Below are 576,716 nucleotides of genomic sequence, written 5' to 3'. Positions count from 1 at the left end.
AACAACCATACAACCTCTTTTATTACTACAACCTTCTATCACTATCATCCATACTTTCTGAAACAGGTTCTGATTTGTCTCTCCATCTTCCAAAAAATGTACAAACATCAATCTAAAACACATGCATAAAGTTTATTAAACTGCCTGCCAGTGCTGATAAATAGTGTCAGCTATATGTATCCCATAAAATGAATTTTTTCATTTAAGCATGATGGACAGATTTCTTTTTTGTCTTTGAGTTATTGCTTTACTAAAATGTGCATTAAAAATAACAAAAAATTTACACATTTGCATGTATAATTATATTTAAATTGAATTTATATGTATTTTCTAGTCTATAATGAGCTTACATGGTGCCTGACATTACAAAAAAATAAAAATGATTGTATTTTAAATGTAATTTTCTTAGCATCATTTATAAATGATGATGTCCCATAGAGGGTTAGGATAACTGGGCCATTCTCCCCAGTCATCACAATGGTAAAAAAGTGTCCCTTCAAAGAACTGTTCGCCCAAAAATGAAAAATTTCTGCAGATGTAGTTAGTTTTTTCTTCAGAACAGATTTGGAGAAATTTAGCATTATATTACTTTGCAGTAAATGGGTGCCATCGAATAAGAGTTAAAACTAATTTGGTTATTACAAACACACAGCTTCACAAGATGTTAATCGGTGGGTGGATTACTTATGGATTATTGGGATGTTTTTATCAACTGATGGCACCCATTCACTGCAGAGGATCCACTGGTGAACAAGTGATGCAAAGCAAAATTTCTCCAAATCTGTTCCCAATAAAAAAACTAACTTGTCTAAACCTTGGGTGAGTAAAATTTCAGCTAATTTTCATTTCTGGGGAAGATGCTATTTAAAAAATTTTCCACATGTTTGTCAAAATTAATGTGAACAGCCCAAGTGTGAAATCACTCTAAAATATGCATTCTCTCTAGGATGTGGCCTCAATGTTGGATGAGTTGTTTAGCCTCTGTGGTCTCCACCTCAGTTCCCTTTCTAACGTTCACTCTCGTTATGTGTATGGGAAAAACTAATTTTTTCCATTCTGCTGAAGCCTGATTTGTTCACGTTTGTGTAGCTGCACAAGCCAATGGTGTTTCGACCCGGCAGAAGGGGCTATATAAGTCGGCCCATAGGAATTCTCCTTCAGCAATGAGGATCCTGCACCTGAGGGGAAGGGGTTGCTTCTGGCTTAGTGGTCGGCTCCAGACGAGCCCACCCATGGCTTACCGTATGAATTGTTCCTGACAGAGACCTGCCAGCAATCCTCTTGCCAGCACCCATCCCCATTCTTGCCAGCCATCCACGACGAGCTCACCAAGACTTGGCGCGCCCCCTATTCGGCACGGGTAAACCCCTAGACTCCAGCAGTATTCTCACTACTGTATTACAGGCTGTCGAAAAAGGGTATGCCAGACTCCCGCCTCTGGATGAAGCAATCAACGCACATCTGTGCCCACCATCCACACTTGGCTTAAAGGGCCATGCAGCAGATTCATCTAAGCCCTGCAAGACCACCTCGACCATCACCAACATACGATAGTGATCCTTCAAGTGTTTCAAGCCAAACTTCTCTGTGGTATGAACGACTCTGGCCAAGAGCACCAGGAGGCATTTAAGGAGCTGTGCACAGCAACAGATCTGGCTCTGCGCGCTGCAAAGGCCACAGCCTAGGCGATCGTCAAGACCATAGCCAGTCTGGTGATGCTGTTGCGTCACCTGTAAATAATACTGACAGAGATCAGGGACACCGAGAAAATGGCCTTCCTCAACTCACCAGTCCTGCCGAAAGGGCTATGTAACTGCCTTAAGCATCCACAGAGGCAGACTGCACAGAGGCGAGGGATCTTCGACAGCATGTCCCTCCTTCCTTCTGGGTTTCAGCACCAATGTAACGCTATAAAAACCTTCATAGTCATGGGAAGAAGGAGGCAGGAACCGGTAAACATTCAAATAAAGCTTTAATAATAAAATAAACACAAAACAGCGCGACAGCTCCTCATAGACGACTGCCGCGCACAAACAAAACCAAAACACGAAATAAAATCAAGGCCTGGTCGTCTCTCGTCCTTCACTGTCTTAGCTCCTCTTTTGTATCCTTCCAATCTCTTCTGTGGGACTCGAGACCGGTGAGTGGCGCAGGTGTCACTCATTTCCAAATCCCCTTTCCAAGCCGCCAAAGTTGTCCTGAGGCGCTAGAGAGGAAAAGGAGGGGTTCCATTCTCGCCTCTGCTGGAACCCCCCGAAAAACAGCTCGCTTTCACTCCTCACCTCTTTGAACACCTCTGAGAGATGGAGTCTCTTTTTCAGCAGGTCACGTCCTGCAGGTGAAATGTGTACCAGAATATTTTACCAGTGTGATAGCGGACCCACATACTTTAAAGAGCAAAATTCGACGAGGTGAGGCGACTCGCTGCAGTTCACTCAAAGACCACCCCGCTTCAGAGGCATTATTCAAACTTCTGTTCTGGACAACAAAGCTATTGTTCTCCAGCAGGCGTTGCAAACACTGCTTACAAAAGGTGCTGTGGAAATAGTGTCTCCAGCGAACAGTGATTTCCTCGTCCCAAAGAGAGACGGTGGGCTCAGACCCATTCTAGATCTCAGACATCGTGAGCCGGTGATGATGACGGTTAAGAAGATTCTCACACTTATTTGCCCCAAGGATTGGTTTTTGACCGTGAATTTGAAAGATACCTTCACATCCACATAACCCCCCATCACAGACCGTTTTTGAAATTCGCATTCGAGGGAGTGGCCTATCAGTATGCAGTCCTTCAGTTTGGCCTGGCCCTGGCCCCGCGCACTTTTACGAAGTGCATAGACACGGCTCTTTCCCCTCTCAGGCAGATGGGAGGCCGCATATTGAACTACCTAGATGATTGGCTTGTTCTAGCCAGATTAGAATGAGAACTGACCGCTCACAAAGACCTGTTACTAAGTCTTTAAGAGTGCCTCGGGTTGGTCATCAACCCACGCAAGAGCCTGTTATTGCCCAGGCAACAAACTGTCTTTCTGGGAACAGTTCCACACTCAGCCCTAATGTGGACACGCCCCCCTGAGGGTTTTTCAGAAGTTGCTCCGCCTTATGGCTGCTGCCGCCTCTGTGACTCCGCTGGGCTTGCTTCACAATTTTGGCTGAAAACCAAGTCCCGCCCCATGCATGGCGTCTGAAAAGATTCCCGGTCAGGGTGAACCACCGATGTATCGAAGCCATGGCCCTGAAAGACCACTCACCAATTTCAGTGGTGGGTGGATTCTAACTTAAAGGCACAATATGTAAGAATTTTTTATTAAAATATCCAAAAAACACTAGAACAATGTTACATATTTTGATGAGTTTTGTACTTACATTACCCCAAATGTATCAAAGAATGTTCAAATCCAGAGAAATAAGCAATTTTATCTAGTAACGTGGAATATACCAGTGACGACTGCACAGAGTAGCATTAAAACTGAACTTGGCACAGCTATTGAGCTGTGTCACGCTTGTTCAGCGGTCTCGTTTCACTTCGAGACTTTCAGCCTCAACCTGCTTCATTCTACAATGTTAAAAAATCATCAGCTCATCCATGAACATGATTTCTGCCCGAGTCCTGTCGGATTGCATCAGCTGTGGGGATGAAGACCACAACTCCCATGATTCTACACTCAGTCATGGTGTCATCAAACTAGCTACCTGGTCTTTGTTTATTTTGAATATGTGCCCTCTAGCGGAGAACAATTAAAATTTGTGTCTTTAAATGCAATTAAAATCAGAATCAGAATGCAATGTACCTATTTCAGTTTAATACTGCCAGCCCTTTTTTGGTTTTACATTACTTTAAAATCACTCCTTGTTTTTGTGCCAGAAAAAAATTAAATTATAAATTATTGGATGGAAGTATAATTATTGGGATTATTTATGCTATAGAAAATAATGCCATCTTAAGTAACTTCAATATAGTTTAATACTTTTTTTTGTCTGTTTGTGATGTAGCTAACTAGGCCTACTTTTTCAAAACAATACTATAGCTTGACTACTTGACAGTTTGCCTGAATCTTGTCAAGTTTTAAAGTAGCTTCCCCAACACTAAATATTTTGTCATTTTTATTTGGTCATAAATACTGTAGCGGATCTTATGAATTGTGTTGTTTTTTCCAACCTTGGCTGGTTGCTTGACATAGCTATGTGCTTGATAATATACTCCATAGAGAAATGCTGGGAGGTTATAGTCATGGCCATCCACATACTATTTGGGTGTTGTATTTTCTTTATAACCAAGTTATAATTCAAATTCAAAAGAATGCAATGGAAATGTGTGCTTTGTTCTGTGGTAAACTGATAACTGTCTTCAGTGTCAGCCAAGGCCGCAGTATATTTCCACATTTGCTAGGCATATGTGAGTAATTAGAAATAACTAATTTGGCAGACTATCTGGTAATAGCGAGGAAATCGGTGTAAGGTTTGACTCATGGACCTTAGGGCCATACAATTATCATTTACAACGTGTTTGTTTTTTATACACAACTGCCATTTGCTAGATGCGTCTCATGTAATGGAAGGCTATCTCAATTTATTGCAACAACACCTTTTATTCTCTGCTATATGGCCCTGTGGAAAAATTAATTGTGCAATTATTTATTTTTAACATGGTCTTAATCTAAAATTGTATTCATATAATCTCTTTTCAAAATATTATTCATTAATTGACCATAACAGAAACCAGAAGTGTATGTCTTTATAAAACAAACGACATTTTTAATGTTTCAAATACAGCTGAAACTGCTAAATGGGGTGATGCTGACATGTTAAAAATGAAAGATATTATTTTTTTATTCGTTTGATTTGATTCTAAATTATGACTTATCATTGCTTGTTATCTTGAATAATTATTGATTATCTTCATCATGCATGCCATTATCATGTCATTATAATTGATGACAGTTCCTTTCAAAAGTCACATTTAATTTATTTTATTTTCATTTTAAAAGATGCAGTGGGTGAACTTCACTCAGAAATAAGACAGCCCTTCATCCAGCTACTAGAAGATGAGTGTACTGACAAAACAGACCAAGACCAAGCAGCAGAATAAAATAAATGAATAACATCTGCCCATGAAAATGCAACTCATGTCATGAATGAAGCTTGTGCAATAATAGCCTAGTTTCCCTAAGAAAGCCTCATAGAGTCTGTTGTAATTGTGTCCTACTGTTAGTTTTATTTGTGATTTACACATCCCTGCCTGGAAATGTCCAACAAAATAAGTCACCTTAATTCACAAAAACATGAATTGACCTTTCGAGTGATTCACATGGTGCTTTTGAGCTGTCTGTTGCCATATTTTGAGGTCAGAATAAAACTATTATATAGGTTACCCAGTGTTCAAAAGCACTAGCTTAATAAAAGTGCCAACATTACTAACCTCACAGCATTTCTCAGCAGTGTGACAGTTTTCAAAACGAACTAAAGAATAACCTGCTTTTTCCGACGACGAACCGTTTGTGGTGTAACGCGACCAAACGCCACATCACTGCTGTTAATAACAGACTGAGGGAACGTGCCTACTCAACCGTCGTCTTTTTCCTTTCTCCCTCTCAAATATTGCTCTGAGTCCTCATTTAACAAATCGTTGCATCCCAACCGGTTCTCTTTATGTTATGTAACGTTAAGAAGTCTATTTATTATTTTGAATCTGCTCACTCACACAGTTCATAGGCCTATATGAACACTTCAAAAATGATTCAGTGTCCCTCCATGTGCTTGTTTTACTTTTTGGTTGGAGTGTTGTTGGCCTATTATAGCCTATAAATGTAGCTACCCGATGAAGTTTCATACTGACAGCCTTTTTTAGATTCTTCGTTCATTTAAAACCATTCATTGAATTTTGTGGCAAATACAGCTCTGATTAAATGATAAATTCCTGTACAGAATTATAATCATTGGAAATATTTATTAGCCTTATTTTGCATGTTAGAACCCACGACTATTTAAATTTAACGTGTAGAGGTATATTTAGTTATCTGTAGCTGTACAAAACTGTGTGTTATGCTGTTTGAAACTGCGAACTGTTTAAGCATTTACTGCATTTTGATGGTCTTCTCTTCCTAGCAACTAATGAAACAGAAGTCTCGCACATTCACAGGAAACAGCTTACTTCCTCATTGAAAAATAAAGTGGATAGAAAAATATTGCCATTTTCAGTAACTTCAGTGTAGTTAACTTTTTTTAAAGTAGTCTTTTACTGACATTCCTTTGCAAAACAAAGTAATATCCGTCCATTCGCATTTGGAAAGGACATATATCGGTTCAAGTGAGACAACAGGCCCACATATTATTTTGAATCTCATTTGATTTGAGCTCCACAGGGGCAATGGGAAAAAAGCAAAAGTGGAGGAGTTGTATTATTAGAGTCCCTAACTCATCTTTAGAGGAGCTCGAATCTGCCCTTTGTCTGAGAAGAAGAGCGAGCCCCTCACTGTGGCACCATGCATTTGAATTGCTTACATGGCAGAAAGCTGTCTGGGTCACAGAGTCACCTGGCACCAGCAGTAATGGCAAGCGAGGCAGGGCGATATGGGGGGATGGTTTTGAGGGTGTGCTACATACAGCCGCTGCTGGGCATCAGGGTCATTATGGCAATATTGAAATGCTCCCCTTCTCCGTAATGACAGGCCAATCTTCCACCAACAATATGGTGTAATTTGTGAGGGGACCTCACTGCGAGAGTAAGGATGGGTAATTAAGGGAAGAGAGGACAGTCAGGGACACACTCAAGCCAACAGTGATGACAGCCATCAGCTGACTGCTGTATGGAGCCTTGTTATATGCTCCATCATCATGGAACTAAATGCTCCCTTGACCTGGCGATGAGCTTGGAGTGAAGCTCAGTGGCAGCGGAGAGGGGCGGGTGGCTGAGGGGGGCCATTCGGAGCCTGTTCTTCTTGAGGGAGAGAGAGGAACCAGAGAGAACAGTGTGGGGAGCATTGTCCCCCAGCTTTCTCGTACGTGGGAAAAGCCTTGGAGTTGTAAGACGGGAAGTTATTATGAGGCCTCGTTCAGACCCCCCTCCATTACTGTTACTGGCCAACAAAGCCAGCTCAGTCCCAGAGCCCAGCACTGACATGTAGTGGCTGAGCTCTCGCCACAGTCCTAACTGCTGAATTAGGGACTTTCATTTGGCTATTAAGTCATGAATGGGAACTTCCCTCTACTGGCTCTTTAAATGTGAGGGCCTTTATGCTTTTCAGGGGAGTTTAGGCCCTATTCTTAGGGGGAAATGCTCTATTGTGGACTGAGATAATCTCTCTTGTCACTTAACAGCTTAGACTGCAGTCAAAGAAATTGCACAAAAGTCCTATTTAATATAAAGACCATCTCTAACACTAATACCCAACATGTTACCCATTTGTGTACTAAATGAATATTAAGCTGCTTAAGACTAGAATACGATATGACTTTAATCAATAAGGGAAGTTACTGAGACTGGTCATACTCACAGGCGGCGGCGAGTGAGTATGACCGGATATGTATATTTTTATGTATATATGTATATGTATATTTTTTCCTGATTAAAAAATATACATATCCGGGATAAAGGTTAAAAAATTTAGTCTTCAGTTCTTTCTTCACATGATTCAGCTCGATTTGGTGAACTGGTTCAAGAAGATCCGGTTACATCGAATGATTCGTTCGTGAACCGGATATCACAAACTGCTTTGTTTTGAACTCTCTCAATGATAAATAAAGTTGTAGTTTTTGCTATTTTTGGACCAAAATGTATTTTTGTTGCTTCAACAAATTCTAACTGCCCCTCTGATGTCACATGGACTACTTTGATGATGTTTTTCTTAACTTTCTGGACATGGACAGTATACCATACACACAGTTTCAATGGAGGGACTGAGAGCTCTCGGACTAAATCTAAAATATTTTAAACGGTGTTCCGAAGATGAACGGAGGTCTTACGGGTTTGGAACTACATGAGGGTGACATAATTTTCATTTTTGGGTGAACTAAAACTTTAAAGTTTGAGCATATTGTTTGCAAACTGCAATTGATTAATCAATTAAAAACAAAGCAAGTTAGTTGATATGCTGTGTTGTTTTTGTTGTTTAGTAGCAGTAATATGCAGTTATTAGCCGTGTCCACTGTATTTTTTGTTGGTTTTAATGAGACCCCCTTTGAAATGACCAGGACCCCCCATTGCCCCACCAATCAAAATTGTCTGGAGCCGCCACTGTTCATACTGTCAATGTGCTTGCAGTATGTCTAGTGTTCATTTACATTTATTTATTTAGAAGGTGCTTTAATTAAAATCAGATTACAAATATGGAAGCAATTTATCATGAAAACCTCAAATTTTTACAGTAAACAATGACAAGTTTCTACTGTAAGTTAGATCGGTAAAGCTAGAGCAAAAGAGAGCAAAGTATATATATTTATCAAATATTTTATTCTGCAAGAATACATTAAATTGATAAAAAGTGATAATGAACACGTTACAAAATAATTCACTTTCAAATAAATGCTGTTATTTTTAACTTCCTTAAAAATTACATTTAATATTTTAACATTTATTTAGTTATTTAGAATTTTAAAAATAAGTATCCAGATAATAATAACAATAACAATATCAAATACAAATTATTCAGAGCCTGTTATTCTGATTGTTCTGAACAGCATTCATGTTTAATCACAGTGCCCAGAATTCATTACACTTGAGGTTTAACATCATCTCACTGCCCCCACAAAGTTTCAGTGGCTTCTATCTTTCTCCAGTGCTTCACACCAATGCAGATATAAGCCATATGAGTGTGTGTGTGTGTGTGTGTGTGTCTGGAGCTGCTTGGCACAGTCATGGGCAGACTGTGGCTTCCCCCTCACAGACAGCACACTTTCAACCACACTTCAGTCCTCACTTTCACCATGAGACCGCTGATCTGCTGACAGAAACTTGATTTATGATTGCTTTGCAGATTTTTATTTCAAATGTTAACATGAAACAAACCACTTATGGAAGTCATTTTGGCATCGGTGGTGATGGCTGTATTAAAGCACTTATGTTTTGCAAAAGCAATGGATTAATGATATGCTTTCCACATAATCTTCTCTAGATTTTGGGTCCAGTTTTGTATATGATGATATTGCATCAGTCATCAAATCCAGTACCCTGTGACTCTTGAAGGGATGGTTCACCCAAATGAAACAGAATTACCTAAATACTTTTGTGTTCTGCAGAAGAAGGGTTTCAATAGAAGAACCATTTTGGGGTCCAAAAAGTACCTTTCTGTAAACATATCTTAGAAAAATTTTAGGACCCACTTTATATTAAGTGGCCTTAACTACTATGTACTTACATTTTAATTAATAATTTAGTACAATGTACTTATTCTGTACATACATGTTTTTACATTGTACTTATATATATATATAAAAAAACTAAATGTAATTACATCTGTATTTAATTTCTGTAATTAAATTTATAATTACACTTTTGACCCATACTTTATACCTTAACCCACCCTTAAACTTACCCATACCTCCAACCCTCTCCCTAACCTTACCCATATCCCACCTCAATAGCAGCAAAAGTATTTTACAATACAATATTAACACAATAAGTACATTGTACTTATTTTTTTATGTAAGTACATAGTAGTTAAGGCCACCTAATATAAAGTGGGACCAAATTTTATTATGATGAATATTGTAATCTTATGAAGAACTTTTTTCCAATATAAATTACCTTTTGTGCAAACAAGCTGGGATTGACATGAGGGGGAGTAAATAATGACCACATTTTGGGGTGAACTCTTTTAACATACATTGAGCTTCAGTGATAAATGTATTTTAAAAGTGTATATTTTAGTGTATATGAATTTATATTTAAGTAGACAAACTGACAAAATTAAGGCAATAATGTAACTGTTGAAAGCTCAGTGCATGAATAAAATACAGGCTTGCTGGCTGCCCTGCATTTTAACGTCCCCTTAATTAGGCTCTTTTAAAATGCCTAATTATACATTTATTGTAGTTCACAAACACACAGACACACACACACACACACACACATACAAACACACCTTCCCTGCCACAAACACATGCATAAACATATGGTAACGCTTAAATCCATTTAATAGCTATTTACTGTGATCTGTACTTTTTATTTAAACACATTTTCCACTCTGCAAATGCTATTTTTTCATAAAACCACTTTTTTTCTGTTTTGAATTACATTATTATTGTGCCAGCACTTAAAGCATTAGCTGTTACATCTGCGTGTGAAGTGATGCACTTGTGTATTGGAAAAAGTCAAACAACAATTACCTCCATGAGGCTGGAAGAAGCTGATGTCAGGCTAACAGCCCCTGCTCTCCTTAGCAACACTGTGCGGCCCTGATAATAATAAACGAGACTCTCTCAGCAAGGAAGAAAGGCTCTTTGGCATAGCGTGAATCATGCAGTTTTAATAAACAGTCATCTGGTTAGGCTAAACCTTTGAGGTCAGCGGTAGTTCTGCCATCTACAGCGAGTCTCAATCGCTGCATACTGAAGGCCCTTGAAAAATGAAACCCAACTCCGCGGCAGCACAACGGGACATGTGTTCACTCTTACTCTAATGTGAAAATGGACACTCATACATTCAGCTGTGACCTGTTTCATGGTTTTACACAGTCATAGCCCTATAACCTCTAATGGGACACGAACCTGTGCCAAGGAGCCATAACACTCGTCCAGCTGTTTCACAGGGAGAGTGACGGCGAATCTTTAAAAACTTAAAATAAAATTACACCGCACATGGAAGAGGAAAAGCAATGAGTAACAAGACACAGACACTTCACAGTTGCTCTGATCATTAAAATGTTTATTTTATAGAGGTTGGTCTGTTTCTGACATAGCAAATAATGGAAATTGTAGCATATTATGTCAGATTTTTTTATCTCAAATTAATATGTAATATTTTATTCTAAAAAAGTCCTAATTTCATGTACAAAATAGGATGTATAAACAAGCACGCTACAAATCACTATAAAATGAGCTCATAAAGACGCAGTAAATAATGTTTTGTTTAAGAGGATGACAGATACAGCTTAAGGAGGCCTAAAATGGCCCATTAAGCAATTGGTTCTTTGTATTTTGGCAAGAGAATAACAGCTGGCAGGCTTGGCACTCCTCATTTGGCAGCTAAAGAGGGAAGAATTTGTTTTTTTTTTAAGGTAATTACTCAATTCAGAACTGACATGTACCTAATTGATATGAAATATGAAACTGCTTGTTAAATATACATTGCTATTGCAATCAATCTAATGAAATCAGATAATAAAAGTAAGCTTCATACTACATTTACATCTGAAGGACCTGAAAATGTTTTCATTATGTTTTGCCCCACAGTATAATAAAGTATCAATAAGTTAGGGTGTTCCATAATTCATCTGAATTAACATTGCAGTATGGGGAAAAAAAGAGTGATTGTGTCCTACTTTTCTCAAGACAGTAAGTACACTTTACAACACTACCTTTCAAAAAAAAAAGCCATAGTTCCTGACATACTCCACACATAATTCTCAGACGTTGTAGAAGAAGTGATCTGTTGCTACAATTATCACATATCTTGTCCTTGAAATAGGGGAATGGGAATTGTGCTCTTCAGCTGTAGTATCTTATTGATTTATTCAAACTATGTCTTTTTGGTCGGAAGAAATGCACAACTTTTGGGAACATCATTTTTCATCATTTTCTTGATAGGTGATTAACTGGAGTTTTCCAGGAATCTAATGACACAAATTAAAGCAAGTTTTATGTGTATCCTTTTTTGTCCTTTGGCTGCTCTTTTGTTTACATGTAAACTCCTGATCTTTTCAAGTGAACTAGGAAATCTGTGGGATGTTTGTTAAAGAAAGGGGTTCAACAGTATGCTGTCAGGAATTAATGTACTATTAATGATGTGTAATTAATTTCTAAATGTAATTATTTACTCTTTGTCTTATATAAATGGTGATAAATCATTCTGTCAAGTTTATGGCCTCTAACATACATTTCATTAACATAACTGTTCAGAGTGACCTAAAATTAAAAATTGTCTTTGGTTCACATTTGTTTTAGAAATAATTAAAACTATAAAAATGTTTTGTCATGTGGTAACATATAAATTAACTGGCTTCATTCATGACAAAATTATTATCTCATTTGATTTACACCATGCAGTGGAAGTTGTTTTTAAGGGTCAGGTAGAAATAGCTTCTGTGAAAGTTTTTGACTTTTACAGTGAATAACAGCAATAATACAATAAGAATGGCCACTTTGTTCATCTCAGTTCTTTTCACAGAACATAACCGTGAGGACAGAGCCAGCGTGGGGTGGAGCACATGGCCAGCGCTCAGTCAGGTGAAAGTGTCTCCCCCATGCTGGTGTCTGAAATACCCATCTCCAGGTCCCACTGTGGCCCCTGCCTGCCAGCTGGAGCCCCCTGACCTCTCTCTAATGCAGTCAGCTCCAGAGTGCCGTCACTGAGCAATGCACAGAAATGAATGAACGGGTAAACCAAGACCCCCTAAAGCCCACTGGGGTAATACACAATGTAAACATGGATCAAACATTGGATGAAATTCAAATTTAATATGACATTACAAGAAAACAATTATATAGAATTTGATAACATTTTCAGCAAATTTTCTGTTTTGGGAGCACTAGATCCCACAAGCACCTACATTTTTGTAGTTATATATTTTTTTAGTCAAGTTCTAGAAACACAATTATAGCGAAGTCTATGACCTGCCCCTTAAAAACTTACACCACTATTTTAAATCATTATGGGTTATTCAAAGGAACTAGAATGGATTGGACATTACAGACCCAAAAGCTCTGCGGAGAATGTAACTCTGGAAAGCAGACAGTCATAAATTCCTTTACATGAAAACGTTTCTTTCCTATACAGATATCGTTTCTTTCCTATACATATATCTCCCAATTAGGCACTAAATCTTCACTGTTAACTTGAGGCCATTAGAACCAAACATATGGATTGCTGACTAATTGATAACGTTACGATTTGAAACATTCTTAGAGGCCCTAATTGAAAACATTAGGGAGGAGGCCTGGAGATGCCTGGGGAATGAGCGGAGGGAATCGAAGGGGGTCTTTGATCTTGGAGCTTGTCTGTCATCCTGTTTTCCTTCAAGGTTTCCTGGTTTGTTTCAGTAGACTGCGGCAGACTCTTGGGGACAAGACGTTAATGGATCACTTAAAAGAGACCTATTCTTTACGAGAAGGCTAAAGCGTTATCAGCTGGGTTAAAGGCAGTCAGGCCGCAGAACTGCATTTATGGGGGGGGGGGGGGGGGGGTCTGACAGATAACCCTACTGAGTATTACAGTAGCTTTTTGTTGCAGGGGAGGAACGGCACTTTTCAGGGAGGAAAAGATATTGCAGAGTTCAGGACATTGTTTGAATCAATTTGTCACATTGATGCAAAACCAAGTTTTTACAGAATTACCTAGAGCAGAATGTAAATGTAATAATTTGTAGGTTCATCCAAAAATTTTACCGAAAAAAAAAACAGCTCAGAAAAAACAACAATTTTGTTTTCAAAATAGGTGCTAAAGACATTTAGCAACAGCTAAAAGGTTGGAATACATAATTGTACTACAGCTGGCAAAATCAATTAACCATTTTAATGTCCCAAACAATATTTGATGAGGAATCATGTAGTTTTACTTAAATGACTACTACAATGATTAACAACAAATATGTTAACCAAATAATTGTCAAATCTTCCTTAGTTTCATCGATTTTGTGGTTCCTAGCTAATAGGAAATGTCTCAGGGAAACTTCGGCTAAAGATCAAGCAGTAATATTAATTGAACATACTTGTAACCTTTTCGGGATAAATTCTCAAAACCCTTTCATGAAACAATGATTCGTGCATTATTAGTATAATGATCTTTAAATGTTACTAGAGGGAAGTTTGGCCATTCTACATACGTGAATGAATTAACTACAGATAAAATTTGATAAGGTCAGAAATGTCTTTAAAATGTGCTTAGAAGTCAAAAGACACTTTGATTATTCAAGTTATGGTTATGTGGGTCGTTGTTTTGTCAAATTCTTACACATTCTAATCACTGTTGTCTTAGCAACATGAAATCTCCAGGTAGGCAGCATGACTGCTTATCATTAAGATAGATGGACATCAAACTTGCAGTAAATTTACTGATACAGCCTAATATGAAATTAAACTGTCAAGAACGTTTGGATTTGATCTTGGCCAGTCCAGCATTCTAGTTGCATTCAAGTTTTACACTTGACCCAAAGCACCAGCAGAAAATTACTTTTTGTCCCTTGCAACCAGGAATTTGGATTACAAATGAAGCCTGAAGAGGTAAGATATTTCATTGTCAGTTTTTCCCCCACTGTTAATTAGCAGCAGTTGTCTCAGTTGAGTAAAGGCCGCGTAGACGAGGTCTCCTCTGAGTACATAACACAACATGATTCTCCAAGCTGTCCAGGCTCCGGAGCACAGTTGGCTTTGATAATGGGATTCCAAATCACAGTTGGCTTTCAGCAGAAACATTTACTTAAGAGAGATTTTTTGTTTGCGTGTCAAAGCCCCATCCATTCCAATGGCTCTGAATTATAGTGGAGATCATGCTGTTCCAGCATGAAATGGTGCCTGCAACAGATAGATCAGATTTCATGAATTTTGGTCTTTCATCCTTATGAAAGAAATGTGTGCGTCGTCCCAAAATCTTTGAACGTCCCTTTAAAGTTTGCGTAGAAAGCGTATTTAATCTGAACATTTTGAGAAAGTGACATTCAATTGTAAAAGCAAATTTCACTGAAGAGGCAATTTGCTGAATACTAAATGAAGACAATATCATCATTTTAAATGTTCCTTAGATCTGAATCTATAATGACATATAAATTGAGAGATAACAGACACATAAAACAATTAAAAATACAAAAGAAAGTACTTAAACTAACTCCTATTTATCATTACTGATAGCACTCATGACGGCACTCCTGTTTGCCCCCATCAGGCTTTCACACTTTAATTGGACTGGTGCCACGGCTGCAGTGGGGCTGGAGATCAATGGACTGCACGGCCAGTGGAGCGTCCGTGACCCATACAGTCAGACTCTCACTGAGCGTCTGCCTCTCAATGCCTGTCTCAATCTCCTGCCCCAGGCTACATGGTCTCCATGTATCCAGGCACGCCAATCAAACAAGCCTTATCACAGTCTGAATCAGTGTGTGTCCTCACTTAAATGCTCTTAATTGTAGCATAATTACACTTCGGTAAGCTGTGCCTTATGAAGCAATATGTTCTGTTTTGTGTATGACAAAATGTAATCAAGTTTTTAAGACGGTGAGTAATGAAAACAATGAGACCATGGCTGTATTTACAAGCATTTCCATATTGAAAAGCAAAACACTTAGATTTAAATAAATGCATGAGATCAATGCAAGTAACTATGAGAGTTTTCTCCAATACTCCAATTATAATGATGTATATGAAATATGAAAGAAGTAAAAAGGTTTTAAATTGTGCATTCATTTGAACAAAACTGAACCAACCTCTTCAATATTCATTATCCACAATATTTGTAATAACATCACAATCTCCTCATAGGAATCAGCTTCTCATAAAACATTCAGTCAGTCCTACCCCTCTATATTATAACTGACCCCTAAACAAGCTGATATTTAAGATCACAGACGCATTTTGCACTGCTCGTCGCTTTCAAGGAGTTTTCAGGAGTGCTGGTCCAAATTTAATTCCATTTGAGGAAGATAGTAATTCATATCTACAGGGCTTTGCATAGGATGTACCCTGGCCCTCTGCTTTTGAACCTTTGGGCTTGCTTTAATGTGGGTCAGCTTGGAGGTGTAGTCCAGAGGTGTGGGGTGATATTACAGACTGCAAGAGAGAGTGTTTGCTCTCTGCTTATTATGGAGAGGAGCCAGTCTTCTCTGAGACCGTGGGGAGAAGATGGCAGCACTGATAGCAGCCACATGGGTTCCATCAGTCTAATTGAAGCAGGCTGAGCCCTGAAGGACGTGACAAAACCAATTGATTTAAAGGCAATAGAAACAGTATGCAAAAAAAAAAAAAGACATTTTTACCAACAGGCCTTAATGCGAAGCAGGGTTGTTTACGGCCGAGTAGGTGTCTCCCAATATGTATTTTACTTTTACTGATTAGAGAGAAGTTTGGGCTTACACGCTGCAAGGTTTCAGAAAGAGGGCTGCACTTCAAAATCAGAGCAGTGATGAAGACATTCTTTCCAGTGCGGGAACCCAAGTATGGTATTACATTAATCTGAGTGATTCTGCGCTTATGTCAGATCCATTTGGAGAACTAAAAGATGTTGACAGAGACAAGGATGAACAAAGGAAGCCTCACATGCAGCATGGAAAGTTTTTAAAAAACGCGTGTAACATGATCAAAGATATGAAAGCAAAATAAAGGTCATTTTAAAAGGATTTGGCAGAAAAGATCATGGGTGTACATGATCACAATGAACAACATCAAGTTCTGTAAAAAACTTTAAGTGCAAGCTAAGATCATTTTTGACAACCTATTTATTATTACTTATATTAGCAGATCAAATGATTGGTCACCAGTATATAAAGATTTCAACATAGTGCTTATCAAGAAAGTCATGCTGATAAGACCTTTCCAAGGAATCTGGTCATCTTTAGTGTCATCATCTGACTGACTGTGATGAAAAGTGCTCTCATAGTGTCAGAGAAACAGAATTTATATAGTGTGTTTGTTTTCATAAATACTCATTTATATTACATAATATATATATATATGATTTTAAAATCATAATTTAAGATTTCATTCAGAAAAAAGTAAGCTACAATACAAAGTCCTAAAAAAGGTGGCTAACTATGCTGAAGATAGGGCAGGGGGTGCATTAAACAGTTGACCATCAATTTATACTAAAAAGATCACCACCAATAAAAATAAAACCCCAATTTACGAAACTAAAAATAGTTTAATACATAGTTATGAACATCAAGTATTTGATTATAATATTTTATCACTGTATAGAATCATTGTAATAAATATTATTATATTATTTTGCAGATCGCTAGAAAAAAAAGACTTGATGCCTAATGAATCAATAAATCATTTATTTATTGTTTGAACTGGGTCATTAAAATGAACCATTCAAACAAATTGATTGACTAAAATTATTCAGATTTTTCCAGCAAATATGAGAAAGAGTACAACCGCGTTTATGACCTCAGTTTGCTCCACTGTAAGGTTACGCATGCTGTACAAAGCAATGTAGCGATGTTGCATTTTGTCACGCTAGTAATTAGGAAAAGTACCAGTTGTTACCAGTAAAGCTACTCTGTTTTGGAAAGCTATTGTCAACTTACTGCAAAATGTTGGTTATGTTAGTATCGTCACTACTTTGAATTACTAGTTACTCCCTATAACATTAGAAGCAAAGAGACAAAACAGTAAGCTTTCAAAAGGTCCCTAGAGCAGATTAACATAGGTTTTAGATACAAATGTGCTAATTTAAATAGCCAGTAGTCACAACAAGCAGTTGACCTATAATATTTATATCTAACTTTATGTTATTACGCTAAACTGGACATCCTTGTGTGTGATGAGGCAGGGTTCACATGTCCGGCCTGCACATTGTTCAGAGCCATTGTCCCAGGGATTGTCTGGCTCCAGACCTCAGAAACCCTAATTACATGTCTGCAAAAACAATACAATACCAGACAAACAAGGCAGCTTATCACTTAAGACTCTCCATGCACAGTTTTCATCCCCAATGTTTTGCTTTTCTCTATGTCTTGTGTCAGAAGTAAAAGAAAGCATACTGTGTTCTTATATACTGTAACAAATAAAGCAAGCAAACAATAAGTGTCCTATGATTTAACAGGGTGCACAGAGCACTGGCCATGGTTTCGGCAGTCAAATGTAAAACCTGTAAACAGAAAGATCAATTTATAATGGGAACAAGATTCTTCAACAACAACAACAACCGAATGTGTATATCTTGGTATTTATATCAAATATCTGTGATAATTAATGAAAATGTTAGAAAGGATCACTGCCCAATGAAAGAGATAACTGATAAAAGATGAAACAGTAGGCCCACATACAATCCATAACTTGCTTCTGCTTATCTGCTGTTTCTTCAAAGGCTGCACCAAAAGAACATTAAGGCCATTTGAGTCAGTAATAGGACATGACATATAGAGAAAAACATACAACCTGGGTCAAATATGGTGCTTGTTAAGATAATGAATGCCCCATGTGAACACTATGCTGTACAGATCTCACGTACCCACTCTGATGAAACTGAAGCCACATAACAGACGTTTGCACTAAACTGTATTCTATGCTGAATATTGCCCATGTTTTGACTGTCCGCAAACATTCCTTTGATTTCTGCATGGCAAAAACCCACATTCTCTTACTAAACAGACACCAAGGAAATCCAAGCTATAAATATATAACTATAATAATAGATTTACACTTGATTTTCTATTCTATACATTTGATTTTTATTCTATCTACTTGATTTATTTTATTTATTAAAAAAAACCTTGACCCTCTAAAACTAGTAACACTTTAAAATAATGTTCCATATATATGTATACATACATATATATATATATATATATACATACATATATATATATATATATATATATATATATATATATATATATATATATATATATATATATATATATATATATATATATATATATATATATATATATATATATAGTATAACACAATATTAGCACTAAGCAATAACAAGTAACAAGTAAGCAATAGTGAATTAGTAAGGAATAGTGCTTAATCTAATGTGGTAGTTCACTACTAGTTAACTAGGAACTACTTAGGTTTTCCATACCTCCTCAAGAACCACAGTAAACAGGTCCGTAATTAAAATGTATAATGCATAATGTATAATTAATTCTAAAGTGAAGGTCTTGGTAACCTACTGACACAAGTAGTGTGTATATATATATTCTAGATTTGGTTACACTTCAGTCATTATGAGTGGGTTAACGACATCTTCACTTTAGAATACTGATCAAAATAATTAATAATTACTCAAGAAGGATGTAGTAACACTTGAATCATTACTATCAAAGACCTTACATATATCTCAAAAGCTTACAATGACGTCAGTCAGCTTTTCACTTAGAATATCTATCCAAATGATTAGTAGTTCCTTTAAAAGGATTTGGTAATATTTTAGTCATAACTAGTGGGTAACCATTTCACTTTAGAATTAATTATACATTATGCATAATTCACATTAATTATGAACCTGTATAGTACCTCTAAGTAGTTCTCTGGGATATGTGACCATGGTCAACAAGACAAGTCTTAAGTGTCAATTCTCGAAATTGAGATGTATACGTAAACTGAAAGCTGAATAAATAATCTTCCACTGATGTATGGTTTATTAGGATTGGACAATATTTGGCTGAGATACTACTATTTGAATATCTGGAATCTGATATATAAATACTAAGAAATTGCCTTCAAAATTGTTTATTACTAATATTACTAATAAAAAATTATGGTTTGATATATTTATGGTAGGAAATGTACAAAATATCTTAATTGAACATGATCTTTACTTTATATCCTAATGATTTTTGACATAAAAGAAAAATTGATAGTTTTGACCCATACAATGTTTTTTTGGCTATTGCTAAAAATATACCCCAGCGACTAAAGACTGGTTTTGTGATCCAGGGTCACATATATGAAAAAAATAGCAGTTACTGATTAGCTAATATTGAACTTGGTGTTCCTGTGGCTCAGTTGTACATCATTGCGTTAGCAAAGCAAAAGGTTGTGGGTTCAATTCCCAGGGAACACACATACTGGTAAAAAAATGTATAGCCTGAATGCACTGTATGTCGCTTTCTGCTAATGTAAATTAACTCCCACTTTCAGCTGAGCACTATTAATCAGAGTTTCTTGTTAGTTAGCAGTAGTTACTATGTTATTTGTGCATTAATTATTTGTTTCTGTGTAGTTCTTCATTAATGACATTAATACAGTATTCTGAAGTGTTATCATGTTCTCTTATTCTTTTTCTATTCTATCTATTTTTATATAATATAAAATTATATTTTATAAAAATATATTATAAAAATATTAAACTATTATATAAAAGATAATAACAATTTGACCCTGTAACACCAGTTCTATCTATTCAATTTATTTTCCCTCAATATTTTTATTCCTTTTATTTATTTATTTGTTTTATTTGCTATGTGTACTGCGTTAGACTAACTGGGACTTGTAACAGCACATGTGGCTTTGTGGTTTGATTGCTTCTCTTGCCCTCATTTGTAAGTTGCGTCTGCAAAATTATTAAATGTAACTGTAAAAATATTAAACACAATTACTTTAATGATGCTTACTTTATCCATTTAGTCCATAACTTTCTATATTTAAACAACGATATTGTGAAATATCAAGTTTCTTCTAAAAGACAGTCTAGCACTCCATAGATGGTAATATGAAGATGTGCAGATTATTGTATTAAAGTATAACAAGCTACTAAAGGTCAGCAGGGAAGCTCTTTTTAAACTGTGCCTCATATAAATAATGCAGAACTTGGTGATTCTTACTAAACTGGATTATAATTGCATTATTGGTTTACATAGCCTCCCGAAGTATCCCAAAGGGAAGTTCTTTGGCAAAGATTTGCTTTAATATGTCCTGAAATTGTTACCAGCTGACTTGGCTACAGGAAATGCGTCTCTCTTAAAAAAAAAACTCAAAGCAAAAATACTAGTAGCAAGCCTGTTTGGTTTTATCGTTGTTCATTAAATTGCAACATGCAGACATCTTAGAATTTAATTACAATCATTTTTGTTTAATACTTTATACAAAGTCTGTGATATAATTTAATCTTATCAATCTGTCGTCTCCCGAGGTTAGCTTTTTTCGTGCTACTATGAATGCATCTCTTGACCTTCTAACACTCTTGAGACTAACATCAGAGCCTTGTGGAGCAAGATCAAACCCATAATAGCCCTGTGTTCTATTTTTCTCTCTTTCTCTGCATGAGACAGGACACAATGTCTTCATGCAGTGGTGTGCAAACTTAGATCATAAAAATCACACCAAGAAGGTATTTCACCAAAAAAACAAGCAGATTTTTTTAGAACTTGTTTACAACTACACTGAATTAGTCAAACGGCCAGATCTATTCGCCACTGTCACGGCACATGATGCAATGAGGCATGGAGATAGAACCAATTGCAGGTAAGTCGTTTATTTAGGGATAATCCAAAGGGGTAAACAGTCCAGGCAGGGGTCAAAACCAAACATAATCCAAATCCAACATAAACAAGACACGAAGACAGAGCAAGGCAAGGCAAGACAAGGCAAGGCAAGAGTTGACAGACCTGAATAATACACGACATTAAACAAGGACTCCGTAACACAGACTAAGACAGACTGGGTATAAATAGACAGAAGGATAATGAGGGAACAAGAGAAAGGTGGGGGACAATCAATTACACAACAAGGAGGAAGGTGACCAAATAAGGGAGGAGGAAGTGATCTGGTGACAGACACCATGAGCAAGGAGGACATCTAGTGGAACCCCAGGGAACAACAACCCAGACACTGTGACAGTACCCCCACTCTACGGAGCGGCTCCCAGACGCTCCATGACAAGACACAACACAGAGACCAGGAGGGAGGCGGACAGGTGGAGGCTCAGGGGGAGGGATGGAGGGCCGGAAAAGAAAAACATGGGGAACAAACACCAGAAATGTAAACATAAAACAGGGAGACCAGGAGGGAGGAGGACCGGAGGAGGTTCAGGGGGAGGGACGGAGGGCCAGACTAACTGAGGGGAACAGGCAGACACATAACAAAAACACAAAACAGAAGTCCATGAAGGACATAATGTGGCGTCCACCAGGGTGGAGCAGAAGACGACCACAGCCATGTGGTCGAAGCCAGAGCCCCCCAGGGCGGAGCGGAGCACCACCACAACAGTGTGGTCAGGGCGGAAGCCCCCCAGGGCGGAGCAGAAGACCACCACGTCCTTGTGGTCGCCGCCAGAGTCCCCCAGGACGGAGCAGATGACCACCACATCTTTGTGGTCAAGGCCGGAGTCCACCAGGGCGGAGCGGAAGACCACCACAGCCATGTGGTCGAAGCTAGAGCCCTCCAGGGCGGAGCGGAAGACCACCACATCTTTGTGGTCAAGGCCGGAGTCCACTAGGGTGGAACGGAAGACCACCACATCTTTGTGGTCGAGGCCAGAGTCCACCAGGGAGGAGCGGAAGACCACCACAGCCATGTGTTCGGGGCGAGGGCCCCCCAGGTCAAAGCGGAAGACCACCACAGCCATGTGGTCAGGACGAGAGCCCCCCAAGGTGGAGCTGACCTCTGTGCGGCTGGACCAACGGGACTACGAAACTCCGGTAATCCCCTGGTGTCTTTACTGGACTCCAGAAGATCGGTGACTTGACCTGACTCTGGATGGTCAGAGGTGACTAGCCCTGACTCTGTAGGGTCAGCGGTGACTAGCCCTGACTCCGGAGAGTCCACCGGAACCTGACTCGACTCCGGAGAGTCCACCGGAACCTGACTCGACTCCTGAGAGTCCACCGGAACCTGACTCGACTCCTGAGAGTCCACCGGAACCTGACTCGACTCCTGAGAGTCCACCGGAACCTGACTCGACTCCAGAGAGTCCACCGGAACCTGACTCGACTCCAGAGAGTCCACCGGAACCTGACTCGACTCTGGAGAGTCTACCGGAATCTGACTCGACTCTGGAGAGTTTGCAGGAACATGACTAGACTCTGAACTGTCTGTGAAAACCTGAGGCGCCTCGACTTCGGGCACTGCCTCTGGAACGGCCTCGGGCACTGCATCGGGAACGGCGCCGCCTCGGCCTCTGGAACAGCATTGGGCACCACCTCGGCCTCTGGAACAGCATCGGGCATGACCTCGGGCTCCACCTCGGTCATGGCATCGGGCACTGCCTCGGCATCGGCCACCTCCTCGGCCTCTGGATCAGCATCGGGCACCGCCTCGACCTCTGGAACAGCCTCGGGCACCGCCTCGGTCACTGCATCGGGAACGACCTCTGGCACCGCCTCGGGGACAGAAGCCGCCCGCTCGGCCAGGCCAGGCTTTGAGAAACGGTAGAAACCTGTCTCCCGCGAGTCAATGGCACCTTGACTGGAGACTCAGACGTTGAGTCGGCCATCTTGTGCTGTGGCTCTAAGCTGGCGACCATCTTGTGCTGTGGTGCTAGGCTGGCGGCTATCTTGGGCTGTGGCGCTAGGCTGGCGGCCATCTTGGGTTGTGGCGCTGGACTCGCGGCCATTTTGTACTGTGGCGCTGGACTGGCGGCCATCTTGTACTGTGGTGCAGGACCAGTGGCCAATTTGGGCATTGGCGCTGGATTAGCGGCCCTCTTGTGCTGTGGCGCTGGGCTGACAGTTATCTTGTGCTGTGGTGCTGGATTGGCGGCCATCTTGGGTTGTGGCGCTGGCTCAGCACCTTTGACGTGAACAGTCTTGGGAACTTCTAGGATCAGTGACAGCATGGAGAAATAGTCTAAAAATGAGTCAGCGGCCATCTTGAGCGTCGGTGCTGAGCTGGTGGCCATCTGGTACTGTGGTGTGAGGCTGGCTTCCTTCCTGCCTCGTGGTGCGGGGTTGGTGGCCATGCACCGCAGCGGCGCTGGGTTGGCGGCCATTTTGCTTCGTGGTGCTGGGTTGGTGGCCATGCACCGCAGCGACGCTGGGTTGGCGGCAATCTTGGGTTGTGGCGCTGTGCTGGCGTCCATCCTGCCTCTTGCCGCTGATCTAGCGGCCATCATGGGCAGTGGCGCCACCATGGCGGGCGTGCGCTTCTTCTCACCTCTCCGTCCGCCATGGTGAGACGGTGGCTCTAATCCATCCCACACGAGCCCCGGGTCGAAGGGCGGTCCTGCTTGAGAGCGATACTGAGTATCCTCTCGACCAATTCCTCCTCGGCGACCTCCTCTGGTTCCCCGGAAAACCACCAGTCGAGTTCCTTCAAATCCATTCCTATCCCGCACTGTGGCTGGGGAGGAGACATAAGTTGACATAACGCTGGCTCTTGCAGTGAAGGAATCCTTCTGTCACGGCACGTGATGCAATGAGGCACGGAGATAGAACCAATTGCAGGTAAGTCGTTTATTTAGGGATAATCCAAAGGGGTAAACAGTCCAGGCAGGGGTCAAAACCAAACATAATCCAAATCCAACATAAACAAGACACGAAGGCAAGGCAAGACAAGACAAGGCAAGGCAAGGCAAGGCAAGGCAAGGCAAGGCAAGGCAAGGCAAGGCAAGAGTTGACGGACCTGAATAATACACGACATTAAACAAGGACTCCGTAACACAGACTAAGACAGACTGGGTATAAATAGACAGAAGGATAATGAGGGAACAAGAGAACGGTGGGGGACAATCAATTACACAACAAGGAGGAAGGTGACCAAATAAGGGAGGAGGAAGTGATCTGGTGACAGACATCGTGAGCAAGGAGGACATCTAGTGGAACCCCAGGGAACAACAACCCAGACACTGTGACAGCCACATGATAGATAATTTCTTTTGCGTTACATTATGCCCGGCTTTGGGCTGTGGGAGAGATTTCATTTGTTTCCATTTTCAGACAGCCAGAGAAAGACAAAATATGTTTGGTTGGTGACATCATACATGCTGAAGCATTCAAAGAGACCAGTGGAGAAAGTCTGGTCTGCATGTTTGGTATCTACCTGGTCTCCAACTTTACCATTTAGAACTTCTACAGAGTGAAGAATAACAAGCTCTGAAGATTCACAGTACAGAACTTGGAGTAGTATAAAAGTAGCCACAGAAGTACATACCCCCCATCCCCCCAAACACACACCTCCACCCAAAGACAGAATACATTAGACAATAAATATTCTACATGAGAACTTTGGCAGGACTTTGACAGGAATCTTAAACATGGCACCATATCGTATTTAAAACTGTTAATTGTGGATAGAAAATAAATACATACATACATATACTGAACATAATTATAAATGCAACACTTTTGTTTTTGCCCCCATTTGTTCATAAGCTAAACTCAAAGATCTAAGTACATTTCTATGTACACAAAAGGCACAAAAGCACACAATATTGTTCACAAATCTGTCTAAATCTGTGTTAGTGAGCACTTCTCCTTTGCTGAGATAATCCATCCACATCACAGGTGTGGCATATCAAGATACTGATTAGACAGCATGATTGTTGCACAGGTGTGCCTTAGGCTGGCCACAATAAAAGGCAACTCACAACAATGGCGTGATCATAATTTGCCAAAACATATCATTCGCATAGAGTTGATCAGGTTGTTGATTGTGGCATGTTGAATGTTGGTCTACTCCTCTTCAATGGCTGTGCAAAGTTTCTGGATATTGGCAGGAACTGGAACACACTGTCGTATACGCCGATCCAGAGCATCCCAAACATGCTCAATTGTTGACATGTCCGGTGAGTATGCTGGCCATGCAAGAACTGGGATGTTTTCAGCTTCCAGGAATTGAGTACAGATCCTTGCAATATGGGGTCATGCATTATCATGCTGCAACATAAGGCGATGGTCACGGATGTCAAGATCTCGTCACAGGATCTCTGTGCATTCAAAATGCCATCAATAAAATGCATGTGTGTTTGTTGTCAATAACACGCCTCCCCATACCATAACCCCACCGCCACCATGGGCAACTCGATCCACAACATTGACATCAGCAAACCACTTGCTTACACAACGCCATACACACTGTCTGCCATCTGCCCTGTACAGTTAAAACTGGGATTCATTAGTGAAGAGAGCACTTCTCCAAAGTGCCAGAGAATTTGGCAGTACATTCAATGTGAGCATCGAATGTGAGTATTTGCCCACTCAAGTCGGTTACGACGACGAACTGCAGTCAGGTTGAGACCCAGTTGAGGACAACGAGCATGCAGATGAGATTCCCTGAGACGGTTTCTGTCAGTTTGTGCAGAAATTCTTCGGTTATGAAAACCGATTAATGCAGCAGCTATCTGGGTAGCTGGTCGCAGACGATCTTGGAGGTGAAGATCCTGGATGTGGATGTCCCGGGCTGGTGTTTGCACATTGTCTGCAGTTGTGAGACCAGTTGGATGTACTGCCAAATTCTCTGAAACACCTTTGAAGACAGTTTATGGTAGAGAAATGAACATTCAATTCACGGGCAACAGCTCTGGTGGACATTCCTGCAGTCAGCATGCCAATTGTATGTTCCCTCAAAACTTGAAAAATCTGTGGCATTGTGTGGTGTGATAAAACTGCACATTTTAGAGTGGCCCTTTATTGTGGCCAGCCTAAGGCACACCTGTGCAATAATCATGCTGTCTAATCAGCATCTTGATATGCCACATCTGTAAGGTGGATGGATTATCTCAGAAAAGTAGAAGTGCTTACTAACACAGATTTAGACAGATTTGTGAACAGTATTTAAGAGAAAAAGGCCTTTTGTGTACATAGAAAAAGTCAGCTCATGAAAAATGGGGGCAAAAACAAATGTTTTGCGTTTATAATTTTGTTCAGTGCACATACATACATACATTCCACAATTTAGATTGAATAATAATAAAAGGTTATATATATATATATATATATATATATATATATATATATATATATATATATATATATATATATATATATATATATATATATATATATATATATACAAAACACAATTGTGTCATTTTGTCTTTTATTTATTTTATTTTTTTGCCAGTTTTTGTTGGTTCGGGTAATGGTAACCCAAGTGTTATGTTGTAACGCAAGTGAAAGCACAATTTAATTTGTGCTCCATTACCTTAAACTGTGTGTCTAAAATTCCAAGGTAACTAGTAAATAGAGTAGTAATTCACCCTATCGAATTGTGAATGCAATTAAGAGAAAAGTAAACAGCCCTGGGCAGGCAATAACACGAAGTGGAGTTGATTCAAGAAAACCCTCCGAAAGTACTTAGTGAAATTAGACCAGAACTGATAACATCTACTTACCAAACTTAATTAGTTCAGGCACTCAGATGTTTCAAAGCATTCCAGGTTGTCTATAGAAAGGCTGTCCCATCCTAGGTTTTTGTTCTTGGCACATGCAATGTTTTTCATCTGTTTTTTGTTTTGTTTTTATCACTGCTATGTGTAATACAAACCTATGCACTGGTCTAATACAATCAATGATCTTTTAAAAGCCACAGAGAATCTATAAAACAAGTTCAGAGAGAAGACACATGATTGAGATTTGTCAAAAACAACTAAAGGTACTTTTATTTGACATTGCAGATGACATGCAAAACCCGAAATCAGAGGGGAGCAGGCACACTGTTGTGAACTGAGAAGTCTGTGTTTTCTCAATGTGGCCCCCACTTCAAGCTTTGCTGATGTGAAGGAAAGTCATGCAGTGGTGACTTTCGGCCGTCAGCATCAGGGAGTCCAGCTCGCTTGTCTGCTTAAGCCTCTTGATATGAGTGTGAAAGCTGTTCTTAATAAAAGTTTCAAAGGGAGAGATAAAAAGGAGGAGAAATTGAGCAGAATGGGCAGCATTATTCCTGCTCTGTATGGTGACTCCCCTAGTGGAGGTGTTCCCCCGACCGCAGGGGCTCGCAGAGGTCGGCGGAGATGTCGCCACCATCGCCCAAGGGCAGGGGCGAAATCACTCGCCTCTCACAGGCTTCAAAGAGCTGGGCAATTACACTCAAGTAGCCAAATGAATAGATGTCTGAGCTTGCCAGCAGTTTCTTCAGAAAAACAGAGGAGGCCTTTGAGAGGGAGAGGAGGGGAGAGCCACACCTTATGAGTAATGTGTAACAACTCGTTTGATAATTGCAGGGGGAAAAAGCTGCTCGTCTTCTATCCCGAAAAAAGGAACCCACGCCAGCCGTTGGCTCTGATCGCAGACAGAAAAACCGGAGGGAAAAATGCAGAATGGCAGTGCTCCATATGAGCAATGTTGTTTAGAGAAGGCATCCATTGTGAATGCTACTCTGGAGCAGTGGCACATACGAAGTCAGCTTCCCATTGAGTGGGCTGAAAAGGGCCTTTGATTGGAAATTGCTCTGGCAGGAGAGCACACCTGCAGAGAGTACTCTATAGAGTCTTTTGGAGGGCCCAGCAGCTGCCAGAGCTGTAAGTCTGGGCACCTAGTGGGCCGAAGAATAGAAGCTTTGGAGTCTTTCAATGCAAAGCCACTTAGTAACAGAAGGCATGTGCCAAGCTTGCAAAGGGAGAATGAAAAGTGCCCTTCGGAGTTGACTAAATATCAGGGGGCACTTCTTCGGAACTCCCCCAACCCCCTCTTGCACTTCTATTTGTGAGAACAATAACAGACCTGAGAGCCCAAACCGCAGAAATATACCAACAATCGCCAGGGTGAGGGGCGAGGAACTCAGCCGGAGTGTGGAAGCCATCAATTACACAGAGCAAAAGTTAAAAACCCAGCGGGACCAACGCATTAGAATGCAGAGATATGCAGGCCTGCAGGCGATGGACGGCTCTGCTGTGCTGTGGTTGAGGCCCCAGAAATGTACTGTGTGAAAGAATATGGACCATGACTGAGAACATTCGACCACAAGCCTCGGTTTTATGCAAGGTTCCATCTTTCATTGTTTGGAACACTATCTTTCAGAGGCTTGAATAATGAAAAATTGGTCTTAAAGGGACAGTGCACTCCAATATGACAAAAAATCTGTCATCATTTACTCGCGCTCAAATGATTCCAAACTTGTGTGGCTTTCAAAAAAATATATTTTGAGAAATGCTGTTTCAATTATATGGACAAAAACAGTTGGAGAGAGAAAGAGAGAGAGAGAGAACGACATGAGGGTGAGTAAACAATGACAGAATTTCCATTTTTGGCTGAACTTGTTGAATGCAGCATAGTCTCCAAATAAACCCACCAAAGGGTTTAACTAGACTTCCACTGTATACCACTTTGGAAAATCTCATCTGAAAGACTTCAAGGGAACAAAAGCAGTTGACTGTCCAGGCATTTAGGTCCCAGATCCCCTTGCGTTCTTTCGGCTGAATCCCTCTGAAGACACCGCCTGACACATAGAGAGCCATGTGCAAGAATTACACAAAGCATTGTCAACTGAAGTATCTCCCGGCAGCTAATTTATGATGCTCTCAAAGCAATTTTCACAGTCAGAAAAGTGCAATTGTATTTTCCAGCTCATTAAACCCAAGCACAACAAAGCTTTCATCCTTTCAACCCCCTCCCTCTTTTTCCACCCCTCCAACCCACAGTCTGCATTTCAAAAGAGGCAACATAAAAACACAAGCCTCCGCTAAGTGTAAAATAAACATTTTGCTCTCATTTCTATGTTTTTACGGTCACCACCAGGAATCTCTCTGTGCGTACAGCACCGATGAGAGCGCGGGGCTTGAAGTGTTCATAAATGTGGCACAGCTCAGATTCAGTGAGAATTTAAGGCTTGTTTATTCAGAGGGCCTCTTTGCTCTCCTCCCTCCCTTTTGTTCTGGGTTTCATGGGAGGACTTGGAAATTGTAATCTCAGGACAATCAGCCTGACTTATTTGTTCAGGCCCTGTCTCACTCGTAATCGCAGTAAACCCTTTAAATCATGTGAGTACCTGTTAAAGAGCCTCACTGCGGTGCCTGCATTCCCTGGCCTCTGAAATCTCCCTGCTTGAAACATTCTCTCAGTCTCAAGTGCTTAATACATGTAAGCAGTTAAATCAGTCTCATGTCAGAAAAGTGCTCTTGATAGATGGCTCTTGTTTAGTTTTGATCTTTGTTTGTAGGACTTAAAAACAGTTTGGTTTCTGGGTTTCTTTATAAGTAAAGTGGGATGATGCTACAATATGCTGACTATGACTTCATTTCTTGTCTGTTTTTGACTGTAAACATCTGAGCTTCTAATTATAAACAAGAACCAGCATATCTGCCACAAAGAATCAGGAATTAATTTGCAATAATGCTAATGACAAACAGGTCATTAAATACACAGAAGTAACAGTGACATGCAGACCAATGCTTTCAGAGTGGTTGATAAGTAAGGTCTGCACAAGAACAGCCTCCTTTGAAGCAAAAACACATCTCTGCTGAGGTATATGTGCTCTGAGGAACATTAAGTGCTGGTTTTCTGTCAGGCCTCAATCAAAGTTGGGCTGAAGAACCAAAAATGGATTATTCACACTTCTGTGAAAACCTAACTCATTGATTCATACGGAGAGATTTTGCGCACAGAGTGAGAGTGGATGGAGCATTCGAACTCATGGTCACATTATTTGGTTCCTCACTAAACCACAAAATGGCCACAATTAGTTTCTCATCCCAACAGTCAAAACCATGTGACCACGCTTATTGTCCTTTGCTTTCCCCAAAAAATTTTGGCTTTAATCCACAGCTAAAGTCCAGAAAAATTGCCTCAATTGTCTGCCGTCATCTTTGTCGTGCATCTTAAGTGTTATTTGCTTTTTAGTGTAATGGATATTAAATTTCCCCTGAAGTAGAAGAGAAAAGGAGAAAGTAATGCAACTAAATGAAAAAAATATATACTTAGTCTGTCAGGTCATGCAATTAAACTTGATAAACTGGAACGTTTAGGCAATTCCCTTGCAGCATGCTTTATAAATGATCCTGACATGAAAATGACACTGCAAAACCTCATCTCATTTTCTCAAAATCTACTTGCACAAAATTATTCTCTCATTAAAGGGACAGTTCATCCAAAAATTAAAATTCTGTCATCATTTACTCACCCTTATGTTGTTCCAAACCTGTATGACTTTCTTTCCTTTGTGGAACACAAAATAAGATATTTTGAACAACACTGTGTGGAAAAAGACATCGGGACATATCCCAAAAAATCTGAAGGTCCTACAGGGGTATAAACAACATGAGAGTGAGGAAGTGATGAGAGAATCCCTAACTTCATTAAAAAAAGGTTTGATTAAAAAACAAATATCTTAAAATATGGGTCAGTGACAAGAAGGGGTTGGCAAGATGAGAAATGCAAAAATCTTTTAAAAACTTGTTATGGAAGCATGCATCAGGTATTTAAAAATGTACATAGCGTGTTTATGTTGATTTTATGTAATTAAAAAGGACATGTAACATTTTTTTACAAAAGTTAAGACTGAATGTACATGAAAATGTCAAATGGTGTAACTACCAAAGAATGAGATATATTAAATATTTTATCCACCTAGCGTAAACTCCGGTGAGAATATGCTAGTCTTGTGAGAAACAAGTTTTGTTTACAGCAAAGGAAAATCAGTGTCCTCTTGGCTTATATTGAAATCCTCTGACATTTTTCTTTACAAATCCTTGTTTTGTACTACTACGTGACCAGTGTTTTGTTTTGCTCTCTCGTCACCTGCTCTGTTCGTCCCCTCCGCCTTCATCACCACGTTTGCTTACGTCCTATGTCATCTGCTGGACTCTCTCGGGAACGCAAATACAACAGTTAGCAAGTTAGAGATTAAGGTTTATAAAGTTTGATATTGATAAATATTGATATTTTTCTTACACTAATGAATTGCGTCACTTCAGAAGGCATTTATTAACCCCCCAGAGCCGTGTAGACTTCTTTTATAATGGATTGATAAAAATTTTTGGACTTTTTGGGGTACCAACCACTGCCATTATAAATCTTGGAAAAGCCAGGATGTTTTTTAATATAACTCTGATTGTGTTCATCTGAAAGAAGAATGTCATATAAACCTATGGCTCAAGGGTGAGTAAATCATGGGGTAATTTTCATTTTTGGGTGAACCATCCCTTTAATTAAATAGTACTAATGTAAGATTATGCAAAACTAGCTGATCTGGTGTTTTATTGAGAATTTCAATTTTTTTTTAAATAAGATAAATTATTTGGTACAAAGATTTATGGTTATACCACATTGACAGTTTTGCAATCATCCCCCAAATAGTCTCTCAAGATAAATTAAAGGCAGAAATTTTAGACTTGATCCACAAAAAAGAGAATGTTTGCAATTAATTTATTTAATTTATTTTTTTTAATTTTAACCCTTTAAAATATAATAAAACCTTATGGAGAAAAAAGAATGCATCAAAAGATTGACCCATATACAAATTCATATTGTCTCTCATTAAAAAAAAATGTAGCCAGCTAACAAGTAAAATAGTTAAATACTGTCCCCAAAAGAGTTTATTTATGCTGCTTTAATTGATGTTTCAGTTGTGTTTCAGGTTGGTATTTGTGATATTTTCAATAAAATACCATATATTTTTATTGTACATTTCTTGTTCATTTGCACTTAACAGTCCATGACCAGTAATTTGTATCAGTTTATATAAAATGACAGAAAGGGACGGCTGCATTAAAAGGTTCATGGCTCTATGGTGTGTTCAGTCTCTCAGCTGGGATGCTCAGCAGTTCATGGGCGGCTTATCCTTATAATTGTTCAAAAACATGAGTGCGACAGTTGAGTTAAAGCAGGCAAGATTTTTCTGTGGGGAAGTCAAATGGCTTTAGGATTGGGGCCATGATGTTAGCCTAAATTGATTGGGTCAGGTCAAGCTGTTGTTAAGTCAAATAAAAGGTCAAGATACTTTCTACTTATCCGTGTCACCCGAGGCCTCTGTTTTAAGTGCCCCCTCTGGGCAGAGCAAAAAATCTTAAGGAAACCCTATGCGCATGGATATAAACACAAGCCCAACTTGCCAAAGCAGTTTCCCTTTTGGGGCAGTTAAGCATTTATGAGGCCTGACCTCCACCATGTTTCACTTGCAACAACCCATTGGGTTCTAGTTTAAAAAGACGGCAAAGAGAACGCCGGTCAGAAATTTAAGAAAGACTACAGAAACTCGACCCAGGCCTATGACCCGCTTATATTATGCAACAAAAAATTATATACTGTTTAACAAACAATACAGCATTATTCACAGACAACAACCTTTATTTTAAAGGCATATTAATGCTTACGTGTCACAAAAAACATATGCAAAGACATATGCATTTTGTTGTTAAGATGGCATTTCTCAAGATTATTAATGTGACCTACACACTCTCAGGTAAAACAACAAACTTGATAAAAAAAAAAAAAAAAAAAAAAAAAAAATATATATATATATATATATATATATATATATATATACATATTTGTGACTAGAAAAATCATAATAAGAAAGAGGCAACAAAAAATAATACAATGAAACGGTAAAAGACACCTCAGTGTAGAGCGACATAGATTTTTGATAACATTTAAATAACACTTTTTGGAGGCTTGGAATTCAGTTAGTGCTCTTGTTTTCTGTCACTGATACAGCAATAATCATTATCCAAGAGGTAATTCTCCTCAGACTTGGCAAAGTCCTGACTGTGAGATGTTAATGATAGTTTTCATTTTTTCTCAGTGGCATACAGCCATTGCGCTCTGCCTACTTCTGTCACATCAACACTTCCTCTCGGCCACCATTTCACAGAGGGCTATAACTGTGTCCCTTTGTGCTTCTGACAAGAGTTTAAGGTTCTAGCTGTCTCTATAAAACCTGGGAACAATGCTCAGATGTAATCCTGTTGGAGCTTGATGCCACTTGCTGGATTTTTATGCGAGCAGTCAGTTAACGTTCCTTGTGGCAACAACTTCATCTTAAATTGACTTTTCAAAGTGCTCTTTATCCTTTAAATGGATACTCAAAATTTTTAAAGAGCTATAATTAGTGCAATTGCTCTACAACATACTCGTTTGCATTCAAGCCTCTTAGGTTTTGAATCTTTGCTCTGGATCAGCCAACTTTCAGTCACACTGTGAAAATGTCCATCCTACTCCATGGCGACCTTGAAGGACTGATCTGCTTTTAAGGTCTATAATGACTTCTGACATAGTTTACTTGACTCCACGCTGTGACAGAAATGTCTTCTGGAGTCAAAGGCGGAAATCTCTGAAACAGGGCACCACTTTGGAACTTTAAAGCCAAACATGGTGAGATTATACTTTGAGGGGGATAAAAAAAAAGGCATACGTTTAAAAATGTGAATGAGAATAAGACAGATATTTAATATTTTGAATATTTTCCTGCATAATTATGCTGATTTGACAGGCTTAAATCATTTGCAATCAATAACCTCCTACCACTAAATGACAGGGACATACGGAATGAAAAATAAAATAATATTTTAAATACTTACATCTTGAGCAAGAACCTAATATGTGCAAAAGTCTGAAAAGCAGCCAATTTTAAGAACAGCCATAGAGAGACTGAACCCTACTAAGACCCTGCTTGATACAGAGATGAAAACGCTCAAAATTGGACTACTGTAATGTGCGTATGTAAACTGATCTTGACAAGCCAAAGTATTATCCACAGAACAAGATCTGATTAAAAAAACAAAAACCTTGAAGCCAAAAGTTCAAGTTCTGTGCCTTAGAGTATTCGAAAACACTGATCTCATTTAAAATGGTTACTTGTGCCCTTTTAAACCTCTTCAAGGATTTTCTTTGATCGTCCAAAAGCCTATGATTATCATAACATGATGCCAATACAATCTGTATGGATAAGCCACAAGATTTAATGTTTGTAGACGGTCCATTTTTAGTGGAGACTATAGAAAAGCATAGACTTGGTTATGAAGATGGAAATCTGTGAAGATGTCTGAGATTTTAGATGCTTAGAAGTATTGCTTTCTCAAAGGTTTTCATGGTCCAAATAGAAATGAGGCACATATCAGAAAGACACTAACATGCTAGGATGAGATGTGAGGAGGTAGTTGCCTCTCTGTAATATGGCATAACCACACATCTGTGATTGGCTCAACGAACAGCATGTCAGCACGGCTGGAGATAGTATGAAACTTCTTGAACTATTAATGTCAGCTGAGACAACACAATGCCAGTTTATCTAGAACATGCATCACAGATTTGTGTATGAATACTATTGCATCATAGATACTGGCATAATTCTGAACCATTAGTTTAAATTGGCATTAAAAAGACATTCGGTGTCATGTAAATCTGGAATATTTATTTAACTATGCAACTATGCACACTTACATTTGCTTATGTCCAGTGAACTAGGAGCAAACAAAAATGTATCACTCTATAACTGACACAACTTTTCCCAACAATTCTCCCTTCGAAAAGATGCATTTTCCAACCACAAGAGTCTCTAAGCAATCAGCATAGAATTCCGCTTGGCTTTATTTTTTTAAACATGAGAATCAAAGCTAAGGATGCATGAGAAATCTATGTAACCCCCCTTGGACATAGACAAACATTCCATCAAAAATCAGATCTTTGCAAAACTTTGAACTCATGACTTGACTATTGCTCTGCCAATGGAACAATTGCTCTTAAGCAGTACAATACTGTTTATGTTAGTCCTCTGTGCATGAGGGATTCCCAAAGAATAACATTGGGTGTTTACATTTCAAGCAATTATACTAACCTCAAGAAGAGTAACAGGAAAAATTAATTATTCAATAAAAAAAAGGTTGAGAGTCAAGGGAGACTGGAGGAAAGTTACGCATGACATTGAATTCCCCAAAGATGAAATAATGTCCTGAGATGACGGCAAAGGAAATGACTGAATGGTTAAATAGAAGCAAAAGGCAACAGCAATGTCCTCAGATAGAAATCTTGATGTGGTCTTTTAACATATCAACTTTGACATTGGCTCTAAGAATATGAAAAGCATGGGGTTTTAACAAATAATAAGGACATTGTGGCACTTTCAACAGTAACTTAAGTCTGGCTTTAATCCTGGTAATACCATGAAAATTACATATTCATCTTACATGTGTATATATATATATATCTTCAGAAGCATTTAACAGTCCACTTGTACAATTGTAGTGTCAAAATGTAAATATATCATGTCTCACATTAATGCCACGTAAATGCCAAGAACATGTCAACTCTACTGAATTAATTCAGCAGTAAGCCAAATATGTGCTCTTTAATTAATCATTTTGCATACAACAACAACAAAAAATCTCACTTTAAAGGGGCAATAATTGTAAAACGGCTTTTAAAATCACTTGATTTTGAGAATCTCCATATCAGATATGAAAATATTCTAGTTATATGTCGGTACAGAGTCCAAGGGTATAATAGTCTTAAATGTACACGTTTATATAAATAGAAAAGTTGTTTGGTATCTTTCACATCTTAACCATGTTAGCTTCTGCCATTCTGGGGTAATGAGTAGCACATAGACACACTACTTACAGTATTTTGCGTTGTAATAAATCAGAGAACCACTTCCTTAGTAAATGTTTCAATATGTGCATTGGTTTTGAAGAACACTTGGAGTGGTATTCTCATGGGAGGAGGTTACATGGGCCTAGCAATTACATTCACCAAGGATTTCGCTGAAAAACCACCTTACTGAGAGCAGGCACTGTGGATCAGCAGAAAAAGCAGTTCGCTGATGCTGTTGGATTGAAAGACATGTATGACACAGGAAGTCCAAAACAACAAATATTTTACAAGACCTATTAACAAATAAAAAAAGGCATTTGGCTTTATTCTTAACAAACTGTCTAACAAATATTACTTAAAAATCCTATTTAATAGACTGCACCAGTCTAATTTTAAAATATCAAACATGACACTGTATCATTGGTTTGAATCAGAATCAATGCCAAACAGCAGTTTTGACTGATGAATCATATGGTTCTAAAATGGATCTGGCTAATGACAGATGACCTAATGTTGTGGGTCAACTGTCCAGGTAAACAGACAAAAATAGTAATAGCTTCTAATACTGGTTTGGGCTACTAACCTTTTTCTTTTTCTTTCTTTTTTTATAATGTCACAGCTATAGCTGAATATTTCAATTCTACTTGGTTTCGCTATAGTTATTAAAACCAAACATTCCAGTTTTATAAATTAAAAACCTGAACGTATTTTATAGTATGATTTTAAAACTGTGTGCTTAACAATTGCTTAAATATTAAAACAACATTTATAATGCTTAAAATGCTGATTCATTTTAGTTCATTTATCTTGATGGCACAAAGGCCTAAATCCATTTTAAAAGTAGGGTAGAAACTTTAATGGTTTAATGGTCTGCTGCCTTATTTCCACTTTTATATTTTCACAAAAATCCGCAAAACAAACATGCTCTAATAATAAAAATGATCAAGCTTCAAAGCTCCAAAGGAGACATGTAGTGAGGCAACAGTTAACTGAGTGTTGCGCGCTGTCTGTGGGAACTGATTGCCCTCTGGCTATTGCCTTGACATTAAACTCTTCTAGGACAATTGGTTAAGTGGAGTTAACTGTTGCATATTCTCCCTGAGGTAGCTTCCTTTTTGATCTTGCCGAGACTGGCGCCTTCCAAAACAGGGCTTGTCTGCGTTATGAAATGCTTTGACTTTCGGTGAGGGGTTGCCAGTTGCGCCTCAATAGAGGCTTTCTGCAGTCTTAAAGGGCCAAGACAAGCTTTAAATTGCTGTAATGCAGCGTGACAAAATCATCGTCAATTCAGTCACATCATTTTTTCGGGTGACAGTTTTACGGAAAAAAAGCTGTTGTTTTTTCCATCGAACACAGGGATTTGTTTTTATGTCAAAGCAGACATTAAGCAATTTATATATAAATACTTATATAAATAATATAATATATAAATAAATATAATTTATATATTTAAAAATCGACTTAAAATGCAATAAAACATTTTATCTCGAAAAAAAGACTATTATCACTAGTCTTAATTTTACTAGGCTATAGGCACGCATTCAATAAAACCCCTCAAAATTATATCCCACATGCATTATAAAAACGTTTTCCACTATCTCCACTTTACAGCATTTTTATAAAGAAAGCTTGCAGAAATCGTGGACGAAGAGGCCAAGGAAGTGGTTTGTTTCGCTGTATGTTTTCAATAAGAGTTCAGTTAATGAGTAAAAAGGAGGCCCGCTATACAGACATCCCCTCTGGTTAATTGCAACAAAACTTCTCAAATGGCTCCATGCCTCCAAGACTGGAGCCCCCAGAGCAATCAATAAACCACCTCGGCAAGACAAGTATGATTAACCGTGCAACATTTCTTTCAAAATCATTGTGACGTCTCAAAGAAACTGGCTTGACCAATCAGGACTAGCACGCGGAAAGTCATGTGGGTGAAATGTCAAGCCGATTGGAGGGCGGCAGGGAAAAAGAGAACTTTTGGAAGTTTATAGCTGCGAGTGCGCTCCTCGAGGAGAGCGAGGCAAGCGCCGCGATCGCGCGACGGCAGACGGGAAAGGCACTACTGGACGAGTACAATTCAGGACGACTCACATGATCTTATTGTATGGCCCCTCTATCGTCCATGATGAATTCATTTCAAGGGCCACTCTCACTAGAAGGAAAACAACAGGAACGCAAAAGTGTGGACAAAGAGGAGGCTCAAAGCAACGATAAAGCGACTGTCAAAGGATGTAAAGGCAAGGCGCTGTGTCTTCCGTTCAGTGTGGAATCTTTAATATCAGACAGAACAAGCAGGCGGACTTTATACACGTCATCTGAATCTGGTATTAAATCTCCGACATCCGGCGGAGATGAGCGGCTGAGGCTCTCGCCCATGGCTCTTTACGCAGATCGAAAGATCCCAGTGGAGAACGTCTCCAACATATCCGACTGCAAGAGCGGAGACATGGAAGAACTGGATGACAAGGCACAGTCCGGATGGTTTCAGACTCCCTCGTACACTTCTCCACCAAGTGAGTGGCTCAGCAGGGAAACCTGTCAATAATGTGGCATGATGATGCTTGACAATTACTAAACATGCAAAAATCACTAATAAATACCCTGGGAATCGATTAACATGAAGAATATATTTAATCAAGCTCATTTGGATTTGAAATTTAATTTTTGTATAAAAATTTAAAGAATTTAGCCTATGTGTTGAGGAAGAGCTTAATGTTATCTAAGAGTGGAATAATTGACCAGTGGGACACTTCTGCAAAGAAAAATGTATACCAGTTGAATTAAGACAGTTTAGTGGATCAATCTGATTTAAATCAAACAGAAATAAATTCTGAATGAAAAACAGGCTATCTAGCCTATATTTCCGTTTCTGTATGTTAAGATTAAGTGATTTTCCACATCCTAATATATCCTCATAAAGCTGAAAATAAACGTGTAGCTTCGGCAGAAAAAGGGAACTGTCAATGGAATGTAATATAATTATTAATGTAATATAACTATAACATAATTCCTTATGATAACGTTTAATTGAATTATTTGTTCGCAGGGCACTCAAGTCCACCTCCATGTCCCCTCAGAAAGCACAAGAACAACCGAAAACCGCGGACCCCGTTCACCACCTCGCAGCTGCTCGCTTTGGAGAGAAAATTTCGTCAAAAACAGTATCTTTCTATTGCAGAGAGAGCGGAATTTTCCAATTCACTCAACCTCACCGAGACTCAAGTTAAAATCTGGTTTCAAAACAGACGAGCGAAGGCAAAAAGACTACAAGAGGCCGAGCTTGAGAAACTGAAACTTGCAACCAAGCCATTATTACCTGCGTTCGCCTTTCCGTTCCCATTCGGGACACACGTTGGATCTCCACCCCTCTACGGACCGTCCAGTTCCTTTCCTAGACCTGCGTTACCAGTCCCAGGACTTTTCGGAGGGCCAGTAACCTACGGAATGTATTATTTGTCTTAATCAGGAGTCACCGTCTGTAGCGGCTGCTGCGGTTCTGTCAGTCACAGGACGAGTGAAGTCATAGAAAATAAACTTTCTTTAAAGAACTCTACTCCAATTTAAAATAAATTATTCTTGTGATCTACACAGTTTATACATAATGTGAGAGTCCCCAAATTGGCTTTAAAAGTGCAATGAATCTTCCCTGAATATTGAAGGCTTTATAAGTAGTAGGCTATACATAACCCGCTATGTGGCTAATTGTCTTAATGTCCAAGAAAATTAATTTCCAAGAGATTATTTCTACTGAGGGCACAGCCAAACTGGCAGGTGTCTAGATCAGCATCATTTGCTGATGCGCGTGATGTGCGAGAAACACCTCATGTGCCCTGACATGGATACTTCTGCGCCAGTTCCAACAAAGCTGTTGGATTCAAGAAATTACCGTATAATTATTACTAAGGGTTTTCTAACTTGAAGAGCTTGTTGCGAATGCCAGCAGAATTTTTACAGTAAAAAAAAAAAAAATTCAACTATGTCTTATGACATTGCTACTTTCCAATAGCCAAATTCAGGCTTAAATGGATAGTAGGCGAAGTGTGAGCCTTTTTAAAATGAATAGGCTAAGTGTATTTCCACGCAAACCAAATATTTGTAGCATATTACAAAGATAAATATGATTTGCTAAATGTAGCCTACACAGCCAATATGTCCGCTATAGGCTACCTCTACGTCTTTTAATTATTATTCATTTGACAGGTTACCCGGTTTATGTTGAAATACGTGATTTGTTATTCTGTTGGTCTTTACTGAAGAGGATCTAGATGCAGAGACAACCAGCATCGTCCATTATACCATAGGCTACTTTTTCTAAACTTTTCCTTCCGCAAGTTTTACATGCTGTTGGATCCGGAGGATTTTTTTGGCCCGTTTATTGATTTTTCGCCTGTTTAGCCATAATCCCTTCAGTAGACTACCTACATGTATGCTAGTTTGAAAGATTAATGTCTAGATTTGTATTATTGTAAATACAGGGCCTATATTACAGATTTTGCATTCCCTTTTTTGAATAAATTACAAATTGGATTGCTGATATTTATGCACTGTGTTTACATTTATCTTCTGTAAATTATTGTATATTTTATATGTATATACAAATTAGAAAAATAAACTTTTCATAAAAAAATAAATCTCATGGAGACTGACGTGTACAATGTCGTTATTTATAAATTCAAAAATACAAAGTTTTAATTAAATAATCCCCTAGACTTTTTTTCTAGGCTTATTTGATATCTTACTTGAACCAAAATGTGAAGAAAAATAAAAATCAATGCGCTATGCAACTCGCTTATGAGATTTGTAACAACTGTTCCATAGGCTAGCATATAGCTATTAAATTCGCTGAAAGGTAACAATAATTTCCTAGAAACGCGAAGATGCTAGTAATTATAAATAAACTATTAAGAAATAAAAATATTACAATAAGAATCAAAATAAAACATAATTAATATAAAAAGGTTAGACGTTTTTACGTTGAACATTCAATACCAAAATAAAAATACATGATCCTGAAGTACATTCCAGGTATTAGCCCTTCAGGTAACCACGGTAGCCTAATTAGTGTTATAAAATTCAAATTTCCGTGAAACCGACTGAAGAACACAGTTGCAACGCGTCTTCGTTTTTTTTTTTTTTTTTTACTATTAGTTCTTTCGTGAGTTTCACACGCCATCATTACATGGATTTGTGTATGGAACATCCAGCGAGATGTTTGTGGCATTAGTTGAAAGTCACTTTAGATATCGAAAAGCTTACATTTATTGGAACATGTAATACATATTTAAAGAGTTAAATATTGAATATATTTTAATATATTTTCCTTGACATTAGACTTTCAAACTTCTCGCCACAACCAAGTGAACAGTTTTACATCTGATTATTAATCTCAACCATATAGAATACATCTTTTTAAAGATTGCTATCATAAGTTTTATTAATTTATTACAAAAATCCTGCTCTGCTGAGACAAATGTTTAACGTCATAAATTGTTTGCATTCGATAAAAACTTTGGCCTACTTCTTCCTTCCTCTGACTGAGCCTTGACCAAAGCAAATGGATGATGTAACTCTGGAGGAAAGATAATAATCAACACATAGTTCTGATCATTGAGTCATCAGATATGAAACTTAATCAAACATTTATATGAATCTATCTATGACCATGAATCCACCCACATGAATATTGTGTCTTTAGATTAGCTGCCTGCATTGCTTCGGTTTCTACAGTCTTTGTGCTTTCTGACTCTGGGGTCAAGGAGAAGTCCATTGACTCACTTTCTTGTTGAATGGTTGTTGTTTCAGAGACCTCCTGTATGTGCATCCTTCTGTTGGGGTTTTTTTTTTCTTGTTTTCTATTGATTTGCATAAGATTATGATTAAAAAAAAAAAAACTTTAGTGATCAAATAGCAATAAAGGTAATTATATAATGCTGTTTAGCTGAAATATTGAAATTACTAGATAATGAAAGAAAAAGTAGAAATTCTATAATCAAAATGACTATCAAACCTTCTGCTCATTTTGGCTTTGTCAGATCTGAAATCTGCAGGATAGCCATGTGTTCTGATAAGATGATCTTTCCTCTCTTTGCTTGTTTTGAATCTCAGTCCACATCCTTACACAAAAAACTCATACTGAAAATCAATATTAACAAGACACAATCAGCAAAAAACAAATAAATAAATAAATATATAGAAATTAACAAAGCTGAAAAAAATATTTGCTTGTTTAAACAGAGTATTTTTGGAGGAGGAAATGTATATTCATAAATTTTTTGTTTCAGGTATTTATATGCCATTAAATTCAGTGTTTCAATGTTTCAAGCTACTACAAAACACGCACTGCATTTGACGCAACTTTCCGTTGAAACCAGTAGGTGGCAGCATTTCGCTACATAAAAAAAGATCTTTGCTCTCATTTAATTTGATGTATACACTTTTGTGCAAATGTATAATATAGTTTATGCAGTATTTCCACTGAGAAAGTAATATAAAAACATCAGATGTATAAGTGGTTAGCATGCACTATGAAAAACTGTTTTTGTTCTATCGTTCAATAGTTTTTATAGCTGCTATTCCTATATGGCAAGCAAATACCCAAATAATTCATGAAAGACTGCCTGGACTGACACTGCAATTCTTAACAACTTAATTAAACTGTGTAAAATAAAACTAAATCTAGTATGCATATAGTCCTACAAATACCACTGAAAGTGATCACACAACCTCTTACAACCAGTAACAGCAACATGTCCAATTTTACTCACTGCACTCCTATAACATCTATTACAATTACTAATTACCATGCATTGTTTCTCCGCCATGATCTGGAAAAGGGAGTCATGCCACTCCAAGATGTGCATCTTCAGCAGTCGGTTTAATGGAAATGAGCGCTTGCAGTTGGAACACACATTTAGATGTAATGAATTGTAGCTGTATTCATACCCTTCCAACATGTCAAATAACTGCCTGCATCCAACAGTGTGACATGACCTCAGAGATACTGGGAAGAGGGTTGAGAAATTAGAGGCACATTAAGAGGATGTTGCTCAAAATGTTTTCACCACTCATCCAAGTGAGGTCATCAGTAAATTTGGTCTAGGTTCTCCAGCACTTGACCTACAGTGACATTACTCATTAATAATACTAAAATCTAATCTGAATCCAAAACAATTTGTTGTAAATAATGCCACTCGGATTCCCTATTTTCAATTAGACCTTTCGTAGACCTCAATAGTTTTAAACCAGGCTGCAGCATTATCAACATGCTCCATGTATAACCCGTTTGCGATTCCGTGTCAAAACAAAAGCCCTCAAACTAAAGCCAGATGAGGGAACGCAGGGAGCACGATTGCATTAGAAACGTGTTATTTAGTTTTGGTACAAAACAAAGTATAATCTAATGAAAAAGATGTTTGTTTTATGGCCTTTTATATAAGTCTAAAAGACAGTGGCTACACTGTAAATAAGAAGAAAAAAGTCTAAGAAACTAAAAGCAAAACTGTCAAAACTGCACCTGCAGAATATAACCACAGGATGTCAGCAGAGTCATTAATCCAGTTATGCTTTTCATCCATCCAACCATCTTGTCACACATTAATATTAATATATTGATATACTGGTTAAAATATTACTGACAACAAACTAACATTTGAAATGATATTCTCTTACGCGATAATCACAATCAAGTGAACAACTGTTTTTTTTTTATTGTTTCATTATTAGTGCTTCGTGTCTTTGGCGATATTAATGCATCATTAATAACTGATATTCCAAGTGATTCTTTTAGTTTCCTTTTTTTTCTAATCAAAATATTAAAACAAGCCTGCATTTTATCTGGTATATGTTGTTTTCAATGGTAATCTTTTCATGTATTTTTTTTCTGTGTCCTCAAATTATATTATTATTAATATTTATTTTTTATTTTTTTGTAATATCCGTTTTGTAATAACGAACAAAACCTAGTTCCTCAATGACATCATCTTCCAGGAGATGACATAATTTGTGTTTGGAAAGTGGCACAAAAATAGGGTTAAGATATGCACCATATGGCATGCTCAATTAAAATTAGATTTTTTAATATATATCTTAATATATATCTATATATATATATATATATATATATTCAGATGCAAGTCATAGAATAAATTTAGCCTTCAGATGATCTCTTTTACTCTTTTTTTTATTGTTTCTGTTATTGGTTATTTAACTATTTAACTAAATTGTCAAAACACCATTTAAATAGAATAGTTAATTTAGCATTTTCATATTAATGTCACTTAAAAAGTTATCTATCTATAAAATAAAATGGAATTATATCAAAAGTAATTTATACATTCTGCGAAGGTTTAGCACAGGTTTCTTGCCCCACGCAAGGTGACATCTTACCCTGGTTGTGGGCCTCTATGAATAATTTTACATTTTGTTCTAAGACACCCTTACAATTTCCCTTAATATCACAGCCTCATCATCCTGTAGAGGCTAAACTTTCTTAATATGTTAGTTTAAAAGTAAATGCACATTCTACTTAGGGGTGTATCTCTCCCCATCTTATCTTACTAGCAGTGGATTCTGTGAGGTTTTGAGGCATTAATTTGAACAGAATTACACAAGCATATTCACTTCGGTTACAGTTGAAAAGTTGAAAAGATACAAAAACTACAAGCTACCATTCTGTGATGTATATAGCCTAGAAAACTCGCTTATAAAAATACAATACAAAAGGTTTATTTATTTTTTGTGTCTCGAAAAAATCCTGACACATTTACTGCTGTATGTGACTCAGTTAGTGACTGGTTTGTTGCTGTTACCGGAGGAGGAGGTCGTGGTCTCTTCATGCTAATATACCGGATAACCGAGGCGGAGCTTTACTTTCAAGTAGCCGAGTTCCCACAGAAGCCCACGAGTCCCGGAGCGAGTGAACCATGCGTTACACTGGATTATTTATTTCACTGCTTTCGTTTGTTTATACATGGGGTGAGCGCCAAGAATTATGAGAATCATTTTACAACGCGAATCATGTCACAGTGGGTGATGTGATTTTAATTTACTGATTACACATACTGATTTGTTTATTCACTGTTGCTTTAGAGAGTCTTGAGGCAGCGAGTCCAGCTTTGCCTCATGTGATGCGCTATGATGTGATCCGACTCCGACCTCAGGCACTGAACGAGCGAGCGAAGAGGAGCGCCCCTTCTCTGAAGGTCCAGTTTAGTTTTGTTAATCGAAACATTATTGTAATCTTTTGGGATGCTGCATTTGACTTTTTATTCATGCGTGCTTGCTTTCACCCGTTTAGACATATCCTGAACAACTTGAATATGATTTGGCTGTAGATGGGAGGAACTTCACAATTTCTTTGCACAAAAATAGGTGAGAATGTGACTATATAGAAATGCATAACAATTTATGCTCTAAGTCTAAACAATATGTGGAGGCCTTGTATTCATACCAAGCCAAAAAAAAATTTTATTCAACAGGGAGCTTTTAGGAAAAGATTACACCCTCTCACATTATACAGAGGATGGGATTTCAGAGACAAAGTCTTCAGACAGTATTGTATGTTTAAACAGTAAAATAGCTTATTTCTGTGAATGTGAATGAATATAATACTAGTTAACTGTGCACATTCCATTCTTGAATTCAGGATCATTGCTACTATCAGGGACACGTCCATGATTTTGAAGACTCTTCAGTCAGTGTTGGACTTTGCTCTGGAATGGAGTAAGAACATTTTACAGGCATGATTGAATGTTAAATGAATATATATACATACACACTGAGTCTGCTTTGTGTACAGTTAAAATATATTTCAGTTCAATTACTTTTTAGATTGTGCCTTTAATAAGTTTATTTGGATAGTGTCCAATGTTTACTAAATGGCCCGCAAATATTTCCTCCACTTTTCCCTCCTCCACTTCTCCATCTTTTAAATATTGTATCTTCTTCATCCTTCAGAGGGTTTCTGAGGGTCAAAAATCAAGTTTACTTGATTGAGCCCCTAGAAGAGTCTTTGGATGGTGACCATGCTATTTATAAGCAAGAGCATTTAAGGACCAAGCAAGGGGCCTTTGGATACATCAATGACACAGTCTATAACCTTGCTCCAAAGTCTAGTGGGCTGTATAAAGGCACAAATATGGTAATGATATTCTAATGATTCATTTCAGTTCATGTTTATTTGTATAGTCCTTTTTAGAATACATATTGTTTCAAAGCAGCTTTACAGGAGATATATTACAGTGAAAAGTAGTTTGAGGTGACTATGTTAAAGCAATGTCCATACTGCAAAACATTGCAGTTAATTAATGACATATTAAAGCAAGTAACATCTCTTAATCTCTTGTTTAATTGAAGCTTATTATATGAGACATATATTTAGTGTCATATATTTAACCATATATTTAGAGTTTGTTTCCAACATTTCTACTTTCTACCTATTTCATTATTATGCAGCATGTTTAATTTTTACCTCAAAAGCCTCTTTATGATGTGTTTACCATTAACAGCTTTATGACAATATCTTTACTTCAATTTATAATCTTCAGAAAGACAAGGCCCCCAGAGACGGACAGCGGATTGTTGAGATGGTTTTGGTTGTTGATCATACGGAGGTATGTATGAATTTGGTTTAATGGAAAAAATATCTTATCCTGATGTGTTGTGTTTATACTGTTAAAATATATCTACACGTTTTTCTTCAGTACAACAAGTTTGGAAGTTTTAAAAAGATTCAAGAAAGAATGATGTTGGTTGCAAATCACGTGGACAAGGTATCATACAACTTTCAACTGTTCTTAAATAATTAACAGGTTATGCATGGTGATTACAATATGATTTTCAAAATAATGTTTATAGATATTATTTTGCTCATGTTCAGCTTTACCGGCCATTAAACATACGTGTCAGGTTGGTTGGACTCGAGGTTTGGTCTCAAAGAGACTTGATTGATGTCCACAGTATGCCAAATCTCACTCTGGAACGATTTTTACAATGGCGTCAGGATAGCCTGCTCAAGAGGAAGAAACATGACAATGCCCATTTTATCACGTGAGTCACTGACTGCTCATCTTAATCAGTTTCTGTGCTTTGAATGCCACATTTTAACTCAAACTAAACACTGTGTATTACTGAAAGCTTTAAAACTTTTCTTTTTATTTTTTTAAATAGTACTGAACAACAAAAATTCCTTTAATGCCTTAAATTCTCTCTCTCTTTTTAATCAGTGCTGTAGATTTTGAAGGATCTACAGTTGGGTTGGCCACAATGTATGCTATGTGCTCTCCATCCTCTGGTGCTGTGAATGAGGTATAATTATGAGCATATGTTTATATATGTAAATGAACAGATTAAGAAACGGCATAGTACTTTCCTAATTTTTTAAAGAAAGCTTTGGATGTGGTGCATGATGTTAATGACATAAGATGTTTTCTTCTTTACAAAGGACCATAATAAAAATCCCATTGCACTGGCTTCTACCATTGCCCATGAAATGGGACATAATCTGGGTATGTCACATGATAATCCAAACTGTGGATGCTCCTCTGACAAGGGCTGTGTTATGTCCGACACCATTGGGTGAGGCTAATTGAAAATACTTTTGATTTGAATGCATTTATGTAATGGCACAAGAGATAGGCAGCTATGAAATGTTTTTTTTTGTGGTTTACTGTTTTCACAGACCATAATTAAAAAAATATATATTTTCCAACAGGTATGTTTACCCTGATTCCTTCAGTACTTGCAGTCAATCATCCTTAAAAGCGTTTTTGCAGAGATATGACACCAGCTGTTTACTAGACATGCCAAATGATGGTGAAATATATGGAGGCCCAGTTTGTGGAAACGCTTTTGTTGAAAAAGACGAGGAGTGTGACTGTGGAACTGTTGAGGTGTGACATGTTGTTTTATAAAATTAACACAATTTTGGTTTGTCAGTTAATATATGAATAGACCTGAGAATAGACCTGTGTATTTGACTATTTATCCACTATCGTTAAAAGTTTTGGGGTCTGTAAGAATACAATAAAAACAATACTATACTGAAATATTATTATAATTTGTTGCGAAATATTTCAATTTAAAATAACCATAATTACAATTTAAAATAAGTTTGCTATTTTATTATGTTATAAAATGTAATTTATTCCTTTGATGGCAAAGATGAATTTTCATAGTTTCTCAATGATCCTTGAGAAATCATTCTACTATACTGATTTACTGCTAAAAAAAATTCTTATTATTATCAATCAATCAAATTATTTTTTTGGAAAATGTGATAAGTTTTTCAGTATTCTTTGATGAATAGAAAGTTATGTCTTTATTGTTTCTTCACTTTTGATCAATTTAATGTTTCCTTGCTGAAAAAAACAATCAGTTTCTTTAAAAAAAAAATCTTACTGATCCTAATTATAGTTTTTCAAAAACAAAACATTGGTTGCATGCCAGAATACTTCCCCCAAACTTTTTAATGCTAGTGTATTCTGGAAAAATTTTTTTTTTTTTTTTTTTTTACCACAATAATTTTTTATTTTTATTTTAGGAATGTAACAATCCCTGCTGCAATGCCACCACCTGTCGACTTACAGAAGGTGCCCATTGTGCACATGGAGAGTGCTGCCACAATTGCCAGGTATCCACAAAGCTTCCCACCAGGCTCCACAGGAAGATCATATTAAAGTTGTTATTGGACTGTAAATACATGTAAAAGTAGATTATTGTCTTAATTTGTTTTGTTAATCCTCCCTTGTAGCTGAAACAGCCCAATAGCCTGTGCAGAAAGAGTACTCATGACTGTGATTTGGATGAGTACTGTACAGGAGTGTCAGCCTTCTGTCCGGAAGATGAATATAAGATGAATGGACTCCCTTGCAATTATAATCAGGGCTACTGTTATAATGGACAATGTCCAACACATAAGGAACACTGCAAGATGTTGTGGGGATCAGGTACTATTCCCACTGAGCCATTTCTTTGGATGCTCTTTGATGTTTTTACAATTTAGCACAAAGCCTTACAGTTTTTTTTTTTGTTCAATTATTATTATTAATTTTTTTTGTAAAATAAAGTTTCATATAGAAATTGAGGAAAATTATAACAATATATATATATATATATATATATATATATATATATATATATATATGAATATTTTATATTATATAATATATAATTTTATATAAAATCAATCTTTTACATGTTTAGATGCTGAAGTGGATGTTGACAGTTGCTTTCAATATAATGTTATTGACAGAACCTCAAAGAGTGTTGAGTAAGTGTTAACTTAACTTTTCTTTGATGGCTGAAGACTAAAAATAGTATTATTTTGTACATTATTTTCTAATGGCACAACATTATTCTGAATCCTACAGGCACATGATGTGTGGGAAAATATTCTGTTATGGTGGGAATGAATATCCCATAACCAATAGAAAATCTTTTGTAACTATTCAGTCAAGAACCTGCTATAAGGCTGTAGATACCTCACCCACAGATGACTTAGGGATGGTTCCAGCAGGCACCAAATGTGGCATTAATAAGGCAAGTGAATAATGAATGTATATTTCCTTGCACAAAATACAATGTGTATGAAACCGTTAATTAGTTAGTATATATATATTTATATATTTATATATATGTTATTATTATTATTTGATTTTTTTTCAATCAACAGGTGTGTTACAACAACCTTTGTCAAAACATTAGCATATACGGCTCTGAGAACTGCTCTGATAAATGCAACAATCGTGGGGTGTGTGATTTATTTTTTTATTTCTATTTTCCCATTTCTTTTATGTTTCTATTTTTTTATTAAAAAAAGCATTATTGCATGCAGTGTTTGTCATTCTGTGATGCTGTAAAAGTCATTCAATATTTCCATTTAGTCATTCAGATCCATTTTGAATTTGCCTTAGAGACAGATCATATAAAAGCATAAACACATGTAATCATATTTCTGACTTCTATTTTAAAGGTGTGTAACCACGAGAGGAAATGTCACTGTGATCCAGGATGGGCACCACCCTACTGTGATGTTAAATTCTCAGAGCTTCAAAAAAGTAAACCAATTACATCCTTACCATATCTGTACTACTCCATGAAATTCAATCATTGACTGAACAAATCTAATTCTGTACCATGTCACATGTGCCTTTACAGTGAGAAAAGAATCTGTCATAATTGGTGTGACTGTGTCTGTAGTCGTTCTTGGATTGATCATTATTATTGGTGCACTGGTCTGTCACAAGAACAAAATAAAAGAATTTAGAAAGAAAAGGTAGGATCGGTTATGCAAATGACAATCATGAACTATCAATTTCTGTTATAATTTCAATTATTGTTCTATTAATGAAGGACATTCTGTTCTAAAAGGTCTTTGAAGGACATCCACACTTCCTCAGGCCAGTGTAACCCTGCATTCCAACCAGGAAGTGCAAAGAACAGCCCCAGATGCACACAACCACGCATAAGTCAACCAACTTTCCTGGAGTCGTCCACTGCTCTGGCCTGCAAACCTCTCTATTCTAGAGCTATGCCCTCTAGACAAGCACCATTGGTAAAGTCTTTCATTTAGCCTTGAAAGCCCAGTTTAATTTTTGCTAACAAAAAGTCCATTTTAGGATGAAATTCATCATCTTTCTATCACTTATTTCTTATTATGCACAGCCTCCAAAGACTGCACTACAAACTAGGACAGAACAGGTAGTTTATCTTCTCTACAAATGCATGTAATTATTTACAAATATTCTAGGCTAAAATTGTTTTAATAAAAATGAAAATGTACGTCCCTATTTTATTAGTTTGAGAAACCTTCCATCCCACCTCCTGGTATTTCCAAAAACATTCATCCTGTTCAGGTGAGGCCCGGATTGTCTCAATTTTAACTACCATTCAAAAGTTTGGGGTCATTAAGTTGTTTTACATTTTAATAATATTCATAATATTTTTGTTTTTTTTTTTGCTGTATTTTTTATTAAATAAATGAAGCCTATGTTAAGTATAAGAGACTACAAAATGTACCCACCCAAAACTTCTGAACTCTACTGGATAATTAAGTATTATCCAGTAATATTGGTTACTTTTATTGACTTTAAGCTCTTTACAGATGTAACATAAAACAGATGATGTGAAAATGCAGTGAGACTAAAGAGCATTAGGTCATGTCTAAAACTTTGTTTCAGGTAAAACCTCTACCTCCACCAACGAAACCTCTTCCTCCATCAAGACCATTACCACCACTGGCATATAAACCTGTAAGAGGCCATTTTTCAACATTTACGTTTGAATAATTAAATAAAAAAATAGCTCCCCATCCTACTGACACAAAGAGAGTTCAATACTATTAACCGCTCTTTGTTTTGTTCTGATAGGAGTCAAAAGCACCTCCAGTGCCTCCTGTGAAACCCACTGGGATGCAGCCAGCATTCATTCCACCTCAGGTGTTGTAATGTTTTTCTGCTTTTCATTTAGCAGTTCACATTTAAACTATAAAAAGCACTTTCAATAATCCGAAAAATTGGATTGTTAATGCTGATTTATTTATTTATTCAAGCTGTATAAATGAATGTCAGTATTTTAAAAGCTCTTTTACGTTCACTGTAGGTAATCCAGAAAGTTGCACTGAAACCTCCCGTCAGGCCAAGATGATCTGGAAAAATATGAGTTTCTCTGAATCATTGGGAGCTTCAGAAGGACCTTGGTATACAAAACATGGGCCTCAGTTTACGAGCTGAATGAAGATTGATGTTTTTTGTAAAATCTCTCTGAATAATAAAATGAAGTTAGGGAAATGGTAAAATTGAATGAAAAATGTGTACTGTCGAAATCGCTTTACACTGTTGGTACGTCTTATTTGTAATCTCTTTTATTGTATTTTGGCTTTCTTTTTCTTTCTATTTAAAAATAATGATTTGCCACTGTTTACAGTCAGTTCAGATTGTGTCACTATGCAAGTCTAGAGTTTCTCCTTCACATTGCTGCCTAAGGGTCTCTGATATATAATGTTTTTCCCCAGTGCATTATGGTGCATTCAGTCCTGTTTCTGCAGCTGTTCTGTGTTTGCAATTTTATATCTTGTAATTGGGACTTTATTTTTTCATTATTTTATGTAGAATTCCTTGTTATTTCCCCTATGAAATTACAAGAGGGTAAAGTCTTGTGTCATATACCCTTTCTGAAACATAATCTGTCCTTACTTTAGTGATTTGCTTAAGTTCGCATTTTTCCTTATTTATAAGTTTTTTTTTCCCCTCTTGTGATACTTGTGGTTTTTGCACTCAGACAAAGGCGAACATTCGCTGTTTTTTGCCCAGCTAATATTTAAAATCCAAACGTGCAATGATCTCAGCTGGTCTGATTTTACTCTTTAAATATGAGAATGTTTTTGTACTATAATAAAGTTTTTCACATTACTCTTTTAATCAGTTTATTTGGTTTGTTTCCAAACATTTGAAATCGCCTTCGCACGTGTAACGACATGACCTCTACAGCGTCCTGTATTTTCGTTGCCTAGTAACGATTCAAACAACCATACTAATACCTGTATCTCTGAGATAACGTTAGTTGCGGGTTTTAGTCACGCAGAACCTTGATTAAAATCATGGACGGGCTTAAACAGTTAAACGAAGAAGCTTTGCAAGACCTCTACGCGTGGATAGACAAGATACCGCTCTCCAGACCCAAACGGAATATTACTAGAGATTTTAGCGATGGAGGTATTTCATTCCTTCAAAAAACAAATTAAACCCGCTAACCTAGCTAATTAACTATGTATGATGTTTGTTGACATTTTTTAGAAGTGTTGCCCTGCATTTGACTAGATAAATATATTTAGAATAGATTAAAGGAATATAATAAGAATACTTGTTTTACTTATAACAATTTAATTAGCTATATAGTATTTTACTCAGTTCAGTATTGTCAGTGAGTATTTGAACGGTTTCCATAAGCAGTTATGGCCGCAGAAGTAGTGAAGCATTTCTTCCCTAAACTGGTGGATCTGCACAACTACACGGCCGCGCATTCCACGCAACAGAAGCTGAGTAACTGGAGCACCCTGAACAGGCAAGTATATTTATTTGTTCTCCACGCAGAGAGTAATGCAAACACCGCATTGCTTATCAGACCCCTGAGTGTCTTGACACATTCCCTGGAGGATTGCAGGAATGTGACATGACACCTCAGCAACAACACTGGGATCTCCAGTTGAACTTTTAACACTGGCTGGTTCTAAAAGTGAGTTGCCTACCGAGACAGCATATCTGGGCATCATATGTAGAGCTAGAGGGGGAATAGACAGCAGTTTTCCTATTAAGTGTGGAGTGCTTTTTAAGATAGATGGATGCACTTTATTGGGCTTCAAAATCTCGACACCTGTTTACTGCCATTATAAAGATTGAAAGAGCCGCCTTAGTCAAAGAATTAATTCTGTAAAGATGAACATCCTTCCGCGTTATCTTTATTTATTTCAAGAAATTTCTTCAAAACAATGTTCTGAATTGGATAAGATAATTTCCAGATATATTTGGCAAGGGAAAAAACCCAGGATTAAATTTAAAACATTACAGCTCACAACAGAGGAAGGTGGTATGGCATTGTCTCATTTTAGGAACTATTTTCATTCAGCCCAAAGTAAACCTTTAATTAACATATGTAATCCAAAATATCATGCTAGGTGGAAAGATATTGAACTTTCAATAATAAATGACCCCCCAATTCAGGCACTATTAACACATAATTACTTGGGAAGATTTATAGATAAGGTGCAAAATCTATGGATTAAAGCCCAGTTTAAAAAAAATGTATATGATAAGAGAAGAATATAAACTGAACCACAAATAATTCAATGGTGTGCTTATGATCCTGAATTCAAACCTAATAGAATGGATCATAGATTCAAGTGTTGGATCTCAAAGGGAATAACAACATTCTATTCCCTTACAGAAAAGGGACACCTAAAAGATTTAGAAAACTTAAAGAAAGAACATTGCCTTGAGAAATCAGATTTTTATAGATACCTCCAAATACGTCATCATTTTGAACATAATATTAAAAATTAAACGGACTTAGATGACCCAATATTGAGAATATTCATGGGTGCCTACCAGAACGATTTAAATAAGGGTGATATATCTAGATTTTATAAAGGCCTCAGAACAAAAGTATATAATTCCATGGAGTATATTAAAGAAAAATGGGAAAAAGAAGGTAATTTGTCAATATCAAAGGAGGAGTGGCTTGAGATGTGTAAATTCCCCTGGAAATGCACTTATTCTCATACAGTACAGACCAAAAGTTTGGACACACCTTCTCATTCAAAGAGTTTTTTTTTATTTTCATGACTATGAAAATTGTAGATTCACACTGAAGGCATCAAAACTATGAATTAACACATGTGGAATTATATATTGAATTATATACATTACAAAAAAAGTGTGAAACAACTGAAAATATGTCATATTCTAGGTTCTTCATAATAGCCACCTTTTGCTTTGATTACTGCTTTGCTCACTCTTGGCATTCTCTTGATGAGCTTCAAGAGGTAGTCACCTGAAATGGTCTTCCAACAGTCTTGAAGGAGTTCCCAGAGAGATGCTTAGCACTTGTTGGCCCTTTTGCCTTCAGTCTGCGGTCCAGCTCACCCTTAAACCATCTCGATTGGGTTCAGGTCCGGTGACTGTGGAGGCCAGGTCATCTGGCGCAGCACCCCATCACTCTCCTTCTTGGTCAAATAGCCCTTGATGCCTTCAGTGTGACTCTACAATTTTCATAGTCATGAAAATAAAGAAAACTCTTTGAATGGGAAGGTGTGTCCAAACTTTTGGTCTGTACTGTATATGGCAGGAGTTCGAGTGGAAGTGGCTTGTCCGATTTTTTATTACCCCGAAACAGAAAGCACATATTGAAGGGGGACACACCAAATGTTGGAGACAGTGTGGGATTCAGGAAGCCAGTCACTGGCACATATTCTGGGAGTGCCCAGTGATAAAACCTTTCTGGGCAGAGCTTCATAAAGCATTACAAAAACATTCTTAACACTACCATTCCCTTGAACTTTTCCACAATGTTTTTAGGAAATGTGTATTTAAAGGCAAGATGGCAGGATGAATATCTATTTGGCATTTTAACATCTGCTGGTAAAAAAAGTATTAACAAGGTGTTGGTTGCTTCCTGAACCCCCCACAAATACGAACGTGGATGGACATAGTAAATGATATATATGTTATGGAAAGAATCACTTTTTCCCTCCGTCTTCAGAAAAATATGTTCATTAAATTCTGGTCCAAGTTGGTGAAATATGTAAGGCCGTTATAACCAGACTTTGTGGAGGTATGGAGCAAATTACTCTTTAAATTAAGAATGTCATTGTAATCTTCCCTGTAACTCTTCCCTATTACAAATTGGAAACTATAGAGTGATTTCTTCCATATTCTCTACCATGGACTAAGAACTCATAATTAACACCCTCAACATATATTTGGAACATTTACTATACATTTGCCCTCACCCAAGTTGTAAAACATTTGCTATTATTGTTATTATTTTATTGTTATTATTGTTATAATTATTAGGTTTTTGTATGTGTAATTTTGTTTGTTTTTATATGTTTTAGTTTACTGTTGTATTATGTTAAAAGAGACAATTGAACAGTAAGAAAATGCAACTACTTCTTGAATTGAAATAAATGATGTTGTCTATGTTGCTGCACCAAAATAAAAAAAATGATTGGAAGAGCCAGGACATTTTTTTTATGTAACTCAGATCAGATTCCTGTCTTTTATGTTTGTCTAGAATTGGATAACAAACAACTCCTTCATGTTCTAATTTCAGAAAAGTTTTCTCTAAGCTGAATTTCCATGTACCCGAGGAGACGATGAAAAAAATTGTAGTCAGCACAGCGGGCTGCATCGAACTAGTCCTTTGCTCTCTGAGAGAGAAGATAGAGGAAAAACAAGCAGGAAAACAATTAGATGGCACTCAGGTGGGTCTGTGTGCGTATTTGCATTTGCATTGCTACAGGATCTTTCTTGTCATACCACTTCCTCTTTCTTTATAATGGTTGAATGAACAGTAGTCTAACCCTGACTTAATCTTTTTTATAGGACTTGGAATATTACAGTACTATAAATGGACAACCCAGATCAGGTAAATACTGTAAAACAGAAATGTGGATTTAGCTTCCCATTGTTTATAAGCTACAGTAGGGCAATGAAGGTCATCTTTAATGAGGCCATGACCCAGTAGCGGCTGGGGGAGAGCCTGGTGAAGACCCACTGGGCTGTGGTCTGCTGGAGAAGAAGACGCATTGACTCTGGCTTTGAGTCTAGGTTTATTAAAGGGATAGTTCACCCAAAAATGAAAATAACTCCATGATTTACTCACACTCAAGCCATCCTAAGAGTATATGACTTTCCTTTCTTCTGTCACACAAATACAATCGTATTTATATTTAAAAAAGTGTTGAGCGAGTGGTGTTCCAGTGATGACGTAGGCGTAAACTCTGGTGAGAAGTGAACACGGAAGCGCAGTAAAAGAGCAAAACAAAACACTGATCACATATTAGAAGTACAAAATAAGGATTTGTAAAGAAAAAATGTCGGATGATTTCAATATAACCCAAAAGTAGACTAGTTTTCCTTTGCTTTGAACAAAACTTGGTTCTCGTGAGACTATGATATTCTCACTGGAGCGTATGCTACGCCTATGTTATCTGCTGGAATGCCTCTTACTTGTATGCGTTTACAACAGTTAGCGGAGGCTAGAAATTGTGGTTTTTAAAGGGGGGGTGAAATGCTCGTTTTCACTCAATATCCTGTTAATCTTGAGTACATATAGAGTAGTACTGTATCCTTCATAAATCCAAAAAGTCTTTAGTTTTATTATATTCATAAGAGAAAGATAGTCTGTACCGATTTTTCCCAGAAAAACACGACCGGCTGCAGGCGTGACGTGTGGGCGGAGCTAAAGAATCATGAGCGCGAATAGGCTTTTGCGTTGAGAGCATGTGGAAGCTGTGACATTACCGTGAGGGAAAACCCATCATCCAAAACAAACCATGGCTAACAGTCAGATTCAGCCGTTTATTTATGATCCAGAATCAGATCCAGAGGCTGAAACTGAACGAAAGCAGCAGCAGCAACGACTCGCTCCGAGCGGCGCTCGAACCCGGGTCTTCGGCATGGGAGGGGACGCACTAACAAGGAGGCAGAGATATTTGAAGCAGTTTTACTCACCGCCTGCGGTTCCAACACACGATCGTGACCCTTTTTCGTTGGGATTGCATCATCCTTAAGAAATAAACGATACGCAAATCCGTCGTCAAACTGGGCCTTGTTTGTAGAACAAGCATCTTCGAAATGCAGGGAACAAACAAAAACACTTGCACAACTCCGTTGATGCTCTGTAAAAATAAACTCCATCCACTGGTCCCTTAATGCTGTTTTTTTTTTTTGGTAATCTGTGCAGGGTTGTCTTGCCCTGGCAACCAAAAACACACTCCTTTTGTGACATTTCGCGATGCTCTCGCTCTGATCAGTGAAGTCTGTTGTGCTCTCAGTGCTCTGCTATACGGGAGCGTGCGCTCTTCCGGCAGAAGTGCCCTCAGGACCCATATAAGGAAATTCCGCTCCATCTAACGTCACACAGAGCCATACTCGAAAAAAACTTTCCGAAACTTGTGACAAACCGGAAGGAGTATTTTGGGAACAAAAATACTCCTTCAAACGTACAACTTAATTTTTGAAACTTTGTCCATGTTTAGCATGGGAATCCAACTCTAACAGTGTAAAAAACTCAGTATGCATGAAATAGCATTTCACCCCCCCTTTAAAGTTCTAAATATTGGATATTTTTCTCAAACAAATGCATCGATTCACTTCAGAAGGCCTTTATTAATCCCCTGGAGCCATGTGGAGTACTTTTTATAATAGATGAATGCACTTTATTGGACTTCAAAATCTCAAAACCCATTCACTACCATTAGAAAGCTTGGAAGACATTTTTTATATAACTCTGATTGTTAGTAAATTATGACAGTTTTTGGGAGGTAAACCGTCTCTTTCAGCTTGTGTGTTTTCTTTTTAAAATGTCATTTTAAAATGAAAATGATCCTCGTCTACACTTGCGTTTTCACTGCGTTTCAGAAATGATCTCAGTCCACACAACTGAAAAAACTCATGTCACATGACTATTCATGCAGATGCAACAATGAGCATGATGTTATTATTTACATGATCATCAATGATACGCAGAGTGAATGTTGGCAGCCACTACAACATTTCTCAGTTTTAGTCCATTTACACTGAAACGCAACCCCAGAGTTTTCAAAACTAAAAAGGGGTCTGCAGCGTTTTGGAAAGTCTCAGTTTTCGAGGGTCGAAATCACCGGAGTAGTGTAAACAACAGGCATAACTTTAGCAAACGTTATGTGTTTTAAAACAAAAAATGCACTAGTGTAAACATAGCCTTTGACATGTACAGTAGACACAAAGACAAAGATCTACATCATTACTGGTACAAAACATAAACACAATTGACACATCATCTTTACACAGGAAGGAAATGAATGAATCTAATTTTGAACAGCTTTTATTACATACTCAAAATGATTCACAGTGCTAGCATCAATAACTACCCACACAAATGAAATCAGAAGAAGAAGATAGTAGCCATGTAGCAGAATTCCCACAGCATAACAACTGTTGTCTGTCAAGGGTGAAGATATAAACTAGATTTGTGATGGCTGTCTCCTCATATGAATTTGTGGTGATTCTTGTTAATGCTAGTAAGAATGGTAATATAATTAAACTGCCTAGTCAGCTCATCAGCTGTATCTGAATTCTTGGAAATGTGACACCATTAGATTTTAAGGAAGCTTAGTATTCATGAGATCTGTGGTCAAAGATAGACTGATTGTCACAGTACTCAGAAAACACTGCCCTTGCCTCAATTACTGTAACCTAAAATAGCAAATTAAGTGTTGCAAGTATAAAGGATGCCCTTTTATGTACAAAGAGGATGAGTTTCCTTTGTGTGTTCTGATGGTCATTTGATGGTCTTTTGATGGTCATTTGAGGTTTTGTGTCACACCTTCTGGTTAGTTCACGCAAAAGCAACATTCCTGTCATCATTTACTCACTTTATATGCTATATGATTTTATTTCTTCTCGGGGATACAAAAGAAGATATTTTGAAGAATGTTTCAACTGCTTTTGCCCATACAATGAACAAAACCCCAATGGATCGCACAAAATGTCATTGTTTGGACAAAAAAATAAAATGCACATTAAAAATCAATGGCTTCATCCAAAAGCTAAGGCAGCTGACTTTTTACCTTGATGCCTTTATCAGGCTATGACATTGCTTGCAATGTTTGCGCATAAAGGTATCTCCTGAAAAAGACCTCTTTACCACCAACCACCATTTTGTGTGCTTCTGTTAAAATTTTAGCTTGAACTGTTTTTCTCTATGCATATTAATATAGACTTACAAAAGCTGTGTTTGAAAAAAAAAAAATGCACTGCATTTTCAGCACTCTTAACATTACATAGAAGGGGTCCAGATAGGTAATTTCTTTCCATTTCCCATACCTTTACTCTCCATTTCCCATACCTCACCATCATGAAATCTTAATTGTGACATAATTTGGTTTCAGGTCCAACTCCCTCTTTTCGTGATAGAAAAGGTCTCGCGTCCATCAACTCATTCACCAGATAGCCCTTATCACTTCCAACAGGCTCAAATTTGGCTAAAAGCCCTTTTCACCCATAGAAAACACAAGCAAACAGTAGATTATTGAGTCTATTATGAGACCAGAGAGGCTAGATGGTTTCTGATATATCATGTTATTGAAGTGCAGAGCATTTCTATTAAGGAAACAGGAGTCCTGTGCTTTTTACTTTTATTTTCCCTGTATAGGTGATGTTCAATTTTAACTTGTTATTTTATGTGTTAATGGAATGTTTATAAGGTGAAGCACAGCTGGTGTTGATGATTCAGAGCTCAGAGCCAAATAAAACACTCCCGCCTCTGTAGTCACAGTCTGGTACCGTCAATGCTCTTTTTTGACCTTATTGTGTTTAATGGGTTCAAATGGAGTCTAATTAGTTTAGCCTTCCTGGCTAAGCAATTCTCATGAGCTTAAACATCTTAAAGTATGGGGGAGTACCACTTAGCTAGAGGAAATTGATTCAGGTTATCGTGAGGGTAAAGTCTCAGTGCCCAAACTTAGCCTGGAGGGATCCTGAATGCACTGTCGCTGTCGCCTAAGACACATTTGTACATTAGCATGTTTACCTGTCTGTGAAAGCCATTTGTTTGAAAATTATTACAATATATATTTTTTAAATCTTTCTCTGTTTGCCCAACTTTCTGATATTTCTGATTCTAGTTATTGAGGCCACTCACACCAATCCAGCCACTGTGAAGAAGATAGGCAATGTAAGGTAAAGAGTGATTAATTGTGATGTGAAATGAACTTTCTGAGGTTCATGAAGTCTTTTATGTAGGCCTATGGAAAAAAATATACATTTTTAATGGACTTTTTGAAAATCTTGTGTAGTCCTGCTGTAGCCTTGGGACCAAATGTGGATCCAGCTGTCCGTTTGCTCTTGGAGGAAAAGGAGCAAGCCATTTTGGCTTTACAGGAGACTGTTGAGGTAAGGTTTTGATGCTAAAATACTTTTTCCTTTAACAATTTAACATGCAGAGACAAATTTATTGGTTGAGTTCCCATAAAGTGTAAGCACCGTTGCTATCTGATGTTTTCTGCATTGCATTTCAGTCATTCAGTATTCAGTCATTATTTTTACAATTTCAAAACACTGCACCTTTAAAGTTGGCATGAAATTAAATCTTCTGTTTTATAAATGCATTGTTATTTATCTTATTGTGAACAATTCTTCAATGCATGTTATTTTGTATTATTTTGTAATAATACAAAAATACAATTCTTTTGTAGTAAAACAAAATATCAACACTCAAATCTTTTTTGTGAAACGACAGCCTTCTCTCATGGATGAATGCCGGATATTTCCAATCATTTAGTCCATTTAGAGTAAATCTCCTGCAAGCTTGCATTAATCTACATCAACAACAATCAATAGTACCATGTCCCCATCCTACATCTTTTTTTTCTTATAATGTGTTACACTCGGATGTACATCACAATACAGAACAAATGCTCTGTTGATTCTTCTGTTTAATTGTGACTGTAATGTGCCTAAAAATTTGTATAAATTCATTCCAATTTTTTTTTTCTTTAGCATGAGATCTTTAAAAAATGCAGATGTTTTTTAAAAATGTGATTGTGAATGTGTTTAAAACCTTTAGCAAACAATGCCAGCTGGTGAGAGAGAGATGCATTTGTGTCACAAAAGGAAATTGGTCTTCCTGTGCTTTTCTTTCTGCAAATGGTCAAGGGTTGCGGGTCACATTCTCTGACATGTTTCCTGTTACTTTTGCAAATGTGGTTAAAAAAATTGCAAGGTTGTAAAATGAGTCACTGTGAGTTCAGCAGCTGTGATATTTGTCACTTGACGGTCAGTAAAACAATTTTAAGGTTCCAGTAATATATTTAGATGCTTGAAGATTAATCATTTGAACAGTTTGCATTTCAATTCAAAGAAAAAGATAATCAGAAACTGGTCTATTTTAACTGGTCTGCATCAAATAGTACTCAAAGTTTCTATGGAAGGAAATGCTACAGGATGATTGTGACAGAAAACTTTATTTTGTTATTTTGTGCCCCTGTAAAGCCCTTGGTTTGCATGTATTATACCATAAACTTAAAACCGCTGTTGAAAATCACATATCACATACAGTAAATATTTTACTTTTACAGATTTTACAGATTAAGGTAGACCGATTGGAGCATCTTGTGCATCTTAAGGATCTACGCATCGAGGACTTGACAAAGCACTTAGAGCGATATAAGGCACATAACTCATGATCTCATTATTAAAATACAGAGTCATCATCAGGAATTTTATTTCAGGAAGTACATACTATATGCACTTAAGAACCTTAATAAACTCTTACAGAGAGCTGGTCTATTGTCCATATGAAATCATCTAATTTTCCTCACCTGTTTTCTGACCTGTGATAGTTGACACTCTGAATAGAAGCACTGATGCCAATAATATATTATATCAGCTGAGACCATCTACAGCAGTGTATTCCTTACACTGGAGCCCACCTGACTTTGGCAGTAAAGTCTTTATTCCTGGGGACATTTCATCATTTCTGCGGATGGTTTAGTTTACACCGAACAGTAAATGCAATTACTATGATAGTGTTTTCATTTCATGTAGAATTATTGAATATTATATGTTATCAATTATTTTATCTTAGAACTTAATAAAAAAAATTAACAAATTAGTCTTCACTGTATTTTTTTTATATATCTGAGCATTCTACATTGTTCATAAGTCATCTGACTTCATTATTAGGTGTCATACGAATAAGATTTCATAAGAAAAGTATTGTGATCTGCCATGTTTGTGGTTGATGTGAGACTGAAAGTAGAGTTTGCATTTAAATGGAATTTATTCTGATGTCAGCGTCGAAACTGACTCATTCAGACAAAATTGTTGATGTCAAGTCGTAAACTTGCATATGCATGTCAGATTGTGTTGCTGACACAATATATATATTTTTAGACACAATTTATCAAGTGATTTTTTTCATTTTCACTCAGCCAGCTTTTCAAAAGATGTATAAAGGGCACTGAAAGGTCCAGTGAAGAAGGCTTGTCAGCCCGCCGCAGTTGCCCATGCCAGTGCAAGCAGTCATAGATTCACTTCCCCCCAAGTGTCTATCCAGTGTGTGCAAGGGTACTAACACGTAACATTCTCTATATTTTCCTGGGTGGCCGTAAACAGCTCCCTATTTTCACCTCAAGCTATTCTTTATCATAAAGTCATCAGAGGGGAGGCCTGTAATTTGGGGTTTTCCTTCGACATAGCAGATTTGGCTCCAGCAGGGTCACAGCAGCTCATCCTCTCTCATTTTTTTTTTTTTTTTTTTTGCCAGAAGAGTTCACAAAGACTTTTTGAAACAGTATTTGCAATCATTTTGTGTCTCTCATGAGAAATGTGTTTATGCTTACATCAACCCCATGAGGAAACCTCAGACCAAATGTAAACAGTTCTGAAGCAAAGCTGAGAACGGAAAAATCTTTCAGTCTACATGAAAGAGATTATGAATTACGAATGATTTCTTATAATTGACTGAATATATATCCTAAAAAATAGATATGTTTCATATGGAAAATAAATACAAGAAGCTGATAAGCGGAGTATTTCACATGTGTCCATAAAGTTCTCAGAGCCCCCTGATGACTCAAGCTGAACTCTTGCAAAGAGACTTTGGGGTTGGATCTTTGGGTGGTAATGCTGCATTAAAGCTCTCTGAGTCAGACTGAATTACAGTCAAAAGCATGCCTGAGCCCCTCAGCATGAAGACGACATTATGAAGCACATTGAGAATGTCTGAAACAGGAGTTTTTCTCATAAAGACAGAATGAGTGTGGTACTCCCGCTGTCTCTCTGGTCTATAACAATGTCTGACTTTAAAGACCATTTACAAAAGGACCAATCCAACAGAGAAAAAGTAAACTAAAGTCCTGCAGATACTCTTCTTCAGGCGGGCAGGTTGGAAAGGGCAGGGGTTCCATGATTGTTCAAAAGTCTTCAAATGAAAGCATTTACTTCACTACTCTCAGTTTCAAGTGTTTTAGTGCTTACACTTCAAAGAAATCTGGTCCTCAAATGTTTTATTTGTTTTTAGGTTGTATGTTTTTCCAGTTATTTTTAATTTGAAATATTCTGGGTTCAGAATATTCAAACACTGAGCTCATTCAAAAGGAACTGATTGATTATTGAATATTGATAACTTTATCAAACATTTATTAAAAATAAACAAGAATCAAAGTTGTGGTAAGGCACTTGCAATGAAAGTATACATTTTTTTGGAGAGTCAAAGCTTGTAATCTTATTAAAGCTAATTAATTCATAAATACATAAATATTATTCAAGATCCTATGTTGTTTAAATCAACTGGATATGACTTTGGTAGGAAAACATTTTTGTAGCACTAAAATAATGCTAATATGCTTATTGCTTATTGCTATATAGCCATACTATTGAAACAGTGAGTATTGTAATGTACAATATGTGTTAATGCAGAATATTCCTTTAAGAGCCTTGGATAATAGTACTGTAGGCCTTTAATCCTCAGACTTCACCGCTTTTTGGGGTTCAGCTGCAGAGACATTCAACCTAAGTGTTCATTATGGCAATTTATCAGCATTTGGAAGGTTGAGATCCTCACGTCAAGTAAAGACGTCTAAAATGGCATGACAATATTGTTGTTTTGTTTTGCACACAGTAAAAACAAACAAAACTTAATGCATGACACTACAGAGTAAATTCATAAAAATGTGATGGTACAGTTCCAGTGAAGAAAAAATACTTGTTTGCCAGAGTTTAGATGTAAGGGATAGCCTTGATTACTATCCCAGTACATCTGTTTCTGTTCAGACTAAGACATGACTGTCTGAAGCCTTTCTTTCTTTTATGTTGTTTAAATGACTCTTGGAAGATTAATGAGGGTCGAGTTCGTATAATGCAATGAAAACCACATGGTAATCAAACTGACTAAAAAATATCTAAGAAAACATTCTGTAAATAAAATATCAGGCATGTTTGTTGTGTTTTCCACCATACAGTCACTACATTTCTCATAGGATCACTGAGGATGGGAAAGAGATCCATGAAAGAAATTTGGAATTGATTTGCATGGATGCTTCCTTTGCATCGTCAGATGTTCACATAACACAATCTGTGAGCTCTATTGAACTTTTCGCCTGTGTAATCTGTAAACAAGCTGTCCGCTGTCATCAGAAACATGATTCATCAGTGAATATCTGTTAGACTAAATGATATGCATCCTGGATGATACAATAAAAACAAATACTTTACTGATTACTGTTCTAGACATGGCAGTTGCAGGATTGAAGATGGCCTAATTTAAGTTTCGTTAAGTTTAAAAGACGGTGTCAAAATGAACTAGTCCAGGAAAAAAATGATGACAAGCATGGGAACAATCTTGAAAAAGTTAAAAACAGAGTGAGAGATAAACTCAGATTTCAGCCAGGTATTATCAGAGAGAGATGTTAACCCTGTGACACACCCAGGGGTAAAACAAACCTCAAAGCATTGCCTCCAAATCTCCCCTCTTAAAAACAGACCTGCACTGAGTCCGGATGAATAAAGGGTTGTGCAAGCAGTAAGATAACTGTTCCTTCCCTTGGCAAGATAAGAGAACCCCACACATATGCACACCAACACTTGCCAAATGCCAGATACAAGTCAAAATTGTAGTACGGCCAAGCTGGATTTTCAGTAGTCATTATTCCAGTATCATGTGATCCCTCAGAAATCATTTTAATATTAGCAATATTTTCAGAATCACTGACCCATATAATTTATATAACAAAACTGCAATGTGCTTGTATTGCTTTTCTCATGCTTTTATCCAAAAAATAGATTTTGCTCAGATAGATATTTTATAAATAAAAGTTTTTAAGAAATTAAATCATTCTAAAATGTCCGTTGATGCAAAATAAACTATCAATATTACTATCAATATTAGAAACATTTGTGGTGCCTAATATTTTTGGTTGAAATCTTTTTTTTTTTTGTTACTGTTTGATGAATAGAAAGTTGAAAAGAACAACATATATATATATATATATATATATAAAATTGAAATATTATCTATTATGTTACTACATCATTTCATAACCAGTCAGAATTATTTCAAGTCACTATCTACAATTTGCTATATCTATTGTGTTAAAACCTCAACTTCATGTCATGTGTGGCAAAATCAGATTTGGGCATGTGGAAATCCCCTTAGAATGACCTGCATTATTGAGCTAATCAGAGGCTGAGAGAAGCCAGGCTTATCATCTATCATGTCCTAACAGAAGCAGCCTCATGACTCCTTGGTAAATTCCGGCAGCGCTACGTTTCAGTGGACGGAGAAGGGTGATGAGGCAGACTCAACACAAAACACAATTGTTCAGGCTGCTGCTCGTAATTTATAAATCTCATCATAGTTGTCATGGGAACAGGACTGTCTCTTACGCCAGAGTCCCTCCAAACCACTGCAAAACCTGGGCACTGCCCTTCCTGCAATGGTTGTAGACAGGACACAGATTTGCCATCAGCTCTACAAAAACAGAAAAAAAAAATAGCATTAGCATGTGTCCTGCTAGGATGATGGCCTAGTTTTCCTAGTAAAAATAAATAAAAGGGTTTACTGGATATTCCATCTAACAGTGCACATGTGGCTTATTTTCATTCCATTTAAATGAGCTATGGAAAGAAAAGTTGGCCACGGTTCCTGTGTAAGTGATGTATCCTCTGCATAAGTCATTTGGGAGTCATTAAAATCTTGTTCTCTTGTGAACATTGTTCAACATGTATTCAGATTCAGTTCTGTCTAGTTAATAAAAATGTCCATTTCACGAGTGAACATTGTTTAAATCAAATCATACTTAAGGATTATTAATGGAATCTGTTGGCCTGACAAAACAACCACAATCAAAAACTGTGCTCTTTTCACCTCGCACCTTTGGTTTTGGCGGAACCACTTCCTTCATCTCATTCATGAGTAGTGGAGGAAGGAAAGTGTGGTACATCCTGGATGCACAAGCACATTTTAACCTATACAAACTGATTTTCTGAACAAGACACTTCTGTTGAAGGAACACCATTCCCTTTATCAAACTTTATCAAAAGCCTTAATGCTAAATTCATCATTTTTCTGTATTAGGAACAGGAAATGTTCTGTGTCTGGGGATTGTCTGATGGTTGATATTTACTCAGGAGGTCCCCAGGCTTCAGTTCTCTCTTTAAGGTCAGCTGGTGACAAGGACCTTTTTGCCCACTTCCTGGAGTGACCGTTTCCTTCTTTTGTCCTTCTTCCATTCATGCACTGTTAGTAAATCTGAGTCCTGCATCAAAAAGTTGAATCAGGCTCATTTGTTACTTGGAGAGTTTTTAACATTTCCTGAACTTGGATAAATACCACTGACTGAGACACTGTGAATTTATTTCCCAAGCAAACCCAGATAAATGGGTCATAACTGCCCGTTTGTATTCATTAAATTATTTTTGAGAATAACTGTATGGCTATCAGATTATTCCCAATAAAGTCTGAAAAACATGACAAAGTTGTAAGATTAAAGACATACATTGAAGGAGCAATCAAAGCCACACCTGAAGACCTGAATATGTGAATAAGAGAGGCACCCTTAATACACTACTGTATTAGCATCATGGTGGCAAGCTTTGCATGCACTTGTGCATTAGATTGAAAAATGTGGTTCTTACATGCATAAGAAGTTTCTGTTCCTCATTTCTCATAAATGTATCCAATTGATATTAAACTAAACACACTTAATTCATGACACAATCTTTGTGAAACTTCCATATTAGGACATGATGGAGACTTCCTTAAAGTGCAAGACAAGAACAGTTTGATCATACAACTGCAACACCAAGAAAACAAGTCCTTTTATGGTATCAAAATAAGTTTTATTTAACAGAATTGAACAGTCAAAATTTAATAAATTTTGCATATAAAGGTTTTAAAATTAGGATCTTAAATTATGCTGACATTAAAAAAAGTGACATTCACAGAGTGTGTTTATTCGAGAGTCAATTTAATCAGCCATTAGAATCACAGGGATCTTATGAACAGAAAAATATTTGAGACTTGATTTTGAGACACTTAAACATACACCATAAAGGAAAAAAATTATTGTCAATTTAGGATGGAAGAAGCCTCTGGTTGTAGTGGGAACTAACTGTATCGAATGCTTGTCTCTTTAATGGAAAATATGTAGATGTAAATGTATGTGCTGTGACAGATTTACACAGACATGACCTTACATTTGATATCTGCTTAATATAGGGTATGAAAAAAAACTCCAGGTCATTCAAGTTAACACTCGGGTCTCTTTTCCTGAGAGATGGTACTAGTAGACACTATTCAAAGCCTTATTTGGATGATTTGATTAAACGTCAATTAATTGTTATTATTGGCATATGAAAGCAACTTAGGCAGACTTGGACACTTTTTACAAAATCTTTGAGTCACGTAGGTCTTTGTTGCCAATCTTTAGATTCTAAAAGATCACTGGCTTCCCCTACTGGCGATACTCTGCTGAAGTTTTTGAGGCTTCAGGAAATCATCACCTGGCTCTCAGCATGCAATAATAAGTAGTTAGAACGTCTGATCATTAATGCATTCACCCATTCATGCTAAAAAATAATACTGCTTAATAATACAGCAGCCCTAATTAGGGCCCGAGCACCGATGGTGTGAGGACCCTCTTGGAATTGCTCCGTTTATTATTATTATTATTATTAGGGCCCGAGCACCGATGGTGTGAGGACCCTCTTGGAATTGCTCCGTTTATTATTATTATTATTATTATTATTATTAGGGCTCAAGCCTGGAGGGCGAGAGCCCTATTGTTTTCCTTAGGATTATTTTTTATTATTATTATTATTTTTTTCCAACGTTACGGGGGCTTTTGGGGTCCTTAACATGCTCGAAAACTCTTGAAATTTGGCACACACCTTGGAACCTGCGGCCATTAGGGCCGGGCAGAGACAGATATACGGGCGTGGCACAGGGGCTCTACAGCGCCCCCTGGAATACTGAGGGCCATATATCATACACACTTGCACGTAGACACACGAAACTCGGTACACATGTAGATCTCATTAAACCAAACAACTTTCGTACTGCATGTCATAGGCTCCGCCCAACAGGAAGTTGGTTATTTAGGGTTTAGTATTCATATTTTTCGTCAAAGTTGTGGGGGCTTTTGGGGTCCTTAACATACTCAAAAACTCTTGAAAATTTGCGCACACTTTGGAATCTGTGGCCTTTAGGAGCCTGCAGAGGCTGGGACCCGGGCGTGGCACAAGGGCTCTACGGCGCCCCCTGGATCACAGTCAGAAATGTTGATGTATAGCTCACACATACTTGCACATATTCATATGAAACTCAGTACACATATAGATCTCATCGTGCCGAACAACTTTCGTATTGCATGTCATAGGCTCCGCCCAACAGGAAGTCAGCTATTTAGAGTTATGTAAAAAGCGCATGCTCTGGAATTTGAAATACTTGTCATAGGTTTTTTTGCAGATTGCCACCAAATTCGGTCAACATGATCTCAAGACACTGGGGATGAAAAATTGCCAGGGGATTTTTGATATCTCTAACGGTTTGCTCGTGGCGAGGTGTTGAAATTATGGCGAGAAATGAGAAACAGGAAGTGTCTAATACCATCCACATACATTTCCTGATTTTAATCAAACTTCATCAGATTATTCTTTGTATGATGTCGATCGCATATATGTGACTATTAGGAGTCAAAGTTATAGCGCCACCAACTGGCAGCAGGAAGTGTGTCATTTTCAAAATGCTTTGAATTCAGCATCTTATTATTACTCAATTTGCTTCAAACTTCATCAGAATAATGTTAAAACACAGCCTATATAAATCTGCTGGGGGGATATTGATATCTAAAAATATTGTTGCCGTGGCAACATGTTAAACTGGAATACTTCTCAGGTGATTTTGAGGCATATCACATGCTTAGAATTTCATCAAACTCAGAACACATATCAGTATTTATGATAACTAGACACTGGCAAAAGTTCATAAGAGGGCGTGGAAGAGGCACTCTATAGCGCCACCTTTTGTCAAAAGTGGGGGGGTTAGTTTTAGCTACAGACACCAAACTCGGTACAAAAATTGTTCTCATCAAGACGGACAACTTTCTAATTCACAGTCATCAGCTACGATCAACAGGAAGTCAGCTATTTTGATTTGAATGTGGATTTTTTTTTACATTTAGCTGTGAATTAATGCATACTGCTCAGAGGAGAGTAACACTATACACACCAAATTGTGTCTACATGATGCCAAAACATTTTAAACAACTTAAATTGCCAATAGATTTTGGATAGCTTGAACGGTTTTGTCTCTGTGATTTTTTTTAAATGACATTAAAAATGGAATTATTAATTTTCCTGCATTTTTTAATTCCAAACACTTCAAAACCTTTTTTCATACAGACAAAAAGTCATTCTGAGTAAATATGGATAGTTTCACGACTTTACAACACTGTATGGGTAACAGAAAATTAAAAAACTGTCAGACATCTCATCTCACTTCTGTCCCTCTGTTTGAGTATATGTGCTTCAGACTTCCATTGTCTGAGAGAAATTGCGCCCCTACAGGTGCAATTACCGGAGTTTTAGTTTCTCTTTTAAATCGGTTAAAATACAAATAAATACTTAGATTTAATTCACACTGACAAGCTAAACCAACATATATGATTATTACCGGGTCAGGGCTCATTAATAATTGATGTGTGGTCAGTGATACTTGAGAAAGACGAGAGATGAATCACCGCTCTGAGCAGGAGCGTGTGGAATGACGAGCTCAGAAAAAACGAGTTTATTCTTGTTTCATAGCTATTAAGAATAAAGTATTGCAGCGATATCACACAATTCACAAATTAGAACACACCAAGAGCTAAATTAAGATGTTTTTGAACTGTTTGTGTGAAAATTAAATATTTGTGGCTGCCTATCTGAAATCACCGCTCCGATCAGCGCGCACAGTGCCACAAGTTCAAAACTAACAAATTTATTCTTGTTTAAGAGCTTTTTAAAATAAAATATTGCCATAAATGCACACAATACACACATTATAACACAACAAGAGCTAAATACAGGTGTTTGTGACCCGTTTAAGTGTGCAAGACTATTTGAAAGCGCGACTGGCACAATAACATATATCTCTCGAGCTGCAGGATTCTGCCTTTCGTCGTACGAACGAACACATCACGGACAAGATTATTTCAAAATACATAATAGCTTGGCGAATATAAACGAAAACAGCCACGTGAACATAAACTGTTGAGAAATAAATCTGAAGTGGATCTACTGGATTTGAATATTAAGTGACCGCATATACCAGCTGCTTCTGTCTTCAATTTTAATCTATATATATAAAAAAGGAGACTCATTTGTCTTGGCTGCTTTTTTAATGTAGCGTATTTATTTATTTACTTTTTTATACATTTTGTATAATTTCATAGTTTATGTATTACAATTATAAAAACAAAAATAAATTTAGCCACTCACATAGAAATATCTTAGGCCTTATCCTTTTCTGACAGTTTTAGGGATTTTAAAAAATCCTAAAAAACCTTATTTATGCTGCAAATAATAATTTCAAACTCATTTGATACTGACCTATGACATCCTCTGACATGCTATTTATTTGAATTTACATAATGTCATGGATGTAACAGTAAATCTGTTCAGCTCACAGATGAAGACTAAGCTGTAATGCAAGCAGAACACTTATAAATCATTTAAGGATTTGATAACACTGTAAAATAATGTCTTATTTGCTAACATTAGTAAATGCATTGGTAACACTTTATAATAACTGCACTCATTAGTAAATAGTCAGTTCGTGCTTTATAAAGTCTTGTCCCAACATTAATAGTCATTAGTAAGCAGCTTATAAATACAGCTATAAATAACTTTTTCTTGGTTTATAAGGACATATTTTAAAAAGGAGAGTAAAAGGTCAGTTATCTTCCTAAGAAAAATTAAAATAAACAAACACAACACAGATTGATACAGAAATATTTATTTCAATATGCAATAAAAGGAAACTGTACACTTGAATTATATATATATATATATATATGTGTGTGTGTTGGTATGTGGGAAGCACAGTTTTTGAGTGCACTGTAGACTTGCTCTCCAGGTGGATTCTGGTTGTATGCAGTCCATAAGGTATGGCTTTGTGTGTACATGTGAACAAGGAGAGGACACAAGACGTTTGAGATCATTTTTAATGGAGTTCAAGTAATAAAGAAAGACATTTGTTATGCATCTACATCCGTCTGCATGGACTCTGTACGTGTTTTAAACTTGCTAACCCCTATTATCAACGGCATTGGAAAGCCAATACACACACACAGACACATGTATATATATATGTATATACTTGATAAAAAAAAAAAAAAAAAAATATATATATATATATATATATATATATATATATATATATATATACTTGATAAATATATATATATATATATATATATATATATATATATATATATATATATATATTTTTTTTTATCAAGTGTACAGCTGTACAGTTTCTTTTTATCCATCTTGAAAAAATATTTCTGTGTTCTGTATCCCTCTGTGTTGTGTTTGACTTTTTAGTTTGGTAGATGAATGTTCCTTTAAATCTCATTTGTGAATGATTTAAATGTATAAATAGTCTTTGCTTTAGATGAGCTCACAAAGGACTGTCACCATTAGGACTCCCTATGCATTGGGCCCGGGATCTTGTGCAGCGCCCCTGCTGACAACTAGAATAATGTTATAATACTTAAAGTATGAAAATACAATGATTGAACTTTATAGCTTAAGAACAAAACATTTATAGCTGTATTTATGAACTGTTTAATAATGCCTATTAAAGGAGTGCTATTATTATTTTTCAAATTTAGTTATACTGTAATGTTGTTGTTTCAGCATAAAAAAAAGTTCTGCAAAGTTACTAAGCTGAAAGTCCAATTCAAAAGGAGATATTTTATTTAACAAAAAACACTTTTTAAAAACTATAATGAACAAATTGTTTGGACTACAACAAATATTGTCCGGGATTTGTGATTTCACAAATATGGACGAATGGGATGAGAATTGGTTGAGCTGCACTATAGAAAGCAACGAGTGTGATACATATGTAGTTGACCATGAAGCCTGGAAGAGAAAAACAAAACTCCTTATATTCAGGTGTGAAGAATTATTAGGCATTTTTTCCTTTACTGATAAAATAAGCCCAAAAAAAGGTTTAACTCAGATTGAAAAATGTGTTTCTAAAGTTATATATATTGTTCTGTGAATGTGATTTCAAAGTCTAGATGATTCGGATTAACCCTTTAACTGCCGTATCCCTTAAAACCTGACTGCCAGAGTGCTATTGTGAATGCATGTGCCCGCTTGGCACAGTTTACCTGATGCCACAGGGGTGGTGTTGCACTGATGGCTTGAGCCCGCCATCGCTGCTTGCAGCTATATTTATTATTATTATTATTATTATTAGGGCTCAAGCCTGGAGGGCGAGAGCCCTATTGTTTTCCTTAGGATTATTTGTTATTATTATTATTTATTATTATTATTTTTCTTCAAGGTTTCGGGGGCTTTTGGGGCCCTTAACATGCTTAAAAAGTCTTGAAAATTGGCACACACATTGGAACCTGCGGCCATTAGGGCCGGGCAGAGACTGATACACGGGCGTGGCACAGGGGCTCTACAGCGCCCCCTGGAATATGGAGGGCCATATATCATACATACTTGCACGTAGACATACGAAACTCGGTACACATATAGAACTCATCAATACAAACAACTTTCGTATTGCATATCATAGGCTCCGCCCAACAGGAAGTTGGCTATTTGGGGTTTATTATTCATATTTGTCGTCAAAGTTGTGGGGGCTTTTGGGGTCCTTAACATACTCAAAAACTCTTGAAAGTTTGCGCACAATTTGGAATCTGTGGCCTTTAGGAGCCTGCAGAGGCTGGGACACGGGCGTGGCACAGGGGCTCTACAGCGCCCCCTGGAACACAGTCATAAATGTTGATGTATAGCTCACACATACTTGCACGTGTTAATAAGAAACTCAGTACACATATATATCTCATCGTGCCGAACAACTTGCGTATTGCATGTCATAGGCTCCGCCCAACAGGAAGTCAGCTATTTAGAGTTATGTAAAAAGCGCATGCTCTGGAATTTGAAATACTTGTCATAGGTTTTTTACTCGATTGCCGCCAAACTCGGTCAACATGATCTCAAGACACTGGGGATGAAAAATTGCCAGGGGATTTTTGATATCTCGAAAGGTTTGCTCGTGGTGAGGCGTTGAAATTATGGCGAGAAATGAGAAACAGGAAGTGTCTAATACCATCCACATACATTTCCTGATTTTAATCAAACTTCATCAGATTATTCTTTGTATGACGTCGATCGCATATATGTGACTATTAGGAGTCAAAGTTATAGCGCCACCAACTGGCAGCAGGAAGTGTGTCATTTTCAAAATGCTTTGTATTCAGCATCTTATTTTTACTCGATTTGCTTCAAACTTCATCAGAATAATGTTAAAACACAGCCTATATTAATCTGCTAGGGGGATATTGATATCTAAAAATATTGTTGCCGTGGCAACATGTCAAACTTGAATACTTCTCAGGTGATTTTAAGGCATATAACATGCTTAGAATTTCATCAAACTCAGAACACATATCAGTATTTATGATAACTAGACACTGGCAAAAGTTCATAAGAGGGCGTGGAAGAGGCACTCTATAGCGCCACCTTTTGTCAAAAGTGGGGGGGTTAGTTTTAGCTACAGACACCAAACTCGGTACAAAAATTGTTCTTATCAAGACGGACAACTTTCTAATTCACAGTCATCAGCTACGATCAACAGGAAGTCAGCTATTTTGATTTGAATGTGGATTTTTTTTTACATTTAGCTGTGAATTAATGCATACTGCTCAGAGGAGAGTAACACTATACACACCAAACTTTGTCTACATGATGCCAAAACATTTTAAACAACTTAAATTGCCAAAGGATTTTGGATAGCTTGAACGGTTTTGTCATGGTGATTTTTTTAAATGACAGTAAAAATGAAATTATTAATTGTCCTGCATTTTTAAATTCCAAACACTTCAAAACCTTTTTTCATACAGAAAAAAAGTCATTCTGAATAAATATGGATAGTTTCACGACTTTACAACACTGTATGGATAACAGAAAATTAAAAAACTGTCAGACATCTCATCTCACTCTGTCCATCTGTTTGAGTATTATGTGCTGAGACTTACATTGTCTGAGAGAAAATGCGCCCCTACAGGTGCAATTCCTGAAAGGGAAATTCGACTGAAAGGGAGGAGACTCTCTTTTAGTTTCATTTTTAAATCGGTTAAAATACAAATAAATACTTAGATTTAATTCACACTGACAAGCTAAACCAACATATATGATTATTACCAGGTCAGGGCTCATTAATAATTGATGTGTGGTCAGTGATACGTGAGAAACACGAGAGATGAATCACCGCTCTGAGCAAGAGCGTGTGGAATGATGAGCTCAGAAAAAAACGAGTTTATTCTTGTTTTATAGCTTTTAAAATTAAAATATTAAAGCGATATTACACAATTCACCAATTAGAACACACCAGGAGCTAAATTCAGATGTTTTTGAACTGTTTGTGTGAAAATGAAATATTCGCGGCTGCCTATCTGAAATCACTGCCTCCGATCAGCGCGCACAGTGTCACAAGTTCAAAACTAACGAATTTATTCTTGTTTAAGAGCTTTTTCAAATAAAATATTGTCATAAATGCACACAATACACCCATTATAACACAACACGAGCTAAATGCAGGTGTTTGTGACCCGTTTAAGTGTGCAAGACTACTTGAAAACGCGACTGGCAGAATAACATATATCTCTCGAGCTGCAGGATTCTGCCTTTCGTCGTAAGAACGAACACATCACGGACAAGATTATTTCAAAATACATAATAGCTTGGCGAATATAAACGAAAACAGCCACGTAGACATAAACTGTTGAGTATTAAATCTGAAGTGGATCTACTGGATTTGAATATTAAGTGACCGCATATACCAGCTGCTTCTGTCTTCAATTTTAATCTACATATAAAAAAGGAAAATCATTCATCTTGGCTGCTTTTTTAATGTGTGTACGTATTTATTTATTATTTTGCTCTAACAAGAATTAATCTATATTTAATTAAATCAATTACATTTTATTTTACATTTGATTTGTCCATTTCTGCATCTAAACGCCTAAAAACCTAAAACATGCTCTATTATACTATTGTTAGCAATTTCTTTATCGTCCAATTTATCTGGTGTACACACTTTTATTTTCATAATAAACTTGTTTCTTAGACTATACACAGTTACAGTGGTCTATAATAAATATTAACAGGTTTTATTCAAGCTGTTTAGAATGATTGCAGTAGGCTAATTTGTTTTTATGTAAATCCCAAAAAATAAATTAAATAAATAAAAAAACATTGGAAAACAATAACTGTTGTACTTTTTTATACATTTTGTATAATTTCATAGTTTATGCATTATAGTTATAAAAACAAATAAATTTAGCCACTCACATAGAAATCTTAGGCCTTATCCTTTTCTGACAGTTTTAGGTTTTTTTAAAAAATCCTAAAAAACCTTATTTGTGCTGCAAATAATAATTTCAAACTCATTTGATACTGACCTCTGACATCCTGTGACATGATATGTATTTGAATTTACATAATCTCATGGATGTAACAGTAAATCTGTTCAGCTCACAGATCAAGACTAAGCTGTAATGCAAGCAGAACTTTCACAAATGCTTGTAGGTCAATAAAATCATTACAAAACACTTACAAATCATTTAAGGATTTGATAACACTGTAAAATAATGTCTAATTTGTTAAGATTAGCAAATGCATTAATAACACTTTATAATAACTGCACTCATTAGTAAATAGTCAGTTCATGCTTTATAAAGCCTTGTCCCAATATTAATAGTCATTAGTAAGCAGTTTATAAATACAGCTATAAATAGCTTGTTCTTGGTTTTATAAGCACATTTATTAAAAAGGAGAGTAAAGGGTCAGTTATCTTCCTATGAAAAATAAAAAAATAAAAATAAACAAACAACAACACAGATTGATACAGAACTCAGAAATGTTATTGTGGATTTATGATAAACTCAGCCTGTAAATGAATTCATTCTCCTCCAAGAAGACACAAGTAGTTCACACCAAACTTTTTTTAACATGAAGCCAATATACTGAAGATGTTAAATTGCGAATGGGTTTAGGATACCTTAAATGGTGTGGCCATAGCGATTTATTAAAGTAACATAAAAAAATACAATAGTTATTTTACTATATCTTTAAAATTTTTAATTACAAGTCTTCATAATTTTTTATATACGTAGAAGTCATCATTTGAAGGAAGCACAGTAAGTTTCATAGCTTTATCATTTTCAAGAGCCAGCATAAAATTAAAACTATCATAACATATAAATCAAGCTTGCAATTCTTAGTACCAATAATGGCCACCAGATGGTGTTATAGGATTACTTTTAAATAATTATTGTAGAAACAAGTATGATTTAAATCATTTATAGAAATCTTTCAAAGAAAAATAATATGTATTTTATGTATTTTACTGATAAAATAACCCTCACATAATTAGAATAACAAGCTGAAGTATTGTGAACTGTATATTAAGAATAATTCTTTATAGGCTTTATGGACAGATACATTTTGACTGACTCTTGAAGGATCAGCACCACATCCTCTTTTACCACTGTTTAAAGAATTTATCTTACAGAACAGGTGCGAATTAATTTTGAATAGCTTGAATGGTTTTGTCATGGTGATTTTTTGAAATAACAGTGAAAAAGTAACCAGTAATTGTCTTTTATTTTTTTTAAGTGCAGCTTCTAAACACTTCAAAAAATATACACATAGAAGACAAGTCATTCTGAGGAAATATGCATAGTTTCATGACTATACAACACTATATGGATGATAGAAAATTAAAAAACTATCATACATCTGATGTCACTCTGTCCCTCTGTCACTGTGGGTAATGTGTGTGTGTGTGTGTGTGTGTGTGTTAAGTGAATAAGGTGTGAAACTATCAGGGAGCATTTAGTCTCCAGTGCCAACATTTTACAGAACTGCCACTTTCCTGGAGTCTCAGAATTACAATGTGTCAGGTTCTGAGAGATCTAAGATTCCAAAAAATGATTTAATTAGAATACCATGAAGTATTGTGAAATACTATATATTAAGGCTTTATATATAGGCTTTATGAACAGATTAGAGTGACTCGTGAAGGACCAGCACCACCTCCTCTTGTCCGATGGTTTGAGGAATATATTTTCCTGAATCCGGAATTAAGATTTAGGAGCTCATTTTTATTCCACCTCCTTTCCTGAAAGTCTGTCTTGCAAAATTGACTAAAAATTCATCTTCACATTAATTCCTAATTATTTTGCAATTCTTTTTGTCAGTTCTTCTTAACCTGTTTTTTTCTTCTTCTTTTCTGACCTCATGACCCTGTCAGCATTTTTGTACAATGGTCAAGTCTTAATTTATCCATTTCTGTATTGCATTTGTGTTTGATATTTCTCATGGGTATTTCATAATTTTCGACTTTGAGTTAAAACAGTTTGAGTTAAAACTCTTTTTAGCGCATTTCATCTGTAAAAGAAAACATGCCTAATAATTCTGCACACATGAATATAAGGAGTTTTTCTCTTCCAGCTTTCCTGGACTATTGTATAGCACTCATAAATGATTAAATAAAAAATAATGGTAGTTATTAAGATTGATATGGTTTGGAATTGGTAAAATGTGCTTGGAAAAAAATCACAATAAAACAATGTTTTAATGTTTAAGTTTGGAATATTAACTGACATGAATGAATGCTATATAAATATTATTCATGTTAACATAATGTTTATAAATGAAATCTTATTGTAAAGTGTTACTAAAGTTATATATATATATATATATATATATATATATATATATATATATATATATATATATATATATATATATATATATATATATAGTTCTGTGAATGTGATTTTAAAGTCTACATGATTCGGATTAACCCTTTAACTGCCATATCCCTTAAAACTTCACTGCCAGAGGGATATTGTGAATGCATGTGCCCGCTGGGCACAGTTTACCTGATACCACCGGGGTGGTGATGGCATTGGTGGCTTGAGCCCGCCATCGCTGCTTGCAGCTATATTTATTATTATTATTCTTCTTCTCCAAAATGAATCGCATTTTTGAGGGCCTAAACATGCTCGAAAAGTCATGAAACTTTGCACACACCTCAGAACTGGCGAAAATTTACGTCTGATATGGGTTTCAGAAGTGGGTGTGGCAAAATGGCTCAACAGCGCCACCTATACACGTTCAACGGTGTGCGCCTCGAGCTACGTTTCATGTACATGTATGAAAATCGGTATACTCATGTAACTCTCCAATACCTACAAAAAAGTCTCTTGGAGCAAAATCCGAAACCCAACAGGAAGTCGGTTATTACTAATATTATGAGCAAATTTTGTGTCATTTTTGTCATTTCCATGCGTTGTATTTTAACGAACTCCTCCTAGAGATTCATTCAGATCAACACCAAATTTGGTATGCCTAATCTGAAGGCCTTTGCGATGTTAAATTGCGAAGCTTTTGAGTTTTCGTTAATGGGCGTGTCCGTGGCGGCCTGGCGAATTTCGATGATTCGCCATGAAACAGGAAGTTGCTATAACTCAGACATACAATGACCAATCTGCCCCAAACTTCACATGTTTGATGAGACTCCTGACCTGAACAGATTGACATGCCCATATTCAGTTATAGTCATAGCGCCACCTATTGGCAACAGGAAGTGACATATTTTACACTGCGATGAACTACTCCTAGAAATTTTATGACATCAATGTATTTTTTGTGGTCAGTCTAATCTAAAGGCCTGTGCGATGTTAAGTTGTGAAGATCTTGAGTTTTCGTTAAAAGGCGTGTCCATGGCGCCGTCACGAAGTTCGATGTCTCGCCATGGGAATAAAATATGTTATAACTCAGGCATAAAATGTCCAATCTTCCCCAAACTGCACATGTGTGATAAGAGTCCTGGCCTGAACACATCTGAAGGCCAAAATTCCATCAGGTGTGTCAAAATGGCTCGATAGCGCCACCTATACACTTTCAACAGAGTGCGCCTCGAGCTATGTTTCACGTACATGTACAAAAATCGGTATACATATGTAACACACCAATACCTACAAAAAAGTCTCTTGGTACGAAATCCGAATCCCAACAGGAAGTCGGTTATTTAGAATTTTCTCTGCAAAATTGGCGTTGTTTTTGCCATTTTCAGGGGTTGTACTTTAACGAACTCCTCCTAGAGATTTAGTCAGATCAACACCAAACCTGGTCAGTGTAATCTTAAGCCCTTTGCGATGTTAAATTGCGAAGATCTTTAGATTTCGTTAAAGGGCGTGTCCATGGCGGCCTGACAAATTTCGATGTTTCGCCATGAAAAAGGAAGTTGCTGTAACTCAGACATACAATGTCCAATCTGCCCCAAACTTCACATGTTAGATAAAACTTCTGCCCTTAACAGATCTACATGCCCAAATTCAGTTATAGTCATAGCGCCACCTATTGGCAACAGGAAGTGACATGTTTTACGCTCCGACAAACTACTCCTATAATTTTTTTGAGATTAACATATATTTTGTGGCCAGTCTAATCTAAAGGCCTGTGCAGTGTTAACTTTTGGAGATCTTGAGTTTTTGTTAAAGGGCGTTTCCATGGCGCCATGACAAAATTTGATATCTTGCCACAGCAAGAGAAGTTATTGTAACTCAAGCATAAAATGTTCAATCTTCCGCAAACTTCACATGTTTGATAAGAGTCCTGGCCTGAACACATCTGAAGGCCAATATTCCATTATAATGATAGCGCCACCTGCTGGCAACGGTAAGATTGGCACATATATGGGATATACTTTGATATATTCCACTTATATTCAGGACATTAAATGCATATTTCTCAACGTTCACCTTTTAACTAAAGCCACACGATGGCGGTGCGCCCGGGTGCGAGGGCCCGTTCATCGCTGCTTGCAGCTTTAATTATTATTATTATTATTATTATTCTTCTTCTCCAAAATGAATCGGATTTTTGAGGGCCTAAACATGCTCGAAAAGTCATGAAACTTTGCACACACCTCAGAACTGGCGAAAATTTACGTCTGATATGGGTTTCAGAAGTGGGTGTGGCAAAATGGCTCAACAGCGCCACCTATACACGTTCAACGGTGTGCGCCTCGAGCTACGTTTCATGTACATGTATGAAAATCGGTATACTCATGTAACTCTCCAATACCTACAAAAAAGTCTCTTGGAGCAAAATCCGAAACCCAACAGGAAGTCGGTTATTACTAATATTATGAGCAAATTTTGTGTCATTTTTGTCATTTCCATGCGTTGTATTTTAACGAACTCCTCCTAGAGATTCATTCAGATCAACACCAAATTTGGTATGGCTAATCTGAAGGCCTTTGCGATGTTAAATTGCGAAGCTTTTGAGTTTTCGTTAATGGGCGTGTCCGTGGCGGCCTGGCGAATTTCGATGACTCGCCATGAAACAGGAAATTGCTATAACTCAGACATACAATGACCAGTCTGCCCCAAACTTCACATGTTTGATGAGACTCCTGACCTGAACAGATTGACATGCCCATATTCAGTTATAGTCATAGCGCCACCTATTGGCAACAGGAAGTGACATATTTTACACTGCGATTAACTACTCCTAGAAATTTTATGACATCAATGTATTTTTTGTGGTCAGTCTAATCTAAAGGCCTGTGCGATGTTAAGTTGTGAAGATCTTGAGTTTTCGTTAAAAGGCGTGTCCATGGCGCCGTCGCGAAGTTCGATGTCTCGCCATGGGAATAAAATATGTTATAACTCAGGCATAAAATGTCCGATCTTCCCCAAACTGCACATGTGTGATAAGAGTCCTGGCCTGAACACATCTGAAGGCCAAAATTCCATCAGGTGTGGCAAAATGGCTCGATAGCGCCACCTATACACTTTCAACAGAGTGCGCCTCGAGCTATGTTTCACATACATGTACAAAAATCGGTATACATATGTAACACACCAATACCTACAAAAAAGTCTCTTGGTACAAAATCCGAGTCCCAACAGGAAGTCGGTTATTTAGAATTTTCTCTGCAAAATTGGCGTTGTTTTTGCCATTTTCAGGGGTTGTACTTTAACGAACTCCTCCTAGAGATTTATTCAGATCAACACCAAACTTGGTAAGTTAAATCTAAAGGCCTTTGCGATGTTAAATTGCGAAGATCTTGAGGTTTTGTTAAAGGGCGTGACCATGGCGGCCTGGCAAATTTCGATGTTTCGCCATGAAAAAGGAGGTTGCTGTAACTCGGACATACAATGTCCAATCTGCCCCAAACTTCACATGTTAGATAAGACTTCTGCACTTAACAGATCTACATGCCCATATTCAGTTATAGTCATAGCGCCACCTGCTGGCAACAGGAAGTCACATGTTTTACACTGCGACAAACTACTCCTAGAAATCTTTTGACATTAATGTATTTTTTGTGGTCAGTCTAATCTAAAGGTCTGTGCAATGTTAAATTGTGGAGAACTTGAGTTTTTGTTAAAGGACGTGTCCATGGCACCATGACAAAATTTGATGTCTCGTCACAGCAAGAGAAGTTGTTGTAACTCAGGCATAAAATGTTCGATCTCCCCCAAACTTCACATGTTAGATAAGAATTCTGCCCTGAACACATCTGAAGGCCAATATTCCATTATAATGATAGCGCCACCTGCTGGCAACAGGAGGACTGGTACAAATAAATGACTTTGACATATTCCACTTATTTTTAAGACTTTAAATGCATATTTCTCACCGTTCACCTTTTTACTAAAGCCAAACGATGGCAGTGAGCCCGGGTGCGAGGGCCCGTTCATCGCTGCTTGCAGCTTTAATTGTAACTGAATTCCCTTTGAAACTAACTCCTTCCAGTAATGACAAAACAAGCAAGCTTAACTAATGTCATAAAGGCATTTTCAGTTATAGAGGAAAAGACTCAACCTTATAGAATCTATTAGCAGTCCATCTCATAATTTATCAAAGACTAGACCCCCAGAAAAAAACTTTAACGTCTTGCGAAACTTCCCTAAATCCACATACCCAAGTTAAGTGTAACACCTTCTAAGAACCAACAAATCAAAAACAGCGCACAGGGCACCAACAAACTAACACACTACACAAGACTACACCAAACCCACTATTTCTGACATTACATGAAATTAAATTCACACCAATGATTCAGGTGTCAATGTCGTTGAAAAATTCTCAATCATTAGGATCAATGAGAAACAAGCAGAGATTATTTTAAAACAAATTGATTCTTACATACCAATGTAAAAGAGACTGACCCCTGCAGTTGTGGCTGGGCTAAATTAAGATTTTAGTGATAATGGAAATGATGACTACAATGATGGTTTACCTAAAAAATAAAAATTCTGCCATCAGTTACTCCGTTACCCTCATGACGTTCCAAACCAACATGACTTTATTTCTTCGGTAGAACACAAAAGATCTATTTTCCACAGAAGAAAGATAACCATACAGATTTGGAATGACGTGAGGACGAATAAATAATGAAAGAATTTAAACTCTGAAGTATCCCTTCAACAACATATGAAGGAAAACTAGATGACAAATTTTGGCTACAAAATGAGTTTAACAGATTGTAGCTACATAGGCCACTGCCTTTAATCTCAATTTGTGTGATGCCTTATTATTCCAGTTATGTAAAGGACAACACAAAGGTAAACCTTGAAGTGTTCACATACTTCACATAGATGCATCTGCATCTAACAAATGATTAGCATTGATTTGTAAAAGAGAAGCAAAAATTAAAAAGTAAAAAAGGGGAAAAAGCATGCTGATGTTAGCCAGGGAGTGGATTCAGATTTGGATCGCACCAATTTAACCTGGCAATACTCAGTAGCACAGTTCCTGGACATTTTTAATCCACAAACGACTGCTGGAAAACCACAGGCTCAGTATGTCAGTCTCCTCAGCTGACTGACTCACCCCATAGTTAGCCAAGCACCCAAACCCACTGCAGAAGCTGAGAGAAAAGTATCTATGTCAGCATGCCTCACAAGCACCCATGCCCCACAAAGAAAGAGAGAGAGAGAGAGAGAGAGAAAGAGAGAGAGAGAAACAGCAGAGGAAGAGGGGGTGGACAGCTCTCAGGCCCCTCAGTGGCGTTCTGTGGTTTTGGGCTTGGACGCTTTCTTAAGACTCTCTTTCATACTCAAGGCCTCCAGCTGCTCCGCCGAGTCTGCTTCACCCCGGCCCGCGGTCGGATGGGAGGCACTGTTGTCTACAAACATGTTTGGGATGTCTTGACCAAAGTAGATCTTGCTGTTTGCAGCAATGGCCTGGTATTTCATCAGATCCAGATACTCGGGTGTCAGCTTCAGCTGTGGAGGAGAGAGACAGTGATGTGATAATTGACATGACACTAGTACCACTATAACATTTCATCCAAGGTAGTTTTTTTCATTAAAACCGATTTGGAGAAATTTAGTACTCTTTTAGCCAGAAGCAAAAGTTTAAAGTAAATGTCTTGATGAATTTTTTTATCACAAACACCCAGCTTTTCATTTCACAAGATGTTAATTTATGGACTGGAGTCGTGTGGATTACGTGTGGACTATTGTGATGTTTTTAATCAGTTGTTTAAACTCATTCTGACGGCACCCAATCGCTGCAGAGGATGCAATGATGTGCTGGTGATGAGCTGGTAATGTTACATTTCTCAAAATCGGTTCTGATGAAAGAGCAAACCCATCTAAATCTTGGATAAATTAGTAAATTTTCAGCAAATGAACTATTACTTTAAACTTGTAGGTTTAACATGTTGTAAATGCACCATATAAAATTTTTCTTTTACTTTACAAACGGGCTCCTCTAAGGATTTCTCTAAAAAGTTATTGAAAAAAAGTATTTAAGGTTTATGTTCAAAGCGCACTGAGCCATACACCAATATGTCATATTTTCTTAAATTTAAAAGGTTAAAAAAATTACACTGAAAATTAAAACATAATTTTAAAAAGAAAAAATTTTTTTTTTAATTAAAATTACACATAAATCTGAAAATGTAAAGTGTTGTTGTTTGTTTTTTTTACCCTGTTGGCTTCTGCAAATTTCGCAGCTGTGTAGTATTCTGCATCTGCTCTTGCCTTCTCTCTTGCCAGGAAAGCAGCATCTGTTACAATCAATTAAATGTGTCTGATGAATATCATACTCTGCGTGACACGTGCTATGAAAATTCTCAGTAGATAAACCAGACCTTCAATTTCTGAGATCTTTTTCTCAGTTTCCTTCTCCATCACTTTTTGCTGGAAATGAATCTCCGCCACCTGAGCCACTTTCTGAGCCTCTGCCATGAGAGAAACGGGTAAGATGAATGAGGACACAACCATCTCTCTTTTCATAATCAACATTATATTTGGAAGTTTAGACTCACCAATGATAGCCTTCTTTCTCTCAGTTTCAGCCTCTTTCTCCACCACTCTCTGTGTCTGAGCGGTGATGAGCAGCCTGGTCTTCTCTGCTTCCCTTCAGATGAGGAAAGCAAGGGAATATTTGATTAAAACCATTGATAGATGCATCTAAGGGCAATTTAGAATGTTACAAACGACTGTTATCTTTCGTAACAGTCTTTCGCAAATCCTGTTCTTTTGAACTGTCTATTTTTCAGCAAAACAATATTTTAAAAAATTCACAAAAATATTAAGCAGCACAACTATTTTCAACATTGACAATAATAATAAATGTTCCTGGAGCAGCAAATCAGCATATAAGAATGATTTGAAAGTGAAAGTGAAAGTGAAGTGACATTCAGCCAAGTATGGTGACCCATACTCAGAATTTGTGCTCTGCATTTAACCCATCCGAAATGCACGCACACAGAGCAGTGAACCCACACACACACACACTGTGAGCACACACCCGGAGCAGTGGGCAGCCATTTATGCTGCGGCGCCCGGGGAGCAGTTTGGGGTTCAATGCCTTGCTCAAGGGCACTTCAGTCATGGTATTGAAGGTGGAGAGAGAGCTGTTCATGCACTCCCCCCACCCACAATTCCATCTGGCCCGAGACTAGAACTCACAACCCTTCGATTGGGAGTCCAACCCTCTAACCATTAGGCCACGACTTCCCCTCAAACTTCCCCTTCATTTCTGTAGCATCATGTGACACTGGAGACTGGAATACTGGCTACTGAAAACTCAGCTTTGTAATCACAAGGAGAAAATACATTTTAGAAAATAGAATAGAAAATGAAATGAAAATGAAACAACATTTCTGTTTCTACTGCTTTTGAAAAAAATTGGTGAAAAAAGTAATTTGCGAAAAAAGTAATAACAAAAAACAACTGCTCAAGGATTCAAAAAATTAGCATTGTAAATCAACATAAGGACACAATATGGAGATACCCTGAAAGACATCAAATCAAATTGTACAGAATATATTCACTCACATTAACTCATAGTTTCTTCTGATTGCCTCAGGAATTTTAGGTTTGGTGACTCGCACAGCCTACAAAAAAAATCATGGAAGTCAAAACTGAAACCACAGAAACAAAACCATAGAGATAAAAAACACACCTGAATTGTGAGACCAGGAGCCATAACATTCAAGTCCTTCTGCAGCGCAGTCTTTAAGTTCTCATCAATTATATCTGTCAAACAAAAATGACACGAATGCAAGTCCAAGACAAATGTTTTTGAAGTGAGAAGACACCAAAGATGAAATACTTGACTGCATAAACTGTTTGACAAATCAGTGACTTACCGAACAGTTCAATGTAGACTTCCTGTAGTGTGTGCACACTGCAGAACTGGTTCAACTCATGGTGAATTTTGTTAAAGATTAGAGTCTTGTCATAATCTGCAGTGTAGTTCTTCACTATGTCCACCACTGGAAGAAGGTCAGTCACACATGTTTGAAAAAGGATTGAGGGTGACTAAATGAAGACAGAACCTTTATTTTTGGGTGAACGGTGCCTTTATTAAGGCTCTTACCTGCTGATGGAACCAACATGTTGACCACTTCAATTCTGTCAAAATAGATCATGACACCCCCACTGTGGAACACAGAAATGACTACTTTCATTCAGGAACCCCAGAAAATATCTAATACAGTTTAATGAAGACCAAAAATGATCCATTTTAAGTCGTTTTTCAGGACATACTTGATGGAATAACAACACCACGAAAGATTACCTGGTTCCACAAGGCACATTTTTTATTTCATCTGTTTGAAGGGTTGTCTATAAACATGAAGCAAACGTGAAGGGAAAAAAACAAATCAGCGTCTTTAACAAAATTCTTGTTGAAGTTCTTGACTAGGTTTCTAATAAAAACTTCTGTTAAATGCATAAATTGAAATGCTTAATATTCAAGAACCTCAAAAATCCACTCATGTTACAAAAGTCTTAGAAAAAGATCATAATAAATGATATATAATATGTACAGCTGTAATAAAACAATAATTCTTTTTTGTATTGGGCCAACTGTAAACACATGGTATTTGTACCTGCACTGATCTATATGAGGTGATAAAAGGCAGCATTATATGGTAACCCGGGCCATTAGGACCGGTCAACAAAGCTCCTCCTCTGAAAAAAAAAGGGGAAAAAACATGAACCAGGATCATAAAGAAAATGAATTATGAGAATGATAAAAAAAATGCCATTGATTTAATTTGTGTAAAAATAATATTACAACTTCTGTTACTATAAAGAGACAGTAATGAAATGAAAATTCAGCCACCATTTACTCTACCTCATGGCATTTCAAACCTACATTCTTCTACAAAGGAACATTTTTAAAGGATGTTGATAATCAGGGGCCGGATTCACAAAAATCTTCTTCAGAAATTTCTTAAGATAAAATCCACGAAGTTCATAAGAATGTTCTTAAGTGTAATTCTTGAAAAATTCTTAAGTTCTCAAATATATTCTTAAGAACATCTTAATTCTAAAGAAAATCTCAGCCGTTAACTGAATGAATACATGACGCACTGCTAAACTCACACTATTGTCTTTTTGCGCTTCTGGTAGATTACCCTAATGTTTTTGCGCTCTCATCCAAGTGAACTCTCCAGTATTTGAGTCCGCGCTTATACAACAAATGTGTCCTGTGCATTCATATGCACTGAATACTGCCAAAGATTACGTATTTATAAGCTAAAATTAACGGCTTTCCATTAAAGCTCCCTATCTGACTCATTTTAGCTAATGAGTTTTGAAGTCAGCAAAAAGCAGTGTCACACAAAGGCTAATCATGAGCGAACATGTTTACATTAACAGTCATCGTTAGCTTCAGAAAACTCATGCACATCCCTAGTTCTTCTATGTATTATATGCAGCTGTTGTTTTAATGCTTAAATATAACAATTAATTTGAAATAACCAAATAAATTCATTAAATAATTATTATTGTTTGGGATTTAAGACAAGTCTGGTGCTGTCCTAAAATTAAGTAGTTATTTACGATGATTTTTAAGAAGATTATTTTCAAAAATTTGAATTCTTAGGTTTTGTCTTCAGAACAATCTTAAGAAAAAAGATAAGAATATTCTTAAGATGATTTTTTGGGAATACATAATATTCTTAACTTTTTTCTTAAAATTGTCTTTTTTCTTAAGATTGTTAAGACAAAACCTAAGAAGAATTCAAATTCTTGAAAAGAATCTTCTCAAAAATCAAGTAAAAAATTTATTCTTAAGAATGTTTCATGAAGCCAGCCCCAGATCAATAGGCGACCAATGACATCCATTATATGGGGGAAAGAATGTTTTCTTTATTATTTTTCGTGAAATATTTTATTTTATGTTCCACAGAAGACAAAAGTCATACAGGCTTGGCCAAATTACAATTTTCAAACATTGTGTTAAACACAATTTGAACTGATCTAGCCTTTCCCCCAACCTACAACTAAATTACAGGTATTTTAGGCATTATTAACAAACGCAGCATAAAACCTGTACATATGTTTAATGCAACTTTCTTATACTCACCTGTAATACACAGCTAAGTGTCCTTCTTCAATCTTGTGAATGGAAGAATGAAGCAGAATGGCCATTACACCTGCCATCGCTGCAACTACTGCCCCAACGTGTGCCATTTTCCTTCAGCCAGCACTCACCTGCATAGAGACAATTTTGCAAAATGGAAAGCTGAGCTGACCCTTAGGGTAAAAACGGTCAGTTTGGGTGACAACAGATCAGCTTATAAAAAACGCTAGGGCCCTGAGTGCAAACACATAAGCAGATCAGCCTGTGCAGCATAACCTTCCTCAACTGATCCCACGAACAATTTTAATTATCTCTGGAGAGCTGCACAGCAAACTTGAGATAACAGGTTTTCAAAGTCCATTAGAGCCACCCACAGAGCCCACTACACGCGGAAGTAATGTTTCCCTAATGCAAATGAACAATACACATACATTCGTATGGTCACATCGTGCATGTATTAGTAAGAGCTGCATGAACCCCTTTAGCTATTTTAGGGAAACTTGGAATTTTGTGACCAGGAATTGCGGTCTGGCTCGGTATCATGCGCTTTTTTTTTCATGTTCTCTAGATGGGAAACTCGGTGGCTTTTTATAACACAGCCTCTCCATCCCCTGTCCTGGCTATGTCGGCTAGCTACTTCCTCAAATGAAGTGCTGACTCGCACGTTCTACTGTAACGTTACAGTGTGGCACAAACTGATATGAATAACCGTAATCTTTCTGGACACGTGCTAAAACATTCGTTACAGTCATTCACGTGATCTAAACATCTCAGAAGCCATCGTAGCACCTATACAAGACAAAATTCAAGCTAACCAACGCCAGCGGATGGCTAACTAAGCTGATTATTTGAAATGCAAGCAAATCTTCTGACAAAACGACAAGTTAAACGACATATACGAAAGGCATTTACCGATCATTCGATTAGTTAATGGAGAATGGTGTCCTTTGGCTTTTGCTGGACATTACTTTATTACTCAAGACGCCGTGCCCAGCATTGTAAATTTGAAGGTTCCCACTGAAATGCTTTGTTAATCCGATATACTGATATGGATTTCCCTTTCAAAATCTGCCTTAAAACACGCCTTCAAAATAAAAGTCACCAGTACCTTTTTTCTTTTTCTTTATTTTTATAAATCTTTTTTTTTCTTGCTAGGATAAAAAGGGATGAAATTACATGAAAAAGCCGTTAAACTAAACATCCTAACTAGCCAATTAACAACAACAAAAATAATAGTAATAATTGTAATAAAAGAATATTGTCTTCATATAAAGTAAAATGCATTTTCAACATACTGATATCAAAATCTGGAGAAAAAAAAACTTAAAAAACAAACTATATAAAAACAAATAAAATATGAACAAATAATGTATTCCGTGCTACGATAAGAGTGCATACAAAATAAAATGTAAATAATGCTGCTACTATTATTTGTATTACTATTTAGCTATACGGTGGGTTCAAGGATTCAACTATGAACATTTAGATTTGTTGACAAGAAAACAACATGCTACACCTGCGGGAATTTCATTGTTTTCCTCAATGTGTAAACTCAGACGAGAAACACTCTGCAGAGTCCATGTGCCATCTGCTGGTCAAATTCTTCTGACCCGTGTAGGTTTCAAGAAAGGATTCCTGCTGTGTGTGAATCCTGACACTTTGCTTGTCTCTGTCCTTTACAGTATAAACTTCAATCTGAATTAACCCCTACAGGTAAATTCATACTACATATCAAATGAGAACATTTCAGGATTTGATATTTAAATGTTTTTTTAACAATATTGAATTCTAGACTTAATTTAGTTCATTGTCTTCTTGAGAGCTTATTTTAATTGCATTTGCTGTAATTTTACATCAGAGATGACAGTGAAACATCCCTGCAGGAAGGCGGCTTCCTGAGCTAAGTACTGCAAGACTAATTTCTTGTTTTTTTTGTGTGCTTTTTTTGCTTTTTTTTTGCTGCAGAAATTGTAAGAAATTTTATTGTTCATCACCCTAATATGAACCCTGAAACTACAAATGAATCTCTTTTCAAGTGAGAAATAATTTCAGTCTGATTCAAGAGCATTTCCAAATCAAGTACAGGAAGGCATTTTACGAAACATACAAATTGGAGTTGGTGCAGACTTGGGCTTTGGATAACGTAGCCTCGAATATATTCTGTTCCTCTGACATTTCCTCTGACGGTAAGATTTACTCTTTATTAAAGAATCCTGAAAAAATTTATATTGGGTTTCACAAAAAGCACAAATGTTTTCAACATTGATAATAATAAAAGGTTTCTTGATTGTAATAACATTTCACTCAAATAAATGCAACCTTTGTGAGCAGGATTATTTCAAAAACATAAAAAAAATCTAACTGACCCCCAAATTTTGATCTGTGTGTATATATATATATTATATTATATTATATTATATTATATTAAATAACTTTTTTGTTTAAAAAAATAATTTCAAACGAGTCCTTTTACTTTTTTTTTTTTTTCAGAGGCTCCAGGTTCCATTGTAAGCCTTTCCACTCTGTACCACAAGGAAAGTAAACAGGTTGAAGTGCTGGTGCTATGCAACAAGACAGAGAGCGAAATCAATGAGGGAAATGTGCTTCTGCTAATGACGTTGTTTGGGCAGCAGCTTACAGGTGTGTTCTCAAAAAATAGGAGGACAGATGATAAACATTCAGACAAAAAAAATCAGCACTCCTTCTGTGCCACTTTCAGACTCAAAAGACTGTGTGGATGTTCTCTAGTTGTCAGTTATAAACATCAAAATTAAAATAAATAAACATTTGAAATATATCAGTCTGTGTGTAATGTATAAAAACCATATAAACGTTTTCCTTTTTGAATGGAATTAGAGAAATAAATCAACTTTTTGATGATATTCTAATTATATGACCAGCACCTGTAGTCTGATGACAATTTTATTTTGTGTTTTTGGCACTGCTCCTCTTCTCATGTGATATACGGAGTGGAGAAAAGACCTCTAATGCACAGAAAGCAGTTCACTTGATACTAGAGAAGGAGGCAGGGAGCCAGTTTCTGCAGCTCTCCCCACATCAAACCTGGCTGGCTACAGGTGGTGGGGATGGACTGATCTGTGAGATCTCAGCAATGCTATTGTTTGTTAAAACCAATGTCTACAAGATCATCCATGAGTACAGGGCTAGGAAAAACAGGTTTCTCGGAAACTGCCCAAATATGGGATGTTATGTAAATGTGTGTACTTTTAAAATGCAGGACAGGTATGTACAGCTGCAAAGCCACTCATGTTGGCAGGGTGGAGTCGGATCTGTTTGTTTCACACCAGACAGTCAGACCCTCATCACCACGGGCCTGAGCAGGCGCAGGTGAGCTCATAAAACATCAAATTGACAAATATTACAATGGTTTGATCTGGTTACAAAATGCTCTTGAAGCTGGACCTGAAGCATCTTTGTTTTTACATGCATTTAAATTTGACAGGTTTAGTCATTCTGGGGCTGGAAAAGCAAGTGAAGCTGCCCAGTATGCTCAGTCAATTGCTGATTCTTTTGAGTCAGTTGTATACTCAGAAAACACTGTCCCCTCCAGAATGACTGACTGGGATCCACATGCAATCTGTGACCAGATGTTCCTCATTTCACACAGGAGAAGTACAGAAACACATTGTTTTCTAATGTTTAAATAATATTTATGCACAATATTGTACCTGTTTAAGCAGTTTTACTTGGGAGATGTTCTGTTCCTTGGGACACATAATATAAGCTGTCATTAAATTCTTCCTTCAGGGAAACATGTGTCATGAAGCTGAACAAGAGGAAAAGTATTTTGTGTCTCCAACCAGTTCTACATGGCTTGATGGAAAATAAGACGTGGTTGGTGTCTGAATTTATTTATGTGCCACTGTATAATTAATATAAAATTGCCTTGTTATTGTTCTCAATATAATATAGCATTATTTGTTGCCAGCACACATATTGTGTTTTTAGGTTTAAAGGTTAAGATATATTTACATAAATTACCACTGATGTGGCACAGGGAAAGGTGTTACAACCTTATGTAACATTAGCCTGCCATTGAGAATCACTACTATTCAAATGTCTGAGGTCAGTATGATATTTTTTTTAAATAAATTAATACTTTATTCAGCATGCAGTTATTGATCAAAAGTGACATTAAAAATGACAAAATATGTTTTGTAACAAATGTTCCTTGAGCACCAAATCAGCATATTGGAATGATTTCATGTGACACTGAAGACTGAAGTAATTTTGTACATTTTGAAATATATTAAAATAGATACAGCTATTTAATTGTAATGTTATTTCACAATATTTCTGGTTTTCTGTATTTTTTTTTTAAATCAAATGAAAGAGATTTATGTCAAAAAGGTAAAGAAAATTAATAAAATCTTACCCAACCCCAAACTTGAAAGGTTGCTATAATACTGGTTTCCACAAACATCAAGCATTGTATATGAGTGACAAATAGAATAATTCAAAGATAATACATGAATAATAAGATCATGACTCTGGTGGTTTCCAAACAGGTTCTCCAAGAGGAGACCCAGCAGTATGAAGAGACAAAGAGGAACCTAAGAAAAAACATCAAAGTTCATCGTGACACAGTAAGAGAAAGAATCGTCCACCTTTTTTTCTCTTTCATATTATTGTTTCCATACACACACAGTTGAAAGGTTAATCCTAATTGTCTCTGCATCACTCCAGATCAAAGCAATGATGGAGGAGAATAAGAGTCTGCCAGACATGGAAAACCTTGAGCACCAGGAATTTAACCTGGATGTGGAAGAACAACAGAGGCTGCAGCCCAAGGGAAAACAGGAAGTAACCAGGGTAAACATGACTATTTACAGAATCAGATATATTTTAAATAAACAAGCTTTTCAGTTTATTAGATTTTTTTAGATGTGTATTCATACTGTTTAAGGTGAGGGAAGAGAGTGAGATGGAGAATACTAAGTGCTACTGTATATCAGAGGAAGATCCTGAAGAAAGAATGCTGAGATTCCATGCAAGTCAAAGGGAGAGCCATTAAGGTCTCTAGTCTAAAAAGAAAGTAGATTTTATGTAGGGGAAAAAACAGTAGTAATATCCACATCCATCAATTTCACCTGGCTTACCTGGAACTAGAAATATTATACGTTAGCCAAGTGTCAGTGTCTTTTTGTGCATTTTGTTGCCTCCAGGCCTTTCATGCAGAAAATAAGGTGGAGAACTACCCCCATGATGGTACGCACTGAAAAAGAACGTGAAGAGCTTCAGAGGGTTGAGACCATGAGGCAGATGAACAGTGAGTGTACAGTGTTCCTCAAACAATAATGAGTCAGCTGTTGGAATGGATTCCTCCATAGCGACCAAAGCCTCACATGTTACTGTTTCTGTTATTTCACAAAATTTGACAAATAATATAAATATTCTTCATAGCTTCTTCATAGAGGGATCATGTGACACCAAAGACTGAATGGCTGCTGAAATTTAGCTTTCCTATTATTTTCCCAGTTATTAAAATAAAAAAAATATTTTAAATTGTAATGTCTTACCAACCCTACCAATCTAACTAACCCCAAACATTTGAACAGCAATGTAGTATAATACACTGAACTGGAATATGAAAACTGTCTTATATTGGCAAAAACTGTAATGTGGATAGTTCAGTTTGTCTCATGCTGTAGTGTAGATGCATAAATTTTCATTGCAGTGTGACAACATGAGAGATCAAGCACTCAGTGTTATGATGGGTGGAGTACTTGAACTTAAAAAAGAGGACGTGCTGAAGATGGTGAGGTGGCTGAATGATTCTTACTGGAATGCAAACACTTTTTTACCACATAAAAAGATAAAGGTTAAAAAATAAAAGTAACATTTAAGTTATGATTAACCTACAGGAAGTACTGTACCTCAGCCTGAGTACATGTCTAAACCTGAAGTATAATGGACAGAAGAAGAGAGGAAGGTCTTCAAAGAGTTGAAAAAAAAAGCAAAGGAGCTCAGTGAGTAGAAAGAGAAATACAGAAAGCTATGACTTTGATCACAACTAACAGGGATAGTACACTCACAATTATGTAGTTTTTCACTGTCGTGCTTACAAAATGCACATGTAGCACATACACTATATTACTATAACTATACAGTACATATGCTATAAATCACCTGAAACCATCCGTTAACTTATTATTTGCAGTCAGGTATATTCAAAGTTGCCATCTCAAAGTCTGTCACAGTAAATGTGAAAACCGATGGTTGCTTGGCATCAGTGATGTCAAATCTGCATTTTTGGGTGAACTAATCTTATTAGCAATAACTCCCTTCCATATCAAATAACTGTAACTCTGTAGACCCCTAGCTTTCCCTTTTCTATAGACACTATAGACAGAAATAAAGATACTGCTGACATATATAAAAGAGGCTATCCAGATGATGAAACTGTTTGAAAGGATGGTGAAATCTGAGATGGTCATATACCAAGTAAGCTGATACAGTACATCATTGCATTTTTGCATGTCACTTTATCAGGGGCCTATTGTGTGCAATCACATGACCTGCTAACACTGTAACGTAACAGTAACTTCGCATCTTATAGAATCAGATTGTGAGTTTTTATATTAGTTAGTACCTAAATAAAACAAATAGTGACAGCAGGGTGTCAAAGCAGCTCGCAACTCTGGATTGATCGTAGATTTACAGAAAACAGTAAACTTGCTCCTTGTTTTTTTTTTTTAAGTACTGTAGCAGAGATATTAAGCATAGAGTAACTTCTCCAGATGCATATTTCTCAGCACAGGTGTTCCTTAGTTGTAAATTCTTTACAACTAGTTGTAAAGTCTGGATGATTACATGAATCAAATTAATTGACAGATATAAAAGATTGGTTTGTTCCACTCTTTGCCCGGGCTCAGCAGAAGAAAGTTGAGACTTGCTAGAAACAGATAAAGCACCTGGACCGACAGAGAAGAACGCAGCCCTCGACTTGAAAGTGGCTGACATGAAGATATCTGTCGTAGAGGGAAGAAATATTTACGAGGCTGTTGGTAACTGACTTTATATCTGGCCCCATTAAAGATACAACTGTTTTAAGTAACAGCAGTTGTTTAGAGCACAATCTGCCTTAATCATGAAACATGAGGAGAGATTACTGTTAATTATTTATACATTTTTTAAAAGCAATTAATACTTTTATTATTAAGGACACATTAACTAGCTCAAAAGTGACAGTAAAGGCCTTATATATAAAAAATATTTCATATAAATGCTGTTTTATGTAACTTTCTATTTATATCTAAAATAAATTACAGTACAATTTAATAAGCCTACAAAAATTAACACTGCAATGTCTTATTAGTTCCACATATAATGTTAATAGTACTCCTATCTGAATGTACTGTATTGATAAATGACCTGGGGAGCGTTTCCCAAAACCATATTTGCTAAATAAGTTAGCAACTTTGTTGGTTGCAATACAATTTCCCATTGCCAACCAGCTAAGTTTTTTAACAGGTTAGAAACTATGCTTTTGGGAAATGCACCCCTGGTCTGAAAAGGCTCCTTACAACCCATTGTTTTCCCTCTGTGTGCAGTTCACACAGCACTGACTGAGCACAGGATCTCCACTTATCTGTGAGCTTCTTCAGCTGGGTCAGTTCACAGAAAACTTCAAGAACGTTATCCTTCTCATTAATGGCTACTTAATTAAGAAATAAATGTTTACCTTTTTTTCTATACATCCTAAACATCTTTAATCTTCTCAAGGTTTCTGATTTCTCCTTCACTGCTTTTCTTAGCTCTTCATATTGCTGAATCAAGTATTTTTGTGCAGGCTCAGCTGTGTGAAGTGAACAGTCTGTGTTCTTCTTCATATCATTCTGATTGACATCAGTGTCAGGGTCTCTGCCGTCGATCAAACTGTGGTTAGTGTCTCCCAGTTGTGAGGCCTGTGGTTGATCGTCATCTTCATTTCATTTTAACGGGGTTGCCTCCATGATTCACATCATATGAATTCGCTATAAAGAAGAGAAAACGGCTAACAGTTACACAACTCAAAAATGGCAGGGCACTGTTTACGTTTTTTCTGGCGTAAAAATACAATCGGAAGCAACTCAAGATGAATCCGATCTTGACAGCTGTTAGGTTATCAGTAGGCACTCTGACGTTTGGAAATTGTCTGCCTTGGTGTGTTTTCAGATTGGTGCGAGAGACATTCCATCGTCATTTCCAGATGTCTATATGTCATTGTCATTATCATGAATCATGGGAAACGTAGTCTAAAATAAGTTTTATAATTTAGCAGATGAATAGGAATAGGGAATTTAGCATATATATGTTATATCAATCAGCCATATCAATTGAAAAGTATATAGATGTCCATACATAAAGAATAGCAACATATGATCAAACATATTTCTTCAGCCTTCTTGTCTTGTGCAGATGAACGGGACTAAAAGCAATCCAAAGCTGAATCAGAGGTGAAATTGGTGACACAGTTTGAATGAACCCACTTTTAAAATCAAAATAAAAGATGTCGAAATAAATGAATCAAACTCTGAATCATTATAATGATGGATCCATTAATAATGTAGCTTATATAAGCATATTGCACAAAACCACTGCAAAAACAGTAGTTAAGAAAAAAACTACTTTTTTTCTTTTTTTTTTAAAGCCTGTTACTGTTCTACTGCTAATCCTTTCTGTCTTGTTATAACTTGTAAAATTGTTTAATAGCTGTATAGTCATGCAACCATGCTTTCTCACGTTTCTGGGTAAATGTGTATGGGGTCTAATTCACGCTGCAAAGAGACAGAAAGATGCATATGGGGTGGAGTTAAACATTTTGTGACTAATGTGCATTTTGTATCAACAGGGTGTGCCCACTAGGAAAAAAATGTATCCATAGAAAACGGCCTTTAAATCCCAAGAGAAGCAACACCCTGTTCCCTTAGAAAACTTGTATGTGCCTGAATTACATTTTGAACATTTGTATTGTTCTTTGATCCAGCTGTCTTCGGATTATTCACTGAGATTAATGATTAATGAGTAATATAATTACTTAATATGTATCACATAGGATTGGTTAAAATGGTATTCATGAACATTCTGTAAAGATGTAAGTCTGTTAAACTCTTAAAGCCGGACATATCCTCATATGACCCCAAATCATGTTCTGTTTGTAATCATCTGACATATTTAGCTAAAGTTAAATTATTATATTCATGATCCTGCAGTTTATTTAAAGATGCATGCTTTCTTTGTAGTGATTTGAAATGTATTTAAACATGATTTGATTCCCAGGAAACATATGAGCTAATCAAATAGGACGGTACTATTAAAGTACTAATGGGTACCTTTAATATGTTCCGCTTTTGTACAAGTGACAGCTTTGTACCTTTTTTCCTTGAGAATGTATATCTGAAATGCAATATGTACTGTATGTTGCTCATAAAGCACTTCTGTCGTGTATTTTAATAAGAGACAAGCATGAGCCTCCCAAATGTAAGGTTGGCTATGTAATCAAAGTCTTTAATACCTAACTTCTTACATGGAACATTATTATACAATAGCTTACATAATTAATAAAAAAATATTTTAGATTAACTGCTTCAAGCTGAACAACATGCATTTTCAGTCATGCTTATGCTGCTATGCCAACAGTAGTAGATCAAACTTTTTTTGTGTGTGTGTCAGTCCAGGCAAAGTCCTGACGCACAGATAATACATCCAGCCACACCTGTGTTCAACTGCACATGTCTTAAAGCTTTAGTTTGCTCCAACATAAAGAATAAAATTGTGATTCCCGAGGGTATTGTCTTTTAAAAAAAATAAATCTGTCTGTGTACCTGCCAAAAGACAGGGGAGTGGCTTGGTATAAAATCCTACCCAGAACTCCTGTGGAGACTTGCCGGTCAAAGAAGAGAGAATATATCAGAAAGAAAACAGCAGAATCAGGTAACAACATTCATACTGCACAGGTGAAGTTCACAGGCGACTGTTAAGTGGACTTTATCTAAAATCCCTTCCTCTTCAGATTATCAAGGATCAAAGGTAATACATTTTATTAATGATTTTGGGTTCTAACCTTTTTTTTTTTAATCACGAGAAAAGAGAAATTAATAGCAATACATTTGTGCTTCAGTTAGGCTATGCAAATATATTCCTTCTTATTTATTCATAATCGTTGCTTTTTATATGGTGCTATCAGCTCACTGCTCTCTTGAAATATTTATGTGTAAAAGTGAACAATCAGATTTCTTTGTATTTTGTTTCTGCACCAAAGACAAGAACCCAGACTGAAACAGTAGAAACCAAAACACCTTTGTGATTTTAATGATAAATAATTCTGGGTCCATTTCATTAATTATGAGAGGTTTTTAATGTTTCCTTGTTGGGTTCAAAGCCCTGCACAGACAATCACCTTTATAGCAAATAAAGGCATTATTTGTCTGTGGGGGACCTTTCACTGTTTTTAGCTTTTTCATGTATTGTGGTTTGTAGGGAAACAGTAGCTGGTCTTGCGTTTGAAACTGAAGATGTGAGGAGGGTGGGGTGGTGATAAATTGCTTAACTCTCTCCACTGTAAATATGAGACTATGGTTGTACTTGCTAGTCTTTTGTTGGAGTAAAGAATTTTCTTAAGGCAGTATTTTTCATTAAAGTTGAATATGGGTATATGTTTCATGTGTAATTACTTTTTGGATATGGTGTGGAATAGTCTTAGTCCCTTTCTAAAATATTCTTGCCTTGAAACCTGAGTAGAAGCTGTCGGGAAAGAGAAGAAATCCTTTTGTTTATCAGTGTGCATGCATCTAACATTTCTTGTAAAAACGTGTTGCTGTGAGGGACAAAACAGGTCATCTTGTGGAAACAAGTTATTCTGCAATTTCATACAGGAATATATCACAAATGAAGTATAATTGACTAAATAAGTTAATGTCTATTACGCATAATGTTTATTGCAGCTCTTCTCATCAAGTACTATCCCACAGTTCAACTGTTATAGAAACACCTTAAAGCTCTGTTTGAGTAGATCTAGACTGATTCTGCTTTGTGTCACACCAATAATAATTAATGATCTTTTGCTGCATTTATTTAGTATGGAATGGATGATTTAAGACAGCAAAGAAACTATTCAGGAGGAAGTTCAGGAGAGAGAGGTAAGTGTGTTTGATTCGCTCGAGTTTATCAGTTTGCTATGAACCTGAACTCTTTTGTGAAGATCTTTTCATTGAAGACCTGGTTCTGTAACGTTACTAAAAAGCTTGATTATTATATTGACGTAGTGGAAAAGTTTTATTCAGCTATATCTTTGTGAATTTTAAAGCAAGATTTTCACTTTTATAACATATTTTTTATGAAAACAGGCATCACAGAAACAACAATTTCTACTACTAGAATTATATCTTTACCTCCACGTAAGTTACCTCTGTTCACTTTCCCGTGATCATTTGATTTCTTCTCACTGTCTGATTTATTCATATTCAATGTCTTCTTCCTCGACTGTCAAACTGTGGCTGTAACTTGAGCATCTTTTTCAATATGATATTAAAGAGGACAATGCTGTAATTGACTGTGTTTTTAACCCGCAGGAGGCTTCAGTGCATCGACCAACAAGGGCATGTCAAGCACCTCTAGGTCTCCTGGCCTGGAGAAGAACATTTTGACTCCGAGCAACAGCAGTTCTTTTTTCTCATCCTGTAAGCCAATCTAACATTATTTTTTAAGAGTTACACAATAGTTAGTTTCAGATTTTATGGTTTTATACTGTGTATTATATGTTTAATATTTAAAATAAACTCGTAAATGGCTAAAACTGTCCCTGCTCCTGTGTCTCAGCATCTGTGGGTGTGAGTGCAGGTGGGTTAGGATCTGGATCAGGGGAATATCTGGCAGAGGAGACAACTGTGAGCAGGAAGACAGGTGGTTCCTCTGGATCGGGAACAGGGTCGAGGGTGAGATCCAGCTCCACTGATGGCATGAGAAGAACACAAGACTCCCCTTTGTTTGTGGAGAGGAAAAGCAAAACTACTCATTCACGTCGTTATGATGGTTAGTCACAGCTGAGAAAACTTTAATAAACAAATAAATACTTTATTAAGCATTTGTTTTGTCAGTTCCTCATAATTACACTAGCATGTATTATTATTTTTTACTTCAACAGAAAGTTCAAGCGACAATTCATCCCCAGAAATAAAAAGAAAAGACTATGGTAAGACTCTCAGCTGAAAAAAAAAACAAAAAAAACTTTAACATAGTTTTTATGATAGAGACAAATGAAGAAATCAGGATCCACACTTTTTTTAGATATTTATTGTACAAAAAAACACAAATGGAAAATCAGGATCATCAAAAGTTTTGGCACCAGGCCTTCCTCAGTAAAAAATGAATAGAAACAAGAAATACTGCATCACCTTTTGTTTCAATTGCAGGTTCAAGAGGAAGGAGTCAAAGCAGGGGTGAGATTATTATTTACACTAATGCAGCTAGTGTATGAATTACTTTGCATATAATAATCATCCTTATTGTCCAATGATATTATGCTTACAATTATTTTTACTTTGAACACTTTCTCCAAAACCCCGCCCACAAAATCCATTCCCGCAAACCCAAACATGCAGTAATTCACACAGAGTGTTTCTGACTGGCTAAAAACGGTGGGCCGCTCTCCAGACACACCTTTAACTCAGGCCTGTTTCTTTGTCAGAAATATATTACACCACTACTTGATTCTTATTCGTAACCCGAAACTTTCAGCTTTCTAGAATTTCTGAAAAAATACCATTGTCTATTACAACTCACTGTAACAGAGAGCTATCGCGGAGAATTGTTCCCTACACAGCTGTGTTCCTGTTCATTTCCTAAGTTTTTTTCTGGTAATTAATAAAATAATTTCCACTCAATTCAAAATTCAATATCCATGGAATTTGAAAAGTAGTAGTGGAATAAACTGGAAAGTGTATGGTACGTCTACAATATCAGAAAGTAAACATTGCCATGCTGTGTTCCATGTTTGTAGCACTTCGTGGTTCCTGGACATTACTGATCAGTTACATATTTTAATATACTGTATGTGCTAAATGGTGTTGAAATAAGAACGAGATAATTTTTAGTTAAAGTGTTTTTTCTCTAGCTCTGTCTTTCTGTGTTTGTTTTAGAGACGGAAATCAGGACCAGGCTACAGAGCGCATCACCCTCCACTAGATGTACGTTATCCCTCTTTCTGTCTAATTCAGTTGTCTTAGAAAATCACATAAATAAAATAAATATAGGTACAGTACTGTGTAGAACTTAACGAAAAAATTATTATTAAACAACTGATACTAATATGATGAGAAATGTTTAAACAGCCCTGTTATAATTTGAGGAAGCAAGTAAACAAATGTAGGCCTACAGTGGGGGATGAATGATGAATAAACATGGATGTACATCCGAGGGCATGTTGGAAGATACACTACAACTTTACAAGGTTACTGAATGTATAGCATCTCATGTTATCTCTCAAGGAGTGTTTCAATCACGGAAAGAGAGCAGCTTGAAAACAGTCACATAACCTTAGAAAATATCTTCAGTGTCCATAAACTATTTTAAACTATTGTAATTTTGCTAAAAAAAAATTACATTTGTTATATTTTTACTCGTATAATTACTCTTTTTTGATTATAATTAAAATTCATAGATATAACTTTACTATAAAAATGGTCGAATATGAACTTGTATATAAATCAACTTTTAACCTTAACAATAGGGTTCCCCATATAGTTTAGTTTGGAAAAATGGAGAGAAAAATAACATGTACTTAATCACAAGCTTGTTAATTATTGCTGAATAATTCTCACTTCAGGCTGAACGCAAATGTTGGCACTCCTGTTTGAAGTAAGCTGAAGTTTTAGGTTTCCTAAATGTAAAATAATCAGTAATTGTAGGATTTATTCATGCTTTTTTATGTCAGGTTGGAGTTATACACTGACTTTCTCTCATGTTCAATGGACCACCTGAATTGTTCTTGGCCACCCCATTTATAAAACTCTAGCTAAGCCACTGTGTATCTAGTTTTTTTTAGTGTGTGTTTTTTTTTCTCAAATGCTCAAGGAAAAGCTGTATTTAGTTTTGTTTAACACCACAGCAGACAGTAGCATGTGAGAGTGAACATGAAGGCAAGTTTAGACACGATGTTGTGGCTAATAGAGTGCTGTTGCTACAGGGACAGAGCTGGATGATGTGAAGAAGCTGCTGAAGGGATCACGTTCAGCCAGCGTCAGCCCCACACGATCTTCCTCCTCCTCCCCTCTCCCTGTACCTCGCAAGGCCAGAACCTTAGACACCAAGATCTCCACCAAGCAAGGTAAAACTTGGATCTGGCCGTTCACAAATCATGTGTTATTAGTAAGGCTTTTATATTAGTACAGATTTTGTAGTAGTTAACCACACCTATGGTGTGCAAAGCCCATTTATATTCAAGCACAAAAATTTCCAAATTCCCCAGCTCATCTGTGCATAGAGATCTTGCATTCAATTCCAAGGCGTTAAGACTTCCTTTAAATTTTTTCAGTCGAGCAATATGACACCACTCTTCTTGAGGCTGAGCTGGCCTCATACACATGGAACAGCTCCACCCTGCCCTCTACAGTCTCCACTGGTCCTGCGTACACCTTCCACAGCAGCACCAACAATACATCAATGGGAGCTACTCTTGTTAACAGCACATCACCATCCTCCTTATCAGGTCTGCAGAGTTGATCCCTGATTTAGCTGTTAGCTGATAATAATGAGAATTTATTCTGTCTAAGAGAATTCTTCCCTCTGCATTTTATTAACCAAGTCATCATCAACATCACACTCTATTTTCTGGTGTTATTATAAATAAAACTGGTAACACACCAAAACATCCAGCTGAAGGCACAGTCCTCCAAAATACATATATAAGCCATGTTTTTTCTTGACTTACAGTGTATGGCTTCCACAACAATTTAGCTCCTGCTAGTGGAGTTCTAACCACCAGTGGAGTTAACACACAATCAGGTATCCTTTGAGGCTTTATAATATTAAATAATTGTGATGACATTGATTTGAAAAATGACAGGTTAATAATATTTCTTGTAAGCATGTTTATGTGATTGTTTTTAGGATATGGTGTCCAGAAGAATTATGTGACAAGTCCCAGCAGCACACTTGGTGTTGGCACAGGCGTCTCCGCTGCAGGTGTTTGTTATATTTACTGTACACAACAGAGCTCAACAACAAAAATGGCCTGGGGTCAATGTGAGAGAGGTTCAGGACAGTTGATAAGAATCGTCACTTGCTCTGTTGCCCAGTGCTGGATTGTCAAAGTAGTAAACAGTGTTCTGCTGTTTAAATGTCACAATGTTAATATTGTCTAGAAAAGATGGCTAACATAAATTAGGTTTTGTCGAAATTGCAAGAATAGAGGCTTAGAGGAAGCTGTTAGGATGGAATGAATATGATCAACAAATCAGTATTAATTTTTACTGTATTTTATTGTTTTGCAGTAAAAGTGTTAAAAATCCTAACATTTAATGTAAATTATAAATATAATATTATCTAAATACAATATTGTTCAATGGATAGGGGTTGGTAAGGTATTTTGAAAGAAGTCACTTAGGCTGCATTTATTTGATCAAAATACAGTAAAAACAGTAACACTGTGAAATATTATTACAATTTAAATTGAATTATTTTTTATTTTATTATTTTTTTTATGTAATATAATCATAAATATCAAATCTCAGTGTCTTATGACCCTTCAGAAAAAGTTCTAATTTGCTGATTTGCTGCTCAAGAAATATTTCTTCTGATTATTGATCCTCTGATTATCAATATTGAAAACTGTTGTGCTGCTTAAAATTTTTGTGGAAAGTTTGATAGATTGAAACAAGGTAAATGTATTTACTCACACTTTTGGCTAATTTAATGCTTTTGTTTGTTCTGTTTGGATCAGTAAAAATGTTCTTAAAGCAAGTAAAAATCAGAACTATCTTTACTTCTTTAAAGAGGTAGACAATGATGCTTTTAAATGGCAGATATATACTTGATATTCAGATATCATTGTTTATTTGTTATGTGGGTATTTTTAGGATATGGAGTGCAGAAGAACTATTCCTCAAGTCCCAACAGCACACTTGCTGTTAGCACAGGCGTCTCTACTTCAGGTGTTTGTTATACTCACTCAGGAAAAAAGATTTATGGCTACTGTAGTTCTCTAAGGTATATTCAGTTTGGCATTATAAAAATTAAGCCTTTGTGTCATATTTAGGAACTGGTACAAGGACCCTTAATGAGAATGTGTCAAAGAGATACCTGACACTGGAGAAAGAGAACATTCCAGCGAAGAGAGAAACCGAAGAACTTATCCTGACCAAAGACAGTGGAAAGCAGTTTACCAACAGCACCCCCAATGGGACAGGAGGTAAACACAGGACACTAAGTGTTGTATTTTATGGTGCCCGTGAGAAGACATGGTAGGTTCACTTAGTTTTGTCGTGGCCACGAGATATTAGTTCGTGGGATATATTATTTTTTATAGAAAACATTTTATTATTAAATTATTATAGTAACCATATGCCTTGGCTACCGGCCTTTATTACATATAAGAGGGTGCTTGATGGGGCTGTGTCATTTGTAAATGAAAACACAACAGGCTCATTTATCACTTATCTGACAATTATGCCAATAAAGTTTTGACATGATGTGATGATAAATGAGCGTGCTGTGTTTTCATTTACAAGCAAATCTATTTATTCATTCATTATTATAACAATTATTCATTCAATTTATTATTTATCCATGATAAACTTCATTAGAATGCTGACTATCACACGTAATAAAGGCAAATGGTTATTATAATAATTTAATAATGAAATATTTTCTATAATAAATAATATAATCATTTTGTAATTCCAAATAAAATATGAATGAATATATCTCTGATAATCCCGGGTTGCTATGGTAACGCAGGTTTGTTTACGCATTAAACTCGTGGCCACGAGAAAAACATGTCGTTCCCTCAACATAACATCTCGAGGCCACGACATAAAGATGTTGTTACCTCGACAAAATTATCTCGTGGCCATGACATAATATGACATTCCCACAAGTTATTATGTCATGGCCACGACAAAACTAAGTGAAGCGACCATGTCCTCTCACAGGCACCGTAGTATTTGATGCTGCAAAGGGAATTATTTGTGGTGTTTGAATGAAAGCGATTCAAAATATAACATGATTAATGCAATGACCTACACTAACACTAACTTATTAACTGAATATACACAATCTTTGCTTTGAAGGGTCATATTCAGATGTTTCAGTGAAGAAGGAAACTATAACGACCAGCTATTCTGAAAGGGCTCCTGTGAAGTCTAGCTCTGGTGCATATTGTAAGGGAATTCATTTTCATGTCTCTTGATGTTTATGTTTGATATGAGGGATATTAGGTTAAGAGATGTCACTGCTTGTCTCAAAAAAATCACAAAACATTTTTTTTTACCTCTCCATAGATGGGTCTACATCAGTGTCAACAAAAGATAAGGCTACATATGCAGGTAAATCCTTTATTTAAAAAAAAACATAGCACATAATATAGTATACAGTAATGCTGTAAAAGAGTGGCTCACCTGTCTCCTGCCGTTTGTGTCTTGTCAGAGATTCACAAGGCTAAGGTTGTTGATGACGATGACTCTAAGTACGGAGGGGGTCTTTGTGGATGTGGGCCAAACTGCTGTTCCTGGTGGAAGTGGCTGCTGGGGTTTTTGCTCAGTCTTCTGCTGCTCCTCGGCCTTCTGTTTGGACTCATTGCTTTATGTAAGTCTTGTCATTTTAACGAAAGACATGATACATTTATTCACTATTTCTGTTGGGAAACAATTATTGCTAAGACATTTGAAACCGCTTGTAGCTTCGTTTTAAGACTTTACAACGTAAATATATGCACTATTGCATATTGCCTTCTAATCTGTTGCTAATCTCTTTTCCTTGAAGCTGAGGAGGTAAAGAATCTAAAGTCTCGTGTCAGCGCTCTTGAAGAAATATCCTCCTCCATGAAATCCCACACGAGTCGTCTGTCCTCTCCTATTGATGACACTAGCATATATAAAGATGCTGGAAGTAAAGCGGCATATGTTAATTCACTGGATTCTGCAGTTTATTCAGACAGTTCTGTACTGCAGAGAAATGTACAGCAAATACTGAGAGCAGAGCTGCAGTCTGAAGCCATGAAAGGTACATGAGAACACAGTTCTGCTTAGACACACAAACAAGACCTGCAACTAGACGTGGTGTGCATTGTTTATAAAATGTCATATATGCATACATTTAATACAAATAATAATATAAATTTTTGTGTGTGTGTGTCTAGTCTTCCTTGCTTCTTCAGTTAAAACTGAAAGAGGACTTCCAGGGCCTAAAGGTACACCAGATATTCAGTCTTTACTGAACTTCCAGTACAGAAAACTTTATTCCTACATTCTATGGAGATTTAGCGGTCAATAATCTTCTTTTACATCACTACATCAATCACACATTTGCTTTTTTCACCACTCTTAGGTGACACCGGATCTCCAGGAACGAAGGGTTTGTACCATTTTAAAACTAGCTGTGAACATGTGAATTAGATGAACTGTTTATATTATATGCTTTCAGTCTCAAACATGAAAATACCTGTTTTTCAGGTGATAACGGTTTTCCAGGCCTACCAGGTAAGAATAATGCTTGAACTTCTTGTAGAGTTAGTCTTAACAGACGTGCAGAATGAAGTCTTTCAGAATGAAGATTTCATTGTTTTTTGTTTTATTTATTTATTTATTTGTTCGTATCTAGGTCCACCAGGAATGCCAGGACATCCAGGAAGAGAAGGGCAAAAAGGAGACAAAGGAAGTGCAGGTACCTGAAACATGCAATATTTTCATTTTGTGGAAAAACATTCACTATCGTCAGTTGTGTGTGGAAATCACAAAGTAAATCAACAATTAACCCAAAAGCATAAGAGGTTAAACTTTAGATACAGTCCATAAATGCCGCAGCTGACAGGTGCTAATGCTGTTGCACTAACAAATACCTTAAAATAAAATCAATGCATACTAACCAGCTGACTGATTAATCCCTACCTGCATTATATAGATACAGCTCTTCTGTGAACACTGGACTCAGTAATGTTAATGCTCTTACTAAAAACATCAGCATTTTCCAGATGTTGCCTCATTAAAACTTTAAAATGTATATGACAGGTGAACATGGTCCAGAAGGACCACCGGGTTTCAGGGGAAGAGATGGTCAGCCTGGACCCCGTGGTGAGCCAGGGCCCTCAGGAGCCGGAGAGAAGGGTGAAAGGGGTATGATATTGCATACTTGGAGAATATCGCTCTTGATAGTGATAGCATTTAATTTGTATTCCATTCAATACAATATAGGGTTCTCATACACAAGATAAATGTGAAAATAAAACAACTGTTTTGATCTCATTTACAATGTGTCTGTGTATCTGTTTTTTTCTCCAGGTATTCCTGGTTCTCCTGGCTCTCCTGGTCTTGTTGGTCCACCTGGGCCTAAAGGTCAATATATTATAATTCAGTGAAATTAGCTGTACAGAATCATTGTTTTTCATTTAGATTGGCAAATGAAATGCATGGGCATAAATATATATAAATGTCACATAATCATTAAGCAGTCATGCAATATTAGCATGTGTTTGATCTGTGTTCTCTTTTTGTTTGTTCAACAGGTGCTAGTGGTTTACATGGTAATCAACTCTTTCTTTACAAAAAAATATTTTAGTGCAATCATGTTATTTTTGTGTTATAAATTAATGACATTAACAAAAATATATACATATCTTTTTTTTTTTTTTTTTAATCTGTGCAGGTGAACAAGGCCCTCAAGGTTTTAGAGGTGAACCAGGTCCTGCCGGGCCTAAAGGTGCGTATCACAATGAAGACTTGGTATGTTTTCAAAAAGCATTATAAGAACAAAATCCTAATGTTTATCGTTTAAAAATAAAAATCTTTCCAGGTGAAAGAGGTCTCTCCGGTCCACCTGGAAGTAAAGGTTTGTAACCAATTATATGTCAGCCTGAAATACAGTATCCATTTCGTTAGTATAGTCAATGTGAATTCATGTCAAATGATGTGTGTTGTATCAGGTGATCATGGTGATAGAGGAGAAAATGGATTGCCAGGTGTGTATGTTTGTACTGAGCCATATCAAAGAACTTTATTCAATTGTGCCATGTTTACAAATATTTCCTTCATTGTTAAATCACTGTACCCTTTGTCAGGTGTTCCTGGTGCTGCAGGACGACAAGGGCCATCTGGTGAGAAAGGAGCTAAAGGATCAGCAGGTGATTCATCTGTAGGAACAGACACAAACCTGAGATTTTGGGCTTTTTGCCATTTTATTGTTAGAATAGGGAGAGAACAGACATGTGACAGGCAGAAGAGTGTGGAGGGGGATCCGCAAATCCAAAACTCAGAAAATTGAGTCCAATTCGGGTTGACTGTATACTGTATATAAGCATTATATGCATACAGTTCAACAACAGACAGAGCTATATTTCTAACCATGACGTGTTGGCCATCAACACCCCAAAAAATATAAAAACTCTGTTTCAAATAAATGCTGTCATTTTAATTTTCAATTCATGAAAAAAAATATATTTTTTTTTAATTATCACAGAAATATGAAGCAGCATGACTGTTTTCAACACTGATAATAATATAATAAGCAATGTTTATTGACCACCAAATCAGCATATCAGAATGACTTCAGAAGGGACATCGAATACTGGAGTAATGGCTGTTGAACATTTCCTTTTCCATTACAGGAATAAATTACCTGTTAAAATAAAAAATAGATAAAATAGAATATAGCTTTTTTATTGTAATAAGTTTTCACAATATTTTTGTATTTATGTTTTGATGATGCAGTCTTGGCGAGCATAAGATACTTCTTTCAATCATAAAAAAATCTTACCGACCCCAACCATTTGAATGTTAGTGTAAATAAAGTAGATCTAAACAGATGGTAAATGGACAGAAATTTTTGAAATGTTTGTGCCATTCATTTGTTTGATGCTATTTTTTTTTAAACAATATCACTAAATAATATTACTATATTATATATTCCGAGTCTAGATTACGTAGTTGGTGCATGGAATCTATTAAATTTCTATTATTATCATGACTGCTTTAACCCAAATATTGAATTGGTATAAAAAGTCCCCTCTGAGTAATTTTGTCATTTCATTCTAGGGCCTCAAGGACCTGATGGTGAAAAGGGCCAACGAGGTAAGTGGCATTTTAAGATTTGATTATTCCAAACCAATTTTTAGTTTGTTTGTTTTGTTTTTAACCTATTTCTGCATCTTTATTTTAATCTTTGTCTGCATTCTGTGTCATTTTTGATCATATCTAGGTGAGCCAGGCTCAATTGGCTTACCAGGAATCAGAGGACCACCAGGGCCACCTGGCGATCCTGGGCAACCAGGTATAAAAGCATGTAGAAAAACATGATCCTCATTTTGAGAAAATGATCTCAAGCTGCATGTTATTGATTTTTTTTCTACTGTCTACTTTACAACAGGAACTCCAGGGATTCAAGGACCTCCAGGTAACCTATCACTTGAACTGCATTCTTTTCTCTACCTGATTTATATGTTACATTTTTATGGAGTTTATATTTTTACAGTTTATCTGAACTATATATGAAAGTAGTATGTTTGCTTTCTTTTCTTATAGGCCTACCTGGCAATCCTGGTCAGCCTGGAACTAAAGGTGCTGTGTGTTTTAGTAAAATAAACTACAGGATCTATGCTTAGCTGCTTTTTGAAGTTTTTAGCTACCATATTTTCCGGACTATAAGTCACACTTTTTTTCATAGTTTGGCTGGTCCTGCGACTTATTTATCAAAAATGAATTTGACATGAACCGAGAGAAACGAACCAAGAGAAAACATTACCGCCTCCAGCCGCGAGAGGGCGCTCTATGCTGCTCAGTTCTCCTGTAGCTTTCACTGAGCAGCATAGAGCGCCCTCTCGCGGCTGGAGACTGTAATGTTTTCTCTTGGTTCTTGGTTCTAAAATAAATGTGACTTATAGTTCAGTGCGACTTATATATGTTTTTTCTTCGTCATGACGTATTTTTGGACTGATGCAACTTATACTCAGGCGCGGCTTATAGTCCGAAAAATACGTATTATATTTTGTCTTATTTTTGGATGTTAGAATCGTGTGCAACCGTGTCTATAAATGTCTAAATAATTGATCTGAAAATGTTCACAGGTGAGACTGGTGAGGCTGGAAGAGTTATCAATGCAGGTAAGACTGCATGAAGTACTAAAACACATTTAACCATTCACTGCGCAGTGATGTGAATTTACTGAGAGTTTTAATTTTGCAGCAGGTTCTAGCTCAGTGGCAATACCAGGACCACCTGGGAGCCCTGGTCCTCCTGGCCCACCTGGATCTCCAGGACTCTCAGGTACTGTATGTTCATAATCTTCATAGTGTTAGAAACACAGATTACAAATCCAGCCAACTCAAAACACCTATCTCCCATTTACTAGTAAATACACTGTGCCAGGAATGTTGCATTATTTAATAATCATAACTTTTAACTAATTACACTTGGGTTGTTTGGGTACAACAGTATATTTATAATTGTATAAATGTCTTGTGATGCTAGGTCCCGTTGGCCCTGCTGGACTTCCTGGTCAGCCTGGTAAATGTGCATTTTTCATCTGGTGTTGCAGTGTATTATTGTATATTAGTAGAATATAAATTATATCCAATTGACCTTCCATGCATCCATCCATCCACCTTGATTTTGTGCAGGTCCTAAAGGTGATAAGGGAGATCAAGGAGAACCAGGTGTTGTTGTTAACACTGGTGAGACTTTGGTTGCAACGCGAGCAGAAAGTGAGTCAGAAAGTGAGATCTAATTTGAACAATAGTGACTTATAGAAATGCATTAATATACACTTGTATTTCTGACATTTTTAGGACAGTATGGTGCTACACATGTTGGTGTTACTGGACCACCTGGACCTCCTGGTCCCCCAGGGCCTCCTGGACGTCCAGGTACAATAAAATTATCCATGAAAAGTTTCAGGATCAACATCTGTTGAATATTTGATGTTTTGCCACATACATTGTCTTTTAAATGTGAAATTCAAGAGTTTTATTATTATTATTATTATTATTCAGCTTTATATATGACAAAATAAAATTAACTTTAGAGTAGATTATATTTCAATGCATTTAATCCATTTTTTCACCCTATAGGTGATTCTAGGCCAGGTCCACCAGGACCACCTGGTGAACCGGGTGCACAAGGTAAGATGAACTAAATGAGTAGTTAACACAAAAAAGCAAATCTTTGATAAATCTTTATTCATTTTTGCAGCACATCAACTCATTTTCATACCTGCCTATTGTGGCATACTCTTCTCAACTCTTTTGTTACTGTCTCTTAGGATATGGCAGACCTGGTCCTAAAGGAGACAAGGGAGAACCAGGAAACTTTGTGCCTAATTCAGGTTTGATCACAGCATATATCTAGTATTATACATTGTTCTAAGGGTGTTGTGGTTTTTTAAGTCTCACAATTTTACAAATGCTGCCTGCACAGGAACATTTTTTGCCGGACCACCTGGGCCACCAGGACCCCAAGGGCCTAAGGGAGTGACAGGTTAGTCTTACCCAGGACTAATGTTTAGTTGATTCTACTCATTGATACCTTTAGTCCAATCTATCATCAGTGAAGGCACTATGAAAATGTGATGTCAGAAAGTAGAATATTTAAATATGATCAGATATCTAATGATACATTTATTTAAATTTCAGGTGCCCAAGGTCCAAGAGGATACCAAGGTGAGGCTCTCTTCACCAGCCAACACTTCATATTGGTCGACAAGAATTGATAACAGTAAAACACGTTTATTTGCTTTATGCTTTATTTATCATATGTGAATTTATTATTTTTAGGGGAACCAGGTCAACCTGGCCTTCCAGGAAGTCCCGGTAGAGTTAGTAAGTTTTTTTTTTTTGTTTTTTTGACACATTCATTAACATTGTGACACTTAAAGCAACAGATCTGCTTAAAAATACGTTTTGATTATGTTTTGTTTGCCTTTGTTTAGTTTATGTTTATGGTATTAGTTTTTGGTACTTAGACCAAATAATACTTAATGTGGTGTTAATTAAAAACTTGTGAAGAGATTACAGTGTTCATAAAACAATAAATAGTATGGAATTAATTATTAGTTTTTTACTCTATATAGTCTCTGAGTACGGTGTGGGTCAAGGTCAGCCAGGTCCACCAGGACCTCCTGGACCACCTGGACGAGATGGTCTTAAAGGTAAAAACCTTGACTAACGATGGGGAGACATTGTATTCCACTATATTAATATCTACAGTACAGTAATCTTTAAAATAATCTCCCAGGGGATCCTGGAGTACCAGGTACATCAGCATTCCAAGGAGAATCAAGAGGTAAGTATTAATGTTGTACTGTATGTGTTCACCAAAAAATTACAATCCTCATCTCATCCCAAATCTATAAGACTTTAGTTCATCTTTTGTTCAACACAATAAATTTTTTTTCCCATGTTCTCTAATCCTATAATTTTTGGGGTGAACTAAATATTTAATGCAGCCCCATATTTGACGATCAAAAGAGGTTCCCAAAGCAAAACAGTACCATAATTCTTGTGCCACTTCTTGTTGCCGTCAGTATCAGGAGCAGTTGCAGTCGGGCCACAAGGGCGGACTGGTCCTCCAGGACCTCCTGGTCCACCCGGTCAACCAGGTCATTCTGGGGGATCCCATTCTGCTGCAGACTATCGTCGTTACATCATGGAGTATATGCAGAGTGAGTACCTGTTCATTTGAATTATCACACAGCTGCTCCTGACGGTCATATTCACATGAATGTGTGACATCCTCTCCACAGGTGACAGCATGAGGCAGCATTTGTCTGGTATTCAGGGACCACCTGGTCCACCTGGTCCATCAGTGTCTGTAGAGGACGTGGCATCTCGGGTTATCGCTTACATTCGGCGTACGTTATGATCTGCTGAGTAATGTTTCATGAATGTCTCTGCATCATGCTGCATTTGTGGTAAAAAAATATCACTTTGATTCAGGCTCTGGAATTAGTGGTAACAGTATTAGCCAAGGTCCTCAAGGACCTCCAGGACCTCCTGGCCCACCTGGAAGTATAAGTGCTGACTACATCATTTCCCTTTTACAGAGTGAGTAAACCATGTCAGACCCACTTGTGTATAATGTAAATAGCCTTTTGAATCTTGAATCTGAGAGTTGACCCAGTGACTTTCTTATGCTCAGGAGAAGATGTGAGGCGTTATGTGATTGGCCCTCCAGGACCTCCGGGTTCACCTGGGATTAGTGCTAGTACCTTTAATGCACAGGAAGTGGCAAACTATGCCATCAGAATGATGAATGGTGTGTCTTTAATATGAATCTTATTTTGAAGCTGCAATAGATTGAATTCTGTCGTTCTAATGGCATTTTTGAATTTGTGTTTAGAGCAGGGAATGACAGGCAGAAGTGGACCACCAGGCCCCCCCGGCCCACCCGGCCAGCCAGGTGCTTCCTACAGTGACATAACCGCTCTGCTTCAGAGTATGTGTTTCTGTTCAAAATGATTTGTAATGTTTTGTTTGATAACATGCAAAGGGTTTCTTTTCCTCATATTCCACTTTGAATGTGTTTGAAGGGTCAGGGCTTAGTGGAAGCGTTGGACGTCCTGGGCCCCCTGGTCCTCAAGGAATACAGGGACCCCCTGGTCCACCTGGCATCCCAGGAGGCTCCTCTGCAGTCACAGGTTACAGACTTGAGGAAATCCAGCTCTACCTACAGAGTGAGTCCTCTCATGAGCATTATTGTACTGTCTAATACAAAAAAAACTAATACAAAAGTTTTGCAAAAAACTCATTATATGATTCTCTATTATTTAGAATCTGGTTTTAGGGGACCTCCAGGCCTACCTGGTCCACCCGGTCCCCAGGGTCCTCCAGGAGACACTAGTGGCCTTGTATCATATTCAGGATCTTCTGCACGAGAACAGATCCGCGCTGAGCTCCATGACTACCTAAACAGTGAGTGTCACTCACCACACACACTCTACTCTGGAAACTGACTCCTCAGTGTAACTTTATAACGGTGGACATTGACTGATTTTTAACAAGTGATCTCATGCCATTTTACATTTTCAAAGTTGAATGCATGATTTTAATCTGTCGGTGTCCTAGATTTGTCTGACCAATTTCTGGAAGCACTCTGTGGTTGATTGGCGCATCAATAAATAGTCTCTTATTTGTTCAGGTGACACTATGAGGCGCTACGTTCATGGTCCCCCTGGGCCCCCTGGACTGCCTGGTCAGAAGGGTGAACGTGGTGAACCTGGACACAGTTATCACAATGCTAGAAGCCAACACCGCTATGGCTCTGAGATCAGTGAACCGGTAGACTACTCCAATGTCGCACTCAAAGTGACTGATTACATTAAGAGTGAGTAGAGTTTCATTCAAGCCCACGGACCAGTTATATTCATAATAAAACAGTAAAATTAACTTAATGCACTTGCAATGCAGCAAAAGAACAGTTATAGTCTTAGGTATGCTTTTGGTTTGGTTTCCTCAACAAGTTAAAGCGAGCCTCTAAAAAAATTAACCATTTTTTCCTATACACTAAGTAGTTACTTCTTTTAAGAAAGTAATTATGTCAGGTTAAAAGAGTATGTTCTACAGTATATAGTATAAATGTATTCTGGACTAAATACATTAAACTTTTTTTATTTACATATATAATTTATATTAAATAATCAATTTTACTATGCAGAAACAGCTATGATAATGTTTTCTGTCTTTTTTTACATTCCGTTATAAATTATGTGAATCACAATAGGCTGTTTTTTCAATTCAAAACCGAGAAATTTGACAAAGTTGTTGAGTTAGCATAACTGAATATTACTGATGATCGTTAAACAGTTTTAGCATAAAATAGTTACATTAAATATACTTATGTTAAAACAGTTAAAACAAAAGTGCTGCTCTGGAATTCATGCTCGACTTCTGTGACTTTTTATTGTTTTATGAGTACTGTGACTTTGGATATACCAGTTATTCACATACTGTTCTTTAGTCAACTATATACCCAGAGGGCAAATGATGTTAAAAAGAAATCAAATTGACGAAAAAAAACCTTAGTCAAATATTGAATTAAGAAATTGATTTGACGTGAATTAAATATCAAACATATTGCCCAACATGTACATTTAACCAATTTCAATGTGCAATTAACCTCCTGTTTTCACCCAAGTACCACAGGAAGAAATGTAAATTAAAATTGTTATAGCATCTAGACTAATATTTGACGTCAAATTGATATCAAAGTGCCCACTGGGTCAAAGACTGTAAACTACTTTAAAGGGACTTTGACTGGGTTGTAGGGGAATATGCATATTTGGATGCAGCCATGATCTTTTTGTGTGAGTCATTGAGTCATTCACCTAATCAATCAATTTGTTCTAAAACACTGACTCATTTAGGAACAAAACACTACTAATTGTGTGTTTGTGTGTGTGTGTGATTCTGCTTTGGCTTTGTTTGGTACTGAGTATCTGGCAGTGTTGTGTCTAAAAGAAATAAGTTGCACAGTAATAACAAGCAAATCCATCCATTTTCCAAAATCACTTATCCTATGCAGAGGGACTGGAGCCAGTCCAAGTGTCTTGGGCCATAGTCAGTGAAACACTGTGGACAGGTGGTCAGTCCATCATAGTGTTTATGAGAAAATTAATCTAGCTTGTTTCCTTTAGATCAAGGTATACTGCAGGACCTGACAGAGGGATACTGGAGAACACAAGCAGGAAGGATCCAAGGACCCGCTGGTCCTCCCGGTCCTCCCGGGCCACCCGGGTACAGCCGTGTGATTGCCGCCTACGGAAATGTGACGGCTGACTTAATGGACTTCTTTAGAAGTTAGTATCCACTTTTACTCACATACTTTATCACATACTGATTGCATATTTAATCAGCATATTTGTCTTGTATCATTATTCCTAAACATTATTTATCTTTTCAGCATATGGGACCATCCCAGGGCCTCCTGGCAGGCAAGGACCCAAAGGAGACCGAGGATACCCTGGACCTAAAGGAGAAAAAGGTACCATTCATAAGAAGTCATATAGCCCTACTGGACAAGGAATCGAGAACTGAAGTGCTGCCTGCTTGAAGTCAAATCAAAGCGACGAGCTGTGAATATGCTTGTATTTGATCACAGGGGAAACGGGGAGCTCGGGGATACCTGGCCTTCCGGGACAAAGAGGACCAGAGGGAGCAACGGGAGAAAAGGGTGAAAAAGGTTAGAAAACGATATATCAGTTGTATACTTGGCTTCTCATCTTATACTGTATACTAGCATAAAATGTTATAATATTCAAGGTTTTTATGTTTTCATCATCATCAACCAGCATCTAAAAATCATCAAATAATGACGTATTTTAAGGGAGCGCTGGATCCAGCAGTCAGTCTGACATGTGTCTCCATATTCAACTTTAGGTGATTTCCAGACTGGTAGATGGATTCGGACCAATGGGGTGTAAGAACAACCGCATTTGCAGCAGCACACTTTTTTGGATGCAGTGACATTGTAAACAAACAATACACATCTTTAAGAAGATAAATTCATGAACTAGCCTCTTTTTATGAAGTAACAGCTCAGATGCTTGTTTGGGTTCTATTTTATCACAGTGTACAGTTTTATAAACAACAAATGCATGAAATATTATAATCCATACATTCCAAACAATTTTCAGCTTTATAAGCATGGGTTTAAGACAACAGTCTTAGTTTTCATTATCTAACATTGAATATAGCACTTGAAAGGTTCTTTTTTTTTTTTTTTTTTTACCCCTTGTGGGCGTTTTTATTTTTTGTATTTTTATTTTTGTATTGTATGACTCTTGTCTATGGTGAAGTTTTGCATTGTAAATGCAAAAAATAAAATAAAAATAAAAATGTAACATGAAATATTAAACAAAACAAAACAGAGATCTTAATGAAAGTTTTTTAAACCATTTGCTAGGAGTCAATTTTTAAGTAAAAAGAAAAACTGAATATGTAAAAAAGAATAGAATATGATTTCGATAGTAATTTTATAGTTTCAACATAGAACTAAAAAAAAAAAAAAAAAAAAACACCAAAAAAATATCAAAGAAAATACAATGAGTTTTATTTACACCATTATTACAGTATACCAATGGATGCAAGCATTTAGATACAGAAATTGACCTCAAATGCATCAGATATTCCAATGACGATTAAGGTCACTCTTCAACTGAATGAGACTGGGACTTTCTGTCTCTGAACAAGTATCCTGATTTTTTTTTTTTTTTTTTTTGCAAATACCAACTTTTAAAACAAGCTATTTTAAAATGCATTGTCTTTTCAAAAAGTTCCCGTCTCTGGAAAAGTACAGCATTCGGGATTTCTTTCAGCATGCAACAGCATATAAGCACAGCATGTCATATTATGGAGAAGATTGCAGACGTGTAATTTCTTGCAGAAAACATGTTACCAAAAATAGAGCTTAAAACAGATGAAAAGTCCTCATCAACAGTGAGAAATGTTCATGTCTTCACACTGAAACACTTTTGCAGACTGCAATGGACTAAACACTGCTCTACATCAATCAAACGATATGTCCTCCAATTAAAAGAAAACCTGAATTTAAGATAATCTCACATGTGAAAGTTCATATTCCCCTTGTATGTCGCTGAAACAGGGAAAAAGAACTAACAATAAAAACATTCGACTTCAGTTAAATCCATAAATAACTTTTTAACACCATATATAAAACATTCAAGACTGCCCTATTTTTCTTCAAATATGTGAAATTAATTTGCTCAATTAAAAAAATAAACTTGGGTACTCTGGCCAAATGAGAAATGACATCATTGTATTATTTGGGCAATATTTCCTTCCTGATGCACTAAAAAGATCACTACTGCATATGTTTTTTGCTTTAACGTGTGCAATGTCATCTTATGGGTTACATTCCTTGACTACAAATATATTAAAACTTAAGTTAGATAATAAAAGAAAGAGTTAAAATTAGTAGTTTGTTTAAAAAGTAAAGAACGACATTTAATAGCTGCATCAAGACTATTTAACAGCACTGAAGCTTCATTTACTAGCTTTGCAACGTTTAGTAGAGAACTGAGAGTTACAGTGACTAGTGTGTCCACGTGCTCTTTTAAATGTAACCTTTCACCCTATTAGTGGTATTTTCTGCATGTGATGTTATGTTTGTTATGGTCATCATGTGACTCTCATTAAGGCGGTCTTATTTATGTATTCCACAAAGACAAGATGTTATTGCCTGAGTGTATTCATTACTAATTTGTGCTAACATCTCAAGCACAAATTAACATGACCAGAAGACAACGTACAGAAAACTACAATGTTAATCCATTGGATTAAACGTGGCAAAAAAGCATGTCTAGGTAATGCATGAGGTTTGTCCTTCATCACTGTTAGATTCCAACTTTCAGGTATTTTGGAATTTCATTTCAACCCCATGCATCTATTCTGATCTCATACCTTTAAAAGGCTAAATGACTGGAATAGCTCTTCCTCACTTTAGATAAAGCGCAGTGATGATTAAGAGCCAGAGGAGTGCACACTGGGAATGGGGTAGAATTTAGAGACTCTGCTCTGGGTGGTGGGATTGAGGCATTCGGACTCTCCACTCATCTTAAAGAAGACTTCCTGTTCCTGCAGTTTACGTGTGAACTCTTCCTCCAGAGCCTAAGGGAGAGCAGGAGAGGATCATACAGTATGCGTACTTACAATGAACAGTCCTACTCAAAATATATGAGCATTCCAGAACAATGTGACCTAATTCATATTTGCTCATTAATGCTGTTCTTTTGAACATCTCTTCTGAAAAAAAGTTTCCCCAAAATATTAAGCAGCACTGAAAACTTGAGTAACATCTACTAAAATTCAGCTTTATATATATTGGGTTTATATGTAGCGTATATGCACTTGAAATGATCAGGTTTACCTGGATGAATGAAATGTGAATGAAATGAAATGTGAATACCTTCTTCCTGGGCCGAAGCTTCTCCCTCCAGTCTTTCAGCTCCTGACTGTCCTCCTCATCCAGCTCCTTCAGTTTCTGAGTCTCATGCTCAATCAGAAGGTGGCATTTCTCATTCTGATGGCAAAAAAGAAAACAAATCAGATGTTACAATCAAAGATAGAGGGCAGAATAATTTCATTTAAAAGTAAATGTGCAAAAATGCAAGCACCAAGGAAAGAGGACAACAGTGAGATTGTGTGTGTGTGTGTGTGTTACAGACCTGCATCTGTTGAAGCTCTCTGATGTTGGAGTCACATTGCAGCTGCAGGTCTCTCATCTGGTTCTCATGTTTCTGATGCTGATGAAGTCTCTCATTCCTCTGTCTCTTGTCCTCTTGAGAAGCAAACTGCTCGAAATAAAGCAGAAAACCCCCTTAGGTCTTAACACAAGCCTGATTTCTCTGATCTTGACAAAGTTTTTCGAAAGAGGGTCTGACCTGTTTGATCTTCTCTCGGTCTTGCTCTGGTGTTCCTGTGCCAGTGATCCGCAGGCTCTTTTTAAACATCGCCATGCGGGTCTTGGCTTCACTGCGCTGGATCTTGGGCAGCCGGGTTTTTTCCTGTGCCTGCCTGTTCTTCATCTCCTCTATGAGCCGCTGGTTGTAACCCTGCATCTGCTCCTTCTCCTGGTAACCCGTCACGTGGGAATAAACAGTTAGAGAGTGGCTCCAAAAAATACCAGGCTTTGATTCGCTTTTGATTCACAGGTCTCACCTTTTCATGTCTTTTGAGAAGCTGATGTCTCTGCATGAAGTATTGATCCTTCAGCTGCTGCTTCAGCAACTGGTGTTTCTCCTGCAGGTGGCGCTCCTCCATCTCCCACATGGCTGCCTCTCGAGCTGTGGGTTTGTGAGCCAAAGAAAAGAGCAAATGGAGTGATTCTCAGCCATTAGAACCAGACCGTTTGACTCCATGCAGGTTTAGACATGTTTTGCAGACATGAAGTCATACAGTTCATTACAAATCATAGAAGGCCAATCTCAACTGGAATCATTTTCACTCGCACGTCACATCAAATGAGATCTGGGACGCACCCCAAGAGACATATGGCTGGCCTTTATAATTGGACCCCTGTCTGAAAATAACATGCAGTTTAGAGAGCGCTTTACTGTCTGTAGAAGCAGGTAGCATGTTTGGCTTGTTTCCTTCCCCTGGTTGGAGTTGAAAGTGTGACCTAGATAACTCGATCACCATATATGCGCAGCTAATTTATTTATAATGAACATAACCACAATTTGACACAAAAGGTCTACAGGACTTCCTCATAACATCAAACTGATGTTTGAAACTATTTGAGGTCATACTGCAGGCAAACAAAAAACACTTAACATGCTTTCCATTATTATTGATGCAAGAAAATTTTACAGAGGCCTCTGTTTATAGAGTGACTGACTATAGGCCTGTCACGATAGTCGATAAATCAATTAATCGCACGATAAAAAAATTAGCTCGAATATTTACATTTAAACTTTTTCCAATTTTTATTTCAAAAATGTAACACGTCATGATTTGGGGTAAGTCTGGAGCGCAGTCTGTGGACAGCCCACGGTAGAAAACAAACTCTCCGAGGGCACAGATGTCCCGGGAATAAAGAGATAACATCTCGAGTGACCAGCTTTGGGAAACGCCTTTACTTGTGTGTACTACGGTGTGGTTGCGTGTGTCAACGAGCCCAGTGAGTTAAACACACACACACACACAGACAGCGTGCGCGTCGTTTTGTCCTCCTTTCCAAGCGCTCGGGCAACAAGGACATTTCAGTAATGGATTTCCACCACCGAAAAACCCTTGCTGTAACTCTGCTACAAGATTTATTTACGAAGAAAAGTAAAAAACTCTGCAGTGTTTGGGTGCACCCCATTTTTCAAAAACAACGGGGAATTTCACCCCGAAGTGAGCTGATTGAGTTGGATCTGGAGCGCTTGCGTCATTCTGAAAAGCTGAGATGTTTTTAACTAGATGTGGAGCGGACAGGCCTGGAAAAAACGAGCACCACTTCGCTTCCATTATGAGAGCGCATACCGCACGTCTGCATTTGAAATAACGAACATGAGCACCCAAAAGACGTGATTTGTGAACGGCCCATTCATCGGTCAAAATATTTACTTTCAGTTAATGGTTAAACGGTCAATATGAGCTTCCCTAACTTGCATATAAACATAATATAACATACAAACATACAAAATTAATACATTTTAAGCCACACAGAGTCGACATGTTGGCATTTCTTGCTCAAAATCTGGCATAAAATAAAATAAAAGTGTATTGATCTTTGAAAAGCTATGCCTGGGTTATTATGCCATTATCATTATATTAGTTGAAACTGGTCTTAGAACGACAATATTATCATCTATCGCAATAATTTCTTTATACAGGCCTATGGCTGACCTCTCATGAATTGCTGCTTGTGGTTGAGACAGTCTCTCTCTATAGTGGCGATCTCTAGTTTGTGCTGCTGGATGATCTTCTTCAGAGCTCCATCCAGCTCCAGCTGCTGCCTCTGGAGAAACTCTTGCTCCTAAGAGACGGGTGAAGAAAGAACAAGAGAGAGGACGAAAGGAAGGAGGAAGAATCGGGTACAGAAAGAACAGGGGTGTTGTAAATTAGTGACTGTACATGATCATGCTCCGAGGGGAAGCAAAGTTCACATGAACTTGACCACAGCATTGATAACACTGCATTACACTTAAACCATTTAACATAGAGAAAACACTGATAATTTATGATAAATGGATAAAGATTTGTGAAAGGAAGGAACTAGAGAATAGATTAACAATACATAAAAAGTCACAGTACAGCGTAACAACCTAAAAGTAGGCCCAGACTGACGTTTTATTATATTTTCTTTGCTGATTTAGGGGCGGTAGCGAGGAGAGTCATCAGGATGGATTAAAACATGGTAAAATGTGTATTAAAACTTAAACTTAACTGGTTGCTCAAAGCTAAATGAAATATACAAACAATTTAATAAATGCAAAAAGGTTGTACACTACCGTTCAAAAGACTTGGGCTGCCTTTTTAAAACAAGTCTATTACGCTCACCAAAGCTACATTTGTTTGATCAAAAATATAGTGAAAAGAACTATTGTAAAATATTACAATTTAAAATAGCTCCTATTAAATGCATTTCGGTTCAACGCATCCTTGCCTGAATAAAAAGTATTAATTTCTTCAAACAAACATATTTACCTTCAAACTTTTGAATGGTAGTGAAAGTATTTGTATAATTTTATAAATTACATGCATTCTAATTCGGTCATATCCATGTGGGCCTGCCTAAAAGACATATAATAACATTGAAATATGACTTCACCGGAGCAATACTGTTAAAACAAACATAATGTATAAGCTAATACAATAATAATAATGATCATCATCATCATAAAACATTTCAAATGTCACCCTGATCTTCAGCTCCTGCTTTGAACTTGGCCTTTGGTGGCACATAGAAAAAAAAGCAGCACGTGACGCACATAAACTTGACTAGAGTTTCAGTAACAGTATGAGAGAGTGAGCGGATAGAAGAGATACTGAGACACTGCAGCAACACAGCGACAGCACTGAGCACTCCAGAACAACAGAGAACCTTCCTGCCCGCATGTGCCGTCCACATCACATTAAACACTACTGCACTGTAACAAAGAGACATGCTTCAGTGGAATCGTGTACAACATAATCAAATCAGTTCTGCTAGTGTCACTCAGCAAATATACACTAATTCAGATGTGACAACAGTGTACTGATTCCAGGGAGGCTCACATGAACTTCCAAAGAGATGTGCTTGACGACTTTCATTTTCATACTAGACTGTACATCATTTTCTGGTCTATTTTCTCCCGTTTTAAAGTTTGTAAGCTAATACAATTTTAATCACTAAACTACAGCTGTTACACTGTGAATGTGCATTTGTGTGTGCATCTGCTCTGTTTCGTGTGTGAGGGACAGGCACATGTGAGAGGGTTGAGTCACAAGGAGAGTGGAGACTTACATCCTGCATCTGAGCGTTGAACAGAGCACATGAGGACAACTGAAAAGACTGTATCATAACCTGGGCCACACCCTGTGGAGTAAAACACAGCCAACTCCACCATGTGAGGAACAGGGGACACACACCAGCACTCAAGCGTATCGCACGCAAACCAGACACACATCACAGTATCATCCAGGCTTCTCATTGCACTAATCTGTTAGTTTCCTGGGTCACGTGCAGTGAAATCAGTTCTTCCAGACGATGGACGGAGAGCGGGTTTAGCAGCTGGTGAATCTGAAGGACCATGATCAGTTAGCGCAGCTGTCGTCCTTCACATGCGTGATGAGATGAAGCAGTCAATATTAGTCTTTTAGGTTTAATCCTTGAATTTGATGCAACATCCAATGTGGCCATATGTGGATATCCCTCCCTTTTTTATCACTTTAGCTACTTTTAAGCAACACACATTTCTAACAGGTGCATAAAATCAAAGAGCTGTATGTTTCAGAGTAAAGCACAGCACTGTGTTCTTTTACACATGAGCAGCTCACGATCTGATGTTTTCAGTGTCTTGGTTTGAACTCATGAACTCATCTCTGGATCTGCTCTGAGTCTGGGCCGCTTATAACATAGGAACATTGATGGGCAGAAAACAGAAGTGGAAGTGTGTGTGTGTGTGTAATAACTGATAACTAAATTACCTCTTCATGTTCAATGACTGCTAGGTCTTCCTTCAAGCGTTTCATGAGCTCTTTTCTTATGTGTTTAGGGGACATTCCGACCTCTTGTTTGACCTACAGTGTGAGCATGCAGACTGTTGGGAATGAAGGCTTTACTTGCGTAGGGACTGATTATGGAATTCATTAGTCGAAGAATGTCATGCAAAGTCTGCCAGGAAGGGTTAATTTACAGTTTAGTATTTGAGAGGTAATCATCCCCAAACCATTGATGATGTCCGACTGGGTTAGCAGTTAATATAGAGATGATTCCAACAGCCCATGATCAGCTACTACCGATAAGAGTTGTTCAGAAGCCGAAGAACAGTGAAAGCCCACTAACAGCTGCTAATATAGATCCCTCTTTTACCTCCACAACCATTACAGCCATCAGAATATAGATCCCTTCAAAGTAATCTCTAAAAGATGCACACTTCTATATTGCTGACAATTATTGTTTTGTGAAGGAAGCTGAAATGTGTCAGCAGGTCAATGTTTTCAGCAGATCAGCATGAGAAGTCAAGTGTCAAAATGTCAGGAAACAGAGACATTTCCCTGCGGGGTCAAAACCGTTGAACTGAACCTAGAATATCTTTGTTCGCAAAAATGCCAGTCAATGTCTTACCGAAAATATTAACACTTGCTTTTTGTCACAATTTGTGTGTGAATTTTTTATAAATATTACACAAATAGAGTAAGATTTACTATTCTAAAAGTAAATATGTTATAATTTAATATACACTACCGTTAAAAGTTTGGGGTCAGTAAGTTTTTTTTGTGTGTTTTAGAAATAAGTCTCTTATGCTCACAGAGAGTGCATACTGTATACTTGATCAAAAATACAGTTTTACATTAAAATATGATTACAGTTTTAATTGTAATTTTAATATGGCAAAGCTGAATTTTCAGCAGTCATTACACCAGTCTTCAGTGTCACATGATTCTTCAGAAATCATTATAACATGCTGAATTGCTGCTCAATAAATATCTTGTATTATTTATCAAATTTTTAAAAACAGCTGTGCTGCTCATAATTTTGTGGACATCATGTTACATTTCAGGATTCAGTTCAAAAGCAGCATTTATTTGAAATAAAAATATTTATAACAAATGTCTTCACTGTCAGTTTTGATACATTTTATGAATCCTTGCTTAAGCATAAGTTTGTTTTAATAAAGTATAAAGAAAAAAAAATCATACTAACCCCAACCTTTTGAACAGTACTGCATATATTACTTTATCTGATGCTCAGCAATAGAGGTGTACATCTTGCAATGAAGGTCAATTTTAGCAGTATTTTTTTTTAAATGAATGGAAACTATCCTAGTACATAGTCATAGTCTATAAATACAGTGCGTTCCTGTTAAGAGAAGAGGCCCTTCACCACAGCACTGATCTCCACTCATTACAACACACTCACACAGGCAACATAATTAGTGACAGTTACAAAAACATAATATCAAAAACATGTCATTTTACATTCACTTATGTTATTACTTCATAGGTACAAATAATAAATATCAAGAAATCTTTGAACAGTGTGTCATGAAAGGGAGAAAGAGAGGGAGAGAAATGAAACATTGCCTTATCTGAATCCATTAAGGCACTTTGTTCATGCATATGACAGCATTAGAGAGGAACAAGCTGTCTGGTACAAGTGTCAAAGAAAAAGTTAAACTTTAAAAAGAAAGAACTTAAGAGAGACTCTAATAGTGCTAATACAGTTTGCCACTCGCTCTAAGCATGTATCATGCTGGCTGATAATCATGCTGCAACAAGAGACAGCAAAAATGTGATTTATTATTATGATGTTACTGACTATGAAAGCACATGCATCATGCATCACTACCTTAAAGCAAATAAGACTAACTAAACTAAACTCTGTTTCCCTGAAGCCATGCATGCACTGAAATCCCTTCATGCATGAGCAACACTTGAAAACACCAGCAGGAGGAAGATGAGATGAACTTAAAAGAGCCTTTATTTTGCTTTTAAGCCATTGCTTAGCACCCAATTAACCTTTAAAGCTGTCTCTGCAGCCTCTCTGAGGATGGAGGTAACTGAATGTGAAAGCCAGGGTTTTGTTCGGCAAACATAACGTGATAAGAAAAGAACAGCTTTGCATTTACAAGTCTGAATACAAAGCAAGAGACACTGCTGAGATGTGTCTAAGAGGACAGATGAGAAAAAATCAATTCCATTTGCAGCTGCATTGTGAATCAGAAGCAAAGCTGCCAATGTACATTAGCCAAACGCAAGAGTGTCTGTTTGGCTTTTGCATTCCCAGAAAACAAGAATGAAAAAAAGCTGCTAAAAGCATACTAATTAGGGATGAGCATGAGTAATCCAACAGTCAAGTACTCATTCTCCTAACTCGTTGACTAGCAAATACTACTCACAAATAGACTGTCACCTTTGCAAATGTAAAAAAAAAAAAACTGTTAGGGTACTTTGCTATTAGATTACTCTAAATGCTCATCCTTAGAACCAACAATTAACAGGTCACGGTCTGATGAACAAATACATGCAAAGCAAGTACAGTGCATCAGAGTCTGCATCTCTCTTTCTCGGTTACCTCTTTTTTGCGGTTCTTCAGCATGTTCTGGAACTTCGAGAGCTCCTTGTCCTGCTCTGCTTTGATCCTCTTGGCCTCATCTCTCAGCCGGTTGGTGTGGTCCTGCTCCAGACGCTCTATGGTCTGTTTCTGCTGTTTCTCAAGGTTCTCCACCTCTTGGTCATACTGACGTTTCTTTCCCTGGAGACAGAGTTAGAAAGAGGAATACAGTATTACTGTAAATGACCATGAATGCATGTCAAGCAACCTGAGCTTTGTCCTTGTGTCTCTCTGAAACATCAACAAGCTGTTAAACCTGAGCTAACAGTGAGCAGCCCAACCAAAATAAACAAAGGCTTCAATTAAGTTATTACCAAATTCAATGAGTTTGGAGCTAATCTTTCTGCTGTTGATGGCTGTCATTTTGCTTTCAATCAGAACATACATGATGTCAGGTGTGGGAGATATGGAAAAAAATATTCAGGAAAATCATGATTGACGATTTTATCATGATACTTTGTCATGTTGGTTTTACTATTTTGCAAGTTGCTTGAGCAGTACAGCCAAACTAATTTTTGTTAATGTTGTTAACCAAACAGTTACTGGTCCCCAGTGACTTCCAAAGTATTTTTTTCTACTATCAAAGTCAATGTGGACCAGCAACTGTTTGGTTACCCACATTCTTCAAAATATGTGCTTATGTGTTCAGCACAATAAATAAATTAATACAGGTTTGTGAAAACATGAGAGTAAGTAAATAATGACTGAATTAAAATTTTTGGGTGAACTCTACTTTTAAGTTGCAGGATGTTTAGTACTTTAAGTTGTTTTAAGACCTGCATGCATCCAATATAAAGACACGTGTGTGTTTCTCTCAACTGTTTACTTTCACTTTGGACATAACCAGTTGTATTTATGTAAACCTGTTGTGTTTTTGACAGTATTAGTGCAAACAGACACGAAAGATAACCAGTAAACAGGCGTTGTTTGACGGGCTTTTAAGTGTACACGATCAGAAAAAGCGAATATCAGAACAGCATACAAATGAAATATTTAACTGGCAAGGCTTTAAAGCACATACAAATAATGTACTTATGTGATTGTGAACAAGTGCAGTGTCCCGTGAGTGTAAATCTTGTGCCGAGTTAACATTTGATGTGAATGTATGTCGGGTTGTACAGTATATTGAGACGGAGGCGACAAAACTGCGCTGCAGCGCGATACTATAATATTTCTTCAAAAGAAGATCATTGAGACATTTTAATCGCCTGCAATCAAAAATCATGATATCGCACACAGCCCACTACATGGCGTTCAATAAAAAGCTATTTGAAAACAGATATTGGACCATATTTGAATGGGTGGAGCTATAGATCACAATATTACAAAAACAGAAACCAGGCATTGTTCGTTTCAGTGGTGGTCGGTTAGGACAAAATCTCAGATTAACATGAGAGAGATGGTTTATATGAATCAATCTTGTTGTGTCCCTGAATCATGCTACATCTGAGTCTAGTAAAGAAAACTAAAACAGTTCTTTCAGTGTTTAAGGACAAAACATAAGAGTATACAATAAACAGTGGATGACATTGGATTACAATTTTGAATGTAAAGAAAACTAGTGAGGGAATGAGGGTGCTGACCGCCATTTCCTGCTCGAAGCGTCTGAAGAGCTGCTCTTTCTGCTGCTGCAGTTTATTGCTGAGCTGCTGTTGAGCTCTTTGCTCCTCTTTTTGCAGCAGCCTCAGTTCTCTTAGCTCCTGACGCCTACAGAACAACAAACAATATAAAATATGATTTATGCATTAACAAGATAAATTATCATTTCGCTAATTTAACGAGAAACAGTAACTGATGTCAGCTTATATACCTCAAAAATCTCAGTTCCTCACTCTTGGTGTCATTGTCATTGACAATCTTGGATGTGGTGACACTGACTTCCACCCCGTCGACCATAAACTTGCGGGTCTTTTTCAGAGTTTTCTTTTGGCGCCTGTTGTCCTGTGGGATTGAATAAAGTTTAGTGACAATATTTTATATATATTATATATATATATATATATATATATATATATGGGCACAGTAATATATATACCTGTATTGAAAGAGAACCTTCTTTGTTTTTGGACAGGAAGCTGGAGATTGACAGATTAATGTCAATGCTGTTAGTATCTGCAGCAGAACTGCTGCCTGAGTCAGAGTCTTTCTCCTTTTCAGCATCAGGTTTCGTCACTTCTGAATTCTGGTCACTCTCAGGCACAGTAGGTGCTTCCTGGATCTCTGGTCTGTCTTCGTGGGCTTCTTGAGGTTCCTCTGTTGAGCTGACCTCCTCTACTTTTGCACCATTGATGACAACAACAGGGAATTCATTCACAGAGTTGTTCTCTTCTACATCTACCCCCTTGGTTGCAATATCGTCTTTGGGTTCTGAACCCTCCCCCTTATCTCCAGCTTTTTCTTGGTCTTCTATTGCCACTGGAGGAAGACCCTCCTTTATCTCTTGTGTAGAAACATCTGGTGAAGTTTCAGTTTGCTCCTCCTTTAACTCTTCTGTTGGGACATGTGGTGAGGGTACCGTTCTCTCATCTTCCACTGGTTCCTTTTTATTCATTACTTCTTCTGTCTCAATTTTGTCTTCAGTTATTTCTGCAACCTCATTTGATTCAGTGATGGCTTCTTCAGTAACACCAACAGATTTGTTCTCCGGTGCAGCTATATCTGAAGGTTGGGTAGGTTCCTCTTCTTCATCTTCGGTGGTTTGTGTTTTGGCTTCCTGCTGTGGTTCTTTATACTCTTCTTTTGTCTGCTGTGGTGGCTCTTCCACCTTCACTTCCTTCTTCTCTTCCTCCCCAGTTTCCTCACTGACGGTTACAATCTCTTGGAGGACAGTGTCATCTGATACTGGAGGGTTTGGCTGACCAGTAATCTCTTCTTCAATGGTCACAGGTGTGTGAGATTCGTCATGTTTAGGTATGGCTTCCTCACCTGAAGGTGATTCCTCATTGCTAGTATCTGATGGACTGGCTTCATTCATCTTCTCATCCTCAACATGGATGGATTCGCTGGTGTCTACCACCATGTCGGAGATCTTATCACTGACTTGATTGTCTGAACTGGGTTTTCTTTCAGGTTCAGCCTTCTCTGTGACAGACTCAAGAGCTGGCATATTCTGACACTGCCTCTCATCCTCCAAGCTGCCAAAGCTGGTGTCCGATAATGCACGTTTGTGTCCAGGCACCACCTACATATACCAAATGAAGATTAAAAAATGTCTGAAGCATCAAAATACTGTGTGCTGTGCAAGCGGATAATCAAAGAATTAAGCATGGAAACAAAGGCACCATATTATCAAGACAATTTCACATTCTCTGAATGGGTTTCTATGTTTTTAAAGTGGCTTATGTTCATACCGGCTGGGACTCTGGCTCTTCTTCCTCCTCTTCCTCTTTTCCTTCTTCAATCTCCTCAAACACTTCGGCTTTAGCCTCCGCAATCAGCTCTCGCAGTGGTTTGTTATCCATCACATTCGAAACAAATGGATGCTGAAAGTAGACCATGGCTGATTACTATCTTGCTCATTTTAATTTCATCCTTTCAACTGAAATGCAAGAAATACAAGATGGCCTAACCTGTAAGAGCTGCAATGCATTCCACCTGTTGTCTACATTCTTATCCAGTGCTTTCCGCAGGAAATCACTGAACTCAGGAGACCTGTTTAACACAGCGGAAGAACAAATATATAGCCTGTGTTGCATGTGAAGGGGCTTTAAATTTAGAGTATTACAGTCATAACTATTAAGCAACAGGCTATGCATTTCCAGGCTGATCATGTGTTGTGACTCAGAGTGGGCGACTGCTTTATATGATTCTTCAGCTCAGTAGCCTCCAGCCTGAATTTATAGTTTTTCAATTGGGTGGAGATGTATCATATCAGTCAAAACATTTCCAAGTACAACCCTTTAACTTAACTCACTGAAATATTCTGTCCTCAGAAACAATCAACATTGCTTATATTATTCGCATTTTACTTCAGTATTGTGGAAGATCATGGCACTGTGAGTCATAACTCTCACCATCGTGATGGAGTTAAGAGTGTGGGGGGCTCAGACTTTGCTATTTTTAGCAGGACTCTCATTGGGTTCATCTCGTGGTTGGGTGGCTCGATCTGTGCCAGCTCGATCAGAGTCACCCCCAGGGACCAGATGTCTGCTTTGTAGTCATACGGTCTGTCCTTCGACGTCTCACACATCACCACCTCGGGTGCCATCCTTACATTAAAGAGATTGAGGGAGGGAGGGAATTGTCAGCAACTGAGAATAAAGGAGCTTATTATGTGCCATATTAACAGCTCTGTTCTTATGTAGTGACAGATCTCATGATTCAATGCAAGATTTAATAACTGAGTGACTAACCAGTATGGTGTTCCAATGAAAGAGTCTCTTCTCTGAATGGTCTTTGTATTCTTTGCAGACACTCCAAAGTCAGCTGAGAAGAAACAGTGATAGTGACATACAATATGGCTGACATTCATAAACAATTTAACATTGATTAATAAACAAATTTAAAAGCTAAAATTAACATCTCAGTTTTCTTTAATACCATATTAACTGGTAAAGATACATTTCTGATTCTTTTTGACCAAAGGACATTTCCGTGACCTTTACAGATTTTTCGGGTTTCTGGACAAAAATGTAAAAAAATTTAATTACAGAGAAAATTTTAAAAAGAAAATTTAACAAATAAAAATAGTTAAATAAACTGAAATAATATACATATATACTAAAATATATATACACATTATATTATTAAAGAAATGAATAATTAAGTTTAAAATAAAAAAGTTTTTAATTAAACTTCTTGAAGCTATTACCTAATTTCACATCTCCATCTGAGGTAAGGAGAATATTTCCAGCCTTCAGGTCCCGGTGTATAATCTTATTCTCATGGAGGTAAGTCAGCGCCTCCAGCGTCTGTTTACACACAACCCGGATCTGAGGCTCTGTCAATGGCCGCTCCAGCTCTGCAGACACACACACACACATACATGCAAAAGAGTCACCACTAAGCAAGCACACTTTATCAGCTCTTTTTATTTGCAGTGATGTGTATTTAAGTTAATCTAGGCAAATAAACTACAATGTAACAGTTACAAAGGGCTATGGCTCATATGAACAGACTGTTGAATTATTCTCTGTTGTTGTCCCAGCACTGCTGGGATAGGCCCTCACAGAACAGACAGAAGGCAACAGAGGGAGTCATAACAGCACAAACAGTGAGTCAACAAAAGCTTTTGCATCATAAGAACACCTTCTCACCCAAACACCTCCCACAGAAACACCTCTCTTACAGGCTAAATGTAGAAGAGGCCAGATTTTCATCACAGCAGACTAAACAGTCATAAGAAAGAGGTTTTATTCTTACAGGACATTGTTTACAGTTGTGAAATGGTTTTTCCATCAACTATGGTGATTTGTGATTGGAAACCACTTTTGTAAATGGTACAGATGACACTGTACAAAAACTGGGGAAAAGGGACCATTTGTTAGGCATTAATGCATTGTTTTTGGCTGAATTAATACCACTGAGAGCCATGAAAAACTTGTAAAATCTACTTTTGGCATGGCATGTCACTGAAAAGATCTGATCCGTGTGGGGACATTTCAACAACGCTTCCAACCAACACAGAAAAGGGCTGAGTAGCTTAAAAAAGAGCCTAACCACTCCTTCATGTCTGACTTTGATAATTATATGGCCCATTCCAGTGGCAAAAATGAGCACAGTGTGCTGGTGTGCCAGTGAGGTCTGGAGGAATGGAACATCATCGGATGGTAAAACAGACTCAGACGACCACAGTGCCTTCTATTTCCTTCAATAAAACAAAGACCATAAAACTTACCCAACATCACAGCGTCTACCGCTCCTCCAGCACAAAACTCAATGAGAATCTAAAAAAGGGGTTGAAAGACAGAGATCAATACACTGATGCCACAGATTACACTGTTTACTTTATAAGTAAATATGTACAGTATAATGGTAACAGTTTAACATATCACATTAAGTGTTTGTACATTTTCCTCTGTTTTTTAATGATTACTGTTGTGATGTTGACCTTATTCTCATAGATTTACAATGATTAGTTATAGTAACTATTGTAATTATTGTCATTAGTGTGAACGGGCCTTAATCATAACCAAAACTCTGCTTTGTATGTGGAACATAATGACATTTTTGGGGGCATGGACCACTCTGTATTTTTAAATTCCTCCATGTTTTGTTGTTGCTCCCCATGTACATAACATAAGAAATCCTGCACACCAACAGCAGCGCAAATATATCTACCACAATATTTGGGTACAGTATGGGCATATTCATGGTTTCTTTCTAGCTTCTATTCAAAGCAGTAATGACTTCCTAAAAACCTTGCAAAACCAAGGCACTCAAAGATGAGTAAATTATAAAAAAATATATATTTTCTCATGGCTATAATGTTTAAAATGACTTCCCTTACAAACCTGTTCAGAGGTCTTTGTCAATGCCCCTCTCAGGCATCATTAGAACAACCGATGATGAGATGAGAGCATTATGTGAAATTGCTAACATAATTACTGGTTTTATTAGATTACCCAAGCATTCACTTATTTTTTGGTATATTGGATGGTATCCAACAGGAGTCATGTAAGAAACATAAAACTCTGAGTGAAATGATAAAGGCATTATGTAAGTGAACACCATCATAATACACTGACCACAGCAGCTGGTCATTAATACACCACCTAAGGTAACAGGTGCTGAAGGAAAATCAATACAAACCTTATATCATGCTATCACCCATGAGACAAGAGTACACAAACCCATCACCCATCATCACAAACCCAGAGAACTTACAGTTTATTAAACACACCTCTTCACTAGGCTAGAGAGCTTCAGCTCTTCCAAACAATGTTGACTCATACTGTGTCTCAACTCACTATGAACACTTACAGGAGGCTAGAATTACGTGGCAAACAATTGACTGCTGTGGAGATTTTAGGCAGCTTTCTATGAATGTTTTACTCAGCTGACACTGATTGTAGGAACGATCTCTCTGCGCATTAAGAAGCATGCTTGTGCTGCTATGAGCTATGCATTCATATCTCTTTATTAGCAGCCAGGCTAAGCAGACTGGACTTGCATCTAATTAATTCATGAGTACTTTCTCTGGTCATTTAAAATAGGCCATTATCCTTCTATACATGCCAACCGCAGAGAGGAGGATCATATGAAACCATCCTGCCGTAATTATCCTGGGAGCTCTATGGAAGAAAAACAGGATCCACTGACACCCTTTAGACAGGGATGAATAGAGAGGTATTATTGCAGACTAATATGGAGCTGTTACGCCTTGCCATTGTCATTATTCAGTATTAAATTATGAAACATTAAATCAGCAGGTTTATGAATTGTTAAAATAAATCCTGTGATGCATTTTTTAATGTTGCTGTGGAGAAAGAATTAATAAAAAAAAGGCATATACATTGAGTTACAAAATTGTTACAAAGCCCAGAATGAACATTATTCTTCTTTAATAGCCTGTAAGTAAAAGAGGAAAACTGATTTGTGTACAAACACTTCTTAACCAACAGATAGTGCTACTCTTCGATGAGTAAGGCGAGAGTGAAGTGTGCACTCACTCCTACTCCTCCTACAGAGGTCACTGTGTGTGTGCGTGTGTGTGTGTGTGTGTGTGTGTGTCTGATGTCAGCTGATGTAACCAAACCCCTCCTGAGAAGAGTCACTCACCCAGAGTTTGCTCTCATAATAGAAAGCATCCAGCAGTTTGACTATATACTGATGGTCACAGGAGGCGAGGATGTCGATCTCTACCATGTAGTCCTCCAGCTCCTCTTCTGTTTTGGTATCGATCACTTTAGCAGCAGCCAGGATCCCGGTCTGTTTGTTTTGAGCCTGTGATAAAAGCAACCAGTGGGAAACATTCAACAGGTAGCAAAAGCATACAAAGGCTTGATGCGACGATGTTTTACAAGCCTGGCATTCAAACAGCAGCTCATGCAGTGGTTTATTGAAAATGACAGGGCCTTTTTCTTCATTCTTTAACAAATATTCATCTAAGCTGTAATAACTGTTAATGCCATTGCAAGTCATACTTCTTGTATCCTGCTAGGGATATATATATATTTTGGGTCGTATTTTTAAAACCTATTTCTCTTTCTCTTTGAGAATATGTTTGCCCTATTTTACCAAGGTCCATTCACTTTAACATTTCTGGCCTCGCCACTGCTATGATGTGCCTCTGTAAAATGCCACCCAATCAGACACAATAATAATTTGAAGCTCAATTTCGCTGGGACTGCCCACACAGCATTCCCTAAATGTTTGATGCATATACCCTCTATGCACACCTTGGCTATAGAATTTTTTTTGTTTACTTGCTAGACTGATATATACAGTCATGGCCAAAAGTTTTGGCAGTGACATAAATATTGTGTTTTTAAAGGTTTGCTGCTTCAGTATTTTTAGATAATTTTTTCACATTTCTATGGTATACTGAAAAACAATATTAAGCATATATTAAGTTTTAAAGGCTTTTATTGGCAAAAAATATAATGAGTCAATATTTACAGTGTTGCCCCTTGTTCTTCATAACCTCTGCAATTCACTCATACTGTAAATTAGCTTATGTGCCTAATCCTGACTGATGGCGATCCATTCTTGCGTTATTCTTGGAGTTTTTTTGCTTGTCCACTCAACTTTTGAGGACTGACCTCAGGTTCTCTATGGGACTGAGATCCAGGGATTTGCTTGGCAACGGATCCAAAATTTTGATGTTATGATGTTTGAGTCACTTCTTCATCATTCTTGCTTTGTAACATAGTGCTCGATCATGCTGGAAAATGCATGCTTGGATCGTTGGACAAAGTCACTCTTGCAGGATGTTTTGATACCATTCTTTATTCATGGCAGTGTTTTTGGGCAGAATTATGAGCAAGCTCACTCCCTTGGTTGAAAAACAACTCCACACATGGATGGTCTTAGGATGCTTCACAGTTGGCACGTCACAGGACTCATGGTAGCGTTCACCTTTTCTTCTCTAAAAAATAAATTTTTCTAGATGTTCCAAACAGTCGGAAGCTTCATCAGAGAAAATAACTTGACACCAGGCCGTTGTCCAAAAGTCTTGCTCTCACACAAACCTGTTGCCATTCCTGAGCAAGCTCTGCACTGCTGGAGACACGATACTGTAGCTGACTCCTCTGGAGAAGACGGTCCTGCTGCTTGCTGGACACTCTGGGACGTCCTGAAGACTTCTTCACTGCAGTCAAACCTCTCTTCTTGAAGTTCTTGATAATCTGGTAAATAGTTCTTTCAGGTGCAATATTTTTTGTAACAATTTCCTTTCATGTGAAGCCATTTTGATGCAAAGCGATGATGGCTGCATGTGTTTCTTTGAGGTAACCACTGCTAACAAGAACAAAATGTTTGGAAGCTCTTCTTACCTCCTTTTATAGCAATCAGTCTGCTCTTACAATCAAATAAGTATGAAAGTGATTAACTTGAGTAGTACTCATTCACACTTTCACTTGTGCTGATGATATGATTAGTCAAATTAATGTTAGCTGGTCATTTTGTGTCAGGATTTAAAAAAACAGTAGTTTAAAATTAATTTTTGGGCTAATTAATATTTTAGCAATTATTTAAAATGCATCTCATCACTAACAATAATCTAGAAACAATAATTTAAAAAGATGTGCCATTTCACAAACATAAGCTTTATATATATATAATATATATAAATATATAATGTGATATTATTATAATCAATCATTATTTAATGATAGATCTTTATTCATTAGAATCAAAACTTGGTAACAATGTGCATATTTGTCATTTTAACTGAACTTGTGGTGGTTCTTAAGATATTTTTGGTCATTCAGTTTTTCTGTTTAAAAAAATAAATAAATGAAATAATGATTTGCTGTATTCAAAACAGGGACACTAATAAGTGAGCGCCAGCCAATGATATTGCTTTTTGCGCATTAGCTTCGCCCACGACCAGAGAAACCGTCAGTATCTTATGGTTGTTCTTAAAAGCTTAAGAAATCCAAATGAACACAGATACAACAAAGAATATCATTTTCACGTAGCGCATCAGTTCAGTATGATATGTAGACTCTCTCAGTCTCTTTGCATGTGTGAGAAATGGTGCCTTCAGCAAAGCAACAGCGAGTTGTGTGCCTTCACATTACAGTACGTCATAGGTACAATGCGCATCCATTGATATTAACTGAAAAATAGCACAGATCGTTTTAAACTCTGAAGCGCTCAGTCAGTGTTCAGTAATGAGTGAAAATATATCCATGCTAAACTTGATATTAGCCTCCAACTCACACACTGGCAAGTAAAATCTAAGTATTTAATTGGCCAGTGGCTAACAATAGATATTACGCCTCACATGAAACACTGGATTTATTTTAAAAAATAAAATACACTGTGAACTGTCTGACATATGTTGCTTTGTACTAATTTTAGGGATGCACGATATTGGATTTTGGCCGATATTCGATATGCCGATATTTTCAAAATAATTTTGGCCGATGCCGATACCGATATCGATATATATACAAATATATACTGATATATTTAAACTTTAATTTTACTGAAGAGAAATCCATGTATCTCTTCTGTACGGATTCTACCATAAATTTATTATTTTACAAATGTAGACAGACATTCACATCTGAAAAACAGGTCAATTATTTCACTTGGAGAATATCGGTTTGGCTCATCGGCAGAAATATTCATATCGGCCGATACCGATAATGGTCATTTTAAGCTTTTATCGGCCGATACCGATATTGTGCCGATATTATCATGCATCCCTAACTAATTTATCACTTTATTTTAAACAGGTATTACCTTAATGGCATGATAGGTAAGATCAGTATCGCTTTGTAGTAAAAATAAAATAAAATAAAACCATCAATAAATAGAAGGAACTTCAGTGTACAACATGTAATTTACAGCTAAAATTACTGAGAAAGAAACAAATTCCTGAATGTACCCTGAGATTAGTCTATTGCCTTTGACCCACTTTGTTACAAAAGCACTTATTCACAGCTTTACTCCAACAGGAGAGACATTCAGATTGAGACCCATAACCATCAAAGCACACCGGCCTTTCTTCAAAATTCATTTATTACAATACTACATGATTGAGCAAAAAGCCAATAACACATTTGTAACAGTTTTATGAAATTCATGGAATAATGAACATGAGATATAGATCTATGATAACAAGAAATGGAAACATTTTGTAAAAGATTAGCCCCACCCTGTAAATCTGCAACTGACACATCAGCAAAACACCATCTTTCCTTTAAAAAAGCAGAAGAAGAATGGTTACCTCATCTAGAGGCGTGCCAGAGGCTGTTTGAGGAAATACACATCTCAATGAGGCTTTGAGGTCATCCCTAGGAGCTACAATACGAAAACAATTAAACCCCTGCAGTTGTGTTAAGTGTCTGGATTAGCTAACCGTTCCAGAATATTCTATTCAAAATGGAAATGAATAATGGCGGGTGTAACGTGTTATTCCATTCAAACTCCTTCCATCTATGCCAAGGAACACTGTCTCTATTCTGGAATCAATCTCAGTGTTTACAGCTAGACAAAAACACAGAGGAGCAGACAGAGAAAGGAAAGGGTCAAGTTTACGGTGAAGTGTGCGGGTGGATCAGAGTATATTGTAACAAAAGAAGTCTTCTCTTGCCATTTCACTTTGCACTACTTCACACCTGTTCTATCCTCAGACCAACAGGACATTAACACAGCATCTGTATATCTGAAACAACTACAAAAGTAGGATTCATTTGGTTTCCATTGTTGCTCCACATAACCAGTGAGTCTGGGCAGGTCACTCTTGTCATACTTCATCAGAAGAGTAAATAACTATTGTAATAATAGACACAAGAACAAACACTGACAGGTCGCTTGCAAGCCTATCTCATTGTTTAAAGAAAGACAAAAGACTGGTCAATAAAACTAAATAACAAATTCAGGTCATACACCAGTCAAGCAAATCTTAAATTCACAATATAACAAGGTAACAACACAACTTTTCTTGTGTACTGTGATTGACATATTTGTAATACATTATACAAAAAGAAAAATATGGGGTAGCAGCTCTGTTTATTGGTTGTTGATTATATTTTGAGATTGCAGCTCGCATTGGACTATGGCGGGGCAGGGATTAAGCTGACTAAATGAGTGGAGAATTCCTGCCTGCATCACCAGAAACAAGTCAGCTGTTTTCACTGAAAGATCCAGTGATGACAATTTAGGGGTCAAATAAATAATTAAAAAAACAAACATGCCTTGATGAATTGTTCACATGCTATGGCAAAATAGATAAGGCGAATTGTCATTTCGTGCTTACTTGAATCAAATCAACCAATCAGTTCTCTTCTCAGAAATCCACATACTAAACTTGTCAAAGAAAACATGTAGGATGGGGCTTGATTTTATCCATCTGGAAATGAGTGAATGGTAGGGGTGTGCCGGTTTCAGAATTGGTGATGACGGTTATGACGTGAGTCAAATGTGATGGTTCATAACATAACCGTCGGGGGGGGGGGGGGTCCAAGTCAATTGGTTGTTCTTGGAGATAGCGGGTTAACTCCGTGTCAGCGCGCGCTCTGATCGGTAAAGGGGCAGAGATTTCAGACCTCCGTTTATTAAGGAGATCTGTCACAAAACTCATCATCCGCGCCAACGTTTTTTGAGCAAATTTCAAAGCCGCACCCGCCCGACATCCGCTGATTGTTTTGGGGTCTATGGCGATGCAATGCTTTGCTGATGCGAGCCGCAAAAAAAAAGCCATTGCCATTTGCCCATTAGCTCCGCCCACTACCGGAGAAACTGGTATGTCTTCTGCTTGTTCGAAAATGAATATGAATATTTCTAAATTTAATCCATTATTTTGACAGGAGAGGACAACAAAGAATAGTTTACATATAGCGTGTTGTTTAAGCGTGGTAAGACTCTCGCTCTCTCTCTCTTTGCATGTGTGAGAAACAGCGCTATCAGTAAAGTGACGGTGAGTCGTGTGCCTTCACAAAGAGTTTACAGAGTGTCAAATACAGGTGCGCTGTGTGTCCATTGAGATGAGCTGAAAAGTTCAGATCGCTTGAAGGAGAGAGAACTCTGAAGCTCAGATGCTGAAATTAGTGCAAGCGTCATGCGCTTCAGTCTATGTAGTAAACAAACCTGCACGTCTCTGCCATTCATTAATTCACACAGAGACGCGCAGAACACGGATTTATATTTTAAACAAATTTTGCGGCTTAACATTTACAAATACTGGTCCATATGGAGATTTGATTTGATTATTTTATGCTAACTTTGGCAAATTCCATGACTGTCCATATTAAAATGCAAGTTTCATTTTCATGACTGGATTTCGAGATTCCGTCCTCTTTTTTTGCTTCATGGAAATCATAGAGCAAATTTCAAAGCCGCACCCGCCCGCCATCCGCTGCTTGTTTTGCGGTCTATGGCGATGCAATGCTTTGCTGATGCGAGCCGCAAAAAAAAAGCCATTGTCTGTTCTAGAAAGGATGCAGCAAAGATATTTAATGCTAGAGTATGAAGCATAGGCCTACGCTGAGTTTCATTTACGATGAGATGTGCTCTAGTTCACAGTGCAGTGCAAGTGAACGCGGCGCGCTGGTGCTTCCATGTCACGGTTATCATTGTCTGCTTTACTTGCTTTTTATTTATTAAAATACATGCAATTGGTTGATGAAACATTTATTAAAATTAAGATAAAATTTGTACAAAACGAAATTCGTTTTTAAGAAAGGTTTTCTACAAAGCAAAATTTTATGAAGTGGTAAATATCATGTCTGACGATTTACAAAACTTCATTAAGTGGTAAAAACCATGTCTCCCGATATATTGCGCATCTTATGATCCTAACTAAAAAATGAAAATAAGTTTTGATAAAAAATGTTTGTAAAAAATATTTTAATGACACGGTTTTGGCGGTTATAGAGTTCTAATGACGGTGTTCAACTATAACCGTCGGTCTCACGGTTATATACTAACCGTCACACCCCTAGTGAATGGTGGGTGTGAGATATCAGAATGGAGCCGTGTTGAATGCGAGTTTACTATAAACACAGCCAGAATACCCATTTGTCTATTGATTAATCTATCCAATAGCCAGCATGGTTCTAAACGATGTCACTGGACAAGGAAAGTTGTTATTGTATTCGGATTAATGATTGCTAAGACAAACAACTGCTTTTCCATTATGGAATAATATTCACTGATGAATCTTTCGCTGACCTTGAATGTACATTAATGCTTTGAATATGTTTTGAAGAGGCACAAGATACAGCACACTGTACATCACACTACAGGCAAGAGAGAGGTGAGGAAAAACAGAGAAAAGATCAAGAAACAGAAGTGAACCTCTGGCAAACCACACAAGTAACAGATGTTTATCGCGGTGTCCCACACCACTAGCATCACTGCATGGCTGCTAAACAGAGGCAGGAAGACACTGCTGATTCACTCTCTAGATCAACATTCATTCATTCAGATTAGGGCTGGGCGATAATTCGATAACGATAATTATTGCTTTATAATTTTCCTCGATTAAACGATATGAAGAGCACTAAACAGCGCTGTGAGATCCAGTACTTGAATTCAGCAATGAACACACATGCCAAACATGCCAAATTTGTGATTAAGACAAATAGGCTACCTAAAAAAAAGTTATGCAGTTTATATAGTTATATTTTTACCATGGTATTGAGGTGCTATATGTTTTAACTGTGTTTATCATAATTAAAATGTATGCTACTATGGGAGACCAATGCTCAATAATAATTAAAAAAAAAACCTTGTTCAGAATACATTTAACCATAGGTTGCTACAATTTGTACAGATGTTACTGATTTCGATAATGAACAAAATTTTACCACTGCATCCTAACTCGAGGTGCATTTTTTAAGAGACAAAAAAGTGGCTACTATTAATATTATTAGGCAACTCAAACCTGTTTCTTGATTTTAAACAATATCACTCATTAGATTATTAGATTACATTAGATTATTAGAAAATGAATGGGTCTGGTTTCTACAACTTTCACTTCGGAGCAAAAATCTGGCTTTAACCCCTTACTAGTAATCCCCCTTTTTTGGCATGGAGACCGAAATTACATACCCAAAATAAAAAGGTTTCTGCTCATGATTCTTTCTGACTAGATTCATAATCAACCTTTGTTCACAAAGCTGACACTTTAAAGTTTACGGTTCAGGAATCAGAATCACTCAGACTGTTATGATAATAGAGATATATAAGCTCAAACATAAAAACAAAAATAAAAATATTAAAAACATATGTTTTAAATGTATTTAAAAAAATGTTGATGTAGGAAATGAGTTTGAAAACACAGTGTAGCTAAGGCCACAAGTCTTCCAAGACTTCATAAAAAATTTCATAATCGAATCTGTAAAACTGTGAATTTTATGAAATATTTTCTAAGGCCATGTCATGTGTGTTTTTAGAGAAGGCTATTCAGATTGATTTATGGCCCTTGTCATCTCTGTAAGATCTCACATGTAAACTTTCCTGTGCTCTTTGTGTATGTTTCACTGTTGAAAACTGCCCGAATCATGATTGTATTGTTCTCACCAAACGGTTCTTTCACACCTCCGCCAAGTATGACACATTATCCGCATTATTCTTTTATCATTATTCTTTTGTTTTTATTCCACCTTTATTAGCCTTGATTGTGGTTTTTCAGGCTTTACAAAGCAACAAAGCAGCGATCTCACTTCAGTCTCTCTTTGCATTTAGCCTTTAGCGATCAGGGGTGGAATTTGGTCGTTTACTGTTGTAAAAATATGTTATTTGTAGCCTTTTTCATCGCTGCACAAGTTAGCATTTCCGATGTACATTTTCGATTTTTTTTATAAAAACGCCCCAGATCTCAAGAAATTCTCATACCAAGCTTTACTATCGTAATCGCGGGTTTATTATTCGGATATTTTGTGTGTACAGAGGTGTTTCAGTGTTGTTTTGGCCAGATAACTACCAGGAAGTGTGCAGGAAGCATGTGACACGATGGGGCGGTGTCCAGATATGAAACTCTAAGATTGACGTTTGAAAGACCCAATCAGAGTCTGAGTCACACACCGCACGAGCTGTGACTACTGCACGCACACAGAGATCGCTGGGAGAGGCTGTTTATCATCTGATCGCATAAATCCGTGGAAAATGAATATAAATGACGATTCTGTCTGAAGAAATATGAAGTAAACATCAGTAAATATATCCATATATCTCCGCAGATATGCATCTTTGGTCTGTAAATCCTTATTGACGCTGTTCAGTGAGTCTATGTGAACACAAATAAACCGCTCTTGACGTGACTGAATATGAGTGAGTTGTGAATTTCTATTCAAAATGTGGCATAATACGGATTTATTATTTTGCACTCCTGACAAAAATCACTAAATATCTGTCACTGCAACAATGTTTTATCAAAATATTGGTCAAATATCGAAGCTTGAGTCTTTAAACTTTCCATTGATGCACAGTTTGTCCAGATGAAGTAAGACAGTGATGTTTAATGTGCTGTGAAAGTGAAACAATAATAAACTGGGGCCGTCAGCGATGTTTGCACGCAAAGGGGTTAAACTGGAAAGAAATAAAGATTTGACATTTATTCTGATAATTATCAATATTGACAGATATTATCATGATCATTTTTTGGCCATATTGTCCACCCCTAATTCACATACAGTGCTACTTTCTCTTTGGACAATGCATTTACATGACTCATGTTTCCTCACTAATTTAGAATAAGATGTCCATAAACTGAGAACACTGACTATATTTTGCAAAAGGTTTTGTATAACAAGCAGCAGATTATCTGTCACTAACGATACCTCGATGTGTGTTTTAGTATGTTATACAATATATTTAGTATGTCACGCCCAACTTATGGTGTCAGAAACACAATGCATTCCATAAACGGGAGCAGTATGGAAATATTTCAAAGAGATTAAAGCCTGAAGCTAATGGTTTGAATTGTGTGTGATTTAATTAACTACAACTGGTCCTACAACATCAGCAAAAAACACATGAACTAAGAACCTAATAAGTTTGACTCTTGTTCATGTTCAGTTAAGAAGGTCATGTCATTAGGTTTAATATATATGCATTGTATGATGAAGTTGCACAACATATCATCCTTCACTTCTTTACCGCCCTTTTTAAAATGTTTACCATATCAAAAATGGTTTCTGAGAAAATACCATATTTTCTACAGTTGTTTAAACTACCATGAAGTAAGGATGTGACAGTGAAGAGACTTTTGCACTGGTTAATTGACGTGTGATAACACGAGTAATGCCGGTATCGCAGTTGAGGCAGGGAAGTTCCCTCTTCTCCTCACTTTCCTTGGCTTTTAAATGGCTTGTAAAAGTGGCGTGCACCTTTTACTTTCACTTTCAAATAGCGGCAATTTGGCCGTTCATTTTAAGTTCACTTTCCTTCACTTTTAAATAGCTTAAAAGCACATCTAACTTCTGAATTAGCATCAATTTGGCGTTTGTTGCTTGAGTACAATAACAAAATACAATGTCAGACTCACTTTAGCCCATATTAAAACAAATAAAACTACACCATGCTATGGGGCAAACAATGCCTAATATAAAAGTTTTAATAGGTATACAAAACAAACTGGAAATTAGTCAACATGCATAATATATATAACCAAATAAATAAGAAATGTAGAACGTTTATTAGCAAAATGAGTAAGAAAGCTTGGAGGCACGGCATATACCTTGATGTCAAATAAAATGAATGACACTAAGTTTAAATAAAGTAAAATTAGCAAACAATGTGCAAATAATTAAATAAGAAACAAATATTTAAAGAAACTTCCAAAATCACCTTAGATAGACGGCAAAAGTCAACAGGCTGACACTTTCTTTAAAACAGGGTAACACATATATATGTGTTACCCTGTTTTAAAGAAAGTGTCAGTGCTGGTCATGATAACATCATATGACAATGAACCATAAGAACAGAGCTGAAATCGAATAGTTTAATATTAAAGTAAAATCTATGGAACACAAAATTAGATGGTAGTCAAAATGACTCCCAGTCACCATTCACTTTCATTGTATGGAACACAGATGCAACTGAATGGAGACGGGGGGGGGGGGGGGGGGGGGGGGCTCGCAGTCATACTGTTTTACACTCAAACAGGTTTGAAAAGACATAAAGGTAAAATTATAATAAGAATAATAAGAATAATGACATAAATTACATTTCGGAGTGAACCTTTAGGATTAATCAGTATTGTAAAAATACAAATACACTCAGGTGACACAATCAACTAACGTTACTGGATGATATTTACCTTGTAGACTTTCCCGAAGGCTCCATCCCCGAGTTCCCCCACGATCTCCCACACCTCCTCTGGGTTGACATCTCTGTGAACGTGCTCATACTGTTTCTTCTTTTTCTCCGTGCCCAGCTTAAATATCTTCCGAAAATTGAAAAAGGACATTTTCTAAACGCAATCTGAATGACTATCGGTAAAAACAAAGTGAATGACACGACATAAACTGTTAATACTGTACTAAACGAATCGCTTGGGGAGTTGGCTAATGGGCTAGCTGTGGATGATCGATCCCCCCAGCTAACTCACTTAACTATACATTTGCAGACAGCTCCAAGCAATCCTGTGAATGATGGCAATGATATTAGTCTCCCTGAAAGTGGCAGAGATCAGTCTTCATGTGGCATGTCGCGTCTCCATAAGAGTGAATCATCAAGGCGACTCCTTCATACAGGGATGGAAAAGTAACAGTCCACTTCCTCAGCTAGCTTCACAACGGCTAACGTACATGTGTGTCATCTTCTGTATTTACCGCCCCGTAAAATAAATAGAAAATACAGCCTCCTAGTCAAAAAAGCATCGAGTAATCAAAAATGTCGTTTTTAAAAATAAAAAAAACGACATAAAAATCCATAGGGGTGGAGGCGGATAGGCAGCTAGTAACACCGTAAAAATGCAGAGCGGATGCTGATGACCAAACTCCTGACCGTGCTCAGTCTATTCGGGAGGGGTGTGTTTTACAGCTTAGCCAGCCAAACCATAGAACACCAGCAGGCCAGTGGACACTGCTCACGGTGTTCAGGGGGGTGTTTGTCGCGCCTTGACCAACGGTTGCTCGGGTCTGTTGTGACTAACTTCTCGAAGATGTCGCTCGCTGGAAGACTCGAAGCGCGTGCCCGATTGGGGAAATAATATGGGGCATCGGACTGGACAAAAGTGAAGCGAACGCCGAGAGAGAGAGAGAGAGAGAGAGAGAGAGAGATACACATTGCGCGAGAGAGACCGAGTGCGTCCGAGAGAGACCGATTGCGTCCGAGTGAGATGAAGAGTGCGCGAGAGAGACCGACAGTGCGCGAGAGAGTCCGAGTGAGATCGAGAGTGAGCGAGAGAGGCCGACAGTGCGCGAGAGAGGCCGACAGTGCGCGAGAGTATCCGAGTGAGATCGAGAGTGCGCGAGAGAGTCCGAGTGAGATCGAGAGTGAGCGAGAGAGGCCGACAGTGCGCGAGAGTATCCGAGTGAGATCGAGAGTGCGCGAGAGAGTCCGAGAGAGATCGAGAGTGCGCGAGAGAGTCCGAGAGAGATCGAGAGTGCGCGAGAGAGTCCGAGTGCGTCCGAGAGAGATCGAGAGTGCGCGAGAGAGACCGACCGAAAAATGTTATTATATTTAGCAAAATAAGATGTAAAAAATACATTACTATTTCTATGAAAGGCACATAATACATTAGGGGTGCCCAATGCTGTTTCAGGATATCCATTTTCCTTCATATTCCAGTGCAAGTTCAGTGCCAGCACAGTGTAAAGACAACCAATATGCACATAATAAACAAACAAAATCTTTAAACTTTTACGTTTGCTCTTTTTTTGCCAGAGTTTCCTCAGTGTGGCAGGGGAACATTTCAGTCTGCCTAATGGTGATCTTAATTCGATATCCAGTGTCTTTCTAGTCCCTGCCAGTACTAAGATAAAGGTCAGCCTTTTACTGAGCTTGTAATTTAGCAAAATCAACAGAAAATGTTGGACTCGCATCAGGAAGATCTCCACAAACCAGTGGCACTTCAGGAAAAAAAATTACTCTTTCCTGTGCAGAATGGTAAAGTCATACATATCCATTTCAAATATTGAATGTACTCTTCTACCAGTCGGATCATTATCAGCTGCTGCCTTTTATATTTAACAATGATAATCTTGAATGAGGCCCCTGACAAGAAATGTCTGAAATGTCAACCAGAACACACCACAGCCCAAAGTTCATGGTCATAAGTTGACCATTTATTTTCTGACCGAGTGACAACATGACTGGCATAAGCAATTACACATTCCTACTCATCCTGCATCTGAGTAAGCACCGAACTTACAGTCATGATGAGAAGCATCAGTGTATTGCGGGTGTTGCCATTGCCCTCTCATTTGTCCCCGGGGGACCAGGACCAAATCACTTGGTTCACTCCGAGCAGAATCTGTATTTCAGCGTTTCTGATTTTGCACTCCTCTATGTTGGGCTATTACTATTCCAAACCGTTTTGAGTAGTAAAAATAATGACGGCTTATAAACTTTTTTCTTTTTTTAGTTACTTCGTTTAATACGCAAATGAATGCATTCCTTAAATACATTACTCTCAGTTATTATTCCATCAAGATGACACTGGAGACAATCATGCTGTTAAGCACATAATTTATCTACAAACATGTAAATAATCATGCAAGCAACAATAATCAACAATAATCAAGCAAGTCCTAACATTATAACTCCTTGTAAACATATAGCAAACAATTCCAAGTAAAATATGCTTATAATTTCAAACTTTAATTTCTACAAGCTTAAATTGATTATTAATATAGAATTTACTTGCCTGAATTTAATTATTTAATATAGGAATTACATTTGTTTTTATGTAGTATTTACTTCACCACAAAATCATTTTTGTAAGCGTTCATGGGCTTCTTCTTCTGCTATGCTTCCAAAAATTTCTGAACTTGTCTGACTCATGTTCCCAACATTTCATTCATTTTCATTTTCGTTCCTTGAACCTGTTCAGAGCCCTTTTTACTAATAAAGTAATTTGTGACCATGCAGGAGCACAAAAACAGTCACAAGTAGCACAGTTATTTGTAGCAATAGCCAACAATATATTGTATTGATCAAAATGATCCATTTTTATTTTGTGCCAAAAATCATTAAAGATCATGTTCCATTAGATATTTTGTAAATTTCCTACCGTAAATATATAAAAACTTCTTTTTTTTTTTGATTAGTTGATGAATTTTTGAGTTAGATTAGATATGCAGAACTTCATTTGGACAACTTTAAAGGCGATATTCTCAATATTTTGATTTTTTTTTTACATCCCCAGATTCCAGATGTTCAAATAGTTGTATCTCAGACAAATATTGTCCTAACAAACCATACATCAATGGAGAGATTATTTATTCAGCTTTCAGATGATATGAATCTCAATTTTTAAACAAATTGACCTTATGACTGGTTTTGTGGCCCAGGGCCATTTGTGATGCATAAAGTGATTAAATAACTGATAAAAAAGTAAGGAGAAGGATATGTTCAAACTGGCATGTTAAAAACAAAATGTGACTGATACTTACTAATGTCATTGTAATAATTACCGAAAATGATTTGGTCCTTTAACATTATATACTCTCCTCCTAATTGCATGTCTTGTACAGATCATGGTGCCAACAGGGTTAACTGCTGCCAGTTTCTCCAGACACGTCCTCTTTGGACAGAGAGTTCTCTGCTTCTGAGACTTCCTATGCAATATTCCAATTGTATTCCAATTATTTCAAATATTAGCATATGTAATGATATCCGGTGTTCATTAACAAATGTTAGAAACATTGATAAAGCAGATTGAATTGATATATTAAAATGCATGAATTATATTAGACAATATAAAGTGTGACTTGAAGGAGTGGTTAGTGTGCATGATTGTCATGATGTCAGATCCTGTGACTTCAGGTTCGAATCTGTGGTGAAGCATAAATCTATTTATAAAAATAATTGAAAGTTGTGTTTTTATTGTTCTGTTCTTGTAATGTGTTGTAACATCTCTTTGAATATGTTGTTTTGGTCATGAAAAAATATAAAAGTAATAAAGTAATAAAAGACATCAAACCACAATGCCTAGCATTTTTTAACTTATGAAGATTTTAATGTATTAATTGTTCTGCTGCATTAATTCCACTTTATTTAATTCACCTCTGTAAGTTAACTCAGTTGGTTGAACCTCCTTATTAAAACGGGCCTCAGCTGTGTTTGATTTGGTATTATTGCTAAACTTTGTAGTACAGTGGCTCCCCATTTTATTTTGGCCCAGACAGTACTGATATGGTTTATTTTTCCACTGTAATGCTGATAACAGTGCTACTTAGTAAGGAATGATTTGGCAGAGTAATAATAGAAGAACGACAGACTTTTTTAATGTGTTATTTTAGAAGAAAAAGTAAAGGCTAAATTTTCATCTTTAGACTGATGACATTTAAGTACCTAAATGAAGATCCTTATTACAGAGTATATGGTGAGTATTTTTTTGTTTGTGTGTTTTGATAAATGCTATGAAGTAAATACACAGGAATTTCTGAGTAATCAAGTAGAAAGTGACAATAATTAGACACATCATATTTTTGTATAACTCATTACAAGACAATCACATGCAAAAGAAAAAAAAACACTTTCATGTGGGGAGTAACTTTAAAAAGAAAACACTGAGTTAAAGTAGAACTAATTGGATAGAACCACTGTCCATATTTAAATGAGTTGCTTGAAACAAATATGCAAGGAACAAATATCCTTATGTTGGTTGAGTGAAACATATTTGGACAGTTTTTAATAAACCCCCCAAAAATGTTTGCTAAAGTGAATGAACTGATTTGGTTGGACATTATGGTCTCAGATTCTTCCTCCTTCAATTGTATTGTCACAACACAAGTTTGCATAGATTCATAAATTTCCACTAATGTTAATTAAAAAAAATTCTATGCCAAAAATATTAAGATATTTTGTAAAACCTATCATGAATATATCAAAACTTTTATATCATGAATATATAACTTTTGATATATTCAAAATGGATAAAATTATTTCAGTAATATGCTTTGGTACAGTAAGAACTTCATTTGGACAACTTTAAAGGCGATTCTCTCAATATTTTGATTTTTTTTGCACCTAATTGATTGATTTACACAAATACACTGTAAAAAGTAATCATGGAATCTACTTAAGAAAAACAATTAAACATAACTTATTTTTACAAATTTGTTGAATTTACTTAATTACACTGTGTTATGTGAACTTTCAGGTAGATGCAATAGTTACTACAAAACAACTTTATTGAATAGTACTTAAGAGCAAGAGGACTTAAGGTCTTTTCCACTTAGATTTAGTTATCTTTATTTAGTTGTTATACTTACTAGGTTTTATTAAGTTGCAGCTTCTTTCAAGGCAAATAAAACAATTTACTTACTTTTTTTTGACACTTGAAATATTTAAGTAGCCACAAAAGAACCAATGACATTAATAAGCCAGTGAGTGGCAGCAGTGCACTATGTTGCTAATGTACAACAAACCAACAGAAGAAGAAAACAAAAAGAGTTTTAATAGACTTTTCACCCATTTCCTCCATGTCTGCAGTTATCTTTCAATAGTTGCATTCACTCGTTTTCTTCAATACAACTGAAATATTTGAGAGAACAAATCAAATCACAGTGATTAGCGTTCTCTTTGGTTGGGCACTTGGAATTTCACTTAATTTTCTTTCTATTACTGCTGTATTGCAATATGAATTTGGAGTACTTTGATTTCAAGGGAAGAAAGTAATAAACAGATTCCAGATGTTACAGATGTTAAATTACTAGTGCATTATTTTGTGATTAATCATGATCATTTACAATTTCATCGGTTTTCATGAATACCTTGAGAAGCCTTTTATTAGGTTGACACAATACTTTCATATTTTTTCAATTATTGTTATTTTTTTCAACCACTGATATTGTCCCTTCACAGCCCATGCTCATGAACTCGTTGTATAATCAATATTTGAAAGCAAAAAATAAATAAATAAAAAATAGTCACAGAGCAATGGTGACATGTCAGTGATTTTGGTCAGTGGTGGATGTACCCAAATAGGGTACTTGAGTAAAAGTACAGATACGTATTATCAAATATTACTCCAGTAAAAGTACTCCTTTTTCAATTTTATTCGAGTTAAAGTACAAAAGTACTCTATTTATTATGTAGCCTACTGCAGTAAAAAAGTACCGAAAGACAGAATTTGCAATTTTATATAGGCTACTTGATTTAATTTTATATAAGAACAGATTTTTTTACAATCCTACTGCTCAAAATACATGAGATCTTCCCAAAATAACCACTATATGGTTATAAGGGCAATTTACTGCGTAAAGGCTTACTTTGAAAGTTGGGAAAGCACAGACTTCTACTGGGGTAAACAGTGTAATGCAGACGTGTCACACCTGGAAATGTCAATCATGTAGTTTAGTCATAGTTGTGGGTTCTTCTTCTGTTTCCCTCAAATTGGAGAATGTAGATCGAATTTTATCTGAAAGTCCCTATATTGAAGTGCTGGAGGATTTATTACATCGGGGTGAGCTATCCTTCAAACATGTCGATGAAGTGTGGCCAGATTTGTTTCTGGGGGACGTTTAAGTGCATTTATGTGGGACTTTGTTCCTTCTTATGCATTGATTAAAAGAAAACATTCACCCTTTATTATGTAATTCTTTAATGGTACATGCCTCGTGACAGATACAGTGTGGCCGATGGAGACTGGGTATGACTCATGTTTTAAATGCTGCACATGGTAAAATGTGTTGCAAAGGAGGTAATGATTTTTATGGGACAACCGTAAAGTACAATGGTGTGCCGGCCAATGACCTGCCTAAATTTGATATTTCATCATTTTTCTACCGTTCAGCACATGATGCTCTCAGCACAACAGGCAGTATGTGGATGCCATCTTGAAAGTGAAAGAAAAAAGATGGATTTTTCCAAACCGAGGGTTTCAGATGGAGTTTATAACACTCAACAATTAATTAAACTACAAGGTGCATTCAAAGTAACTGATTTTTTTTTAAACATGCAATTTAGAAATCTGTAAAATAAAAATAATATCTGCATTTAAACCGCAGGATCAACAACCACAATTAACAGTATTATAAACATTTGATCTTATTTATAAAAACACGTTTGTGTCATACTTCTCTTAAACTTAATTCAATAAAATATGTAAGTAGTCCAAAGTAGTCAGTGTAGGCCTACGTATTAACTAATAAATTTATGACTTAGTTCTTTATTTTATTTTTATTTGATCCTAAACAATATTTAACTACTGAATACCTCACAACATCGGGCAATTAAACCTTAAAGTCATTTGTATGTTTCATGTCAGTTATCAAAACTGAAACTCTCAGAAAAAGGTTAAGGACTGTAATCTTTCAAGGATTTGAATCTTAAACTGAACTAAAGTAGCTAGGCCTTATGCTAATTTATTCAAACCAAGCTGATCAGCAAACAATGTTACTCTGTTTCCCTCTATGTTCCACTTTGTAGTACAATACTCCAAATGTTCACTGATGTTCAGCAACACAATTGTTTCTTATTGTTCTGTTCTCTCGTCATCGGATGAATCATCTCCAAACTTGATTTGTGGAACAAACCAAAGTGTCCTACCACAGAAATGGACTACGCTAGAATGGAAATTAACATCAAATGCATCTAAAAATAGGCTGTGTAAGTGTGTAAATAATAAGGAACAAATGTGAGCGCTTTACAGTAGGCTATCAGTTATTAAAGGTTTCGATGTTATTGTTTATGGTAAACCCGATGACGATGAAACACATCACTCGCTAGTCATATCTAATTAATTAGAGTAATTTGTGATTACTGGCTCAGACATTTTATTTAATAATAGCAATGTTGTAATGTATTTGAATTTGCTGTCTGATACCATGAATTGGGTTTGGTATATTTTACATTTTTCGCGTAAAAATATATCCATTAAGAAAAAAGTGTTCTTGATGTTATTGACTTTCTGAGTCAACAGGCGCCCCCTGGAGGAGGTAAACATAGTACGACCCAGCTGTGTCTAGTGACCTAACATACTCTGACAAAGAGCACCTGTTTGTGTGGATCATTCACGACGTGCCAAACCCGTTATGTGTACTGAAACCTCGCGAAACCAGCAGAAACACGTCTTCAACGGCATATTAGTCTGATCTGCGTCAGAAGAATGGCAGCTCAGAAAAATAAACACGGACTCATGGCTATCAAAGAGTTAGAGAATATTCTGGACACATGTAAACTTGATCTGAATCCAGTCGACGAGGTCTGGCCGAATTTGTACATCGGAAACGTGTACGTATTACTACATAAAATCTCATCATGTGGTGTTGTAGCGTATGCAAATGACGCTTCTTTAAAGTTTAATAGCACGCGAGCAATGTCTGTGTTGTTTATATGTACTTTTATTACATTATTTTTATTTTAAAATAAGCTGTTCTACCAAAGTAACTTAATCTTTTGAGAATCATTCATACACTCCCTCCAGTGAACTTGATCCTGCAGTTAAATCACTTTTAATGACTGCCATAGTGGTTGCCCTGTTACATTACATAACACATCTTTCACTTTTCTATAGGGCTATTGCTCAAAACAGAAATGCTTTGATGAAAATGGGTATCACTCATGTCTTAAATGCTGCCCATTCCAAGCAAGGGAGCATTGGGGACCAGAGTTATTACGGCAATACAATTGTGTATTATGGCATCCCAGCAGAAGACTCTTCATCATTTGATCTGAGTGTGTACTTTAAACCGGCTGCTGATTTCATCCACAAAGCCTTGAGGAAGAAGAACGGTAAGTGACCACAGTCAGTGATATTAATGTAATGCTAAAATACAAATGGGAATCTATGCATGTGGAGTATTCTGAAGTCCACTCTGAAACTACTACACTGATTCGTATTAATAGTCAATAAGTATTTTTACAACTAACCCATATGACAACAAAACCATCAGTTTACAGGTTTTGTACTAAAATTGTTGTTATGCAACAATTTTTTTTTTTTTTTTTTTTTACATTATTTTGAAAAAAAAGACATTCTGTTGTTAATACTCTAAGAAAATGAATTATAATGGAGAAATCCATATTTCAGAAAAATGAAATAGTTTAATATTAACAGCTTCTGACAGTTACCGTGTCTTTTTATCCATAGGAAAAGTGCTTGTTCATTGCATCATGGGAATGAGTCGTTCTGCCACTCTGGTTCTAGCATACCTTATGCTGCATCGGCGTCTTACTCTCCGCACTGCCATCCAAACAGTTGTACTGCGACGAGCAGTCTATCCTAACAGGAACTTTTTGACCCTTCTCTTGGATTTGGACATACAGCTACAGAGAAAGCGAATGCTGTGTCCTATTCTCTGACAGAAAAACATATGTCATGAACACACAAACGCACATGCATTTATTTTATATAACTAAAGGGTGAGGAGGTATGTTTACATTACTTATTTGTATATATATATATATATATATATATATATATATATATATACACACACACACACACAGGCCACTTTATTAGGTACACCTTGCTAGTACCAGGTTGGACCCCCCTTTGCTTTAATTCTTCGTGAAATAGATCAACAAGGTGTTGGAAATATTCCTCAGAGAGTTTGGTCTATATTAACATGATAGCATCACGTAGTTGCTGCAGATTTGTGGAGGAATGGGAGATCCATGATGCAAATCTCCCATTCCTCATCATCCCAAAGTTGCTCTATTGGATTGAGATCTGGTGACTGTGGAAGCTATTTTAGTAAAGTATACTCATTGTCATGTTCAAGAAACCAGTCTGAGATGATTTGAACTTTGGGATATGGTGCATTATTCTGCTGGAAGTAGCCATCAGAGGATGGGTACACTGTAGTCCACACAACTGCCGCTCACTGGATATTTTCTCTTTCGGACCATTCTCTGTAAACCCCAGAGTTGGTTGTGTGTGAAAATCCCATTAGATCAGCAGTTTTTGAAATACTCAGACAAACCATCTGGCACCAACAACCATTCCACGTTCAAAGTTAATTAAATCCCCTTTCTACCCCATTCTGATGCTCGGTTTGAACTTGAACGGTTTTAAACATCTTCACCACATCTAGATGCTTAAATGCGATAAGTTGCTGCCATGTGATTGGCTGATTAGCAATTTGTTTTACCAATTTATCAATTTATCTTTTTTTTTTTCGGACTATAAGTCGCGCCTGAGTATAAGTCGCATCAGTCCAAAAATATGTCATGATGAGGAAAAAAACATATTTAAGTCGCACTGGACTATAAGTCACATTTATTTAGAACCAAGAGAAAACATTATCGTCTAAAGCCGCGAGAGGGCGCTCTATGTCTTCAGTGTAGACTACAGGAGCACTGAGCAGCATCTCTGGCAGTATAGAGCGCCCTCTCGCGGCTGTAGACGGTAATGTTTTCTCTTGGTTCATGCCTCTTAGTTAATTTTTCTTGGTTCATGTCAAATTAATTTTGATAAATAAGTCGCACCTGACTATAAGTTGCAGGACCAGCCAAACTATGAAAAAAAGTGCAACTTATAGTCCGTAAAATACGATATATATATATATATATATATATATATATATAGCTATATATTGAATTTTATTAAATAGTTTAAGAATTTACCTATAAAACACTTTAATATTGAATGAAAGCTTTAAATATTGACTTAAGAAATGTTTAACTTAACTGACATATATTAACATGGGCGACTTTGATGTTCAATGTAGTGTAAATAAAGTAAATGAGAATGTTTGTTTATATTAAAGTTGCAGCTACTGTATATGACCGACAGCAAACAAGTGCCACATGCTCCAATAATATTTAACAGTGGAGTCAGCATTCAGCGTAGCATGCCAAATTAAGCAGTATTAAATTATTGAATTATGGTTTATTATTCAGCTGCAGAGAAAACCCACACTGTGAGCAGTATTAGCTTTTACATTGCTTTTGGCAGTGGCATTTGGAGAAATATGCAGGCCAAGCACAACACTCTTCTGTTGACTCGATCCTAAAAGCCTTGTTTAAATGACTGAGCACCATTCGCTGTTTTAATTTTAGTGCACCTTTTTGTTTCAATAGCAGAATAATGTTTCATTCAGCTTGTTGATTCACAGAATTATATTGGAGGATATTTTATGGTGAATAAATGCACAGTTTTGTTCAATGTACTACTGTATACTTACATTTAATTGCACATTATACTCAATTAACCATGAGCAGGATTAATATTGAATTTGTTTTACTGTTAGATATATGTTGGCCTATGTTAAGTATTTCTGAAAGTGTAACAACTGCAATAGTGGATTTACATTCAGATGTTTCATAGAAACAAGGTGCCAAATATACTGATTATTCATATGTATGTGTTCAAATAAAATAAAAGTGGAAGTTCTTTTTTATATATACTTGTATTCTCATAATAGTTGTGAACAAACTAAATCCAATTTCTACAATTAAAAAAAGTTTTATGGTATGTAATATATTTCTATTGATTTATTTCGCTTTCAGATAGATATTCTATGGAAAGCGACATGCTCCTCCCACTGCAAATAATATAACTTAATGTATGTGTATGTGTATATAAACTGTAAATGACCCTGTCTATAATACGATATTATTTCTGTAGTCTTGCTTTATTTTCCCTTGTGCTTCTGACTGTGTCCAGCAGGGAGCAGTGCTGTGCCATGAAATGTTTGCACACAAGGTATTCTTCCAACAGTGTAATTAGATGAATTAAAATCGTGCTGTTTTTTATGCTGAGTATCCTTCCATAATATATTTTATTATAATATAATATATCTGATATCCTTCATATGCTACATTAACACACTCTTCTTTTAAGTTCAACCACATTCAAAGAAAATGACATTGTCAATGACATTTCTTCATGCAGATGTACTTGAAGGTCCCCATAACACGACCTACCAAAACTCTAACAGCATTAACTGCATTAACCCACAAAAAACCACGAGGAAACAAGTAATTCTCCAGGACTGGCTCTTCCTGTCGTCACCCTGACAGCGTGACCTGCAGCTGTGCAGTCAGAGGAAGCAGGACAAACACCAGTCCCCAGACACACATCGCTTTCAGAGAACATTCAATTAAGACACTACTTTGCTTCCTGATTAGCTGCTTGGCATACACTGAACGATGATAAATCATGAAAGCAGTTGAGAAGAGAAAACTGAACAGATGTGAGCAGCTATGCCAAAGTGTGCGTATATATTTCCATCTAAGCCAAGTCATCTCCAGATTTGACTGTGGAAAAACCAGAGGCACAGAGGGGGTGACGTTGATGACCACATTAGTGTCACACAAGTGCTCTGGAAAGCAGATGCATCTGTACATGATGACATTGTGTCAGTGTTTTCTCAGGGAAGACTGTCAAGCCTAAGATATCATGGATAAAAAGAACAAACAAACAAATCAGCCTAGCAGCAGCATATGTTTTGGCTAAAACAAACTGTTTTAAAGAAATAGCAATAGTAAAGCATAGCTAAATACATAAATTGAACTATTTAAATGTCTGTTATGCTTGACAAGACTGCATTTTTTAAATTAAAAATACTATTACAAATAAAATTGTTTTCTATTTTAATACATTTTACAATGCAATTTAGTCTTATGATGTAATTTGTTAGTGTCACATGATCTTTCAGAAATCATTCTCATATACTGATTTGGTGCTCAAGAAACAGTTTTTATTATTATCAGTGTTGAAAACAGTTGTGTTGTCTAATATTATTTGATATTAGACTGATAAAATGTTATTTTAAATGACATTATAAGTCTTTGTGGTCACTTATCAATTGAATGCATCCTTCCTTTAAAACTTTTAAACAGTAGAGTTCATGTCATTGTATGATGATTTACTTTGAAATCCGGAAGTCTCCATAACTTTAAAAACCGGATCTACCACAGTATTTCGAAATTGGCAAATTTGGACCACTCGATACAAATGATATACACTGCTTTTCCAGATAAATATTAAAGAAAGCCAAGATTACTCACTGTAATGCACTTCAGGGTATTATTTGATTCACCAGGACAAGGACTTGAGAAAAGATAAAGAAAGATACAGAAAGGTGTATTAAAATCCATGAAACATACTATGTGTTTTTGTGATACAGTATGAGGTTTCGATAATAGTAAGTAATAATCACCTCTTGAGGAGGAACAGGTGTATGTGGCTTTCACACCCAGGCCATTAATTCCTTTTTATTAGCTTCATAAAACCATAATTACTACGGGGCTCAAAGCTTATTTTACTGGCATGGAAAGAACAACTCTTAGTTAAGTCTTTTCCTGTTTTACACAATTTACCGAAGCATTTGAGCACTAACTAAACACTTTCAGCTGGAGTGCAAAGAAGACAGCGGAGCTTTGAGAGGGGTATCTGACACGCTCCAATTACGAACATGTCACTGCACTTGCATGTCCAAAGATCTCACCGTTTATCAAAGACTCGCCCTCAAGGCAAATGAAAGGAACATCTGGATTTCAAGATTGTTTAACCTAGCAGCTGGCGAGGCCTCGTGAGATTATGTGTATTTCCCTGCACAATGACTCATGATAAAGATGCATGCAATGAAAGCCACTGATGACCCACCTTTACCATCATCTGCACTGCAAGAGTGATTTACAATATTGGGAGTCCATCCAAGATATACACATTTTGTGCAGAACATGCTCAAAAGATCATTGTCTAGGGAAAGACATGTCTTCTAAAAGCAAACCTGACCGCCCACTAAGACCTGGAAGAGATCTTTGTATCCAGGGAGGTTTATAATTATACACCATTTAAAAAAAGAAACAGCCTCCAGAGACATATCTGTGGACTGGCTGTCTACAGCGTCCCTGACCAAGGAGAGAAGAGCAGGCAATCTGAGAACGAGGGGAAAAAAAAGGGCCACCGGCTGCTAAATGTAAGTTCACAAAAGGAAAGGAGATTTTAGAGGCTTTTAGAACGTAGCATTTTGGTGTTTTGGACAGCTATTATGGAAGCTAACCTCACTGAATCGCTCACGGCTCTGGCTTCGCACGTTTTCTTTCCCACACCTGAGCTGTAAACACATTTGCCCCAACAGTCAAGAAATCCTAAGTGGAATGATATTCCATAAAAAGCCCTCAGTATTCATTTGAATGATGTTAAGAGCTGAAGTGGAGTGTCAATGTGCTCTCAGCCTCTTAGCAACAAGAAGATTTCATGAGCGATGGCCTCAGGTGGGCTCAGCTAGTTTGATGGGCTACTGGAGAAAGCCAACGTGATAATATCCAAATCCTTACTGCAATTTTTAAATAATAAAATGTACTTTTAAAATATTTTTGGGCCAGGATGTCTCTCAAGGAGCTGTGTGCCTATGAAACACCATCCGTTGCCGAAATGCAGAACTTCCTGTTGGCTGACAGACGGCCCACTGGACATGTCAACCAAGTGTGGCCTAATGTGTACATTGGCAATGAGTATGTATTATGTTTTCTGTTCAAATGGAAATTGAATGAAAACGTACAGGACTACGGATGTTCGCTGCGTTTGTGTTTTCTCAGGGTTGCAGCACGAGACAAGTCCATGTTGTATAATATGAGGATCACACACATCGTGAATGCTGCTAGTGGACCCCCTCATGTCAACACTGGAGCCCGCTTTTACAGAGACATGGATATTGATTACTATGGAGTGGAGGCTGATGATTCCCCGGATTTCATCATAAGTGTGTTTTTCTATCCCACAGCAAGGTTTATACGAGCAGCGTTGTCGAAAAACGGTGAGATAAATTGGAGGAAACATTCTCATGGACATTCTTAATGCAATATTCAATACCATATCACTGGCAAGTCTGTAACTATGGACAATATTAAAAATTCCCCTGCTTGGGGAATGCTTTATTTTCCCACCCAAGTCGTGCACTACGACTTCCACAACACAACGAACATTGCCCTTTTTAATTAAAAAAAAAATGGCATGTTTCCATGTTCCTCTATTTTTATTTCCACTTCACAACTCCTTTTCAAATAGTTGTAGTTGTCTTCAGAAATGACAAATGTAATTAACTGTACAGGCATGTAAAAAAACATCATGTCTACTGGCACTGAAGCATTCTTTTGGCTATAGCCTATACTAAAAGGACGCATTTGTACAGTAAAGATATCATGCAATGATTCTGTTCTGCTCTTCAGGAAGAGTATTTGTCCATTGTCTGATGGGAGTGAGCCGCTCTGCCACCCTGGTGCTGGCCTTCCTCATGATCTGTGAGGATCTTACACTAATGGAGGCCATTAAAGCTGTACGGCAACACAGGGACATCTGTCCCAATCCTGGCTTTCTCAACCAGCTTCGACATCTTGACATGAGCCTCGTCCGAGAAAGGAAGAAAAAACTGGAAGCTTACAAATTGTGACTGAAAGCTTGGTAACAATGTGATGAATCCCATTTCAAGCGCACATCCCTTAAGGGCCTCCTTCCCCATGGCCTTGACCCAGTTCTATTGGGCCAGATCTTGTTTGCTTATATCCATTGTAGTGCAATGGCAAAGTGGGTATCAAAAAGCAAAACTGAAGGGTAGCAGGGTCGCAAAATAAATGACAGGTTTTTACATTTCTTTCAGATGAGTTATATTTCAGCAAGCGTGTTTGTTAAGTTTATTTTTTTTCTGGAGGGAAATGAAACGTTGTGGCTTGCTTTTTATTATGGGAAGATGAGAAGAGCCATTCATGGCTACATGACTAAAGTGTCTGTCCCCTGTTGTGAGTTTCTAATGGGTATCATATGCTTCAACATATTTATGGTTTCTGGTCAAATCCACTGTATTGTAACCCACATTTTTTTTTTTTTTTTATGAAATTGGTGACCAAACAACGTGATAAAAGAATTAAAATTTCTCTGACCAGTGGAACAGACCAAAAATGTCACACTGTTCCATCTGAAATATATCTTTTCTTGTTGACAATGGAAATAAATGACACTATCCCATGAAAATGTGCACTGGTCATTCTACTCAGAACACATGCACTGAATTAACAGAATATAAGGCTATCACTGATTCCAGAGATTTCTAACTCTTTTTTTTTTTTTTTTTTTTTTGACAGGAAAGCTCCTAAAGACAAACCGTTGGCCTCTCAAATGCAGGCAGTGTATGAGGCGCCATCTATATCAGATCTGCGGAGTCTGCTGCTGACAGACAGACAGACTTTCGGACCTGTCAGTCTTATCTGGCCCGGCCTGTACATCGGAGATGAGTAAGTACTGAGCAGTCACAGCCTTAAACTATAGCTGCCTGTGTCTGCAGTTTATTCTGTGTATGTAAATGATGTAGGCCTAATTAAAAACACAAAGACGTGTTAAACAGCCACTCATTTCAGGTCAACGGCTCGTGATAAAGGACTCCTCGCTGATCTGGGAATCACTCATGTTGTAAACTGTGCCGACGGGCCACATCGCATCAACACGGGTGCCCAGTTCTACTCAGACATGAGAATAAGTTACTGTGGAGTGGAGGCTTCAGATCACCCACAGTTTGATTTGAGCCAGTATTTCCGCTCCACTGCATCCTTCATTAAAGCCGCACTCACTCAAAATGGCAAGTCTTACTTCCTTGACCTTTTTCAGGCTAATTTTCTCAGTGATTGCATAGAAATTAAAATTAGCCGAGCAAAAGAATAAATGTAACAGTGCAAGGTCAGCGGCAATACAGTCATTTTAATAAGTGAAATATGTAAATGGTAACCAGTGTCAGAGATGCTGAATGAGTTAGGAAGTTATTTGTGTGCTGCAGGCAAAGTGCTGGTTCACTGTGCAATGGGAGTCAGTCGCTCCGGAGCCTTGGTCCTGGCCTTCCTCATGATGTGCGAGAACCTCACTCTTACGGATGCCATCATTGCTGTCAGGCTGAACAGAGACATCTGTCCCAACTCAGGCTTTCTAGAGCAGCTGAGAACTTTGGAGAACAATTTAAAGAGATAATTCTCTCAAAAATGAAGCTTCTGTCATTTACTTGTGTTCCTGTAGATCAAGTGGTAGAGCATTGCGTTAACAAGGTTGGGGGTTCGATTCCCCGGGAATACATAATAGGTCAAAATTGATAGCCTGAATGCTCTGTAAGTCGCTTTGGATAAAAGCGTCTGCTAAATGCATTCATTTAATTTAATTATTAAAGAAAGTTTAGAAAAAGTGTACAGGATATATATATATATATATATATATATATATATATATATATATATATATATATATATATATAATTTTAATTTTTAAGAAAGTCATATAAGTCTGGAGTGATATGAGAAAGTAAATATGATGACATTTTGGTGACACCCTTTTAATGTGAACAAAAGCACTGAACAATCAAAACAAAAAAATGCTCAAAAATTTGGGGTTGGTAAGATCTTTTAATGATTTTATGTATGCAGTAATTTAGCTCCATATCAAATTATGAATCAACTTTCATGGAAGATGAACTGCTGTAATGTAGTGTGGCTGTAATGCTGTTTCAACAGAGAGAAGCTATAAATATTTAGAAGATCATTGTGCTGCTATCTCAGGCATGAAGAATGAACGTCACTCCCCACATACTGAGCACATATTTCTTTACATTTTCTGCATTTCACACATATGCTATAACATACTTTAAAGGAGTATATAAAACAATGTCTAACGGAAATGTAGCTAGAGACTAAGTTTTTTTTTTTTTTTTGGAACGTGCTGGAATGATTTGAAATTCATGAAAATTAAGACCTCGTCTCACAGTAATACAGCTGCTTTTGTGGAAAAAAAATAAGATTTCAAGGTTGAAGAAATAAGTGAACCTGACAAAACAGTAAAAGGAATTCAACATCACCAATTTAATGACTTCCCTGTCAAGGTGAGTGATGGTGGTGACTGAGTATGAGAGGAGTGGAGAAAAAAAACATCCAGTGCTGATGGTTTTGAAAACCATCCCTCTCTGGAGATGATTCATGTGTCCTTTTCACATATCTGGGAAGCGAAAAGCAATTACCATTCCATTTGCAGCAGCCAAGCTCGCATTACAGAGACTGTGTTAAACTCGGTTCAAAAAAGAAACACCTTTTGGATTAAATTACAAGCACAGCTCTACAGAGATTTCCTATTTTTGTCAAATGTAGTCACTGGGCGCTAGGAAGGACAGCTGCCTGTAGGAGGGCTCGCAGCAGGCAGTGTAAGGAGGGAATAATTGGCTGTACCATCTCCTCTGGGACAAAAGTCAGATTCACTGGCCTTTGACTGAAGCTGCCATCTTCCTCCCTTGTATCTGTCACGAACCATAAACATGACAACACAAGCACGATCTGTGATGAGAACATGATTTTTTTTTCATATTTGCATAATGATGTGATATTCCACTCCTCAAGGCTATGGGGAATGTTTGAGGGGTTTCTTATTGATAAAAAGTTTGAGCAGGAGCTAGCATGCTGCACAGAGATATACAAACAAGCTTTCCCTTCATAACAAAGGTTTATACTCACAGTGAGGGACCATTTTCACATTTCTGGTTTTGGCATGTTCTAAATACATTTGAACAGGGTTAATGTCTACAGACATTTGAGGGAGGGCAAATATCTTTTTTTTTTCCCATTGCTTCAATATTCCCAAAACATGGGAATATAAAGCAATATAGTGTCACAAATATAAATACTTTCTAAAAAAAAAACACTAAAAAAAACAACCTTCTCCTAGAAATACCATTTATGCCAATTAATGTCTGTTTTAGTTAGCTTACTACAGTTACTCGATAAGCCTGATTAGCTTAATTGATATACATTTGTACTTACCCTGCATGTATTCACAACTTTCTTTAATGTAATTATGTAATTTCACTTATTACAATGAATGATGTTTAATTATTCATTTATTAAGTTTATCTAGTGCAAGAAATTACAGTCAAATTTTAGTATGCACTATATAGTATCTATATGTATATTTTAATGTAACTTGTGTGTACTTGGTATAAATAATACCTAATGGATGATGGACACCCAATTTCTCATGAAATCATGACAGCGAGCGTTGGCAACACAGGCTCAACTTCATGCAAACAAGCAGCTGTGAGGGGACTTTCAGTGTGAACGCAGAAAGTGATCCACAGCAGGGAGATGCAGATAGTTCCTCAGGGGCAGGGGCTCAAATATGTGTGTGTGTGAAACTTTTGGATACATATATTTTATTTCTGTGATGCAAAACTGAATTTTCAGCATCATTACTCCAGTCTTCAGTGCCACATGATACTTCAGAAATCATTCTAGTAAGCCGATTTATTATCATTGCTGGAAACAGTATTTTGGACCGAATACATGGTGCTGTATTTGTGTCTATAGTCGGGGGTCGCAAATGCGCCACTCCCCTCATCAGCTCCTGCGCTGCATTTTGCTAAGGTCACAACTCATAGATCAATAGGCTAAAAATATCATTTCAAATGTGCAAGCTATTCTGGGCCAAGCAGACATGCAGCGTCTGCTCGGTACAAACAGACCACCCCAGGCTGTTAATATTGGAGGCAAGAACTAGACCATTATGGGGACAAATGTAATCTTTTTTCAATTTTACACATACGATCACTGATATACTAAGTGGTATACTTTGGAAATCCAATCTTTTGAATGTTTTGAAGAGAGAAGAGCAATTGTTCAGATCACAGGCAATACAGGCCCTGTAAACCAGCCCCTAAATATAGAAAGCCAGGTTTCAACTAGCTTTTAAAATGCACAATCTACTGAAAATTGACATCTGTTTTGACAGAGCATTTCAACTGTTATATCGGTGTAATCAATCATGCATACCCGCAATGACAATGTTTTAAGACACTGAAAACAGAAGCCTTGTGAAAATAATAAGTAAAGTGCTTGCTTTCAGGCTGAACTAATCAAAAAACAGCTTTGATAGCTTTTACAGGTCCCCTATTAGCTGCATTAAAACTGTAACATACAATTAGAAGACAAATGTTGCATGTTCTTTTTTTTTTCTTACTCTCCAAGGCATAATAATACATGTTAAGCAACAGGAAATAAAGTAGATGGCCTATAAAGAACACTAACACTAGTACAAATTCATTTTAAAAAAGTGACTGTACACGAGCATTTCAGCTGCATGGCCAGGAGAATATAGATAGATCTGGTCAATGTCTAAATTAGAAAAAAGATATTAAAGCTACTAGCATCACTTATGTCAAATAGATTATGTAAAACGTTTAAGTTGGGGAGGTTGAAGTATCTGGTTCGATGTTAGACAGCTCTAGATTGCCATCAGTTTCATCGCAGCAGAGGGGAAACGGAATAACGTTGCTAATGCTACCTAGGCTTGAACATTGATTACTATGGACTGGAGAGGAGACAAAAGACTTAGCTACATTAAACCTCTCAGAGTTTCTCTACCCTGGAGCTCCATTTATTGACCATGCACTCAGCAAAGCAGAAAGTAAGTAAAGAGAGAGACAGGGCATGTTAAATCTCTTTAGATAAGAGGGAAGTAACAGGTATTCAAGGACTCTATCAAGTGAGCTCTATAGACTTAAAATGAGCGGCCCAAACAGCAGAACTGATGCTCTGTTGATGGATTATTAGCACGCTCAGCATTAATATCGGTGACTGAGATACATTCTTTTGTGTGTGGATACTGTAACCCAATGGAAAATGGATGGAGACCTCAAATTCAATTGGATTATTATTGCTGTTCTTTAGTTTTTAGGCCATTTGACTTGAAGTCAAGTTAGTTCAAGATTTAAGGAATGGTTCGTTTATTGATTAAACATAAGGAAATATGCAGCAATTTCTTTCAGACACACAGCCAGATACTTTCTGGGGTGTAATTAATGATTTGTAATGTTTGTATGGCAGGATAAAATGGTCTAAATAATAAAGAGGTACTTCCTTTGGCTCTATTTGTCCTCAAGGACATTACTGGTTCATTTTTAATGCAAAGGCAGTTGTGTTGTTTCATTAGATACATGTTAGTGACTTCTAGCTAAATTGATCAATCCATCTACAGAGAAAAGCATTCGTTTCTCTATTCAGTAGTCCTTGCACTCTACAAGATTGCTTCCAACCATAACAATACATCTGAAAATCTGTTGGCTGTAACGGATCCTTTCAAGAAAGAAAGTACGAGTCACAATGAGCAGGAGATGAAAACGGAGCCCATACACACTTTAAAGTCTGTCAGTGGCTCATCATAATTTATTTTCTGCTAAAATGTACAGCATTTAATTGACCAACTAAAAAGGTAACTCATAAATACAGGACTGTTGCTCTGTTAATTAGTACAATCAGGATATCCCTCTTACGTCAAACTGCCATTCTGTACAGGTACAAAGGCTACAAAATAAGCTATACAAACAGACACAGATACAATTTACCTTTTTACATGCCATCTGTTTTGTCTATCAACAAGGCTACTGCTCTACATTTCAGTAAAATATAAATCAGATGTTTTATAAAGATTAAAAAAAAAAAATCTACAGATGGAATGAAAGTTTAAAGGCATTTCATAAAAGACCAACTTTGGAGTAAATTGACACTCATAATCACTTTGCAACTCTGCCCCATTTGAAATGTTTGCGTTTACCCTCCGCCTTTGATTTAGATTTCTACATGTACAAATACTGACACTGACTGTTCTTTGCTATTGGGACAGAAATTGCTTTAAGTTGTATAAAAACAGAAAGCTGCCTCAGGTAAAGAAACTTGTTATAAAGTAACAAATTATACACAATTAGCAATAGAATCTTCCAAGCCAAACGGGACAATGTTTTCAAATCTTTACAGTATTAGAATCAACAAAAATAGAGTTTAATTTGTCCTTCCATATGAGGCAAACCTAACCAAGGCCATACATTTAATATAAAATTGCTTGCTATTTAAGCACAACACTGTACAGTACTACTTTGATGCACTGTCACTAACAAAGACATTATAGCATGCTAAGTGTAACCTTACATTTAAAAAAATATAAAAGTAGATTTACAATAATTTAAATAATAGGAAGGCATGAGTACAGACTTACATATATAACCTTGCGATTGCTAAAGGTACATTGAAAAGGCTCTTTTGTCCAAAAACATACATTGCAGGCACATTTAAAGGTTCCATAATGCAGGTTCCAACTTAAAGAAAATGTAACCTCCATTCAACTGCAATGCAGTTCGGGGGAGATTTACGCTTACATAAATGTTACATTTTAAATCTGATGCTGTAAGGCTTCCCCTAAACAGGGGAAAAAAGCTAAAATTTAGCCAATAAACAAAACTTTTTTTGCATTCTTACCAAGTGCTGGTTCTTTCAGAAAGATCCATAAAAGCGAACATTGACTATGAAAATAAGAACAAACTAAATAACTCCAGTCAACTAGCTGACTTTGCAACATCATGACCCTTCACTTTCAGGTCGCTGATTATCGTCTCATATAAGGCCCGTTTAAGGGTTGTTTGGACATGCCAGTGTTAACATAACCATGATGACCTGCTGGGCTATACATCATATTGCCATGAGGAGGAGCCTGCATGGGCTGCTGTGGGTAAGGCTGAGTACCCATCATGCCCATCTGCATAGAGTACTGTGGAGATTGATTCATATAGGTAGGATTGCCATGGTAGCCTCCGTTCATCATGGGCTGCGTCACTCTGTAAGTGTTCATCGCCATATTGACGTTCACGTTCATCGAGTTGACATTGTAACCCGGGGCGGGCATGAGGTTTACTCCCATGTTCATCCGTGGCGGCATAGCCAGCGTCCGCCCAGGAGCCTGCATGGCTACAGTCTGAGGACCCCTACCGTACATCTGCTGCTGGTGGTGGGGCTGCAGAGGGGCCGATTTGGAGCGGATGGACACGGGGTGGTGGTGGTGATTCTTGGGGGCCATTTGCGTTTGCAGTCTCTGAGACTGGGCCATGTTCATGTTGGGTGTAGCCATGTTGCGCTGCAGCATCATGGGCGGCGGTGTCATGTTGGGGGGAGGAGTCACAGTAGCCTGTGACTGAGGACCTCCACCAGGTTGCGACAGTGACACCAGCGAGGGATTGTGAGGACCGAGTTGTGTGGACAATGATCCGTTGTTGTTTGCATAGGATGAGATGGTGTGTGAGGCAGAATGGCTGAAGGGCAAAGAGTGGTCCATGAGAGTATTCGTGAGCTGTTGTAGCTTATGCAGGCTGAACGTAGCTGAGTGCTGACCATAGTGTCCACCGCCATACTCTCCCTGGCCCATTCGGTCGTACAGGCCCAGGTTGCTGGAGGGATTGTTGGATTCTGGGATGTCTGGCAGCTGCATGGGTGGAGGGAAACTGGGCGGCATGGAGCAGTGCGACAGAGGCTGCTGGTACTGGTGTTGTGGGTGTTGGTGATGTTGATGGTGTGGATGGTGCTGGTGATGGCTGTGGTGGTGACTGTGGCTATGCCCGTGCCCATGGCCGTGTGGATGGCTGGGCTGCCTCTCCGGCACGCAGCCTTGCGGAGACTTCACACTGCATCCCTGAGGGGAGCTCATGCTGGCTTGCTGGAGCATGCTGCAAGAGCCAGTATTGTTCACTACAGGACCGGCCATCTGCTGGGACACAGCACAGCTGCTCTGACTGTGGCTGCCACCGGAGGAGAGGTTGCCATAGGAACAGCTGCTCTGAGAGGAGGCGCCCGCTCCTGCTCCCGTGCCACAAATGCTGTTACCCAGTGTTGAGTCGTAACTACTGGGATTTTCATAATTCTCGGTGGTGCTCTCAATGCTACCTAGGTCACTGAAGCCACTGTCCACCACCTGCTGAGAATGGTCTGACACAGAGGGCACATCCATAATTGGACTAGTCTCCATGTTGTTATGAAGCGAGTGCACTGAGACAGTGCCCTGATCAGGACTGATCTGTGTGTAACCACTTTCTAAAATGGACACTGCTGGACTGTTGACTGATCGTACAGATTGGCTCGGGTGAGAATGGACAGAAGACAGAGGACTGCTGTGATCAGACTGCTGGCAGTCATCCACGGGAGTCATCTGAGGGCTCTGCTCAACGTGAACATACCGCTGTAGGCTGTGGCAGGCCTCCTGAGTTTCCACACAATCCTGAAAGTGCCTCTCCTGCTCAGACTCTTGAGTCAGAGACTGCACTGCTTGGGCAGTCTCCATGTCAAGCTCAGGGCAAATGTTATGGTCCTCTTTTATTGCTGGGGTCAACGGGCCCATATGCTTTTCTTCAGGCCTCTGACTGTTATCCTCTTCCTCTGTTTCTGAGTCTGGAGGATGATCAGAGTCCACAGTGTCACCCTGATGCACGTCCAAGTTCAAGAGAGTGCTTTCAGTTCCAAGCTCCTCTAAGCAATGAGGCGGTGGGTCCACAAGGCTCGGCTGCAATTCAGGATTTTTATTGTTGTTACTAGGAGTTGGAACTGGCTCTGGGTCTTCCATAAGGTCTCTTTCTGGTAGTGGCACCGGGTTGTCTATTCTCTGCTCATGGCTGTCATCCTCATCATCCGCATCATGATCATCCACATGAGATGGTTCTGGCTCTTCGTCTTCATCCTCCTCTTCATCTCGTTTACCTGAGCCCTTACCAACCCTGCCTTCTGCTTCACCCTCTGGCTTCAGGTCTTTGACTTCCTCTGTATTTTGAGAGGACTCTTCAGAATCGTCTATTGGACCTGATTTTATCTCACTGGTCTCATCACCACAGGGTGAATTTTCCACCGAGTCAGATTTGTCTGATGACCCGTTCTCATTTACTTTGTGAGACTCAGATGGCTCAGGACTGTGGGGCTCTGAATCGCAAGGGTCCAGCTCTGGGTCCTCTGGTCTGGGATTTCTAATCGACTTGCATTGTCCTGAGAAGGAAGCAGGGCTGGCATCCTGCTCCTCTTCTTGCTCCTGCTCCACTGTGACCATTGGCGTCTCAGGAGGTGTGTAGAGGTTGAGCTTAAAGCCCATTTTGCGTTCCTTTAGTCTCCATTTAGGAGGGCCTCTCTTGACCCCTTTGGGCCAGCCTTTCTTCCGTTTTAGAGGTCGAGGATTGTCCTTTTTCACTGCTTCAGAAACACCAAAAAAAAAAATGTCCCATGTTACCTTCTCTTTCAAATATGCAAACAAAGCAGTATGTTGTAAATATTAACATTTATGGTTTTACCTTCCACATTCCCTGCTTTAGATTGATTGGAGTGATTGTCATCTTCATATCTCCTTGGTCTTCCAGGCCGGCGCATGTGTAATCTCTGGCTCTTCTCCTCTTCCTCATCCTCGCTGCCACCCCTCCTGCTGGGCTGCGGCAGAGGGCTTTCCACATCAGAGTTTTCGAATGGCTCGTCTAACACCTCTGTTCTCTCTGAGATGGTCTCGGTTGTGACACTGCTGTTGATTCGTGTTCTCCTTCGCCCTCTCTTCCGTCGAAGAGTTGGTGCATGCTAAGAAAAACAAACAAACAAATTTAAGGGGGCTATTCACTAAACAGAGAGCTGACTAATGTTTGCTTGAGAATGGAATAAATACAGTGAGATGTCCAAGACTGTTAGACTTAACAACAGCCACTTTTTTGTCAAATTGTCCGATATGCCCTTTAATCCAAAAAGCAGAGGTTTGGAGGAGACAGATAGTCAAGGGTGATGCTAAACATAGGGAAATGTGGCTCCATTGTGAATGGCTTGCTTCAAGATCTAAATGCAAAAGCCCATCATTTAGACCTCAGTGCCTACACCACAGGCCATTCATTTGGAAAGCTTAGCCTGCCCAAAACCCCAAATGAGTGTGTGCAGAATCAAGCTGACCGCAAGTTCCTCACAACATATTCTCCCCCAGGCTTTCTGGGATAGCAGTACCCCAGTGCAAATAATCTGCAGTATTACTTGGTGATACAGAACCAAGATCTCCCACACAAATCATGAAAGCTATATTACTTATAATTATGGACTTAAGGACTGATGGAAATTTCTGGCAAATGGATAGCTTTGGATCTTTTTCCATCCAACTAAATACGCCTCCCAAATGATGAAGGAAATTCAATGTGAACAATTGTTGATGCAAAGAAAACTAGAAGATTCTGATCTTTACCTTTCGCTTGAGCCCCTGCCCCGACTGGGATTTGATTGCACTGTCTTCACCATCGTCGTCTTCATCATCGTCATCATCATCACTGCTTTCTTCACTCACTTTGAAATCTTTCCCAGCACTGTTGGCAAACAGTGGGTCTGAGTATCTTCTGCTGACGTTCTTGCATTTGGTTAGTGGAGGTCTTGTGCTACTGTAGCCCATCCCCATTGTCAAATTCCTGGTTGACGCACTACACCCCGCACGACGGTCCGCCTGTTACGCCACAAAAACACAAACATGCGCTTGTTTGAGTCACTGTACAGGCTGAAGCCAAGCAGACAAATAACATCTCAGTTATCCATTTTGCATCCACAGCGCCCCTGCAGTGCAGAGATTGTCTCTTGATTAGCCGTTGATCTCAGCAACATTTATTTTTAAGCGGCTGTGGAAGATTACATTTCATGGGATATTCAGAGGCATTAATAATACAGGGCTTTGATTTAGGTCGCTCAGGAAGCTGGGTTACTGTTGAAAGTGCTTTCAGCTATCTCTGTGAACTCACCCTGAACTCCTGAAAGGCAAACGATGGGATAAATTTAGCTCACTTTTCATGCAGGCATCATCTTTTAGCTAATAATGCAGAGCCAAGTAAGGAATGAGTGATCACCATGATCTGCTTATTGAATAGGTTTGAATTTTAAAACATAAGCTTTGCTTTTAGACAGCCACCAGAGCAGCCTTTGATCATCTAACCAACAAGAGTCGAGTTCAGCATTATGCAAAGAGAGTCAGGTGGTGTCAGAGGCCAAAAGGAAACAATAAAGGGGCATTTAACAAAATCTGCTGTTTCCACTGCGATATCTGCAAACATTAATAATGCAGACAAAACAGTGATTTAATGCGAGACTGTAATTGTAGTGTGGACTACAAGTCATCCTGTGGAATGAACTGATCACGCCTCTGTATGCGTCAAGAAAACCACCTAGATATTTGTTGTAGAGTTATATAAAGCTTGTTGCAGAGGATTCATTCTCTATGGATTAAGCAACAGTATTAATGCACAGTGCCTACTTCTGGGGGCTTTTTTGACATTTGAAACAATATAGGTATACATATAGGTGTCTGTGATTACGTAACGTGATTAGCTACACCAAGAGCACTGATAGGGAGTAGAAAGTCTTACAAGATATGCATTAAAAAATAAGTAATCTGTGCAAATAGTACATCAAGTAGCATACTGCCATAGATTTTTTCTTTGTCTGTGGACAAAGTCAATAGAAAGAAGAATGAGAGAAGCCTGATTTTCTGTCAAATCAAACTTGAAAGCTCTGAATATAAATCAGTATTAAAAGATCATCATAGCGACTGCAGGGTAAAACAAAAATATGGTTTTAACCAGATTTCACTTATCGATTTATTTGTACTGGCTCAATAAAGGGAAATTTAGCAAAGAAAAATCCTTGATAGTTTGGCTTTAAGTATTAGAGCACTCTGTACTTGGACAGACAAACAAATAAAAACTGGGTTCCCTAAAATCAGTTGTGTTCAGTCCCTGATCAAATAGTGAATAGACCTTTACCTGTGCTATAGCCCTCTTCAGCTCCCCTGGTGGGCTTCTGCAGACTGAAACTGGTGTCCAGCTCAGGCAGTCAGGGTCAACCTCATGAAGCCGTGGCTTCATTCTCAGTCTATCCATGTGCTCCTCAATTAGTTGATGTCTCCGGATGATTATAAACCTAGACAAACATATCATTTTAAACATTATATATAATACTAAAAACTGTTTTTGTGAAACAAGTAGGCAAAACTATAATTCAGTATTGATGCACATGCAAAAATTCATATAATTGTGGCTTTAATTAAATATATTGAAATCTAATAATGTCTTCAGAGATAACGCAGTACACTGAAAGCATGTGAGATTGACAGATACCACCACAGTCAAACCCACCTGCCATCCTGGAAATCAATCATGTTGAGCTGCTGAAGTGTGGTAGCGATGTCATGTGGACACATGCCCATGGCTCGGCTCATTCCCCTGATGCTGACACTCTTATCTGGGTGGTTGTGCAGGTACTCCAATATGACACTTTTCCAATAAGCCAAGTAGGACAGACGACCCAGATCTGATAGAGGCTTCTCTGGGGAGCCAGCCTGGCCCTCTAGCCTGGAAAGTAAGTAACCTGGAAAGACAGAAAAAGACACAAAGAGAGGAGATGAGAAACGATTGTTTATGAGTATTGTTGTCAGATCGGATCGAGTGTCACTCAGACAAAACATAAAACAACTCAATCACAATTTATGACGACAAGTAGTGATGGTTCTACGCAGCTTCTTAAGGTTTTGAGGAATATTTCACAAGCTTGGATTAAATGATATTTAAAAAAAAACTAAATTGGTGTTATTTGTAAGAAATTTAACAATTATAGTTTTGATTATAATGGCTAAAGACTTGCCTCAGTTATTGTGATGTCAGTGTTACATTTAAACAGTATTACAGTACAGTATTTTATTAATGGATAAAAATAGAGAAGACAATTACAAACCAGTCCAAGTACCGATAGACACGCACACAAATATAAATTTGTAATTTAAATTGTACACTGACTCGTAAGAGTTATTAATTTACATATCAAATTATGCAATTATTGGTTAAAGTTTGAGCTAATCCTGCACTAAGCAAAGTCAGATTTAGATAATTACTTATACTTCAAGTATTTTTTCCAAGACTTTTGCATTAAAGTATGCTAATTCTACACAGAGAGCAAATCATAACATTCACAAGCAAACAAATGATCTCATGTAGTACATTCAACAGCATATAAAAGATATACAAACCAAGTACACTATTCTTTCTATCATGACTGTCTAGTCTGAACAGATCCTCTTTTTGCTTTCATGCAAAGAAGCAACCTTTCATGTTGCAAACAATTTAATGCTCACATTTCCTAAAACTTCCAAACCAATTAACGAATAACTTACTGAAATCAATGAGGAACCTCCCAAATCCTTGCCTTTGGTACTGAGGCATGATCATTATGCAGGAGACATTGTACTTCTGCTGGCAAAGCTTTTCCTTTGGGAGAGAAAGAGAGAAAGATAGAGTGTGTCAGCACACTGCCAACGCATGCATTCACTGCACCTGCCATTGTCCTGAACTGAACCAAACAACCACACAAAACCCTTCAAACATATTTCAGAAAAGGTTCAGATCCAAAACAGGCACCGTACAAGAAATTCTTCAGAAGCCCACTAGATAACCCACTGTTACTCTTACTGTACTTCACTGTCATAGGATTACATATATAATTCATATTGCACCTATTTAAATGTTGCAATACCTTTGAGAAGTATCCAACAAGATGACAACCCTTCTCATCATTCTGTGTTAGAACATAGAAGAGAAAAGGCTCCACATCGTAATACAATGTCTTGTGGTCCAGAAAAAGTTTTGCAAGCAAACAAAGGTTTTGGCAGAAAATTTTGCTGACATTTCCATCAACCTGGGCAAAGAGGACAAAAAAGAAAACAATTAAATCTACATGTCAAGTTCACAATTCATAAACGGAGTGCAATGAAAGGACTTAAAACACTTTTGGGAGGACTACTAGGTTTTTGATGCATTTACTGTTCACTAGACAAACAAGATACAGAGTCCTTGAGGAATTGGCTTAATCTGACATGATTAATCCACAAAAATCCAGTTCTGAGATGTGTCTTTCAACAAGCGTCGCACTTCATAGCCTTTAATCTCTGGACATAACCCGCTCTTGTTTTAATTGCAAATGCAGATGATGAATTAGGATGCGGATGAAGATGTGCATGTGCCCCTTGTGCAAGAATTTAGAGCATAAACTGACCTCAAACACAGAGAGGTTATCCTTCCTGTAGATCTCATTAGCTGGAGGGTGAAACCACCCACATTTCTTTGAATGCCTCTGCAGAATGTCCTGGCTTTTCACATACTTTAAGCAGAACTCGCAGAGATAAAGCTTCGGTAATCTGAGAAGGTGAGCAGCAGTTAATTATAACGAAAAATGTGGTATAAGTTACAAAAGCAGGGAGAAACTCTAAATCACACACTAGTTTACATTTGCTTAAGCCTGTATCTGGCAAACATTTTTAAAACTGCATGGGAATTTTTTTTTAAATTTTAGACTTACCTTGAGTATTCTGGAGGGTATGGCGAGGAATACCAAGTTTGTATTTCATATTGCCCAAACTCAATCAAAGGAGGGGATTGTCCTTGATCACCACCAGTTTTCTGTTTTTGAAATAAATTATAAGTTAGAAACCGAATTAATGCTCTAATTAAACCCACCTAATCGAGCCAAGGTTGTTTTGCTGGTCTAATGTGACTTAAAATGGAATCCCGGTAGGAAAAATACACAGAACCTCCATAAAACCAGCCAAAGACCAGACTGGGAGACCAGGTAATAGGGTAGCACAACATAGGTTGAATAATAGTAAAACAAATAAAATCGTAGGGGTGTAACGGTACGTGTATTCGTACTGGACCGTTTCGGTACAGGGCTCTCGGTACGGTGCATGTGTGTACCGAATGAATGAATGCAATATTTTGTTCGCGGAACATAAGTACATTTTCGTGTTTCCAAACGAACATATTAAGTTGCGGTAGTCTCTGCGTTCAGCGCAAATCCCGCGCTGCAGTTGATTCTAATGTGACACACTGGCTGCATGGCATGAGCGTGCGTTTCTGCTGCCTTGCGTTTTCTGTGTCTTTACACACCAGAATCGTGCCTGGCGCGTTGCTGCTGCTATAGGTGACAGAGGGAGACCGCCGACAGACCAGGATCTTGTCTTCACGACAACAATATCTATATTTCAAGCTGAGCATAAATATAAAGCCTACTGATAAAGGACACCGTCAACAGTATTGACGGCAAAACAGACTGTTTGACAGGTGCAATATGCTAGTGTGTCACTGGCCTAAGGTTTTCAAAAGGCATCACGCGAGTGTGAACATCACTACAACTAGGAAAAAAACGATTTTAATTCAAATGCAGCTCCTGTCGGCATTTAACAGACCTTTGCTCTTCATTCCAATCGGTTCAATGCAATAAAATCTGAGCAGGTCTAAAAACTGAAACTGATGCTGCACTTTACACTTTGGAAAAGAGATATATAGATATTTAGATATTTATATATATATATATATATATATATATATATATATATATATTTTTTTTTTTTTTTTATATTAGCAGACCTACAAGCTGGGTTTGGTAATGCTGCCCTGTAATCATAGTTATTTATTTATATATTTCATTATATTTTATGATATGATATTGGTTTGAGACATGGACATGGAGTATTTTATCTAGTGGAGAACTTTGCAGCAGAATTTTATTTATTATTCTTTTTTAATTTTATATATATTTTATTAAAAAGTATTTTTTTTTTAAAAAGTGTAAACAAATTGTTATTAAAAGTTTATAGTAATAAACAACCTGCAGTTTAATTTTTGCATTTCTTTCCTTTACTGTACCGAAAATGAACGGAACCTAGACTATAAAACCGAGGTACGTAACGAACCGTGATTTTTGCGTACCGTTACACCCCTAAAAATCAGTAAACAAAATGAAATAATACTATTGCAAATGTAAGAAAAATATCATTATTTTATATTATTTAGCAATATTTAGGTCTTGATTTCTTGAACTATCAAGCTTTTATTTAGGTGAAAAATTGCAGTGAGCTCTTAAACCTCTTCTGTTGACAACGGGTGGCTCACTCCCCTCACCTTTGCTGTGATCTCCTTGATGTGTCTGAACAATTTCAGATCCTCTTCAGCCACATGGTCATTGAGTAAAGTCATCCTTCCTTCCTGCGGTTCTCTTCTTGGGCATCTCTTGGCATTAAAGGCTGTGAGAGGTCATAAAAAAGCCCTTTAAGAGTCTATATTTGCAGAATATAGTACAAAAGAACTGAAAAGATGCTGACACAACAAAACCCAAAGCTAATACAAGCAAGCACTAACCTTAGACTTGATAACATGGCATTCAAAATCACAACTGCTGGCATGCAAATCTCTACGGTCATGGAAAAGGAAGGCTGATAGGAAAGGCTCATATCAACATTGCTGGCCAACACACTAACCTCAAACCTCTAACCACACATCACAGTTTGTTTCTAGGCAACAGTGCCCTCTAAACAAATACTCCATTTGTGCAGAGGTTGAGAGGGAACCAAACCAGGAGCAAGGGTCATTTGAAATGCAAACACTTTACATTAAAGCGCTTGTTACTAAAGGGAAAAAGCATTAATAACTTTGGTTTGAGAGGCAGGTGTGAGCAGCATGAGGACGTGAGCAGAGAGCAGAAATCTAAGGCTTTAGTGGCTTCAGAATTAATCAAAAAATACTGAATAAAAGGGTTACAACCAAAAATGTAGAGATGCAGTATTAGTTGAAAAACAAAAATCCATGTTATTTGGCTTCGAAATAAGGAAGATGATTAAAACGGTTGAAGATGAAAAAGCCAGTCGGTCGTTCGGAGGTTTAGGCCCCTGTGCTTACCATAGTTTGGGTCTGGTTTTACTCTTCCATCTGCCAATCTGCCCTTCCCTGGTGTGGTGTTCTCCCTCTTTGGGGAGGCCTTAAACCTAATCCTGCCTAGCAGCTTGTGCTTTCTCAAGAAGGGAGTTCGTTTGAAATGGAGTGCTGACTTAAACGGCCGGCCCCGCTTGGGCGCCCATCCTGAGGCTGAACCGGATAGGGATGCTAATTTACTACCGAAACCCTTGACAGACTTCTTTCCTTGAAGCTGCAGGGACATTTTGGGTGAGGTGGAAATGTCCTGGCTGCGGCGTGCTCGCTTGGGTGGTGCGTAGCTGGGGAGTCCCTTTTGCCGGGACTGTCCCTGAGTGGTAAAGATGTGAGACAGTCCATCAAAGAGTCCCTTCAGCTGGTTGTTGCCTGGGAGACTACTGAGGGACGGGCCGCTAGACTGGGAGGAGGAGCTGTGGGGGGAGTGGGCGGAGGAGGGTGAGGATGACTGGACGGGGTTCAGCGAGATGGGGCTGTGTCCTTGTGAAGGGGACGGGGTAAGGAGAACACTAGACGGGGCATTTAACCTCACACCTGGCGTCGTCATGCTGGCATGGCATTTCCGATAGCCCCGTTTCCTCTGCCTGTGCTGATTTGAGGAGCCTGATGTCCCACCGTGCAACCGGCGACCCAAGGGCGATGGCGTGAAAAATTTGGAAAGCCCGTCAATGAGACCTTTGGTTTTCTTGTTGATTGGGGGTAACGTAGTGAGGGTGGGTGTGGATGTGAGGGGGTCTGTGAGACTCCTGGCATCTGTGGTGGGTATAAAGGTGCTTGATGAGGGTGGGGTACAGAAAGTGCTTATGGAACCCCTACCATGCCGTGCTTTTTCAGACAGCTCAACGGATCCCGGACCACCACTGTCAGACCTGTGAACCCAGACAATGGTTGCATTAAAAACATGAGCCAAAAATGAATGAGAATCTCTGTGATCATCTAGACTGTGACTAAGCCAGAGCCTGGTTTCACAGTTTCAGCAACACATTTCACTGTGTCTATCAGTGCTCATCAAGCCTTCAGGAAAGATATAATCCCTCAAGTACGGCACATTTAAAAGCTTGCTGACCCAGACTCACCCAGTCCGACTGACAGCATTCCAACTGAGCTTTACTACACAGCCATAGGATAAAAATAGACTAGCAAAGAATGCCCCAGGCGAAAGGTACACCATAGAAGCCATGCTAATTTTAAACCTTTTGGATGAGAGGGTGTGGAAACCTACATATACTCTCAAGGCAAGATTGTGAAGGACAAAAATCAGAGTAGGCCATCAAAAAGAGCGTTTACAGTTTAGGCAACATACTGATGTGAGACCTGTAACCTTAAGCCTGAAGCATAATGAACAAGATAGATGAAATGAGTTCTCGTACACTGTTGGATGTGCTAGATTTTTTCTTGGTCTTCCTGGCTTTGCATATCGCCTTTTGATCTGGGCTGCTGTCTTGTGTAGCAACCGTTTTCCCTCCTGCTCCTTTGGCCTGCATACTTGGCAGATCCACATTCCTGGGGGAGGTCCAGGGAAAAAAAGAGAGAGAGAGAGAGAGAGAGAGAAAGAGAGAGAGAGAGAGACAGAGGCACAAAAAGTGAGAAGCATTTCAAGGATGGTTCATCAAGTCTGTAGCAGTGACACTTTTCAGGTATGTCTTTATAGTGCTGAGCAGAGACGACCCGCTGTGCCTTTCCCTTCATTTCCACTGTCTTTAGAAGAAAAGAAACTGAGCCAAGAAAAACAAACTTTCTACAGGTAACATACCAACAAGGAAACACTGAATAAATGGCTTTGAAGTTGTGTGGGGAGCTCTTTTCCTGACATGGCTTTAGCCTTCTCATCCTCTTTAGAAAGCAAAATAGCAAATGAACAAACTGAATGATTGAACTTTAGTTTATCAAATTTTAAAAGTAATGCTAATTTTGCATCAATGTTTAGTATAGAACCGAAGCTCCAAGATATCTTGTGCAAAAGTATGTGGCACTGGTTCACAAGATAAGCATCAGTGAGAATCACAGTGGCGACCAAATGGAATTGCAAAAATGTATAGATACAGAAGCTGACAGGGGCCAAGCATTATTAAGTTCCTGTATTCTTGTGATCTTGACAGAGCACAAATCAAAATCTTGATAAATGTTATACTGAAAAAACAAGTAAACAAAAAAATCAATAGCTTTTCAGACAGACTAATTTATTTGAGGCCTGATATTAGAAATATCGCCTTAGTCATTATGCTGTTTGGCTTTTTCCATACAATTAAAAACGTCTTTTGCTGGTCTACTGCAAGTTTGTCATTTTGTCTGCAGTAGACGGTCACATACTCCCACAGGGGCATTCACAGGAAGCGTTCTTACTGCAGAAATGCAGACAGACATCTTTGGTCTCGCTGTTCTGTGGGTCGCTATGATTAACGGTGTTATTTTTGCTATAATTAATCACACTAAATTAATTGACATCCTTAACATTCAAGTTTTAGTTAAAGCATTTTCTTTCACCCATAACAAAGCCCAAATGAAATTTGATGGGATTTCCCATGGCAGAATGTCACCTCCCTCCAGCAGTTTCAGAAATTCAGCACTGAAGGCTACTGTAAAATTAAGTGAAATGAACTTGTTCTGCTCTGTTGAAACACTTTATGGTGCTGCTTTCTTTTTATCTTGGCACTTACATGCCCATTTCAGACAAACTGCCATTAACTGAAAAGGACAAGCACAGTCATTTGCAAGCCAGAGGCGAAATCATTAACAATGAGAAAGAGACTGGAAAGAGAGGGAGAGCGAGACAGCCACTAAATAGTTCATGACGTAAAGTACATATCATCTTACTATTATGTAACCAGAAGCCTTTGTGTAATGGCACATTTAACAGCTTCACCTTGAGAATGGAAAAATCCACAGAGGCAAACAAAAGCCTAATGTACCTTTTGGCATTCTGGAGAGCGGTGGGTCACAACACTCCATATGGAAACCCCTGTCACAGGAGTCACAGAAGAGCATCTCGTCCTGGACCCACAAACACACACACACACACACACACACACACACACACACACACACACACACACACAGAGAGAAACATGTCAGACAAGCAAAAAATAAGATGCAATCTACACAACACAAGTAAACAACATCCTGCAGTAAAAGTGTCAGAACAAAAGCAGCGCTCTGACACTATAAAAGATGTCAGCAGGATCTGGGCCAATGCCATCAGTGCATTTGAAAAGAGACTTACAGCATTCTTCCCCTGAATCTGACAGGAACTGCATGTTTTGCATTCGATGCATTGCCATCGCAGGGCCTTGACATTTGCAGTCAAATCAGCGGAGAACTTCAGGCATGATGGATGGCCTTTGAGGAGAAATGTGGAATAAAACAAACAGGCTTTAGAGAGAGTCTCCAAACACGCTCAATTAAAAGAGCGACATTACCTAATCCTTTAAGTTTGGCAGGAAACAAAAAAGCCCTTGCTGAAATATTACAGGATAAATGTTAACAGAGACTTAATCAAGCGGAGAGAGAACATCAAAAAGCAACAAATGAAAGATTCCCCTGACCGTGGATCAGTTAAATATTTACACGTGGCATCAACAATGCGAAAAGCCATGCGTGAAGACTTTCCAAATCGGAGTCTAAAAGCACTGTATTATCAAACACTTCTGAGTGGCTAATTAAGGATAATTTGATCTTAACGAGGCAGAAATGGTATGCGCGTACACCGTAATGGCAGTCGATCCGTTATAGTCATGTAAAAGCATGTACTCCTGTCCCTGAGGGCTGCGAACCAGCTGCGGTTTACAGTGGGAGCACATTTTCTATACTTTCACGAACACTTAATGAAAACCACCTCTGCGTTGTTAAGTCAAACCCAGTCATAAAAATGTCACCGGGAGAACAATTCCTTGTGGCATTTCAAAATCACTGTTCAAAACAAATTACAACATAAGAGCAGGTAATTTAACAGGAACATGGCAATTCTGTCTGGAGGAGGGAAAAAATAAATAAATTAGTTTAAAAGAAACAAGCAAGCAAACTTGAAGCAGGGGAGAAAAACTGCACACCTTTTAGCTTGAATCCATCTGTGATTGTGTAAAACCCTTCTGCCAATACTTTTATAGAATAGACTATTTTTATAGTAAAAAAAAACAACACTATTTTGTTTGCCTTTTTTTTTTACCACATTTCTCAAACATTCATCAATAACTACTCAAGTTGCATCATAACTATAAAATTTTTTTTTCCACAATACATTCATATATAGCCAATATTCTCAACATTTTTAAGTCAATATTTCCCCATCTAATCATGTCTTGACATTTCCTGGGCTGTTTCAAAGATTTATACATCATTCTCATTGCACTCTGACTTACGATGTACCAATTTTCTTCACTGAAAATGGTGTTTTATGGCCAAAGACAAAAAGGAAACTGACTAAATCTGGGCCGATAAAATGAACCCCAAATTAAGTAGACTTGAACAACAGAAATTTAGAAATGGAAAAAACGTAGTCTGCATATAAAATTATCCAGGTTTAAACATTTAATGCAAAGCCTGGCTAATGAAGGTATGTTCTTGGCACACACCCGCTCTGATGCGTGATAAAAGATGCACAGATAAATGCAGATGGACAACAAACACTATTGAACATCAGTCCTAAACAAGATACTGAACGCATATTGTACTCAAATTCTAAATCCATTGTTCAGATTTGTTTTTCCTAATTGTGCATGCACAATGTGTGGCAGTTATTTAACATTTTACACACATAAAATAGACTAAAAAGTAAAAGCTCTGTTTTGAACAGTTATTTAAGCAACATTTTCAAAAGTAGCCTTTGTGTTATTGAAAGATGATACCAATTGGAGGAAGTTAGTGAAAAAAAAAAAAACATAACTATAGTTGTCCCAAACAACCAAGTTTTGGTTTTCATTCAAATTGTCCAGAATGTACAGTTTCTGTTTTGGCCAAGAACATTCATTTTGGCACAACACTACCTCTGACAAACTCCCTTCTGGATCTGACTCAATCACATGACCATGTGATATCAATGGACACTGCTGCTAACTGAAATACCAGTACTGTAAAAAAAAAAAAAAGAAAGAAAAAAAAAGAGGAATACATTTTTAGCTTAAAGTATTTCTATTATTTCAACACAACCGACAATTATGAGCAGGTGTCCAAAATAAAAATTGCTGGTTTAGTAAAAGCTAAATGGTTAGTTACAAAGTTTGATTCACTTCAACCAATAACATTCCTAGTTGTATGATAACTTGATTTCGGCTATTTGGCACAGACGTTCAGATGATGCACTGGCCATATATAGCCAGTGTTTAGACAGAGTTCAGACATGGGTCTTACCGCTACTCCCACAGTCAGCACAAGACAGCAGCTCCTCTGGCCTCTTGTCTCGATTGGACTCCTTTGTGCCCAAACAGAAACTGCATATGGGTATGGGATCAGCACGTGGCTAGAGAGAGAGAGAGAGAGAACATGCTTTTAATTGATGTAAACATTCATTTGAATATAGGATTGGGTATCAAAAACCGGTTCCAAATTTCCAATAACCGGGCATTCGATAAGAAACATGCAAACTTGATTCTGCTTAAAGATTCCTGCGCTCACATTTTAATGTGATTTAAAACTATTTATTTGCAGGAATGGAACGAACTTGTGCTGTCTGCATGCAGTGCACATGAAGTGCGAGCGCGTGAACAGAGAACAGCAGTCAGCGCTCGTGGAGTGGGTTCCCGGTTTGTGTCCGTCCTAAGACCGTTACATGTATTTTCACTGTAGAAAAGGTTGTTCCAGACGAAAAATTTACTTCTTTCATATATGTCGACCAGTATGGAGAAAACTACATTAGTATATTATCATAAACACAAGTGTTTTTATCTTAAGTGAACGTAAATGGATAAGAAAGAAAACGCATGTACATTATTTTTTGCGTCGTGTGCCTATAAACACGCTGCCTGTCATTAAGGTTAATCACAGAACAAAAGAAAATCATTATTGATATAAATCAGATATTGACTGAATATATTTAATAACTTTAATCTATATTTTATGAAAAAAACTACATTTGGTTGAGTTGTATTTATACTATTAATTTATTTGTTTGTTCCTACTTTATTCCTGACTGTTTACTTGTCTTTAACACTTTAATATTTTAAATTTATATTAATCTAGTTGCTTCTGCTGTATTATTTTTTTCAAAAGCACAGACAAAATTCCTTTTGCAGTGTTCTGTAGGCTGCTGATTTTTGCTCGTAGTTATTCAGCTGCAACAGAATGCTTTGTAAAAAAAAAAACCCAGAATAAATGTTTGAGATCCAAACTGGATTTTTTTTTTTCTTATTGGAATCGAAACTAGGAATCGATAAGAATCGAAATCGATAAAAATCAAATGATACCCAAATCGATTAGAATATAATTTGCAACTAAGTGGCAACATTGCTTTCAAAAGGTTCTTTAAAAAAGGTTTACAAGGTCTACATGTTTGACAAAACAAAACACTAAAGATGTACTCCAACTAAACCTCCAACAGCTGAAGGAGTGCAGTGCTTTAAATCATATGTACACACACACACACCAAGGTTTGAAACGCAGTACGACTATTATTAAACAAGGCACATGAGTGGCATCGACCATGAGTACAGATTAGAAGATAAAAGATTTGGCATGTGTTTTGATTAGCTTTGTTTGAATATCGGGTGTCAAACTAGACAGGTGGTTACAAACCCAGGGAGCCGGATAGTTATTAAGCATGTGATTACAGAGGACAGATATGCGGTGCCAGAAATAAAGCAGTTTCTGGCAAAGGAAGTGTACCAAACCAAGTCAAATAAATATCAAATTGCTCTGTAGATGTAGTCTACCGATGCTTTAGTACCATGTACCAATATGAAAATAAAGATATTCGTAAGAAAAGTACCAGCCTTTCTTTAGTATTGCTGTCTGACTGACAATGGCTGCTGAACCAACAGATCAGGTCTGTGAACCTGGCATTGCAGTGTAAATACAACCTAATAGTGGTGATGCTTGTCAATTATATCAAATTAAACCAAACAACGATAAAATATAAGTTAATAAAACAATAAATACAATTAAAGGAAAGAAAAAAACCCAGATTGCTCTCATTTAGAAAGACTATGCAACTTAGAATATTGGCAGGATTTAAGAAATTTACATTTTTAATCAGCAGGGATAAAATTAATCAAAAAGTCAAAAAAAAAAAAAAAAATCAATTTCCACAAAAATATTGTTTTTAACATTGATTAGAAATGTTTCTTGAGCACCAAATCAGCATTTTATGAATTCTGAAGGATCATGTGGCATGACTGGAGTAATGGAGAAATCAGCTTTTCCATGACACGAATAAATTACATTTTTCAATATATTTAAATAGAAAACAGTTTTGATCAAATAAATTCAGCCTTGGTGAGCATAATATAATCAATAGGGATACATGTTGTTATTGTTCTTGCTATAGTAGTTTCTAACACTGAACAGTATCGAGCATTCAGGTATCCAAGATCTCTGGAGATCAGGATCAAATCTAGATGCAGAAACCATGAGACCTGATATCACAAACAACAGGAAATTCAACCCAAATGTCTCCTTTGAACTAAGGAGGTGTGCTGCAACAGACTACTGTAATGTTTACATTCTTTTTATAGAAGTCTTCTAAAAGACAACATCAATCACACATACGTGCAATAAATCTGGCACTACTGATGAAGGATAAAGGATGCCCAGCAGGATGTGTGTGCACGTCATCACACACACCCCGGCTTGCCGTATCACCGAGCACTGTGATACACAATGCTGAGCCTGTGTAAATATTGGCAATGGGATGTTATACAACTGTGAGAGGTGTAGACAGTGTCCTCTAAAAGAGGTTAACGCAAGGTGCTGATGCCAAAATAAGATTAGATGGAACCGAACAGGCTCAGTGAATAGCTCTCCAGAGAAGACTGTATCTTTCCTCCCAGTAAAGCCTGTTGCATGCAGGAGTCGTGCAGTGGAGATCAGAAAAAGGTTACACAGAGAAACGTCTACCACCACACCTTTACATCTCCAAACAGTTGTGTCTAAATCTCTGTGCGGATTACATAAGTCCATTCAAGCCCAAGTCCTTAGATTCAGCATCAGATGCTCAAAAAACACAGCATTCTCCTGTGAACAGGAACTGGTAGATCTTGAGAGTAAACAAGCAAGCAATTCGGCTCGATTCTCTCCCAAAAGGCTTGTCAGCAAGAGACCGTGCATTCTGTTGGGGGATGGTGTATATTCGATGCAGATGGGGCATTAGAAGACGGAGTAAAACTACATCTAGTGGGTATGTTCTCTGTACCATCTCAAGAGAGCCTTTCAGGCTGAGCTCCCGCTGTGCCGTGTTGATAAATATTGAGTGTCTGTTCTGGTGAGAAACCTGTTGAGAGTAATGCCAGACTAATTGTTTTATGCAACAGGCAATCAATCAATCCCTAGCCTATTAATCATTTTGGCAGACCATCAGTTTGCAGATGGGTTATTCATAAACATTGTAAGTTTTCATTTAAGTGCCAACTGAAAGGCTCCAATCGATGGCCAGTGAAAGATATGTACAGCTCTTCATACAAATGATGTGTTGGTTAGCGCTCAAAAATAAATGTGTGCTCAATGTCAATAAAGGGCTTCTCTCCCCGAGGGCAACAATCACGACACACTACAAAAATCCCACCATGCACATAATGCTTGACCTCAATTGCCTCCAAATAATACATCTGTATTCATGCACAGGAGGGGAAAAGCACAAGAACTGCTGCCTCATATAAATACAAATAAACCAGCTCTACACATCACATCATTCAATAACATTAGCGCTAAATTGATTTCAATGGCAGAATTCCACTGCCTCTCGCTGGATTTCAGCAGCACATGAAACACATTTATTTACTTCACACAGATTGTGTGTTGTTCACGTGCACAAAGTAAAAAAAAAAAAAAAACCCTACTTGGAAGCCTGGCATGTTTGACATTGAGTTACATATGATCTGAATGCAAGCTACTTGATATGTAGAATATCAGCACACTTCTTTTAAGACTGCTGCAGTGTTTACACTAAACTGGCCGCAACTGATTCAAAGCAAAGTAACTGAAAAGAATACAGTAACCCACAGTGCACTGTCACTGACTAGACTTTCCAATTCAGTGTGCTGGATTAACCAGACATTATGACAGTTATAATTTTTTAACCACTTTCTTGACTCATCATTTACTGTTAAATTAAATTGTGAGACATGTGGCAACAATGCAGGGCTCCAGACAGACATTTTGCAACAATATTTTCTGCCAGTGCAACTCATTTTTGTGAGCTGTCGCACTGGTGCAACCACCGCATTGCCCATCTATTAGCCCTTCCATTTCTGTTGCATTTGAGAAACAAACGGCAAACAAAACAAAAGCTAAACTAAACCGTGCTACATTTCAGCTGCAAAGCTTGGACTGCGACGCTAAGAAACTTGTCCGAGTTCAGAACAGCTTTACTCGGGAGCCAAAGTTGATTTCGTGATACTGTTACTATACAGATGCAACAATGCTGCGAGATCCAGCGAGAAGCGTTTGAATTCACCACACAATAAGGTTGCTGCGAGATCTAATGAGAATCATTCAAATTCTGCACAGAAATCTGTTATAAATAGCGCTGACATACGTCAGGAAACCAGAAGTGGTAATGCTAACTGTAACCATAGTGACATCATTCATTAATTTCAGGATTTGTAAAACTTTTTGAGAGAGAAAAATTCTTTCAAGCATTTCACAACTATTTCCAGCACTTTAAGGCTCTAAGATGATCCGGTTGGAATGTTATTTTTAATGGGAAGAACAAAATATAGTCTACTTTGTGGTAAACAAACACTTCAGTTAGAAAAAATATTATACAATAACCAGTAGACAGCAGCAGAGGAGCACTTATTGGTCATTCAGTTCTACCTTTTCTCTATATTTTGAAATTATAAAATCACTATTATAAAATATAAAATCATCAAGAAATCTGATTTTACACTGTGTATGAAGAAAAAAAAGTCACAATCTTTTCTTCAATTTGCTACTAACTCACACACAATCACTGAAGTTAGTCAGTTCCATATGCTAGAAAAATAATGGTACATTGAAGAAGAGTTTAATTTTATGTAGCTACTGTAATTTAACAGGCAACTGTTAACAATCATTATTTGTTTTCCGTGCTTTTCTGAATACGGATTCACGCTTTGAACATAACCCTTAAATCCCCCTCGCCCCCCAATGTCATTGTCCATCGTGATGTTTCACTGTAGACATCATCCAATGCCAATTTTGTAGACGTCACGTCACCCTACCCTACAATAAGCCTTAGTATTCCAGTCAAATCCTAGCTATGGTTACATATTTGACTGAATGTCCACAAACCTAGCAACAAAACAAGTGTCTTAATGATAGCGTGTTACCCTGAGACAGGTCTAGTTCACTGAGAGACACAAGCACTTTTACCTGAAGCATTCCGCTCATTAATTAACAATATCCTTCCATTTAAAGTAACAGCACAAAGCTCCACCACAAACATACTTTTCTCAATTGTTTTGTCCACTAAGTGGAGAAATTGTGCACCTACACAAGGCTGATGACAAAGTCCTGTGCCATGTCTGGATCCGAATTAAAGGCCAGAGAATCCCTCCTGACTGCAGTGGTTGCACTGGGAACAGGCAAGTGCTACAGGTGCAAGGTCTACTGTTTGTGCTAGCTACTGAGGCTATATTCAAAGTGAGAGGCATGTGAAAAATAGAAATTAAATTAATAATAATAATAATAATAATAATAATAAATAATAGGCATAATAAATTCTGAACAACAGTTTATATTAAAAGAAATCTAAAAATACATCTGGCCTCACTTTATTAAACTCAGGACTAATGAAAACCAAAAGAAACTACAGTGTGAAGTAGTTCTCATGAAATGAATTAGCTTACAAACCAACAGAAAACAGATCAATTAAATCTGTGGCTTGTCACTGCCTTGTACGCTTTTAATGAATCCTTCAACATTTGTTATTCAATAAGCCTTTTTACATGATGTATTAAAGTTATAACTACATTGTGAGGGTAGTGCATTATTTCAACATCAATACTGGTTTAGAAATAATGTCAAAATACTAGTATGCACAAAACTAAATAGCAGAATTATTGTAAATGATTACACACCTGTGTCCTAGTAGTTTCATAAGCTCTAGATAAAAGTACTTTAAGAGGCATAGGCTCTTGGTGTAGATTAAAGTCAATAGTATCTCCCATTCACTTTGTCCCTACTGGTCCAGAGACACTAAGCATGCATACTTCAGCAAGAAGCCAAAAGCACAGCTTTTCTTATGAATCTCATTACTAAGGACGTGCAAAACTATACCTTTTCAAAATAAACACGATCAACAGGACATATTTTCCACGCAAACTACCTGAAAACTAAAGGACTGCACGCTAATTTCTCAATTAACACACTAAAAAGACTGAAACTCATCAGTTAGTTGTTGGGCAAGTAGTAAACCTCCATAAACATATGAACTCTGCTTTCCTATAGCTCAAACAGCAGAGCATGGATTCGATTCCCATCAAATGCATGAACTGAAAGACAAACTGTAATATAGGCCTAGGATGCTTCACAAAAAGCATGTGTCAAATGCAAAACTTCAATGCATAACTAACATTAAGGATATGTGAGCCATTATCTGTTACATACAGATACAGAGTAATGATAATCGGTGAAAAAATAAAATAAAATCACTTAAAGCAAACATGGGCTTCTTCCCGCATTAAACGTGACTGCTGTGCCTCTTATCTACATACGCTTCCTGAGATCTTACCTTGGATAACCACAAGTAGGGGCATATCACTTTTGAATGGTGGCGTGTATGCGGTTATGCCTTGCCTTCATCCCATAACTAGACACAGACAGTAACTGACATGTAAATCATCTCTCTCTTGGCACAGTTTCTGTGATCCAATCCAGTGATATGCACATCACCATCAACTTTCAAGTGGTTTGAGACCAAATAGAGCCAGAGAGAAAGAAGTAAGATTTTATTTAAGCTTGATGACGTCTCATGCTTCAGTGTGAAAGAGGAATGTAGGACAGATCTGTTCTAACGCTGACCCGTGACTCGTCCCATTACATTTTCCAACAGCTCTATTAGCTCATCCAGGCCTCTAAAGCCAAGGAACTTAACGAGGATGGCAGGGCTATTACATTACCATTACTTCATTCAGGTCATTCTGCTTGAGGAACAGCAACATGGCACACACTCAGGTATCGGAGACTCGGGTTAGCTAAGTGACAATTACTCCAGCACTAATGAAGCCATCTCCATGTCTGACCCTCACTAATTATGCATATATGTGGTGGCAGTGGCTTAATGGACTTAGGGACTTTGTTAACACGCAGCAAACAGGTTCAATGGCAACAAAAATTGATCCAGGTTTCTAAAATTACAGAGGTCTCAATCTTGGCCTATCAATAGTGACTTAGAGGAAACCCCTAAACCCAAAACAGCAAATACAAATCTGAACTCCAGGCTTGATCAGGCCAGCAAAAACAATTCTTGTTTTTCCCTCTTGTCCTAGTCCAACTTGGGCTTTAATATGCATCTCAAAAACATTAGCGAGTATGAGTTTCTTCACATAAGCTGGAGGCTTTTTGACACTGCTGTGCAAACAATAATGCTGACTGAACAGTTAAAAATACACCAGATACACCGAAAGAAAGTGGTACTGCTTTGAAAGGAGCATTTAGCAGAAGTCACAGAGGATGGAGATTACATCAACAAACTTCACACTGAGCTGAACAAACAGTCTTCAACTGAAAAGAACAGAAACAAATTTGACCCATGTGGGTTAGCGGACTTAATCATGCATATCAAGTAATTTTCCAACTGCAGGTTCACAGAGGTATTTTTTTCTGCATTTTTGGTCTTCTGTACTCCTACAGCCACATCAGTAAACACTAGTGTACCCTATCAGACCCAAACAACTTTCTAGAAATGCAGAGGAACTTGTGAAGACAGTGAAATGATGTTTGTAACCATTATTAGCAAAGACACAACTAGGAACATCAACTTGTGACTAACCAGTGGAAAAATGCAAATGCAAAAATGTCTTTGGTGATATACCGCTTAAACACCAATCAGAAATGTAATCCTTTTAGCAGTACGAAATTGATTAAATATTAAATATTTATTGCAAATCTGTGTTGTTACATGTACATAACATTTTTATAGAAAAAAATAAAATAAATAGAAAGCACTATGGTGGGTAAAAGGAACAAAAACAAATTGAATGAATCATTAATTAGATGAATCTATTAACAGACCTTGCTGTTAACGTTCATCAAAGTAAAACTGAAATGATTACAAGACCACCTCCTCCTCCTGGTTAGGAATCCCCCTCTATGGTTTCAACTGGACTATTTGATTAATCTTATGTTATTCATATACATTTGGTCACTTTTTTATGGCAACATTCTGCCTATTCTTAGGCAGACTCACTCAGGTAAAAAATGCACAGCTAAGACCATAATGAAATTTCTAGAAAGTGAGCAAATTGCATCAGCCACAGCTGGTAAACAGCAGTCTAGTACTGTTTCAACACCATTACTGAAGAACAGATGTAATCAGCAAAGCTTTAACAGATCCTCATTGAATTACTGTATTTGAAACTAAGCAAGAGTTACAAGAACGTCAAAAAGAGAGGCCAGCCATGAGATCTAATACACCTTCAACACAAAATCGAATCCTGCCAGCTAATGGGACAAAAGAAAGCTGGATTTGGCCCTCTCCTTTCTCATAATTTAACCCCTCGCAGAATATGATAAAGAGGCCTGGAGCAGCTGCAGACTGACCAGTCCCCAAGCACACAATTAACAACAAAAGAGCCCTTTAATGCATTGAGCTAATCAGCAGCCAGCCCACCACTGCAGTCCCCCTGAACCATCTGCAAGACGGCAGACCGTCTCTGTGATTGTGAAAAAAGACTGGCACCATGCTATCATGTCCTAGGGTCAATGAAGCACATTGCTTAGCAACAGTCAAGCCCCCAATGCATGGAAACCAAAAGCTTTAGCTTTCAAAGAGCAACTCGGTAAAGAGTGGACAAGGGAATGTGCTCCAAGATTTGATTACCAAACGACCTCCGATTGTTTGCAGAACACTGCAGGAAAAGAGATCATTAAGAGCCACAAAGCATGGACCTTAAAGCCAGATTCGGACAGTAACTGATTCTCATATAAATGTCTGTAAAAAACAAATTTACATAATCACCTCAGTGATAAAACTCCTGGATTCAGATGGCGATTTATTCACGGTGCAGGAGCGAGTTCTGTGATCCTATCATCCTACGCACCTGAGAAGGCGCTGCTCACGTGGCCAGTGACATGATTGTCTGCTGAAAATAAAATTTATTTTATCTACAAATGTTTTTGTGATGAGTGGGGCGGGGCCGAGAGCTGTTGGAACGGGGCAAGCCAGGTGGAGTGATTGAGAAATGAGTGGCACCTGCTCGACCCACCGGTCTCGAGTCCCACGGAGGAGATGGAAGGATATAAAACAGGAGCGACGACAGTGAAGGACGAAAGAGGACCAGGCCTGGGTTTTAGTTGTGTTTGGTTTTTATATCCTTCCATCTCCTCCGTGGGACTTGAGAACGGTGGGTGGAGCAGGTGTCGCTCATTTCGCAATAACTCCACCGGCCTCGCCCCGTTCCCACGGCTCTCGGCCTCGCCGCACTAGTCACAATATTCTTATTGTGCAAATTTTTTGTTCAAATACTTGTGTAAAATTTATTCTTATTATTCCAAGCATATTTTGTAATACATAATCCTATTTATTATTTGATTATTTATCTCCCGTTTAAAAATACACGCTATAGTTGTATATTATGCAATATAGTTATGTAGCCTATATATCCGTTTATAATTTACACATTTTAAAACTGTATTGCTAATGCTGCTGCCATAATAAAAACCCATTTCCAATGTTTGTGTGCTTTTCTTCTCTTTCTGCTCCCAGTCGCTGTGAGCAGTTATGAATTGATCTTTTCATCTTTTAATTACTTTCCAGCATTTCAGAAATAAATATGCAAGCAAATTACACCGAAGTACAACAGTACATTCTGGTGTTCGGGAGTGCTCAAAAAAGGTTTAAGCACTGAATTTTGAATCGATTTCTTCTTGTAAACTCAAGAGATGTGGATTCGGATGGCAATTAAATTACCACACTACCTCGGTAGGTAACAGTAGGTAATTTGGCCGGAATTTTTGCGGGGGAGGTGAGAGAAAAACACAGACATCCTGGATTTGGACGGCAATTAAATCACAGGCTACCCTTGTAAATGGTGGAAATCATTTATGTTTATCTTCGTAATATTTCATCTATTGCTCAGCCTCTGAAACTTTTCAGCTGATGTCACAAAACCTTCTTACTTTGAATCAACCCATCTCCTCCGACCAGTTTCATTCGGCACGTAATTCATAGTTTTCAGTCACATAACCGGCTCAAAGACCTTGCGGGCAAAACATCCATAGAACTGCAGCACAAGCGCATACATTTTCTATCTTGTTCCAATCCAAAAATATTTAGATCACCCTTCAAATAGGGCTGAAATTATTAGTCGACATTAAACATCATCAAAATTGTCAACAAACATTGTTGAGTAGTCGTTTTATCTTTGTAAGAGCCTGCAATAATGTGGTTTGACCAGTGTGACAAGACTGTAATTCAGCCCGCATGAATGCAATTCAAAAGAAGACAGCACTACAGAGCAAATTCAACAGAGCCGACCTTGAAGCTTTCATCTCAATAACGAAATAAACAAAAACTTACCGCAGTGTAAAAGCAGCAATCTAAAACGCATCTGATTACAGCGATGTGGATGTTTGCACGAGCTCTTAATTATGAACACACTGGTTTATAGTGCAAACAGTTTTACAGTTTACAGCGTTGTTATTAATTTATACAAATTTACAGTGGGGCTCGAAAGTTTGGGCACCCCTTACAGAATCTATGAAAATATGAGTAATTTTAAAAAAATAAGATAGATCATACTAAATATATGTTATGTTTTATTTAGTACTGTCCTGAGTAAGATATTGTACATAAGATATTAACATTCAGTCCACAAGACAAAAAAAATGCTGAAATTATTAAAATAACCCCACTCAAAAGTTTGGGAACCCTTGGTTCTTAGTACTGTGTTCTGTTACCTGATGATCCTCGACTGTCTTTCTGTTTTGGGATGGTTGTGCATGAGTCCCTTGTTTGTTCTGAACAGTTAAACTGAGCAGTGTTCTTCAGAAAAATCTTTAAGGTCCTGCAGATTCTTCAGTTTTCCAGCATCTTTGCATATTTGAACTAGGGGTGTGACGGTTCGTATATAACCGTGAGACCGGCGGTTATAGTTGAACACCGTCATTAGAACTCTATAACCGCCAAAACCGTGTCATTAAAATATTTTTTACAAACATTTTTAAGATAGGATCATAAGATGCGCAATATATCGGGAGACATGGTTTTTACCACTTAATGAAGTTTTGTAAATCGTCAGACATGATATTTACCACTTCATAAAATTTTGCTTTGTAGAAAACCTTTCTTAAGAACGAATTTCGTTTTGTACAAATTTTGTCTTAATTTTAATAAATGTTTCATCAACCAATTGCGTGTATTTTAATAAATAAAAAGCAAATATAGCAGACAATGATAACCGTGACATGGAAGCACCAGCGCGCCGCGTTCACTTGCACTGCACTGTGAACTAGAGCGCATCTCATCGCAAATGAAACCTAGCGTAGGCCTATGCCTCATACTCTAGCATTAAATATTTTTGCTGCATCCTTTCCAGAACAGACAATGGCATTTTTTTTGCGACTCGCATCAGCAAAGCATTGCATGGCCATAGACCGCAAACTAACAGCGGATGGCGGGCGGGTGCGGCTTTGAAATTTGCTCCAAAAACGTTGGCTCGGATGATGAGTTTTGTGACCGATCTCCTTAATAAACGGAGGTCTGAAATCTCTGCCCCTTTACCGATCAGAGCGCGCGCTGACACGGAGTTAACCCACTATCTCCAAGATTTACCAATTGCATGGCAGATCCACTAGCATGGTGGTGAGACAATATGAAACAAAATTAAACACGCTATCCGCTCCTCCAACCCCCATTGGATCAGTATATGGGTTCCTGTACTACCACTAGTATCGGAATCGGAACAAGTATAGAGAAAACTAGAGGTGCAGGTACAAATCTATTCATATTTGTATTGCGATTGTCTTGAAACAAATATTATGGATTCACAAGTTTCAAAATCAATCTTCTAAAGCAGCGGTTATTAATCCTGTTCCTCACGTCTTCCTGCTCTGAACATGCTTTGCATCTCTCTCTTATTCAGTGTCCATCACCTATTTCTAAGGAAGGGGCTTCATAAAAGAAGGAAATTATCAGCGTGTGAATTGGAGAAGGGAAAGAGCAATGAGGAATGAAGGTAAATGTGAAAAATGAATTTTTTTTTTAAACTAAACATTAACACATGTTAGACTGTAGCCCATAAACACAATCAAGCCTAGAAATAAGCCAGTGAACCACCCCTTTAATGTACACCTTGTATAAATAATGGCAGTCAATGGAGGAAAGCCTTGTTTTGCCCTCCATGTGAACATTCCTGTGGGGTGTGACGTCACGTCACATGAAAACTATGAATAGGCACATTTCACAATCCAAACATTTTCTAAATTATACATTTAGTTCAAAACCTAAATTTTCACAGATTAAATATACTTCAAATGTTTTACACTACAGATGTGGAATGGGTTGTAAATGTTGCAGGGCTCCAAACTGCGACTAAAACATAAATATTAAAATGCGAGTGAAGTTTTTGCTGAGGTCGCCACTGGCGACTAGGCCTATGTATTTACATGTTATCTTTTAAAAAATTGCATGTAATGCCTTTTTTCCTGATTGTTTTGCATTCACACCTTTTGTTATGTTCGCGAATTGAGTGAATGCGCATCGAAGTTTTAGTGGGAAAGCGTTTTAAACAGTCCTCTTCTACCGCGCAGCAGCGCTGACACACACCTGATAAACGCGCGAGAGAGAAATGATGGAGACTTGAAGAGAAAGTGCAGAAAAACAGCGTCTATTTCGTTCATAACTTGAACAAACTACAAGTAAAGCAATATCGTTAACAGTTCTCATTTATAATCATAAGGCTTGTTCTTAAAAAGATCTTAGTCCATGCTGTGTTCTGTTAATGCATGAACTTAATTATTTGAAGTGCACTTGCAGTCCAGTAATCGCTTTGTGCTTTGTTACTTTTTAATTTACAAAGTATCAGCTTTAAAATTATTCCAAATTCATAAAATTCAAACAATAAATACAGTTTTAGTGCTCTTTAAGGGGCCGTTCACATATTGCGACTAAAAACGTGTGGAAAACGCTAGGCAGGCCGCTTTCTCCTTTCCAAAGCGCTCGGGCAGAAGCGCTCCTGAGGCGTCGGCCTTTGCTAAGCTACCATGACGTGCTCTCTCCATGAAGACGCGTAAATTTCAGCAAAGGATAAATGGATTTGCAGCACTAAAAATCGCTTGCAGTAGCTCTGTTACTAAATTTTTTTTAAAAAATGGCTATCCACATACAGCTATGATCAGCTCTTTCTTCATCTTGGCTGAGTTTTCAACTTTGGTACTGGAAAGGATGAAGCTGATTGGTTGGTTCTTGTCACATGACCTGCGGTGCGCGCTTGCGGGATTCTGAAGTTAAGTTGAGATGTTTTTAACTCAATGGGGTGCGGGCGAGCCTGGAAAAAAATGACCGCGTCGCTTCCATTATGAGCACGCATGCATACCACTACATTCGAAATAACGAACTTTAGCGCGCAAAAGACTTGACATGTGAATGGTCCCTAATGCGGCAGGCGCGATCGCGAGTAGTGCCTCAGTTCAAGCACCTCGTGAACCTATCATACCTTGCTCTTTACTAATAGAGTACATAATGAACATGAATTAACATCAAAGGGTAGACTATTTTATAAGAGATTATACAGTACAACACTTTCAAACTGCGGAAAACCTGTAAAGCTTGTTAACATTGCTACGTAATATTAACCTCAGTAACATTTCGGTGTCCATCATAAGTCAGCTAGAAAAATAAATATAAAAGGAGCATTTTGCTATATTTATGAGCTATTGAATTTTTTTATTTTTATTTAACCTGTTGTCTACATGATTCAACTCCTCCTATAAAATTTTATTTTACTGATTAAGAAAAACAGACTGAAAGTTAGAAAGACATGCAGTCCTAAAAATAAAGGAGCTTAAAAGGTTCTTCACAGAACAATTTTGGTTCCACAAAGAACCATTCAGTCATAGGCTCTTTGAAGAACAATCTCTTTCTGACCTTTTCATAATCTGTTATTGTCTTCAAATGTTAAAGGTTCTTTATGAAACCATTTAGACAGGAAAAAAAGGTTATTCTATGGTATCATGAAGCACCTTTATTTTTAAGAGAGTATGACAACATTTACAGGATGCATTGAGGAGGACCCCAAACTATACTCAGGGGCCAAGTGATGCTTATGATCCATGATATTGGTACAGATTTTGTGTAATAACGCATGACTGTATATTTCAAGTTGGAAAAGACATTTAGCTCCCACTTTAAGTGAACCTTCATTCCCAGGTCATCTACAAGATGGATTAAAATTTTGATAAAGTCAACAAAAGATGATACATAAATACGTCAGTATGATTAAAAAGTTAAAATGTAAAATAAATTTAAATAAAACACATAAAACATGTTTATTTTGTGGCACCTAAAAAAATCATTTGGCGCCTACGTTTTTTTCTTATAGGAGCCAATGGCTCCCAAGTCAATTTTTTTGTTTGGAGCCCTGTGTTGTTTTGTGTTTACTTAAGATTTTTAAATATGGAAATCAACCCAGCAAGGTCCGGATGATGAAGCTTCAGTACACAGAACACACAAACACAGTAACTGCATAAAAAAAAAAAATTCCTCCATTCAATAACGCACAGCAACTCCAACATCTGCAGAGCATCATGCCCTCATTTAGAAAACTATCTTGGAGAAAACCAAAGATGATTTAGGAATAAAGTATGGCCTACTCATTTTTCACACAACATTTCAAATCACACAATGTTAAAAATCAATCCCAAGTTCTCTCATGTGGATGACAGCGGTTTGGGGTGAATTGGGAAGAAACCCTTTACCTAAACAATGAGTTAGGCTATGGTTTCAAGATATTTCAACAATTCAGAACAACAGGACAACCACTTTTGTATAGTTAGACCCTGAAAAGCTACAAACACTGGACTTAAACTACTGACTTCCTAGATGTTACAACCTCTAAATGACACTGGTGGCTCCAGTACGCATGTCAACATATGAGTATTTCTGTTCCTGACACTTGTTTTGTTCACTAGATTTAAAAACCGTGCCGAGGTCTCAAAACAACATTCGAAGCTAACAAGCTAAACGGTTTGGAAAATGCCACAAATCTGCTTGGTAGTGAATGAAGAGGTTCCCTAACAACCATAAGTTCCCAAAACTTTTTATGGTTAAAAACTGGTAACAGAGCTTTAAATAAGTTGTGCGACTTTGAATTTGCAAAAACCATAAAGCAAGTTATTACATTCACAGCTTTTCAGACAAGCACACAGAGCCTGATTGGATACAAAAAGTACCTGGTCTCTCTCGTGAGGAAGTAGTGTCACAGGTGGGAGGTCAACACCAAAGACCCCCACGCTCCTGAAGCAAGCCTTGCCTCCCAGCCCACCACTGTTCATCCTGTAGAGTGGCCCATCCTTGAGCAGCCGCCCATTGTTAACCGCTCGCTTAGCAGCTAGCCTCAGCCTCTGCTGAAACCTGGGGTTCACCACAACATTCACCAGGTCGCCCTGGCTTCTAAGGAATCTCTCGATGTTCCTTAGAGAGGAGCCAGCCGGGACGCCCAGACCTTCGATAGCCCTCCTAAGGATTTTATTCCAATCCACATGACGCAGATCTCCTGCAGGTATCACAGATCCAAGCGAGACCGGGCTAGAGCCTCCCAGCTTGAAAGCCCCAATCCTTCCCGGGTTATCCGGGTCTTTGTATGAAGCGCATCCTTTGCTGGTAACCTTAAGGATGGATCCATCCTTCACAGAGAGCTCCAGCTGCTGGAGTACGACGCCCTTGTCTAGTCCATGTGAGGTTGAGACGGCATGGCAAATCCGTTCCTCCGAAGGCCGCTGCTTCTGCCTTTTGATCTTCTGAATAGCCTCAAGAATCCACTCTGTGTACAGGGGATTGGCCAGTTTCACCATGGTGAAATAAGTTGTTTCATTAAGGTGTGATCCATGAATACATTCCTTTCCTTTTAAGAGCGAACAAAACGCATCCACAAACAAAAGCCAGCCATTAGTACATTATGCCAAACAGGATACAGGACTGATGTAACTCCTCAAAGATCAGACTGGCTATTCATTTATTTTCCCTTTTGTCAGAAAAAAAAGAAAAATCCCTTGTGGTTGTAAATCCAAAGTCAGAAGACTCGCTGAAAAATCCTTTTGTGTTACACCTGTGGGTGTTAGGAAAGAAAAACAGAAAATACACGTTACTTTGCAACAAAACAAACGCTCTCTCCAGAGCCACTCCAGAACTAGTTACATAGGCATGGCTGTGTGATCCAGGGGGTTAGGCTAACCAACACTACCACTCCTTTACTTTAGTCATACTGTTTTACACAAGTACAATGTAAAATAGGTTAAAAAGGTTCTTCTATACACCAATACTATACATCTGATATATGAATATATAAATTATTGTGCGTATGTATGTGCGTGTTTGTATATATAACCATGTACTACAAAACATAAGTCAAAGGGTCATTTTTTTATTTTTTATTGAGATTTATAAATCATATGAAAGCTTAATAAATAAGCTTTGCATCAGAGTATGGTTAACTTACGATAAGACAATATTAGGCTGATATACAACTATTTGAAATTCTGGAATCTGAGAGTGCCAAAAAAGAAAAAAGGTGGCCAAATGAAGTAGCAATGCTAATATATATATATATATATATATATATATATATATATATATATATATAAAACATTTTCAAAGAACAATCTATAATTTTGACCATTCAATGTATTTTTGGCTATTGATACAATTACACCCATGCTACTTATGACTGGTTTTGTGGTCCAGGGTCTCTCACACACACACAAACACACACGCATATATGTATGTATGCATGCATGCGTGTGTGTGTGTGTGTATTGGCTTAGTTAAACACTACAGTGCCCCTTATATAGCATACAATTTATTTATTATATATGTTCTTATAAATAGAACATGTGACTTTGTTGTTGGGTGCACACATTCCATAAAAGGAAATCACCAGTCCAAACCAGACAAACCAGCCCAACCATGATATTAAAATGAACATGTTAATTCACATTATGATCAAATGCAAGCCACTTTACTCAAATCCTTCCTTAACTTGACAGCAAAAATACTGCATGTGTTACTGATGCCCATGTATGCAGTCTAGCTAAGGAGCTCACTACATTGACATTCATTCATCTCAAAACACATACTTTTCATTATATATATATATTTGCATTTAGCTCTTAGCTAAAACAGTACACCATGGATAACATAACGTTGCATTAAGCTCATTGATTTATGATGGTGTAAAAAGCAGGGAAGAACAGTGCTGCGAGCAGCCAGCAGGTGACACGCAGTGAACAAGTTCTCAAGAATCCCTCCGCTCCCCAGCAGCAGCCGTGTAAACAACCACAACTTATCTGCCATAATATTGTTACATAAAAACCCTCTAACACATTCAAAGGGGACCACTTGACCCATTCCTCTGAGACATTAAATCCGGCCTAAACAGATCCAAGAAACACTACGGTAAATAAACTGAACGACGCAACTCGGTTAGCCAGCTAAATAACCACCAAATAACTCGAGTTTAACTGACAACACACAGAGTGTTAGAAGAACATACAGAAACAAGACAACTGATGGTAAAACAAAGTCTCATTTATCAACTGACTCATCTTGGGTGTTCAACAAACTTAAAAACTAAACATACAGCGCTGTTTAAGATTTGACACTTATTTAATCCATTTTAAACCTCGTCTAACGTAAACACTCTCCTAGTTTTAGTCACAAACTACGACTTGGCCATGACATTTCACATTAAGAGTCTAGCAACATCATCTGCAATGCTGACAGCTAAAATAAAACAACGTATCACAAACTCGTCCTGACATTCGTACTTCAGCTCGAGTCCTCTTATTAAAGCCGATATAGTGAGCTAAAGTCAGGCGAATCTCAAAAGCATTCAGCGTCTTATATCTCCAGCATCGGCTTTATAAACAGCCCCGGAGCTCAAGTCTAGCACGCTAAGCTAAAGCTGGCTAAATTAGGTTATGCTTTATGACTACTTCCGACAGATGACTATCTATAATTTATGATGACAAAGTCAACAAATCAATTAACCCACGGTCTCGCTAACCTTGTTTTCTGGACGCTTTAACACGCTGGACAGATCAGGTGACTTCGCCGCTTTTCCCGGTCGCGTTACTAAACAGACGCCATTTTGTTACAATGTTGTAGTTTACATGAATCCGACATGACACTGATTACAACCCAATGGAGTCTCATTAAACCTTACCTTCACAAAGACGGTCCCGCCCAAGAAACTTTAATATTGGTTAGAAAGGGCAAATACGTACCCCTGGTTTGATAACCGGAGTGTCAATCACAAGGAAACAGTTCGGCCTCTCGAGGAATCGGTTGGCTGTATAATCTGTCAATAATCACTTGACCCGCCTCTTAAAGGGATAGTACTACATCACATTCTGTCATCATTTACTCAAGTCTCATGTTTTTCCAAACCTCTATGACTTTCTTTCTTCCGTGGAGCACAATCTGAGACATGAAGCAGACAGTGAAGAACTGTCAGCCTTGATCATTATTTATTTTCAGTGTTTTGTTTTTTTTTACATTCGATAAAAGTGAACCGTAACTGAAGGCTGTCATTTTGCATATTATCAAAATGTTTTAGTCATTCGGGATTATTACAACACGAGAAGTAAAAAATGACAGTATCTTAATATTTAAACAATTACCCCTGTGTCAACTGCTCTTTAGTCCGTACTGCGTATGGAATGCTATACCTGCTGTTCTAACCCATCAGAAAACCAGTTCCCAGGGATATTTTATCATCATGTAACGTTAATGACTTTAAAACTACTTGATGGCTCTTTAAATATAAGATCAGCCATAACTCGCTCTACACCTTTAAGAAGGCTCCCCCTAACGAGCATCTCACGACACTGCAATATAAGCAGATCGACCTAGTCACACTTTTTGGAGAATAATGTAATGGTGAATAATTAGTCCAAGTACTCGGTTTATCCCTGGCATTCCCCATACTGTGTGCACTGTAATCTAGTAGGCTATAAGAATTAGTTTGCACTTTACAAGAGACACTGGAGGCCATGAACTATCGAGCGCGCATATCCTCACGAAGGTACTGTGCACGGAAAAATAGGCAACATTTAAAAATCCACGGAATATCATTTCTCCCGTTATTCTGAAACACTAAGAAAACAGCGATGATGACTGCCGTTGGTTTATGCGCTTCTGTCTAAAGCATGCAATGTGCACTCATATTTCAAGATCAAGCAACTGAGAACAGATAGCATCTGGAAAATTCCATTTATGCGGGTCAAGCAGCAGCTTGAGATACTTGCGCGGTTCGCGTAACCCAATAACCTTAATAGCCCGAATTAATTTCTCTGCTTGCGTCAACTTGCATCACTCACGACAAGTTAAAACTTGAACGATTAAAACATGCCACCAACCACAAGACAGCACCGAGATAAATGCCCGACAACGCTGGCAAAGCCGAACATTTACCTTTAAGTTCCTCGCGCGATCTCTCCACGCTCCTGGTATAAGCAATAAAAACAGGCTTATTTGATGCGTAAAGTAGCCTGATAAATCCAATGGGGTTCTGTTTGATTCGGAAGATGAACGCACGCGTAGGCAGAGGAAACCTGATAACAACTAATTGAAAGGTTAATCTACATAGGAGTCTGTGACAAAGTAGTACCCTCCCCTTTCGGCACTCCATCAGCCACAGAGGAGGACTAACTCGCGCTAACCGCTATGTGACATCACATCGCTCATTGGGAAACAATGTATATTGTTTCAGACTACATGGAATGGGTGGGAAAAGAGGAGACATCATTTGCCCTGTCTGTGAAGCGGAAAAAGAAACTTTTAATATCACTTATTGGGATTTGAATGTACACTATGCGTACAAAATCGTCTCCAAGTCAGCACGCGCAATCATGCGAGATTTTAAACTGCATGGGAAAAAAAGACAAGATACTGTCTGATATGCTGTGTTTTTGTAGAGGACGATAAAACTTGTAATAACCCAGCATAGATCAGTTTCATATGAATACACGCATATATGCATAATTATATAATAAAAGTTTCACACTGTTTAATTATACATCACTTTCTAATTGCTCAGAAGGTGTCGCACATGTAATTGATGTTTGTTTGCAATATAAATACCAGCATCAGTTAAATACAGCCAAATGTGTTACACCACAGTTGGAACAACATAATTGGACTAAATCAAAACCATTTCATAACAAAATTTGCAACAAAACCCACTGATAGTTTGCAAATGCACCTGAAAACCCATGGGTTCGCCCTGGGGTGAAAATCTGGTTTTACAGAGCAATCTGAACCATGGACATGCTACTTTTACTGTGCCTGAGAGGAAAACAAATTGCACACTAAATAAAACTTGAGCCATGTGGGATGTGGTTACCTTTTGGCAAAAGCCTTCATACTGGCTTCCAAAGCCTGATCACGGTGATCTGACACCAAAGGGTGGGCTTCTTCAGATGTCTTTTTTGAAACACCAGGTTGAGCTACTTCTAGCAGCTGGTCTGGGGTTATATACTATCACAACAGTTAATACTGTCTTAATATAATTACACTATTTCAGTTGGATCCACTTTTTAGTTTATTATATGACGTTTTTATTTTAAAGTTACCACTAGAGACGTTGTTTTTGATCAGCTGCACTTGATCATAATACCTGTCAATTCACATGTCGATAACTCGCATCAATTTCATCCCAAGACCCTTTTTGTAGCCCTGTAATGTGTGTGGCTATTGCAGTTCTTTGTTACTTATTTGTATGCCAAAAGGGAAGATACATTTGTTTACAGTTTACACAGATACATTGGAATTATTCATGTTTGCATATTTCAACCACTGGCAGTGTCATATTCCCATTCAGACGGAGGCAGGATGAATTCCCTGCACTAGGGTTTAACTGCACTAGGGTTAGTAGATCAGCTCAAAAAAAAAGGACCCTCCAGATACTGGCGCACTTTTCTAAATTCTAAAATACAACTGCGTTAAATGTGTCAACTAAGCAAAGATGATCAATTTCCTAGATTGTTGTCTAGATGGTTTTCTTCTTTTAAATAATATAAAATAACAATATTTGCTTTATTAGTGGACCAAACCAAACAGCTGTAAGCACATCAAGCATCAATCATCATGAAATGAATAAACTTTAAATGAGGTCACACAGTAGCTGGTCTGAGTCATTGGTTTAAATAAACGGTGCCTGTTGCTTTCCAACTAAAATGATACGGTTTGTCACTTTTGAGATAACGCACATATAGCAAGTGTTTTTAATTGATAGATTTCACTGATTAGAGATATCCAGTTTGAAGTTAAATATTATATAAAGTGCCTTTATGCAGTGCACTTATTGTGTAGATACATGTATTTACATTGTACTTGTATTTAAATCATACTTGCATGTAATAAGTTGTAAATAAATCAAATTATACTGTTGACCTTAACCTACTCCCTTTTAAGCAAGTAACATTTATATAGTGCTTTATACAATAAAACTTTCCCATATATTAAACATGTCCCCCAAACTTAACCATATCCAGCAGCAAAAGTTTTGCAGTACAACATGAACGCAAGTAAATTACAATTTTTAAATGTACTGCAAGTACATACGGCTAATATAAATTGGAACCAAAATTTCAACGATATCAGAAACAACTGTAAGTGTTTACTTCTTGTTTGACTTTGTTCTTCCTTAATGTCTTCTACACCTACTGACTGAAATGTTGTCCAACAGCAACACACCTGTGAATCAACTTACATTTTATAAACCTCACAGGCAACTTTCGCAGGTCTTAAAAACACCCAGCAACATTGTAAAATACACAGCGGGAGGATTAGAGGAGTGGAAAAAACACAAGTGTGACTGTGTGTGCGAGCTGAAAATGTGAAATAGTGCTCAAGGACTTTGTCCTTCGCTGTCATTAAAGATTTGGCATGGACTCACGGCTTGTTTAAAACTGTGTGCTCAGTGATGCCAGGGCCCAAACAGGTTTGTCAGTGACAGAACCTGAATCTGCTATGATTGCTGTCACATACGGGGACAAAGGGTCAGCTGTACCTTGAGTCTCTCTAATGATGCTCACAAATAGCTACTCCTCATCCCATATCACAGAGATGAACCAATGCAGGCCTGCCACTGTCATCAAGAGGACAGGTAGAAGCTGGAGGCTTTCTACCCATCCAGTAGGACACAGAGCTGAGATGTAGCGAGAGTAAAACAGGCCAAAAACAAAGTCTAAAATCTCTGCCAACAAAAACACAAATTATGCACAAAATAAATACATTTCAAGCTTAAACACCCATTATACATTGATAATTATAAGGTTAGGGAGAGAATACAAGTGAAAGCAGTAATACAGCCTTTTATTTGTTTCCTTTTGCAGTTTGTGACACATTCAAGTGTTTCCCACAAATACATTTGGCTTACAACAGAAAGACTGGCCAACAACATTTCTGAGATAAAACAAGCCTTTGATTTAAAAAAAAAGTTCAAATGATTCAAACTGGCTTCTGTAGGTTTTACAATATCGGCTTCAGCTTTTTTTTTTTTACAGCTAATTACAACTACAATAATTTTGTTAGCAAACTCCACATCTGGAAAGATGCTGGCTATGTTCATCACTCTTAACAGTGATACTAAAATGGCTTTAGTAAAAACAAATCAATATATCTAAGAGAAATTCCTCTTTTGCCTCTCTTGTAAATGGTTTTTAATGTGACACAGCAGAAGGCAGGCAGTGAACAAGAGAGGAAAGAGGAACAGAAGATAAAAAAAAGTTAATTAAAAAAGGCATTAGTCCTATAAAACACTCGGACGGCTGTATCTTCCGGTCTCTCAGCAGCCCATCAGTGGAAGTCTGGTTTTTCTGGGAATGTGCAGCCTGCATGGCGAATAATGACGTTAGCAGCGTAGTGTCCAGCGCGGATGCACTGCTCAAAGGTCTTATCCTGTACCAGTTGAGACAGGAAACCTGCACACACATGCAAACAGACCCAAATCAGATCCGCAAGAGAGTGGACAGACAGATCCTAATCAAAGAGCGTGCACAAACATATGAACGCACACATGCACAAACATCCGAGTGCATAAACACACACATAAACATATGTAGGCAAATGTTAGCTCAGAAAACGTAGTCGGGTATTGATTTTGTTGCATTTACTTTCTTTTATAAAAATTAAGGAAATCAGGCTGAAGGGGGAAAGGTGAAGCAAAAGGCCCTCTTTAGTGATGCACGATACAGAAATCCTCCAGCTGCCCCCAGGCTCTGATCCCTCCCACCTAGATCTCTGCTCTCTGCAGCAGCGCCGGAGAGCATTGAAAAACAGCTGGCAAATTCATTTTCCAACACGGCAGAGCGCTGGCCTCCAACCTCTTGTTGGAACGGATAAAGGAGTTAAAAAAAATCAATACGACGTTTGAGCAAACACGCTCACAGCTCTATTAGTCGCAAGGTTGTCCTGGAAGAGCTACAGGAAGACGTGTTAGCAAAGCAGGCTCGTGGCCTTTGAAAAGCAGAGGGCCGTGGAAGAGGCGTGGTATGAAGATAAATTATCCCGACCCGAAAGACCCGTGCGAACGGCTTGATCAACATCGATATTTCTGTTTTTCATGGGGAGCCAAACCGCGTTGATGGATGGCTTCACAGTTCAGATTGGAGTAGACACGCAGCGGCTATCTGAACGCACGGTTATTAGCTATACTCGCAGATTAAAGATAACGGCTGTGGGGAGTCTGGAAACTCCACTAATCCATCATGAAAGTGATCTATTTCCCCTTAACTGTGTTATCTGAGGTTAAATAGTACAATAGAACATTGGCGGCTTCATGTGATTAAACTAAGCCAAATGAATGAAGCATAACTACAATTAATCTACAAATTGTCATTCCACAGCAGCTGCGAAGGAAATAAATAAGCATTGTGTGTCAGAGCTCTTGCTTCACAGTCTGGTTTCCCAGAGGTTACAGATCAAACCTAATCTTGGATTAAATTGTCCTGTCAATAGTGATTTTCCATTGAACGTACTTTCGTCTGGGACGAGCCTAGAATACCCATTTCAGTATTTCAATTCATTTGTGTGCTGACTGTGATTCTTCTGTCATTTATGAAGTAACTATTGGGTTCATTTATCTATTAAGTTATCACACCTTGTCATTGAGAGAGGATAAAACATTTAGAATAATGTTTGCATGAATATTTATTTCATAATAATAATCATAATATGTATTTTATTATTATGATTATTAAAGGGGTGACCTTTTGACATTTAAAAAGGTAATTTTACCATAAAAACATCCTTCAAGAACTCAAAACTTTCTTGTTAGTCTAAAAACAGCGTATATTGAAGCCAATCTGCCAAAACAACAGGTTGTGGAATGTGCCACTTTATGACATAATAGAGTGGCTAAACCCCGCCTCCGCAGATGATTATCAATACCTGCTTCTACATCACTGCCTGTTTAGCCCTGCCCACTGATTTTGACTTTGAACTAATCATAACAAAGACAATAATAATAAATATAACTATAGAACTAGTCTCTTCTATAGAACACAAAAGATGGTATTTTGAAAAATGTCTCCATGCTTTTTAGTCAATAGGGTCCAAATGCTGTTCTGAACACCACTGACGTTCATTGCATTGACAAAAACCATTGAAATCATCATCATCGGTTTCGCAGGAAAAAGAAAAGTCATACAGGTTTGCAACAATATGAGGATGGCTAGAAAATGACAATTTGTATTTTTGGGTAAACTATTGCTTAAAGTATTGAAGTTATTCTTTGAAAGAACATCTTTATGGCTTGGTAGCACAGTACCTCCAACAAAGGCGTCTCCAGCACCGGTGGTGTCCACTATCTTGCTCTGGTCGATCTCCAGGACAGGGAATGTCTCCACCTTGTCACCTGTGGAAAAGACGGTTCACGGGAAGTGTGAGCTTGTTAAACTTTCGTTGAGCTGAAAAATGAGCCTGGTTCACAGAATGGCTGTTTGGCAGACGTGCAAGACTTTCTGCTGTCAAAAAAAAAATTATTCACTGTTTATTTTCCCCATAGAAGTTGAACTTTTTCAGTGTCAAGCGTCGATTTAAAGCTACAAAATTAAAAGCCAATCATCTTTTTGTCAGCTGGAACACCTTGTTCTCTGCTTATTCCGTCCTCCCAAACAAATCTGGTTAGCATGATCCTAATCATCTATGACATACTGTAACAGAGGCTGGAATACACTTAGTACCATGAAAAGATGGAGAAGTTGTGAAGACATGGAAGAAGGAACAGAAGGATGTGCCAGTTTCACTTGAGTTATAAGAGCCTTGCCTGGGCCTTGAACTTAAGGAGAGGCAATTATATCATTTGCCGGTTCTTCAGCATGACAATTCTTGCACAAAAATGGATCTGCTCACAAAAATAGCATTTGAAAGACAGCATCAGTCTATTTTCAGCCTTCAGTGTGAATGATCTGTCCCTTTCAGGATAAAATAATGCAAGAACTGTCCTGCGTTTCCCTTTCGAACCCCTTTTGCTGTACGCTTGTGTTTTATTCATGGCATTAGCCTCCATTAGGGTTGAATGAGGCTGATATAACATTGCTTTGCATTAAGATCACTTCAGAGAACCCAATATTAGATTCTTGAGGACCTTCAGAAAATTCCACATGCGGTAAGTCTGGCAACCCACTCCAGTGCTGGGATTTCCCATTAGAAACTGAGCTACTGCTGCCTTCAAGAGCACGTGGAAAGTCTCTACTCCACAGTCAGGCAGTCGATATTACAACGCATTACACATTCAAGTCTAGGAAAAAAGTGGGAGGCAGTCAAAACAAAAACAAAAGATGACACATTAGACAAGCATAACGGAATCCTCCAGTATACTGCATTACTTTTACACATGATTTATGTATTAATTACTGGGTACATTAACCTATTAGGTTATCAGGCTTGTGTTCTAAAGAGGCAAAAACATTTATAATAATAGTTATTACATACAATAATGTTAATGAATCAATATTAAATAAATGAATAACTATGTAAAAACTGCATATTTTTTATTATAATTACCAAAATAAAGTATATTAACATTCATTGACACTTGTGCATTTATTTAATTATTTTTTTTAGTTAAAATGATCGTTCCTTTGAATAATCCAAACAGTGAAGAGTGCATTAAATTAGGCATGAAAACATCATTAATGCATGTTTTATTTTTTATAAGTTGCAAGCTTGCATATAGTTTTAAAAACACATTTCAAGATCCAATCAACGACTGATGGACTGAACCAAGTCCCCACCTCACATTTGTTCTTTTTCGATAATCGTTTACACTCTAATGAACGACAACACAGAAGAAAGCATTTGTCCTTACAAGATCTGTCAACAAAATCATTCATCGATATCAACTGCAGAGTTGCTTTCTGCCATTTTTGATGTCAACCTATCCCTTTCCTTTGTTACTCTGGTATCAGAGAATTCATCCCAGAAGCAAATATGACTTCCTGTGTTCATATATGTGAGAGTAACTCAAAATTACAATACTCCACTTGAATGCTGCATGAAGCTTTACATTTCCTTACACAGGAGGCAGAACAAGTTGAAATACTCAAACCAGTCTAAGCTAGCCCTTGCAATGATACTTTCATCAAAACAGCCCATAATCTGCAACAACAGAGGGTTTTAAAGTATACACCTGCTAACTGTAGTCGGTAGGTGTCAAGGACCATCACTTTGTGAGAAGAACTTCAGAGGAAACCTTCAGACACAGACCGTAAACATCACCCAATGTGAGCAAAGGCGTTGAACTGATGTAACAAAGAGCACTCAAGACATGTCTGCTGTGTGAGAGCGGTTTTTCCCTAACCGAGGCTGGCGATTGTATCTTTGATAATTCATTACACAAAAGCAGATCCTTTTAGAACCAGCTAATTATCAGCAAAATAACTTTGCTTAATTAATGCAGGCGATGAAGCATGCTCGCCCGCCTTCCTCTTGAAATGATTAACTAGAGGATCTTCCGTGTGAATTAAGTTAACAGAAACTCATGATCTAGTTATTATTTCACAATTAAAGATTACAATATTTCCATTGCCGTCATATCATGCTTTCTCCCTCATGACGAACTACGAAAGAATGCAATTGCATTCGTTCATGTGGAGCCTAAATCTGCAGACAAATGACTGAAGGGGGGAAAAAAAAGTGACCAGACGCAAATGAATATGTTCAAAATGAAACTATGTGGTTCCTTCCTTCCTGTACACAGGCTGACCTGATTCCACTTCCTTTTATGACTCAGAAACAGCGCAGCCTGAGAGTGAGAGAAAAAAAATAGCCATTAACTGTTCCTCCCTTTGATACCCATGACTGAACTGAAGAGGCTCTAGACAATAATGGACATCAAACTGACGATTAAGGCTCGTATGAAGCAACGACACTCTTCTCTTCAGATATGTGAGGGTGTTAGCAGAGGAAACACACTTCAACACGGTGAGAATGTAGGTACTAGCACAGGCTAACCCCTCTGCCCTTTGATGACAGGTCACGCACCAGAGGCATGCTGGGAAATGTCCAAACATTCTAGCCATGGTGAGTCATCTGGAAAAAAATTATGAGGTGGTTCTTAGAAGTACATGGTACAACATTAGGACATATCCAAGGGTCAGAGTCCCCAATAAAAAACTATATGCTGCAATAAAAAATATCTTAAAACACAAGCACACGCTGCCTATTAAAATACATGTAAATTGCCACATGGAACAAATGTCAATACAATAAAACCTTGGTGTGTAAAACAGATTTAAACTTGATTTAGGGTTCAGAGGGAGGGCCCGAGAGCTCTAGAGCTTGAGAAACATACACTGCCAGTCTTCCATCTTGGTAAACAAGGCTGAACTTGCATATGTGCCAGACGCATTGCATTGATGTTTAATGGTGCATGTTGCTCTAGGTGGTTCCCATAACCTCACTTTGTCTACTACAAGCTGCATCAATTGATATGATAATGGGGGGGAAGACGTGTGAAATGAGAGGGGCTGCGCTGGAGGACGAGGCGTCCAACCACTTGGATGTTTGGATGCCAAATGGTGTCCAGGAGCCTCTCTCAGCTCTCAATGGGGACAATGACAAGAGTTTTAAGGAATGGAGGCAAGAGGCAGATGCTTAGAAAAAAGAAAGATTCACACTACAAATTGGTCCAATAGGATGTTTTCATTTCTGTCATCGTTAACCAACATGCAGAGAACTAAATCATCTAATAATTGAGTATTGTCTTCCAGTATTCCTCAACTCATAAGATTAATGTTTCTATAGCTGTTTTCTGAAAGAAATATTTGGAAAAAGAAATTGCAATCCCACATAATACTTTAAAAAATATTTTTCGCAAAAGGTGTTAAAGACTTTAATGACTTTTCACTGTCTTTTTAGAGGTCGCTTAAATGCAATCCAGTAATAGGTCTTAATTATAAATTAAGCACAAAAAAAGTAGTAATTTCATTAATTAATTTTGGTAAAATACTACTGACAACTCAATTTGCATCATAAAAATCACAAGTGGATCACGAGCCTTGAGTACAGCATAAGCTGCATGTGTTTGATTCACAAAAAAGATTTGAATCATTAATTCGGGAATTGGTGGTTGAACTGTGCTGATCAATCTGTTTGAGTCTCATTCATTACAAACAACCGATTTAAAAGAGTCATTCATTTGGGAATCATACTACACTGGTTGCGTTGTATGTTTTTGATTCACTACGAACCAGTTCATTCAAATGGGAATCAATGTGTGTTTTTAGTCACTAAAAAGAACCAGCTCAGTCATTTGTTTGTGAATCATACTTGCGGAAGAATGAATGCAATGAACCATTACATACATATACGTATATATTAATGAGCAGCTAATAACCAGAATACTAACTAAAATATAAGGCAAAACCATATGAAGGAAATGACAAGTCTGCTGAACAAGGTAAATTAAGTAATTTAAAGAGTAAAATTGAATCATTTCTGAATTAAGGTTTTACAAGAGGTTCTGGTCCAATGTGAAAGAGGACCATTTATGTAAGCATGCAAGAGCAAACTTGGGCAAATAAAAACTGGAGAAATTAAATTCTGAAATCGCTACACTCTGCTCTCATTCCTTCCAAAACCATCCTTGATGGACATCTCCTTCCATTTCATCAAACCAAAGAGAACACATCAGATCTTTATTCAAAACGTATTATTGAACTTGGCTCTCAACATGCTGCTTTGGTTGGTCTGACTGCGTTCCAGGACCAATTTCATGTTAATGTATAACACAAAAGAGGCCATTGGCAGGGCTCTTTAATAGGCATGGCAATTAAAACTTTGCTGCCAAAACCTGTCTTTGTTGTTACTGGCTTGCGGTCGTCCCTGTAAACACAGTCTCCGGGCAGTTCACAGGGAGTTCCATCGCTTTAGTGGTTTTGCCATTCTTCACTTTACATGTTCATGCAGAAAGTGAAAATACTTTCCTGTGAATGACTATCCGGGGAGTGGAAAAAAAGGGGCAACAAAGTTCCACCTCCCGAGCTGTGAGGTTATATTAATAGCTCTTGTACAGCTGTTTCTGTTTGGTGCTGTGTTTGACACTTGTGTGCACAGATCAGAAGTGAGATGTTGCTTTCAGGGTTTTGTATCCCTTTGGCACAAGCCTCTCAAGAGGAAGAGGAAACCACAGCTCTGCTCGCAAAGGCACTCCAGGAACCAGCAGCACTGTAAACATATATTGGACCGGCTCAAAATAAAACAGGCCGGCAAAGACAAAACATGCATGCGTGACTATTTATAGAGCCAGAGCGTCAGAAAAAAACATCATAACATTTACAGCACTGTGGAGTGACGCCAATTATGTGTCATAAATTCTCTTGTTATCACTAGTTATGTGCGGCGTAATATGATTATGCTCGTAATGTGACAAGCCAAAACCATGAATGCCTCGGGTCATACAATAATTACTCTTTTACTGTATCTTAGGCATTGACATTTCAAATATATCACTGTGACTTTCAAAATGTGAATCATTGGTGGAGTATTATTCAGCTTTTCAGACAGCAACGGAAATGTTTCACATCTCCAATAGATACCCGAGCTACTGAATGGCAAGCTATTCACTACACAATGAGACATGGCACAAAACCAATGAACAGGAGCGATTCAAGGCCTTCAGACAGCTGCGGAACGGTGAGAGATTATTCCTCTCAAATCCACTTCTCGTTGGCTCCAGAGACAAATAAAAGCTCCAAGGAGTAAACAAGGATGGCCCTTCTCGTGGCAAACAGACTGAGGGAACTGCCCTCACTTTCCATCTTTTCTCTGATCCACCATCTCCACGCTAGAGCTGGTCAGAGAAACATGAGCGTGACAAACACATTTAGCCGCTAATAAAGGGCACCCACCATGCCGAGAGTGGCAGGAGATAACCAGCACAAATAATCAGAGGAGTCTGGGACGAAGAGAGCTTTAAGAGGCAGTTTTGCCCTTTTCAAAGCGAGACATTGATCAGATCCCCTCGCCTCTGAGCCATGCTAATTAGCTGAGGACGAGCGGTGATGATGTCACAATTGATTTGGAGAACATGGAGGTCTTCATCCATTGCCCTTCCCATCACGAGTGAGATACGGAACGAATGCGATGCATATGCTCAAAATTCACGAGGTGAATTCAAAATGCAGATGCAGTCACAATTATGAAAAATATTTCAAAATTCAATCAAACTTGAGATACAATATAAAGTTCAGTGTAAAAAAAAAAACAATAAATAGAGACTTCACATTTCGAGCTGACAATTTTAAGATGTCAATTAAAATAAAGTGTGCAGTTGTGAGATAAATAAGATGAAATTGCAATTAAGAGTAAAAAAGGTAATTGTGAGTTTAAAATAAAAAGTCACATTAAAATATAAAGTCAATTTTGAGATCTAAAGTTTATGATTATGAAGATTAACAAGGTAGTATGAAGTAGTATGTAGTATGAAGCAGGCAAATTTGTAATTAAGAAATTAAGTTAAAACTGTGCGAGAAATGTGAAATTGAGAGATAAAATAATATAAAGCTGCAGTTATGAGAAAGAGAGATAAAATGATAAATCAGTTTTTCAACTCACAGCAAAATATGTCAAGAAAAATGTCAAGAAATAGCTTCAGTTATGAAAAAGTTGTGAGATATCAAGTCATAACTGATATGAATTTGTGACAGAATTATTCTCATAGTTAGCCTACTTTTATATGTAGGCTAATAACATCCTATGGTGCCTAAACAGGAATGTTCAGTCCACTTTATGTCAGTAAAAGCATTACAGAGGCGGTTTGCGTAATCAATCAATGCTGCATCTTATAACTCTAAGCTCTTTTCTTTTGCTTTTTAAGCCTATCAAAACAAGCAGCAGACTGTTTACAGTGTTTCTGTTTTAGCTCAGCTGTGTTGAAGGTGCATTGCATTAATGAGACAAACAAGGACGGGCAAACATTACAGAATAATAGCCCTAACATAACACAGGAAAAATGTGAGGGAGAGCGTGAACACACGCAAGCACACACACACACACACACACACACACACACACACACACAGGAAGAGTGTGTTCTCATGAGTGCATAATGACCTTTGCTAAGGGCTCACGGAGATGGAGGAAAACAGACTGAAACTAAAAGGCTCCTCTGGGGAGTTCATTAGGTGCAGGTAAATCTGACAGCACATTAGACACATTCCTCCTGAATAAGTTTCGAGACGAGCAGCACCTCTCAAGGAGCAGCAATGAAAATGTTCCTCTTTAGTAGGACGACAAAAACAAAACCGATTACATGGAGCGACTTTAGAATTATTCGCAACCGAAGTAAAGGCAATTTATTTCTCACAATGATATAGACGTAGTGACAGAAACAGATTATTAAAGAAAAAAAAAATATGTAGGGCAGAACTTGGTTCTATAAATTGGGAAATCATTAGAAAAGCCCTGCATATGTCCCCAGGGAGAAGTCTGGTGTTTCACCGGAAGATGGAGTTATGATATCCTGATGAAAATGACGAGCTCAAAATGTTTTTTGTTGTTTGTTTGTTTTAAGAAATCAAACATACACATGGATGAATTGTTCATCTATAACATGCATTTAGAAAACTACTTTAATGTAGTCTTGATTTAAAAGTGCCTGTAAAACATCAGGTAAACTTTGGAGAAGTCAGTCACACAAGTCAGTCATGCTGTTTTAGAATGACATGCGAAAACGGACAATTTTTATTTTTGGGTGGACTATCCCTTTAAATCACATCATGTGCTTGAGCTGGGTCAACCACATCCAAGCCCAGTGTATTCCAGTCTAGATAAGATAAGGATTATGGTCACGTCCAGATCTCACTGAACAGTGGAGTTTACGAGTCAACTGGAAATAAACTAAACTGCAGCAGCCTCACTCTCTGCAGAAATGCAAAGACGCCCCTCCTATTGAGGTGTTAGTTTCACTTCATGTGATATTAAAAGGAACACAACAAAGGTTATCTCTCGAGAACCTCGGTTCCAGGAAGTTAGAGTAAAGTAAACACGTATGAGTTATGACTCAGTGCGAACAGCAGAGACTCTGCGCGAAACTGTCACCCTGGCTGGGCTACATTCCTACACATCAAGTAGTTTGAGATTACATGGGACGTTCTATTTTGAAAAATCTTAGTTAGCTTAATACGTGACTTCACGGAGGAGGGAAAGTACTAATAAAACATCACAGACTCTCTTCCTCCCCGTGACGCTGTCGTCCCTGCCGGAGCCCCTGGGCGACCCTGCACACTCAGCCATCATTAGATCAAAGACGGTGGGCGCCGCGCTCTTAATATGAGCCTGTAATAGGTACGCCAGCAGGGCCGCGCTCTGTTCAGCGATGTCACAAAGGTGCTTCATTAAGGGCTCCTCTTCTGGCAGCTTTCATTAAGGAAATTAATGTGGAGGGGATAGGACAGCCTATGTTTATGCCGTGAGAGAAAGCCAACGTGCACCGAAAGGAACTACATAATAACAAATCTGCATCTCTTTGGAGCGTCGCCCCCAGGGCCTATCATCTCAGCCTTCTTAATCACCATTAAAACAACTTCATTGTGACATTCAGAGCCTGCTGAATGATCACATCCCCACACAGAGAGCAAATTGCAAATGAAAAGTAGAGATCAGACGGCATCAGAGCACAGCCTCTGGGAGGTTGAGCAAATCTTCAATTCTCTTTTATATTGATGTTTATTGGCGGAGGCAGCGGGGAGCAATAACGTCCCTCTCCTTCTCCGTCGCCCCTGCTATTTGAACCCACTTATTCGGCATTCGTGCGACGCCTGACATTTTTTACGACCAACTACCTCTTACATGGCATCCTCGTTCACTTAGTGTTCGTTTCGTATAGGTTCGCCGGGGGTTGCCGCCGACCCTGCGGCTCTTTATGAAAGGGCTGCGGGAGGTTAGCCAAGCCCGCCTTTTTCCTCAGCGCAGTGTAAAATGCCTCCAGGAGAGTATTTTCTCTAAAGCCGACGCTTAGGCTGAAAGTTAGCTCAGAACAAGTGGGAGTGAGGCGGTTCTGTAGAAAAAGGGAAGGATTGTCTTGTAGCGCTTTCCTCTGATGAGGCTTTACAGGAGTAGCAATTGCCTGAGCAGCCTTATCAGCCCAGGGGGACTAATGCTATTAGCGTTTGTGTGATAAACGCAGCGCGGTGGAACCAATACAGCCAGCTTTGCCGCGTTACTCTGGTAACATGTTGTGTAAATTGTATAATACAGAGCTCTGCAACAGCTCTGTTTAACAACACTTCAATTCTGTAGTGCAGACTTGTGAATAGGATTAGACCTATAAGCTAACAGGGGTGAGGGACTCAGAGCGGCCCGCTGTGTCATCGTGATGTAATTTGTCAAGCCACAAGTTGCATTAGAGTGAGGTCTATAAAATCAGAGAACAACCTTATTTGCAGCACTGATAAGAAATAAATGTTTTTGAGCACCGAACTGAGCATATTAGAATGATTTCTGAAGGAATATGTGGCATTAAGGAATGGAGTAATGGCTACTGAAAAATCTGCTTTGCCATCACAAGAATAAATTACATTTGAAAATATATTAACGTAGAAAAAAGTTATTTTAAATTCTAATAATATTTCTAAATATTTCTACTTTACTGTATTTCTTTGAATCAATAAATGCAGTCCTGGTGAGCATAAGAGACTTCTTTTAAAAGCATAAAAAAAAACTTGTGAACCCAAGTGTAAATGAACAACAAATATGACTTTATATGAGGATATTTGTTTTTAGACATTTTTAGCTGAGATGGAGGAAAAATTGGACTCAAACTTCAAATTGAACCAAAAAGTCTGAATTCAAACTTTTGTTTTTTGCATGAGCACCAAGGCTGGACTATATATGCCACCCGCTAGGCAAACCTCCTCAAGGTTTTTTGCGTCTAAGCAGACACTAAAGGTCATGTTCCAAGTTTACCTTATTGTTTTTCCAGGGTCTCCAAAGCGTAGCAAGGGCAGCTGCTCATTGTGTCCCCAAGAGATTTAAATAATGTCCAACCTCGGCGGAATTCATTGTAAGAGCACTGTGAAATTCAATTAATCAAAATACAAAAGGCAATAAAAGCCGAATTATCCTGAACAAATGGAATTTAGCCGAGACTGGGCACTGGTGGACTGTAAAGCGAGGAATGCCATTCTGGCAGGTGCAAAGGGAGAAGAATTGAAAAGAAGGAGAAGAGCAGCACAAACAGCTCAGAGCCTGTCCCCTTTACATTCCTGCCACCTCCCTGCTTTCTACTTCAAACCCCGCTGGTTTGATCAGCTACAACTGTTATGCTTTTCCCACTATTCGGTTAAACTTATCCACTCTGCAGAAAGATCCCCCACCACTCAGTTACCATAGCAATGTGACTGCAACAGCCCTTTGGATTCAAATTCTGCATCTGAGAGATAGGAGGTCATTGCCAAGGGCGAATTCATTTCACACTGAGCAACACGGAAAGCCGCCAGAGAAAACGGCATTCTATTCTTAAGATGACCTTGTTTGAGGCTATTCACTAATATTTACAGAGGAAATCTCTCAACATCATTCCAGCTGTAAATAACTAAAAGTGTTTCTGGGGGTTGTGCTATTTCATTTAACACAAGACAGTCCTGATCTAAAAGAGTGATTATGAAAACCTAATTCTGAACAGATGAAAACTGACCCACGCACCTTTGGTCATTATAGTTCGTTCTTTCCCTTGGGTGAGGACAACAATCCTCTGCATTTTCTTGTTCTCTTTGGGCAAGCTTTGGGCCTTCTTCGCAATCTCCTCAACGTCTTCAGTCTGCACAAGAGAAAAAATAAAACATACTTGAGGGTAAGAAGCAAATATTAAGTTATTCTAGATCAGATTTACTTTAATACTGCACCTTGTAAAGCCTGAGTCATCATCATACCTACTGAGCATGTTTAGTGACTGCTATTGCCAAATCCATCTCACTCAGAACGGCTTGTGTTTAAATGCTAAAGGTCATGTGTAATCACATCACTCACGACTCACATATTCGTTCCAGAAATGTTAAAATGCTAACAAGATGCTAAAATGATACATATATTGCTCAGTGACTTGCAGGCAATCCACTCTTCTGGCTTTTGAATGGCTACGTTTGCAATACACCGATTGTCTTTCAAGAAAAAAGTTGGGACAAAAGTTGGACAGCTGTATGAAATCAATGCTTCTTTAGGACTAAATGAGGCAGGCAGTTATTCAGAAATTCACAATTCAGTAAAATTGTTTTGGAGAGAATGCAAATGTTTTTGCATACAACTGTGCAAATTTGTGTAGACAAAGACAACAGTAATATGTAACACTATCTCTGTATATTTAAAAAATCTATATTTCCGTGGCTTACAGGTTTACTAGTAAAACAGTAAGACTGACATAAAACACTTGTTGCAAACTATATGTGTTTGATTAACTAAAAAAGCATCATTCAAGGAACCAAACATTCAGTCATTCATTCATTTGGGAACTGGCAGAGCTGTGTGGGTTCAATTCATTACAAAGAATAAGACTCATAATCGGACTACACTAGTCACACAGTATGTTTTTAGTTCATTTAGGACTGCCTCGGAGTCATTCATTGGGAATCTGACAACACTGGTCATGCTGTATGTTTCTGATTCACTAAGAACCAGCTCATAAGAGTCATTATTTTGAGAAACACACTACACTGGTCGCGCTGTAGACTCTTCAAGATTCTTAAATAGTAGTGCAGGAAATTCTGTAGTATTTTCGTACAGAATGCCAATGCAAGAATCAAGACATTCAAACATCATTTGGCTTGGGTATCTTATCTAACACTTTCATAATTCTGTGGTGGAACAAGTCACTACTACTACAACTCCATACATGTTCATGAAGATAAACAATTGTTTCTTCAATTTGACTCTAATGAGCCCAGTAATAGAGATGCCACTAGCAGAACATTTTTGTCTATAAAAGCACTAAATAAAATAGTAAAATATTCCTTTAGTAGTGTGTTGTACATGTTAAAACCTTCGCCTCCTGATCTGACATTTAGTGTATTGCACAGCTTACTTGTTTGTCCAGTGCAGTCTGCTGTTTAAGTGGACTCCAAGCAACCTGTAGAACTACACCACCTCCACGCTCTCTCCCCAGAGCCTCGCAAACTACTGCCTGCTGGTAAAATAGTCTATGATTTAGGAGATTGTGGAGGCGTTCACCGGTATCGTGCTGAGCTTGTTACCAAGTAGGAGAGGCATGTTGAGGGCACTGAAGAAGTCAAAGTACAAGATCTTTATCGGGGTGCCAGCTTTGACCAGGTGGGAGTGGACTCTAAAGCTTGCAGATCAGAGCGCTGTCCACACCTACAGTAGGTCCAAAAGTATTTGGACACTTTTGGAAACCAACATTTCTGAATTTCATTGCATTAAATAAAATATGGATTAAAATGGCATCTGCAAATAAAAAAATGATATAACTTCTCTCAGAACTAATTTGCTTTTAAGCAACTAATCCTTAAGTGATTTTTCAAGTTTTTCTTCCCTAATATATAAATTAATATACAAAATAAATATTAGTATAGAACTAAAATATAAGCATGTATATGAGTGCTTGATGTTTTTGGAATCGAGTGAAATCATTTGCATTTCCTAGTCCTCACACCTCCCAGCTGGCACTGGACAGAAGGAGCTGGGCTGGGGCAGGGGAGTGTGTGGAATGGGTGGTGCCGGTGCTGGTTGGTGGGGAGTGGAGGGGTTGTTTGGTCTAAGGGTTTGAGTGCTGATGGTTTGATACCATCCCCCTAACCACAGTCACACAAAGCCCCAGTAAGAGGGTCTGAGGCAGTGCCAAAGCTTTCAGTCTGTCACATGTCCACTCGTCCCCCTGCCAAAAGCAGGCTAGAGAGGCTGCTTTGGTCATGGCAGCCACCAGCCCTTGACAGTTTTGTTAATGGCGAGGTAGTGTGGTGTCCCAGGCAGGCCCAGCTGCCTCATCACCTCTGCCTCCCTCCACACTTGAATAAAAGGGTCCACTTTCCTGTAGTCTGGCCAAACAGCAGAGCACCGAACGGTTACTGCGGCATTTGCTGTTCAAGATATTGACTTCGGTGTGAATTTACACTGCGAGACAGTTGTTTTCGTTTGCATTTGTATTGCAAGTGAAATTGGCTCAGTGCTTCATGTTTTTCAATGACGGGAACACTAGAGGTGCAGACAAAAAAGGCCAATTTCCATTGTCAATAGTGAAGGAATATAAAGACGCACAGCTCACACATAAGAGACTTATAAACCAAATCAGCTTTCTATTGGTCAATACTGGAATTTTTTGTGAAGAACTGAACCCAAATCGAAATCTGCATGGGTGAAATGACTGGATTTTGGATCGGAGCACTCTGCAACTGTGCTTCGGGTGACGCAAGGTCGAATCCCAGCACATGGTCATTTCGTGAACCCACCGCCATCTCTTTCTACCGTCCCACTTCCTGTCCTTTTCTCAACTATACTATCGGAATAAAGGCAAAAATGCAAAAAACAAATCTTGAAAAATAAATAAAATGACTGGAATACTCTCACAGGAAATTCACCAAACAACAATAAATGTAGCCGCAACAGCAGACCAAATTTTGAGTGAACCACCCCGTTAATATTTACTAATGACCAACAGTTTAACTGAAATACAATAAAACGTTTTTTCCCTCCCAACAAGTATAAAGCCACTTCATAAATATGGGTTAAATCATTAATACAGTGCGCTTTGGGTGAGGTTAACAGTGTTCCGAACAAAACTTGAGACCAGAATGCCTAACTAGATAATGAAGCTTTCTCTGGAAAACTTAACCACAGACAGTACAAGCCCAAGGCTAGACCCAGAGAGCAGGCAAGTACAAATGTTGTGGCTTGTTTTAAGCAGTGCCCAGGGCTCTATAAAAACCTTACTGCTTTTACAGTATCAGCTGACTGCGCACTGTAAATCTGTCAGGGGCTGTGGGTCTATAGGTATCCTGTGACGAGAAGTGGCTGCCTACAATCCCACCATTATCCCTTCATTATAACTATCAAACACATGATAGCCATGAGAGAGTGTAGCTCCACAACACTTGCTCCTGAACACTTATTCTCCCCGGAGACCCGTGGGGTGGGGTCTTACTGTACAGGCCCCTATGGAGTCATATATTCATATGGAGCTCCATTCATCTGCGCCGATTAAATGTCTGATGTGCTCAAATACCATTTACTCATTCATAATTTACTCTTTTCTTATCCTCGAACAATGCAAATGAAAAAAAATGCAAACTCTTCATATCAAACCAGCTTTTATTTTATTCCTTGAAGAGTGAGGAGGTGTTTCATTTCAGACATAGGAGAGTCTGCACGCATAGAAACCTGCAAGACTCTTGTAAAAGCCGAGAAGTCTGTTATATGTATTCAGGATACAGCGATTGCCCATTGAAAAACAGATGTTTAGCTGGAATCCGAGGACCCTGAGCTCTGAATAAAAGCCCCCAATAGCCGCTGCCTACTCGTTTGCTTTCTACATGTATATCTCAGCGCTGCAACATCTGCTATCACAGTTTGTCTTTAACCCCGCTTGGTATTTCAATTATGATTACTGTGTATGCTTGTGACTTATTAGAATCCAAGGCTACATTAACAGAAGTAGAACACCTCTGCAGTTTCATTGGAGGAATCATTCATTTCTAAAGAGTAGTTCAATTTTTAGTAGCATGATTTTAAGTGGAGGCGGAAGAGTTGGGGGGGAGTGGGTGAGGATTTGGGAGTTGTGGGGTATAAATTATCCTTCTCACCTCAATCTGAGGCACTTATCTCTGCATAGCTATCTGCTGGTGTGAATACATATATGCCTGAGGGACCAAGAGGGACCGAACGCCTGCTCGCTTTGATCTGAATATCAACTGTCAGAGCTATTCTCATAATTAACCCATCAAGACACATCACAACTGGATCCTTCAGTCCAGACAGAGAAAGACAAGAGCCCTTCTGGGAATAAAGAGGCTTTCTGTGCGCATCTCTCCTGCAGACAGGTGCTGTGGTTGGGGGGCAGAGGGCTGCGGAGACGGTTGGGAGCAGCGGCTGTGGGATGCGCACTCCCATGTTGCCGTTTCCCCACTGGCGCTAACTTGCTCCAGCTAAATTGCGTAAGGGGCTTTTAATCACTTCCCAAAACACAGCCTCTAATCACCACTAAAAGGTTGATAGTTCCCAAGGAGGAGAGAAGGGAGAGGCGTTGTGGGAGTCTACAGAGGTGCTAATAGAGAGGTTAATACTGTGATACTGGATTCCAGGGCTTGTTGAAGGCAATTTGTCAATGAAACTGAATGTACAAAGTGAGACAAGTCAAGTCATTGGTTTAGAAGTGTTGGTCGGGTTCGTCTACGTTTTTTTTGTGTGTGTTAAAGGTATATTTCACTCAAAAATGAAAATTGTCACCATTTACTCACCTACATGTCATTATATATATATATATATATTTGCAATCTTTGTTAATAAGATGAAAGCTTGAACAACAATTAAACACAATTTTCAAAAACAGACCAAATAAATTCCTAGAGGTCCATCATAAAGTTAAATGACTCCGGTGGTTTGCATTTTGAAGTGCTTTGGAATAATTCAGTAACTTAAAAGTGCCACAGTAGCTATAACCTTTTTTGGAAATACTGCTTTTTCGCAAATAGTTTTTGCAATTTTTCGATGACTTTTTTTCTTCTTCTGTGCAACACCAAAGGAGATATTTTGAAAAATGTCTTTGTTGTCGTTGGTTTTGGACCCCATTAAATTTTCACTGTTTCACAATTCATGTAAAATATTTTCTGTTGTATTCTACAGAGAAAAGACAGTCAGTCTGTTTGGAATGACATGAAGGATGAGTAAATTATGACAGACTTTTTGAGTGAACTAACCCTTCAATATAAAAGACCAGACTACACAGTCCCCTGTAAAGATCTCAGACACACATTTGCACATTCATACCACTGACTACTTGCTACTGTGTTTGATTAGAAGGGTGTGTAATGAAGGTTTTAAGCGTAAAAAAATATAGTAAGCCCAAGCTTAATTAAGCTTAACCATAATATCTCTCCATTCACTGGTAACCATCAGTTCATGAAAGCCATAATGTAGCTGTCAGTGATTATCAGAAGGGATGTTCTCCTTTAATAATGATGAAAGCAGTCGAAAAAAAATCCTGCCTTATTAGGGTGTCCAATTCTGTGTCCATATTAAAGCTAATAAAACAGCTCCTTCATTGTAATCTGTAGGAGGAACAGCAGCCAATAGAACATCAATTACCCTGCGGCGGATTCAACATCTAAGGGTATTTAAATAAAACAGATGAGGATCGGATCACACTGCGAGCCAGATCTAATGCCGGCTCAATACAGAGAGAAAATAACACACTCTTATCTACCTTCTTGAGATGTAAATTGATTTATTAACGAGGCATTTCTTTGAAGCAAGGGAAATGGATTGATGTTAAGCAGATGTGTTTGATTTTCACTTTCATAAAGCGTGTATTTTCATGAGATGTAAAAACACGCTTTTCACACTTATGAATGTTGCCACATTGTTTAAGACAGGAGAAAAATATTATCTTTACAAAGGTACAGCATGTCTAGCAGCGTCTGCTTGGGAGTTCTTCGAATAATAACAGAGCTAATTGGAAGTTTGTATTGAAGAACAGGCTTCCTGGGAAGACTACGAGATTTAGAGTGTCTACAACCACAATAATGCATATCATTATCTGGGGTTTCCATCCATGTATTTTATGCAAATTATGTGTTATTGCGTAAAAATGCTGGGTGGATATATTAATGTAATGAAACTTTTTTTTCTTGAAATGAAAATTTGATAAAATACATTTAATAAATGTTATATTATATATTTAAAAAAGTGGCAAGATGACCTGTGCAAACTACAATGAAAACACATTTTCTTGAAATTTTATCAATTTAAAATGTACCTTAATGTATAAACCTGGAGGATCATTTTTTTGGTTTTATAAATTATTATATTTGATATATTAAATATTCAAATTAAATATTTTAATTTTATTTTATAAAAGACATGCAAGTAAACAACTATTTTTTTTAATGAATGTAAAAAATAAATTCTTAAATGTTCATATATATATACACATATATATATACATATATACATACATATATATATATGTATATATATATATATATATATATATATACATAAAATAAATATTATATGTATAATGTATAATAATAATAATAATATATATGTATAATGTTTTCACAATATTATGATACAAAAAAAACGTGTGCCTTCATTGCTTTATTACCCAATAAAATAAAACCTCAGTTCTCGCTCCAGGTATGAGTGGGGTAAAAATGTATTGCAGATAAACAAGGGGCAGCATGTCTGTGATGTTACAAACCACACAAACTAAGAATCAGTCAGCACACAAGCAGATGTGGAAAGTCAGCTGATGTGCGTAGGCGTGTATGAATAAGATCGAGAAATGCCACCATCCAAAGACAATTGATGACACGCTTCTCAGTACGTTTAGGGCCTGAAACTAGAACATTTTCTCGATTTCTCTCCATCTTGTCACTAAATGCTTACATTTCAGCTGCCATACTCTGTTGAGATGTTTATTTCTGAAGCAAGATCAGGGTAAAGACTCGTTTGTCAAAGATTCCCTTTTCTCTGAGCCCTAAATCAACACGACGTGTGTGAAATCAGTGAAGAGGTACTCTTCGTGTGTGACAGTGCTTGCCATTTATATATATTTACTCTGTGCGATGCAAGCTCTCACCCCCTCCTCTATCTCCCTGGCTCACAAACCGCTCCTCCTCTCTCTCCCTCGCCCCTTCATGCTCTCTCTTTCTCCCTCCCTCCCTCTCTCTCTCTGACTTACTCTCCTGCCAGAATCTGCTTTGCATTCCAGTCACGTTGATCGCACCTTGAGTGATCCTGGAAGACAATTATTCATACTGAGACGAAACACATTCAGGCGGATAGCACTGCATTTGAAAAAAGATAAGCCACTTCAATTATTTAAGCGTGCTGTTCCTAAACTCACATTTACTTTGCTTATGAATTCACATTTAACCCCCCCCCCCACACCAATTTAAACATGTGAATATGAGATGAGAAACTACTATTACATTTGCATTTCCCTGCTATTCAGACAGATAACTCATATTGTTTTGACGTGTTTTGTGCAAACAAGGCCAATCAGTGTTTCCATATTCTGAGACTGGAGGGGAAGGTGATCCAGTATTTATGAGCGGATGCGGCGTGGTATAATTGAGTGTAATGCCGCGGCGGATCCTAATGAAGCTAACAAGGTGGGTTCCTCAACAAAGGCACCTGCCAGCCCTGCCCAGTACACCGACAGAATTGAAAGCAGCCCCTGAGGATTTATCTTTCTCCTCCCAAGAGCATTCTCAAAATTCAATAAATAACATCTGTAGGCGATGTTGGGTGCAGACCTGGGAGGAATGCGTCATAACAGAAAAGGAGGGGGACGAGAGAGAGAGAGAGAGAGGGAAGAGAATGTGTGAGAGTAGGGGAGAAAATGTGTTTGTGTGTGTGAGAAAGATAGAGAGAGTGTGTGAGCCGGAGTGCTGGCTGAACAAAGAAACCATGACGACTGCCAGGTTGCTATGGCGACAACTGCAAGGGGGCCAAGAGAGTATAATAGCACATCAATCACTGTCCGAAAAAGAACTTCATTATCAGCTGAAAAATAATCCTTTAGGATCTGTTTAGGGTGTGATCCTCCATCCACTCACCTCAAAGCCTTGCTCTTGTGCAAACACGGCGGCCTCCTGCAAAACAAAGCACACATGCAGACTTAATTAATGAGAGCTTAGTGTAGCAATGATATTATGGATTCATTTAGCACACATTTCAAAGCTCTGTTAGAGTATGTAGCACAGGATATACATTATATAACCTTCAGTTCTTCTTCCAAGAGCCATGGAAAAACTGGAAAATAATATTTTCTTGACCTAATAATTAATCAAATATGTAATTTAGAAAATCGGTTACAGCATGCTGACACAATATATCATATATATCAATGCATTTCAACTTTTTTTCCCCCACAATCTTTAAACACTATTCATAAGCAAATGTTTTTACTGCATCTATGAGGTGCAGATTCACACACAGCCATGTGGGGTCACTCTCATACATTTGGCATGCTTTAAATCACAAATTATTATACAATGAATTAAAATATTTTGACGTCACAGAGTATCCAATGTATGTTTATGGTAAGCTAGTTGCAGCTAATGTCGAACACACCAAGAATGAAAAACAATATTGAAAAACTATATTAGCGATCGCACCAACGGACGATAACGTGCTGAAGTTTTGTCGTCTGCCATTTTATATGGCAAGCTCTTTACAGTCAGGTGGATTCTGATTGGCTGTCAATGTTTTTATCATTAATCAGCTGAAAATAAAAAGTTCTGCAAGGGATTCCAATAATATCACTCCTCTGTGAAACTACCATTATAGCTGTGGTGTAGACATAGAAAATTACAATGTTTAAAATTATTGTCCTTTGAGTCCACAGACTTTTACTCTAGATTGTGTGTAAATTCGCAATGATGCTACCGGTTAAAAAGACTACGTTACATAAAATATCACAACATGACCTGAAACTCAAGCTCAGGCAAGATGTAGGAATAAAACAGCATTATTTCAGATAATAAAAGGGCTCTGTGAGGGTTAAAAGATTCCAATTATGTGTGCCGGGCTTTGCCCTTTGCTCGACTGAATGGCTCTAGGGACAAGTTGTGACAACCTCTGCCTTTTGAGAGGAAGAGGGGGTGGAAAAAACTAGTAGCCTACTTCATGGATGTAAGGGGTTGAGACCACCTGCAGTCTGTCTGTCTGTCACAACCACTGCATAATAGAGCTGAGACGTACATTAATCTATAATAGACCATCTGACATCACTCAAAACACTCCAACCTGGCATTTAGAAAATATGAAAATATGATCATATTACCCCAATTTTACAGTCTCTGCACTGGCTACCTATTAAGTTCCGTATCAGTTACAAATTATCATTACTTACCTATAAGGCCCTAAATGGTTTAGCTCCAGCGTACCTAACTAGCCTTCTACCACGTTACAACCCATCACGCACCCTAAGGTCACAAAACGCTGGACTTTTGGTCGTTCCTAGGATAGCAAAGTCCACTAAAGGAGGTAGAGCTTTCTCACATTTGGCTCCCAAACTCTGGAATAGCCTTCCTGATAATGTTCGGGGTTCAGACACACTCTCTCTGTTTAAATCTAGATTAAAAACACATCTCTTTCGCCAAGCATTCGAATAATGTTTCTTTTTAATTGTGAGTGTAGTTGCATCTGTTCAAAGTTGCATTTTTATTCATTAGCTTGGGTTAAACTAATTTTACTTTGTTGGATCAGCAGCTATGCTAATGATGTCTGTATTTTGTTTCTATGTTTCGCCACGGGATTTACATCCCGTGGTAACTAGGATTTAAACAAGCTCCAGTCTGGATCCAGAACACCTGAGAAGAGATGATGCTGACCCTCAGAGGACCCCAGATGATGCTAACCTTGAATCAACAAACAGAACTAACAATTATTGCTAAATGTGTGACTGAATCATATAATAACTTAATAATATTGATAGTTCATCGTCTAGCTGACTACGTCTTGTATTATTATTATTATTTTTTCTAAAATCCTGTCAAATGTGCACAAACTACTAGCTACTACTAAATATTGTAGAAACATAATTTTCTGTAAAGTTGCTTTGTAACGATTTATTTTGTAAAAAGCGCTATACAAATAAACTTGAATTGAATTGAAAATTGAATTGAATTTAGCTGTTTGTATTTGGTTAAACTCAGATGATTTTCCCTTTTCCGGGTCACAGAGCTACAGCTACACCCATGTTTGTGTTCACTGCAAAGAGGTCAGACAGTCCAAGGTTAATTTTTGTGCCATAAATTTGGTAAAAACTCCAGTCCCCATGGAGATAACCCAACACTAGATTTCATGACACCAATTACATCTCAATGATCTGATAATGCAACCATCCAGCAGCCAAGGTGAGCCACTCTTTTATTAAGAGTGATTAAGCAGCATTATTTCAAGATTAGCTCCAGGAATTAGAGTTAATGCAACCCCATTGGAAAACTGTAATAGACCCTAATCACAAGACAAGACTATGGAAATTCTGGACTTGTGATAAATCAACACTTCGAAAGTCACTCTATTAGCACTCTATTAGTTAACAGGACAGAGAGACATATGAAATAACAGGATTAAGTCTCAATGTATTCTGTAAGGAGCTAGTTCGTCCCTCCCCAAATTCACACCATAAAGTGCAACAGTCATGTCCCTGAAAAAAAAACTCATTCATTCTCTACATAGCAACTACATTACATCTAATTCTGCTGAGAAAACTCCACCAATCAGAGAACTGTAACCAGCAAATATTTACATTATTTCACACATTATTACCTCATTAAAGTGATGTGACATACAGCCAAGTATAGTGACCCATACTCAGTATTTGTGCTCTGCATTTAACCTATCCAAAGTGCACACACACACCGTGAACACACACACACACACCGTGTGAACACACACCCGGAGCAGTGGGCAGCCGTTTATGCTACGGCGCCCGGGGAGCAGTTGGGGGTTCGGTGCCTTGCTCAAGGGCACCTCAGTCGTGGTGTTGCTGGCCCGAGACTCAAACCCACAACCTTAGGGTTAGGAGACAAACTCTCTAACCACTAGGCCATGACTTCCCCACAAAGCTGTAGGTACTCAGTACACTCAGTACTACATCTTCATTTTTCTGATTTCTAACTTTTTTGCTACACATCAAAGTAATGAACATGGTTTGGTTCATGCCTTACAACTCTTCAACAAAGAGGTTTAGAAAATATATTTCTGGAACCAATGCAGCTAAAATAAAATTAGAATCATGCACTTCATTGGCTGAGCCAGAAGTTGTCATGTCAGGCAAATTAAACAAATAAGCTGAAACGTTTTGAAGGCACCACAGAGCCACAGTGTTTATGCGGTTCATGAATTAAAAACATACACTGTATATGTCTGCAGCTGTGTAAAAAGAACCCTTACACTTGAGAGTCTCAGCAATGGCACAGAATTAGGTCATGAAAAGAAGATGGACGGTGAAGAATAAAGGTGGCATTGAGGAGGTGAGGAGTGTCTGGGTGAGTGCACACTGACATCTGGTCTGGGTTAGAAATGTGGCCCTGACAGACCGAGCTGGGGAGCTCGCGAGGGCCAACCTCACTGGTTATTTACTTCAGCGCCCACTGTCATCTCCATCCTGTGCAGTTATCCATGTTGTGACAAAGCTCAAAGCAGAAAATTAAGAGAGTATTTCGCTTTGTGAATCAGGCCAGTGGGTTAGCCATGCAAGCTGCAAGAGGAAGAGACCTAAAAAGAAAGTTCAACAAATCGCACAGCCTGAGGGATGGGCTGAGCTCTGAAATCATCAGCTGGCTAAATGAAGAAGAAAATAACAGCAGCAATCACACATACACGAAAACCAACTTGACCAGACAGTCATAAGATGTTATTTTTCCCCACATTGTTTTTGTGCTGGTGACATAAACACTGGTGAACCAGTGGCGGCCCAGACAGAAACAAAAATGCAACTGTTGGTGACTCACAGGCCAATTAAAGTGAAATTTCATTACGTTGTCTCAAACTTCTCCTATAATCCTGAATGAGGCAGGACTGACTGTACCAGGGGCAGTGCTGTCTGAGGGGGCCGGCAGATGGTTATTGATACAGTAATCTGGGCAGGGGAAGGGGAAGATTAGAGACAAGAAAGCCAGCATTGCTGAGGTGTTAAAGGTACTCCCCTGAGAGTGCAGCAGGCCAATTGGAGCGTGACGTGCAACGGACAACAAACCAATAGAGAGACAAACAGAGAGACGAATGAATGGAGAAAGAGAGACACTGAGAATGACAAACAAGCCACAGAAGACAGGCCCTTTTGGTGGAAATTTATCTAAAGCCACTAATCCTATACTTACCACCACCAGATGCAATTACTGCTAAAGAGCTGGGAGTAAGCAAAGCCTGTCCTAGACACCACTTCCATTACTGATGACATGTCGCCCAGATATAGCCGCAAACAAAGCTTAAAATTACATCAGGAAATGGCTGATCTGCAGTGAATGAGACGGTGTAGTGGTTAGATCGCTAGGCTGCAAACCCAAAGGTCACAGACTGAAGCTGAAACAGTAAATGGAGCCATACATGAAGTTACTGAGACTATCTACCACCAATGTGACCTTGAGAAAGACACGTAAAAACCTTTAAAGAACACTATTTTCTCTCCTATGTTGATACATTTACTATTGAAACAGGAAGTTATGGCAAGGCATCACTGGTTCTAAAACCAATTTACAAAGCATTTTATTATATGACACTGCATTCTAGAAATAGCCATCCATCCTCAAAGCTAATGTATACAAACATTTTCAGCCTCATTTTATTAACTGTAAATTAAAAAACAAATTGTCTTGTGAAAAATACATAAAAATTCTCACACTTAAAAATATGCAGCTAAACAGTAAGATTTTGCAGCCATGTGAAAATGTTAGCAGGGCAAAAAAAAATAAAAATAAAAGAAATAATAAAACCTACCGGGTTCACCAGGCCTGGAGAAAAGAAAAATCCTTATTATTGAGTTCAGCATTCTGTATCACTGTCACACTTGGGTTTATGATGCTTCATTTTAGATACCACAGAGATCTGAGAGGTTGAGAAACGCTACAGGCATGTTCTGTAATTCAGCGTGAGATGTGTACTGGTATCCTGGACGTGAGCGTGTGTTGATGCTGCTGTTTAGAGAGTGTGGGATGATGGATGTTGATGTGGCTGCAGATGGCGGGCGTCCAGGTGGACTGCAGAGGCAGTGTGGAGGGGGGGACTGGGCCTGCTTTTCCTGCGGCTCACCTCTGCTAACTGCTTCCCTCCCGCTGGCATAAGTACAACGAGCATGTGACAATTCAAAGGAGAACGAAAATATCCACAGGGTACATCATAAAATTTTTTTTTAAAAAAAACACACTGCAGCCATGAAAACATCCCATCTGCAAATACAGTGCCCTGATCAAAACCACAATTAAAATTGTAGTCTTTAATTGTATTTTAATCAAATTTAATTGTATTTAATAAGATGGTAACTTATTCTTGATGCAAATAAACCATTCTAATATGCTGATTTAGTGCTTCAAGGCACAGTACATCCAAAAATGAAAATTCTGTCATTAATATACAAGCTACAAGTATACTTTTGTTTGTGCACAAAGAAAACAAAAATAACGCGTTCACAAGAGTACTACAATGCATGCGTATTCATTTATCTGCTTGTAAACCAGGTGCAGCACATCCGGATTCTACGTCAGTTGTTGAATAAAGTAGTTATTTTAGTTTTCTTTGCACGCAAAAAGTATTTTTGTAGCTTCATAAAATTACAGGAGAACCACTGATGTCACATGGACTTTTTTAACAATGTCCTTACTACCTTCCTGAGCCTAGAATGTGGTAGGTCTGTTGCTGTCTATGCAGGCTAAGAAAGCTCTCAGATTTCAACAAAAATATATTAATTTGTGTTACAAAGATGAACGAAGGTCTAACGGGTTTGGAAAGTCATGAGGGCAATTAATGAATTGTTGGGAAAATTTTCCCTTGAATTATTATTGGTGCACAGTTTTTTATAATGGCTCTTATCTTTTATACAGATGAATCGAAATAAATTTGAATGTCATAAAAAAAAAAACTCAAATTGTGAAACTCGCGAATTAAATTCATTCCACACAGACTGAAGTCTTTGGTTCTTTTAAAAGTGGTAATTTTGGCTCACATTTAACAAAAACCCACCTCTCAACTCAAATTAAAATACTTCATAAGACCAATAAAAAAAATTTTTTAGTGAATTGTTGGCCTTCAGGAAATTGTTAATTTACTGTACATGTACTCAATACTGGGGGTTCCTTTTGCTCTAATTACTGCCTCAATTTGCTGTGGCATGGAGGTGATCAATTTGTGGCACTGCTGAGGTGGTCTGGAAGACCAGGTTTCATTGACAGTGGCCTTCAGCTCATCTGCATTGTTTGGTCTCTTCTTTCTCATCTTCCTCTTGACAATACCAGATTCTCTCTGGGGTTCAGGTCTGGTGAGTTTGCAGGCCAGTAAGCACATCAACACCATGGTCATTTAACCAACTTTTGGTGCTTTTGCTAGTGTGGGCAGGTGCCAAATCCTGCTGGAAAATAAAATCAGCATCTTCAAAAAGCTGAGCAGCCGAAGGAACCATTAAGTGCTCCAAAAATTCTTGGTAAATGGGTGCAGTGACTTTGGTTTTCAAAAAAAAGAATGGACCAACACAAGCAGATGACAGACTGTGATGATTCCACGTAACACTGGACTTCAAGCAAATTGGGCTATTAGCTTCTCCACCCTTCCTCCAGACTCTAGGACCTTGGTTTCCAAATGAAATACAAAACTTGCTCTCATCTGAAAAGAGGACTTTTGACCACTGGACAATAGTCCAGTTCTTCTTCTCCTTAGCCCAGGTAAGATGCCTCTGACGTTGTCTGTGGTTCAGGAGTGGCTTAACAAGAGGAATACGTAGCTGTAACCAAATTCCTTGACACACCTGTATGCCTTGACCCCAGCCTCAGTCCATTCCTTGTGAAGTTCACTCAAATTCTTGAATCGATTTTGCTTGACAATCCTCATAAGGCAGCAGTTCTCTCGGTTGGTTGTGTATCTTTTTTTTCCACACAGCTTTCTGTGAAGTTGAAGTTCAAACATGCTTGGATACAGCACTCTGTGAACAGCCAGCTTCTTTGGCAATGAATAAATGTTTGTGGCTTACCTTCCTTGTTAAGGGTGTCATTGTCTTCTGAACAACTGTCTGATCAGCAGTCTTCCCCATGATTGTGTAGCCTAGTGAACCAAACTGAGAGACCATTTTGAAGGCTCAGGAAACCTTTGCAGGTGTTTTGAGTTGATTAACTGATTGGCATGTCACCATATTCTAATTTGTTGAGTGAATTGGTGGGTTTTTGTTAAACCATCAATTAAAAGAACCAAAGACATGAACTACTTCAGTCTTTGTGCTTTGAATTTATTTAATAGACGAGTTTCACAATTTGAGTTGAAATAAATGAACTTTTCCATGACATTCTATTTTATTTAGATGCACCTGTATATTATTATATCAATGTTAAAAAAAAAACCTTTTGCTGTTTTATATTTTTGTGGAAAACGTGGGGCATTTCTTTCAGGATACTTTCATGATTAGAAAATTTAAAAGAGCAGCATTTAATTGAAACATAAAAATGTATGTAACATTATTCATGTCTTTCACTTTAGGCAATTTGATTTATCCTTGCTGAACAAATATATTAATTTCATCTTATTTATCCCAAACTTCTGAATCATAGTTTATCAAGATTTCAACAAAAAATATTAAGCAGCAAAACTGTTTTCAACATTTATAATAATAAATGTTTCTTGAGCAGCAAATCATATTGGAATGATTTCTGAAAGATCATGTGACACAGAAGACTGGAGTAATCATGCTGAAAATTAAGCTTTACCATCAAAGGAATAAATTAAATTTTAAAATATTAAAAAGGTTCCAAATATGATTTGGGTCACTATACTGCAAATGGATAGAGAGGAGACTCTTGAATAAAAATAAAATAAAAAATAACAGCTTTTTATATGCTGTCATTTTGGGATGTTAATTTAACTTTCTTCTTTCTGGCAAGTGGAGAGCTTAAAAAGGTGTCTCCTGCTCTTGATCTGCTCTCCGCCTTTTGATTCAGCTTGCAAGCTGAGAAAGCTCTGCCTGAGCTCTCTGCTGAGCACTTCAAACATGTCTTTGTTAAACAATGCATGAGAAGCAATCACTAGCTGTAATGATATCATTACCAGAATCATGAGTGCTGACTGCCGTCTCTCCTGGCCTGTACGGCATGGCCTGTTAGGTGGAGAAACAACAACCCCCACCAAACCACCACCCCCGACAGCCTTATTAGCGGAATTTGAGTACATTCTGATCAATTTCAAAGACTGCCATTGTCCGCACTTCATTGCAGGAATGCATGTTAGCACATAAACAAGGTTGTGGGATTCTGAAAGTAGCTCAAGCTCTTGCATGATTAATACAACGGTAAATACACACACACACACACACACAAGCAGGGCAACAGGGTCACAGACTGGTCTGACACACACATACAGATGAAGAATGACATGATGCTTCAGATGAGTCAACTGTGCTTGTTTGATGTATTCATCCTCAAGGGAGCATCCACAAACAGGATAACAAAACCTACTGAAGGAGCTGAAACGGCTCAAAAACATTACATTTCGTGCTTAATTTAGAAATGTTACATCATAAATCATTGCAATTCTTACTTAATACCTAGTCATTTAAAAGTAAGGAACTTCCTCATCTTTTGTTGAAACGCTTGACTGTGAACACTGTTTTTACTTCTACAAGCTTTCAAAAGGAGTAAAAATGAAATCCATCAAAGACCAATTGATTTGGCTTTTTTTTTTTTACAATTTAAAATGATTAGCATTAGCTGATTAACAGATGTAAATCTATTCAATTTCAAATACTACTAACAGTCTTAAAGAAAGGATAAAAAAAGAAAATTTTATATTTAAAGGCTTTTTTCCTCCCTTAAAAAGACCTTAAGTTGCTTACTGCTTATATAAAAAAAGAATATCATAAAATAGTATTTATTAATAATAATAACAACAATAATACTAACATGGATTATATATATATATATATATATATATATATATATATATATATATATATATATATATATATATATATATATATATATATTACTTAGTTTAATATTACTTAAGTATCATCATTATCATCATCATCATGAACAAATAATCTTCAAACAAGTATAATACACCTAACTGTAGGCTGTTTACAACATTGTAAATTTGCTCATTAATACTCAATGAATATTTTACAATAATATCTTTACCATACAATCAATCATACATTCTCGTCCAATCAAAATTTAAAATCATGGCTACCCGTTTTAAAAGCCTTGTATAATAGTGTCAGTTGAACTAAACTGTGAACGATAATTGTAAAGTCACTAATGAGGGGTACTTCACTGCTGACAACATAAGTACACCCACAGGAGATAATCGATACGAGGCATACATTCACAGAAATGTGTGTGTGGCAGAAATGACCGTGAAACCCTTCTGTTAACCGAAATGACTGATGTGTTGGGCGTCAGAGCGGGAAGGTGTTAAACTTTCCCAAATCATCCTGGCAACAACCAGCTGACATCCTACACTCAACTCCACAGTGACAGAAATACACTGGGCTCGGTGGCAGCTATTGATCGGCCCTCAACACAACACCGTCTCTTCCATCCGTCATCACTCTGTGTCTCTGAAGAGAGCCAGCCGTCTCGGCCCGGGTTCACTCTCACCCTCAAATCTGTGTTATGGAACTCCCCATCAAGCAGAAAATGGCCTCTGTGGCTCAAAGTGAGGGATATTCTGGGGAAAGCCTCCTGAGTCCTCTGATTATAGCTGTTAGCTGAACTCCCCTATTGTGACCCTATCTGATCCAGCAGCGACACATACAAGCCAACAACCATCATCCTCCTGAGATACAAAAACGGACTAGGATGGACTTTAAATCTATAGAAGCATTTGTTTTTTATGTAAAGAGCACACACTAAAGTCATTTATGATGCTTTTTCAATATTATAAAATACATAATTCTATAATATACATAAATACTGATACTACTACTACTACTAGTTAAAACCAATTAATAATAAAAGCAGCACCACCAGCACAATCAACAAACAAACTTAATTGCAAAATTTGTTAAAAAAAAAGAAAATAAATTTCAATTGACAGTTCCATGATTTTTAATAAATATATTCACTTACACAACTCTCTCACTACTTTTTTTTTTCTTTTGAAGGGCGAAAAAAAATCATTGGTACTGTTTTGTTAGTGTCTCTTGCTCCCTGAGAGCAAATCACTTGTCCTACCAGTCCTAGTGGTCTCTGCACACAGTGATGTCTAGCAGGTCATTGTTTAGGGGTTGCGAGTAGACAGACGGCTGTAATTGAGTGCAGTGAGTGATGCAGTAAAGCACTCGCGTGAGTCTCCCTGACAGCATCCAGCTCCAGCATTATTTTAATTACCTTACCTTGCATCTCTCTCTTTTTCTGCCTGTCCCTCTTTCCTTCTGCTCTGAATTCAGACAGATGCTTCCAAAGTACTTTCAAATATTTTTTGCTAACCATGTAAAACATCACCAAATGTCTCAGGAAGACTTCTAAGCATCTCAGAGGGGGCCTGCCACGGCTCAGAGCTCTGGAAATGTCCGTGTTTGATTGTCAACAAGATTTTTAGAACTTGACATCTGTCTCTCAATATTTGTGTGTGTGTCTGTGTGTGTGTGTCTGTGTCTGTGTGCGTGCAGCTATCTGAATCAGATGGGAAATGGGGGCCCAATGTCAGGCATATCCCTCATCGCCTCAGGCTACCAGCATGAACTGTCCGTCACCTACACAAAATCAGCGGGGGAGGACACACACTCCTGCACAAGGAAATATCACTGCAGATATGCAAACATGCACGTATCCTTCCACAAAAAAAGCACACTGGTTACTGTCAGCGGATGGGTCTAGATGTAGAGCACCAGACAGCGTCATAATTAGGCCCAGATGGATTCTGGACATTTTCTGTCCTGATTATGAAAAAAATCTGTGGAACAGATTTACTTTCATTACTTAAATACATTAACACAGAAGAAAGAAAGAAAGAAAGAAAGAAAGAAATGCTACAAGTGAATTTAGGCATCTCACAATTATAATGCACAGTGCAAAAAATTTATATTTATTTTGAGATTTGCCTTAGTGATTTTGAAGATTAACTAAGCAAGCATGATGTTTGCACAAGTTTTGAAATGTATAAATAGTAGAAATGTGCACGAACATTTAAATATCCAATGTTAGTTGATATCATTAAATAATAAACACCCTCTAATATTATCCGATAAGTGGTATATGGTACTAATGTATCCTGCATCCCTAATGAAAATAATTTCAAGTGAATCTAAAAACAACCCGACTGGATTGTGCAAACAATGACATGAGTACTACAAAAAGTGAAAGGTCCTGCTATTCGACTTGATATCAGCGCTCTTAAAACGCCGCTCAGCCAAACCAATTGGAGGACTGGCACTAGCTTTTTTATAAGAATGATTAACATGCCACACACAAACAAACAAGGAAGGTCCTGATGCAAAGTCCAAGATCATTTCTTCTTGGGCATGTCAAAAACCTCCAATTTCCTTGTCTGTCTTTTGAGACATGAATAACATTATTTAAAAGTCAGCGTTAGGCAGAATGCCTTAGGGTAGATCTTCACAATGAGTCAACTCTTCCAAGTTCTTGTATCCCTCCTGCTCCTCTCTCTCTCTCTCTCTCTCATAAGCAGCAGTGGAGTGATTTCAATCATTTTGTAACCTCCCAGCAATCATAGCTTTAACTCCCCTGTTATTTAAAACAATCTGAGCTCTGAGCACGAGTTAATCACTGCTTATACAACATCAGTCAGGGTTATTCATTCTGTTCCAATTAATCATGCCATTTATCTACATTGTCTGAGCCTTCTGCTCAACAAATTCATCTGTAATAAAACAGACAATTCACATTGTTGAATTTTATCATGTATGTGGCAAACGGCGGGCAAATTGCTCAAGATTACTTGCGCATTTCTGTATGCACTGCTGTGTGCGTCGATTTCGGCGAGCATAAATTCAGCGCCATCTGGTTTTGGCTCTTTACTGCAGGGCTCTCTCACTTAATTAACTGGAGGCCATTACATTTCCTGAAATGTTTCACTTTCTCTGGTTCATGTCATGCAAGCAGGCAGGAGGGGAGCAGGGAAGGACTCAATTAGACCAACGGCGCTCCCTGGATATTACACACTTGGTGTGTGCCAGTTAAGGGGGCGTGAGGCTGGTGCAGGGCCTGGACGTCTCTCGCTGCGCCTACCCTGTCAGCACAGATAAAGGCCTGCCTGTCTGTGTTAGATCCCGCCCACACACACGCATTCAGACAAGCTCCAGCTGCCAAAACACTTCATACCAACCAGCAGAGAGCTAGGCATACATAAAGAATAACACGCATTAATACTGCCCAACAAAGACTGCAGCTACTTGCCACATATACACTATTTAATTAGCCTGAGAAAAAGCAAAATTGTGGCTGTCAGTTTAACAGGAACTACAGCAACTATATAAATAGTGTGGGTGAAGAGAATCTGAATCTGAACAGCATCAGTGTTTAATTTCCGCGCTGGGCTGCATGACATTATACAGAATAAATCACAACGCTAGAAATCGGTCGAGATTTATATTATAGCAGACATTTATGCAGATATCGGTGGGCAGGACTGCTTTATGTAATTTATACACGATAACAACAAAGAAACATGAAAATACAGTGCATGTCTCAAAATGAGGAAGAACATCACATTTTAATATAAATTCAACTGCTGAATATATTGGCTATTTTTTTAAAGGAGATTCCAACGTTATTCACCCAATCAGAATTCAGAGACCTGTCACATGACTTCACTTTGCACATTTTTAATTTGGCAATTGGTGTGTGGAGGCACTTTTTGTGCATTTTAACTCGATTAGTTTTTAACTAAAGTGCTACATAACATCAGCTATTATTATTATTTTATTATTTTCACTGAGTTTGCAAGATGGCGGGCCGATCTAAGGTGACTGAAACCCTGTGACAGGAGGCAGTTAAGAGATGTCACTTTCAGCCACTGCAAGAGAAGTTACATTGCAAATCTTGACTTCTCGAATATTGCAGATTTACAGTGACGTTAGTTCAATCAAGTCCCCCCAAAAGGCTGGTCATCCACTAAAGACAAATGCAGGAGAAGACAGGATAATGCAGAGCCTCTCAATCGGTAATCGGTTCGACACTGCAGCTGTAATTGCTAGCCAGTTCAGTGCTGAACAGGGTAAGGATCTGTCTCGGCATGTTAAAGAAAAGTCCAACTGAAAGCACACTCTGCAGTGACCAATCCTCTAATTAGCAGAAAGAATCAAACGGCTAAGCTCACCTTGTGAGGAGCATGTTGTGTGGACAGAGGAGAACTGGTCTAAAGTTCACTTTAGTGATGAAAGCAACTTTAATTTATTTAGTTCTGATGGGAAACATTTTGTTTTGCATCAAACTGAGGAAGCCCAAGTGCGTAAAGAAATCAGTGAAAGGTAGAGGAGGAAGTGACATGGTTTGGAGGGGGGGGGGGGGGTGTTGTTCTCTGCATCAGGAGTTGGGTCAACTACATGGCATGGTGAATGTAAATGCTCATCAGAACCTCCTTCAGCATCATGCAGTTGCTTCCCTGCAAGCATCTCCCAATCAACCTGCAACTTTCATGCAAGAAAATGTCCCCAACACATTGCAAAATGGATAAAACAGTTCCTTGAAACTAAGAACACTGAAATTATGAAATGGCTGGGCCAGAGTCCTGAATCCAAACCCAATAGAAAATCTTGGGAATTTCCTTGGCGACAAAGTTATGGCTAAGAAAACCACCACAGTTACCAAACGATGGTAGGGACCAAGATCACAGCAGTGCAGTGTGAGAAGAAACTAGTGATGTCCTGCAGCTGCATAAACACACACACAAAGTTACCATGAAATACATTTTCTCGTCACACCACCGACCCTTACCCATATGATGGAAATTAGTGCTGAGGAGATATTTAGATACAGAATTAAAGCTTTAACTTGCTAGGTCTGACTCTCAGCACAAGTCAAACACCTTTACCCCACACTGCTTGTCTGTAACACCTCCCCTCTGCCTGCACAGAACAGAGCGTGGACCTGAGACCACGATGACTCAGAACATTACTCCGGTGTCTGCGTCTCAAACGCTGAGGTAAGAGGCTGTTTATGGCCCAGTCTGCAGGCGGTCTGAGTAGTGTTCCACTCACAATGAGTACACTCAGTGCTGGATGACAATGCATTTGATGTGAGATGACTATTCTATATGTATGAATACAAAAATATAACATTTGTAATTAAAATCCATTTCAAATTTGAATCCATTTGGGTTCCTTGTCTATGCGAAATCTCGCATCTGAACTGTTTTTGAGAACTGACCACATCAAATAAACAGCAAGAACTGAATGATAAATAAGAGTTACATGATGAGATGAGTTAAAGGGAGTTCACCTTCAGTTGCTGGTCCCCACTGACTTGCATAGTGTTTTTTTTCCATACTATGGGGACCAGCAACTGATGCTGAACTATCCGTTTAAACTCTTTCATGTGGTGAGTGTCCACATAACCATGCTCACCGTCTCGTTGCCAAAAAGGATGTCCACATAGGGCATAACCTTCATCAGGGCCTCCTTGAAGAACTCACAGATGAATGGAGCTGACAGATTTATGCAGAAGATCTTGTTGTTTTCCGAAGCGTGTTTGGCCACTTTCAGGATCGACTCCAAGGATACAGTCAGGAAGAACCCCTTTAGAAGACAAAAATGAGAGTCAAATAATACTATCTCGGGTGGCTCAACACCCAGTTGAGTTAATTTCTTAACATCATATATGACTGGAGCTTTTGAAGCTTCTATATCAGTAAATCTCAGCATTACAACAGAACAAAAAGAAAACAAAAAATACATGTTCCTGCTCCAAGTGAAGTAAACATGGCTAAGCTTGATATAATGGGGAGTATGATGAGGCACAAATAGGATTAAGGTTTTAGAAGATGAGGATGAATGATAAATAGAGTCCATAATTGCACTGATGCTTCCATGAGAGAGCAGAGAGAGTTCACAGAGACAATCCAACACAATAAAGGGCACCTCCTCACACAGGGACAACGCAAGGTCACACGAGTCTCTGAGGAGCACTTCTACAGCTCGTTCATGCCTATGCTCCTACAGTGTTTTTGTGAACATTTGATATTTTACTAACTGGAGAAGCCTTTTTGTTAAAAGTAAATTAAAAGATGTCTACTTGTATTCTTGTTCATATCACAACTGGAAAAACGTGCATTTTGTATGAATTACACGAAATTTGTAAGCCATATAAAAACAGTTTCCCAAGTGTATTATGCTCCATGGAAGGCAATCTGAAGACATGATGTAATTTTCCCCTTGCTTATATTAAGAGAGCCCTTTGAGCTGAGGGTGCTGGCTGCTCTCCAGCCTTTGTTCCAGAAAGACAGGAGTAAAAAAAATAAAAAAAATAAAGAAAACCTTGCTTGCATCTGATGAAGTGGAAAACAAAGGTCTTGTCTGGACTTTTCTTACAGCGAAACAAGAGAGGCTCCTCAGTTCATTGTGTGAATGAATACAGACTTTGTAACGAAACACCTTCATGTTTAAACCTGATTCCTTCGATACAGTTCCTCTTGCCGGGAAAAATTCAAAGATACAGTGCAGGTGAGATTAAGGGGGAGAGGAGGACAAGGAGAGGGAAAAAATAGAAATTAGAGAGAGAAACCCAATAGAGAGAGTGTGTGAATGAGAGAATGGTGCAGCGCTAGAGGAGCACTGGATTTTACTAATGCTCAGAGCACTCCATTAAAACAAATGAGGCTTTTGTAGCTGAGAGTGGAGAGAAATGACCTTCATGTGTTTAGGTGACTGTATCAGCCATTACACCGTTCACACACCGGAATCTGAGAGGCTTGTTCTGCCATCATTCTTTTAGGCAACATTACACTACCATCACTGACTACAGATGATGACATCTTCAATCTGAAATACAGCACACAGATGAAGAGAAACCTGTAATATGGCAAATAAACATGAATGACATTATTTCTGCCCTTCACACACAATCTAAAAGAAAGGAAAATTTGTTTCTAGGGGCAAAAAAAAAATGTATATATAATTGTATATATAATTACAATGATAAAATACACAATTATTATAATTATAACTTATATTATTATTAATTGAATTTTGGAGGGCAAACAATTACTCAACTGTCCAATCAAACTGTGCAAAAAGGAAAAGCTCAGAACTAACCAAGGCACTCTGCTGATGGATTGTTATAAACATATCAACATATAATATAGCCGTGAAAATAACTTGACGTAGTAAAAACTAAAATGCCTTTGAGAGCAAATATTATGGTGGTCATACTGGCTCAGGTGTATCTTCAGATGCTGTCTGTGCAGAGGTAATGGACCATCCGTGTGTACGTCTCTCAGCAGTACCCCCATCATTAGCACACCTCAGCTATGATGTGCGAGCATCGTTTGGGAGAATCAGCCCACTGCATTATTGGAACTTTAATGTTGGTGCGTTTGAAGTTGGAGAGATGGCCAGAGGGAAGCTGCTTTAATGGATGTGCCGCTCTCTTTCCTCCCTGAACCCGACTCTATCAGCACTGCCACTTCACAGCTTTCTGAGAAGGAACGTTATTTTTTGTGCAAGAGCAGAGTGCCAGAGCCTGCCGTGCTACTGTCCTTTCGTTTTCAAAAGTTTAGTAATTCTCTGAACATCCGTCGGAATAAAAAGCACAAACTCAACATGAAAGGTCACCTGTCACTCAAAGAAGCCTTAATGCACAATGTATCAGTTATGAATTACTGCTGTCTGTCACATGGAAATGCATGTATCCAGACGCGTCCATTCGGCGGAAGACGACGTGGGCCCTTTACTCACAAGACATCTGCTCCAGTTTATTAAAGCCCTTCAAAGGGCCATGTTTAGCATTCTCTATTAAATCTGCATGCTAAACAGCCCTCTCAAGCCCATGTGCTCAGAGAAAGGGAAGCCTGCTGCTGGCTTGAACTTCCCCGCAGCAGAGCGAGCCCTTGAGATGAGAATCGTCACCCTTTCACATGTCATACACAGGTTTTATCTCTGTAAGAGTCCCGCGTGAAGGATCAATACATGGCCTGCTCGCAGCAGATTGGACGGACCTGACACCTAGCTATCATAGCAGCCATCTTAAAAAAGTAATACACTGCTGCTTCACTTCCCTGGATGGAGAGGATGATTGTCGGCCACCAAAAGAAACTATATAGTGGAGTCTTAAAGAACTATTCATTCATGTTTCTTTTTACTGTAGATTGTACCACAGTAAATTAATTAACAAGGTTTTCTTTTGGAGAACATTTTCTCTCCAAAGAAGAAAAAAAAAGAGCTGTATTGTAAATCTTTAAGTACGAATTGCTTCTTTAAATGTTTTTTTTTTTTTCTTATAGATTTGGAAAAATATTAGTGCTATGTTACTGAACCAAAAACCAGAATAAGTTTTATTCAAAGTGTCTCAATGACATCAATTCAACATTAGATAAATCTATTTTAATAGGAAGACGCCGCAGGATTGAGCATACCAAAGGGATTAGAAGATGTTTGATGTTTGCTGCTCATCTTACTACATTACAGTCTTCACAGTCCGCATCACATCTGGTTTCTTTTTGCCTTTCTTAAGAAACATGTTCTACAGGGCCTTATCTAACAGCGCTGCTCAGTCTAATGACAGACAGCCTGTGACATGAAAGCCCAACAGCTGCCAGCTCTTTTCAAAAGCGGTATTCTTTTTCGATTTCTTCCTGGGCCCCATCAAATGTGTCTTTATCCGACTGAGATGCCAAAAGGAAAAGCCTGTGCTAGATTAAAGAATCATTTTATTATAATGAACACCGAGACAACCAAAACAAACATCCAGAGACCATCAGAAGTGGGCCAAAGTATCGCATTGTGATGGACTTAAGCTGTGTGTTTATTTTATGTCAACAGTTCAATTAAAAACAAACACAGATGACTGTATCGATTATCAATATCTCACCCTGGAATCGCATGTCAGGAATTGACAATGTTTCTAAATGTAATAAATTGAATCATGATGGATTCTCAGCAGACAGGTACAGGAGAATACAAGTCAAGATACATTTCAAAAACCAGACGACTTAACCACCGTCCTCTAGGGAGAGCGAGGCTATTATATTATCTTCAATAGCTGTGGGAGGGAAAGGTGAGGTCGGTTTTCTGGCAGGTTGACACTGCCTTCAACTATAAAAATGACTGTGTAAAGAAATTAGACACTAGAAAAATATGTAATCAGCAATTTAGCAATAATGCCCATGAATAAATAATCAGCACCTCCATTAGCCTGACATGTATCCGAGACGCAGTGCGTGACGCGACTACCGGATCGCCAGCGAGTGCGCAGACGGCTGGTCCATTAAAGAGAGCCATCCGTCCTCATGCACTTCCCAGCGCTACTTCAGGAGGAGTGTGTTATTCTGTGAGCCGAGGGGCGGCAGGGCCAGAGCACTCATTTGTAGCACCACAAGACAGGTCGTAATTACATTCACTAAGAGAGTCCCGAACCTGACACATTAACCCTACGAGGAGGTTAACCGTGATGGACATCAGAGACCTAAGGGAACTGCTGGGTTTTTATATAATTACAGTCGCAGGATCCCTCAGAAGCCCGAGAGATCAAAACTTTAAGCTCTTGAGTTCGCACAACGTGCCGAGCGCATAGTAGTCAGAGAGCGAATTTATCTCGGATTAAAAAAAAAATGTTTGGAAGTCAAAGCCTTGAGGTGCCAGTGTAATAATTCATCACCTCGAATCCAATAACAAAACATCTACTGTAGTGAGGGAGAAGACTCTCCAGATAAGGTGTTATTTGTGCATCGGTGAGTTTTTGTTTGTTTTCCATTTATTGTTAAAATGTCAGTTTGACAGACTTCAAGACGGGGAAGGGAACGTGCTAGCGCTAAGAAAGCTTAGGGAAAGAGAGGGAAAACAAAGTAAACATCTTTCCGTGACTTTTTCAGACACGGAGACATTTTTCACGGTGCGACTCCACATGGGAGTGAATGCATGAGGCAGATTATTTAGCACACAATTAAGAGCTGCTAAAATATGGCAACAGCTCGCCTCCTCTCGCTATCCTGGTATAATTAGATTTTCACCTGCTGTTGAGATAGCGAAAAAAAACACTTGATTCGTTGGACAAGACAAAGAGGCACCTGACGAGCCGGCTCCGGATCCATCTCGCTCCTCAGCATGCCGGGAGTTTGCAAGGTAAATTGAAATTGCTGTTGAAAGCTCGCCTGGATGAGTTGCACAGTCTGCTTAACACATTGGTATAGGGACAGATGCTACTTTGGAACAATATTGCCATCAACATATTTTTGTAAAAAAAAAAAAAAAACAAGCAGATGAATGTAAACAGCTAATAGGCAATCAATGTGATTTTGACAAGTGTGGGACGTCTTTACACAGTTAAAGGGATAGTTCACTCAAAAAGGACAATTCTGCCATCAATTACTCGACAATGTTTTTCCAAACCAATAAGACTTTCATTCATCTTCAAAAAAACAAATTAAGATATTGTTAATATTTCTCTCTTTTTTGTATATCATCTGAAAGCAATAGCGATCAAAATGTTTCATGCATCAGTAAATACCAAAAACATTGTAAAATGAAAATCATTCGTTTTAGTTTTTGTTGGTTGGAGTTTCAATGGATGGACCAATATGATGAGAAAATAGAAATATCTTTGTGTGTTCTAAAGATGAACCACAGCCTAATGGGGTCGGTCTAATGACGATGAGAAAACGAAGACAGAATTTTCCATTTTGGCTGAACTACCTCTTTAAATCAATAGTTGCTGTGATTTCATCAAGTCGTTGTTTGACATTGTTTCAGTGAATTGCTCATAACTATTAGGGTTACAGCCAAAGAAACTGAAGCAGCCAAGAATAATAATCAGAGAGCAGAATAACTACTTTTAATTTACGGCACGATGCCAAGAGGTGGTAATATGTTATTGTCTACTGCAAATTTACGCCGCCGAACACCGGGATGCCAGAAGACGTGGAATCACGAGCCAAGAACACAGTCTGGCCTCGTCTTGCTTTAAGTGGATACATATTCTACACCAGTCTCAGTCTTTCTCAGCAACCATTGGGCTTATTAATCCTCCACACGCTCTTTGGGCTTGTCAAATCCCATTCGAACGCCACAGGAAACAAATGTGTAAACACATCCAATGTAGTGTGAAGGCTGTCAAACTGGATGCCTGCCCTCGCGTAGAAATGTAGGCTAAAAGTGAAATATAAGCCGTATTCGAAGGAGTTTTTTTTTTTTTTTTTATTGCAACGTGCCACGCAGCGTAACCGGCTCTCGCACCCTCAGAAACATAAGAGCGCATGCAAAAGTGGGCCATTAATGATTAATGGCTGTTTAAATAATCATCTGACAGCAACTGTGGAGAGAGTCCCTGATGAAAACATCAACAGCAGTGCTTCTTGTCAATGCCTAACGATGAGACTAAATGTGGGCAGGGTGTTTGATAGCAACATCAGTCATTCATAAAGGCAAAAGCAGGCCAGAGAAGTAGCGCGGGCAACGGTCAGCGGCGAGTGTAACCTTCTATTCTACTGTGACCACCGCAAAAGAACAAGACTCGTCACTATTTTCAGCTCATTCCTCATGCTATTGTGTAAAATAGCTCTAAAGGTCATTAATAAATCTGGGTCAAGCGCCTTAAATGGGAACAGCGGGTTTGTGAAGTGAGCCGAGGTCCAGTGTGAGTTAGTGTGTGTTGATGGACTTCAGCCTCAGCCAACCTGACATCTATTATGTAAACATTAGCAGCCGCCCAACGTGAGGGCCGGCCGGCACATGAGGTGCGCTATAAACCAAAATCACATAGCGGGCAGGACACTTCCAAACATTGAGCCGAGGTCATGTCAGGCAAACGCCATTTTCTAAACAAAGAAGAAAATTACAACTCATGAACTCGCTGCATTTTAAAGACCATAAACAGATTACATGTTGATTTGATTATAGCTTGTCGCCTCTCCATCGATATTTTCTATTTAAAGATTTTTGTATATATACACTTCCATTAACACGACAAGAGATGATGCTTTTACACCGATCGGATCCTCAGTTCAGAGCTGCAGTCATTTTGTGTACAGTGTGTCAATTGGGTAAATTGCCTTACTTAAAAATAACTGTGAGGAATGAAAGAGGCAACTTGACGCCCCACACATTCGTGGTGGGTGGCACAACTTCACTGGTTTCTCTTCTCTCTCAGCTACAAAGGTTTCATCAGGACACTCAGGCAATTATCCTTTCAAAGTCAAGACAGATCGGCTCATGGAGCATGTAATTATGCAACAAGTCCTCTCATGTCCTCCCAACTAGGGTGTTTTGGAAAGCAATGAAACGCCTGTAACATTATCACAACATGTAACGCTACTTTACAATTAAAAATAATTTGGAGCGATACACTTGTCTAAGGGGCCAATGAGTATTCATAGACAATCTTTTTTTATAAATCTACCTGAATAAAGTCATCACCAGGCCAGACAGAATCTGAAGATTTTTTTGGTGTTGATTTTAGATGGAAGTCTGCAGAATGGAAGTGAATATGGTAATAAGAGATTAGACATTTACTGGCATCTGAAAGCATAATTAATAAGCCAAAATGTTTAATATAATTTAATACACAAGGGGTGGAAGATGTGAAGAACTCCGTGAATGATTGGCAGGGTAGTCGTCACAAGGGATGACCATGAATATTATGATTTCATTATGTAAGGCCACTTAAGGCAACTATAGACCAATTTTTGTGTTTGCAAATAGTGATGACATTTTGTGGGTGGAGCCTATCTGGTGGCAGAAAATTACAGTTTTAAAGTAGCAGTCTATGGAAGCAATGAAATAAAATAATTTAAAGGTAGTTTTGAGTTTTTCAAAATTCAGATTTTTTTCACTAGAAATTAGAACATTATATCTTACAAATTTGATTAAAAAAAATCTACTTGTTTGTTTTTTTATTTTTTGTTACCCTTGCCCTCTCGGCCCAGAGTTTATATTCCACACTTCTTTTTGCCTTTTCCCCCCCTCAGAACTGAAAAACTCACAATTGTGGAGTTAAATCATGTTATAAAGTCTGAACTAGGAGATTTAATCTTGTATTTGTGAGAAAAAACAAAGGTAACTTATGTAAAATGTTATGTTTTAATAGTAGGCTATTTTATGCTGTAACTGGTTCGGTTTGCGAGGTAAACGAACGGTCATGTAATGTGTTTCGATTAGCGTGAGAAAGATGCGAAAATGGATGCTGAGTAGGTTTAACGGAGGCTTGCCTCTGGTGATTACGTTTTGGTTGCAAAGCAAAGTCTGAAATGAGGAAAAGTTTTGACCATGTTTATAATGAGAATAATGATGCACCATCAGTGAGCGCAGGAACGCGCTGAAACCATCTACAGTGGATTCAATCATTTTCCTCCACAAAAACATGTAGGCTTAGCTTAATCTCTGTGAGTAAAGGTTTCATTCATTGAAACGAAATATTCATTGAGTCTTAAATGCATAATGTGGACAGAGTATTTAGGCTATGCTAATTTTGGCATTATTTGTTTATTAAATGTCAGCTGTCAGTGGCGAAGCAAACCCGGCGGAGCCTTTATCTTAATTTCGTTATTGCCAAATACCCATCTTAATTTAAAATTTATCTTAATTTAATTTGTTAAAAATGACTCGTTTTTATTGGTGCGTTGGTCTATTTATAGGTTAAATGAGCCTATGTCTAGAATGCTGAGATGTTACGATGTCACAGAGGACTTATTTTATTTCTTTATTCCAACTTCCAAGTGGTCTAGTCTACGTTAGTTATGAATAAATTATGTTAAAACATGAATAAATGACTCATTCTTGACAAAAGGCAAAAGAGCTGTGTGTGCGCACATTTGAATAATGTCGGGCTGTAAACGGGTCCTGTCGGGTCTAACTTTTAAGGCCCGATTACAGCTCTAAACTTTAGGGCTAATACAATATGTTCCATATGAATTGCATGTGTGCATATTATGTAGACCTATGTAGACCTAATCAAATGTATGATTTAAATTAGGGTAATCATAGCAAATTTCACCCATAGTCTGTTTGAACTAGGGATGCACTGAATTCTCTGCAGCTGAAAATAAAGGCTACATAGAGTGGTTACAATCATCCAGGTTTAAATCGCGTTCCAATTGATTTGATTTTGATGCAATATTTACACTCAAGCTCGCAGGGCGCTATGGTGAGGGGCATTACATTTCCTGACCAGTTGCCGATTGGTGGCAATCACAACACACACTGGCCCAGCTAACCAATCACAGCGCATTTCATATTTCAGAACGCGGGCCTTCATTTGATACAGGAACTATTCGAGCCGTTCATGCCAGACTGGGGAGAGATGTTGTAAAAATGTAAAATGTGTGAAAAATGTTTTTCAAACAACCTAGTATGAGAGCCTGTTCTAGTACACCCCCAAAACAAAATCAAGACTTTGTAAAAGAGCATAATAGGAACCTTAAAACTTACTGACCCCAAACATTTGAATTGTAGTGTAATTTGCCAATGGTATACATACTCGATTTAATTTAATCGAAATAATAATTTGCTTTATAACAATAAAAACACTAAAGCATATTTAATTTCGGCATTCTGTTCAAATTCAGTAGATATATATAAAATATTCAGATTATGTGTAGGCCTGATAATCACACCCAGGTAAATTTTTGGCTCCCCATATTAAAAAGACCTCTGCTCAAAGACAACAAAAGAACAAAAGAATCTGGTTACATACTTTATTAAATGATCCAACTGGATGAAGTCACAGCGCTTCCTCTTTAAAAAATATATAATTTTAACTTGCAATCATGTAAATGTCACCCTCTATCCCGACAAGAAAATGAGTGTAATAACATATCCAACAGTACCGAGGATACTGGTGCTTTTTAAAAAGAGACGGTACATACTAATGTATTTGGCTCCTTGGAGCAGCTGCGGGGCAGGCGGCTCCTAATTACTCCTCTAAAAAATTCTCCTGAAAGTCAACAGAACATAATCGATGGAGAGGATTATATTAGCGAGGCCTTGGACCTTAGCCATGCTGCTCCCTGTCTCATCAGAAACCAATGATTGAGCAAGCTAATGGAAATACACACAGCTAAAGTGACACATTTGTGCAATATGTGTGGGTGGTGCTGCTGGTGGTGGTGGGGGTCAGTCATTGATCTGCCAAGGCCATGATAATTAGAGCGGTGGCCAAGGCTAGAGACTGTTTGCCCTTAGAAACAGCAGACAAGCAGCGCTGGTATACATCACCCTTGAGACCAGAAACTGAAGTGAGGGAGACCGAGAGGGAGAGAGAGAGAGGGAGAGAGAGAGAGAGAGAGAGAGAGAGAGAGAACACTTGTGTCAGATAGCGAATCAGCCCTCATCACCTTCCAGCACAGCATCACAAGAGGAAGCTGAAGAGGAGGAGCTGGGGAGGTCACTGGAAAACAAACATTTAATACAGCGTTTCTGTGATATCAATGATTCATCACACAAGGTTAAGCTATCAGGATCAAAATGGCTTTCAAAGATATAGCTTCTGCACATGTAAACACGAATGTAAGCTAACATAATAGCATTTAATATTTATATAGTAGATGTGTAAGTATTGTTAATGGTCATAAAAAAAAAAGGCCTTGTATCATCCTAAAAGGGTTTATTTTCCAGTAATGACCAGCTATCATCATCCTGTTTAACATAGAAATGCTAAAATAAAAAAAATAAAAAATTATACTAAGAGGTACCTTCATTAAAAATGAATAAAAACTATTATTATTATTATCAAGTAGCCATTTTATAATGAGCAAAAAATGTGAGAAAAGTGATAAGACCTGGTAGACAATGGTCAAATAAACAGTTCAGCGCTCATTATGCAAAATCATCTGGCCACAGAAAGCGGTGACTGACCAATCAGAATCAAGTATTCCAGAGAGTCATGTAATAAGACTGATTATTGCTCACATAATCATCTAGAGCCATTTGAATTTTCTACGCCAAAGAGTCTATGTTACACTAAACTAACTTCACAACACTAGTTTACTGTGCACTTACCGAATCAGAACTGTGCTTCCAATGAAAATGTTTGTTTCCTACTTAGAAAAATAAATAAAATAAAAATCTATAATTTTCCTTTTATCAAGCTCATAGTAATGTAAGTCCTGAAGGCAACCTATGCCAGTGTTTATTCCCTAAAATCAGAGAGCATTAGAACGGAAATCATTTTACACAGAAGGAAAACAAACATCTTTTAAAACCAGGCTTTTAAAACCTAGATTGTTTAGAGGATTTACACTTACCCTTACTGAATACAAACCATCATTCTTCCAGTTTAACTGTGGCATTTGTAATTGTGAGCCAAACTAAACAAGGTAATACACCTAAAATTTGATATGAATAATAAGGGTAGCCAAGATACATTAAGTTACTAGAACTCCCAAAGTTATAATACAAATTAAGTAAATTTTTCCTCATTATGATAACATTATTTAGTAAGAATCTACACTATACAGTATAAGCCACTATCTCACAGTTACTGTAATAGCAGCAAAGTTCTCTTCTCTTTTTTTGCATCCGTTGAGATGTCGGACTTCCTCCACAGCTCTTTAATCACAATCATGATGCATCTTTTATACAAAAGAACAGAATGAAAAATGAATACAAAAACTAATTAAATGATTAAATAAGTTTATTTTACCTGAGCAGATGCAAAAATGTTTAAAGCCCTGTGCAGAAGGGCCTCTTATTTGCCAGAAAATATAAAACAACTTGTAGTTGTAGCATATACGAGTGTGATATGACGGAAGCTGGTATAAGAAGCCCTTCTGCATGACTTTGAAGCTTGATGCCACAACGCCACATGGACTGATACATATACTGTCTGTTTTAGGCTCTGCTTGTTTGGTTCGGAGGAGTTTAGGATAGAAGAAGCTCATCTGTGCTGCACATTACACACACAGAGAGAAAGAGAGCGAGAGAGAGAGAGGACCTATGGAGTCATTCTGTCTGTAATTGCATGGCTAAATGCTCCCCTCGCTTCCTGCCTGCCTGCACCAAGAAACTGCAATTGGCATAAGCCACTTAAGGCAATCTGTGCTGAGCGAACTACAAAACCCTGAGAGGGCTTAAATTTACTGAAGCCTTGAGAGACGTGAAGGAAGCAGAGGAAAAACAGTGGTGCTCCTTATTTAGTAACCCACAATCCAATTCTATGGCTAGGAAATTTAACTTCCATCTATTGCATTTTAATCCCTTGGAAGAATATATCAAAACGTAAATGAAACAACTTATTGATTTCTTCATTTGAATCTGTGAATGGGTGTTCAAATGACCGTGTGGGGAATAATGCCTTGCCCAATACTCTTGTAGAATTATTAATTAAATAATCGTAATGAACACCAATAAATCACAAGCAATTAGCTTTTTAACCCCCCAGTAAAATTGTACTACAAAAACATTATACACTACTTCAACAGTAAAAGTAGCCTAAGAGAACACCCATAATAATGTAATTAATCTAATAATTAAATAAAAATTAAGCAAACATAATATAATCAATCATTTTGGAAGCAGGGCACATTATCTGATGAAGGATTATGAGGACAAACTTTTTATCTGTAATAACTGATCAATCATTTACATAATACACTTCTTTGGTCATAAATAAAGTAAACCTTGCCAATTTGGTTTCATGTTGACTTTAATGTCTTGGGATGAGGATTTGATCTGATGGCGGCTTTTAACTAATTTCTGACCACTTTAATGTATAATTACAGAAAACATAATAGTGGCAGTAGCAGCTGCCGATAGCCACACAGACACTTTGTGTTCATAATCATAATCAATAAATGCAAAGCAAATAGGGAGCACCCCTAAGGACTGGTTACCGGACACAGGATTGATTATCGCTGAGGAAGTCAGGTGTACGCTGACAGGAAGCAGGTCTTAATGAAGGAAAAAAATCTCAGCCACTGTGTGCATTATTTAGTCCTGTAATAAAGCACTCAATGAAACTTCAAAGCAACCAATTCATTTTTAGCTTCGCTGGGAGACCGAAGAGGAGAGAGAGAGAGAGAGAGAGAGAGAGAGAGAGAGAGAGAGAGATCACGGGGCTCACTGAGAGAGACAGATGGATGGAAGGAGGGAGGGAGTTTAGGACAGAGAGAAATAAGGACGAACAGCAGAGGAAAGTGAAATAGAAGCTAAGGAAAAACGGGGGTAAAAGAGGACAGGCATCAAAAACATGTACATGCTGAGATGTAAGTGAAAGATGAATGGACGGAAAGAGCAAGAAAATGTGGAAAAATAAAGATGGGGGAAAAATATTAACATTGAAAAGGAATAATTCACTCAAAAAGGAAAATTCAGCCCAAACACACACACACATATATATACACACATATATACACACACATATATACACACACATATATATATATATATATATATATATATATATATATATATATATATATATATATATATATATATATATATATATATATATATATAAGAAATTACTCCTATTCAGCAAGGAATAATTATTTTTATCAAAAACTGGCAGCAACGATATTTAAATTGTAAAAAAAAAAAAAGTATAATATATTGTGTGTGTGTGTGTGTGTGTGTGTGTGTGTGTGTGTGTGTGTGTGTGTAACAGTGCATACACACATTATATATTAATACAACTTTTTTCCGAATAGTATCTTGAGAGATTGAGTCCTCATTCATCAACTATATAGAAAGATTATTAAAAATGTCTTGTGTGTTCCACTTGAAAGAAAAAAATGGGTTAAGGGTGACAAAACAAGTAGGAGCAGTATACAGATTATATTTTTCAGTCTTGGGCTTATCCCTTTAAGATCAAGACGTTCAAGAGTCTATGTTTTGTAACCATGACGGCCTCCCATCAGAATAACAACCAGCCTGAGGATATTAGAAATGTCTCTGTAATAAAGAGGACACTTAGTGCCACCTAACTCTTCAGCCAGCCGTCTGCAGGAGTGAGAATGAAAAAAAAAAAGACTTCTGCCCCAGTAATGACTTTCAATGGGAATAAGAACACTTAAAAGAGGAACATTTCCTCTTGATTTTAACGTGCAGTCATACAGAAGCAGGCGGTGAGTTTTCTGGAGTGATAAGGGCTTAGCCAATGTAATCCTCACAGGCACTTGGCCTTATCTCTCCTGTGAGGAAAAGGAAAACTTTCTGCCTTTTTCAAAAGGCAACAGTGGTCCAATGAGAGGCTTCAACTGTATGGTTTTCTTCCTGCAGCTCGATAAAAGGACTTACAATAAAATCCAGTCTCACAGTGTCCAAACACGCTCGAATAAACAAACACATCCAGCAGTAAACCACAAAATATTCTGTATAAATGGCACAACAATCTCCATTATCGCTTTACAGGGACAATGAGGGCAGTGTTACGCCAATGCAAAAGAAACTTGACTGTGTTGATAAGGATCGATCAATCGCCACCAATTCATCACGTCTGCTTGAGAAACTGTGAGCAACGGAGCGGCCGACAACTCCTCCGAGTTGACAGACAACTCCTCGACAATCCTTTATGTGGGGCAGTGGCTTCGCTCAGCTGACCTTCGCCATTAAATATTGAAACAAGTGCAGTGAACAAGAGAGGATATGGCTTACAGCTACACCCTTCAAAGTGACGGCACAACATGTGAAACAGAGAGCGAATCGTCTGTCAACAGTCACATCAGAAGGGCCTGTTACATGTCGAGTGTCACTCTGCCCTCACAGGCACAAACATCTCTGTGTACTCAATTCAACTTTGCTACTAACAGGGAAATACGTTGCATAATGCCATTGTGCTGTCTAAATGATTTGGAAATCATATTTGTTGAAGGCTCCCTGTCTATGGCAAAAGATCACATGGATCTGCGCTCCAACGGAGACAGAGAAAAAGGGAAGAGGAAAAAACACATTGCTATGACAAGAGAAATGTCACAAACATGTCATGTGCTGTGTGCTTTTAGAAATAAACTTTCGCTACCTTTCATTGCCTTTGAAACTGGTGATCTTTGCCCTGCACATCTGAATCAAAATTTTATTCATCATAAAAAAAAAAAAATAGTAGTGTTGGTATAATAGCTATTTTAAAATACATTTAGAAATTCAAAATTACATTGTTTAAAAGTTTGGGGTCACTAAGATTTGAAATAAATGCTGTTCTTTTGAACTTTCTATTCATCAAAAAAAGTGAAAAGTGAAAAAAGTGGTTCCCACAAAAATACCAATAATGAGAAGAAAAAAAAAAATTACACAAAAGACATCAGCACAGCTATTTTCTATGTTACTGATGATTTAAAAAGTTTCTTTTCTGAAGGATCATGTGACAATGAGGACTAGAGAAACGGCTGCTGAAAATTCAGCTTTGTCAACAAAGGTTCATATTAAATTTGAAAATATATTAAAATGGAAAACCTTGTTTTTAACAACCCCAATTTTTGGAATGTTACTTTATGCTTTTGATCAGAAATTGCTTCAAGCCATGGATTTGTCCAATCAGAAAACCCATCATTTTGACCAAACAGCCACTTATATCCAATATAGATTAAAATATTTAAATCAATAAGTATAACACAATAAAATTAATAAATAATCCAAACAAGATTCCACAGTTCGTCACTAAAAGCATGATACTTAATCATTTTCATTCATGAAATATTTGTATTGAAACAATCTGTCTGTGAGAAATGGCACACACACAAAAAAAGAAAATCTCTGAATCAAAGTTTTAAATCGATTCATTAAACCACAAAGTTTGAACGGATTCACACAAATCCACTGAACCACCTCTTAATGTTTTTGCCACTGAAGTTTAAATCAGAGATGTTATTTAAATGTCTCCTAACACTCTCTTAATACAAAACGATTCCAATGACATGCTGTTTAGACAACTTAATGGCCAAATAAAAAAAGTCATTAAAATCAATGCGGTATTCACAATGTTGGTTCAATTATAAATTGCCAGCAAAATCAATGCAAATACATTGTGGATATTCAGAAAATGTAATCAAATAGCAGATACACTGTATTAAACATTCGACAAGACATTGGATCCTCATATCATAGTGACAGCATTATTTTACACCAAAGAAAGGTGATTTGTGAAACACACACCACACACAGATTCCCTCATGAATAGACTTTCTCAGTAAAGTCCCTCAACAGCTTGAATTGTAGTTGTTTGTACACACTGATCCTCATGGTAATGTCCTCGCAGATTAAAGATCTGAAAACATGTCTCCCTTGAGTCTAGTTCAGATTACTCTCCGGTATAGCCACATTTTCTTGTCAAAATTGTGTCAGTGCTTCTGGTGTACACACAAACAAAATGATACCAACCTGTGCTGCTTCTATAGGAAACCGATCTCAGGGCAAACTCCTTTTCAAAAGGTTCCTGACAGATAGGGAGAGCTAGAGAGAACAGGGCTTCTCTCTCTCCGTCACATTATCTCCCTCTCTCGACACTGAAGGGCTCATCAAAGACGTGTCATACTGATTTCAGAGCCACTGATCAGTGTGCGATTCCTTCCTCTAATCTAATTGTGCCACAAAATGGAAATCATCAGAGCCAATTTAACAGCCCGACTCGTAGTACAAGCACATACATCCGCTTCCCCCTTCATTCATCTGCACAAGTACATCTGCCTGGTTTAGACTCCTTCACTCAAAGGGTTACTAATTGGAGCCTGAATCCCATGATGGCTATGCTTTTTACCAGGAAAAAGATGGGGAGTGGAGGGCAGGACAGGGCCAAATTGGTGGGGATGAGATGCACATGAAAAACACTTCCTGCTTTTCTTAAATGAAGGCCCCAGCTTGCCCTTGTAGTAGGAGTAGTACACATCCAGTGTGAGTCATGAGTGGGGACCCTCGTCACTGGTTGTGAGACTAGATCATAACTCATTTATAAAATCATTGGGCATTTACACTCAATGCAAAACAACAGTTGAGTCATTCCCACAATATGGTTACAATCACATCCATGACCTTTCAATCGTGACACAAATAGGGCTGGACCAGAATATTTGATTATTCAAATATTTGTTTGGTGGGTTGGCATTTGATTTAAAATTTAGAGATTTGAATAATTTGTAATTTTTTTTTTACACCTGGCATCCCTCGTGAAACGGTCTTAATTCGCGCTTGAATATAGCCACTCTCTTTAATATCGGGCCGAACAGTTCTAAGGAATGTCAGGTACGGTTACAGTTGTATTTCCACGTGAGCCTGGTATGGTGCGGCAGGATTACAAACCGTTCTCGGCACCATTAGACAACCGTGCTGTAGTGCGAGATGTCCCCACTCCGTTGCCTGGGTACCAGTTTCTCCAATAGTCAAGTAAACAGCTAGGCTACGTTCAACAAAGAAAGATAAATTTAGACAGTTTGGTCTTTCGAGGAAACACTCGAGCTTATTGATATCATACCTGTCGTCGTCTTCTGTTTTATTTTATTTTTCACGTCAAGAGTTGTTTTTTATTATTATTGAATGAAGTAATATCAGATAAAAAAGGAGTCCCAAAAACAGGAATATCTGATCATCGTCCATACTGCTGTTTTTATTACACTTGCGTTACCCAGGCAACAACTGACACTGACTTGTATTACATTCCAAAGAGCTCCCTTATAAGCGCCACAGTGGAAAATGAAACCGTATCCGTGCTGACTGGCCCGGACTGGAACGATTAAGCAAAGAGAACCATTTGGTCCAATAGTGGATAAACAGCTTATGATCACCCATGAGTGAACATCATCTTCCAGTTCATCTAGAAGGGAAGACAAAAATGCAGAAGACCTCAGCTGGGAGCACTTTAAATTGCATGAGGACAAGACAAAGGCAGTGTGCCAGATATGCCATTTGAAACTGGACTACCACAACAGCACAACACCACAATCACCTGAGTTCTGTCAGTAACTTTACGCCTATAGTATATTGGTGTAAACAAAAAAAAAAAACCTTGCTGATTTTATCATCCATGTTAATCAGTAATTTTACACATGATAAAATGTCCAATTAATTTGCTTGGAAAATACTTACGAATAGGGCAGATATAAAAAAAAAAATGAACAGTAGCCCAGCCTAATAATAATTTGTTTATATTAAAAGTATTGCTATTAACAGACCTGGCTGTGTGTTTTGTATCAAATGCGACACCGCACTCCCTTGGGTCCGCAGCAACCCACCTTCCATGCGTGAAGACGACTGGATGAACGGTTCTCCACATAGGCTAATAAAAATGGCTAAAAACCATAACCCTAATCTTAACAGACAGACACACAGAGACTCCTGACTTATTAGAGAGAAGAATATGTTCAGCCCCTCCCTCCGGGGTTTCGAATATTCGGTGTTGATTACTATCAAAGCTTCGAAGTTCAAAAAAAATGTTATTCGGACCAGCCCTAACACAAATGTCAAATGCTGTATATATATATATATATATGACAAATTGTCTTCATATGGTACTTGATTTATTTATTTATTTGTCTGTTTGTTTCCCATTTTGGTTTTCCAAGGTTAAGTATGTGCAAAAAAGTGTATTAATTAAAAACGTATTTTAGAAAGAAAATGCTTTTCTTTTTATTGATGTTAGAAACTAAACTTAAATAAATAAATAAATATATAAAAAATGCAGACAACTACTTCCAAGTAACTACTTCATAATATCTTGATATAATTAAATAAAAGTATGTTTAAACATACATAGTGCCTTCCCCACCTTGTTGAAAAATAATAGCAATTGTTTTTTAAAAAAAATAAAAAAAATAATAATATACAGATTTTTAATGTAAAAAAAAAAAAAATTAAATTTTAGTCTGATGAATGTATGTCGTTTAGAGATGTATAATGAATAATAAAAATGAGATAAAATGTATAGTAATTATTATTTTTATACATGTGTATGTTTTCCACGAGAATTTTATAATGTGAAACTTAAATGCTTACTATCCACTTTTAAGGACGATAACATTGAATTCTTTTTAGAAAATGACCCAGGCAATTAGAAAACACATGAATTTAAACTAATGTCTTGCCTTTGAATGATCTTAAACGCATCTAACCACGGTGGCAAGAGTGAAACTTCTTGTAACTTGAACTAGCATTATTTTCAAAAGACAAACATGGTAAGCTGTTAGTTGACCACATCCTGGCTGACAGTGTGCAAAGTCGTGTAAGTTTAGCTGTGAGCAGGACAGCACAGGGCTGGGCGGTGTTTATTACTGTGCTAACTTGGTTTGTGGTTTCAAAACATGTGAAATAATGTGTCAGAAGAAGCCTGCAGTTGCCTCTGTGTTATTAGGCCTCTGCGATGCAGAGCGTGTGCATGTTGCATTTAGGTTAGTGTGAGATCAAGAGGGGTTTAATAAGCTGTAGCATCTGTGATTTACCATGAAATTGAATACATTTATAAAAGGTAATGCTGAAAGCAGAAATTGCTGCGGATTAATTGGAACGCTGTGATATGTGAATACAAATGAAATCAAAAGTAATTTCCTGCGTTATTTATCAGTCAATAATGTCAGGCGCGCAGTCGGCTCATTAAGCGACTATGACATGATGGGGAGGAAAGAAAAACTCCCTCGTTCCACTCCGCCATGAATCCAAACAAACAGGCCATTTATTACGGGGGCAGAAATTGATTGTTTTTCGAGAGAAGCTCACTGCATCAAACCAGTAGTGATATTTTCTGAGGGAGAGAAAGGAGCTGTCTCCCGCCGCTATTCCCCAGCGCTCGGTGTCGCGGCTAAGCTGCTTAATCATGATAACCCACAGTAAATGTTTTTGCTTTTCCAGACACATTATCTACTTTACAGATGAGAAATCTGGTTTCATGGATTAAGAGCGATGCCATAACAGGAAATACTTGTGGGGTTAACCTTGCTGGATGGCTTCAAAGGCAGTCTGTTAATTCAAACTACTTCCTGAGCCCAAAAGATAAGACCCACACAGAAGAGAAGACAGGACTGGTGTGTGTGCAAGTGGGGGAGGGGGAACAAGTGGAAACAACTGGAAATACATAATACAAATACATAAACTTGTATATAGAGTATGGAAAGAGAGAAGTAAATGCATCTCTAACGGTCTAACGTTAAAAGAGGTAAATAATTAACAGATCATTCAAACAAGACAGATTTGTAACAGATCGTATCTATGCTGCATGATCAACTGTGTGGCAGAAGATATTTATATTATACACTACTGTTCAAAAGGTCCAGTCAGTCAAATGGAAATTTTGAAATTAAGAGTTTTATTCAGCGAGGATGCATTCAATTGATAAAAAGTGACCGCAAAGACTTTTATAATGTTACACATGATTTCTATTTCAAATATATTCTGTTCCTTTCGAATATTTTATCTACCAAATAATCCTGAGAACAGTTTCACATCTTCCACAAAAATATGAAGCCGTTTTCAACTGCTGAACTGGATGTTTTCAACATTGATTAAAAGAAATGTTTCTTGAGCAGAAAAGCAACATATTAGAATGATTTCTGAAGGATCATGTGAGACTGAAGATTGGAGAATCATGCTGAAAATTCAGCTTTGCCATCGACGTAATAAATATATTCAAACAGAGAACCATTATTTTAAATTGTAATATTTAATTACCGTTTTTCTTTTGAATTACGGTTACTGTATTTTTTATCAAATAAATGCACCCTTGGTCAGCATAAAAGACCCCTTTCAAAAACACTGAAAGAAATCTTCCCGACCACATTTTAAATGGTAGTGCTTATTATGAGCACTTAAAATTTTGCCTTTTGTGACATTTCAGAAATCTGTTGCATTATAATTTAAAACAACTTAACATGCTGCTAATTAACTCAGACTGATCTGAGGATTCCACGCTATTTCAAATTCTTTTACTGACAACACTTGTGTTTTTTGCCTTGAATCAAATCCATTTCCAATGTACAGTGTTATTAAATATCAAAAAAAGTGAAGGAAAAAGAAGAAAAGACTTCTTTCTGAGAAAGATCCCAGGGCAGAAATGCCCCCGCATCACATCCTGATGTGCGCATACCCACCAGCTGCGCTGCTTCAAACTCATATTGAAGCGTATCACAAAGCCCGCAGCCTTGATCCAGCTCGGTTCTCATTAATGGAAGCGTTTGAATATTCATGCAGCGGAGCGCTGGAGACTCCAGAGTCAGCCACAGCACCCAAAACTGTGGGGAATTCAGCACTTACCATTAACAGGCCTAATAAAAGCTCCACGCCTCCACGATTGTTATGGGTAATTCTAAGCGCTCATTAGTATTTCTGTGTGAAAAGTATGGAAAGTGCTAATTTATTAATGCAATTCAATTTCTATACAATAAATGTGCATAGTCATGGAATTAAACATACCTATGAACACACTGGGGAACAATATGCTTAACCAAGAGAAAATGCCTAGACAAAGCACTTTAATATCGTGTAACGTTATTACTAAGATGTGATGTGAACTCCATAGCAGCCCACTGCTCTCATGAATGATGATCTGTTGAATCCCTTAATGGACACGGCTGACATCTGAGATACTGATAGAGTCAAGACTCTGACCGGAGCGGGAATCTTGATCTTTTTAGATTTAACTTCCTCATCTCATCCATTTTTGCTCTTCCTGTTTGGTGACTCAGATCTTCCAGTAAACCACAGATGATGAGCCCATCGCAGAGTGCTCCATGACGTCACCTCTTGTTATGTCACTTGCTAATAGCTCTTTAAATAGTTTCTTGTCACTGGCTCCATAAACAGGCACAAGACGGTCTATTATGCTAAGAGGTCATGTTCTAGGAAAAATACTTTAGAGGCTGCTTTATGGGTGATTCTTCAACTTATGAACATTTTGGCCTTTAGAAAATAAACTTTTGAGAAACACTTTTCACTCTCTCACTAGTTTAGTTCGTCACTAACTAAAATGTGTCATTCCCACCACATCTAATCATGTATTGTGTTCAATAGCATTTTGTGGTGGAAATAAACTGTTCAACATTTTGCCTTTTTAAGGATAATCTCCTAATGAAGCTAGAATTGGAGTACCCTAAATAGACAGTTGAATAATGTTTTTACACTTTTTTTCTGAAAATAAGAGCTTGACTAGAAATTCACAGGTGATATTTGCCTTGCCCTACTACATCATATCTCGTACTTGGTAGACAATTATACTCATTTTTTGAAAAATAAACATTTTTAAACAATTGTTCAGTGTTGTTTTTATTGTGACAAAGTGTGAATATAACTGAACAGTGTTTATGTAGGGTACAAAAAATGCTAGGTATAAATTTTAATTCCAGAAATGTTCAATATGTCATTTAATAACTGTCCATTAAAATATATACAATTTTCTATGTAATAAATCCCATTTGTATGATGGATTTGCAAAGCTGAAGATTAAAAGTCTGGGTTTGGTAGAAGGGTAAAGTCATAAAATCTCTTCATACTGGCCATTTGAAAAATAGCAAAAACTAAATGCTGAAGGTAAAACATTCCCAAGACCATTTTAATGTGATCATTTTTTTTTATGATAAAAAACTTTTTTAAATGTTTGAAACATAAAAGAAAAGATCAGATAAATGAAAGTCAGACGACCCCTACATGTACTTGATACTCACTGCTCTGCGCTGGCATATCCTACATGTCTTAAACTTGACCACAGCATCCAACCAGGAGGCTTAAGGTGCCTGTTATGGATGGAGCATGTCTTGTTTCTAGGAGGGAGGGTGTGTGTGGGAGTACAGCTGCATTACTGCGGCCTCTTTCAGCCGGTGCCCTGGAGGCTGTATGATGGGCCTCAGCCAGGTGTGCCAGGTTACAGCCAAAAACACAGCTTAAATTGAACACAATATACAAATAAATCAGAAACCGCTTGTTAACATCATAGTCCAGAGGAAAGTAAACAGAAAAAAATTACAACTCAGGGCTAAGACATTTCATGTTTCACCGAGCATGCTTCCAAACATGTCTCACAAAAACATTTTATAGGACTATAAAGAAAAAAAAGACTGTATAAAGCCAAACATAACAAAAGGTAAAAGGATATTCAGGTGTTCGGTACATGTGCCAACCAAAAGCTTAACATACCCAAAGCAGTTCACTTCACAACAGCGCTGACTCTCAGAAAGTGGAAAAAAAAAGGAGAGCTCCGGTGTACCAGAGAACAAAATAAGTTACAACCTCTTTTGCTTTTTGGAAAAATCTCAGTGCTTAAATAAGCTAGATGCAAGCGCGTCCACATTGGGGCTCTAGATACACAAGAAAGAAGGGATTTGCGTAAACGTGCACATCATTAGCTATCAACAATTGCAGATGATGTAAAACGAGCAATCGCTCTGAGAGAAGTGCGAATCCCTTCTTCCCCAAACCCCCGTTCTTGACATCTGCTCTATGCCCAAACATCTGCACGGTGTTACTCTAACTCTCCTCACACACATAGCTGGGATCCGCCAACCCAACCGCCGCCGCTAATAATTGACGAGGTGAATTGCGGCTTTGAAGGAAACTTCATCTCTTCTCTTTGGGGCCCCAAAAGTGCTCATAAATCTTAGGAAAAGACAGTATTAAGCATACCACAGACTGTGCCTTTAGCTGTGTAAACACGGGTGAAGTGAAGTTCAGGGCAATATCGTCTCACTTACTGTAGGTAGGTCGATCGACCCAAGAGAAAGGATTCTAAACAAACTGGAGAATCGGATCAATAGAACGAGATGTATTCAAATGTCATTTAGCATTTGAATCATTCGCCATGTTTCGGAACGCCTGCCTCGTTCAGCTAGATCTCAGCATGTACTTGATCCAGTATTTAACACTCTGTGATATTTTATTGATCCTGTCATATCGGAGAACTCATCCCCTCTCATACTCGGATCTGTGTAGTAATATGTGAGTCTCAATGCTCAACGCATTAAAAAACAATCAGCTGCAACTCTGGTGTCTCCGCACTTCATCTGCTCGTGGCAATTTCACGGCCACGGCACATAAATGTTTCAGCTGGAGTGTCTGTTTGAGCAGCGATCCCGTGTCTGAAGGGTGGCGTGAAGGAGGGGTTTCTCGGAGCAGTGTAACTCACCCATAACAAGAGGCCTGGAGACCTCCAGCGGTATCCCCTTATCATCTCTAAATATTAGCCTGACCTCTCAGCCGGTCGCTTCCTCCCCGGGGGCAGGCAGGAAGAGGGGTTTCCATCGGCCGTGGAGAGCACTCCGTCAGATCAAATGTTCATCTAACACGCGACAACATGAGGCTTTGATCGCTTCGAGTCCTATTCAGCGACAGGAAAAGGATTGTGTTTGAAGAAGGTTTACGGCAATGAGCGTGAGTGTGTGTGTACACTTTAGAGGCATCGACTGTGCTTGAGTGCTGTTCCCCTGAGTGTGTGCTTTTACTGGAACTTTTGGAGAGCACTCGCTTTTCTGAAAATGTCCTCGCAACTGTAGTGAAACCTGCTGGCCTGACCTGTAAAAGAATGTGTGTAAATATAAATGTGCTCAAGTAAAAAAAAAAAAGAACTGTTAACTGGCTTAATTGGAAGATACCGAAAGAATAGAAAGACAAAATGTTTTGTGATCTGATCATTCAAATCACATTTTGTCATTTCAACAAAAGTCGCTCTACTCATTTAACACCACCTTTCAAAAATTTGGGACCAGTAAGAATTTTTTTCAATTTATTATTATTATTTTTTTTTTTATAAATCTCTTGCTCACAAAGGCTGCATTTATTTGATAAATAAAGACAGTAATATTGTAAAAATTTTATTAGACTTTTCTAATTTTATATATTTTGAAATGTATTTATTTCTGTGATTGCAAAGCTGACTTTGCAGCAGCTTAATATGCTGATTTGATCAAGAAACAGAAATCTTTTACAATAATATAAATGTCTTTACTGTCAACTGATCAATTTAATGTGTTTTTGCAGAATAAATGTATTAATTTCTTAAAGTAGAAAAGTATTTAAAAACTTCTCTTTTTAAATGGTACACACGGACACAGTAACTGATGTGTGCAGTGAATAAACGAGACTGAAAACCAATCACAAGTTGTCAAAGGAGATGCCATAACATCACATTATAACACACAACCCCATGTGCACTCACGTCAGCTAATGATGCTTCATTTATACTGCAAGCATGTCTCCGCTGGGTAAACAGCCTCCTCTCCCCAACCAGCACAAATGCCTTCCTGATTCGCAGCAAATTAGACACATGGCAAATAATACCTAACTGGCTGCTGCTGTGTTTGCACTACGCATGCATAAATGAATTGGTAAAAGGGGGAGTGAGGCTAATGGTTAAGATGCAACGTGCGTATAATTTGTACAATTAGGCTCTTATCATCATGTAGGACCTCACCATTACTGACTGCTATTAGACAAAATAATAAAATGGTAAACAGATTATAAGTGCAATATTATTACTAGATGAAACTGATAGATTCATTTAGCAAGGGTTTATGATTAATTTGGTCTCTCCCTTGGTACAGCAGTCTGGGCCACAAAATGCTTCCTCTGTGTTGCGTCATATTTGATGAAGTCTTCATCACGGATAGGGTTATTTTCCTGTTTATTACAGTGAAGCTGCGTTGAAGCTGTTTATAAAGTGCTATCTAATAAAGGTGGCTTGTCTTGACTTGTTAGGATATCAGAAACGTATCCTGCTCCCACATGCATGAGATTCGCAGACCACAGAAAAACTAAACAAGTCATTTCACTCACAGTATGACTCATGCATACATGGCAGATCTCTGCAAGAGTGTCCACGGCCAGTAACCTCCGATCATACACCAATTCAAATCAAGATGATGTGCATCTACAGATCTACTTAAGGTTTGCAAAGAATGAATGCAGCCTTGTAAATGAAAGAAAAAAATAGTAATTTTAAATTTTGAATGGATCAAATATTTATATTCACTTGAGACTTTGTTTTATTTATATATATATAAGTTAAGTTAAGTAAGTAAAATTAAGTAAGTTTTTATTACATTGTTTTTTTATTTTGTTTACATTTACTTTGATGAACAATAGATTTAGAACTTGATCAATTAAAATTTACCTGCAATGTTTTTTACAACCGATTGTTTTTTTTACTTTAATATTAATAAAACAATTAAGAATAAAAAAAATAATGATTGTTATATATTATTACATGGAAACAAAAATATCAACAAATAATTGGTTCTGTCATATCATTAATATGTTTGTATGATTCTTGTTTGATGAAAAATATAATAGATTTTCCAACAAGAAAAAGAGAAAACTATTTAATTAAAAATGATCTGCAATTAATATAATGTAATAATACTTAAAGGCTACATATAAATGTTTCCATTTTAATTTGTTACTATTTTAATATTCATATTTAACTAATTAAATATATGCTTATGTACATGTTTATTCTCCAGCATCTCTGTGAGCCTACATACAAGCACCTTGGAAACGAAATATAATATAATGTAATGTAATAATATTTATGTGAAATGACATGACATGTAGCCAATGGGCAGCCATTCTTGCTGCGGTGCCTTCCACAGGGGTCTTGACCATTCACTCCACCCACCTACAGTCCCGGATGGTACCAAGACTGGAACACGCAACCTTTGGGTTACAAGTTCGAGTCTCTAACCATTAGGCCACAACTACCCCCAGGTGTTTAAATAAAAAATTGGTTGCGCATATACACTTGTTTTTGTGCTAACAAAGAGACGTGTGAAATTTCACTGGTACTAGTATCAACTAGTAAAATAATGCTATTGTGACAACCTTAGTAAGCGGCACTAATAGTGACCAGCCTGCAGTGATAGGGCGGCTGCCAGTCACATTTTTCCCTTCACTAGCTGGATTTGCATTGTGTGATCTTTCTGGGTGGAGTGGGGTGGGGTGGGGGGGGTTACAGTTTGGCGGGCAGCTGACGCCAGATTCAGCTCAAGGTCAGCAGGAGGTCTGCCTGAGTACGAGCGTGTGTGTGTCTGAGCAAAAGCAGCGATACCTACGTGGGAGGGATGGCATTGCAAGTCACCTCACTGAATTCATCAGCAGAGCCCTTGTGAACAAGGTGTCCTTATGAGTATGAAATACAACCCACCCCCAACCCGGTGCCCAATTTTGTTGCCAGGGAACTCTGATGTCTGATTGGTGAAAAAAGGAAGAGGGAAAAAAAACAGAGGGGATGATGAAGAATAAGAGAGAGAGAATAATGCCACTTCAGGGTGCAGGCTGCCATACTGCTTGCTGTAATGGTCTCTCTCTCTCTCTCTCCTGCTCTGCTGACAGTATTTTAGACATAGCTCAACCTGCTTTGTGTGCACCATAGCACTTACAGGTCTGAAAGCTCTCACTAGCCAAATGCACATTGTGAAAAGTGAGCTATAGATACTGTTAGAGAGAAGAACAGAGAGAGAATGTGTTTTTTTTCCCTCACAGGTGACACTTCCTTTCACAGCTACCTCCACGGCATAGCCACATCCTCTCTGGACGAAGCATCCACTCAATGGAACTGGCACACGCCTGCAAGTGTCAAGAGCTTCTCTTTTATGTCCCTGGGCTGCTCTAGAACCATCTGCAGCTGGGGGCTCAGAGGCCCGCTGGGCCCCGCTTTTAATTATCTTCATCTCTCTCACACTTCACCACACCCACTGTTTCTATTTTCTCTCTCTCCCATAACGTGACTACGTGCACACCTTTAACTGCTCCTGTCTCTTTAAGAGAACAGTTGCATGTCAGTGGCTTCAGAGACAGCGTGTTCACTCAGAGCAGAGAAGACTGACACACTGAGGTTAATGCTTAGCTGTAATACACAAAACATTTGCACTTTACATTTATGTATTGTAGGATGGTTTGAAGGTACAGTAAATGCCATTATCATATTCTCTGTTTTCCATGTAATATATACATTTTAATTTGAGCTTTATTTAGTTTCAAATAATTCAAGTTAACAATAACACACTGGCAGCTATTATAATGTAAATATGAAGTTGTTTCACTGATTGCTTGATCACTTGAAAATAATAAATATATATTGTATAATACAAAATATGACATAATGTGAAATATGATATGTATGAAACATTTCAAGGCTCCATACAAATGCTTCCATTTTATTGGTTATTATTTTGATTTAAAAATGACCATAGAAGAGGCGACTGACTGATTTACCCTGCTGAGGTTAATGTTTGGGTGTAATACACAACATAACACTTTCTTCTAATGTTTATGAAGAAAACGATGGGTTAAAAAAAAATAGTATGCATATAATATGTTTTTCCAAATCTGTCAGAATTATTTTTGCATGACAAATGAAAGATGATATTTAGCAGAATGTCCATGCTGCTCTTTATATCATACAATGAAAGTGTATAGTGTGACTAGAGATAGATGTGAAAAACAGCAGCTCAGATACGGTGCTAAATAAATGATAACATGTTTTTTTTTCTTTTTATGTGGACCACCCTTTTAATAGACATTGACCGTAATTTGACATTCTTACAGAAATCACAACAAAATAAACAATCCATGTCTTAGCTGTCCATGTGAATGTGCACCATCTCTGAAATCCATCTCCATTTTTGGTGTGTCTTTTGCAGCTCTGTTCCTGTCTCTCTGAACACTCTGCCTCAGGATTCTGATTTCCTAGCAACAGCCTGCCACCAAACATTTGGCACAAGTTCAACACCCCTCCCTCCCTCCTCTTACCTCCCCTTTCTCTTCTCTATTGAAAAATGGCTGTTCTGCCTGTGTGCTGTCCTCTGCCATGCCACGGTGGCAGAAAGGCGCACTGCCCGGCCCGGCCTGGCCCGAGCATCTATTAACTCTCCTCTTGTCCAATTGCACCCTATGGTAGCGGGTGAGCTGTGAGTTGGCAGCAGGCATCATTAATCAGTGCTTTACCGCACAAACTCCCTCATGCTAATCTGATTTACAGATGAATGAAACTGAGGAAAGAGGGAGCAGAAGAAACGGGGGAAACAAAAATCGAGAGTCTTGCTTCTAATATTTAAATGGTTTGTTATATTACATTCTGATATAAATGTATAACAAATTAGTGCTGTCAAATGGTTAATCATGATTAATTGCACCCAATAATAAAAATTAAAAAATTACATAATGTGTTTGTGCACTATGTATATTTTTATGTATGTATAAATACAGAGTGGCAACCTCTCATTCTGTCTCATGAAGTCAACAAGGAAGTGAATAAAACTGCAATTCACCGACTGGCCACTTGAGGCTGGCTGCAAAAGGGAGTCAATCCTCTTGTTAAAATGCCTAAAAAAAAACGTTCACAACCTGGTGCAAAAAATGAGTTAATGAGTCTATATAGCTAATTTTGCCCTTCATGACAACTGTGAGGGGGGTGAATTTTTTATAACTCTAAATTTAAAGTATATTAAGCCTTAAATTTCTGCATAATTAAGGGTGTGGTCACTTGATTGACAGGTGGATTGCCATTGCTGTCGAGCTAGGTGGGCGTGGCTTCAGCAACCAGCTCCCGCCTTTTTGCCCATTTTCGATTATCCAGGAGTGTCACACGGTGACGTGCTGCCAAGATGGCGACTCTGCACATTTTGAGCTTCAGAAACACTCTTCAGGAGTCTACGGGTGATGTCATGGACACTAAGTCCATAAATAATACATACACACATATACACACACACACACACACACGTTCAGGAAATGCCTATATTTAGCCTCTTAATAGAACACCAAGGTAAATTAAAATCAATCCCTGAGGTTAAAGTGAGCGAGTTGCATGGTTTCATGTTCACACAGGGATGTCTTCCACTCTGAACACAAGGTCAATAGAGATTACCGCTCAAGGAGGCCTCCCTTATCACTGCACTGAAGCATGCCACAGTGCATTAAGTGGAAATGGCGCTGGATGGTCTCCACTCAACCCTATTTAAAAAACAATCTCAGCAAAATGCACCGCGGAGGACTATCAAGCAGAACTTTGCACTTATGATTCACAATATGTCCTTGTTTACCATTAAATGAGTAAATCTAGCTGGTTACTGAGAGGTGCTTCGGTGGAAAACGGAGCAGTCCTGATTGATGCCATGATACGGTACAATTCTAAGGCCATGGCTCCGTAAAGAGCAGATAAGAATTCTGGCAGTGGACTGGGGTGCCATCACAATGTGCTATCCCATAATGTCAAGGGAGCTATGTGAGAATCAGACCAGATCTGAAGCAGTCCAGTGTAAGAGCTCTCTAAGGGGGTGAGCTGAGGATTGACCACCACTGTATTGTGATCTCACAGATGGGCTCACACACTTGCCAATTACATGGCAATTACATATTTGCACAACCACCAATGATAAACCCAGCCAACATATTTGCATTTTAAATGAATTGGGATTTAATCACTTTTATGCTGAAGACCCAAAATGTGGCTGAATTACAGTGTCAGTTATCCATATACATTTCCTGTTTCCATTCTAATTCACCAACTCTCCATTTGACTCAATTAGAGCTACATTAAAGGGGTCATATGATGTCATTTAAAGTTTTCCTTTCTCTTTGGAGTTACAAGCTCTTGGTGCATAAAGATCTGTAAAGTTGCAAAGACTAAAGACTTAAATCCAAATAGATATTCTTTATAGAAGTTAAGATTTGTCCACGCCCTCCTAAAATGCCTTTTTAAGCATGCCCCCACATGTCACAACGTGGGAATATTTTCATAACGCTGGCCAAATATTAATGCGAAGAAGGTGGTGTAACTTTTATTCTCTCTGTTGCCACCGGCGACGTGTCTTGGAGAAGCTGTGTTTTTCATTGTGAAAGCGAAACTATTTTGTTTGGCCTTCCAAAAGAGGACACAACTAGAAATCAGTGGTTAAGTTGTATTTACAACACTGTTCCGGAACAGTTAAACCCAAATATGTGTGCCACTGACTCACAGTATGCAAGTACGTTTACATATGAAAAGGATTTGCCACTGATGATTCAAATCCAAGTTTTGAGCAGATCACAAATGCAGACATGGTATTATGTTTACACAGGTAATGCGTAATAAGACTGTGTAAGTCATTATAATCAGGATTTATTTCCCCACCGTGTAAAACAAATGCAAACCTGTTTGAAATGGGTTTTATTGTTTTTGACTTGTTGTGCGGGCACACGTCACTACAGTATGATATGTGGCGTGACTTTTACTTTTACAGGCATTTGTCCAATCACAACACAATGGAGAGCTGGCCAAACAAAGCACACCTTGCTTTTCAGACCAATCAGCTTTGTAAAAAACTACGCATTTTAGAACGCCGGGCATAGAGGAGAAACAATGTACAGTATGTCCAGTTATTTCATACTTAAAAATAAAATTAAGGTCAGCAGAGAGAGAGAGAGAGAGAGACAGATGTGACTTGATACATAAGGCCAGACTGGCTGGTGCCACAGCCTGTGATGGTTATATGGAAGAGGAAATCGCTTACATAATCCTGCGTCAGTTGAATACAAAGACTCCAAGATAACCGGCAGGACTACGAACAAGAGTGCTCAGTTTATTTGATCAACCGGCTTGTTTTCAGTTCCTCAGTTCAAATAATCAAGATCTGACGTTTAGCCAAAACAAGCTCCGGAGTCCCTTCTCTGAAACAAGTTCGTGTAGAACAAAAAGGAAATCCGTAGAGATTTCGACCATCAAGACCGTAGTCCTGACACGTTGGAGTCGGCTCGCTTAGGGACCATGTCCATCTCTACCTGCTCACTGCTCTTAGACCAGAGGCAGAATTCAGGAACTTTCGCTCCACCATTAAGGTGGGAGAAGATCTACTCCTCTAATGAACTTTCTCTGGCTGGATAATCAATTCTCACACTCCTCGACCATCACCGGGCCGCCTCTGGCCAGAAAGAGAGAGAGCGCGAGAACAAGAAAAATGTGTGGCTGGAGTGCAGCTTGGCTAAATGCATTAAACATGTCTGTGGAGCGGAGACCTGCAGCGCACCTGGAGAAGCTGAATTCACGACTCGGTTTGGACCGGTGGAGGAAAAACAAGCCAGCCCGCTGGGACGCTCAGCACTCTAATCTCAGCTGAAATTTGAGCCTTGGACAAACTAAGCAGGGCATCCACAACAGAAACTATCATCTCTCCCTAAGGATCGCTGTCAAACAAGCACTACCAAAAAGCCTGTCCTGACAAAACAGGGACTAGACTTTCAATAAACACTGGAATGTGCTTGCTTGCGTTCTTTGCCGTCGAGGACAGACATTCATCCAATGGCACAGCTTGATGTGGATCTCGATGCTCGGCGGAGCGTCTTGTGCGACTGCATGCTTATGCAACAAACATGCTGAAAAGAAGTGATGGCGACAGCAAGCCGATGGAGCGGCAGAGCCATCAGGGCACTTTCCTGTGAATGTTGGCGCATTCAGCCAAGTTTGAAAACACAAAGGCTGTCAACACGCAACAGCTCCTCAATATTCATGTATAGCCTCAAGCTTCCCATTCACCAAACGACAGTGTGATGATAAATGTTTAATCAGGGCCGAAAATGATTTGATTAGAGTGTCACGTTACAATGGCTGCCAAATTGAGCTTCAAAGACTGATTCCTGCCTCGAGGTTAATCACATTCCTACAATACAGGTATTCAACAAATGATGTCCAAGCCTGTGCGGATGCCAGACTTTCCCTCAATGAATGGAGCTTACAGCAGGTACAGACCCACACAGAGAGCCATCCCAATCACATTTGCAATGGCTCATTAACAATAAGGTCGGAGTGTAATAGGGGTCGCTCGTTACACACCAACCTTGATTACCTGTAATTACAAGCAGTGGCTTTTGCATCTCTCTCTTCTCATGGTGTGTACTCAGAATTAACCAGCACAGTTGACTAGCGAAGTGGACGAGCGCTTAGACAAACTTATTTTTTTAAGGGCTTGAGGTACATGCACCGTATATAAATGCATAGGGTCAGTCGGTGACCTTCAGAGTGAGACATCCCACCCCCTTGTGACCTGTTAATCAAAGCTCTCGACTTTCACAGGTCAAAGAGCACTGACTGTGCTCTACACTCCACCCCTCATCTTTCAGTAACAGTTACGACCCTTCAGGACTTCACAATTTCAATTGACACACATTTCAAAACACACATCCCCAAAAAAATCTCTCATCCATCATCAAGAGGAAAAAGTTGCACCCTCTGCAATCTGATTTTTCTGTGTTTGGCTCAGAAAAGAATAAGCAAACTGCCAACAACTTGAAAAACTGAATTTTAACACATCACATCATGTGGTGACAAACTGCAAACAAGGCAAAAGCGTCAAGAGAGGCAGTTCTACTTACAGCGATGTAGTAAACTTGGGCTTTCTCAACAAGTTTCCAGTTCTCCTCCAGATCGAGGTGTTTCTCTTTCTTGTAGCAATTAGCAGCTGCAAGATTTGCAACAAGAGACCTAACAGACAACAAAAACACAAAACTACAGTCACTGTCAGATTATAAAGTGGAGTCAACATTATTATATTTTCCAGCAAAATGTGTATTTAAATATTACATAATGGGGTTACATTATGGAAATATAATTTCCAGATTTCAGAACTGCAAAAAATAAAACCATTTAAATAAAAATGTAACATTTTTAATATTTTAAAAAAGATTTTTGTTATTTAATTAATTTATTTTTTTATTATTATCATTTTATTTATTTTTTAAGTCTACGGGGGGTGGCATGGGTTCTAAATTTGCACAGTTGATTTTTGTTTTATACAACTGTTCCCAGAAGAAAATTCAACAAACAATTGTTATCAAAAAAATATATATTTTACATATTTTATTTTGTACATGATACAATATTTTATACATTTGAAGAGTAGTAGCGTGTAATAAATAAGTAAATAACTTGAGTTCAGTGAAAATGTTGGTGTGCATCTAAAAAAAAAAAAAAAAAACTACTCCAGCAAGACAAATGGTCCAGCAAGATTTATATTATAAAAAAAGTTGAATGTAGCTGAATACATGGTTTCACAAATGCATTTGTTTCCAGAAGGCTTTATCTTTAAAATCACCACCATTATATGACCCAAGGGTACTGTCTATTTCTCATAACACCAATGCCAATTTCCTTCTTTTAAATGGCTTTGCATAAAACAAACCACATAAAGCAGTTGAAAACCGACTTTATCTTCAGGGTGATTGTGTAAATTATACAGCTCCTTCACGGAGTGAAACGTGCTGCTGCTGTAGCTTTGTAAATTGCTGTAGGCGGAATATGATTAACATATGGACTATGGTTTTCTAAACAGTTGCTTAGTGTCAGCTCTACCGGAATTAAATATCAACATACTTTTTTTCTTTATTTCTCTTATTTTTATTTAAGTGCAAATGCCTTACAAGACCTTTCCCATGAATAAATGAACAAACAGATCAATGCAGGAGAACTGCAAACGTCCACCAGGACTGCTGTTTCTCCATTAACCTCCCGGTGGTCCTCGTATCAACAAAAACAACTAATTCCACTTTGAAAAACAACCACTCTCATTATTCACTTGTTACTGAGAGGATGCAGTCCCAACAGGCCAGCCGCTACAATGAAGCAGCATTAGCCTTAGAGAAAAAGCACTGCTATGCACAGTCAGGCCACAAATGAGAATCAATAGACCTGCGGCTTCTGGAGGAAAACTGAACAGGTTTGATAGAAACGGCAGACGTAGAGAATAGATTAACAGGTGCATGCTCGTTAAAACGGGTTCAAGAGAATACAAATGTTAATCATGTAATCAGAAATGAGTACATATACTGTATATATTATTTCCGCCTTACAAATTTGATTTGCTGTGTTGTAGCAGAGACTCAAGAGACAGAGCAACGGTGCTCAGGTTTAGGAGTCCAGTTTAAGTCCAGCCCGCAACGGGTACAATATGTGTTTATGTTGTGCATCTCTACTATGTGTATCCATCTAATTAAACACCTTTCCCTGACAAAAAAAAGCATCTGACTGTAATTTTCACAGAAGAACATGCAATAGGCTGATCTGACACTCCCCCGGCTTGATGTCATCATTTTCATTAAAATCAAATCCATTAAGGCATAACAAGCATTTCGAGTGGCAGAGACACGCTGATCTAACCAGGCAGATTGTGTCACGACTCTTCTCCACGGCTTACAGTGAGAGGCGGCACAGAGAGGAAGGGCAGACCATTCGCTGCAGGCTGTAGACCCATGACCTCTCTCCCTCCCTCCAACAAACGGGTCTGAAATCAGCGGCCTTTTAACACTGTTTCTCGTCTGACCTGTCTCACCAGTGGCTGCATACAGGTGCACTGCGTAGCTGGAGGGAGAAAGTATTGAGTAAGATATTGATCAAACTGCTTTCAGGCCTTGAGCTGCAGGTCTGCGAGTCTCTTGTAATGAAAGGGTCTGCTTTGACAGGTGAGGTGCTAATGAGAAGAGTCTCATAAGGCCAAGGCTGACAGCTCTACAAGCCGCTGCTCTTTCAAACGGTCTCTAATGCACTCACACTAACTCTATGACAGTCTAAACAAAGAGACCAGCCCTCATAAATCTCCTTCTCGAATTTCATATCTTCACTGGTTACATGGGACCTTTTAAATGTATATTACATGACTATAAGTATGTGCACTCCAAAGGGGGTCTATAACACCTGGAGAATGCTAATCGGTAGTATTTGCTTTCATAAACAATCTCTCAACATCAATTCTGTTACAGCACATGCATGAATCCACAATAAACTACACCGGATGATCTGCAGTGTCTTTCATTTGTCAGCTTAGCTCAGAGAGGACACACCTGTGAGTGCCTGCTCATGTACACGCACCATTCCAATAGTTTTGTTAGCAGCTCTGATTAAAAGGCAGTAGCATGGCTGACAACATGCAAAACAAATGCAGATCACCACCTGAACGATCACAGCTGCCTCAGAGGAGCATCTATTATTCAGCTGATGTCACTGAGACCGGTGCCCCTGCATATGTATGCATTTTTTTCATTAAAGGAATAGTCCTGCCAGAAATTAAAATTATGTAATAAACTGTGTATATTTTTCAGTGAACCCAGAATATCTTAGCACAATAAAAAAAACGTTTACAGCGACCGTGTTTGTCAAGCTCCAAAAAACATTTTCCTGCACTAGTACTAAGCAGCACCATTGTGATTCAATAGCACAGAACATACAGTCTGTTTCTAGGACAAATGACTCTTTCAGTTCAATTCAAGTTTATTTGTATAGCGCTTTTTACGATACAAATCATTGCAAGGCAACTTTACAGATAATGAAGTTTCTTCAATATTTAGTAGTAGCTTATATGTGGTGACTGTCAATTTATGTGCATATGACAGGAATTTTAAGAAAAATTAATACAAGTCTCTTATGAGCCGGTTCTTTCTAGTGAACAAAAATATGATTCAGCCAATGTGGTTACTGAATTAATCTCGTTAAAAAGACTCAACAAACTGAACTGAAAGATATTCATGGTCATGTCTGACTTAATATAATATATATATAAATAAATATAATACAATTCTATGATATAACATTTTAACATATGAGTAAATGTACAAATAACCAGGGGTGCACATAAGTTTCTCAGTCTGGTTCTTATGAGGCCACCTGGAAATTTGGTCTGGTGCTCATACTGCACATAATGTGACCCATTAAATATAGCTATAAAAAATTATTATTGTAATAATAACAACATTAATGCACTTTAGTATTTTAGTTTTTTTTATAAAACAAATAAAATAGGAAAGTGTGATAAAACTATTATTTTACAGTGCACTATTAAAAATATTTACATGATAATTTATTTATTTATTTAAAGAGTTGCTGTCAAGTATGTATATGCGTCGTCGTGTGAAGTGCAGCAGTGAATGAAATGTCAGTTCTACAAGAACATTAAAGATCATTGACAGAAATTCAGTATCATTAAACTCCTTAATTCCCAATCCTAATATCCATGGCGGCAGTTTTTTTTCTTTCTGATATAGCTTTTTCCTTTTAGATTATCCGGGCAAGCCGCAAAAATGTGTCAGCGGGCCATCAGAAGTTTAAATTTGCTGTTCATTTGAACAAATCCTCACAGTTCGTATGATTACAGATTAGTCAATAAGCTTCCGTGCTTACGGTCACATTTTCTTCACAAGCAGAGAAATAGTAAGTGACACTTAAATAAACACATCAATCAGCTCTGTTCAAATGTGTAGGTAGCACTTTATTCGTCCCAAGCGGTTTCACATATCTGCTCAGTCATGGAATCTAGCACCCTTCAGGGCCAAGTCATGCGGTGTATCAAAATACCTCTGTGCTGATCTAACCCCGGCAAATAAATAAATCAAGAGCTCTAGTGGAAAAGAGCAGAACAGCCGGCAAGGGAACAGTGAGTCCCAATGCATAGTGAGGTGGGGTGTGTGAATGTGCGCTGTGTGTGTTGGGGGGTGCTATCCTGAGGAAGCGATAAGGGCCCTCCCTAGAGGAAAGGGGTGGCTGACCTGTTGTCGCCAGTGATGCAGGCAGCGCACGTCCCCGTGGGCTCTTCGCTCTGCTCGTAGTAGTGGGCGTCCACGTGGGCCTCCTCTGCCTTCTCCTTAAGGATCTTCCCAAACTTATCCTTCCCAATGCAGCCGAAGAAGGTGGCCACATTGTGCGGTTCCTGGATCATCCACTGAGAGGAAAGACAGATTGAGACGGAAGGGGGGGGCAAAGGAAAGAGAGCAGAGGAAAAGCGATTATTCCTATACGTAAACATAGCTTCCATATCTGGCGGTTAAAAAAAAGACTGGAAATCACATATCCAGGATCTAGGAAGTTGTCTATATATTGACAATTCCTGGAAAGGCAAAATGGACCTGTGCGTGCAACTCTGCAAGAGAATAACTAGAGAATGACTAATGAAAAAGGAAGTAATAGCGAACTGATAAAAATGCTTAAATCAAGGAACAACAAGTGAGTCATTCGTTAAGCATTTCAATACAGTCTTTTTTTAACCTCTAAATATTTATTTATAATGTTTTAAATATTTACAAATACTTAAAATACTTTTCCTGCTTATTTTTTTGTATTATTTATATATTTATTTTACTATTAATATGTGTGTCGTTTTATTGTGACACAGCGTCTTAAAAATGTGGTGGGAATAGTGCTAAAAAAAAACTAAATGTAGAGATGGCGAAAGACTTCTAAAACAGAGTACATTGACAAAATTAAGAAAATAATTATATTTAGAAGCACATAACCTAGCTGATATCAGATATTGATTTACATTTGAACTCATTCAGAAAAAGCTCTTTTTCACCCCACAATTATTGTATTGTACTATAACTGATGTTAAACTGTGTTAAAATAGATTACAGAGGTGCACTAATTCCAGCACCCTGGACGGTGGTTTACCACACACACTGTGACATCGCCACTTTTATGGGGATGATGAAAATGTATTTCTAGGTTTTTAGTGCTGTGGGGTTTATCCTCTGAAGATTTATTAGAGTCCACAGTGCTATGTTTGCTGCTTTTATTGCAACCTTGCAATGTCTGTTGATGGAGTCCCTTGTGAATGAGATGCTCAGCCTAAGAGAGTAATCAGTCCAACCTAAGAAGCTTGTCCGTCTGTGGAGCAATACCCCTTTGTTTACGGTGTACAGTCTGTTAAATATTAGACTAAAAAGACATAAACATCCTAAAGCTGCTGATGAGGCTAATGTCGCAGTGGGCACCTAAGGTTCAATGTGAAATCACTTTCACAACCCATTTGACTTACTATGTCTTGTCAATCAAAAGTTTCCTCAGCTGTACCATTCTCTTCCCATTCCTTAATTAAGGACTTAAATGAACTAAAAGGGATATTCAATGACTTGGAAAACTTCTTGTATCCATCTTCTGCTTTGTGCCTTTTAATTACTTTTTTGTTGAGTTGTTTGTAGCTTAATGTTGATGGTGAAAGTCCTGCCATAATATTGACTTGCCAAATTAAACCTTCCAGATGGTGTATTTATACTAAAATCAATTGAAAGCCCTTGACTGCACACAGGTTACCTCCATTTAACTATTGATGCATCTTCTAAAACCAACTGGTCACACTACTGATCGTTTAAAATGGATCAATACTTCTCAAATCAGTTATATTGGATTCATACTTGTAATTGTTCTGGATCAAAGCCAAATGAAATGATAGTTTACTTAAAAATTCTGTCATCAAATACTCATCTACATGACATTCCAAAGACTTTCTTTCATCTTCAACACACGAACTGATATATTTTAATGAAACCTGAGAGATTTGATGCTTCCACTGAAAGTCCATTCACCCAAAACATGGCAATTTTTAAAAGTTCATAAAGACATTGTAAACAATCTGCATGAATCGAAATGAAGTCTTCTGAAAATTTCACATACGGAGCCACTGGCTCCTATAAGAAACAAAAATAGTCGCTAAGTAAATTTTTTTTTTTTTTTTTAAATACCACAGAATAAATGTTTACTCTCTTTTTATATATATATATATATATATATATATATATATATATATATATATATATATATATATATATATATATATATATATATATATATATATATATATATTTTTTTTTTTTTTTTTTTTTTAATAAATACTTTAAAATTACAGTCATCCTGTTTTGTGTTTATGTCTCCCATCCTTTTACAGAATTAGCATTTTAATCCATCTTGTAGATGTCCTGGGAACTAAGATTCACTTAAAGTAGGAGCTAAATGTCTTTTCCAACTTCAGAACTATATACAGTCACAAAGAATTGTTTGATACACAGAATCTGTGCCAATATCATGGACCATAACCACAGTATGTCAGCATCACTTGGAAATTGAGTGCAGTTTGGGCTCTTCCTTCCATACATCTTATAAATGTTGTCGTGTGCCCTTCACACATCAAGTCTGTTGTAAAAATAATGGTATGCGGGTCAAGTACAAATATGAATATGCATGATCGAGCATATATTTAGCACCTCTTTAAAGTAATTTTTTTCTAGCTACCTAATGAACTTACAGAACGCCAAATGGTTTCCTCTGAGGAAAAATGTGATGTGCATCATCTCAGTTTATTACGTCAACATAGCAAAAGATGTGATCACAAAACAAGCACAAATAAAAGCATTACATGCAAATTTGTAGGTCATAAGCACATTTCTACAGGTGCCAGTAGTGATCTTTCGCAAATTGATATTTTTGGGCATTAATTATTTAGGCACAGTCTGGAGTATAGTTGAAATATACAAATCGTGATAACTCGGAGCAAATGCTCAAAGCTCTGTGATCATCCCTGCTGAATCTAAGATTTCCTGAGGTAATTTCCCATGATTCCTGCTGCTGCTGTGCACAGATTCAACACTTACAGACCACAACACTCCCATATGACACGCTGATACATTTGATTCACCAGGCAAACCTTGGGTGACAAAATAAAAATAAAAATGATGTAACCATAAAACACACCTCTAAACGTATACCTGTCAGCATTGTAATTCAAAAGATACATGCATGCATCTTTGATTGTTTAAGAGACAGCAGAGCTCCAATGGCAGCTGATTAGGAAGGATGGGGTCGGGGCGGTGCTTCTAATAAGCCTCCAAAAACAGCTTGGCACAGCACACACCTTTGTTCTGACTCACATAATCAAAGCAAGCCTAAAACTGCAGTCAATCAAAGAGGTCTGCTGTGAAACACCAGTCTATTCGTCTCCATCTATTGCAATGACCCCCTCCTGCTGACAATTACTTTCAAATGGAGATCTAAATAAAAGATGATATGTCCATTAAGACAAAAAGCTATCTGCAGGGTCGTGGGGAGGTCGGTCTGAGGCAGGCGTAAGGGATATTCATGCTCAGTCACATCCCAATTACCCGCCAGCAGCACTGGCAGGGTGTGAGCAAGCGTGTGTGAGGAAAGCTTCATTACGGAGGGGGATGAAGTGCTGAAATTAAACAGCAGTGTCTCCCGCTGTGTTGAGCCCCTCGGCCTTGAACGCACAGCCCGGCTCTGACATAATGTGGCTGCACATGATCACGTAAGCGAAGACTCTCACACACTCATACTGTACAGTGTGCGTGCATGCATTAGGGTTGTTTGGGGAAGTGAAGAGAAACATGCAAACAGAAATATAACAAGTTATGTAAAACGCTGATGTTCCTTCAAAATTTGCTGATCGTATGGAATTTTTTTTCTTTTTTTACAATAAGAAAACAACCCACCGTGTAGAGCCAGATTAGGCCATTACAAGAATAAAAAAAGAAATCGGTACATGGATACATGCCCGCATAAACATATGACAATTTTACTGTATTTGTGATCAAATAAATGCCTTGTTGAGCATAAGATAGTTCTTAAAAAAAAAAAAAAGAAAATGCAAAATTCTTACCATAATTCTTACTAAACAAGTCAGAATTTATTCATTTATCAATATCTATCCATTTCTAATGACCTATACAATGATATTCCTTTAAATGTCTGAAGCATTAATTGTTACAGATGTGAAGGCTTTTTCTTGGGGAGGTGACCCAACACGTATCCCAGTATCCTAACTGCCTCTCTTCTCAGTCACATGCTTGCTGCAGCTATCCTTCATTTGCCAGAGGACAATCAGAGAGTCCACTGACAGCCCCTACAGCAGTGCTGCCGAATACTGGGCTCCATAACAGAAGCCCACCGGGTTCTGATGCATCAAAGCACATGGAAGAAAAAAAAACCCTACGAGCCTAGAGTGAAGCGATCCGTTTCATAATCACTGCTTTTCTTTTGATCTATACCACAAAGAGGCTGACTACCAACTACAACAGAGCTGTAAAATCCCAACAAACTACACTAATTCAGGTGAAAGAGCGACATAACCTAATTTTGATCTATAATCCTTAGAAAAACCCGACGTACCTCATGCCAGGGGCTTAAAAGGGAGGTCTGAACACAATGCCTGATTAGGGATGACTGTTTGGCAGAGCCACGGATAGGCAAAATTAGATTAATTTGCTTTTGACACACTGTAATAATCTAATAGCATTTAGCTCAGTGAACCCAGGCTTAAACAATGGCGGTGAATGCTCTTTAACCTGAAACCCAGCCAGAAGCAGCTCCAGAACCCAGCCAACACATCTAAGGATTAAAAGCCCTCGGTAACCTGATGGATGCAACTCCAATTACAAGCTTATCAAACTGACAAAAACCGCAGCACGGCTATTTATAGATCGAACCGAAATAGACCGCCAGCACTGGCCTCCCAAAAGTGGTCATAAGGCAATCTGGCCCACCAGCGCCGAACAATTCTTCTGCCGCATGTTGACGCGTACCCTCTGCACACTGACGTGGGCCGCTGGATGCGACTGATGCATGTTGTGCATTCGCGTGTCAGTTTTGAAGCTAACTGAAAGCAGCACTTGACAGAGAAGAGAGAATGATGGGAGCAGAAAGAGAGAGAGAAATGAAAATGAGTCATATCTCTAAGGATGCAGACAGAGAGGAGAGCTGTGCACAGGCACGGCTGTCACTGGCCGCAGACACATGAATAAATAAAGGCATTATAATGAAGACAACTCTCCGTCTGCCCATCCGAGCCTGCCCAGCCTGGCACCAAAGCTCAGGAGGGAGAGAAAGAGAGGAGCGAATTAAAAAAAAAAAGAAGAAAGATCGAGAGACAGAACGAGACAGGAGAGGAAGAGAGAGCGGCCCATCACTGTGATTGACAATGATGAGCACTGTCTGCTTCTATTAAATCAATCAATCATCGCTATAGGACTCGAGTCTCGGTTCTCTCAATAGCCTAACAAGCTCAGGACTTCACTGTTTCTCTTAGCCGTTTACTCTCATGTCCCCCCCGCAAAGTGAAACATCTGGTCAGTTTCTCTTATCTGCTTTATTTCACGCTTATGGGGTGTTGTGTGCCATTTCCGCTGCGTGCCCCCTGCCAATGGTGTCATATTTGGACTGCTGTCTGTGACTTCTCTTTAACACCTCCCTCCGCTGGGATGTGACATCCTCACCACAGCGACAGGGCCGGAGGAGGAAGACAGCCGGCGACTCGGCGAGGGGATGATCAGATGCGTGCGGGCCTGTCAGGAGTCTTCATCGCTCCGTCCAGACTAGGAATAAGTCATGCTGCTTGAGTTATTCAAGAACCGACTAGTCGATTATGGAGATCGACTAGACCTTTTCTTTCTTTCTTTTTTTTTTTTCTGTCCAGCTGAAAGAGACACCAACACAGCTGGTATTAACCCAGTTTGGTAAGACTACTTTAAATGATTTGCTTGAAGTGCTTTAACTGCAGTATATGAAGAAAACTATACTATTAAGCAATTAAAATATGTATTTAACTTAATTAGTGTCAAATATTCTGTAACAAATAGTTTGAACTGATACAGTTATAATAAACACACCAAAATCCAAATGTTAATGATTTTTTTTTTAAGTTTATCTACAAGAACATCCTGAACAAAGTTTCTAGTTGCACTAAAATGAATTGAACTTTTAACATTTCATATGAGAGAAAAGATTCAGTAGAACAAATCTTTTCCAATAATACTCATAAAAAATGACCATTTAGGAAGAAGCAAATCATACTTCCTACATTACATTTCCATATTGCACAATTTAATTGGGCCATGGTTGTTTTTTTAATATTTAAAAAAAAGTTCAAAACGTGCACTAAATGCAACAAAAGGAAAAACTAAAAACTTTAATTTATATACTGCAACTGAACAAACAGTGGAAATGTAATCTTTTGCTATGCAAGGATATGAATCCATGAACCTTGAGACTGTTTATTTACAAAAACTGTTCAAATTAACCAATTCAGTATAATAAATCAAACATTCAAATGTTTAAAATGAGAAAATAATAATTTAGAATGTACAGACTTCGAATCAATGGGAGTTTCTTACAATAGATAAAATGATAGAACAATAGGTAGAACAATAGATTGAGACAGACAAACAGACGGATAGAACAGGGCTTTCTAAAGAATGACTAGTATTTTATGCAAACCATCAACTAGTTGATTTAGCAAATATGTAATTTTGCACAACAGATCTGGCAACAAGTCAAACATCCAGATCTCATCTTTCCCATCCACAGCCTGGGGAGCAACATAAACACACAGCCACGATTCCCTGTAATCCAAGGCATTTCGGCACCATCTAATTTTCTCAGAGTGTAGGCAGACAGAGATGGAGGGGAAAGTGAGAGAGAGAGAAAAAAAGTCTCATTACATAAGCTGCTTGTGCGACTGCAGTGCCCACACCATCCCAATAAGTGGCAGTTTTACAGCAATCTAACGTAACAATCAAGGGACACACACACACACACACACACACACACACACACATATACGCACACACAAAACTGCTGGGTAATGTGCAGAAATGCAGGCTGTTTAAATACAAGGTTGGACTGCTTTTTCAGAACCAGAGTTCAGTTTCAGCATCCTTTTTCCCTGCAGGTCTCCGTTAATATCTGCTTCTGAACTGAATTATGATTCAATGTCATCATGACATCCAGATAAGCAGTGAATACTGCAGGCAATAGCAACACAATAAATGTATGACACATATTCAGCACATGCTCTATGTACTCTAGCTGAAAACATTTTTTTTCCTCTTTGTGAGACATTTTCAGCAACAACAAGAATTTGAACAGTTTTAATATTTTTTACATTACTTCTAACTTTTTTATTTTATTTTGTTGTCTTTGAATTTAAAATATTAAACCGTAGGAGAGAATTGTTAAATATAGGCAAATACAATTTGCAACACAAATACAATTTTAGCAATACAATTTTACCAGATGTGAGGTGAGGGGCAATTGTAGCACTAATTATGACAAAAAAAAAAAAAAAAAAAAGTGTGACAGAATTGAAAAATCATATAAAATTCATAAAATGATTTCAAAACATCTATTTGAAGACTTTTCTTAAAATTATCAGGTGATCAAAACAGTAATACAGTAAATTATAGGTCCCACTTAGCTAGACAGTTAAAATAATTAGCTTCAAATAAAAGTATTTTATTTTGTAAAAATTGTGTTTTTATAAAATAAAACGTATTAACATTTTTTACTTTGATGTGTTCTTCTGTTTGAGATAAAAGTTGGAGCATTGAATCAAATAATTTATAAAAGTATTATATTACTACTATTAACCACTCCCATAATGGGGCAACACTGACTTCACTGATTTACAGTATTTAATTTAACATTATGATCTATTCTCAGTCTATTAACAATAAATTATGTGCATGCGTGTGTGCGCTCGCTAAAGTCAGTTTCTGTGGAAAGCAGCAGCAACAGAAAATGCATTATCAGCTAATAGTCTAATCATATGGAATCATTATCAGTTCACTCTCACCAGAATGTGTTCATATTAAAGGAATACAGTACTGGAGTCCACACCAACAGTTTCCCAAATCACCATTTTTAAGTGGACTTGAGTGTGGCTTGCTGGTGAAGTAAGAGAGTGGCTTTCAAACCAACCATACAAACCAAAGTCAGGCCTTCACCAAAAGCCCCAGTGTGAAAGTGTCCTCAAAGAGGAGAGAGCAGGTCTCTGTGAGAGCCTGTGAACGCCACTTCCCCTCTTGGCCAGGGTGGCCTCCTCCAGTGTGACTGTACGGTTTAGTATTTCAGACAAGGGCTTGGGAGAGAGAATGGAGTTAGTTTACCAGTGTCTTTGAACACTGCGGTAGCACAGTGTAAATGACACCATCCGGTCTGACTCTCTCCATTTCTATGCAACTCTCTCTCACACACACACACACACACACTTGTAGTGAACCACCTGGTGCTATCTGCTGAGAGATCAGATCAGAGGCACCAATGAAGGCCCATTTCCCAGAGTAACCTTGCAGGCACGGCCGAACAGAATGATTGCTTGTTAAGACCATGCAGAGTTTATCTGACAAACATACTGGTTTTCCTACCCAACTGGTTAAATATACAGTACAGGCCTCTGTTGTTTAGTGCTGGAGAGAGGCCTGCTGAATTATTCATGAGACAAACAAGCCCATGCTGCCGGGGCTGACGCACAATGATCTGTCACAATGGACTTTCTATTGGGTGTCCAGAGAGTTGGTGCTGTCGAAGGGGGCATAGTCTGGGAGGATTTCGTAGCAGACTAGTCGCTCTCAATCTCTCGTTAATATGAGAGTGAGAGGTTGGAAACCCACTGGTCAATTTATGGCTAGAGTTTATCTGGTCATAAAGTAGTGCTTTGCGCTCATTGGTCCGGGACCATGACGCACTGGAGCCTAATCCTGTTTGCGGTGTGAAAGGGGGAAGAAAGGGGAGGGTATGTGAGAAAAACAGAAACTTCCCCCTGCCCAGACGGAGCTGCAGGTGAATTGGTATTGCCCCTTAACCTTGGGTTGGCACTCTGCTTTGATCTCCAGCACATGCCAGACGCCTATAGGGAAAAGATCAGTGGTGTACTGGGACATGGTGCTAGTAACAGAGACGTGGGGGGTGTGAGAAACAGGGGAGGGATAGACAGAGAGGTGAATGAGAATGTGTACGTGTCTTAAAGGGATAGTTCAACAAAAATGAAAATTGCATAATTGTTTGCTCAGCTTCACATTTCACATTTGGACTAGGCAATGTATTGAAACATTCACAATCTTAAGCTTTTTTGTTTGGCCATTAAGTTGCTTTAAGATTGTCATTAGTAGACAGTAACTTAGTTTCATACATCAGTTTAAACTGTGTAAATTAAATGATCCAAAACTCAGATTTTATTTGTCTGCCATCTTTATGAAAATCTGTGGCTATTTACTAATTCAAACAAAACAAGCAAAAATAAATAAATGCATTTATACAATTATGTATTAATAACATAAAATATCATATAATAATAATCTATAAAAATACATTCATTTAATGTATAAATTATAAAAGTATTATTATAACTTTTTATAAAAATATTTAAAAACGTGGAAAAAAACTTGATTATTTGACCATTTACTATTTGCATTACACATTTAGAATAAACTTGTTTGTAAAAATGATGGTTCTAATGTGGGGGAGGATTATTATTATTATTTTTTACCATCTGCTGAAATTTTAAGTAAGGTTTATGGTAAAAAGATAATGGTATACATATTCTTGTATTGATATATGACCCCACCTTAACATATTATTAAAAAAATATATTTACATTGATCCATTTACGTGATGTGTATTCATGGATGTGTCATGTTCATTAATGCTGTAGCATGACTGAGACCACTCTCTTACTGGGTGGTGTGTGTGTCTGCATCAAACTGGATGTTAACTGACGGCAAATGAACTCCCATAAAAGGTTTCAAAAATGGTGTATGATGGTATAAGTGGCTTTGGGCTTGAACACAACCAGATTCATTGAGCTCCTGTTTGTCTTTCCCAAGCCCCGCAGCTTGATTCTGATACAGGAGACCAGGAGCCACTCTAGTGCAATTCATGGTGTGTTAATAAACTCCCCTGTCTGACAGGGCTGTTCAATGCTCTGTTGCTTTGTGTTCTTTTATTGGCAGAAATTGACCCCACCCCCCCCGCCCTCCTCTGAGAAAGAAAGAGCCTTTCAAAAGCTGGAGGCAGTGCTCCATTCAAACCGAGCTACAGGATCAGAGGCTTTGCAGGGTGACCTTTGACCCCACAGTGCCGCAAGGGTTTGCAAAGCAACAAAAGCCAGTTTTACATCCCTCACAGCCTGACAAGAACATGGTAGGAAATTGTCAATTTAATGAAAACAAGCCAGGAGAATATTGGTTGACTGAGTTAATGAATGCATTTTTTTTTTAAATTCACACATTACAACCTTTTACACAAAGGTGAATACGAGTCCTGTTTTTATTTTGTTCAACACTGAGACTCGCCTGCTACTTGCTGAATTGAGAAAAGAGGACCTTGGATTTCTTTGTGCTGTACAGAAAAAGATGTAAAAGGAGAAATCTATAAACTTCTCAACACATTTGAGAGACAAGCAGGGTATAAAAATAAAAAAAACTGAATGAATGAATGAACGTGTGTGTGTGTGTGTATAAACAAACAAAACAAACATTCTGACAACTAAATATAGATGACAGAGAAAAGGTTACAACAGACTGTAGTACACTCAACAATAATAAATGCAAGGAATCCTTAGTAGAAAAAGTGTGTGAGTGTGGAAGGGTGTAACAATAGAGTGTTGAGCAGCTACAACATTAAGGAGCGATGAGCAGCTGTGTGTATGCGATTACATGTCTCTGCTGTGAGCAACAATCTCACCCCCCGCTCGACCCCCCCGACAGGCCTGGAAACATCTGTGGGAGTTTAATGGAGAGCAGTAAGACTCATATCTGGCGCTTGAGATGACTGTTTGAGACTTGAGCAAGCACGGAGTGACTGATTTATGAGACCAATAGCACTCCAGATTCCTCACTCCACTACAGCACAGCCAGCCCAACTCTTCTTCATTAATCTCCATAAATACTGGCCTGATAAATAAAACAGCCCTACTCTGGTGAAAAATAAGGACGCCATAACCAAACCATAAAGCAAGCTGTCTCAATAGCCCCCTTTAAGTGCGACAGTGTGGGCAAAGCTCGCAAACTGCAGGCCCTGATGATCTGGAGTATGGTTACGGTGTTTAACAGGACAGTCTCCAAGTGCCACAATAATAGTATATCATTATATTACTATTTCTTCTGGAAATACAACTAATATATATATATATTAGGGGTGTAACGATACGCGTATTCGTATTGAACCGTTCGGTACGACGCTTTCGGTTCGGTACGCGGTACGCATTATGTATACCGAACGGTTCGTTGGAGTAATTAATTATATTTGGAAAAAAAAAAAAAAAAGAGAGAGATAGAAATATAATGATATGCGTTCAACAAGGTAGCCCAATAACCCAAACAACGTAACAGGCAACGCCCCTGACACTCCCGAAGAAGAAAAAAACACCATCTTATATGTTTATGTTAGGCTACTCAGCAGGCGCTCGCTCACTCAGTACGCGCTGAAGGCTCGTTGCAAAATAGCCAATGCGTTTAACATAATAGAAATTAGAAGATCCTCCAATAACCAACAGGTCTGGTGTTTGGGTGCACTTTGGATTCCCTTTAAGCTATAATGGTGATGGCAAGAGAGCGCTCGGGCAGAAGCGCTCGGGCAGAAGCGCTCGGGCTCGCTCATGAGGCGTCTGTCTTTGCTAAGCAACAATGACGTGCTCTCTCCATGAGACGCGGAAATTTCAGCGAAGGATAAATGGATTTCCTGCTCTAAAAATCGCTTGCAGTAGCTCTGCTACTAAATTTATTTCAAAATTGCAATCCATATACAACTATGATCAGCTGTTCCTTCATCTTGGCTGAGCTCTCAACGTTGTTACGGGAAAGGATGAAGCTGATTGGTTGGTTCTTGTCACATGACCCGCGGTGCGCTTGCGGCATTCTGAAAAGTTGAGATGTTTTTACATTTTGCTGTATCTAAAACGTATCGAACCGAACCGAACCGTGACATCAGTGTATCGTATCGAACCGAACCGTGAATTTTGTGAACCGTTACACCCCTAATATATATATATATATATATATATATATATATACAAAGCTATGTTTAAAATTGGCTATTATGTGATAATCAAGTGACTTAAAAATAAAAGGGACTCCTTTGCCTTAACAAAAGGTAAACTCAAACAAAAAGCTATATGTACAGTTCTAAACAGGGTCGGACAAAATTCAGAATGAAACCGACAGCAAAAATTGTAAATGCAATACAAAGAAAAACAACACATGGAATGCATACTGGGAAATGAATGTTTCATTTCACCTTGTGATGATGAAATGTATAAGCTAGATCAAAATTTTCTACCGATATAGGCATCTATCTATATATCCATGCCTCCTTTCCTGAAGTAAAAATGATTAATTTATTTGAAATTCAATTCTACGTCCCTGTAGGGCTGGGCGATATGGCAAAAAAATAAAAATAAAAAAAAACATTTGAACGTTTGAGCAACTTGATTCAAGTATCTTTTACTTTATTAACCCTCTAGTTAAAGAAATGTTTATTTCAAGTGCACCACACATAAAGCTGTCAACATGATGTAAATGTTAAACAAATCACTTGTTAAATATCTTTAAAAAAAAAAAGATGCATGCACTACAGCTGCATCTGGTAAAAACTTGTCTTGAACATAATCACATGTTCCGAAATAATAGAAAAAAAAGAAAAGAAAAAAAGACTGAAATGTATAACACCAGTAGAGTAATATTAGATATAAATGTTCAGTAAAAACAATGAACAGATCCTTCTGTCTGTCACCATGATTCAAACATGACATTTCAGACATACAGTAGTAGATCTTTACAGGATTTTATTAGATTAAGCTGACTTTCCCATGCTTTGCTCACATCTATTTGTCTAAAAATGTGGCAGTCCCATCTTCCTGCATTTTTTCCTATTCCACTGCCCACATTGCATCTTTGTCAGCACAAAAGCGCATTCTTATGGTCCTTCACAGAGCGTGTCACACATGAAATTAACTGTGCCAAAACATTCAATTTGAATGAATGGATTTATAAAATAGCTGAACAGCTGACTCTCTTTGAAAACACAATTATTTACCACTTTCACCCCACACTGTCAGTTCAATGCTCACCGGAATGGATAAAAATGTATTTACACAGCATTCAGTACAGGAAAGCTTGGTCATTATTTTTTTAAACCGGGAATTTAATTAAACTAAGATCTCAAGGCTCATGTACCGATGTTCGTTTCACGTAATGATTACTGAAGTAATCAGCGTTCCCTTATTTCTTTTCTAACAATAGCTGTTAGAAAGATCTTGATTGAGAAGGAGCCACAATTTGTGACCTTCTTAGACAAACTCAGTTCTTCGCTGCAAAATCCTATAAAAACATGATTTTATCTCTGCTAATTTATACCGATAGCTATGCAAACCTCAACAGTGTAGCCAATCCCGTAATTAAGGTTTGTGGTTCCCTTAAAGACGTCGTAGCCAGAACAAGGTTAAACAAGGGTTCAAATCACAAATGGGTCTCACACGCTATACACTTTGGAACGGAGGGCAAGTAGGATATTTTATCCTGCATTCTGCACCATAACTCTAATCATGGTGATAAATCAAGGTCATTCAGACTGGGCAGACTGTAACTGTATTGTAACAGAATCTGAGGAGAGCCAGGGCTGGGAACTAGGCCATTAGGTCCTCTCAATCCCCAGCTTTGGATAAGGTTTCTCTAAGCATGTAGTTAACTACACTCAGGAAATGATTCCTCTCCAGACCATTAATGCACTATAGAATAATAGATACACTAAGGACCGTGGCAGATGTATTTCTGCGCCTATAAAGCCTTCTCTCAAAATCCCTCTTTGCTTGCCAAACGCAACACCTCTTGCTCCAAAGCTGCGATGCAGCCTATAAAGGTTGGCCCACTCTATGCGTTCCCAGACAAGGCAGAATGTTAACAGGGTCAGTGCTGGGGATTGAGCCCTGCAGTTAAATCTATTTGAAAATGTAAAAATGTGAATTCTGCTTTATAATGGCTCCCGCAGGTCCCGGCGTTACGGGCCAAAAGAAGCTTCCCCGAAGCCAACTGCTGGATCAGATTTCAGCCCTTCTACCCCTCCCAGAACTAGAAAAAAAAAAGTTGAAAGACAGACAGACGGAGAAGGAGAGACATTTAATGCACATTTAACTTTGTCTTTAAACAAACAACCATACCAAAACAATTCAATTATCCCATCGTCCTTGGGGCCACATACTGATTTATCGAGCCATGGCACCTGAGACGCAGATCATTCCAGGTCTCCACTCTTTCGCTCTCATTTGACTTGCCCTCGCCCACCAAAAAACCCTCTCATTCTCTCCCTGTCTTTCAGACCCCTGGGTTCCTGTTAAAAGTCTGAGCAAGAGATCCAAAAGAGAGGGGCCAGGCCCTGACAGCCCTGCCTGAGATTACAGCGAGAATTTCGTCTTTGAATGAAAAGCTTGTTTATCCGAGTTAACGCTGGCAAATTTGCCTCTCCACATCCAGCCCCTGTTAGCTTTGGCAAGTCATGTGAAACGCAGCTGTAGCGCTACGCAAACACCAATGGGGCTGTTCTGCGCCACGCTTCTTTTCTCTTTTCGACACTTTTGGGAGCTGGAGAAATTATCCAGCACACCTGGGAATGCCGAAGCCGCTCGCCGTCCAACTTTAACTACTTGAACTGACTGGCAGAGGTTTAAAATTTGGTTAGCTGTAATTATTCTTGAGTCTGGCGTTCACACAAAGAAATCAATAACAGATTCTCATGAGCATTCACTGGGCACAAAAAAAACTATTAGTTATAAAATGTCTGTCTGATAAAACACTCAAACAATGACAGTGCAGCATAACAAAGGAAGTGAATAAAAAGGAGAAGTTTTATATTTTCAAAGTAATAGTTATGCTACACGCTTCACCGGTAGCTGCATTTATGAAGGTCGTACTTTCATTTGACCATGGAAATTCTTTGTATTCTTTGTATCTCATTGTACTGGGTTGAATATAATTTTACGTGGCCCAGTCTGAAAATTAAAATCGAAGACTATCAGTCTTCGATTTTCAAAAAAAAAGAAAGGAACACACAAAAAACACCAACAACAAATAATCTTGCTCAGATCCTCCTGAGATTGAAACAAAATGAAGAAGCACAGCTGTGGCACAACAACCACTTGTTTAATATTATTTCAATGATGACCTTGTGGGCCATAATTTCTTGTCAGGCCAAATTTGACTTCTAGTTTCCACAGCTCATGATGAAATATTCATCTCAGGAGCTTCCCGATCCACAGCACAATTCGGACCAGTAATGAACAATACAGATTCAAAAGGGGATACAATTTCACAAACAAAGAAAATTACCGAGCATCTTGAATCCCCCTGCTGGGCGACTATCCCGGTCAATTAAAATGATTCCACTGATGCTTTTCTTTAAAGGTTGTTCTTTTCCTTTTGTCCTCTGTTTAGCATACAGTGTGCATTTGACATGATCAAGGTCAGGACTAATTATGGAGCCAAATCCAGTCACTTTTATTTCTTAGTCAAAAGCATGATGTACCATGTTTACCATTGTCAAATCCTGCTATGAGCGGCTCCTTCTCAGCCTCAGGGCACTGGCCAACAATACTGCTTCTTCAAAATCCCCGACCCGAGTTTACTACTCCACACTGCACCGCTAATTTAAGCTATAATCAAGGGGTTTCATTCATTAATACTGCTTAAGAAAAGCTGTAAGCAAATCTCTAATGATTTAATCTCCCCCGTGCTCTCTCACACACCCACACCAGAGTATTTGTGTTAGGCTAATGTGCTAATGATTAGAGCCCACATCTCCACCTCCCGCCGCTCCTTAAAGAGCAGTACAGAAGAATAACAAACGGCTGCCCACCGCAGGAATCCACGGCTGCTCCACCGGCACTGATGATTGGCATGAAGAAACTACACCCACCTCTAAAAACACACACGCTACCTGCTGAATAAAGTGCAGATCAGCCGTCACAAAGACTATTGAGATCACAAATCATTACTTGATTGCTCTTACAAATTACAAAGAGCTTAATAAGTACATACCAGGCAATGATGTGATGAATTCAATCATACATTCATACTTTATCGTACTATCCATCAAATAACCGAACATGTGTGAGAATCACTTGGAACAGTGCAAAGTAAAACATTTGGAGCATCGATAAATCAGATATAATAAACACCTTTACATGCCATAAGAAATCAGAATTGTCAGTTTTGATGTCATGGCAACTTTAAACTGTCAATCAAAATCCTCCAATATCCCTAAAAGACTTAAAAACCGGTTCACTGTAGTGCCCTGCACCATAAATATACATAAATAAAATAGTTAGTTACTGTGTTTGTGTGTTTAATATGAACTAAGACTACAAATAAGAACTGTACATTTAAATAACTATGATTCACCTCAACTTGCTGAAATGTGCCTCAACACAAATTTCATTAAGTTTAATTGCATTTAATTCATCAAGAAAATAAAATTTAAAAAACATGTCACATCTCACATTAAAACTAGTAAAATTTTTAGACCATTTAGAAATTAAGAACATATTAAACAAGACAAATGAGTTAACTAATCAAAATATAACAGTCAACACAATGTAAAATCTGATTTGACCCCATTTTTCTAAAGTAGTCTTATTGTGAATGATATTCATGCACAGTATGTTTGTCTTTGAAATTGATCTAGAACTTGTTCTACCTCTGAAGCAGCTTCTTCTCTGAAACGGATCAAGATACTGGATGAAAAAAATTTCAACAACCAAAAAACTATTTGATTATGGTTTTAGTGACCTCTCACATCTCAGTCCATTCTTATTTTTAACGGGGCATTATTTATCATCCAACACTTGATGGATACAATCCTGCTCACTTGTGCCACATTACAGAAGTAAAATGGGCTGTGATCAGCAAATCACATTAACATAACCTCTTTGTATTTAACTCATTTAATATATATATAAAAAAAAATTTTTTTTTTAAATTAAGTTATCTTGGAAGCTCTAAAACTTTCGCAAATCAATTTTTCCCTACCACGGACATTGCGCATAATGCGCTAAAAAAGGCAAACAAACCTGGACTAAGACCCCCAGACCCTCACAAGCAAATAAACAGAAGAACTTGTGTGAGGCAAGCAAGTACAGAAGTAGCTCTGTACAGCAAAGGCAATACATCAAAACAACGAGACAACACAGTAACACCTGTTCAGGGTGCATGCTACCATTTCTCTTTCTCACGCACTTTCTTTTTAAAGACAAATATAGTTGCAATTGTAGCTTGTCACAGGGTGACCTGCTTCCTCAGCAGACCTCCTGCAGGTCTCCGGAGATGCTCTGGCACTGATCTCAGCACAGCTGCACCTCACCAATCTTAACTGCCAATCAAAATACGACCTTCTTTCTTTTCAAGAACACGCCGGAGATGCTCCCGTGTTCGCACACAACTACAGCTATTGCTATGCTAATTCCTGTCTAATTTCTCACCCCCCTTCTCTCCCTCCCCCTGTCACTTAGACAAACAGAGGTCATCAAACATCCCAGAAAGCATGGCATGCTCTCCCCGAGAGGCCTGACGATTTTTATGAATTATGGAGGGAGCTTTAAAGCATACTGCCTTCACTTTAATTAGGTCTGAGTGTGGAATGTCGTCTCTATGGGAAGCCTAGAAGCAACATATGAGACAACTCCTCCTCTGTACTGTAATATCCCTGGGCACAAACGTCCACGCTACACTGTGCTGGGTTGCCAACATCTACAAATCAAGTCAATGGCTAAGGAGAGAGCTATTAATTTCTCTGACTGTTTCTTCTGGCTTCTAACAAGATCTTCTCAGAATGATGCACATTTAAGCATATTTGGGAAAGTTGATATAGGTTTCAATGACAGTCCATAAGCAACACCAACTGAAGCATGTCTGCAACTCGACTTTGCAGAACAGTAATCTAAAGGCTAGTTGAACCCTGACCCAAGTATTTAATTCATAAATCATACAAGCCTTTATTAATAGCTATTAAAAGTAACTAGAGAGGAGTAAAACACTATAAGCATCATTCAACTGGTATGTTAATGATAAGTCAGCAATGTGAGCAAGACATACGAGCAGACAGGTAAATCAGCATGATGTTAGTGGTGTTAATTAGTGCATGCTAACTAGGCATGAATTTAACAGCACCACTATACTATAAAATGGCCTAGACAGACAAGCTGAGTGATTATATATATATAAAAAAATAAAAAACCTAACAGTTGGATTTTAAACCGCTAATTGGGAGTGGAAACTTGGCCTTTATTGCCTGGGATGATACCAATCAAAACAATGGCAGCATGGATCACTGAACAGGTTAATGACATGCAGGAACAACATTTCTATAAAACTTGCAATTACCTTGACAGTTTATGCTCTGAAGGAGCCTGAAGACTCTGACAGCCATCTTGTTTGCTGCTGCAAGCAGTCTGGTTGGAAAAATAAACTTTTCAATGTCATATGGAAATAATATTATTTCTGGGATGAAATGAGGCTCATATTCTGCGATGTATAACTCCTTAACCAGTCTTAAAGGAAAAGTTCACCAACAATTCTGTTATCACTTACTCACTCATGTTGTCCCCAACCGGTTTTATTTACTTCTGTGGAAAACCACAAAAGGAAATTTTGAATGCAGTTCACAGGGTTTTTTTTTTATTATTTATAATTTTTTTTTAGGCTCAATTTAGTTTGGACCCCACTGACTTTCATTATAGGGGGCAGTGTGGGAACAGTGAGACATTCAAAAAATATATTTTGTGTTCTGCAGAAGACTGAAACGACATTAGGTTAAAGGGATAGATCACCCAAAAATCATAATTATGTTATTAATAACTCATGTCGTTCCAAACCTGTAAGACCTCCATTTATCTTTGGAACACCGTTTAAGATATTTTAGATTTAGTCTGAGAGCTCTCAGTTCCTCCATTGAAGCTGTGTGTATGGTATCCTGTCCATGTCCAGAAATGTAAGAAAAACGTAATAAAAGTAGTCCATGTGACATCAGAGGGTCAGTAGGAATATTTTGAAGCATCAAAAATACATTTTTGTCCAAAAATAGCAAAAACTATGACTTTATTCAGCATTGTCTTCTCTTCCGTGTCTGTTGGGAGAGTTCAAAACAAAGCAGTTTGTGATATCCGGTTCGCGAACGAATCATTCGATGTAACCAGATCTTTTTGAACCAGTTCACCAAATCAAACTGAATCTTTTTAAACTGTTCACGTCTCCAATATGCATTAATCCACAAATGACTTAAGCTGTTAATTTTTTTTATTTGGCTGACACTCCCTCGAAGTTAAAACAAACCAATATCCCAGAGTAATAATGACTCGTAAGCCAGACAATGACTCGTTGACGAACCGTCAAGAACCGTTTCTGTCAGACGCATTCGATTCGAGAACCGAGGAGCTGATGATACTGCGCATGTGTGACTCAGCGTTAAGCAGACCGACCCACAGAGCATCTGAACTGAACTGATTCTTTTGGTGATTGATTCTGAACTGATTCTGTGCCCAGGTAAACCGAAGGCTTGAATCAAGGGCAATCATCGCCAATGACGCCATTACGTAGAGCACAAAAGAACTGGTGAACTGTTTTCTTTAACTGATTTATTGAATCGAACTGTCCGAAAGAACTACTGGTGATCCAAAAACCGATGCAACCGGTTCTTGACTCGTGAACGAGTCATTATCTGGCTCGGCTAGGTGTTCATCTTCAGTTCTGTCTTCACAGCAGTTCAGTCAGTGTACTGTTTGAGTCAATTAATTACTCCGGGATATTGGTTTGTTTGAACTCAGAGGGAGCGTCAGCCAAATTTTAAAAAGTTAACAGCTTAAGTCATTTGTGGATTAATGCATATTGGAGACGTGAACAGTTTAAAAAGATTCAGTTCGATTTGGTGAACTGGTTCAAAAAGATCTGGTTACATCGAATGATTCGTTCGCGAACCGGATATCACAAACTGCTTTTTGAACTCTCTCACAGACAGACACGGAAGAGAAGACAATGCTGAATAAAGTCATAGTTTTTGATATTATTGGACCAAAATGTATTTTTGATGCTTCAAAATATTCTAACTGACCCTCTGATGTCACATGGACTACTTTGATGATGTTTTTCTTACCTTTCTGGACATGGACAGTATACCATACACAGTTTCAATGGAGGAACTGGGAGCTCTCGGACTAAATCTAAAATACCTTAGACTCTGTTCTGAAGATAAATGGAGGTCTTACTGGTTTGGAACAAATAGTTATTAATGACATAATTATAATTTTTGGGTGAACTATCCCTGTAAGTAAAAAAAGCTGAACTACAGTAATCCTTTAAGATTTGAAGAGCTATAATGTGGCAATTAAAAATTAGCTGAAGGAACTAAAATCAGATCTTTGCGAATGTTGAAAACAATTGGTGGAAAACCAAATTGAACAATATCGGAGTTCAAAACCAATTTACAGCAATCCATGGATTCTCCAGAGAGTGCACAGACTGCCAAAGCTGTAAATCGCTGTGCACAGGTGTGTGCAGTAATTCTTGGGGATGTGAGGCATGTGACAGTAGACAGGCGGACGGTGACAGCAGAACCGACACTGGATGCTCATCTGAAGAATTACAGCCACGGCTGGATCCCAAAGCCATTACACAGCATGCTGTGAAGCGGTCACTTTCAACTCATGCCGAAAACACTGGCCAGGAAGTGCTTCACTTCAGGGATCCTGGAGTAGATGGAGATTTCTGAACATTTCTTGGCTTCAAGATCATTTTTCAAAGCAAGAATGGATCGTTGAGTTCTTATGTCATTGGTGCCACTAGTAACAGAGCCCTAGCCACTATGAGGAACTAAGTCAAGGTTCAAAGTTGTATTTGTCACATGCCCAGTGCTACCCTGTAGTACAAAAAATACATATACATATACATATATATATATATATATATACATATACATATACATATACATATACATATACGTTATAAAATGTTATTTATTCCTGAGATGGAAAAGCTGAATCTACAGTTTTCAAATATCACGTGACCCTTTAGAAATTATTCTAAAATGCTGACTTGCACTTCAGAAATTGTTGGAAACATTTGTACTGCTTAACATTTTTGTGGAAACACAGAGAGAGAGAGAGATGCTCTTTTTTTATCAGGATCTTTAATAAAAATCTGAATAGATAATTGTAAATGGATTAATCTATCCATCTAGACAGGCAGACACTATGACTCACAGAGTCTAATCATTTCTTCAAGCCATCTTGAGCAAGGTCATAGACATTTGTATATAAAAGAACAGACTGAGTAATGTCACTAATTACACAAACTTACAAAAAAAAAGCAAGAGGAAAAACTCTTGTTTAGACACACTTAATGACAAGCAGAAACTGATCTGTAACATTGCAGCAGTAAATTGCAGCCTCCAGCCAGTTCTATTACGGAGAATATTATGGCGATTAAAAACAGACTGAAAAATCCATCCCTGGTGGTCCTCTCAATAACATGGAGACATCATGACTCTTGCCAGCTCTGCTCTTGGAACCTGCCTGCTTCTAATTTTACAGAAAGAACAGCTCATTTCTGGACAGACCCAATTCATTTTGTCTTTCTGGTGGGGAGGTACATTCTCCTGTCAACTTGGGAAAACAGGGGCCTCTTTGATGAACTTCGGAGCAAAAACTTTACTTCATCTGCTACTCAACTGTCCAGTGTTTAAATAAACAACCAAAGAGCATTTGCTTTATAATCATATCTGTAAACAAGCTTAAGGATTGGGTTTCTATTGTTCAGTTGTTAAAAATATTGTGCATGACAGCACATAACATAAGCTTTACCTAACCTCATCCATCACCGCGCTTAAATACCCAGTAGAACGAAGCCCAACAGCACACTTCAACACTACGAAATTTATAGACAATGGGATAGAAAAGACATGAATCAGTACATTTAATCAGCACAGGCTTAGATGTAGTTACGAGTCTGACTTTAACATCTCCATTCTCTTGGAATGTGACAAAAACTTTAATGCCACTAAAGGTTTATGACCTGGCATCGGTGGAAGCTATCTGCAAACTACATGACTTCAAAAGCTACCCTACGAAAAATCAAGTCAAGCCCTCAAAGGAGGAAGCAAAGCATTTAGGATATGAAAGATGTTCAAATTCCAGCACTTCTTAATGACCCAAATATTCCTGACATCGCTCAGTGTGAAAGAACAGAAAGGACATTTTATAGATCACGACTTCAGAACAGAAAAACAAAATGTTCTGGCTGGAAGGAGAGTGGAAAGATTTCGATTCCACACCATTTGGCAGACTTTTCTGGTTTAGTGGCATCCTATGAGCGCAAGCATCCAAAAGCCCAGCGCAGTAAGGCAGGCTGCAGCTCTGCAGGGAGCTTGAGCAAGCATGCAATGGTACGAAGCAGAATGTTAGTGTCTTGTCTGTCACCTGCTGTGTGTCACCAGGCTCCTGTCATTTCCCCCCATTCATTTTTCACAGTCACTCAACACTTAGACTCTCCATCTCCTCTATATACTCCTCCAACGCTGTCATTTTGGGAAGAGAAACAGAACACGAAAAGACTAGTACTGACACTACCAGATAAAAGGATGCGTTCGTCATCTAAAATTTATATAACCTGTTTATTCTGCTCTGCTCCAGCTGTCTGCATGACTATATTACATACCCAAACTTAAAAACTACCTAACTAACTATCAATTATTATTAATAAGCAGCAAATTACTTTTGTTGTTCGTGGTAAGAGGATGAGGATTTTTTTTTTTAAATCATTTGTAAATGCACAGTGATTACACTCAGTTTCTCAAAAACTAAATATTTCAGAGCTGAGCATAACTAGAACAATTTATATTCAACAACAAAATTTTATTCACTTTCCTTTCCCAGGCCTGGAAACCATAATATTGAAATTCCCTGATATTTCCAGGTTTTCCAAGAACCCTGCATTAGTCATGAACACCACAGGTGTCAACCTGAATCACTCAGATTACTCATTTCATGAAATTTCAGCTCGTGATGATTTCTGAGTGAGTGAGTTGTTTACCTATCCATTGGGTTGTTAACAGAGGCCATTTCCAACAGTTTTCCAGCAACCCATTTGTGCAGACTGCCAGTATTTCGCTGCTGCCACCTCAGAAGGCAACAAGCTTAAAAGACCTCAAGACACTTTGTTCTTTTATTTTTGTACCATTTATTATTTTCCTCAAACTTTTATTTATTTTTTTATAAATGAACTGCCTCCCTGGAGAAAACATCTTTGAAAGATTAAAAAGAGAAAGCTGGTAAAAGTCAGTAAGACAGAGGACAACTAGGGAAAAGAGGATGATGACCCTAAAAGATGACTTTCCATGTAATAGCTGTTCTTTCTCCTGGTCACATCTGTCATTGATTTTTATCTGGAGGCTTCCTCAGGACTGCATTAAGACTCCAGCAGAGCAAACATAAACAGGAGAGCGAATCCGGGACTGGCAGGGAACACACCGAAGCTAAAAAGGCCAAAGCGTCTTTTCATGTAGTCCAGCTAGCCTTTGTGCTACTGCCCGAGATCTTTCACATGATGTAAGGGGATTTGGGATGGATCTGGGAAGTCTGACGTGCTACTTTTCTTTATCATTACAGTTGCCGAAATCCACAGTACAGTAATTGTACCAATGGGCACTTAAATCAGTCTTAATTTAGCCATAATGGGGGGGGGGGGTAACACTACTTCACTTTTCAGATGTTCATCAAAAAAAGGACTCTGATGTTGTGCTCCATTATAGACAAATAAACTAGAAGGAAGTGACTAATTTCCTGGACAGAGTCCTAAGTTCGGACGAAGGGAAAAACAACACTGACAACAGGATTTGCTGAGAGAGAAGCACCAAGCAAGAGCTCTGCCTGTTCTATATCAGGAGCCGGTGCTGATGCCAAATGAACAGCTTTGTTACTGCTCCAGTTATGAGACGGACTGGGGGCCCAGTGTTCAGCAAGGTGCCGTGTCATGAATATTGAACGGATGGCGCCTTATCCTCCAGAACAGGCCGGGGTTAAAGGACAGACAAGACCAGGCTGAGCTTTCTATAAGCTTCGTCCTCAAAGAGATCTGTAGCAATTTAGATTGCAAATGAATAATTGTGCCAAAAATAAGAGAGGCCGCAAAGTACACAGAGTTCGAGTGCGTTTGTTTGCGTGTGTGCGCGAGAAAGGGGAAAGAGTTTCGTATTTCACCCTCAGGCCCCTAAACACACAGTTTATGTCCATATGTCGTTCAGATGCTTGCGTCTCAAATGAATCTCCAATGCCTCCCTGGAGTACATAACATTAATCAACAAGCTTACTTACGAGGCGCTACCCACACTGTAAAACCCCCGCCAGCTAATGACAGCCCTGCAAGAGTTAATTAACCAATATGGAAATCCATACAGCCCACAGCTTGTAAACTGTATCCCGCATATTATCGGTGGTTTAGTCAAGACATTGATTTTATATGTAGGTACATGATATGGAGCTGATTGTGTAACCACACACTGAACCGCACGGTTTAGTACTGAATGAATGAGTGCTTTAATTAAGACCTGAGAAAGCTGCAGTCAATTTAATTCAGGGAGCGGTGAGAATTACAACCACACCACCAGTAAAGCAATTGACTAAATCCACTGACTGATTCTTCAAAAGCTCATGTTGAGGAAAAACAGGATCTAGTTTTACATCCAACCCTATTGGATTTAGTTAATAAATCTGTCATTTAAACAATACAAAGATCTTTAAGCACCAGGCATGTTTATATTTTTATTTACGATATTCTATCTCCAACCGGTGGTATGTGTAGGGGTGTCCTTAAAGGGATAGTTTACCAAGATAAACATTTCGTCATTGGTTACTCAACCTACGCTCACAAAATGCACCACTACTTCTATGATGAATGTTGACAAGTGAATCTAGGATGAACATCAAAATTTATAGTGAATGATGATTTAAACGACAAGTAAATGAAGTCTGTTCTTCACATAAAGCTTTCTTTTTGGGTATAGGTTTTAAAGAGAATTTGAATGGAACATTGAATACATTAATTAATTTCAGTTTTAAAAATGTTTTACAGTTTTAGAATATATTTTACACATGAACCCAATACTTTTTATAATAATACTTTATACAAATACTTCCCATATATTACACTACATTTCTTTTAAAGTGATTTTTTTACCAAATTCCAAACAGAATTTAGCAGCTAAGTATATGTATATATGTATATGTATGTATATACATGTATGTATGTATCTATGTATGTACACACACACATATGAGAGAGAGAGAGAGAGAGAGAGAGAGAGAGAGAGAGAGAGAGAGAGAGAGAGAGAGAGAGAGAGAGAGAGAGAGAGAGAGAGAGAGAGAGAGAGAGCGCGAGAGAGAGAGAGCGAGAGAGAGATTGAATCACTTGATGTGTTATCCAACCATTTTGTATTATTACTAATTATATAATAACTAAAAGAAAAACACTTTTGGTTCTACTTTAGAGTTACTGGAAAATGTGTTATATCACATAACTCCAATAGCATTTTCAAGCTTAATTTATTCATTTTTGCCAACATAGCAGGATGCTGTAGTAAACCATAAACCACAAGCCTCAGCTTTATAGTCAATTTAGTGCCGAGTGAGATCTTCATATAATAACTATACATTATAAACACTGATTAACAATATTCATCACTCTGCAATGCATTAGCGAGACAGTTGCTCAATGCCATTTCTCACACAAACTAAACATATGTTTTTCATTGATACCAAGACCACGTGCTTGTGAAAGGTTAACTATATTCTGAACATGTTTTTGTGGGTGGGTGTGTATATATGCAAATGCTCACGCACAGTATGGCTTTGTTTGTAACAGTGAGAAAATATCCTTTCCTGCCATATCCCACGTCTCATTGCTTCCTCCTACAGTCTGAGCCCCTTCTTTAGTGTGATAGCAAGAGAATGAAGAAAAGACAGTCTATTTATATCTCTCCCCACCAAGCCCTCCTTGGCAGTTGCCTGCAGTTAATCATTATTCATAATGCGGGGGAAGCGTCACCTTCACCATGTCACGTAACACTAAGTGCTGGAAGGATCTAAGAGTTCCGTGTTCATCACCATTTGTCACATCTGAACGCCTGCATCTATAAATACACATGGTGACTATGCATGTGCCACTCACTTTGACCTTTCCACAATGTCCCAGGGCTTGACTCATCTCTGCTGCCTTTGTAACACCACCATGCTATATCGTGTAACATAAATGTTTTCGATTTTAAAAATTGAAAGTGCAATGTATTCCTGAGACGGAAAAGCTGAATCTTAGTGGAGCGACCTGGACAGCGACGCCATCTTGGAATGCATTGATGCATAAAGACACAAAACGATCAGTCTGTGCAAGAAACTGAACAGTATTTATATAGGTTTTTTTTTTTTTTAACCTCTGGTTCACAAAATATCCAAACTGTTTGAACTCTCCTAAGCACATCCTCCTGAGTGCAGACTTATAAGTGCATTACCGCCACCTATTTCTCAAGAGGACCATTGACACTCCTAATTGAAATTGTAGATCGAATATCAATGGTCCATTTGAGTGATAGGTGGCAGTAATGCATTTATAAGTCTGTGATCAAGCAAGAAGAAGACTATGCCTCAAGGCCTTCTGCTGAGCAGCACTCAGGAGAGTTTTAGCAGTTCGGAAACTGCATGAATCAGAAGTAAAAATTCTATAAATACAGTTCAGTTTCTTGCACAGACTGATGGTTTTGTGTATTTATCAATGTATTGTCACGAGTCACAGGGTTTAATTTGTGTTTGTTTATTTTTATTTGGTTTATTGTATGTTTTAGCTGTGATTACCATCCACTTATAATAATAAGCACATTATAATAATAAATAAATCCAATCTGCATAAGTATATACTGCCTGTAGCAAGTGTTTTTTTCTTTTAGAGACCAACCATATTGAATGGATTTATAGGTCACATAAATAAAGCACAAGCCTATGAACAGTGCATCACCTGCTCTTTTAGACTATGAGGTCTTGAGATAAGACGAGAGCACTCTGATAAACGAGAGCGCTCAAAGAGAATTGGGAGCCCATGCTGGGAGGCCGGTGGACTGATCAAACCGTAGATTAGAGCTGTTATGATCTACTCCGCTCTCCAACTCCCTATGAGGCACAAATGGTGAAATATTAGCTGAGACACAGCCCATGTGCTCCAGCTACAGACAGCCTAGTAGTCTAGAGTATCCACCCCTACACACTTCTAGTAAACAACCTTTGGGTGGAAGGAAAAGAAAAGGTGCGATTTCACAAGAATTCTGCTAAAGCTCTCCCTCAGCATTTGGGTGTAACCTGTGTAAGTTGTTCTGGTCTCACGAGAAATGCTCCGTTTCCTGTGCAAAACGGAAATGGATGCCAGTCCACTGCTCTCCAGGAATGCACAAGGTGAGTCTGTTAGGCTTTTCCTTTGCAGGGTGCTTAATTGTCTGTGACCCTTCATACACTCAGGAAGGAAATAAACGGTTCTTGGCAGCGCAGTTGTCTGAGAAGCTGGCGCTTTTGAATGTTAACATTCAATTAACCTTCTGCCGAGAAACGGAGGAGCATGCTTAATGATGGGGCTGTTTTCAGCTTCTCACTGCACAGCACATCATCTCCAAAACCTGCAGGTATTTAGCGATCATTAATCAGACAACCTCCCTGTGCTCAAAGTACATGAAAAATTCCCTCTGCAGAAATCCAGAACAATGAGGGGGTTTTTACACTTGCATGTATCTAAATCCTCAATCGCATACAGGGAGGTATTGAGAAGTTTTTCTACTTTCATTCTCTACATTGTGAATATCGGACACAGATGTTACGGCCATTCAGCATGGAGAGTTTAGTGTTCCCTGGTATGTGTCTTGTTAATCTCATGGAGTCTTGAGAGCTTTCAAACTTTCCTTTCTTCTGCACTAAAATGTCCTTTCGTCAAACGTTTCCCATTGCCAAGTTTGATACACGTGTAACATTTGCCATTTTCCTCCTCTTTCCACTGAGACTAGCACTTCCATGAAAGACAAAAATATATATATATTAACTCTTTATCGAGAAAGGTCATATGGACACACAAGAGACTTTTTTTCAAAGGAAAGTAAAGAAGTCTGTTAAGTCAAACATGAGGTCATGGAATGTTTCGTCTTCTAGTCTGATGTCTGGTTCTAGGCACCAACTTTTCCCCAATTTAAGTTTCCATGCAAAAAAATATGAACTGGGAAAGGCCTTTGAGTGCTGAAGGGAGTTAAGTGATTTTCTTCACAGAAGAGTTCCAACTACAGAGTGCACATGTGTTTCCAATAAAAGAGTCCAGTTTGAGTCCAAGGTTGGGCCCCCTCACCACTTTGAAAAAGAATCTGTGAAGGCACCATGGGCCAGCGACAAATGGAAAAAAGGAAAACATAAGAAGCTGAGGAAAGAAAGGTTGCAGTAGCAAAGATATCCTTTTGCTTGCTTGCTTTTGTTCACCCAAAAATGAAAATTGTCATGATTTGTTCACCCTCATGTCAGTCCAATCCTAAATGGACTTTTCTCTACAAAACCCAAAAGGAGATATTTCTTAAGAATGGTGGTAACCAAACAGTTTTGGTGAATAATGAATTCTATTGTATGGACAAAAAAATTAAGACAGATATTTTTACTTTTGTGTTCAAAAGAATAAAGAAAGTCATTTAGCTTTGGAATGACATGAGGGTAAGCAAATTATGACATTTTTTATTTCTAGGTGAACCCTTTAATATGAAACACCAATTGCATTACACTTATGATTTTAGAAGTTGTTTTTAAATTTTTTTTAGATAATCAACCTTATTAAGACTCTCAATATCTTCCTGCGACAATATGCATGTGCTCAGAAGTGGCAACTGTTCAAAGCCGAAGGCCTATCGAGCTCTAGAGGAGTAATTTAACCTCCCAATGGGGGCAGCACCTAACAATTGCTCTCTGTTAGTAAGTGTCAGCCTCTTCCCCTCTCAAACTCTCCGTTGCTCAAGGGGCCACACCAGGGGTGCACATGTAACAGAGCAGAGCATTGGATCACAGTGCTGAAGAATGCTTGGGGATCACTGTATATACAGTGGAGGAGAGTGTGATTCTCTGCCCTGGCTTTGATGTCTGGGGCTGTAGAGCAGCGCTGGTGCGTTCTCTTTGCAGTGCTATATAAAGAGAATGGGAGATCATTACTTTCTGCAGGTGAGAATTTTCAACTGTGAAAATCCTGTGGGGCAGAGTGGTGCCTGTTAGACTAAGCCTATATGTCTCCTGCACAAACTTACCAATTCAGACACTTCAAAAGAACCATCCGGGTAGGCTTAGAGCTGAACCATTAATAGATTTATATTGACGTCCTATACAAGAACGAGGAATGTATGCAGTAACAGAATTAAATGTCTTAAAGGGATTGTCCAGACATAAATATTCTGACATCCCTTATTCAACTTTATGCTGTTCCAAACCCATATTACTTACTTTTCTTCTGTGCAACACAAAAAGAGAAATTCTAAAGAATATGCTTGTTGCTCTTTCCATATGATTACAAGGAACCGGTACTAGAGCTTTCAAACTACAAAGAGCATCATAAATGTAATATTTAAATTTTCATTTCAATATTTTACAAAGCCATTAGATGAAAAGGTAAGTTGTAAAACCAGATCAGTCTGGTGTGTGCATGAATCACTGAGAATGATTCCGTAAACTGAATCAACCAATTCATTAAAAGGTTCTCATTCAAAATAATGACTGAATCGTTCAAAAGCTTTAACAAATTGAATCAAATTATTAATGGATAAGATCTTAATAAAATAAAATGCTTCATTCACAAATCAGATATCTCTACTTGACTCCTCAACGGTTATGAAGGAGATCTAAGCCGGAGTTTTAAGTGAACTTTTTCAATGACAATTTTAGTCTATTTCTTACAAAAAGATATCAAATGGCTTTAAAAGACTTTAAATATAGCGCACAATTCATGTATTCTTGTCATTTTGAAATTTGACGGTCCCATTTTTTACAACTTTTGTATTCCACAGAAGAAAGCAAGTCACACATGAAGGTGAGTGAGTGAACTGTGAGTGACTGGATCTTTAAGAAAGACTCTTTGGGGAATCTGTTTTTGCTGTGTGTGTTTCTCTGAAGCGCACACATGGAAGGATGAGAAAGGAGAGGGAATAAGTTAGCAAAAAAAAAGCAGATCGGTTTGATTTCAGATAGCTCTGCCTCTCCAATGACTAGTTGTCCTTGTGTAAATGGTCTACCTATCTTGGTCCGGTATTGGGAGTGGAACATCCTCCCTCCCACGACTTCCGAGCAGTGCCCGAGGCTGAGAGCAGCCTCCGATTGGAGCACCTCATCTCCACATGGACGCTTTGATGTACACACACAAGGCAGCCCATGTCATTGCGTTTGAAAGCTCTCGTTTTCCGCAGCACTGACACACAGGTTGCATTGCTCCTGGCGTTCCAGGTGCTGCCATGTGTTAATCTCAGAGTCCTGGTTCCGCATCAAGCATCGCCTTCTTACGCGAACAGGCTTTGAAGAGCTGTCTGATCAAACCACTGCTTAACAACCCACATATCACTAGGAGCCTTCTTAACTACCGCCGCTTCAAATGGGCACAAGTTTAACCGCCCCAACTATGTTATCTGCGACGGCAGTTGAAGAGCTGCATCCTCGCAAGTATGTTTACAGCAAATCCTGTTAAGCAAAATAACACAGTAGAAAAAGAAAGACTTAAATTAAGATTCATTTCTCCATGTCCTTTCGGGCTGTATTCGGGTCATAACAAATGTACCAGACAACACAAGGAGTCAGACACTAAAGTAATGAAATCACATTTGCTTGCACTGGCACTTTCCCAAATGATTATCCACAGTCTTACCTCATCACACACCAAGGTCTGCATTTCATGGTGACAGATGCAATGAGTGTGACAGTCTCTGCAGCCTAATGCATCTGTAGATCTGAATGCAGTGCATCATCTGGAGATCATCAGAAAATTCCATGTGTCTGTTTCGATGATATATATCTAAATAACGCCTCTATTTGAGGTCTTAAAAACGTTGATGTCTGCAGCCACCTGCAAAAGTACACAGCAGTACTGGACATGTGCTGGAGGAATCAAACTCTGTATAGTTGGGCCCTGAGGGCAACAAGGCCATCTGAGCAGATCTCATCCTCTGCTGTGACAGCACCCTACTGGACCATCAGGGACTTAAGATTATTTATGTTGTTGGCCTTAAAATATAATCACACAAATAAAATATCCCACTCAGACATGAAGCATTATGTCTTGGGAATACCCAGAAAAACAATATTTAGACTTTCTGGAAACACCTAACTCAAGAATGAATGTGTTCTAGGCCAGCTAATGTCAAGGGCTGAAAAGATCTTAACATAACAGTCTCTCGTTTGGGCTATAAATCAGGGCGATGCATCCAACTCTAAATCTTGCTGTGTCTGATGTCACAAATATAAACCTGTAAAACTGGAGTAAAATTGGACCCAAAAAAGATAAATATACTGCATGCACCATGTTCTTAAAAGTTAAGCTGTAAAAGAATTACTGTGTACAAGTCTCACCCCTGACATTATTCTCACAAAAACAAGATGGTTTTATGGTACATTTCTTGTGCACTAAACTTCTAAAATGATATACGTTAGCAATTTTTTTTTTTTTTTTTTTGTGGTTTTTACAGACATCCTAGTTGAGCACTTTAGACCACAGAGGAAGTATAAAACCTCCAGTCCATCTGAGGGAGATATGTATGATGCATTTGGCAGGTGTTTCTATCCATATCAACTTGCATTGCATTCAAGCTATACATTTTATCCATTGCTGCATACAATAGTAACTCATGGCCCTGTCATTGCTAGCACTGCATGCATTAAATACTGGCTACAGCTTTGAACACCAACCTGTGCGACTTTTACAGAGTTCTGAGTGGCACCTCCAGCGTGATATTCAACCTTGAATTTCTTGATTAACTCTTCGAACCTAAGAGAGAGAGAGAGAAAAAGATCACATAAAAAAGAGCTTTATGCTTGCACACATATAATTACAAGCAATAGACCTATATGGTTAGACTTTTGATGCCACTGAAACAAGGGTGTTTTATTTTTAACACCGGCCTTGTCCAGAGTACAATCACAGGATCACCCAATGGAGATGCATCGAGAACAGGAAACCTCAGACACTGTAAACAGGAAATGGAGGACTTGAAGCCTTGTGCCGCAGGGCAGTGAGATTTCTGAGAAAGTGTGCATGAACTGTACTTCTGAAAGCATCTCTCAGCGTGTGACATGAGCACACATACACACGTGCACACACAAAAGACCCACATAATACAAAAAACAACCTGGGCCCATGTCTGGAAATTATTGCAGAGAAAAGAATCCACCACAAACCTGTCTGTGCAACAGATTTTAACAGCATGCAAACAGTCTGATTCACTGAAGGACGTGACCTACCATGGCCTCTGCAGTCCAAACACAAGCATAAAACCACACACACCCCTAGCTCCTCTCCACACAACCGCCATGTCTGAAGCTAATATTCATCCGGTATTCAAAAACCAGCTGACATTCTGAAATTACAAACACTGTTACACTGATACTGTTGCTAAGGGAAGTGGGACTCTTCTCTGCGCCAAAAGAATGTCACAATTGAAATAGAGGGGGGAAAAAAGTGTTTATTACGTTTGAAATCATGATATTTATCTTACAAAAACACATGGATTTGCTACAGGGGGCTTTCATTCACCCCCTGGAGCCATGTGAGGGATGTTTTATATGCACACTTTATTTCACGTCTTCTGAACGGTTGACAACAAACACATGCTTACCTCCATTTGAAAGGCTTGGAAGAGCAAGGGCAATATCCTCACCAAGGTTATATTCGTGGGATGTTTTTCACCTCACGTGCACGAATAAAGACATACCACGAGGGACGTGAAAAGCATCCTGCGAGAAATTTAGAGCGAGGGACGTGATGGGCATATTCGCTTCACGTTTGGTGTGAACACACCAAAAGAGCTAGCCATTTAATAATCAGTAATCAATAAAACAAAAATAAATGAAGCATTTTTATCTGGCTGGAATCACTTTCATTAAAAAGGTCTAGTTGAAGCTTTCACACATACTAGAAAAGGTGGTAACCTTAAATAGGTGTGGCTCTCAATGACACAATTTGTGTTCTCATGAACTCAGAGCCCACAGAGACACAAGCGCATAAAAACAGCACTGCACAATGTCTCATGAAAAGCTTATGTTCCATTAGAAGAGAGTGGCCTTCGGGCACTGAATGGACCACCGCTGGCTCCCAGCACTTTCTCTGGGGAGTCGGTCAGCTCTCCCACGGATCTGTCACTGCTCTTGTGACACTGTCAGAGGGGAAAAGCCCAACAAGCAACACTTCATATCCAGCCAAGGAGCAGGAAGAAGCAGCAGGGGGCCGATTTCAGCGAGGGGTGGGGGTCTCGCATAACTACACATTTAAGTACTTCCTTTAGCAACAGGAGCTCTGCATGCTTGGCAACAAAAGGCTCAGGCTGGAGATGGCTGGCATGTAGAGGCTCTTAAAGATGCTGCCCAACAACAAATGTACCGGTTTCTCACTCCAGCTTGTCTTCAGCCTTTTGAAGCATTTGTAAACAGTGGAGTGACACCTCCTGAGAGCATAATTAATCACATGCGCCTTCCTCGTGTGTGCCTGTGAGAAATGCCTCTTAAAGGGACCATTTACCTAAATATTTAAATTGTCTTAAATCACCTACCGTATTTTTCAGCCTATAAGTCACAACTGAGTATAAGACGCATCAGTCCAAAAATATGTCATGATGAGGAAAAAAACATAAGTCGCACTGGACTATAAGTTGCATTTATTTAGAACCAAGAGAAAACATTACCGTCTACAGCCGCAAGAGGGTGCTCTATGATTTCAGTGAGATTCTACAGGAGCACTGAGCAGCATGAGCGCCCTCTCGCGGCTTTAGATGGTAATGTTTTCTCTTGGTTCATTTCTCTTGGTTCATGTCAAATTAATTTTGATAAATAAGTCGCACCTGACTCTAAGTTGCAGGACCAGCTAAACTATGAAAAAAATTGTGACTTATAGTCCGGAAAATACGGTACATGGTATTCCGATTTACTTACTGGCTTAAGACAGAAAGTCCAAGTTGATCTATGATGTTTTAGGTTCTTTAATTTTATAGAAGAGATGTCATCAATACGACTTCATAAATTTTGTACTGTACACAATAGCTTTGAGTGGATAACAGAACAAAATACTGGTCATTATCAGAGAAAAAAAAAAAAAATCACCATTGGAGAGCTTCAAATAAAAATGTTGAACTTATTCACCAAAGAATCTTGGGGAAAAAAAGTATTACAGTTTCCATACAACTATTAAGCAGCACAGCTGTTTTCAAAATTGATAATTATAAGAAATGTTAAATGATCAGCATATCAACATACTAGAACAGTTATTTAAAGGGATCATATGTTGTTGCTAAAAAAAAAAGATTTTATGTATTTGGTTTAATTAAAAGAACTTATGCAGTTTAAGGTTATAAAAATAAATAAATAATGAATTAATCTGATCACTCAGAGCAGAATCGATTTTTTAACGTTTCCATTCTTGCATTCCTCTGATATTATTACCATTTCAAAACCAGTTCGGGTGGAAGAAATACCGGTTAATAACGTTATTTTTTTTAAAAACAATATTCTTTGCCTATAATTTGCCTAGTAATAATATAATATAATAAAAGTACAACGTTTCCTTTACTCAAAAGAAAAGGAAAAAATAGAGATCTAACGTTAGCCAATAACCCGCGCTTAGTCACAGCCAATACAGCCTCATCTTTTCTAGATTTGGGCCAAATGTAGGCTACAAAAACTAAAAAAATCTAGCAACACTTTAAAGACATTAAAGTATTTTTAAAGGTATTTAAAAATGTTTGCTGCATTTAAAAAAAAAAAAAAACTTAAGAAGCTTCAGTAGTAAACTCTAAGGAGGTGCATTGCCATTGAGACTTGCCTATAATGAGTTCACAGCTGAGCAGACATTTCAGGCAGTTTTGGTTTCTGGTTCTGTTCCTGTCAAAGTTTTGTTCGTTTCCGGTTTTCGTTTTAGTTCCTTGAACCGGTTCAGAGCCCTGTTTGTACATTATTGTTTCTCCTCTATGCCCCGCCTTTCTAAAACACGTCATTTTTTTTTTTACAAAGCTCATCGTTCTGAAAAGCAAGGTGTGCTCTGATTGGTCAGCTATCCAGTGCATTGTGATTGGCTGAATGCCTCAAGCGTGTGACGGGAATGTTACGTCCTTTAACAAACCATGATGTGTGTCCCAGCAAGAACAACACAAAAACAATAAAACCTATTACAAACAAGGCATTAGTTGCATCCAGAGGGGACATAATTACGGATTATAATGACTTCTTACTGTCTTTTTATACATTGCATTGCATAAACATAAAACAATGTCTGCATTTGTGATCTGAGAAGGACAAAAAACAAGTGCTACTCTACACTGCTCAAAACTCGCATTTGAATCATCAGTGGTAAACCCTTTAAATATGTAAACATGCTTGTAGACTGTGAGTCAGAACAGCCAGCATTGTAGTCTTCTCTGCCAGGATCAGGAAAAAGTCCAAACAGCCCAAACTGAATATTTGGGTTTACTGTTCTGGAACGGTGTTGTAAATACAACTAAACCACTGATTTCTAGTCGTGTCTTCTTTTGGAAGTCCAATCAAAGTGGTTTCGCTTTCACAACGAAACGGCATCTCCAGAACATGGTGCCCATGGCAACAGCGAGAATAAAATTGCGCCTTCTTTCTATGAGTGAACATTTGGGCGGCGTTATGCAAATCTTCCCACATCGTGACATAGACATGGGGGTGTGTTTGAACGAGGCGTTTTAGGAAGGTGTGGACAAGTCTTAACTTTTATAAAGAACATCTTGGGTTTAAGACTTTAGTTTTTGTAACTTTAGGTACCTTACCTAACACTACAAAGAAAAAGGAAAACTTGAAATTGCATCATATGACCCCATTAAATTGTATTTCTGTTCAAATAAATTATTTAAAAAAAAAGCATCACAGTTGGTTCTTGCATGTCTTGTTATAAAATTGTATTATGTGAATGTACTTCACAGAAAGTTATCATATCACTGCAGACTAACTTGAAATATGGAGCAAGGTTTATATGTGCCACTTTTTTTTTTGTAGGACATTTTGGAGCCATTATAAATCACTATCTACTTTCATTGTTATGAAAAGACACACTAAAACATTTTGCTTAACATCTCATGTTGTGTTTCACGGTAAAAAGAAAATACATGTTTGTAATGAACTACGTTTGGTGTATCAGAAATAGTGGAAAAAGCTAATAAAATATTAAGCATTAGAAAGAAGAGAACCAAATGGAGATTTCTGTTTCACACGGCAAAGTTCACTGAAGTTTACTTAACCATTCCGTCTGTTTACAAACATCTTAGTATCAGGTCATAACAATAAAAGCGTTTTTCCAACATTCCTGTGCAGCCCAGGTCAGGGCTAAGTGAAGAGCCCATCAGCGCCCCCTGTCTGCAGCACGGGACCCTGAACTCTTCATAGCGTGGGAACAATATACACACTTCCTCGGCCTTCAGAAAAAAATTACTAACCATTCTGACCACAGTGCGTGGGACTGAGCTAAGAAAGTCAAACCACGAGCATACACACACACACATCACCATTTACACACATTCACAAAAGGAAGAACTCTTGCACTTTTTGTCCAGTGCTTCACTGGAGAACACATCTTAGTTATGGCCTGAAATGGATCAGAAGAAAAACTCTGGATGGGAGATTTGCCACAGCACCTTAGTGTAGGGTTACAGAAGGCATGCACACACACACACACACACACACACACACACACGTCCCTCAGAGAAAAACTGAGCACATATAGATTTAGAAAACTAACAATAAGATACTAAGAGAGGCAAGGAGCATACATGGGAGCATTATTTATTGAAAATGGTGCTATTCAGAACTGTTTACTACCTCAGCAAAGGAAAAAAGCAGTCTACCTCACAGCAAGAAGCACAAGCACCGATACTCAATATTGACGGCGGTTTTATTTACTGTATAGTAGCTCGACTGGAAGCAGCTGATGTGGCTACATAGGCAATTCGCACAAACAAACAGCGAGCCTGTGGGGAGAAGCAGGGACTGTTCATCAGTGGCCACAGGCAAACACGACTCTACACACAGTCTTGTGTCTAGGCACTCCACGAACAACATCAAAGCAGCACTCCAGTCAGATTGTGGAAAACACAATCAATTGTGAGAAGCCTTTTATTTCAGAAATGTAAATTGGGCGGCTGTAGAGCGGTGACAAAGGGAGTAAGTGGTACAGTGGGAGGTGGTGTGAATCTACGGACAGAAATGGGTTTAAAGTCAGACACAGCTGTTGCGCCAACGGGAGAATGTTATAATATAAAGTTCTCAATATATCCGGTACCTTGCCTTATATATACAAACAATTTTGTGTTAATAAATTTTTATGTCAAGCCTAAAAAAAAACAAAAAACTAATTGACACATTGCTAAAACACCATTAGCTAGTAAATTTTAAAACAAATATTAAAACACAATGTGGGCAATATATTTTTATAATTTTTAACAGTGATAATCAGAACTAAAACATGAATGAAAATGAATTTTGCACATATATAAACAACTAAAATGAATCTAAAGTTAAAACGCACACACGCCACACACACACACACATATATATACACACACAAAGCTCCTTTTGCCTGAATTACTGTAGAAATGCGGCGTGGCATGAAGTCGATCAGTCTATGGCACTGCTCAGGTTGCTCTGATAGTGGCCTTCAGCTCTTCTGCATTGTTGGGTCTGGTATATCGCATCTTCCTCTTCATAATACCCCATAGATTTTCTATGTGGTTAAGGTCAGGCAAGTCCTGTTGGAAATTAAATCTGCATCTCCATAAAGCGGGTCAGCAGCAGGAAGCATGAAGTTCTCTAAAACTTCCTGGTATACGGCTGCGTTGACCTTTGACCTCAGAAAATACAGTGAACCAACACCAGCAGATGACATGGCACCGCAAACCATCACTGACTGTGGAAACTTTACATTGGACCTCAAGCAACGTGGATTGTGTGCCTCTCCTCTCTTCCTCCAGACTCTGAGACCCTGATATCCAAAGGAAATGCAAAATTTACTTTCATCAGAGAACATAACTTTGGAATACTCCGCAGCAGTCCTGTCCTTTTTGAAGTGAGATGCTTCTGACGCTGTCTGCTGTTCAAAGCTGCAGTAGGTAACTTCTGTAAAAATATTTTTTTTACATATTTGTTAAACCTGTCATTATGTCCTGACAGTAGAATATGAGACCGATAATCTGTTTAAAAAAAAATAAAAAATAAATAAATAAAAAAAAAATACAAGCTCCTCTGGCTCCTCCCAGTGGTCCTATTGCCATTTGCAGAAATACATCGCTCCCGTTAAGAAACAACCAATCAGAGCTGCGGCCCATAACTTTGTTTGTTGTTAAAAATGTAGAAAAATGTATATAATAATAAGAGAGTACACCATGAATCCATTTTCCAAACAGTGTTTTTAGCTTGTCCTGAATCACTAGGGTGCACCTATAATAAGTGTTTATATTCTGACTGTTTTAGATTGCTTCGGGGGTACCGCAGCGGAGTAACCCAGTACCTTTGTGATTCTTCATAGACATAAACAGAGAGAAGTAGTTCCGGCTACGATGTTCTTCTGCAAGACACAAGCAGTTCTGTTTATTAACCGCTAGAGCATCAAAAGTTACCGACTGTAGCTTTCAAGAGTGGCCTGACATAAGGAATACGACAGCTGAAACCCATGTCTTCCATACATCTGTACGTAGTGGTTCTTGAAGCACTGACTCCAGCTGCAGTCCATCTGTTGTGAATCTCCCCCACATTTTAGATTGGGTTTTGTTTCAGAATCCTCTCCAGGGTGCGGTTATCCCTATTGTTTGTACAATTTTTTCTACAACTTATTTTCCTTCCCTTCGCCTCTCTTTTAATGTGCTTGGACACAGAGCTCTGTGAACAACCAGCCTCTTCTGCAATGATCTTTTGTGTCTTGCCCTCCTTGTGCAAAGTGCCAATGGTCATCTTTTGGACAACTGTCAAGTCAGCAGTCTTCCCCATGATTGTGTAGCTTACAGAACTAGACTGAGAGACCATTTAAAGGCCTTTGCAGGTGTTTTGAGTTAATTAGCTGATTATAGTGTGGCACCAGGTGTCTTCAATATTGAACCTTTTCACAATATTCAAATTTTCTGAGACACTGAATTTGGGATTTTCCTTAGTTGTCAATTATAACATCAAAATTAAAAGAAATAAACATTTGAAATAATCAGTCTGTTTGTAATGAATGTATATAATTTAGAAGTTTCACTTTTTGAATGGAATTAGTGAAAAACTTTGATGATACTTATATATACACAAATATATACACATATACACACCTATATATAATTTTTAAGTATGGTAACTTTATAAAAAAAAATAAAAATAAAAAATCTAATCCATATGGTATGTAGCTATGAAGTCCCTAACAAATATAACCCACAGGATCAATGATGGATCTTAAACACAGCAAACCATTTAATTTAAGTGAAGCAAGAGGACCAGATTTTTTTTCACTTTTTTTTTTCCTGTGAGCACCAAATGTTCACTTATAAAAAGAGGGGGCACAGTGAGGAACGTCAGACTGCACTCTTTGAAATTCCCCAACACAAATGTTACAAGAGCCGAAAAGAATGCGCTTAAATGTCAGATTGATAAAACCATAGGCAACATGTCTTGCATATGCTTGTGGTTATACATATTAAAGCAAGATGAGAGACTGAGTGTTGATCCAAAATGATTTTTTCAGAAAGAGATTTTTTAAAAAGCCACTATTTAAGGACTTTTAGGGTCTAATTTTTTTTTTTTTTTTGGTCATAAGAAGCTTAACCAAAATATAGCTGCAAAAATAAGGAGAAAAGCACAGGGATGGAGGCGGGGAGAGAGAGTGCAATGCTAAAGAAACCAGGTCAAGTCTTCAGAATTCTTTCAGATGGAGCTTTCAAGCACAACAATCGCAGTTAATTAGATCCAGAATATCCGCCTCCACTCCAATAACATTGTTTTTGTCAATAGAACTGGATACAATTAAACAAGAACAATGAGACAGCTCGCTCTAAACGCTGAAGTGAGATGCTCTGCTCTGCCAATATCATTGTTTGCACAGAAGACCTCTAATGAAGGAAGAATACAGCGCTTTACTAATGCAGGCCATATTCTAAACAGAACTGACAGCTTCACACAGAACCTGCCTTTATGACAGCTGACACCGCACAAGCCAAACATACAGAACTAGCAATAATAACAACCACTTAAATACTCATTAGCAGACTGATATAAAACAACCTGTCAGGGACGCATCCAGATCGCGAGAGATATAGAAGAGAAGCTTGAAACATAAGACAGTTAAACAATCTGAGCGGTGTGTGTGTGTGTGTCTATGTGTAAGCTCCTCAATGATTCATGGAGATCCTTCAGAATGCTTTTTGATGAACCGTTCAGTAGTGGTTTGGGGAGAAGGCTGGGCAAAGAAGCCGAGCAACGATTGCACTGAATCCACAATTCCTCATAGATGCCAATGGGTCCCTGGCTTAGGATGTGTTGTACACTAGACAGGACAACTATTGAAAAATAAATAAAAGCCTTTTTGTTGTAAACATGGGTTTATGTAAGTCCATGAGGATTGGATAGAAAACACTAAAGGGTGCAAGAGTGGGAGATCATAAAAGAACAGAAACACTTTACTAGGAACAGTTTGTTTTGTGAGTAATCACCCCACTGAATAATAAAGTGAAGTGCATGTTGAGACTAATGCCAAAACATTAAGATATGGTGAGAAACTCTGCAATAGCTAGTGTAGTAACACTTTTAGTGGAAAGTTACATATCAAATGAGAAAGTACGCTGAGAGCAAATGTGATCTGCCAATTCTGCCTTATATTGTTCAAAATACTTAAAATAAATTCAATTAAAAAATAAAAGAAAAAATTTCCATGCAGTTAAAATGGATGGAAATAGGAGTGTTCACGTTTTGAAAAGAACCCAAATGCACTTTATGAAAGGGTAAGTAAATACAATGTGTACTTCTAAGCTGTAGCATATTTAGAAACCGGTCTGCAGGATGATTGCATGCACAGAATGATGATGATGCATTTTCCAGTCTGTTATTAGGGATAATAAATAATTTTTTAAAAATTGCTAATTTTGTTGTTATATCACAAAATGTACAATTATTCAAAGAGGCTATATTTCACCAGTCCTGGGCCAAGAGGTCTCTTTACCTGGGGCAAGAAGCTAACGTGTATTTTTAAAAATACTGAAGTATTTCAAAATATAACAAATGTAATTGTGATCAAATAAATGCAGCCTTGGGGAGAATAAAATAATTTTCATTACAAATACTTTACTTACCCCAAACTTTTGAATGATTCTTGAATTGAGAAACTGATGAGTTTGATTCATGAATGATTCAATGAGATGAATGTTGTGAACCAAACAATCGGATTCACTGAAAATTGAAGAGGTCATAAAACCTAAAACCAAAATGCGTTCTTGTCTCAGGAAAAGAAAAAATAATTCAAATGTTCTTTTAAGGTGAACTACATAAAGTGAATGTCAGATGTGCTGTATATATCCAATGGTGCTCAGGAGAGACCGTCTGGACTGGGATGCACATAGGTGCATGTCTATACTAGAACTGAGCTTTCTATCAAAGATTTATATAGCATCTGTTAGAGCTATTGACATACAACCATGACCTCAGAAAGAGCTGCCTTATTTTCCCATTTGAAATCATGGCAAGCACTTGGGCTCTTTGTCGAACAAATTCTGCAGAGGCCGAATCGGGAGTGAGCCAACACATGTCCTCACCTATACATGAATACAGACACCTTCACATATATAGAAAAACACACACACAGAAAGACACAGTCAGGATTAATGGCAGGGAACAAATTGAACCTGCTGTTGGGTGGTCGTGAAAAAGTCCGGATAAACTTCTGACTACGTCTGAATTATGAAGTGAAATAGATGGGTTCTTTTATTTGGAAATGCACATACCAGGTGGCAAGAGCGTGGGACATTATTAATGTAGCTGTCATGTAAATTCCACATAAACACAGGAACAGAGAGGAAATGTACAATTTACAAGCATCTCACTGACCGAAGCCACAAAGCAGCCATTCATTCGCCAGCGCCGCACGTTTAAATAGAAACAAGGTGGTCAATGGCTGCACGTCAACGTTAGCCTCTCAATAAACAAGTGAATTATACAGGCCTGTCACAAAACGGATTTAAGGTTTTGATTTAACAGAAAACGTATACTTTAGAGATGAAAAAAACAAAACAAACAAGTTACATTTAATGGCTTAAAAAATGAAACGCAAAAAGGTCATGCAACTAATGCTGCTGACTTGAGCTATAATGCTTAAAAAAATCTTTGGACTACACAGAACAACTTGGAATCTATAAATTGACATCCAAAGCAGAGTATAGTTCACCGGTGGCTGGGCAGCGGCCCTTCTCTCTATCTCTCTCTCACGATGAGTCATTAACAGGCAGGCAGAACCAAGTGTCCTGGCTTTAAATGCCACCCTCTAAAAATAAACCCCCAATTGCAGCCTGACTAATGTCTCCATCAGTATTCGCTGTTCCTGTCCTGCATGCTAGCTTAAATGCTAACCTGCACAGAGCACTTTTCCACAGGAAGGGGGGACCTACATCTTGCCCTCTCTCGATGTTAATCATAACACGCTTGGAAATTTCCGCCTTCTTTTACACATAGTTCTCTGAGGTTTTTCTTTACACGTGCCTAGCAGGGGAGGGGATCTCCTTTCTCACGTAGTCATACGTTAGGAAAAAGCTGTAAAGGCTTTCTACACCTTTCAAAGCAGTGTGTTGTACAATATATATGAGTGTTTCTTCAACTACAAGCACATTTATGGCTCGGGGATGATTTGTATAACAGATTTGAATGTCTTTCTTTTTGTGAAGTTCACATTAAAACTCTCTTGGAGACTTTTTATCATGTTTTCTTTATTCGTTTTTGCTACTTTTCAAAAGTCTTTTATATAATTTAATGTTTAACCACTGTCCCAGACCCAGATCTTCATTGTAAATCTATCTTAAAATACTGGTTACTACATTTTAAAAACCATGATATATTAAACATAGAATTAAATAACTTTGTTTCTAGTTTGGAAATCATTTTCACAAGTTGAATTTTTTAAGATAAAATTGTGGCGTCATATCACACCGCAAAACTTTGCCCTGATAAAGTTTTATCAAAAGTTAGTGTACTCCCTCAGCGGGGAGAAACACGTTTGGTATGAAATTAGGCATGATGGCAAATTGTGAGAGTGTTTTTGTCGCACATTTCCTTTCAAACAATTTAAAATTTAAAGCACATGAAATGCTAGCTATGGAATTAGTCTAAACAAGACAATTTATTCACATAAACCAAGGATTCTCAAATTTTGTAAACTGAACCCAACTGATGAAAATCCACCTGCGGTTTTAGGTTTGTATTTCAATAATTTAACAAAACATTTGTATGTTCACTGTTCTCTCATGACAGTTAATGGTCACATGCAGTTAAACCAATAAAATATACTCCAAGTGTTTTATTTTGACTGATATTATTTTAACATTTATGTATAATAAAACTTACATTTTTATGACATAATTAATCATTTCCTTTTCATCCTCCAGCAGTTCCTTCACAATCCCCAGTTTAGGAAATCCTGCCAGAATATAATTTCCTCAAGAGAGTGTTAACAAATGCAATAATAATAATAATAATAATTTGAGGTGGTGGAAATTGCATATAAAAAATTTAAGAGGACAAATTAAATAGACCAGCTGTGGAAAAATAGGGTCCACAGGTCAAAAAAAAAAAAAGTTAAAGAAACACCAATAAAACATGACACCTTGAATATTGTGTACTCATGAACTGCTGGTGTTTCTCCCAGTTTAAGAGCAACTCAGCAAATGTGTGTGTGTGTTGTGTTGGGGGGGGGCATGAGGTGTAGTCGCCAATAGCTCTAGAAAACCAAACATGCATGATTGATGTAGAATGAAGATGGGTCTCAGGTCGAGGTGAAAGAGGAGGGGAGTTTCCTGTGGGCTGAGGGCGATAAGAACCCCATTTCAAATAAAGCTACATAAGGCATGAAACAGTGTGGTTAAGCCAGCTCTTGTGTGGAATGTAGTGCTTGACGTGCATGCCTATATGGCCCTTTACATCTGAATCGCAGACAGAAGGAGTGTCTACAGCCTCCTGTGAGGCCCTCTTCCCCAACGGACCACATTCACCACGTCAATGGAGGAGAGATGGGGAGGACTTAATAAAGCTTGGTGGGACACCTGCTCCTAGTCATCCACACTGGGGAATCTGTGGGTGTTTATTTCACATGAGGGGACTCCAACGGACTGGAATCGAACACACACACAGGCACAGACAGACAGGGGCTCACAGGATTTGGGCTTGAATAACTGTTTTACAGCACCTTGGAGCACAGACGGCGAGGGGCCCTGCTCTCAGAGGGCTTAAAGAGTCCTGCTCAAAAGCAGCAGCTGCCTCGGGACCTTTCCCCCCTTGCAGGGGCCCAGGCGATCACGTGGCTCGGCTACAATCAAGAGCCTTTTAACCATTTAATCATTTAGCAGAGAGCACACACATATCATTCTCCACCCTAAACAGCTGTCACAGACCATCCTGAGCCGCTGAAATCAGAGGACGTCATTAACCGCTATAAAACATGCTCTGAAACAATGTAGTATTTTATATGTGACACAAAGTTATCCCATGGGATGCTACTCAATCAATGTCAGGATGTCCTGGGTAAAGAGCTTTTGATGTGTACGGTTGATAAATTGCAGTCTGCAAAAAAAAAAAAAAAAAAAAAAAAAAGCTGTGCAAGATGCAATTCAAGTTCATTTAAATACAAATCCAACAGCAACTAAATGGGTTTTGACATTAAATAAATACTTTTGGAAAGTTGTCCTGTGGTATGGAGGTTTCGTACCTCAATTTAAAACAAGCAACATTTACCTTTTTGAAAAATTATTTTACCATAAAAACATACAAATATTATCTTTTCATGTAACCTAAAAGACAACTAATAATATTTATGCCTTAAAAATGTTATATAAAAAAAGTTAAGAATATTAGAAATAAGAATTAAGATGAATTAAATGTTATTATATTTGGTTAATTCATTTGAATTATGTTTTTGAAATTTTAACCAATATATATATATTTTTTTAAATATTTTATATATTTAAGTTGCTTTGGAGTATATAGTGTCAAACTGCATTGTCAATGTGTTTATTATTATTTTATTTTTTTCCTTGTGTTTGAGTTGCATTTTTTATATGAAAAGTGCTATAAAACATATACCAATTAATTTATAAGGTAAATACAAGGTTATATATATATATATATATATATATATATATATATATATATATATATATATATATATATATATATATATATATATATATATATATATATATATATATATTAATATTAGTTGACATCCACCAAGTATCCACACACTTTTTCCACATGTAATCAAACAGAGTTTACCGATGACAGTAACATCTAAACCATAGACTCATTTGCCAACAGGAATCAGTACTTCAAAACATCAACAAAACTACAGGAAGAAAGAAAGACAAGTGTTTATGCCACAAGAATTCTCTGTCGAAATCTCTCGAGAGGCGAGTTTTCCATTTGATTGGCACTGAAGGCTATATTTAGACAAACAGCTAACAGACGCACTGGGATGCACTCAATGCAGGACGACGGCGAATGTAAAAGTGGCCGTCAATCCTCATTTCAACAGAGTCGTCTGGTGCGCCAATTCTTCCAGACCTTCAGGAATTAGCTGCGTGATCAGTGGATAGAATTTCCCTCTTTTCTTCCTCTCTTGGGTGAGGCTGCTAATCAGCAACACCAAGCTAAGCAACATGGTTTGTTTAATTAATCTGGTAGTTTACAAGGAGACTAAGGACTTCATGGGGGGAAAAAAGTGGAGAGGGGGCAGATCGGGGCGAAAAACTGATAATAAATATTGTTGTTCCAGCCCTAATTAAATTGTTCAGTAATTTCTCAACACAAAAGAGAACACAGTTTATCCGTTTTAAAATCAATAGCCCATTTCACGGTGAGCCACGTCCCAGCAAGAACACAGTGTCATTACTTATTCTGTTCTCTAAGCTTCCACTGTGCCTGTTCTCCCAAGGTTGAATCTGTTTAAGGAGAGAGAGAGAGAGAGAGAGAGAGAGAGAGAGAGAGAGAGAGAGAGAGAGAGAGAGAGAGAGAGAAAGAGAGAGAGAGAGAGAGAAGGGGGGGAAAGTCAATAATAATTCCTCTTTTATAAATGGATGGATTTGGCTGTCAGGGGACAGCTTTTCAAACGCAGTGTCTCCGCTCTCTCAATGACTCTTAAGTAATGTCTACAGAGCCACTCACGCACAAATAAGATCATTAAAAGCACTGATTACCTCTGAGCCTTCACCACTCATCTTTAAAATATTCTTTACTCTGACAAGTGGAAAGCCAATTTAAACTGAGATGTTAAAATGAGTCGAATGCGATGTGCTGTAGCGGAGGGCGTCTTCCAAAACAATTCCGAGGCGGCCCGATGACTGATTACCCAACCGCTTATTTGTTTTGAAACAATTACTGGTAATCATATTGATGTTTATGCGTGGTGCCCTTTCTGAGAAGTAAAACTCTGCTTTGTGATTACATCACTGGAATCTAATCAAGAGGAGATAAACCTTCACCTATGCTAACAACATATTAAAATGCAAATCAGCGCAGTTGCGGATTCGCGCGCACTCATGGGCCTAATTATCCAGTGATGTCACAGACGTGGTCCTTGTGTTCCGTTTCCTTGGCAATCTATCAATCTGAATCTGCTCATTAACTTTACACATATTAATGACGAGACGTACAAATCAGAAATAATCTGTCTTTGATGAGCTGCGCAGGTGCAGATGAAGCTTGGTGGACACATGACATCATTCTCAACCTATCAGACGGACATCATTGAGCCCTTTGACTTGCACTACCAGATCGCCCCAAAGGTAACGCTGCTGATGTCAGATCATCTCAGGACCCTCACACCATCGTGGCTTGGACCCTTTGTCTAGTCTGAAGCAATGTGTCCGTGGTGACAGTCTTGGTTTCAATGCAATTCAGGGTTTGAAAGCAGACAGATGGTGTGAGAGAGACGGTTCTGCTTCAAACCAAAAGTAAAAAGACTGTCTTTAGCTGATCTCCTAAGGGGGACACTTGTGATAATCCATTCAGCTATGATGTTCCATGTCAATAATTCAGATCCATGCAGAGAACACCACATGGCCTAATGTGAACCATCTAAGAGTGCACGACTACAGCGTTCCACCGGTAATAAAGAAAAAAGACATTGAAGAATTTTCCAATAGGATATCCGTTTCTGTAAAGGTATGCTCATTTAAGAAACTTTTGACTGTGAATCAGTAAGAGATAAATGAGGGTATTTATACACATGGCCAAACTGTTTAAATAAGGTTACAACTACAAGTTAGGCTACAATACTTTTAACTGCTGGGCTAAAACAAACTGCTGGTTTCCTTTAGCAAAATAATGGGCAGAGGGGTTTTTTTTTTTTTTGGTCGTTTTTTTTCTTCTTCTAACAACATGGCATTTCTTTAGTGCAAATGCTGTGTCTCTGATCTGTTCCCAGAAAACATGATAATAAATAAGACAGTAGACATAAAATTTGGTAATTTATTCACACGTATGGTATTCCAAAACTGTATGACTTAATTTTGTCCGTGGATCACAAAAGTAGTTGTTTTGAACAATGTTCAAGCTGCTCTTTTCCATACAATGACAAAAATAAAATGCACCAGAAAAGCATCAGAATAATTAAAATAATTGTGTGTAATATTTTGAGTCTGCTGATAGTTTTGTGAAAGAAAAGAAGAAAAAAAAAATTCTACACCACTTTTACAATTTTATGTTAAAAGTGCAGCTTTGGCTTTATAGTATATCTAAATAAATAAATAAATAAATATCTAAATAAATAAATATACATACATGAACACATTCACACACAGAGTTATGCAAATCTTCATCTAGAATTGTTTTGCTGAAACTGAACGAATCCTGCATGAGATGCCATTTATCACAGCTATTCAAATCTTGAGGATCATTCAACAATACCACATTAGGCAAGACTTATTCCTCTACAACACACCCAGCACAATACTTCATTACACACCCAGCATATTTTCCATGATGATAGCTGGCTGAAGCTCAAGAGCGCAGTGACTTACAGCTCCACCTGCAGGAGGACCCCCATGGTGCATTTCAGCTAAACTGCAGGCCACACAGGACTTGGGGGCAATAGAGTGCACATAATCATTCGGCTCTGTTGGTAATGAGGTGCTAGGTTGACAGTAAGCACAGAGCAACAGGTCTGAGGTCAGTTTTATAGAGTGATTCGAGATGATTAAAGTCAAAGCTGGGGTTTGTGGCCATTCCAAACCTCACAGCTCAGCGTATAGAACCAAACACTTAACCAGGAGTGAAGAGGGAAAGGCATCCGAATGCTGTCGTAAACATGGCAGACATGCATGCTTGTAAGGGGAGCGTGGAGAGGGACCAGCCCACCACCATCAGGCCAGCATTTAGTGCAACAGGAAAACAGACGGCCTGGCTGGGCTCCATGGTGGCCTGCAGCTTAGCAATTAGAGATTGTCCAGCTTTGACTGGAGAAAAAACAGACTTAAGAAAAAAAACACTCTACCTGACTCCCTGTAACACTTGGTTACAACCTACCTAATGCATCACAGCAGAAAAAGATCTATGTTTCCACCTGAGAGGGCAAAGACCAATGGAAAGTCCCATAGTGGCCATAAAAGCCAATGTTGCGTTTCTACACTGGGCCGCAGTGTAGTCTAGAGTTTTCCTGGCAGTCAGCTTACTGCAGCCGTAATTCACAGCACATAAATCTAAGCAGTCATAACGTACAGCAGGGCTTCAACGATGATGAAGACTGAGAAGAAAAGAGAGCGAGAGAGAAAGTATGACAGGCGATATCCTCTTTCTCTCTCATTCCTCAAGATGAACTGAGCAGAGACCGGGCAGAAGTGGATGCAGAGCGGAGCGCTAAAAGGTTACCGCTCGGACATCGAGCCATTAGGGGAAATCACTTAGAGGACTGGCTGTGAAGGGATGGCTGATGGGAAATGAATCAAGCAGGAGCCAGAGTTTGAGTCTGAGCCACCAGAGACCATTGATCCTGAGCCGGACTAGATTCTGGATTCGGTAGACAAACCACCTGCTTTAACCCTCCCTCCACATCTGTAAGGTCAGGATAAGGTCACCGTCCTGACCCCTGGAACATGATCCTGAGGTGTGGAACTTTATACATGCTTCCAGCCAAGGCTAGATGAGCACTGGTGCGTCAGAGTAAGGATGGCTCACACAGGGATAACCTAACAGGAACATACAGTACAAGTTTGTGGCTCAGATAAGTGAACAATATGTTTTCTGAACATATAGATCTCGACAGAAGTGACAGGAATGCAGCGCTTTTGATTAATGGTAGGAGTCTCTTCCAACTTTAAGAGCTAAGCATCCCTGCCAATCTATTTTACTTCCTTTTTTTAATGTTGACAAAGCGTTTTGGCCCAAACACTGCTGAGTAATTGTTCAAACTGCAAGCGTGCACAATCTACAAACTGTTTGTCCCCCTCAAATATACTATTTTTCCCGATCTTTCGCGCACCTGCAATTTAGCTTTTGGTGTGCAACAGCTCTTTTTCCTACCCGCTCTCAAATAAAGAACAGCACACTCATCAAAACCAGCCCCATCTGAGACACAGAAAACAGTCAGACTCAGCTCTCTCCGGGGGGAGGCAGATTGCTCGCGGGCTGTGTGGTGTTAGGACAATCTACAGAACAAAAGGACGCAAATCAGAGCTGGTATGTTCTGCGATGGTCTAGGTATTTAAGAACTCAATGTGAGGTGTTCTTAATAATGGTTTCAGTATATACAAATGACTCAATTAATGAATTTAAAAACCAATAACTTCAGTCAGGCTTTGCCTTTCAGCCTGGGAAGCAACTCAATTGTCCATCCCAAGCTGAACAAATCTAATCTGAAATCGGATAAGATTTCCTGTTGTCCAAAAGCAAAAGCCACCTTTGCAGCATGGTGCTGTGTAAAACTGTTAAAATGCCTGAGCGTATGCCTCCACCTGCTGGCTGCCAGTGGTACTTCACCTGGTGTCTGTTCACATTAGCTGATCCCTTTTCAAACATGCCTCTGTGTTACTAGACCAGTAGTGCTGTTCACTACTTTAATACACTGGCACACATGCCACCTCTTAAAACAGAAATGACTTCTGTTACAATGACATAAGAACACACTGCGTGGCTAGAGATTTTTCATTTTTTCAGAGATTATTCATTTTTCTAGATATTTGGGACTTGACCAACATTAAATAAATAATAAAATAAATAAAATGTTAAATTAAAAAATGAGTGTGTGACCATGGTGTGTGTTCACTACTCACTGCTCCTAATGTGTGCGCGCTAACTTGGATAGGTTGAATCCAGAGGAAGAATTTAAAGTATGGGTTTCCATTCATGGCCTTCATCTCACTTCACTTCAAAATTTTAAGAAAACCCATTCAAAATTTTATTTCCAGTATTAATGAACCGCATTAAAACTGCTGAATATTTTGTTTCCTGAAATTTATAGCTTAAAAAAGGGGGACTACACAAATTAAAATACATACATTATTTGTCACAAGATGGCAGTGTTGTGAGTTTAAACGTCTGGGTTTCTGCAGGGATCCCAATGTACCTTCTACACCCTTAAAGGGGTACTCCACCCCAAAAAGAAAATTCTCAATAATCACTTACCCCCATGTCGTTCCAAACCAATAAAAGCTTCATTTGTCTTCAGAACACAATTTAAGACATTTTGGATGAAAACCGGGAGGCTCGTGACTGTTCCACTGACTGCCAAGTAAAGGTCCAGAAAAGATTGAAAGACATCGTCAGAATAGTCCATCTGCCATCAGTGGTTAATTCGTAACGTCATGAAGTGACGAGAATAATTTTTAGTGACAGAGGAGACAAATTGTAAAAAAAAATAAAAAAAAATTCAGTTTTGTCATTTTGGTTTTATTCACATACAAAAAGTATTGTTGTTGCTTCATAACATTAAGGTTGAACCACTGATGGCAGATGGACTATTCTGACGATGATCTTTTTTGGACCTTGACGGTGTAAATTACTTGGCAGTCTATGGGACATCAAAACGGTTTCGAAGACAAATAAAGCTTTTACAGGTTTGGAACAACATGGGGGTAAGTGATTAATGACATAATTTTCATTTAGGGGTGGGGTATCCCTTTAACCTGTTAGCCAGCACCCTCCATTATGGGGCTCACAGCTGAAAGTGCTCTACCTAACTTATAATTGTAACAGTTTCCTACTTCAGTGCGTTACAAACATGATCAACCAGATTTGATAATGCTCAAAAATATTAAAAATTATAGCCACTGAAGTGCATTGAATTTTTTTTTTACCACACTTATATATATATTTTTATATAAAAACACATGAAATGAGTCCTGGAGCAATCTAGAATAGAAATGGGTTGAAAGCCACATGTCTCGTGAGTTTCTATTTCAAATCTGAATAAGATTTCATGAAAAATGAGACTCCTGCAAATATTTTTATGTCTACACCCCCACCCCCCAAATATAAGAAAATATATTTCCCAATAGTATTGAAGGCTTGTACAAACTATTTAGTCAGTAAACATAACCACTGCATAGTTTTTTCAATTATAAAACACTAGACAGAAACTTAGACATCATAAATGATTTATTTGAGCACTACAAAAACACAATAAGAATAATTTGAGTAAGAAAAATAAGAATTTGTAACTTTCTTTGCCAATTACAGAAAATCCAGTGATTGCTATAAATGCAGCATTTACAATGAATTACGATGCAAATAAGTGCTGATGGCCACTTATACAAATGGTAATAACACAAAGTAAATAATCCACACTCTCTATTCATATAGACGCGTTCACTTTGATAGCCGTGATCATGGAGTAATAGCGAGCTGATTTGGGCTGATTTGCACTCAAACAGATGGTAATCATGCAGATACATTCACATTCAACATAAAACACACTCTCACATATATAAAAACTGTTACAAAATAAAACAAAGCAAAAGGCGATCGCTATAAGTTCACATTGTTATTGCAATGAAATAACAGATAACATGAAATATTTTTACCAGGTCAAATGTTGATTATTAGTAAGTCAACCCCCTTAACTGTTGGTCATGCACATACTCCATATTTGTTAATTTAAATGCTTTTTATCTGTGTTTTGTTCTGAACTGAATCCTTAGCCAAAGCACAATGGATTGTGGGCAATATTAGCTATTAGAGTGTGCAAAGATCCACGCTTCAAAAGTCTACCTGAAATAGTAGACCACCCGAGGCAAACTATTTTCAATATACTACGTTTTGGGACACACTTATTCTAATCTCACATATTATTTAGGATGGACAGTATGAACATTGGGACACAGGATCTTTTTTTTCCTGGTTAGCGTGGCAGTTAAATCTCTGCTGGTACTGTAGATGCTGTTACTACACGATTTGGTTCTAACAAGCATTTCTTTGAAGGATGTTTAAAAATTGCTTTTTTGAAGCCACTGCAGGTAGGAAATTTTTTTTAGCTGTTTTTATGATAAATATGCTTAACAGTGACAGTAAAATATGTATACTAGGTATGGAAATGACATTTTGAGTTTTGATATTTGAGATTGCACTACTTTGGGCACTTTTGGCATTACTTTAACCACAAACCACACCCCAGCCCCCACCCCACACACACCCACTGTCCTCTTTTTGGAAAACTAAAATATGGTCACCCTATTTTCTGCAACTTAAAATCACTTATATGATGTCTAAGTTTCTATGAAAATAGAAAACTATGCAGTGGTATGTTTACTGACTAAATAGTTTGTAGAAGCCTTCAATACTATTGGGAAAAATATTTTCTTATATTTTAGGGGTGAGGGGTGTAGACATAGTCTCATAAAAATATTTGCAGGAGTCTCATTTTTCATGAAATCTTATTCAGATTTGAAATAGAAACTCTCGAGACATGTGGCTTTCAACCCATTACTATTCTAGATTGCTCCAGGACTCATTTCATGGATTTTTATATCAAATAAAAAAAATATTTAAGTGCTTCTTGCCGAAGACACCAAAATTATGTTTGTAACACACTGAAGTAGGAATCTGTTACAATTATAAGTTAGGTAAAGCACTTTCAGCTGTGAGTCCCATAATGGGGGGTGCTGGCTGACAGGTTAAACACAATAGCCGCATTTCCACTGTCGGGCCAGTGCGAGCCAGGGCTTAAAGCGGGCCGCGCGGGGCTCATAGCCCCGGGCCAGTAGCACCGAGGCCAGAATAGCGCAGGGTTTCCACAGTGGAGCTTGAAGCACCGCTGCACGTCACTAAAACACGCCCTTTACATGCCTCTCAGAACAACGTCATGCAACCTCAAAATTTCACCAACAAAGAGAAGTTATCAGAAAACTAAGAAATAAGTCACTGGGACATGCGCGATCACAAAACGAACATGATAAAAGCGGCAGTTTGTTTGCATGCTTTGTTATATATTAAAATTCAAAAGCATCGATGTTTTAACCAGAATAAGTGATACATTGATCATATTGATTTAAATTATCAGGACTCAAAATTAATCGCACATAAATACGCTTATTTCTATTTTATTTATTTTTAATGCTCGTGAAAATAGCCTGCTTTTTCAGTCGAGTCTGTTTCTGTTTATTAGCCACAGTAGCCGTCATATTTAGAATGAATGATAATATCTCTATTTTTATAAAAGCTCCAGAACAAAAAAACATTATTAGGCTATATTCTTTTATGATAGGCAACGTGAGAAAAACTCTCGAGACGAGGCTTGTGACTGATAATATAAGTTACTAAATAAATGAACGATTGTGATAGAGAATAAGGAGCTGACGTCTGATTTCTTCAAGCGGTCATATTTTATGTAAACATGTTTAGCGTGCATATCTTTTTCATCGCTTATAAATATTTCAGCCTTGTTATTCTATAATCCACATTGGATCAAGTTATTTCACACACTCGCTGCTGACTGAAAGAGAGTTTTGAGCTCGACTTATAAAAAAAAAAAAAAAAAAAAAAAAAAAAAAAAGTTTAATGCTGGTGTTTAATGCTGGTGTTAAAGCTGTTATCTTTCTGAAATGATCCGCAGTGCAGACTCTCTATTTTCATAAAAGCTCCCGAACAAAAGTCATTATTATGCAACGTGGAGCTAAACTCACGAAACGACAGATAAAATGTTACTTAATAAATACAATTGTAATAGAGAATAAGAAGCTGATGTCTGATTTCTATATTTACCATGTTTACTATGGTAACGTTAATGTTTAGCGTGCATAGTCTTTTTCGTCGCTTATAAATATTTTTGCCTTGTTTAGTGATTAGAATCCACATCGGATCAAGTTATTTCAAACACTTGCTGCTAACTAAGAGTGAGTTTTGAGCTCAACTTATTTTAAAAAGTCTTTAATACCGGTGTCAAAGCTGTTATCTTTCTGAAATGATCCGCAGTGCTGAGCTCTCTAGACACGGAGAAACTCCGCCTTGGTTCATAACCCCTCCTCTAGCCCCAGCTGGCCGCTCTGGCCCAAGGTTTTTGTCTGGCCAAAAAACCCTGGCCGTTGGCCCAGAGGAAGCCCCAGCGAGGCACGATCAAGCCCCGGAAGTGACTGTGGAAACGCGACTGGCCCTGGCACGCACTAGCACGCCCGGTCTTAGCTCGATAGTGGAAACACGGCTAATGGGATGTAGGATGGTCCTTGCTTTTTCTATTTTGTTATGAAACAAAATTCATGTTTACAAAAATTATATACAACCCCGCCAAATCACAGAGATGCCAATTTGAACAGGACTAATATTATCACAGGACCTCAGTGTCTGGGGAAATATGGTAGGTTATTTGCGGGGGAATTTTTACTTTACAAATTACAGACATGGCTGATTCGCATGATCACAGACAACCTCCACCATGTCTAGAGTTCACCAGGTAATACTAATCCAGTGGCAAATAGGGCTAAGATCCTAAAATTGGTTAACAGTATATTTCAGTACTATATATGGCAAGTAACCGTAACAGATCTAACCTCATATGTAATTTTATAGTAAAACATTATACAAGTCATTGTATAATTTACAGTTTAAAAAAATAAATTCCCATAATTTCCTGCATGACACTTCACAATTGAGTGGTTTTTTTATGTTGAAATAACAGTCTCTTCTTAGTTTTTTTCTTATCAGTTGTCTACATAAGGGTTTTATCTTACATCTACTGTTGTTAAATGAACATTTATTGCATTATTTCAGTGTTCAGCATTTGTGTGAATGACGTGTGCACCTTCTCTATACAAGTATTTCCCTCCTCAGATTGTGGAAAAGCTGTTTGTGATGAGCTTTCTTCACCTGATTTTGGTGGTTGTCGGTGTACAGCAATGGTACAAAACAGATATTAGTACTTCAACAGGTTGGTATATTAGCATTATATCAGTTAATGAAACATTTCTGGCAGAGTTTTTTTTTTAACAGTATGTAATATCCTCTTTTGCAACAGCAATAAGCCCACTTCTCAAACTTAGTCAATTTCAGAATCCAGTTGGTACCTTCTGACCAAATATAACACCACCAACAATTTCCAAACCAAGATGAATGAGGAATATATTTTGGGCTAAAATTAAGTTCTCAAAACGAATTAAATAAGTCCAAAATTACATGCAATTACATGAAGTAAACAATACATCCCTCTTCCACTTCCTAAGGCTTTCAGTTGACTCCTAAGAAGGAAAAGCAGGAAATACTATATGTTGACTAAAAGCACTCTAAACTTGCTCTAGCCACTCAGAAATGAAAGCAGAATTGAGTGCGGATCTGAGCTGGATTGTGCTAAAGCTGGACTGATGCATTTCAGCCTCTTATGATGCAACTAGGACTTCAAGATGCTTAGCCTGAAGCACATGTTACCCTAAACCTACTGCGAGTTTCCCATGACGCTGAAATTACTGGTGCCACACTCTCAGTATGACATGAATCACTCTCTGTCTCAATCTCTGAGGGTCTAATCATTATTGGATTCACTGCTGAGACCAAACAATTTCAGACTTATCAAATAGCAGCTTCATACATGATTAGATCAAGAGAAATGGGATCAGATGAATCCAGCCGTCTGAAAATAATTCAGAGTTGTCAGTCTCCTACTAATGCACTAAACATCCTTCTAATCTTTGCATTAAAGAGGATCAATGGTTTAGATCAGATGCTAATCAATATGGAGTAACATCAATACACAAGATGACAACAAAACTGCTAATGCATAATAAAGAGCTCTCACATCGCCGAAAGGTGAAAATAAATAGAAATTTCTTTGTTGCCATACAGCCATGCGAATAAAATAATTTAAGACATGTGCTACTTATTTAGTGCTACTAAATAAAGCATTACAGTAGGGAAGTACATCATGCCACATGCAACAATGAGAGCTATTCTCATGAACACTAGACTCTGGGTCCACATCACATGATGTAAAAGAAACCAATGTTTTTTTCTATTCACATGGAGGGGTGAATGTCTATAATTAGCCTTCAGGATCACTGAATATACAAAAATGGCTTGTTTAAACAAACAATATAGCTCTGGTGAAATACACTTACATTTCCTTGTGTTTCTCCTCCGCTAATATCTGGTCATTCGTCTTGAGTCCATACCTGTTAGACACACAAAGCAAATCTTTGTAACACCAGATCTACTCATCAAGAACAAGTCAAAGTTAAAATAACAAATAATTTCTTCTTGATTTATTTTTATTTTATTTTATTTTAATTCCATTCATTAAAACAACATTAGTGGCATAACACATTGTGGTCAAAATATGACCTATGTCTAAACTAATATTGAAATGCACTCTCAAACAGATATTATCATGTAGCAATCTACACAGAACAGATCCATTTGCCCCGAGATAAAGATAAGCACATGCGACAGCTCATTTCATTAAGACAGCTGTAGGTGAAGGTCTTAGGCCTAAGACAAAATAAAGCTTCTTTCTTTGAGCCATAATCACTTCATCAACTTAAAACGTCTTTAAAAGTGAGAACAATAATTCAACCATTTCATTTGAAACTGAACTCTGTGTCTGATTCCATGCAAAAACTATATTTACCAAACATGGGCTATTATGAGTCATTCGTAACAGAACTTGAACTTGGTTGGCTTTTAAAAATGGAAACCATCTGATGACTGTCTGTAGTCTGTGTTTGTAGCACAAATGGTCATAACAGCTCATCTAATAAGGTGAGTTTGTACATCTGAAGAGGATTATGGAACTAGACACTGACCTATTGCAATTACAGGAGGTCTTCAACCATCAATAAAACACATTTGGAGACAAAGGCAAAAAAAACAACAGAATGACTTGAGTATTATTTACACTACCATTCAATGCTTTTTACTGTCAAAGACAGTAAAGACATTTATATATAGACTTCAAATATACATGCTGTTCTTTTGAACTTTAAATTCAAAGGATCCTGAAAAAAATGCATTACAGTTTTCACAAAAATAAAGAAGTTTTAAACTGATCTGAAAAAATGAACTGCAGACAAAAAATGTTTAAGCACCAATCAGCATATTAGAATAATTTCTAAAGTATCATGTAACTTTACTGAAGACTGGATTAATAACTGCTAAAAAAAAATACTTTGCCATCACAGGAATTAATACAATTTATATTCAACAATATAGCTGTGTTTTCTGTATTTTGATCAAATAAAAGCAGTCTTGGTGAGGATTTCTTTAAAAAAAAAAAAACTTTAACAGTAGTGTACATGCAGGTAAACTGTGGGGGATCTTCTTGTGATTCTCTCAATCAAATGAAAGGAAAGGTTAACAAATTAAACCAAGTTGTAATAAATAACAAAATACCTTAATTTGTCAGTGAATAATGTCTTTAAGAGAACATAAGTGACCAAGTGATATGATTTAGGTGTCCTGAAGGAGCAATATTTTTTTATTGATTTTTCTTCCCCTCATCAACCAATCGAACTGCTTGCTCAAGCCGCTTAAACTATTTTCCATTATCTTGATAGTCTTTTTATATTTGCATGTAGTCAATCATGTTCTGGGCCAATATCTAAACATTAAATAGGCAGCTCATTGATCTCTCTTAATGCATCTTAGTAAGCTATTCTTTGACCCTGCTCTGCAAACAACAGGTCATGCAACTAAAACTGCTCTACACTAAGAACAAATCAATTGGAAATCATTACAGTCAAAGTCTGCCACAGGTCTTTAGATTACCAAACCTGTTTGCAATAGTGCAGACAATTAGGAGCCAATAAACTGTAGTTTTGATTGTTTGAAAAACATTTATTTACCAAATAAAATTTGACCTGGCACATTCTACAATTTGATCAGAATGATCAGCTCACACATTTCCAAATGAAGAACTCACAAATGAAGTGATCGTCTACAAAAACCAGTTAGACCTGAGTGGCTGCTATAGTGCTAGAATGGCAATCTGTGACCTACATGCAAAACACGGAGTGTCCATGGTGCCACATGCTGCCTCCTTAAAGAACAAAGACACTTGGCCTATTAAACGTAATAGGTTTAATTCCTTTACAAAGAAGAAAAATTATATCATGAACCCAAAAGCTACTGGGCTTGCAGCATCTCTGCAAATCTAACATGGGCTGACTAAAGTTCAACCACTCAGTAACATGTAAAAAAAAAAAAAAAAAAGAGGATTTAGCTCACATGTCACAACACGCTGATACAAAAGCAAACGTACAGCAGTGCCTAGCCATGCAATCAATTTAATTAAAATCAAATTGAATTTAAAGAAACATGTGACTTACTTGTCTAGAAAGTCTTTGTCCACCACAGCAGTGATGTCAAGCAGGGGGTTTCCCATCCCAAAAAGGGCATTTTGACTGCAAAAAACAAAACAAAATGTGTGCCAAGTTAAGACATTAGGAAAACATCGGAGTAGTTCTGACAACAGACGTAAGCAGAATTACACTAAAATAATATACACATGGCCTTTGTGGTTCACTTGCACGAGGGGTCTTCTAAAAATAGCAAGGAGATTTCTTTGACCTAGCCTACTATTTTCAACATGTTCACCAAAAATTCAAAAAGGGACTTTACATAACAGAAATTCATAAACACAGAAGATCCATTCGAGCATAAACTACAGCACATTACACAATCTGAAGAAAGTAAGCATTGCTTTTTAATGAAATCTATGATGAGCTACAAGCTGGATATTTTGTCTATCAGATGCAGAAATACTCAGTATTTGTTTAGCCAGACACAAATAGTTTTAAAGCAGAAAAGCATGTCATAAATGTTTCAATCCAGGCACTAAAACATTTAAGAAACCATCAGACAGCCACCACATCTAACAAACCAAGCATTCAAGCACGTGGCTGAGTGACTGACCGTTCATTCACCCCGGACGAAACGTGTGGTGGAGACCCTAAGATTAAAACTTTGCCTCTAATAGATTGTTGACAGATGTGATAACATTGCTTTGAGTAATGATAAAAGCCTGCATGCCTTTCCATAACATATTATTCTTTATTATTAATGTAAATAAATAAGGGAGCACTTCCAAATACTATGATTTCTACTGACACAAATGAGCAGGCAACAAAATTCGTCTGAATGATCATTTGTACTCCTACATTCAAAGAAAGACAGTTGTTGGGGAACATGTGAATAAGTGCAGATGTGTCAGTGTGGGAGTTTGTGAAGCTTGTGGTGCTCTAAAACAGATGTTTAGGGGGTGCTGTTCAGTGCATAAAGAAATATGTGAATATCATTTCTGTAGTGACTAAAATAATCTCTCTGTACAACTAAAAGTAAAAAAAAAACTGCCATCCCTGAAACACTGTTAATAAGCAAACTATCCAGAAAACTATAGCATCATATCTTGTGAGATTCCATTGCCAAAACATCAAATTCTCTTAAAACTACATGCTATTCTGGTTGGAAAATGGGCTGACAAAATTATAAAACTTATAAAATTCGATAAATCGCTGAATAGGTGTCTGACTATCCGGTGTAGCCCTACCTTGCTGTAGGCATGAAGTTGGCTTGAGGTGATCCTCACTGGAATTTAGTGACAGCCAGACAGCGAGAAGCAACCGGCTGCAGCCTGCAGAGCAAGGCGGGGAAGAATCTGGGACGGGGCTGAACGTGTCACCCCGCCCCATACCTACTCTGATTGGTTTGATTGTCTTTCATAGGCATACATGACAGGAAATGTTTGCATGATTGGCGTAGGACGAAGTATGTGGTTTAAAAAGCTAAAAATACTGTAGTTTTAAAACGCCTTCATTATAATGCACAAAAAAAAAAAAAAAAAAAAAACCATTAGCCATGCCCCTGAAATTATTGCTTTGCTAAATTAAGCTTATCTTTAGGCTTACATTTAATAAATGAATTGGGTTGATTATCCAAAGTGGGAGGATCAGGTCTTCAGAAGAATTAATTATGAATTAAATAATTTCTGAAAATGTGATTATTTCATAACATGAGAGTATGAGAAAGGAAATGAAGAGGACGTATCAGGATTGTTTTTAGGGATTCACGATATATCGGCCACCATGTTGGTGTTGGCCGATTAATGTACATTTTTCTGTTATCATTATCGAACCGATGAGAGAATTTGGGCGATATCTTAGAGCCGATAAATAATGAATTATGTCCTGCAGGGACAATTCAGATTACACCATTATGGTTTTTAATTGCTTGAAATATTAGTGGAATTACTTCAAATGAAAATACAGTGAACTGCAACATGTGCAGGGCAAGTCTGTCATATTACAATAAGATCTTTAGCTACTGTAAAATAATGTAAAGGAATCTTTGTTCGCCGTTTTTTAGCACATTGTTAAGGGAATAGCGCTTCCACAACGGATTCACACGATTAGCACAGTTAAGTTTGCTTGTGCATTTTCAGTTTTTTGTGCAATTGTACGTTGTAATATTGTGTTTATTTTATGCATTTAAACCTGATTTTTCTCAAATAGAATACGTTTGGTTAAGCTATAGGCCAATAGAGCGTGCTTCAGTTTGATAGTTATCATCTTTAGCTCAGCGCACGCAGCTCAAACAGCAGATTACAACATTAATAACTATGATTGAGATTGTCATATAACATTATAATGAGAACACTATTATAATAAAATTTTATGAATTCTTTCGGTTTGGTTTCCGTGTTTCAGCGCGTTGTTGAGGGAAGAGCCAAGAGCGCATCCACAACAGAAGTTAAACATTCAGATTAGCACGAAATATATAAATTGTAAGATTATATTTATTATATCTGAATATATGACGCGTTTCCTTGTGTTAAATAAGTTGGCAGCACTTCAGTTTATCGGTGTTCATTCAGCTATTTAGCTTCAGCACACGCAGCTTGTGTACAACAGCAATGCACACCACTAATAACTATAATTGGGAATGTCATGAACAGAATAAAGAGAATAATACCGTAATATATATATATATTTTTTGGGGGGGGGGGGGGGTGGCTGGGGGGTTGGCATGTTTCAGCGCGTTGTTACAGAAAGAGCCAAGAGCGTGTCCACGAAACATCTGTCTATTCGGGTTGTAGCGAGGGTGCATTGCAATATTGGAAAGAGACTACTTCTGTTTTAAACAGTGAAGGCAAAGGAGTGGATATCATATAAGCAACGTGCAAACTTTGTGCAAGTTACACTTATGGCAGTGAACGTCTTTCACCATAATCGTTAAAATAACAAATAACAACACATTTACAGTGTGTATTCTCTCAGAGATGACGGGAGACCAATCTCCTAATATGTGGTATATCTGTTTTAATTAATTTCTTTTAGGGGTGCTCCGATCACGATCGGCCGATCATTAATGCGCATCTCGTCAGTAAAGCCGGTTTTCTAATCAGCGGTTAATTCCATCAGGTGTGTGATTTCACATAGAGCAGCTGTTACTACACAGAGCCGTTGTTAACTGAGAAGATGGGCCAATAAACGCTGAAAATTAACGTGATTTGCGCATCTTCTCTATTAACAACGGCTCTGTGTAGTAACAGGTCCTCTATGTGAAATCACTGATGGAATTAACCGCTGATTAGAAAACCGGCTTTACTGAGGAGATACGCATAACGATCGGCCGATCGTGATCGGAGCACCTCTAATTTCTTTAATGTTTCTCTTGTGGCCCGAACATAGTGAAAACAACGAAGAAATGCATCTTGTGTTGAACGGAGCATTTTTGAAAGTCGGTGCATAAAATAAAGCTGCTCTTTTGTTTCACCGATAAAGTCTTACTGAAGTGTAACAATTTTTAGACTATAGGCCTATAATTTATTGCAGGCTATAATAAACCTGTTTTAAAAACATTTTTAGAAAGGATTAGCCTAATAGCCAGAAAATAACAGGCCTACATTAATTGGAAATGCCAAATATTCTTAATATCGTCTTTCAACACAATCCGTCGTCACTCAGGCTCTCAAAAAATTGGGGGTGAGAATATGGATTTAGATTTATCGGCCAACATATCGGTTATCGGCTATAATGAAGGCTTTTTAAAACTCCACAACGTTTTTAGTTTTTTTTTAAACATACTCCATCCTACAACTACTCACACATTTCCTTTCATGTACGTCTATGAAAGAAGATCGAACCAATCAGAGTAGGTATGGGGAGGGGCGACACGTGCAGCCCCGCCCCAGATGCAGCCGGGTGTACTGGGTGCTGATTGGCTGATTAGCAGGCAGGGCTTAGTTGTTCCCCCTTTATGATTTTTCGTGGCTGAAAATTTGGCGCCAAATGTAAAAAATAATCCTAAATGTACTAATAAACGTAAGTACAACATTTGACACCTAATGTGCAAATACAAACAATAATGGCCAATTTGCAGCTGTGACCAAACCTTATTCATACATGACAGTGTGCAAACATTGACATTTATTCTTAACAGCCATTAGACGAATACCTTACTACGGTAACTTCTATTAGACTCATGGCTGATTTTGTGTCAGCATAGAGCTGTAAGACTTTCTGTTTAGCAGAGCAAGACTGCATAACAAAAGACACGTGGAGCCGGAGGGACGCACTCCAGAGGTTGATATAAAACACTCAAGGACAACGGATGTTCAAAAGCATTAAACACAACAACACGAACTCACCAGTCGCTTATGTATAATTAAAGTGATCGTTGGAATGTTGGATGTTGTACACTCATAAAGAAATGCCCCATGATCACGAGTTTTCGAGTAAGGCTTTGCAGCATTATCAAACTGAGTCATCGGCATTGCTCTATGAAGGGAAAATGACAGATATTTTGCTCTCCAATGAAACAGCAATGTGCTTTTGAGAGAAAGCACTGAACTGACAGCACGTGTACTTTAAATGACACGCAGACTAGCCTTCTGACCTAAATGTGCTCGCAAACAAACCACTCCGTGTTTAATAAAACACCAAACACACGTTTGACTCTGTCCGTCTACGCTATTCAGCCGATGCTTGTGTTTACTGTACCTGAGCTTTTTTTCATCGAGTTTAATCCTCTTGGCTTTAGGTTCATCGGACGCCATGCTGTAGTGTGATAGAGGTCTCTCAATTACGTTCCAAACACCTTGCTGCGCGAGTGAAGCATCTGGAGACGCAGCAGCCGGCGTTTAGTTATTTTGATTCGAATCTTTTCACTGAATCGATTCACAAAACCGTTCAGAACTATTCCTTCACGAACCGGTCCGAGCTGGGTTCTCACGGACCCACTGAACTGAGAATCGTGTCTCTCGATCACATCCGTTTCGTAATGTGCCAAGGACCGATGAATGAGCTGCTAATATAATAATTCGACTCTATGTTCAGTGAGTCAGTAGATATCGCGATTGAACCGAATATTTGACTAACAGGGTGGAAGTTACTTTAATAGCCAAATAGCAGAAATGTAACAAATAAATCCAACTGCAAATGTTTGAATATGTAAATAAACTCCCATTTAAATAAACTTTAATAGAAAAACGTAATAAACCGAGAGTTTCTGCACACCAGGAACCACGTGATAATATAAAGAACCAGTGAATATGTCCAGTTGATTGCTCTTTGAAAACAGTTGTTCAAAAGAACCGAATCGATGAAATGATTCCAACCGTGGAGAGAAAAACTTACCACAGACACATAGCTGTCCCTGTGCATTGCCGGAACAAAAATATAGATTCCCATGTTAATATAAACTTTAATTAAACACGTTAATTGCAGAGGTATCGTTTACCATTTTTGACCTTAAGCTCTTTTCATGAGAAGCGAATGTTTGTGTTTTAAAACGACTTTAATATTAATTCGCTACAGGCACAGATTCGAACGCATGAACCTCGAACGATGAGTGAGTGACACATCTGCCAAGCGGAGGATACTGTCTGACAACGTTAATTTAGACAGCTGTCTATAGGTAAGTATTATTGAAAAAAATAAATACGTTTAGATATGTGTAAGTTAGTTATGGACAACCGACTGCCTGTGTTTGTTCACCTGAACATTATAGCCTTAAATAATAGGTAGATATAGGATATCCTGTAACTCTTGTTTCAGGAAACAAAACTTTATGCTTTTGTTTTTAGTTTTTCTGAGTAACTTGTTCATGTTAACTATCACACAGTTCTGCATTGTCTTTAATATCAAAGTAATATCTATGTTACAAGTTTGTTTCCGACCAGCACAAATAACGTTAGATACGTTTAGTTTGAAATGTAAATTGTTTGATAAAGTTGTTTGCACAGAGCTCAGTAACGTTAACTTAAACGTAGCTTCATAAAATGCACAGTGAACCGCATTTATACCTAACATCTGGTCAGTATTATTTCTTTTTAAATAATTTTTTATTATTATTATTATTTAATGATTTTAGAGGAATAAACGTTGATATAATATGTATAAAATTGTTATCTGCTTTAAAGACACTAACATAATTACTGTAAGCAATTATATTGTTTTATTTTATATAGAGAGTATTTGTTTTGGATATACAGCAGATTAGGAAGATATAAAGCAATAAATGGGTAGGAAATATATTTGTGGGTTTTGTGCTAGTTTACCTAGCTTAAAGGGTTAGTTCACCCAAAAATGAAAATAATGTCATTAATAACTCACCCTTATGTTGTTCCAAACCCTGTAAGACCTCCGTTCGTCTTCGGAACACAGTTTAAGATATTTTAGATTTAGTCCGAGAGCTCTCAGTCCCTCCATTGAAGCTGTGTGTATGGTATACTGTCCATGTCCAGAAAGGTAAGAAAAACATCATCAAAGTAGTCCATGTGACATCAGAGGGTCAGTTAGAATTTTTTGAAGCATCGAAAATACAGTTTGGTCCAAAAATAACAAAAATTACGACTTTATTCAGCATTGTCTTCTCTTCCGGGTCTGTTGTTTACGGCAAAATATATTTTTTAAGATATACATATTTAGTTTGTAATTACCAGTGTTATAAAAACTCTTTGTCTTCTAGGCATATATCTCTCCAAACACTGGAGTAACATAGTAGCTCATACCTGCTGTTAGCACTGTGACTCCCATTCTCACGGTCCCATTTATTATCCTGTCGCTCTCCCAGCCCTCATCATGATCCACAGCTTGTTTCTGATAAACACTTCTGGAGATTTATTCCTGGAGAAACACTGGAAGAGTGTCATAAGCCGCTCCGTCTGTGATTATTTTTTCGAAGCACGAGAGAAGGCAGTGGAACCTGACAATGTGCCTCCTGTCATCCCCACCCCTCATCACTATCTCATAACCATCTACCGTGAGAAGATCTTCTTCGTTTCTGTCATCCAAACAGAAGTGCCTCCACTCTTTGTAATAGAATTTCTGCATCGGGTCGCAGAGACATTTCAGGTATTCATTACCCACTTGACGGTGTGGCGTAGAAAATATATGGGTTTAGAAAGATTTTAAGCAATTAATATTTTTATTGTTATTTGGTGTGCGTTTTATTATAGGTCTATTATGTGTGATGAATAATCATAATGTGTTGTATAATCATTTATGCAGGACTATTTTGGAGAATGTTCTGAAACCACTATCAAGGACAATGTGGTCATAGTCTATGAACTCTTGGAGGAAATGTTGGACAACGGCTTCCCCCTCGCTACAGAATCCAACATCTTAAAAGAACTCATCAGACCTCCCACAATCCTACGGTCGATGGTCAACACCATCACAGGTAAGACACCACACACACACACTCACTCAGGGTTTTGTTTATGGCCATGTGATGTTGAGAATCTAAGTGATTAATAATCTTCAGGCAGTAGTAATGTTGGCGAAACCCTCCCTACTGGTCAGCTCTCCAGCATTCCATGGAGAAGAGCAGGTGTGAAATATACCAATAATGAGGCTTACTTTGATGTGGTGGAAGAAATCGATGCCATCCTGGATAAGTCTGGTAAGGATATTTTGATGTCACAGGAATATCGTTCACGTCAGTGTTTTGAGGTATCTACTTCCTTTCAAGGTTAATGTTGGTGTACTCTTCTGTTTCAGGAACTACAGTTTTTGCAGAAATCCAGGGAGTTATTGATGCTTGTGTCAAGCTTTCTGGAATGCCAGACCTTACTCTCTCATTTATGGTGTGTTGTGTTAAAAAGTGTAAAGTTGTGATGAAACCAAATCAGCGACATGTCTTTTCCTTTCATATTGGGATGTATTGGTGGAGAACTGGATCTGTCCATTGCTTTATTCGCTATAATTTTGGATGTGGCCATTGCACTCAAAAATGAAAGCAGATGGATGCAGGCTTGTATAGGGCTAGGTTAAACGTTTTCACCAAAAGGTCCAGTTATAGACATTTTCATTAAACATTATGAGGTCAATATAAATACATGAAACATAGACACAGTCAGATAAATTGTTCACAATTACTATAACATGCATTTAAAAAATGGATAGTAAAAAAACGAACAATAGATGAAGCATTATACTCTTATCTAAAACAATTTTAATCAACATTTCTTTCCTTGTAAAATTATCATGCATGCAGTTTTTATTATCTCTCTTAAATCAAGGGACTATATAGCTTATTGACTTTTCAGAGTATTATTAGAAATAATTATTTTGAACAAAACTGTATGTTCCCTATCCACAGAACCCCAGACTCCTGGACGACGTGAGCTTCCATCCATGTGTCCGTTATAAGAGATGGGAAAGTGAGAGAGTTATCTCCTTCATTCCCCCCGATGGAAACTTTCAGCTCATGTCGTATCACATCAGTGCGCAAAAGTAAGCGCTGATTTGAAGTAAACGGTTAAGCAATAAACTTAAAACATGTATTAAAGATATTTAGATATTGCCCATTAAAAGTTTTTACCTGTTTTTGCAGCCTCGTAGCAATCCCGATATATGTGAAGCAGAACATCAGTTTCTTTGAGACTGGTTCTTCAGGACGACTGGACATCACTGTGGGTCCTAAGCAGACCATGGGAAAGACTGTAGAGTGCTTGGTAGTGACCATACACATGCCAAAAGTGGTTCTCAGTGCCAACCTCAATGCGACTCAGGGAACCTACAACTATGACCCTGTCACAAAGGTCAGATGCAACTCTCTGTTTTCCATTTTTATTGATTTATTGTAGTTGTATTATTCTAGTAACATCACAGCTTTTGATAATTTGAAACACAATTTTTCCCCTTTAATGTTGGCTAATAGTTTCTGAATGTCTTGTAGATTTTGTTGTGGGATATAGGGAAACTTAACCCCCAGAAGCTTCCCAATCTGAAAGGAAGTCTAAGTCTGCAGTCTGGAGCTCCTAAACCAGAAGAGAACCCAAGTCTGAACATTGACCTGAAAATCCAGCAGTTAGCCATCTCAGGTAGGCTAGGGTCCTTGATCAGCTTTAGTCATTATTCACTGCCAGCAGCAGATTGTGATAAAGCATCTGTTATTAACATGCTTTTAAAAAGCACAATAAGCTGCTATAACCCTACTTAATATTAAAACTTAATTTAATATTTTCATCTCCTTCCACATGTTTGAATGTGATCGCTGAAATACACAACTATCAAATGCTTAGGGTCAATATTTTTTTTTTTTTTTTTTAATAGAATTTTTACTTATATTCAGTAAGGATGCATCAGATTGACAAAACAATTACAGTAAATGATATTTAGAATGAAAATATAATTTTTTTTATGCTTTTTGAATTTTCTGTTAAAACGTTAAAGCTACGCAGGTTGTAAAATCGAATTATTATGTGATCCAATGAGCATTGAGAATGCAATGAGAATGACATTGAAAGAAATCTGATCTTTTGTCGAGAGGGCGTTCACATGGTCGATGTCAAAAACTTTCTTATTTGAATAATACTTAGTAATAGTGTACAAAAATCCCATTTCCAGACTTGGGGACCCCCATGTATGTTATGTAAAGCACCTTAAAACACTGGTACATAAATAGTTATGCTTACTTCACTCTCTCGTCTGCTTCACAGGATTGAAAGTCAATCGTCTAGACATGTATGGAGAGAAATATAAACCATTCAAGGGTGTGAAATATGTGACCAAAGCTGGGAAGTTCCAGGTCAGGACATGAGGCCAGCTGCAGTTTCACAATGATATGCCAAAAGTGTATTAGAGGAGACATTTTCTAAGTGACAAATCATACAGGATGGCAACCTTGTGCACAGTCTCCCTTAAGTTTTTAAACCATTGCAGTTACATTTGTTATTGTAGTTTTTATATTTCTTGTTTTGTGGGAAGCAACTGGGAATTGGCAAGAAGTGAAAGTCTTTCCACTGGCGAGTATTTGGAGAGCATATTCTTTGGGAATCTTTAACTTCATATCAACAACATTCCATTAATCTATTAACACTGTATTATATTAGATTGAAGGTACTGTAAATCTCTGCCAGAAACGCATTACATTAATCACAATACTGCTCTACAGTCTTTGATACTGGCACAAAAGAGTACCCGAGTTTCTGCACATATTCACAGGCCTTATTTTTTCATTTAAATTTATTTGCCAGTTCAGTAGCCTCTGAATGAAAAAAAAAAAATATATATATATATATATATATATATATTAGGGGTGTAACGGTTCACAAAATTCACGGTTCGGTTCGATACGATACACTGATGTCACGGTTCGGTTCGGTTCGATACGTTTTAGATACAGCAAAATGTAAAAACATCTCAACTTTTCAGAATGCCGCAAGCGCACCGCGGGTCATGTGACAAGAACCAACCAATCAGCTTCATCCTTTCCCGTAACAACGTTGAGAGCTCAGCCAAGATGAAGGATCAGCTGATCATAGTTGTATATGGATTGCAATTTTGAAATAAATTTAGTAGCAGAGCTACTGCAAGCGATTTTTAGAGCTGTAAATCCATTTATCCTTCGCTGAAATTTCCGCGTCTCATGGAGAGAGCACGTCATTGTTGCTTAGCAAAGACAGACGCCTCATGAGCGCTTCTGCCCGAGCGCTTTGGAAAGGAGGAGAAAGACGCGCTTAGCGTTTTCCATGCGTTTTTAGGCACGATATGTGAACGGCCCCTAAGGCGCTCGCTCACTCAGCACGCGCTGAAGGCTCGTTGCAAAATGTCGAATGCCTTTAACAGACCAGAAATATAAGATCCTAAAATAACCAACAGGTCTGGTGTTTGGGTTGGATTCCCTGTAAGCTATAGTTTCTAAATGCTGCAGGGATAGTTTGCTGCGTGCATGTTTCTCCTTTTTTTCGTCTTGACTCTTTTCCCAGATAGTACTGACGCATATATCCCAGATATTCCCGCTGGTTTTTTTTTTTTTTTTTTTTTTTGTAATCCCGCTGGTGTACCCTGTCATGTTGCAGATGCGACATACCGTTGTTTTTTTTATCCACCACTCTCTTGCCATCACCATTATAGCTTAAAGGGAATCCAAAGTGCACCCAAACACCAGACCTGTTGGTTATTGGAGGATCTTCTCATTTCTAGTCTGTTAAACGCATTGGCTATTTTGCAACGAGCCTTCAGCGTGTACTGAGTGAGTGAGCGCCTGCTGAGTAGCCTAACATAAACATATAAGATGGTGTTTTTTTTCTTCTTCGGGAGTGTCAGGGGCGTTGCCTGTTACGTTGTTTGGGTTATTGGGCTACCTTGTTGAACGCATATCATTATATTTCTCTCTCTCTCTCTTTTTTTTTTTTTCAAATATAATTAATTACTCCAACGAACCGTTCGGTATACATAATGCGTACCGAACCGAAAGCGTCGTACCGAACGGTTCAATACGAATACGCGTATCGTTACACCCCTAATATATATATATATATATATATATATATATATATATATATATATATATATATATATATATATATATATATATATATATTATATATATATAATATATATATATATATATATATATATAGAGGAGGCCTCATACACTCAAATTGACTTTCTTTAAAAGAACAGTCATGCTTATAACAGGATACATTTACAGTGATGCAATCTACTATACAAGCACATCAATGCTCAGAGGTGAACGGAAGCTGTATCAGCTTGAAAGACAATTTACACTTAAATTAGTTTGCCACATGCAAGCACTATGGAGCCATTATGAGCACAGGTGATACAATCTGTTCAGTTGCGCTCACTTGCAGTGATACGCTAGATATGTAGGTCTGACACCTTAATGAAGTTTTGAGGATTTGCACAGGAGGACACACTATTGCATTATTTTGTAAAATGTCAAGGGAACTGCATTTTAAGATATGTATTTAAACCAAAAGCCTTCAGATTTATAAAGTTTGTGAACAAAATGAGGTCTTTGTGTGTTTCCACTTCTGACTTATAACGGTTTATTATAGCTTCACTTGAATATGTTGGAAAATATTAGCAATGAATGTCTTTTAATCTTGGTCTAATTATTGAACTGCAGTACCTTTTACAAATTAGAAAGTAACTTGTCCCTTTATTCACATATTTGGGGAATTAATTTTCCAAACAAAACACGTTAACAGAATTTTTTTTTATTCATTTGAGGCACATAAGATGTTTTTTTTTCTGTGACACTGAAAAAAAAAGTCAACATTAGTGTCATATATACATTCACAAAGAAGTAATTTTCACCCGGTCCAAATGTCATCAGAACCCACAACATGCTTTTACACGTAATGATACAGCCCTGTAAATTTTCATAACTAGGCACTATATTGGGGACTGAAAAGTTACTCTTTAAAATGTAAATGTTGTAGTTAAGTGAATGCAAGGCAGTGAAGCATCACGATAGCGTTCGTGTAGCTGTACAGATTCAGAGTACATCTTCAGCTAATAATAGTGTTGAGCTTATGCTACTGACTTTTTCATACTATGCACAATTTCCACACATTTGATTCTATACTGTAAATTTACTGTCCTTAAAACGGCAGTTCACGCAAAAATTCAAAACCTGCAATTTAATCATTAACCTGACTGACTTTCTTCTGAAGAACACAAAAGAAGATATTTTTTTTTAATACCTTAGTTTTTGTCCATACATTGAAAGTCAGTAGAGTCTAAAACAACATGTTCTGGACCGCTTTGACTTTCATTGCATAAACAAAAACCTTTTCAGTTAATAATAAAATGAGGGTGTTAACAGACTTTAATTAAGCATCAAACACATAGGTATCGCATATTAACAAGCCACCTGGGTCTTGTTACCCATTCAGTTGAAATGGGTGAAAACATTAAGACAGCTCCATCATCGATATACTACAATTGCAAACAGAATCACACTGAGAAACGTCAAAATCACAGCTGTAAACTGAGCTGAGAGAGAACATTTCAACTGTTGTGAGGATTGTGCTTTTATGTAAAGAAATGTAAATAATCATTCACTCTCTCTCAAGCTTAACAGAAAGAATTCAGAATTTCAGTGTTAACTATCCAAGCTTTCACATGACTGTGTAGATTTACACCACAGATGTGTTTATTTGATAGCCAATGGATATTAGGTGTAAAAAACTAAATCTTTGGCATCAACCATGCCATGCAAAATACATCTCTGTAATGGCACGACCCATCAAAAAATGCATTATCCTTTTTAATAAATAGCTAAGCAAAAGTCCATTATAAATATGAGCAAAGAACAGTTAATTATAGTTCGAGTTATAACTTAAAAACAACCAGCAAAAGGGTTTGTGAATAACAAAGTAAAACTTAAAACATTGTATAGTGTTCTATATTTGCGACAAAAAAGTGATCTGTGATATTTTTCTAATGAAATATAAGAAATATAAATATATACACTTTCAATAAGAAAATTTCCTTGTCAAAAACTAATTTATAAAGTAAATTTCATCATGAACTCCAACATTGTTCGAGAGAGGCATCATGCCATTTTTCTCCGATACAAAATAGAAGACTTTTTCATGCAACAAAAATAAAATTATATATATATATATATATATATATATATATACGTGGAATTTGGAAACTCAATATACCAAAAATATATATTTAAAATGTGCTTCCTGTTTACTCCTACACTATACCTCAGTAGTGTGAGATAAAGGTAACTACAGCAAACTTTCAGGACAAAAATAGCCTCTGTTAGGAGGAGCAGTTTAGGTACCCATACTAGCAAGTAAATAAAAATAAGTAATACCAGTCTCCCTGAAACTAGAGCCAAACACTGATGTCCAAAAATAGAAGAATCAGATCGGGTGCTTTTTTTTTCTGCCATCCCTTGTCAGATCTCAGATGCTTGAAAAGGCAAGAGTGCGAATTGCTAATTGCTAATTGAAAACAACTAGTCCTCGGTTTACTGGTACCAAGGGGTCTTTCGGACCCAGCGAAGAGTGAACCCTGCATCTGTGCGGATCTTGATGGAGGCAGCTTCTGCTTCTCTGACCGTCTCCTTCACGGACTGCATGAGGTTCTGTGCGTTATGCACAAGCATCTCAGTTGCCTTAAAACCAAACAATCATTTTAATTCCAATCCAATAAATCCTTCATTAAAGATGGGTGTGAATGTGCCTCGTCTCCTCACCTGCTCAGATTCTTCCTCACTGATGTTTGTCCGTCCCAGCATTGTGGCCTTTACTGTGGACAGGATCTTCAGCTGAGTGCTAATAGTTGGGATACGCTCACAAACCTGGAATAAACATTTGAGAGTTTACAAATTTACTGGACAAAACAAGACAATTAGCAAATATTCATTTAACAGTGCTCAACTAATATTAATATTTGCGCCACTGACCTGCAACAGGTTTGTGCGAATCCGTTTGTCGGTGCATTGCTTGGCTACCTCCTTAGCCAGCCGTGTGACCTCATCGGAGGCTTTGGCGATGTCCTTGGCGCACTGAATGAGGGCACGTTTATTCCCACTGCCTCCACGCACCAGACGAGACATCTCCGCCATGAGCAGGGCCATGCGCTTAGCTGCTCCAATGATGTCATTACCCTAAGAAGAAAAAACCCATGAAACCCTTAGCATAAGGACTTTAAATAAGGGTTTGATTACAGATGTACTTTGTTCAAGTAGATTATTTTTGCCCGTTTTTAATCTGTGTCTAACGTCTTTTTAGAAGACAAATAGTGTTTAGATCATATTCATCCAGTGCACATCAGTCATGCTTTTTTGAAATTAGTGTAGGTTTTGTCATGTCTCCTGAAGTCACATATGTTGGATTAAATGTGAGAAATACAACAAAAACACACTAACGAGAAATTTTTCAGTGCAAACGAAAAAGCATATGCATGCTTGTTACCATTTTGTAAATCTACTTTGCCATGGTAAAAGAGTATTCATCTCACAGTAATGACTTTTTTTCAATGCAATTGAAACTATCTAACAATTGCAAGAAAAAAGTTTGTAAGATTGTAAGATAAAAATTTTCTTTTTTCTTTTTTTTTTAGCCATGACAGAAGTTTTTATTTGTTATTTTGTCAGCACAAGAAACTCTGACAGTGTCTAATGACATAATCTAATGTATTTTCTTCCAACTTGTCAGAAATATCATGCCCATCTAACGAATAAATCATAATTATTAAAAAAATAAAATCTAAATATACATTTGATCTTTATACTACTTTGAGTAGAGTTCTGCATGATCCGTTAGTGAGACAGTTGTGTTTATACACATGCATGCAAAGTTTCAGTGTTAAAATGTAATATCCTACAATGGCTTTGAAGTGGCCAACAAACAAACAGGCATGTGACATGACTTCTGAAGTCATCGGGAAACTGTCATCCATGGCTTGACAGGGTGGCAAAAGCAGAGTGTTGTGAGTGAATGGCTCCTCGATCAAACCAGGGCACAGAGTCGTGACACTATCAGAAATGAGCAGGGAGACTTGTGAAGCCAGTATCAGTTTGTCCAAGAAATGCACAACAAACTTGCAATTCCAGTCGTGGTCATTGGCAACCCCCAGCAGCAAAAAAACAACCGGACCCAAGTGTGAAGCAACAGCAGCAGCAGCTATCTGGTTTCAGCATTCCCATAGTAATATCTGGATGCACAAGAGATGCTGCAGCCCACCGGGGCCAGAAAGCAGAGTACCTTACTGGACCATTTGCGGGTTTCCTGGTGCAAAGACTGCGCAGCGGCCAGAATGGGCTGGTTAACTGGCTGATTTGAAGACATTAAGAGAAGCTCTGGCTCAAAATCATCCTCGATGTCTGTGAATTCATCCTCATTGTCTATATCTACAGCGGTCTCAAACCCGTCGTGTGTCCCTTCAGGCTGGGGAGGCTGGGAAGGAGGAGGAGATGGAGGGGGGTAAGGAAGGATCCAGCATGGAGAGAGAAGGACAGAGTTAGTACGAGAGGCACTGTATGGAGATTCCCAGGATATGATTGTGGGATCAGCTGGGTTTAGGATGGCTGGGAGAGAGTCCTGCTGGGTAACGTCTGCCACAGGGTTTATGATGTCAACTGAAAAATCTGGGAACTGATCTATGCTCGCAGAGAATAGAAACTGGGTGGTTCAACTGGACAGAGCGAACAAGTAAAGCCCCCAACAAGATAAGATGAAATTCATAATGGGTTCTTCAAAAAAAGCAGCTTTTACATTACTGCAAATTAATTATTATTATTATTATTATTATTATTATTATTATTACAGAGATTTAAATTTCTGACCATTAGTTGAAAAGTATTTTTGTTTATTATTATTTTTATTTTTTTCTACTTTTCCAATCATTTATTGTTACTTATAAAATAAAATATTGTTCTAATATTAATTCTAATATATATATATATATATATATATATATATATATATATATATATATATATATATATATATAGCTGCCAAAACAGTCAGTCATATAGACCATATTTTCCATTTACACTAACATTCAAAAGCTTTTTGTAAGTAATTAATACTTTTATTAAACAAGGGTACATTAAACTGATCAGAAATGGCAGTAAAGACATGTTTTAAAATATTTCTATTTCAATTAAATACCGTTCTTTTGAGTTTTCTATTCAGAAAACAAAACCCTAAAATAAAATGTCATGGTTTCCACAAAAATATTATGCAGCACACTGTTTTCAACATTGATAATAATAATAAGAAATGTTTCTTGAACAGCATATTAGAATGATTTCTGAAGGATCATGTGACGCTCAAGACCGCAGTAATGATGCTGAACATTCAGCTTCACCATCACAGGAATAAATTACATCTAAAATTATATTAAACTAGAAAAAAGTTATTTTAAATGGTAATGATATTTCACAATATTACGGTTTTTATTTTATTTTTTTACAAATTAATGCAGTCTTGGTGAGTGTAGGAGACCATTTTCAAAAACAAAACCTTACTGACCCCAAATATTTGAATAGTAGCATATCGGTCTATCTTCCTGCAATAAATCAGCATCTCATTAATCCAGTTAGTTAGTGAAAATGACCATAACTGAACAAAAAAAAAAAGATACAAACAGGTAAAAACCATGTTAAAACGCAAGAGCACAAATAATTTTCACAGGGACTGAGATAAAGCAGGACTGTTCGAGTATTATAGACGTAGAAGAAGTAGCACAAAAACATCCACAAAAGTACAACGACACATTCATTAAGTCAAACACACCCAGTGGGCTCTCACGACAGTCTCCTGATTGGATTTTATAAGTATTACAGCTTACGTCCCCTTCTAGCACCTACAAGAGCCTTTGTACTGAGCTTGTTTCAGATGATAGTGCATCCACTGAGGAAGATTAAAGTTAACTCAGATAGTCCTGTCAGTCTTATTTCATAAAAAAATCATGTATTGGTCCGTCACTATAGTAAAAAAAAAAATGAGTCTGCTTGTTAAAACGTTAGAGCATGCAAACATTTCTTTCATAGATGACAGTTTCCATTCTTTTTCCCCCTGAAACTGGAATCATCACAGAGAGATCTCCACATTTCAGGTTAAAGAAAACAAAAAAACGATCCGAATTCAACAGAAACAACATTTGACAATCATAGAAAGCAGACCAGTACACAAAGCGCATCTCAAACATTTGAACATTTTTTTATTACATAAACTTTTTCCAGTTTCATCTTGACAGTCTTTGTGAAATTCACCCTTTAATTATAATTATTATAAAGGGGGGTGAAATGCTCGTTTTCACTCAATATCCTGGCTCGAACCCGGGTCTTCGGCATGGGAGGGGACGCACTAACAAGGAGGCAGAGATATTTGAAGCAGTTTTACTCACCGCCTGCGGTTCCAACACACGATCGTGGCCCTTTTTCGTTGGGACTGCATTATCCTTAAGAAATAAACGATGTGCAAATCCGGCATCAAACTGGGCCTTGTTTGTAGAACAAGCATCTTCGAAATGCAGGGAACAAACACAAACACTTGCACAACTCCGTTGATGCTCTGTAAAAATAAACTCTATCCACTGGTCCCTTAATGATGTTTCTCTTTAGGTAATCTGTGCAGGGTTGTCTTGCCCTTTTGTGACTTTACGCGACGCTCTCACTCTGATCAGTGAATGTCTCTGCTCTCAGTGCTCTGCTATACGGGAGCTCGCGCTCTTCTGGCAGACGTGCCCTCAGGACCCATATAAGGAAATTCCGCTCCATCTAACGTCACACAGAGCCATACTCGAAAAAAACTTTCCGAAACTTGTGACAAACCGGAAGGAGTATTTTTGGAACAGAAATACTCCTTCAAACTTACAACTTAATTTTTGAAACTTTGTCCATGTTTAGCATGGGAATCCAACTCTTTAACAGTGTAAAAAACTCAGTATGCATGGAATAGCATTTCACCCCTCCTTTAAATTATTAAGTATTGTATTTTATTTATAGTGCATTACAGTTTAAAAGTTTGGGGTCGGTAAGTTTTTTTTTTTTTTTTTAAGATGTTTTTTATGCTCACCAAGGCTGCATTTGTTAATTTCAAAATACAGTACAGTAAAAAATTATTATAATGAAATATTATTACAAGACAAAAAATAAATGTTATTTCTGTTTTCAGTTTCTAGTGATGGCAAAGCTGTATTTTTATCAGCCATCACTCGAGTCTTTAGTGTTGAGCAGCTGATTAGCTGCTAATATTTTGTTGGAAACCGTGACACCGTGATTATTAATATTTTATTTTTGGATATTCCAATGTATATAAGTTCAACAGAACACAGTTTATTTGAAATGTTTAGTAACAACGTAAAAGTCTTTACTGTCATTTTTGATCATTTTACTGCATCCATGCATAATAAAAGTATTAATTTCTTGAGAAAAACGTACTGACCCCAAACTTTTGAACGATAATGTATTTCTTAAGAACTACAAGGAAAGATTCTGTGCCTAGAACATGATAGTTCCACTCACCTTGCTGGACCATTTACGGGCCTCGTCGTGTAGCTGCCTGGCCGCCACCATCATCGGCTCGCTCACCATCTCGCCAGCTTTCTGCTCAGGGAACTCCTCGTCTTTCTCTTCTGGGGGTGGAGGTCTCGGTGGAGGTACCTCTCCCTCTGGAAGGGGCGGTTTGGGAGGAGCCTGATCATCACTGACCTGACAGAATCATATTGGTGAGTAAATAAGGACAGAATTGTTCCTTTAAGACCTGAATCGAAGCTTTAATGATGTAGAGCTGCGGCACTTACATGCAGCTGATCAAGGTCTGGAGGTGGAGGAGGAAAGTCAGGCTCCTGAGGCTGGAAGGCTTCTCTGACTTTCCCAACAGCAGCCAAGATCCTGTAGCCAGAGTCCAGGAAGCTCTTTTGAGAACCTAATCATGAGGAGAAAAAGATTTCTGTCAGTAATCAGAATAAATTGTTTTCTATAAATGTATCTAGAAAAATTAACAAACAAAAAAAAGACCTGGATCCTGGATGTTTCCTGCCACGGCTTTAGCAGCCATAACCATGGGTGAGATTGTTCTACCAAGTTCATCTGAAGCAGCTTTGACCAGTTCTCTGAATTTCGGGTCCTCTGAGTTCTCCACTTCCCGTTTGGCCACCAGAAGGACCCGGTTAGCCCGCCGGGCAATGCTGGTGGCCCCTGCAACCAACATCTGGGGCTGAACGTTAGCCATTGCCACCCGGCATTTATCGATGTCTTTCTTAATGGCCTCCTCTGAAGCATCCAAGAGGGATTTAGTGTCAATGGCTTCATCCACAAGACCTGAAATAAAGAGTTGGAATATTTCAATGATTTTCAAAAGATTGCATGGGGTACTTCATCTGATATGGGCTTTGCTTACTGGTCATTTTTTCAATGTTGTCAATCCATTGGTTCTTCATGGTCTCAAAGTGCTCGTATGCAGCCTGGTTGCCAGGGTTCTTCAGCAAAATGCGTGCAGCAGAAGTGACCTACTCATGAGAATAACAAAAGACAGATGCACAATTTAATTCAATCACAACCAGCTTAATAGTACTCATTCTGAAAGCCTTTATTGGAAGAATTATCAACAGAAAAAATGATGTGCGCTGATATATCTTTTATATAAAAAAAAAACTTTTTTTTCTTACAAAGGCTGTCAAAATTACAGTTATGTCTAAAGTCCCACTTTTTAACAAATAAATATTGTTTTAAAAGGTTTGTGTGTTTTAAATCACAATAAAAGTGAGTGGCGAAAAAAAAAAAAAAAGTGTATTATTACTGTGACAATATAAAAGCTTGTTATTTTAGAAACATCCTACGGAGCCCCGCACATGACATGCAAGAAAAAATTTATAAATTGTGTGCATGATTTGCTAATTCGTTCCCCCAATATACTAAAATGTGCACACGACTGCTATTGCGTTCCCTTGATTTGCTAAATCGTGCGCAAGATTTAGCAAATCGAAGGAACGAATTAGTAAATTGTTCGCACAATTTGTAAATCGAGGGAATGAATTAGTAAATCGTACACACGATTTAGCCTACTATTTTTTCCTGCATGTCATGTGCGGTGCTCCGTAACATCCTCATAATTTAACACTCTAATTTTACTTTTCTCACACATTGCTATTTTTAAGAATGAGGTCTCACTCGAGATCATGATTTTTGGTAATATCTGGCATCAAAAAGCATGTTCAACTATCAGGTCAAGCACGCCATTATGTGCTCTTGAAGTACCTCTGGCCGTCCACGGATACACACACATACACATACCTGAGGTGTAAGATCTCTGGATGATTTCACAGCCGCCTGGATGCCTTCAACTGTGCTCTTATTGGCTGTTCCCACGGCAGCGGCCTTCTCCGCTGTAGCACCCAGTCTACTGGCATGATTCTCAAAGTTAGACGCCCTTTCTTCAAACACCTAGAGGGGAGAAAATACAAAAACGCATTCATTTTTGAATTCATGTTATTAATTAGAATGATTATTTTATCATTAATCATTTAGCTTTATTGGTATACTATCATAGTTTTTGTTAATATTTTAATATTTTATTTTAAAGTTTTAGTAATTTTGTTGTGTTTTTGTTATTTGAATTAGTTTTTTTTAACATCTATATAGTTTTTTTATTAGTATTATTTATAGTTTATTTAGTTTTAGTTCTTTTAGCACTTCAAGTTAAACTTAACAAAAATGAGAAATGTTGCCTTGGCAACTAAGTTTTATTATATTATATTCTATTTTAGTTATCGCAAATTTCTCTTTAAGTATAAGGTAACTATAATAACTATAAATAATGACTTAGTATGTTTGTATGCATTTCTGATGGTTTTTCAAAATGATTTTGGGGATTCCTTCAAAATAAAATAAAAACTAGCCCTAAGAATAAAAGTTTATATTACCTTCTAAAAATAGCGAAAGTCTTTTTAAAAAATGGTGAAAGTTTTTTTACAATTAGGTTTATGGCTTGGAATGCTTTGTGTGAATTAGCATATTGGATATGACACTGAAAAGCATGCTGCGCTCTGTATACTGAGCTGACCTCCTCTCTGTTGGGGGTCTCAAGAGGCGCAGTTGCTGCCACAGCCAGGAGTTTAACTGGTGTGGTCGTATCACTGAAAACATCAGACACCTCCTGGGTCATTGCTTCCTGCATCTTTGCCTTTAGATCCTTAAAGGAAAATATGATATGATGTGGTTATTTAAGTGTGCATTCAAAAACAAAAATAAACATTTAATGAAAACAAAAAAACTGTCATGCAAATATTTCCCAGCAGAGGGTGGCATTTGCTTATATATCATACTGAGATAAAAGCCCTTGTTCTTTGTGTACTGGAGTACTTTAAAGCCAGCAGATGTGACCTCTGCACTTCCTATTTGATAATGCTTCGCCCACACCTGCTGCGGGAGAAAGATACTGGGATCTTTGTTAATAGAAAAGGGGGACTCGTTGCCTCACGTTAATTGCATTCAGGAGATGAGCGGCCCCGGCGCGCGCCTGAGGACTCTCTCCCTCTCCCCGCGCCGCATGATCTGATAACTGCATCATCAGTTGCTCCACTCGCTCACACTTTGCTAGCAGTTCCTGTCTGTACGGCCCTGGTAGAGAGTTTGCCAGCCGACAGCCTTCTGCTATCAGCCCCCGTATGGCAGCCTGGCCTACAGACAGAGACATGACAGGCTCCCAATGAAATGTGCCATTTCTCATGAACAATCAAACAGGTGTCCCAAACACTGCTGACTACATCATACTACTGTTTGGACAAACAGAGTCTCTTCAGGGAAATTAACCAACAGATTGCTTAAAGCTGATAAACATTACACATTTTATCTTTAAGCCACGATCATAATCAAAACTTTTTATATGTTAAGCCATTTTTTCACCATCTCTGACAAAAGATTGGGAGTCATTCATTCATAGTCCATGTGTTACCACCCAACCAGATGCGATTTATTTGAAGTAAAACTCACATTTCCCTTGTGTTTATGCCATGTGCATTTGTTTTCAATTGTGCTTGATTCTCATTGGTTCATTGCTTTCATTATGGTCATGTGTTTTTTGGTCAGGTGCACATTTGCTCATTAGTAGTTTGTATTTATAACCCTGATTTTGCCATGCATCTTTGTCTAGCTTCGTCATCTTTTGATGCTGTAGACCACAAATGTGAGTTTCATGTCTTTGCCATGCTTTATCAAGTTAAGTCATATTTATTTTAAAAGTGATTTTTTTAGTTTTAACTCTTTTTGAATCATGAAATAAACTGCAAATGATGAATGCAAAGTGCAGGAGACAGAGCAAAACAAAACATGAATTAGAAGTACAAATCGAGGATTTGTAAAGAAAAATGTCTGGGAATTTGGATATAATTTGGAAAGATAGCAGAAGGTAGAGAATTTCATTCTTAATAAACTTTATAAAGTCTTAAATACGGATATTTTTCTTTGAGAAACGCATCGATTCACTTTAGAAGGAAGTGTGGAGCACTTTTTTATGATGGATGGATGCACTTTATTTTGCTTCAAAATCTCACCATTCATTGCCATTATAAAGCTAGGAAGAGCTGTCCTAATATTGGTCTTGCCATACACTCAAAATTGTGGACTTTCTCCTAAACGTTTAGATCATAGTGTAAGTATGTGAACTGGGACAAACTCTGGTACTAAACTGTGCAGTTCTGGTCTAGAGTTACTCCAAGACTAAGTTAACTTGAAAGTAACATGACCTGTTGTGAATAGGACACGAAGCAGCTATTTATGTTTTGAAATAGTTTAAGTATGAACATAAATACAACCGGGACAGAGAAAATAGCCATCTGTCACATCACACAGTATAAAAGTCCAGAGTCAAGTGACCAGTTCCATACAAATGAATAAGTCATTCAATATGCCAGTGTTATCCTTTGGGGGAAAATAATAGCCTCAGATGACCAGATGAGCATTTTACTGCACTTAATAACAGACACAGATATAATAACAGTTACTGATTTAATTCTAAATTGCCAAGCTTCTTTTTGTGTTTAAGAGGTAATGTTTTACCTCATATTGCCACCCACCTACTCCATGATCGTCCACTCCAGGGTTGTTAATCCAGTGCAAGGCCTGCTCCATTTTGCCCTCTAGTGTAACAGCAGCCTTGGCAGGTCTCATGTTGGCCACAGCACGGTTAGCCTTTGCCTGCAAGTTCTGCAAAGCTGTGCCAATCTGCTTGGCCAGCGCTCTAGCCTCAGGAGTATCTCCTTTACCACTGTGGCACAAAAAAAGGCCAGGACATCAGATTTAACACATAAAAATAAAAAAATTGTTTTACAAAATTACCATGAGCAAAAGACAAGAAATATATAAAATAATCATTGAGACATTTCCTGTGATGGCAAATCTACATTTCTTATGGAAACAAATATTTCTCTCTTTTTTTTTTCAATGTTGCAAATATTTTTTTTAGATTAAACATTATTTGATGAATAAAAAGATCAAAACAACAGCATTTATTTAAAACCACTTACTGACCACAAACTTATTTAAGATAATATTATAATTATAGTAAAAATATTATTATAATTTCATAATATTATGAAAGCTTTAAGAGTCACATCACTTTATCCTGGTTACATACCGTATTTTTCGGACTATAAGTCGCACCTGAGTATAAGTCGCATCAGTCCAAAAATATGTCATGATGAGGAAAAAAACAAAGATAAGACGCACTGGACTATAAGTCGCATTTATTTAGACCCAAGAACCGAGAGAAAACATTACCGTCTCCAGCTGCGAGAGGGCGTTCTATGTCTTCAGTGTAGACTACAGGAGCAGTGAGCAGTATAGAGCGCCCTCTCGCGGCTGGAGACGGTATTGTTTTCTCTTGGTTCATTTGTCTTAGTTAATTTCTCTTGGTTCATGTCAAATTAATTTTTATAAATAAGTCGCACCTGAATATAAGTCGCAGGACCAGCCAAACTATGAAAAAAAAGTGTGACTTATAGTCCGGAAAATACGGTAATCGGTTCTTACCCTGAACATGATGCTGGTTTGCCAATTTCAAATTTTTTCAAGTGCTGATCAAAGACACAACATTATCTAAACATGACAGACTGGCATGACTGATATCAAGCTGCAAACCATCTGTCCTTTGAAAGTGGAAAGGATACTTTGAATGCTTTTGTAAATTAAAGAGCCACACAGATGGGATATCAAAAATTACAGTGTATGATGTAGCTGTACATCAGTGTAAACAATGTGCATAGTAATTAAACCAAAAAGTACACGATTTATAAAGTTATTGGCTTCTAAAGTAAGGAGTCGACTCTGAATCGCTGAAACGTGTCGTTATAGATTTCAAATCTTTTGCCCATCTCTATGTACGTCACTAGGAACACTTTGCATAATAATCTCCGCCTACCGTCTTGAGAGAAACGGAACTCTGACCTGCTCCACCCCCCACACAGACGCTCTGGTTGGTGTGATAGCATCATGTCGAGGAGACAGTGTGTTTTTAATTGTAAAGGCAAGTTTGTTTTATTTTCACTGCCAAAGAATGAAAATCAGAAGAACCAATGGCTAAAATTCATTTTTACCACAATACCAGAGCAGTACAACAAAGTTATGTGTTTGTTTTCTCCCGAGCGTCTTATCAGTATGTGTGCTGTCTGCAGCCTGTCTTCGCTGATCGTCATGTACAAACACGTCATTAAAATGAAGTGTAACTCTGTGAATACTCAACGAAGAGACATGAGAGAGATATCTATAGAAAGCTTGACATGTCTACTTTAAAACTAAACAAGTGCTGCTGAACAGATATTCTGTGATAAAGTAATCCATATGAAAACAACGCTATGTCTGTTTTTCATGTCTCCCTTCGTTATATGTGACCACGCCCCCGCGCTGAACGCGCTATTCAGATTCAAACTGAAGCTCGCGGCTTGAATACACCCACACAGAAGAAAAAGCAGCGAGACTGTTCAAGTTTTTTTTGAGAGGAATAAGACATAAATCACCCCAAAAAGATGCTAACGCATAGTTTACCGTGGAGGTGTGTGCGGAACAACCAATCAAACCTGACTATGTTAATTGACCAATCAGAACACAGTATGCTACCGAAAGGTGGGGTTTAAGGAAACTGAATCTTTTGAACAGATTCGCGCGAACCGTTTGGGGATCTCTGAGAATTGAGGTAATTTTAAAATGATATTTTGACAAAATGACAATGGTTTTTAACCTTGGATGGATTTAAACCTAATGTACAGGACTTATAAACAGTGATAGGAAGCTTAGAATTTTCATCTTACTGGCTCTTTAAAGAACTCATATGTAATATAGGTCTATACTTACATTTTTCGGAGTTCAACCAGTCTCGCAGTGAGTCCTGCGACCTCATTGATGGAGCGCAGAATGTCATCTCTCTCTTTAGGGTCTTCACACAGGTCAGCGATGCGCTTGGCCTCCACCAGAAGAGCGCGGATGTTTTCTTCCCCCTCCGGACCACCGTTAGGATCAGCCAGCCAGCTCTGTACAGAAACAACCATTCAAGTTCAGATACAAATTATGTAACTGTCACAATCCTTTCATACTTAAAGGTGAATAAATGTGTACATTTTTGTAATATTTTATTTGTTATTTTAAAAGTAAACTAGGCTCTTCTGTTCTTTTATTATCAGAGCAAACATACTAGACTGACACTGTCAACATTTCCTGTTTTTGAACTTGAAGGAATATTTATAGTCATATTGTCATTCAATCATGTTCTAATCATATAGTTTGCTGTCATCTGAACTCATCTGTGGTTTTCTGTCACAGCACACAGTACAAGGATTCCTCCGGTTATCCACCCTTTAAATACGTCTGAGTCACAGCACATCTCCACTAAATAACATCAGACCAGACAGATGTCTGCAACAGCTCATTAAATGTGGACATGTCTGTAATTAAGTGTACCCTACCCACACGTCCTCTGGGACGCAAATACAGTCTCTTCAAATCAATATCATAAAATCTAAACAAAAGACTACAATATAAATAGAACTTTTCAGAAAAAACGCTTCACATATCTTTTGTTGTTGACATCAATGGCCATTCATTGACTTGTTTGAAACTATCCAAGCTGCAGATTTATGTAACGTTTAATCATTATGGGTCATGTAACTGCTTTAGTTATAACAAACATAATATCCATTAATAATGATTTTACATATGCTTAATGATATAATAATAGTAATAATACATTCCATTGTTGTTAAAGAGACAGTTGTTGACATTGCTATGATTGGGTTATAAATGTTGGTATTTTGTTGACATGTCAACTGAGCCTCTAACCAAAACCAGTTGAGGACCACCTAAGACACCCTGCCTGAGCACTGCAATCCGCTAACAAAACATGCTTCAGGACTGACCTGGGCCGTGTCGATTCTCTTGGCGATGGCTTGTTTGGCATTGGTCAGGGCTTCCAGCTTCCGAGCAGCGTTCTCCACTTTCCCCATCAGAATATCCAAACCCTGGCCCACCTGCTGAGCTTTCTGCATACCCATAGAGGTGGCACCCTGACCTCTGAAGAAACAATATAATATAATCTATTTTAATAGTAGAATTACATGATCACACAATCAACAGGAGAAGAGAATGACTTGATCATACATTAAGATCTCTCTGACTACCCGTTAACAAATTGAACATGAAAAGCATCTGAATAGCATGTGTAGGTCAGCCGTGTCTGACAGTGATCAGTGGGCCGGGGCAGCCACTAATTATCCGGCCCTGCAGCTTTAATCTGCTTTCCTTGAGTCTATCTAATGAAGTCAGAGCCCAGCGTCTGATCTTTCACTTTCACTCCAGCTTTCAACATCCCTGACACGTGGAGCCAAACTGTACCACACCGTTCCTTCCTTCTCCTGTACTCAGCAGTGAGAAATAAACTATCCCTGGAGAATTAGCCCGCTAACAAACAACGTCTATACTCTGTTTATTGAAAAACCTGGCACACTTTCTCGTTTCGTAATTAGACGCAGTTACAGCCCCTGAGAAACATCACACAGGGGTAATGCATTGTATAAATGATGATGAATATCATTATGAACAGCACACGGTTGCACTGATGCATAATTCAGCTCACGCAAGCGCCACAGAAACATGTGTTGGCATTTGGCTCTCAGTGTGAAATGCTGAACTGAGGAATCTCTTAGTCGGTTGAATCAGCAGTATAATGGGCTTTGATTATAATTCTGCTTTTTCTCCGGGTGCACCTGAATGGGGCGTACCTGGTGCGCACGTCTGACACCTGATCCGTCATCTGGCCCAAGGTCTTGGCTGTTCCCAGGATCTCTCGTCTTTCTTTCCCCGCACAAAGCTCACCCACTTTTCCTGCTTCATCCAGTATCTGCCGCAGCGCATGCTCTCCCGGATCTCCTGTACGAGAACGTCCAGAGCAGACGTTACAAACACAGTGTTAGGCCACTACACATACACTTTTGATCCATTTCAAATCATGTACATTACACAAATATGAAGTACATAAAAAAGGTACAAATTACATATTAGTACCTTTTGAAAAGATTTTGTGGCTTTGTGTACCATTCAAAAGTTTAGAGTCTATAAGAGTGTTTTCTTAATAAGAAATTCATACATTTTTCCATAAGGATGCCTTAAATTGTGTATTGAATGGTAAAAATAATACTGAAGACATTTATAATGTTCCAAAATATTTACATTTCAAATAAATGCTGGTCTTTTAATTTTCTATTCATCAAAGAATCCTGATTAAAATAAATCCACCAAAATATAAGGCAGTACAACTGTTTTCAAGAAAGGTTTTTTTTTTTTTTTGAGCACCAAATCAGCATTAAATAATGATTTCAGAAGGATCATGTGACACTGAAGACATGAGTAATGACATCACACGAATTATCAAATAACATTTGAAAATCCTACTGAACCCCAAACTTTTGATCAGAAGGGTATTTCATACAGGACTAACACCAGGGGTCATATTATTATTCCCCTAAATTTAGGGTATTATTTTAATTATTCATAATTTAATTAGTGTTTTAAAAATTTTGGAATAATTTTTTTTCGAGAATACTGTAATCTCAAAAACATGCATAATTCGTTTTATCAATACCCCTGTTTTACCAGTGTATAATCAATCTCTCTGACCTGTATAATCAATGACTCCACTGTACATGCTCCCTTAGCATGTAAAATGAGACACAGGTCCAAATAGACGTCATTTATGCATCCATTTTAGCGATCGTGTGTATGTGCTTAAATATGGAAGCTAAAGGACAATTAGTAATTTCCACAGCATAGTTTCAATAAATGGTCTTATTTTACTGTGGAAGTTTTGACTGAAAGTCACAGTGTTTCTAGCACAAAAAGCTGAAATATCCCAGTGAGCTAATGGATGTTATGTTACCTGGAAGACCGTTAGGGTCCCTCAGCCAGCCTTTAGCCTGACCCATCTTTGACTCGATCAGTGCTAGCGCTCTCCTCATGGCCTCTGTGTCCTTCAGAGAGAGAGAGTGTGTTAGTCAGTAATGTCTGTCATATTGGCCCACAGGGCAGGATCTGAGCGGTTACAGCTATTTGTTGCAGTAACAGTTTATGTGGTCATATGAAGGAGTAGATTCTGAAGGGAGGGGGCTCTGCAGCTCTTTCCCTCAATCACACACACAAAGTGTGAGAGGGGCCCACATTATCACCACTTCACACTCCACTGCACCACACACACATTTAAAGAAGAGCCCGTCTGGTTCGGTCACTCAGCCGTGTGTATGGCACTTATCTCTACTGCAGTCTAAAGCAATAGTCATCTGCAAAGGCACTGCATTCACATCAAGAGCATTACACTGAAAGACAAATGAAGGGCATGGGTGTGAAATTAGGTTCAGTACAAGTATCAAGGTCATGCCTTCAATACTGATGCCCAAAAATATTAAGGCTTATTAAGGAGATGCGTGCAATTAATTTTCTAAGCAATCAGACTTTTGCTTGCTGGCAATTATTAATACCCTAGCAAAACCGAGCATCCATAACACCTTAGCAACTGAAAACATGCATAGTGCATTATACAAAGTTTTTTAATAAAACAAAGACTACTGGAGTAGGTAAAAATAAAAAATACTGTTTCTGTTTTTCTACTTAGAATTTAATTTCTGAATTTAATTTAAATGTATTGTGTTACTTGCAGGGTTATTATAGTCAACTAAAACTAAAACCATAATGTTATGAACATTTTTTTAAGAAAAACTTAATTTTGGCCAGTTGCCAAAGGCAACATGTCTCATTTTATAATTTCAAATTAACTTGAAGTACTAAAATAAAATAAAATAAAAGTAAAAATGTATAGAAACTATAAAGACATATAAACAACTAAAAATGACAAAAACACACCGTTACTAAAACTTTAAATTAAAAATGAAAATGGAAAATATACAAATTTTAATTATTCAAAATATTAATCAAACTAAAAGTATCTAGATACAAAAACAATACTGGTTTACATGTTTTTTTTTTTACTTGTTTGTGAAATGTACTAACAATTTCTGAGTGAAAAAAGGGTTTTATACCATTTCTTTTTTCAGTGCAAATATATTTGCATTTTCTTGTATTTTGACTTCTGGTAGTGTTTTGTGGCCCCTGAGGGTCTCAGTCTTACTACTTATATCTTTAAAACATGGAATTGTCTCTTTTGACTCGGTGCAGCAGGCATCCTGGCCACAAGTTCTGTGGCAAGCCCCACTCAAGATAGTGACCTGAAAATGTTTGTTGTCTTTGACTCAGCAAGACAAGACAATAATGGACCTTGAGCTCTTGTTTTGTGCTTGTGGTCTTCCCAGCAGGAGACACACTCAGGCAGCTGAAGCAGCAGTCAGATCCAATCAGGAGAGAGAGATGGGCAGGAAATTCTGCTGCGTATTACACTAAATCTCAACGGTAAAATACTGTATGTTAAAATTTCTCTAAAATATGCAGCTAAATACATGTCAGCCAGCTTTCAAGAATCCATATCAAAAAGCCTTAATATAGTTTGTGGTCATCCCAAAGCAGAACTGAAGCACAAGTATAAATCAATGCGTCTTCTCTCAGCTAAAACGAATTATCCACCCAATCCATTTCCTCTGCCTGCTTTGCCTTCCTGCTGTCCAGTAACTGCCGCTTTCAAGCCAACTGTTCAGCATCTAGCAAGAGAGATCACATTATTTCTAAGTTGATGAGTCATTTCCTATTTGTGTGCATTCTTGGATAGATTCAGCTCAGGGTTGGGTTTCATTCACAAGCCGGGAAAAATGTTATGTGCAGTTATTCAGGTTTTTTTTGTTCTTTTTACTTCAGATATTATTGCAGAAAAATATCATTCAATGTAGTAAATGCATCTGCATTTATAAACAGTTCAAATGTTTGGGGTCAGTACATATTTATTTATTTATTTTTTATTTTTTTTGCTTTTTACTTTTACTTAGGATATGAACTTTCAACTCATAAAAGAATCCTGAAAATGCTTCACAGTTTCCCCACAAACATTAAGCACCACGACTGGTTTCAACACTGAGAATGACAGGAAATGTCTCTTGAGCACTGAATCAGCATATTATAATGATTTCTGAAGGATCATGTGACACTGAAGTCTGGAGAAATGATGCTGAAAATTCAGCTTCGCCATCACAGGAATAGATTACAACATATGCAGTTATTCTAAATTGTAATAATAATTCACAATATTATTGTCACAATATTTATTGTAATTTTGTTCAAATAAATGAAGCCTTCATGAACAGAGACTACTAATAAAAGCAAAAAAACAACCACAAACTGACCGTTAGTGTACAGAAGAAATTAACATTATATATTTCTATGTAAAATGTATAAAAACGAACCTAATGCTAGCTTTAGAATTTGATGTTGCGTTAGTATTTCACATGCTGTGGTATTACAAGCAAAGAGTTCAGAAATAGGCCAGGACGTCTAAACCAGATCAATATTTCGTGATGGAGCCTGTTTGAACAATCTGCTTGAATATGCATTCTTCTTATGTGCCTGATCTCATGACCGATATCTCAAGCTGTGGAGAATTACAATATAAAAAGGTAGACTGATGAACTTACTCTTCAAGAATAAGACACTGGAAAGCTTAAACATTATTCAGCTGGATGACAACATCTGTCTCTCTTTGGCTAACAGAGTAAATAGTGTCAAGAAAGATTTGGGCCAACTATAACTTGAAATTGTTATATAGAGAATGGTGCCAACTAAACCAAGGCTGCTCTATTATGGCAAAAATCATTATCACGATTATTTAAGTCAATTTTGTAATCATGATTATGAGTGGGCCACATGACCAAAACTGTACATGAGTGATTTATTTTTCATTTTCTGTAAATGAGGTTATAATATCATAACCATTGGAATTGAAACTGTATATCGATTAATTGCACAGCTCTAGATTAAACCACTTTTAATTGCTAAACTGAAAGGTAAAACAAAGGCTATGCTCTTACTATTAATTACACTGTGACAAGGACACCTTAAAGTTTAACCGATATTTTAATAAAAACAGGTGCAATATATCCCACCGTAATTTCCTATTACAACCGGAAATATGTGAATATGAAAGCAAACTTCAATCTTTAAAAGTGGGAATAGCTGTGTCTCAGTCGATATTGAGCATACATTCATGTTAATATGGAAAGACAGCTTGTGTTCAGATGTTAGTGATTAACTTTGAGAGTGTGTCTAAATGAGGGATGAAATGAGACTGAAGTAAATATGGATGTGAAGGGTGAGTGATGGCACGGTGTCATTCTACGGCACGGCAGAAAATAACCTCTCTAATTGCAATTCACTGTTTACAGCATATAAAATGGCAAGCCAGGCTGAGAAAAAAGGCTTCTATCAAACATCATGTAGGAGAAACAAGAATGTATATACGAACACACACATACTGTTAGCAACACAATGATCTGGCATGCAGTTTGTTGCATTACAGAGCAGGAGAGAGGAGCTTACCTTCTATGGGAAGGGAAAAAATGGAAGAACACAGAAAAGAAAGAGCAAAAAGAAAGAGGCATTTTTACAGAGTTATACCAGGGCAAACTGAAAAACAGAGGTGACAGCAAAGTAAAGGAAAGCTTAGGAAACTGATTTTGAGAGTAGAGTGATTTCTTAAGGAAATATTTAATATGCATGCTCAGCAAGCAGGGTGTCATCAGTTAGCAAGGGATCAAATGATTCAGTAGACTTCATGAAGTATTGACAAGTAGATAATTAATCTTACTGTCAAACATTGATGTTATGTGTACAGTAATAAGTGATGTTTTTACACCTATGCTGGTTATCAGGCCTGTGTTTTTATGTCATATAGTCAGTGAACAGTTTTGGGAAATGCAACAGATTATTGCATTAGCAGGAGGGGAGCATCACATTCATTCAGGGAGAAAAACAAAGATACACCAAGAGGTCTCAATAGAGCACAGCAATGAATGCCCACTTTTGAAGTGGCAATGTATAATTTCTGTAAATTTTTATGTACATGCATTAAAAATGCATTAAGAGCCTGGAGGCCAAAACTTTTTTGATTTGAGGACCAGGGTAAATTTAACTTATTTTGTCTTTGGGGAAACATGTAAGTATCTTCTGTAACTTCTGAAGGGCAGTAATAATGAAAAGATATATATAATATTTAGGCAAAATAAGGAATACGTACACATCTTTTTTGGTTTACACCCCAGGTTCTTAATGAATTGTTTTTCCTTCTTGAGCATCGGTGAGCATTTAAACCTTTTATAATAGTTGCATATGAGTCTCTAAGTTGTCCTCCTTGTTAATAGATGGATCTCAAAATCATACAATCAGTGTTGAAAAGGGTTCAAATATGCTAAATATGCTGAAAAATGTAAGAATTTGTGGAACCTGAAGGATATTTCTGAAAAACAGCGGGCAGTTTAACTGTTCAGTACAAACAAGGGACACAAGAACAACTATAACTAAACAAAACCAAAAACAGTTGGCTCATCCAGGTGACAACACAGCATTAAGCATCAAGCGTATTTTAAACGATGATTTAAATTGATTTTTAACGATGACATTTTTATAAATTCAAGTATTATTTTCTCTTGTGGATTATATGTAAACGTCCTTTGGTAAAACTATTATCATTGTGTGCATATGCAGCTAAGATCAGTGCTGAGATATTTTGCTATTTCTACAACAACAGAGACTTTACAGATTATTTTCAGTTTCTTATAAAATAAAGAAAAACCATTTTATTAAAATGTAAAAATCACACCAAAAGATTGACACATTATCCCTAGAAGTAAACTTCTCTATGGACGAAATGTGTGAGATTTGGACTTCTCTTCACCGCTGCCAATGTCTTTTGTAAACACAGTACAATAACAGTAAGTGTGTTCACTTAACTTGCCCAGGGACTGCAGGACAGTAGTTGTCTCACCCAGGGAAGCCTACATAGCTTAGTGTAACTGTTTAAGGTGGGGTTTTCTAAAGGAGTCTATGTGTGTATGTATGTATGTATGTATGTATGTACATGATAAAGCTCATACTTTGTTGGCCCAGGCATCCTCATCCCATGAAGTGAGTTGCAGCACTCGGATTATTTCGTTGATCTCGGTGCTCATCTTCTCAAACGTGTAGTTTCTGTTCTTCAAGGCCTCCTCCACACCATGACTCTTGATGCACTTGGTTGTCACAAAGATTTTAATGGCTGATGGGTATCCAAAAACAAACAGTTTTGTTAGTCCTCCCTTTTCCTTTTATCTAAAAACTGTTGTACAGATGAAGATGAGAGTGTGGTTTAAAATCAGGCTACTAATTGTCACCATATTAGTAGACATATTTGCAAACATCGACATTAAAAGCCTTTCTGCTTTTCGCATGTGCAGATAAGCTGCAATCAACCTGGCTCTTTATTACTGAGCCAACAGCAGAAAGCCAAATGAATGAAGGGAAAAATCTATCTTTCCCCACAAGGCGGTTAAATGGCTTCAATTATCAGTGTTGCCATATCAACAAGCTGGCACACTGAGACCGCACACGGCACACGGCACACACACACACAGCAGTTCACCTGATATAAGCACGGGCAGCAGTTCCTTCACTGTGTTCATGGAGGTGACCAGCATCACACGGTGCTCCTGGTGTGTCAGCTCCTGTTGCCGCTCGTCAATCATCTTTGCCATTTTCGTCATTCCTAACAAATTCATACGTCAATAAAGTGATGATGTAGAGGTCAAAAATTGATGTTCACTTTGTGATTTGACAAAGATTACATTTAACAGTGTAATTATATTAGATTTTTAAAGATTAACTTTAAGTGAACGTGATGACAACATGGGTAATCTATGTAAAAATTATGCATGAACAACTGAACATCCAATATAAGTTAATACATGTATATCCAACATCAAAATCTAAAAATATAGTGTTCAAACGTTTGGGGTCAGTAAGATTTTTAAATGTCTTTGAAAAACGTCTCATATGCTCACTTAGGCTGCATTTATTTGATTTAATAAAAAAAACAAAAAACAATCATATTGTGAAATATTATTACAACTTAAAATAATTGTTTCCCATTTTTTATTTATTTTCAAATGTAATTCATTCCTGAGACTAAGCGCGTGACCTTTCAAACGTGACCTTACATAATGGTGAAGTCATAGACACACATTGCAGAGTTAGTGCAAGATCAGCATTTGTGGTTAAATGCTTCGCTGGACTTTTTCCTAAAAAAAAACGTAATTTCTTTTCAACTGAAGAAAGAGTGACATGAACATCTTAGATGACATGGGGATGAGTAAATTAAAAGGAAATTTTGATTCAAGAGTGAACTAATATTTTAATATTTTAGTGAAAACTGTGATAGTTTTTTTTTTATGTACATTGTTAAAAAAATAATAATATTTTTTTTTTTTTATAGCGTATGCCATACATAAAGTGCAAATAGGAAAAGAGCCTGATCAAGGCTACTATAAACTGAAAATGCCTCACTTGAACAAAAATTCTTCCTTCAAAAACAACCTACCAGCTAATAAAAACAGTTGAAGAGGAGACAAGTAACAAATAATCAGTTTTCATGGTCATACCATAATTCAAAGAGATGAATCTCTAAAAAACAAACAAAGTTACAAAAGCATCTGAAAATAATAGTTCAGCCATAATAACAATGAATTCCATTCAGAAAGTCTCTGCCAACTCTCCACTTGCAAAAGCCAGATGTCAAGTGTCAACTTTAAATAATAAAAAAAAAAAAATAAATAAAAAGAAACCTCTTCAAAAAGAAATAACAGAGGTAAAAACATTTATCAGATGTACCTGGTCCGAGGTTTTTAGTATAAGTGATCAAGTCCTCCATGGTTTCCACAACCTCTGCAACGGTCAGGTATTCCAGGATGCCTTTACAAACACGGATAATTTTACGCACCTTAAAAAGACACAAAAATACGAATGATACAATATAAAAAGACACAAAGGAACATTTGCATTTCATTTGGCAGAAACAACTTGGGGCAACAGTGGACTGAAGCTACATAATTCATCAGTATTTCCTGGGAATTAACCTTTACGTTGCAAGCACCATGCTCTACTATTTGTGCAACAGGGATCCCAGTGGACTAATGTTTCATTCTGCAGGTCTCTGCCACAAACAGACAGACCCACAAGATAAAGTACCATAACATCATGCTTACTCAGTGCCCTGTGAACAACACAGCACCTTGAGAAAGATGATAGCAGCACTATTAACAGAGCTCAGAGTAAGCTTTCACCACAAACCGATGATCTAATATCTTGCCGGTAGATGTACATGTTAGAATATATTTTTTTAATTATTGTATAATAGTATAGCAGTCATTGGTAGTAAATCTGCATGTGTTCTCACTAGTTTTAAGGAGCATATTTGGTTTTGAATACATATTACAAGCCCATTTCCACTGTGCTGCTGGGTTCATGTCTTGTCTTGTGATGAGAAATCTTGTGACCCACAGAAGCAGGAACTTCAAAACTAACGCTTGCTGATAGAAGACACACTGTGTGTGAGGTGGCTCCCTCAGATCATGTGCTCACAGGGAAGGCTGGATACGTGGAGCATGGCACATTAAGAAAGCAAATCACAACGCATGATAAGGGACTATGTGTTTAATGTTGATAGGCCAGAATAAAAGCCAGTGCACCTTGCTGAATACTGAGTTTCTTTTGAATGTGTATCAGGCAGGCTAAGGCTACACTGTAAGTGACGTGAATAAAACAAATCATTAATCTCAATTATTTTTATTGAAATCCTTGACTTCATCATCAAGATATAGCCCACATTCCCATTCATACCTCTGCCTCGTCAAAGGTCAGAAGCAGGTCTGAAGTGCCTGACAGGATGCCCCGTGAGCCATCGATGAGGTAATCACGGGCCGGGACAGAGTAGGGGTCTCTCCTCAGCATCTGAGCTGCTTCCACCAGCTTAGCACAGGCATTTTCCACCCTTATAAACAAAAATAAAAACATCATGACTAACTACTGAACCTTTTATACGAACTCATACTGTATAAATCTATACAAATATGTAATGGCTTGCACTATTAAAAATGTTCAAATAAATGCAATATTCAGTGCAAAAAGAAAAACTATACAGTTGATTTAAATTGGAGGTGACATTACTAATTGATTTAACTGCAATTAAATCAACAGCCCACTAAATCACAAATCAAGATGACACTCAATTTCCAGAAATGAGAGCAGCAGTGTCAGTGCTTACAACACAGCCTATTTACAGAGAGGTTCACATCTCCTGACACCAACCACATGTGTGCTGATTGATAAACCCTGTGCCAGCTTGTGTTTATGGTGCCAAATCAGCTAAGACTTTTGCGGTCTTCAACTAAGCCTATCTGCCCAGCCATTTCAAATAGATGCAGATTAATACAGATACCAACACTTTATCTTCCACCAAGACTGATCAAGTCTCATCACTTTGAAAGGTAACAGCACACCTTCTCCTTGATATACAGCACAATTTGAGTTATAATTCATGCCTGCAGGACAAATGGTGTAAATGCAAACTAAAACCTTATTATAATTGACTATGAGCAATAAAAATAATTTTAAATTAATCTTGTATTAATTTAATCTTGTAAATATTTATTCTAAATTTTACCTCAATTTGTTATATATATATACATACACACTGAACAAAATTATAAACGCAACACTTTTATTTTTGCCCCCATTTTTCATGAGCTGAACTCAAACATCTAAGACTTTTTCTATGTACGCAGAAGGCCTATTACTCTCAAATATTTTTCACAGATCTGTCTAAATCTGTGTTAGTAAGCACTTCTCCTTTGCTGAGATAATCCATCCACCTCACAGAGGTAGCATATCAAGATGCTGATTAGACAGCATGATTATTGCACAGGTGTGCCTTAGGCTGGCCACAATAAAGGGCCACTCTAAAATGTGCAGTTTTATCACACCGCATAATGCCACAGATGTCGTAAGTTTTGAGGGAGCGTGCGATTGACTGTAGGAATGTCCAACAGAGCTGTTGCCCGTGAATTGAATGTTAATTTCTCTACCATAAACCATCTCCAAAGAAACCTTAAAGTCTTAGGGAAGCTCATCTGCATGCTCATCGTCCTCATTGGGGTCTTGACCTGACTGCAGTTCATCTTCGTAAGTAGGCAAATGCTCACTTTTGATTTCATCTGACACTTTGGAGAGGTGTTTTCTTGACGGATGAATCCCGATTTTCATTGTACAGGGCAGATGGCAGACAGTGTGTATGGCGTCATGTGAGTGAGTGGTTTGCTGATGTCAACATTGTGGATCAATATGGTCATTTTTCAAATCGTCATATAGTCAGCCCGTGAGATCAACGATACACTATATTATCATGCATGGGTGGAGCAAGAGAGAGACTCTTTGTTCTTGTCATAGCATAACTATTTGGTGTTTTAAACCATGCAGGTGTGTGAGATAGAGCCTATCAAAAATATACTTTCAAACATACTGATAAACTAACGTTAAATATAAAAAAACTGTATTTAAAACAGCTAGTTCATATGTAGTCGGATGCAACTGTCATATCACTTGTCTTGTGACAAATTTGCCCCATCTGCGCACGGAAGTTATCAGTCTAAATTAGGGCTGCAACTAACGATTATTTTGATAATCGATTAATCTGTCGATTATTTTTACGATTAATCGATTAATCGGTTTATGTACTTATATTTTAGTTTTTTCCATTTTTTCCCCAATGAAATTATTAATAAAGGGTCTTTATCATTCAGCATAGACTTTTAAGAGATTTTAACCATTTTGCATTGTCATATCCTCATCAAAAATATACCTGGAGTTGTTTTATTATGTTAGTAATCCTTTGTCGAACTCTTCTGCAATCAAAACACTGACCCATACTCTAGCAAAATTCACAAGGAGATTTCAAATATTGTTTTCACCATGGCAGTCCTTAGAGCTCCTAAAGTAGTTTAACATCCCAAACAAAGCTTAAGGAATCTTTGAGAACATACTTTCACGAAGTATAAGGATAAAACAGAATAAAATTGCAGTGCATTGTATTTTATTATTTACTGGGAAAAAGCTTTATAGCTTATGCTGTGAAATTGTAAACAATCCTTCGGAAAAAAAAAAGTGCCAATGGCATGAAACCTGAATGGAACTCACAATTTAAAGTAAAATCCATCAGAAGGTTGTCCAGAAAAAAAAAATTGGGACACACACAAAAAACCTGCTGTGTGAAAAAGAGCAGTGAATACTTACAAAAGAAGTGCATTTTAAATATACTCAAACATTTAAAAACAAACGTTTCTAAAAACGCGTGTAAAACGCTAGTCGCGCCGCTTTCTCCTTCTTTCCAAAGCGCCCCTGAGGCGTCTGCCTTTGCTAAGCAACCATGACGTGCTCTCTCCATGACGTGCCCTCTCCATGAAGACCCGGAAATTTCAGCAAAGGATAAATGGATGCGGTGTGAACGCGCCTGGAAAAACGGGCGCATCGCACCGCGTGCGTGTCGCGACCGCGTCGCTTCCATTATGAGAGTGCATACTGCGCGCCTACATAGGAAATAACGAACTTGAGCACGCAAAAGACACGATATGTGAACGGCCCCTTAAACAGTTCAGTAGTGCAGAGTTTACAGGTTACTCTTCATTTTGAAGGCTCAAAGTAAAGTACTCCCACTTCCCGCTGAATGCTGCAGAGACGCTGTTCGGGAAGCACGTGACATAAAACGAGGCCAGCTATTGGCTATTCGCTACTTCACCTGCTCTACTGGCTGAGTAAAACCTCCGGTGGCTCATTACTGCCACACTTTGGTCACCGCAGATTTGAAATATGCACGAAATGAGCCGCTTATGGCAAATAAAATTTATTTAGCGACGAATCGATTACTAAATTAGTTGACAACTATTTTAATAATCGATTTTAATCGATTAAATCGATTCGTTGTTTCAGCTCTAGTCTAAATGTTCTGCAAAATTAATCAACGGTGAAAATCAATAGTAGATTTCACATTTTCAGTCCAACAATTGAACACTAATATTGGACATAAACGAACACGTTAAATATAAAGTATTGAAAACAGGTAAGTTCATATATTTAGAGTAAAGTTGAATTGAACTGATGCATCAGTCATCATCGCTCCTGTGCGCCCCATGACGAGCCTGACACACCACCACAGAAACAAGAATGAGATGCATTCTAACATAACATTAAACTTTAGTTAGTGAGGGCTCGTCTAAAATATTGCACATATAGGCTGTTTAGATTAGTTGTTAAAGCGCAATGAAATACCTTACATCTGCAGATGATGTACTTCTGTTTGAAGATGGAGACTTCTTCCCCACTACAGGCTCAAATCCTTCTTTGCGTGTGTGAAGTGCGGTGCTGAACTGAAATAGCTGGGCAGTTTGATAGCCAAATTAGGCTGCCTAATTAATATATATAAATTATTGTAATTTAATACATTAATAGGAGAATGAGCCTAATATCGTCTTGACCTTTGACAGAGACATCTGCTATCGTCGAAACACGCTACTATTGTCTTTTTACACAACCTTACTCACCGGACATGTCACCAATTGAGCATGTTTGGGATGCTCTGGACCGGCGTATACAACAGCGTGTTCCAGTTTCCTGCCAATATCCAGCAACTTCAGCCATTGAAGAGGAGCAGACCAACATTCCACAGGCCACAATCAAAAACCTTATCAACTCTATGCGAAGGAGATGTGTTGCACTGCATGAGGCAAATGGTGGTCACACAAGATACTGACTGGTTTCCGGACCCCCCAATACAGTAAAACTGCATGTTTAAGAGTGGATTTTTTATTATGGCCAGCCTAAGGCACACTAATCGGCATCTTAATATGCCACACCTGTGAGGTGGATGGATTATCTCAGCAAAGGAGAAGTGCTCACTAACACAGATTTAGAAAGATTTGTGATTAATGTTTGAGAGAAATAGGACTTTTGTGTACATAGAAAAAGTCTTAGATGTTTGAGTTCAGCTCATGAAAAAGGGGGTAAAAACTAAATATACTTATATGGAATACTTTTCCATAAGTATTGGAAAAGTTGCCTCACAGGTCTATCTAAGTGTTCAGCTGTGTCCTGTTGCATTAATTCAGTTATATCCATTGCTTCTGCATTCTAAGTCTTGAATTTGATGATGACACACAACCAGGATGAAGACGAGGACGCTGACTCTGAAAGAATAGCAAGCAATTTGGATGCTAAAAGAAAAGAGGAAGTCAGTTAGAACTATAGGAAAAACAAAGGGCATGGAGAAATCAAGAGTCTGGAAACTACCGGCGACATCAGCAACCAACGACGACCTGATCGGCTGAGAAAAACAACATTAGTTGATGACAGACAAATCATAAAAGCTGTCAAAAGGAACCCTAAAATACACGTCTGTAAAATCACCAACAACCTCCAGAAAGCGGGGGTGATGCTCTGTCAATCTACAGCCTAAAGGAGAATTTGACACAGAATTACAGAAGCTACACAGCAAGATGCAAACCTCTGATCAGCACCAAAAATACAAAGGAAAGATTCTTCACAAATGTGAGCCAGTAGCGTTTTGGAACTGAGTTGATGGACTGATGAGACAAAGATGAACCTTTATTTAAGTGACTGGAAAGCAAAAGTGTGGAGAAAAAAGGGAACTGCAAAATGATCCTTAGCATACAACCTCATCTGTAAAGCTTGGTGGAGGTGGTATCATGGCATGGGCATGCATGGCTGTCTCTAGAACAGGACCACTTCATTTTAATGATAACTTAATGTATGATGGCAGTAGCAGAATAAATTTGGAAGGGTACAAAATCATCTTGACTACCAATATTCAAGAAAATGACACCAAACGTTTTAGAAAGGAAAATGACCCAAAACACCCTGCCAGTTCAGTCAAAGACTTTATCGGGGGAAAGAAATGTAAAGTCTCAGATTGGCCAAATCAATCTCCAGATTGAAATCCTATTGAACATTAATTCCACCAGCTGAAGAGGACACTAAAGACAAAAACTCCCCCAAACAAGCAACAGTTGGAATTGGCTGCATTAAAGGCTGAAGAAAAGAATTTCAAAGCATAAGACCAAGAGTCTGCTGATGTCTATGGGTTGCAGACTCACTGCTCTGATTGCATGCAAGTGATCTGCCACTAAATATTAGATTTTAATCTTTTACATCTGCCTTAAATTCAACTGTTACAATCCTTATGATAACATCGAATAGTGGGATGAACTCTAAAAGTGCTGTCCTTTTTTATTTAGTAAAACATGTATGTAACGAAAGACCTAATAATAAAATGTGACATTCTGTAGTTTTGTCATATGTCATATACATCCTTTAATCATATTTGCGAATGTCTTGACTCCACAGCAGAGAAAGCAATTATATCTTTACTGTTATAAAACTTATGGAGGGCACTGTATGTATATGTATGTATATATATATATATAATTAATTATTAAATGAATTATTTTATACAATTTAAATATACTGTACATTATTTTTCATTACATATAATATAAATACAAGACATATAATATATAAAATAGTGTTTCTTAATCCAGTTCTCTCCTTTTCTAAAATATATATATATATATATATATATATATATATATATATATATATATATATATATATACATATACACACACACACAGACATATATTATTTTTATGCAAATTTAACAGATAATAATTATACATAAATAGATTTAATATATAATGTAGAAAACAATGTCTTAACCCAGTTACCTCCTCTTCTCTCGTTGCTAGTCATCTCCTCACATTCCTTGTCAAAAAAGCATTTAAAAAAATGACTTTTGCTGTTTTCTGGACTGTTTTAAGGTTTGAGGAACAAGGGAGGAACAAGTTCTCTGTGACTTTCTGACTTAGCGCCTCTGAGAGAGTGATGAAAAAGATGGAGAAAGAGAAACAAACAGACAGTGTGCATCAATATTAAACAGATTCAATACTAACTGCTCCATCTGCATCTGCTGCCAAGACATCACTTCACAAAGCCGGGGGGACTGGGGAGAGCAGTCATATAGTTTTTGCGTAGACTTATCAATAATGCATCGTAAGCTCTGTGGAAAACAACCCCCAAGCTTCAGCAGTGAGCGGATGACTCAGCCAAACTCAGGCAATCGCACCTGCAAGACCTTATTTAACCTCCATTACTCTGTACATTATTTCAATACATCAAAGACCTCAAACTCTGACATTAGGCTTTGTAGGCATCTAAAATCAGTTTTGACAATCTATCATCACTTTAAACTTCTCTTTACAAGGTAAAGGCACATACTTTGTTAATCCTGCAACCCTCATTGGCAACTGAATCGCCATTGGCTAGTACATAGTTTGGTTTACTCGCCAGACTGAATCTATCTGAAAGTACACTCTTAACATCAGTCAGTCAAGCATAATAATCATGTATTATTTAATAGTAGAACTTTAGTAATAGAAATAAACTGGATCACCATGTTTGAACGCATATTAGTCATTTTAACTGAACATTTTAACTGGAATGGTGGTGGTCATTCAGTGTTTTTGTAAAAAAATGTTAAAAAAATACAAATTTTGGGGGTGCTAACAAAAATACTGATAAGATAATAATGATACAAATTCTACTAATAAGAACTATAAAACACACTAAGGATTACTAAGGATTACTGAGCTGCTGGGTTCATGAAAATTAATCAGGTTTTGTGCTTTCTCTCGAACTGATTTGCTGAAATCAAAACAGATGCGTGTATGTGAGACAAAGCGACGGCGAGTCATGCGCCTTCACACTGGAGTTTACAGTACAGTATGTCAAACACAGGTGCGTTGCACATCCATTCAGATGAACTGAAAAACAGCACATACTGTATCGCGTGACAGAGCTTGAAAATCTGTATGTGCCAAACTTATCCAACTCAAGCAATGGCGAGTTAAATCTGAGAATTTATTATCCATTTGCTAATATTAGACATCATTTAGTCACCCAGAGTGAAGATTTGTTTGCATATGTGATTGATTCAGTCATAATGTAGAGGGTTGTGAGTGTGGCCTGTGCAATGGGCGCATATGTGTTCAGTGTGATTAGAACTAATGTGTGTTCACATGACAAGCGCCTGGAGAGAGACAGGAAGCATAGGTCTTACTTAATGAAGGCCGGAGGCATGTCTCTCTTCATAATCTTGTCTTCTGTGGTTTGAACCGTCTCCTTCCCCACCTGACAACACATGTAAGACAAGCTGGTTTACAAGATGAAGACCATTTAATGAGACCATTAAATGCATTTCTATTTTTATGACACCAGCTGCCACTCAAAAAGGTTATACACACTCATTAGGAAAAGCTTCAGCCCTTAGGCAGACCAGATTGACACAGCTTGTGAATGGAGTCGCTCTGAGTGTCTGGACACAATAAGGGCCTGTGTGTCTTGGATGAGCCCTTAGGCTGATCTACAACTCGCTGTCTGGGATGCTGCCAATACTTCCAACTGTCCAGTCTGAAACAACAACCCATGCTGCTCATCTGCCATTATCACACCCAGTTATTTAGTATTTCCAGAATGAACACATTGGAAGACGAAGATGCAATCAACACATCTGCAAACTAAACAAAACACCATGTTATTAAACTCTTTTTTTGATCCAATGCTTTATTTAATTAAACAACATAAATCAGTTCAAATGGTCAGTTTCATCGATTCAAAACCTGTCACTGAGTCATTGCTTTATTTGCATGATGCATCAGACAAAAACAGAGATTTTCTTTAGCTATAATCACCCATCAACCATTAATCTGAACATTTTCAGTGTGTCCAAGCAAAGAAAAGTGCCCCAATTCTCTCTTACATCACAGCAAAACCACTGTTTGATTTTAAAAACATAACCCTGAGGTGACAAGATATCAGACCACACACACTTTGCTCCCATGCACATGGTCTATTTGCCCTCTCACTGGACTTCAGGAATGACATTACAGTGTCCTTTTTTAGAGGCCACTAATGCAGAGATAGCAGCGTAACAGAGAGATGTTTGTTATCTCCACATGGCACATGGCCACTTCCCGCCTGCTCTTTTTTACACTGAGGCGGTCACATTCATTTCTCTCCTCCATCTCGGAATCATATTTGAAGAAGATTTTTAAGCTTCCATTAAGCTTTTCATGAGGTAACATTTGGAAATAATATATACACATATATATATATATACATACATATAGCACTTTTATTTGATTGCATGGGTGAAAATAACAAGGAATAACAATGAGAAACAGGCCAAACAAACAAACGCAAGTAGTAAATAATAGAGTGCATTGATTCACAGCCGATGACCTGCTTAGGACCAAAGCATGCAGCTGTGAATGGAGGATGGTGCTTTTGTAGTCCAGAGCGCTCTTTTACTGAGTTCTAATCTAAATGGGTGAAGGGGACCCATAAATAAGGCTAACTTGGTAAACTGCTGGGATAAAGTGAGAACAGAGATCTCATATGCACACACAGCAGCCAGTCACAAACATCAACCCTGTGCACACTGTGAAGGATGCTGCACGGCCTGTTTGGTACAGTTAGATGTATTGCACAGAATGAAAAACCCTTTCATTGCAGTTCTGGATAAACATGATGTACCCTTCCAAAAAATTTTTTTAAATACAGTCAAACTGTCATGTGGTCAGAGAGTTGAACACTTACACTTATTATTTTCTATGTATCTGAGGCTTATTAGTGTCTATTGGCACCTGATACATTGAAACGCTCATCTTAGTGGGGCCTCCACCTTAAGCTTCTCTTCAGATACTGAACCTGCAACCACATTCAACACAGTTATTCTTAGTTCAGTGTCCTGGTCTGGGGCAAGAAGAAATGATGGTAAATAAGAGCCCACTATAAGATATTCCTCTAAAGTTCATATGTGTGTGAAAGCAGAGCGGGTGCGACTGCATTCTCTCTCCATGATGATGGCTGTTTATATAACAAGGCTCCTGCACTGTCACAGCACTCTGTCATCTGTTGACTGTTTACGCTCGAACTCTGAAGTGTCTCGCATTCATTCCCACAACCTCTGCAAAGACTTAAGACTCCTTTAAAGGGAAACTCTTGCACACACTCTGACAGATCCATAAAAGGTTGATAAAAGGCCCCTCAAATTACCACATTTGGCACTTTTCATGGTGTCAAACAAAGCATATGGGTAACAGAAAGACAGACTCAAAAGGGATCAGAGCATTGATTATGCACTTTTGATGCATATTTAATGCAGAGTATTTCTAGCAACTGTAGCTTCACTAAAAGGCTCTTTGATCTCAGGTGCATTCTTGCTGTGATAATGGGTTTTGTGAGAGCAGCCCGGGTCAGCAGCTGCTCCTGCTTCCGCCTGTCAGATATCATTAAGGACAATTCAGACAATTTCAGCAAACAGGACTGAAGAGGTTACACTTAAAGAACTTGTTATTTATTGTGGATGATTACATCAAGCCCAATTTCCCAAAACATACATTAAACATACATTAAGTGCAAAGTAACTAAGACCTCCATTGAGTCATGTTTTGAGTTGTGAGCATAAGAGATTTATTTCAAACAGCAACACATAAAAAAAGAACATCTCACAAACCCCAAACTTTTGAGTATTGTTTATAAATCAAATGTTATATTCTACATATTGGTTTTCCAGTGGTCGATACAGAGATCGATCAACCATCACAGATAAACTCACACAGGCATTTATTTTGCCACTCAAAATATATTCTCTAAGGCTGGATTTAGTTAAATGGAAGACTTGCTTTAAAAGCAATATGCCTGTTTAAAGTACTTGAGGGATTATGGGAGCTGGGGGAAGTAAACTGCAAAGTAGTTTATGCTTGTGTCCTCAGTGTGGGTCTAACTATGACAGATCTGTATCCATGGCTAGAATTTAGTTCAGTTTAACACATTTCAAAGGGCATCACCTCCTCTCACACAATCATTTTATCACTAAGGGAGTTTTCCCTGTGAGTGGCAATTCACTAATGTACTAGGAGTTTGGCTTTAAAGGAACACTCCACTTTTTTTGAAAATAGGCTCATTTTCCAACCCCCTAGAGTTAAACAGTTGAGTTTGACCATTTTCGGATCTATTCAGCCGATCTCCGGGTCTGGCGGTAGCACTTTTAGGTTAGCTTAGCATAGATCATTGAATCTGATTAGACCGTTTACATTTCGCTCAAAAATGACCAAATAGTTACTATATTTTTCCTGTTAAAAAACATGACTCTTATGTAGTTACATTGTGTGCTAAAACTGTCGGAAAATTTAAAATTGCGATTTTCTAGGCTGAAATGGCTAGAAACTAAACTCTCATTCCAGCGTAATAATCAAGCAGCTTGGCTGCCGTACCATGGGTGCAGCAGGCGCAAAGATATTACAAACTAGCTGGGGACTATTTTCAGGCACTGCCTGTTAAATAACTGCATTTAACTGTTAAATGCGACATCAAAACAACAGCAGTAGTTCACATATCCTGTAGTTCTGCACTACTGCTGGCTCCAGTCCAAAGGGAATCTAAAAGCTTAGCCATGGATGACATAAACAGCACACATTTACAAATGCACATGGACAGTATGCCAATGGCTCTTTTCCAAAGCACTGTGACAGACTTGGCTGAAAAGACAGACAGACAGAGATGGAGACTCCCCTCCATGCCAGACCCCTGCTGTCTTCTCCGTTAAGATCCATAAAAAGCATTCAGAGAAAGGGGATAAAACAACTCAAATAGTCCATATCCAGGTACAACTAGTTGGCTGTTCCTCACTGGCTTCATTCCACCCAGCAATGATCATTAATCAGTTCAAGTTACCTAAGACCAAATATGGTTCCGGATTGTATCTATTATATCTAGGCCATATATTCTGCAGAAGCTTGAACTAGTGAAAGTCACCATTAAAACAAACAATTACACATTAAATTCTTTATTTGTCACAATTATATTGCCATTATATACATATGAGTTGACTACTATGTATATATAATCTAATCTCTTACCACAATCCCAAAGCGACTACGAGAATGTTGACAATCTAAACATAGAACAGTCTCCAAGATACAGACCGGTCTTTAGAGTGAGGAGATGTATAAAGCCTCTTCACTCAGCCTTGATTTCCAGGCTTGGCTGATGTGCTGGACACTTCAGCAGTAACAGGTGCCACATATGAGGGGGGTGGGGTGCGTCTCCTCTCCAGTGAAGACGCTGACACCTTAGACTTCCTCAAGCCAGCAGGGAGTCACTTTCCCTGCACATGAAACACCCGTCTGGCCATGCACTGTGAGACCGTGTTACTTCCCAGACTAGAAGCCTTTTTTATTCCCGGCACAAAACGCTCACTCCCTATTTGTGACTTACTCACGTACACGTACAGGAGGATTCTTTTCACGTTACTTTATTTAATGACAGCTGGGAGTTAATTATCTTGTTACAGATAAACAAGAAGAAATAGCCTAATACTGAAAGCCCTTTTGACCTCTCAGAATAGAATAGAATTATTCTAGAATATTCTATTCTAAAATAGAATATTTAACTACAGGTATATACTTATTAAACAAAAATGTGTTTCAGATGGCTGAAGGCATTACAATACTTATACTGTAGGACACATGACAGAACAGACCAGAATAAATGTTAGCTTGTTCAAATCAGAAATGTTTAAATCAAACTCATAAATAATAAACATGATTCTATAACTTTTCGGTATATATGGTAGCAATCAAATTAATTCTTTCAAATAAGTAATGCTTCAATAACAGACTGTTGTTGTTGTAACTTTCTTCAAATAGAGACTCCCTTACTGAGACCAGAGAGGAAGGAGAACATACCAGCAAGGTTCTGTCTAGTTGCTGTGGATACACTGGAAAAATAATGGTACAACACTCTTGGAGGTTTCTGGGATTGATGATTCTGTTTTTGATGTTTCCTGGAACTAACAGCTTACTTTTCTAAACACATGAACTCCTTGTACAGAGAATACAGCCCACCTATAAAGACTCCACTATACCAAAATCACTTCACCTTTATGATGCAAACATCATTGCTTCCTGCCAGTTCACTTACTGTACTTAAAATACTGTAACTACTCCTATACAGGATAATGCATTTAGGGAACATCTAAAATATTGACAGAATTGGAAAGTTTACAGCATGTCTTTAATTACAACATCCCTCTGCTCTTGCTGGGGGCGTCAAGTTGAAAATAATTTAGCTACACTCATTTTCAACTATTGCATACAACCTTTTTAACAGAAAAACAACCCTTTTCAGATGTAGGAACTTTAGTTTACCATGTGTAAACTATGTTTTATGAGAAAAAAAATGCTCTGCTTCAGACCATCTCCTCATTGACCCATCAGGACCAAGTGTTTAATATCAACTATTATTTCCTATAGCCACAAACTAAGAAAGTAATATGCGATTATGAAGCCAAACTCAGCATGATCAGTTTACTCTGTTGGTATTTACAATTCCTAATGAAACATATTAACCTGATCAGACCATGACCCTTCACCCCATGATTAACAATAATTTCCACCAAAGTAGCCTACACAGTGTCATTGTTACTAAAATAAAGCAATACTTGTTGTCAGTCACTGTCATTAAAAATAAACTAAATAACAAGTAAATAATAATAAGTAAAACCATATTATGAGGCAGCAACAATAACTTTGGTACCTATTGTGTATGGTAATTTTTTATAAAGGGAGACGTTTTAACGAAATGAAAAGCGCCTTAATAAAGAAAATAAAACAGTTAAACTAAAAGAGTCAAAAAAAAAAAAAAAAAAAAACTGCTGTATGGATGTCAGGACCCTCACCCGCACGAGGTTGCTGACAGCCGCTTGCACTGCCGCCACTGGGCTGGTGAGATCTGGGATCGCCTTCCCATCAACTTCGCCCTCCTCGTGCATGATAACCAAGTGGGATATCTGCTGAGCCACCGGCTCCAGGATACTCTCTATCGTCTTGGTGTGGAAAACTGGCATCCTGAAATCTAAATATCCTCAACACAAGTGAGAAAAAGGCACGAGTTCGCACTGTGGAGCGTTTTCCCCTGTAATGTCTATTCCAGGGTATATTCCACTCATGCAGAGAAATCCCGAAACACCTCCCCAACGACCGACGCCTTCTTGTGGATAACCAAAGTACGAGAGAACGCGCGGCTTAAAAGAGCCAGGGCTCTTCAACCAATCAGCGCAAAGGTTTCACGCCAGGCGGAGCATTTGATTGGTGCGCGCTGACACTGTTCTCTGTTTCCACTCTCTTCCCCCCCACCCTACCTGTGATAAGAGCTTCCCTGACTACGTCATGCAGACTGTAGCCAAAAAGGGAATGCTTCGGATTGGATGAGGATTCAGCGGATTACATTTGATTTAATGATAGGTAATGATGTTAGTAAAATGGCAGCAAAGTAACTGACAGGCATGTCTGGATTCAGGCTGAGGCGTTTAATTCGGATCATCTGCTGATGTCTTCTTCATGTGATCATTTCTGCGTGAATGAACGAAATGTGTAGGTGGATAATTGATTAATCTTAGTTTTAGAAGATAATCCTGATGAGCAGCACACAATGTCCAGAAGTTCACGTGCCCGGTAAATGACTTTTTACAGTAATATAGTCTTAAATATATAGGCTACTTTTAAATCTAGGTTTTTATTGAACATAACCGTTCAAAAGTTTCTCTTAAACTTACCAAAACTGCATTTTTTTATGTGAAATATTTTTAGTGAAAAGTGACAAAAAAAGTGAAAGTGACGTGACATTCGGCCAAGTATGGTGACCCATACTCAGAATTTGTGCTCTGCATTTAACCCATCCGAAGTGCACACACACAGAGCAGTGAACACACACACACACACTGTGAACACACACCCGGAGCAGTGGGCAGCCATTTATGCTGCGGTGCCCGGGGAGCAGTTGGGGGTTCGATGCCTTGCTCAAGGGCACCTAAGTCGTGGTATTGAGGGTGGAGAGAGAACTGTCCATGCACTCCCCCCACCTACAATTCCTGCAGGCCCGGGACTCGAACCCTCAACCTTTCGATTGGGAGTCTGACTCTCTAACCATTAGGCATTCTTTTAAACTTTTATAGTTTAAAAGAATGGTGTTCCATTGTAATTTATTTTAAAATGCAATTTATTGCTGGGATGGCAAAGCTGAAAATTTCAGCATCATTACTCCATTCTCCATTGTCACATGATTTTGTGACATTATTTTGACACATATTTTGTAAAAAAAAAAAAAAAAAAGTGTGATACTTTGTTTTTCAGTATTCCTTGATGAATTGCAAGTTCAGAAGAACACCATTTATTTGATATAGAAATCTTTTGAAACATTGTGAATCTTTACTGTCACTTAAAAATAAAAACGAAAAATTCATGGCAATGCTAAATAGAAGTATTAGTTCTTTCACACACACACACAAGTACCCATACATTTAGATGTGACCACAGAAGTGAACACTTGCAAACTGAGTAACAATGTACCAATTGAAGTGCAGTTATATAGAATCTATGGTGAGACACTGTAGAAATTCTTCATTTGAGGCTAAGCATTGGAAATGTTATATCTGACCTTGTTTGATTTAGCTTAATACTTTAGATGATGTGTTTAGAGTCAAGAATACACATTTGTTTAATTAAGGAGAGACTGACTCCCCATAATGAAACACTCAGTTTACTCCAAAGGGACAGGACTTGATTTAGACATCTGGTTATGTGTTTAGGATATTTACAGGAAAATAATGTTCAAGTATAATCATTATACATAATTTACAGGTTAGTTCTTTAGACAAGTAAGGCTCCATGTGACTTTGTTTCAGACACCATTCAGTTCTAAGGAAACACAAGGCAACTGTAAGGCCACCAAATAAGGAGGGATTTCAGATGGAGGAGCACAGAGATGTGCCTTGCAACACTAATAAGGTAAACAGTTTATTATATAAGTAGCAGCTGTCATTGAACCTTGTAAGTGCAGAGTCACTTAGGGATACTGCTTTCCTATCTAGGATGTTGTCTGTAGTTTCTCAATGTTCCCAGACTTGTCACAGGAGAACTCCTGCTTTGGCCTTGCTTTTAAACTCAAAAAGTTGTCAGTCAGTTCACACTTTAAACAACCTTATAAATATATGTACAATACTTCCCTTCAAAATCCCCTCAGTTTCTGTCTAGCCACCATTTCAACCACAAGTTTATTTTGATAAACTAACTTATTTGTTTAGAAAATATAAATGGAAAACAGCTTACTGATTAATATGTTTACCTGTGTGTGACCAATTTGAATTATTAATTGTCATCATCAGAAATGATCCTCAACACAATTGGTGTTGAAACAGTTTGTATTGAAATAGAAAAGTGATGGTCCCATTATAGCCAAGGTGAGTAATGCTGTGTTCAGTCATTTCATGTCATCCAGCCCTACAGCTGACTAATCCATGTTTGCTGCATTTGCCCCATTGACTGTGATTGCATTGGTTTTTTCTCTCAAACAAACACACACTCATTTACTCACACACTTTTACACATGCAAATAAACATATACTAGAAAAAAACACAATTTTTTTGCTATTTGGATGTTTCTGAAATATAAAAATCATCATCAAAGTTTACACAACTTGTGGAGTTCAGGCAGCTTAAGTGCTGCCACCGAATCAAAATTCATTTAATTTCATTTCATCGTTTTCCTCAAATTATTGTGCCTATAATATAATTTGAAATGAAAGCTGTTGAATTTAATTAGAAAAGAATGAACAATTCTTGAAAAAACTGTTCTTTATTACAAAAAACTGATCTTCATTAGGTTGTAGGACTCAGATCTGTTTCAGCTAGATAGCTATAACTGACAATGTGGTTTTTAATGAGAATATAAAAATATCAATCAGATATCAAAATGACAACATTAATCTACTTGAAGAGAGTTCAGTATATATAATGAGATGATAATAAGATAAAGTCCAGCTTTCCATTATTCTTCTAATGATATAGCGGCGCCCTCCAATGTGCAATAAGAGTCATTACAGCACTCAAAAACATATCTGTCTTACAACACATGCTAAATAAACTTTCCTTCTGTGGAAACCAGGATTTTTTTATATTGGTAAGCATATCAAAATAATGTTAGGCAAATGTTTAACAGATAAACAAAGGGGTAAAAAATCTGCACAACTACACACAAATGTACTTGACAGTAAAGTATGTTAAGGAAACAGCTGAAAGCATAAAGTGACATGAAAAAAACATAATTTTGATTAATATATAGTATGGATGTATGTATAGTTGATGTTTAATCATAGCTAAATTTGACTGTCTGCTGTAGCGAAGGACATGGAGGAGGTGTTGCTATAAGTTATAGCAAACCGAGTGTTTAACATTGCATGTGTTATACATATTTCATTGCTCGTCATTTCTCGGTTAACCAAACTCTTTCCTTTTTAGGTCAAGATCTTTTTCTTTTATAAGCATATTGATTTCTTGGTAAGAGGAAGGATGTTATGCTTAAGTCTATATATATTTGGTGATTCACAGCTTCCACTTTTTCTCACGTTCCCATGCCTTACTTAGATTTTGAGGTCAGCACTTGTAATTAAGAAATTTTTTCGGCTTAGTTTCTCACAGACACTTCCCCAAAACTCTGATATCATCTTGTTGTACACAACAGGTTGTGGTATTTCTCTGGAAAGGTATCAGTATTTCGCCACTAATTCACACCAACGGCCATGATATGTCTTCAATATACCAATCAATATAACACATACATGTTAGGCATGTCCTGATCGGGTTTTTTGTGCCCCCAATCCGAGTCATTGAATACTGAGTATCTGCCAATACAGAGTTCTAATCCTCTACTTGTATTTTAAGTACATTAAAGATATAAAGTTATTGAAATCAATCCATTTTATACAGGGGTGTACAGAGAGTTTCTCAGTGTGCAGGGGCTCAAATGTAAAAAATAATATATATGTAATATCTAAATAAAAACAATAAAAATTTAAGGTCACTGCTTAGTCCTATTAGAAGTTATCCTAACAAGAGATGGGCAGCATCTTTTAAGCATATTTCATCACAGCAGAGCAGTGTGAGAAGAAACTAGAAATGTCCTGCAGCTGCAGATGCGCTCAAGTTCGCCACACTATCTACTAATTTCTCACAGCTGTAACCCTCCAAAACTTTAGTTAAAACCATATTTCGTGTTACAGTGGTTCCTGTTCACTAACTTTCTTTTTGTTTCGTTTTTAAAACATGTTAGTAGAACAGATGTATAACCACAACTAATATTCCTTCAAATTTAGAGTGAAGATTAAAAATATTTAGGGAAGAAATCAAGTATTTATAGATTGTTCTCTAATTTTGATCTCTCCTGTGTGGGTGTGTGTGTGTGTGTGTGTGTGTGGGTGCTCTTTTTTTGTGACACATCAGGACACATTTGTATAATGACATGGGTATGACACAGTTATTACAAGGAGAGGGTGACTTATGAGGACATAACCCATGTCCCCATTTTTCAAAATGGTTATAAATCATACAGAATTATTTTTTTTTTGTTGAGAAAGTAAAAATGCACAAAGTTTCCTGTGAGGGTTAGGGGTAGGGTTGGTGAAGGGCGATAGAATATACAGTCTCTACAGTCTAAAAACCATTACGCCTATGGGATGTCCCCACTTTTCACAAAAACAAACATGTGTGTGTGTGTTTGTGTTTAAATATGCATAGAAGAGATCAGCTAATTGTCACTCACCAATATTTCTCAGGATCTGTATAAACTCATATATTAAAGTTTTGGCTTTACATTTAATTACAGTTAGTTTACAAGAAAGTTTAGTTTCTGAAAAAAGAAATGTACTGTTCTTCCAAAATTGAATGACAATCTTTATTCTGTAGAACACAAAATAAAATATTTCAAAGAATGTTCTCATTATAACGAAAAAGCATTGGTCCCCACTGACTTCCCTTTTATGGAGAAAAAAATAAATAAATATCAAAATACATATCTTCTTTCGTACTTTTATCTCTTTAAGATGCACGAACTGCTAGACTATGCCTATATTTTAATAATTTTTGAAAAAATATTCCACATCATTGAGACCAATAAATGAAGGAGCAGATGAACAATAAATTAATTGGTTAATAAATGCTTAAAATTTATGGAAATGGGATATGAGTGAGAATTCATCAGTTGGTAGAAATTTAAAGAAATATTTATGTCAATGCAAAATAAATGAATGGAATGAAAAGTGATGAGATTTAAAGCAAGTTTAATGTCAAATAAAATTGTTTATTAATACAATGGCTTTTCTTAAAAATAAGGAGAATTTTGTATTAAAGCAAATGACTGTTTTACAATCAGAGATATATACTTATATAAATGTGTTAAAAATAAGATAGGTATAAATAAATAAATACATTCTTCATACATTAAATTAAATTATTAAATTATACATTATTACACAAGTAACAGTAAAAAAGAATGAATATATCCTAAGAGATAATGCCCAGTCAAATGATTAAAAAAATCTTTCTGGAACAACTTTCTGAAACACTTCTCCTTTATATATAGCTATATATATAGTCATTGCCACAAACTGGAGCAGTAGCCATGTCATTAACATCAGTCATTTTAGATTAACATCATTCTATGTATCCTTCATGCACCTGGTATCACTATTCAATAAAAGCAGGGACATTTAGTTTTAACACTTTCAAAGATGATTCCTGTTGATTACAGTAGCTGACATACATAATTTAAATGGTACACATATTCTGCACAAAATATAAAATTACCCTGAGTGGCTAAGCATCTGAGCAATGCTCAAATTTCTGTTATAAAGTGACCCTGTCATAATTAATCCTTTTGTGGATACCTGGAGCCTGCTGTATATTTGGGTAAACCAGTATGCTGTGCGATCCAGTTGTTGTAGTTGGTGACTTTTGTGTAAACCCCTGGGTTAAACTTTTCTGAACAACCTTTTCCCCAGCTAATGATACCGTATAGGAACATGGTTTGATTTAATTCGCACAAAAGAGGCCCTCCTGAGTCACCCTGAAAAAAGAAGAAGAAGAAAAAAACACATTCAGAGTTTAATGAAGATATTTGAACTTGTCCAGGCCAAATGTCATATTTATCAATCATCAGTGAAAACTTCTGGTGTACCTGGCAAGCATCTTCCTCCCAGTCTCTGCCAATTGCGCACAACATATTTTTATTGACCTCGTCCTTGCTGTAATACTTGTTCTGGCAATCATCCTGGGAAATAAGTCTCACCTGAGCCTGTTTCAGATATCGAGAGTACTCAAAGCCTCCTTAAAAAGCAGATAAAAAAAAATTATGACATTTATGTTCATCTCATGTATTATGTAGTCCTGGCATTTAACATCAACATCCAGAGTGCCAAAAATGACATTACTAAAATGTCCAGCTACATTCTCAGCTAGAGATCCAGTACAGTATGTTGTGTCATAATCATAGGATGTCCCAGGTTGTGATATGTTTCATATCATAGATCAACTTTATTGACACGCCATGCTGCCCTCACATCTTGTTGTCATAGAAAAGTGATCATTGGTACTCGGATAAACTATCTAGCTTAGCATACAGTGTGTGTCATCTTACCCTTTTGATGTCTTCCATAGCCAGCAATCTCACAGAAGAATCCTGTAGGAAGCATCTGCTGGAAAGGAGGAAGACATGCAGTTCTCACAGAGTCTGTCCTCACTGCACATTGTCCGTTTCTGTCCGCTATCTTCAAAAGAGCTAAAGGAAAGGATTTGCACTACTTATTATTTATACACTCCTTTTTTAATTGCTGGAGCAATAAAATATAAAGCCAACATACCAATGTCGTTATTGTAGTTTTCAGTTGTGTAATCATAGTCCTCATGAACCACAAGTTTGCTGACGTCGAACTGCTGCTCTTTGACAGAGTCGGTTTCATTGATGGCAGTCTTTCCCAGAAAGACTGAGTATTTCCTCACCTGTGTTCTCTTACTGTTCAAAGCAAAGAAATAGTTCAATTATGTTATACCACAATGCAATGACACTGCATTAAGTTACATGGCCTCTGAAATACTGAAATCTGAACGCAGCATTCAGCGCTATTATATTTCGGAATATTCACTTTTGCCCATTACATCACTGTACATAGATAATAACTTATTGTTTGGCAATTGTCTAATTGTGGCATTATTTCCACACGCTAAAATGTTCTGTAGTCTTCATGCAAGTTGCCACCTAGGTTGTTCAAAAGTTGCTTATTAATTTGTTCTCTTTTTCTTTCCTCAGGATTTTACTGCCACTTTGATGTCTCTTGTATCACACCCCCAACTTGTGCCATCTTGCAACTCAGTAAAAGATATTAGTGAATATGATTGTTGAAGTGTTCATCTTGCTGGTAGGCTGACTGTTTTGTTTGCTGTAGTGGACTTTTTTTTCTTAGTGGAAGCTTACAGATAATATTTGATGACTAATAAGCAGGATAATGTGCTGTCAGCATGTCATCATCACAAAATAAACCTGACCCGGTGATATAAAATCCAGATCCCAGGAGTGGACTGTGCATTTGCCAATTGTTATAGAAGGTCCAATTTCTTTCTGTTAACAACAGGATGACATACCCGGAGGAAAAGCAGTGGGCTGCGGTGAGAACCCAGCATGGAGCAATAAGGGTTCCTCCACAAACGAATCCATCTCCTTTAAAGATAGCTGCAATCCAAGGCTGGGACTCAACCGTCGACCTTGATCCTCCTATTATCTTTCTAGTGGGGTTCAAGTGTCGCTCCCCGCATGATGATTCTGAATAATGAACAAACATGAAGTTTGTGAGGAGAGAGAATGATCTAGGCTTTGGAAAAGGATCCTAGCGGGGATTTCCCTTATGTTTTCACTAAATTAATGAGGATTTTTGTTTAAAATGGGCAACAAAATGTAAATCAATCAAAATTTTACCTGTGTCCTGCTTTGATGGGTCAGGTTTTGGTGAACTCGTGGCGGCTGCAAGAGCAAATGTAGGCCATAATAGTCAGTTTGCTATCAATATTTCCCATGGCTTAAAAGAGATGGACTTCTACTTACTTGGTTTAACTTCCCTGTTGGTAGTGTAACAGTATTCACGTACATAACGATTTCTTCTCCTTACAATGCACCATGGCTGAATCATATTATTTGGATTCCTAAAACAGCAAAATTCAGAGGTCTCAGCTCTGTTTATATATATATATATAAATATATATATACATTTATAAATATATACATAAATAATACCTGCAGTAGTTATGATCGCAGTTACTGAACGAATGGTTTCTGTATTGAACGGAATTCCACTGTAGACATATCCGCCCACTGACTGTCACTGACACTTTGGTTTTGCTCTCCTTGCCTCCATCTAGAATGCACTTACCTGAGAAAAGAGAAAAGATTGATTAAACCTATATATTCAAATGCTAAAAATACAACCTTAACCAAATAGCACATTATTGGAAAACTTTAATGTGACAGAATCCAAAGAAATTTACCCTTTACTTGAGTAGAAGTGTTTTCTCTCCAAAGGCTTTTAAACTAAAAACAGAAATATTAAATATTAAAGGGTAAACAGGTTAATTCTAATTTAAAAAACTCAATTCTGTTTTGTTTTTCCACTTACTGCATCAGTAAAGCTGAGGGTGCATGTCAACAGTAATATCACGAGTATACACTTCATCTCGACTGCAAACCAAGGATTTCCTTTTTTGGAGATCCTAAAATAATTTAGAAGAAGTGAGTCATATATTCATGAGAAGCATTTAAAAGAGAAGGCACATGCTCTCTGACCACAAGTCCGAGTTAACAGGAAATTTTTTAAAGTTGACAAACCAATAAACAAGTATTGCCAAGAAAAACACATGTATTTGCAAGCACTACTTCTGCAAGCAAGCATGCATACTGTATAATAGTACTTATAAGCCCACCACTGATCATTTTTTTTTTCCATTAATCCAATACATTAATTTTCATAGTTCATTGAACACTAATGTAACTACTCCTACAGTACCTAAGAATAAATTCCTGTTAAATTTCAGACATGTTACTATATTAATACACAGCAGCCTTTGAAGGCTCTATTTAAAATTGATAATCTAATTTTGAAATTTTATGAATTCTAATTGTATCCATATGTTTGGTTATAAAAATGCTTTACTATATTGTGCAAACAAATAAAAGTTATTTGTTGGCAATCTGTGGTTCCATGAAGAACCTTTAACATCCATGGAAGCTTTCCATTGTGCCAAAGGTCCTTTGCAATCAGTTCTTTACATTATTAAATTCTTCATCACGCTACTGTAAGCCTAAAATGGTTCTTTTAAGAACTATTAAGAACCCAAAATGGATCTTCTATGGCATTACTTTATTTGTAAAAGTGTAAGATATACATATTTAAATGTAATTCTAATTCATTTATATTCCCACATGCAATATATATACATAAAGTCTGTGAAAAATAGCTAGATAGGCATAATATGCAAATGTAAAAGAATGAAAGCAAAGCAGATCCAGAGTATAGTGTGTTTGTTGCTTACCTTTCTGGTAATATGCAGTTGATTTCTAGTTTGCTTGCTGATGTTGTGGTGTTGAGCTGCACTGGGCTTACTGAGCACTTGCTGTGTGTGATGTGCCTGTTAGTGTTCCTGGCTTTATAGTGATGAATCTGTGATTGGCTGAGGTGGGCTTGGCCTCAGGCAAGCTGGCACATGCGCTGTGCACTAAAACAATAAGATAAATGGCAATGCTTTTAGCGGAAGCTCATACTGTGACTCATGCTAAATTACTCAAGATCTTTCCCCTTTTTAAAAATAAAATGAACTTTTCCCCAAGCATCGACAATAATTGTGGTTTTTATATTGCAGTGCCTATTTCACAACATGTTTTGAGAATACTAGTTTTCTCAAGAACTTGTAAAGAAAAATCTATAAAGTTGTAGTGGTATAGATGATATTAAAGAACATGTATCATCAGATTAATTAGATATCAAAACAGATGTGTGTTGTTCCTCACATAGGCCTACATCTATTCTCATCATTTATCTGATTGCACTTGTCAGTCAATTTTTACTCAGACAATGAATTTTTAAAATCCCAGAGTAATGTGGCATGATGAAATTGCATTTCTTTGTTGTTTCCTAACATCTGGAGCCGTTCTCATATGTTTTTACTCTGTGTCCTGTGCGTGGCACAGTTTGCATGCCTGATTTATCATAAAGTTGAAATCCTGGGCTTTTATGAGCTATTACATTCTTGCAATTTCTTTTTTATGTATTTCTTTTTTCTAATCACTCCAAAACATTTTGTTTTCTCAGTCTTATTCGCATGCCCATCTGTTTTAGCTGGATTTCATCCTGTGATGAATGAGGGGGTTTCATGAATCAGAGAGCCAGAGGAGATGATATCACCCCTCATACCATATTAAGAAATGTACAGAAACACATTTCCTGTTCAACACTACTGAACTTCCAGTGTTGCTATTGTTTGGTTTATGTGATGATAAGATATATGATGCATCAGCTAAATGCATCACCTTTTATGATGATGTCCACCAGGTGTAAGTGAATTCTTTAGAATGCAGCATGACCTTGCCTTTTCAGTTCATCTTACATTTCTTAAAAAGAAAGACAAATTAAGTTTAAATAGACTCTAAGCAGTTGGGCTGAATTCATTACAGAACTATAATACTTAAGGTCAGGGTTTGAGCTCTGTCTTGCAAACACTGTAATTAAATTCATATTCATAGCTAGATGGGCATTTATTTAAGATTACTTTTTTTTTCTTTCTTTTTTAAATTCCTGTAAAGATGACATCCATGAAGAAAATATGCAGATATGTTTGACATCACTTCAACAGAGATTATCACTGTCCGCAGCCCATTTACTGATACAGCCTTTATTGCTCAACTTCTTTTACAAAGACTAGATAAAGACATCCATTAGAATAGTTAATTTAAAATTACAAATTTAATTTAAGGTTTCTTCACTGATCAAAATTAGGTTTATTAAAATAAAATAAAAATCAAGTTTAGATAGGTCAACTGTCCAATGCTGCTGATGAGATGGATTTGGACTTGCATTTAAAAGTCTTGAGCACCATCTCCTGGACATTGGAGTTAATATTTACTCATGCTTGGCCTTTTCACATCACAGTGGGTCAGCTAAACCAAATGTTGACTTTACATATTAATTTGAGATCTGTTTCCATATCCATCTGCTATAAATACAAAACAACATCTGAAAATATATCTTTAATATGATCCACAAGAAAGGCAAGCAGTTGAACATATTTTTTTAAAGGTAATCTGGCAATCTGGGGTAAAATCCACAACAGAAACACATCCATGAACAATGAACCAAGGATGTCATCATTATCTTTATTTTAACCAGGAAATTACTCACTGAGATCAAAATCTCTTAGTGTCATGCCAAGATAGGCAGCTATCAGTTTGCATATACAAATAATCAACATATTACAAAAAACAAACAAACATATAACCAGTTAAAAAAAATTACACACCATTAAGTTGCTCTCTAGATTACATAATTAAGATTAATTATAAGACAACAAGTTTTGCAACTTTATATACTTTTGGAGAAGATTCCAATCTGAAGTAGCGGCATATTTAAAAGAGGTTTTATCAAGCTCAGTTCTGACAAGGGGCACACAAAAAATATTTTGTTTAAAAACGTAATGAATCATTTTCAAACAAAGTCCTTTGAGACAACAGAGATAAGATGGCAAATGACCCAAAATTGCCTTATATTTCAACAGATGCCAATGGATTTTTCTCCGAAAACTCAAAGAAGGCCATACAACTCTTTTATATAATTCACAATGATGAGTTGAAAACGTACAATCAGTTATAAATCTCAGAGCACCATGGTAAAACATCCAAGGAGGAGAGAAAGTAAGAGTAAGAGGCGCATGCTGATAAACTCCATCCCCGTAATCTAGACCTGAAATGTATCAAACACTAATATAAGAAAGAAATTCCTAGACAGCTTCTTGTGAATAAAACAAATTAATAAAAGAACAGAATTATTCATAGTCAAAAGTGTGAAGTGAGGCAAGACTGCAGTTTGAATCAAGCACAATCACGTCTGTCACTCAACATCTAACAAAAATCAGACTTAGAGCAGTACTGATGAGCAGAACCAAATCAGAATAAACGAAATCATAAAAGCTACTAAATGTATGCATATTTTGTTCATTAGATAAACTTGAGTTAAAATAAACTGGAATGTTATCAGCCCCTGAACAGAAAGTAAAGTGGAAGAATATCTCTTCACTGTCAAAGATTCATAGTAGCGAGAGAGAGAAATCATAGTCTTAAAAAAGACACAAACAAACTTTTCTAGGAAAATACTGTCACTGTGACCCTATGAGGCTGACACTTTTCACTTCTCTCTTCACTGAAAAAAAAATCATTTTAGGAAAGATAGCTTATTCCTAAAAAGCTTTCCTCTTCCCACAGTTATTAGAACTGTCATACAAAAATGGTGGAAGCATCTATCTATCTATTCATCCATCATCTTAAATAATTACATTTTCTCTTATTTCATTTTACTTTTTATGAATCGTATTTGTAGAACGAACAAATTTGCGTCCATGGAGTTACTTTCACAGTCGTCGGGTACCATTTTCTCAAGGTCCTCGGCGACTGAGCTGAATCGAGATCAGTACCACGAATTTAGTATTAGCTTTCGTTATTATCGCCTGGTCCATGACCAACTGATCCCAGATGAGCGCTGACGCCAGGCGGCTCCTAACGCACCGCGCATGCGCTGACATTGTTTCGCTTTTGACTTTAGTAGCAGCTGACTGGCGTGGCCGCCGTCAACAACAGTTATCACACAAGTCAGCGCTACTGTATCCTATCAGCATTTAAGGGCAGCAATCTTTAGTTGTTTTGATTTTCAGGTGCTCTCTGGCCCTAGTTTTACCCTGCCTGGTGCTATGGAAAGCTGACATTTGGAGGCTTGTAAGACTGCAGGCTAACAGTTCAACACATCGAGTTGTTTACGCGTAGCTAGTTAGCCATTAGCAAATCTGACATCCGAGTCGTTTAAGGATGAAATGGATAGCTTTGTTGTTTCCTATGGATTAATACGCTCTTTTGACAGATCCCAAATATTTCCACATCAGATGTGGTCGGTTCATGCAAGTTAGAAACGCAAACTGACGAAAGGTAAGTCACTACCGACTGACACTTTGGACTACGTTAGCTCGCCTGCTAAGTTAGCTGTATCACCATATCCAAGTAAATATAATGTCAGAAATTAAACGTTTCGCTTACGAACCATCATCTACAGTATAGAACTCTCTCTTTAAGGCCTAAATCCTAACCAAGCTCGAGTAGCTGTCATAGTGTTGAAAGCAGCCATTATAAATGTGTGTATTACTGCTGTGCAGATGGAGAAACCTCCTATGAGACACAATCAGCTCTGTGGCTCATGGCTTATGAAGGAAAGGCTGGGAACGGGAGGATTTGGACATGTCTACCTTTATCAGAATGAGGTATCGCTCTGCCTCTGATGTTACTCTTAACTACTGTGGATGTGAAAATGTTTTGTTTCCTTTGCTTCGATGTACAGCCAAAGAAAAGGTTAGTTTCTTAATACTGTAATATCTTGCAGGAAACCTCAGAAAAAATCGCTGTGAAGCTCTGTCGCCTTGAACTTAATGCAAAAAACAAAGACCGATGGAGTCGAGAGATCCAGATAATGAAAAAGTGTGTAAATCTATGGCAACCAAATGTTTGACTTTTTATATATATATATTATTCATAATATGTTGTTATTAAAACATGTGTCATGCAAATATTTTATTTATTTTATGTACACACATAATTACCAATGTTATATATTTTTTTGGTCTTCTTTTTTCCAACTTTTCAGGCTGAAGCACCTTAATGTGGTGACAGCAAAGGATGTTCCTGAGGAGATGATGCACATTGCTTTGAATGATTTACCGCTTTTAGCTATGGAATACTGTTCCAAGGGAGACCTTCGAAAGGTGTGTGTGTGTTTGTGACCAGGGCTTTTTCTTTGCATTATGTCTCATGTGCCCTTTGTTGACATTTTTACTCATTTCTGTTCTTTGTATTGCATCTTGTAGTTACTCAGCAAACCAGAAAATTGTTGTGGGTTAAAAGAGAGTGAGGTGTTGGCTCTACTCAATGATGTTGGTAATGTGTCTTTTTAAAACTGTTATTAGTACTTCTATTGTCGATCACTTAGGGTGGTAAATAAAACAGCATGTTTTATATCCAACAGGTTCTGGAATCCAGTACCTCCATGAGAATAAGATAATTCACAGAGATCTCAAACCAGAGAATATTGTGCTACAAGATATCAGTGGAAAGGTATTTCCTATTCAGTAGTTTGATTCTTGTTATTTAGACGTACATTTTCCCAACCAAATGGTTTTTTGATGTTTATGCAGCTCGTCCACAAGATAATCGACCTTGGCTACGCTAAAGACCTAGACCAGGGGAGCCTGTGTACTTCATTTGTGGGGACTTTACAGTATCTGGTATGTAGAAAATAAGTAATTGCAATAAGAAAAGGCTATTATTAAAATGAGTCAACATACACTACAATTCGAAGGTATGTGGTCAGTACAAAGTTTTTTGTTGTTGAAATTAATAAATAATTTTCTTTAGTAATGATGCATTAAATTAATAGTTCACACAGAGACACACATACACACACACACACACACATTAAATTGCTGTAATCATTTACTCACCCGCCACTTGTTCTAAACCTATATGAGTCTCTTGCTTCTTTTGGTCACAAAAGAATATATTTTGATGAATGTTGGTAACATTAGTTGACGGTAGCCATTGACTTCCATAGTGGGTTTTTTCATAATTTTGAAGTCAGTGGCTACGGTCGACTTGATGGTGAGTAAATGATGACAACATTTTTGGGTGAACTATCCCTTTAAATTAAACAAAAGTGACCGTAAAAACATTTGTAGTGTTACATTTTCTATAATGTATATTTTTGTATGTGTTGTTCTATTGAACTTTCTATTCATGAAAGAATCCAGAAAAAAAATGTATTATGATTTCTACAAAAATACTAAGCAGAAAAGTGTTCAACATTGTTAATAATAAGAAATGTTTCTTATGCACCTCATCAGCATATTAGAATGATTTCTGAAGGGTCATGTCACGTGACATCTTGTTTGTTTCAGGCTCCAGAGCTGTTTGAAGGCAAGTCGTACACAGTCACTGTGGACTATTGGAGCTTCGGCACCATGATCTTTGAGTGCTGCTGTGGATTTCGGCCATTTCTTCACAATCTTCAACCTGTGCAGTGGTACGTGTCCTGATATCCTACATATTAGGTCACAATGCTTGTATCTTACCTTCACAGGGAATACATTTAAACAGTCAAATAACAACATATTTGCTTTTTTTATTATTAGGACAAGCAAAGTGCGAAACAAAGGTCCTAAGGACATAATGGCTGTAGAAGACATGAATGGCGATGTCCGCTTTTCCACCCACCTTCCATACCCGAACAATCTGAGCAGGTAACCTTTATACAGACCAAAACACCTTGCATTTCTTGCACTGTAATTTCTGTTATTAGTTTTTTCTGTCTCTGAGTTGGCTAATTGTTTTTCTGGTACTGCAGGACACTGCTGGAGCCCTTGGAGGGGTTGCTACAGCTGATGCTCAAGTGGGACCCAGTACAGAGAGGAGGAGGATTGAATCCAGACATAAAACAGCCCCAGTGCTTTGCTCTACTAGAACAAATAGTGAACATGAAGGTTTGATATTGGCATTATTGCATCATTTCATTGGAATGTTATGTCTATGGGCAATCAGTTGTCTTCTGTATTAATGCAAAGTAGGCAGAAAAAATGAGCTGAAGCATGATTTGTTTTGTAGGTTGTGCACATCTTAAACATGACTACGACCCAGGTTCACTCATTTCTGCTTAGCCCAGATGAAGGGCTCCACTCTCTGCAACAGAGGATTGAGACTGAGACCAAAATCGAACTTTTGAATCAAGAGCTTCTGCAGGAAACAGGAGTTATGTTAGACCCCAGGAAACCTGCTGCACAGTGTGTGTTAGATGGAGTCGTAAGTATTCTTTTGGCCTCTTAAATGTTGTTCTCATGCTCTAAAAGTACATTTTGGTAAAGCAGCAGCAATTTATCAGTTTATAACCCTTTTTTTAATTATCAGAGAGGGTGGGACAGCTACATTGTATATCTGTTTGACAAGAGTTTGACCAAGTACTCAGGACCTCTAACAGCAAGAATGCTTCCTGAGAGTGTGAACTTTATCGGTAAGAATTAATTGATTAATGTGCAATTCCTATGGATACTTTGTTCATTTTAAATATGCTTGAGGGAGGTTGTACTTTCAGATTAATGTTTAGTCCATTTTTTTCAAGTTGTTTCCCAAAGAACATTTAAGATTCCATTCAATTAATTTCTCTGTTTAAGTGCGGGAAACCAAAACTCAGCTCCCTCTGAGTACCCTCAAAAAGGTTTGGGGTGAGGCGGTGAGCTACATTTGTGGCCTCAGAGAAGACTACAGCCGCCTCTTCCAGGGCCAACGTGCAGCCATGTATGTGCTTTATATTACCATGCTAATTAATTAATAGAATATTTCCTGCTCAAAATGTAATGTTTATTTTGGTTTGTGTGTTTATAGGTTGAGCCTTCTCCGCTACAACACCAACCTTACAAGATATAAGAACATGATGTTCTCCTTTTCGCAGCAGCTCAAAGCAAAGCTTGACTTTTTTAAGAGCAGCATACAGTACGACTTGGAGAAGTACAGTGATCAGATGCAGTACGGCATATGTACGTTTTATTTTGCTCAAATTCTTTGAATAATCGTGTATTCATTATTGCATTACTATTGAAAATCTAAAACAACTTTTTTTCTTTGTGAAGCCTCTGAAAAGATGCTGAAGGCTTGGCAGGAAAATGAAGAGAAGGCTGCTGGGTTTGTGCAGGTGCTGTGAATAAATGATATACATATGTTTTGAAACCTAACTGCTACTACAAATGTGATGAGACATAGGGCAACTTTTTGAGCAATGTTGCTGGGCAATCTTGCTATCAGTGGGTAACCAGGTGAGACACAGGGCCCAGAACCAATCCATATAGAAATTTGTTGCCCATTCTATAAGGGGAAAGTGCCCAAGCAGCATTGCCCCGTGTACAGGTGCGCACGTCCTGATTTTGCCAAGTCCGATGTGTTCCTAGGTCAACATATTTTGTTGACCCTGGAACAACATTTTACTCCATAAATATATTCTTAACCATATCCCTACACCTAAACCTAACCTTAACCATGAGTAATCCCTAAAATCAGAGGAAATGATAGATGAATGACACTGATGTACAAGCACCAAACACTGATTTTAAGCATAAACTTCACAAAATCTATAAACTGGTTCTTCAAATCTGATTGGTTAATCACAATGTTGTTCCAGGGTCAACAACGATGTTGTCCCAGGAACATGTCTCACTTGGTAAAATCAGGTTAGGCATACAGGTGCATCTCAATAAATTAGAATGTCATAGAAAAGTTAATTTATTTCAGTAATTCAACTCAAATTGTGAAACTTGTGTATTAAATAAACTCAGTGCACACATACTGAAGTAGTTTAAGTCTTTGGTTCTTTTAATTGTGATGGTTTTGGCTTACATTTATAAAAAAAAAATCTCAACAAATTAGAATACTTCATAAGACCAGTAAAATAAAACATTTAGTGAATTGTTGGCCTTCTGGAAAGTATGTTAATTTACTGTACATGTACTCAATACTCGGAAGGGGTTCCTTTTGCTTTAATTACTGCCTCAATTCAGTGTGGCATGGAGGTGATCAGTTTGTGGCACTGCTGAGGTGGTCTGGAAGCCCAGGTTTCTTTGACAGTGGCCTTCAAATCATCTGCATTGTATGGTCTCTTGTTTCTCATTTTCTCTTACAATACCCCATAGATTCTACATGGGGTTCAGATCTGGTGAGTTGCTGGCCAGTCAAGCACACCAACACCATCATTTAACCAACTTTTGGTGCTTTTGGCACTGTGCCAAATCCTGCTGTAAAATAAAATCAGAATCTTCAAAAAGCTGTTCAGCAGAAGGAAGCATGAAGTGCTCCAAAATTTCTTACTGAATGGGTGCAATGACTTTGGTTTTCAAAAAACAGAATGGACCAACACCAGCAGAATCATCACCCCAAATCATCACAGACTGTGGAAACTTAACACTGGACTTCAAGCAACTTGGGCTATGAGCTTCTCCATCCTTCCTCCAGACTCTAGGACCTTGGTTTCCAAATGAAATACAAAACTTGCTCTCATATGAATAGAGGACTTTGGACCTCTGGGCAACAGACCTGTTGTTCTTCTCTTTAGCCCAGGTAAGACACCTCTGACGTTGTCTGTGGTTCAGTGAATTCCTTGACACGTCTGTGTGTGGTGGCTCTTGATGCCTTGACCCCAGCCTCAGTCCATTCCTTGTGAAGTTCACTCAAATTCTTGAATCGTTTTTGCTTGACAATCCTCATAAGGCTGCGGTTTTCTTGGTTGTGCATCTTTTTCTTCCACACTTTTTCCTTCCACTCAACCTTCTGTTAACATGCTTGGATACAGCACTCTGTGAACAGACAGCTTCTTTGGCAATGAATGTTTGTGGCTTACCCTCCTTGTGAAGGCAGTCAATGATTGTCTTCTGGACAACTGTCAGCTCAGCAGTCTTCCTCATTAATGTGTAGCCTAATGAACCAAACTGAGAGACAATTTTGAAAGCCCAGGAAACCTTTTTACAAGTGCTTTGAGTTGATTAGCTGATTGTCATGTCACCATATTCTAATTTGTTGAGAATTTGAATTGGTGGGTTTTTGTTAAATGTCAGCCAAAATGAAATGAAACACAAGTTTTACAATTTGAGTTGAATTACTGAAATTAACTTTTCATGACATTCTAACTTACTGAGATGCACCTGTAGAATCACCTTTAATCACCTTTCGTCATGTTACATCATAGAATTGTATTACATTATTGTTCAAATGTTTGGGGTCAGAATTATTTTTTTTCTGTGTTTTTATGCTCACCAAAGCTGTATTTGTTGTAATTGAAAATTTACTTTATTCCTGTGATGGCAAATCTAAATGTTCAGCAGTCATTACTCCAATCTTCATGATCACATGATTCTATGATCTTAGTGCTCAAAACATTTCTTACTCTGAATATTGGGAAAAGGTGTTTCATACAGTATTTTGTAGATTTTTTTGTCAGAATTCTTTAAAACATTTATTTGAAATTAAATCTTTTGTAACATTAGAAATGTATTGATTGACACTCTCAATGTAGTGCATCTTTTCTGATTAAAAGTTTTAATTTCTTAAAAAAAAAAAAACCTTAATGACTGGCCATGAGACCAGTCATTAAGATTAAAAATCTTAATTTTGAGGAGTACTGCTTGTCAATTTATTGTCATGTGGAATGGCATTGTTTTAGCTTACAGGCTCTGTTTGCTTTTAAAGGTGGCAGAGATCGGCCATCTGGATGAGGAAATAATGGCTTTGCACTCAGAAATTGTTGAGCTTCAGAGAAGTCCTTATGCTCGTCGACAAGGAGATGTCATGGAGCAGCTGTAAGTCCATTCTTTCACTGATGCTATGTGGACTTTCTCAGCATAGATGTCTCTACATTCTTAAACCTTTTGTATTGAAATCATGTCTCATCACAGGCAAGAAAGAGCTATTGAACTCTATAGACAGTTGAAGGCAAAATGCAAAAGTAAGTGCAATCCCCTCTTGCATGCTCATAAGTTAATGAAATTTGCCCCATGTTCTATTCCAAGTACTTGGATTATTTATGTGTATGCAAAATTTACTTACATATTCTTACTGTTATATGAGCTACTTGTGTCAGTATATAGTGTTCTTCGTTTCCCCTAGTGCCAGACCCCCAGCACGGCTACAGTGACAGTTCTGAGATGGTGAAGGTCATTGTACAGACTGTCCAAAATCAGGACCGGGTACTAAGGGATCTATATGTACACCTCAGGTAAAATCTTTTGAAACCATACAATTCACACACACACAAAAAAAAGGATTGTTATGATTCAGTTTTTAATGTTCTACCTGCGACTAGTTAAGAAATTAATATTAGCACTGCATTTTATGGATGAAATCTAGAATTGCTGTTGTGTATTATTTGCAGTAAAATCCTTCTGAGTAAGCAGAAGATCATCGACCTCTTCCCTAAAATCGAGAGGACACTGGAAAGCATTAAGGAGGCAGACAGCACTGTCATGCAGATGCAGATCAAGAGACAGAGAGAGTTCTGGCACTTACTGAAGATTGCCTGTGTGAGTCTCATGGCCAGATGTGCTCATAATATGCACATAATCATTGACTTTCCATCATTATAGTTTAGTGTGTATTAACGGTGGAACTTGATGGACATGAACCAAAAGACCGAATGACAAACTACGGCTCAAAAGGGTCTGTAAAAGATGCATTAAGTTGATCAAAAGTAATAGAATTTTACATAGTTACAAATGATTTCTACTTCAAAAATAAATGCTGTTCTTTTAAATTTTATATTTATCGAAGAATCCTGAAAAATGTAATATAATTTCATCAAAATTTTGAAGCAACAGCAGCTGATTTCAACATTTATAATAATAATAAGAAATGTTTCTGGGGGACAAAATCAGTACAATACTTTTTTTTTTCTGAAGGATCATGTGACACTGAAGACTGAAATAATAGCTGCTGAAATTCAGCTTGGTTATCACAAGAATAAATTACATTTCAAAATAAATAGAAAGCTGTTATTTTAAACTCTTAAAATGGTTCACAATGTTTTACTGTATTTTTATCAAATAAATGCAGCAGTGGTGAACAAAAATATTTGTAAAAAAAAATAGTTTGAAAAATTGTGTAAAGTTATTCATAACAAATAATAAAACATTGCCATTACTGTATAAAATGGTTAGAAATTAAGTGACAAGTTAATAACTCAAAGCAAAATGAATATAATCAAATTAATATTCTGACTTTAAATTCTGATTAACTACATGCATACTACAAAGCATTTCTAAAATGTTTTTTTTTTTTACTTAAGCACCAATTGTAATTGAATGTGTTTGATTAGGCACAAAACACCACACGAAGCTCTGCGAGTCAGAGTGGAGAGATGCCCTCCTCGCTGTCAACATGGAACCAGACTCAAGCCCAGTGCTCCTCTCGCCTCCCCATGTCCCTGCAAGTGCCACACGAGGGGTAAATTTCTCTTCCAAGCCTTAATGAGCAGCCTGCTGGTACTGATAATAACAGTAACCCCACCTCCTAGGTCTCACTGTGGCTGAGTTGATCAGCAAAGTTATCACCAGTGTTTGTTCTTCTTGCTGTTGTTTGTTTTCAGAAATTCAGTCAATCATTTACTCGAGGAGAACCAGCGCTATTTGAGTCAGCTTACCAGTTTACTGCAAGAAACCACTGAGGAGAAATCAGAGAGCATCATGGTTAGCATTTTTTTAAAGGTTTATTATGAAATTCATAGAAATTCTGTATATGATCATCACCGCACATACAGTATTTGCCACAGTTACACTCACTGTTTTTTTCCCACACAGGCTCAAGACTGGAGCTGGACTAAATATGAATCCCTGGTTGCTAAATCACAGCGTTTATAGAGTTATGGTAAACTCTGTAACAGAAAGAAACAAGTCATTCTTTTAAATACGTTTATTCATCATCATTGGATCAGGGTTGTGTTGACTTGTACGATTTGTTCATCATAAAGTAACTTCTGTATCAGTATATGAATTTATTTAAAATAACATCTTGTAGCAACTCTATATATTTTGATGATGCATTTTTAATTGACACTGAACCAAGAACATGCAAACAAAATTCAGGCGATGTAACTCCAGAAATGTATTTATTTAAGTACTTCATAGTTCTCTGTATGGGCTGATTGTACTATCATTTAAGGTGTTTGAGGTTTTTTTTCTTCAATTAAATATAGTAATTCAGCATCTGCACTTTAAAGGCTCACTGTGAATGTTTAGAAAGGTGTGATATCCGGTAATGAAATCAAATGAAACTAAAGCACTTCAACTTTTTTAAATATTAAGAATTCTGCAAGGGCCCCAGTACAGGTTTAAACAGACAGATTGGAAGGCAGAACGGTGACGGCACAGGTCCCATGAAAATATGTTTGGTCAGACATAGACCAGCACAGCTGGTTTTAAATTTAGGATTTGGCAGTGATGGCAACAGACCTCTTCATATCAGGTATTAGCGGCTAAGAATGAATGTGGTCATTCATCAGTGGGCAAATTATAATCAATCAAGTTCATCAATTCAATCATGTTATTCCCTTTTGAGTCACATTTTCAACCATGGTTTTATCCAGAGAGGATCAGCATCACAGGAGAGTACATCACAAACTGTTGTATACTATTTTGCATATTATTATATTTTGTTTGTTTTGTTGGATTATAACCCGAGGATATTTCAGACATGGGTTTAAAGGATCTTATGAAAGTACACTTCGGTTTTAACGTGTTTACTGTATACATGACAAATAAAGTAATTAAAGTGATATCCATTATGTTATGTGTGTGGTGTGAAAAGACTTTCTTCTAACCATAATAATCAGATGGAGGTCTCTACTAGTAATTCATTGCAACTAGAAAGATAAGACTTTTGAAAATGTTTTGTAAAATGTGAAAATTTCCTCACATGAGATAGTCTAGGAGCCACCGGGACAACTTCTTTATGTTTACAAACGTGACGTAATGACGCAGTGCCATGCTAGAATTTACCGCGGAAAATTACCCGAACTACTCAAATTATAAAAAATTATTACAAATTAACCGTTGTGAATCGGGCTAAAGTAAGGCGACAGTTTTGAACACTGGCTGGTTATGTAACTTACTTGCTCAAATATTGATTTTGGATCATTTTTAACCCCAAAAGGTTACGGACTGCAAAAACAACTGTAGTATTTTAACTGAAGTTTACACCAAAACAGAGCAGTTTGTCTTTTTTTTTTATCGTGTATTGTAGATTCCGTGACTGAGCAGGATTGTTTTGTGATTAAGGTCGATCATCTTAAGTGACGGCTTTAAACCTGTCCAGATGTGTATTTATGTTAGGAAACGGGGAGTGTCATTGTTATTTCATTGTACACAAGAATTTGTACACGAAAACTTGACAAGTGATATAACAGTTACGGGCCAGCAGGTGTGTTTAGTGCTGACGACAGTGTATGACACTGCACTTTTATGAAATCATCCTACATATTCCACACAAGAGACTATTAGTGATAATGTGACCTCGTGCAATGCTCTTGTCAACACTAAAAACCTGCTTATACTTGAAAAGACACTGAAAAGACATTTTGGCATCATGTGCAAGTGACTCACATTATTATACAGCAATGCCATTGCAGAAATGGTCAGATCAGGTCTAACATGTTTTCTGTTTAAATTGTGCCACAGGAAGCCCTGCTTCTGAACCTGTGCCAAAAAAAATATGCACGGCTTTACAGCGTGAGATTCTGCCCTTTTGCCCAACGCACAAGATTGGTGCTCAATGCCAAGGTGAGTATAAATGCAAATGGGCATTAGTGAGTTATTTAAGGGGGAGGTTGTGTATTAATGTGTTCTATTGTGCTTAGGATGTCCATGAAATGCATGAACAAAATCATTATAAAATGTTTTGGAAAACTGTTTCTGAGTGGAAAGAAAAGCCCCTATGAATAATTTTGTCCGATACATGACACTGTCAACATCAATTTAAAGAATAAGCCTGACAGGTTTTTGAAGAAGAATCTTCTTGGTTTAGTTCCAACACTAGAGAGCCCAAGTGGTCAGGTGGTAGCTGGATGAGGTCTATCTTGAGAAGAAACTGCTCCCATCTGACACATTTGAGAGGGTCCAACAGAAAATGCTGCTGGAGCATTTCTCAAAGGTATTTCCCAACTCACTTCCATAGGATATTATATGTATAGTCTTGCTAGATTGAATGAATTGAACGTTTTTAACAATATGGATGTTCTTTTCAGGTGACTCCCTACTTCTATAAGATCCCTGTTGGCAAGACAAAAGGAGAAGATGTGTCTGCACTTAAAGCAGAACTTAAAGAGAAAATCGCCCAATTTAATGAGGTTGGTCGAAATATAATAATATTATAATTGTGTGAAATAAAGATCCAATATTGGATTCGTAACCTCTTTGAATATTAACATTATTTCTTCATAATTTCCAGTGGCTTGGATGGCACTGCTCAGATGAAGAAGTGGACTGAACACATGTTCCTCATGTAAAATCCACAATGTTCAGCACATACGCCTACAAGGTGTTCTGCAAATCCTACATGGAAGGACCCCCAATTATGATTATGGTTTATAGGGTAAAACATTGTTCTCTTGTAAAACACACCTCTGTTGCCTGGCTATTTTAACAGATTTCATTTAAGATGGTATGTTATTATCCATCCATCTTTTATACTATGAACACTATTAATATGAAAAGAGAATATCATGCCTGGTACATCATTCATTATGTCCCTTTGACTTGTGGTGTGGAAATCAAAAACAAAATTCTAAACCTTTGATCTTAAAATATTATATAACTGGTAAGGTTTTATTATTTATTATTTAAGTGATTTATTTATTTATGCATTTTTTTAATCAGATATGCAAATAAATAAATAAAATAAAATAAATAATATTGAAACAAATAAGTCGCTTTGGATAAAAGCATTTGCTAAAAATGTAAATGTGATGTAAATGTAACAAAAAAACTTTCTGAAGTTCATTCAATAGATTAAATATTCTACACATTATATATTATCTTATTTTTTACTATTCCAATTTCAGACCAGCTTCATTCGTTGATGGCCTGTAAGGAGTTTTCAAGTGTAACTGCTGTAGTTATTATACTGGAATATACATATAGGCCAACTGCAGGTGCTGTCCCCCTGCTCAAGGGTTAACTAGGTGCTCATTATCTCAGTCACACCTCTCTGGAATTTAACCTGCAGTGTTTTCATTAATGGCCCTAATGACCCTTATCCATTAGGTGTCCACCACTTCTCTAATGAGTCACCATCATATAAACCAAGATCTCAGAATTATATGTGATCCGTAATTTGATAAGTTGATTATAAAATGTTGTTAAGGGGATAAGCATGACTTTGCACAACAGAAGCTTTGAGATGTCAATGTCATAACCTGTAGCCAAGTGTCACCCCCACCTATTTTTTCCTCCAGAAAGGTTATTAGTAAGCTGACTCATTCTGCAGCTGTAGAAATGCAAAAGAAACATTTGCATGACTTTGCAAGACGCCCACACTAGAGAAACATAAACGGAACAAAATGTGGAAACGCATAGATTATTGTCTTTTTATTTAATGAAATGTTGTACTTGACTTCTTATACAGATGAGATAAAAATTCATTACACAATCCAGAAATCAGTTGTCAACTCATCTGCAATAAGATACAAGCAGATGTTGTAAACATAGTCATTGCTACTGGTGCAGTTGGGCAAGGATTAATAAATTATTAATAAAGTGAACTGACCAGATTTCTAAAATAGAAACTGAGGACATTTCCTACTTCAGTAGTCTATATATTTAAATATTACTTATTATATATTCATTACATTTTTTTAAAATGTTTTTAATTGTTGTGGATTCCATACACTATTAAAATAAATAATTATTGTGATGTTTGCAGGTCAAACTGTCCCCAACTGGGTTTTTTTTTTTTTTTTTTTTTTTTACAGTTGACCAGTTGCATACTATTAAAAATAAACGTTTAAACATTTATTTTCTAAATGTATTTAATGTTTTCATTAACAACTTTAACAAACTTTTCAAATTTAATTTTTATGGTTGCTTTTAAGGCGATGTTGGTCGTATTTATTTATTATTTTTTGCTATGTATTTGCTACGACTGTTAATAAATATTAACATTAACTGATAATAAATATTAAAATAATTAAGAAAACGCACTGTGTTGATTCGTTTAGTTGTATCCTTCCGCTAGAAGATATAGTCCCTGGCAGAACATTGCAAACAACCCAGAACATCACATCTGGAGATAATAGCAGACTTCTGAGCAGTTTATAGTTTAACATACGTTAAACATAATTAACATCGTATAGGCTATTACTCTTCGATGAAAAGTAATTTAAATAATCTTTTACTAAACGTAGTGAACTAGTTTTGTTGAAGAGCTTTATTTTGAAAGTAATATGGGTGTGTAATAGTTATGTGAGAGGAGGAGTCATTATCTTCAGCCACACCTGTTCTTCCATAAAAACTCAACTTTCCAACTAACGTTAACTGCAGTCGGTTCAACAGGTAAGCAAACCTTGAATGGATTTTGTTTGCTTTTAATAGAACGTTAAGTGTCTGTGATAGCCTTGAAATTAGTTTTCGTTTCTTGCCTCCGTGCGCGTTATGTAACCCCTTTAGATTTTTATCAATAAAGAATCTAAAAAAAGTTTCAGTAGTCACCATCGAATGTTTTATTTCTAGCATTAAGGTCTTCTTTGAGTGAACACTCCGATCACAATAATGGCTCCATCTCCAAAATGCCAAGGAAAAGGTAAGAGAAAACTGAAATTTGGAAATGGAAATTATTAGACTCGCTCACAAAGCTTACATTGTTTGGGCTATAACTTCTGAATGGAAAAGAATTCATACAAGTTCAGATAGTTTCATTATCCATAAGAGTTTCATTACCAACCCCGTTGCAGATAAACTCTCCCAGATGTTCTCGTGCCATGACGTTACGTAATTATTGTTAAAAAAAAAAAAAAAAAAAAAAACGGAATTCTTCTAAAACCTATCATAAGCTCTTAAATGTAATTCCTAAACAGTTAATTACCGGACATAGCGGCCCACGTTATTTTACTGATGAAATTCTATGCATATCATGCAAATAACTTATTCATATGCATGTGCATATTTACATAATTGTGTCCAATGTGTTTCACTGGTGTAACAGCATGTCCTGCTCCTGGACCAGTGCCAGATGGTCTTATTCGGCTCTACAGCATGAGATTTTGTCCATTTGCTCAGAGAGCAAGACTGGTGCTCACTGCCAAGGGAGTTAAGTGAGTACTAATGTGGACCTGCAGAAATGGAGTAGCAGGAGGGTTGAGCATAAATTAGATTTGATTTTCTTTATTAACATTGTTTTGGTTTTGAGGAAAATAACTCCCTTAAATACCTATCCACTTACCAATGCTGATTTTATATTCATTTTACATAGACATGAAATTATCAACATCAATTTGAAGGATAAGCCTGATTGGTTTCTGGAGAAGAATCCTTCAGGGACCGTGCCAGTCTTGGAAACCTCAAGTGGTCAGGTGATATACGAGTCCCCGATCACCTGCGAGTACCTGGAAGAGGCCTTCCCTGAGAAGAAACTGCTCCCATCTGACCCGTTTGAGAGGGCCCAACAGAAAATGGTGCTGGAGCATTATTCAAAGGTACGCAGTTGTTCATTTTGAACACATGCACCTTACAAAGCATCTACCAAATAGAACTACTGATATTAATCAAGTTCCTCCGTCGGAAATCTCACTGTAATCAGGACATAGAATATAGAAATGTACTTTTTATCCATACAGTTCCTAAAAAATCTGAAAGTCTTGGTATTCTCTTTTTATTATAAGCTAAGCAAACCACAATACCCACTTCATCCTCGTTTTTAGGTGATTCCATACTTCTATAAGATCTCTATGGGCAAGAAAAGAGGAGAAGACGTCTCAGCAGCTGAAGTTGAATTCACAGAAAAAGTCTCCCAACTAAATGAGGTGGGCTGAAATTCCTACACTTTCTGAAAGTACATCATAACAATTTATTAACTGGTTTCTTTTTTTTTTTATACATCTTGTTTTCAGTTTCTGGCGAAAAAGAAGACCAAATATTTTGGGGGTGATTCTATCACAATGATTGACTACTTGATCTGGCCATGGTTTGAGAGGGCAGAGATGATGGGCGTAAAGCAGTACGATTTTTATTTTCATTGTATCTTTTATTATTAGTACATATATGCAGTATATAATGAATGCATGATAAAAGCGCACTCATTTACCTGACTACAGGTGGAATATTGTGCTGAGTCATAGAGGTTAAGTTAAACCGATATGCAAACAGTGATGAATGACTGAGATTAGTAAGGGTAGGGCTCTGGTTCCAGCTGAATTGAAAAACACTTTGGTTCGGTGAACTTTGTGCACACAAGTACTTGTCTTCGCAAGTTAATGTCTTGTGAATGCAACCATGTCTTTTGTATGTATTTCTCCAAAGTATAACTTGCTTGTAAACCTAATAGTTCCGTATCTCTATTTGTGTTTCAGTTGTTTGGCCAACACTCCTGAGTTAAGAAAGTGGATTGAATGCATGTTCCAGGATCCAGTGGTTAAAGCCACCATGTTCAGCACAGAGGTTCACAAGGTGTTCTTCAACAGCTACATGGACGGAAAACCTAATTATGATCACGGTTTATAGAGTAAAACCGAATGATTTCTGTCCATCTGTGTGTGTGGATTTTCTTTTTTAAAATCATTTCTATTTTCTTAGTCTAAGTATTTTTATACTGAATTCACACCAAATTTAGCTTTTAAGCCTTAGAACTTAAAGTAGAGCCCAGAGGGCCATGTTAAAAAAGGCTACAATAGCTATATTAACATGTTTTTCATTTATACATGAATATAAATAAACCAAATGTACAAACCATAAACATTTTGGACGTGTGTGTTTTTCTTCCTTTATCTTTCCTGCAACTCAAACAGTATAGCTTGGTGCTAGCAATGCTTATAGGTTCAATTCCAAGGGAAAGCAAGAACTGATCAAATGTACGTGTACCTTGAATGCAGTGCCGCTTTGGATATCAGCATCTGCCAAATGCATAAATATAAATGCATATTGTGGGGCTGCACAACATGGCATTATAGGAGGAGAAACCGCACAACTGCATAAATGTTTTAGTGCATTTCTGATAAAAAAATAAATAAATAAAAAGACTACAAAGAGTGAAACCAGTGCATTGCAGAGGAAAGATAAAAAGTCCCTTTCAAACCTGTGAAACCGCTTCTGCTTGGGCCTGTTCATGTCACTGTGCCTTATTTCTTTAGATGTGCTTGCTGCTCATACTTTGTTTAGGTATTTCAACAATCCCTTATGTTGGCAGACAAGATCAAAACTGATAATACTGTGAAATACTCTGATAATGTTACAGAATTATATCATTTACAATAACGCATGGTTCAAAGATCCTGAATCAGCTGCCAGAATAATGATGTATAGCAAGTGGGTGTTTTTTTTCCAACCATGGCCACTTTTGTCCCTGTGGAAAAATAAAATTCCTTAAAATCCTATTATTTTATAGCAGCAATTAATTTCACTCACATCTCGAATTATGTATTGTGTTTGGTAACCTTCAGTGGTGGAAATTATTAAACCTTTGAAAAAACTTTGTTTTTGACAATTTCACAGCAAGCATTTTATATATTTTAAATACACACTTCTTTTTACTTTTTGCATAATTTAAGAAAAATTACAGCTTAACATGATGCATGCTATATTAACTGTTCTAAGGTCATATTTACATTGATTTTCTTCACACAATACATTTATTTCAACTCCAGAATGCTCTTCACTGACACTGTCCCCTTTGTAAAAAATAAATTAACTTTTGAAATAATCTTGGTTATTATTATTACTATTATTATTATTATTATTACATTAAGACACCAAGTTTGTTTGTTATCAAGGAAATGATACCGAAACTCAGAATTTTTAATGTGTACAAATTTATATGATCAGTTCATTTGTTTTGGCAAAATAAATATTGAAGATTGTGTATAATTCGCTCTTTGTTGTGATTTATTAAATTCTTTTATGATGGATTTTATATTTGAAGATTGAAAGTCTCAGTCTGGGAAAAAAGAAAGAGTAACGATAAATAAAAAAGGCAAATAAAGACTGCTTTAATCTGACCTACCTATAACATAAATGTAAAAAGTTGAAATTTGGCCCCTGGGACAGAAAAGTCCCATAGTTGAAGAAACACCCACATATCAATATAGCATCAGTAACAGACAGTGCTTAAAATGTCGCTTACATTTAAGGTGCAAAACGTCATCATGTAATTGAGTCTGTAGAAATCCCCAACACTCAAAGCCAGATCGTTGCGTAAATCCACGTCTGGGTCTGCTAAACTAATGTCTCACGTAACCATTAGACAAGTGTGGGGTATATTCCTGTACAAGCACAGAGGTATTTCTGACCATCTCTTGAAAATGCTCTTCCATTTTGGCATATACATGCCTCTGCAACACTAGAGGCCTAAACAGGTTTACCGGCTCTGCAGTACGGATTATTTCAGGAACCAGAATTTCAGCCGGGATGCGAGGGTTCCCGACAACTGCGTGATAGAGTCTCTTTTCCCCCAGGCTTAGCTGAAGGAAGCCGAGTAGATCTCGTAATCTGTGATCGAGATTCTGTGGCTGCCACGTCGCAGGATGTTTACTCAACAGCAGATGCAGCAGCGCAGTCTTTATATGGTAATTAGAAAAGGCGCTTCTCCCAGTCAAAGCCGTCTGCTTTTTGTGCAAGAAGGAAACTATCTGAAGACAGTGAACATGACATGAATTTGTAGGAAGATGTTTTGCTAGATGTTTAAGCAGATTCTTTTCATAAACAGTTAGTGAGAGTTTCCAGAGAGTGTCTGAAGAGTTGCTAATGTCAGATGGGAAATGAGAGATGAGGTAAGCATCCGTGTCCTCAAACTGAACAGCAGGGGTAATGTTAAGAACGACAGTCTTTCCAGACCTAAATCTGATTTTCAGAGCTCCAGGGACGTCCAGGTTCCGAAATGCCAGCTCAAAATCGTATTTATGAGAGATCTGGCCCCATGCTTTGCTCACCGAGATCTGGAACCATGTCATGATCTGATCTTTCGACAAATATGAGGTGTTCTTTGCACAGAGGAGCGCCACCGAATTGAGTTCCTCAAGCTTTTCACACTCATTTCTATTGTGAAGCAGACACAGCATATCATCGCCGAGATTGGTTGCGGCACAAAGACAGTCTGTGCCATTCCCACCTGGTTTAATTAGTTTAATCCTTCCACATCCTTGCAAGTCCAGTGGGATTTCAGTGGAGGGGTCGCACCAGAGCTGAAACTGAAACCTGAATGACCGTGGAGGAGCAAAAGGCACAATGAGGTCACATGTTGGAGGTTTAGTCACCCTCCAAGACTCAAACATACTGCCTATGCCAACAAAGTCCTCGACTTCCAGGTCAGATTCTCGATCGCAAACACTTCTCAAAGCCTCGAGCAGATCATCTGCAAAGCCCTCGATAAACTCTCGCACTCTCCCGCTCTCGTGGATGAAAGGATGGAAGCGGGTCTTGCAGAAGTTACTTAGGACACCTTTATCGAGGACTACAGTCTTAGCGCTGAGATATTCGGCACTGGAATCTCCATCTTCATCTTCCATGGGGTCCGGCATTTCAGTAGGGATCATATCCTGCCTGCATACCTCAATTGTGAAGAAAATGACTAGGCAGAGAGAGCTCCAAAAGTACCAGCTGTAACTGTCCTGATCACCAATCAGAGCTGTTTCTGTCTGAGAGATCTCGTGTTCCAGGCGCTTCTGTTCGGCCTCCAGCTTCTCCTGGTGCTCCTTCATCCGGGTCAGGAGCTCATCATCTTGCTCAGGGATGGTGGTGTTCTCATTAGGGAAGAGCAGCGGGTGGTGGAGGATAGCCGCTACTACCACCATGCAAACCCGCGCAATAGCACCTTGCATCCTTCACTGTGAGTCTGAGAAAACACACATTTCTGGATTAATGTGAGCTTCTTGAAAGGAAACACATCTTCTACCTTTTGTGAAAACATTATTTGCAAACTGTTATACAAAGGACTGTCCTGCACTGGAGAAGGAAGTCAGATAACCCAAGTAAAATGTCATAAATTACACAAATTAGAACTGTTTACAAATAAAAGTATCCACTGAAAACAAGAGATTTAAAAATAAAGTAAAATAATATCAGGGAAAAAAATCTGTTTAATAACTTTCTATCTCTTAACTTGACGTCAGGGTTTTAAAAAAAAAAGCTGTGTTACCATCTCTGTTGAAAGTATTTTGTCATTTTGCCTTATTTACACTGAGGAGGACGTTTTGTAATTGGTTTATTTATAGTGTGGCATTTGGAGCCTGAGTGATTCTTGGAATGAGGCAGATAAAATTCAGTATTTATACAATCTGCATGCTACTGGTACATTGCATGAATATTGTACTCTTTAGTATCCCGTAACTTTCTAAAGCATTAGAGACACAAATTTTGTCAATCTTTTGAAGTGATATTCAATTCATAGTAGTAAAAATGTACTTATTTTGTCTATTTTTTTAATCAGTTGTGCCATTTATTTGGACTTTTTATACACCATGGTGAGAAGGCAAGCAAGTATTCTCATCCAGTCTTGTTTTCGGTTGAATTCATGAAGCTTAACCATTTTACTTAAAGCTACAGTCCATTAGTTTTGCATCTTGGTCCCCATCAATACATATATATCACATATTTTGTTTTCGATACGATGACGATACTTTTAATGACCTGTATTGTCAATATCGATACCGATACGATACTTCTAAACTGAACTTTTAGATTATGAAATGTATTAATGTTGATACTTCAGGATCGATTCGCCCATCACTATCAGTCACCACACCGATGTGGCTATTCACTGTACTTAGTAATTACAGATTCTAGCCTATGTCTTAGAATATATGACCCAAATAAAAATTTTCACCATATATTGTCATCTAAACAAGTAATAAGTCTGCCAAGCTTTGTTCTGATCAACTGAGGAAAAAAGCATTACAATAAATCGCGCTACCATTGGTTGATTAGCTCATATCAGCACAATCAGCATTGTATATATATATATATATATATATATACACACACACACACACATACATACATACACACACATATATATATATATATATATATAGGCTACATCACATCCAACCCTGCAAAGTATTATTTTTATACTTTATTCTCAAATTATTAATGTTAACAACATCATCATTGAGTATAGTATTAGCATGTAGATTTTAATTTCTGTGCAGTCTAATCTCTAATTGTCACATCATTCGAATTTCATATTAAGAAATTATTTTAACCCAAAAAGCAAACAATGCTTCCTCTGAACTGGTTGTCTTTAAAATACACATCTGTAAACCTAGGCTATCTGTAATAAGAAGCACATAATATATAATTTCATATGTAATAATATAATTCAAATGTGTTTCGTATAATCTGTCTTGATTAAAATCCGACATCAAAACATGATAATAATAATAAACTTAATTGAATTATTCCAGCTGCTGTGGGAATAGGCTAAATTAAATCAGGGGTGGGGAACGTTGATCCTGGAGGGCCTGGGTCCCTGCTGAGTTTAGCTCCAACCCTGAAAAAAAAAACCTACCTGTATTCTGAAGACCTTGATTAGCTTTTTCAGGTGTGTTTATTAGGTTTGGAGCTAAACTCTGCAGGGACACAGGCCCTCCAGGATCAACGTTACCCACCCCTGAATTAAATGATTCGCCACCTGCAGGATCCTCACATGAGATAGTCTAGTATCCGGATTCCGGGACATCTTCTTTATATTTACAGACGTGACGTAATGACGCAGTGCCATGCTCGAATTTCCCGCGAAAACCTACCCGAACCACTTCCATTAGAAAACATTATTATAAGATAACCGTTGTTAATCGGGCTAAAGTAAGGCAACAGCTTCGAACACTGGCTGTTATGTGCTTGCTCAAATATTGATTCTGGATCATTTCTAACCAAAAAAAAAAAAAAAACTTTAGTTAAAAGTTAAGTTATTTTTTCTTTTCACACACTTCAGTGTTTAAGCTGCATTTACATTTTTTTTTATCCAAACCACATAGAGAATAAAAATAAAATAAATGGCTCAAAGTTTTTTTTAGGCCACAAAGTTTTTTAGGCCCATTTTTTTATTTTGTATTTAGCCTATTTTATTTTTTGGTGGACAAAAAAATAAATAAATAAATAAATACAGTCTATGTGGGAAAAAAATAAAAATATAAATAGAGTATATGAGATGACTGATAATGTTCGAGCTCCAGGAAATTTGTGTGGCGCTGCAGAGATTCCAACATTCTGCACACACTAAAGGGCGGAGTTTAGACAACAACAACAGCAACAATGTACTCATTAAACAGAGAGAAATCCACAAATAGACACTAATACAGAAGAAACACTTATTAACGCGTGCCTGAAATGATTGAAGTCAATGGCAAGTTTATCAGCAACAGGTCGACTGATACGTAGTGTAATGGAAGGCAGTGACGCAACCAACGACTTAAAGGCAGAGCATCTAACAATTTCTCTTTTTAATCAGCACAGTTTGCGTTTTTTTTTTTTTTTAGTCTTAAGATGTTTTACAAAACTCATGTGGCTTACAAAACTCTTGCTTTTTAAATTGTAATCACAGCTGAATAATCTATGAAACAGCAGATGGTCACTACTCGCGCGCGTTTGTTTTGGACCAAGAACAGAATAATAACTTACACTGTAAATCCACGAGTTAAAGTCCAGCGTTGTTCATTGTTCCAGAACGATACTGAACCGACACAAGAGAAAGCGCTTCAGTACCGTTACCCCTCTGTTTCCTCATCTCTCACATCCAGGAAGTGACCATGGGGCCCTCTTCGCTCCTCCATAAAAAGCACGTGGGTAAGTCCCGCTCTCGAGTCAACTTCATGTCAACACGTACCCTGGGGGTGGTGAAAACATTAAAGTATTGAAGTTTTTAAATATTAAAGTTTTCACAATATATACTTATAGTTAATATTATGAGCCTATTGTGTTAATTATGGATGCACAAGGAATTACACCAATAAAAAGACGTATTGTAAATATGTACATAAGCCTGTTGAAGTATTAAAATCATGTTATTTTTTTTCGTTGCTTTGTTTTTCTGCCCTTTTTAAGAATGTGCAGCTGCACTAGTGACTACCGAACGACAACCCACACGGTGTCGCTGTCTCACCAAAGTTCAGCCATATAGTCTACAATACACATTGCAATACACTACAACCCCCGTTGCAATCATCCGTTTGTAGGATCTTTTTGAGCTTTCTTTTTTACGTTATTTTCCTGAGGGTCAAACAATGCGGTTATTATTGAGAAAAATATCCGGTCAAGTATATTTTTTTATTTTTAATATGCGAGACACGTTCATTTTTGTGAAACTTTCGTCTCCACGTGATTCATATAATTACTTTTAAATAAAATTAAGAATTTGTCAAGTGAGTAATTTTTTTTCGTTTGTCTTTTTCTCAGACTCGATCAGCGCAGATTGAACAACAACGTAGTTGGCGGTCATTATCAGATAAGTACATTTGACACATTTGCAGCCTCTTATAGCTACAACGTAAACTAATTAATGGATCGTTTAAAGTTGGTTCTGCAATATTTCCAGTCAAATTCTGAGTCTATTTCTAATGGTATCTGTATAATATTGTCACTGATAAGTGTCAAGTTGTATACGAGTTTTGATTTGAACTGCCCCTGCTGAACACAATACAACAAGATGTACTCACTGGGGGTCGTGTTCGTGCCTCCAATTATATTGTTTCTTTTGGGAGTTTTAGTCAATCGTCATACAGGGGTGCTGATGGAAGAGTGGGTAAAGACCCCTAGGCAACAGGACAAAAAATCCAGCAGTGGTGAAGTAAGTTTGAAGCTTAATAATATTACTAATTTATTATTAGTATTAATCATATACAAATATGTATATTATTCTTCTCCCAGATTTTTGCTGTCATCAATGTTGCAACGGGCCCTTCTGGCCCCCATGGTCTGGATTCTGATGACACTCTTGGATGGAAAATGTTTCATCTGTGCATTTAGTATGAATTTAGGCCCTAAATATTTCACAGGAATACCAAACAGCACTGGCCTCGAATTGATCAAGATCATGGCTAAGGTGCCTTGCAAAGAAGATGTTATCTTCAAAAACAACAGTTTCCGGAAAGCTGTCTCACGCTATGTGCGCTGTTATTCTCAGGTGAATGGGTTTTCTTACATTTTTGCATGCATTTTTTCAGTGCTTACATTGTCTTTAGTCAGTGATGTCAATCTTTTTTGACGTGATAACTGCCAAGTAAGATTGAGCTGTACAAGGTTGACAGGAGCAGACCTTAACAAATCTGTAGGTGGTTAAAATCCTTTCATGCTTTGCATAACCAGAAGATTCATCTATTCTTCTTGTGCAATGTATTTTCTTCTCTAAGGCTATAGGGTGGTCAATCCTCCTTTTCTTCATATTTTTGGGCGCTATGGGCCGTGTCCTCAAGCCTTGCTTCAATCACGCCACTTTTCTGCAGACACGCTACTGGAGCAATTACTTGGACATTGAGCAGAAGCTCTTCGATGAGACTTGTGTCCTTCATGCCAGAGATTTTGCCCGAAAATGTGTGGTGCAGTTCTTTGAGAGTATGCAAGAAGATGTGACCGTGAGAATGGCCCTTTCAAATACACTCAGACCCAGTACAATCCATAAAGAATATGAAGAGAAGGAAGAGGAGCAGCTGCATGGTATAACCAGACAAGATCAGGTGGATCATTTACTGCAAACCTGGTACGAGTGCAAACCAGAGCTGGACGTGACCAATATGGCCTATAAACCCAAAGTGTGTATCACTTGGGAAGATCACAATGGGAAGGCATTATTCTCTGAAATGTAAAACAGAGGGAAAAAAGATCTTACCTCTTAAATAAGAATGAATGTAAATAAGTGACTAATTAAATATGAATAAAATAATTGACCCTAGAATTGTAATAACTTGAGAACTAATTGACTAATTAATGTTAATTTAGAAGCAAAAGCCTAAAAAGCTGGATGTATAATTCAGGCCCCCATAATTTTGAGGCAAAGATGCCTGGATGGAAAATGTTTCATGTGCATATTTAGTATGAACGTAGAACCCAAACATTGTTTAACTGTAATGTTACTATCAGATTAATGTCAATTCAAAAAGCTTTGTTTTAACCTTCCTCAAGTGCTTGGATGCAGGTGCATTTGAATATGCTGGGATTTAGTTTGTGTATTTTTGCATGTCTCTTTCCACACATTACACAACAACCTCATGGATATGGCTTGCATGCAAATTACTACAGAACCTCGGCAACACCTGAAAAAAATGTGTATGTAGTTCTCTGTATATATTGTGTATATCTATTATTAGCATTACGCAGTAAAAATGTTTATGATCTTAGCTGCATGGCAGTTAGACCACTGCATTCTGTGTTTGTATTGTCCATGTTTTGAAATGTACTTTTACCTTTAATACGCCTTTTGAGTAAGAGAGATTTTGTCTTGAAGTTATGTATTATGCCTGACAGTGAACAATTTAAGCACTGGACAATGCCAGGACAAAAATCACACCCAACTATTTAGATGAGGATGTGTTGGAGACTTTAAAGGAGGGGCCTGTCACTCACGTGCATCCACGCATGAAGGCGACCTCATGAACCTTTCCTCACTTTGGACTCAACTCTGTTCCAGCAGCCTTGTTTCTTTTTTCTCTGACAAGACAGAGCTAGTATTTGATTATAATAAGATCTATCATTTATTATTGCTCAACTTTACTAGTTCGATAAACTTTGATCTACTATTTTGCTCTAAAAGTTAAACCGACTTTTTGAAAATGGATAAGTTTCGGATTATGGTCCAGTTTTTGCAAGCCAACCAAGAGTCGTTCATGAATGGCATCTGTGGGATCATGGCTCTGGCAAGTGCTCAGATGTATTCCTCTTTTGAGTTCACCTGTCCTTGTCTTCCAGACTACAATTATGCGTATGGAATCGGTATTCTAATTGTTCCGCCAATATGGTTCTTTTTACTTGGATATGTACTCAACAACAATATATCAGTGTTAACTGAAGAATGGAAGAGACCGGTTGGTAAACGCAGGAAGGATCCGGCGGTTTTGCGCTACATGTTCAGCTCCATGACGCAGCGCGCTCTCATCGCTCCGGCAGTGTGGGTCGCCGTGACTTTAATGGATGGCAAGAGCTTTCTGTGTGCTTTCAGCGCCACCGCTGATTTATCCGAGTTCCTCAACGAGAGCTATCCAATCTTATCCAAAAAGGAGCTTGTGAAATTTCAAGCAAGGATTCCATGCAAAGACGTATTTGATGGACATGAAATTATTTCCATAGATGCGGCCACTAGGTATATTCGCTGTTTTTCACAGGTAATGACAAAGAAAAAACTTTCCTAAATTATCTTACTTATTAGCCCACTATTAACGCTGGGTAAAGCAATTTTGCAAAAGTAGGCTAATTCTGAAAGACTGCGCATATGGGTTTTTATTAATTATGTTAATTATTTTGTAAAGGTAGGCTATACAGCGTGAAGCGATGCGTTGCTAAAGTTGTTTATCAATAGACAACCAATCATTAACCGCTTTAGTGCTTACCTCATTAAGTATTCATACGCTTAGCCTGAGGCTTCAGTTGACGCGCTAGAAACAAATATGTTTGTAAGTTTTAAAAACAGGTTTTCATAATTATACAAACAGACAGTCCATGATTAATTACACACACAGATAAATTATATAGGCCAGGGATTTCAAAGCATAAAATAAATTATGTAGGCCTATGGAAACTAAATTATTTAACTAAATAAAACTGGACTATTATATAAAATATATGCATAGCCTATATAGGCCACAACTACAGTAGATAGCCTATTGTTTTGTTTTTAAATTAATCTTTTGCGATGTTTCTTTCTTTCTTTCTTTAGGCCTGTGGATGGAGCTTTTTAATGGTAATAACTATAGTAGCCTTCTTGATAAGGGCGATAAGGCCTTGTTTTACCCAAGCCGCTTTTCTTAAAACCAAATATTGGTCGCATTACATTGATACAGAGCGCAAACTATTTGACGAAACGTGTAAAGAGCACGCCAAGGGCTTCGCTAAGGTCTGCATACAGCAATACTTCGAGAGCGTCAGTGGGGAAATCGTTCCACAATCCCAGTTACCCACAAAGAAAGGGAAAGGTAAAAAAGACGATGATGATGGGGAAAAACAGAAGAGTGACGAGGAGAAGCTTCTTGGGATCCGTAAAGAAGAAGATATGAATAAAGTCCTTTGGAACTGGCATCTTTGTAAACCCGCACTGATGCTGACCAAGCGCGCTGAAGATATGAATGGACATGCGCACTTGGATACACTCAGCCTCTCAAAAGAGTGCAACCATCACACACCTGTGAAAACGACAGCTGTGGCTTACTACTCCAAAGTCTGACTTCGCCTGAATCGAATGAAGTGGTATTGCAGTAATCACTGTTAAGATCTCGTTTCTATTTATTGCATGCCCTTTCTTATTGTATATCCGCCTGGGACTCATAAGTCGCTAATCATAAGTTGTTTGTTAGGCCTACCATGAATACATAATAGGATATAATGGGCTTTTATGTGATAAAAGCAACACGCAGGTGGGACAATGACAATAATAATAGCTATGACGATGATGTTAATAATGAATGCCACTCTTTTTTTCTATGTAACAAATCAAGCTTTACTAAAATTCAGGTAGGCTATAGCTAAATTTAAATTAAGGAGGGGGCTGTTAATGTCATCAGTCATATCAAGGACATATCAGCATGTGTTAACATCACTCCGGAGGTATTTTTTCACGGTATTTAGCCCTATAGATATGTATACGTAGATATGTCATTAGTGACTGTTTCAATGGGCCACATTACATAAGCCGTCCATCATATTGGAAAGGTCAACTTGAGGTCATTCACCATGATAATCAGTGAATATGCAAACATGCCACAATCATTACATATCTAGGCTATGTTTCCGCCCCTCTCTCGCATTATCACCAGTGAATGATTATCCCATTTCTTCGGGATAATGAGGATTGTAGCATCTTCTAATATTTATGGTGAATGACGTCACGTTGTCCATTAACATTGGCACGCATCTACGTGCTTGGGGCTGTCGAATGAGGCATCTACCTGTACATATCTATGTTTAGCCCCGCCCACTAATGGCAAGTTGGCTACTAAAGGATCAATGTAGTTTACCACTTCCTAAATGATGTTACTCAGTCACAGACAATGTTATTGTCCAACAGAACCTGCCGCAGCAGTTTAAAACTGTAGAGCTTGCTTAGGCTTAACTGCTGAGTTTACAGTAGGGCCCGTTTCACTCGAGAAAAAAAAAAAAGTAATACGTAATTTAGGTACGCTCTTCAGTTTAAAGCAGCAGTATTTATTATAACTTAGTTACATAAATAATATTTTATCTGATTTTAGGATATCTTAAAGCAGTGGCTCTCGGCCAGGGGTCCAGGGCCCTATAGAGAGCCTCAGCAAACTTTCAAGAGGGCCTCAAGATTAATTAAAAATGATTTAAAATAAGACAAAAATAACTTTGGAATAAGATTAATCAAATAAAAATCTATATATTTCTTATCTGATTCACTCCTAAATTTGGGGAATTCTAAAATAATTATTCAAATTTGTAACTATAATTAGTTGCTTGTTTTAATGTATGGACACTATCCCAATTTCTGTAAATTGGCTTTGAATATTGTTTTTGACAGTGGATGCAGTGGATGTAGTCAGAAAGGTTGTGAATGTGAACCACAATGGGTGTCACTTCAGAACTCACTTTTCTGTGTGGCTCTCCTGTGGCCTGCCATGGGGAATCTGTTTCATCACATTGTGGTTTCCGAGACGATCTCTTTATTCTGAGATGTTATGTGCACTTCAGTGCTCCAATTTTGTATGTCTCCCTTATTAAACACACCTATTTTAATTAAAAGATCTGCAAAGGAGTGTCAGATAATTGAGACGTGCAAAATAAAAATGACTGGAACTTAGGAACCACTGTCATATCTATTTTTCTGGATCTCAGGAAGGAATTTATTTTGAAGAATGAGTTGGATGACATTTATATGTAGAGAGAGAGAGATGCTTTAAATATTTTAGCCCAACCTGTTTTAGTTAAATGCTTAGTTCCACTGGGGCCGAAACCATTGTAATTGCTGTTGGTTATTCACTGCTGTATGTACATAACAGACAGAGCGATGGAATGATCTCAATGTTTGACCACAAAAAAATACAGCTATATGCAGACATTTTTTTTTGTTTTGTTTTGTTTTTACAATCTGCTTCTGGTTGTACATAATTTAAAAACTTTTGTGGATGTTCGGGATGTTCCATTTCTACTACCTGCAAATGAAATGTAAGTCTTTATTTCAGAATGTATTAGATTTTTGAGCTAATATTTGGTTTTCGGTAATTATTTTGAGTGGCACATTGAAGTTTGAGGAAACTTTGCCCAATCAGCTGCTTTTATATGAAATGAAAGTATGCATTTATTGATGTAGAAATAGCATAATGAAGATGTTTCTGTTTGCCCTTCTTTTCATGTATAAATGTGTCAAAGGACTTATATCTGTGAGGTTTAACATTAAATTTCCAGAGACGGTAATCCTCATCAGCGAAAAGAAACTGAGACAGAGAAACGCCTTTATCAAAATAAGATGTCTGCTTTCCTCTCAGAATACATCTAATTTAATGCAGGTTACTTCAAGAGTAAGGATGTCATGGTCTTCAGTGGCCTCATTGATTTAGGAACAGTGGTTGGTCAGACAGCATATTACATCTTAGCTTTTCACTGTTCATGTCCATGAATTACCTGTATGGACTGACTGCCATTGGTGTACCAGTCCTGGCTTTCTTTGTCGTCAGGGTGATGCTGAATCAAAATACCTTGGACACTGTGTCAGTGACAGACCAGAAGATGCAGGAAATTAGCAGTTGTTGCTCCTGTTACTGTAAATTCCCCACTGAGTGGGGAGGCATATGATTCCAGTGAGTTCATGAACCCCTCATCTTTAGATGGCTTCTTTTCAACTACACCTGGTCCAGAGATCATGGCCCAGTATCCATGTAAAGATGTACCTACTTCATATATGAACTACTCAGGAGAGGTTGAAGGCCAGTTAAAGTACGAATCCCAGATACTTGTCACTTTTTATAATGTTGTTAAATTCCTTAATTGTTTGATCACTTCTGATGCACAACCTTTTTTTCTTTCCTTCATCCAGCTTTCGGGGTGGTTGCTTATGGGAATCATCTCTCTCTCCATCTTTGTGCTCCTCTGTCTGAAAAATAGCTTCTCTTCTCTAGGATATCAGCAGGAGGTGTATTGGTCCCAGTACTGCTCCAGCAAACAAGCTCTTTTTCAGCTTACAGCTGAAGTACATGCAAAATTCTATGCAGCTGAAAATGTCAAGAGTTGCCTTGGAAAATAAAGAGAAGGAACTTTTAGCACATTGTGAGGGAATCAAGAACATCATTCCCAGAATGGAGTGGAACCGCGTCACAGGGTTTACATGTACAGAGAGACTGATGACTCCCATCTACAGCCACTTAAACAAATGGGATACATGACTGTTAAGCAGCTGACAAGGAAATGGACATTTTATCCCATTAGTCTGACAAATTGTCTAATTCATGAACAATTCTACACACCCAAAACGAATGTCTTTGGCATCAAAAAACACCCAAGAAATGTGTGCCACAAAGACCATAAAGAAAATAATTGTAAAAATAATAATTGTTACATAAATTATTGTTATGTAAATAAAGTAAAAAAAGGCTTATAATTATTTATTTATTTCTGATGCAAAATAGTTCTTCTTTAAAAAATCTGATAATTCTTCTGAGAAAAAGTAAACAAATGTTTAAAGCTCATAGGCCTACTAAATGTTATCTCTTTTGAACATCAATTTTGGAAGCACATAGCTCAATCCAGTCAAGTCAAGTCAAGTTGAGCTTTATTGTCATTCCGCTACATGTGGGGACATATAGTGGAACGAAATGTCATGCCTAACATGATCACAGTGCTACATAAATACAGACTTATGACAATGAAATAAAACAGTATAAAACTATTCACAACTATCCTACTGACATATTTTGAGTATGAATATACTATATACAAATGTTTACCTATACAAAAACTTTAAAAGAAAAAGAAATAACACTTTAAATGCTTCACATAATACTGTACATGTGCAAAGAGAAACATCGTAAGTCAAGCAGCTGGCTGAGGAACAGTGCAAGAAGATTTGTAGCGCATGAGCATGTAAACACATATTACTGAGTCTTTTTAGGGATTATGTATGTACATCAGTTTGTGTGAAAAGTGTCTAGTGCGCATAGAGGAGAATTGCGCAAAATAGATTTGAATTAAACAAAAAAAGTTGTTTAATACAGTTTTTCCTGTTGTGGTAAGGTTGGTTTTTTTGGGGGGGTGGAGGAGGTGAGATGGTCCATGTTTCAGGAGGTAGGGGGTTTGTGTGGTGTGTCAGAGGAGGGCAGGGTGATTTGTGTTCAGGGGTCTTACAGACTTGGGGAAAAAACTGTTGAGCAGTCTGGCGGAGTGGGCTCTGATGCTCTGGTACCATCTTCCTGATGGTAGGAGCTGGAAGAGATTGTGGGAGGGATGGGTGGGGTCCTTCGCGATACTGTTGGGTTTGCTGGAGCATTGTGTGAGGAAAATGTCCAGGATGGAGAAGAGAGGTGCACTGATGATCTTTACAGCTGTGTTCACTGTACGCTGGAGGGCCTTGCGGTCTGCTGGACTACAGATCCCATACCAGACAGTGATGCTGCTGCTCTCTATGGTTCCTCTGTAGAATGTGATGAGGATGGGTGGAGGGATACTTGCTCTTTTCAGCCGGTGGAGAAAGTGTAGCCGCTGTTGTGTCTTCTTGGAGTGTGACATGGTCTTGGTGGTCCAGGTGAGATTGCCTGTGATGTGCACCCCCAGGAATTTAGTGCTGCTGACTCTCTCTACAGTCGAGCTGTCAATGGTCAGTGGGGTGTGGTTTCTCCTAAAGTCCATAACAACCTCCTTTGTCTTCACCACTTTGAGGGACCACCATTCAGCCAGTTGTGCCACTTCTTCTCTGTAGTGTGTTCATCGTTGTTGTTGATGAGACCTACCACCGTTGTGTCATCCGCAAACTTGATGATGTGGTTGGAGCTGAATTTGGCAGTGCAGTCATGGGTCAGCTGCATGAAGAACAGTGGGCTGAGCACACAGCCTTGTGGGGCACCTGTCCTCAGTGTGGTAGTTCTCGAGGTGTTGTGCCTTACATGCACTGACTGAAGTCTTCCAGTTAGAAAGTCCAGGACCCAATTACAGAGGGAATTGTTAAGGCCCAGCAGATTTAGTTTATTAATTAGCTGTTGTGGTATTGTTGTGTTGAATGCTGAGCTGAAGTCAATGAACAGCATTCTGACATAGGAGTCTTTATTTTCTAGGTGGGTAAGACCCAGGTGGAGGGTGGAGGAAATTGCATAATTTGTAGAGTGGTTTGGACGTTATGCAAAATGGAGTGGATCAAGTGTGTTGGGGAGGCTGGTTTTGATGTTGTGCATGATTAACCTCTCAAAGCACTTCATCATGATTGGAGTCATTGCTATTGGGCAGTAGTAAATATGTAAATAAAATTTAAAATGTAAATAATGTAAAAAATATAATAAAAAATACCCATTGGATAATCTGGACATGTGTGAAGCTAAAAGTTTGTTGTCACAAACCCCCCCCCAAAATTAAAATAAATATTGCATAAATTAGAGGTAAAAAACTATATAAATACTGTTCAGCTTCTTGCACAGACCGATCATTTTGTGCCTTTACACATCAATGCATCACAGTCTCCAGGGTTTAATTTGGTTTTGTTTGTGTATATTTATTATTATTATTATTATTATTATCATTATATGTTTTAGCCGTGACTCCCATCCACATAAAATATAAGACTGACAGACTGCAACGGTTTCAGTTAAAAATCTCAGTTTGTGTTCTACTGAAGAAACAAAGTCACCTACATCTTGGATGCCATGGGGGTAAGCAGATAAACATCAAATTTTAATTTTTGGGTGAACTATCCCTTTAGGGGTTGACAAATGCTGTATTTTTTTCAGAACAGTATGCAGGAAATAATAATGCTTCCTAAAAGATATCACTGAATAACTGTCCAGAAATATCACACTGATCTTTGTGACATCACTATTTGTAATCAGCTGCTGTTCAGATTTAGATTATCCATCAGAATGCTTTTGATGGGATTTATAAATTTTTTTCCCTGTCAGTTTGTACACGCATTTATAGCTGGAAAATTAGAGCGTGATAGACGATAAATTTGGAGCGTTTATAAAACAATTTTGCCGTTACCAGTTCACACAGTCAACCGTCCTACAGATAAGAAGAAAATTAATGAGAAAATTAAAAAGACCAGAATGGACTAAAAAAAAAAAACATTAATGAACAGCGTTGAGGGTTTTCAACACCTGGAGGGATCTGACAGCAACAAAACGCTTTATACTCAGTTTGCTTTGCTCTTGACAGGTCAACATATCATTGTTACCTTTGGTTTGTATTTCATGTTTCTACGTGCAAGTTCTACAACTAACAAATATTAAACTACCTTTAAATATTTCAAGTTCAAGTACGTAGATGGGTCAACAGATTTATGTGTGTAACAAGTTAATGGTTCATTTTATGTCAAAACAGACACTTATTAGTGTGCGATTAAAATTGTATTTTACATTATTTTTGCCCATTTTTATAATTGTGCAATCCTGTATTTAAAAATGAATATCTATTCGATCATATGAGAAAAAGTTAAAATTATATAAACATTTTGGAGGTGGGGGTTTTAGTTAAATGCTCATACTTTCCACTGGGGCTGGAACCAGATATAGATCCTGCTGATGATTAGGTGCTGCATGCACACAAGGGACAGAGCGGAGGAAAGACCTCACTACTTCAACACAACATAAGCTACCTACAGAAAACTATTTTGTTTTAAGGACTTCTTCTGCAGTCTGCATTTGTTCGTACATATTTGTAAAACTTTTTGGTTGTTCATCAAGACCTTTTGAACCTCATTGCAATGGAATGTAAGTCTTTCTATTTCTAAATAGTTTTTAGGTTCTAATCTGGCCTCAGTGTCATGCTGATACTTGCCCAGAGGGTCTTTGTTCAAAGAACTTTTCTGCATGAAATTTGAGTGTATATCTCATAATATTCAGATTTGTACACATGCATATTTTTTCATCACTAAGGGAAAGTTATTTATTTTTCATTGGCTCAAGTTAAACAAATATTGATGTTAATTGTTACCCTAATTCTTATTTATTTATTTATTTTTACAGGTGAATGAATTTTTTTTTTCAGGTTGCCTTCGTTTCTCTAGTTTTTAGAGTCTGTATCTGCTTTTCTGTATGATGGTGTCAGATAAAAAAAGAGGACTCTTCAGTCTTCTGTCTTTGTTAGTGTTTTAGGTTTACTTTACATAGACTCTCAGAAAGACTTTGTTTAACCTGCATTAATTCACACTGAGAAAACCAAGATGGCTGCAATAATCTCAGAAAACTTAAAATTCGTTGGGCTCTTCTTCAAGAGTAAGAATGTCGTGATCTTCAATGGCCTGATAGGTTTAGGGACAGTAGCCAGTCAGACAGCATACAATATTTTTGCATTTCACTGTCCGTGTTCACCAAAGAAGAATTACCTGTATGGCCTGGTAGCCATTGGTGCACCAACTCTGGCTTTCTTTGTCATCGGGGTGATGCTGAATCGAAATACTTGGGACTTTGTGTCAGAGTGCCGCACCAGAAAATGTCGGAAATTATCATTGTCTGCTGCTTTTGCTCTGTTGGGCTCCATTTTGGGCAGAGCGGTTGTTGCCCCCATCAATTGGTCAGTTATTTCCCTCCTGAGAGGGGAGGCGTATGTCTGTGCTTTCAGTGAGTTTATAGACCCCTCTTCTTTGGATTATTTTCCTTCTACTACAAAGACTCCAGAGATAATGGCCCGATTTCCATGTAAGGATGTACCCGCTCCATTTATGAACTACTCAAGAGTGATTGAACGCCAGCTAAAGTATGAATCCCAGGTATTTATCAATTTAATATAGTTTTGTGATTGTCTTGAATTAAATATACACTTCTAATTTCATTGGGCATTTACTCAAATTTATGAAAAAATTTTTCTTCTTTTATAGTAAATAATGTAAATAATGCACAATTCTGTACATAAATCTTATTTGCATATGTGCACAACATTATCACTATTATTATTATAATTTAAATGTTATTTCTGTTGTCAATGTCATAATATGGGAGTATATATGTACTTTTGTACCAAGAGCTCCTAAAAAACACAACAAATTCCTCGGCGTATTAAGCTGATTCTGATTCTGATTCAGATTTTCTCTATCTAGTTGTTAGGCTGGATGCTGGTGGGAATCGTCTCCCTCGCTGTCTTTCTGCTCCTCTGTCTGAAACACTGCTGCTCTACCCTTGGCTATCAGCAGGAGGTGTACTGGTCCCAGTATCGTTCCAGCGAAGAAGCTCTTTTCCAGCGTACAGCTGAAGTACATGCTAAATACCTTGCTGCTGAATGTGTCAAGAACTTCTTTGGCTTTGCGGCCTTGGAAGATAAAGAGAAGCAACTCCTAGAAGACTGTGAGGGAATCAAGAGCATCATTCCCAGAATGGAGTGGAACCGCGTCACAGGGGTTTATATGTACAGAGAGACTGATGACACTCCCATCTACAGCCGCTTAAACAAATGGGATATGTATACAAAGGAGAACAACTGTTAGGCAGATGGAAAACATTTGATATATTCTTCATTATTCATACATTCATACATAATTTTTTTAATTGTTTTTATTGTTTGTTGTTGTTCCTTCTTCGTGGTAAACATGCTTGACTGTTATGTTTATATTTATCACTGAAGCCTGTAATTCAGATTGTTCGGTTTCTTTCTTTCTAGAGAGGTGATTGGCAGCTCAAATTGTAATATTTTGATAACACACAATTAACTATTTAGCATCTCTTTTAAGAGACATGATGTACTCTCGGGTTGAGATGACCTCTTGTTATACTTTGCAAAGCATTAAGTGTATCTGACTAATTAGTGTCTAATGAATTAATAATAATGCTTGCTAGAACATATTTGGTATAATACAACACACTGAAAAGTATGCTTTTCCATAAAGATGGGAAGAATTGTTTAAATGGCATTATTAACTACTACTGACATCCAATTATTATTATTATTATTATTTTATTTTTTTTTACATTTAAGAGAGTTAGCAGATGTTTTTATGCAGAATGAGCTAAAAAAAAACTAAATTAGCATCACATACAGTATGAAACCATTGCATCTCCAAACAGATGCAAACACACAATTTGTAATTCTGTCTACAATTAAAGGAATTAAAGAAGTATTGTTTAAATAAAATTGTTAATAATTTTATTAATAAAATTGTCAGAGGGGTTGTTAATTAGATGAAGTGAATCCTTTCAAGATATCGGATTATGGGCTCAGTTATCTGAAGCTGAGAAAGATTTGGTGCTTCACAGTTGCTGGGTGTACATCCAGTGCATTGGAAGCAAATTTACCTGATTTCATTTTTGAAAATTTTTGCTTATTGCTTTTCTGTGTAAAGTTATATACAATCTTGCAACTTCATTGGCATGACTGCATTGCCATAAACTGCATTGCCATTTGAACACCTTTAAGCATAAATAATACTCAAAACCAATGAATTTCTAATAAGAATTGAGTTCTAATAAATAAATAAATAAATTCTAATAAAAGTCGTTTCATAAATTTATAAGCTCCACATTTATTTTAAATCACCCAAAATTTTGCCCCGTCTCACTTTAATTTTTTCCCCTTCTTTTTATTAAAGACAACAAGGCCAAACATTTCTGTCAGTCAACATTATGCCACAAATGTTATCAATTGAGCTTATTTTGACATCTGCAGGGGGTTTTAGCAAAAGCACCTTTTACATAACACACTGATAATGCGCAACATGAATCAGCAGTATATTTTCTGTCTGAACATGAATTAAAAAACACAGTAAACCTGTTAACTAAAACTGTAATTAGCTGTGTTTTTTTATTTACTTTTGCAGTGACAAAATGACTGGCGTCACTGCTTCTGTCACATGCTGTATTTTTTTTTTTTTTTTTTTTTTTTTACGGTGGGGTTGCTCTAAGAGTATCCTCCTGAGATTCTATTCTATTCTATTCGATTTTTTCTCTCTTGCTCCACGCTCTCATTGTTTTCCCTCTGTAGTCGCTTGCTGTTTTCGTGACTACCAGTCAAGCAAAGTGAATCAGCCTTCATTCCCCTCCCAGCCTTGTCTTTCACAGACTCATCAGGGAGAGTCTGACTCGGCCTGCCTGTCTGCTAGCCTGGCCACTGTCACCTCCTAATAGCTTTCAGCTGGAGAGAAGAATCATGAAGAGAGGGCGCACAGAATAGAAAGGGAGCGGGGGAGAGCGAGGAGGGGGCGGGTGAAAGGAGAGCTGTGATCCAGACAGCGAATCACATGAGCTGAGATCTGTTTACAAACTGAGCAGGAGAGAAGTCATCGGCACCATTATGTGGAGGCAGGGCTGCTGGAAAAGGCGACAGGAAACGCACAGGAATCTCATCACTTTGTCTGGGAAATGCATTTTATCCTTTGTGTCTTTGCAGCGGAGAAGCCAGACCAGATGGTATGAGAAAGACCCAGCGTTGAATGGGCTGCATTCACAAGCTCTCGCTCTGACGGCTGTGTGCCACCGCTCTTCCTCTTCCTTTGTTACCGAGGAAAACGCTTGAGTGTAACGTTGAGGTCGATAATCTTGAGGGAGAAGACGAGAGGAAAGTGGCTGACGGCAAGAAGGGGTGTGCCTTGTGACAGTGTTTTGAAGACAAGACAAAGAATTCTGTGACTCTCTGTGATGCACATTCTATCTCTCGCTGTTTTGTTATCGTGACTCTACAGAGAGATAAAAAAAGAAGAAAGCCAGTTACAACAACTTCAGGTCAAGCGGAGGTTGATGGGAATCCATTGTTTGTGTTAAAGACACATTGCCAATCTTTCATATTCTGTGCTGCTGCTTGTTTTTGAATCATGATTTTGGAAAAAAAGAGTGCTCTGTGTTCTTTTAACTTGCCTGTGGTTGAGCAAAACCTAGATACCAAGAAGTAGGTGTTGGTTTGTTCCCGTGTTGACACCGGTTTTAACAATGACTGACTTGTCTTTGTAAATATTTCAACACGAAGAAAATACAAAATCGTCCTGCCTTCCTCCGTGCACTTGTAAGGAGCTGCTGGGTGATCAGAATGTGTTAACCAGAGGCGCTGAAGATTCTTAAGCCTTGTCTTTGTGGTATGAGATTTGGGAGTGTAAAACTTGTATTATTCATCTGGTTTTGAGTGAGGGGATTTCAGCACTGTCTCTTTGGACACAAGTTACTGGATCATTTGGAGCAATCTAGCACCTCTCCAGTGGTGTAACGGTGAGTATGAATCATAACCCTCTCCTCTTGCTCTTCTTCCTTTCATTTCTAGTGGCTACATACTCTGGCCAGCTCCCTAACCATGTGTTATTCACAGAGCCCCGGACCCTCCCACTGGTTTTCTATCAATAATTAACTCATATCCTCTTTATATTACTAACACCAACCCCTTCACCCAAAAACCCAAGCCTTTTTACCTTTCTTCTGATTGCCACACTCTCTTCTAAGACCTGAACTTGTGTGCAACCTAGAGAGACAAACTTTCTGTCTGTATCTATTGTGTTAGACACACTATTTTGTGATCGTTTGGCACCATTCGATTCCAAGGTCAGTTATTATTGTTTCCCCCCCAAATAGTGCTTCCTGCTTGGGTTGGTGAGGCTTTTACCTCTCTTGCCTCCCCCTCAACCCCGCACAGACAGACCAGATGGTGGCTTTATGACAGAAAGGGTGCACCACTTTCTGCACAGACAATTGGCCAAGCTTCACTCTCTTTGCCAAACACTCTCTTGATCTCTCTTTTGAAAATGCTAATCTCTATACAGTAAGAAAAATTTATAATGAAATGGTTGAATAATAAGATATTATCCATTACTTGCATTTAAAAGGCTTGAAATTCTGACACAGAATTTATAACTCTGACACAGAATTTATAACTCTAAATACTGTTTAAATCATTGTTAGCCATTGTTAGTACATTGTCTCTCCATCAGGAACTAATGGACCACAAGCAGTTGTTTCTGTTTTCTGAAGCATTTGAAAATTGTAGTTGATTGATATAGTTAAATTGTATGGTCTGTTAACCTTTTCCTTTTTCTTGACATCTTTATGGGTAACAGCAGACTGGACTAAAATAAATAAACTTTTTATTTATTAAAGCATATTTAAGAGTAGTGGTTTGATATAAAGCTATTTTTAAATGAAGTTTAATAAATGTTTTTTTTTTTTTTTTTTTAGCCAAGCACAATAACATCCTTTCTTTTCTTCTGCCGTTGTGCTTCAGCACAATGGAGTGTTTCTTGTCTGCTTTTGTTTAATCTGCAAGCACAGTGAAATGAAGTGAGGATGTCTGTTCTTTATGCTAACAGTGTTTGGGTCTAATGGCAGCTTGAAAATACTGACCGACATTCTGAAAACATTAATATTATCAGAGAGCCCAAGAGGAATATTGATTCTACAAAATTATATAGACAATTGATTCGTTTTGGATACAACTAAAAGCCTTGTAACATCATGCTGACTGGGTTTGTGTTGTTATTTACATGTATTGCCTTAGGATATACAGTAGGCTAAACCATTGTTGTCTATGTTCACTGCTCAGGAAATTCTCCCATGTGTGATAAATTAGCTTGAATTTAAAAGTTAACATGGTACACTTATTTTGAGGGTTTTGGAAGACTTCTTCAAGATGTGATTAAGTAAATAAACATCTAGCTATTGCAATTAATAAAAACACAAGATGATTTTGACAAGTTTTTTCCATCACCACAAAGACGAAAAGATGGTTGCATCAAATTGCCTGTAATACATTGAATGAAAATTCTTTTAAATTTTGTATGTGCATATTACTGTAACAGCCATAGTATTTTGCTGCAATAAAAAAATAAAATAAAAAAAAATCTTAAAATGCATTGACATAATACAGTTGAATTTTACCCTCCTAACTTTTATGAGGGACAGAACCTATAGGCGCAATTTATAATAACCTTCAATAAACTGTACAGTAACTAATGAACTTTAAAACAAAAACTATTGCACTTATCTGTTGAACACATCACCCGACACCACTTGTGACATCTCTTGTTTTTCAGTTTTAAAAGATGTATTACAGTGAAAAGTTCATGCTGCTCAGCGAGGTCCAACATTGAGAGCAGTGTTACATTGAGTTGAGAAACACGAGGACAGTCTGCAGGCTCACAGTATGCAATATGCATGCAGGGGCCACTGAGAAGAGTACACTTGATAATCACAGTGATGTGAGTTGTCTTTCAAGGGTCCGAAAGAAAGAAATATGCGACCCACTCACCTAACAGATTTATGTTGTATGAGTGATACTGATAATCAATGTATATGCTTTTATTACCTATAATTTTTTATTTATTTTACTGATAAAAAAAGGATGAGCAAAAATAAAAGCTAAACAGTCATGAGTTCCCATGACTCCCACCACTAACAAATATTTTTGACCAAAATCCATGGTTTTCTTTGTTCTCTTGCAGCATGCCTGTGTGACGCAGACTAACAGATTACAGACAGTTTCTGCAAAATGACCTCAGAGATCACCGGCCGTCTTCCACTCAATGTCTATGTCATCATTCTTGGAATAGGCCTCTTCATTTTCATGTTGAGCATGATCTTCTGTTGCTACCTGTTCAGGTATCATAAACTATATAACAGTGAAAGTGTTGTGGATATCTTCACAAAATGAAGATACAGTAAACAGCTGTATTAAACATCACATGGCAAGTGTATTTATGTAGTATTTTATTTCATATGGTAATTCATTGTCCTTTCCATAGGCATAATAAAGTAAAAAAAAAATTACTAAAAGTCCATTTGAAATGATGAAAAAGGAAAAAACTAGAAAAATTAAATTTAAAATGAAGGAAAATAAATAAATGTGAAAACCTGAATGCATTAATACAGTGCAATCCGTAAATTACAGAACATTAAACTGCTGTAGTGAAAGAATGTGAAGGTAAAAAGATTTATTTTTAATTTTTAATGTATGCCTCATTTTTATATATTTCACAGATTGAGGAGACAGGGCACACAAGAACAATATGGATATAATGAAGTAAATTATGTATTTTTTAATATATATATATATATATATATGTTATATATATGTGTGTGTGTGTGTGTGTGTGTGTGTCTGTGTATAAACACACTCACAGATGCATATAGTAATTATAAATAATATTAATAATTAAACACCTTTTTTTCTTACAGGTCATTCTAAAAGGTCCAGGGAAAAAATTGAGTCTTCTTGGAGTAAGGAACTACCAAAAAAATACCTTTAGTTCACTCTAATGTAAAATCTGGCATTTCTATAATTTACTCACTCATGTTATTTTAAACTTGTGTGACTTACTTTCTTCCGTTTATCACAAAACAGCATTTGAGGCTGAATAACCAAGCTGATTCCGTCCTTTATTTAATAAAAGTAAAACAGTTCTAACCATCAACTCTCATATTCCTTTTATAAAAAAAGCAGCTTGAACATTCTGCTGCATAATATTTATTTTTTTGTTTTGTTCCAACAAGGTTTGGGATGACAGAGTGAGTAAGAATTTACATTTTTAGCCAAATATCTGCATTATTGTATTAACAATGGTTGGAACTATTACAATTTTTTAAATAAGAAAATAAAAATAATTCAATAAAATATAAATTAACTAGTAAATATACATGAACCGAAAGCCTCTGACTGTCTCTGTTCACTTTGCAGCAGACCTGTGCAGTTTGCCTGGAAGAGTTTCGAAGCCGGGATGAACTAGGGGTTTGCCCCTGTTCTCATGCATTTCACAAAAAGTAAGATCTTTCACCATCTTGTGACACTACCCAGCCTTTCTCATTATGTTTCTGAATTCTGAAAATAATACATTAGAATTCTGTAAACACTGATTGATTATTTTACAGTGTGAACATTTAAAACAAAAATGCCTTTAAGAACATTCAAGCATGTATATTCCTGACACACAGAATGCTAATAGAGGCACTAAAACAAGAACCACAAATTAAACTGTCAAGGCATTGCAACTTAAATATGAGTATTAACCTTGAGTAACATCTGTCAGACTTTTGTTTTTTAAAAACATCTTGCAGTTTCAGCCTGTCAACTTGTGACGAGTCTATAGCTGCTTCATAACAGACCCTTCTCTCCTCTTTTCACTTTGTCTCCTGCTAAGGTGTCTGGTGAAATGGCTGGAAATTCGCAGCGTCTGTCCCATGTGCAACAAGCCCATCTGCAGGCTCCAGCCAGACCCTCCGCAGGGGACCGAGGGGCCCCAGAACCCCCTGGACGTGTGACAGAAGAGGGGTGACACAGCTCAGAGATAGGCGGGCTCTCATACATCTAAGAACAGCATTAGAAATATTACACTACTGGGGTGGGCGGTCTAGTCCCAAATTAACAACAACCGTCCCTGTCCAGCAATCTGCAGATTTCTCCTGCATAGATGGGTTTGGGATTTTCCCAGTAGAACTGAACTGATGTGCCGTGTTCTTGGTCATAATGTGGCTTGCAGCGAGAAAATTTGATCACTTGTTGACTCCAAACAGACAAATATTCAGACCAGGACAGTTGCACAAAACATGAAGTCTGAACGGACACTGTGCAATATATGTGAATTTACAGAAGTCCTCTAAGATAGACTGTGGTAACTATTACTACCATTAAGAGTCATGTTTAGGAAGACCCAGTTACAGAATCCAAAGTGAGGAGCAGTTCACTGGCTGACCTTAAGGATCTGTGAGCTCATCGGATAATACTCTTGCCAATATTTTGATGTTTGACACTCAGAAATGTGTTTATTTTGAGTCACGTAGGTGTTTTGTGAGCTTGAGAGAGCTCATGGCCTTGATAAGGAGAACCCACACTGTAATGTAGAACCCTCAGGGTCAGATTGGATGATATTCTGCCTAATTTATGTTAAAGGGATGGTTCAGGAAAAAAATACTATGGAAGTCAATGGCAACCACCAACTGTTTGATTACCAGCAATCTTCAAAATATCTTTTTCAACATGTTCATCATGAGAAACCAACTCCGACAGGTTTTGAACGACATGAGGGTTAGTAAACGATGACAGAATTTTCAGTTTTTGGTGAACTATCCCTTTTACCGTTTTGTACTGTATATTCCTCACAATAAAAGTTATGATGGAACCAGTTTTTGTGTTCATTCACAATGTAAAATAATACACATTCCCATAAATAGAAAACATCTTTATTTCAGATTATTAGCAATGTTAGCAAAACATTTTAGATGGCTAATTTGAAGAAATGATCAGCATGTTTCAGTAAGGTAATCTGAAAAAAAAAAAAAAAAAAAAAAAAAAAATATATATATATATATATATATACACACACACACACACACACACACACACACACACACACACACACACTATTGTTCAAAAGTGTAGGGTCAGTAAGAAAAAAAAAAAAATCAGTACTTTTATTTCATTTTTTTTAGTACTTAGCTACTATTTATTTAAATTGAACAAAAGTGGATTGTGTGGCACCGAAGACTGCAGTTATGGCTGCTAAAAATTCAGCTTTGTCATCACAGGAATAAAATACTTTTTAAATGTATGAAAATAGAAAACTATTACTCTGAATTGTAAGAATATTTTACTGCATTTTTGATTAAGCAAGTAACACTTTGGTGAGCCTAAGCAATTTCTTTCAAAAACATAAAAATAAAATCTGTTTATATATATGGCAGTCGGTTGTATTCAGAGGGAACATTACCGAAGATATATTTCTAATGCTGGAAAGGGCCTTAATTTGTTTGTGCTTTTCACTGTGAACATTCCCCTTTAAATCCTATCTATCCTTCCTAGAGCAGTCTTCATGACTCCGTGCAAAGCAACAAATAAGAACTCATGACTTGTGTGGTAACTGAATTATCTTGTTTGAATTGCTCTGAATTTCATATTTGTTGTGATCATTCCTTGTCCAAGAGTCTACAAAACACAATGATGAATGTCTTGTTATTCTAAAAGCTACGGTGGTGAGCTTCAATAATCTTTGTGACCCAGTATGAACTTGCTAGAATTAGCTGAGGAGCACATGGACATTTTCTCAGATTGTGACGAGCATGATATTGTTCTTTTTAAAAGGAGAGAAAATTATTTCTGAGCTGTTCAGACATGTTAGCATATGGTCTGATACCTCTGCAAAATGTTACTTGAGGATGTCTGACATATTGCCAGGCTATTGCATGTAAAGTCATAATAAACACAAGAATGTTCCTTCATGGCTATTTCAAGATAACTTACTTCATGGCTATATCAAGATATTAGCATTTTATGGCCTGTCATTACATGTTAGCATGTACTTACAATGCTATGATTTACACTAGCTAACCACATGTTACCAGTGACTCGCATAGCAATGAATAAAAATGTGTTCAGTTCCCACTGCTCAAACTGAACACTTCTGTGAGTTCCTCTGACTTCCTGTAAATAGTCAAAACAAAATTGGACCTTCTCATAAATACTAATGAGGAAATGTTTTATCTCCAAGCAGGAAATGAAGGAGTATACTTCACTAAATGATTAAATTAGATCTTGTTTGTGTAGTGAAATTAATTAAATCAAATGAAAACAAATGACCTTTAGTAACAGAAACAGATGGTGTATTGCCCTCTCTTTGTTTCCATTTTGCTTATGGCGTTTTTACAATTAAAAGCAGCGAAAATGCTTTCACAAAAGTGTAAACTGAGCATTGCCTGGAGGTCAGAATCATGTCTGACAATATTCAGTCAACGTGCCTTCATCAAGTTTCTTAATCATTAAAAAAAACATCTTTGTTTCTTTATTTCCATAAGAAACCAATCTTCTGAACAAAAAATAAATGAGAATATCAAATAAATAAATTAATAAATAAATAAAATTAAAACAACCACATAACGATAACCCCTTTCAACATTACACTCGCAATACAATTACAAACATTTAGCATGAAAACAGTTACTGCCGAGGGACACGTTTCAATAAGGAGGTTCAACCAACTCTATGAGTTAAAACTTCAACTCTGACTTAACTTACCCTGAGATGGGAAACTATGAGTATTCAAGAACAGCTGAAATCAGTTAGTTCAATCGACTCTAGGTTGACTCTGAGTTTAACGTGTGCAACATGACTATATAATTATAGCCATATAAATATGCATGCGGATATGGCACAAAATTCCAAATAATCCTCTCCCGATGTAAATGTAACTCCCTATGAATTAATGTTGCCTCCTCATTTACAGGATTTGTTACTTTCAGAGTGTCTGCATGATGAAAACATATCCGATGACTGAATGTACAGTAGCCTTACCAGCACTGCACTGCGAAAAAAAAAACAAAAAAAAACAAAAAAATTGATTATCTCAAGATATATAAGAAAATAATGTATCCCAATGTATTTAGTCTTATAAGTGTTTTTCTTATTTTGCTAATTATCTGGTGTAAGAAAAATAAACTTGTTTCCATTTAATATAGTTTTTCTTGTGTAAAATGCACTTCATTTAGAATCCAAAATTTTTTTTTTTTTTTACATCGTGCATGAATGAATGAGGTATTTAAACATCGCTTACACTTTAAAAAGAGGGAGGAGACTCTTGGTTTCACGAAGAAAACCAGCTCCCATCCCAACCAGGTGACGTTCACAGTGTCTGCACATCTGCAAGTGTTTGCTCATCTGCAATACATCTGCAATACATCTGGGCGTTTCCTATTAGATGTCCAATTTACAGTTTGCAAATGTCTTTAAGATGTTTATGTTTTTAGATGGCATGTAAAACTGACACCTTAAAGAAGTCTAGATGTTTGTACACAGCAGATGCTTTCCAGATCTTTAACAGACATCTTGAAGACGTAGGCTACGTGTGCTGGCCTACTACAAAAAGAAAAGTTACTATTTCCGCAATTAAAACTGGTCGATTTGCATTAATGTATCAATGTCTTCCAAAACAAACAAAACAAAACAAAGCAGCATCGTTTGCTGTTTAAAGAAAAATGTAGTAACATTGCAGTGTTTTGTTTGTGGACGACAGATGGCGATATTTATCATAAAGTAAACAAAGACTGCAACATAACGAGAATAAGAATAATAGCCTATCCACATTAAGAACTTTCCATTTCCATTGAATCAATATGTATTTAGTCTTAAAATAGATTTTGATTTGAGATCTGGAACAACAACTGAAAAAAAAAAAAAAACATTTTGTTTTCCATCTTAAGCCCAGAATGTGTACTAAGCTTATTTAAAACTGTTAAGCAGTGGCGTAGCAAGCTTTTCAAAAGTGTGGGGGATGGATGTGGTTTGTTTATAAACAATAAAAAAAGATGAATACAATGACAGAGGGGTACAAAATGCAGGGCTTAAAGTTCTCCGGCATAGTTCATAGTTCTTCAACAGGTACGCAAACAATGTAATCATTTCTCACTTTTTTTCTCCTCAACATGTAACATTACAATCAAACACAACAGGTAAGTAAGTATCCACAAAAGTATTCAGCTAATCAACAAACAGTGCTCAAAATATCAAAATCAGTTGCACTGGCAATGAACCCATAAATACACTGCTTAACAATGACAGTTTGTCCCCCTCCTCGTCAATTCCCTGCCTTCATCATCAAAGTTATGTTATACATTGCATGGCCACGTAACGTTACATAACCGAATTAAGCTAGCTGCTGAACAATATCCCAATAAAAGCAATTAGCATTAGTCTAAAAAACGAAATATAATACCGAAACACTCGACATGTCAACAAAACTATAACAGAACATCTTCCCAAACTCTTCCCGCCTAAGTTCCCGCCTCCTCAGCACGAGCTGACCTATAACACCCCAAGAGAGGCGGGACTTAAGGCAGAACAGCCAATCATCAGCCGGTCACACTCAAAGCCAGTGTCATGTTTGAGAGGGAGAGGGGAGGAGGCAGCCGCGGCGAGCGCTGACACAGAGCGGCCAGAGAAACGGAGGAGCTACTGTAGTAAGGCGTTTGTGCAAAACTGCGGAAAAACTGCATAAAACGTGTGGGTGTTGAACCCTCTCACCAGGATAAGTGTGGGTGTTAAAACACCCACATCCCCCACGGGTGCGACGCCCCTGCTGTTAAGATTTACATTGTGATTCCTTTCTAAATATAAATACACTTCTTATAAAAACAATAAAACAACATGTACTGTACATATGTTTCCAGAAATAATAATAATTTAATATAAATGTATTCTTTTGTCTAATTGACTAGCTACAATACACTTTGCTTCACTGACCAGTTAAGATTAAACATAGTCAAAAGGGAAAAAAAGCACCTTGCTTGACCTCATTACAGTGACTAGCCTCATCTCACCAGGTGCCCTGTTTTGATGGTGTTGGTGGGATGGGGGGTTAAATTCTCATCTTCTACAGGGGTCTGTGTTTACACAATATTCTCTCACTTTTCTGAATTATCTCATTGGTCAATATGTTTGATGCACATTGATTCTGATTATTCTGTTTTAGCCTATGGTTTGGCTGCCAAGGTGACATGTTACATTAGAGTTAAATCATTGGAGTAGATGTGTTTGGAGGATACACTTTTGCCTTTGAAGAACATTTTCTCCTCTTGAATCAATGCTAACTGCTTCACGTTTTAAATCAAAATCAGATTTACTTAATCCTGGTTTAAACTGTTAAACTGATCATAGACCTTCTCACTTTCTCCTCTTCAAGATTGAGTTAATCTTTAATCTGCTCAACACTGTCCCAAAATTACAGGATTAGCTTGTAACATATGGGCTTTTTGCAAAGGGAAGCATCCGACTCCAGACAAGCCCATCATGTGAGTGAGTGAAAACTCATATTAACTCATCTACTCATGTGTGGACCAAGCCCTTTAAACAAGACTAGCAGCTGCTGGTCAGCCATGGCAATCTGGAATCAATTAAATCAAACCTGTAGATTTGGCTGAAATGCCAATTTGAACAGCAAAATTACTTGTCCAATGCAAAATGACCTGACAGCATGAGTTTATACGGTTTGAACCACAGTCAGCTGGGACATTGTAAAAATGCTTGTCGCGAAACTGATGCACTGATATATGAATATACAGCACATATTTTGCATATAACTCTATTATATAATATTTAAAAGAGAAATACTGTATTTAAGAAACTAATATATGTAATTAATATTGTGTAATAATGTTATATTGAACATTTTATATACTTAATTATTTACACTGGATAAAGCTACAAAATTATATTTTTGTTAAATTAATATCCAAATATATCTTTAAATATATCTATATACTTGTCACTGAACCATTAAAGCTAACATACAGTACATAAGACATTTATAGGATTTTTTTAAAAATTAATTCATATTAATGATTATATTAAAAGTCTTCATAACAAATACAAATAAGTTTCTATTACTATGTAATATTTTATGTTTTTGGTTCTTGAAATCAAGTGATTATCTTTAATAGAGTCTGACTCATTCTAGGAGTAGAGCTGCTTTAATTGTTGCAAAAGGTACATGTTTTTTCTGTGCAATTGTACAATCAGACATGTTGTAAATATGACTCGATAAAATGAGTTGTCAGTGAATCTTTAAGGGAGATGTTCATTGCTTTGTATCAAATATTAGTGTATAGTGTGTGCTCAGCTAAGCCAAAGCTGGAAAACATACAAAAAATACATCAATCTTACTTTGCTAAAATGTCACTAAATTGTATTTATTTATTTATTTATTTTTAATTGTCTTTTGGTACTGAACTCAATTAGTAAGAAAGACTATGGAAGGCTAATAATAATAACAATGTTGCGAAATAGTGTTTTGTACAGTAAGTGTTTACTGTAGTTTATCCTGTGATTAATTATGATTTAAAATGTTAAAAATGTATTTGTTTTTAAGTGCATTTTTAATTTTTACAAAATGAATGCTGAAATCATTTTGTGTAAGTTTAATTTTCACTTAATTATACATATATTTAATTTATTTTTAAAACTATTATATAATATTAATTTCATTCATTTTTTTAACCATTAAAAATTATTTTAATATAATCCTACTGTAAAATGTAAAAACAAATCCTTAAGTGTTTAAGTAAGATTACTGTATGGTCTTACTATATGGTATATATATAGGGAAAATATTAAACAAAAGTGTTTTAAAATATTTATTAAAAAAACTATGATACTATAGCGTTTAGCTTAGATTAATATGCTAAAACAAAGTTTCAGTTTTTGGTGTTGCTAATTTTTTTTATATAATATTATTTGATAATATTTAATAGTACATTAGAAATGTTTTATGTAATCCATGTAATATTTCTGGTAGTATTTCAATGTTTTAGATTTGTGGCCTTAAGTATGTTTATTTAGTATTAAAAAACATCTTCATATTCGTGGGACAGATCCAATACAGTATCACAGTCCCTCTGACTATAATTTTTGTCTCTAACCTTTGCAGTATATGGAGGGTCCATTGCTTGACAGCCTGTACTGGACAAAGTGGTATAATGATGAGCCTCTTCCGAATGGAAATCAATCCTTCATTTACTACGAGAACATGTTGTTAGGAGTCCCTCGCAGGTGCACAAAGACTTTCAGCAGGAGATTATGGAGTGTTTGGCATGTTTGGACTAATCAACAGAATACCGTGAGTGACATTTATGATTGGTAACAAATATTTACTATAATTATCATTTAAATAAACCATAAAATTAAATATAAAAACATGTAACATTAAAGCAATCTGATATAATTTATTGTTCTATTCCTGCATTATATATATATATATATATATATATATATATATATATATATATATATATACACACACACACACACACACGCACGCATGCACGCACACACACACACACACAGTACAGACCAAAAGTTTGGACATAGCTTCTCATTCAAAGAGTTTTCTTTATTTTCATGACTATGAAGATTGTAGAGTCACACTGAAGGCATCAAGGGCTATTTGACCAAGAAGGAGAGTGATGGGGTGCTGCTCCAGATGACCTGGCCTCCACAGTCACCGGACCTGAACCCAGTCGAGATGGTTTAGGGGTGAGCTGGACCGCAGACAGAAGGCAAAAGGGCCAACAAGTGCTAAGCATCTCTTGGGGAACTCCTTCAAGACTGTTGGAAGACCATTTCAGGTGACGACCTCTTGAAGCTCATCAAGAGAATGCCAAGAGTGTGCAAAGCAATAATTAAAGCAAAAGGCGGCTACTTTGAAGAACCTACAATATGACATATTTTCAGTTGTTTCACACTTTTTTGTTATGTATATAATTCCACATGTGTTAATTCATAGTTTTGATGCATATATATATATATATATATATATATATATATATATATATATATATATATATATATATATATATATATGCATCAAAACTATGAATGAACACTTGTGGAATTATATATGGAATATATATATATATATATATATATATATATATATATATATATATATATATACACACACACACACACACACACACACACACACACATAGTGTTGGGGAAAGTTACTTTTAAAAGTAATGCATTACAAGATTGTGTTACTCCTTAAAAAGTTACTAATTACGTTACTTAGTTACTTTTTATGAAAAGTAATGCATTATGTTTACTATTAGTTCAAGTCTTACTAAATGTATGTGCTTTTATCATTTTTATATTCAGCTTTATTTTGAATTGAACAGCCACTGCATGGCTTTAGATGTAGATCTATTTAAGGCTGATGCCTTACTGGTTTTAAGACTTGATTTCTTATGGTAATTTTTGCCTTTCCATTCCAGGCTGGTTCACAAAGTTGCTCAGCTTGAAAATGCTGTGATGACTATATTGTCCAAACTGGATGTTATCATGGCGAAAATGAGACTTAAGACATTAAACACAGACAACAAAGACATAGACAGGTAGACAACTAGAGATCATGTGAGTTTTTAGATCTATAGAAGTTATGAATTCATTCCTTCAGTGATTGGAAAATATGAATCTTGCATATATTATGGAAGATATATATGCCACTCTGTATTGTGACAGGAATGAAGACCAGCTTTAGGAGGGAATATTCAGGTAAACCTGGAAAGAGCATCACTGATAACAGTAGTTCTGCACATCACTAATTCATCAAAACCGGAGTTTTAAACTGAATAATAATAGGCTTCATCTAAGCCTGGTCTGTGGATAAACAGATGCAGAATGTGACAGTAGAGAGGAACGTATTACTGTAGAATAGAAATGTATCTGTTCTCCATACTATTTAACATGCAGTTACTGTACTATTTATGATATGACTGACAGTCTGATTATCTTCCACTTTAAATCTTGAGTAATGTTGAGCACAGTGTAATTGATGTATTGAGGTGTGTAAAATACATTCCATCTAGTTTCTGAGAGTTTCAGCCGTATCCGGGTAATGATAAAACTATTCTCAGATCCTTCCTTCCTATTGAAGAACTCATGACTACTATTTCATGACTACTATTAGTTCTTATGAAAGAAATTCTCCTGTGCATGGTCCATTAATCTCATGGCTAACAGAATCTTTCAAATAATACAGCATGGTAACTTCACTGAGAGCTAAATTTAGTGAGAATAGAGTAACAGTGTTATATTTGACATATTGTTATGAAAAGTCATCAGTGCAATGTGTATTACAGTCTTTGGAAAGTTAATATATCCTTGTAGAGAAGTTTTCCATTCTTTACTTTGATATGAACCCCTTGTAAATGTATTTTATAGTGTGAAGCATATCAATGTTTAAAACTACTAGTATAAACATTAATCTTAGAACAATGTTGCTTGTATATTTAAAAATATATTTATATTTAATATTTACATCTTTCTCCTTTCCTAATTGACATTAATTATAATAACTGAAACTGCAAAACAAATAGTTATTAATATGTTGAAAGCAGACCATAATTCTGTTTAGACAAAAAAAAAATTGTTTCTTTCTCAATAGTTCATTTATTGACTCGTTTAACACTAAAAAGAAAACTTGAAATGCTAAGATGCGTTCAAACATTTCTGCCTTTTACATTCAATGCTTTGAGCAACCTAAATATTACGGTTTGAGACATGCAATTCCTTAACATCCCAATGACAAAAAAAAAATCCAAACATTTCTCTGGCTTCTCAAAAATGGCACGCATATTTGTTAAAACAGCAAAGGGACAAATTTACAGTAGGCTCTAAGATAAATCATACGAGGCTCTCAAAGTGTTCAACTGAAATGTGACCGAGCAAAAATTAAGGCTTGCTTGTAAATGTCAGTCACACATGTAATGTTTGTCTATTAGTTCTGCAAAAGTCCGTCAAGAAGAGCGCATGTTTTGAAACCCTTATTCCAGTCCAAGATATCACAAGATATTTACAGGTATGGCCATTATGACCCTTTCTCCATAGTGAACGGGAGAGATTTCACTGTCTGTAAATGGGAGTAAAAAGATATATTATACACACAGTATCAAAGAGCTCTAGAATCGGAGGAGAACGGGGAGCTAATGTGGATTAAATATATACCACTATACATAGAAATTCATTTACACGTCAACATTTACAAGACACAGGTCCAATGAACCCCCAAAAAGTGCCTTTACTTACATTTTTCTGCCAAGTCAGAATGCAGAATTGATTTTTTTATGCAGTTTTTTGTTTTTGTACAAAATTCAAAGTCCATACTGTAATGAATACGCAAACGCATGATCAGCTATTTAGGAAGAGAAAAAAAAACAAAACAAAAAGAAAATACTTTGTTCGAAAAAAAAACATTTACACCACAGGCTTTCTGCAATGTACCCGTGAAGTTCCTGAAGCTAGGTTTTAAGGGAAAATCAGCAGTTTTCCTCAAGATGTGCAGTAAAAAAGGTGGGGGGCAAGAGATACAATACATCTCCTATTCCACTAAAACAGGAACAAATCTGGTCAATGAATTCAGATTTCCACTGAAAGTGCTCATCTCAATTGCCTCTTTAATCTAAATTTGAATCTGTACAATCAAGCAATTCCTGCTTCAGATCCAAAGCTTGTAGGGAAAAAGGTAATGTGCACCTATTAGTTTTTAGCAACCCTCCCTATGAGAGCAGGATCTAAAGAATTGAGAGGCATGTGTTATGAAGAACCAAAGTCAGATCACTGTGTCTGGTACCCAGCCATGCCAAAGTTAGCCTGGTTCATCACTGGGCCAGCCTGAGCCTGAGAGGGCTGCGTCCCAAAACCTCCCACCCAGGCCGGGGACTGTGATTGTCTAGAACAATGAAAAGTGGATGTGAACATTTTCAAGTTCCTGCATAGGTAAAAGAAAATACATAACACATAAATGATATATATAAACTTACTCTACACCAAATCCTTGCTGATTCCATGTTTGCCCATACATCCCATAGGACGGCACCTGCCAGCCATTCGTCACATACTGTCCGTATTGTTGAGGATTACCATACATTTGATTCCAGTGTCCCCACTGACCATACTCCATCTGTGATTGCAAAATCAAGAACTTGAGCTTTTTATAGATTTTTGTATATTTTTATGCTGGCCTGATTGAAGCAATGTCAGTGTCGGAAGAATTTAATACCCCATTAAAATTAGATTATGATAAGGCAAATTCACAAGAATTACCGGCTGAACGTTTTTGGCCATGTCAGTTGACTCTTTGCCCCAGTAGCACTTCACAACATGACCTTCGATGGTGGTGCCATTCACGGAGACGATGGCATGAGCAGCACTTTCATGAGAGGAGAACCTGAGAGAAAATGATGCTGCTGAATGTAATGATGTCTGTCACCATGTGGCTAATTAAATCTTGACGCTCCCTTTAAAAATAACAAATCTATAATGCATAATAGAAATAATATAGAAACATTTCTTATAATTAACGTAAAAAATGCTTAAGATTTTTACAGAAATCGATACTTTTTTTTTCAGGGACCTTGAAAACAAAGGCAAAAGAACAGCATTTACTTAAAATAGAAATCTTTGTAACATTATAAAATGATTTACATCCTTTTATTCTGCCCCACTGCTGGGAAAACAGGCTGATATTTGGCCTTTTTGACATTGGCAATTATTACTATTATTAAGTACAAATGGTATCAGCCATTAAGCACAAGTCATCATCTCAATATTTTACATTACACACAGACTGTGGACTAACTGACTAAATATAAAAAAAACTAAAAACAGAGGAATAGTTGAATGATACCTGATAAAAGAATATCCCTTCTCTGGAAAAACTCTGATCTCCATTATCTGTCCGAAAGGAGAAAACGTCTGTCGCATAAGGTGTTCTGTTTGAAGAGAACAGCGTAAGAGCGAGCATGCATACGACTAATCAGAACAGGGGAGTAAACGAGCACGTGCAGCCATACCTGTGAGACCTGACTGAATGCCACCGCAGTACACCGTGCAGTTCTGAGGACTCGACTGGTTCACCACCTCGTCAAATCTCAGCTGCTTGGAGCTGTCTGAAAGTTCCCCCCATTCAGTCATGTTAATTCAGCTCAATTCTAAAGACAGCAAACTGATAGGACACAGTGGATTAAAATCTGGCTTACTGTCTTGCACACTCTTGGGGGCTGGAGGTTTCCGAGTTGCCCAGTTAGTCCGGATTTGCCGTCCACCGAGCCACTGACCCCCCATGTGTACTATGGCATTCTCAGCATCCTAGAAAAGAAGAAACAACAGACTTAAACATAAATGTAAAGCAAAACCAAACTATAACCTCTCAGCAACACTTCTAGTCATTTAATAGATCATCTGTGTCCTAGTTTGCTTATAATTACTTTTACTAAACTGATTAATAGCTTACACTTGAACAGAAAAGCACTCTAACAACAGTCTGACTCATTCCAGTAGGTTGAATATCTGTAATACTACAGCTAAAATATGAATGGTAGTAAACAGAAATAGAATAACCTTCACTCTGTGTTCCTGTACTGGAGCCTTACCAGTTTGTTATAGAAGGACACAAATCCATACCCCTTTGATTTCCCTGTTGTCATATCCTTCACCACTCGTGCATCCCTGCAAGAAAAACGGAACAATGGAAAAGTCAGTCCACCGACGGCTTGCTAAAAGATCTCAAAAAGAAAGGAACCACACACACACACACACACACACACAGTACTGTACTGAGAGACACAGTTATTATAAGTTATTCTAAAAAAATCTACAAGTACAACTTCTGCATATTCTCTTAATTACTGGTAGTTAAGATATATATATAAATATATATATAAAACAAAAAACAAGTACAATGTCATGCAACCTACACTACTGCATGTATATTTAAAATCTCCTCCAAAGATTTCAACTTTTCCTGTGACACAACATAATGATCCAATCTTCATCTTATTTACTAGTACTCAATCTCTCATATCATCAATGTCATTACCATGCATTCCTAATTTGAACAGTTGTCTCTAATTCTACTCAAGAGTACATAGAAATATCAAAAGAGAAAAGGAATTAAACGGCATACATGGCCTGTTAACAGATTTCTTTATTTTTCCTGGTCAATTCTTTACCACCAATACGGAGTTTGGGAAGCTGCAAATTTCGAGAAATTCACATTTTCAGAATTTGAGAAGAATCAAACTATCAACACAACTAGGAAAACCATCATAAAAACAGTTTTTACAAGCAAATATGAATGAATTATCTGAGGTTTGTTAAAATTCTACACTATGTCAGCGTTAATAGGAAAATACTGCAGTATACAAATATGAAAAGCAAAGAGTAAATAGAAAAAAAATCTACATCTGAGTTCCCAGAGTGCACAGTTCCTTGCTGTTAGCCTTCAAGCTCCTGTCCAATCCTATGAGCATTTCTGTAAAATAACCAGAGCTCTATTAACTGACACTCAGAGCTAAAGGAGACTCTGAAAAGTTTGCAGTGTAGCATGTTTTTTTTTGTGTTGACAACTACAAATTTTACTTTTTAAGTAAATCAAAACTACTTACCAATTTTGGAAAAGCGGTGGAGATTAGTGATGAAAATTTTTAGGGTGCACTTTACAACAGATTGAACCGGGGACACAATATTGACTATACTTCGTCCCCTTGGAATTATAAGGTTCTATCTGCGTTCTGAGTAGTTTTGAGATATTGAGCTTTAAAGTTTTTGTGTTCCATAGACTTTTGTAGATAGAACCTTTTTGTTTTTTCAATAAAAAAAATCCCAAAATGTACAAAACTTAAAATAAAACATGACATAATGTAAATAAATTGTCACAGAATAAGAATATGTGAATAACTAAATTTTGACAAAAATGTCAGATAGAACCTTATAATTCCAAGGGGACGACTTCCCTGTGCTTGCTGATAATACCCAATATGGGACTATTAAAATCATCAATGTAATTAAATATTACAGTTAGAACAAAACTAAGGTCTATAAAACACTGTGACATCCTGTTTTCAACTGCTGTGACAAACAACTGTGTAGGTTTAAAGAGACATGAAGGTATTTTATATATAAAGGCTTCATTAGTGACAGAACTGTGACTAAATTTGCCAGTTAATCACAGCACATATGACAAATGTAAAGTAAATGTTTATCTTTGCATCAATGTCTTACCAAAATATGTAAATGTTAAGAAACACCAATAATTTTAAAAGCAAATGAATAAATACACTTTGAAACGGTTTCCAAGATTTTAGGAAAACGGGGCTTAAAAAAATAATATACAGAGATCATCTGGTTCAAAGTAACCGAAAACCACCAACTTGACAAAAAAAAAAAAAGAACATAATTCCACAAAAGGGTGTGATTTCTGGGAACTTACGAGATTTTCCCAAAGGGTGCAAATGCAGCTCTGATGTCATCGGTTGTGATCTCAGGGCTCAAATCTCCCACAAAAACATGAAAGTGATCTGAAGAAGGATGATATGAAAGTGAAAGTGAAAGTGAAGTGACATTCAGCCAAGTATGGTGACCCATACTCAGAATTTGTGCTCTGCATTTAACCCATCCGAAATGCACACACACAGAGCAGTGAACACACACACACACACTGTGAGCACACACCCGGAGCAGTGGGCAGCCATTTATGCTGCGGCGCCCGGGGAGCAGTTGGGGGTTCGATGCCTTGCTCAAGGGCACCTCAGTCGTGGTATTGAAGGTGGAGAGAGAACTGTACATGCACTCCCCCCACCCACAATTCCGTCCGGCCTGAGACTAGAACCCACAACCCTTCGATTGGGAGTCCAACCCTCTAACCATTAGGCCACGACTTCCCCGTATTATATATTATACATGTATTATATTTAATACATGTAACTACATTTAAGAAAATCTACCTTAAAAAAACAACCACAATTGACATAATACAACAGAACTTACTGGATGTGTCTTTCTTCTGACTGCTAGGAGTGGTTGCCCAATTTACCTTGACTTCCTGTTAATCAAATACACTTCTTGAAGGCATTTTCTTTGGTAACATGATATTCTGGGTGCAATGCTTCACAATAAACATTGTTATACTTGATGTACCTTTCCCAAAATCTTTCTTCCATTCATGGCGGCCAAAGCAGCTGCGGCGTCTCTGTGTTCAAAGAACTCCACAAAGCAATACGGGTCATTGCTAGTATGCTGCAAAACAGAAAATCCAATAGAGTTCACCTTCCTGCTGCTATCGGACTGCTGAGAAGGAAAGCCAGGAAAATATATTATTGCAAAGTCATGGGTATTGGGTGGAAGACTGTTTAATATTGTCAGTCGTCATTTTGCCATTCTGGTGTGATTTTAAGAAAATTTAAGAAATTACGATTTGTTTGTTCGAGGGTAGTTTTAAAAGCAAATGTATTCCGAATATTAATTATAATGCAGAGTTTGATAGGCATTTCCACACAAACCCATTTACACTGAAAAAAAAACATTTTAAAAAAAGTGTAATTTGTGATGTATGTTTACCTCTGTTATCATTTTACAACTTTTACACGGCCCAATCTGAGTAAATAACTGAAGGATCAAGTTCTCCGTTACATCTCTTGAAAGATTCCCCACGTAGCTGAAAATGCAGATAAAACATATTAAAAATAATAAACCGTAACTATAGACTGGTCTACATAAGTTAAACACATGACACAATGAGATTATTTAGCATTTTAATAAGATCATCTACTCTAGGTGTAGAAAAAAAAGTGCATCTACATGAGCCAGGAATACCTTTAATGCACAAATGACCTCAGAACGGGAACACATTACACACAACAATAAGCTAAGGAAACTATGTGGGACAGTTAAACATCGAGTTAATTCACGAGAGATTTTTATCCTACATTGTAGTATCAAACACAAAATTCATACTTAAAGTAGAAAAACAGCAGGCCTGAGATTAGATAACAGGCCTTTACTAAAACACCCGACAATGACATGCTCCTTCAAACACATTAATATTGATTAGAATAGTTTACTGATGCACATATTGAAGCCATATACCATAACTTCTGAAATACAATACAAGTTTAGCTATATTCATTACATTTGACTTGCATTTAGTTGTTTTGATGAATATTATTATACTAATTAGCCGCTAGCTTAGCTTTAGCATGCTAGGGCTATGTTTCCCACAATCGCCAGAATAAGCTTTTCGATCTTTCTGCTATACGTAAAGTCAGCGATAATGGCTGACCGAAACTCTATTATAAGCAGAGATCACCAATAACATACGATATCAAAAACGTTGGTAGGACGTCGTTTTTGGAGCTAAATTGGTTGCTAGAAGAGTGTCAGTAGTGCAGTAGATTGAACAGCTGTTCACGGAGCACTGACAGGATTTGTGTTTTTGGCTAACGGTTACTTACAGGGTTTTTGGGTGGCTTTCGTCTTCCATTCTTGGATGCCGGAAGGAGTGCTAAAAAACTTGTTTTCAGTATCTCAGGTGTGATTTATTTTTAGGGTGAACAATTCTGGACTGGTGTTATTTTCAATGTTGAGTAGAAAATGGCGGAACCCGGCTAGTCAGGAAGACAGTCACTGCGCATGCGCAGAAACAGAAAAAGCCGGTTCTTGAGGGCGATGGATCTGACAGAAAAGAGGAGTTTGACAGAATCACGGTGCTTGTGTAAATATATAATGTATCGCAGGTATATTCCTTAATAATGTGAAGTTGCAGGTTATGTATTTGTATGCTTTTATTCAGGCTAGTCTTTCAAGGTTTGTTATTTGTTTTTAGTGACCACTTGTTAGAGCTCCAATAAATGCCTGAAGTCTTTGACAAAAAATTTATAAATAAAACACAGAGACGAACTTAACCGAGGTAATATTTATTGATTATTAATGTACTGGTTACATTGCATAAATGTTGTTCAGGAATTAAAAGGTATTTCCTCCCATGTGTTTTGTAATCCTTTTTTTACAATGTATTGGCCTATATATTTAAGGGCATGTGTGTGTGCGCGCACAAACCTGCTAAATTGTTTGATTTTTAGTGTTACATTTGATAAATTATTATATCTAACGTATAGAAATATCCAGGAATTTGACTTCTCAGGAACAGCTTGCGTTTGTTTAGAATTTTTCTTTAAATAATGTCACAAACCTGGTTTCAGTCCTGATTTCTTTGTATTAATATTCTACATTATGTCAGTGTAATAAAATGTATTTTGTTTATAACCTATATATAATCCAGTCATTAAGGGGGGTGCTGGCTAACATGTTAACTCCTCTTAACCTAAAAAAAAACAAAAACAAATTATTTAAAATTATTTCAAATTATTATATAAGCAAAATGGAAAGAAGAGTAGAATGACGGAGATCAGACAGGTTTTCCCTGAAATGTATCAGTTCTGTCTGTCTTTACGTTAAAAGAGCAACAAGTGTGCTCGGTCTAATAAACCGGGGTGGAGGGGATTAAAGTGTCAGAGATGATCTGTGTCGGGACGGTCAAGGGGTAATTTTTGGACACACACGTGGGCGTGACCCCTCAGATAGAACTTTCTCGGTAGTCTTCAGAGGGACCTTGCTGCTTCGAGAAACCCGTCCCCGTTCACCGTACGTCATCAAACGGACCCTTTAAAGCGTCCGTAGCGGCTGTAATGGCACAATATTCGGGAGCGAAGCAATATCAGAGTATGAAAACACTATCTCCAGTCGAAACGATGGCAACTAACGATCCTCTACCGCCTGGGTGGGAGATCAAAATCGACCCGCAGACAGGTTGGCCGTTTTTTGTGGATCACAACAATCGCACAACGACGTGGAACGATCCGAGGCACGACACGAAAAAGGTAAGATAGATCTTGATTTTGCTTTTGGAAGTTGCGCTGTCAAACGGGTGCGTTTTTCAGGCTATTTAAAAAATGCATAACAACATAGGACGTGCTTTATAGATTACGTGGGCATTGTGGCATTTTAGAGGGTGTTTTTATCGAAAAATACAGTTTTGCTGAGTGCGTAGGCTACGATCCCACTCAGTACATCCACATACTTGATCAGACACCGACTGTCTAGAGTAGAGGAGCCACGCACTTGATATTCGCCGACGCTCGCGCGTGAATCGCTGTCACCTCTGTGGAAATAGCGCTTCGCGTGCATTTGAACGGCCTGTCGGAGCATACACGGGCAAAATATATTAGTGTGATGATCTCAGCTTAAGTGATTAGTGTGTGACGCACTGCAGTTATATGTGAGACTGTTAAATGTTTATTTAAAGCCTCGGGAACTACGCGCACTGCGCTTGTTCTCCACATGCCTGGAACCGCGCACCTCTAACGCGTTCCTCAAAGTTTTCCTTACATGGGATTTCAGAAAGATCCGCCCACTCACCGATTCTGTCATTCCCAATGGATGGGCTTGAAAGTTACAAACTGAAAGTGTCAAACTGTTCTCCGCACATCAGGTTCAGGGAGTAAAAAATGTTGGGGGGAACACGGGGGCTTGCCAGTTGCCATCTTTCATTTGATAGATCAACACTTGTCCGAGGTTAGTGTCACCAAGAATCTGCTGGAAAGACACAGCTGCCAGGAGATAAACTGAGCGCTACTCTTGGCGTCTGTGTCAAAAAAAAAAAAAAAAAAAAAAAAAAGGCAGAGGGCATGAGGTTACATACACTACTTCTCTCTGTTTAGTATCTTGGTGGTTTAGATTTTTTTTATAAAAGTGCATAACTGTCTTAATTTCAGAACATTGTAAACCTTAAATCAGGCATCTTTAACATATTTCAGGCCCTGGACTCCCTAGTGAAAAGGAATCGGATGTGTATTGAGCGTTACATTTTGAGCTTGGCCTGTGCATATTTTGCCACATTAATGTCTTTAAATTTTGTTAACGTTTACAATGCAGTGCAGAGATTTGTACATTACATTACATTTTTTATTTAGTATGGAAAATAAAGCAATTTGCTGAACTAAAGCTTCTTAACTTAAAGCATTTAGTATGTTGTAAGTTGATGAAATGAAATTTTAACGAAATTTCAGTGGAATTGGAAACCAATCAAGCAAGCAACTTTCTGTTGGGCAACACAACAAATCATGGAACCAAACTGAACTTGAGTGAAATCTCTTTGGATCACTTTTTTTTTTTTTTTACCATAATTAAATGTGGACTCTTAGTCACGTAGACTCGGATTGAAATGACTTGATATCGCTTGCGAAATTTCACTGAGCAACTGTAAATCTGACCATGCCTTCATTCAGGAGTAATTGCCTCCCTGTTGAAAACCTCTGTCTTAAATTATGTAGCATCTCTGCTGTTTCAACATCGGAATAGGTGTTTCGTCATGATTTGTTAGGGATTTTGTTTCGTTTGATGTTTGTTGTGTCTGTGCAACTCTGATTTACTTAGATGAGTAAGGGCGGCCCTCCCCCTCACAAAAAGTATTTTAAGACACAGTGTCAACAGCACAGGAACCCATTGAAAAATGCTACATAGAGTGAGTCATGGAATTAGAATCGACGGCATTCAGGGTATATCCTGTAAGCCAATGCCATCGCTTAACAGTTGCTGTGCACAGTGAGTTTTTTTACCCACTCATGTTTCATGTTTGATCCTGGACTGCCTCATCATTGAGACAGGGTGGACTGACCTTTGTGTGTCAAACAGATGAGGAGAAAAGACGCAAGACATAAACAGTGTTTTACATTTACGTATTGAACTGAAGCAGTGACTGAGCCCAATAACATGTTGATTGGTTGCCTGCAATAACATGTATAATATCATTTTACATAAGACAGATATACAATGGGTGGAATTTGCAAATTACTAATTTTGACTAAACGCCAACAACTTGACTGTGACGCTAATAGGAAAAATGTATCAAGTGTAAAATACTGTTAATTATCACATAATGTGTCATATGAAGTATCTATATTTAATACAAGAGTTACTTTTAGTTTATAATGTGTATTATCATAACTGATTATACTAAGTTAATAAAGGAGGGTTTATTTTTTCAGTTAAGATTAATCATGAGAACAATGATCTACGGATTGTGGTAAATTAAAAAATAAAATAAAAACATCTACACACCACTATCTCTGGCTTGTTTTTAATAAGTCCTTGGTGCAAGTCAAAATATTTTGTCATGCTGTCTGGAATTCCATTTTTGATAATTGGAGCTTTTTCAATAACCGAGTCAACCACATGCTTGAGTTATTTGCCTCCTGCAAAACAATTTGGCGTATAGCTTCTACATACTTCAGCAGAGCCGAAAAGAAGAGCATCATCAGAGGTTATATATGCATTACCGGATATTGTGATGCTAAATATTTTGCCTCGTCAATACATGAGGATAAAACTAATATGAATACAAATAGTGGGTTAATTTTGAATAGACCTGATCTGTGTACTAATTAATGTTTTTTTAATGTGTTTTTCAGTTTTTTTTAAATGGCCCCTCTATAGCCCCTGAGTCACCTCAGGACGTGCACAAATCCTATATTCAAGAGATGAGGCAACCAATGCTACGCCAGGGCTACATCCCGATCCCAGTCTCCCATGAAAACACTGAACCCAGGCTGCAGCAGTATCCGAGTTTCTCATACATCCATCCAGTAGTGCCGCAAAATTTGAGAACAGATGGACGTACGCCTTCCCCAACCCCAACAGCACATTGTCGGCCTAGATCTCCAGTGCAGTCCCCATCAGAGGCTTGTTTGTCTTGTTCACCTGCTTCACACGGGCCTGAGGTAAACCATTAGGAATCAGATATCTCTATTAGACATGGCAGTCTCCATCAGATCTGGATATTGATTCATTGTGAAAGGTTTAATTCATGTACTTTGCTTCCGGAGTTTTCATTTATACGTTTTCCTTGGGCCCTGTATTGTCTTTTCAAAATTTGAAAAATGTAGTCTTATAGGTTGCTGAAAAATGCGATACAAACACACATTATTGCTAAATTATAGGTGTTGATTTCTTTCAAAAAATCGTACTTATCCCAAACTTTTGAATGCTAGTGTATACATTTCTAGCGGTTTCCGAAATCAAACTGTATTTTTATTTGCGTCAGGTTCATCAACCACAGGGCACACACCAACAATTGAGTGGCCTTCATCAACAGCCCCGACCCAGCAATACAGGTCTCCGGGCGGGCTACATCCCCATTCCTGTGATCCATGAGGGTATAGGGTGCACCTCACAATTCCAGCCTAGTCAAAGTTCTAATGCCGCACGAGAAAAAACCCCAATCTACCGTGAACAAGTGCCCATTCAGATTCAACAGAATCGAACTGCCAGTCCTATCCCGGTCCCCTTGAGGGCCCAGTCACCAGTCATGTCTCAGGTCATGGGAGAGAGACCCCAGGTACATGTATTATTTATTAGTATTTATTAATAGCTATTGATTTACATAAGCTCAAGCCATCTTGTACAATAATGTTCATTGATGTAACATTTAGTGTGAGAAATACCAGTGTTCAGAATTAATGTATGAAATTTAACTAAAGTAAATGTTACTATTGCCAGGTCCAGCAACACATTGGACACGCAGCAATACCACCAAAAGTTGAACAACCAGTTGAAGAAATTGTCAGACCACCTGCATTTGAGATTCCCATTCAAAGAGCGAGTGATGTTCCTCAGCAAATACATCATCAGCCAGTACAACAACAACCACCTACACAAGCACCCCAGCCAAAAGCACAACAACCCGTACCGCAGTCACCGCAGGTATCAGAGACATCCAATATTACCATACAAGTTCCTCCAGCACCAGAACCCCAGGAAGCCGCTGCCCCTCCAACACCTCAAGAGGTCCCACCCCCACAATTCCAACCTGAGGAGACTTCAGAACAAGATCTGAGCCACCCAGGACTGATCAAAGTGCAGCAGATATTGGAATGTGTGGACAACCTGGCACAAGATGTGAAAAGTTTCGATGGGAAGAAGAATGATAAAAAATACTTGTTGCTGGAGGAGATGTTGACCAAACAACTTCTGGCTCTGGACTCTGTAGACCCTGAAGGTCGCCCAGATGTGCGTCAGGCTCGAAGGGATGGTGTCCGCAGAGTTCAAAAGATTCTAGATGAACTGGAGATGTTTGGAGAGCCGATGCAAGGGCTTGCTGGTGACACGTACCCTGAGTCGAGTATGATTGACCATGCAAACTCAGAGAATGTCAAGGAGATTTTATAATTGCACAAAGAAAGCACAAATTTGAGAAGAACACTAATCAAAATCTCCATTTTTGTTTTTACTTGCGCAATTATTATTATTAGTTGGATGCATGAATAATTTACGTTTTCTGTTGGAAATGATCTAACGTGATTTGTTTACTGAGTGCAATCATGTGTGCTGTTATGTGATGCTGCTGTTGTCAAATCACACCATGCAAGTGTCTTGTAGCAAAAGACAAAGTGGTGACTGGTTATGTTCTAAAACAAATGAAAACGAGGCCTTGAACAGAAGAAAGTTTTTTAACATTCAAAAAGTATCTTTTGTACCATGTTGAATGAATGAATGAATGAAAAAATGTTTTTGAATATTCCTCAAAAAGTTGTTAAAGACGAAGTGGGCTGTCATAGTGAAAACTTTTATTAGAATTTTTTTGATTACATTTTATTGTGTGAGCTACAAAAAATATAAAAAAAGGCATTCATTTTTATTTTGGCATATTGGAAGGTTTATATACATATATATGTATATATATATAGAGAGAGAGAGAGAGATTGATGCCTTTAAATATAACCATTTGAACATCATGCTTTGCTGACAGAATTCCCTATGATTGTTTGAATGCTTGTCAGTATTATTATTTGTTGAATGACAGTGATACAAATTATGATATATTTTTATTCTATTTTTCTGTGGCAAAATGAACATTTCCAGTATTAAGAATGTTCAAATGTAAAAAAATGAAAAATAAAACACAAGATTCTCACTGAATATGGTTGCCTTACAGTTAAAGCAGCCAGGGTCAGTCCAAACTTATGGTGATCTATAAACTCTACAGGTACCAAAACAATCCCATTTGATCAACCTTGTGCCCTTGAGGAAAGCAACTTAAATGCTTGCTCTAAGGGACTTGAAATTAGTGCACCAAAAATTACTTTGTATAATGTGTCAGCTCAATTCAGTTTAAAACAAAGTGCTGTTTGTCTCACATGACTGTTGTGAGATCTTCTTATTTCAATGACCTGTTACTGACTCTGATATCGTACTAATACTGCAAACAAAACTGGTTTCAAATTCTGTTTTGTGAAATAGTATGCAATGTTCAGTGTTACACAGCTTATTTGCAGTTTGTTAAAATGTTGACATGATATGGTGACATAAGCATGACTGCAAATACAATATAATAAAGCACTTTGCTTACAAGTTGCAAAGTGTGTAATATACAACCACTATTTTTTCTTTTCTTTTTTAATGCACACTGTGTAGAGCATGGATGACAAACTCAATTCCTGGAGGTCCAGAGCCCTGCAGAGTTTAGATTCAACCCTAAGTAAACACACGTGATCCAACTCATCTGGCCCTTAAGGCTCATTTGAAAACTACATGCTATGTGTGTTTAAGCAGGGTTGGAACAAAACTCTGCAGAGACCTATAAAGGAATTCAGTTCCTTTATAACCCTAACCCTAACCCTATAAAGGAATTTAGTTTGATACCCCTGGTGTAAAATAACTTTATATGGATCATCATATGGCTTATTATTAGATATCATTCTACTACAGTGCTAACAGTTTTATAGGGCAATATTATAGTATTATGCTTACTAAGACTTTTTTTAAGAATTATATAATAAACATATATTATAATATATGTTTATATGTTTAATATATGTATAATATATATATAATATAATATTTATAAACAAATTATGAATTCCCAGTTATAAGAAAGAGGTATAGTTATACATGCAGGTCAGCCTGAATCACAATGATTAAAAAGGTGAGCTATTCATCTCAGATTATTAGGCATATTTGCAGAAGAAAAGTTTATTGAAAACTAAAATGAGTCCAGGGCATTATGTAATTAGTTGAAATAAATTCTGCAAGTTTCAAGAGGATTTTACTATGTGGTTATTTCATTTGAATAGTTTTATATGAATCCCATGGAAACATTGGATTTTTTTTAGGGACCATTCACACAGAACCTGTATGCATTCAAAAACGCAAGGCAGGGCAGTGGAATGAGAAAAATTAATTAAATAATAAATAAATAAAATTTAAATACATTTTTTGGTCACTTAAACGGAATGGCACAAAACTGGGCAAAGGTTTTGCCTCTTGCCAAATTTGTAAAAATATTTTTTTGCACATTTTTCATAATAAAACTTAAAAATATGTTATTAATAATGAATAAATACTTAATAATAAAATAAAAAAACTCACTTTAATTTAACACTATAATTTAATTTTTAAATCCCTTTTTTAACTTAAGCAATAATCTCCAAGTGTTTTAAAAAGAGAACCAAATTTGAGAACCTCGTTTCTCAGTCTGTTCTTCAAAGCCCTTAAAATTTAGTTTAAGTTGGAAATTTCTTTCAGTCATTTGGTGCACCACAATGATTCTAAAGACCCTGCAGGCCTATAATTCATTTCGCACAGTGGTTTGGGCCTAGAATAATGCCAACTTTTACAATCATTCAGACATGGCACCAGTATTATATTATTGAATCAGGTCATCAGTTATATAAGTGCCTTCAAAATAGAATTACAAAGTAACGATATAACATAAATCAATAGGCTACATTAAAATCAAGTAGCTTACTGCAGGTGGGGCATCTCAGTCACAGATGAACTTCTGGTGTTCGGCGTGACGGAGGAAGTCACGTGTGTGTATAACTGGAGGAAATTGCTTCAGTCGCTGCTGCTCCCCTCAGTGGAAAATACAAGACAGACCGGCACATCTCCGAGCCACAGTATCGCCCTTATTAAACTGACATTAATGCACCGACGACTAATTTTCGATGATCGGCCAGTAGCTCACAAAAAGACACGATGCTCTATCAGATTATTATAAACATTTACACAAGTACACAGCTAGCAGGCTAGCTGGCGTCTGTTGGGACTGTCAGTGGACGAAAAGCGAGCTGCCGCATTTCCTCGTTTCTCAGACCGGGAACAAATCCAGTGGTTTGGTGTCGGGAAGCTCGTATGTTTTGGTGAACATGGAGTTGTTTCAAGCTAAAGATCATTATATTCTCCAGAGCGGAGATAATGCGCTGTGGTGCAGCAGGAAAGATGGATCTATGGCCGTGAGACCGGGTAATTCTTACACCGTAACTCAATCACTTTTGTTATGCAGTGTGCATGTGTTTCAATGTTTCTGTTTTCACTGTCTACATTATTACCATTTCTTGTGCATAATAGCTGGTCACTTTACGCTGCTCCAAACCAGAAACAAGATGAGAGATTTCTTCTCCTTTTGTAGAAGTCGGCTCTTTAAAATCATTGTGAAGTTGCACAGACATTAAAGAAATGGAAATGTTAGTTTTTCTATTTGTCGATTGAAGCTGCTGTCTGAAAGATGCCCAGTTGTTTTTGTTTTCATTGCCCTACTTTCACAGCAGCGGCGCGTTGACATGGCTGTCAGTGCAAACCCCTGGTGATGTTTTCGGTAGGATGTCGTGTCTAGAAACCCTTTTTCTTACTACATCATATGGGGTTTGAAAATTTGTATGTTTTGGTCAAGGGCGTTTAGATGTCAGCCTGAGACTCAAGGGATAGTTCACATAAAAATGAGAATTCTGTCATTATTTACTCACCATGTTATTTCAAACGTGTATGACTTACTTTCTTCAGGAGATTTTAGACTGATGCTAGGCACTGTCAGGCTCAGTTATTTACTTTTTCATCTTTTTTTTTTTTTCAAATAATGAAAGTGAATAGTAAAAGCCTTTCGTTCTCTATAAATCTGCCTAAAATCTCTTTTCGTGTTCCAAGGAAGAAAGTCATGCAATCCCTGATAGCACACGTACATCACAGAGACCTCTGCATTTACATATGCAAGATGTTTTTTTCTGCATCTAGAAAAATGTCTTTATGATTTAGAATGTATGTAAAACTGACATCTTAAAGATGTTTATCAGATGATTGTACACAGCAGATGCTTTCCAGATGAAGTGATTTTAAACAGACATCAGATGTAAATGTGCTATCTGGAAAATAAGGGTGAGTAAACAATGACAATTTGTGAATAAACAAAAACTATATTCTCTATATATTTAATTATATATAAATATATTGTTTATTTTTGCCTTAAAATGTATCTCTGTTTGATATCGTGATAACCTTTGGGTCCAGTTTGACATTACTCTTTCTCAGTGGTGCAGGCTGCGTCTGTGTATAATAATGATATTTAACCAGTTTACAGGGCTTAGAAGTGACAACCAAATGGCCTTAATTAAACCGAAATTAAATGTCAGTTGTAAATTAATATTTAAATGTCTGTTAGTGATGTATTTATAAATATGATGGTCAGTGCTGATGCTGTGAGATGTTGCACAGGGGAATTATATAGTTATGCTATTAAAAGGCAAAGGTTAAAGTAAGAGTCAGACATGTGACTGTTCTTCTGCAGAAAGAACACCGGCATAGTAGAGATAGTCAAATGAGAATTTTCTCCCCTGGCTTTAAACCAATAATTTACTAGGTACCGACACACTTCTCTAACCTTTCTTATCAGAAATCAGTATTTCAATATTATTTAAATGTGTCTTGCATATTTGATATATATAAAAAATGGTTTGCATGCTCAACCATGACGTGTGTTTTACTCTCACAATGCAACCCTTTGTTCCACTTTTTGTCCTCTTTCGTTTCAGAATATTTACCTATCCACACTTCTGTTATATCTTGTCAAGTCTAGAACTAGATGGGCAGCTAGTCCATCTCTCAGAGTATTGGGGACATTGCAGCCTGTGAAGATTTGGATGAGTTCTAGTTGTTTTTAACCATGTGCCTTGCAGCCAGGCTGAACGGGTTTAGGTTGCAGTGCTTTTTCATTATTTAACTGGATAAGGGTTTCCACTGTATGCATGATGCGTTCAGTCTCGCTTCCTTTGAATGAATTCCTAACACAATGCATCATGCCACAGTTGCCAGCGTGGCTGAGTGAGGTTATACAACTGTAGTAATTAATACTGTGTTTATTATTCAATCCCAGTTGGTTTAAGTATGGCAGATTACAGGAAAATTTACATGTATTAACATTACATCACATGCTCAAATAAAACATCTCAATAATGCACAAGTATTCCACACGACTCCAGTCCATCAGTTAATGGCTTTGTGTTTATGAGATGCAAATCTATTCATAATCCAAAATCACAAGAGGAGCTACTCGGCAAGTTGGTGACTCAAGTCAGCTGTCATGATTGTCGGGAACCTGCTTCAGAAATGCCTTGGAAAGTTTTTTTTGCCATCAATTGTGAGCAGCCACATAACCATGGAAAGTTCAATAAAGCTCTGATGGTTCTTCTGTCCCAGATGCAGTGCTGAAAAAAAGGATTTGTGTATAAATAGAAATAATAAAGATGCAAAGGTGTTCATTTGTATGTGTAATGATTATAAATAAAAATATATATTATGAACTGCAATACTTATTGCTTTAATTTTCATCCCCTTTCAGCAACAGACCTGCTGCTGGCATGGAATCCTGTCTGTCTGGGCGTTGTAGAAGGTATTATTGGAAAAATACAGCTTCATGCTGGTAAGTCTAATCATCAGACTTGCATATTTACTGTATAAAGGATGAGAATGCCATTTTAATACTCTAATGTTTGTAATAAATTTGGTTACTCTTGGACTAAAACGGACTTCTAATGTTGTTATTGCTAAAATACCATTCATATTTAATTGATTTAATTGGAAGAACTGGGTACCATAGACTCACTGATTAACATAATGAAAGGCAGACATATCAGCTTAATTTGGTTTAGTATTGTTTTGTAATTTCTAAATGTCTTTCAGTGCTTTGACGCCCATCAGTTCTGATGTAGCTTTATGAGGTTAAATGCACTGGTTTTGAATGATTGCCATATTTACAATGGTATTCAAATAATATTGTGGATTCATTAAAGATCTACATATAGACATCCATTTCCATAGGGACCAGTTAACTAAACAAATGCCTTTCACTTGGTAAAAAAAAAAAGGAAGGTCTTGAGGGGTTTTTTTCACAGAAGTGAAATGATGGCATGCATCATACTTTCATTTCACCATTCGTCGGCTGATTTGAGAAGCCGTTGTTAACAGGTTATATTAACCTTTATATGTATAATGTTATTATAATCTCAGTCTATCTTCCTTTTTTTCAGAGAAACCCCTTGCTGATGTCTGTATATGCATGGTGCATTTTGTACTATTATTGATGGATAAAATAACTGGTTGACCTTTAATGCTTGGTTGCAGTTTTTCCAGGGCAAACTACACAAATAAAAACCATATGAGTTTAAAGCTACATATTCTACATGCCTTACGTAACCTAATCCGTGGGCAAACCTGATATTTCCTTGCACCATTCCTACAAAGAACCCAGGCTGCTCATTCAATTTCCCAGCCAAACATCTTTGAGTTGCCTGCTGCACAGTGTGCTTTTATCTATTGATTTACATTAAGTGAAAGCATGACTACATCACGCCTATCTTTGAAGTCATTGTTATGAGAATGTTTGCCATAGGAATGAATCATGCCTGACAGAGCAGAAAAATAAGGTGTGGAACTCTGTACTCATGACACACTCCCGCTCCTTTGGGCAGATCTTCCTCTGGGCCTGATCCTGATTCGCCAGAAGGCACTGGTGGGCCAGTTGCCAGGAGACCACAAAGTCTACAAGATCACTAAGATTGTAGTCATTCCACTCTCAGAGGATGAACCACAGGATCTGGAATTAGAGGTGACTAATGCTGACTGTTTTCTTCAAAATGTTCTCCATGCTGGATTTAATTGAACTTGTTATAGAAGTCAAAAGTGATAGTGAATAGATTTGTTGCTCTAACATTTCAACCATCATTTCTTGTCATTGTCCTAGTTGGTAGACATTACTTTATTGCATCCTGTTAGAATTTACTGAATTTCTTCCCAAATCCCCAAGAGTATTTCAGCCCTCTTGTGTAGTAAATGGCTGACGTACAATTAGTGCAAGAGTAGTGGTGTGTGTTTCTAAGGGGATCCAGAGGAAGCATGATGTTTCTAAGAAGTCAGTCTCTCAGCAGAGCCTCTGGGATTGAAAGGAGATGTTTAACCATGTAAGTGAAACAGTCAGAGATCACTGTAATCCATTCTCCTGGCACGCTATCTCTACTTGAGTCATTTATCACAGAATAATTGCCCTCTATTACTTTGGAATAGCAGCCTGCCTGTGTAGTTTGTCTTTAGCTGTTCTTTCTGTTTTATGGGCACATGAATCTGCGCTGGCATCAGCATCAGGCTAGTTTTAGTACACGTCTTGGCACCCCGTCAGTTTTTTTAATTACAGGAATTAATTTAGCAGAATTTTACAGATGGACTTTGAGCAGGGAAACGGAGATGTTCATGTACTACATTTGTACTAGGTGCAAATTGAACTATTCAGCTTGGTTTGTAATGGTACCAGATAGTTAGCAGAACCAAAAGAGTCAACTATTCTTTTCCTCTCTTTCAATTATAGCTCTGTAAAAAGCATCATTTTGGAATCAACAAACCGGAGAAGATCACCCAGTCACCAGACGACTCCAAGTTTCTGTTGAAAACCCTGAGTCAGATCAAATCTAATGTTGCCGTTCCCATCAAGAAAAAGGTTGAGGGGTTGTTTTGAAATTTCGGTCGTTGATATCAATACCAATCATTTTGAGACTAACTATTCCCATTTTACTTAATCTGTTGACATTACATTGACATGTTAGTATGGTTATTGTAAAATCTGAAAATGTCTTGTAAAAGCAGAACCTCCTGATTCTTCCGTAAATTGTCATCTCTTTAACTTAGTACTGTCTCTTTAACCTCGTTTTGTTTGTTCACTCCCATGCAGTATTCCCCTGCCTTTCAGGTCAAAGAGAATAAAGAGAAGGAACGTCTGGAGAGGCGGCTGCTTGATGAGCTCTATAAGATATTCATGGACTCGGATTCATTTTACTATAGCCTAACCTATGACCTCACCAATACAGTTCAGCGACAGGGAGAGTTAGGCAAGTCAGATCAGCCCTTGTGGAAAAAGGTGAGAAGCTGAGTTATTATTTTACATATTTCAAAATGTAAATGTCTACAGACTTAGTGTTCTTGCAATTTAAAAGTAGTTATTAGTTGTTTATTAAATATTTCCGTTTTTCAATATTCAAACATATTAAGAAAGATTGAAAAAGACTGACTTGAGGATACTAAATATATTTAAAATTATTGATATTGGTGACAGTTATGTAAATACTTTAGATAGCAAGAAGTGCTTTGAGTTATGATGTGGCTCACTGTTTTACACTCGCCCCACACATACAGGATGCAAAAATACATTTATAGCCAAGCTTAATTTCTCATTTCTTAAAGAGTAGATCATTATATTTAGACACTTCCTGGACAAATAGTAGAGTGCTAACAGATCATATCTGTTATTTCTGAGGATGCAGCTACATTAAAACAATGAACAAAGACAGAAGGAAAGAAGTGGTAGCGAGTGGGTCAAGTGTTGTTATTGTTAATTAAAACGAAATGATCAAAAATAATTGTTAATTGAAATAAAGCTGAAATAATATATACACACATACATATAAATATATAATGTGTGTGTGTGTATTATATATATATTATATATATATATATATATATATATATATATATATGATGAAAAACTACACTAATATACTAAAATGACTAAAACTGAAAAAAGATTTTTTTTTTTAAACAAAACATGTAAAGAAAAATGATTACAACTTAAGCCAAAACTGAATTGAAAACTGAAAATATAGAAATAAAAGCACATTTAATAAAGGTGATTTTCCAGTCTCACTTCCTGTTTCTCTGGATGTTCTAATAAAAAGACTACCGGTATTAAACAAACATTTACACATACCATCTGACAAACAGACAGAATACTGATCCACATCATATATTGTTTTTCCCTTTAGGTGGATGATAGATTCTTCTGGAACAAGCACATGATCAAAGACCTCATTGACTTGCAGGTTCAAAACTGTTTTTCTCAAATTATCTTGAATTTTTAATTGTTATTATTTGGATATGCAAACCTATTAAATCTTGTTTGTGGCATGGAATACAATAATGTAATTGCAATTTTTTTTCCTCACAATTCTGACTTTTTTTCTTGCAATTGGGAGCAAATATCTCACAATTCTGGCTTGTTTTACCCTCAGAATTCTGAGTTTATTTTTTTTTTTTATTGAGTAAAAATGAAAATATATATTGCAGGTTCTGAATTTACATCTAACATTTGTTGGTTTATTTTCTTTTGTTTCTGCCACAAAATGAGAAACAAAAATTAACTTTCAAATTCAAAAAATTCTAAATTTTTTCCCACTTAGAATTACACTTATAACTTTTATTCGCTGATGGAAACACTTTCAAACCAGCCCTGAATGGTAATCATACAAGATGTCCTGTTTTGCAGGTGCCTCAAGTGGACTTTTGGGTTATTCCTGTTATCCAAGGGTTCGTGCAAGTGGAGGAGCTGGTGGTAAACTATAACGAGAGCTCTGATGAAGAGAGGAGCAGCCCGGAGACACCTCTGCAGGAACCCACTTGTGTGGATGATATTCACCCACGCTTCACTGTGGCCCTCATCTCCAGACGAAGCCGTCACCGTGCAGGTACACTAATTAATAAAGGCAAGTAATTCATATTTACTAACCATGCTGTCATTATGACAATATCATTTGCTCTCCACTAAAGGAATGCGCTACAAGCGGAGGGGGGTGGATACTGATGGACACGTGGCCAACTATGTGGAGACGGAGCAGCTTATCCACGTGCACAGTCACACGCTGTCCTTTGTACAAACGCGAGGCTCTGTCCCTGTGTTTTGGAGCCAAGCTGGGTATCGCTATAACCCCAGACCCCATATAGAGAAAGGTGAGGTGTATCCCTGTGATTGATTCTCTCTTCAAATCATAAATGAGATCTAACTCATGGCACAGTCTAGCACTTCTGTTTATAGATGCATCAATGTAATCATTGTTTGGAAATGTTCTGTGGAACTGGCATGCCACTGCTTTCATAGTTTCTTGGTTGAACACAGTGCTCAGAGGAAATGTTGTGGCTTAGTGGTGATATTTCAGAGCTTTACTGTGATCCTTCTGCAGTGCTGTTTCCCACGTTATCTCACAGATGTGCTTTGTTGCAGGCGAGAGGGAAACAATGCCTTTTTTTGCTTCTCACTTTGAACAGCAAGTTCAGATTTACAAAAAACTGGTAAGGTGTGTTTAAAATATAACAAATTCAGCGAGTGAAATACTACTAGAAGTATAAAAAGTAGTGCTATTAATCAATTAAAATATTGAAACATGATTAGTGTTGTAATGTTTTATTTTAATGCATTCTGTTCCTTTATAAGACTATAATTGTGTGTAATTACTAAATTGTGTGAATGACATTTGTAGTGAAATATATAATATAATATAATAAAAGATCAAGGTACTTAAGCTCACCAAGGCTGTATTTATTTGATTAAAAATAAATCTGTAAAAACAGTAATATTGTTAATTTTTATTACAATTTAAAATAACTGTTTCCTATTTATATATTTGAAAATGAAATTTATTCAGAGCTGAAATTTCTGCAGCCATTACTCCAGTCATCAGTGTCATGTTCTAATGTGCTTATTTGGTGATCAGGAAACATTTGAAAACAGTTGTTATGCTTAATATTTTTGTGGAAACTATTTTGAAATGGAGAGCTTATGTGATATAATAAAAGTCTTTACTGTAACTTTTGATCAATTTAATTGGTCACTGCGGAATAAAAATAATAATAAAAAAAAATAATAATAATTCTGACCATAAACATTTAAATGGTGGTATAAGCAATAATTATTTTCTCAGTATAATAATTTTAAAATGTTTTTGGTTATTTAGCACTGATTTTTTCCCCCTCATCAGGTGATCATTAATTTAGTGGACCAAAATGGACGTGAAAAGATGATCGGTGATGCTTTCCTCAAACAAGTGCTGCTGTACAATAATCCCAACCTAACATATGTTTCATTTGACTTCCACGAGCACTGGTAAGAACCCCAGAGTCTGTTGATCTAAAGATCAGCCCATCCTGATCATTTTTACAAAAGAAGCCTGTTACAGTTAAATCTCAACAGCAGATTTTCTCTTTTGTCACTTCCCAGTCGAGGAATGAAGTTTGAGAATGTGCAGACTCTGACTGATGCCATCTCTGACATGATCACAGACATGAGATGGGCCTGGTGAGTCTTTCAGTTGCTCTGAAGTCCTTATTCTCTCATAATAACCACTTTTATTTCCGAGTAAGTTAATATCATGTCCAATGTAATATCTATCTGCTTTGATTTGCAAATAGGGTGGACCAAGCAGGAGTCATCTGTCAACAGGAAGGCATCTTCCGGGTTAACTGCATGGATTGCTTAGACAGAACTAATGTGGTACAGGCAGCTATTGCCCGCGTGGTCATGGAACAGCAGGTATTCAAATCCACCTTTGAGATTGGAACACTCCACACACAGATAAATTCACACATAAAAATTCAAGTTGTTATGTAGAAGATCATGTGCTAAATGCCTTAAGGTGTAAATAAAACTATGGCTTCTAGGAGCACTGCCATATTGCAGCGACAGAACAGTGCCTCACTCAGCTGCTCTCAGTATGCCGGTACATTCAAAGAGTCTTTTGATCTGTTTGGTTCCAGCTGAAAAAACTTGGTGTAATGCCTCCCGAGCAGCCACTGCCCCTCAAGTGTTACAGGATCTATCAGGTGATGTGGGCCAACAATGGAGACACCATTAGCCGTCAGTATGCTGGCACAGCTGCCCTAAAGGTAAATAGACTAAATGCTTGCCATTGATTTTATGCTGTCCCCATTGTCCATTTACATAACCATCTGTCAGCATGTAGTGTCTAGTTTGCAGATTGACAAGTCAATCTTTTAACTGATTGTCTTATTGTGAGTGACTGTATTGAATAAATCATATAAGTAGTATATAAATGAATTATTAATTGTATTTATATATATTTATTTATATAATATTAGTGCTGTCAAATCGATTCATTGTGATTAATCGCACCCAAAATATAAATTTGTGTTTACATAATATATGGGTTTGTACAGTTTATTTTTAAGTGTGTGTGTGTGTGTGTGTGTATATGTGTTAACATAATCTGTATGTGTACAGTGTATATTTATATGTAAACACACATATATACATATATATTTTTAAGAAATGTTGATTGTGATGTTTTTTTTTTTCTCAAAGTTGTGTACATTTTGGGACTGATTTATGAAAGAGACTTGTATAATATATAAACACACACATATATTAAAATAGTTAAAACCATATATATTATTAAAAATATAATTTAAATTATATAAACTTTTTTTCTTCAAAAGAATCATTAAATACATTTTGCTTTTAATTCTATAAATTGTTTATGTGTATGTATGTATATATATATAGGTGTGTGTCTGTGTATATATATATACACTTTTTTATTATTTTATTTTATGGATGTAAAAAAGATAACTCAAGCAATAAATATACACACTTTATAAAATATGAAAAAATACTATTCATCACTACATAATGATGTTGTTTAATTTGGGGGACCTAAAGTAATTCCCTCAGCATCTCTCTAAGGAGTAAAAATGACACTAAAGCTTTTAATCTTATAGCTGAAGAAGGACAGTGATGACCACCCAAGTAGTTTGTCAGCTTTTTCTGATGTATGCGATCTGTTGTGTAGGGCGATTTCACACGAACAGGAGAGCGAAAGTTAGCGGGGGTGATGAAGGATGGTGTGAACTCAGCTAATCGGTACTATCTAAACCGCTTCAGAGATGCCTACCGGCAGGCAGTCATTGGTCAGTATGAGGAATTCTTCATCTTAGGGACACAATGCTAATATTCCAGAATAGTGCCTCATATGCATTTACTGTATCTCCGTTCCTCCCAGACCTTATGATGGGCCTTCCAGTAACAGAAGACCTGTACTCCATCTTCAGCAAAGAGAAGGAGCATGAGGAGAAAGAGAAGGAGAGCCAAAGAGGAGCTCAGGAGCAGGTCAGCTTCCTGCTGCAGACATACATGCAGCTGCTGCTCCCTGATGATGAGAAGTTTCACAGTGGATGGCTACTTATCGACTGTGATCCAAGGTGAGAGCCCTCCACATCATCATGCAGTGCTTTGGAGAGAGATCTCATTTCAAGCAAACTGTATGATGTGGTTTCAGAAGATTAAGGGACTGTTCACACAGAAGGCATTCTTGTGTTAAAAAAATGCAAGACAGATGGCAGTTAAATGAAAATAACCTTTTTTAAAGAACCTTTTTAACTTTAAGAATGCTATATCATGCTCAAGCATCTGTCTAACGCAAGAGAAAAATGAAAAAGCAGCACAGTGGAATGCATTCTGTGTTAACAGCCCCTTAAAACGGTAATTTCCTTTTTTTTTAATTTATTTGGAAATATTTATTACAACTTGAGAATAAAATTAATTACAATAATATTAAACATTTAATAAAATAAAACTACAGTAATAGTGCAGGAGATCTATTTTTAAAAATGTTTTATAAAGCTTGATTTAAACATTTATATTGTTAGTTTACTCTTCCTCCTACAGTTTATTGTCAATGGCTCAGAGGTACTTGTACAAATTGTTTTTCATATTTTTTCCTATTTGGTTGTATAATAATTGTTTGGGCGAGGGAGCCATATTTCCTCCATTCTTTTGAGTATCTTATTTGGTGGTAGGTCATGGTGAAAGATGCCTGAAAATCTTTTACTGATTGGGTTGGAATCATCTTAAATCTGTGCACAGGGATAGCTCTGTCCATATGTAATGCTTATTTGAGGTAATGTTTACACAAGATATACTCAAATAAAGCATGATCTATTATGGTCAGAGAGAAATTCTAGTAAAATGTCATGCATTTTGCAAGGCATTGTCTATTGTTTGTCTTTCTCCAGGGTTTAATGGTACTTTTTGTTGGCCTCTCTTTCAAGATGTTGATCTTTTATACAGTTTTTTCCTCTATCAGTCTTATAGATGCCACCCACAAAGATGTTGACGTTCTTTTGCTTTTGTCCAACTGTGCATATTATGTAGCCTAGTAAGTGCAATTTCTCCCAATGTTTATGATTTTGAAATAAGAAATCCTTTTTCTTGAGATTGGTTTAGTAATGCCACTTCACTTTTTGCTGTTGTGGTTTAGTTATGATGAGGAGGCGGACAAAGTCAACCAGTACCAGAGACTAAGTTTAGAAGGACTTGAAAAGATCGAAATTGGTAAGAGCTTGTAGATAAACTTGTGGGTGTCATTTTTGTCCAATTAAATAAAATCCGGACAGTTTGCCAATGTTTGTCTTTTTAAGGTCCAGAACCGACTCTTTTTGGAAAGCCTAAATACTGCTGCATGCGGCTGCACTATAAGAACGGGGAGATGAGCGGTTACTTTCATACGCTGAGGGCTGTCACAAGAAATCCAGAAGATGATGGAAAAGGTTTGTGCTGGGATACCATGATTTGTTGCACCACTGTATTGCATAATTCTGTGATTAACATATTATGGGCTCAGTTGGTAAGAGATACAACTTGGCTGTCTGTATGCTGAAGTAGGGTTTTGTGTTTGTTGAATAATTTATCCTTTCCTCTGCACTTGTTGAAATGTTTGCTTGCATTTCAGACACACTCCAGTGCATCGCGGAAATGCTTCGTATTACAAAGCAAGCTATGGGGCTTGATGTCCAGGTTATTGAGAAGAAACTAGAGAGGTAAACGGAAAAAAAACAAAAAAATATTCTATTTTCTGAAGAAGGCCTAATGGTTATTACCTGATTTACTAAGAACACAAAGGCTTTGCTCACATTGCAGGGTTGATTTTTAATCTTAAATATAATCCAAAATATTTAGTTTGTATTTCTGTACAAAAAATCATATGTGGCTGGATATGATCGTTTCTTCTGTTTTCGGCTAGCATGTCCGCACTGGACGCAAACTTGTGTAGGTTCCTGTGAGACTTTAGTAATTTGACTTTAGATGATTATAGTTACTTCACAATGGATAACAAATGAAAAAAAAAAGTGAGATCTGATCAATAAAAAGTGAGACAAACCAACAAAAATCAGATTTTTTAAAATGAACGTGGTTTGGATCAAGCTTGTGAACATTTGATTTAATGTGTTTTTTTGTGTAATGTTAAAACTACAAATAACTAAACCAGTTTCAGTGAAATGTGTTTATTTTCTTCTAATTTTAACAAAGCGAAATTGTGTTGGATTGTTGTTTTTTTCATTGCTTTTAATTGCTTTGTTTCAGGAGACACAGCAAACCACATGAGGATATAATGGGAATACAAGGAAAAGCCGTGGACCAAGTCCTTGGGTCTGGTTTGGCTCAAGGCAAAAGTTTCCTTTTGAACAAGTTTTCAACACTAAACCAGAAAGTAAAGCAGACAAAGACTAACGTCAACATTGGAAACTTCAAGCCCTTGGGGAAACTAGGGACCTTCTCAAAGCCTGAAGTAAAAGTGAACTTCCTCAAGCCAAATTTGCATATGAACCTCTGGAAATCAGACAGCAGTTTAGAGACTCATGATGGCAGTATGGGTTCAGCATCCATGAAAGCCCTCAACAACGAACATTCTTCTGAGATTTCCTCTGATTCTGATTCATACAACTCTGATGAGCATCGTTGCTCAGGCTCTCGGGAAAACGTAGACTACGTGCTTCCTAGCTGTGGAATTGTAGTATCTGCACCGCGACTTGGCAGTCGCTCGCAGTCAATTGGCAGCGTCGAGCTCGCGGTGCCCTCTGTCATCCGAGTCACAGGCTGTGATAAAAAGACACCAGATAGCTTGTCACTTGTCCCGGATGGCCAGTCTCCTGGGGCTGCCTCGGAGGCAGAGGAAGCCATTCTGATTGACTTCGGGACACCTATCAATGCGTACTGCCACCAGTTTGTCCAGGATGCCAAGACCAAACCAATAGAGGTGTTCGAGGAAGTGGTTTCAGCACCCAAACCTCAAGCGCATCAAGCCTCCTCAGCTCCAGACACAAAGCTGGGGTCTTCAAATTCCCAACAGCAGCTTCCTCGCCCATCTCAGCTTGAGGTAGAGTCCTCTATCCATGGGGCTAATGTTCTGACTGTTCAGCCTGCAGGCTCTGCCACATCATGTGGGTCACAAAAGAGTCTGGAAGGCGTCACAGGACCCTCCCCTGCAGATGGCAATGGAACCCGCGTAGTGTCACCTTTCGCGAAGATAAGAAGCTCCATGGTGCAGGTGGCTAGTTTTACCCAGGCCGGACTTACCCAAGGCATCAACTTTGCTGTAGCAAAAGTACAGAAAAGCCCAGAACCAGACGCCGTCAACGAAACCCAACAGAATGAATTGCGAGCCATGTTTACACAGTGCCAGACAAGGATCATTCAGATATAACGTGCTTAGCAGATGTATTTGTAGCATTAGTTGGTGACTTCCAGTACAGTAACAGTAGCATACACTCACAAAAGTCAAGCCACAATCCTAATTTCCCCTCCAGTTAACAAAACCAAAGTTTACAACCAGTGTTGAGTAGTAAGTAGTGCGTCTAAGATTAACCCAACCTGAGTCGAATCTTAAACATCTCTGTTTTGCATGTTAAGAAGTAACTGTGAGTTAGATTAGGACAGGCAAGTTTAATTGCATGTCGAGACCCAAGCCCATAGATACATCATGTGACCCCATTTGTGCAGTGAAATTCACAGGCTGTCGAAGCTGTAGCTAAAACCTTTCCCGATTTGAATATAGATAAGTGGGCGGCTTAATATTTCACGTTAGACAACCAGACCGTACAGTTATTTGGATATATTTGATGTGGTGTTGGTCATAAAAATATACCAAAATAGGACCAGAGTAGCTGTATAGGATCTATGGTCAAATAATATTATTCAACTGTAAGTATTGTATGTTAAGTCCTGTAGCGGTTTCTTTTAAAACTCTCCAATTAAGATGTTTATAGACAAAATTATATTTACATGTCCTTCAGTTTATAATCATAGTCGATGGAAACAAGACGCCTCCAGTTCTTTTGGGCTCTGTTGATGCAATCATGCCACTAAATCATTTGGTCAAACAAAACGTTCGTTTCATAGCATTAGCAGACGACTAAAAGCAGGTTTTTGACAAGTCTACCTATAAATCTGTTTTCTTTTGAGTCATTCAGGTTACATTTATGTTCTGTCTATATCTATGCTGTAAATTTAAATTTGATTTGGCATGAAGATCATTTGGTTCCAAATTGAGAAGTGATTAGATCAGCTTTTGAAGCCTTACCCCATATATTATAGTTTTGGAAAAAATATCAAGCCTTACCAGTGATATCCAGCGGAATCCTAGTTTAATTAAGCATTAATTACTGTTTTTTAAGTGAAGATCCTGTGGGATTAATCTGTGTGCATCAAGAGATTCTGAAATAGTTCAATATCTTACGGGCTAAATAATATCAAAGGTCTGAATAAGGCACTGTGATCTCACGTGAACATCAAGAATGTTATCTTTGCTTTTAGAGCTGGTTTATCAGTTCTTTGGGCCACAGTTTTTCAAATCCACTATGATCTTAGTTTCTCACAAACTAAGATCATAAGATCATCTTTCATGTCTTTCTCTCAAATGTACTGTAGCATAGAGTACTGTGCAAGGCAGCAGGTTACCCAATCTTCTTGCAGTGCATAGACATTCAGACATTCCTGGAGCTGGTACGTGGTTTTGATAACCTTCTGAGATTGGAACTGTCTGAGCTTTAATATATGGTGGCTGTTACGCAATATCGAAAATACAAGCATAGTAGTATGCTGACTCCTGTTACAGACCCCCTTTTTTTTTTACTATTTAAGATGGCATGCACTGGACTTCACTGTTTTTTGCTTTGAACTTGATATGTTCTTCTTTGGCAGAGTTTTATGCTGAGAATTTTGATAAACATTCCTCTTGTTTTTGGTTGTGTATAATTTTTTAATTTCTATGCATAAAGACTTGCACTGTCCTTGTGGTTGTTCCCCCTAAAGTGCTTTTCCACTTTTTATTTTCAATGTTTGTAACTGAACTGACATGTATTGTATTTCATGAAAGTCTTTTGTTTGGGATTCATTTTCAGCTTCTTCCCATTTGAATGTTGTCCTCCATAAATGTTTGTGAATTTTCAACCATTGTACCCAACATCTTATTGCAAAGTATTTATTCAAAATTAATGTTCTCAAGCTTATTCCCCAGTATTTTCCTATGTTAATATTAATGTAAACTGCTGTATTTTAAAATGTTATGGGATGTGCCTGGGATAATTTTTAAGTAAATATTTAAACAAAACTGTAATTTTGATTTATTTACAACTTTGATTACAAATGAACTAGAATATAAGTGTTCACTATCTTATTTTTAACAGTTGGAGAGTCTTTCCTCACTTAACACTGCAGATATCACTTGAGAAATGTTTTTCCTAGCACTCAGATCTCACTGTAACCTCTCCTTACAGTGTCAGTATCTGGCTCCTCCCAGAGAAGACCTCACAATTGCCTGGAGCTACACTTTATTACATTCTTTGCATTTCAGAGGCAGTCTGAGAGGTTTGTGACTCGTTCAGTCACATAACAGAAGAATAATCTGGTGTTAAACTGCCCAAGACATTCAACATGAACTTGTCAGCACTGGCACTTTCAGGCCTTTGCTATCTCTAACTCTAAACATGCTGATGAACCTTGATGTAAAGCTGTTTTTAACTGCATGATTTTAACTCCTAGTAATACATCAGAATAACAAGGCCCTTAAGTGTTAGAATGTATTTTGATATTACATTTTAATAATGTAATAGTAAATGTTAACTAATGTACTATACTAATTAACAAATGAAACCTTTATTGTGAAGTGCTATCCAACATTTTTAATAAGACTATATATACAAAGTTCTCAAAACTTTATTTTTCCTAATACCCTTGTGCCATAAGTGTACATATTTGCTGTTAAGGCAGGTATTCTTTGTCACATGTTTGCATCTCCATATAAATGTTAATACACAAAGTATCAAAAACTAAATTGAATAATTTTCACCAGTGTCTGTAAGGTTTTCCACATGTAAAATGAAGTAAAAAAAAAAAAAAAACTGTACAAGAAGTGAAAACATTACCTTTTAATCCAAAATACAAATGAGTATGAAACTGTTGAAGTATATGTAAGTAGTAATATATTTTAAGGCTCATTTCCATTCACACATTTCTGCTGCGGTGTTCTACTTATTCTCAAAGCCTCGAGCTGCTTGGCTTTCATCCAGCCATCTCTAGACAGTGTGTTCTGCCCGTGACTTAATGAGAGCAACCTGAAACAGAATACAAAGTAGCATTTCATTGTCTTATTGTGGATAACATAACTAGATTAGTAGTGAAAGCGCAATTCAAGACTCACCTCGCGACAACCAGCAGCCTATGGAGGTCTTCCGCAGACATACTCTGAGGGTCATCTTTTCGCATCTCTACAAAGTCCTCTTCTACTGCCTATAGATCAAGAGCGAAGGCAAAAAATATCATCATGATGAACAATCATATCAATTTTTTTTACTCCACTGGAGTTTTGGTTCCTTGCCACGGTCGCCTTCCGTTTGAGGTTTAAAGAAACTTAATATTCAGCAAAATTATCAGTCCGACTGCACGGACTAAACTGGAACTAAATTGTGCTGTATAATGACAATTGTCTTCTGTAGAGCTGCTTTATAACTGAATCACGTTCATTTCATAATTGATGAACTACGCAACACTGAACTGACTTGAGCTGCATCTTCTGTATTAGTCTGGTTTCATAATTTGATTAACTTTGCACTATTACTGAACTAAACTGAATTAACACCGAACTGACTCGAGCTGAATCTTGTGTAGAGCTGCTTTATAGATTAAACCGTATTCATTTCACAGCTAAAGAGCTTTGCAACATTTAAATTGTAATTTTCGTATTACCGTGAAGCTGCTCTGAAATGATCTGTACTGTATTAAGCACTATAAAAATAAAGTTGACGAGAAGACGCTGACCTTTGTGATCTCATCTGAAATGGTGTAGTTCAGAGCACGTGCCACACTCAGATAAATGCGATACTTGTTGAGCTGAGATGGAACCTGCGCCACCCGCACGGCGCTCAGGTACTCCTCCAGGTTAGGTGGGTTCAGGGTGGGCCGAAGGTGAACCTGACAGTCAGACTGAGAAAGCAAAGAAGAAATTTAAAATGACTGAGCTCTTGTATTTCAAGTTCTCATTTGTCAATGTCAGGGAACTACTTTTAATAAACCTTCAGTGCCTTTTTAAACTGTAAAAACAACTGTATCTGAGCTTCATGCCGTTAAATAAGTGGTCTGTCTTGGCCTCTCCCTCTAATGTCCTTTTGGTAGAGTTGCCACCATGGGAACAAGAGAGCTGACGTACAGGAATAGCACAGCACATTCCACACGCTGTTAGCATCACGGCAAAGCCACGATTAGAGCCCAGCCAGGGAGTTGACGACAACCCTGTGGACTGTAATGGAAATATTAGGCTGTCTTTACAACTGCCCAATGGAAACAACTCCCATGGGAGAGGCATTCAACCAAGTCATTTTAACTTGTTGAAAATTAAGATGCCAGACTATCTAATCCAGCCAAATACATGTGGTAAATATTTGAATAATAAAACACTGAAGAAAACACTCAAGCCTGATGTTCTTACCGGGAGGAGTGATCGGCCCTCAGATGTGATGAGGACGTTAATATTGCAGGAGAATTCCATCTGGTGGTAGTTGAAGTCATAATCAACCTTCTGCCAGGAGATCAGGTTCCCCAGCGCGGTGATGTTTCGCACCCCTACACCCAGGATAGACAGTTCACAAAGAATTGTGTCTCTATGAACAACTCGTAAGATAAATACAACGACTGAACAACCCAGAGCAATACAGTCTGAAAGGAAATGCCTGATGCTGCAGAAAAGGATGTTTACTCTTCCTTTGGGCACGCAAATATCTCTGCCAGAGATTAGATAAGTGTAATGATCTGAACACAGAATGTCAAGGTTACTGATGGTGACTCTCAAGCCTAGTTAGGACTGCTCTATGCCTGCTCAAAATTCACAATGCTGCATAGAAGCAAGATTAAAATAAGCCTGCTCTGACCCACCTCATCACAATATAAAATTATTAAAATAGACAGTTGTAACTGCTGTGTAAATGCACCTCTGAGCAGCATTTAAACAGTCTGTGCAAAGACACCTAAATGCCACTTTAGAAGCACGTCTGTGGTACCTCTGCAATGTAAATTTGGCATAACACCAGTTAGGTTTATGTACATTTCAGTATAAATGATTGCTAATAATACATAAATGTCAAAACCACAAGCAGCCACTTCTTGACAAACAATAGACTTACTGCTCACATGGTTGAGTTCAAAAGTGAGACATTGCCATCTCTCAATATGAATATGGAGTACAAACTTTTTACATTATAAATTATTTAACGAGCAGTTTACTTAATTGGAGTTAAAAGTCGAACTGAAAAATGAACATGAATTTCAGAATGTCTCTCTTTTGCCAATGACAACAGCACTCAATCTGCATGAACTCCACAGGTTTGTGTAAAGTCTAAAACCTGTTGATCATGTTCTCCAGAATGATATGAGAACACTGTTGGGAACGTTACTTTAAAAAGTAATTAGTTATAGTTACTCACTGCTTGTTCCAAAAAGTAACTGAGTAAGTAACTGAATTACTCTATAATAAAAGTAAATCGTTACCAGGGAAAGTAACTATTTGTGTTACTGTTAAAAAAAAAAAAAAAAAAAAATTTGCTATATGTCAAAGATTTTACATAACTTTCAATATTTATTGCACGTCAACAGACAGCAAGAGTTTTATCCTGCACTTCCAAGTATTATCTTTGTAAGAAAAGTGTTTTTGGCCACTTTTAAGATGCGTGTGTCACATTTTACATTTACACATTACATGCACGTACACCTGGGAAATGCCAACTTTTCATTGGATTGATCCTGACTCGCCATCTCTGCTGCTGCTGCAAATCTCGCGTGCGTGTGTGTGTGTGTGTTTGACGCCGCTGGCATAAAAACACTGACTCTGATTGGCTACCATGAAACACATGACTGCCTTAGCCAATCATAATCGCTTATCTCGTTATTAACCCACCTGCTCACTCGCTGTGTGAGCCAGGTGTGCGTTTGTATTACATAGTTTAGTAACGCACTGCATTTAACGTCCAGTAATGTTAAAGGCGTTATAACGACGGGAAAAGTAATTAGTTAGATTACCCCGTTACTGAAAAAATTAAGTTTTTACCTAAAGCCGTTCTTTTAAACATCGTTATTCCAAACACTGTATGAGAATGATCCATAAATCATTTCGAGCTTTAATGGAAGCAAGAAACTCCATGTACAAAGTGTGGCATGATCAATGCCACACATTTCCTTTAGGTTAGGTAAGATTATTAGGTTGCATGTAAATGTAGCCCAAGTGGTGTCAGACCTATTGTACATCTAGTCAGCACAGTGCTTTTCCCAGCGATAATCAGTGCTCTCACCTGTGGTGTCCAGTTGGCCCTGCTCCAGCTGTGTCTCATCCAGAAACAATGACGTGTTATTGGCCAGCTGAAGAGTCCCACTCACCAGGCGGTTAGCCGTGTAATCTTTCCGGGGCACCATCCTCTGGTTGTTCATGTTATGCAGGCTCATGCATAGCCGGTATGACTAGCAAGAAAGGGAAATCAAGTTTTAAAGTATAAGTAATACTACTACTATTTACAAAGATTTATAAAAGTACAGAAAAAGAGATCAAAAATCTAGATCACTTACAGATGGCACAAGCTGTTGGATGACCGTGTAGAGATGCTCAGTGTATGAAGAACTTTGAGGACAGCCACTGAGATTCAAGGTAAATTTTCCCAAAGGAAGAACATCCCGTCTGCTGTATCTACAATAAAAACACAGTGCAAACTTTATGATGTGTAGTCTGAAGGAAGGCACTGGACTTTCCACACAATGCCACAAAAGCAATATTAATAACTGAATTTGTGCTAGAACTTAAATGGACTCCAGAAACCAGAAATGAGAGACGTACACATTAGAGATGAGATGGAGTATGAGGTACTCTGCAGCGAGTGAATCCCCCAACAGGACATGTGTGAGGTAAGTGAGCAGCTCTGCTCTGATTGAAGCCAGTTCCCCAAGAACACTGCTTAAATCTGGAGACAGCATTCACACATATACAACATCAACAACTGTTTGGACAGTACGGCTGACATCACACAGAAGTTCAATAGTTGCTGCCAGTTTGATTCTAAATAACTTTGATTAAAAAATATATATATATTTCTTGAAATGTATTAGTGCTCACTACATGTCCAAATAAATAATGAACAATTAAGAAAATCGATTTTCTTATTTTAATCTTCATGACAATATTTTTGTTTAATATAATTCTATTTAACTCCTATTACACCAGTGTTGTTAAATGTTAACTAAAACTATTAAAAATCATTCTTATTTACTTAAAGCTGAAATAAAATTATACAAACATTAAATTAAATAAAAAAACTAATGAAACATGAAAATTAGAAATGTTGCCTTGGTAACCAAGTTAAAGAAATACAATTACTATAACTGAAATAACTAAAATTAAAGCTAGTATTTACTAAGTATATAAACTTAAAATAAATATGGTAAAACTTAAAGCCCATTATAAAGGGTTATTAAAGGTTATAATGCATTGCAATTATTCATAATGTGTGTTGTATTATATCTTGTCAATTAATTATAACTGAATTTAAAATGCATAGTGTAACAATGACTTGATAAGTGTTGTAATGTATTAACTGTTGTTACAATTATTCATGATATTGTACAATGCAGTATATGGTGCATTAAAAGACAATCAATGCATTAAAAAATGTTTTTTATCATGCATTCATAAAGGCTTTAAGCACAGTGTTACCAACTATATAAATGAAAAATGAACAAAAATGTCAAATGAAAACTGAATATATAATACAAATTCTAATAAAAAGATCCTTGTTACAGATCCTTAAAGAGTAATTTCTTACAGTCGCCGTTATTCTCCAAGACACTAGAGGGCAGTAGTGGGTTATTGTGTACTAGAGGCTGTGCATACAGCATATGCAGTCGTGGTACAAGGGATGCTGGTGGGCTGTGAACTCTTTGCTCCTCCACAGTCTCCATGCCTTCTGTGGGGTCCAACAGAGAAGACGCCTCTCTGAAGTCACAAAACAAATATATTACAGTTTATCTTTACAAAAGCCCTTATTACTATTACAACTATCCCAAAATGATGCTCAGATTACCTCTCATCTGCAGTCACGCTCAAGGCAGGGTCCACAGAAAGGATGCCAAATACCTCCAACATATCATTCAGTTTGAAACCGTCCCAATCCTCATATACCTGCCAATTACAGAGGATGGCAGAGTTACATTGCTGTCAGTGTAGGTGGGGAACAAGTCAGTAGAGCGAACCATCATATTATTGCAAAGAAGTGACAACGTTAACAAGTACCTGCTCAAGACAACTTGATTACAGTGTTAGTCTAAAAAGTGTGCATTAATGTCAATCAATAAAAAAAAAAACTTTTATTCAGAGTGTGTCAAGATGATGGTTTAAGATGAAGGAACGGTTCAACCTTAACAAGACAGGCTGGGCCCTTTTCTCCAGGCAAAGGGAAGTTGAGGTCCAGACTGGATGTGCAGTGTGATGGAGACGAGTCGTGGCTGGGAGCTTCGGTCTCCTGACGCTTCGGCTCAATGTTCCCATGAGACTCTGCAGAGCTCTGAGCTCCTGTTCGAGACAAATGAAAATCATTTTCAATCTTGAGCACATGATAGATAAAAGAACAAATTTTAGAATCTAAACTAATCTTGAACAAATGATAGATTTAAAAAAAATGTCTACACACTCACTGGAACGGCATTCTTCAGACTTCTTTCTTACCTTGACTAATATTTTTCATCTGCTGGGGCTGCGTGTCCATCTCATCGTCCTCTTCATAGCTGCGCTTATGCCTGTTTGGGACATAGGAAGTGGAGGGCACCACTCGTGCCTGACTGGTACCTGCATAGCTGTTCTGAGCTGTTAAAGATGGTTTAACTTTCATTTTGGTCAACAAGAAAACTACTAATCAAATCCTGTGTAAACTTATCTGAAGTGTAAACAAGACCAGTTTCTGGGTTCATGTGAAGGATATTTCCTTAACCCATTGAGATTCTCCTGGGATGGGGACACAATAAAAGGTCTGTCTCTCTGAAGTAACTGTGTTTCTTGAGTTGAAATCCACCTGCTGATATAGAGTCCAGTTGCTTATGTTTATTTTACCCTAATATTATATTGCAGGTCATTACATTTTGAATACAGGTTAACCTATGATGTTTTTCTTGAAATTTTGTGACTTTATTTTGGGTCATGAAAATGCCTGAAAATGTTGGTACAATATTTCTATTACAATTATGATATTTGTGGGTCAACTTTAAAGACAACTGCACAGACAGCTTTTTTTATTTTGATATATTTAGTACTTTACTTTTGTAAAGTAATCATGTTTATAATATTCACATTTTATGAACAAATAAATGTTTATAAATATTTGATAGTTTGAAAAATCAATTTAAAAATCACTCTTATATTTTTCTAATGTGTGAAAAGTATTAATGTTAGAGGTTTGCGTTTTTACCTGTTTCTTTCGGCTTGTTTTTCATATTGTAATTTTTAGTTAATTTTTATTTAATCAAATAAAGGTCAATATGACCCCTACCATAAAAATTGTAACCCGGTTTTTAACATAATAGAAACATGCTTTTAACACACCTATAAGCTTGATTTGAAATAAATATGAAACAACTTCTTCAGACCTAGCATATAAATACATTGGTGTGTGTTTACATGTTAACAAGCCAAATATTTACTCACCCCACCCTCTGTAATATCTTTGTATTTTCCACATTTCACCTGCTGCGAGTAAGGACAAGTTTAGAAATTATTCAAAAATACTTTCTTATGTGTATTATTTCAAAACACCCAAAGGTGGAAAACCGGCTGCTTTTGTTGTTATGAATCTCATTGAGTTTTAAAAAAATACCTACGCAGATGCATTTCTATTAGACATGTTTAAAAGTACGTACTTTTGAGTTTGAAGTGGGATCACTCGTCTCATAAACACCCATGAAAAATTCTGGATCAAACATATCCTGGACCATGCAACGAAATTTCACGAGACTGTTAGGCTTCAGGTAGTGCAGGGGAACATCATTCAGAGATGGAACCTGGAAAAAAACAAATGAGCTTGAGGTCTAATCTCTCACTAAACCCATTACCATTACCACAAGCCCATATTTAACTACGCACAGCTGTAAAAAAAAAAAATAACATGCTAGATTACGCCCACACCAGTTCTTATGGCATAAGAACCGGTTTATTGCATGATATTTATGTCATCCGTCAAAAAGCACACCTCATATCTGCACACAGAGGGGTAGCCATTATCCTAAAGATAAGCGCACGGTTTCATTTATTTCTGCAAGAATACCGCATAATTAATGTGTCAATATACATCAAATGTCCGAGGAAATAAGATTGTAACAGCTGACTTTACCCATGTATGAGCGTCGTTTAGTTTCAGTTTCTCTTTGAAATATTCCACAACTTTCTTCTCCCAGTCTGGACAGGAGTTACTCTGGGCTGAAGGGACACAAAGCATAGCCACATTTTAGAAAATGTATTTATACATGATTATTCACAGTGTAATGCAGGCGACTACATGGAAACTGATTTACAAAGCGTAGCAGATCATGACGGTCACATGCTCTAACGTTACATGCATTTGTATCAAAAAGTATCTTTTGACTACTGCGTCTTACCAAACAGCCCATCAACAACACCCAGTGGGTTATTGATCCAGTCATGAACCGTAGGCATCGCTGCGGAATTTTGAACACAAACTTTAATACTAAAATACTCCTTTGACTTGTTGATGCAAAACACGTTTCAGAGTTCAGCAGCGCACAACACACCGTGGCGGGAAAATTGCGTCATAAAAACTACCACGTGACCACGGCGCATGAAGGTTCTTTTGTTCGCGGCCCTAGCTAGTCTAGACGGTTCTATTTCACCGATATGTATAATGGCTCTAGCAATAAAGTAAAAGTAAAAAAATTCTACAAAAAATATGTATACATTTATGCATGTATTTAGATATAGATAAATTATTATTAATATTAATATTATTAAAAATAATAAGTTATACGAAATTGCTATACGTTAATAATATTATATTAATAGTAAGTTATTTGTTTATGTATTAAAATTATTGATTAAAAGAGTTTGCATAAAATGCCTAAAGTTTGACATTTATTGAACTATTCGTGTACATTAATGCATTATGTTTGTACATATTTGAAGTTAAAACTGATAAGTGTTTTTATTTCCTAGCATCATAACCGTTTTTAAAAACAAAAACGAAATAAATTATACTGTCGATGTTGTGTGCCATTGATTACTTCTGCCTTGGTACGTCAACGTCACGCAAATCTGTATGTCATGTAGTAGACGTCAGGGCAGTTTACCGTGTGAACATTTCAGACGATCAATGAAGTGAAAATCTGTACAAATCCAGAGATCCCCTTTATCTACCGTGACGAAACAGGAAGTGTTGGCTGTTCCGACTGGAGGACAAGCTACGTGTAATAATATTTGATTGAAAATGGCTGATAGGAAAGTCAATAACATTCCCAGCAGCAGCGCAAATCTGCTGTTTTCAGCGGCTCCGGAGTTCAACTTCAGCCTGCCGTTCATACCGGTCAGTCAGGCCACCGGCCCCGCGGTTTTATCCGGAGGTGAGCCTATAAAGTCTGCTTTAGTGGCTAGTGATGCTAGCTTTCCTCTAGGGGGGGCTTTGCTTTTTATGATAATTATCTCATGCTTTCTGTAAGATTATTTTACTCGGATATCCAGTAAACATAAACCCGCATTTTGGTTTTATATAGCATTATACATGCTTTGCAACGTATATAAATATAAATGTAACGTCAACTGTTTTATTTTACTTATCAAGCAAATAAAATAAAAATAAATGTGTATATACATTTATTTTTATTTTATTTGCTTGATAAGTAAAATAAAACAGTTGACGTTACATTTATATTTATATACGTTGCAAAGCATGTCCTAAAAGGGAGCAGCGTGTAATTATCAAAATTATGAGATTACATTATCACTCACTATCCCCAAAACGTAACTTAATTTAAATTACAATGAATATTGTAAAAACACTGAAATATCACGTCTTTCAGAGAACCATTGCTGATATTTCCTGACAAAAGTATGAGTTTCATTTTGCCATATGCCAATAAAAAAAGCTTCCTCTTTATAAAACCTGTCAGATGTTTATGAAAACATTTATACAATAAAGAAATATCAAAGTCAGTCTTATACTGAAGCTCCTTGAAGCTTTTCATGTTTCACCTGTGATGACTTTAAAAAAAAATCACAAACAGTTGACAGACCCATTATATTTAAAACCTATTTTCTTTGTCATCCTCTGTGAAGACGATGCCAGTGAAGTTGGAGAAGAAGACAGTTTTCTTGGCCAGACATCATCAGCAGCTCCTCAAGCCTCCACATTCAATTATTTCTCCAACACGACTAACAGCAGCGACCCGTTTGCATCTATAGGGCAGCAGCCATGCCCGCCTCCAGCCGCCACCGTCATTCCATCAACAACAAGCCCAATGCCTGCATCCACCGCAGCTAACCTGCCTCTAAACCCACCAATGAGTCACATGAACCCCGTTCAGCAGTATGGCAGTGTCACTAATCAAATCCCTGTGGGTACATACACTCATCCACCTAATGCACCGACTCCTCCTCCACCTACCCAGAGCTCCCAGCAGTCCTATAATCCATACCGTCACACAGCTGCCAGTAGCAAAGCTAGTCCGTACCTCATGGCTCCTGAATTACAGCAGCAGCCCCCCAGCCAAACACCCCAGCATCTAAACCCCTATTCTCAGACCACCCCTGCTCCCTCGTTCCAGACTCCACACACAGCGTTCACCAAGGTTGGTCATGTAATGTCATATTTTAATCACTATGCTCTTAAATTTATAGTGGCAAATAAGAGGGATTTTACTGGCCCCGTCATATTTGAAAAATGGTCTGCTGCCACGGTCTACAGAGACTGACTTCAGATACAATCTTCAGGATCCATTATATCATATCAGTTATCTGTAAATATAAATTATTATTTTAATTTATTTTTTCATCACTTTATACTTTATTTATATTGGTCAGTACTGCATTTTTAATTGTTCCTACTCATTTCCTGCTTTATAGATTACCTTTGCCGTCTAATTTCCCGTCATCTCACAGAAGTTTCATACTGTAAAATACAGTGTTATTTTTGTATTTGATATTATTTATTAATATTTTAATAAAGTTCTTATATTTAATTTTCGTTGTTGTTTGTTTTAGTAATTTTGTTGTTCTTTTAGCATATTTTTAAGCTTTGTTTTTTATTTTATTTCTTTTAATATTTATACAGTATATAGCTTTAATTTTAAGTTAGTAATTTTAGTACTTTAACTTATTTATTTCACTTAAACATTTTTGTTAGTTTTTTAAGTGTAAGTTTTTCATCCAATTTTATTTATTTATTTTAGCTTTATTTCAATAAATGAAAACATTTTTAATCGATTTAGTTAACAACAGTAATACAATGTAATGTTGTGATAACTTAATTATTTTATTAAACATTTAAACATTAATTTTATTTTTTAGTTTAGTTATTAGTTTGTTATTTTTATTTTGTTTTTCAGTTTGGAATGTTAATTTTTTTACACAAAATAAAATTGGATTTTAATGTCTGCTATTTGTTGGTTGTCAGCTGTAGCATAATAATTGGATCAGATTTATATAAATTAGAATTGTAAAATTGGTGCAACCCCTTTATAAATATATATAATAAAAATGCCAGTTTAAGCAATGTCTTTTTAGTGTCTTTATAAGCATGTTATGGAAAACTGGCATACTTATGGACTTGTACTTTGTTCATATAGTGTTTTGCTATTTTTCAGCCTCCCCCCACACAGATTCCACCACCCCCTACAACGGCCAACATGACTGGACCATTAGTCCCTGCCAACTCAATGGTGCCATATGCTTACAATGTTTATGAACCTGTTCAACCTCACTGGTTCTACTGCAAACAAGTGGAGTCAAAGATGGTCTGGCTTCCTTTTAGTATTCTGGATTCCATTTGCTTGGAAGAAACTTTCAACTCTGGTAAGACAGGAAGGGTTTACATCAAACCCTCTTACACTAGCTGGAATAATTGTACAAGGCTCTGGCAATATTTTGGAATTAGCTTTCTGGTTTTGAGGCCAGTATGAAGCCTGCTGTTTATTTTATGATATCTTAAATTGAGTAATGTTAGGCTAAATGGAACCGCATCTGTCTCTGTGATGTAATTCGTTTGAGATTAACTGGATTGTATTTCTCCATGTATGCCGAAAGCATGTGGGCGCTCTTAGTCTTTTTCACAACTGCAATCTGTTGCTTCAGTTCAGCCAGATCCAGAAAATGTGATTGTGTGTACGGACGGAGGGCGCTATGACGTGCAGCTGTATGATCGTGCACGGACCGCCGTGTACTGGGAGGAAGAGCCCACTGAGGTCCGTCGCTGTACCTGGTTCTACAAAGGAGACACAGACAGTCGCTTCATCCCCTATTCAGAAGAATTCAGTGAGAAGCTGGAGGTTTGCGCTCCTCTTTAATTTTTTTCTCCTCAGTATTCACAATACGGATTATCAGGATGCCATTTTAACTGCACAATGTTATGTATGTTAAATAGGCAGAATATAAGAAGGCTGTTACCACTAATCAGTGGCACCGCCGACTAGAATTCCCTTCTGGTGAGACCATCGTAATGCACAATCCAAAGGTAAAATGATTCAATGCTTTCAGCAAGAAAAGACTAGAGAGTAAACAATGTTTCTGTAGCATAAATCTGTTTGGTTCCTCCTCAGGTGATTGTGCAGTTTCAGCCGTCTGCCATGCCTGATGAGTGGGGCACGACACAGGACGGTCAGACCCGACCTCGGGTTGTCAAGAGAGGTGTGGACGATGATCAAGATGAAGTTACGGATGGTAAATGCATCTTTTTGACCTCAGAGTTCTTGTTTACTTTTTTTTTTTTTTCTGCTGTTTCTCACTTTAAAGTCCCCCGGATTTCAAAATGTTTCAAAACACAAACTGTCATACCATACCAGAATCACTGAAGGATGCTGTGTTTTCCTGTCTAGGTGAGATGCCTCAGGTGGATCATCTGGTGTTTATGGTGCATGGCATAGGCCCCGTCTGTGACCTGAGGTTTAGGAGCATGGTGGAGTGTGGTATGTTCCACCAATTTAGACTCCAGATGAATACACATTTGTCTTTTCAGTTAGAAAGTCACAGTTTAAGCCAGTTGTTTTAGTAGAAACAAATCCTACTGTTTTTGTGTGGATCCTTAGACAGTATATATTGTGCTTCAGTCAAACTGTGTGTTTGTGCTCGCAGTGGATGACTTCCGCAGCGTGTCCCTGAAGTTGTTGCAGAGTCATTTCAAGAAGGCCCGTGATGATCATCTGATTAGTCGTGTGGAGTTTTTGCCTGTGCAGTGGCACACGGCTCTGCACGGTGATGCTACAGGAGTTGACAGGTAGAACGTTTAGACACATTCAAGAGAAGTTTTACTTTAATGCTGTATATGAGACCTAAACCTAGTGTTTCCATTTTTGTTTTTGCTGTTTCTTTTGTATGGTCCCTTCAGCCAACAATAAGTTTTAAATATAAATATAATATATGGTAAATTATATTAAAAGTATACATTACCATTCAAAGGTTTGTGATTTAACTGATCAAAAGTGATAGTAAAGAGATTTATGATGTTATGGAAGATTTATTTTTATTTTTTTTGTATATATGTGTATATATATATATTTTGCTGTTCTTTCTATTCTTTAAAGAATTTTGAATAAAAATCTACTCTTAAAAAAATCACATTTTCCCCCAAAATATTAAGCACCACAACCATTTTCAACATTGAAATAAATAAGATGTTTCTTGAGCAGCAATTTGGCATATTAGATTGAGTTCTGAAGGATCAGACAGAATGGATTAAATGGAGGAAATATAGACTGGATTTAAATGAAAATTCACCTTTGCCACAATGTTGATTTATTAAATACTAAATTTTTTTTTTTTTTTGCTTATATCCCTCTGTGAAAAAACAAAAACAAAAAAAAAAGCAATGAAAATTTGTTGCTCCGAAAATGTAATAATAATAATAATTCCTTACACTGCCGGCAACATTTAGGAACTCTTTTCTTAATAAACCTGTTTCGTTGAGCTATGAAATGCTCTTGAAATCTCCATACTGTTCTGTATTATCACATCATCTTGTTTTTTATGTTTTTTTTTTTTTTACAAAAATATTTCTGTCTTTTATGTTTGTAATCATCTAGGAGGATAAAGAAGATTACTCTGCCCAGCACAGGTCGTTTGCGTCACTTTACTAATGAAACTCTCTTAGATGTCCTCTTCTACAACAGTCCAACCTACTGCCAGACCATTATGGACACGGTTGCTTTTGAGATCAACCGCTTACATGCACTCTTCATGCACAGAAACCCAGACTTCAAAGGCAGAGTGTCCGTGTCTGGACACAGCTTGGGTGAGAATCTTTTGCTTTTACATGCTTTAACTAAAAAAAAAAACATCATGTACTGAACTGAACTAGAATTGATAATGTCTTATTACAGTTTTCTTTCAGTTAATTATTTCCCCTGATCTGTAGGTTCTTTGATACTTTTTGATCTGCTGTCCAATCAGAAGACCGGCTCACCTTCTTCAGGTCCAGTGACCGATGGAAATGCTCTGCCTAATGTGAAACCGGTATCAGTACATTTTGATTGATGATAACCATAAAATGCTCAACATATGACATGTTCTGTTTCGTGGCATCCCAGGAACACACAGCCTTTATCTGTGGATGTTTAAGATGGCTTATAAACCTTTTAATATTGTTTAATTGCTGTAGGTAAGTCCCGTCGTCCAGGCCAATGAAGTGCCTACTGCAGCGGCTGCTGAGGAAGAGTCTAAAGAGGAAGAAGAGGAGATTGGCAGCATGTCATCAGTTCTGGAGATGTTGGGGTTGTCTGAATATCTGAGTACCTTTGAAACTGAGAAGATTGATGTTGAGTCTCTTGTGAGAGCATTTTAAATTGTATTTAGTTTTTGTTTTGTTTTAAACAGAATAAGCAGCAACTCACGGCTTTTTCTTCATCTCTGTTGCAGCTGTTGTGCACAATAGATGATCTGAAGGAAATGAGTATTCCTCTGGGGCCACGTAAAAAACTTGCCAATTTTGTCAAAGAGAAGTCTGCAAAACAGGCATGTTTTCAGTCGTCTTTATATTGCATCTGGTAGTGTTTGTCCTTTTTATTCGGCCATTTTCATGTGACATTTTGAAACACATTTGTTTCTTGGCAGGCGGCCCGAAAGGCTGTGAAAGAGAAGACCATAGAGAAAGAGACCCAACCTCCCATTCAGACAGAGCCAGCGCCAGATCCTGCCATCAGCAAACTGCCAGTGGGAAGGACCAAGTCCTCAATCCATGTGGATTACAACTATTTTGAAATAGGCACAGGGCAGGTAAAGCTCAAACTTACACCATTTCAAATTCCTCTATGGATCAAGATGCTTGAATGAAGGTATCTTGTGAGAAGAACCTGATTGTGGGTCTGATATGCGAACATGCTCTGCAATCTTGGATGTTCTTCTCCAGGTGTCGGTGGTATATCATGCTCTGGACTTTGAACCGGTGAATTTCTTTGCTCTCGGTTCTCCAATCGGAATGTTTCTGACAGTGCGTGGAGTGGAGAAAATCGAAGAATCTTACCAGCTTCCCACCTGCAAAGGGTTCTTCAATATCTACCATCCAGTACGTGGTGTCTTAACTTGTCTACTGTTTCTCTACAACAGCATCGGATCTTTTGAAAACCAAAATGGTTTAGGACTAAGTGTTTTTAACTTTTAACATTCTCACTGTTAGGTATGTAGCTAATGCATTGTTATTGTACACTCAGCTGGATCCAGTTGCATACAGAATTGAACCCATGATATTACCTGACATTGAGCTGGAGCCAGTTTTGATCCCACATCATAAAGGGAGAAAGAGGCTTCATCTCGGTGTGTATTTGACCATTTCTGTGCATTCCATGCATTTAAATATTTTAGTAGTGTGATATTTGATGTATTTTGTGTGCGTCTTTTGTCCAGAATTAAAAGAGAGTTTATCCAAGATGGGCTCTGACCTAAAGCAAGGCTTCATCAGCTCTCTGAAGAGTGCATGGCAGACTCTGAATGAGTTTGCTCGCGCTCACACCTCGTCTGCTCAACTGCATGAACAGCTTGCCATGGTCGCCAGTCAAATCAAAGCAGAAGAGGAAAAGCAGCAAGGGGAAGGTAAGTAAACCCCACTGAATATCATCTTACCCTTTACGTTTCGTCATTTAAGTGTGCACACTTCAGCTCAAGCTCAACATCGAAATCTCGTTGTTTGTTTGCAGAGGAGGATAAGATGGTCGAGAGTCCTGAACCTCAGAAGGAAGAGACACAAGTAAAAGTGGGCATGCTGAATGGAGGGAATCGCATCGACTACGTCCTGCAAGAGAAACCCATCGAGAGCTTCAACGAATACCTGTTTGCACTCCAAAGTCATCTGTGTTACTGGTATGTGATGTTCCTTAATATCATGTCCTTGCATTGTCGTGGTGTTTTACAAACAGATTCTTTTGTCTCTTTCCTCAGGGAATCTGAAGATACAGCTCTGCTTCTCCTCAAGGAAATTTACAAGACCATGAACATACACCCAGATCAGCCAGTGCACTGATGTAATGCTCATTAAAACTCCTCAGTCATCAGAAATCACATTACTTTGAAGATAAAAGAACATTTTAAACTGTTTTCAACTTGGACTTTCTTTGTTTTATTTTATATTCTTGTAGTCTATATTAAAATGAATACACTTGTATTATCCCATGTGTCTTAAATTAAGAATTTATAATAGTGGATTTCAGTACCACCACAAAGGTTTAAAATGGCATTTTCGTAGCTTATAGAGCTGGGAATGTTTGAGTGCAATTGCAAATGGTATTAAAAAAACCTTTATTATCTAGAGTTAGTGAAGAAATCACTATGGTGTGTAAAAACTACATCCAACACGTGATAATAAACTGAACTGTTAGTAGCTATGGTGTTGCTCTGGCTTTATAGTTCATCACAGTTATCTTCAGTATATATTAGGAAATTTATGACACTGTATCATAAACCCCTGACTGTTAGTGCTATGGCACTGACCAGTGACCTCACACATGGTGCAAAAGTAAACAATACACGCATCAAAATGCATATCGGATCCATGCTACCTAAAACACATGGAAGAATTTTCTCAAAGTCTGAAAACTGTTCCAACACAGACATTGCGATCAGTAGAAATCCAGCACAGCAAGTTTAACCACATTCATCTGTAGATAATTGCCCTTTTTTGAAATTGATCTCCCTTTTTGTCAGAGTGGATATATTTTCAATAGAAATTAAATAATATAAAAATGTAAAGTATGGCTCTGGTAATTATTTGCAAAAACTGTTTTTCATGAACGAGGCCCTAACAATTTCTCTGCATTTCAGGTCATCTTCAGGATCTCATTTCCCTAATGATCATTGTTCACATGTAGTTAATAAGTCCTTCTAAGTGCATAACACCTCAAATTTAAATTGGCATTAAAGCAAACTATTCCAGAACCTAAATTAAATTCCGATCAGTACCATCCTTCCACCACACTCATGTCATTTTTTTTTTTATTTCTTCTGTAATCCATAGGTTATTATTTAGAATTGACTTGTTGTTCAAATAATACCAAAAATGTCCATTTGACCTATTTCTTCATTGTTATGTCAACAAAGTTGTGCTCTGTATTGGTGTTTCTGTAGCCAATTCATTCTGCTGGTCTGCTCTGGGTTTTGTAGGCCTGCTTTCGAAGGTGAGTCTCGATCTCCTTCCTGAACACCAGCATGCCCAGGTGAGAGTGTGACGCCTCATTCATGGCCTTGGACCGGATGCACATGCGGTACTGTTCTGGGGTCAGTTCATCTGCACACATCTTCTCATGCCACAGGTGGAAGAGGCCTGATACAGGCGTGCGGATCACAATCCGATCACTCCGTAGATACTTCCTGTACAAGTGCACATCTTCTACACCCCAGCCTTTCACTTCCAGATCAAATCCTCCTAGAAAAGAGGAACTGTGAGTTTATTTATTCAAAACAACGAGCAAAAGATATTTTATTGTAATTTGAAGTATTTGACGCACTGATTTTAAATAAAGCTGGAATAAATGTTTGTATTGATTAATTATTTCAGTTTACTTACAACAAGAAGAGTTACAAATTCAAATTACGGACAAATTTGAAATGATAAAAAATGTATATTGTTATAAATCTAAACTTTTTCCACATTAAAATACAGACTTACCAATGCTGAGGAAGTCGGAGCGATACTGACAAGTCATGCCAAATCCAAAATCCCTCCAGAATCCGGCATCTTTCTTATGAATCTATAAACAGCATACAATATGTAAATAGCATTATTCACCTTTATATCAATTGAAAGCCTTTCATTCTACAAAGATGTATTTTCATAGAAAAAAAAAAAATCTTGATGTACATACCAGCAGATTCTCAATGGGGGGCGGAAACTCAAGATTTCCATAAACTATAGCTGGATTGTACAAACTGAAAACCACCGGATAGAAAACTCGTTTGCCTTCCAGGGAGGGAGAAAAAAAAAAACACTTTTATTATGAAATAACATGGAACGCTGTATTTTTATTATAAACCTTTTAGTTTATAAAAAATATTGAGACATGAAAATTGCCCATGACAACAAATCCTATTATTACTAATATTATTACTGCTTAGTTAGAAAACGAAATCCTTTAGTGCAATTAAACAACAATGGAAGAAATACAGATGTTTTATCTAGTAATGGATCCATGAATTTTCAGATATAAATGCTTGTTGAGACGACAGACCTGGAGCTGTATTGAGACGACAGGTGCTAAGAAAGTCCAGTGTGAAGTAGATGTCAACATCACAGAAGAACATCAACACATCCTCGCCCTGCTCCCACGCGTGAGCTCCAATGTCCAGACCACGGCCACGTGAAAACTCCTCATCCACAGGGATCAGAGTGTATTTACTGAAGTTTTCCTCACTGGAGATCATGAAAAGATTATGTACCTTACTCAATAAAAAAAAAAAAAAAAGCAAGAATATTTTCTGCTAGTCAAGCAAATTACCATTCTAATAAAGAACATTCCAGCTACCACACTGTGCACATAAAATATGAATATTTGCAAAGCTCAAACCTGGACATTTTCCTCAGAGACGCCTTCACCTCCTGCAAGCCTGTCTGCCCAAAATACACCACTGTGAGATGCACCCGCTTGTCCTGCTGTATACAAACCTCCCTGCCAACAGAAAACATTCTCTGATCACAACATTTCCAAAACTTCCAAAGGGAAAACCACACTGGGAAACATTCCCTTATAAAACTGTGTAACATCAGGCTCTGTGTTGCTGCTACCCACACAACTTTAGAAGTTCAACCATATTATCTGCAGCACACTAAAACACACTGAAACGCATTCCCCGAATCTCTCTTACATGCTCGGTCACATTTCTTTGTTTGAAATGTCAATATGAATCTGCACAATTGGGAGTTATTCATGTATAAAAATGTAAAAATTCTCCTTATAGAAGTTGCAATTTGCCACTGCTCGATTTGAAAGTAAGTTCTGTGTAATCTGTGCTTCACTAAACTTTTGTTTTCAGTGCAAAAGCTAATTGAAAAAAAAAACACATTTTTAAAAAAAATATATATAAATCCCCAAAATATCTACAAATTCTACAGTGACCTCCTCACCTGAAGTTGTGCAAGAACTGAACAAAGCCTTCAATGCGGCCTGACAGCGGCACTATGATGTTAATGACGGTGCTGGCGGTGTCTACAGACGTGCTCCTCACTTTCATGAGGGGCCCGAACGGACGAAAGAGGGTGACGTGACGGTACTCATGAGAATTCTCTTTAGTGAAGTAGAGCTCATACAGTGTGCCTTTGTCCCTCTCGGTTCTGTAGAGTCCTGCCAAGCATAGCAAGTACACAAGAGCAGCTTGAGTTACTGAATATTTTGTGCCGTGCAAAGGTCACACCACCTTTATTATTCTCAAATACAACAAGTGCTGTTAAGTACACACAAATCCCTAACCACATGGTGCGTTAAGCACATAAAGTAGTGCATACTTCCTCTAAAACAGCTTTTACCTTCAAAAAAATGGCTTTCAGTGAACGTCTGCCTCTGCATGGGGATGTTGTCCTCCTGTCCGTCATCTTCCTCTGGGTTATTAATAATATCCAAACCTGCTTCTATCACCTCCACCAGGTCATCCCTCCGGTCCTTCCGCACAGGCTTCTCCTCAGGATGGCGTGTCAGGCCCATTTCCAGCTGGTACACTTTTGTGGTGGTGAAGCTCTCGAAGGGCACCAGTGCATACTCGCTCGGCAGCCTCGCTCCTGTGTTCACCTCTGCCTTGTCGATTTGTGAGTGCAAGTACTCCAAGAGGTCACCAGGCTCTTGATCTCTGCCATCAATCAGGCTCTGCGGTCCGGGACCCTCCTTTTTTTCTTGAAGCACTCTCAGTTTCTCGCCCATCTCTTGGAGTTCTTGTTTGAGCTGCGCGATCTGTCTCTTGAGGCTGGCTGCTCGGCTGAGATGCCGCTCTTCCTGCTCCTGCTGGAGGGCCTGGTAATACTCCTTTCCATATGGATCTCCTCCCAGGCCTGGCAGCACCTGGCTTACATACGCAGGCGGCGTGCACTCCAGCAGGTAAGCAAACATCAGAAGTACCAAGAGCAAAAATATCCCCAGAAGAAGCCAGCGTGCCCGTCCCTGCAGAGGAAGCCCCCGCCTGGGCATATCTGAGAGGCAGGGTGCTCTTTACCGGCCACCGTTTTGCATTCTCACCCTGACAAGATGTAACCTTTAAGAAGGATGAAGTCTTTCACATGATTCCATTCCCAAGTAATCGGAGGGAGCGCGGTAGTGTCACATTTTTCTTGTAATCATGCTCCTCTCACACTACAGCACACTGAACAAACTCAGACTCCTCAGAGATGTGTAAATAACAACCTGTCATCCTGCTTGCTCAATATTCCTCTTCTAAGATAAATAATTTATCTAAAAAGAGATTATAATAATTGATATAGATAGATAGATACACACATACATATATTGAAATAATATTGTAAAAGGTTTTCTAGGTTGACGTAACGTTGCAGTCTACGTAACTACAATAATTCGGATCGAAAATTAGAATGAATAATCTAAAAATAAGACGTTAAAGATAACTAAAGTTTTATCAAAAAAAAAAAAAATATCAATATTTCATACACAAGTATTTATTAATATGGCAAGTAACGTTAGCCGAGTTTTAAGCGGGGTCGAACTCCTGATCAGATCACGCTGTTTATTTTGAGGACTGACTGTACGTATATTAACGTTACCCCATACACTGTATGAATTTTATGCACATGTACAAATATGTATAACGCTATTCTTCCTCATACGTTAACGTTACATGCTTGCGCCTTATTATAAACAAGCACCTAAGACTCTGAATAATACTAATTAAGTTAACGCGCACAGGGAAACATCTGGCCGTCTGATCTATGGCAACCTTTTGCTGTACACACAAGAACATTTTAACGTTTCCAATATAATTTGTGGAAGAATACGTCGAGGTTGAATTTGTTTTAAAAACATAACTAAATAAACACGGAAGGAAATGTGCGACACTTACCTCGGTAGTTGTGACTGTATGCGGCTTTCGGTAACCACTGTTCAAAAGAAAACCGAGCATAATAAATGTAGGAACAGAAAGCCACGGGGCATCAAAGTGAGCACAATAAAAAACGCATGTTACTTCCGCTATGAACCGAAGAATTTCAAAATAAAAGCCAGTCTGCCGTCTGCATGTTTTACAAATCGTTATAACCTATGGTTAACTAAATTCATAATTATCGCCACTTTTGAAATTCTACTTTGAAGATTAACCAACGTATTTTCTTTAAAACGGTATGTCGTGTAGAGGTTTGTATTTTTTCTTACACCAGGAAAAACGATTAATGTGAGTCCCATTTAAATAAATCTTCCTATTCATAGAGCAAAACAAAACAAACTGAATGAAATATCACACTGATGGTTTAATGCCAATTTACGTATTTACACAGGGTACTTTGAACTTGCTTTTAAAATTATTCATTAATTGATTCATTTTATAAAATCCATGCCTCAAAACTTAGGATGTCAGGAGGATGAACAAAATTACCACATTTGAATCTTTAAATCTAAGTTACCACATTCTTTGTTACTCTTTAATGAAGTCTGAGACAGAAATAGCATTAAAAATAAACACGCATAGAAATTAAACCTTGACATCTCCTAACAGTTTTATTGATTGAAAAGTAAAGTTCTGACAACATAATGAGGAATCACACTCAGTTTTATGTATTATAGTTATTGTTGCACAATGAAAATTAAATCACCATATGACATTAAATTATACATATCAATTATGGCAATATTTATAACTCGTAGTTACCACAGAGCAAAATATGAACATTTAAAAAAACAAAAAGTAATTGATTTTGTCATATCCTGACACATAATCAAGATGAAACGAACTCTGCTTTTTTCCCCCAAAAAAACATATCCAATATTTGCAGCAGTAAGTGATGGTAAAGAAGCTCCCTTTAATTCCTGGAGTGGGACCAAGATTGTCTCGGTCATGCATTTATAACTGGTGTTTTCTAACAGAAGCGGCACAGGCACTTAAACATTGACATTTAACTGTACAGAGTCATGCAGTGATACAACACAGCCAACACAGGGCCTTGTGGTAACAATCACCTATGAGCTGCTTGAAGCATCCTCTCATCTTCTACACAACAGCAGAAATAAAAGGGAACCGACTTTATCATCAAACGACATATATACAGTATCATATAAATATACACATCTCCCCACCCCCATGTCTTTTCCACCACTGATTTTGGTTTGCCTATTTAACTATCGAGCGTGTCCACGATTTTTGCGGGAGAATGCAAAGCCATCCAGTTTGCATAAACACTATCATTGGCATATCTTGTAAAGACAGGGTTAGTGGCATCGAGTCTGTTGAGCGGTACCGGGCTCTTCTCTGGCCAGTTCGGGTATGACATGCCTAAAAACGAGAACATATCATTTTTCTGCACTGAGGAAGCATTAAGTCCAGACAGTAAGGCTCTCAAACGAAACTCAGCTCAGCTTTTGAGCATTAAACAGCATGAATGACATGTCGTTTGAGCGTGTGGTAGAAACATGAAATCATTCTTTGGTCCTTTGAGTGCTTTTTGGTCATTCATGTCAAGATTCCACTTTGGTGACACCGTCTATTCTATGACATCATCATGACATCAGTATTGTTACTGCTGTTGTCTTTGCCAGTTTATATACAATCATTTTAAATGAAACAGATAACCAGTACTACTCTACTAAAAGGTTTTTTGTGTACTCCCAGAAATAACTGACATCAAGGAGTGTCTGCATAGCAAGTGCCTTACTGCTGGCCGTTTTATTGCTCACTGTTAATGCCATCATTTTGGGGAGAGCTAACTGAGTCTTGCATATCTTGATATATGATCTAAAAAAAAGAGTTTAATTCAAAAGCCTTACTGCTTTCAGAACTGACTCCATCTACTGTAAACACTCATTTTCTGTAATATGTTCAGAATATTACAGAGCGAGCACATCCAGAGCACACGGGACCTGTTTCAAATGTAAAACTTAACCTAAAGTGCTGCAAAGAAGTAGAAAATTCACATATGATGTAAATCATGAGACACATCTTAATATACATAATACACGTTAAGTTTTGTGTATGTGGATTTTATGCTTGTACATTAAAGCTTTTTAAAAGGAATATTTCAAATAGTAGAGTACATCGGAAGCAGGTCCAAATGAAACATCTGATCCCTAGATCCAGACACTACAGCACTAACTGAATTTATTAAACATCAACAGTATTCATAAGTCAGTGGCAGCCATGCCGTTAGCACAATCACAGCACTTCCTATGGAAGGCAAAAACATAAATTGATTTTGTTCCCTGTATTAGAATCGAGTAAATGCATGGGAAATTCTACCATAGAGCTTGTTTTCAATCCAAGTGGAGGGGAGGGTTCGAGGGAGAGGGGCGTTACTACAGTCCACTAAAGGTGTGTCCTCTTCAGAGAGGGAGTCGTCATACAGCAGGGCGTCTGCTGGCGTGGAAGCTGCGAGATCCAGATAGTCCTGATGGAGGGAAACACACGGTTATGAAAATCAGACTAGTGGTACCATAACTCTTCAGTATAACATCACATACCTCATACGAAAAAACTTCAGAATGAGATTTTTTTTGGATTCACTAGTCAAATCCCACTAGAAAGCAGGCTGTCAGATTCCATTAGTTGCTAAAGGTTAGCATAACAAAATGAATGAATATGCTTTGGCCAGTCTAACATTTAACGTTTTTTTGGAGTCAAGTTGCTGACAGTCCATCTGTCTTTATTTATTGTTTTCAAATTGTTTTAACATTGTCACTCACCTTGGAGAATTGAATCTTTATGACAGCATAAATTAGTAAACATAGATCAAAACTTTGGGGGCCGGTAAGATTTTTTTTAAATAATTTTGAAAAAAGTATCTTATGCTGAACCAGGCTGCATTTATTGGATTGAAAATACAGTAAAAAAACAAAAACAAAAAAACAATTACATTAGTCTTCATTTGGCGATTTGGTGATCAAGAAACACTTATTATTATCAATGTTTAAAACGGTAACGCTGCTTAATAGTTTTGTGGAAATAAAAGTACTAATTTCTTAAAATAATAATAATAATAATCTTAATAATCCCAAACTTTTAAATCGCAACGTATGTATAAGCTAATTAGTGTGTAAATACTATTTTAATTGGGATGTTTGACAAGTTCATACGTGATTTGTGAAAACAGGTTCAGCTCAGATAGTCATTTCATAGTGTCGTGTCTGTGTGTGACTGTACAGTATGTGAGGGAAAGTATTTGCTGTATTCTTACTCTGCTTTTCACCATCATCTTCTCAAGTTCTTTGCTGATGTCTGAGAAAGTAGGACGCTTATCTGACTCTTGTTTCCAACAACGAAGCATCAGATTGTACCTATATTACACAACAGAGCATTCATCAGCTACTACAGAATATCTCTGACTGTCACACGTAAAAGCTGATTCCTTTAAGTGAAATTAAGTACATGTTGTGTGACATTTTAAAGTCATATATAAAGCAAAATATGCTAACTTACATGTTAAAATTATATATGTTACCCTTGACCACAAAACTAGTCTTATGTCACTGGGGTATATTTGTAGCAATAGCCGAAAATACATTGTATGGGTCAAAGTTATTGATTTTTTAAAGCTAAAAAAATCATTAGGAAAACAAGTAATGATCATGTTCCATGAAGATATTTTGTAAATTTTTGTAAATCCTGCTGTAAATATACACAAACTTAATTTTTGATTAGTAATATGCATTGCTAAGAACTTCATTTGAATAACTTTAAAGGCGATTTTCTTAGTATTTAGATTTTCTTGCACCCTCAGATTCCAGATATATTTGTATCTCGTAAAAATATTGTCCTATCCTAACAATCGGAAAGCTTATTTATTCAGCTTTGTTTATAAATCATATAATTGACTGGTTTTGTGGTCCAGGTTCACATATATCCCATTATGACATAGTGGTTTTAGAAAATGATTTGTTCATTCAGCTCTCAGATCTACAACACATTCAATTGATGTACACACATTTCATCCGTGCAGTTCTCTGGCTTCTCCATCCTGTAGCCCGTCTTCAGAAGGTTGAAAAGCCGTTCTGGAGCAATGCCTGGGTAGGGGTTTCCACCCAAGGTTACAATCTCCCATAACAGGACACCAAAAGACCAGCTAATGCAAGAAAACAGAGAGAGAGAGAGAGAGAGACATTGTACTGTAAAGTTGTAGTGGAATAAGCCCTCACTTGACATTTTGTTTTGTAATTATTTGTGAAATTAACTAGTAATTTCTGAGTAAATCATACATTGTATTCAGACATGCTACATATAAATTAGTGATTGTCAGTATAGAAGCACGTGCACCATTACTTACACATCACTTTGTGTGGTGTAGATGTGATCAAACAAAGATTCTATAGCCATCCATTTAACAGGAATACGACCCTAGAAATTGAGAGCACATTATGACAAAGTATTACATCTGACGAATGTAAAATTGCATTACACGTTTTACATCCAAATGGGTTTTCTTGTGCACAAACATTCAAACATCTGTAAAACATAGGATGCAACAATTTTGCCACAGTTAAAATGAAAAAATAAATAAATAAATAAATAAACAAGATATATCAACCTTGCTCCTCTTCACATATGAATCTTCCTCATAAACATCTCGAGATAAACCAAAGTCGGATATTTTCATCTTCCTTCCCTCTGCCACCAGCACATTCCTGGCAGCCAGATCTCTGTGGACAAGCTAAACATATTTTCTCTCATTATAACATCGTTCTTTAAAAGAGAACATGAAATATTCAGTGATGGATATTCGCTAAACTGCTGACAGACCTTCATTTCAGCCAGGTATTGCATTCCTCTGGAGATCTGCCATGCAAAGGAGATGAGGTCGCCCATGGTCAGAGCTCTCTCGTCTGGGTTTTCCAAGTAGCTGGAGTTGCGGTTGGCATCATTGCCCATGTAGCTGGGTCCAACCTTCCGGCTCTCTCTCAGGAAGTTCCGCAGTGAGCCATACTTTGCGTATTCAACGATTAAGTATAATGGACCTGAACAGATGAGCTTTTATGAGCACACAGGGCAACAAACAAATGCATGCCAGATAAAAATATTTTTATTTTTTTATTTTTTACTAAAATGTCTTACCATCCTGGCTGCAAGCTCCATACATTTTTATGACATGAGGGTGATTAACCTGCTTGAGCAATGTGAACTCTGACAGGAGGTCTCGAAGCTCACTGTGAGATGCATTTTCTGTGGAATAAAAAATGCTTAGGAGTCATTATAAAGTTAATAAAACTAATCCACCTTTTAAAAAGTGATTTGGTTTTGAGTGGCATACCTTTCAACATCTTTACAGCAACTGTAGTGTATCCCGCTTTCCCTTTGAGCCGGAAAGCCGTGGCCTTCACAACCTTCCCAAACTCTCCTTCTCCGAGAGTCTTACCCAGAACTAAGTTCTTTCGAGGGAACTCCCACTTTGGATCTTCCTGTTAACAGAAATGATTAAAAAAAATCTTTACACATCAAACAATCCCATTTACAATCATCTCCAATTTACACCAAAAACATGATCATGCATGAATTAACTATGTATGTAAAGACTTAAGCAAGACTTACGGGTATTTTGAAGGTTTCAATGGCCACCTGATTCTCCATGGAATCTAGAGAAGTTCGACGGACATTATTGTAACTGATTGGGTAGGATTGGGCTGGTCGGCGGAAAGTCATTTCAGCTGAGGCGATGGGAGGCTTAGTTGTGCTCTTGTGGTAGCAGTGGATGAAGTACGAGGACAGGACAATTGAGACAATGAAGGAGAGGAGGACACCAGTTGCAATGATGATCTTACACATTTCTTCACACGTAGACTCTGAAAAACAAATACAAACAAAGCAATTGATTTTTTTTTTGGTTTTAACAGTTTAGTTATGTTTTAACTACATTCTATAGATGTTTTCAAATTGTCCTCAAGAAAAAAAATAACCAAATGTACATAAATTAACCAGTTGAAATGAATATCCTGAGCATTTAAACTAACCATAGCTCTTCAGAAAAGGGTAAACTATACTTATTTTCCCTTCTGGGAACCATGTTAATATTTACGTTAGCTTGTGAAGGGCAAAGCAATCATCCAGCTCACCTTCTGATTCGTCCTTTTCACAGAAGCACTTTCCTGAAAAACAGTAGCAGGTCCCATGTCCAGCTTTGATTCCATACAGGTCCCTCTCGTAACCCCCGATTATAGGCTGACCTGGCAAAAAGACACATTTATTGTTATAGTTGTTGCACTTTCTTAAAGCACAATTGCAGAATTACGCTGGTCTAACTAAATAAATGTAAATATTTATTTATTTTAATACTAAATAAAAAGGCACGACCACACACACACAAAATCAAAACTCAAATTGATCTCACTGGAGCAATCCTGAGGACATATGGATATGTTTTTGCTCTCAATGGCATCACAGTACGCATCTGGACACGTTCGGAGGTCAGGGGAACAGGTGGAATATTTTCTGGATATTCCTGCAAAGGTGATACAATGACACAATTTGTCCCTTTTGAATGATAGAAACAGCTCCACAGGAATATGGTAAGTGCAGTGAATTAGATTCAAGGGAATTGTGGGTAACCTTTATCTCTGCCTTGTCTCCACTGGCATCTGCCTGTTGGGGCTCCCAGGCCTCGAGACGCCTCACACTCCCCTCGCTCTCTCTTTTCTGCACAAGGCAAAATGCGCTGCTCATCCAGCCTCATGAGATCTGCTACACGGCACAATCAGAGAGGAAAAACCTGGATCAGCAGCTGTTGCATTCACCACTGTCGCTCTGCTCGTAAGCCCTGTGAACTATTGACCTTACCTTCATCCTCAAAAATAACATCAAGCTGCGTCTTGGCCTGAAACTTGTTCTGCTGTTCCTCGGCAATAACTACATACTGTAGCTTTTGGCACTGTGGTCTGCGTAACACCTCAGTGTCATTCACATAGAGCACAGCGGTCTTCTCATTCGGGCTCTGTGCAAGGCCAACTGCCCTATAACATGACTGAGCATCAGCAGAGATGTTCCTGTCTGCGATCTCTAACTGATACGTGACATCAATGCCCTTAAACTTCAGACAGTTGTCCACACAGACGCTTCCAATCTAAAAAAGACACAAAAGATACATTAGTGTCAGTCCTCTGGAGTAATCTGTGATGTAAATTGCAATTTCTTTTATCATGTAAGAAATTTCAAATAAAAATACTGCAAAAACAAACAAAAAAAAAAACAATAAAACCTTCCAATTCCACATTATGCACTTGCATGCTTATGCATAAAAATGTAATGATATTTGTGAATTGTCGTGGTTTTAGTTTTTCTTATGGCTATTTAACCATCTATTTTACATAGCAATAGGGTCAAAAAAATCAAATTATGTTTGTATTATATATTGATTCTCATACATAGCCAATAAAAAACAAGACGCTGCATGCTCAGAGTCGTAAAGACAGCTTTGAGGCAGCATTTGCCTAAAATGTTTATTTTCATTACATGAACTTATCCTCAGACCATCCAAGATAGATGAGTTAGTTTATTCATCAGAACAGATTTGACGAAATTTAGTATTGCATCACTAGTACCCTTACAGTGAATGGATGTTATCAAAAGAGTCCAAACAGCTGATAAAAACATCAGTTTAAAATGAAAATGTCTTAATTATAATAAACACTTAACTGTACATTAATTGATGGACTTTGTGTGATTTATTGTGATGTTTTATTGCCTGCTTAAACTTTTATTCTGTCGGCACCCATTCAATGTAGAGGATCCATTGGTGAGCAAAAGATGCAATGCTAAATTTCTCCAAATTAATTAGACGAAGAAACAAACTCATCTAAATCTTGCATGGTTGGATGGTGAGCAAATCTTTATTTCTGAATAACCTATTCCTGTAATAATGTTATACTGTGCAGATTATATATGTAAATAAACAATAGGACTTCTCTTCTCCTGCATGCACAGGTTCAAAAGGACTAAAAACCTCATGAATGCACCTGGGAGTATGTTGTTGCTTTCAGTGACACTGTGAAGAAGTAGGTGATATTGGAGAATTGAATAGGAACCGGCAGGATAGTCACATTGAAACGTAACAGCACTGTTCCCTCTGGGCCTGGGAAGGTGGTGTCATTGACTAGGTAGTCCAACTGAAATGAGCGTTGCTCTGTCACAGACAGATTCTGACTGAGTTTCAACTCTGAGGGCAGAAAACAGAATAAAGGACAATTCAGTACGTAATTTAAAAAAGCTATTCAGTTATGGTGCACTCAGTAATTGTCGTCTTGAACTTATACAGGACTTATATTGGATGCTTACACATCAGCAGCAATTTCAGAGCTCTAAATGGTTAAAGCTGGAACTTTTATATACATTTTTTTTTTTAAACACTAGGGATCATATGCTTTAAACTAAATGACTGGGAATCACACTACCAAAATTTCAATTTATTCCCAAAACCTTGTTGACACTTGCTGACTCATGACAGATTAAAGCGAAGAGTGTTCCACAATCAGCTCAAAATATCAAACATGTTTGATATATACTGTTAGTTTATTAATATTTTGTGACTCAACATAATTGCCCATGTGAGTGTACAGTACATGATTTTCTACATATTCAAAAAGTAGTATTTTTGTGTTAAAAATTCAATATGGAAAAATTACTCTGTGCACCTTTAAGACAAGAAATATGTAATCTTATTTCTTGTACTCACTGTATTCATGAACTGTCCCACGGACATTTCCAAAGATGGCTTTCTCTTCCCTAAATTTGTGTTCAATAGTAGTAGTGTTTCTGATCCAGGAGTCATTCGTTATTAGGGTGCCCACTAATTTATTCTGAATTAGGTCTGTGGGATAAACGGGCGTTGTGTCCCTGTCGTATACAAACAGAGTTCCATACACAGTACCCTACAAAAGAAAACAGACTTCCATTATTCAATACTTTCATATTTCTTATATACCGGTATTTGTTTGTTTAAAAGGCTATGAAGATGTGAGAAAGTTGTGTTTACAGAGCCTAATACCGACCTCGCTGCGGTTAAACTCTATTTTGATGTCCACCGTGTCAGTCCCATTCATGTAAGGAGGATTATCGTCCTCATCATAGATGTTCACGTGCAGAGAACTGAAGAACTTCTCCAGCTTTTCTTCTGTTCGTATCATACACACTAAATCCAGATGGTACACTTCACTGTCCTCACGGTCCACGGGTGCAGTGACCACCAGTTCAGAAGTGGAGCTGTCAACAGCAAATGGAGCTGGAGAGACTTTAATACAAGTGATAACAGAAAATGAATCTCGCTGTACTGTAATATGCAGAAAGACTTGAAATTTACACTGGTTTTTGTTTGTACCTGGTTCCACTGCATAAGTGATGGTGTAGTTAGGGCAAATGCTCATGTGTGTAAAGCGCCGGAGCTGCCGCAGGGCCCCTGGCATACGGTTCTCTGTGATGTGGGGGTTTGGAACCTTGTCAGGGAAACACAATGTCTTCAGCTCGACCTGACCACAGGAGGGTGCTGTGTCATTAATGAACATCAGTTTGACCTCCACTGTGGGAAGGAGGCATTTCGCTTTCTGCATGGGCACTGAAGAGACTCCGACCTTCAGGTTGATATCCTTCACAGGCCTGACTGAGCTGCTGCCTGCAGGACAGACATTGTGAGACATGTATTTAGAGTGTAATGTATCCCAAGATTAAACTGTCAAGGTTCTCTAAAAACACTATTACGAATTGAATTACATTTCACTGCAAAAAAAAAAAAAAACGAGAAAATATGGATGACAACACACACACACACACACACACACACACACACACACACACTGTCATCAATATTTTCCCGTTTTCTAGTAAAAATATCTAAACCATTAAAAAATAAATTACTTCTGAAACCAATTTTTTTCCGGCTTTTTGAAGAATACGTACCTAAGTACCTAAGACTTGTAATATTTCTTAACTCATTAGCATATTGTTTATCTTATTTTAAGCAAAAACAAAATTAAGTGGATGCACATATAAAGAGGCAAAACAATTTGCAAACTTAATAAATAAAGACATATCCTCAGAAATCATGTTGCTTTTGCTTCTCAGGGAAATTTATCTTAGCTCAAATAAATCAAATTAAGTATGTTTCAAGCAAGTTTAAATATTTTACTGGAAAAAAATAAAAATATCCTTAATATATTAAATACTTAATATAACTTATATAAGCACAGAACTTTGATACAGCAAACAGTATAATTTACATTAAAATAATGGTTTATAATATATTATATGATATATCAGCAAAATATTGAGTAACATTACAGGAGAATATAAATGTAAATAACTATATTATATTTAAATGGAGCAGTGTCAAACTCACGTATACTAGTGAAGTCACTCCACTCAAGGGTTTTGTTCACTGAAAGGACTCCAGTCTCCTCGTCCATGTGAAACCATGATGTGTAAGAGTCTCTATGGGAGCACAAGGTGAAATAGGGCCTCTCTGTAGGGCTGTCCCGCATTGAATAGACCTGAAGGACCGGTGTTCCTTGTAGCTGACCCACGTAGATGCTTTCTGTGTACACCCTTTGAGGAAAATAGAGTCCAAGTGAACCTGTCCAAAATACACATGAAATGTCACACTGAGTTCTTTGTGGACATTCATTTAAACACTTCTTCCTACACCAGTCACCAATCACCAAAAATCACCAAAAACCAGCAATTTAATCAAATCCCATAATCATGAACACAATATTTCAGGTTCAGGCAAAAATGTTTACATGTGGTATTTTGTGCAAGCGCATAAGCAACATTTGACTGTTGATTCTCTCCAAGTGATAAAAAAAAACATTTAATTAAAAAAAATTATTTGACCTTTGGTGCTCATAATGCAATCAAATTTGCAATTGACTCTATCAAATCTTCTTTTATTGATCTGCTTCTTATATCAAATCTGTTGTACAATGGAAATGTCATGCTAGAAGCCAGGTTACACAATCAACTCTTTAAACACATCCATTTTTCTGTTGAAATAGCCCTCACTAATCTGTCATCGAAAAATTAAACAGCATCTCATATGACTTTTAATGAATTTCTCACATGGTCAATATGATGTGGTCTCTGATTCTCCTTGGTTTCACCTTGGGAAGTTTAATTACAGTGGATAACATAATACTGCCTAGAAATGAATCATTACCTGCACGACGAGTGTGGATGGAGGTGGGTGGGTGAATGGGGCAGGGGGTGGGTAATCTATAAAACACTGTAAGATCCTCATGTGTTTTACCCGTAAATGGAGATGCAAGTGTTCAGGTTGTAATTATATCTCTCCTGTGTTCCTGTCCGACGACGGTGGGCGGCCACTTAGGAACGTACTAATATCATTAGCAAACAGCAAAACTAGATTTTCTATTTCTGTTGCTACAGTTGAAGCCTTGTCTCTGGTTTCAGACATTGATTTAATTTAGCTGTGCTGCAATGACAGGAGGCCGGATTGATGGATACAATGTGGCCAACCTTCCTGAAGGATGGAGACACAGTCAGGAACACTACAACCCTTTTTATTAAATGCCTTGTCAAGACACAAAGACAACACAGAACTGGTTTGTGTTCTTTTATTTATGGGGTCGCCAGTCACATCTGCAGACATAAAACATTCTTTGAAGACCTCATGAATTCGAAATGAAACTTTTGCAGTTTATAGTGAATCTAGCTTTGAAGCTGTCAATATGCTAGTGTACTGCTAGAAGGTGACAAAAGCTTAGCACATACAGATAAACCCTTATACATTTACATTTATCATTTAAGGAAGTGGAGCACAAAATGTTGATGACTCATCTCATACACTCAAAAGTTTATCCAATCAAATGTTTTGTACACTGGAAATGCCCCTCCCCCTATCACCTGCTGAGGGATAAAGTAGTTTTGTAGACCAAAACCCAGCCATATTAGCACTTCCAGTTTCAGCGTTCTGTCATTTTGTTTATTTTTATGTTTTTTTGTTTGTTAAATAGCTGAAATAGTGTGTGTGGTTACAAGCTCATATTTTCATGTTTTATTTTATGACATACAATACATAAGTAATACACCTTTGTAATTTTTTGTTTAAAGCTTAAACTTGTCTTTAAAAAGGCGGTTGCTAACAAGTGGCTAAATGGGACTCAAATCGTTTGTCGGTCACAGAGCTTATTTTCTCCTAAAGAAGGAAAAACAATCCAAGCAATCCAAGAACAATAATAATAAAAAAAAAAGATTAGGGATCAATTAGCAAGGAATGCTAACTTCTTAAGGAAGTTAGCATTAGCATACTAAAGTTAGCATACTAAAAGGATATAGGTTAATAAAAATAATAAAAAAGGACAAGCCCTTTGATATGTCCCACCTTATCTTCCTGTTTCAGTACAAAATATGTCTAGTTATGAAAGATAAGTCAACAGGTCATTTAAAGTGTTTTTTTTTTTTGGTAACATGATGGATCAAAAATCTATCTTTAAAAATATTAAGATGCAATAAAATTTTAACTAGTGTTGCATGACCAGGCCCTGAACCCGAAAAATACTTGAAAATTCATTGCCTTAAAAGAAGCTGTCAGAGCTGTGTTAGCTGAAATCCATGATGTATTTCAGGTGCGTCTTTCAGTGAAAGTTGTAAGTACAAAGTGTGCTTGGCTCATAAACCATAGCCGCAGGAGAGCTGAGGGATGGCAGCATTAATCTTAGCTGATGCAGATACTGTGTTGAACAAGCCACTGGATTTGTCGTGACACTCATTCATCATCCGATGTCAGTGTATCAGGTGGAGCGCTTAGCAGCACTATGCCACTCTGAGATTCAGAGCAGGACTGATAGCATTTACTTTCATTTGTACTTAAATAAACATGTGAAACTGGAGTAGTTGTGTGGTCCTCCTGGGACAAGGATTCCCAGACTAAGAACAGTGTAATACAAGCAGAACCCATGGCCTTGTTGTTCTACTGTAGAATTCAGGGATTTTGACAGACAGATTTTTATATATGAAAACTTTACAAATTATAGATGCATACAGGCAAGAGCCATCAATTATCCAAATATGTCTATATACCACAGTGTATACACACAGACTACACATATTTTCTGTATGCATAGAATACCTTTTAACATGCTATATACAACCAAGCACACTGGAACACTGTATCCCATAATGCAATGCTTTCAACTTGGCCCGGCATTATGTGTGATGAATAAACCATAAGTAAGTACAGCCATGATATTTGACATTAATTAATCGGACAGCCAAGAGTTGACATTATTATACATTTTCTGACAAAAGTGGATTAAAAATGCAATAAAACTCTGGGCCACATACTGTATGTTATCATCACAGAAGATAGAGAAGTAGAGAAGTGTTGGCCAAAACCAAATGTTTGCAGGGATTAATGATCAAATGTAGACAAGGATCCAACAAGCATAAATAAATTACTGTAACAACACTGCAGCTTCAATGTATCAATCCGTATCTCTCCTTAATTATTCACGTAAATGTTGTGTGATTAAATTTAACGAAGAACAACTTAAGCACTGTTCAAGAGTTTAAATTTGTTGATCTTTGTCAGTGGTTCAAAGCATGTGTACAGTATGTATATTCATTTCACATTAAGCATTTAAAGAAAAATCTAAACACATAAACCCCCCCCCCCCCCCCCCCCCCCAAAACCTTTTAAACTCAATAATCAGTGTTTTGATGGCCCTGGCCAAGGTAAGAAATAATCTTAAGTCATTTGACTTCTAAACTTTTGTGGTGTGGCAGCTGCAAACTACAGCTATCCAACTGATTTGAATCATTCCAAATTTAATTTATTTCCAGGCCGGAAGCCAACAGAAAGCAGTTTATATCAAGCTAATTAACTCACAGAATCAAAAACAGTAACAAAGGAGGAATGATGCCATGACATCACAAGATTGACGTGAGGTATTCAGTCAGTCAAGCATAACAGGATGTAGCATATGGATGAGCATTATGCGAGTATTAAGGTGACGGCAGAAGGGAGGATGTTTGGAGTTATGACTGATCACTTGATCAGACTGGGCTTACTGCTCTGACCTCTCACAGCCACATCATGGATCATGGTTGTAAACACTATGATGCAATCTGACATATTGATTTCAGCTCACAGGCGAATTGACTTTGAACCTAACGTGCACATACACACAAACGAGACAGGAAAAGCTTAACAAGTGAAATCCTGTGTCACATTAATTTTGAATTATACATTATATGAAACATCTGCACATCATTTCCAGCAGTGATTTGTTCAATGCTATTATGGGACAAAAGAAGGTGTGCCAGCTCTCTTCATCTTAACCTAAAGTTAATCTTGAGTCTGCTACTTGAAACATTTCTGATGATGCAACAATCTAATCAAATGACAAGAGACCAATCAGTTCTGAATATAAATAAATCCACAGTCATTGGAGAGCATTCATTTAGAATCAAACAGACATACGCTATGACCTGAATTAGCGTCAATCTCTACAATGGTGAGGCCTGCATGTTTTCAAACAAGATCTCTCAGCGAGAGAACAGGTTAATGGATAGACGACCTCTGGACCGGACTGCTCAAAGACAGGAAGTCAATTAGCTCAACATGCACACCGCCACAGAAATGTACCCTCTATGAGATCATGGGAGCTGGAAGAGTGCATGGGTCTTTCTTGCCATTTCCTTGAACTCGTCAAAAGGCGGAAACAAGTTAGCAGTCAGAGCAATCCACTTTCCATAATCCACTTACTCCTCAAAGGGCTCCATTCATGACATACTGCATGTAAACACAGGGATGTGTTTGTTGCAATCACTAGCATTCCCATCTAGCTTCATGTCTGCAGCTACAATGGCTGTAAATATCACTGTAGTGTAATCTAGATGATGATTCAGTCTGACCATCAGAACTTATATTTGTTGGGATCATCATAAAGCATGCTGATCTCGGTCTATTGGCCCTTGCCCTTTTGGCCAAGGTCAATGTGCAGAGCATCTGTCCCCAGTGATGTCCAAATTGAGAAGTAGCAGGGCAGTCAATAGCAATATTAATCAAGAGCTGAGCACATTCCTCCTATAACCATAAAATTATTATTATTATTCTCAATAACAATAACAATAATAAAATCAAGTATAAAAATTATGCAGATTATTCCTGACAGATTATTCCATCTTTTTTCCTAAATCAAGATTCATTGGATGTACAGTAGACACTATGGATGTAGTGTAAGAGTACTAATCAAAGTAAACATACTTAATTAAGCAAAATGATTAAGACTCCATCTCTATAATATAGTAATGAGAATCATTACTCTGTGACCACAATGAGTTAATTAACTAAAAGGCTGCCAATTATGCTATAATTCAATACAGGACTATTATTTTTGATTATTATGGTTAAATTCCCCTCACTCACGGGTCTCTTTTCTTCAGTATGCGACACTGAGAAGGTTTAAGATAGGAGAGTGATTTAAAAAGATAAGAATCGTACAATTGAATTATTGTATTAGCCAAATATGCAACATGGTAGATTTCTATAATAGAATCAGAAAAGAGTACAATTAAACATACCTAAAGTGTACATCTGAAGCTATTATCAAACAGAAACATTATCGATCAACATCAGAAATGTAATGTCAGAAATGTAATTCAGCATCCCATTAACGTAAGCAAGGAATGGACGTTCGTCATTAAGTAATCTAATTTCACATCTCCTGTGGTATAAGGCAGTATGTTTGTATTTACTTTATTAATCTCTTTTGGGATTGGATGGGACATTAGAGCTCATAAATGAGGGACCTTTGAACAACTTTCTCTTGGATGGTATCATTACGATAAGAAATTTCCAACATTATTTATTTGTTATTTAAATATAAACCAGAGACAGAGACAAAACAACAATCAAGATTAGACTAAACACAGAAAAACAAAACCTGGAGGCCTTTTTTTCTATTCTTCTTTTTTTTATTTTATATATATATATATATATATATATATTCTGAAATAACCTCCAGTGTGATTCATTACTCAGGATGTTCCTCAGTGTTCCCCTCCACTGCTTCAAACACATACTCACAATTTTTATGACTTTTACTTGCTGAGTCTTAAAATTCACAGTGCATGGTTGAAATGGGCCAGTGGGTGAATTTACATGGACTATTGAGTTTGAGCTGTTAGGTCATCAAGAGCTGGCATTTCCTAAATGCTAAGTCTTGCATTTTAAAAGTGCAATGTAAAACCAACCACATCTTGAAAATATGTAACCTAATATGTAAATGAAGGGTGTTCATATAAGCCAGATTGACCTGACACCAACAAAACTGAATTTAAAGAATAGAGCAGGTATAAATAAGCAAATTACCAATGTTTCAGTGAAAAGGATTCCATATTAATGCCAAGGTTGCATCTGAATTTTTTAAAATCTCAGTGTAGTTTAGACTTCACTCATTTCCAGGTAAAGAATGAATCTCAAAATGACAGCCATTCACAATTCAGCACCCTTCCCCCTCCAAACACAGGGGGACCAAACGAGGACAGTTAGGTCGTAAGCCGTTGTGTTGGTTGCTCATTGTTGTAAATGATCAGTCCAACACACCATGCGTCAATGGCCACAAGAAAATAACATGTAAAGACCCATGTAGAAATCGAGAGCCCCAAACGCCCTTGGGACACAATTTCAATCAATGTCTTCTTGTCCTGCAAAGCAAATTAGATTCCACTGATGCAGGGGGTAGAAATGTGACCCATAACTAACTGAGGCATCTGAGCTATGACTCCAATAGGTACAAAGCTGTGCAATTAGTCCAAATGTGGTTTCTGGTAGATTCATTAATGTCCACGCACAATGGATCATCATGTCAATAGCCTTTATTACGATACTGAAACAACACTATTGGTGCTATTTCTATCTTCTCTAACCCTTCGGTTTACTTTCAATGGTGTATCCTAATGCATTTAGAAGGATTTAGTGATAAATAATATTTTTTACTTGAATAAAATCACTTTTTTTTACGTATCAGTATAATGTGTATACAATACAATACAACTTACTTATGGTTTATATTAAATGCCTTTACAACCTTAAGTAATATGCTTTTAAAAATACAGTATAAAATTTTGCTAAAATCTGAAAATCATAGGTCATTGAACTTCATTAAAGATTTAAATAAAAGATTTGGCATTATAGATTGTCTCATTTTCTTTAAGGTATGAACAATCTACATAGAGAATAAGAAAAGTAATTAACGACATCAAATCTGTTTTTACAATCATGGTGAAAGTAGAGATGATGATGGGGAAAAATGGCAAGATTTATATACACTGCTCAAGACAAACTAAACTAAATTTAAATAATAATAAACTAAATCCCATACTTGTCAATCATTTAATGCAATATGGTCCAAAAAAACATTGTAATGTATGAACTGGCATTTATCGGTCTACAATGACAGTTGATGAAAATGACTGTGCTGATGCAGGATGGAATGGGGTGCATGGTGAAGGATCTGAACTTGATTCCCTAATGTTACTTCCCATCGGATGGCCAATCTCATGTGGCCTGATCATGAGGAAATACGTCTTGGGTTTTAGAGGTCAGAAGCCATGGCACTCCAGCAGATAAAATAACAGGGTCAAAGCTGTGTATCCACAAATCAATGCCTCACACACAATACGTGACATGGGGTCTGGACTTATTTTATGCAAACAACTCGTGATGGAAAGCTACGGGCAGCTGTTCACCTTATTAGTCAGATCATTACTTTAAACATTTTTATTTCTGTAATTACACATGCAGCATTTTTCTGCTGAAAATAAACAGTGTGCACAGATGATGTAGACAAAAAATGATTAACTGATCTTGTTTTCTACCATATTTTTGGTGACTGGCAATTTTTCAGTTTTTCATACACTTTTGAAAATAAAGGTTCTTTGTTCAAATGCATGGCTCCATAAAGAACCTTTAACATCCATGGAACCTTTCCATTGTGCAAAAGTTTCTTTATAGTGGAAAAAGGTTCTTTGATTTTTTTTTACGTAAAAAAAAATGTTTAGTGAAAAGTTATTTGGGGTAAAAAAAAAAAAAGTTGCTTCTATTAGAACATGCAACAACCCCCTTTTGGAAATTTTATTTTTAAAGAAAAAAAAAATAATGCCAAGAGAGTCTGATCAATAGCAAACAAGAATTCTTGCTCTTTACACTATATTCAAGGAAAAACAACTGTTTAACAAATCAAACTGTAGTTTAAATGTCAAACCATCAAACCAAGACAGAGATACACGATTACATGTTCCCTAGCATGGACAAAACCTATTGCTTTTGTCATCATCCATTTTCATGGGATGGCTTGTCATAAAATAGATGAGATCCATTTTGCAAGAGGTGCTGCCAACCATCCTGTGTCTTTAATGAAGGGTTTTAAGCCTCATCTGTTATCAGAGCTGTGTACTCTATTATTTTACTGGCAGTATTTTCCTTTTGGAAGACAAACAAATTGTGTTTGCCCAGAGCTAAGCACACCTGCTGCACACCTGCCCTCTGACCACCTCTCAACACCAGGCTTTTGTTTTCCTCAAGGCAAAGAATCAAGGTGCTTCTACATTATCTCTAACAAAGGTTAATACAGGAGCCGTTCAGTAGGATGACACCTAAGTCCTTTGCCACCTGGTGATTATCAAGGCAATATTCATTTAAATGTTTAATAAAGGTCAATTCTTAAGTCAAAACCCCTCAAAAAATTATGAAGAATGCCAATTATTAAGTGACAAAGAATAACAAGTATATCAGCTCACATTAAAAACACAATGTCTGGAAGTTTCTGCAAACTAACAAGGTTTAAATAGTTTACTATTTATTACATTCATTAAAATGCTTAATTATAAGTTATTTAATAAGCATTGCAACACCCTTCGATGTGATCTTGCCGCACGATGCATTATGTATTATGTAGTAATATTATATCATGATATCAAAATGCATGACAACATGCACACATTCCTCGTTTGAAAAAATAAACAAAAAACGGCTTCCAACAGACCTTATCATTGCTGATTTTACATGTATTTCAATCAATTTTGCATTCATATTGCACAATTCCTGGTAGGTTATCGGACTAATATACAACCGAGTCAATAAGACCATTAAAATGCAATTTCCTGTTATCATTTAGACCGAGAGATTCAGTTAACATCAAAATGCATCTTTGGTTGTTTTGTCACTTTTGACTTAAGTAATGTTCATTCAGTCTTTAAGTAACCTAACCACCATCAACACCATTCAGGAACCACTATTGAGCGAAGAAAAATCCAACACTGTTGCATTCACACTCTGCCAAATGTCTTCTGAATGACCAGAATAGCTGTGAAACCTCTGCTATGTTCCACTTTTGTCTGTTTTCAAGCTGTTGCGATGTGACCATTCCTTTTTAATGCAACTGGCCACACACTGAGATTTAAGATCTATTCAGGAACGACTGGGACTCTAGTTAACTCCAGTTATTTTGAGAGAGGTGTGTTAGTACAGTTGGGCAGAGGGGTTTTAAATGGGATTATGATATAATGATGTATAGAGACATGCGTATTGCTTGCATGGACCATGTGGCACATTAGAGTTGTACATATTTTGGCTTCAGTACCAGATTGCCTCTACGAAACTGTCTGGTAAATCTCTCCAGTAGCATTCAGTGGTCTTTGAATGGAAATGGGGGGTGACAGATGCAGACCCTATTGATATATAGATTTTGTATTGTCTGTTTTTTGGAGTCAGCATAGATAGAAAATAGGATGCAAAATTAAACGTAATGTAAGTAACATGATAAAATGTAATATTTATGATAAATGTTATAAAAAGCAAAAATTTGTGACAAAAACTGTGAAATACAATACTTTGCTCTTCATTACTTGAATTAAATAGGCCTACATAATTTACAGGATGCAAAAGTGACTCATACCCTTGCTGGTTTTATATAATACTCTTCATAATAATAATAATAATAATACACTTTCCAGCAAATAATCAGAATAATATTAGATTTCTCAACAAATAAAACAAATCAAATGTTGTTCATGAATCAACAACTTCTAAACAAACACGAAAACAATATTCAAAGGTTCTGCGTAGCTTACTGCGTTTCAAGTTTTATAGATCTTTTTTATTTTGTTTTCTGCCAAGCATTTCTGCCAGAAGCACCCCCACTGTTTATGATACCACTGCTTGGACCATGTTTTTGTCTCAAAACCTAGTGAGTAACCTACTTACACCCTTAAAACAGGTTGTTTTCAGGATCCTAGGGTCAGCAAATAACCCTCTCATCCATTTTTACCCCCCCAAAACTATTTAAACTATTTAAAGGTTCATTTGAGATTAAAACAAGTTCATGATGACACATCACAGGTTCTAACGAGCTGTGGATTCTTGGATGTAGAAGGTGTTCTATAGAACACGGGAATAAAAATGTCTCTGAAGAACGTAAGGTTCGCTCAAAACGCAGTCTAGTTAGGCAGCTCTATAGGTTTTGAGATACAGCCCCTGTGTTGTCACTGAAGGATGCACGGAGGCGACAATTCTATTTAAGTTAAAATACGACAAGTGTAATGCTCAAGTAGCTACTGCCTCTGAACAGGTATTCACAATTTGTAGCTCTCAACAGTTATTTACCCAAAATAAAGGCTAAATAGCGTAGACTTAGCGCGAGGTGACATAAGACATAATCCTAACCTTCAGACAGGAGAAGCAGGAGCAGCGCGATGTCTCCCCAAACGATTCCACGCGTAGTTCCCATACTTGTCAATCATTAGTGTAATTTCACAATGAACAGGCAAAAGTATTTTGATTTCTAAAAAAACTGAACTTTACACTGTTTGCGATTCGCGCGAAGGAGCCACAAAAGTCCTTAACGTGAATGTCCCATTAATGGGTGACTGCAGCGCGAGCTGCTGGACCGTCAGCGAGCGCGCGCGCGCACACACACACACACACACACACACACACACACACACACACACACACACACACCTACACACACACAAAGCGCAGCAGGGGGAGGTTCACATCACATCCAGCCAATTTCCTCAGATGTGTGTTTCCGTCCTGAATCATATCAGCGGTTGTCCAATGAGCCAAAGAGTTCCTAATGAAAAAAGACTACGTTTTCGGGCCATGCAAATATTCGTAAGCTAGAATAGAACAATATGACTGTATGGTTTTCAGTTATGTTGTGCATTGTATTATTAATTATTGATAGTTTGTATAAACATGTTCACTTCCCGTTTTTCTTTGTCCGTTTACATACGCAGTGCAGACACAGCCCACACAGTTTAAGTAACTCAAAATGATTAAAGAGTACACTTCAAATACATTTAGCCTACAGATATCTGCGATGTAGAGAAGACCGGGGCTAGTTGTCACACGGGGAAGTTGCCACAGGAGTAATCATCTCAGTATAATGCCATACTATTTAAAAATGTATATGTAATATATAATATATAATATATATATATATATATATATATATATATATATATATATATATATATATATATTACAGTAATAATTATCTGTGTTGGTTTCAAACAGTTCAAGAAAAAGTAAATAATTTCCTCAGAAAACTGGATTTTAAAACAAGGTAATTTTCTTAAGTGTTAGTTTGGGGTAATGAACTGCTTTGTAGATCTCATCTTTACTATTTTTCCTTGTCAGTAAAAGTGGAAATTAGTTATTATTATTATTATTATTATTATGTAGCTGAGACAGTAATTGACTTTAAATATTGAGAAATACATATAAGAGCTTAAAAAAAAACCGTGAACTGTGATGCATGGACTTTAAAATGAACCGGTCCAGTTGTATGTCAAACAGAGGTGAAGGGTAAAATATGAGTAAAATAATTTTGTCAAACTAATTCAAAATAAAATAAATGAAAGGTAATAAAACATTGCAGAACATTTTGTGTGCTCTGCAAAACAGTGTTTAATAAGAATCAGGTGCACAGGCACAGTGATCAACAAACAGAGCCACATGGTATTTTAAGGGCAAACCACACACAAGCTTATTGTTCCTCACATCCTCCAAAATGTTCAAAACAACAGTTCTGTGAAGAATTAAATATTGCCAGTAAAGGCCAAGGTTTAAGAGAGTTTTGGCAGTGTGGCAGTGTATGAGCCAGTTTCTGTCTGTGCTATATGCTGCTCTTGGACCCGATGACTGCTTAGCTCTCTGTGAACCGAGTGAGCATGATGCATTTCTCTGCCTCTAGGGCGACTCACCAGTGCATCACAGGGCAATCACTCCAATCAACGTCTGCCTTGATGGATGCCAAATCAAACTATAGTGGAGGCCTTAAATTAAGCATACATACTGTAAGAGAAAGACTCCAACCAAAGAAGCTTTAGGTATAATTTTGGTAACAAAATAAATTATCTGTCGCTTTATATCCAGAAGAGTTATTGAGGTATTTTTCATTCATAAAGCCCCCAAAATAGAGAGTACTAGAGTACTATAGCACAAATGTCTATCCTTTTTATAGATATAAAAAAATAAGTGGAGCCAGACGGTATGGAATTTATGACTGTCTTTGCTTATTTTAATTTCTATAACAAGGATGATAATATTTTGATTAATCATTTGTATGTGTATATATATATATGTGTGTGTATGTATATATATATATATATATATATATATAGGCTACTAGGGGTGTAACGGTTCACAAAATTCACGGTTCGGTTCGATACGATACACTGATGTCACGGTTCGGTTCGGTTCGGTACGTTTTAGATACAGCAAAATGTAAAAACATCTCAACTTTTCAGAATGCCGCAAGCGCACCGCGGGTCATGTGACAAGAACTAACCAATCAGCTTCATCCTTTCCCGTAACAAAGTTGAAAGCTCAGCCAAGATGAAGGAACAGCTGATCATAGTTGTATATGGATTGCAATTTTGAAATAAATTTAGTAGCAGAGCTACTGCAAGCGATTTTTAGAGCTGTAAATCCATTTATCCTTTGCTGAAATTTCCGGGTCTTCATGGAGAGAGCACGTCATTGTTGCTTAGTGAAGACAGACGCCTCATGAGCGCTTCTGCCCGAGCGCTTTGGAAAGGAGGAGAAAGACGCGCCTAGCGTTTTTAGGCACGATGTGTGAACGGCCCCTAAGGCGCTCGCTCACTCAGCACGCGCTGAAGGCTCGTTGCAAAATGTCTAATGCATTTAACAGACCAGAAATAGAAGATCCTCCAATAACCAACAGGTCTGGTGTTTGGGTGCACTTTGGATTCCCTGTAAGTTATAATGGTGTACCGGTGTCTAAATGCTGCAGGGATAGTTTGTTGCGTGTATGTTTCTCCTTTTTTTAGTCTTTTCCCAGATACTGACACAATAAGGTAATGTCGCCGTAAATGAGTTGACATGTTTCAAGTATTCCCGCTGGTGTAGCAGATGCGACATACTGTTGTTTTTTTATCCACCACTCTCTTGCCATCACCATTATAGCTTAAAGTGCACCCAAACACCAGACCTGTTGGTTATTGGAGGATCTTCTATTTCCGGTCTGTTAAACGCATTGGCCATCGAGCCTTCAGCGCGTGCCTGACTGAGTAGCCTAACATAAACATGTAAGTTGTTTTTTTAAAGACATATAAAGTGTTTTTTTTCTTCTTCGGGAGTGTCAGGGGCGTTGCCTGTTACGTCGTTCGGGTTATTGGGGTACCTTGTTGAACGCATATCATTATATTTCTCTTTTTTTTTTTTTAAATATAATTAATTAGTCCAACGAACCGTTCGGTACATAATGCGTACCGCGTACCGAACCGAAAGCCTCATACCGAACGGTTCAATACGAATACGCGTATCGTTACACCCCTAATATATACACACATATATATATATATATATATATATATATATATATATATATATATATATATATATATATATATATATACATACATACATACATACATACATACATACATATATATATATATATATATATTCATATTTCAAGATTTCAAGATTTATTATTTTTTATAAGATTTATATTTACTATTATATACTGTATAATAAATATTAAAATATTTGAGTGAATTTTATTAAATATGTTATATATAATGATTATTATAATATTTTATATTAATAATGATTATCATTGTTCAAGTTAAATTATTTTAGTGGCAGTACGTAAATGAAATTGTGTAATAATAATAATATAGATTTTTTTTTTTGATATAATGTCTTATCAGTGGGTCTCAGTAAGTGTCTGCACTCATACAGTTTATGAATTTAATTTTAAACGCACATAAAGGATGGCAGTTTAGTGTGAACAATACACAACAACTATAACTATGGCCCATAAAAACACAGAGTGCAAAGTTGTTGTTTCAAACTCCACCTCTTTGTTTATTAAAATATATTTGTTATGCCGTATAAATATTTCACTTGCTCTGCATATTAGCCACAGGATGGTTTTGTTTACATAGCAGCATGTAGGCTCATCACCAAAAACATGATGCATATTAAAAAAGCTCATGTTACTCTAAACCAGACACACAGTGGTATTTTCAGACATATGGTCAATGTAAATCAATATAAGGTAATGCATAGGCAGATTCATGACATTTACCACCGCATCAGTTCCCTTTGAATGTGGTTGCTTGACAAAATCATTTTCAGATGAAAGCTTGTCTTAAAGTAGATAGAATCCTCATTTTTACTGTCAGATTCTTAAAAATATTCTCAAATAGTACTGTACAAGTAGAAAATAGGAAAGCATTGCTTACATCAAACATGGTGGAACTATTCTCAGTGGTATTTTGCTAATTGAGCTTTGCATTTATATACCTTGCATTAAATAATAATGATGATAAGTACTTCATTAATAAAATACTGACTCAGAAAGTGCTTACTGGATAAAGCCACAGCTCTTGAACAACGTCCATCTTCCCACCGGGAAATGAAGTAGCACAATATTAGTCATTAGTCCTTTCCCAAAATCAGTTGACCAGTTTGCTTCACTTAAAGACTCTAGTTTAAATGGGTAATATGATCCTCAAAATGAAAAGCTTTCTCATTAACTAACAGAGGGAACGGGTTCAATTGAATTCCATGCAGAGTGAACAGGTTCACATGTTTCAGCTGCTTCAGCAGATCAGAAATATCCTACAAAATCAGAGATTTGGCGCGCTGTATTGAAGAGTATACAAAAACTGTATACCAACTATACATTACATTTGTTTTTCATGCATCCAAACAGAGGGTAAACACTACTGCTGTGCTGATAAAATAATTCAGCCTGTTTGTTCACAAGCTTCTACAGAAGTCGTTTATAAGTGAGAGGTCAGCGGAGAGCCCTTTCTCAGATTAAATCTTTGCACCTTGACAGATTTTCATCTTCTGACTACTAACAGCCAGACTAGATAATAGTCTTCTGAACTCTATATTACTGGAGTCATGCAATGGCTAATTTCAGAGGTAATGTATTAGTCAATCAGTGGTTCAGAACAGGTGGATCATAACCCAAAAAAGGGTTGCAAGTCTCTTTGAAACAAAAATAAAATCATAAAATGCAACTAACCGTATTTTCTAAGCATAGTTAAGATAAATAAGATTATCACATTTTGTGGTTCTCATGTGATGGTGTTCCTGTGGCTCAGTGGTAGAGCATTGTGTTAACAGTGCAAAAGGTCATGGGTTCAATTCCCAGGGGAACGCACATACTGGTTAAAAAAAACATATATATCCTGAATGCACTGTAAGTTGCTTTGGATAAAAATGTCTGATAAATGTAACATACATTTGGTTGTAGACTTCAAGGACCATAAATTGACATTACAAGTTAGACAGATTCCCTCATACATATCATATACGATGTCTCTTGCAAAATAATAAACATGGTTTGTGCCAAACACAATATTTGTGAAGTTAATTATTAATGTAATAAAATAAATAATTACAGAGTTAAAACAAATAATAAAATCGAACACTACATGCTTTATTAAAAAATACATACAAATACAATACATAGAGCTAACAATTTTTAGGAGCATAAAATACTGCAGGAGAGAACAAAAAATCAGCAAGAGTCACTTAGAATAAAATATTATCATTATTATTATTCAAATATTATCTGCTTAGTAACAGTAACAGTTCTTAGCAAAGATGGGGACTGGACAGTCATAATAAGGATAACAAGAGATAACCTCTTGAGGACGGAACAACATTTGTCTGGGACGTTTGGCAAGTTATACAGGTTTGGAAGGGCATGAGGAGGAGAACATGATGACAGAATTTAAATTTTAGGGTGACCTAACAGAGAGACATTTACACATATTCCTATGAACAGATCTCGGTTTGCCACTAAAATTATGATCTTGATGCAAAACCAGCTGAAAACCACTGCTGCAGAGCTTCCAGAGATGTGTGCTTGTGACTTTATTCGATCTCATGAATATGACTTGACAGAAAACATCAGGGTTTTTGTATTACAAACCTATTTCCGTATGTGCATGAGGTCTGCTGGTGTCATTTCCCTGATTTTGCATTAGTGTGAGCATGAAAAGTGCTGGCCCCAGAAACACTCCTCTGTGAGCCGTCCAGCTTGACCCCTATTAGAGGGCTGTCAGTTGAAGAGCAGATGGTACCCACTCTCTCTTTCTCATAGCACCAAAGGGGGGTGGCCATGGCAACCGATATATAATGGCTACCCCTCAAGTGGTGGAATCACTTGTTCTAATTTGTTAAGTACCACTTCAGCGAATCTGATTTAATCACTAAGTTCAGGTCTTCACACAACTGACATCAAATAAAACACTGCAGGTGTCCATGGAAGACAGTAAATCTGATCCCCTGGTCTCAGTTCTTATGCCTATTAACTAATTGAACATAGGATAACACCAAATTCAGTTTTACAGACATGAAAAGAGTCATTTGTCACTCACAAAAAATAAAAATATCAATGATCTTGGATGCAAAATGGCCCTGTTTTTAATATTTTATATATATATATATAATGTAATACTCATTGAAAAGTTCACAATATTAAACACCTAAACAGAATGGTGCACTTATTTAATTATTTAACAATTAACATTGAATTAATTAGCCAATGAAGACCCAAAGAGCAGTACCCTATATACTCTGGAAAAGCTATGACTGTCCTGCAAAACGCATCTCCCATCTGAATGGAAAGTAAAATCCCAGCAGAGAGTGTCCAACATAGACAAATATAGAGTTCAACCCTGCAAGCAGATGCACAGTAAACTTTTCCGGATTGGGTTGAATGATAAAATGATGCTTTAAAGGAATAGTTCGCCCAAAAATGAAAAAGTAAAAAATGACCCTTAGAGGTGCACTGTGCTATTGAAAAACTAAATAATGGATGGACATATAGTAGTTGCTTAGACGAAGCCAATAAGAAGCATAAGTATCCAAAGTGAAGGCTTGGCACCTGCTCAGTAATGTCAATAAGTCATGTGCCTCTGTGTTTCTAAGTGCCAGGATGCTCAATGGAATTTTATCTAATGTAAAATGGCTGTGTCCCAGAGCATCGTTTATGTCAGCTGAAGTCAAGCCAAAAAATCCTCTTGGCTGGAAGTTAATTACTTTTAGGAATAAAAACAGACGTACACAGGGGCACAATAAGCTGGTATGATGAACTGCCCATAAAAATTCAAGAAAGTATGTATGCCTGTACTTAAACACATAGATCACATACAGCAGAGGCAAGATAAGGTCAAATTTAATGTAAAAACCTTTACGCAGGTCTCATATAGAAAAAAAAAACAGTTTCCCAGTTTAAATATTCACAAAACAGTCTAAAGTGTTAACTAAAATCATTAAAATTTGTTTCCATTAATTGTAAAATTAAATAAAATTTTCTAAAATATTAAATAAAAAACTTTAAATAAAAATGAACTGAAATAAAATTCTGTTAAAGTTGAAGAACTAAAATGACTAAAACTGAATAAATAAATAGAAATATAAAAAATAATAAAACTTACATAAGCACCCAAAATTCTGAATCTTAAAATAAAATCTAATAATAATATATAAATAATATAGTATATATACCCAGTATATAAATAATGATAGTATTAATAATTTATTTTAATCATTTTTTTTGGCTTATATGGCTTATAACAAACATCAAAATCCCTTCTTTTTGCATGTAGAGATCAACAATTGTATGATGCCTACTGAACATTTCAGTTACATGCCATTATTTATGCCGAGGTGTTAGATGACAAATAATTTAATGTGCACCGTTCTGAAGATGTAGGGCTGACATCATCCTGCTCAATTTCACAACAGGCGGATGAGATAAGCCAGAGTTTGGCAAGATATATGGTTGGTAAAAATAATACTGCTCACTCTCTCTTGGCTGTAAAGAAGAGTGATCTAGTTGGACAGTGCATGTATCACCCGCCGCGTCTCACTCTTGTGCCAGTGGGGGTGATTATTTACAGGACGTTCTGTCGTAAGAGGTAAGTAAACGTGTGTTTTAGCAGCCTCTGATTTGTGCCTGCTGGAGACTCATACCTTCTCTTGTGGATGGAGAAGTAGCTGGATTTAGAGGGTCAGGAAGCACTTACCAAAGGTTTTTATTGACAGGTATAAATCCTTTGTCTCTTGTGCACTTAGAAAGGATGGCTGCAGAGATTCCCCGAGGATCTGAATAAAACAGATTTTAAATCAATGCAGACCTGTAGAGCAAGCACTATCAGACAACCCAAATGCAGCACCGCCATAAAGAATCACGCAGCTGATGCTCCCAGGAGGTGAAGCCCCTCAAACTAACACTTGCAACACAGATCCATCTCCTCACGCCTGCTGCAAAAGCTTTTTAACACCCCAGGTAATTGGGTATAAATGTAAGTAATCGATATCACCATACTTTCCCAATTTACTGATGAAAAAGAACTGCAAACATTCTGTATTACAAGTTTTCTTAAATATGCAAATTAGGCATTCATTCAAAATGCGCAAATCTGCATACATTTCAGAAACAGAAATCATTGGATAAAGCCAGGTTCAAACAGTATCATCAGTATCACAGTATCAAAGTATCATTGTTAAAACAGGCTCATTTAAGAAAACACTGTGCCATCCGAACCTGCTTGTGTGAGGATATCCATAATTTGTATAGATGACAGAATCAATGGTGTGGAAATAGCCTGACTGGCTCTAGATTGAGTCTCCAGGCTATGCAGGCAGGATGTGGGACACTCATTGGTATGTGGGGCAATCGCTCAATTTCAATCTCAAACAGTGGTGTAGTAATCGTTGAACTTTAATTAACTCAGGCTTCTTGTTTATTCTGATTGCGAAGCACAAACAGCGTCAGATCATCCCACAATCCGACAAAGGTCTCATGCAAACGATGACAAGACAAACCATCTCCCTCTAGACGCGCACAGTTGTATGACTGTTGATGTGGTGGGAGGTCATTTTTGTTTAAGCAGGATAACGTGTGTGAAGAGCGCATTAACAGCACAAGAGGCTGTTCAAGATGAGCTCTCCAGAGATGTCAATGATAATTGATTGTTTGCCTGTGCTATGAGCTGCGCAGTATTTATCGTAAAGCATGAAACCTGTAGCTGTCTTTTTGTTCACCTGATTCCTTATATGCTCTCTGGTCCAATCCACAACCCATATTTTCACTGATGTCAGAATAGGGAAAGGATTTTAGAAGAAAGGAATACGACATTTCAACAGATGCTTTACAGCATATTCAAATAAGGACTGTTTCCAAACAGCTTGCTATTCTATATATCCTCGAAAACATGCTTATCACTAAATCTGAATTAAAAAAGGAGAATTTATTGAAATAGTATGCAAGTACTATATCATAAATAAACCATCTTTGTGGTGCATAATCAGAGGCTGAGGCAGTGTGTGAACAGCAGTGGCATAATTTTTTGCTGTTGGCTAGTTTATTTTATCATGCTGTGCCTCTAGGTAAAGTGAAATAGATCTCTGTTCATTTGTTTCAGCACCCCGAGCAGTGTGGACCCATAATGCTGGCCAATATGATTCAACATACAGCTATAATGGCCCGATTTGTCATAGAGCTTGGGAATAATGAAATCTAAAGTACTGGGATCAGGCATCTGTGTACTGTGGGTCCGGGTTAACAAAAAGCACACTCAAAAATCTACACTGTGATAAGAAGAGGAGAATTGAGATTAGGGCACATACTCAAATGTATAAATAAAAGAAAATATCCTTCAGAAATAATACAAAACATGTTAACAACAGCGTAAGAAAAATAAAGAAAAAACCTAATTACAAAAAAAGAAAAACAACTTAAATTTTTTTACACACTTTTCAAAATAAAGTTAAAAAACATGTACCAATCAACTATGTTTGTCAAAAAGACTACAGTATATCTTAGGGCTCATTCACAAAGAACACGTCTTTCCATTCCATTGCACTACTCTTTCATTGTCTTCCTATGCAAAATGCACTTGATGGACGTGTTTGACCATTGCACTCGCACCTCACATTTTTTGAAGCATCTCGCGCATGACATGCCATTCCAAAAACCAGTGCTCAAGTTAAAATAAGTTCAGCTTAAAAAAATTTATAAAAAACATCTCATATTCCACAAGCACATGGCTACGTTAATGACTAGATTACAAAAATGTATATAAAAAAAGAATATGCAATGTAATTAGCCAATGTTTCAAATTAAAATCACTGTTTTCAAACAGGTTTCCCAAACACTCCCTTTGTCTCTCATTAGTTGGATAAACAGATAGCCCCGCCCCAAATCCACGCCATTGGATGAGTGTTGCTGTTGTTGGGAAGGTCACATGAAGAAAGCAATGTTTTGCTTGTGCCAAACTGTTTTAAGAAAAAGTTAACCTACAAATGGCTTACTGATAAGTTAATGAAGCTTGAATAAGTACTTAAACATTAAAAAATGACATACCTTATGTAAAAAAAAAGAAAAACTAAAATACATAAATTGTACTAACACAAAGCTCCTTAGGAAGCAATGAAGTAGGATATATATCTTGGCACAAAAGAGAGATCCATGAGTAAGAACAGGACATTGTGTCAGCTTCCTGGAGGTGCATTTGTCTGTCATAATTTAATGAAATGTAGTCATAAAACAGATGTCATATATAAAAAGGACATTTAAAAAAAAAATCACACTCATAGAAATGGCCCAATTTCAAATCTTTAGTCCTTAACTTATAAAAACAAATGAGATACAAGCTCTGCTAAGCTCCAACATTCTTTCTCATATTAATAACCAGCTGTGCGAGAATGACCGTACGAGAAACCATTGCTGAGAAATGCAGGTCATTTGCCCCCATCATCCTCAGCTTTATGTCTAGAGTTTGCCAGACAAAACCCCTCCATCAGCACCTGTTGTCTCTAGAGAGGGCATTCCAGCAGCTCTGCCTCCAGAAGTCCAAAACAAAACATAGAGGCAAGGTCTTTCATGGAGAAGAATCCCGCAAACTCCCTTTTTGTGTAGATCCTCTGATTAATGCTGCGTTGTGCAGAAACATGATTCTTGCTTAATAACCTTGGATAAATTACTATAGAATTCGCTTTAGATTAAACACTGCATATAACTTGAGCTTGCTTAACTTGTCATGCTCATTAAAACTGACAAGTCTGCAGAGTGGGAATGCTGAGAGGGTTCATTAACCCCACATGGTGCAATCAAAAAGCCTTTCTGCAAGGGAAGGACAGCAGCAAGTGAACTGTGCTGCCCCTGGAAAACATTGCGAGTAGCACATGGCCATTTCCCCTGAGACAGGGGTTTAAGCATCCTCATGCACTTCCCACCCAGCCCAGCTTCTGCTCCTTTTGTCTGTGGGACCACCCAAATGGAGCACTTAACCCACAAATCTGCCAGTCGTTCACTATTGTCATCTCAATCTAAGATCTAATCACTTTTCTGTTTCATAAACGCAAATCTCTGTGCCAGCATATAAGGTCATACTTTAGTTTAGCTCTTCTGCTAAGATTGACCTGAAATTGACATTTTACATGTTTGGGGTCCCAGAGACCTCAATGATGGATGTGTAAAAATAATAGACTTCAAAATTACATAATTATTCCTGAGAGAGAAAACATTATATACTATATTGTTTAACATTTGGGGTCAGTAAAATGTTTATTTTTTCTTTAAATAATTAATACTTTTATTCAATAAAGATGCATTACATGCAGACAAAAGACAATCAAATAAATGCAGCCTTGGTGTGCATAAGTGGCTTCTTTCAAAAACATAAAAAACTGTACTGACCTCAAATCAATTAAATTAACTTGATTATTTTTATTTATTTATTAATTTTAAGTAATTTAAAGGGATAATTTAAATGCAGGAGATCCCAACTATTTTATCAGCTATATATATATATATATATATATAGTTTCTCATAAGACTAACAAATGTCATTAAGCATAACACGATTGCTTAATGCTTAGTATGTTTTTAAGCTTTTAAGCTTTTTTTTTTATATTCGTTAAATCAAAACTTTTTTTAACATGCATGTTTAAACAAAGGTCCTGTGGAAATTATTATGCAATAGTCATGGTTAAACTCTTTCTGAACAGATTCAAAAACAACCAGACATCTGTGAGTTGAACAGCCAATCCAGTTCAGTCCCAAGAGTAGTGTGATAACGATCTCTACCTTGGAATTCATTCCGTGCATATAACATATCATATGACACCTACCTATTTCATAAACTGTCTGCAACTACAAGCAATATAACATTTGCACATACAGGGCTTTGCTTTATTGTGCAGTACTTGCTAGTGAAATATGCTTTTTTACATTTTCATCTAAGTGTGTGTGGACATACCAGGATGAGTGTCCAAAGTAGGAATCCTGCTAGGATAACTTTATTCATTTCACGAAAAAACAGAAGAATCTTTCCAGCCTGTGGACACAAAGATTATTTCCAGTATTAGACTAAATACTTAAAACATTTGATTTTTCTAGCAAAATGGTGCATAGGCCTGCAAATTGGGCCAAATAGGTCATAATCCTATAAGAAAACTAAAATGATTATCAGCAAATAAACAGCAGGACAATAATGCTTATCATACGTCATACTGATATCATGTTCGGACAGAGAGAGAAGATGTGAGTGGCAGTTGTGGCCCTGAAAAAGAGCTCAAGTTTCAATGCTCCCCGTGCAGCCATGCACGGCTGTGAAGTTGGCTGTGCTCACTGATTAATTCGGTGATGACGAATGAGCCTCAGCCGAGGACGCTGGAGCGGACAGACACAGACGGAGAGGCCGACACCTGCCGTGTTCTCAAAGACATGTTGACTGACGGGCTTGGTGCTAACCGTTTTTTGCCTCCGCCCACAGGGATTTCAGCAGTGCAACCAAGTTTGCATGTCTAGCTCTCACCGGTCACCGGGGCACTGTCACCATCAAAGGGTGAGAAACTTTCTGACCTTTGCCAGAAACGCACACATCTGTCCACAGCGGCAAGGACCGCTGAGACAGAACAGCTGTTTGTCTAAGAGAGTTGCCAGCAAATCCAGGCCAATATTAAAGATTTGTCATTGTTCGCTGAACTAAAAGTAAAATTAATCAATGAGACAAGAAGAGAACATGCTGAAAAATCAATGCTCTAAAGCCTGGGAAATACACAGTTTAGATAAGTCAAATGTTGGGCTTTGGATTAGTTTTAGGCTTTCTCTTTCATTTGTCAAAGGATGTCCCTGTCTTTGGTGCATGTCCTTCAACAGGATGATTTGATTATTTATTTTTTGTTACTTTGTAATTCATTTAATTTTTTTTACATATTTAACAAATGATTGTCTTATTTATACAGCTAGTTCTGTTCCTTTAATTTAACTGGATCTAAGAGTACCACCCCCCCACCCCCCTCATTTTTGTTAGCTTGCACTGGAACTATTTGTGTGCTCTTTTCATCAAAAATAACTGTGCATATTGTACCTAAAATGTAGTCAATATGACTTATACTCAATATTAACTAGTACTCAAAATTGTTTATAGAACTATACATGATTATAGCAATACTTTATTTGATATTACTTAAATACTGTTCCTTTAATTTCCTGCATGCCAAATAATCCCATGACTATGGAATTAACTGTTCCCTGAACACCCTCTGGTTCAAAAGGCTCTGTTGTATGATATAAGTACCTACATAAACAGAATTTATAAATTTACTCATTGTAACCCATACAATATCAGTTTAAATGCTGTTTTAATCATTATAACTAGCTGTGATTTCACTTAAGCAAGTGATAATGTCCAATCAGTTAGGCCATTAATGCAAATAATCTGCGTGAAGCTGACTAGTCACTAAGTCAGTCAATAAATGGACATACTTCGATTTATGAAACCATAGAGTAATACACAAAAGTTTGGGGTTGGTATATATTTTTTTTGTTTCTTAAAGAAGTCTCTTCAAATGAAATATTGTCAAATATTACAACAATTTAAAATATCTATTCTTCTATTTTTAATATTTTAAAATGTGATAGCAACATAATTAATTATTCAGTTTATTTTTGCAGAGCTGTTCATAACACATATGGTTCCAAAAAAGCTTTGCAAAGCTGGCAACAGTGACAAGAAAGACATTTATTTAAAAGTCATCGATTTAATTATTTAGGAAGTGCGTTTGGTCCTAGCGAAATTTGAGGCTGCACTGTGTTTTAACACAAGGATAATGACTGTGAGGTCAAAATGTTTTTTTTTTTTTTTTTATTATTATTCAAGCAGAGTTATCAGTGCTCTGCATGTGATCATCAATGTCATGATGGGTCGGACACATTGAAAAAAAATCTTGAAGGAGATGAGAAGGAGGACGTAAATGGAAGGTTGAGCAGATACGAGGTAAAAAGGAGAGAGAGAAAAAGGAAGATGAATCCTTTCTCCCTGCCTCCTTTTAGTGCACATGACAAACTGAGATTGGCTAATTATCCCCTCTGAAGCAGCAGCCAAACACTCATAAATCACAGATCTCATAAGAGACGCACAACACGGGCTTGTATGGCACGCACCCTCGATCTCACAAACACAACGGCACACAAATGACCTTATTGCAATGCATATATATATGTGATGTAAATATTCAACATTACTGCCTTCCCATATATTCTCAGCGGTGAGCCTGTGTAATAATGCCCACATATGTGTCATCTGAGGAATCAGCTTGATGTATGAATGAAATTATTATTATGTTAATAAAGGGATGAACTGCTGTTAAATCAGGTTTGACAGATACATTACACATTAATAATTGAATGCACAGGCTTTATATTCAATATATGAATATGTTTGTATATTCAATAAATGGATATGCCTGTATTTTTGAGTGTGATAGTTAATCTCCTTCACAAATGCATGGTCAAAGCCTGATGGTAAAATGAACTCATGTAGGGCAGTTTGGAATAGGCAGTATACAGTGAGGGTTTTGCTGAGGAGAACATAAAGGGTTAGTAATCATTCAGTCTTGCATGTATAGGATAGAAGAACTAATAATAAGTAATAAGCTAATCAAAAACAGTTTGACATTTAAGATATTGACATCATCTTACTGTAACCTCTAGCAATTAATCTTTATTTCAGAGCAAGTGTCTTCCTGTACAGATGTCTGATCTGAGAGAAATGTGAGCCACAGAGTTTAGTCCACCTCCCTCAAGGGGATCTGTCTGTGTGGAGAGAAAGTCTGCATCAGTGCCAGGACAAAATAGGTGAAACCCAAACGCTGGAGCACTCCGGGTATCCGTAGCCAGGACCAGGATACTAACACATTTATACAGACACAAACATAAACACACAAGATTACTATTACAGATTATTGATGGAAAAACTCACTCATATATAATGTATTTTAAAAGGTTTGCATTTAATAGTAGTCAGCAAGTCAATGTTAGGTTTTTGTTTCTTTAGTACAAGTGCTTTTCATATAGATTATATATCTTTCTCTAGATTAATAACTGTAAAATATTGTCCGGATTTTACTAGATTTAACAGGAAATTTCGAATAATTTCCATTAATAGTAATGGATTCAGTCCTTTTCTGTCATGACATAAATAATCTAAAACACACTATATTGTGAGAATAATAGCATGTTAATATATAATATTTTATATATATCACTTTTATATTAATTATATATACTTTAAAAGTTAACATAAATTAGAAACTACTTAAACTGAGAAATAAACAGTATAAGTGTATTTCTTTAACAATCAAACCTAATAGATTTTCTTTTAAAAAGTTCTATTGATAAAATAATTTGAAAAGAAAAAAAAATACCATGATGACAATAAGAAAGTTTTTTTGAGCAATGGCTGTTGCAAATTCAGTTTTGCCATCACATGAATAAATTAAACTTTAAAATATATTAAAATAGGAAACAGTTATTTTAAACTGTCATACTATCTTACAACATTACTATTTTTACTGTAGTTTCGAATCAATTAAAATGTAGCCTAGGTGAGCATAAAAATTAATACCTACCCTAAGCGTTTGAAATGTATTTTACACAGTATATACACCAGGAAAAATTCATGTATTTATTTCCTGGTTCAGTTCATTAAATGATAACATATAGTTGCAATTCCATTTAACTCTAGAACTACTACTGTGAATACACAGCAACCAGTAGCAAAGAATATAAAATACATTTTAGATAAGATTTTTACTGTACATCTAACGTCTGAACCGTTCTAGGTGTTGTGCACTGAAGAGCAGATTTATGTTCATAACATAGGCTAATGATGATTATTGCTGACACAGACCCAGGCTGAGGTGAGAAGTCTTTTACTGTAGGTGATCTCTCCTGCCGGAGACTAATAATGCTTATCTTAGGAGATGCTGATGGAAGTGAGCGATATAGAGCAAGAGATTGATGATAATCTGCACATTAGTTAATTGAATACCTCTTTGTGGCACGTACCAAGGGCCACAAGAAACAATATAATACTGATCATTGATCCAACAAATCAAATAAAAAGCGGAAACACTCCACCTCTGCGCATGGAGAAAGGAAGTGGTTCGGTGACTAATGGTATCTGTCAATTAAATCCCATATACACACCTTTTCTAGAGCAAATTTTCTGTGTAATTTATCAATCAAAGAATTGACAGTCAGTCATTTAGCAAAAAGATTAGTTTACAATCAACATCATAATGCTTTAAAAGTGTTTCTATGTTTACTGTGTGAGTTAAATTATGAAAGGAGAAATGGTAGGGTAATTATTATTCAAAAGTGGGACTGTTTACTAGATTTGCAATGAAAAAAGCATTAATGCATATGTTTCTATGATTGTTGTTCTTTAAATTATGTTCTAAGGATGATAATGACTTCAGTGGCCTAGCAGAGACAGACTGACTAAAATCTTCACTAGTGCCAAGTTTAAATAGACCATTTAGTCAAAGAATTTTCAATGAATCTATTTTGTTGCATTTGAATGCTGGGGTGTTGGGGGGAAATGGTTTCTAAACATCATTCGGAGTGATCCACAGGCTGAGGTCTCAGATATGGATGGAGTAAATTTCTCAGTTTAGGGTAAAAGCTGTAATTACATTACATGAAGTTCCATAAAACCCACAGTGCAGCTGGCATGGTGAAACCCTATCTCTGATAATTGACCATTAACGCCAGGCTTGTTTTTGCTCTGTGCACCTCTCTTCAACGGCTCCAGATATTATGATTGCCACTGGATCACTGGAAAGTATCACAACATTTTTGTTAACTTAGTTACAAACCCATCCTGCCAGACGGCTAAGCTGCTTTGGCTAATGTACAGTATGAGCACTGCTCTGCACTGACCTGTCACACGGCTCTCCCTGCCCTCCTCGCTTCACCCTGACAGTCCTAATGTGCTGCTGTGAGACCCTGGGTCAGAAATGTTGGCTTTCTTTCTGTCATGATTAACAGAGGCTAATTGACATCATTTGCAAAGTGAAGATTTGGTGAGTTGAATATGTAACGCTTTCGTATTACTTTCGAAAAAAGTTCACAGTCTATGTTAATAGGAGGGCAGATTGAAGGGTGCAGGTCACACTTTGTCTGGTATCAGTCACCGCCAGACTGGATCAACAACTGTAATGAGTCTTCTAGCTTTCTATTATACTTTGATGATTCCAGTGCAATCAAACTGAGGCATGTGCAACACTGATTTTGTGGACTGTCATTGCAACTAAATTATTATTATAATTGAAAAATAAATTGCACAAATACTGTAGCGACAAACCTTTTTTTTCTCATATAAAATATCAAAAGACGCTCTTTCCCACACAACTAAAAAGCATCACTGGCTGTTTGTTAGGTCAGGATTTAAAGTTGAATACCCTTTGACTCTTAATATATAAAATTCTGAATCATTGATATATTATAAAAAATAAAACCTTGTGAAGGAGCTGTAGCCATGGAACACCTTTCCTACTCATCGAGGTAAATGTAGTACCACGGAAGATCCTATATGATGAACACAAACCTTGGCAAAGAATTAAAGACAGAATCATAGTAAATACACTTACAGTACATACTCTAGGATTTAACAGCTCTTGTGCATCACTACTGATACTTATGTGTGCTTTTGGGACATATTTGCACTGGTTAAAGCAAAATTGAAAGCAATTCAGTTTTTTGTGTCAAAAAACATTTGATTTTGTAAAGGAATTTGATTGTGTATGCTTGGCTTTTTATGAACAATTGTTCTCTTTTAACATTTCCATAACAAACTACTGCATTACTGGGTCTCTACACATAGAGGAATCTGCACTCATTTTCATCAAGCAGGCCTTTTTTAAAGTAGTCTCTGGGTATTACAAGCTTTATGTATACTCTCTTTAGATTAATTGGCAAAGGCAAAGCGTTTTAAATGGCGGTGGGTTGGAAAAGCCTTAAATCTGAATGTTTTTGAAGGCAGATCCAAACTGTTGGACTGATGTCCCACTCTTTTCCATATTAATCTCAAAAATGGAAAGTAATAATTCTCCATCGATTCATTAAGTAAATGCTGGCAGCTCACCAAGGCATCACAAGATCAGCTACTGTGAGACCTGCAACGTACATGGAAAAAGACATTCACACGTATGAAAACACACACACAAAAACATCTGGTGCATGTCTGTCTACAGTTTCTGGAAAGTTGGCTGTTTGATTGACATGCAGGAAATGCATTATCTTATTGCTGAATGACTGACAAAATTAGTTTTATCCTCATCATCACACTTAATTGTATACAATGCTGTCACTCAGAGTGTAGTAACCTATGATAAAAGATTATATCCCCTCAAAACATTGTTTTCTCATTATTTTTTTGATCTCAGACAGCAAATGATTTATAAATGCTCACACAGACATGACAGAGGAGGCCTCACAGTAATATGAAAATCCATCTGCTTTCCCTTAATCAATACAATTCTGCTGATATGATGAAGAGGCCATTATGAGCCTTAAATTGAGTTCATCTGTGAATACTCCAGGAGATGTGCTTCGTAAGAGACACGTATTAAAATTTAACATGTAACCACTTCTCTTCTCTTATTGTTAATTTATTATTATTTACTTAATTTGTGGTATTTATCTACAAACGCCTAAATAATAACCTAACTAACTCAATAATGGCTTTAAAAGCTTCAGTGGTTAAGACTGATTCAAATTTCTAAATCACCAGCGAGCTTTAAAATGTTTTGTGAATCTTTGTGACTGAATTGTAATAGCTCACCATTCCAAGAGGCATGTTGGAAAAACCAGTAACCTCCTCCGCTATAGTTCACATATATCATGACCGTCAAGGACAATCTGTAAACACAGTGATGCTGAAAAAAGATAATATTCAAATAAAATATGAAGCAAACATAAAGTCTATTAATGCTAAATGTTGTTAACGAGCAGATTTCAACAAGAAGCACTTTGACTTGATGATTTTTTTATTTATTTAACCAAATGAAATATTCTTAGAAAATGTTACCTACAACATTCAGTACATAACCATTTCAAAGTTTGGGGTTACTAAGATTGTTTTAAATAAATTAATGCTTTTATTCAGCAAAGTTGCATTCAATTGATGAAAATTGACAATAAAGACAATAAACCATTTTACTAAAAAAAAAAAACAACTAATAAATATTCTTGTGAACTTTCTATTCATCAAAGAACCCTGAAAAAAATGTATCTTGGTTTCCACAAAAATATTAAGCAGCACAACTGTTTTCGACATTTATAATAATAAGAAATATTTCTTGAGCACCAAATCAGCATATTAGAGTGATTTCTGAAGAATTGTCCGACACTGAAGACTTGACATCACGTGCTGTCCTGTTTTACTACAGGAATGAATTACAATTTAAAATATATTAAAACAGAAAACAGTTATTTTTGATTGTAATCATATTTTACTGTATTTTTGATCAAATAAAATAGCCTTGATGAGCATTGAAGAGTGATACACAAACAAATGAACAAAAATAATGAATTATCTTAACAATACCCTTTGGTACCTCATCTGTCACGTGTACATTTGAAGTAAACTGTATCAGTATTATGGATCATAAGGCCAGAGGGTGTGGCAGTTGTTTTATATATCAGAGATGAAATGCTGTGTAAGGTAATGCAACCTAAGCATTATGAATCACTCAAGAAATGAACGGTTGTCCTCTGAATCGCCTCACCCAGAAGTGCTGACTAAAGCCCTCCACTGTAATTTATTGTAGACGTGTAACTTAGCATAAGGAAGCCAAGCTGCAACTTACTGTGCGTGATTGAACACTACGTTGAATTAGCAACAGCATGAGATGCTTTTTTATTGTGCATCAGAAAATGTTTGCACTATACTGCATAAATATACCTGTGGACACTAAACTGATTTTTGTGATCAGACCCTGAGACACTACCTCAGTTATTACACTGACAACCCTCAGATCATGGCGTTGAAGTGTGTTCTCCTTGGTTTCTTTTTATATAAGAAAATACTGAGAAACCAAAGCACTGTATGGACCTTCAGATAAACTTCATTCTATCTAAACGGTCTAAATTTTTCCTCACCGAATTCAATTAGGAGATCAGAACAGAGAACATTACTGCTCCTTTTAGGCCTAATCTGCTGATACAAGATTTTAATCACATGCCATCCTCTAAAGAGCACTATTAAAGCAAGCATGCCTTTGTCTTTCTTCTCTCTCTCTCTCTCTCTCTCTCTCTTTCACACACATTCTCTTTCTCACACACACTTTGCACTACATCCATTAGTGTCCATAGTAACGATGACAAAGGTTAAGCCATTTTCAAGATGGGACTATGGCACAATGTTTGCAGTATAGCATGTTATAGCCAGTAATTTTAATTAAAAAACCCTCAGTGTTTGGGGGGGTTTCACTCTCTCTCTCTAAAAAAGAAAAAAAAGAAAAAAAAGACTTGCAGGGCAAATAATGCTTTTTATTGCTTTAAGCTTCCTTTGTCTTTCTGTCATAACCTGTAAGTTCTCAAAAAACTGCAACAGACACTAAAACAATTTTGTGTCTAGGTTTTGCCTCTCATTAACCGTTGTTGTGAATAAGTAGAAAATGTATTTTGGCAGTAACTCCCAGTGTATATTTGTCATTGTCATTTTATCCCAGAGCTATAGCTCTTTGTCATTTTTCTGTGCGGGCACATTTGTAATTTATAAATACAGCAGGTCTCACTGTAAAAAGCCTGAGATTTCAAATAAAACTAGTACAAGTAACACCTTAATACTTAAATATGATAATTTTTTTAATAACATGACTTGCAGCAGGAGTACAATAAGAAAATGATTTACATTCAAATTACAAAGCTGATGCTAATCATTTGTGATTTGTAATGTATATAAACACATTTGTGATTTTTATGTACTGCAGTTTCCAATGTAACAAGCGTGAGATATCAAATTAAACTAGTACAGGTAAAATTAATTTGATTAAATATTTAAATGTCAAACTATTACAATTGTAGAGCTGAATAACATGACTTTCAAGGTGAGCATGATAGGAAATTGATTAATTTTCAAATTCATTCACATAAATAAAAGGTAAACCTTTAATAAAAGGTTCACCTAAAAGGAAAAATCTGTCATCATCATGTTTTTTTCTTCTTTAAACATAAAAGAAGATATTCTGAAGAATAACCAAAAATATGATGGTCAGCTTTGACTATCATAGTATGGAAAAATCAATGAGAGAGTCAATGGGGATCATCAACTGTTTGGTTACCCACATTTTTCAAAAATATCTTCTTCTGTGTTCAGCAGAAAAAAGTCATTCATACAGGTTTGAAACAACATGAAGGTGAGTAAATGATGAGAGAAAACTCATTTTTGGTTGATCTATCCCCTTCATGCTTGTCACAAAGAACAAAACGTAACGTTTTACAAAGAGTAAAGGGTTGTACATTAACAAAATGTCTTGTTTCATGATTAGGAAAGTACAGAATGTACTAAATGAGCACATTTTTAAGTACATTTGCTGTTAGCGTAACTTATCATCACCAAAGACCAAACCTCCAACGTCAATTTGTAATCACAAATATGAGGAAACTGGCTGCAAGCTTTTGGCTTCCGAGCTTAAAAACCAAATCCTTTTAAAAAAATTAAAATGCAAACAAACTCTACAGTTATACTATATATCACATTGATGGCATCTGATGAATTGAGGGTGCTGTTCTTCAGCTCGGAGAAAAACCAAAGCCTTAACAATTTCACCAGAGCTGTGGAGGGATGACAGATGCTTCTGTCTTCAGTGAAAAGTTTTGACTCATTGCTGGACAAGGCCATATTTCATGTTATAAAGCAGGGGAGTTGCAAAGCTACAGGCTTTCTCTAGGTTGATATTCTCACATAGAGCCAGAGATATCCACTGACATTATTAAAGTGTAAAGCCAAATCAGCGATCCCATGTGTACTTTGTAGTGTTGATTTTGTTTTGGACTCACAATAGCTGCAAAGCTCTTGTGAAATATCATGCATTTGTAGAAGAATCTAATATTACCTCGGTATCATGAATCAACGGACCTGACAAGCCAACTTGTGATGTCATCCTCTGAGTCTATATGTATGAGATGATGTCTACATCATATTCAAATTCAGCACTCTAGTTCCAGATTACAGAATACTTAGACTAAAATGAAGGAAACATTGAAACAAAGAACCAAAGTCTCCAGCCCCACTGATAAAACCATTAGGCTTAACAAGGAAATGGACTGTTTCATATCCAAGGCTTAAATGCAGGTACATACTGAGTGGAACATCTGTTTTTATCAGCACTGTGGTTTACAAGGAATATCATTAAGAATGTGAATGGAGCATTTATGAATTGTGCTAAAAGTTTCAAATAAAAAGAATGGAGGAAAAGAATGTATGGTGACAGGCAATTCTAATAACCATAAAAGCTTGGTTATTCTTACTGTCATTGATAGTACAAATTGTCACTGGTGATTGCTATCTGAAAAGCACTTTTGCAACACACATGGATTATCCATTACACAAGAATCTTGATCTGTGGAGTCATATCCTCTCCAGCTCCAGATCTACAGACTGATGAATATGTGCTGATATGCTGCTTGTATTTTTACATCAATTACTGGGAAGTGAGTGCTCAAAGCCATTGCAGCTTCCTGTTTCGGGTGAGGCGTGCTTCTGCATTTGCCCCTGAGCCACTATCAAGCCCTGCTGGGCTTCTCGATTAAATCACATCACCCTTGCTCAACAGCAATCCACTGTTCCCCTCAACAGAGGCAAAATATATTATAGATGATGCCTCTGTAAACAATGGCTCGAATGAGTGTATGTCCAGCCTGTGACCCCTTAAAATCTCTTTAACTCCACAATACATTCTCTGAGTGAATGCAGCCATCAACACGATGACAACTGATAGTTTTCAATCATTTCATAAAATTCAACTGGTTCAAAATTAAGTTACCATTTTAGGCCAAATAACTGAAAAGTAATTTTTTGTCCAGTGACTTCAGTCTGGATGACTTGATTTGCTTTTGTCCACAATATGATCATTATTTGCCTCATCCTAAAATAAGCAAACATAATCAATTCACTGTGACATTGAAAAAAAGGTCAAAATATGTATTTGCAAAACAAAAAATATGTGTGTGTGTGTGTGTGTGTGTGTGTGTGTGTGTGTGTGTGTGTATATATATATATATATTCATCAGATATTCTTCATTAGCTCTGAAACATAGGAGCCAGACACACACACACACACACACACACACACACACACACACACACACACACACACATATATATATATATATATATATATATATATATATATATATATATATATATATATATATACATATTACTGTTACATGTGTAATATTTAATTAATATAACAATACATATTCATACATATAAATATATAAACTTGTATGTATGTATTTATACGGTATATATACATGCATACACACAAATATTAATGCATATTTATATTAATACGCATATTTATATAATATATTTAACTGTATTAGCATTTGACCCTGTTTTGTCAGGAAAAAATGATTGATTATGGTTTGTCAAATGTGCATACTATAAATAAATTAATGTTTAAAATCAGTTGTTGGTTTGGCCATGTTTGTGGAGCATTAGTAGCCTAGTACATGTTTGGGAAGCATGAACAGTTTCTTTCATTTGCAAAGAAATATGTCCGCATTCACCATATGGTCTTGTGACAGCAGTGAGATCCATCACAAAGGAATTAGCATTTCCCTCTTCCTGCTCTGGCTCTCCAAACAACTGGATGATAAAGCTAATCAAACTTTCAGACCAGGACAATCAAACTAAAGCTCAGAAAATTAAACTTGATCCTCTAAAAGGCTCCTTGTATATCTCTATCAGCCATTTGCTTTTTAGATGTGATCATACTGGAAATTGCCTATTACAACTGCTATGAACTAACTATAAACAAATGCACAGTGTATGATGCTTAACATCTGTTCCTATTGTATCATGAACCGTTTTGCCCTCACGGCAGATATGGTTCTTTAGCCTCTGTATACAGCTGCATCTGTATTGGTATAAAACACTATTTTACTGTGAAATCAACTTAATCAACGAAAAAAAAAAAAAAAAAAAAAAAAAAAAAATATATATATATATATATATATATATATATATATATATATATATACAAGCAGTAATATTAGGAAATAATATTGCAATTTAAAACAACTGCTTTGTTTTTATATATATTTTAAAATGTAACTTATTCTTGTAATGTCAAAACTGAATTTTCATCAGCCATTACTAGCATTAAATAATAATTCAGAAATCGTATTGTAATATACTGCTTTTATGCTCAAGAAACATTTCTTCTTGTTATCAGTTGAACACATTTTTTTTCATGTTTTAAGTTCAATAGAATAATATTTATTTAAAATATCAATCTTTTGCAACATTATAAAAGAATCCCAAAATACAGTGATAGAGGCAGCTGAGGAATCTATATCAAATACATCAGAGCATTAGTTACACATAAACTAAATATATATAAGTATATACTATGTATAATTATAATTTTTTTTATTGCAAGAACTTGTTTTTATTGTTTATCAATAAGGATTCTGTGAATGCGTTTTGAAGAAAACAATTAGTCTGTCAGAGTAATTAAAAAGTAAAGTGTTTACAAACATGTTCAGTTTCTATGATTTTCTCAGGTTTTGCTCTCAACAGCCTCTGTCACCCATGCTGTGCCACGAGGGAGCTCTCAAGAATCCAGCAGTGGCTTTTTATGTAATCTGAATCCAGTCTATAGGCGTACAATCAATCTATGAAACCCTAGCTTTGGGTCTCCAATAAGCCCATGTACTGAGGCAATATTTTCACAGTGCATGATGGAATGGATCATATCGGCTGTCAGAGACCATCCTCCATGATACTGACTGCTTAAGGGAAGGTGTAAAACATGAAGCAAAGATGCATCACATTCCAAGTATTTGGAAGCTGTACAGATGTCTTTATTGAGTTTGTGTACTAGATAAAACGAATAATCAGACGGCAGCATTTGATGTACTTTTTCACTTTCAAAGAAACTAAATTGAGTTGAAACAACATTGTTACATAATGCTTACATAAGACCTAAATTGGAAACCAACCGTTTATCATCTTTTATAATCAAAACATGGATAAAAGCCCTCACTCAGAATATAATGGCTAATCAAATGGACATGTTACACCCGGTGATCACAAGCCATTGCTTGTCATTGGGACAGTGGAGACCTTTATGGAAAAACAAACACAGTAAGGACCATTTGATCAAAATGTGAATACACTTGATGACATAAGGGGAAACAGTGAAGCTGTGATGATACTATAGTGATGACTGACTGCACTCAGTTATCACTATAGTATCATCACAGTTTCACTGTTTCCCCTTATGTCATCAAGTGTATTCACATTTTGATCGAATGGTCCTTACTGTGTTTGTTTTTCCACAAAAGGTCTCCACTGTCCCAATGAAAAGCAATGGCTTGAGAAAAACTGGCCCTGAGATAAATAAAAACTGTGTGTACATCCAACACTCTGCCCACTTAAGAGTACCTTTAAGTATATCATTTTTGTTGTGCCTCCGATGTCCTTTAACTTATGAGGCAAGAAAAACAAAATGTTTGCAAGTGAGAAAATGACTAAACGTAAACAAACATTCTTAAACAGGGACTTTAATTAAAGGGTGTTCAAACTGGAGTCCATAATTTAGCATTTTATATATATATATATATATATATATATATATATATATATATATATATATATATACACACACACACACACACACACACACACACACACACACATATAAGCTAAAACAATTTGTTATTTTTAGATCATAGTCTTTCTAAAAGCAGATTGAAAATAATAAAAAAAAAAAATTTTTATCTATTGTCAGCCCTAGTTTTAACAGCAATACAATTTTCTAAATAAAATTTTACAGTACATTAATCCAAATGTTTAACACAAGAAATAAAAAAGTAATAATCTCCATATATGTTATGGGGTTTCATTCTTGCGACCTACAATTTGCTTGGACTTCAGTACAATAAAAAAAGCTAATTACTTAGTTTAAGAGGCATGGCAACTCTATAATATCAAACATACTAGTTTATGCACACAGTAAAATTGGTCTGTATATCTGAAAATAAATAAATCCCTTTTTATTTTAGGAAGCAGTTATCATATTTGGGATCTATGTCATCAAAATGTTTGAAAGTCCTTACTGTAATCAAAAGCTCCTAGGCTTTGAGGACAACTGCTGCCATGTGTTTATTTGTAGTGAAAAGTAATACAATTAATGCTGATCATCACTGTCTAATTGTCCTCAGTAAATTATACTACTCTTATATCACAGTCAATTATGCAACACTAATTACTTAAGTTGAAAATCAGCAACACTTAAAGGTACTCTAATTTGCTTGCACAATCCAGTCCAAATGTTAATTGGAGTTTTAGGTCAAGCAGACCACTTACAATATGTTTGTATAATTTACTGCTTGTTTTCATCACAGACCCAAAATTGAGGTCAGAGTTTTTATTTTTCAGTCCAAGACAGCCGTAAAATATCATTTTGGAGCAAAAAACAATAACGTCATCACTCCTGGTTAGTGCAATTCAATTGAAAACAGACTTTTTTTCCCCTGCTGTCCCCTCATCAGTTCTTCTTAACATCTGCTGATCACCAGCACCATCACTGAAGTTGTGAGAGCCGTTCAGAGCGGCAGTGTACTGTAATCACCAGCCAGTCCAGCTAATGGAAGCTCATCATATAGCCAGGAGTTTAGTCACACTGGCCATACAGTATATCTGACAGATAATGGCTACTTGCCCTTAAAATCCTGATCTACAACATAATCTGCACTATTGCAAAGTAGACGGCGCATTACGGCGTGGTGCTTTCAAAAGCCCATTATGCTTTAATCCTTCACGCTCCTCTAATGTATTTCCCACAATGCTCCCCTCCCAGGGCATCTTCCAAAACAAACATGGCAGAAAAGCTTTCTTTGAGCTGTATTTTTTTCAAGAAACAAGTAGTTTAGCTGATCAATACAGTCTCATCTGACTCCTGGGATATGAGAAAGGCGCTTTCCTGCTGAACTTTGGAACTCACTACATGTCTTTTGCATGACTTATTTAATGTTTTTAATTACACAACATGCATACTTATGCAGATATACATTATTCGGACTACTTTCCACAAGGAGAGGACAGGTTACATCATTTAGCAATCCATACTGCCTCATCCAGAGAGAATAATGGCCAGCTTCCTCAAATGTCTGACTCAGACTATAGGGAGGAGAAATAATGTCATCAACGTGTAATAAAACACTGATCCATCCATCATCCTTATAGTCATGATGGTGGTTATTGAATTTTTAATGTTTGCTTAAAAAGCTTTTGCTCTTTACACATCTTCACCAACATTTTCAGATTTATGTATTTGTTTTCCTGTAAACCATACATTGTTTGCTGACTGATTTAAGTTACCTGTCATGTAAGTGTTTACCTAATGTAGTCCAAAAATCAACTTTCACCTTCTATTTACAAAAAACAGTTTATTTATATTGTTCTCCACCAACATTTTTGTATTTTATGACTGTATTGTGTTTAAATGCCTCTTTGAAGCAGCATGCAAGCAAGTTGGAAAAAATAAACAATGACATACAAGAAGCTGAAGGGGGCCATCTAGAGGGGAACAGAGTGAACTACAACCTTTGAACCCATTTCACCTTTTTCATCCCCCAAATTGTTCACTATAAGCTTTCATTGATCATCCTGGGAATGACATAGTGCCCAGCACATTCTTTGGAGGAGAAGGTAAATCGATAATGGCTCGGTCTGAAAAGGGACCTCAGTATTGATCTTAAAGAAGACTAGACCCCTGCCATACGGTAGGAGAGATACTGTGACTTGTCTTATGAAATCAGACACCCCTGACAACCTATTTGAAACCGGCTCAAACCTGGATGACTGTTTGAGGACCAGGTTGTTTTTAAATATTGCTACGGTCTCCTCCTTCCAACATCTCAGCCGAGGTTTTTGAGAGGCCCCCATTATTCCAGTTTCAGCTTGTTAACCCCAAAATGCAATGCGATCAATGTACAGTGAGGTAATCTCCATAGGGCACCTCTAAAGCCAGGTCACATTCAAACACATGGTAATAATAGTCTCAGTGACTGGGAATGCAATTGGCTGCTATTAGGGCTATACAGTATATCTAGCCTATATGTAAGGTCCTTCTGTACCAGATTAATAAGCATGGTTATTGAAAACTCTTCAGTTAAAAAGGATAATTATTAATGATGATGTTAGTTATAATCGTGTAATAGTATGTAAACTATATTAGGATAATAATATTTTATGTTAATTAGCAAGTTGAGGTGTAATTGAAGGTGATTCTTGCCTGCAGAGAGTGTCGTTGTGAATTGTGTGTTCACCACCAGAGAAATATTGCTCTGCCCATTCCCAACTGTGGCAAGGGGCTTATTAAAACACTGAAGAAGAGGTAAATAGCTGTCATTTAATTATGTTTATTTAATATATGCCATTGTATTTAATATATGCCACTGGCACTACAGGTTTGTATGAGATATTACATAAAGGTTTATTTTGCTCATAAAAATTCTAATGCATCCAAGTTCAACCTTTACATATTGTGCATGCAAATTTATCCATATTTCTGTCTCTCCCTCACCTTTTTTGAAAATGAAAAGTCACTATCAATATTCATATTCATAAAAGGCGCAAATCACAATGATCTGTAACCCAAACATGTTACATTTAATTTCTAAATGTAGAAAAGAAGAAGAACAGAAATTATCTTGATCAAAATAATATTATCTTAGGGGAAGAAGCAGAGGAAAAAATTAGGACTTCTAATGTAGGCCTATGTGTGTGTGTGTGTGTGTGTGTGTGTGTGTGTGGCCCTAGATGAATCGGTTTACTTAAGAGGGATAATTTCCTGTTTTGCCACATTCAGTTAGGAATTTTAACATTAAATTGCATGCCTTTTTTCTTAAACGGACGCTTGCTATTACAGATCATTGTTTTTTTATCCGATCTGCATGAGTGTTGAATAAGTTCTCACCTCTGTCCAGCTTGTACATTATTAATTACACTCTCTCACTGTTTGGAATCACAAACACATTCCTACTTTGATCAGGCTTTTGGAAGGGCAGCCGCAGCAGCAAGAGCAAGGCCCATAGATGAATATTCAATAGTGCGTGCTGACGTTCCCTGGTGACTTTTCAAGAGCGTCCAAACACGCAACTCATAAGACGTCCCTTCACCGTAGTGGGATTCGTAAACTCGCGCTCTGGACTCACTGGTTGAAATCCAGCTGCTTGCACGAGACCAAGTCAGCTCTACACGCACAGCGCCCACAACATGGTAAGAAACATATAAAAACCTTTTTACTTGTATACGGTTTTTCACTTGTATACGTTAACTCTCGAACGTCCAAATTGCCACAACGAAATGCCTCCGATATATTGGAAATGGTTGGACAGGTAAAAGTTATGGTGTTATGTTTATTTTCACATTCATTTTTTTTTATTTATTAAATCTGACTTTGTATTGCCTATTATACGAACTAACAATATTTAGAGAGTCGAGTAAATGACTTTTTCCTTTTCATCTCCGATTCAGGGTTTTGCTATAACCATGTTCGTCATTTACATCATCTCGCACTGTTGATCTTTTTAATATAACACTCATGGTTTTACTTCGCTTTCATCTCGAGTCGTGTCTGTTCCTGCAGCAGCAGCAGCATTAGTTCAGCAGATTAGACTGTTGCTAAGAGACCTGTTGATGTCAGTCAGTTTTATCAGTGTTGGAGCTTCATTATGACTGACGTGTGTTTGCACAGGTTCAGTCTGGGACAATAGTGTGTGGATGGTACAAAAGAAAATGCTGACACAAATCAGCTTAATTTACCTTAATTTAGCGCACCGTTTTCATTTTTTTTTTTTTAAAGTTTTGCTCAAGCCAATATAAAAAGTCTATATTTTCAAGCCTTTTTCTAAATGCATATTTTAATGTCTTGTTGTAAAACTGGTTTAAAGACCATGCGATCTTTGCTGAAAGGGCAAAAGCTAAGAGTTAAGTATCTTAGGAATTTCATTACTCCAACTACCTGAGTAATATGGTGGAAACTCTTAAAAAAAAAAAAAAACACAAGTCATTATTGTTTCCATATGGGGTTCACAACAACCAATCACAGTGCTTTTTTCCGAAACATCCCCCTTGGAATGGTTGTTTAAGAGTGTGAGTGTTTGCAAAACTTTTCAAATGTGTCTGTTCTTAACAAATTATGATTATATCGAAGTATATTCAATATAATTATTATTATAAGTTTAAAATAATATCTATCTATCTATCTATCTCTCTCTCTCTCTCTCTCTCTCTCTATATATATATATACACACACACACACACACACACACACGCATTAATGTTATTAGAAATTATTTAGAAATTATTAGAATTAATAAGGAGTTAAATAATATAACTTGTAAATAAAACATTTCACAATATTATTTTATCTCTGTGTACACACTACATTTTACTCTTGGAGATGGCATGATTTGTAACATTCGTACAAAGTTCACAAAACCCCTATATACATGGAACTGTCGGATATTTTCTAACAGAACTGTTTTAAACACCCAGGCTGGGAAGATCCAGACTCTTACTATGGAGGAGAGGGAGCACCTCCTGCCCATGATGAGGAACGCTCAGTGGGTGGAGGTGGTGGGGAGGGATGCCATTTACAAAGAGTTCCTCTTCAAAGACTTCAACCAGGTAAAAACTTCTGGAAAACTGCCAAGAGAGACTAAGGCTATGAAACTATTAAGAGTTATATATAGTACTTCACAATTCTTATACATGCTGCTTGCATCATACTTTTATATACTGTATGCACAATGATAGGACATGCTCTTTCCCTTCCAGGCTTTTGGATTCATGTCCAGAGTAGCATTACAGGCTGAGAAAATGGATCATCACCCTGAATGGTTTAATGTGTATAATAAGGTAAATAGATAATTGGCTCATCGGTGTACCATTTTGATTTTGATGATAATGAAGACAAAAGTTTCCTTTTACATATATTAATTGTAAATAAAACTAGGAATGTGTTTTAAAGAAGGTCTATTAATACAGTGAATTTTGATTTCATGTTGACTGTATCCCATCTGCCTGTTTTGTCTCTGGTAGGTTCAGATCACCCTCAGTACTCATGAATGTGGAGGACTCTCACAACGGGACATCACCCTCGCAACTTTCATAGATCAGGCCTCTGTCCTCTGAATAGACCCTCTCACTTGAAAAACTTGTCAGTCAACCTCTGTAGCCTGTAAAACTGGACCAAAAATATTGTGAAACTTCCTTTACTACAGGCTTGACTGTGTAGCCTGCCTGTTAAGCCTGATATTTTCCCAAAAAGTATTAATGGAACAATATTTTTTTTTTTTATTATTTTACATTCACAATACATTAATGCACTACAGATCAGAGATGAGAACTGCTAGGACACTAAAGAGACCGGTTAAGCCATATTATGCCTTACTGTGTTTTATGGCTTATAGTCCTTTTTTAAAAGTAAATATATGGTGCCTTTAATTTCATTTGATGTGACCCAACGATGACATGGTTAGAGCCTCAGTGAATTGTATTAAGACTCAATATTTACTAACTTTGGCACTGTGAAACAATTCATCATCTGTCAAAGCACTTGCCTACTGTTTAATTGTTGTCACAAAAACATGTTGACTTTAAAACATGAACAGCGGCTCTGAAGAACGCAGGGCCTCATGCCAAACTTGTGTAAACATAAGGGCTGGTTTATATTGAATTTTACATAGAAAAATAATGGAAAAGAAGTAAATGCAAAAACGAGTTCCCTTATTCTGTAAAACAGAAAATATATTACACGAACAGCATATTTATTTCAAGACAAGGTTTATTGATTTATATAGGAACAACAAAAACATTACAGGACAAAACTAAACTGGACTGCATGACGTGGTAAAGGTCTAGTCCCTGAGGCTGATGTAGCTAGTGTGTTAACATAATAGCACACACCCTGACGTCTGTGGAAGGCATTTAGGTGAATGCTGTTAGTGTTGTGCTTAATACAACCATAACCGTAAAGTTCATATAATGCTTAAAAAAATCAGATCAAAGTGCCTCAGTTTCAGTAGTTACAGTAATTACAGATTATTGCTTTAAGGCATTAAACTGCTTCATTTAGGCAAGAAGGGTAACTGTTAGAACAAATATCCACATCTACGTCCTAGCCTAAGGCATGTTACAGTTCTTGAGACTATACTGTACTAGAGTGTTATCATACAAAATAACACTGCCCTACCTCCTACTTGAAGTACCCCAAAAAGAGGCTTAAAAAAAGTACATGGAAATTACTGAATGATTAAAAAAAAAAAACACATTGAAATATGAGACGTTATATTAGTGATTTTAAATGTAAAAACACACACAGTGGTCACAAATATTATGAGTGCTTAAGGCATTACATTGCAGACAAGATCTGGTGTGATGTTTCCATGGTACCATGTCATCATCGTGATCCTCATATCACAGACTTCATACACAAATTAATGTCCCTTTTTGCTGTTCCAGGCCTTAACTATCATTCAATTGAGTTAAGATGGAACAAAGATCCCAAACAAATACAAAACACAAAAGAAAGCCTCACAAATTAAGGAGGTCTGACTTTCTGAAAACACTTGTCATGGAGTACCATAACCTGGAACATGACATTGACTGATGATTAAAATTACCAGTCACATGACATTTCTCAGGATTTAAACAAAACTGAAACAATCAATAAGTGTTGAATAATTTTAACTATTAGGTATGAGGTAGATAGGATGAAATGTGAAAACCCAAATGGATGGGAATTTGAACCTGAAAATATTATTGAACTTCACAACCTGCTGGGTGGATTTGTTAAGTTTTGCCCTGATATCATTTTCCACAGGTCATTTAAAATCAGAGATATTTTCTCTTAAATTAGCTGAATGTTTTAAAACTGGATTATCAAATCTATGCTAGTTACGGGGAATTTAAAAGAAGGAAATAAAATAAACATTTGCAACACAGGTTCACCTGAGCAGTACTACCATCCGAAAACCGTCTGCTGTGTTTTAAAGTTTCTACAGAGGAGGAGATATAGCAAATATATATAATCCTAGCTCCATGATTTATCCATGTTGATAGTATCATGGATTTGGTTCGAATCTGCATTATTTGATTCCTGGGAAATGTTAATAACATGTAAAATGTAAAGTCATTGTGACAAGATTGTGCTCTGGTATCCTGAGTTTAAGTGGCACACTTCCAAAGATAATAGTGGAAATGTGATCAAATACATATGGTGTGCATCGGTCATAAAAATAATAAACTGACCCAATGAAACAAGGAAAACTGCACTCACTGGTGACCAAAATTAAATTAATATGTCCCAGACCCTCACTTGTGTACCGGTCTCTACAGTCTTACAGACAAGATACTGTCGCTCCTTAGTCACAAATCCCAGAATATCAGGTGACTATGGCTTATACATAAATGAGTTAGTTAGTAAATGAATGATTAGATGATTGCGGTGAACATCCCTTAAGTCAGTTAACGGTGGAGACCCCAACAGTCAATCTCAGTGCGCTTTAGAGTTGCCATTCATGTGGTTCTTATGGTTTTTGTGGTGCTTGTTCTGTATCTTGGGCACCTCAGTGCTATAGAGGCAGTCCAAAAAGCCCTGTGAGACCTCAGTCACCATCGTTCGGTCAGGAATGGATTGGGCCATGCCATAGATTGCTCCCTACAACATAAAATGGGAAAAGTTATTTCAGGGTTATTAATTAATTAATTATAGTTTATCAGAAGAGAGTATACATGTACAAATCGACTGGAGTGCCAAGTGAGGATTTTACTCATCTGCGTTGTTATGGACAATGATTATTTTGCCTGAAAAAAATGACTATATAAATCTTAAAATGTGAAGTTCAACCAAGACATACCAAAACAGCCATACCTATTTTAAATTGTAATAATACTTCTCAAAATGTACTGTATTTTTGGATCAGATAAAAAGGAAACCCACCATCCCTGTGGTTCTCTCTTTAGGATTCTCCATGATAATGGCTACTTCTCTCTTCACATCACTGATGAACTGCTCAGCTACACCAGGCTGTGTGTGTAGCATTGTGACACAAATATGGATGCTGAAAGAGAACAACAAAGAGCCACAAACAATGAGGAACAACTTTTCTGACCACTGCCTAAAACTGACGCACTAAGGCCTTTACATAAAAACAATCAATAATAATGATCTAGGTGTATTTTCCATAACCTGATTAACTTTCATTCTGTTTTTAGGAACATTACATTAGTTTGCATAACCTGCACATTTTACATTGAACATTTTTTTTAACCATACCTAGATGGGAACTGCAGAGTGTTGAGATTCCAGCCTTTTGAAGTCAGTGCATTAGATAAGCGGAAGATATCAAAAACATCAGAGCCTAGAGCCACCACAGACACTTCTGGATCCCCGAATACAAACATCCCATCTATTTTACGGATTCTGTGGGAAGAGAGTGTTTTTTTTTTTTTTTTTTTTTCCCAAGTTGTTTTTTCTGTGTACAGTGCCTTTCCTGGCATGTAAATGTAACTTGCCGTTCAAATTTACATTTAACACAGTTGATATACATTCAAAGCAACACATTTGCCTTTGTCGTTCATGTCTTTCATGTATTATATTAAAAATGGAATTAATACTGACCCTGCTTTGATTTTGCGGGCAGTCCCGATGACTTTCCTGGTGGCGTCAACATATCCATTCTCACCCATGTGCATCATAGTAGCCCAACAGGCAGCAATTATGCCTCCAGGCCGAGAGCCAGCCATGGAAGGAGACGCGTAAATTCCTCCCTGCCAATCAGGTGCTACGAAATACTGGTAGTGGCGAAATTTCTTGTCACTGTAGAGCACCACTGAGGAGCCTTTGGGAGCATAACCATACTGTGGAGACAGAGACAATGATTTTAAAATTAAATCAACTTTGCATTTAGCTTTAATCTTCATCATGACGATATCTGGACAGAAATAAATAACAATAGTTGTAGTTCTGTCAGAGATCTTTTGCATAAACGTTTAATTCACAAAAAAAAAAAAAAAAAAACAGTAATATAGTGAAATATTATTACAACTTAAAATAATTGCCTTTTATTTTAATATATTTCAAAATGTACTTTATGCAGTGATGGCAAAGCTACATTTTTCACCGAAAATAGTCTTCAGTGTGACATGCTCCTACAGAAATCATTCTAGAAGGCTGTTGTTTACACTTTTATTTTTATTTTTGTGGAAAACAGCAGTGTTAAATTATTCGTATTATTTCTCAATCTCACTGATCCCAAACTTAACAGTATTTTGTATTCGTTAATTTCTCTCACTAGAGTTCTCACCTTATGTGTATCAGCTGAGATACTGGTCACACCATTGACCCGGAAATCAAAGGGATCAAGTTGGAAACCTGCCTTTTCCATAAAAATGATCAGGAACCCACCCAAGCATGCATCCACATGGAATGGGATGTTGTATTTTACTGCAAGCTAAAAGAATAAATAATAATAAAAAAAACATAAATTTTTATATACAAGACAAAGAATACATTACGGAAAAATGTATAACACAATACAAAGGCATTGAATTACATGCCAATATTACCTTCGCCACTTCCAATACAGGGTCCATAATTCCATGGGGGAACTGAGGAGCGGAACACACCAGCATTGCAGTGTTTCTAGAGATGGCCCTTCTCATTGCCTATGACCAAAAAAGTAGTCTTTAAAATGATGTGAACATCAAGCTGGTCAATATTCACAAAAATGTGCCTGTCTGCTGTGAACAAACCAGACAGCTGTACCTTCACATCGACTTTCATGGTCTTCTTGTCTAGAGGTATGTGAATGAGCTTCATCCCAAAATAATGTGCTGCTTTGTCAAACGCTGCATGGACGCTCACGGGTGCAATACTAGTATAGAGACAAACAACAACAAAAAATTACACAATGGTATTGAATAAAACAACTGCTTTTAAAGTGCACTAATGAGCACCAATTCTGTCCAAGTAAAATAAAACTCAGAAAAAACTGATTGTTTTTTATATATTATATATGCTATGTAAATGAATAGCCAACCGTAGCAAACCACTTATATGTTTAAATATTTACAGTGTGGGTTGACAGCTACTGTTGACTGACTTAAACAAAATTAGAGTATTATGACTGCAGAGGCTTAATGTTTTGACTAGACTTGAGATAGTACATACATCTCTGGGTGTTTAATGCCACGTTCATGAGCCATGTCTCTGTACGCCTTGCATGCCATCAGAATGCTTTCTGTTCCACCTGAAGTAACCTTTCCATGAAAGGAACACACACAAAATGTTGTTTGTTTTGAGTGAACAGCATTATAATGACTTGATATTAAGAAACGTGATATAATACAATACGGTTTTCAGATTTTTAAACAACAGACTGATAAATGAGCAAATGGAAATTTGTTTAGGATTAATTTAAGCGACTCTTGATTTGTCCCAAACATGCAATTAAATTTAAACAATTATTACCAATCAATTATATCAACTTAACTTATAAATATATCCTAATCATTTAGATCTTTGATCCACTGGTTCACATTTATAACTGAGTGTTTGCTGCATAAAAATATATGCTGATTTTGGCTGTGATCTGAACAAAAACAATGACTTATTGAAAAATGCATATTGATTCTCTGCCAGCAGGTGGTGCTTTTGGAGCAGCATAATATGCAGTGTATATAGAAAAGAATTACCCCTTTTAAAATAATCAATTTTTTTTTGCTTTGCAGGGTGAAAGGAAGACAGTTTTTGTTTTATCCAGCTGCATTTAATCAGTACAACTTATAACATCCAAGCAAAAGATATAACAGCAACATGTCAGAAAACAATTAAAATAAATAAATAAAACAGATTCAGTGATTTGGAAAAAGGATCACCCCCTTGTGTCAGTATTTTGTTGAACCACCATCTAATAAAAAAAATAAAAAAATTAAAAAATCTGACGTGATCAGCTTCACCACAAATATAGACAAGTGATACCACCACACCCACTAGAAATACTTAATTGTTTCTGCTTTATAATGAAACAGAAGCTGATTGCGACCAATTCCCTGAAATAATGCAACCATTGCGACCCATTTGACAGATGCATCATTTTAAGTTAGAACAACTTGAACAGTAACAAACAAAAACAATACAGTAAAACAATGAACAAACTACGATCATCAAGCCCTCTATTAAACATGGAAAAATAAATATGTCATCATATCTTAGTAGTGCTGATTTCTTAGTTGCACAGGTTGCGTGGGAATTTGTGTCAGAGTTACGATTAAAATGCGACTTTGTGAAACGGACTGTCCTTAATTGTTGTTAAAGTAGGCGATGCCAGCATGCTTTACTGGAGGAATGCTGTTTGGATGGTGAACCATATTTGGATTGCCGCCAGCCATATCGTTTGGTGTTGATGCCAAATAATTCAATTTTAGTCTCATCTGTCTCAGAATCTTGAAGGTGCGTTTTGGCAATGCTCAGTTGTGACTGCATGTGGATTACTTGAGGAGTGACTTTATTTCTTGCAACCCTCTCATACAAGCCACATCGGTGGAGAATGTGTGATATTATCAGGGTTGCCAACTCTCACGCATCTGGTGTGACACTTACGCTTTCAGCATCAATCTCACGCTGAAGTCCAAGCGTGAGTGTCACGCCACATGCGTGAGATTTGGCAACCCTGTATTATGGTCACATGCACACAATAACCACTCTTTGTCATAAATTCCTGTAACTGTTTCAGAGTTGCTGTAGGCCTCTTGGTAGCCTCCCTGACCAGATAAAGCCTTTGACTTTTTATTCTATCTGTTTGCTTCAGCTGCACTACCAAGGACTGTGATGCTCCAGGAAAGCTCTTTTAATGCTTAGCTAATCAAAATGACCACATCTAATCACAGCTGAAAGTCAAATGGCTTTTTGTGCCACTGAGATGGTGATAAGCTACACCCGATTGAGTTTACATGTCATTTTTAGGAGGAGGGTGATCCTTTTTCAACTCTTTTTATTGTTTTCTGACATGTTGGTGTCATATTTTTCACTGGTTAAAATGTTATAAGCTGCACTGAGTAATTAAATCTGGATAAAACAAAAACTGTGTCCATCTTTATTTCAGGCTGAAAAACAAAAACAAAATGTGATTCGTTTAAAGGAGGGTAATTCTTTTCTATAGAGGTTTTCCCAATAGTGACTGTACACATAACAGCACAGCATCTGACATTGAAACGTGCAGCACTCATATTTATTCAATGACATCATAGCCTCTTGAGGTTTAATTGTCACCATGAGCCATATTGCAATTCTTGTCTTTCCGTCCCCCAAATCGAAGTCCTCTTGAAACCATAATTAAGACTTTCTTGTACAATTTAAGACTTTTATGGCCATAAATTTTATATAACTAAATGCAAGACTTTTTAAGGACCCACGGTAACCCTGTTTTCTATTGTCACAATAGCTGTAAAAAAACACTAGATACACAATTAAATTCTGCTGCTGTGTGAATGTAGCCAGTGTATTCAACTCTCATAGCATTCTACAGATTCTGTTAAGGAGATATTTTCCAACATTCAGCTATTATCTGAAGTGCGAACAACTGCAGAGAGCAGAGAACAAAGAGAAATTGTACAAAATGTGGAAGACAGTGGGAAGGACTGACTGTGCCACAGGAATCTGGCCCTCCATTAAAAAGGGCACACGTCATCCGCACCACTTCTGCCTCCATCTTCCTGACCCCAGGGAACAGGTCTGGGTGGAGGGGATTGCTCCAGGCAAACTCACCATATACCTGCAAACCAGAGGAAAACAAAACAAAATCCAGGAATTGTTTCTTGTTTTACAAAGCCTCTGCTTGATTCAATTTTTATTATTATCATTATTATTATTTAAAAGTCAGTTTTTAAGAAAATCAATACTGTGGGTTAAACAAAGACACGCAAGATAGCACAAATATTCTTGTGTTTGATCAAAACAAAATTCTAAAAGCATTTCAATTTTTTTTTCTCATTTTCTTGAAAAATTAGCTGAAAGTTCAACCCTGACTATTTTATTTTACATTTTCTGTCAATTTTTTTTTATTGAAGCAAATTTAAAATTATCCCCTGGAACACACATAGCACTTGTTGGGATTTGCTGATGTAAAGGATTTAAAAAGGCCATTATACCTTTACCAAGAGATCTGTGAGCTTCTCATCCCCCCAGTAGACTGCGCCTGACACTTTGCCTTTCGCCCAGTCTACTTCACCTGAAATCAAGTATGAAAAAAGACTGAACTGAAGGACAGAACTATGGTGGAACACTAACTTCTAATACTGTATAAACCAGTACTATTATACCCTAATAAATAATCTTGTTTGCAAAGAAACTGCACCCACACTGAAGGGCAAATTTAGTCTGAGAACATCTGGCTGAAAATTTAAAAGTTCCTTATTTATCCTCAAAGCTTTTGGGCTCTCCCTCATTATATCAGATGGAGGCTGGGACAGGCTGAAGGTGACTTACTCAGTGTCTCATACTCCCTGATCTTGTCGAGGAGCTGTTTGTGGGTGAGGCCCTGTGCTGGTAGGAGTTTAGTGTAGCACATGCCTTCCTTCAGCGTGCATAGACTCATCGACATGTCATCTAATGCCTTGTTGAGTTGATTCTGAATCTGATTGAAAAAGATTGGAAAGAAAACAAAGTGTCATAAAAACCTCTCAATAATTAATAAATACAAGCAATATAGGGAACAGAGGAATTGAAGGGAAAATAAAAACAATTACTGCAGTGCTGATATGATGTTACTTCTTCATCCATTTGCAAATTCAAAAAGAGAACTTTAATGACTAGCAGTGCTCCAAGGCAGTGGTTCTCAACTTGGTTTAAAATGCTAAAAACACATCATAGTGTAAAATTTTTACATTTGTATTTTCTAATTAGTTCATTTTAACATATTTAAAACTACATTATTGCAAAGAAAGTTCTGAAACTAGCACCTTTAGCATAATTACAGAAGAACAAACCAGAAGAAATATTATAACTAGCATGAGAGGCCTTTGAATATTGTGTTGGACAACAGAGGCCTTTAAGTCAAAAACGTCCCCTGTTCTATTGGGTGTTTAGGTTGTAATTTGTAATGTTAGGATGATTAGATGCATTCAAATAAATATTGTAATGGCGAAAGAGTCTGACAAGACATTAAAATCAACCTGTATTCAGTTCTGACATGTTACACTCTGTTCAGGTTAATGACACAAGATAAACCCTGGAATAATCACAGGTTCTAATGTGAAAGTGCATTAAAGGATTAATTTCCGCTTCAGCATGAAAGTGGTGATTAATTTTCAATCAGTGAGTCAGAAGGAGAAGTGTGTAGAAAGAAAAGGAACTAGAAAACCACTAAATGCTTACTGTTGCTCCAATAAATGGGACTTTTCTGATGATTTTAAAGAACTGCTTCTTTACCCTTGATATCAGACCTAGAAAACATGACACAATGAGCAAATTGCGGTGAAGACATGACATGAAATACCTCCACAGCAAGACATTTTTCTAAATTTGAGTTGCTGTAAAAAGAAAAAAAATGCCATGTAAAATTATACAAATGAGAGACCTCAGTGTAAATGTTTGGTTTTTCTCCCTCAGCTCGTATGAAACCATTGTTTCTGAATGATGGCTCAACCATAACATCCCACAATAAACAAAACAAAAGGTGTCTAGGTCACTGTTAACATATGAAGCTTACAAATGCCACAGTCTTTGTTATTGTTCAAGTGGAACTGACATTTTGTTATTTTGTTTTAAGACTTCCTGACTGATGAACAGCAAAAAAAAGGACAACATCAATATTTTCTTAGAATTAGTTTGCAACATAATGCTGGGTTTTTATATTGTTTAACAGTGGCAAAGAAAAAAAAAAGATCTGTTATATAAGGTAACCCTTGTTCCCTGATGAAGGGAATGAAGACATTGGTCCAAAGTTTCAGACATTAGCAGTTCCTCTTGGGAGCCCAGACACCTCTGACATCATGAGATAAGGTAACCCTTGTTCCCTGATGAAGGGAATGAAGACATTGGTCCAAAGTTTCAGACATTAGCAGTTCCTCTTGGGAGCCCAGACACCTCTGACATCATGAGAAAAGGCCAATGAAATCGATAAAGCAAACATTGCATAGCTGACCACACCCCAGATATCTCGGTATAAATAGGTTTGCGTAGAATTTGCTCACTCGTTCTGTTCTGAGGAGTCAAGAAGCGTCTCAACCCACTCAGAGGCAGTTCAGTTCAGTTCAGTTGTAGTATAAGGGACACAACATCTCCATTCCCTCCATCAGGGAACGAGGGTTACCACACGTAATATAGATTTTCCCTTTTCAGTCAGTCACTTTTATGTTGTGTCAAAGTTTCTGGCACTAGGGGTCTAGTTACGAGACCATGGGGGCACAGATGTTGCCAAGCCAGCATGTCAGTGGGCAGCAATTTATGCTGCAGCATCCGAGGAACAGTTGGGGGTTCGGTGCCTTGCTCAAGGTCACCCAAGTCAAGATATTGCTGGCCAAAGACTCGAACCCACAACCTTAGGGTTAGGAGTCAAACTCTCGAACCACTAGGCGATGACAAACTGGACTCAGCACAAATGCCACCTGAGACAGGGGAGGCCCCATAGACAAGCTCTTCTCCATACCATTCAAGACTCTGGATGAGACTGGTTCCATCGGCAGATTGTAGAATCTGGAAAATGTATTAGGTATAGCACAAACTGGAGCTCTACAAATGTCTGTTAGAGAGGCACCATTCACTAAAGCTGATGAAGCAGAAATGTCCCTGGTGGAGTAAGCCTTACTCCCAGTGGGCATGGTAAGCCTCTGGCCTGATAGGCCATTCAGATCACATCTACAATCCAGTATGAGATCCTCTGTTTGGAGACAGCATTTCCCTTCTGCTGTCCTCCAAAGCAGACAAAGAGCTGTTCAGACCGTCTGAAACCCTGTGTGCATTCCAAATGGATGCACAGGGCTCACACTGGGCAAAACAGGGACAGGTTAAGGTCCCTGTCCTGTGGAGGGATAGCTTGCAAGGTTACCACCTGATCTCTGGAAGGAGTGATGGGAACCCAGGGCACATATCCAAGCCGGAGTTTCAATTCTATTTGCTAACAGAGAGGGCCTGGAGAGCACCCACCCTATTTATAGAATGCATATTTATGCATTCATGCCAAAGGGGGGCATTGTTCAGGGAACACCTAACCTAGCAATGGATGGATTCCAGTGAGGCAAGCAGATCTAACTGTGGCTGGTTAAATCACCTCCAAATCAGCTGGGCCATCTTGGGATGAAGCCTCCACTTGCCTCGGAGCATGACCTGTAATGAGAAAGAGTCTGCAACATGATTGAGATCGCCAAGGATGTGCGTGGCATGCAGTGAAACCCTTCAAAGCCAAAGACATTGTCAACAACTCCAGACAGTTGATATGCCAATGCATCCAGGGGTCTGTCCAAACTGTGGAAGCCAATGGTCTCAAGGGAACTACGTTCAACATACCTAGGGTAGGGTTTCTGCAGCTTAGCGGAACAAAAGGCGCAATGGCAGGAGATGAAACGTCCATCAGGGCGAACCGTGCCTTGTCTGTCAGGTCTGTCAAATAAGTCACTGACAAATGAGGTAACGTTGCCAAAAATATTACACTGGCTTGGTGACAGACCTGTTGCATCAGAACGTGAGGAGAAAGGAAGTCTGTGTCTGAACAGGCTCTGATGCTTAATCTCAGCGTTTGGAGAGCCAGAGAAAAAGGATTGGAGAAAAAAAAAAATCATAAAGGCCCTTGATGGGAGCGTCGGACGACACCTCCTTTTGTGGACAAAGATGCAGCACAATCACCCTCTTCACCTTGGGGACCTCCGTATAATCCCTCGCTGGACCTCCATTGAGGGCTATGAGGACAGAGGAACTGGTGTATCATCTCCTGGTTGAGAAGAGGATCTTCCACATTTTCATCAGTTCCTTGTGCACCTCTGGGAAGAAAGGAACGGGGGATGGCCTTGGCTTGGTTTTGCATTCAGTGCCCAGAAACTAATCATCCAGCTGAAAGCATCCTAGGCAGCGTGGGGAATCCACTCGAGGCTGATGCTCTTGGCCAACCGGTCAAGCACAGCCATCATATCATGTCATCGTCGTGTCTGCCTCAGACTCAGAGTCATCGGTTTCTGTTTGTTTTAGACCGCCCCTCAGATTATGTGATTGACAGCTAAATCTCATCATGAGAAATTGAACTCACCTCGAGATGAGTTAGCAAACTCATCCTGAAGCTCAACTGGAAGATACGAAGTGTGGGAGGATTGAGAATCCCACAGTGATTCCCCGGCAGAACCATTCTCAACTCACCGGGCTCATCACTGTGTCCTCATACCGGAACTAGAAAGAACTGGAACAGAAAGTGGCTGGGGTGACTTGGGCTCTTTTGGCAAAGAACGTGAGCGTCTATGGTAAGGTCCCTACAAGCAGGACATGAACCATCCATGAGCCCTGTTTCAGGATGAGCATGGCCCAAACACTGAAGTTTTATGACCATTGTGCCGGTCATCTAAGGGAGACATGGTAACCATACCCAGAAGGACAAGGGCAGAAAGGCTTGATGTAAACACACAATTCCACCCATAAAGCTCTTTCAGAGATTTGCAATTTTAGGAGAAAATTTGCTCTCAAAGATTGTCATTAGCCCCTTTCACACTGCACGTCGGACCCGGCAAATTGGCGAAACATTGCCGGGTCGCCTTCTGTGTGAAAGCAAACATATCCCGGGATTGATTCCGGCATTGAACCCGGGTCGGGGACCTAGTAACATTGCCGGGTTCAACCCGGGACGAGCGATGTGTGAACAAAAGCCAGATCTAATGCTGTGCCAAAGTGAAGACACGCATTATCTCGCGACTCTTTTACTGGCTGTTTTGAAGGAAGATTATCGTTCGTGCCGAAAAAATATGTACAACCTGTAATGAAGCAGAGATCAGTTAGTTCCTTACTTTCCGCGCTGACGCTGAGATCGTTCACTTGCTTCAGTGAAAGTATAACGTGCCTTAAGTTTTCGACTCGTACATTACACGTCACGCCCTGATCTTGCGACCCGGGAACAATTGCCGGAACACTTTACCCGTGTATTTGCCAGAATGGCAGTGTGAAAGGGGCTATTGAAAACTTTGGGGTACTCTCACAACATAGCTGTTTATGAGAAGGGAAAGACTGCTGCCTGTGCCATAGATACAATGCCAAGGAGATTGAGAAGAGAATGAGTCCAACTTTTCACAGAGAGATGCTGCATTCGGCTTCGAAAAACTGAATAGAAGTGAGCAAATGCTACACTGGCTATTTATACAAGGATGTGGCCAGCTATGTAAATTTGGTTTGCCAATTTCATTGGCCTTTTCTCAATGATGCCAGAGGTGTCTGGGCTCCATAGAGCAACCCTAAGTGTCAGAAACTTCGACACAACGTCTAAGTGACAAACTGAAAGGTGAAATCTGTTGATAAATAAACCATTATACTTTTTCAACAATTACATAATTGTATTATTTTCTTGACTCATGGAAAGATATCAAGATTATATAACCTACCATTTAAAAACAAAACATTTTTTTCAAGAAATTATTAATTACTTTTATTCAGCAGGGATTAATTTAACTAATCAAAAGTGACAGTAAAGACTTGTATAATGTAACAAAAGATCAATTTCAAATAAATGCTTTTTTTATTGATGTACTCAATTGATTTGTACTCAAAGCATCATGAAAAAAATCTCTGCTCCCATGAAAATATTAAAGAGCACAACTCTTTTCAACATTGATAATCACAAGAAATGTTTGTTAAGCAACAAATCATGATATAAGAATTATTTCTGAAGGATCATGTGACAATGAAAACTGAAGTAATTCCTGCTAAAAATCCATCTTTGCCATCAAAGGAGCAAATTACATTTTAAAATATATTTTAAAAAGTTAATAGTAATTATTTTCCCATAATATTACTGTTTTACTGTATTCTTTTTTATATAAATGTAGCCTTGATAAGCCTTATAGAGACTTCTTAAAAAATATATATATATTTGTACCAACCTCAAACTTTTGACTGATAGTGTAAACCTGTCAACATATTTAACATGCCTAATAATACATATGTTCAAAAACATCATGATTCAAAAAAACCCCTGAACGATAAATAGCACTTACTCTCTTTTTGGAAAAGGAAATCCTTTAGCCAGACCGCACCAAGTGTGCACAGCAAAGTGGTCGCAATGATCTGCAATGGCTCCAGATCAGCACATTGAGAATTCACAAAGTGTCGAGCCTCCCCTATGTACAGCAGCACCATCTCCTTATACACCTCCAAGGCACTCTGCATGAGGAAAGCAGAAATGTTCAAGAAATTAACCCAATCTAATTTCAGAAAACAGCTGAAAAAACTACAAGCTTCAGCAGAAAACAACATACAGAAACCAAGAACTGACTGCTTACCTGCCTATATTACAAGTAACAGAGACATAAATCAATCCATAAACATTTATAGAAGATTCAATAAACTACTTAACTCCTTTAAGACTAGGCACTGTTTGAAGAATAAGTGCAAAAATTATGGCTCCCTATGATCAGCTTACCATAATGACAGCTATTATCAAATTAAAATCTTAATAAAAAAAATAATAATAATAATTAAATAATATAGCAGACTGAGTCGTACTTAATTGTCTCAGGGGCTTGGATTCACTAATTACACTTAAGACACTTTGGAAAAGGTATGTCTAACTTCTGCCACAAGATACAAGGAGAACTTAGAAGATTGTTCCAGCTGGCCACATCTTATTCATTATGAGATGTGATTCCACAAAAAAATAAAATAAATAATAATAATAATAATAATAAAAATAATAATATATAATAATAATAATAATAACAACAACAATAATATATTATATAAATATATATATATATATATATATATATATTTTTTTTTTTTAAATAGGCAGTAAAAAGCATATCTGGTTGATGCATTTCACAATCACTATTTTTTTTACAGCACAATGTGGTTCTGCTTGATAACAGCAGATATTGTGTCCCAATAGCATCACCCCAACACCACGCAGGAAATCTGGAGGTCAGCTAAAAGTCTTAGATAACTATATCATGAGCATGTCAACTCCAAGTCATCTACAATAAATGAGCACCTTGATTCATCTCCAAAAGCTTGACTAATGCTATCATTTGCATTTTGTTTAATTTAAGCATGTAAAAAGCCCTAGTTATACTAAAAACCATTTGAGAAAAATGAGTGAGGTGTAATTAGACTACTAGATGAATTAAACATGCTTAAAAGGAATTCATTTTCAATCATTTTGTCAAGGAAATAATGAATGAATCAGCCAGGAGCTAAACAACACCCCCTAAATAGAGTTCTAAGTCCATGACAAGCTCTCCGACAGGTTTAGCAGGGTTTGCCAAGTACACTGGATTAAGAGGAGCAGGTAAACAGGTCATGTGAGTGAGCAACTTTAACTTTGACCAGGACTGATGTACGTTCAGGATCCAAATATAACCACGGTGTAAAATGTGGACAGCCTTGAATTGAGATCTTTAAAGGCAGCATCCTATCAGTCTTATGAAACAAGCCCGGATGGATATCAGACACAGTGACAGGATGGATATCGGTGCATAACATGCCATAAAAAACTGAGATTATGTTATCTTGTAAAAAGGGCAAAAGCAATAGAAGAGACACATTGCATAAGAAATGAACGAATATGCACATCTGCTATGTTGTAAAACATCTTCTGTACTTGACAGATAACATGAATGTGTAAAATAAGTGTGAGACAAAGAATAAGTAAGTTTATAGAAAATAAGATGTTGGCTCAAACTGCTTGCTTACAGCTGCTAGTGTACTGCAGACAACCACACCCTCTCTAGCTGAACTTTGATTATTTGTCCATTGTTAAGTCAAAGAGCTCATGTTTCCAATGGAAATGTCCAGATGTCTAAAGCAGGATCAAACACAAAGTGCTTTAGAAGCTCAGTCTAGGGCTTGGTGATATATCAAGTTGTTACGATATATCGATATATATATATATATATATATATATATTTTTTTTTACAAGCTATATGGTATGAGACTTTTCCATTTATATTGATATAGCTATAGTTTAATACAAGCTCATCTGAATTATAGCAGTGGACAAGGGGAAAGTGCATAATCCAACTGGTCCTTAACATGAGACATGCTTCATATTAAGGGCTTTAAAATAACTCGTAAGATAGTTAACACGGCTCGCCCCAGATACACTACTTGGTCTTTTTAGTGCGTTTGAGATGTGCCATTTTCTTTAGTGCATAACTTACATTTCACAAGTATATTCTCCATTTGTAAATGTTAGAAAGTCATGAAAATATTTACATTTTGCTGTCTGGACTTATTCTAAACTTCACAGACTTCAGTGAACGAGGGCGACAAAAAGACGGAGAGCAATAGAAAAGGAGCACTATCGTGGGAGGGCCTGTCTGTTTGAGGTCACAAAGACAGGCATCTAAGATCAGTTCCATTCGAGAAAAGGGTAAAGATTTCAGTTGATTAAAAAAAGAAAAGCACTGGGTTGATTTGTATCATTGTAGAGTGGTTGTGTACATACACTGCCAACCCAGTTGTAATCAGTAAGACATTTGTGACCCTGGACCACAAAACCAGTCTTAAGTGTCAATTTTTCAAAATTGAGATTTATATGTCATCTGAAAGCTGGATAAATAAGCTTTCCATTGATGTATGGTTTGTTAGGATAGGACAATATTTGGTTGATGTACAAACATTTTAATATCTGGAATATGAGGGTGCAACACAATTAAATAATTCAAAATATTGAGAAAAATTTAAAGTTATCCAAATGAAGTCCTTAGCAATGCATTTTAGTAATCAAAAATAAAACTTTGATATATTTACTGTAGGAAATTTACAAAATATCTTCATGGCACATGATCTTTTCTTAATATCCTAATCATTACTGACATAAATTAAAAATCTATCATTTTGACCAACACAATATATTTTTGGCTATTGCTACAAATATACCCCAGTAACTAAAGACTTTGTGGTCCCATTTGTGCCCAAACTCTCTAATAAATGACACTTCACATGGATAACCATCTTTCTACATGATAAGACCACCTGAATCTCCAGCCCTGAACGAGAAACATATTACATCAAATCAAAGTGTCACTTACAGGTCTGATGCACTGAAACACTATTACAGTTCTATAATGTAACTGAAGTATGTTGACTAACAAAACAAAGCAAGTTAACAAAACACAACAGCCCTGACAAGATGTTATTTTCTACAGTCGAAGCTTTCACTGTAGCATAATTACATCACCTTTGGATAACTGGGAACTTACTATATTTTAAGCTCACTCACCCTGTAGTCCATTTTGTTTGCCAAGGTTACACACCCTGTCTGCAAAAGTCGTTTCTTTAACTGCTCTGTGAGAAACGGGGAAGACAGCCCGAAAGATCTTTGTTCGGCTTGTTTTGAGTGCGAATGCCCCGTTGCATGACACAATCTGAGGCGCAACCTTATATCAGGAAGTACCGTGTGAGTGAAAGGGGACGCGATTTGCTTTTCAGGCGTGTCACCGCGCACGCTGATCTTCAAACACACCAAGCGTCCTTCATCACAGCGATGAGTCCAGCACACATGCTGTTAGTGTATGTGAAACTCACAACATCCTGACGATTCGCAGATTCGCCACAGTTACATGATCTTTTCCATGGAGGTCAGCGTAGAGTCTCTTTTTTTGATTAATCTAGTAATGAATCTGTTTATTGAAGTTTATTGTACTATTATTATTATTATATGGATTAGTATTTTATTCATTATTACTGTTGTTGTTGTTGTTGTTGTTGATGATGATGAAACGCATTTCATTATTTAGGTATATTTTCACATTATGATTAAAAGTTTTAATAATCAGAAAGCACTACATTTAAGAATTTAAGAAGGTGCACATGGAAAACTTGATTCATATCCAATGCATTAAAAACATTTCATTATAGACTATTTCCAGTAGGCTAATTTAGTGAGTTGGGCTGCACTGGTGTTTTCTTCATAGACTCGTTGAATGCTTTGCACGGTCACTTGATGGCGCTATTAGTTTTTGAAGGACAGACGTAGGGTATTAGTAAAATGTTTCTACTTTGTATTGTTTATTTTGTGCTAAATAACTGCTTTTTTAGGATGTTTTATTATATGGAGTACAAAAATTCACATTCATATTCGTGAGTGACACTTATGGCTAAAGTTGTTTGTCTATATTACTATAATAGAATTACCACAGCAAATAACCATTCCTTAGTAATTTATTATAGTATTTTTACTATAACATGGTTCAAAAACACTATAATATCTACTAGAGAAACGTTTATAAATTTTCCATGGTAAATTTACTATAAATTACTATATAATTTTCTTTCACAATTTACTATAGTACCTTTACTATAGCATGGTTCAAAACACTATTAGGCCTACTATATATAAAAAAAATGACTACATTTTTATTGAACTTTGTTTAGTTGCAAAGCTTAAACCAATAGGCCTATGTATAACAAACAAATTATCCCCTCCCCTAGAAATTTTACTACATTTTCTATAGTAAATTTACTGTAGTATTTTTTCACGTGTGTTGTAACTACAATATGTAACGTTGTGTTAAATGCTATAGGTGTTTCTGTGGGCAGAAAATTAACTCCCTTTAAAGTATTTTCCACATTTTCACTAATTTATTAAATGTATATCTAGACAAATGTCATTAATTTTCTATTTTTTCTGCATGTTTGTACTCCAGTGCCATTCGATTGGCATTGTTTTCTTGTTATATGCACACTAAACAATGAATAAAACTGAGGGTAAAAAAAAAGGAATATATTTTAAAGTCTTGGACCAAGACAAGGTCAAAACAACACAAACATATTAATGTAATGCATTTGAAAAGTATCGAAAACAAATGATGAAGGCATAATAAACGTTTCTGAGACTATTTTAATGTTACCTTCATACAGCAAAAAAAGTTGAAAGTATTTTAATTGTAATAAAAACAAACAAATAAATATATCAACAAACTATTGGGACATAAAATGGACATACAAGTGCATCGCACAATGGAAAGATAGGCTACATTTAGGATTTTTTTTAAGTAACCATTTTACATTTAATTTTAAGAAAATGGTCAAAGTGTGAGAGATTTTAAAATAAAGTCAATAGCTACAAATGATCAAAATTATTTACAACTCTTACTAATTTTCCCCCCTCTATTTTCCTCATTCCCACGAAAACATGGCTTTTCCACCCCAAAACTGCCAAGTTAGTAAAATAGATTGGATTCAAGTCTATGCGCGCCACTGAATGTGGGTACTATGTAGAGAAAAGCTGTAGTTGAACCCACGCATTCAGAGCAGGACCAAGGCTTAATTATTGAGGGTGACCCCCGATTGCTCAAACCAAATAGAGTTGTAGCAAGAAGCTCTTAGCTATTCAATTATAATTGGTGTATTCGGTCATAACAAGCATATGCGTTTTAGCACAATGGGTGGACTCTAAAAGGAACCTCAACAGCACATTAAAACTGCATTACTTCTTCCAAGAAGTGTACTCAAGATCTTTCTGGTCTCGATGCGCACA

At 37.4% G+C, this 576,716-nt stretch overlaps 28 protein-coding genes, 1 long non-coding RNA gene and 4 pseudogenes across 57 annotated transcripts; 20 read left to right on the top strand and 13 right to left on the bottom strand.

The window, feature by feature from the left end:
* The first annotated feature begins 38,148 nt into the window (after positions 1–38,148).
* On the top strand, positions 38,149–40,835 carry LOC128026220 (homeobox protein MSH-C-like). Its single transcript, XM_052613084.1, has 2 exons — positions 38,149–38,719; positions 39,253–40,835. Exons 1-2 carry the CDS (start codon positions 38,311–38,313, stop codon positions 39,666–39,668), a joined length of 825 nt encoding a protein of 274 aa, XP_052469044.1. The 5' UTR covers positions 38,149–38,310; the 3' UTR covers positions 39,669–40,835.
* An 885-nt stretch (positions 40,836–41,720) lies between these two features.
* Positions 41,721–43,780, bottom strand: LOC128026596 (zinc finger protein 511-like; annotated as a pseudogene).
* Positions 43,781–45,011: 1,231 nt separating this feature from the next.
* Positions 45,012–52,621, top strand: LOC128026217 (disintegrin and metalloproteinase domain-containing protein 8). The gene is made up of 25 exons (XM_052613078.1): positions 45,012–45,179; positions 45,294–45,406; positions 45,502–45,575; positions 45,683–45,761; positions 45,850–45,926; positions 46,161–46,344; positions 46,751–46,816; positions 46,907–46,975; positions 47,083–47,252; positions 47,429–47,510; positions 47,647–47,780; positions 47,917–48,094; positions 48,745–48,834; positions 48,955–49,150; positions 49,407–49,473; positions 49,574–49,742; positions 49,876–49,953; positions 50,176–50,260; positions 50,361–50,478; positions 50,574–50,757; positions 50,868–50,903; positions 51,002–51,058; positions 51,383–51,454; positions 51,572–51,640; positions 51,804–52,621. The coding sequence occupies exons 1-25, from the start codon at positions 45,128–45,130 to the stop codon at positions 51,846–51,848; spliced, it is 2,544 nt and encodes an 847-aa protein (XP_052469038.1). The 5' UTR covers positions 45,012–45,127; the 3' UTR covers positions 51,849–52,621.
* A 127-nt stretch (positions 52,622–52,748) lies between these two features.
* spef1 (sperm flagellar 1) lies at positions 52,749–62,532 on the top strand. The gene is made up of 7 exons (XM_052613085.1): positions 52,749–52,915; positions 53,153–53,264; positions 56,031–56,181; positions 56,303–56,345; positions 60,589–60,643; positions 60,760–60,856; positions 62,041–62,532. The coding sequence occupies exons 1-7, from the start codon at positions 52,801–52,803 to the stop codon at positions 62,146–62,148; spliced, it is 681 nt and encodes a 226-aa protein (XP_052469045.1). The 5' UTR covers positions 52,749–52,800; the 3' UTR covers positions 62,149–62,532.
* Positions 62,533–83,751: 21,219 nt separating this feature from the next.
* On the bottom strand, positions 83,752–90,184 carry LOC128026216 (erlin-1). The gene is made up of 12 exons (XM_052613076.1): positions 90,020–90,184; positions 89,111–89,238; positions 87,627–87,708; positions 87,314–87,360; positions 87,113–87,174; positions 86,883–87,008; positions 86,696–86,769; positions 86,569–86,627; positions 85,554–85,645; positions 85,377–85,466; positions 85,213–85,292; positions 83,752–84,504 (listed from the first exon to the last, which is right to left on the bottom strand). Exons 2-12 carry the CDS (start codon positions 89,215–89,217, stop codon positions 84,280–84,282), a joined length of 1,044 nt encoding a protein of 347 aa, XP_052469036.1. The 5' UTR covers positions 89,218–89,238; positions 90,020–90,184; the 3' UTR covers positions 83,752–84,279.
* Positions 90,185–99,036: 8,852 nt separating this feature from the next.
* LOC128026214 (collagen alpha-1(XVII) chain-like) lies at positions 99,037–118,520 on the top strand. Of its 3 annotated transcripts, none has more exons than XM_052613072.1 (57): positions 99,037–99,139; positions 100,188–100,248; positions 100,456–100,506; positions 100,681–100,788; positions 100,949–101,140; positions 101,253–101,300; positions 101,521–101,547; positions 102,247–102,294; positions 103,293–103,433; positions 103,641–103,814; positions 104,039–104,110; positions 104,216–104,290; positions 105,184–105,258; positions 105,363–105,515; positions 106,396–106,485; positions 106,606–106,650; positions 106,751–106,909; positions 107,087–107,326; positions 107,463–107,513; positions 107,651–107,677; positions 107,776–107,802; positions 107,924–107,986; positions 108,331–108,435; positions 108,601–108,654; positions 108,825–108,842; positions 108,965–109,018; positions 109,112–109,147; positions 109,242–109,277; positions 109,377–109,439; positions 110,350–110,385; positions 110,513–110,584; positions 110,681–110,707; positions 110,836–110,871; positions 111,378–111,413; positions 111,496–111,576; positions 111,781–111,816; positions 111,930–112,013; positions 112,098–112,175; positions 112,380–112,430; positions 112,571–112,633; positions 112,726–112,785; positions 112,941–112,967; positions 113,082–113,126; positions 113,378–113,455; positions 113,542–113,589; positions 113,831–113,968; positions 114,050–114,157; positions 114,243–114,350; positions 114,445–114,561; positions 114,646–114,741; positions 114,836–114,979; positions 115,077–115,217; positions 115,444–115,629; positions 116,939–117,100; positions 117,205–117,285; positions 117,403–117,483; positions 117,681–118,520. In XM_052613072.1, exons 2-57 carry the CDS (start codon positions 100,194–100,196, stop codon positions 117,722–117,724), a joined length of 4,551 nt encoding a protein of 1,516 aa, XP_052469032.1. In that variant the 5' UTR covers positions 99,037–99,139; positions 100,188–100,193; the 3' UTR covers positions 117,725–118,520. The 3 variants fall into 3 exon arrangements, with proteins under 3 accessions (XP_052469032.1, XP_052469031.1, XP_052469030.1); XM_052613071.1 differs by having other exon boundaries at positions 100,928–101,140; positions 111,499–111,576; XM_052613070.1 differs by having other exon boundaries at positions 99,038–99,139; positions 100,928–101,140.
* Positions 118,332–146,999, bottom strand: LOC128026215 (STE20-like serine/threonine-protein kinase). 3 transcript variants are annotated; one of them, XM_052613073.1, is made up of 19 exons: positions 145,946–146,999; positions 135,286–135,450; positions 133,403–133,451; positions 132,377–132,526; positions 131,919–131,991; positions 131,580–131,774; positions 131,136–131,217; positions 130,917–131,048; positions 129,602–130,747; positions 129,377–129,507; positions 129,150–129,273; positions 127,528–127,707; positions 124,938–125,030; positions 122,655–122,784; positions 120,981–121,105; positions 120,704–120,892; positions 120,488–120,613; positions 120,229–120,342; positions 118,332–119,930 (listed from the first exon to the last, which is right to left on the bottom strand). In XM_052613073.1, the coding sequence occupies exons 1-19, from the start codon at positions 146,093–146,095 to the stop codon at positions 119,784–119,786; spliced, it is 3,501 nt and encodes a 1,166-aa protein (XP_052469033.1). In that variant the 5' UTR covers positions 146,096–146,999; the 3' UTR covers positions 118,332–119,783. The 3 variants fall into 3 exon arrangements, with proteins under 3 accessions (XP_052469033.1, XP_052469034.1, XP_052469035.1); XM_052613074.1 differs by lacking the exon at positions 124,938–125,030 and adding an exon at positions 124,255–124,326; XM_052613075.1 differs by lacking the exon at positions 124,938–125,030.
* Positions 147,000–153,797: 6,798 nt separating this feature from the next.
* LOC128026638 (dual specificity protein phosphatase 13-like) lies at positions 153,798–157,358 on the top strand. The gene is made up of 3 exons (XM_052613889.1): positions 153,798–154,032; positions 154,316–154,533; positions 154,892–157,358. Exons 1-3 carry the CDS (start codon positions 153,908–153,910, stop codon positions 155,101–155,103), a joined length of 555 nt encoding a protein of 184 aa, XP_052469849.1. The 5' UTR covers positions 153,798–153,907; the 3' UTR covers positions 155,104–157,358.
* A 2,206-nt stretch (positions 157,359–159,564) lies between these two features.
* LOC128026654 (uncharacterized) lies at positions 159,565–162,718 on the top strand. The gene is made up of 7 exons (XM_052613907.1): positions 159,565–159,671; positions 159,834–159,969; positions 160,081–160,511; positions 160,924–161,140; positions 161,833–161,982; positions 162,106–162,323; positions 162,519–162,718. The coding sequence occupies exons 2-7, from the start codon at positions 159,953–159,955 to the stop codon at positions 162,704–162,706; spliced, it is 1,221 nt and encodes a 406-aa protein (XP_052469867.1). The 5' UTR covers positions 159,565–159,671; positions 159,834–159,952; the 3' UTR covers positions 162,707–162,718.
* Positions 162,719–166,871: 4,153 nt separating this feature from the next.
* On the bottom strand, positions 166,872–203,490 carry LOC128026213 (histone acetyltransferase KAT6B). 2 transcript variants are annotated; one of them, XM_052613067.1, is made up of 17 exons: positions 203,296–203,490; positions 199,056–199,930; positions 183,663–183,771; positions 181,540–181,655; positions 181,229–181,310; positions 179,690–179,822; positions 178,290–179,188; positions 177,516–177,637; positions 175,915–176,015; positions 175,612–175,753; positions 175,093–175,254; positions 174,734–174,827; positions 173,703–173,934; positions 173,331–173,487; positions 171,773–172,024; positions 170,856–171,129; positions 166,872–170,757 (listed from the first exon to the last, which is right to left on the bottom strand). In XM_052613067.1, exons 2-17 carry the CDS (start codon positions 199,674–199,676, stop codon positions 168,143–168,145), a joined length of 6,111 nt encoding a protein of 2,036 aa, XP_052469027.1. In that variant the 5' UTR covers positions 199,677–199,930; positions 203,296–203,490; the 3' UTR covers positions 166,872–168,142. The 2 variants fall into 2 exon arrangements, with proteins under 2 accessions (XP_052469027.1, XP_052469029.1); XM_052613069.1 differs by having other exon boundaries at positions 179,136–179,188.
* Positions 203,491–206,178: 2,688 nt separating this feature from the next.
* LOC128026211 (adenosine kinase-like) lies at positions 206,179–382,462 on the bottom strand. 2 transcript variants are annotated; one of them, XM_052613066.1, is made up of 12 exons: positions 382,458–382,462; positions 339,284–339,317; positions 338,064–338,138; positions 335,859–335,912; positions 310,801–310,879; positions 278,765–278,937; positions 274,607–274,715; positions 241,790–241,960; positions 227,118–227,153; positions 219,034–219,148; positions 208,655–208,741; positions 206,179–206,807 (listed from the first exon to the last, which is right to left on the bottom strand). In XM_052613066.1, the coding sequence occupies exons 2-12, from the start codon at positions 339,295–339,297 to the stop codon at positions 206,683–206,685; spliced, it is 1,038 nt and encodes a 345-aa protein (XP_052469026.1). In that variant the 5' UTR covers positions 339,298–339,317; positions 382,458–382,462; the 3' UTR covers positions 206,179–206,682. The 2 variants fall into 2 exon arrangements, with proteins under 2 accessions (XP_052469026.1, XP_052469025.1); XM_052613065.1 differs by lacking the exons at positions 339,284–339,317; positions 382,458–382,462 and adding an exon at positions 342,735–343,321.
* LOC128026212 (uncharacterized) lies at positions 283,811–289,286 on the top strand. Its single transcript, XR_008186370.1, has 3 exons — positions 283,811–284,512; positions 288,785–288,974; positions 289,121–289,286. It is a non-coding gene; the product is annotated as an uncharacterized LOC128026212 (long non-coding RNA).
* LOC128026210 (AP-3 complex subunit mu-1) lies at positions 343,551–348,549 on the top strand. Of its 2 annotated transcripts, none has more exons than XM_052613063.1 (9): positions 343,551–343,650; positions 344,704–345,089; positions 345,246–345,417; positions 345,502–345,639; positions 345,738–345,823; positions 346,339–346,472; positions 346,573–346,780; positions 346,918–347,062; positions 347,681–348,549. In XM_052613063.1, the coding sequence occupies exons 2-9, from the start codon at positions 344,817–344,819 to the stop codon at positions 347,779–347,781; spliced, it is 1,257 nt and encodes a 418-aa protein (XP_052469023.1). In that variant the 5' UTR covers positions 343,551–343,650; positions 344,704–344,816; the 3' UTR covers positions 347,782–348,549. The 2 variants fall into 2 exon arrangements, with proteins under 2 accessions (XP_052469023.1, XP_052469024.1); XM_052613064.1 differs by having other exon boundaries at positions 344,809–345,089; positions 347,681–348,546.
* LOC128026209 (vinculin) lies at positions 350,191–388,153 on the bottom strand. Of its 7 annotated transcripts, none has more exons than XM_052613055.1 (22): positions 387,830–388,152; positions 382,148–382,218; positions 374,806–374,956; positions 373,798–373,906; positions 372,554–372,676; positions 372,030–372,190; positions 366,887–366,980; positions 365,733–365,880; positions 364,872–365,025; positions 363,814–363,989; positions 361,542–361,732; positions 359,948–360,147; positions 359,531–359,659; positions 358,762–358,911; positions 357,869–357,977; positions 357,487–357,789; positions 357,270–357,394; positions 356,992–357,177; positions 353,723–353,914; positions 352,420–352,623; positions 352,210–352,314; positions 350,191–352,128 (listed from the first exon to the last, which is right to left on the bottom strand). In XM_052613055.1, exons 1-22 carry the CDS (start codon positions 387,995–387,997, stop codon positions 351,982–351,984), a joined length of 3,396 nt encoding a protein of 1,131 aa, XP_052469015.1. In that variant the 5' UTR covers positions 387,998–388,152; the 3' UTR covers positions 350,191–351,981. The 7 variants fall into 7 exon arrangements, with proteins under 7 accessions (XP_052469015.1, XP_052469016.1, XP_052469020.1 ...); XM_052613056.1 differs by having other exon boundaries at positions 366,887–366,977; XM_052613060.1 differs by lacking the exons at positions 382,148–382,218; positions 387,830–388,152 and adding exons at positions 378,286–378,422; positions 378,558–379,513.
* Positions 388,154–393,245: 5,092 nt separating this feature from the next.
* On the bottom strand, positions 393,246–397,714 carry LOC128026208 (urokinase-type plasminogen activator). The gene is made up of 11 exons (XM_052613054.1): positions 397,557–397,714; positions 396,644–396,737; positions 396,516–396,558; positions 396,265–396,400; positions 396,076–396,173; positions 395,950–395,994; positions 395,619–395,796; positions 394,841–394,992; positions 394,618–394,758; positions 394,159–394,307; positions 393,246–394,047 (listed from the first exon to the last, which is right to left on the bottom strand). Exons 2-11 carry the CDS (start codon positions 396,698–396,700, stop codon positions 393,850–393,852), a joined length of 1,197 nt encoding a protein of 398 aa, XP_052469014.1. The 5' UTR covers positions 396,701–396,737; positions 397,557–397,714; the 3' UTR covers positions 393,246–393,849.
* A 3,086-nt stretch (positions 397,715–400,800) lies between these two features.
* On the top strand, positions 400,801–410,632 carry LOC128026207 (inhibitor of nuclear factor kappa-B kinase subunit alpha). The gene is made up of 22 exons (XM_052613053.1): positions 400,801–401,208; positions 401,433–401,537; positions 401,657–401,751; positions 401,918–402,035; positions 402,138–402,207; positions 402,296–402,384; positions 402,465–402,554; positions 403,224–403,348; positions 403,458–403,565; positions 403,670–403,805; positions 403,927–404,121; positions 404,227–404,329; positions 404,490–404,613; positions 404,701–404,852; positions 404,946–405,007; positions 407,548–407,657; positions 407,754–407,803; positions 407,965–408,073; positions 408,230–408,377; positions 409,169–409,296; positions 409,439–409,538; positions 409,650–410,632. Exons 2-22 carry the CDS (start codon positions 401,433–401,435, stop codon positions 409,707–409,709), a joined length of 2,277 nt encoding a protein of 758 aa, XP_052469013.1. The 5' UTR covers positions 400,801–401,208; the 3' UTR covers positions 409,710–410,632.
* Positions 410,289–412,551, top strand: LOC128026595 (glutathione S-transferase omega-1-like; annotated as a pseudogene).
* A 1,765-nt stretch (positions 412,552–414,316) lies between these two features.
* LOC128026206 (glutathione S-transferase omega-1-like) lies at positions 414,317–416,790 on the top strand. The gene is made up of 7 exons (XM_052613052.1): positions 414,317–414,395; positions 414,573–414,642; positions 415,045–415,153; positions 415,312–415,534; positions 415,760–415,861; positions 415,949–416,055; positions 416,408–416,790. The coding sequence occupies exons 2-7, from the start codon at positions 414,612–414,614 to the stop codon at positions 416,556–416,558; spliced, it is 723 nt and encodes a 240-aa protein (XP_052469012.1). The 5' UTR covers positions 414,317–414,395; positions 414,573–414,611; the 3' UTR covers positions 416,559–416,790.
* A 1,127-nt stretch (positions 416,791–417,917) lies between these two features.
* LOC128026204 (inositol 1,4,5-trisphosphate receptor-interacting protein-like) lies at positions 417,918–422,811 on the bottom strand. 2 transcript variants are annotated; one of them, XM_052613049.1, is made up of 2 exons: positions 422,667–422,811; positions 417,918–419,880 (listed from the first exon to the last, which is right to left on the bottom strand). In XM_052613049.1, the coding sequence occupies exon 2, from the start codon at positions 419,864–419,866 to the stop codon at positions 418,271–418,273; it is 1,596 nt and encodes a 531-aa protein (XP_052469009.1). In that variant the 5' UTR covers positions 419,867–419,880; positions 422,667–422,811; the 3' UTR covers positions 417,918–418,270. The 2 variants fall into 2 exon arrangements, with proteins under 2 accessions (XP_052469009.1, XP_052469010.1); XM_052613050.1 differs by having other exon boundaries at positions 417,918–419,872.
* On the top strand, positions 422,692–425,377 carry LOC128026205 (calcium homeostasis modulator protein 3-like; annotated as a pseudogene).
* A 285-nt stretch (positions 425,378–425,662) lies between these two features.
* Positions 425,663–429,704, top strand: LOC128026774 (calcium homeostasis modulator protein 1-like). Its single transcript, XM_052614045.1, has 2 exons — positions 425,663–426,358; positions 426,910–429,704. The coding sequence occupies exons 1-2, from the start codon at positions 425,810–425,812 to the stop codon at positions 427,411–427,413; spliced, it is 1,053 nt and encodes a 350-aa protein (XP_052470005.1). The 5' UTR covers positions 425,663–425,809; the 3' UTR covers positions 427,414–429,704.
* LOC128026594 (calcium homeostasis modulator protein 2-like) lies at positions 429,670–430,582 on the top strand (annotated as a pseudogene).
* Positions 430,583–434,376: 3,794 nt separating this feature from the next.
* On the top strand, positions 434,377–436,112 carry LOC128025898 (calcium homeostasis modulator protein 2-like). Its single transcript, XM_052612494.1, has 2 exons — positions 434,377–435,105; positions 435,433–436,112. Exons 1-2 carry the CDS (start codon positions 434,560–434,562, stop codon positions 435,814–435,816), a joined length of 930 nt encoding a protein of 309 aa, XP_052468454.1. The 5' UTR covers positions 434,377–434,559; the 3' UTR covers positions 435,817–436,112.
* A 1,395-nt stretch (positions 436,113–437,507) lies between these two features.
* On the top strand, positions 437,508–443,409 carry LOC128026203 (RING finger protein 122). Of its 3 annotated transcripts, XM_052613048.1 has the most exons (7): positions 437,508–438,520; positions 440,332–440,496; positions 440,740–440,896; positions 441,275–441,317; positions 441,473–441,514; positions 441,972–442,054; positions 442,432–443,409. In XM_052613048.1, the coding sequence occupies exons 3-7, from the start codon at positions 440,787–440,789 to the stop codon at positions 442,550–442,552; spliced, it is 399 nt and encodes a 132-aa protein (XP_052469008.1). In that variant the 5' UTR covers positions 437,508–438,520; positions 440,332–440,496; positions 440,740–440,786; the 3' UTR covers positions 442,553–443,409. The 3 variants fall into 3 exon arrangements, with proteins under 3 accessions (XP_052469008.1, XP_052469007.1, XP_052469006.1); XM_052613047.1 differs by lacking the exon at positions 440,332–440,496 and having other exon boundaries at positions 437,508–437,903; XM_052613046.1 differs by lacking the exon at positions 440,332–440,496 and having other exon boundaries at positions 437,509–438,520.
* An 8,789-nt stretch (positions 443,410–452,198) lies between these two features.
* Positions 452,199–459,232, bottom strand: LOC128026202 (nucleolysin TIAR-like). 6 transcript variants are annotated; one of them, XM_052613040.1, is made up of 12 exons: positions 459,061–459,232; positions 458,168–458,264; positions 457,748–457,846; positions 457,598–457,652; positions 457,041–457,128; positions 455,203–455,278; positions 454,810–454,918; positions 454,624–454,719; positions 454,458–454,542; positions 453,875–453,998; positions 453,592–453,731; positions 452,199–453,500 (listed from the first exon to the last, which is right to left on the bottom strand). In XM_052613040.1, the coding sequence occupies exons 1-12, from the start codon at positions 459,087–459,089 to the stop codon at positions 453,386–453,388; spliced, it is 1,113 nt and encodes a 370-aa protein (XP_052469000.1). In that variant the 5' UTR covers positions 459,090–459,232; the 3' UTR covers positions 452,199–453,385. The 6 variants fall into 6 exon arrangements, with proteins under 6 accessions (XP_052469000.1, XP_052468999.1, XP_052469003.1 ...); XM_052613039.1 differs by having other exon boundaries at positions 457,748–457,897; positions 459,061–459,231; XM_052613043.1 differs by lacking the exons at positions 457,748–457,846; positions 458,168–458,264; positions 459,061–459,232 and adding an exon at positions 455,736–455,803 and having other exon boundaries at positions 456,014–457,128; positions 457,598–457,658.
* A 977-nt stretch (positions 459,233–460,209) lies between these two features.
* LOC128026201 (BAG family molecular chaperone regulator 3-like) lies at positions 460,210–466,035 on the top strand. Its single transcript, XM_052613038.1, has 4 exons — positions 460,210–460,485; positions 463,075–463,383; positions 463,707–464,000; positions 464,162–466,035. Exons 1-4 carry the CDS (start codon positions 460,294–460,296, stop codon positions 464,828–464,830), a joined length of 1,464 nt encoding a protein of 487 aa, XP_052468998.1. The 5' UTR covers positions 460,210–460,293; the 3' UTR covers positions 464,831–466,035.
* A 1,434-nt stretch (positions 466,036–467,469) lies between these two features.
* Positions 467,470–483,144, top strand: LOC128026199 (phosphatidylinositide phosphatase SAC2-like). Of its 2 annotated transcripts, none has more exons than XM_052613033.1 (20): positions 467,470–467,905; positions 470,271–470,351; positions 471,400–471,536; positions 472,290–472,418; positions 472,668–472,835; positions 473,737–473,793; positions 474,237–474,435; positions 474,518–474,697; positions 474,969–475,036; positions 475,723–475,847; positions 475,962–476,039; positions 476,153–476,273; positions 476,498–476,626; positions 477,550–477,667; positions 477,760–477,958; positions 478,843–478,914; positions 479,017–479,090; positions 479,177–479,305; positions 479,488–479,575; positions 480,120–483,144. In XM_052613033.1, the coding sequence occupies exons 1-20, from the start codon at positions 467,809–467,811 to the stop codon at positions 481,237–481,239; spliced, it is 3,369 nt and encodes a 1,122-aa protein (XP_052468993.1). In that variant the 5' UTR covers positions 467,470–467,808; the 3' UTR covers positions 481,240–483,144. The 2 variants fall into 2 exon arrangements, with proteins under 2 accessions (XP_052468993.1, XP_052468991.1); XM_052613031.1 differs by having other exon boundaries at positions 467,487–467,905; positions 472,650–472,835.
* A 589-nt stretch (positions 483,145–483,733) lies between these two features.
* Positions 483,734–491,892, bottom strand: LOC128026200 (mini-chromosome maintenance complex-binding protein). 4 transcript variants are annotated; one of them, XM_052613034.1, is made up of 16 exons: positions 491,706–491,892; positions 491,441–491,526; positions 490,971–491,111; positions 490,759–490,800; positions 490,040–490,132; positions 489,787–489,916; positions 489,479–489,633; positions 489,146–489,243; positions 488,888–489,057; positions 487,906–488,029; positions 487,641–487,758; positions 487,370–487,535; positions 485,518–485,651; positions 484,851–485,015; positions 484,234–484,322; positions 483,734–484,147 (listed from the first exon to the last, which is right to left on the bottom strand). In XM_052613034.1, the coding sequence occupies exons 1-16, from the start codon at positions 491,761–491,763 to the stop codon at positions 484,021–484,023; spliced, it is 1,896 nt and encodes a 631-aa protein (XP_052468994.1). In that variant the 5' UTR covers positions 491,764–491,892; the 3' UTR covers positions 483,734–484,020. The 4 variants fall into 4 exon arrangements, with proteins under 4 accessions (XP_052468994.1, XP_052468995.1, XP_052468996.1 ...); XM_052613035.1 differs by having other exon boundaries at positions 490,040–490,129; XM_052613036.1 differs by having other exon boundaries at positions 490,759–490,797.
* Positions 491,893–492,468: 576 nt separating this feature from the next.
* Positions 492,469–501,286, top strand: LOC128026197 (SEC23-interacting protein). The gene is made up of 19 exons (XM_052613028.1): positions 492,469–492,680; positions 493,393–493,904; positions 494,919–495,126; positions 495,406–495,599; positions 495,695–495,784; positions 495,870–495,990; positions 496,146–496,235; positions 496,402–496,543; positions 497,349–497,557; positions 497,681–497,778; positions 497,924–498,091; positions 498,181–498,276; positions 498,376–498,537; positions 498,671–498,826; positions 498,972–499,074; positions 499,165–499,350; positions 499,455–499,617; positions 499,696–499,778; positions 500,914–501,286. The coding sequence occupies exons 1-18, from the start codon at positions 492,548–492,550 to the stop codon at positions 499,775–499,777; spliced, it is 2,913 nt and encodes a 970-aa protein (XP_052468988.1). The 5' UTR covers positions 492,469–492,547; the 3' UTR covers position 499,778; positions 500,914–501,286.
* Positions 500,036–504,933, bottom strand: LOC128026198 (chondroitin sulfate N-acetylgalactosaminyltransferase 2-like). 3 transcript variants are annotated; one of them, XR_008186369.1, is made up of 9 exons: positions 504,805–504,933; positions 503,270–504,182; positions 502,871–503,087; positions 502,314–502,415; positions 501,978–502,159; positions 501,615–501,709; positions 501,419–501,500; positions 500,313–501,175; positions 500,036–500,222 (listed from the first exon to the last, which is right to left on the bottom strand). XR_008186369.1 is itself a non-coding variant. In XM_052613029.1 (8 exons), exons 2-8 carry the CDS (start codon positions 503,919–503,921, stop codon positions 500,883–500,885), a joined length of 1,623 nt encoding a protein of 540 aa, XP_052468989.1. In that variant the 5' UTR covers positions 503,922–504,182; positions 504,805–504,933; the 3' UTR covers positions 500,036–500,882. The 3 variants fall into 3 exon arrangements, 2 of the variants coding, with proteins under 2 accessions (XP_052468989.1, XP_052468990.1); XM_052613029.1 differs by having other exon boundaries at positions 500,036–501,175; XM_052613030.1 differs by having other exon boundaries at positions 500,036–501,175; positions 503,270–503,985; positions 504,805–504,927.
* A 495-nt stretch (positions 504,934–505,428) lies between these two features.
* On the bottom strand, positions 505,429–525,857 carry LOC128026196 (proto-oncogene tyrosine-protein kinase receptor Ret). Of its 2 annotated transcripts, none has more exons than XM_052613027.1 (20): positions 525,602–525,857; positions 515,255–515,488; positions 514,241–514,531; positions 513,915–514,153; positions 513,599–513,794; positions 512,883–513,082; positions 511,708–511,990; positions 511,480–511,608; positions 511,262–511,372; positions 510,987–511,097; positions 510,466–510,716; positions 510,188–510,335; positions 509,992–510,099; positions 509,680–509,894; positions 509,468–509,590; positions 509,207–509,277; positions 508,868–509,005; positions 508,121–508,220; positions 507,187–507,334; positions 505,429–506,226 (listed from the first exon to the last, which is right to left on the bottom strand). In XM_052613027.1, exons 1-20 carry the CDS (start codon positions 525,663–525,665, stop codon positions 506,069–506,071), a joined length of 3,318 nt encoding a protein of 1,105 aa, XP_052468987.1. In that variant the 5' UTR covers positions 525,666–525,857; the 3' UTR covers positions 505,429–506,068. The 2 variants fall into 2 exon arrangements, with proteins under 2 accessions (XP_052468987.1, XP_052468986.1); XM_052613026.1 differs by having other exon boundaries at positions 511,480–511,611; positions 525,602–525,856.
* Positions 525,858–555,099: 29,242 nt separating this feature from the next.
* LOC128026195 (pterin-4-alpha-carbinolamine dehydratase) lies at positions 555,100–557,604 on the top strand. The gene is made up of 4 exons (XM_052613025.1): positions 555,100–555,261; positions 556,543–556,674; positions 556,825–556,905; positions 557,089–557,604. The coding sequence occupies exons 1-4, from the start codon at positions 555,259–555,261 to the stop codon at positions 557,179–557,181; spliced, it is 309 nt and encodes a 102-aa protein (XP_052468985.1). The 5' UTR covers positions 555,100–555,258; the 3' UTR covers positions 557,182–557,604.
* Positions 557,605–557,815: 211 nt separating this feature from the next.
* On the bottom strand, positions 557,816–574,730 carry LOC128026194 (sphingosine-1-phosphate lyase 1-like). Its single transcript, XM_052613023.1, has 14 exons — positions 574,458–574,730; positions 571,234–571,399; positions 566,426–566,493; positions 565,538–565,685; positions 565,201–565,280; positions 564,696–564,824; positions 562,223–562,311; positions 561,818–561,926; positions 561,619–561,717; positions 561,357–561,503; positions 560,672–560,910; positions 560,327–560,473; positions 559,991–560,111; positions 557,816–559,708 (listed from the first exon to the last, which is right to left on the bottom strand). The coding sequence occupies exons 1-14, from the start codon at positions 574,467–574,469 to the stop codon at positions 559,544–559,546; spliced, it is 1,719 nt and encodes a 572-aa protein (XP_052468983.1). The 5' UTR covers positions 574,470–574,730; the 3' UTR covers positions 557,816–559,543.
* Between the last annotated feature and the right edge of the window lie 1,986 nt (positions 574,731–576,716).

Source organism: Carassius gibelio, chromosome A13, assembly GCF_023724105.1.
Source record: "Carassius gibelio isolate Cgi1373 ecotype wild population from Czech Republic chromosome A13, carGib1.2-hapl.c, whole genome shotgun sequence".
NCBI lineage: Eukaryota > Metazoa > Chordata > Actinopteri > Cypriniformes > Cyprinidae > Carassius > Carassius gibelio.
This window is presented reverse-complemented; position numbering and strand designations above follow the sequence as displayed.

Bases quoted from the DNA above. Each gene is read 5' to 3' on its own strand.
- LOC128026220 (XM_052613084.1), top strand. From the start codon at position 38,311: ATGGCCCCTCTATCGTCCATGATGAATTCATTTCAAGGGCCACTCTCA. The intron at 38,720-39,252 runs GTGAGTGGCTCA...ATTTGTTCGCAG, and splicing joins CTCGTACACTTCTCCACCAA to GGCACTCAAGTCCACCTCCA.
- LOC128026217 (XM_052613078.1), top strand. From the start codon at position 45,128: ATGCGTTACACTGGATTATTTATTTCACTGCTTTCGTTTGTTTATACA. The intron at 45,927-46,160 runs GTAAGAACATTT...TTCATCCTTCAG, and splicing joins GGACTTTGCTCTGGAATGGA to AGGGTTTCTGAGGGTCAAAA. The intron at 49,151-49,406 runs GTACTATTCCCA...TTACATGTTTAG, and splicing joins CAAGATGTTGTGGGGATCAG to ATGCTGAAGTGGATGTTGAC.
- spef1 (XM_052613085.1), top strand. From the start codon at position 52,801: ATGGACGGGCTTAAACAGTTAAACGAAGAAGCTTTGCAAGACCTCTAC. The intron at 52,916-53,152 runs GTATTTCATTCC...TTCCATAAGCAG, and splicing joins TAGAGATTTTAGCGATGGAG to TTATGGCCGCAGAAGTAGTG. The intron at 56,346-60,588 runs GTAAATACTGTA...TTCTGATTCTAG, and splicing joins AAATGGACAACCCAGATCAG to TTATTGAGGCCACTCACACC.
- LOC128026216 (XM_052613076.1), bottom strand. From the start codon at position 89,217: ATGGCACACGTTGGGGCAGTAGTTGCAGCGATGGCAGGTGTAATGGCC. The intron at 87,009-87,112 runs GTAAGAGCCTTA...ACCTTCTTCCAG, and splicing joins CATGTTGGTTCCATCAGCAG to TGGTGGACATAGTGAAGAAC. The intron at 84,505-85,212 runs GTAAAAAAAACA...TCTCCTCCACAG, and splicing joins AATTTGCAGAAGCCAACAGG to CTGAAGCTGACACCCGAGTA.
- LOC128026214 (XM_052613070.1), top strand. From the start codon at position 100,194: ATGGATGATTTAAGACAGCAAAGAAACTATTCAGGAGGAAGTTCAGGA. The intron at 100,249-100,455 runs GTAAGTGTGTTT...TTATGAAAACAG, and splicing joins AGGAAGTTCAGGAGAGAGAG to GCATCACAGAAACAACAATT. The intron at 104,291-105,183 runs GTGTTTGTTATA...GGGTATTTTTAG, and splicing joins CACAGGCGTCTCCGCTGCAG to GATATGGAGTGCAGAAGAAC.
- LOC128026215 (XM_052613073.1), bottom strand. From the start codon at position 146,095: ATGTCCTTTTTCAATTTTCGGAAGATATTTAAGCTGGGCACGGAGAAA. The intron at 135,451-145,945 runs GTAAATATCATC...CTTTTATCACAG, and splicing joins CCTTCGGGAAAGTCTACAAG to GCTCAAAACAAACAGACCGG. The intron at 133,452-135,285 runs GTGAGTGACTCT...CCCCTTTTTTAG, and splicing joins ATTATGAGAGCAAACTCTGG to ATTCTCATTGAGTTTTGTGC.
- LOC128026638 (XM_052613889.1), top strand. From the start codon at position 153,908: ATGGCAGCTCAGAAAAATAAACACGGACTCATGGCTATCAAAGAGTTA. The intron at 154,033-154,315 runs GTACGTATTACT...ACTTTTCTATAG, and splicing joins AATTTGTACATCGGAAACGT to GGCTATTGCTCAAAACAGAA. The intron at 154,534-154,891 runs GTAAGTGACCAC...TTTTATCCATAG, and splicing joins AGCCTTGAGGAAGAAGAACG to GAAAAGTGCTTGTTCATTGC.
- LOC128026654 (XM_052613907.1), top strand. The intron at 160,512-160,923 runs GTGAGATAAATT...TCTGCTCTTCAG, and splicing joins AGCAGCGTTGTCGAAAAACG to GAAGAGTATTTGTCCATTGT. The intron at 161,983-162,105 runs GTAAGTACTGAG...CACTCATTTCAG, and splicing joins GGCCTGTACATCGGAGATGA to GTCAACGGCTCGTGATAAAG.
- LOC128026213 (XM_052613067.1), bottom strand. From the start codon at position 199,676: ATGGTGAAACTGGCCAATCCCCTGTACACAGAGTGGATTCTTGAGGCT. The intron at 177,638-178,289 runs GTAAGCACAGGG...GACCTCTCACAG, and splicing joins AAAACCAGACCCAAACTATG to CCTTTAATGCCAAGAGATGC. The intron at 170,758-170,855 runs GTAAAACCATAA...GTGTTTCTGAAG, and splicing joins TAAAGCAGGGAATGTGGAAG to CAGTGAAAAAGGACAATCCT.
- LOC128026211 (XM_052613065.1), bottom strand. From the start codon at position 342,790: ATGGCGTCCGATGAACCTAAAGCCAAGAGGATTAAACTCGATGAAAAA. The intron at 241,961-274,606 runs GTAAGTAGAACT...TGTCTTCTAAAG, and splicing joins CCCAAGTTTACTACATCGCT to GGGTTCTTCCTGACTGTATC. The intron at 227,154-241,789 runs GTGAGCATGGTT...TTTGTTTTGCAG, and splicing joins TCCTTTTTGGCAACGAGACG to GAGGCCGCCGTGTTTGCACA.
- LOC128026210 (XM_052613063.1), top strand. From the start codon at position 344,817: ATGATCCACAGCTTGTTTCTGATAAACACTTCTGGAGATTTATTCCTG. The intron at 345,418-345,501 runs GTAAGACACCAC...AATAATCTTCAG, and splicing joins GATGGTCAACACCATCACAG to GCAGTAGTAATGTTGGCGAA. The intron at 346,781-346,917 runs GTCAGATGCAAC...AATGTCTTGTAG, and splicing joins ACTATGACCCTGTCACAAAG to ATTTTGTTGTGGGATATAGG.
- LOC128026209 (XM_052613055.1), bottom strand. From the start codon at position 387,997: ATGCCAGTTTTCCACACCAAGACGATAGAGAGTATCCTGGAGCCGGTG. The intron at 372,677-373,797 runs GTACATCTGATA...TGAATTTGTTAG, and splicing joins TACTAAAAACCTCGGACCAG to GAATGACGAAAATGGCAAAG. The intron at 357,395-357,486 runs GTCTTTTTTTTG...CCTCATGATTAG, and splicing joins AGGAAACATCCAGGATCCAG to GTTCTCAAAAGAGCTTCCTG.
- LOC128026208 (XM_052613054.1), bottom strand. From the start codon at position 396,700: ATGAAGTGTATACTCGTGATATTACTGTTGACATGCACCCTCAGCTTT. The intron at 394,993-395,618 runs GTATGTCATCCT...TGCTTTGAACAG, and splicing joins GCCCACTGCTTTTCCTCCGG to TAAGAGAACACAGGTGAGGA. The intron at 394,759-394,840 runs GTATGTTGGCTT...CCTTTCCTTTAG, and splicing joins AAACTACAATAACGACATTG to CTCTTTTGAAGATAGCGGAC.
- LOC128026207 (XM_052613053.1), top strand. From the start codon at position 401,433: ATGGAGAAACCTCCTATGAGACACAATCAGCTCTGTGGCTCATGGCTT. The intron at 403,566-403,669 runs GTAACCTTTATA...CTGGTACTGCAG, and splicing joins TACCCGAACAATCTGAGCAG to GACACTGCTGGAGCCCTTGG. The intron at 408,378-409,168 runs GTGAGTCTCATG...GTGTTTGATTAG, and splicing joins ACTTACTGAAGATTGCCTGT to GCACAAAACACCACACGAAG.
- LOC128026206 (XM_052613052.1), top strand. From the start codon at position 414,612: ATGGCTCCATCTCCAAAATGCCAAGGAAAAG. The intron at 415,535-415,759 runs GTACGCAGTTGT...CCTCGTTTTTAG, and splicing joins TGCTGGAGCATTATTCAAAG to GTGATTCCATACTTCTATAA. The intron at 415,862-415,948 runs GTGGGCTGAAAT...TCTTGTTTTCAG, and splicing joins AAGTCTCCCAACTAAATGAG to TTTCTGGCGAAAAAGAAGAC.
- LOC128026204 (XM_052613049.1), bottom strand. From the start codon at position 419,866: ATGCAAGGTGCTATTGCGCGGGTTTGCATGGTGGTAGTAGCGGCTATC.
- LOC128026774 (XM_052614045.1), top strand. From the start codon at position 425,810: ATGGATAAGTTTCGGATTATGGTCCAGTTTTTGCAAGCCAACCAAGAG. The intron at 426,359-426,909 runs GTAATGACAAAG...TTCTTTCTTTAG, and splicing joins ATATTCGCTGTTTTTCACAG to GCCTGTGGATGGAGCTTTTT.
- LOC128025898 (XM_052612494.1), top strand. From the start codon at position 434,560: ATGGCTGCAATAATCTCAGAAAACTTAAAATTCGTTGGGCTCTTCTTC. The intron at 435,106-435,432 runs GTATTTATCAAT...TTCTCTATCTAG, and splicing joins AGCTAAAGTATGAATCCCAG to TTGTTAGGCTGGATGCTGGT.
- LOC128026203 (XM_052613047.1), top strand. From the start codon at position 440,787: ATGACCTCAGAGATCACCGGCCGTCTTCCACTCAATGTCTATGTCATC. The intron at 440,897-441,274 runs GTATCATAAACT...TATATTTCACAG, and splicing joins TTCTGTTGCTACCTGTTCAG to ATTGAGGAGACAGGGCACAC. The intron at 442,055-442,431 runs GTAAGATCTTTC...TCTCCTGCTAAG, and splicing joins TCTCATGCATTTCACAAAAA to GTGTCTGGTGAAATGGCTGG.
- LOC128026202 (XM_052613039.1), bottom strand. From the start codon at position 459,089: ATGGAAGACGAAAGCCACCCAAAAACCCT. The intron at 457,898-458,167 runs GTAAACATACAT...TTTCCTTCTCAG, and splicing joins GTTGTAAAATGATAACAGAG to CAGTCCGATAGCAGCAGGAA. The intron at 455,279-457,040 runs GTAAGTTCCCAG...TTTTTCTTGCAG, and splicing joins GCACCCTTTGGGAAAATCTC to GGATGCACGAGTGGTGAAGG.
- LOC128026201 (XM_052613038.1), top strand. From the start codon at position 460,294: ATGGCACAATATTCGGGAGCGAAGCAATATCAGAGTATGAAAACACTA. The intron at 460,486-463,074 runs GTAAGATAGATC...TGTGTTTTTCAG, and splicing joins CGAGGCACGACACGAAAAAG to TTTTTTTTAAATGGCCCCTC. The intron at 464,001-464,161 runs GTACATGTATTA...TACTATTGCCAG, and splicing joins TCATGGGAGAGAGACCCCAG to GTCCAGCAACACATTGGACA.
- LOC128026199 (XM_052613031.1), top strand. From the start codon at position 467,809: ATGGAGTTGTTTCAAGCTAAAGATCATTATATTCTCCAGAGCGGAGAT. The intron at 476,627-477,549 runs GTAAATAGACTA...TCTGTTGTGTAG, and splicing joins CTGGCACAGCTGCCCTAAAG to GGCGATTTCACACGAACAGG. The intron at 479,576-480,119 runs GTAAACGGAAAA...GCTTTGTTTCAG, and splicing joins ATTGAGAAGAAACTAGAGAG to GAGACACAGCAAACCACATG.
- LOC128026200 (XM_052613034.1), bottom strand. From the start codon at position 491,763: ATGCCTACGGTTCATGACTGGATCAATAACCCACTGGGTGTTGTTGAT. The intron at 491,527-491,705 runs GTAAGACGCAGT...GTGTCCCTTCAG, and splicing joins TGTTGTTGATGGGCTGTTTG to CCCAGAGTAACTCCTGTCCA. The intron at 487,536-487,640 runs GTAAGTGATCTA...CTTTCTTGCTAG, and splicing joins TCCAACAGCTTGTGCCATCT to TCATACCGGCTATGCATGAG.
- LOC128026197 (XM_052613028.1), top strand. From the start codon at position 492,548: ATGGCTGATAGGAAAGTCAATAACATTCCCAGCAGCAGCGCAAATCTG. The intron at 493,905-494,918 runs GTTGGTCATGTA...GCTATTTTTCAG, and splicing joins CACACACAGCGTTCACCAAG to CCTCCCCCCACACAGATTCC. The intron at 495,785-495,869 runs GTAAAATGATTC...GTTCCTCCTCAG, and splicing joins TCGTAATGCACAATCCAAAG to GTGATTGTGCAGTTTCAGCC.
- LOC128026198 (XM_052613029.1), bottom strand. From the start codon at position 503,921: ATGCCCAGGCGGGGGCTTCCTCTGCAGGGACGGGCACGCTGGCTTCTT. The intron at 501,710-501,977 runs GTCTGTCGTCTC...CCTCCCTGGAAG, and splicing joins TCGTCTCAATACAGCTCCAG to GCAAACGAGTTTTCTATCCG. The intron at 501,176-501,418 runs GTAAGTCTGTAT...CCTCTTTTCTAG, and splicing joins CTCCGACTTCCTCAGCATTG to GAGGATTTGATCTGGAAGTG.
- LOC128026196 (XM_052613026.1), bottom strand. From the start codon at position 525,665: ATGGGAACTACGCGTGGAATCGTTTGGGGAGACATCGCGCTGCTCCTG. The intron at 513,083-513,598 runs GTGAGTACAAGA...TTCTGCCCTCAG, and splicing joins TGGGACAGTTCATGAATACA to AGTTGAAACTCAGTCAGAAT. The intron at 510,717-510,986 runs GTGAGCTGGATG...TTTGTTTTTCAG, and splicing joins TGAAAAGGACGAATCAGAAG to AGTCTACGTGTGAAGAAATG.
- LOC128026195 (XM_052613025.1), top strand. The intron at 556,675-556,824 runs GTAAAAACTTCT...TTTCCCTTCCAG, and splicing joins TCTTCAAAGACTTCAACCAG to GCTTTTGGATTCATGTCCAG. The intron at 556,906-557,088 runs GTAAATAGATAA...TGTCTCTGGTAG, and splicing joins GGTTTAATGTGTATAATAAG to GTTCAGATCACCCTCAGTAC.
- LOC128026194 (XM_052613023.1), bottom strand. The intron at 565,686-566,425 runs GTAAGCATTTAG...TTTTTCAATCAG, and splicing joins TCCCATTTATTGGAGCAACA to ATTCAGAATCAACTCAACAA. The intron at 561,504-561,618 runs GTAATATTGGCA...TTATTCTTTTAG, and splicing joins CTGTATTGGAAGTGGCGAAG to CTTGCAGTAAAATACAACAT.